The sequence below is a fragment of the Macaca mulatta genome, chromosome 5 (genome assembly GCF_049350105.2).
Source record: "Macaca mulatta isolate MMU2019108-1 chromosome 5, T2T-MMU8v2.0, whole genome shotgun sequence".
Taxonomy (NCBI): domain Eukaryota; kingdom Metazoa; phylum Chordata; class Mammalia; order Primates; family Cercopithecidae; genus Macaca; species Macaca mulatta.
The window spans coordinates 115,449,653-116,026,368 of record NC_133410.1 but is presented as its reverse complement, the minus strand read 5'-3'; the positions used below and the strand labels follow the sequence as shown (position 1 = coordinate 116,026,368).

General features: G+C 36.1%; 3 protein-coding genes and 1 long non-coding RNA gene across 16 annotated transcripts; 2 read left to right on the top strand and 2 right to left on the bottom strand.

Annotated features, from left to right (window-relative positions):
* Positions 1 to 203,042: 203,042 nt before the first annotated feature.
* On the bottom strand, positions 203,043 to 225,087 carry LOC144340819 (uncharacterized). Its single transcript, XR_013417262.1, has 4 exons — positions 224,959 to 225,087; positions 224,012 to 224,101; positions 208,472 to 208,546; positions 203,043 to 203,264 (listed from the first exon to the last, which is right to left on the bottom strand). It is a non-coding gene; the product is annotated as an uncharacterized LOC144340819 (long non-coding RNA).
* A 60,151-nt stretch (positions 225,088 to 285,238) lies between these two features.
* On the top strand, positions 285,239 to 300,033 carry GIMD1 (GIMAP family P-loop NTPase domain containing 1). Its single transcript, XM_015138912.3, has 3 exons — positions 285,239 to 285,365; positions 286,643 to 287,037; positions 295,568 to 300,033. Exons 1-3 carry the CDS (start codon positions 285,299 to 285,301, stop codon positions 295,826 to 295,828), a joined length of 723 nt encoding a protein of 240 aa, XP_014994398.3. The 5' UTR covers positions 285,239 to 285,298; the 3' UTR covers positions 295,829 to 300,033.
* Positions 300,034 to 306,549: 6,516 nt separating this feature from the next.
* AIMP1 (aminoacyl tRNA synthetase complex interacting multifunctional protein 1) lies at positions 306,550 to 336,142 on the bottom strand. Of its 2 annotated transcripts, none has more exons than XM_078002068.1 (7): positions 335,798 to 336,142; positions 328,696 to 328,829; positions 326,264 to 326,377; positions 325,580 to 325,747; positions 322,248 to 322,459; positions 317,161 to 317,329; positions 306,550 to 306,796 (listed from the first exon to the last, which is right to left on the bottom strand). In XM_078002068.1, the coding sequence occupies exons 2-7, from the start codon at positions 328,802 to 328,804 to the stop codon at positions 306,630 to 306,632; spliced, it is 939 nt and encodes a 312-aa protein (XP_077858194.1). In that variant the 5' UTR covers positions 328,805 to 328,829; positions 335,798 to 336,142; the 3' UTR covers positions 306,550 to 306,629. The 2 variants fall into 2 exon arrangements, with proteins under 2 accessions (XP_077858194.1, XP_014994404.1); XM_015138918.3 differs by lacking the exon at positions 335,798 to 336,142 and adding an exon at positions 335,551 to 335,604.
* TBCK (TBC1 domain containing kinase) lies at positions 335,940 to 571,938 on the top strand. Of its 12 annotated transcripts, none has more exons than XM_078002045.1 (27): positions 335,940 to 336,210; positions 343,408 to 343,629; positions 353,006 to 353,078; positions 358,038 to 358,175; positions 389,163 to 389,277; positions 390,840 to 390,913; positions 399,657 to 399,798; positions 401,180 to 401,240; positions 402,671 to 402,732; positions 403,348 to 403,409; positions 404,375 to 404,523; positions 407,252 to 407,390; positions 408,953 to 409,052; positions 414,732 to 414,781; positions 415,020 to 415,149; positions 419,433 to 419,531; positions 421,177 to 421,239; positions 421,756 to 421,882; positions 423,044 to 423,094; positions 424,371 to 424,454; positions 435,806 to 435,891; positions 452,699 to 452,735; positions 453,716 to 453,877; positions 465,383 to 465,558; positions 510,867 to 511,042; positions 531,774 to 531,933; positions 570,168 to 571,938. In XM_078002045.1, exons 2-27 carry the CDS (start codon positions 343,437 to 343,439, stop codon positions 570,276 to 570,278), a joined length of 2,820 nt encoding a protein of 939 aa, XP_077858171.1. In that variant the 5' UTR covers positions 335,940 to 336,210; positions 343,408 to 343,436; the 3' UTR covers positions 570,279 to 571,938. The 12 variants fall into 12 exon arrangements, with proteins under 12 accessions (XP_077858171.1, XP_077858172.1, XP_014994400.3 ...); XM_078002046.1 differs by having other exon boundaries at positions 335,940 to 336,214; XM_015138914.3 differs by lacking the exon at positions 358,038 to 358,175.
* Positions 571,939 to 576,716: the final 4,778 nt, after the last annotated feature.

Below are 576,716 nucleotides of genomic sequence, written 5' to 3'. Positions count from 1 at the left end.
TAAAGAACCTTAAATGTTGTCTAGGCAAGTATTGTTTAAGCTCCTGGCAGCAATAACTTTGTGGGTCATGAAATCAATCCACACAAGACCAGAATTTTAATGAAATAGAAAAGAAAATATCCAAGTGTATCATATATAGTAAGGGTAAGTATAGTTTAATAAAGCCATGTTTCAGTTGTATGTGTACGTGTATGTTCATGTACTCAGATGTAATGTAAAACATATTTCTCACCATATGTTAAATCAAAAACGGTAAAGATATCTCATCTGGCCCAATTTTTGATCGTATGCAATTATCCTTTCTACAGAAGTTTGACCTTTACATCAAAGGAGTAAAGATAGAAGATCCTAAGTTTAACAGTAGTAAATACATGATCTATAGAAGACCTAACTAACAGAATCAGGTATAGACTCATACCAAAATTATAAAGATATCAAATTTTGAAACTTAAGTATCAGCATTCTGCAGACACTATTGCTGACTAATCTGTAAGTATGTGACAAGTGTTCTGGAATTCTTTAAAGATGTGCAAAGGTAGGACATACGAATCCACTAGAAGTGATTTATTTAGATATTTAGATTTATATGAGGTTCTATCATAAATCTAGGTTATTATATTGCAGTTCCATAGGAATCTAAGAAACATAATAGAGTCTGAAAAGATACATATAACAGAGTTTGGAAAAGTCCACAGGGTTGAATTCAAACTAGTTAGAAATTGATAGAATTTAAAAAATATTTTCTAAAAATAATCAAGTATGTTAAGTGTAATCTTCATTTCCAGTACCACCAAGTATTAGTTACCTTGTAAGGGTGAGCCTTTCCACTGAAAGTCAACATTAGCTTACCCTCAAATTCCAAATGGTTTGTTATAGTCAACGGAGGACATCTCAGACAGCAATGAGGTCACTGTTCTTCAAGATTTACCTCTTTGTAGATAAGATATAGCAACACATATGGTCCTTCTTCCTGATCTTCTGAGACCCACCAGACTTAAAATGCATTCCTGGCAGAGAAACCAGGGACCTCAGTCTAAATCACTCATCAATGAGTGCCAGATGCTTTTGTGGAAGACAAAAGAAAAATGCAACATATTCTAAAACGACATATACCCTACCCACAGTGGGGTATCAGTAAGAACTTGCTGACAGTTCAAACTTAAAATTTCCTGCTTCCTGAATGCTGATAATAAAAATCCAAAACCATAGACACTTACGCAAAATTACTTCTCAAGTGTTGAAAATAGTTTCTAGGACAGCATTCATAAACATTTCAAAACATTTCTCAGACAGGAGGGCTTTACCATGGTTTAAGAAGCTTTGCAGTAAAGATGTTTAGACAAACTGTATTTGAAAGTAGCTGAGGAGTCACTACTTCCCTTGTTTACAGGAGAACTAGAGGGTAAGACGAGGTAAGGAAATAATATCCTTAGAGAGCTAAACTGATAACCTCTTTTCTCCAAAGTGACAAGACTGGCTACCTAAAGATGTAACCAAGATGACTGCGAATGAGTTACTGATGAATCTAGAATACTTAAAATTCCAATTCAAATGATATGGAGATGTAAAATTGGAATGTAATTGTAACTGAAAAAGGCAAAGTCTAAACTATTATTCCTATCTTAAAGAATAAGCCTATTGTATAACTTCCATTATGAAAAAAAATTATAATAGAAAGATAACCAGCATGGAGTCTATTTAAAAGAAAAAAACTACCAAAGATGTCAATTGTTTTTTCAGTAAAATATAATATGCAGGAAACGTGCATCTGTCAATCATGAATAAATAGGTGTCAGATTTATGCTCCAGCTGTAAACAAACCATAAAACTGGACAAAATACATGAAACAAAGTATTATCGGACAACAGAGAGTATGGCAAGACTAAGATTCCTAAGGGAAATAAACAAGATGATCCCAAAACCACCTCAACTTTTTATCTGGTAACACATCATATATCACAGTGCAAAAAATGGAAAATAAGGCAGACCACAGCAGATTCACTGAATTGATGAGTCAGAGATTGCACTTCAGAGAGGGAGGCAAAAGCAACTAAAATTTGAAGATGCAGCTAAAGCAGTGTTAAGAGGAAAATTTATGACACTAAATGCCTTCATTTAGAAGACAGAAACTCTGAAATTAACAATATAACTTTTCATCTAAAGGAACTAGAAAAAGAAAAGAAAAAAACAGCCCCAAAGCTAAGAAAATAAATAACTAAAATTAGAGAAGAACTTAATGACATTGAGACACAAAAATCCATATAAAAGATCAATAAAACCAAGGATTGGTTCTTCAAAAAAGTAAACAAGATTGATAGGCCACTAGCAAGATTAACAAAGAAAAAAGAGAAAATCCAAATAAGCATCAGCAGAAGAGACGAAGATGACACTACAATCGATCCCACAGAAAAACAAAAGATCCTCACAGAATGCTATGAATAACTCTATGTACACAAATTAGAAAATCTAAAGAAAATGAATGTATTCCCACAAACACAAAGCCTCCAGAATTGAATCGGGAAGACACTGAAACCCTGAATAGACAATATCAAGCTCTGAAATCGAGTCGGTAATTAAAAAAAAAAAAAAAAAAAAAAAAAGCCTACCAATTACAAAAAGCTCTGGACCACACGAATCCACAGCTGAATTCTACCAGATGTGAAAAGAAGAATCGATACCAACTCTATTGAAACTATTCCAAAATAATCAAGGAGGAGGGACTCCTTCCTGATTTCCACTATTTAACATTGTACCGGAAGTCTTAGCCAGAGCAATCAGCCAAGAGAAAGAAATGAAAGGCGTCCAAATAGGAAAAGAACAAGTCAAACTATCTCTCTTCACAGTTCAAAGGATTTGAAACAGAGGGACCTTTCAACCCAGCAATCCCATTACTAGGTATATACTCAAAGGAAAACAGATTATACTAAAATGACATATACAGTAAGATGGTGAATTTAAGTCCATCCATATCAATAAATACATTACATAAAAATGGTCTATATTCCAATTAATAGGAAAAAATTGTCAGACTGCATAAAAGAAGCAAGACTAAATTACATGCTATATAGAAGAAGCCCACTTGGAATATAAATATACAGATTAAAAGTAAGAGGATCAAATTGATATCATGCAAACACTATTCCTAACATTGCAGTGACTACACTTATAAAATATCAGATAAAATAGACCTTAATACAAGAAATATTGCCAAAGATAAAGAAGAAGGATATTTCATGATTAAAGAGTCAATATATCAAAAAGATACAAGAACTTGGAATATGTAGGCCCTTGATCAAAGAGCTTCAAAAGATAAGTAGCAAAAACTGGCAGAAATGAAAATAATATATATTCACAAATATAGTTGCAGATTATACAAATAGAAAAAAAATTATAAAGAACAGGAAAAACTTCAACAATGTTACCAATCAACTAGATAAGATATAGCAACACATATGGTCCTTCTTCCTGATCTTCTGAGACCCAGGAATCTAAGAAACATAATAGAGTCTGAAAAAGAGATATATAACAGAGTTTGGAAAAGTCCACAGGGTTGAATTCAAACTAATTAGAAATTGATACAATTGATACAATTTCTAATTGTATCATTTAGAGAACACTGACATTTATAGAACACTCTACCCAGCAACAACATAATATATATAATTGTCAAATGCACATGGAATGCTCCAAAATAAAGCGTATGGATTATAAGATAAGGATCAATACTTTTAAAAGTATTAAAATTATATAGAATATGTCTCTGATCACAAGAAAAAAATAGAAGTCAATAACATAAAAATATTTGGAAAACACTCAAATTCTTGGATGTTAAACAATAAACTTTTTAAAAAACCATGAATCCAAGAAGAAAGAAAATAGAAGATATTTTTAACTGAATGAAAATTAAAATACAACATAAAATTTGTGGGTTTTAGCAAAGGTGGTTCTTCGAAAGAAATTTGTGTTTTTAATGTTTATATTATTAACAATGAAGAAATAACTAAAACAAACAATCTAAGCTTCTACTTCAAGTAAAAGAAGAGCAAGTTAAAATATGCTGACAGAAAGAATGACAAGAGGAGAAATTGCTTTTAAATAACTGAGAAAACAAATAGAGAAAAATCAATAAAACCAGAAAGTATTTTTATTAATTTTTACAAATATTAGTAAAACTGGTAAACCTCTAGATAAGCTGAAAAAGCAAAAGAGCAATATAAATTACTAATATTAGAAATTAGCATGAATATCAATATATCCTACAGATATTAAAAGTACAATAGAGTATTAGTATGATGAGTTTTATGCCAATAAGTTCTATAATATTTAAGAAATGGACAAACTTCTCAAAAGATATAAATTACCAAAATTAACATAAGAAGATGTAGAAATTCTACATAGGCCTGGATTTACTAAAGAAATTGAATTTGAAATTGCAACTTTCCCCAGAAAGGAAATCCAAGACCATATACTCTCACTAGTGAATTCCATTAAATATGTAAGAACAACAAACCAACCACATTCAAATACTTTCAGAAATTATTGAAAGAGGCCATCAATAGTCTAAGACTAAAGTCAGGCAAAGATATGATAAGAAAACACCAGGCCAATATGTCTCATGAACACAGAAAAAAAAAATTAGAAGACATTGGCAAACAGAATCCAGTTTTATATTTAAAAGATCAAATATCATGACTGAGAGGAAATTATCATGGGATTTTGAGACTTGTTTAAAATTTTAAATGAATGTCATAATTTACTATAACAGAAAAAATATTAAAAATATATAGAATTATCTCCATAAATTGGGAAAAAATTTGATAAAATTTGACAGTCATTCACAATTTAAAACAAAACAAACTAAACTAAAATAAAACCTCCTAATAAACTAATAATAAAAGGGAACTTCCTAACTTTGAAAAAGGGAGCATTTAAGAAAAGCCTATCAATTACTAGCAAAATACTTAATGATAAAAGGCTGAATGCTTCTTTCTAAGATCAGAACCAGAGTGAATAAGAAAAGAAAAAGAAATCAAAGACATGAGAATTGGAAAGGATGAAACAAAGCCATCTTTATTCTCAGACAACGTGATTAAGTACATAGAAAATCCTAAGGAATCTACAAAACATTATTAGGACGAATAAGTGAGTTTAGAAAGGTTGCAATATGTAAAAATCATAGCTCACTGCAGCCTCAAACTCCGGGGCTCAAGAAAAACAAAAATAGTTAAATGAGACTTAATTAAACTGAAAAGCTCCTGCGCAGGAAAAGAGATACTAAAGAGAGTAAAGAGACAACCTACAGAATGGGAGAAAATATTTGCAAACAATGCATATCACAAAGAGCTAAGATCCAGAATCTAGAAGGAATGCAAACAACTCAAGAAAGAAAAAAAAACCATTAAAAAGTGGACAAATGAAATGAACAGACATTCTTTGAAAGAGGACATACAAGTGGACAACAAATGTATGAAAAAAATGCTCATCAACCCTCATCATCAGAGAAATACACATTAAATTCACAATGAGATACCATTTTACACCAATCAGTATGGCTTTTATTAAAAAGTCAAGAAACAACAGATGCTGGCAAGCCTGCCGAGAAATTGGAGCACTTATACGCTGTTAGTGGGAATGTAAATCAGTACCTCTATGGAAAATAGTATGGAGATTTCTCAAAGAACTAAAAGTAGAGTTACCCTTTGATCCAGCAATCCCATTACTGGGTATCTACCCAAGGAAAATAAGTCATTATATTACAAAGACATATGCACTCATGTTTTATCACAGCACTATTCACAATAGCAAAGTCATGGAAACCAACCTAATTGTCCACCAGTGCGTGATTGAATTAAAAATGTGATATATGTAAATCAAGGAATACTACTCATCCATAAAAAATGAATGAAATCATGTCTTCTACAGCAACATGGATGGAACTGAAAGTCATTATCCTACATTAAATGACTCAGAAACAAAAAGTAAAGAATACATGTTCTTACTTATACATGGGAGCTAAGCAGTGGGTGCACACAGACATACAAAATGGAATAATAGACATTGAAGACTCCAGATGGTAAGAGGGGGATAAGGGGTAAAATACCACTTGTTGGGTACAACATACATTATTTGGGTGTTGGGTACATTAAAAGCCCAGATTTCACCACTATATAGTATATCCATGTAACACAACTGCACTTGTACTCTAATTCCATTAAAATAAAAAATTTAATTTAAAAAATGAATATAAATATTTAATATGAAATAATTTTATATTGTATTTTAATTTCATAAAAAGGCTTTGTAAAGGTGTTTATACTAGCAAACAGCCATATCTTCAAAATATGTACTAAAATGCTGGAAAAATATCTATTGGCAACCTCTTAGTGCAAATCACTTCACCAATTAACTAAAAAAAGGTCAATTTTTGAATTTTATTATTCTGCACATATTATTTTCAATTCCCCCTTGCAACTGAATATCCCTTTTGATTCATTTAGTTGATGCCAGCATGTGAACATGTAATTAGATTACAGATACTTCAAGATTGAAAAACTAGGATTCTTCTGAAACAAAAAATATAAATCAATTGCAATTATGTTAATTATCAACAAACAGAAAATAAAAATGTCTAAATTTCATATTTCATAAAACAATTAAATATTTATGATAAATTTAAAAACGTGCATGACTTGTAAACTGAAAATGACATGGTATTGATGATAGAATTTAAAGATATCTAAAGACAGGTTTTCATGGATTAGAAGACTCAATATTGTTAAGATGGAAGTTCTTTGCTAACTGACCTATAGATTCAATGTACTCTTAATCAAAACCCTATCAGACCTGTTAGAGAAATCGATAAGCTGATTCTAAAATGTATAGGGAAAGCCAAATGATAATTCTGAAATTTCACAACTTTTACTAGATTTTAAGATTTGCTGTGAAATCACAGTAATGTGACAAGGAGGTATTGCTAGACATCAATGGAATAGAATGCAGTCCAGAAACGGACACTTCTTTACTAGGTCAACTAATTTTTTATAAATGTGGCAAGATGATCCAATGAGATAATGAACAGATTTTACAACAAATAGTCCTGGAACAACTGGACATCAATGTGTAAAAAATAAATTTCAGGTTTTGTCTCACATCACAGACCAAAAAGGAACTTGAAACGTATCATTGATTTAAGCATGAAATCTAAAAATACAAAGCTTTTAAAATAATATATAGAAGAAAATCTTCAGAAGAGACAAAATTTACATAAGTAGTGCAACATAAAGTATCAATAAAAAAATGAAAAATTATATATTGAAGTCTTCCAAAGAAACCATTAAGATCATGATAAGCCACAGAGTAAAAAAAAATATATTTTTGATGCCAGTATCTGACAAACAAGTTCGCACCAGAATATATAAAGAACTTGTAAAACTCGATAATAATAATTCAAGCAAAAATTTTTAAATGGGAAAGTGTTTGAACAGATAGCTCACAAAGGAAGATGCACAAATGACAAATGGCACATGAAAAGATGCCATCATCATTACTCATCAGGAAAATGACAAAAACACAATGAGACTAAAAGGAATGACAAAAGCAAGTATTGATGAAGATATGGAGCAATTGAAACTTTCTTAAATTGCTGATGGGATTGTAAAATGGCACAAATTATTTGGGAAATAGTTTTGTACTACTTTATAAAGTAAAGCATATACTTACCATACAGCCCAACAATTCCATTCTTAACTATTTACCTAAGAGATATGAGTAAACCACACAGAATCTTGTACATGAATATGTTCAGAGAAGCTTAGTTCATAATAGCCAAAACCTAGAAATAATACAGGTGTCCATCACCAGGTGAAATGATTCACAAAGTATGGTACAATTCACAATTGTGGTACAAGGAGTACCATTGAATGGAATATTACTCAGCAATAAGAACAATGTATTGATATGTACAACACATGGATTACTCTCAAAATCATTGTGCTAAGTAAAAGTAGTCAAATTCAAAAAAGTATATACTTTATCACTCCATTGATACAAAATTCTAGAACAGGCAGATCTAATCTATAATGATAGGAAGCAAGCATATAGTTTTGGTTGCACCAGGACTTGGCTGGGGCATTAAGTAGTTAGTGGCCCAATGGAACTTCTGAGAGTGATAGAAATTTTCTATATATTTATTGTGATGGTGGGTACATAAGTGTATGAATACAATGAAACTAATCAAACTGTATGTTTAAAATAGGTGCATTTCATTGTATGTAAATTATACCACAGTAAAATTGACTTAAAATACATTTTAAGGAACCATATGCATATACTGAATGAATGCTTAACTAAAACATATGAGGAATAGGACGTGGTTACGTGAAGTAACCAGGTGCTTCTAGCTATACCATCCTTATTCCTTTACATTCAATAAATTAAAATACAATACATTAAATTTTGCACTGTAGTTGTGCTAATTGAAAGTTTTCCAGTAATCCAAAAACTATTTTATAATATGGCCTTGTTTTGGAGCTACTTATATCACGAGGGTTTATAAATACTGTGTTACGGAAATGGAAGGCATAGATTATTGAGTTACACTCATTTGCAGTGTAAATGTAAACTGAAATAAAGCTATAGTGTAGCTATGTAATCAAATATACTTGTATAAGTACATATACTTAAATAGAATCTGTGTGTGTGTGCTCTCAAAGATCGTATTCCAAATAAATTGAAAATTACTGACCCTGCAATAAAAAAATGGCCAAATAATATTTCAAAAGATGAATTGTGAGTTGATATTATTTTAAATCACCCAGTTCTTACACCAAATACTATGCTATATTTGGCTGACATACCCAAGAATTTTTAAAGGAAGCAACTTACATCAATCTTACGTCTAAATAATGTAAAAAGCTCCAGCATTTCATCTACATAGAGCAAGTCTTATCTATGTAAATTTTACGTATCTCATTGGCTTTATCCTCTATCTTTTAATCTTTTGCTTAGTAAATACTTATGTTCGGTGTTTACTCTAGAAGAAAATGCAAAGAAACATCATAAAGAGATGGTTTTCCAACAGATGAATTAATTCCTTATCTTTAATCCAGATCTGTAAAGGCACAATTAGCCTTTGTGAAAGTGTGAAAGCTCAAAAAGAGACTTTTTTAGTACTTTTCTTCCAGATATATTCATATTCATTAATTCTTTTACTTTTCATTTACTGAGAGTATACAATATGGCAGGTACTGAGCATACGGTTTGTAATATAAAGATAAGGCAGGATTTTCTGTATCATGGAGCTCATAGGAGACAAATATTTAAAGAAAACAAATTCTGACTTTACTGTGGAATATCTCCAATTATTTTAATACTGATACAAAACTACTTGAAAAGTTTGCAGTAACTCATGTGTATACTCTTTCCTGGGTGATTTCATTCAAATTCAATAAACATTCACTCATTTGAAGAGGACGAAAATTATCCATGGAAATGTTATGAATTACGTCATCATAAATGAGAAGCAGAAAGATTTATTTCATTCTCAAATTATCTTCTGATGCAACTCATCCATGAATATGGAGACATTGTCTTATAGATTTGGTTCAACATGTAGTTTACAAGCCATTTCTTAGCGTGTTATATTATGTCCTTTTCTACCCACTATAACTAGGAATACATGACATGAATTAGATATCTGCTTTCTTATTTGCTCATTACTTCACAGTTTTGTCTTAACCACCTATAAGTAACCTATCTTTTAAACAAATAAAGTAACAATTTAATAAAACACAGCAGCAATAAGAAAGCAACAATCTACTTTAGCAGCCAAGGAAAACATCTGTACTGAAGACAGAAACATTAGTCTCTATTCATATGTAAAAATGGCTAAAATCAAACTCAGACATTAATAATTGATCCAGGATGTCTCAGAACTCCATGACCTATGGCTGTAAAAATTCACTGCTATAATAAAAAATAAAAATTGTGGTTGCATTGGTGGAGTGGGGGTGGGGGTGGGGATGCATTTCCAAGGCAATTTGGCAAATATAGGAAATGATTAAAAAGCTAAAACTGAAGACTTTGTATAAAAACTAAGCCAAACTATATCTTAATTTTTATATGCAATACAATTAAACAAATTGTTTTTTATCTAGAGTAGATTAAGAAACATTGATAGGCCGGGCACGGTGGCTCAAGCCTGTAATCCCAGCACTTTGGGAGGCCGAGACGGGCGGATCACGAGGTCAGGAGATCGAGACCATCCTGGCTAACATAGTGAAACCCCACCTCTACTAAAAAATACAAAAAACTAGCTGGGCGAGGTGGCGGGCGCCTGTAGTCCCAGCTACCGGGGAGGCTGAGGCAGGAGAATGGTGAAAACCCGGGAGGCGGAGCTTGCAGTGAGCTGAGATCCGGCCACTGCACTCCAGCCCAGGTGACAGAGCAACACTCCGTCTCAAAAAAAAAAAAAAAAAAGAAAAGAAAAAGAAACATTGATAATTGAAAGGAAATAAAATGCTTTTAGTACTTGGCTTGGAATTATGTCAAAAGAAGAAAATCTTCATTTTTAAAATAGACAGTGGTCATGAGGTACTTTGGGCAAGTTAGTTGGATTACGAGCAATGCTTTCTCCTTTTGCATGTCACATGACAGAACCATTCTTAGGCTCTTTACAGGATGAGGTTTTTGGACACACCTGAAGATATTTCAAAAGTGATCATTGTTACAGTTGTTTTACAAACAGGGAAGCTACCAAAGCAATTTATTCTACTTTTAAAACAATCTGATTACATAATAAAAACATATTCTGCACATTTAAAAATGCTAAATATTTGGTTTTGTTACCCCCTTGGGGGAGAAAAATTTCTGAAACTTTCTTTCCTGCTTACTTATCACCACCTTCTTTTTCCTTACCCCCAGCACACCATTCATTCTCTCACATGAAAGGGGATACCTTTGTCCAAATGCCTTAGTCCAAAATATAACAGGCATTTGGATCATAGCAGGTCAAAAGGAAAAGATAAAATCCCTTATTTTACAAATATTTTTTTCCAGAATCAATTTCCTACAAATTTAGAGGTTTGGGGGTTTTTTGTTTTTGTTTTGGTATGGGTAGCCTTACATTTTAATAGTTAACACTCACTGAAAGTTTGTATATATAATGCATTTAAAAAAATTTTAACTTATAATAATTGGGTTAAATTTTACCACTCTAGGGAGTAAGTAATATTATTTTCCCTTCTTACAAATGAGAAAATTGAGGCACAGAGAAACTGAGTTACTCAAGGTAAGTGCTTGAGTCAGAATTTAATCACTAATATTATAACTCCAGAGTCAGTATGCTTCGTCAATATGCTTTTAACAACAGGAATTCTAAGAAATACAAGTTACAGGAGAAATGGATTGTCTCATCTGTGTGGGGTCCTAAGCAAAGTATTTTCCATTTGTTTGTTTGTTTGCTTGTTTGGGCAAAAAACAGAAACCCACCCAAGCCATGTCATCTAAAAAGAATTATTCCAGGCTACCACAGGCTCTCTCAGAGGCATAAGAACACAAGTTTAGCCTGAACTGAAGTTGAAAAACTGTTAGAAACAAAAGCTCTTTTCTTTGATTTTCAGGAAACATGTAGTCGATCCATCCATGGCTCCTCATTACAGATAGAATTTATGTTCCCATGTTGCCCAGCCTGGTCTCTAACGCTCAGGCTAAAGCAATTCGCCCAAATCGGCCTTTCCAAAGTGCTGAGATTACAGGCTGAGTTATCCTGCCTGGCCACCATTCACTCCTTACCTAGTAAACTATATCTCACATCTATAACCACAAGGAGGTGATGATATTCCTATTTTACAGATGATGAAATTGAGGCTCAGAGAGATTAAACTATTTTCACAAAGCCACAAAGCCCTAAATAGTGGCTCCCAACATTTGAGAGTACCTCACCCTATTTAAAACACACATTGTTGGGCCCCATCCCCATAGTTTCTAATTCTGTAAGGCTTTGGTGGGGTCTGAGAATTTGAGTTTCTAGCTACTTCCCAGGTGAATTGCAAATGGTTTTAACAAAATGCTGAGGACCTGGAAGAGGAAGAATATCTTCCTTCAAAATTAGGAAAGGGAAAATACTCTTTACGGAAGAGATGATATTTGAGCTGGACCACTGAAAGATGATTAAACATTCACATGGCAGAAGAATGAGACAGGCCAATAGGAGTAGACGTGGAGGTACAACAACTCAACGTACATCATTTGGAAATTGACTAGAAAAAGACATAAAGGAACTTTATCTGATGATGGTATTAATCTATACATTTCTTTGTTTGAGATAGGAAGGCAGAAGAAAATGGTAGATAAAGATAAAAATAAAATGGGGGCCAAGGAGGGGGATGTTGAGTGAATTCATACCTGTTAAAATTCAAATTGCCATCTGAATGGCCAAGTTTACTTATAATAACAGTATCTTTCATTTCTGAGTTTCTCTAAACATTATTACCTGGTACTCACTACAATAAACTTCCATTTTTATATGTGTCTATATTGTCTTTATGAAATTTATTGAAATTTTCATACTTACTTCAGTACCCCTCTTTATACTCATTTAATCTTCACTTATTTTGTAGAATGAATCTCAGGAATACTCCTTACTTACTTGTTGTATTATATATACACTGATCTATAGTACATAAATTAATTTTCACATTTCTTTGATACTAGCACTTTAAAAAAAGTGAATCTGTATTGGTTGTTAAAAATTGATGATTATTAGTAGAGACAGAAAAATTTCAAGAGATGTCACAATCTAATATGTGGTCTTTGTCATTGTTTTAGTGCAGTATAAATATATTGCACAATACAAAACCCAGCTGCTTGTCTTTCCTGTGCAATGAAGTATAATTTGGGAAGGAAGCCGGATATCTGGTTATTAGTATATATCCATGCTCTGGTTCCACTCTCTCAAATAATGTATTTGTCTGACAGATGTTGCATAATCTTCTCCATACCATTACCACATCTAACACAAAAGAAGGTCATTGTCAGTATTTTAGTGGAGCCATTATGTTTGTCTTGAATATTCTCTTACATCATCATAGTCTTACTTGATATAAAAGTTGAGACATTTCTCAGTCTAGAAAAATGTTTCCAGGCTACAGTTTCTCTGATTGAAGGAGAAGAGAAACACTAGAGTTTCCAATAGTCATACCCACTGCTTACTGAGTAAATAAATATCAGTGTGACTTCAAGGAAGTCACTGACTCTCCATATACCTCAGTTTCTCTATAAGGGATAAGTATAGAAAGATGAGGATAGAAATAGTATCCATATTATTTAGTTATTATGACTATAAAATCAGTTCAGATATGTAAAACATAGACTAGTAACTGGCTCTCAGCCTAAGATCTTTTTTTCTTCACTTGTTAAAAAAACTATTGTCATAAAAAAGGTTTCAATAGATATATTTAGTGTATTGTTTTCTAAAATCAGAAAAAAAAAAAAAAGTTGCTAAGCACTGTAGTGCCCCAATCTGGGTGTGGTTTTACAAGGTTAAGAAGCAACTTGAACTTGTACAGAGTTAGTTTGTTTCCATTTTGGTTTACCTGCCTTCTGGGCATATAGGATTTAAGAGAGGTTTTTTAGAAAAAAGTCCCTGGAGTTTACAGTCTCCCAGGAGAAAATAAAGGAGTTTTACATGAAGAATTGGGAACACAGTTTTGGAAGTAAAATTATTTATCTTGTGAACTCAGACCAATAATGTTAAAGCAATTACACTCCGGATGTCTAGGAATTCTTTCTACTTGATGCTTTATTTTTTATCTTGTGATTTCTTCTCTCTTCCAGACTTATAGAACCTTAAATTAAGTACATAAAGATGGCCAGGGAATGATTTTCTTTGACCAAAAGCAAGATAATTTTATTAAAATGTGCTTATTGATGGTAGCAAAACTATTCTGTATGATACTATCACGGCGTATACACAACATTATGTAATTATCAAAACTAGCAGAATTTTATAGCACAAAAAGTGGATCTTAATGTATGCAAATAAAAAATTATTTAGGAAGTCATGAGATTCTAGGAAAATATTCCAACTGTAGGAAAAAAAAAAAACCCTCACTAGATTACAAATATATCGAAGAAAAAAATAACTCATTGAAAGGGATTGGGAAAAGGTACATACTTAGGTAATTTGAGGAATGTGTACAATCTGTGAAACTTAAGGCAAAACAAACTGAACATGAATGCTGTATTCTAGTTGTTAAGTTGTTTTCCATTTGGGTATGGGTTAATAATATTGAGACTACTATACGTGTGTCCTGGAAGTGAGCAATTAATAAATGGATGGCGAGTGGTGATGGCCAGTTTTCTCACTGTTGGAGTGGTGACTTATAGATAAGCAAGGGGAAGAGGCTTGAGTAATGTGGGTTAGAATTGCAGATGTCAATAAGAAGTTATGTTTATCATAATATAGATGATATAATTACACATAGAAATGTTTATTTGTATGTACATATATATAGACCAGTTAATGCACACATATTTTTTGCCCTTTCAGACCCTGCTTTCTAATACTATTTTCCAATAAAAAGAACCAGGAAATCTTTGGCTAAATGGTTGATTCTAGGAGTGGGGGAGGAAATGCATAAGATAAGCCTGAAACATCTTGTGGTGCCAGAAAGTAAGGAAGGACTTCATAAAATTAAAAAAAAAAAAAAAAAAACTTAAATTGATGGAGGCATAGGAGTTAAGTGAAAGATATTCCAATGGCCAAAACTGCAATAATTTGAGCAACATGAAGTAGTACTGTATTATTGCCCCAAATATGAAACAAATATTCATGACTCCATGTTTATATAAATAAGTGATTGAATAAATAAGTATATGAGAGATAATGGAAATTCACCCATGTAGAAAAGATACTCCACCCTTAAGGAGTGGCGAATATAACTCTCACTCCTTTAGTGTGGGCTGTGCATAGAGACTTCCTTCCAAAGAATACAGTATAAGAGGAAGAAAAAAAGAGTAACTTTATAGTGGAAGAGCTAGGCCTACACTACCTCAGCCAGGTGGTGAATGTTAAAAATAATGATAATAAGTCAAGTTGATAGCATATACTCTTATGTGTTGAGGGTAGCATTTTACTTCTATTGTATTTCTCCCCAAAACACATAGCCACTGTGTAATCATGGGAAAAAACATCAGACAAATTCCAATATGGGAACATTCTATGAAATACCTGACTAGAACTCCTCAAAACTGTCAAGATCATTCAAACCAAGGAAAGTCTGAGAAACTGTCGCAGCCAGGAAGAGTCTAAAGAGACAGGACAAAGGTAATGTGGTATCCTGGGTGGAATCCTGGAATACAAAAAGGACAGTATGCAAAAACTAAGCAAATTTGCATAAAGTATGGACTTTAGTGAATAATGTGTCAGTATTCCTTTAATAATTGTTACAAATGTACCATACTCATCTAAATAATACTAATAATAGGAAAAATTTTGTCTGGGGTATATGGTTATTCTCTATATTATCTTCTCAATATTTCTGCATATCAAAATCATTTTTAAAAGTCTACTTTAAAGAATATGGTCACTGGTATCAGCAAATATGAGAAGATACAGAGTTTTTTTATGTCTGGTTTTTTTTTTTTTTGAACTAATTTAGTGGCAGAATACATCCCAGAATAGTGAATTACAGCAGTTTGGCAGTGACTGATCCATTAACATGATTTCTAAAACATCTCAACCATTTTAGTTACTTTATGTCCTGCCTTTATGTGCTGCTCTCCGCAATGGTGTGATACATGTAGAGTACAGGAATAACAAGCAGCATTTATGATCAGTACTATGGTCTAGGAATTAAGAGCTAACATTTCTTGACTCAAAGGAGAATAAGTTCTTCTTTTATCAGTTTCCTGCTGGTTATTTTTAATTCTAGTTACTCATTTTAATTCTAGTTATCAACTAGAATCCCAAACTATTAACATCACTTAATGTTGTTTCAACTAAGCTGTCTTCATACCAGGTTGCCTCTGAGTCCAAGGGTAGTATTATTGAAATTAACACAAGAAATAGTCAAAATGAATAGTACTTTAATATATAACACTTAAATTCTAGCATCTACAGATTTACCATGAGGCTAACAAGCCTTAAATTATAGGACCTCTCACTAGCAATGACCCTATTCAAGTTTTTGTGCTTAATTTTATGTCTTTAATTTCATGCTTTTTTTTTTTTTTCTAAAAAAAGGCTTCTGAAATTCTATTAGCTCCAGGACATATGACGCCCTGCAACATACCTGCTAGTCATATAACTGAATTAAAGAATAAAATAGATATTTAAGACCCACAAATAAAGTCCTAGTTTAATCCAATAATTTTAACATGTACCATCAAAGTAATTCTACCCTTGTAGTAGAATTGAAACAATTAGCACAATTGAGTAATTTTTCCGTATTCTGTTTCCTCTATACATTCACCTAAGGAAGGAACAAAAGCACAGTAACATGATCAAATGTAAGGGAGCCATAAATAGGCTTTTATGAAGTCGATTATCAGCTACCATATATTTATAATTATATGTAATTAAACATAACACTTGAGTACTATTAAGTCATAATAATGTAAGAGAATTCTTTATCAACATTATTTCTTTTTTCTTTCCAAAGTTTCTTTTAGATTCAAAGGGCACATGTGCATATTTGTTACATGGGTATTTCATGTTATGGGGGCGCGGGGTATAGATTATTTCATCACTCAGGTAATAACTATAGTACCTAATACGTAGGTTTTTGATCCTCATCTTCTTCCCACCCTCTACTCTCAAGTAGGCCCTGGTGTTTGGAGTTTATTGTTTTTCTTTGTGTCCGTGTGTACCCAATGTTTAGCTCCCACTTATAAGTAAGAACATGTGGCATTTGGTTTTCTGTTCTTGCATTAATTCACTTAGGTTAATGGCCTCCAGCTCCATTCATGTTGCTGCAAAAACAACAACAATAACAACAACCAAAAACAAAAACAAAAACATGATTTCATGGGTTTTTTTGTTTTGTTTTGTTTTGTTTTTTTATGGCTGTGCAACCTAGATTATATTAGTTCCATTGAATCCTTTGGTGTTTAACACTGTTTTTAGAAAATGATTCCCTTACCTTATGGGAAAAATGAAAAAAAAAAAAAGTTTATCTTCGAATCCCTTCCAGGCATAATATTCTATCTTGTCATAAAATACAAAAAGGCAAAAGGCTGCTTTCATTAAAAATCCTTCCCATGTCTCAAGGTCTATTCCATTAATTGCTTATTCTGCATCATACACTGCACCAGATGCTATGGAAACAAAGATGACCAAAGCATCCCTGACCTAAAATGCATCTCAATCTGGTGGATGAAGCAGATGTGATAATCAACTATAAAACAATGTAGAAACAGTGGAAACACAGGATCCTCTCATGAAACAGGAGACCCATATGACTTAGTTGGTTTGTAGTAGCCACAGGAAGACTTACTGGGTTTGAGAACCACTAAGAAAAGCAGGGGAATTTTGAGCAAAATCATCCTATAACCAGTTTGGAGCTGCTGACCATAAATGTTCGTGTAGAGATTGTTGAGAGTTGGCCTGGAAAGTTAGACAAGAACAAGATTACAGAAAAACTTACATATACAGAATACCAAGGAGTGGGGTTCTATCCTATAGATTAGGAGATGATAGATATCAAGCAATTTAAAAAGGGGAATAACATGTCCACACCTGCATTATAACTAGATCAATCTCATGAGTGAATGTCACATGGATCAATGAGTCAAATATTAGATGCAAGAATGTCATTGAGGAGACTGTAATCTGACAAGGCACTGGTAATAAGGTTGATGGGAAGAGAAGGAAGTTAAGAAATATTGCAAAATAAATTAATTAGTTTAATGCAGGGGGCAAGAAGAAGGAAATCTTAAAGATAATTCCCAGACTTTAAGGTCATTTAACTAAGTCAATGATTATGCCACCAAAAATCACTGAGCAAGAAGCTAGTTGAAAGTGAGCAGTTCTGTTATGTGTTCAGCCTTGTTTTGTTGTTGCTTTCCATTTAAGTGGAATTGTTGTCAACAGTCAAACAGTCAGATGAGGCTGTTATCAGCAACCTGGTTATCATGTCTTCTCTGATTACCTTAATAAGATGAAAGTTCTGAGAGAGTACAGAGAGTCCCTCCACAACACTAATAAAAGATATATCTGTTGTAACACAAATCTAATTCTACCTTATAATTCAGTTCTTGCATGTGTTTTCTATACATGCTCTGTCAAAAACTCTCTCAATGGAGAAAATATGGCTCATATGGTACTCCTAAAAGAGCCTAGCATGTGTCCTATACATAAAAGATGTAAAAGTACCAGGCACATAATGGTTGCTTGAGTGAATAAGTGAAGAAAGTATTTACTGAGTTAATGTGAATTATAAATTTAAAATATTCGAGTTGAACAAGTATTGCTATTTGTATTTGTATTTGTATTTGAAAATAGATACCATTTTATATTACTATTTGACTTTTATTTTTTATTTCTTTATTTTTTTTATTTCCATAGGTTTTTGGGAAACAGGTGGTATTTGATTACATGAATAAGTTCCTTAGTGGTGATTTGTGAGCTTTTGGTGCACCCATCACATGAGCAGTATACACTGAACCCAATTTGTAGCCTTTTATCCCCCACCCCCTTCCCACCCTTTCCCCCCAAGTCCCCAAAGTCCATTGTATCATTCTTATGCCTTTGTGTCCTCATAGCTTAGCTCCCACTTATGAGTGAGAACATACGATGTTTGTTTTCCATTTCTGAGTTACTTCACTTAGAATGATAGTCTCCAGTTCCATCCAGGTTGCTGTGAATGCCATTAATTCATTCCTTTTTATGGCTCAGTGGTATTCCATTGTGTGTGTGTGTGTGTGTGTGTGTGTGTGTGTGTATCACAGTTTCTGTATCCACTCATTGATTGATGGGCATTTGGGCTGGTTCCATATTTTTCAATTGCAAATTGTGCTGCTATAACATGCGTGTGCAAGTATCTTTTTCGTATAATGACTTCTTTACCTCTGGGTAGATACCTAGCAGTGGGGTTGCTGGATCAAATGGTAGTTTTAAGAAATGAGACAGACAGCAACACAATAATAGTGGGGGACTTCAATAATTGACTGACAGCACTAGACAGGTCATCAAGACAGAAAGTCAACAAAGAAACAATGGATTTAAACCATACACTGGAACAAATGGACTTAACAGATATTTACAGAATATTCTACCCAACAAACACAGAACATACATTCTATTCATCAGTGCATGGAACTTTCTCCAAGATAGACTGTATGATAGGCCATAAAACAAGTCTCAATAATTTAGAAAATTGAAATTATATTAAGTACTCTCTCAGACCACAGTAGAATAAAATGGGAAATCAACTCCAAAAGGAAACTTCAAAGAGAAAAGTTCATAGCCTTAAATGCCTTCATCGAAAAGTCTCAAAGAGCACAAATACACAATCTAAGGTCACACATCAAGGAACTAGAGAAACAAGAACAAACCAAACCCAAACCCAGCAGAAGAAAGGAAATAATCAAGATTAGAGCAGAACTAAATGAAATTGAAACAACAACAAAAAAAATACAAAAGATAAATGAAACAAAAAGCCAGTTCTTTGAAAAGATAAATGAAATTGATAGACCATTAGCAAAATTAACCAAGAAAAGAAGAGAGAAGATCCAAATAAGCTCTGTAGAATGTATATGACAGCTATAAACATCATACTAATGAAACAGAAGGAATTACAATTGACTTTTTTAATGTGTAGTATAGCCTATCTATGTTAATAATAGCTGTTATTTTTCTTTTTTCCCTTAAGTTCATTTTAGCATAACTAAAAGGCTCACAAAATGAGAGAATACAGTTGGTATTTAATATTCATATCTTTAATACTGGTATAGAGTATTTACTTTTCCATTAGTTTTTACACCTCTATCTCTTGGCAATATTGCTGGCAATATTTTATTACTACCATCATTACCAAGCAGTCAATAAGCTCACCGTCCAATGTGCATAGAAGGGAATAACATAGCACCAGCCTTTGAGAAAAACAGGCTTTATTGTAAGTCAACTGGCAAGGAGATGGGAAGAAATGCTCAAATCTGTCTCCCTAAGCTGGGGTTTGGGTCAAGTTTTATAAACATAGGGTAATGAAGTGTGATCCGATTGGATTTTGCAATGAGGTGATGCTGAAAGGCATATTCTGACTGGGTCTTGCTATGGGGTGATGCCAGGGCTCAATCTGACTAAATCCTGAATCCTGCCACATGATATCTGCTTCTTAATTGAGCCCCAGCTCCTCAATCCAAGCACTTACATTCCACCTGTGGTTGCTCATTTGGTCTGGGCAGATTCAGGTTACGTGACCTTTAACTGGGAAATCCATGGCAACTGAAAAACAACTTACAACTTTGTTCATAAAACTTGAACCACCATCCTAGCCAACATGGTGAAACCCCGTCTCTACTAAAAATACAAAAATTAGCTGGGCATGGTGGCACATGCCTGTAATCCCGGCTACTTAAGGCAGGAGAATCGCTTGAACCCAGGAATCGGAGGTTGCAGTGAGTTGAGATCGTGCTACTGCACTCCAGCCTGGTGACAGTTAGACTATGTCTAAAACCAAAAAACAAAAACAAACAAACAAAAATAACTTGTACCAGATTGGTCTGGTGTGGTTACTCCATGATTATATCCCAGTAGTGTATTCTATGGGACCATTCTCTTGGAAAACTAAAATGGTAAGGTCCTGATATTAAAAGCCATATTTTAAAAGTTTGGGTCACTTTGTTCAAATATATGTTATCTCCTAGATGGCTGGAATCGAGTTTAAAGAATGCAAAAATAAGCACTTTTATGGGGATATTTTAATTATTATTATTATTAAATAATCTAACTTTGTTCTAATTTAAATGTTGTTGAAGTCTCTAGGAAAAATGTATGTCTATCTTGCAAGCTGGACTTTACAGACCACCCTTTAAAGAGAAATAAACAAACACTATTGGGATTTAATTTGGAGATGTAGCTTAATTGATCACACATGTAGGAAAACTACTAATTGGAGACATGAGTATGATGCCATTTTAATAACTTGCTAGTTCAGCTGGTGGTTGTCAGGCTATTACTAAGCCAATTGAGCTTTTTGGTTCGTTACTTAATACCAACTACTGAACCTGTGGTTTTAATAAAGTTCAATTTATTTTTAAAAGACAATCCAATCCATCTCCATGTGTGTTTCTCTTAAAGATTAATTTAGGTGACTCATAATACATTTTTTTGAAGATGAGAGGAATGAAAAAACAAGCTCCAACTGAATTTCTGTTTTGGAGCTGGGTGAAAATGGAGCAAATTGTGACTTACTTAACATTACTGCAGCTTTTTTTCTCCCATAATATTCCATCCAAAACATTGGTACAGGAAAAAACACATGTACAACAATTTTTCAAGAAATAAACTTACTCTGTGCTCCTCTGTAGAATGTGTATGCCAGCTATGAACATCATACTGATTCCACTATAAGTTCCAATGTAAGTCCAATGTAAGTGCCACTTCTTCTGCGACTCCTTCATAACTTCCAGATTCCTGCAGTCCACTTTGATTTCCCCTCATTATGTATATATCCCTTTAGCAAACCACTTATTATACATACATTTTCTGTCAGGTACTGTAATAGGCTCTGGATATACCAAAATTAAGGCCCAATTGCGAGCTCACTAAGATCAGAGAAGGACAGAGATAAGAAAATTGAGAAATAAATACACTGATGTTATTACTATTAAAAAAAGTTTGTTTGTTGTGTTTTTACGTGAGGGGTGTGTGTGGGTGAAGGTAAGAGGAGAATTACTTATAAAAGTTCTCTGAGACGTTACAAATTAGCTGAGGTAGGGGTTAAATACTTGCCTGGATAGATTATCACTACATTTTTTTAATAGTTTGCAACTGATTAAACAACAAAAATATATTACACATTTTGATAGTGATTATTAATTATAACAATATTTTGGTAGAAATAGATCTTTTAATGAGACTTTGTGTTCAATAAGTTCATGTATCTACACATAAATTTTTCTAGCATGAGACATTTGTCAGTATCAATTCTATTCCTATTTTTCATTTTTATACAAATCAGTCAACATGTGGTCATATAAATAAGTGGAAATGGAAAATTTTCTTAATAGTAATATTGCTCAAATCTTTGAACTCCTTCTGAGCTTCTGCATCATCTGCCAGAATTACCTACCAATCTATCTTACAAATAATTCGTAATGATCTATCAACTGTAACTCAATTATTCCCTGAAATTCTTTAAAAGCAAAGATCGGGGAACCGCCTAATTTAAAAAAGGCATTTAAAACAATTTACTTCCTGTCCCTAGAGTGTTAGGAAACAATGTTTCATGAATATTTTCATATTTCTGCACAGAAAGAGTTTTTTTAACAAAAACTACCACTATCAGCAACCTTGATAAAGAATGAATGACAAACATGCCTCGAGAGTTAAAGATACAGACCTCCAGAGATATTAGTAACATTTCCCTTGGAGACATCTGTTTACATACAAGGAATTGTAAACCTAGGGACTCTCAGCTCTTCTCCTTGGAGAGGATTTATCTTATAGAGCAAAGCTCTCTATCTCTATCTCTATCCCCATAGGAGAGGAGGATTAACTGTGCTTGCTGCTCTATATAAGTTTCTAGATGTATAATTTCAAGGTTTCCTTATATATTAGTCTTTTCTCACACTGCTAATAAAGATATACCTGAGACTGAGTAATTTATAAAGGAAAGAGGTTTAATTGACTCACAGTTCCAGATGGCTGGGGAGGCTTTAAAATCATGGTGGAAGATGAAGGGGAAGCAAGACATGTCTTACACGGTGGCAGGCAAGAAAGAATGTGTGCCCAGCAAAGGGAGAAATCCCTTACAAAAGCCATCAGAACTCATGACAACTAACACTACTGCAAGAATGGGATGGGAGAATCCACCTGCATGATTTAATTATCTTTACCTGGTCCCTCCCATAACACATGGGGTTTATGGGAACTACAATTCAAGATAAGATTTGGGTGGGGACACAGCCAAACCACATCATTCTGCCCCTGGCTCCCCCCAAATCTCTTGTTCTCACAGTTGAAAACACAATCATGCACTTTCAACAATCCCCCAAAATTTTAACTCATCCCAGTATTAATTAAAAGTCCAAGTCCAAAGTCTCATGTGAGATAAGGCAAGTCCCTTCCACCTATGAGCCTGTGAAATCAAAAGTAAGTCAGCTGCTTCCTAGATACAATGTGGGTACAGGCATTGAGTAAATACACCCATTCCAAATGGGAAAAATTGGCCAAAACAAAGGGGCTAGAGGTCTCATGCAAGCCCAAAATCCAACAGGGGAGTCACTGAACCTTAAAATTCCAAAATGATCTCCTTTGACTTCATGTCTCACATCCAGGTCATGCTGATGCAAGAGGTGGGCTCCCATGGTCTTGAGCTCTACTCCTGTGGCTTTGCAGGGTACAACTCCACTCCCAGCTATTTCACAAGCTAGTGTTGAATGTTTATAGCTTTTCCAGGTACACGGTGCAAGCTGTTGGTGGATTTACCATTCTGGAATCTGAAGGGCAATGGCCCTCTTCTCACAGCTCCACTAGGCAGTGCCCCAGTGGGGACTCTGTGTGGAAACTCCAACCCCACATTTCCCTTCTGCACTTTCCTAGCAGAGGTTCTCCATGAGGACTCTGCTCCTGCAGCAAACTTCTGCCTGGACATCCAGGCATTTCCATAAATCCTCTGAAATCCAGGCAGAGGTTCCCAAACGTCAATTCTTGACTTCTGTGCACTCACAGGCTCAACACCATGTGGAAGCTGCCAAGGCTTGAGGCTTGCATCCTCTGAAGCCTGAGATTTGGGTGGGAATACAGCCAAACCATATTACTCTCATATAGTACAAAGTCCACTATATGCTTGGGTAATATCTGCAGTCATCATGTCTCCCCAGGGGAAACTGAAGCAAGATATTTGGTAAGTAAGCAAAAGTCTGTCTCTAGTCCTGAGGTCTCACGATTAAGGGTGTTTGTGAGTGTGTGTGTGTGTGCGCACGTGTGTACATGCATGCACATGAATATAGAGTATATAAAACCATGCAAGGGGGAAACATCTCAGACACTTAACAGTTTCAGGTCAAACATAGATTAATTCACTTGCTCAAGTCTGATATTACTAACTGTCCCTGCTTTGAATCCCTGAAGGTTTTGACACTGCATAACATAGGAAGGACAGGAGTATCTCTCTTTTGTAAAGGAAAAAAAGACTATTGTAAAAGTAGAGGTGGGAAAGGAATACCTATAACTGTCTTATAGACAGATCAATCGTAACATGTGGTTTTGTATCCTTTGGAAGGTCTTTGCATATACCAACTGGCACATTATAGGACAAGTAAAATAGAGCTGGTGAAAAAAGCAAGTTGTAGAAATAATTGAGGATGAGTCTTTACATTGCAAAATTAAATATTACATTTTTATAGTTTCATGTATCTGTGGTTAATTGATTAAGAAAATTTAGGGAGTAATAAAGAAAAATACAAGGCAGTGAATTTTTTAGGGAAAATGGGGACACGGTTATGGAAAGCTAAATAGGAGGCTTCAAAGATACTGGTGGATGTTGTATTTTCTAATTGTTTATTTCAATATTTTCTGTAAACTATGCAGATGTTACTTTAAATTTTGTATATTAAGTGTTTCATAATTTTTGTCTCAATGTTTAAGGATAACCATCAATGTCACAGCTGAGTGACTGAGATGCACTCAGTAACACCATGAATGCCTATATTATATAAAGCATAGTAAATGAAAATTTTATATTCATTCATTCTTCAAGTATTTTCAGATCAGCTCTGTCATTGTTCTTGGTGCTTCTAAAATAGTTAATAAGACAGGATGGAATGAAGGAGTATAGTTTAAAGACTATTGTAATAATCCAAGTGAAAGATGATGGTGGCTTTGACAGGGTGGTAGCAGTGGTGATGATAAGTCATCAGGTACTAGCAATATTGTGAATGCAGAACCAACAGAATTTCTTGATAGTTTAGATATGAGGTGTAAAAAATATTTAGTATGAATCCAAGGGTTTGACCTAAGCAACTGGAAAAATTGAGTTTCCATACATTTGATAGGAATGAGAATGTGGATAAAACAGGTTTGACGGGGGAGAAAAGTTGATATCTGTATTAGATATAAAGTGGTACTGAATGTATAGGGCTGGAGTTCAAGAGAGAACTATTTAAACACCAGGTGCACTGCTTACCAATTCTGCCAATTAAAAGCATCTTATTCTAGCTTAAAATTTTCATTTGGGTTCTTTTGTTATCCAGACAACTCATTTTAACTATACCAAAAGTTGCATTTTGACTCAGAACTATATATTTTTTTAAAGTTTTTTTAAATGACAAGGTCTATGACTTCCTAAACATATAGCTTCAGTACAAATACATGTGTGTATGTGTGTGCAAGTGTGTCTATATGTGTGTGTATTTTTAATAAACTATAGTCCTAATATGATTTCGGCATTGATTTCCAACAGTCTTCACTGGGAAATGTTGAATCATTGGCTAGTAATAGCTAAGGAACATGCCTTTGTCACTTTCTAATGCTGTGTTGTCTTTCTACTGATCTCTGTTGTGAACTATAACATTTTGGTCTGAAATTGATATTTCCTTCACTCATGATTTTTAATACTAATTGCAAAGATGTTTTGGTCTCTGTGTGTAACCAGGGACTCAAGTGTCGGGCTTCAAACAGAGAACCAATTGTTTGTCTGGGTCTAGTAATCTCTATTCTTAACAACAGGTCCTTTTATTAGTATTCCGTTTCCTATGTAAACATTCTGTACAATAGCAGTTGCAACTCTCTCAGTTTTGAATACTCTCTCATATTCACCCCAGATCTCAGCCCTGTCTCTAAATAGTGCAACAACAATAGGAAACATATTACAGGTATTTTAGGGTTTTTAAAAAATAAAACATAGTAGATTCCACATAGCTAAAATACTAACTGGAAAAAGTCTCCCCTTTTGTGCAAAAGTTATGATTGCTATTTTACTTCATATATAACATTAGAAAATATGTTGTTGCCTATAGAACTCCAAATTTTACTAGTTGATTATATTATATCCTATTTTATAAATACTAAAACAATAATTTTGTGAAGTTAACTCAAGTCTAAGGTATACTTTTTAACTTTGCACATTTGGAAATTTGATTATCAGTTAACACAGATGTCAGATTTATATTATTGGGATAGGTAAACTTAGACCATCAACTTACTATTTTATATAAAAATATAAATTTTTAAATGATGAAACTATAACGTTCATTTGACTCTTTATACTCTTATCTGTAGAAAATTTATATAGAAAGACACATTTCTATCAAAATAGTTCTTAATGAGTAGGGTAATATTGTTTTGAGTGATTGGTTTTAATACCTACGGCTATCAAATTACATTTGAGAAATGAATTAGAATTAGGAAAACTTTGCCCTATATTATACCTAGCTCTTGAAAAAGTTTTAATCTTTGGCTCTTTTATCCAGTCCTAATACAGACCACCACTCATCTTAGTATATATCATTACATCAGATATGTAATAGCAGTATTTATTTATATCAATTATACTAATGTAATATATATTCATTATCACATTTCTTACTCTTTATTCTATATATTATACTGTATTAAGCATGAGAGATATGAATTGGAAAAGAAATTAGCCATGAGTGACATCAGCAAGAAGGTGGAATATCAAGTATCTTCTCCAACCACAATGGAATAAAACTAGAAATCAATAGCAATAGGAACTCAGAAAACTGCCCAAGTACTTGGAAATTAAATCACATGTTCCTGAATGTTCAACAGGTCAATGAAGAAAAGTTTAAAAAGTTTAAAATTTTTCTAAAACAAACAAAAAGGGAAATACAGCATACCAAAATCTATGGGATACAGAAAAAGCAGTACTAAGAGGGAATTTTATAGCAATAAACACCTACACCAAAAAAGTAGAAATATTTCAAATAAACAGCCTAACAATGCATCTCAAGAAGTTGGAAAAACAAGAAGCAACCAAATCCAAAATTAGCGGAAGGAAAAAATATATACATATCAGAGCAGAACTAAACAAAACAAAGGCCGAAAAATAAGGCAAAAGATCAGTGAAGCAAAAAAGTAATCTCTCTTGAAAAAGTAAACAAAATTAACAAACTGTTAGGTATTCTAAAAATAAAAGAGAGAAGAACCAAATAAAATCATAACAAAAAAACACATTATAACTGATATCACAGAAATATAAAGAACCACTAGAGACCATTTTAAACAACTATACACCAACAAATTAAAAAGTTTACAGGATATGAATAAATTCCTGGACGCACATAACCTACCAAGATTGAACCAGGAAGAAACAGAAAATCTGAACAGACCAATAATGAGTAAAACTATTGAATCTGTAAGAAAAAAATCTTCCAAGAAAGAAAAACCCAAGATTGAATGGTTTTACTGCTGAATTCTACCACACTTTTAAAAAATTAACACCAATTCTTCTCAAACTATTCTAAAATATAAGGAGGAAGAAGTTATTCTCAATTCATTCTATGAAGCAATCATTACCCTGATACCAAAACAAGACCGCAGCCAAAAAAGAAAACTACGGCCATTTTTCCTGATGAACATAGTTGCAAAATTTCTTAACAAAATAATAGAAAGTTAAATCTAACAACACATCCAAAAGATAATACACAATGATCATGTGGAAATTATCCCAGGATGCAAGAGTGATTCAACATACAGAAATAAATAAATGTGATACATCACATCAACAGAATGAAGAACAAAAGCCATATATATGATTATCTCAAAAGATGCCAAAAAGGCATTTGTTCAAAATCAAAATCCCTTCTCAACAAATTAGATATAGAGGGAACATCCCTCAATACAGGAAATGTTATATATGAGAAACCCACAGCTAACATCATACTGAATGAAGAAAAGCTGAAAGCCTTTTCTCTAAGAAATAAACAAGACAAGGATGTTCATTTTCACCTCTCTTATTCAGCATAGTACTAAAAGTCCTAACCAGAGCAACCAGGCAAGGAAAAGGAAGAAGGGATACGTTGGTTAATTGGTATAAAAATACAGTTATATAGAAGAAATAAGTTCAAGAATTCAATAGCAGATAAATTATAGTTGATTATTTTAAAAGAGAAAAGAATTGTAATGTTCTTAATACAAAGAAAAAAAATAAATGTTTGAGGTGATAGATATCCCAATTGCCCTGACTTTGTCATTATACGTTGTATACATGTATTAAAATATTACATGTACCCCCAAAATATGTACACTTATAATTAATAAATTACAAAAGACATGACAAACATATAAAGAGTGTCCAAATTGGAAAAAAAGAAAGAAAGTCAAATTGTTTCTTCGTAGATGGCATAATCTTATAAATAAAACATCCTCAAGACTCCACTAAAAAACTCTTAGAACTAATGAACAAATTCAGTAAATTTGCAGGGTACAAAATCAACTAACAAAAACCAGTAGCATTTCTATGCACAAATAACAAACTAGCTGGAAAAAAAATTCCCATTTATAATAACTACAAATAAAATAAAATAACCAGGAATAAAATAAACCAAGGAGGTGAAAAATCTTTAAAACAAAAATTACAAAACATTGATAAAAGAAATTAAAGAGGACATCAAAAAATGGAAAGACATTCTATGTTCATGGATTGGAAGAATTAATATTGTAACAATGGTAACAATTACCCTACTACCCAAAACAATCTACAGATTTAACACAATTCCTATCAAAATACTAAATAACATTTTTTACAGAAATAGAAAAAAATAATCCTAAAATTTGTGTGGAACCACCAAAGCTCAAACAGCAAAAGGAATCCTGAGCAAAAAGACCAAAGCTGGAGGCGTCACACAACCTGGCATTAAAAAAATACAACAAAGTTATAGTAACAAGAGCAATATGATATTGACATAAAAACGGACACATAGACCAATAGAACATAAAAGAGAACCCAGAAAGAAATTCAGGTATTTAAAACCAACTGATTTCTAACAAAGATAACAAGAACATACATTGGGGAATGGACACCGTCTTCAATAAATAGTGCTGAGCAAACTTGCTATTCATATGCAAAAGAAGAGAACTAGACCCATATCACATACAAACAACTCAAAATGAATAAAGGCTAAAACATAAGATCTGAAACTATAAAACAACTGAAATAAAACATAGGGACAACACTTCAGGACGTTGGTTTTGGCAAAGATTTTAGAGGTAATACTTCAAAAGCACAGGCAACAAAACAAAAATAGACGAATGGGACTATATCAAACCACAATGCTTCTGCACAGCATAGGAAACAGAGTGAAGAGACAATCTACAGAGAGAAAATATTTGCAAAGTATTCATCCAACAAAGGACTAGTATCTAGGATTTACAAGGAACTCAAACTACTCAACAACAAGAAAAAAAATCAATTAAAAATAGGCAAAGGATGTAATAGATAATTTGTTAAAAGAAGACATACAAATGACCAATGGGATTAATGCTCAACAATAATCATCAGGAAAATGCAAATCAAAGTTAAATAAGATAGCATCTTACCCTAGTTAGAATGGTTATAATCAAAAAGACAAAAAAAAAAAAAAAAAAAAAAGAAAGAAAGAAAAGAAAAAAAAAGAAATGCTGGTGAGGATGCAGAGAAAAGAAAAAAACTCTTATTTGCTGTTTATGGGAATATAAATCAGTATAGTTGTTATGGAAAACAGTATGGAGGTTTCTCAAAAAACTAAAAATTGAACTCACACATGATCTAGCAATCCATAGTGGGTATTTATCCAACAGAAAGGAAATCAGTACGTTGAAGAGAAACTTGCACCCCTATATTTATTGTAGCTCTATAACAGTAGTCAATATATGGAATCAATCTAAATGCCCATCAATGGATAAATGAATTTTTAAAAATGCTACATACACACACACACACACACACACACACACACACACACACAAAATGGAATGCTACTCAGCCATTAAAAAAAAAGAAAAAAAAATGAAATCCTGCCATTCACAGCAACATGGATGAGCCTGGAGGACATTATGTGAAGTGAAATAAACCAGTCACAGAAATATAAATACCACCTGTTCTTACTCATATAGAGGGGCTAAAATAATACTGAATTCACAGAAGTGGTTAGTAGATGCTGGGAAGAATGGGGAGAAAGTAGACATTGGTTAACAAATACAAACTTACAGCTAACCAAGAGGAATAACTTCTAGTGTTCTATAGCACTGTAGGGTTACAAATAATTTAGTGTATATTCTCAAAAAGCTAGAAGAGAGGATTTTCAATGTTCATAACACAAAGAAATAATAGATATTCAAGGTAATGGATATGCTAATTACTCTAATTTGATTATACATTGTAAATATGTATTGAAATATCACTCTATCTCCCATAAAATATATATAATTATTACATCAACTAAAAAAGAAATTAATAATAAAGGTATTTGAAATACTGATTTATATCCACCATCATTGGATATAAATCAGTATTTCAAATATATAATCTTGCCCTATATTTATTTTATATAAGAATATTAACTAAGAGCAGCAAAACATTTGAAAATATTTTTATTTCATTATTATCCTCTTGTTTTATTTGAAGGTATGTTCTATCTACTGATAGGATTGTGCAATGAGAAAAGCATGAAAAACACTGGCTTTGGGAAGCCATTGAAAGGCTTTCAACAGAACTATTGCATGGCCACACTTTCAGTTAGAAATCTGGGAATGGGATATGTGGAAGATAAAGAAAAATAAAGAATAAAATACAGGCAAAAAGTTGAGGTTAGAGGCTGTTGTAGGAGCTCAGCCAAGAGATGATTAGAACCTGTAGTATATAATTAGTCTTAAGAATGAAGGTAATTAGACTCTTTTGTGAAAAATTTGAGCCACAAAATTAATAAATTGGAAGACTGATGGGGCTTGAGGCTACTGCAGTGCTGAGACTAAGGTGAAATCAAGAAGGACTGCCAGTTCTCTGGATTTGGGGAGAGTGTGGTGTGCATCCCAATGAGCTTTATCAAGATGTGACCAACTCCTCAAACTCCCTCGAGAGTTCAGCAACACATTATGTACACTGCTAATCTTTTCTGTCTTACATAGAGTTTAATTATATTACTAATTATAAAGATATAATCTCTGACTTTCAATTCAATTGATATTAATATACAGTTATTGAATATCTGTTTATCAAGTCAGTATTGAAGCTTCAGAAACATATTCCATTTGTGGCTCCTTTTATTAAATGTTGTGATACGAATGCTGAGATGTTTATTATGCATATTTATATTATATATCCATTCATATTTTCACTCATCAATCATTCTTTTTTAGACCAACACATAATAAAGGACAAAATGGAAAATAAAAGACTGAAGTCATCAAAATTTCTACACAATACCTGCAGTGTTCTTGCATTTTGCAATGCTGCCATTTTTCTCTTGTGAGCTCTTTTCTCAGAGCTTCTCTCTGAAAATGGACAAAGCTACAATTGTTAATGAAACAATGATAAGTGAGTCCGAAAAGCAAAATGAACTCTAAGCCAAAACTAGTGAAAAATTACACCATTGCTGCCAGTGAAAATCAAAGCCTAAAAATATATGACTGCATGGCTGAATGAGAAAAACAGAGAGGAGGAACAGAATAAGAAGGGAAATACAGCAAAGGAAAAAAGAGAGGTGGCATATGCTACAAAGAATAAAGACATAGGTCCTCAGTCTTCCTGAACTCTGGCAGTGACCTTGGTAAAGCTATTCCAAATCTTGTCTGAAATTATATATTAGTCCGATATGTGGAAGTAAGCAATTATGCGTGCTCCATATTAATAAAAAAAAAAAAAAAAGACTTTAATCTTTCCTGAAGACTACCTGGAGCACACCCATTGAAAACTTGTGGATCATAGGCACCCAGTCTGAAAGTATTTAACAAAGAGAAGACCATTGGGAAAGTTTCTTTTTTTCTCTTTCCTTTTTGTTTCCTAATTGCTTTAAAATTCCTGACACAATTAATTAGGGAACAATAAAATGCAAAAGGAATTTCTACTGGCATTTGGCATTATAAATATTATATATACAGGAATGATAATTTTGTTGGCATTCTGCAATCCCCTGTTTTCAATTTCCTTCGTTAGTTTATACAATAAAGTTTTGGTTATGCCTCCAGATACAGAATTAACTGGGTGAAGTTTAAAGCTTTGTTGTCCCAATGAGTTTTCTTGTAAAATATTATCCAAAAGTCTTTTATTTAATGATGTCCCTATTGATGAGACATTAACTTTGTCGTTGTTTAATCTTTCATTCTCATATGTCTGAACTTCGTAGAGGTACACTCTATGTTGAATAACATATTAAAATCTTCGCATGGAAGTATTCTCATCCCCTACCATAGTCCCTGGCATTTATATTCCAGTTAAATAACATTTTAGATTTAGATTCTCTATTAGTTCATTCTCACACTGTTAATAAAGAACTACCTAAGACTGAGTAATTTATGAAGAAAAGAGGTTTTATTGACTCACAGTTCCACAGGCTATACAGGAAGGATGACTGGAGGCCTCAGAAAAATTACAATCATGGCGGAAGGTGAAGGGGAAGCAGGCACGTCTTTCTGTGGTGGAGCAGGAGCAAGAGAGCCAAGGGGAAGGTGCCACACACTTTCAAACAACCAGATCTCATGAAAACTCACTCCCTCTCACAAGAACAGCAAGGGGAAAATCTGCCCCCATGATCCAATCGCCTCCCACCAGGTCACTCCTCCAACACCGTGAATTATTAATGCAATTTGACATAAGAATTGGGTGCAAAGAGCCAAATATACCATTCCATCCCTGGCCCCTCCCAAATCTCATGTCCTTCTCACATTTCAAAACACAATCATACCTTCCCAACGATCCACCGAAGTCTTAATTTATTCCAGCATTAACTCAAAAGTCCTAGTCCAAAGCCTCATCTGAGACGAGGCAAATCCCTTCTTCCTATGAGCCTGTAAAATCAAAAACAAGTTGGTTATATCCAAGACACAATGAAGGTACAGGTATTGGGTAAATCTCAAAAATATAAATGTGAATTTTTATTTGGAAAAGCATAATTTTAAAGAAACTAGAAAGATATGTGGTAATCAGAGGACTTGCCTTGTTTTTTTGTTTTGTTTTGTTTTGTTTTGAGACGTAGTCTTGCTCTGTTGCCCCAGGCTGAGTGCAGTGACACGATCTCGGCTCACGCAACCTCCGCCTTCCGGATTCAAACGATTCCCCTGCCTTACAGCACCCGCCATCATGCCCGGCTAAATTTTTTATTTTTGTGGAGACGGGGTTTCACCATGTTGGCCAGGCTGGCCTTGAACTTCTGACCTCAGGTGATCTGCCTGCCTAGGCCTCCTAAAGTGCTGAGATTACAGGCGTGAGCCACTGCACTCGGCCTTGCCTTGGCATTATTAAAACTAGCTGAGGATTATTTTCCCAAGCAAAGTATTTCTTGCAAATTCAAAACTTACTTTAGAAAAAATAAAGAATTTGTATATCTTTTTTCTCTCCCCCAGTTCTCTACCCCCCAATCAGAGAGGATATTTCAAAACACTTTTCATCTTCCTAAATATAAAATAAAATGAGAGAATAATATTTTCCCTGGACCAATGAAGCCCAGATAAAACTAAAATCATTCTGTTAGAGAAGGAAATCCATAAATACTATTAATATATTTGAGTTACAAAGAAACTTGAGACTTCAAACCAAGACAATAAGAAAGTTTAATGTTTTAGCACATTATTTATTAAAGCTTCAATTCTTTACACACTTACCTTAAGTACAGTAAGCATGTGATTTGACTGAATTCCCTCAGTGCTATGAAATAGGTACTAATATTCCTATTTCACAAATGAAAGTTTTACAATTTAAAATGGTTAACTATTTCCCCAAGACTCCATGGCTTAGAAGAGCAAAAGCAAGGCTTAAACCAAGTCCATTTGGTTCTTAAGACCAATACCCTCAGAGCACACTGTTGTGGGCTTCCAAAGGCTCTACAATCCCTACGGTATTCTTTCTCAAAGCTTTCGGCCATGAGATCTTCACTACCACTGTTTTTTCATTTTTTTTTGTTTTTTTGTTTGTTTGTTTTTTGCTTGCTTTTATACCTTCTTTTGAAATAAAGAGATTAAAGAAAATAAAAGATGATAGCCAAAGATATTCCCTCACACCTTCCCTCACACCACCCAAAAGGAAAAAATGATCAGCTACAAAAACTTTTCTGGCAGTGCCTTGAGATGATCTAGGCCTATGGGACCATTTGTGACAGTCATTTCTGTTATTTTCCAACTCCCAGGAGCTCCAGCACATGTTCTACCCAAGATACACTGCGTTCCCTCATACATCATCAATCACTGACTACTGTGATGGTGCTCTTTTGCAATAGCTTCCTTCTTTGCGCCTCCAGAATTCAACTAGATAGATAAAACTTGATGTTAAGGCCAGTTTACTACTTAGGTACTTCAATTGTGTGAACAAATAGCACAGGCAGCAGTAACCCCTAAACATATAAGAATTTATGCCTGCAACTGTGTTAACCCTATTTGTAGTTTTTCACAATATGCATTAAGACAGTATGTTCATTTTTTCTCCCTGAACTCAAAAAGAACAATTTCTAGTTCTTCAGGAGAGTACTTTGGCTCTCTTATCTCATAAGCAATACCAGTAATATTGTGAAAAATCAGTGAGTAAAAAATAAAAATTATAAAAGACAAGTGAATAAAGAAGTAGAATGAGTGATGAATGCATAATAAACAAAAAAATCACCAATGAGATATGAAAGATTAATACTTTAAATGTTTCTTAACCACAGAAACCCTGTTTACAGTTGCTGTACATGTATTTCAAAAAAGTGAGAAAAACTAAAAATAATAGAGGCAAGAAATTGAAAAATATAACAGCCTGAAGTCATTAAATGTAAAACAACCTAAATCTCAAGATAATAATTGAGAATATTATGTCACATTATAGCATATTAATTAGTATTTCTAATGACAGTTCTGAGACAGTGCATGTTTTGTAAAGTTGAACATTTACAGAGAATGTTTAAGTGATACCAAATGCCCTTTCTTGCAAAACCAAGATAAATGTGTGAAACATTTTTTAAAGACTCCCATTAAAAAAATAAACTTTAGCACTTAACATAGATAAGCTTCAGCTGGAAAAATCACTTACATGGATCATTTCATTTCACACACACCTAAAATATTAGGTGTCTATTCCTACCATGTGGAACATTTTGTTTTTTAATGGATCACTTAGTCTTTCTCAGAGACTGTGGAAGATAATGACTCTTGGCTTCTAACATCTAAAGAAATCATCAGCTTTTCTCTTCTCTTTTGGAAATGCATGACTGGAATAAAGACATTCCTCGCTCTTTGCTTTTCACTCCAACCTTACCAACTAGTTCAATGCCCAGAGAGCCCATGCAAATTGTTTCCTACATATGCTTTTGGCAAACACCTCTAGCACTTTCTCTTCCATCAAATTTTCTCAGCCTCTGGCTGGGCGCAGTGGCTCATGCCTGTAATCCCAGCACTTTGGGAGGCCGAGGCAGATCACTTGAGGTCAGGAATTTGAGACCAGCCTGGCCAACATGGTGAAACCCCATTTCTACTAATAAGACAAAAATTAGCCTGGCATGGTGGCATATGCCTGTAATCTCAGCTACTGGGGAGGCTGAGGCAGGACAATCTGTTGAACCCAGAAGATGGAGGCTGCAGTGAGCCGAGATCTCGCCATTGCTGGGCAAAAAGCAAGACTCCATCTCAAAAGAAAAACAAATCTTCTCAGCCTCTAAAATATATCAAGAATAATTGAAACAAATATGATGAAGACATTCCAGGATAGAAATCACAAAATAAAATTCTTAACACTAAATTAAAGAGGTGGTCTGTTTATCAGTCGTCAATATTTGAAGGAGGCAAATAATTAACTATAGTAACCTGGTTTTGTTTGTTTGTTTGTTTTGTTTTGTTTTGTTTTGTTTTTGAGACAGAGTCTCACTCTGTCACCCAGGCTGGGGTGCAGTGGTACAATCATGGCTCACTGCAACCTCCGCCTCCTGGCTTCAAGAGATTCTCCTGCCTCAGCCTCCTGAGTAGCTGAGATTACAGGTGTGTGCCACCATGCCCAGCTAATTTTTGTATTTTTAGTAAAGACGTGGTTTCACCATGTTGGTCAGGCTGGTCTCGAACTCCTGACCTCATGATCTGCCCGCCTCGGCCTCCCAAAGTGCTGGGATTACGGGCATGAGCTACTGCACCCAGCCCCTTCTCTTTATCTCAATCAAAGTTTCACCTGACAGGCAGTGTGGGTCAGAAGTACAATTCTAATTATATAATTCAGACATAATATCATTATTAACATTAAAAAGAAACTACTCTTTTGAGATCATGTGAATCTAGTTGGGGACAGTTCTTACTACAGGTGATCTCTTTATTGTATCACTTTGATGTTCAGAGCCAAGTCAGTATAATACAGAAGCGAAGGAAAAAAAAAAATAAGACAGGGAAAGGAAGAATATCTTCAGTCACAGGCTTTGTGAGGGCAAGATCTCTATACCTTAAATCTTGTAATGTAAATTTAAAACACAGTAGCAATACATCAGTAACAAGGACTCAGAACAGCAAAAACTCTGACATCAAAACACAGCAACCTTAGTAGTCATCTTAGTAACAAGGTTTACTTTCTAGAAATTGTCCTATTGGCTACAGATGAAGCCACTATGCTGTACCTTCTTTACAAAAGAGTCCTGTTGAATTTCCTCCTGTTTGTTCGAGCGAGAGATGAGGAGTCTTTCTTGACTCTACTTCATTTGTACTCCTTTGTCCAAAAAATGACTTCATGCCTCCTAAATAACTCTTTGGTCATTGTCACATTCTTAGTTCAAGCCACCACATCTCTTGCTTGCATTTCTGCAGCAGCATCAGAACTTCCTGCACATAGTTCCATTGACCCCACCTCTAGCACATTAAAAATGCTCTTACTTCTATCCGTTCCCTTCTGTTGATAAGGTGGTTTTAAAAATGCAAATCAATCGTGTCACTCCTTTACTTAAAACTTTTCAATGTATTCCGATTGCCCCATAATGAAACCCAAATTCTTAATACATACTAATAAGACTCTCCTGAATCAAATCTCTCTATAACTTTTCAGTCCCATTTTGTACCAGGAAGGTTTATTAGGGATCTATACCTCTGGAAAAAGGGGAAAGAATTAAGGTTGGGCAGAGGGAGAAGCTGGACTGTGATGTATATCTAACAAAGCCTCAGCCAACCTGGAGGGGACATATGGAGGACATATTGCCCATTAAAGTCATCCATCACCAAGCTAAAATTAAAAAGCCTTTATGGACATGTCTGTCTGTAACTGGATGCAAGCTGCCCAAGGATGGAATGACCTAGAGTGAAACAGCTATATGCAGCTAAGGCAGACTCTGACGAGTTGGCAGCTGGAGGGTGCCTGCTAATCTTCCTCCCCACGTTTGGTCATGTAGATTTTTCTGGGAGAAGGAATTGGGTTATGCATGCTCTCATCTACCACAGCCCATTTCTTATACCACTCAGATATAATCTTCTAAATACATTCGGGGAGCAGCTTCTCCAGGATTTTGATGGGCCTGTCTTCCTGAGGGAACACTTAGAAGAGACAATTTAGTAGGACAAGCAATAGTCTTCACTTCTACAGCTGTCTCAGTCCACAGTTGATACTCACCATCTCTTTGCTTCACTGTCTACTCTAGATTTCCCTCATGCTTAGCTTCTACTTCTTCTGTCCTGGGTGATTTGGGTGCCATGACCCAAATCTTTATGCTCAAAGACTCCAGGTTCCCGGCACCATGCTGTAGTTTATGTATCTATATATTATCGTAATATTTGGGAAATTGAGTGCCAGGAGTTACCCAAGTGGGTTCACACATATTCCTTTCTGTTTTATTACTATGTAACAGCAGGTCCAACTCCTCCTGCTGATTAGTAAATTACCCCTGACAAGTCAGTTACCTCTGGCTCTTGCATGCTGGCCCTGGGATACAAGGATCCCAAAGTGTGTAGCTTAAAATTTAATGGTATCTTTGCTATGTCCCCTGCTTACAGTGTGCCCTTTTGGAAGCCTAGGACCTCTAACTCTTTAGATCCTAGTGTTGCAAGGATGTGAATCACCAAATTCCCCCAGCAGATTATTGGAATGGATGGTACAAAGAGCTACTCCTTTTTCTACCTCTTTGTTTCATTTCCCACTGGAAATACAATACCATATAAACTCTTTTGTTCAAGGCCTATATTGCATCCGAAATGATAACATGTCATATATACAGGCTACCACCTCCCAAGCTAGCACTTCAGCTGTGCCTTCCACAGGTCATTCAGTGACCTATCAGGCTGTCAGCTTGTGGGTATCGCAGAATGTGACACGAACAGTTAATCCCATGGTTATGTGTCCATATATCCCTTTTGATATAAAGTTTGCTGCCTGTTCTAATACAGCATTTTATGGGGTTTTACACCAGTGGATCAAACACTTAAATCTTAAGATAATGGTACTGGGTAAGGCCCTGTGGACTGAAAAAGAAAACCCATATGTGGAATATATGTATATATGTCTACTCTTCTGAGAATGAATCACTGCCCCTTCCAGGATGGAAATTCCCCAATAACATAATCAACTGGCCAAAAAGGGGTGAATTTATCTCCTTGGTGAATGATGCCATATTGGGAGCTCAGTAGTTACCTCTGTTGTCGGCATATCAGACATTCAGCAGTGGCAGCAGCTAGATCAGCCCTGGTAAGTGGGAGTTCGTGACATTAGGCCCATGTGTGACTTCCGTCTCCATTACTGGTACTGTGTGCCCATCCTGCCAGCACTGGGTAGACAACAACAGAGGCTGGCTGAGTTTAAGACAGGTTGGGTCATATTGTCCTCTTGGTTGCATGAACTACTACTAATATAAAAATCTTGATCTTTCCATGTGTACTCACTTTCATATATTTATCCAAATTTCTCTATCCCAGACCACACCAACTCCAGTCTTCCAAACTTTTCCTTTCAAGCTTAAAATCTTTCATGCTAGACCATTTGCCTCTGCCCATAATTCACACATAACAAAGTGCACTTCCCAAAGGTCTGCCTATTGGAAGAATTTTTAACCACCATTTTTTAAGCCAATCCCCTAGTAAGGCTGCTATGTGTTTTTGACCCACACTCACATTAAGTCATTCATTCAACTTTTATTGAACACTTAATCTGTGCCAATTACTTTTCCAGGGTTTGGGAATCAAAGAACAATCAGACAACATCTTTATTCACTGGTTCACAGGCTAGTGCCAGTCAGAAATAAATGAAACACAGTAAGCGATACTAACAGGATTAACAGCATGCTTCCAAATAAATGGTTATAAATTTTAGATATTTCAAAAATAAAAGTTACTCAATAGCAGAAAGATTGGCCTGCAAACTGAATAGGTATGGATTTATAAAATTACAGTTGCAAGTACAATTAGTTAAAATACAACCTGCAAATGTGATTATCTGCCATCAAGATGAAGCCTGTATATACTTTAGGGAAGCTGGCAAAATGACCCCTGGTTAATACCATAAATGCTGCACACCGAGCAAATTCTGAGCTCATATAATTCCTCTTTTTCCAACATGTGGTTCAGGGTGTTTCTCAGGGCCATTATTGCTTGCCAACACTGGAGTGGATTGCAGCTTTGGGAAGGTGATAAGAAATAGTGCCAAAGGAGGCAAAAAGAGAAAGGGGACAGAGTTGTGCAAAAAATAACGATGAACTACCATTGGAACAATGTGTTCCTAAATAATACACATGTGATTATTACTGTTCAGAGTCTATGTGGTTTCTGGCATAGCTCCTCAAAACAAATCAATTAGATATAGGCAAATGTTCTCAGCATTAAAGAGTGATTGGTCAAGAGTACAAAAAGGAAATCATATTCCAAATGATACTTGGAAATAAAAAATACCTCAAGTCACTTGAAGAAAGCTAACCATGTGCTCGAAAAAAGATGTTTCTTATCTAAAATTCTAAGCATCAATCTAGGTCTCTAGGCAGAAATTAAGAGAACCCAACCTAAGAAACTCTCCCTTATCCCAGGCAAAAACAGTCACAGTGTAAATCTAAACCTCAAATAGATATTACAGCTCCAACTCGGAGGAGTGTTTTCTCTCCTCTAAGTATACAAAGAGAAAAGGAAAAAGAAAAAAAAAATCAGCTAACCAAACACTGAAATTTTAACAGAACAAGCACTGGAACATTGGACAGCTATCCATGTCTTGTAAATGTCCAAACATTCTTAACTTAAAAAATCTGACTATGTTTATCATGGAAAATACAGAATTAAGGTATTTCCAAACCTTCCTGGATTTAATCATAAAGTACCCCAGACCTCCTGTATGACTCACCCATCCTAATGATGATGATGGAAATGAAAGCATGTTTCTTGGTGGATTAGCTAACAGTGTCCAAGTGAACAATAGACAAGTCCAGAATTATTATCAAGGCATCATGTTCATCCTTGGCATGACAAACATTCAACACTAAGAGTGAACGTCATTTTGTGAAAAAGAAAGTCTTGCCTAAAGAACAAGTGAGTTCTTCCCGATGAATGGAAAAGCATTTTTGTGGTTTATGCCAAGTAAACAATAATCTATTTTTTAAAAAGACATAGTGGGAATCATTTAAGCACTTAAAAGATCCAGTGCCACTTGCAGTAAGTGAGTGGCATAAAACATTCCATGCTTAAGGAATATGGCACTGGAATCCTCATAAGTAATATCACCACTTAATGGCTGCAGGCACTTCAGACGCGAACTCTTCTATAACAGGATTCATGGTGAATTTGTTATACTCATTTATTTAAACAATGATCCAATATATGTTAAATACTGTTAAAATTAATTTGAGAGTGTTGTTCCTGCATAATATAGTGTATCTGTAAAATTCTTTCTTATTGTAATTTTCTATTTGATCCACCTCTTTCCTCATAGCTAACTAATGTTAGACCTAAACTGGATTCTAAAACTTATTCATTTTAAAAGAGTTGTTAACTGATTGTATAAACAACAAAGAGCATGTCAAAATATCAAAATGTCTTTTTTTTTTTTTCCTTGCAAGTAAGAAGAGATTTATTAAAGTATTTGTTTTAGCTAAAGGCTTCAGGCTGGGCACTGTGGCTCATGCCTGTAATCCCAATACTTTGACAGGCGAAAGTGGGGCGATCACTTGAGGTCAGGAACTTGAGACCAGCCTGGCCAACATGGTGAAGCCCCGTCTTCACTAAAAATCCAAAAATTAGCTGGGCATGGTGGTGTGCACCTGTAATCCCAGCTACTCGGGAGGCTGAGGCAGGAGAGTCACTTGAACCTGGGAGGCAGAGGCTGCAGTGAGCCAAGATCGTACCATTGCACTCCAGTCTGGGTGACAGAGTGAGACTCTATCTCAAAACAGAAAAACAAACAAGCAAACAAAACAAAAAACAAAAAAAAAAAACCTTCGAATTAATTCTCCCATAGTCTTCACTAACCATATGTGTGTGTGTATGTGCGTGTGTGTATGTATGTATATGTAATTTAGAAGAAAAAAAACATACTAAAATCAGTGTCAAACTGAGTTTTTAATAATATTTTACCAAATAGAAAAATCTATCAGGTGAAATAATGGGTTTTTCTCATAAGAAACTAATTAAACATATTGTGCTTCCTGTCCTATCTGCCTTTCATCATAAACATTAACTTGTTACAGCAGCATAGCATACCCCTACTGCCTGGAGATACAATAATACCCCATAGAGCTTAATCCTAACAATTGTTTACCATGAATATTTCCTTTTCAAATTTGTATTTTAACTATTCAACCATAAAAAGGAATGAAATAATGGCATTCTCAGCAACCTGGATGGAATTGGAGACTACTAGTCTAAGTGAAGTGACTCAGGAATGGAAAACCAAACATTGTATGTTCTCTCTCATAATTGGGAGCTAAGCTATGAGGACACGTAGGCATAAGAATGATACAATGGACTTTGGGGACTTGTGGGAAAGTATGGGAGGTAGGTGAGGGATAAAAGATTACACATTGGGTATAATGTACACTGCTTGGGTGATGGGTGCACCAAAATTTCAGAAATCGCCACTAAAGAACTTATTCACGTAACCATACACCACCTGTTGCCTGAAAAACCTATTGAAATAAAAAAGAATTTTAAAAATGTATTTTAAAAACCAAATTTTTATTTCAGATTGTGAAATGCTGTGCTTTTACAACTTTTACTAGCAGGAGAATAGAAACAGAAGTATTACAATAAGCTTATGAAATATCAGGTTATGAGTCTAAACATTTGGCAGTTCTTTTGCCACAAGTAACAGAAATTCTAAGGAAACTTAAACATTAAGAAAATTTATTATTCCACATCATAGAAATGAAGAGAAAGTTCAGGTTTCAGGGTCGGTTACTTACACATTCCAACAGTCATCAAAGCCTCAGGTTCTTTCCTTCTCCCCTTTCTCCTTTCTTCCTGCTTTCCTTTGACCTCATCCACAGGCTGTTAGATAGACGGCTGCAAAAAAAAAAAAAAAAAAAAAAAAAAAAAAAAATATCTAATTCTTAACTCTGACCAAAAAATAAAAAAGGTCCAGACAAAAAAGATAGACTATCCTCTAATGTGGATAGCTCTTAGGATGGAGGAAAATTTTCCGGAAAATGTACCAGAAGATTGAAGTTTATAGTTTGTTGGTTAGGGTTGGGACATATTTCCATTCATAGACCAATCACTTGGAACGATAATCAGCCTGCCCTTAGAAAAAATGAGTTATGCCTCTGTAGCTGGGATGGGGTCATATCTTGGGGGCACATGACTGCATATGAGAATGCTGCATACCTGAATAAATCCAGATTTCATTTGGAAGAAGAGGAAAAATGAATGGTGAGTAGATAATCAAAAATGTCATCTTATAGTAACTGTAGCTGCATTATACATGTAAAGGCTAAAATTTAGGAGTGCAGGTAGGTAGAGTATTGTTAAGGAGGTAATGATCAGAGATTAGAATTTTAAATTAAGTTAAGCTAATGTGGGTTTTTAAAAATTTTTTAATAAAATGAGGATTATATTTAACTAAAAATAAATCCCCAATAAATAAAGATTGGATCAAAGGCAATGCATCTTTCTGGACTCAGTATCAGTCTTTCATGTATCAGTATTAAAAAATACAAAATTATGAAAATTTCAGTCCATTTGCTTCTGTTTACAAATAAGTCCAAATTATCTGAGATCACATAAGAATCAGTTACAGGCAGATATCCTTAAACTCACGGTATTTTTCCTGACCTAATATTATGTTACATTCTTTACTGAGTATCATGTCCAGTTATGAAGACACATCAGTTATGATTTTTTTAAAGCAAAAATTATCATTCCATAGGAGTGCAGGTACCTTTGTGATATAATGATTTATTTTATTTTGGGTAGATACTCAGTAGTGAGATTGCTGGATTGAATGGTAATTCTATTTTTAGTTATTTGAGAAATCTTCATATTGTTTTTCATAGAGGTTGCATTAATTAACATTCCTACAGGTGTGTAAGCATTCCCTTTTTGTGTCCATCAATGAATGATTGGATTTAAAATGTGGTATAAATATATTATGGAATATCACTCAGCCATATAAAAGATTGAAACCATGTCATTTGTAGCAACATGGATAGAACTAGAGACCATTATCCTACGTGAAATGACTCCAAAACAGGTCAGGCTCCATGTTCTCACTGATAAGTGGGAGCTAAACAATAGGTACACATGGACACACAGAGGGGAGTAATAGACGCTTGAGAGTCCAGAAAGTAGGAAGGTATAGGAGAAGTGAAGGATTAAATAATATCTATTACCTGTTGGGCACAATGTACACTATTCAGGTGATAGGTACGCTAACAGCCCAGACTTCACCACTACACAATATACCCATGTAACACAATGCACTTGTATGCCTACATCTACAAAAATAAAAAAGTAAAATCATTATTCCAAATTGTACTGTATGTTTTTATATCAGCATAATAAGAAATGAAGCACCTCTATTCTCTTTTAGCACTCTGTATTTTATTGAAAATTAAGTTACTATTATTAATATTGATGCCAACAATTGGCCATCTACTATGGGTCAAGTTTTGTGTCGGTTGCTTTGTAATCATTATTTCTAATTGTCCTAACAGCCCAAAAGGGAATTCTTAATAGATCCTTTTTGAAGATGGACTGAGGTTCATAGGCTTTAAGTTCTTTGCCCAGGAAAAGTTGATTATGGAGCAAAGATTTAAAGGTTTGTTTACAAATAAACTTTTTGTTTGTTTACAGAGCAATATTTTTCATAATCATAGATGCAAAAATTCCAAACAAAATTTCTGAAGATTAAATCTGATAATATATAAAAATGATACTATATCACAACCAAATTGAGATTATCCTAAGAATATAAGGTGGGCTTAATTCTTGAAAACCAGTAAGTGTACTTCATCATATTAGGGGATTTAAAAATTAAAAATACTTATTGTCTAAATAAGTGCAGGGAAAACATTTGACAAAATGCAAATTTACAAATAAACAAAACAAAAACTTTTCACCAAACCAGAAATAGGAAGGAACTTCCTTAAGCTGATAAAGGTAATCTATTCAGCTAACCTCACACTTACAGTGAAAGACTCATGTTTTCCTCCGAGGTGAAGAACTAAATAAAAATTTTAGCTCCGTCATTTCTGTTAATACTATACTGGAGAGTCTGCCTACTACCATAAAACCTGAGAAATAAACATAAAGCATCCTGATTGGAATGTAAAAGTATGACTGTCTTTATTCACAAAAGAAATAATTGTATATGTAGAAAATCTGATTAACTGTGTAAAATAACTTCTAGAACTAGTAAGATTAGCAAGGCTGCAGGTTTGAAACATCAATTGTATTTCTATCAGAAATTAATTTTATAACCATCTATAACATTATAAATATGAAATACATAAGGATAGATTTGAAAAGATGTGGCAACTACAAAACACTGCTAGGGAAAATTAAAATCTAAAAATATAGAGAAATATAGTGTGTCCGTGGGTTGTAAGACTCAGTAATATCAAGTGTCAGTTTTCCTTAAATTAATATGTAATTGCAATGCAATTGTAATCAAAATCCCAGCAAGCTTTTTGTGTAGGAGGTTTCAAGCAGAAAAGGAAATTCAAAGGACCTTGAAGAGTCAAAACAACTTTGAAAAAGAAGAGCAACATCAGAGAATTTACACTACCTGACTTCATCTTACAGTAAAGTGACAATAATTAAAGCAATACGGTATAAATGCAAATATAAACAAATAGATCAATGGTCTCACACACATATGGATGATTGGTATTTGTAAAGATTCACAGGTTAGTCAGAGGAGAAATGGTAGTTTTTTCTCCAAATTATATTTTCTTCAAATTATATTGAAACTATTGGACATGCAAACTATTTACATACAAGACAAAAAATTGCCATATACGAAAATTAACTCAAATGGAATTTAATATGAAAACAAACTATAAATCTAGAAGAAAATTTTTTTGATCTTGGATTAGATGAAGGTTTCCTAGTTACAACCCAAAAGGCATGATTTATAAGTGAACAAATTGAAAAATTTGACTTTTTCAAAATTAAAACTGTTCTTTTCAGAAGACATTGTTAAGAGAGTAAAAAGATAATCCACAGACATAGACAAAATATTTGTAAATCATATATTTGATAAAATGATTTGTACCCAAAATATATAAAGAATTTCAAAATTAAACAATAATAATGCATTCAAAAGTTGGCAAACATATGAACAGACACTTTTACCAAGAGAAATATACAGATGAAAAATAAACACATGAAAAGATGCTCAACCTCATTAGTTATTAGGGAAATACAAATTAAAATCACAGTTAATATGATTAGATACTTTTAGAAAGGCTATAATTTAAACAACTAACAATACCAAGTTTTGGCAAGGCCATAGAAGCACCAGAATTCTAATACAGTGCTGGTGAGAATCTTTAATGGTACAACCATGTTGGAAAACACTTTGACCATTTCTGAATCTGTTAATTGTACACCTACTTTGTGATCCAATATAGATCTATAATATATATAGAAATGAGAACCTATGTCTATAAAAAATTGTACACAATGTCTATAGATTTATTTTAATACCCAAAAACAAAACAACCCAGTCTATCAACAGGTGAATGAAAGCAAATGGTGGAACATCTAAATAATAGAATACTATTCAGCAATAAAAAGTAAACTATTAATACAACAAAATGGATAAATCTCAAAACAACTGTGCTAAATGAAAGCAGACAGACAAAAAGAGTTTTAGAAAGGCATGTGAGAAAATTTTTGCCAGTAATGGACATGCTCATTATTAATTCTGGTCATAATCTCTCAGATATATTTTTACATATTCATATATATATATAAATGTATCAAGTTGCATGGTTTAAATATATGCAGCTAATTATATGTCATTTATACCTCAATAAAGCTGTTGACAGCAACAAAGTCATCTTACTTATTTTGAAACTTCAGTCTTGAACTAAATCCAAAACTCATATCCCATCCTGCACGGACTAAACCAGAAGTCCTGGCTACATAAAGTAGATGGGGTTGGAGAGAAGGTTTTAGGTCCTCTGGTGTGGGGCAAGGATAAGGAAAAGAGAAGGCATTATCTTTTTACGTGACTTTCCTTTCGATGATGGTGGTGAGGTATTTCCACCCTCATTCTAGTCGTGTGGTTTCATCTGATGTTGAGAATTTTGCTAATATTAGGGGCTCCATGTGGGTGACGTGCATGCATTCCTCAGTGGGGTGTTTACTTTCACCTAAGTTTCCTCCATTGCTTAAGAGACCTCCTTAGAGGAGCAACTATGTCTGCCATTGGCTCCACCAGCAATAATATTTTATTTATATATATTATATATACACCTCCCAACAACTTCTCTGGGTTGGGCATTTTGTCACTTTTGTCAATGGCTACATAAGTTTCTATTCACTACCATCTAAGTGTGAAGGCACCTCTCAAAAGCCTTGCAGATTTGAGACTGGGAAAGAATAGCCCTAATTTGCTTGCTCAGATAAATTACTCTATGTCGTTAGTCGCTCAAATCATGCTATTCCAGGGAGCCTTCTGTCTTCAGAAAGCAGACGCCAGTCTCTGCTCACTACCGAGGCCATTAAACCTTATTCTTCTCAGAGTGGGAATGGAGGAATTTTATTACGACTACATGCTATTCTCTCGGGCTCCCTACAGTTCTTTTAAACACATTCTCACCGACTCTGCTCTGGAGAGTTCTGAAGCTCAAAAACCACCTATTAAGAGAAGAGATCTCAGATTCCCCCTGCTTAAGGAATGCTAAGCATGTTGGAGTTATTTATATCCTACTGCTCAAGGTCATCACCAAAGTCTGTTTGCAAAAAATTAAAAAACTGCAACCTCAGGCATAAACAGGTTGAAGATACAACCGGTCTTCATGAGTAATCTTGGGTTCCCCTTAACTTACTTCAGTAAAGGAGGGAGGGAAGACTGTTTGCTTACAGACACTTTACTCCACAGTGATACAGACAACTAGTTTAATAACAAATCTGGTTTCATTTTTTCTTGGGCACACAGCAAGTCTGTTCCCAGAATTGACAGCATTTACATGAGTTCTATACAATTTCTATACAATGAGCAAAAGTGAAGTATGACTACTACTTTTAGTCATAGTACATTACAATCTCTAAAATAATAATTTTGTATGTTTCTTCCCTAGTTTCAATTTGGATATAAATGCCCAGAAAGACCACAGAAGATAGCAGAGCCTCCAATAGCCTGGGTCCCTAAATAAACACATAAACCCAAGCCCCTGTGCCCCAGACTAAACCGATATTAATTCCTAAGTAAGCAGAAATAAATTACTACTCTTTTAAGGCTTCAAAGGGCTTATATTTGCCTGTTATAGTAGTTTATCATAGCAAAGACAAAAATTGATATTGAGAGTAGAGTATTGCCTTAAACAAAGACATTGTCTAATTAGGCAGCAAACGGTAAAATATATATATATATATATATATATATATATATATGAGCTAAACAGATGGAAATTCTTGTTACACAGTGGCAAAATATTTGGCAAAATCATCATCTGCTTGGAAGATAAGCCAACGGCACCTGAAACTGTAATTTGGGGGAAAGTGAGAGTAGGATTGAGAGTGAATGTCTTAGCTTTTATTTAATGCCTTTAATGAGGTATTACAAGAGAAAAAAATGAGATGAAATTGCGTAGTCTGAAACCATAAATGAAAGGGAATTAAAATTTTCAGAAATGTGAGCTCTAAATAATTTGGAAAAGCGAACTCTTTCTAGACACTAAAGAGTAAAAGATTGATAAGGCCTTTGAGTCATGTAAGCCCTGTAAGACTTTATTGAACAAAAATTCAGCACTGTCTTTGAGATTGAATGAAGGTTAGTGCATTTCCACCACAAATTATTGTTTCATATGGCCACAAGGTAGTTTTGCTTAAGGTGAGAGAGGCATGAAGAGCAGGCAGCAAAGAAATAAGCCAGATTTCAGAGCTGTATTTGGGAGAACATTTTAGGTGTGCATATGGAAATGTGAAATTGATTGAAAGCAAGATCAAAAATCTCCTAAGATGTTGAGGGGACTGCATTGTCAAAAAATATATATGCTGGTTACTTCTCAAGCCTTTAAACAATTTATGAGTGCTCAAACTTACCTGAGCAGTAAGTGAGCTACAAAATCTGAACAACTCAAAATGGGCATTGCCCCAAAGCTCACTTGAGATGTGCCCATGGAGAATAATAGATAAGAGGAAACCTACCAGAGTGCAGCCAGGGGCCTCACAGGACAGTGGTCAGGGAAAGTCCTCCTAGAATACAGAATAAGGGTCTAATTAAGAACTTTAAAAGCAAAGGACCCTTACAATGCCTGCCCTACAGGAGTTGATTATTGCTGTTTACCAGTCACTGCTATGTCTTTCACTCATTCCTCATTTGGACAGTTCATTGTTGTTATTCTATCCCTGCTTTACTCTTACATAGTAAGGGTAGAGGCAGTGAGTGAGCAGATAATTGTCTTTATAGTTTAGTAGTTACTGGACCATGAGAAGCAATCTCTGGACCTTGTAGAAAAGACTGCATATCATCTGGAGATCATAGACATTGAGTCTGTAGACAAGGTAAGTAAATTCCATGAATAAGGAGTATGAAATGAATATTTAGTGACCAGACTATGGAAGAGATGGTTTCCCAGTCAAACCAATGTCTTCTTTTTCTTCTTCTTGGGAAAGATAGCCGTATTTCCTAGCTCCCTTTGCATTTAGGTGTGACCACGAAACTGAGTTCCAGCCAAAGGGTCCATGGAGTGGAAGTGACACACACCATTTCAAGGCTTGCCCCATGTTATGGGCTGAATTATATCTCCTTAAATTCACATGTTGAAACTCTAACTCCCAGTAGCCCAGAATGTGACTGTATTTAGAAACAGGGCCTTTAAAAAGGTAATTAAGTTACAATGAGGCTGTTAGGCAGATCCTTATCTAAGCTGACTGATGTCCTTATAAGAAAAGGAAATTTGAACAAAGTGATACCAGGGAGGTACACGTAAGGGGAAAAATCATGTGTGGATCCAGTAAGAATGCAGCCATCTGTAAGCCAAAGAGAGAATCCTCAGAAGAAACCAACGCAGCCTATATCTTGATCTTGGACTTCTTTTCTGCAAAACTGTGAGAAAATGAATTTTTGTTGTTCAAACCACCCAGTCTGAGGTGCTTTGTTATGGCAGCCCTAGCAAACTGATGCAGCCCATAAAACCCTCCCTTGTGCAGTCCTCTATGCTCTTCCTCTCTGGCCGACTGGAATGGAGATGACCCCCAGCATAAGGCTAGATGCTCGTTGCCAAGAATGGCAAATTTACAAGCCAGAAAAAGTCTTCTCAAAGGAAAATCATTTAAGCCAGGAACACCCACATTGTGGAATTACATAAGTGAAAAATAAAATTTTATTATATGAATCCACATATATAGGGGGTTGTTAGTTACAACAGTTAGCATTACTCTTGACCAATACTTCCTAGAAGACTGATGATTCCCTTTTTCTTCCCAGTTCTCCTCTCAGTCACTGCTGGCAGGGGGTGGTATATACTTTTCACCTCTTAACAAGCCCTGTGGGAATATGGCTGGGTTCTGTTACATATTGGCTTTCAAAGTGGGATACTCAGCTCATCTTGTTCACAACTGAACTCCTTAACTACAACTCTGGGACACAGTAAATTTTTCACTCAATATCCTCTAACATGGTTTAAAAATAGATTGCTTAAGGTAAAATAAGTAGAAAATTCACAAATATATTAATTAAAAACTATATCCCAATTTTAATGCGTCAATCAAGGGTGATGTTTTCCATTATTTAGGAGGAAATGAGGAGGCCAGCTATTATTTTTAAAGCTACTTCTATCGTAAAGAAGCTCATGTAACTGTCCTATCTTTTAAGACTGGGATATAAAGATTACGGTCTAGCTATAGATATTAAGGACTTTGAGCCCAACAAATGAAATTATTTCCTCTCATCTTCTACTCATGCCTCTTAAGAATGAATAGGAAGGAGAATAGCATTTATAAATATATGAATTTAATATATGAATAAATGAATAGCATTCTTCACATGAATAATCCATGTATTAATATATTTATGTAATTAATACCATGCTTCTTGCCTTATCATTGACTCTGAAAAAAATGTCCTAAGTATTGTATCTTTGAACTAATATATCAGATATTTTGGAGAAATTACAATGAAATTTAGAGTAATTGTCTTAAATTGGAGCTAGAGATTAGGATATATCAAAGGTTTATTTTAATCAAAGATTCTGGAAGCACTAATGTGACATCAAAGGAAAACTACTTAGGTAGTGAAAGAAAGTAGTGAAAATGAAGTGACAGCTGAACATGTAAAGACCTACAGAAAAACAGAGACCCAGGAGTAATCAACAGACAATGATCTAACATCACCAACAAAAGCCGTCACTGCACTAACCTGGGATAGCCCTCTTTTGTCGGCTTGGAAACAGGCAGAAAGAAGTCTTAAAATCTAATAGTTCTCTATAGGCAGGATGACAATATGTCTTAATTTGCCCTAGATGGGCCCGAATTATTGCTGTAAAAACTGTACTACTGTAATATTTAGGTGATACATTTTATAATCCTGTTCACAAGATAGACTCAGTATATATTTTGCAAGAAGGGACAGAAGAAAAGGTTCCTTGAAAAACTTTAAGGACAGTTTAAACTGCAACTACATTTCTCACTCCAAGAAGAACCATATCTTGCCTTCTCTTTGGTTCTCTCTAAGGGCAGCTGTATTAGTCTGCTTAGGCTACCATAACAAAACACGATAGATTGAGTGGTCTAAACAACGGAAATGTACTCCTCACAGTTCAGCAGGCTACATGTCGCAGATCAAGGTCTGGAAGAGTCAGTTTCTCATGAGGCCCTTCTTCCTGGCTTGCAGACAGCCGCTTTCTTGCTGTGTCCTAACATAGCCTTTCCTCAGTACATGCATGTGGACAGAGAGATTTCTTTCTTCCTCTTCTTATATGACCACCAATCTTATTGGATTAGGACCCCACCCTTATAACTTTATTTAACTTTAATTACCTCCTAAAATCCCTATCGCCAAATGCAATCATATCAGGAGTTGGGACTTCAACATATGAATATGGGGATACACAATTCAGTTCATAGCAGTAGCTATAGTCTTTGAGGTACCCTTGTAGTTGCTTTCCTAGTAAATTACCACAACTTAAGAGTAAAAGTCAGAGTCATAGCTATATATATTTTTAAATTTTCTTCTCGGCAACTGCCATGAAATTTAGCCAGTCAGGATCAAAGAAAGCCAGGATTGTAAACACCAGCCTGTATATTTATGTTAGTAGTGTTTTGTCATAAGCCAGAGCCTGAACCCATAGCTAAGAGATAGCATACTTTGTTTTGTAGAGAGTGACTGGGTTAGTGAGATTCTTTGTTCAACCCAGTTACATCAGCAAAACAAGGATGGATTTATTGAGGTATGCATTAATTCATTTGGAGACAGTAACATGGCTGAAGAGACAGTGTGGCATAAGCTTACTTCTCACTTTAAGGGAAGGTCACAACTGGTATTTGGATAAGTCTGTATAGTTTAGAAAATAATTATTTACTTATATCAAACAACTATCTATAAACCGTGAGATGAGAGAACATATGCTGTCCTAAATGTTTTTCCTCTCTTCATAAAACTAATTCTTATCCCTATATACCTTGTTTCTGAGGTCACTTCTCAACTTTACCATAATTGCCTTAAGACAGTAACTGACTCCAATAAAGAAGTCTGATCATAGTGATCACATAAGCCAAAATTATGGCTTGAAGACCACTGAAGTGCTGAGTTTCAAAAGCAAACAGGGAAGAATGGAAATCCATCTCTTTTGCAAAATAAAAGGAAGCTCTTGTACAGATGGGATATATAATTTTAATTAAATCATTAAAAATATGGGGGTTCCCAATAGTAGCCAAATTCTGTACTTTGCATTTGTGAAATTAAACCTTAAGCTAATATTTTTTAAAGTGTTGGCTTTAAAAATGATAAGGCAGCAAACCACAGGATGTCATAAACTCTGGCAAGAACCAGGTTATCTTACAAGCCACTTTGTGTAATATTACAGACAAGTCTATGTAGATATATTGATATTGGGACAACAGGTAAAATAAGAAAGTGGTGTTGTCCAGACTGACAGCAGATCAAAGCCCTATAGGTGCAGCTATTTGTATGGGCAGACAATAGGGAATGACAACTCCAATAAAGGAAAGGATAGCAGCGTTTCATCTAAATAGCATGTTGTTGACATCTTAGATTCCCAGCAGAAGTTACAGGGGATATTGAATGCTCAGGGAGGTAAAGGATGGCAAGGATTTTAGAAAAAACAATTATAAATGGTCCCAGAGAGAAAGCAAAAGCCAGAAGTGTTTAAACATTATCTGGCAATAAAAGTTAGGGATGAATTTGTGAGTCACTGGATCACACCAAATTTCCCCCTTGCCAATTTCCCTTCTGCCCTTTCCTCACTACAGGAAACAAGATTTTTTAACTTGAGCCAGAAAGTAAGTGATAGCTGATGATTGCTGATGCAGATCACAAATGAAACAATAAAGTGTTGTGGAAGAAGCTGTTCTTGGGACATAATACTTTCAGTGACGCCTGTTGAAAGTGTCTTACTTTTTTTTGGAGGGGGGGAAATATTTTGTTGCTATTATTTGTTTGTATTAAACAGATTTACTGAAGTATAACTAATAATCCATATACTCCACATACTTAATGCATACAATTTGATGAGTTTGGACATCATTCATGTTCTTAAAACTTTCCAGTGGCTTCTGATTGCAATCGTAATGAAATCCAAGGCAACACTTACTGGCTTCCCTTAAATGTACTTTGCTCTTTCTCACCAGCTGTTCCCCCACAGGAAATGCTCTTCCATATCATATGTTTATAAATGTCTCTTTCTTCTCTTTCAGAGCTCAGACTACACACCATCTCTTTATAAATGCCTTCTATGGCCACCCAATAAAGAGTAGCCACTCAGACACTCTTATGTTCAAAGAATTTGCTGAGTCAGTATTACATTTATTGATAACCACCTCTTTTCTTCTGTTTGCAAAGCTCTGTTCTCTGTTCTACAGTGGCTTATTGTCTAAGGACTCGTAGCCCTTCATCCTGAAGTGTGAGCATGCACCAATTTCTTCTGGGATGTATTTCTGATTTGGGTTTATTTTCCAATCACCAAAATGCAATTAACTTTGATGATGACAGAAATGCTCTAATTCCTATTAATTTTATTTGCCCCATAAATGCTTGTTGACCTGTGTACAAAGCACAGCACTGGGTTCTCTACAGGGTATTGGGGAAAAAATCACCTTGTTATTTCCTCCATTGAGGGCTTACCATCTATCAGCCATGGTTTCTAGGACTCTTGGGTACTGAATTAATTGTAAAACTCTTGCTCTTATTAGGATTGTATCCTAGCAGAGGAAAATAGGTCATAATAAATAAGAAAGAATGAAAGGCAAGTGTGATAAATAGTGACTTCAACAAAACCTAATGTTCTGTTAATAGAAGTTTGAAAAAAATAAATAGAAATAAAAAGCAGGAAATCCAATGACCAACATCTCTTGTAGTGCCTGTCTCTGCAGATGTACTGCCTAAACATTCAGCTATAGAATTTCCCTCCTTTGGTTTTCTTCAGATTTACCCTGGGATATTTAAGTGATACATATGCCTTTTAGTAGGATGGCTTCTACTAATGGAGTTATCAAAAGTGAACATCACTAACAAATAAATTTCATGTCTATGTTTGTAACACATCCCACAGTATTTCCATAGACATTGATAATGTTCCTTCCAAATGTTCTTTTTCTTTAATTTTTAAAAAAACCGTTCCAGCTTATAAACTTTTGCCGCAAGTTTTCCTTTCACTGTATGCATAGATGAAACAGAGTAACAGCAACAACTGAAATGAATTTTCAGCTTGGAAAGAATGTGCAGAGTGATCTCTCGACCTCATTCAAGTTCAGGAAAAATTCAGGTCAGGTTACCTTTCATCATCTTTGGTGTTTATTCTATAAATTCCATCATCAAGAGTAGCCTAGGGCAGACTTAGCCACGTTGACACAGCAGAACTCAATTTTTTAAGGGAATAGGAAAATAAAACTTTAATGTGTTAAAATGGTTTCTGATTATTAGGTGAATATTTTTAGTTCTGAAAAGAAAAGCATCGAATGCAAGCTTTATTTACAGAAAATTTAGGGGCTTTTAAGTTGTATGAACGAAATATGATATTTCCTTTAATTATGTATTTTTAAACTCTATACCAGAAGCTTATGATCCTGAGGGAGGAGGAATTTCATAATCTGCCAGAAGCCAAACCATCATCTTTGGTGTGAAAGCATCTGCCCTCTTGAGTGCTTCAAGGTAATTACTTCCTTCATATCAGAATTAACAAAAATAAATCAGCTAATTAGAGTCCTATTTTAAGTATTATTGTATTTGTTTAAGTACCAACGAGCTAGGCATCATCTGACCTGTCCAAAGACCCTTTCTGTCTGTAATTACATGTGCCTTCAGTTACATCTACAACAAATGACCCCACCTTAGAGTTTTCCTACTGGGAGAGCCTGTCAGAAAGGTCACGTCCTTCTGTAAGTGAATTTGTGAAAATAGACCCAGTTGATATTTTTCATGTAGTTATAAATGGGTTTGTTTGCACTTCATAAACACATCTAATTCAATATTAATGACATTCCTTTTTATAGGCTTTTCTCCCAGTCTGTTTCTCATAAAGAAGATACAATATGACTTAGCTGCTGAAGAAACATTCTTTGCATTGCACTAACACTTTTTCCTTAATCAATTATAACGAGATCTCCAAGCCATGATAAGGAATCAGAAAAAGAGTATAGCATTTATAGGCTAGAGAAGATAGACATTGTTGTCATATTATCAATTCTGTGAACTTGGGCAAGATAATTAACTGCCACAATGTCCATATCTGGAAAATGAAGCTAATACAAAATAAAAACTCCTACATAATAAGCTTGCTATGAAGATTAAATAAGAAAATATTTGCAACATGCTTGCAATGGTGTCTGGTAGTCACCAGTGCTTAATGAATGTTAGTCAATATCATAACTGTGTTAGAAGCAGTGTATCAATAACAGTGTTGTAGTTGGTAGGAAAGGGAAGGAAGAGTTATTTGGAGTCAAAGATAGGTTTTGTTCATTATTGTTTCATTTTTAGCTGCATATTCACAGTTGTAAAATTATTATTAGAATTCCTGTTAAAAAAATAACATGTAATGGCAAGACTAAAGCTTTCAAGTTCGAACTCCCCATATTGCTTTGAAACAATTGTTTTATAATATAGTTTATGCTAACTCAAGGGATCTTAGGAATACAACTACCAGTTTATAGTTTAGTATTAAATACACAGTCTTACATCCAAGGAGCAGATTTTTTAAATTGAGAACAATAAAAGAGAATATTGAGATTGACTAAAGGTTTCAAAGAAAAACATTTTGTATTAGATGGAAACCTCAAAGCAGTCAATTTCCTCCACCAATGCTTTCAACACTCTTGAAAATTTCCCCCACAAAAGAATTGGTCCAAATGGCATGTATAGTACATGGACCAACAGACTAATTCTCAAAGTTTAAAACAACACAATATTGCCAGTCTAGTTAGAGTTCCTCTCATCAGGAAAGCAAATAGAAGCAGTTCAAAGGCAAATACTGTGAGTAAACCCAGCTGTAAATGTACTACAATCCACTTCGTAATAACAGTCTACTACATAAATAATGATACAGTGGCAAAAGTCACATGTTCAGTCCTACCACAGATACATCTTGTTTTATTGGCTTCACATTATTTGTTTCACAGATATTGCGTTTTTTACAAATTGAAGGAATGTGGCAATTCTATCAGCACCATTTTTACAACAGCATGTACTCACTTCATGTCTCTGTCACATTTTGCTATTCATGCTGTCTCATTCTTACTATATCTTTTATGGTGACATATAACCAGTGATCTTTGATGTTACTATTGTCCTTGTTTTGAGGCACCACAAACCATTCCCATATAAGATGGCAAATTTAATCAGTAAACATTGTGTGTGTTCTGTTTGACTGCTCCATCAACCAGCCATTCCCCTATCTCACTCTCTCTGCTTGGGCCTGCCTATTACCTGAGACACAATACTGAAATTAAGCCAATTAGTAACCAACCCTACAATGGCTTCTAAGTGTTCAAGTAAAAGGAAGAGTCCCACATCTTTTGCTTTCAATCAAGAGCTAAAAATGATTAAGCTTAGTGAATAAGACTTGTGGAAAGATGAGATAGGCCCCAAGGTAGGCTTCTTATATCAAACAGATAACCAAGTCATGAATGCAAGTAAAAAGTACTTGAAGGAAATTAAAAATGCTACCCCAGGAATCACACAAATGATAAGAGAGCAAGATAGCTTTATTGATGACATGGAGAAAGTTTGAGTGGTCTGGATAGAAGATCAAACCAGCCACAACATTCCCTTAAGCCAAAGCCTAATCCAGAGCAAGGCCCTAACTCTCTTCAATTTTATGAAGGCTGAGAGAGATGAGGAAGCCTCAGAGAGGTGAGGAAGCCTCAGAAGAAAAGGTGGAAGCTAGCAAAGGTTAGTTCATGAGATTTGAGGAAAGAAGCCATCTATATAGCCTAAAAGTGTAAAGTGAAGCAAGAAGTGCTGATGTAGAAGCTGCAAGCTAACCAGAAGATCTAAGATAATCGATAAAGGTAACTACACTAAGTAACATATTTTCAATGTAGCAGTAACAGCCTTATATCAGAAAAGGATACCATCTAGCACTTTCATAGCTAGAGAGAAGTCTAAGGCTGGCTTCAAAACTGCAAAGGAGAGGCCGACTCTTTTTAGCAGCTAATCCAGCTGGTGACTTTAAGTTGAAGCCAATGTCTATTCACCATGTCAAAATCCTAGGACCCTTATTAATTATGCTAAATCTACTCTGTGTGTACTTTGTAAATGGAACAACAAAACCTGGATGACATCACGTGTGTTTGCAGTATGGTTTGTTGAATATTTTAAGCCTACTGTTGAGACCAGCTGCTCAAAAAAATAGATTTCTTTCAAAATAGTACTGCTCATTGACAATGCCCTTGATAAACCAAGACCTCTGATGGAGATGTGCAAAAAGAATGTTGTTTTCATGACTGCTAATGTTACAGGATCTTTGGAGTGTCAATTTTCTGGCTGGAAACCTCTGTGGCCAGTGGTGCCTTTGCCCAAGTTCTTGTCCCACATCCAGAAAAAATGAGGTATGCAGACAAATGGAGGGTGAACAAGACGAAGAGGAGCTTTATTGAGTGTTAGAACAGCTTACATGAGACCCGCAGCAGGTAGCTCTACTCTGTAGACAGGTCCTCCTGTCAAAGGTTTAGCTCTCAGCAGAGAGGAGGCCCTGGAGAGGGTAGTTGCTCTCTGCTGCTGGTCATCCCAGTATCTGCTGCTCTCATCAGAGAGTAGGTCCTAGAGAGGGCTGCTAGTCTCTGCAGCTGTAGTCCTGACATCTCTTCAGGTCTCTGAAGCTCTCAGAAGAGAGGGTAGCTCCTCTCTGCAGCTGGTCATCCCATAGTCTCTCTGTCCTCTGCTCTGGCTGAGCCCCAGGCTTATTATGGACCTCAGAGGGGAGGAAGTGCATGCCAATCGGTCCCGGGTCAGCCACGGGCAGGCCTGGAAGAAGAACCACAAGTCCCCATTTAGGTCCTCAGGACCGGCAGCTCAGCCCCCAGCCTTCAGGGCCTAGCTGGCCTGAAGGTGGGTCCTTACCAGGGACCCGCCCTCTTCTGTTCAGGAATCTGTCTACCTTCCGCTGCCATTCATGGCCCACTGGCTCTGCCCCAACTTTGCTGGTGATTGGAGCAGGTGCCAACAGCAGGGAGAGGCCTGGCAGCAGGAACAGGCACTTCCAAGCCTCCGAGGGTAGGGGGACCTTCCCAGGCCCCCAAGAGTACAGGGATGCCTGTCTGCAGCCATGGTTTGGGCAGCTGCTGCTGCTGCACCTGGGCAGGCAGGGCTCTTGCCTGTTCTTAGCTCCCCACGATCCACAGTGTAGTTTGGGTAGCTGCAGCTCTGCCCACGAGTACAGCAGTACCCTGGTTTCAGTGGCGGCTTGGGCAGCTGCAGTTGCACCCACTTGTCCCCAGCCCCCACTGGCTCCAGGGAGCAGGGCATTGGGCTATGCCCCGTCACAGCCTGGAGTGGGGTCTTCAAGTCCTTGCTGGGCCTGGGCTAGCATCTGGGGCCGCGGCAATGTTGCTGTGAGCTCCTCCTATGGCCTCGACATCCAGGGGCGGCCCAGTGCTCCTTCTTGCCTGATGCACGACCAGCCCCTTAGGGCAGTGGGCTATGGTACTATCTGCCTCTTCGCTGTGCCCTCCCTGCAGTGGCCAACATAACAGCAGCTGCACCAGATGGCCCATGGCTACCGTCACTAACACAACATCCACTCTTCAGCTCACAAGTCAAGGAGTAATTTTGACTTTTGAGTTTTATTATTAAAAAATGTTTTAAGGCAATCGCTGTCATAGAGAGTGATTCTTCTGATGGATCTGGGGGAAAATATATTGAAAACCTTATGGAAAGGATTTATAATTCTAGATGCCATTAAGAACATTTGTAATTCATGGGAGGAGGTCAAAAGATCAATATTTGCAAAAAATTGATTTCAACCTTCATGGAGATCTTGACGGGTTCATGACTTCAATAGAGGAAGTAAATACAGATGTGGTGGAAATCACAAGTGAACTAGAACTAGAAGTGGAACCTGAAAATAGGGCTGAATTGCTGCAATCTCATCATAAAACTTTGAATGAATGAGGAGTAGTTTCTCATGAATGAGCAAAGAATGTGGCTTCCTGAGATGGAATCTACTCCTGCTGAAGATGCTGTGAACATTGTTGAAATGGTCAGAATGTACATAAAATTAGTTGATAAGGCAACAGCAGGATTTGAGAGGACTGACTCCAATTTTGAAGAAGTTCTGCTGTGGGTCAAATGCTATTAAATATCATCACATGCTATAGGAAATCTTTCATGGAAGAGTCAATTGACACAGCAAACTTTATATTCTTATCCTTAGAAATTGACACGGGCACCCCAAACTTTAACAATCACCACTCTAATCAGCCAGGAGCCATCAATATTGAGACAAGGTCCTCCACCAGGTAGGTTAAGTTAAATTATAGGACACTCAGTGTATGTCCACTTGAGAATTGTTTGGTTGGTGTGAGACCAAAAAATACAAATAAAAAACAAAAACAAAAAATCCACACATCTGGTGTCAGAAATGTTTAGTGACTGTGTAAGAAAGTAGAAAAACAAAACGAAACACTTTGGGGTTTTTTTTCCTATCGCTATAAATAGCACTTACCATTTTCATTATAAATGAAAATGTTATTTATTCATATATGTTTTTACTTACTTTCTACCACCCCAACTCATTGGGCACTGGTACCATATGTGTTTGGTTTACCTCCACACATCAGGTGTTAATATATAGTACAGTGCCTAGCACACAGCAAACCCTGAACCAGTTTCCATAGAGCAAATGAATAGGGATAAAAGTGCTGCAAGAGACACATCTAAAAAAATTTGCCAATATCAAAAGTTTTACAGACATCATATCTTATTTCAGACAAAGAATGTAGCATAAATTCATTAAGTATAAAAGAAAACAACTCACTCTGACAGTTAAATACAGTCGTTTGAGTTAATTTCATTCCTCTTATTTTGTATTCCACTGTTTTGTTTACATTTTTACTCATTTCTTTTACCTTATTTTGTTAATGCAGATTCAATAAATAACAACTGACACGTAGTGCTTCATGCAATAGTTTTTGTGTAACTTATTATTAAATGACTTCCAAAAAAGCACTTCCTCACTACCTATGGGTGGGGGAGAGTATCTAAACTCCTAATGAAATGATAAATTTTAGCCTTGCTCTTTCCTGTCCAGATAATGAAGAAGTTTTCCAGCAAATCAAGGTGCAGAGTTGAAATATTTGCTGCAACAAGCATTGATTTAATCTTAACCACAGCCAAATCTCTTTCATCAGAGTAAACTAGGACTTCACTTGAATCCACACTTCAAGTTAGAATAAATGTTTTTGCCTTTTAAATTTCTAGCACTATAAAAGGGTTCATGAACTTCATCAAAATAATTCCAGTTGCTGGTACCCAATTACTAAAATTGAACAAAAAAAAATATAATTTGTGCAGAAACAAAATGGGCAAATAACCACCCAGCCCTAAATCCAAAAAGCATGCCAAAACAATTTCTCAGTGGTTCACAAAACGTTACCAAAAGGCCTTGCTTGCACTCAGAGATCATAAAGCCATGGGGATAAGACAGGCCTTACATAGGTGTGTTATGAAGACTACTATTCTAGTACTATTTGAATTCGAATTGAGTTTTAAGAAATCATCTTAATCTCAATGAATTACTTCCTGAAAAACATCTTCCAAGCCATTCACCAATATATTTTGCAAAAATTTTGCAATTGCCATTGCTGAGTAAAATATGAGCAGTTAGAGCAGGTTGGATTTTTTCCAAAAATTGTATGTTCCTATGGATAAAGGTCCCTGAGGACATTTTTGATAGTGATCTTACAATGCAGTACTGTTTCAGAGTTGGGGAAATTGATGTTTGGTGAATTGGTGCTGTTACTTTTTCCTAATTCAATTTCCTCCAATACTCTAGGGAAATCATAGAATCTAGTATGTTATTTCCTTCATGGGTCAATATTTCTTGACATGTTAGCTGAGTAATGACATCTCATTTCTTTCGACCAATTTATTATACCAAGAAAGATTTTCTGCAACATAAATAAAATTGAAAATAGAATTTATTTTTGAAATAAAATCATACAGTTACTGACAGTATCAAGAGCTATGACTGATATTTAAGGAGATACTTCAGGCTCATGGGTCAATGAGACTCTATTCTCCTGTTTAATTGCCCTCATACCATTTTTCATTCTTTGAAATGACCTTGTTTAGTTCCTTCCTTGTTGTATCTCTTCCTCTCCCTCTCTCCCAGGATAGCTGCTGTATCCTGTACATGGTTGCAGTTTTCAGTCACTATTTCTTGAATTAATGAACAAACAGCCATTGATTAACAGCATGAAGAGCATATTGTGACAAATTATTTCATACAATAAAGCTATGGTAAGTTAAATAAAATAGAGTCCCCCAAAAAAGATACATCCAAGTCCTAATCTCTAATAGCCATGACTGTTGCCTTATTTGGAAATAAGTCTTACAAATATAACTACATTAGAGATCTCAAGATGAAATCATCCTGGGTTTAGAAAGGACCCTACATCCAATGACTGGTATTCTTATAAGTAAAGAACAGAGAGTTTTGAGACACAGAGTCATATGGGAGAAGGCCATATGAAAATGAGGGTAGAGATTGAAGTGAAGCATCTAATTTGTGATCCAAACCTCAAAGACACACAATTTATCCATGTAACAAACTTGCAGATGTGCCCCTGAACCTAAAATAAAAGTTAAATTTTTAAAAAATGTGATAATAAAAGGAGAAATGATAGGTAGTGGATATAATATTGTGATGTAGAAAGATCTATCCTAAGTCTTCATCCAAAAGACTGCTCTGTCTCTTCAGAGGAAGAGTAAACAGATTGCTCCCATTAGTCAGATTTCCCAAAACTGCAATAAATTCTTTGTACTCTTAAAAAGATGATTTCTCGCAGTCACTAGAAGCTAGGAGAGGGGCATAGAATGGATACTCTCTGAGAGCCTTCAGAAAGAACTAACTTTGGGCTGGGCGTGGTGCCTCACACCTGCAATCCCAGCATTTTGGGAGGCCAAGGCAGGCAGATCACGAGGTCAAGAGATAGAGACCATCCTGGCCAACGTGGTGAAATCCCATCTCTACTAAATATACAAAAATTAGCTAGGCATGGTGGTGCACACCTGTAGTCCCAACTACTCAGGAGGCTGAGGCAGGAGAATCACTTGAACCTGGGAGGCAGAGGTTGCAGTGAGCCAAGATCGCACCACTGCACTCTAGTCTGGCAACAGAGCGAGACTCCGTTTTATAAGAAAAAAAAAAAAAAAAGAACTAACTGCCAAGAACTTGATTTTGGAATTCTGACCTCCACAACAGGGTAAAAATAAATTTCTGTTTAAGCAACCCAATTTGTGGTAACTTGTTGCATCAACCCTAGGAAACTAATATGAGAGCAAACAATTAAAATCATCATTATTTAAATTTTCTTTCTTATTATGGCAGAAATGGAAAGAAAGACAAGATCTTAAGTGGACATTCATCAGTCTGTGATGGAAAGAGATGACATCTAGAATATTTCACTAGTAACATTTGCTAGTAAACAGTAATGAAAAATCATAAGACAATGGAAGTGCCAGTTTGGTTAGGTAATGGGTCAGTGAGGTAGTGTGAGCTAGTGGTGCCAGACATCTGCATTCAAATCCTAACTTTCTAGCTGTGTAACCTCAGACAAGTTATTAATATTTGACCTCTTGAACTCTCTGGAAAATAAGGATAATAATAATTTCTACCTCCTAAGGTTGTTGGGGGGATTCATGCAAGTAAAATATCTAAGTAGTCTCTGAAACAAGGTGCTGAGGAAGTGTTAAAGATTATTCATAGACTTCTTAATAACTTAAGAGAACACAAGTTATACAAATAGAGCATAGGATTAATACTGGTTGAAGATGGCATGAAGGGTACACAAAGAAATCTGTTCCTATTTTTAAAGCTTTCCAGAGGTTTTAAAAATCTTATGATTTAGGATCTCTTTCTCCTTTTTTCTTTCATTCTCTCTCTAGTACTTCCTTCTGTCTGAAAAGCAGCGTTTCTTCTACTGTTTTCATTCAAATCTCTCCTTCTGCACCCTAATGCTCTTGGGAAAAGGAAGGAATGAGAGCAAGAAAAGTGTAGAAATCTCAGTCCCCATCTGTCTTCCATTCTAACGGGAGATATTAGAAGCATGCAATTTTTGAGATTGAGGTCCCATTCAAAACCATCTAGTTCAATTCCCTTCTTTACAAATTTTCAGAGAATTTATGAACCTCATCCAAGATTACTAGGCTGTATAGGACAAAGAACTTGGGCATCTTATTCACTGCTATTTACTTATATGCTAGCATAGGTCTGGCATGGAACTGAAAAACAAACGAATGATTGACAAGCAGTTGATGGCATTGATTGTAGTGGTGGCCTATCTGGAGCAGCCATTGCCATCACCAGCTGCAGTGGGGGACACACAGCCAGGGCTGTACTTTCCATGAAGCCGGTGGGAGCCAGGAGCAGGCAGAAGTCCAGCCACCTTCCAAGTTGGAGAGGAGGGAACCCCACCCTCCCAAGCAAAATTGCAGCCACCTGGCTGCAGCTGCAGACCTGGGCATCTCTGCACTCTTGAGGGCCCAGGAAGTCCCCCTTCCCCTGCAGTCCCAGAAGTGCCTGCTCCCACTACCTGGCCTCTCCCCACTCCTGGCAGCCACTCCAGTTTTGGAGGAAAGTTGTGGCTGAGCCCAGGCACTGTCACAACACAGCCTGTGTGTGCACTTGGGGCAGCACTGACATGCCAGCCTCCTGCCACCCCAAACCCCTCCGGACTTTGAGTGCCAGCAAACATGGGAGGGTAACTGAGAGGGGGCTAAAAGTGACTCAGTGCAAGCCTGCAGGCACCTCTTGGCACAAACAGCCTGGGTGCCGTGGGCAATGTGGATGGCAGGTTAATGGTGGCAGGAGGTAGACAGACTCCTGGATGGTCAGGGGTGGGTCCCCAGTGAAGCACCACCTTCAAAACCCAGGAAGCCTGGGGGCTGGGCTGTCAGTTCCACAGACCAGAGTGAGAACTTATGGTGCTGGGTCCACCCATGACCATCCATAGACCAATCAGCATGTACTTCCCCCACTCTGAAGCCCATAAGAAACCCTGACATAGCCAGATCTGAGAAAATAACAGGATGCCCTGTCTATGGAGAGGAGCTACCCACTGTGGGTCTCCTCTCTGCTGAGAGCTAAACGTCTGGAGGACTCCCTGCCTGTGGAGAGGAGCGACCCACTGCAGGTCTCCTCTGCGTTGTTCCATTGCTCAATAAAGCCCCTCTTCTCTTTGCTCAGCCCTCTACTTGTCCACATACTTCATTCTTCCTGGACACAGGACAAGAACTTGGGACTAGCTGAATTGTGGGACTGAAACAGCCATAACACCAACAGGGCTGAAACACACTCCTTGCTCACCTCACATTGCAGGCAAAAAGAAGGAAAGAAGAGAGAAGGAGAGAAGAATTGTGGCCCTTTGGGGAGACCAGACCTAGGAGCTCCCTGAGCCAGGCTGTGACACCCTCTGTGGGGCTCTGCAGTTCCTGGTGTCTCTGCAGTTCCTGGTGTCCCTAAGCTTCTGGGTGCCACCATGTTCCCCAGTGCCAGGCGTGGAAGCTGCTTGCAGTACACCTGGTCCAGCCACAGCATCACAGGGAGCCAGCACTCATGCTGGCCCCTGGAGCTGCCCGCCCCACTGCAGCCAGCATGCTTGGCTGTGTGCAGTGTCCAAACCCCTTGCTCACTCCCTCACACATCCCTTGTCACCCTGCACCTGGCTTACCCTTGGCAGGCATGAGAACTGGGCTGGTAGCATGAGCCAAGTGCAGACTGGGCAGAATGAGTCCAGTGGGTCCAAGGAAAATGGGCAAAGGCGCCACTGGCCATAGAGGCTTCTGGCTGGAAAAGTGACAACCCAAGGATCCTGTGAAAGCATCATCCTGGTATTGTATTAGTTCCATACTTCATTATGTATGACCATATAGTAAAATCACATATATTGAGTTATGTCCACATGAAGCTAAAGTATGTAATTTTGATTATTTTGTGCTGGAAAAGATGAGCCTTGATTTTGTTGAAAATTAGTATCATCTCATCGGAATCTATGCAAATAGTAAAGATGATTTTATAAGCCTAGAGCAAGTTAGAGTAGAAAAGGTTTTCATAAGGTATGTACTTTATCTTTTTCTTGCTCTGTAAGATTTCTCTCACGGAGGTTTTTAGTGGAGTATCGGCTGTTTCTAGAAATGCCAGATCCCCTTTTTATTCCATCTGCAGGACACATGTAGCCATCTCTCCTTTCTTTCAGAGGGAATCAGTCTGTGTCCACATCCCAGAAAGTAAATTTGGGAGGTTGGAGGGAGTGGGAGGTGGTAGGAAAGTCAGCCAAAATGAGCAATTTCAACTTTTTTTTTTTTTTTTTTTTTCTGTATAAGTGCAGTGGCCAAGACTGCACAAACAGGCCTGACTCTCCCGCCAGCATGCAGCTTTGCTATCACTCCTATCTAGCTAGAACGTTGACCCGACAGTATCACTCACAGAGGTTTTCATCATCAGGTGTTATCCCTTGGAATTCTGATTCTAGGCCTTCCTAAATAATATTAAGGAAAACGAGTCAATTTGACCATATTTTAAGATGTACAGTTCTGCTCTTTGCCACTTTTTCTGAGATTTGTCTCACTATAGAATTAGTTTAGACACATCATCAGTGTATAATAGTATCCTATAAATGGAGTTCTTTTGCCCAGGGATTCAAGTTGGGTAGAGAGGAACAAGATTAGGTATCTATGTAAAAAAATGATTTTTACTTAAAATACATGAAAAGCAAAAAAAAATTTTTTTTAAAGTTTCTTAAGGTTTTATTTTTAATTTACTGCAAAGAGGAAAATATGACTCAATTTGAATGAATGGGAGTTCTGAATCCAGATGTAGAAATATCAGAAGGCCACTGATAGACGAGTCATGAAGAAGCATGAAGGTCCCACAGTAAATGACTTGTAGAATTAAGACTACTTTCATTGTATCAAAAGCCACTTCATGAACCACAATATTCACTCACACTGAAACAAAAGAAATTTATTTTGTTAAAATTCTGCCTTTATTCTATAATCTGAGACTTTTTCTTGAGGTAGGGGAGTAGGGTCTTGCTCTGTCACCCAGACTGGAATGCAGTGGTGCGATTGCAGCTCACTGCACCCTTGACCTCCGAGGCTCAAGTGACCCTTCCACCCCAGCTCCTGAGTAGCTGGGACTGCAGGCGCATGATACCATACCCAGCTAATTAATTATTATTATTATTAACTTTTTGAAGAGACCAAGTTTCCCTATGTTGCCCAGGTAGGTCTTGAACTCCTGGGCTCAAGCAATCCTCCTGCCTTAGCCTCCCAAAGTTCTGGGATTACAGGCATAAGCCACCTCACCTGGCCCTAATCTGACACATTTTATGGGTTTTCTTTTTGTTTTCTGGAGGGGTTTTAATTTAGGGGGGAAAGATACTTGGCTTCCAAATAGTGAGCAGGTCACCACCTTAGATATGTTTCCCAAAGAAGACTTTTACAAGTTTAAGCTTCTTTAGAACTTTGATATCAACCATCAGCTATGAGGCTTATCACAAAACCAGGAATTCTTATTGCCCCATTCTTTGTCCCCCATCCATCTCTTAGGCTTAGTTTTTCCTTCTTTTATGAGTAGAACTTTATAATCAGTAGAATGTGTGCTTTTAAAACTTTTTCTTTAGTGACAGGCTTCATGTTGTCATTAACATTCTCCTACTCAGTTCTCCTTTAATCCAAGGGTGAGTATTTGTGAGCTACTGGTGAGAACAGGTGTTCATTTTGTGGCCACTGGACAGAGTTTCTTCTTGGTAAAGTTCATTTATATCTTGATCTCTTTACTGTTACCTAAAGAAGAAACTAATAGAGAATAAATGTTCTTTTTAAAACAAAGGATAAGCCCTATGCCTAGAAAGAATAATAACATTTAAGTTTGTGCCTCTCTGCTCAAAGAAATGGTTTGAGGCATTTTACATTGCAGGTTAATTCATAATACACCTCTACTTCATACAACAGTGCAACCATGTTGTTAAATCTTACTCTTGAAAATTGTGAGCTTTGAAAGTGCTATGGTTCTAATTTCCCAAACTGTTTCTTCAGCTCAGGCTGACTTTAATAGAACACTTAAGTTGGTTATTATGGAACCAACTTAAGTATTCTATTAAGTTGGAACCAACTTAAGTGTTCTATTATGGAAAAAATGTATATAATACTAAATATTTTAATTAAAGTCCATTTAAAAGATTAATGATATTTCAAAATATCTGCTGAATAGAGGTAACACATGAGTAAGTCACTTAATTTATCAGACGCTCAGTTCTCTTACCTGTAAAATAAAGTGCTTGGAGTAGCTTACTTTTAAAGTCCCTTCCAACTTTAAAAGTCTATTTGATCAGAATGTTTCTTCCCTATGATTTCTGGTTCTAGAAAAGCATTCCAGCACAGGAGGTAACTGCTAAAATCCTAAACTAGATGTTTTTTAAGTTCCAACCCCAGTAAACATCCCCTGTTATCTAAGTCAGAATACATTCTTGGGCATATTTGCGATGTTAAGTCAACTTGAAATATAAGCCTCTGACTGTCACTAACGTAAGCATTCCGCATATACTTCCACTTGCCTTGCTTAACAGAGGCTTCTGAACTCTAAGAAAACACCACCACCAATCTGGAGTTAAAAGGAAAAAAGATATGTAAAAATCCTCAAGAATAGAAAAATACTTCAAAACCAGGCCAACTATGGGCCAAAACGTGTACTATTACAGAAAATAAAGCATAGAATGTAAAAGAAAAAAATTACCACGTAAGTAGTTCGCTTCCAAAAATTTTATCTATGAAATTAAATTAATTTGATCAATATTTTAGAGGTAGAAAAAAAAATCCTCCTCTGAAGTGAAAAAAACTTTTTTCCTTACTTCCAAAATTAAAATGGTAACAAAATAAAACTACATGAATGGAACACTTTGCCTGTATATCAGTACCTGTTTTTTTTTTTTTTAAATAATTTTTATTGCCAGTGACAAGAGAAACCTTAAAAGCATTCCTACGGGTTAATGAATACAATTTGAAGCAGAACTCTGCCTTTGGATCACAGTATTTGTTAAGATACTCACTGGTTCCTTGTCTTTGCTGTATGTTTTCCAGCAATATACTTAGCATGTCACCTTTATGTGGCTGCAGTTTCCTCAACCATTTTCATAGCTCATAAAATACTTAGGAAATGTTTATAGAAAATGCTCAAAGTAATTGAGCCACAAAGAACATGAGCTTCATGGATCTCAATGGTCCAGCTTTAATTTAGTTTACAAGAAAGGAATTTTTTTCATTGTAAATACATTGATAACATCTGTATTTTAGGTTCTCTTGGAAGGATAAATAAGCAGCAGTTCCACCCAATGTGTATTATTTGGCTGTCACTCTGAAATATGTGATGCTCCAATTATTCTTCTCATGAAATCATACACATAAAAGAATTCTCCCTCTTTCTCTAACATCACCCTCCTTTTGTTGGTCACTTTCAGTTATCTGACCATGCTGGAAAGACATTCTGTCAAAACCGCATAATAATATCTGCATACAAAAAATTAGCTGGGCATGGTGGTGGGCGCCTGTAGTCCCGGCTACTTGGGAGACTGAGGCAGGAGAATGGCATGAGCCCGGGAGGCGGAGCTTGCAGTGAGTCGAGATCACGCCACTGTACTCCAGCCTGGGCGACAGAGTGAGACTCCGTCTCAAAAAAGAAAAAAAAAAAAAGAATCCCTTTGGAATCTATTGCATGAAGTGTCCAAATCAAAGTATACTCTTGAATTTGAAGTCCACTACTTACAAGGGATGACCTTTAGCCCTATAATATTTGAATATTTTTTCCATATAGGTTGCTAGGGGATGCATGGCCAGAAAAGCATCCCAAATAAGATCTTAGTTTATAGTTGTCTGGAGAATCACTGAATGGAACAACAGCATGTTTTAAGTATCAGATTGCCTTTTCTATTTCATTTTGGTGTTTTACAGAATAAAGGGTGGTACTGGACTATTTGACTTTAATTGAATGTGCAATCAATTCTGAAATGCTGGTTTGGAACTCTACACTTGAGTCTTATGCTGAACTTTATGTAGTATAACTGTCAGTAGGGCAGCCTAATAAATACACCACATATTAGGTGTGTGCATGTGTGAGTCCATTATACAAACTCTGCAGAGGAAGCTAGCTGTCAGACCAACTCTAACAGATGTATCATCCTTGAATGCCATGCCCTGGAGAAAGGTTCCATAAGGAATTTATTATCCGGACTTCCCTTTTCAATAATTTATTTGATCAATCTACTTTAATGTATATTTTCTCTTAACCACTCTGGGTCAGTAATTTGTGAAGAGAACGAAAAGAAATCTAAAATCCAAAACAATTCTCATTATGCAGACTAATGCTACAATTTTTGCTTGACAATTCCAAAGTTGTATGTGGGCAACATGTATACTTTCATGAAAACTTATTTGTGATCCTCCTTTTTTATATATCTAACCCAGAGAGAGTGATAATGAAGATCGTTATCCCAGTTACTTTCCTTGAAAGACAAAACCTTGTCTATATGTAGGAGGCTGCTTCCTTTTAAACTGATGCACTTATAGAACTAAACAATTAGGGGAGGATGAGATACTGGAGCCAAAAGTCATAAGTTCCTACTGCATGCTGTCTATATGAGGTTAATTATAGACTGTGTTGTCTGTGTTCAGTCATGGCTCATTACCACATGTCTTTTGGAATTTGCCATATGGGAAAAAAAATTTCACAATCTTGTCAAGCACATGGTGAGTTTCCAGTCTCCTGAGGAAAGGTAAATCTCATCTGTCCCTCACTCCCAAGTCCTCAAAACCCTGACACTTGTAACACCATAAATTACCTTTAAAAACATGAGGGAAAAAAAAAAAAACCAGGTATTAGGCAAGAGGGGTTAGATGTGAAACGTGTAACCAAGGAAACCTATCCATAAAGCTTAAAAGAAAAAGGGAGAATAACTCAATCTGTGGTATGAAAAATATTAGTTGACTTACAGAATATGTTATTAATTGTCCTAGCACTGAGCTTTATCATAACCTACATAAGAGATTTTGTGTACCTCTTAAGAAATACACAAATAAAAATAGACCAAAAGTTGTCAAGCTTTTTCCAGCTCTTTCATTCTGAAATAAAAATGATTTGGAAAAACACAGTGCAAATCCAAATTCACTCTTTAAGGAGTTTTTCCCATTCTAGACTTGGTTATCACTGCCTAAATCAAGTAAGAGCAAATAAAGCCAACTCCATTCCCAGAAAGACCCATTAGCAGAGGTCACACTAAGATTATTGTCCTGATTGCTTCTTTGGCCTGCAGAATCAGGCGCAGCACAACTGACCAGGTGCTAAGATGGGACCTGCTAAAGATGTTCCACTTCTAAAGTCAGGAGATAATTTTACCAAATAGGAAGAAGGTGACTATTTCTCTTGCATTTCCAGAAAAGAAAAAGGCTCTGAGTTAACCTGTAATGACAGCATTAGCTTTCAAAGCATTCTAAGCCTTCACAACTGGTGTCAATGGGGATGAGAGAAATATTAGGTACAGGCCAGCTCATGAGGTTCCATGATGGTTTCAGGAAGAAGCAATAAGGCATGGGAACTCTCAAGGAGAAGTTCCCAACCAATCAGGGTAGGTTCTATCTTATTTTTTTTGTACTAAGGAACACCAACTGAACTAATAACAGCTCAAATGGTTCCTGGAATATTCTTGACTCTTTACTCACTAGAATAGCTTCATGACCCCAAAGACATTTAGAATCGTATTGCAGTGCCCTTGGCTGACCCAGCTTGCTCACCAAAACCATCTCTATAGCTGCTTTTTCTTTCTTCCCCTAGCACCAGGTTGATCTTCAATAGGATCTGTCCTTTCAAATAAGAGGAGGGTCACGAGGACAATGAAGAGTGAGAGAGTAATAAAAAGCAGGGATTAAGATCCAGGCTTAGGAAGGACACTGACAAAACACAGACTCTACTATTTTATTTGGGATTCAGGGCCAGGCATCAGTTTTACAGGGAAACATACAATAGGCAAGGTAACAAGGTAGACTACAGATAGAAAATCAAAACATAAGCCCATGCAGAAGTCCAATATATGAATGAGAAGGGAGGCTGGAAAGTGGAAACTACATTTTCTCACATATAAAATATGATGCAAATATGATTCACTTGATTTAAGACCTGTGATTCAAAGTTTTCTTCTTCTTTGAGGTTTATGATTATTGTTTTTCTCTTTGATGCTTTCTCTCCTTCAGAAACATCTCCCTCTCTGATGTCTGCCCTCCATTTCTATTGATTTTCCATCTCATTATTTTCATCTTCATTCCATAATTATTTCTTCATTCTATGAGACCTTGATTCCAGATAGTATTGTTTCTAATGCTAGAAATCCTAAAATTACCTAGCATTATATATTTCACATTTCCATCGCATTATTTTCAGTTACTGGAATAATGTCAAAAATAATAAGATGCAACATACATACAAGGTTTTTTCTTTCACAATACATTGTCATTTTTACCCTAAAGAAGTATAAAGCAATGTTGATATATGGATGCTAATAAGTTTAATATTTTACCTGATCAACATAATTTCCTATGCACCTTCTTTGGTTTCTGAGGAACACCTCTCATATTCCATGTCTTCCTAGAAGAGTTGTCAATCATGTGTTAATCACTCCCTTTGTCAAAGGGACATGTGATCAAGTTTGATCCAATCACAATACAACATCTCCCTCACAATGATAGGGTTATTATAGGCCTACGACCTAAGGTTGGCCAATTAGAATCCTCTCAGGGATTCTTTAGCTGCTTCTGCTGCAAGACTCTTTTATTTGGATTACAACTTCTAATGATCTAGCACTTTTTCCCTAAATAATGAGAGTCTATTCATGTAGAAGAAGCTAACACATATGTATAAGTGATGAGAAGCAGAACCAAGAGATACAGACAAAGCTCAAACCATGAAAATATCATTTGATCCCAGATTCCAGCCTTGACCTCCCAGTTACATCAGCCAATACATATTGTTCTTTGCTTAAACTAGTTTTAATTGTGCTCTAATCACTTACTACTGAAGGAGCCCTGGGATGTATAAATGTCAAGCACTATTAACAGGAACACAGGCGACACTAATAAAAAGCCTCCACAGCTTAATGATAAATGACTAATGTATGCTGCCCACATTTTCCAGGAATTCTTGATACCTCATGCCAGTAATGTTGTACATGCTCAGTCACGTTGGTGAACGTATCAATTACTGTGGTTTACAGACGAATTTCCAGGTCACTGATTTCTTTTTAACTTTTCTGCTGTTTTAAACAGGGTTGTGGATTATGGATTTTAGATTTAAGATGATGCATATCTTCTTGACTTCAAGAGGCTATACAGTATTGGACATGACATGGTTAAATAGTAAAAAACCATACTGTGCTGAAGTGAGGGGCAAAATTGTGTAGTCACACATAAAAAGTATCTCTGTATCTTCTGTTTGAATGAGAGAAGCCTCTTTGAGTTCATATTCAATCCTGAAGTTGTTCTCATCTCCAAAAATAAATACAGCAAATAGAAAACACTGCCCTATTTCCCCTGTATTTCCAATTTCAAGTGTATTCATCCATTGGGGAAAAAAAAGTCTTTACTGATGGCTTACTATGTACCACAAGGTAATGTATTATATGCAATGGATAGCAATTGAGAGGATAAAGTTTGGGCCTTGGTGATGAAACCAAGCAATAAACCTATACACAAATAATTAATTTTGGGTAGTAATAAATGTTATGAAGAAAAATAAGTCAGGTAAAGACATAGGGAGAAGAAACCTTCCCTGAGGAGGTAGCATTTTTGAAGGAGTCACATAAGGGAGGACAGGAAATGAAAAACTGTAGTTAAAAAGGAATAAGATCAGCAGATTCAAGGAATACAAAGTTTAGACCAGAAGAAGCAGAGTGAATAGGGCCTTGTAAACCTTGATTTTACTCCATACATTATGCCAAGTGATTGTAGGGTTTTGGGTAGAACAGTAGCATAATTTAGGTTTTCAGTAGGATGCTCTGGGGTAGGAGGAATCATAGAAGCAGGGAATTAATAGATGTCAATTAAGGAGTTAAGTCAGGTGAAACCACATGCTGGTCAGGTAAGACAAAATGCTGGCTTGGATAAAGATGATAGCAATGGAAGTGATGAGAAGAAGTAGGTTAGGGATACAATTTAGAGTTGAAAAGACTTTCTACCATATTGGATGGTGGCATAGGAGAAAAACAAGAATCAAGGATAAATCAAGTTTTTTTAAATCTCAGTAACTGTGTAAATCACGATGGCATTTACTGAGACAGAGAATGTCAAGAAGGAATTACGTTTCACAATGAAAATTCAGAGTGTATTTCTGCCTTCCATATATGAATGGCACTTGGGGAGGCAGTCAGATTTCCCATGCCCAGCATGACCGAGTGGAAGCATAGAAGTTGGTTTGCGTGGTCTGAGCAGAGAAGCCTAAGAGAGCACAGAGTTGCCCACACCCAAATGTGATGTTGGAGCAGTTAAATATTTCCCCCACATCCAAAGACAACAACACAGAAGACTGACACTCTCAAGCTTTTATAATGGCAATAAGAGAAAGCACATCAAATGTCTATAGAAAGACAGCTTAAGCCCCTTCCGAAAAGAAAATATCTCAGCAGAAGCCAGAACAAATGAATGACAATGACTCAGACAAGGCATGCCATCTACCTCACCCCATTTACTGCCTGATGCCTAGAAATGATGTAAGCCCTGGTTCCTCATTGGAGAAGCTAGACGTGATTCTGGAATAAATTAAATAGGTCCTAGTGAAAAATGATTTCGTTTTGCAGTTGAATAGAGGCTTGTTACAATTCAGTTATAGGAAAAATAAAGATAGCCACATTTCACCTCTAAGTCTGTAAGCTTGAATTTACATCTTCTACATAGAGTAGAGATTACCCCAGGGCTAATCAACACGGGTTTTGAAGAGCCAGAAACAAGAGGAGAAATTACTGAAGTACTTGAGAGTTGAGCAGAGACATATTTCTTTATTCAATATTTGACCAAGGCTTTCACTAATTTCTTTGGAAATTAAGTCATTGTCAATGTCTAGGATAAATGCATTTAAGTAATACCAAGAACACATAAAATCGCTGTAGGTAATTTTTAATATATTAATTCTAAAAGTGATCTGTGTAACAAATAAGATAACCATAAATCCTCAATATACATTTGATTATTTCCATTTATTCCATTTGTTTTATGAGATCACGAATTCTAGAATTCCTTCTGAAATTGTCATGTATGTGTAACAGGACAGGTGCTCCCCAAGTGACAATGGCTGCCACAATGCTGCTGCACAGAAAGGGTAGCTTAGGTAAATGGTACTACTTACTGAATATTATCTCAGCTAGCCTCACATTTGCCTGTGCTGACACATGGTATCAAAGCAAAGATTTATATCTAAATGTGTATAATTATAAGCTATATGTCACATTGTCCTCAAGTAAACCAATGTATCTCAGAGTATTTTCTGTTCGCTTGAGAACCATAAGTTGGCATCTACCTACTCAGTATGAGGAATACTGTCATTTTGGGTATTAAATACTATAGAAATATTGCCTCGTAGTTTTTTAACTTACAAATATGGTAGAATTAACTTGCATATAGAAATGCTCAACATTTTTTATTAAGAATTATACATTTTATAAATTATTTGAGAAATTGAACTAAAAGCATGGGGCAACAACATTAGAAAATATGGCTTCTCATTACTTTTTAATTTTTTTCTTGTATCAAATGATACAGGGCTTCCTGAGATTGTTTTGTGAGTTTATTATTGTGATCATGTTTTGTTAATTCTATTATCAATTTCCATATTATAAAATGTAGAATCAAATGTGGATTCTTAAAAAACAATGTCTCCAAGAGGAAATAAAAATTTTAGGGACAGAGGACATTCCAAACTGAAGGTGATTTACCAGGGAAAATATTTAAGGGACATATTATTATTTGGCCATCTACAGTAGTAACACTGACAATCATCTGTGGATAAACCTGAACAATGTCAAATTTTTCAAAGACCTTCTGTCATCAAGAAAAGTAAAGGTATTTCCTTACTTAGGAATATGAGTGCAACTCTAGTGCTCTTGTTCATAGTGCTTTTGTAGTCTAAACAAAATGTTTATTACATTAGACTATAGTATTGGGCCAATTATCATGAAACCTACAATGAATTAAAATACTTCATTGTTTATCTGTTTAAGCCATTTTAAATTTGTATTCCTTTAGAATATAAGATTTCAAGTAAAATTTGTACAATACCCAGATTCAGTTGGGGTGACAATAAATTTCCCAAGAAAATTCTCATTCTCTTAGAAAATAATTTTTAAAAATCTAGTGCCAACTGTAAAATTTGGGGAAGAAATATGACATGGTGACTTAAGTAACTTTGGTGCAAATTTCATAAGAAAACATTTTAAAAGTCATCCTTATTAATCACAGCAACTGTAACCAATATATTTTATTTTTGCCTGCCTAGGAAGCCTTTTATTTCTGGGTGAAATAGATGCCTAATTTGCCTTTTGGAAACTATCTTTCTCTCAATTAAAATAGTTTTAATAAAATGATAAATGATACCTCAACTACCTTTTCCTATTTCTGCCTCAACTGAGAGGCAGTTTTGTAAGCATCAGTTTTCTCATCTATGTGATATCAACCACAGAGTAAATGATGTATTCAAAATTTTTTGTACAATATAAAGTATTATAAAATGAGAGGCATTATTACTACAATGTCTATTGAGTGAACAAAATTGAATATTTATAATGACTTCAGAAAATGCTCTTGCAAGTAAGACTGTATCACCACATGCAAAAAAAAAATGAGACGAGTATTTTCTAACATAAAAGTTGTTTGTATTATGTAGGGAAAGCAGACACAGAAAATGTATGTTCCAGATGATCTATAGGTTGGTTTATATATTTCAACACCTTGCTCAGGCAGGTAATAGTCATTGAAACTCAGGAGTATTATTCCACTCAAATGTATAGGGACAACATAGCTCAGAATACTGTAGCATTTATAGCAATACTCTTAAACTGCCACGATGAAATCTAAGTTGATTTGGATTATTGTATATAATATCAGTTAGAGTTATTTGGCTAAGTTTAAAAAAGCAAAGGAGTTTATGGGAAGCATTTGAGGTTGTCCATGGAATCTAAGAAAGATTTGAACAACCAGCTCAAGATTTTGTGGGTTGGCACTTTGGGCTGGCTCACCTGATGGTTCCCTATGACTGGCCTCCGCTGAGCTGACCACTGCATTTGTGGACAACTGATAATATTCCTAAAGCTGGCTGTTTTTTTCTGGAAAGGGTAAGGTCACTGGGAAACATGTTTCTGATCATCCAGCAGGCTAGTTTAGCTTCTTCTCATGGTGGCAGCCAGAGGGTCTTTAAGAGCAGTGAGAGGCAAGCCCTAGTGTGCAAGACGTTTTCAGATCGCCACCTGTATCAGGTTTGCTCATGTCCAGTTGGGGAAAGCAAATGATAAGACTAGTCCAGAGGATGCAAGAGGCACTACCAACAGGAATGGATAAAAGGAAGATGATCATTAGTAGCCAATTCTGCAACAACAACTCATTTATTTGTTGATTGGTTAGTCGATTTTTTATAATAGGCCAGGTTAGCTATGTCTTGTGTGGCATATGGTGTAAGCATAATATAAGTTCCACTAAACTTGAAAATCAAAAGAATTAAACCAACTACTTTAAATTGTCATTTTAAATTCAAATTAAATTGAAAATTAAGAGATAATTATAAGGCTTTCAAAAGTCTCTAAATTTACTGAGACAATGATCATATCATTTTTTCCATAAAGTAAAATAATATATGCTCTATGGTTCATAATATAGACTAGGGTTACTGCCAAATTGAACATTCAATTTATTAATTTATCAAAAATTTCTATTTTCTAGTTAAAAGAAAAAAACACTTTTATAAACCTCATCCTTTTTCTTCTTATCCATCATGAGAACTAGTAATTGGCTTTCTTTTCAGAGCCATTGTTATACACACACACACACACACACACACACACACACACACACACCCCAAAACCTATGACAGTGTTCTCACTTCAGTTCACCTGGGTTATTTTATAGAGATTGAGTAGACAGTACATGTCATAACTCAATGGAGATATTAGGCTATCATCTCGGTGATTTATAGACAAATGTTTTCTTCCTACATGTTAAGCCTGTCTAAGCATGCAATTCAATGAATACCTCAGCAAAATCACTGATTTGCAACACATCATGAACTTTAAAGATCCTATACAAATCATTCACACCAAGAGTGTTAATCCATGACTACTAAGGTTATATACTATCTTATTCCTCATGGTAAAGAAAAAGAAATATTAGGGTACCTTTAAATACACAGGGGTGTGTGTGTGGGGGGTGTGTGTGTGTGTATGCTGGCTCAATTTTTAAGATAGAAAGTTGTATTATGTGCCACATAACTTGTTTTTAATAATGCCAATGTAATCCCAAACCCTTCAAAACTTTATATTGGGTTGGTACAAGAGTAATAGCAGTTTTCGCCATTAAAAGTCACGGCATGCTACCTGACTTCAAACTATACTACAAGGCTACAGTAACCAAAACAGCATGGTACTGGTACCAAAACAGAGATATAGACCAATGGAACAAAACCGAGTCCTCAGAAATAATACCACACATCTACAGCCATCTGATCTTTGACAAACCTGAGAGAAACAAGAAATGGGAAAGGATTCCCTATTTAATAAATGGTGCTGGGAAAATTGGCTAGCCATATGTAGAAAGCTGAAACTGGATCCTTTCCTTACTCCTTATACGAAAATTAATTCAAGATGGATTAGAGACTTAAATGTTAGACCTAATACCATAAAAACCCTAGAGGAAAACCTAGGTAGTACCATTCAGGACATAGGTATGGGCAAAGACTTCATGTCTAAAACACCAAAAGCAACGGCAGCAAAAGCCAAAATTGACAAATGGGATCTCATTAAACTAAAGAGCTTCTGCACAGCAAAAGAAACTACCATCAGAGTGAACAGGCAACCTACAGAATGGGAGAAAATTTTTGCAATCTACTCATCTGACAAAGGGCTAATATCCAAAACCTACAAAGAACTCAAACAAATTTACAAGAAAAAAACAAACAACCCCATCAAAAAGTGGGCAAAGGATATGAACAGACAGTTCTCAAAAGAAGACATTCATACAGCCAACAGACACATGAAAAAATGCTCATCATCACTGGCCATCAAAGAAATGCAAATCAAAACCACAATGAGATACCATCTCACACCAGTTAGAATGGCGATCATTAAAAAGTCAGGAAACAACAGGTGCTGGAGAGGATGTGGAGAAATAGGAACACTTTTACACTGTTGGTGGGATTGTAAACTAGTTCAACCATTATGGAAAACAGTATGGCGATTCCTCAAGGATCTAGAACTAGATGTACCATATGACCCAGCCATCCCATTACTGGGTATATACCCAAAGGATTATAAATCATGCTGCTATAAAGACACATGCACATGTATGTTTATTGTGGCACTATTCACAATAGCAAAGACTTGGAATCAACCCAAATGTCCATCAGTGACAGACTGGATTAAGAAAATGTGGCACATATACACCATGGAATACTATGCAGCCATAAAAAAGGATGAGTTTGTGTCCTTGGTAGGGACATGGATGCAGCTGGAAACCATCATTCTTAGCAAACTATCACAAGAACAGAAAACCAAACACCGCATGTTCTCACTCATAGGTGGGAACTGAACAATGAGATCACTTGGACTTGGGAAGGGGGACATCACACACCGGGGCCTATCATGGGGAGGGGGGAGGGGGGAGGGGGGAGGGATTACATTGGGAGTTATACCTGATGTAAATGACGAATTGATGGGTGCTGACGAGTTGATGGGTGCAGCACACCAACATGTATACATATGTAACAAACCTGCATGTTATGCACATGTACCCTAGAACTTAAAGTATAATAATAATAATAATAAATTAATAAATTAATTTTAAAAAAAAGTCATGGCAAAAAACCGCAATTACTTGTGCACCAACCTAATACTTATAAGGAATTTAGTTCTAAAAACTGTTATCAAGAAAATGCTCTGCCAGACTGCGTAAGTGTCTTTTCCATAATTCACAGCACTTACCAGTGGGGCAGGCTTATCTCTAATATATGCTTACATGTGGCATGTCATTCCAGGACCCAAGCTTCTTACAAGTATTTTGATAGCATCCTTTGATATTACCTTGGTAAACGCCTGTGACAACTCTATCTAACATTTAACTCCTCAGTTAAAAAATATTTAAGGGCTACTAAACTATTTATTCAACATAGGATGACATTTTTCTCTGCCACATTAATAAAAATTGCATCTTAACCACGAAACAAAAATGAGACAATGGTAGCTAAAGGGCAGCTGTGTTGGCCAGTCAAGGAGTCATAGGGAAAACCCCGGAAAAGTGTTTGGTCTCGGCTGGCTGTGCCCACCACGGTTAGCATGAGATGCTTCTTCCCTTACACAGAATGAAGATTCAGGAAACTTCTCCACACTGTTGGCAGGGTCAGACAAGTTGGAGGTTTGCTGGGAGATAAGAGCTGAGTGCATTGTACTTTGTTTTCCTGCCACACCATGCAATTGTCTGCTTTCCAACATCCTTCATGTACTGCACTATTCCCCAGCAAGTTTCTAGCACCCTGCAACAAGCCTCTTGAATTATGGTCACACATCTACACCCGGTTGTTCTATAAAGATAATAAAGAAACATGGTAACGTGCTACATTTGGACAGCCTTCTCAGTGAGGCAAAACAGATGTCAAGAGAGGAAGACTATCAATCTAAAGCTAAAGTGAGAGAAGAAAATTAAAATAAAAACTTCAAAATAAACCATTCACTAAGGAGAAGGTAGATGAAAGAGTATGACAAAGTGAGGTGGCAGCTCGAGGTAGGACACTCAAGACAGGCTCAAGATCCTGTTCAGAACCAGAGTGTATTCAAAGTGTCACAAGTGCCTCATTTTAAACAGAATCATCTGTGGATGCCAAAAAATTGCAAGAGGCAGAAATTCTTAGGAAATTGATCGTTGGTCTCTTTAGAAAGAAATGTCCAAAAGCGATTTATAAATCTATTCTATAATAAGCATAGATGTGTATGCATCAATCACAAGCTCCAGCCTTCCAACACCATCTTTGAACCCTCAAAGTATTTGGGCAATTGCATTGTAGTTCTCTCTTTCTTCTTCTTCTCTCTCTCTCTCTCCGCGCCCCCTCCCCAACCCCACCTCTGGCTTTTGTTCTTTCAATCCATCAATATATAAATGGATAAATAGATAAACAGACAGAAAAAGGATGGATGATAGCTCTCTCGCATTTTGGTTTGGGTTTGAGTTTAGGTTTTAAATCTCCAAGATTCTTTAAACTACAAGGTTCTGGAAAGCAGGAACCGTGTCTGTTCTTCAATATGTATACACAAATGCTTAGTTCATGTGACGGTTGTTGAGAAATGCTTTTGCACTGTCTGATTAAATGATTCAAGAGTTTAAAAATTCTTTTACAAAACATAATGGAAAATATGCATGTAACAGAATATATACAATGAGAACCAAGTGCTTTCAGAAGAAAAATGCCAAACCCTGCTTGGCAAAGACATGTGCCTTCATTTTATTTCAATGGCACTTCAACAGACACACCAGAAGCCAAAATTTAATATTTTTAAAATATAAAAAATACTCAGAATCAGCAGATTATTTCTGTTTTTGTAAGTTCTACATTTTGGTACGAGAGAAATTATATTTCTGGGGCAAGATGATCACCCTATTCTTGATGCTTTGGCATATAATTTGAAGATTTCATAGCACTGAATTATAGCAAGCATCTGATTCAGTTAAAGTTTGGAAAGCTCTGGTTAAGAAAAGAATTCATCTGACCTAAGTCAAACTAGTAGGAGCTTATCAGAGAATAAGATATAGAACAGCTATGTTGGGTTATAGGAGATTGCTCAGTTTTCAAAGGAAGTAAAATTTCAGGAGAAGCAGTAGTTAGTCTAATTTGAGTCTCATTTACAAAGCTTGTCCTTCAAGGTAAAGGACTAGCAAGAAACTAGATCAAAATACTGTTCCTTTAGTTTCATGTAAGATTGTACCTTAACTCTTAATTGGAGAATTCCTTCTCCTATCTTTCATCAATTCTGCAGCACTGCCATCAATATCACCCTCACTGTGTACCCAAATCAGCAACTTCATAAATTTCAAAATCCCTTGCTCTAGCATCTTACAGTACCTGTACTAAGAAGCTCTGACTATGTTTAAATTTAAGCTTATTCACTTTCTATTGTAAAACACAATGCATGCAGACACCTGCGAATCATCTGAATGTAACAATTGCATTTTAAGGAAAATCTAGAGGATGATCCCTATAATTAAGAATGATTCAATAAAAGAATAAGCAAATATCTCAAGTACATAGGTCAAAGGAACACGTTACATTTTCTCGTAGTTTTTGATAATATAGTAATTTACTTAGGTAGGCTTACTTTAGATGATACAATGACTTTCTGGGTACCTGTAGGGAATTTAAGTTTAATCAACTTCACAGAGGCAAAAGGCTGTTCATTTCCATACTCAAAATAATGGGAAACAGTTACTCTATCCCAAAGCCTGTTAAGAGGCCAGTAAAATCACTGCATTGTATTAACTTGCACTTCTGGTCCTCTAGATGGTGGTTGTAAAATTTTAAGTGTTTGGATGAACACTTCACAGGATTTGATGACGAGTGCTTTTCACAAAAGAGAGTGAGTCACACAGCTTTTACAAGGATATCTGCCTCATGAAGAAAGCCTGAAAAACTGGAATAAAACATTACCTCTGCCAGAAGAATGTCGGGAGGCAAACCAAAACACAACATGTGAAACTAAATAAGTTACACTGTGTAAATCAAAGTTCCATTTTCCTATTTAGAAAATGGTCTTTGGCAGCACATTCTTTATTGTTCCAAGCAACAATAGTAAGAACCAGAATGGTTGCTAGGAAGTTTATAAAGTTCTCATAACCCAATGTTCCTTGGCACTTTTCCCCCCTCTGGATATCATATTTTGCTTGATCATGGCTGAAAAGGATAGAAACATTTTCATCAAAATATTATTTAAATAGATATATTTAATTATACTTAAATATTATATGACCCTTTGCCCTGTTGAGTGGGAGAGACTTCAGTCCATGTAGAAGATGTAATGGCAGGGATGGGGGGCAAATATTTATCTGTACACCATGCATCACCCAGCAATTAAGCAGTTTTCTATTTTATATTCAATATGGATATGCTTCAATAAGTTATAAAATTGTGGTAATTTTGAATGACTGATAAAATAAATACAAAAGTCTTAGAAACAAAAATCTGTTTATTTCTAAAACTAAATTATTAATGTTTGGGGAGTAGACTCAAACAATGACACTTTTCGAAACTATTTTTAAAAAATCATTTTTAGTTATTTTTAGTTGCCGGATTTTCGGAATAAGCTTTCCTGAATAATATTTTTAACTTTATTATGAAATGTTGCCATCATAAACATTATGCTTTTACATCATCAAATTGGGACTTTAAAAACAGGCTAATGATAAATAAGTACTTTGACTGTCTTTTGCTTTAAGTTTTTGCATTTTACTTTAAATACAAATATTTTTCATTTGTTCAACTATTACATAACTTTCCAAAAAGAGGAAGTATATATAGATGTGGATCTCAAAGAATTGTTTTAAAAGGAAAGAGAATATTAACATTTTAAAGATAAGCATTTTGACAAAAATGTCTATTATACTTCTTTGGTTGAGGTTCCACATTACTCTAAATCTTTTTGCTTACTACCAACAAAACAACAAAAAAAGACAATGAAAATATAGAATAACATGGATATAAACTTTTTTTTTTTTTGAGATGGATCCTTGCTCTGTCACCCAGGCTGGAGTACAGTGGCACAATCTCAGCTCATTGCAACCTCCGCCTCCTAGGTTCAAGCGATTCTTCTGCCTCAGCCTCCTGAGTAGCTGGGACTACAGGCATGTGCCACCACGCCTGGCTAATTTTCATGCTTTTAGGAGAGACAGGGTTTCACCATATTGGCTAGGCTAGTCTCGAACTCCTGACCTCATGGTCTGCCCACTTTGGCCTCCCAAAGTGCTGGGCTTACTAACCACTGCGCCTGGCCTAAACATTTCTATTAAATAATGTAATTTAAAGGTAAATTGAGAAAACACATTAGCGTTACTCATTGAAAGTTCAACTCCATTTTTTGAGGTCACATTCCTGGACATCTAATACATATTTTACAACAGCATGCCCAGATCTGTTTTCTAAAATAACACATGATGGATAATGTTTACATAGTTACTTATTCACAGATTCCAATAAAAGTAGGAAAAAAAATACGTGAAGAGGTAAAGTAGATAATGCCATAACACAATTATCACTACTAAAGTTTATATACTAAGTTTTAACAATCAGATCAGTAATTGTCACTCACTTAAGAATGAAAAACGTTTGCATAACTATAAAAGATATACTAACTAGTATCTGAATTATGTGCTCTTTCCTCTGGGCCAAGTTTAATTTCATTGCTTTCTCATCCACTACGTGAATATTACACAATTCTAGTAGGTGAAATGACTATATTATACAGATAACCATCTGTCTGCTCTGAGATTTTTTATTAATTGCTTTAAAAAAATTGGTCTTATATTTTTGCAACACAACACTGGGAATACATTTTCCATCAGATGGTAACATATGTGGTTCTCGGGATACAATGGCTAAAAAGCAATACTTTCAAAAAAGTGTTTTAAAAATAAAATTCAATACTGATTTACTATCAACATATTTAAATGTAAAGTTATATCCCAAAAAGCAAAAGTAAACCAAAAATGTGTTCCAGAGACCACAGGAAAGCACACAGTTGCTTGCTAAACCGCATGTTGATGATGAAAAAATAATAATAAGATTAGTTTTCTAAATCATAAGAGTTTGTACTGAAGACGACTTTTCCCAGAGCACCAACCACTTCAGGACATTTAGCCTTACGTTTAACTGCAATTAAAATAAGTGGACATTCTGGTGTCTCTAAACAGATCCTAATGTCCCTAATACCTTACAAAGGAATAATTCAAATATTCTTATTCGCAATATTCACATGCAACATTTGAGAGTCAAATGCTGATAACCTCTGGCAAGCAAAAAGCAAATAATTAAAACATCTCTCCAGTGGCACTTAGGTGAGTGCCACCAAGAATTTTCTGTAAGTGTGTAAAATCATGTAATGCTGAGGAAACAATTCATGCAATTTCAAGTTTAAGGTTCATAAGGAGGATAACTTCTATGAAGAGAAGGGAAAGCTAGTATTTTCAATTTGGAATAAAAATATATTTTAACACTTTCCATTCATTTTAGCCTCAGAATCCTTGGAAAGAGTCAGGTCAGGATTGAGCCCTTTCTGGGCTGTGAATGTTGCCATTTTTAGTTTAAAGTCCTTAGTAAACATCTTTGTCTTTCTCAAGGGCTGTTTCCTGGAAAGACCTCCATTGAAGGTCCATGTACATAACATATACATTTGTCCCATTCAAAAGAATATTATGGCACCAGAATATCTTACTTCTAACTGCATCAACCCATTACATGCATCGAATGACTTGGTTTCCATCTGTGCCCGGATCTTGGTCTTAGAAGTCAGTACCTTACGGATATTTGAAAGGATAAATTTACCAAACAGATGGCAGAGTCTTCATGAACTTTTAGAAGGAAACCACAAAAGAACTAGTTTACGTAAATCTGAAGAGAAAATACTTGCCACAATTTGAAAGGATTACCATAAAAAATGCTGCCCCTCCCTCCAAAACTGCAAAAACTTACAGAGATAAAACATTGCCATCATTTTGGAGGGAAATAGAACACATGCAATATTTTGCATTGACCTCTCCAGCATCCATCCACCCCACCCCATTCACAAGACACTTTTCAACCTACTTTACTTTCCACCCTACCTGCCACCTGTGACACAGATTGGCTATATGCTCACACATTACTTTCCACTTTGTAGATGCAAAGCTGTACTACATTTCCTAGATTTCTGGTGTTTTTGTTTTGGTTTTTATTTCACTTTTGCATGGAGGTAGTTAAGACAAGTGTTTCTTCTTGAAGCTTTCTCTTTTAACTGCAAATTCATGAGATCAAGTCAACTTCTTGCCATATATGAGAGATGTAGAGCCACAGTAGGAAACAGCTTAGGTCCCCAAGTGACTGCATGGAGCAGTTTCTGTCCCCTTGACCCACCCTGAACTTCCATGAAAGCAAACAGTAGACTTTTATTGTGTTAAGTTTCTTGGATTTAGATGTTGTTTCTTACAGCATTCGACCTATTTTCATTAATGAGATTTAAAAACTATTTCTCCTCCCAATTTTCTCAGTTTTCTCTTCACCTCACAACACACAAAAATTGCAGTCAAAACCAAACTGAAGCACAGCTAGGAACTGAAACTAAGTAAAATGCTATGAAAATATTACCCATGAAATAAAAAAAAATCCTCAGTATTTTCATTTGTTATTTAAATACCTAAGGTATTTTCATAGTCAAGTAATAACTCTTGTCAAGTGATATCACAGACAAGTAATCTGTTACTCATTATATATTTTTTTTTTAATTTTTTTAATGTGGAAGGAGTCTACCATGGCCAGCCCAGTAGAAGTTTTACAAAGTACCTCTCAGCTGGAGTTACCCTTTGTATCTTCCTTACTCATGACTCATCCGATGAGCATTCTAAAACCATTTTCTTCTTTGCTACTACAATTCACTTAAAAGAATGGAGAAGTTCTTACAGTAGGATAGTGACCTTGGAGTTCCACAGAGAGGCTAGCAGTATGAAACGGAGATGAGATCACCCTATATGAACTTGCATAACTATAATTTCATAATCACAGATGTGTTAAATCATGTTAAGTCACTAACTTTGGTCTTTCTAGAAATTTTCATTGCTCTACAGGATAATAAACTATTCCATAAACCAGAGATATATGGGACAAAAAGGAAATTCAAGTAGCGAAATGGAATTAGCCTTATCTTGTAGATATTTCAGAGTTTCCTACATTTAACCTTCATGAGTAGTGTGCTACAATTCTTTGGGGATGAAAAACACAGGGAATATATTAGATAGTTAAACTTCACTGTTTGACCATGCTGGAATTCTTAACCATCGTTTTCAGCTGGAAAAATATAAAATAATAAACTTAGATGTTGTAAGTGTGACCTTTGGAACTTTCTTTGTTGATGCTATCATGAGCACACATATTAAAAGTGAAACGGAAGATGAAAAGTTTACCGGGTAAAGAAATATTTTCCATCTTCACCATCTATGGTTTCAGGGTTCCCCTAAGGCCTTAAAATGAAGTCTACTTGGTGGTCTCAACTCTAACCCCTGGAGAATGTATTCCTCATCTCCAACACAGAACACCTGATTCTGCAGAATTTGACACTTCTCTGCAGCCTCCACACAGAAGAAATGAAGGACTTGACATACATGGAAATTAAATTATGTTCCACCCCTAGAGATACGCTGTCCTCCCAGGTCAGGGTTACATGAAGGTCAAATGAAGGAGCTCACATTTCAACCAAGCCTGCCCTAGCTGTGAATCGACAGAAAACACATCCTTTTGAGTTCTTGACAGTACACTACATTTTATGTGATCAAAAGTAAGAATGGAATAAACACACAAAGTAAAAATCAACTTAAAGGAAAAACAGCTTTGCATTATCAAACTAGGGTGTTTACCTGAAAAGCTAGAAGTTGCCTCTAAAGTGTGAGCTTCCCATGAATTTGAAAATACATAAGTAAATTGTAAAACAGTCATAAAGATACAGCCTGTATCAGCAAAGACTGACCGTTATTGTTCCACATAACCTTCATGGACACTTAGGAGTCACATACTTGGTTTTGCTGATTAATAAGCCACATTTCCACATAATGACCAATGGCTTAGAGGCAGTAAAAACACAGAAAGAAACAGCATGAAGTCTTCATTGAAAATATAGAACCACTTCCAAAATAAGATAAAAATCCATTGAATCAGAAATAATCATTGGTATTCATAGATGCACATTCAATACATCATTACATTAGACTTACTTAAATGTTACATATTTTCAAAGAGGGCTCTCATCAATAAAAGTAAACTATTTTACATGTTCACTTCAGCTCAATTCCTTCTCAGCTGACATGTTCAGCCATCTATTGGCTGAAACATGATAAATCTTAGCCAAATTGGAAAGCTAAAAACGTATAAAATTCTTAGCACAATAGAATGTTATCAGTTCATTCAGGACACATTTCATTTCCCACTCTCAGTGAAAGTTTTCAGTATTTATTGAATTTATGTAATTATGCCAAAAAATAAGGCTGATTTGTTGCAAAGCTTTTGAAGACACCCACAACTTTTAATGCAGAAAATATGAAAGTCTTCTCGATCCAAGAGGTCATCTATTCTACTCTTTGATTCTTTGGGGTGCCTAATCTGGGTCATAGTTATTTGGTAAGAGAAATAAGCTTTCCATCCTCCCTTGCATTTACAGACTATTAATCCATGAACCCACAGCCTCCAGTGAAGACCCAAAAAAGATTTAAACAGTGCTATTTCATGGGTAGCAGCAACAAAGTAAGATTAGACCTGTGCTTCTTTAGAACTCAGGCTACCCTTTCAATAATGTGCATTGAAAGGTAGGTCAAAGTCATGTAATTATCAGCAAGTTCTTTTATCAACTGCACTCACATTTTAATCATCATCTGCTAAAACAGTCAAACACCTTGCCACAAAAATTTTATATCACAGGGCATCCCTAGTAAATATACATGGCTATGCAACTCTTCTCACTTGTACAATCTAACAGAAAAAAAAAAAAAAAAAAACCTCCTAAGTAAAAGGAATACAAAGAAATGAAAAGGTGTTTTCTAAATATACAATCATGTCATCTGCAAACAGGGACAATTTGACTTCCTCTTTTCCTAATTGAATACCATTTATTTCTTTCTCCTGCCTGATTACCCTAGCCAGAACTTCCAATACTATGTTGAATAGGAGTGGTGAGAGAGGGCATCCCTGTCTTGTGCCAATTTTCAAAGGGAATGCTTCCAGTTTTGGCCCATTCAGTATAATATTGGCTGTGGGTTTGTCATAAATAGCTCTTATTATTTTGAGATATGTCCCATCAATACCTAATTTATTGAGAGGTTTTAGCATGAAGGGCTGTTGAATTTTGTCAACAGGGCCTTTTCTGCATCTATTGAGATAATCATATGGTTTCTGTCTTTGGTTCTGTTTATATGATGGATTACATTTATTGATTTGAGTATGTTGAACCAGCCTTGCATCCCAGGGATGAAGTCCGTTTGATCGTGGTGGATAAGCTTTTTGATGTACTGATGGATTCAGTTTGCCAGTATTTTATTGAGGATTTTTGCATTGATGTTCATCAGGGACATTTGTCTAAAATTCTCTTTTTTTGTTGTGTCTCTGCCAGGCTTTGGTATCAAGATGATGCTGGCCTCATTAAACCCATTAAATAGAAAAAGGATTCCCTCTTTTTCTATTGATTGGAATAGTTTCAGAAGGAATGGTACCAGCTCTTCTTTGTACCTGTGGTAGAATTCGGCTGTGAATCCATCTAGTCCTGGACTTTTTTTAATTGGTAGGCTATTAATTATTGCCTCAATTTCAGAGCCTGTTATTGGTCTATTCAGGGATTCAAATTCTTCCTGGTTTAATCTTGGGAGGGTGTATGTGTCCAGGAATTTATTTATTTCTTCTAGATTTTCTAGTTTATTTATGTAGAGGTGTTTATAGTATTCTTTGATGGTAGTTTGTATTTCTGTGGGATTTGTGCTGATATTCCCTTTATCATTTTTTATTGTGTCTATTTGATTCTTCTCTCCTTTCTTCTTTATTAGTCTTGCTAGTGGTCTATCAATTTTGTTGATCTTTTCAAAAAACCAGCCCCTCAGTTCTGTGATTTTTTGAAGGGTTTTTTGTGTCTCTAACTCCTTCAGTTCTGCTCTAATCTTAGTTATTTCTTGCCTTCTGCTAGCTTTTGATCAAAGTCTCCTTAAGCTGATAAGCAGCTTCAGCAAAGTCTCAGAATACAAAATCAATGTGCAAAAATCACAAGCATTCTTATATACCAATAACAGACAAACAGAGAGCCAAATCATGAGTGAACTCCCATTCACAATTGCTTCAAAGAGAATAAAATACCTGGGAATCCAACTTACAAGGGATGTGAAGGACCTCTTCAAGGAGAACTACAAACCACTGCTCAGTGAAATAAAAGAGGACACAAACAAATGGAAGAACATTCCATGCTCATGGATAGGAAGAATCAATATCATGAAAATGGCCATACTGCCCAAGGTAATTTATAGATTCAGTGCCATCCCCATCAAGCTACCAATGACTTTCTTCACAGAATTGGAAAAAACTACCTTAAAGTTCATATGGAACCAAAAAAGAGCCTGCATCTCCAAGACAATCCGAAGCCAAAAGAACAAAGCTGGAAGCATCACACAACCTGACTTCAAACTATATTACAAGGCTACAGTAACCAAAACAGCATGGTATTGGTACCAAAACAGAGATACAGACGAATGGAACAGAACAGAGACCTCAGAAATAATACCACACATCTACAACCATCTGATCTTTGACAAACCTGACAAAAACAGAAATGGGGAAAGGATTCCCTATTTAATAAATAGTGCTGGGAAAACTGGCTAGCCATATGTAGAAAGCTGAAACTGGATCCCTTCCTTACACCTTATACAAAAATTAATTCAAGATGGATTAAAGACTTAAATGTTAGACCTAAAACCATAAAAACCATAGAAGAAAACCTATGCAATACCATTCAGGACATAGGCATGGGCAAGGACTTCATGTCTAAAACACCAAAAGCTATGGCAACAAAAGCCAAAATTGACAAATGAGATCTAATTAAACTAAAGAGCTTCTGCACAGCAAAAGAAACTACCATCAGAGTGAACAGGCAACCCACAGAATGGGAGAAAATTTTTGCAATCTACTCATCTGACAAAGGGCTAATATCCAGAATCTACAAAGAAACAAATTTACAAGAAAAAAGCAAACAACCCCATCAAAAATGGGCAAAGGATACGAACAGACACTTTTCAAAAGAACACATTTATGCAGCCAACAGACACATGAAAAAATGTTCATCATCACTGGCCACCAGAGAAATGCAAATCAAAACCACAGTGAGATACCATCTTAAACCAGTTAGAATGGTGATCATTAAAAAGTCAGGAAACAACAGGTGCTGGAGAGGATGTGGAGAAATAGGAACACTTTTACACTGTTGTTGGGACTGTAAACTAGTTCAACCATTGTGGAACGCAGTGTGGGAATTCCTCAGGGATCTAGGACTAGAAATACCATTTCACCCAGCCATCTCATTACTGGATATATACCCAGAGGATTATAAATCATGCTGCTATAAAGACATGTGCACACATATGTTTATTATGGCACTATTCACAATAGCAAAGACTTGGAATCAACCAAAATGTCCATCCATGATAGACTGGATTAAGAAAGTGGGGCACATATACACCATGGAATACTATGCAACTGTAAAAAAGGATGAGTTCATGTCCTTTGTAGGGACATGGATGAGTAAACTATTGCAAGGACAGAAAACCAAACACCACATGTTCTCTCTCATAGGTGGGAATTGAACAAGGAGAACACTTAGACACAGGATGGGGAACATAACACACCAGGGCCTGTCATGGGGTGGGTGGAGGGGGGAGGGATAGCATTAGGAGATATACCTAATGTAAATGACGAGTTAATGGGTACAGCACACCAACATGGCACATGTATACATATGTAACAAACCTGCACATTGTGCACATGTACCCTAGAACTTAAAGTATAGTAAAAAAAAAAAAAAAAAAAGAAAGAAATGAAAAGGTGTTCCACAAACAATTAACAAAGGCAATATAAAGACAATGTGTTTTTACACATTGTCTTTACACAATGGTCCAACTAATATATCACCCAAGACTGCTGAATTGTCATCCAATAATTTATGTTTTCATTTGACTAAAATGGAAAATGAATATTTTCAACCAATAGAAATATATGTTAATACAACATGCATATTATAATAAAATTTTTATATAATAAAATTTAAATCATCATATTACATAAAAGAATAAAACTTGGGTTTCCATACCTGTGGCCCATCAGCATTAGATCAAAGATCACTTTGCCCACCTTGCTCAAAAGAGGGTTTTCCTATGATTTTTTTTTTTTTTTTTTTTTTTTTTTTTTTTTTTGAGACAGAGTCTCACTGTGTCTCCCAGGCTGGAGTGCAGTGGCGTGATCTCGGCTCACTGCAAGCTCCGCCTCCCGGGTTCACGCCATTCTCCCGCCTCAGCCTCCCAAGTAGCTGAGACTACAGGCGCCCGCCACCACGCCCGGCTAGTTTTTTGTATTTTTAGTAGAGACGGGGTTTCACCATGTTAGCCAGGATAGTCTCGATCTCCTGACCTCGTGATCCACCCGCCTCGGCCTCCCAAAGTGCTGGGATTACAGGCTTGAGCCACCGCGCCCGGCCTCCTATGATTATTTTTGAGTAGAGCTTCTTGGCCTTAAGTAGCTCACTTTAGAGCCTGAAAATCATTACCCTTATAGCCTCTCAGACATTAGAACCCTGTTTGCCCAAATGTATACAAGCACAAAGAAAGGGTGGCCTTTCTGGTTCAAACTGCAAAATTCTCCTGCCAAGCAGCAAAAATGTCCCACCTAGACATAGCAGCCCTACTTAACAGTGAGTGCAGGAAACAGCCTTGCTAGAGACAGTATCTCCTGGACAGCTCTACTGGTTGGAGCACCAACTCCTGGACTCTTGTAGTATCATGTGAGGACAAAGTTAAGCTGACTTTCTGTTCTCCAACTGAGAGTAATCTGGTCAATCGCAAAATCACAGAAATTTCCTATTACCAAAAAACAAATATGTATTTTTCAACCACCAAATAGTACATATTATCTACTCATTTATTTTAATGCAAAACTATTAACAAGTAATATGTGTTGATTATAAAATCACATTATATATAGAAATAATCGCTTTCTCCCAATACCACCACCCTCACCAAAAGTAACCCTCCCAAAACTTTTTTGTGCATTTATAGATATAGATAATGTCTTAGTCCATTGAGCTGTTTCAACAAAATATCATAGACTGGGTATTTGAAAAACAAGAGAAATTTATTTCTAACAGTTCTGGAGGCTGGGAAGTCCAAGATCAAGATTCCAGCAGATTCACTGTCTAGTGAGGGTCCCCTTCCTGATTCATAGCTGATGTCTTCTTGCTGTGTCCTCATACGGTAAAAGGAAAAAGAAGCTCTCTGGGGCCTCTTTTATGAAAGGGCACTAATAAAAACGAAGTATTGATAAAAAGGACACTAATACAAAAGGGTACTATAATAAAGGACACTAATCCTATTTATTAGGGCTCCCCTTTATGATCAAATCACTTCCCAAAAGGCCCCACCTCCTAATACCATACATTGAGAGTTAGAATTTTAACCTATGAATGTTGGGAGGTCACATTCATATCATGGCCAATAATAAAAGCAATAGTCAAAATACATCTAGCACTTACTATGTGCCAGGATTCGTACCAAACACTTTTAGAAATTCTAAATCATTTAATTCTTATAATAATAAGAACTTGATTTCTATGAGACTTGCTATTTAACTTAACAATGTATCTTGGAAATTTTTCAAAGGGAATGGTAAGGGTGGAATAAATTTCAGTGCTTCTGTAAAATTATATTAAACTGTGACTTACATTTTCTATATTCCTAAATTTTCACAGTACATTGGAAGTGGAAGTACAGGATAGATTAATACAGGAAGATTTTATATTCTTCTCTTTCAAAATCCATAGCAAATGCTAAACAAGAGCATTGTGGACCACATAACTTTTTTCCAAAAAGATTACAAAGTATTAGGAAGAGATAACTGCTGTCAATTTACCCTCCTTCAACTTACTGAAAAGCAAAGGGAATCGTTCATGGCAATTGGTAGAGAGAGGTAGAAAAAGGAAAGAAATATTAAAAACACTTCAAACTAATTTGTGTATATTTTTTAAAACTACATAAATAAGTTTACTATACGAAGTAGAAATAAATGGAAGTATTTTGCAGGGTTTGCATTCTACCTAAAAGGCCAGGTCTGAAAAGAGTGAAAGAACAGCCAGAAGACAAAGGACTTGGAAAATTTTAGGAGACATTTTCATCTTCATAGCTTCTCAATGCCAAAAAATGAAGGAAAGCTTTAATAATATCTTCAGCACAGCAAAACCATGACCCTCAAATATCAGACTTAATATTCTCATTTGGTATTTCATAAACTTCTACAAGTTTCCCAAGGAGAGCAAGTACTTTTTTTCTCCAAATCCTTTTTATGGAAAGCTAGAATGCGTCCAGAGGAATCTACGAACCATATTCATTCACACATACAAAGAGAAAAAGCTAAAGTTGTTCACTAATGAGTTGATAAATTGCAACCCAGCCCAGAGTTGATTCTTATGGAATTGTTTTGCTATGTATTGAAATGACAGAAGTGTGATGTCTGTTGTTTCTGTATATGGATTACATCTAGCAAAATATAGGATAACGAAAAATCATAGGATCCTACTAAAAAAAAAAAATCTGTTACGTTTGTTTTATATATTCCATCAAACATGTTGGCTTAAATATGTATAATCTGATAAAGGACATATCACCTGGATGTTTCTTGAAGGGATGACAGAGGTTTAGGCTTGTGGGTCAAATGCAGGATGGTATTTTGGAAGTGCATGATAGGAAAGTGCAAGGATCTTTTTCCAAAACTCATTTTTTTAAAGAGGTACTTGAATGCCAAAGAGTCTGAGTGTTACATTGCCAAGGTGCACTCTAAAGGCAGGGATCAGGTAGTGTACATTCACAAAGATGACAGCAAGAGTGTAGCAGTCTCATAGAAGGGAGACCCTTACTAAGAGGGAATCTGTTTCTTTCACCCAAGATGTTGGTCCCCCATTCTATCTGCTTTCATGTCAAATTCAGTCCACCACACCACCTAAGAAAAAATCATCCAATTCATTTGCTTATAAAGTAAGGGGTTTACTTCTGCAATATAACACTCCACAAATACTACCAAGTGGTCTAGAGGTTACAAGGTCTTGCCCACACTTCAGAGCCCAAGAGAGAGCTACAGTTGTTGAATATTCATGTTACTGGGCCAGTCAGCTTCAGAGAACTCCAGCTTCCAGTCACTGAGTACAAGTATTCAGTAAAAGAGAGAGGCCAATGAATATCTTTCCAACTGACCCACTTCAACAACTCCAGCCGTAAAGGTCAGTATAGAAGGTGAGTTAAGGAACACAAGTTGAGAGTCTTTGCTACATTTTTTAAAATTTTCATAATTTTATCCCTACTTGTAAGAGGATGAGTGAGAGATTAGAATATCTGAGAGAAGAAGACAGCATTTTTAAATTTAGGCAGCAGATTCAATTTAAAAAACAGCTTAAGAATACCAACCTCAAAATTCAAGCAGAAAGTACATTACAATATATCAACTAAAAACAGTAGCTACTAAAGAAACCACATCTGTCTATTGCTTTAATTTTAATTGAGGTTATATTGTTTTGTTTGCCATTCATCTTACAAGACAAATGATATTTAGTATTTGCTTAGCACTTCATTTTGAACACTCAACACAATTAATCCTTACAATAACCTTATCAGGTAGGCAGCCATGTTCTTGCTTTATATGGCAATGTTCAGTCTCAAGAGAGGTTTAGAGACCTGTCCAAGAACAATCAGTTTTTAGGTGAGAGAACTCAAGTCTCCCATGTTTCAGTCCAATGACATTATGCCACAGCTATTTCCTAAGTCACTTAAGTCCCCAAATGAACATGTGGCAACAGTCACAGAGGGTTAATTAAGGAAAAGGAACTTGTGAGACTCTAATGACTTATAAAAGCAGTTATTAAAAATGGTTCTCTTGGACCCTGAAGCCACTAACGAATTGATTTATGAACACTGGACTCTCATTATCTTGCCTGAAATCCCCCAGGTTGAATCATGCAGAGTGCCTCAGATCCTGAAATAAGATATCTCTCAGTCAGTAGGAACCAGAATATGCAAAAGAGAAATGAGGCCTCGCCTGTTGTAGAGGCAAGACTTTCTCAAGACTTTCGTTAGTCCCTGAGATAATCTGCTTCCTGGCATTAAAATCATTCAATTAAAAAATAAAAATTAAAAAAAACTTTTTAAAAGAAAACAGTTTTATTTACATTTACATATTTATTCGGAATATTTAGACCAACAGTTTAAACTCCCGTTAATTAAATTCAACGGTAAGAATAATTACGCAAGGTCAGAAGAAAGTTAGATTGATATCAATAGCAAACAAACAAAACAAAACAAGGACACAAACAAAAAACGCCTCATGTTCACACTGAATGACATTTTGTAACTCTAATAATTATGTGTCCTTCATCAAAGAACTTCTGGCATTTTGTGCCTGAACTCCTAAGAATATTTTATGTAAGTATACCTAGGAGCTTAGGCACAAAATACCAAAAGTAAAATGCCAAAATACAAATGTGAAACTCTTGCTGATTTGGAACAGAATGTTGCAATTCTTTCAGATGATATTGGTCAAGTGGGTTAGGCCAGGATATTTATGCAATTCAGTAAGATAATTTATTTTCGTCTGGTAAGACTACAAAAATTTCTTTGCTATCACCATAGCTACTTCACAATTTAGTCGAATTTAATAAAATAAAATGTCATCTCAGCCTGTTAATGTCTCCTCTTAAAATTTATCTTGTATGATTAAAAAATACATTATTTATTAATATTGTCTATAGTCTTCCTATATAATGAATAGATATGAAGATGAAGTGTTCACAGGTTTTCTAAGAATGGGTCTTTGAAATGTTAAGTAGAATATGAGGGCAAAGCATTTTTTTCAAAATTTAAAATTAAATATGTTGATCCCAAGGCTATCATTAGAAGTTAGCTTTATAACTGAGATGACTCTATTTTCTTCTTTTTTCCAAAATTGTTCTGTCAATTATTTAATTCTGCTTTTAGTGGACTCAATAATATTGCTGTCTGGCTCTTTTCAGTGTTTAGCATAACATTACAATAGCTGAGAATCCACTATAAAAAACAAAACAGTATAATGAAGCTTCAAGACAAGCTCTGATAAAAGTTTGCCTTCTCCACAAGGTTCAACCATTGCCTCCACCACCACATGCCCTGAGTTTATTAGGTAAACATATTTAACTGCAATTTCTTACCTATCCTTGCAAATGTCTTCATTCAACTGAATTCAAATACCCTGAAAATTGAGTACTTCGATTATATTTATCCCAAAAAGTACCTAAAAGAAGTTTATATTCTGAAATGTCATTAAACAACTGTTTGTTGGATTTGGTGCATTCATTCTGATGTCTTATATTTGATTTCAATAAAATGAGATCTCAGCCTGAGGTGCAGGGCACCCAGCCATCTTCAGAGTCATTGGGTTATGGTAAGCATTACACATAATCCCAAATGGCAAAGTCCTTCTGACACTCCATTTTTGGCAATTTAGCCTTTTGGTGAGAGTAAATCTGCTTGATGGATGATCCTGAACAGAAGTTATGTGATCTCTGGACTTCATGTGATAGAAAACATTTTTTTTTTAGAAAAACAGTGTCTTGTATAATCCATCATGAAACAATCTTTCGATTTATCTGTTGTGACTCCAGTCTTCCGGCACCAATGTAAATGTGCTTCAGATCATGTTAGTCCCAGTTCAGATGAAATTCTGCATTTGACAATCCACACACCATTGCCAGCTGGAATGAGGCCTCCTTGAGTTAACACACACATTTAAGATCCAGGCCCAGATACAGAACGAGCTATTTGTTGAACATAGATCATGTATGAACCCAACAGATGTAGAAATGCAGCTATAGCCAGATCCACAGTGCAGGCAGGCAGGATTCGCTATGGCCCAACTATGCTGACACCCAGGGGCCATCTGGTCTTCTCCACACCACCAATTAGCACTAAAAATGTCATTTGTGATGTCAAAGTGGGAGGTGTTTTTTTTTTTATTTTTGCTGTTTTTTGTTTGTTTGTTTGTTTTTGTCTCAAGTAGCCACATCGCTCATCAAACAACCACCAAACATTTTTTCATGGTGTTTGCATAAGTGAGAACCAAGAAGAGAAAGATCTTGGCGCATTAGAAAATAGAAAACCACCTATTGCTGCTTGAAATGCTTTCCGGCATAGTGAAGGTTTCATTTCTACTTCGGCTGTGGTTTCACAACCTTAAAGAAGCCAAACTGTGGATGTGTAAGTTACTTGATTACTTAAAATTCAAATTCTTCAATCACTCACTGCCTCTCCATTTCAAATAGCATACAGTGAACAATCTGTTTGCAATAATAATAGGCATAACATTTTCCCACTTCCCCCTAGCTAAATGGATGCTGATACTAGAATTCTGTGTTTACTTTTGCACCTGAATTCCTCTGTGGTGAGTATTGGGGAGATTCATATTCCAAGAGAGATTCCAAATGGCATTCTAGCAGATGACAAAGAATACAAATGTAGTTCATTTTTATATTAATTTATAGGCAGCCTTATCCCAAGCCCCTTGGGCATCCTAGCAAAATTAGAAAAAAGAAAAATAACTACAAACATTTATCCAAGTGAAACATATCCAAAGAAAACCAAGATCAAGAGCTCAAAATAAATAGTGCTATAATGAATGTTGCAAGCTACAAAAAAAAAAAAAAAAAAAAAAAAAAGGTTTAAAGGTTTAAATTACTCAGAGCTCTTGAGTCCGAAGATGTGATCAACCAATTAAGAGTTGCAAAGCATTTTGGAGCTATAAAGCTTCCTATCAATGAAAGTGTTTATGAGTTTGGAACAAAGATTCACAAGAAGATGCCCTTCTCAGCCAACCCTATCCTGATTGCAGCCAGCAGAAATAATTCCAGGTTTGCAAGCCGCTCCTAGTGATCAGGGCAGGACCCAGAGCAGAAGTTTATTTGTTTTTATTTCATACATGTTTCAAAATAAATTGACATAAATCAATAGACCCCTTCTACAAAAGAAAGTGAATAATTTTATCCTTAATAGAAATAAATTACTGGCTTTGAATGGTGAAATTGAAAGAGTAGAAATCATGATAGTGAATGAAGAAATAAATTGTTTTAAATACCTATTAAGGTGTTAGTCAATTAACTACACTGTATTATCTATTTACCTTAGAGTAGGGGGCAGGGAAGGGCTTTTTCCTAGAAATAATGCAAGGATATAAATCATCTTAATGTCAGAATATGTTTACATGGAATCTTTGATTCAAACCCAATTCATGATGTTAATTGATGTCTGGATTTAAATATTTAGACCCTATTATGTGAAGTAGAAACAAACAAGTAAACTTTAATAAATGAATTAACTTAATATTTTTAATGTGTAGTTACATAATGAAAATAATTGACCTGGTCTTATGTTTTAGGGCTCTGGCACATAGAAACCAGTACTGAATTTAGTGTGGGTCCAAGAAGTTGGCACTGCCCTCTGAACCATATATAAGAGATGTTACTGAGTCAAATCGTAGAGCAATGCCAAGATCACATCTACAGTCAAGTTATTGAGATCTTAGTCCAGGCACAACTGTCAATGCACCACTACCATGTCGAAACCATATAGCAACAATTTTAACAAGCTTTGCTTTCTTTGAATGATTGAAATTTAAATGTGAAAGTGAGAGAGCAATAAAACTCAAAATATGGCATCAGCAAATGTGTTCAAGATTGTAACCCAATAGGATTTCTGCCAACACTAAAAAATATTTTCAGCTTTTTTTCATATTTAAATTCAATTCTAAATTGTATAAGTGTAAAGAAATTACATAGTACAATATACTCGTTCTCATACTTAAATTTCAGCAGAAGAGCCCTGGGCATATACATGGGTTTTTAATAAAATCTTTAACAAAATGTCAAAATTTTATTTTGTTTTATTTTGAGACGGAGTCTTGCTCTGTCGCCAAGGCTGGAATGCAGTGGCGCCATATTGGTTCATTGCAACCTCCGCATCCCGGGTTCAAGCAATTCTCCTACCGCAGCCTCCGGAGCTGCTGGGACTACAGGCGCGTGCCACGACGCCAGGCTAATTCCAAAACAGATAAAAATAGAGTTGTCCTATGGAAGCAAGACCAGGGGTCTTAGGCTTCTTGGTTTGGCCTTCTCTTACTCATATCATATCATAATTATTTGTTTACTTGTTGTATTCCTCCATACTATCATAAGCTCTTTAAAGACTATGATTGCCTTGTTTCTTTATATTCTATGGTACTATGCACACAGGCTGTGATACACAGCCTGACCATAGTTTTAATAATTTTGAAAAAAAAAAAAAAGGAGGAGGGAAGAAAGGAGAATGAGAAGGAAGGAGGGGAAATAAGCAGATGCTTGGAACTTAAAAGTGCCACTCACTACACGTGATAACTAGTATTCGTGTGTGGGTACTCTGGACAATGAGTGGTGAAAGTTGTTATCTCAGATGGGCTTTTAGAAGGCAAGCATGAAGATAGGTTCATAAAAGTGTTCCCATAGCACCTTGCACATTTCTCCATTATAACATTCAACATTTTTCACTTCAGTGTCTGTTAACATATGTCTGTGTTCCAACAAGACTGAATGTACTTAAAAGGTGATGACTATTTCTTATTCAAATTTGTGTCCTGGACAATTTACAGAATGCCTGGACATAGTAGGTGCCCAATAAATACTTGTTGAATGAATAATCTCTTTACAGGTTTTTCAAAATTTTGTGAGAAAAAGTAGTACTTAATTACAAAATTTTCATCTGAGATATTTCAGTGTATGTTTTAATTCTCATATATAGAAAAGCATGACTAGTTAATTTGTTATTAAGTAGGATGCATATATTTTTGTTTGGTATAATTTATTCATTGAAAACATTACCTCCTAGCTCTTTTAAAAATGCTTACTGTACGAATTTTGTTTTACAATTGTGGGAAAATTAATATCAGCCACGGGCCAAAAATTTAGATGATGATCAATTATGGACATGATTGTATGTCTACCTGATGAAAATACATATGTATTTGGAGTGATGATTTTGAAGGCCTATTTACAGATGTTTAAAATAGTATTATTTAGCACAAAGGACATACACTCTAATGTGTGGATAATACAATATTTCTATGAATTTGTTCATACAATAATTTTGTTGATGGTTGGCTTACGCACAGAATGAGAGCACTCTCTCCTTTCCAGTAGCATAAATTTACTTACAGATTAAGATGAATTACATTCTGACAATTTATAAACTCAATAACTCAAGGTATTTTAACTTATGACTTGTAAGAACATTCATTTTCTTCTTAGTAGAGATTAAATAACATCTGCTTTTCAGATAGTATAAAAGGAAAGGAAACTAATGCTTTTGAATACTCTAATGTGACAAGAATTTTATTTTGTTTTTATAGCATTTGATTATATCTGATTCCTTTTTCTGGTTGGTATGTGACAGGAGAACAATGAATAAAGCCACCTCTCCAAGGTGCCGCAGGAGAAAGAGGCATTGAGCCTCTCAAATCCTGCCCTAGTCACTGGCATATACACCCCACCTGTTTATTGCTGATTTAGAGTGGCTCAAAAATCATACTTACAACTTTGGAACTGAATTAACACACAAAAGTGAGAATGATGCCTCGCTCCTTTGAAGATAGAATTGAACCCAAAATGATCTTGAAAATTAATAGAAGTAACAACAAACACTTAACAGGAAGGCAATCAAGAAAGAAAAACAAATACCTGACATGAATTGAGGATGCAGAAAAGTGGGTTTGCCACAGAGGCTAGGAGGTGCCATTGTGAATTATGAACTGAAAATGAGTCAGCAGCACACTGCTATTATTTTTACAACAAGCAAGATAGAGGAATGCACTAACAAGAACATAATATGCAAGACCCGTGAAGCAATTGTCCCATTGGGCCTTGGTCAGGCACTTAGGAGAGTACTATATCCAGTTCAAGGTCCAGAAACTAAAGAAGGATAAGAAAACTTGGAGGGAGACAAAAGAAAAGCAACAAAAAAGATTAAAAGTTCGAATAAAAGGATCTATAAAGAATTGGAAATCATAGAGAAGAGCCTGCAAAATAGCAACTTTCTTCAATGTTCAGTTAGTTACATGTTTTTCCCATAAACTTTGCACTTAGGGAGGAGATTTTTCAATCCTCTCTTGGGCGCCTTGCGGTCTTTTAATGACAATGGATTAAAACACTCTTTAGGTTGGCAGTGATAGGAAGAGAAAGAAATATTAGATGCTAACTCTGTCTCAGTTTCTTAATTTAAATGAATTTTGTATAGTCTTGTGCAGAATATTTATTACTAGTACCTCAAACTTAAAATAAATTTCTTCTGTCAAAATCTATTTTTCATCTTTGATCCCCTTATCTATTTAGTGGCATCACTATGCCTCCAGTCACCCAAGACTGACAAGGATCCATCTTCAATCTCTCCTTCTCTCTTACCAGACACACTTAATTAATGATGAAGTTCCATTGATTCTACCCACTAAAAATTCTGACTCAACTCCTTCCTCTCCATTCTTCCTGTTCTTATCTTCATCTAGACCTTATCATCTCTTCCTTGGACTGTCTCCATGGATTCCTAACTGTGTATTCTAACATAAGTCTCTACTCAAGCTCATTCTCCACACATATTTGATTTAATCCCTCCTCTGCTGGAAGACTTCAGCTGGCCCTATGTATGCTTCTTAAGAGACTAAATCAAAGCTTTGTAGCATGACATGCAATGTCCACAAACTAGCTGCTGGCCCCAATCCCTTTACATCTCTTCCAAATATCCTATATTTCAGCCACAGTGAAATACCTTACCACTTTCTAACTATGATTCAATATCCGTTCATGTCTTCATGATTTTACAATAAGTTTCTTGCTCTGCCTGAAATGTTTCCATCACCTTTTCGATCTCCTGGACTCCTATGCTTTTGCATTTTTTGCGAAACTGTTATTAGAAATGACATTTCTCCCAAAATCCCCATAAACCCATGTCCAGAATCTAGGTTAGATTTCTTGCCTGTGTGCATCCTTTTGCTTATTTCCTTTATACACTTTTTGTACTCTATGTTAATATCTGTCAGGTCACCATCTCCCCATTCATTCTACAAACTCTTTGAAAATAGAAAATATACCATTTACTATTGTTATATCTCTTTCTTAGAGCTTGAAATATAATGGGCAATCAAAAAATGTCTTCCATCAAAAAAAATGTTTCCCCACTGGATTGCAGATGCCTTAAGTAAACACATCATCTTGTATTCATCTTTGTGTATTTATTGAATGAAACTTGAAAGAATAAATGATTTAGCATCATTTGTTACCAAACTCATAAGTTCTTTAGCTCTCTCATAAGTTCCATTCATAAGATGATTTAAAAGATTATTATTAACATGCAGGTTGGGTTCTTTTTTTTTTTTAATTTATTTATTATTATTATACTTTAAGTTGTAGGGTACATGTGCATAACGTGCAGGTTTGTTACATATGTATACTTGTGCCATGTTCGTGTGCTGCACCCATCAACTCATCATTTACATCAGGTATAACTCCCAATGCAATCCCTCCCCCCTCCCCCCTCCCTATGATAGGCCCCTGTGTGTGATGTTCCCCTTCCTGAGTCCAAGTGATCTTATTGTTCAGTTCCCACCTATGAGTGAGAACATGCGGTGTTTGGTTTTCTGTTCTTGTGATAGTTTGCTAAGAATGATGGTTTCCAGCTGCATCCATGTCCCTACAAAGGATGCAAACTCATCCTTTTTGATGGCTGCATAGTATTCCATGGTGTATATGTGCCACATTTTCTTAATCCAGTCTGTCACTGATGGACATTTGGGTTGATTCCAAGTCTTTGCTATTGTGAATAGTGCTGCAATAAACATACGTGTGCATGTGTCTTTATAGCAGCATAATTTATAATCCTTTGGGTATATACCTAGTAATGGGATGGCTGGGTCATATGGTACATCTAGTTCTAGGTCTTAGAAGAATCGCCATACTGTTTTCCATAATGGTTGAACTAGTTTACATCCCACCAACAGTGTAAAAGTGTTCCTATTTCTCCACATCCTCTCCAGCACCTGTTGTTTCCTGACTTTTTAATGATCGCCATTCTAACTGGTGTGAGATGGTATCTCATTGTGGTTTTGATTTGCATTTCTCTGATGGCCAGTGATGATGAGCATTTTTTCATGTGTCTGTTGGCTGTATGAATGTCTTCTTTTGAGAAATGTCTGTTCATATCCTTTGCCCACTTTTTGATGGGGTTGTTGGTTTTTTTCTTGTAAATTTGTTTGAGTTCTTTGTAGGTTCTGGATATTAGCCCTTTGTCAGATGAGTAGATTGCAAAACTTTTCTCCCATTCTGTAGGTTGCCTGTTCACTCTGATGGTAGTTTCTTTTGCTGTGCAGAAGCTCTTTAGTTTAATGAGATCCCATTTGTCAATTTTGGCTTTTGCTGCCGTTGCTTTTGGTGTTTTAGACATGAAGTCTTTGCCCATGCCTATGTCCTGAATGGTACTACCTAGGTTTTCCTCTAGGATTTTTATGGTATTAGGTCTAACATTTAAGTCTCTAATCCATCTTGAATTAATTTTCGTATAAGGAGTAAGGAAAGGATCCAGTTTCAGCTTTCTACTTATGGCTAGCCAATTTTCCCAGCACCATTTATTAAATAGGGAATCCTTTCCCCATTTCTTGTTTCTCTCAGGTTTGTCAAAGATCAGATGGCTGTAGATGTGTGGTATTATTTCTGAGGACTCTGTTCTGTTCCATTGGTCTATATCTCTGTTTTGGTACCAGTACCATGCTGTTTTGGTTACTGTAGCCTTGTAGTATAGTTTGAAGTCAGGTAGCGTGATGCCTCCAGCTTTGTTCTTTTGACTTAGGATTGTCTTGGAGATGCGGGCTCTTTTTTGGTTCCATATGAACTTTAAAGCAGTTTTTCCAATTCTGTGAAGAAACTCATTGGTAGCTTGATGGGGATGGCACTGAATCTATAAATTACCTTGGGCAGTATGGCCATTTTCACGATATTGATTCTTCCTAGCCATGAGCATGGTATGTTCTTCCATTTGTTTGTGTCCTCTTTGATTTCACTGAGCAGTGGTTTGTAGTTCTCCTTGAAGAGGTCCTTTACATCCCTTGTCAGTTGGATTCCTAGGTATTTTATTCTCTTTGAAGCAATTGTGAATGGAAGTTCATTCCTGATTTGGCTCTCTGTTTGTCTGTTACTGGTGTATAAGAATGCTTGTGATTTTTGCACATTAATTTTGTATCCTGAGACTTTGCTGAAGTTGCTTATCAGCTTAAGGAGATTTTGGGCTGAGACAATGGGGTTTTCTAAATATACAATCATGTCATCTGCAAACAGGGACAGTTTGACTTCTTCTTTTCCTAACTGAATACCCTTGATTTCTTTCTCTTGCCTAATTGCCCTAGCCAGAACTTCCAACACTATGTTGAATAGGAGTGGTGAGAGAGGGCATCCCTGTCTTGTGCCAGTTTTCAAAGGGAATTTTTCCAGTTTTTGCCCATTCAGTATGATATTGGCTGTGGGTTTGTCATAAATAGCTGTTATTATTTTGAGGTACGTTCCATCAGTACCGAATTTATTGAGCGTTTTTAGCATGAAGGGCTGTTGAATTTTGTCAAAAGCCTTTTCTGCATCTATTGAGATAATCATGTGGTTCTTGTCTTTGGTTCTGTTTATATGCTGGATTATGTTTATTGATTTGCGAATGTTGAACCAGCCTTGCATCCCAGGGATGAAGCCCACTTGATCATGGTGGATAAGCTTTTTGATGTGTTGCTGAATCCGGTTTGCCAGTATTTTATTGAGGATTTTTGCATCAATGTTCATCAGGGATATTGGTCTAAAATTCTCTTTTTTTGTTGTGTCTCTGCCAGGCTTTGGTATCAGGATGATGTTGGCCTCATAAAATGAGTTAGGGAGGATTCCCTCTTTTTCTATTGACTGGAATAGTTTCAGAAGGAATGGTACCAACTCCTCCTTGTACCTCTGGTAGAATTCAGCTGTGAATCCATCTGGTCCTGGAATTTTTTTGGTTGGTAGGCTATTAATTATTGCCTCAATTTCAGAGCCTGCTATTGGTCTATTCAGGGATTCAACTTCTTCCTGGTTTAGTCTTGGAAGAGTGTAAGTGTCCAGGAAATTATCCATTTCTTCTAGATTTTCCAGTTTATTTGCGTAGAGGTGTTTATAGTATTCTCTGATGGTAGTTTGTATTTCTGTGGGGTCGGTGGTGATATCCCTTTTATCATTTTTAATTGCGTCAATTTGATTCTTCTCTCTTTTCTTCTTTATTAGTCTTGCTAGTGGTCTGTCAATTTTGTTGATCTTTTCAAAAAACCAACTCCTGGATTCATTGATTTTTTGGAGAGTTTTTTGTGTCTCTATCTCCTTCAGTTCTGCTCTGATCTTAGTTATTTCTAGCCTTCTGCTAGCTTTCGAATGTGTTTGCTCTTGCTTCTCTAGTTCTTTTAATTGTGATGTTAGAGTGTCAATTTTAGATCTTACCTGCTTTCTCTTGTGGGCATTTAGTGCTATAAATTTCCCTCTACACACTGCTTTAAATGTGTCCCAGAGATTCTGGTATGTTGTATCTTTGTTCTCATTGGTTTCAAAGAACATCTTTATTTCTGCCTTCATTTCGTTATGTACCCAGTAGTCATTCAGGAGCAGGTTGTTCAGTTTCCATGTAGTTGAGCGGTTTGGATTGAGTTTCTTAGTCCTGAGTTCTAGTTTGATTGCACTGTGGTCTGAGAGACAGTTTGTTATAATTTCTGTTCTTGTACATTTGCTGAGGAGTGCTTTACTTCCAATTACGTGGTCGATTTTGGAGTAAGTACGATGTGGTGCTGAGAAGAATGTATATTCTGTTGATTTGGGGTGGAGAGTTCTATAGATGTCTATTAGGTCTGCTTGCTGCAGAGATGAGTTCAATTCCTGGATATCCTTGTTAACTTTCTGTCTCGTTGATCTGTCTAATGTTGACAGTGGAGTGTTGAAGTCTCCCATTATTATTGTATGGGAGTCTAAGTCTCTTTGTAAGTCTCTAAGGACTTGCTTTATGAATCTGGGTGCTGCTGTATTGGGTGCATATATATTTAGGATAGTTAGCTCTTCCTGTTGAATTGATCCCTTTACCATTATGTAATGGCCTTCTTTGTCTCTTTTGATCTTTGATGGTTTAAAGTCTGTTTTATCAGAGACTAGTATTGCAACCCCCGCGCTTTTTTGTTCTCCATTTGCTTGGCAAATCTTCCTCCATCCCTTTATTTTGAGCCTATGTATGTCTCTGCGTGTGAGATGGGTCTCCTGAATACAGCAGACTGATGGGTCTTGACTCTTTATCCAGTTTGCCAGTCTGTGTCTTTTAATTGGAGCATTTAGTCCATTTACATTTAAGGTTAAGATTGTTATGTGTGAACTTGATCCTGCCATTATGATATTAACTGGTTATTTTGCTCATTAGTTGATGCAGTTTCTTCCTAGCCTCGATGGTCTTTACATTTTGGCATGTTTTTGCAATGGCTGGTACTGGTTGTTCCTTTCCATGTTTAGTGCTTCCTTCAGGGTCTCTTGTAAGGCAGGCCTAGTGGTGACAAAATCTCTAAGCATTTGCTTATCTGTAAAGGATTTTATTTCTCCTTCACTTATGAAACTTAGTTTGGCTGGATATGAAATTCTGGGTTTAAAATTCTTTTCTTTAAGAATGTTGAATATTAGCCCCCACTCTCTTCTGGCTTGGAGAGTTTCTGCCGAGAGATCTGCTGTTAGTCTGATCGGCTTCCCTTTGTGGGTAACCCGACCTTTCTCTCTGGCTGCCCTTAAGATTTTTTCCTTCATTTCAACTTTGGTGAATCTGGCAATTATGTGTCTTGGAGTTGCTCTTCTCGAGGAGTATCTTTGTGGCGTTCTCTGTATTTCCTGGATTTGAATGTTGGCCTGCCCTACTAGGTTGGGGAAGTTCTCCTGGATGATATCCTGAAGAGTGTTTTCCAACTTGGTTCCATTTTCCCCCTCACTTTCAGGCACCCCAATCAGACGTAGATTTGGTCTTTTTACATAATCCCATACTTCTTGCAGGCTTTGTTCATTTCTTTTTCTTCTTTTTTCTTTTGGTTTCTCTTCTCGCTTCATTTCATTCATTTGATCCTCAATCGCAGATACTCTTTCTTCCAGTTGATCGAGTCGGTTACTGAAGCTTGTGCATTTGTCACGTATTTCTCGTGTCATGGTTTTCATCTCTTTCATTTCGTTTAGGACCTTCTCTGCATCAATTACTCTAGCCATCAACTCTTCCACTTTTTTTTCAAGATTTTTAGTTTCTTTGCACTGGGTACGTAATTCCTCCTTTAGCTCTGAGAAATTTGATGGACTGAAGCCTTCTTCTCTCATCTCGTCAAAGTCATTCTCCATCCAGCTTTGATCCGTTGCTGGCGATGAGCTGCACTCCTTTGCCGGGGGAGATGCGCTCTTATTTTTTGAATTTCCAGCTTTTCTGCCCTGCTTTTTCCCCATCTTTGTGGTTTTATCTGCCTCTGGTCTTTGATGATGGTGATGTACTGATGGGGTTTTGGTGTAGGTGTCCTTCCTGTTTGATAGTTTTCCTTCTAACAGTCAGGACCCTCAGCTGTAGGTCTGTTGGAGATGGCTTGAGGTCCACTCCAGACCCTGTTTGCCTGGGTATCAGCAGCAAAGGCTGCAGAAGATAGAATATTTCTGAACAGCGAGTGTACCTGTCTGATTCTTGCTTTGGACGCTTCCTCTCAGGGGTGTACTCCACCCTGTGAGGTGTGGGGTGTCAGACTGCCCCTAGTGGGGGATGTCTCCCAGTTAGGCTACTCAGGGGTCAGGGACCCACTTGAGCAGGGATTCTGTCCCTTCTCAGATCTCAACCTCCGTGTTGGGAGATCCACTGCTCTCTTCAAAGCTGTCAGACAGAGTCGTTTGCGTCTGCAGAGGTTTCGGCTGTGTTTGTTATTGCCCTGTCCCCAGAGGTGGAGTCTACAGAGACAGGCAGGTTTCCTTGAGCTGCTGTGAGCTCCACCCACTTCGAGCTTCCCAGCAGCTTTGTTTACCTACTTAAGCCTCAGCAATGGTGGGCGCCCCTCCCCCAGCCTCGCTGCTGCCTTGCCGGTAGATCACAGACTGCTGTGCTAGCAATGAGGGAGGCTCCGTGGGTGTGGGACCCTCCCGGCCAGGTGTGGGATATGATCTCCTGGTGTGCCTGTTTGCTTAAAGCGCAGTATTGGGGTGGGAGTTACCCGATTTTCCAGGTGTTGTGTGTCTCAGTTCCCCTGGCTAGGAAAAGGGATTCCCTTCCCCCTTGCGCTTCCCAGGTGAGGCAATGCCTCGCCCTGCTTCAGCTCTCGCTGGTCGGGCTGCAGCAGCTGACCAGCACCGATCGTCCGGCACTCCCCAGTGAGATGAACCCAGTACCTCAGTTGAAAATGCAGAAATCACCGGTCTTCTGTGTCGCTCGCGCTGGAAGTTGGAGACTGGAGCTGTTCCTATTCGGCCATCTTGCTCCGCCCCCGCAGGTTGGGTTCTAAACAAGCTGCAGCATACCTTAGAAATATGATCTTTCATTGGCTCTCACCTGCATTCCAGAAACTTAGCCAGGGAAAATTGTCATCAACTCAATCACATCTGTGGAGCTAGCAAAGTTATGCAAATAATAACTAGCCACATAAATGGATGTGGTGTTTTCCTTACAAGAAAAGAAAAGAAATTATTAGTTCTAGATAAACATTGGCAGCAGTTAGAGTTCTATCTGCCAGTTAACCCAAGGAAAGAATATCCTTTCAACCACTCCTCAACAGTCAATCCCAGGGGTGATCACTCTTCAGATTTCTATGATTTTAGTTTTTTGTTGTGCCTATTTTTGAGCTTCACATAAATATATGTGTACTCTTTTGTGCCTGAATTCCTTTAATTTAGCATATTTTTGAGATTTACATTGTCTATTCATTTTTGTTTGTTCATTGATTTGCTCTGTAGTATTCAATTTTACAAATGTGCTACTCTCCACTAATTTGTTTTCTACTGATAATTTTTTCAATGTTTCCATGTTTGGGATATTAGGATAAAGCTATCTTTTGTAGATAAATATTGTATTTCTCTTGGGTAAGAGTGGAGAGTGGATTCCTGAGAGAGAAACACCTGAGAGTGGAATTGCTGGATTATAGGAATTGCTGAATACATTTAAATTGTAAGCAAGTGTCAAAGTAGTTGTATCACTTTACAGTTTCATCAGCAATGTAGGAGAGTACCACTTGTTCTTGCTCTTTTCCTTGCCAAAATTTGGTGTGCATGATATATATTTTTAATTTTAGCATTCCATTGTTGTAAAGAGGTATCTCCTTATGGTTTTCATTTTTATTTCCCTAATGAATAATGAGATTGAGTATATTTTCATCATCCTTACTTCGTTATGTATATTTCCATCTGCCTGCTTTTTAATTGATTTGTCTTCATTATAAATAAGTGATATACATTTTTATACTGGTTACAAATCTTTTTCAGATATGTGTATTTTACATATTTTCTACTAGTCTGTAACTTGTAAATTCATTTTTGTAAGGGCAAGTTTTGGTGAGCAGAAGCATTAATATTAATGCAATTTAATCAATCATTTTCTTCACATTTTAAGAAATATTTTTCCCAAAATTACAAATATATTTTTCTGTTTTATACTAGAACCTTTATGCTTTTAGCTTTTATATATGGGTCTATGATTCATCACAAATATTTGTGTATGTTGTTAAATAATTGTCAATACTGATTTTTCTTCCTTAGATGAAGATCCAGGTGTTCCAGCAACAAAAGCACTGTCCTTTCCCAATTTAGTTGCTTTACTACCTTAAATAAAAAACAATCGTATGTTTGTGAGCTAGTCCTGAAATCTATTCTGTTCCATTACCCCCATTAACCTTTGCATTAATACCTTGACTAATGTAGCTTTAAGTCTTAAAATGAGCCAATGCCAGTCCTCCAATTTGGTTTTTTTCAAGATTGGTTTGGGCATCCAATGTTTGTTGCACTTACATATAAAGTTTAAAATCAGTTTATCTATTTTTATACAAAAATATCTAGTTTAGGTTTTTTTTATTATACTTAAATTCTAGGGTACATGTGCACAATGTGCAGGTTTGTTAGATTCTTTTATGATTAGAATAAATCTACAGATTTGGGTAAAATTAATATAACAACACATTAATGTGGTATATATTTCATTTATTTATATAATATTTCATTGCTCTCAACGTTTTAGAGTTTTAATTGTAGAAGTCTTCTGCATATTTTTTAAAAGTGTATTCCCATTGTATTTTTAAGATGCCTTTGCAAATAACATTTAAAAATTTAATTTTCTAGTTGTTCATTACTGATCTGCACAAATACAATTCATTCTCATGTATTGGCCTTATATCCCATTAGTTGCTAATTTCATTAATTAGCTTTTAGCCTGAAGTGCTGCAGTCAGGACCACACGAGGTAGCTAAAATTTGAGCAAAACCCAGAGTCTTATTTGCATGAAGAATCAGAAGACAGAACTCAGGAAATCAACGCAGTTAGAAAATGAGGAAGGTTAATCTAGAAAGGAGAGAGCAGAGTGTGAGCTTTAAATTCTGTATATCAATTTCTACTGCAGTTTCCTCCACAGACAGGCTTCAAACAGACCGACTTAAAAAGCATAGCGATTTCAGCAGCCGACCATTGCAGCGGAGCCTACATTTGGGGTTTGAGTCCAGCCATGCTAACTTTCTGCTAAACGAAATCAATACACTTTGAGGATCAAAGCAGCATCTTCAGTCTCCATAATGTATTATTTATAATATTGGGGATTCAGGTTGACTGCTGGTCATTGCAATGCTACATGGTGGTGAAACTGGATCATGATGTCTACCTCTAAAAAGTGTTCAGCTTTGTTCTGGCAGGCAGTTAACTATGGCTTACCATTATCTTAAGTGGATAATATAAAAACTTTATTGAAAATAATTTTTGACATATTTGTATGTAATAAAACATAATTTTGGTGTAACTATTTCTTAATAGGGAGCTGGCTAGGAGAGGGGAGTTTCCCTTGATTTTTGACACAAAGTACCCTAAACCTGGCAAGACATGGTTCTAGGCATTAAGGCAGTTCTAAAACATTCCTAGGTTTGGAGTTATTTATAATGTGTCACCTTTTGAGGACCTTAATTACATATTGCTTCTTGTGAGACAGTAAATCTGATTTACTTTACAGTATAATTTCAGAATCATAATTCCAAAATGTTTTTATAAAAAATATTTTAAGTGTATTAATCATAATGGAGATACCAGTTAGCTTCCATTTTGCATTTAAAGTAAAACCATACACATTACTTTTACTGGATTTCCTTGTCACCTGAAATGGATGTTTATAAAAATTTTGGAATCCAACAGACAAACCAAGTGCCAATATGTTATGCCCACTTTAAAATGCTGCTTATATAAATAATTCCTTTCTTTTATATCAACTCCAAAGATATGCCAAAGAAAAAACTCATCTCTCACTTCTTCAAATGAGAAAAATAGTTTTAATTTGTATCCATTATTCTCAAGTATTGAGTCTCAAAAGTCCTATCTCACAATTGATGGAAGAGTAATCAGGTCCAATTCACAGAGCTTAACAATAGACAAACCACCTGTTTTGGTTTGTTTTCTACCCCACCCAAGATAGGATGGTATTGAAAGAGGCCTCCAGTTATAGTAGAGTCTTTGAAATATTCAAGGAAGGAAGACACCCTCACCCGGAAAGGGTCAGAAAAATGGTGTGGATAATATACTATTGTTACTTAAAGTTATCTTAAGTGGATGAAAATTATTGAAATTCATTTCTGACATATTTGTCTCTAACAAAACATAATTTTATTGTAACTATTTCTAAATAGGGAGCTGGGTGGGAGGTGGGAGTTTCCTCTGATTTTTGTCACAAAGTACTTGTATTCATCCATTTTTTACACTGCTGATAAAGACATACCCAAGGCTGGGAAATTTACAAAAGAAAGAGGCTTATTGGGATTTACAGTTCCACATGGCTGAGGCAGCCTCACAATTATGGCAGAAGGCAAAGAGGAATAAGTCACATCTTACATGGATGGCAGCAGACAAAGAGAGAGAGCTTGTGCAGGGAATTCCACCTTATAAAGACGTATTCACTATCATGAAAACAGCATGGGAAAGATCTGCCCCCATGATTCAATTACGTCCCATGGGGGTCCCTCCCACAACAAGTGGGAATTCAAGATGAGATTTGGGTGAGGACACAGCCAAACCATATCAGTACCTTAAATCTCCTACACCTAGTGCATCAGTGAACGTTTCAAACACAAGTCTATGAGTAAATGCTTATTTCAGTCTTTTTTAAGAATACACAAGCTATGGATCCATAGGAACATTCCTCTTGCTAAATTCAGAGTATTTTCTGTATCATACTCCAAAATGAGCAAATAGGCATTCCATTTGATTAATAGTCAATTGCTTTTTATCTAATCCATGTATGTCTCCAGAGTAAATATGCTAAGTATATGAAACTGTTACTATTTTGCATGTGGCATTTTAAGATCGCAAGAGAACTAGGGGGAATGGAAGCAATAAGTAAAGAATATTTTTGTGGGAAAAAACACATTTTTACACTTGTTGTAAAAACCAGTTTTATTGTTGTGCTAATCAAATTACAGTATAATATTTGCAAGAGAGTGCCTTGGCTTAAGAGCAAGATCTGTGGCCTGGGTGCTTTGGGCAGAAGGAAATAAGCACTGCTTCTGTGCCAAGTATATTCAACTCTGCTGAAACCCATAAGGTTTTCAGTTTCACCTGGAAGAAGACAGAGAATCATTTTGAGGCAGGGACTCTAAAGGGGACAGGAAATGAGGACAATGGGAGGGAAGGTTGACTTTTATTACTACCCCCCACCCAGCCTGAGAGGCAGGTTTTTGAGCCTTTACAAGAGTGTCAAAACAAGAAGCTGAAGAAATTGTATAAATCAACGGTGAAACCCTGAGAGGATGCAATAGAGTCTGAGGGTCCAGTGAATATATGTAACATGTCACGTGCATCCATGTGAAGAGACCACCAAACAGGCTTTGTGTGAGCAACAAGGCTGTTTATTTCACCTGGGTGCAGGTGCATTGAGTGCAAAAAGGAGTCAGAGAAGGGAGATAGGGGTGGGACAGTTTTATAGGATTTGGGTGAGTAGTGGAAAATTACAGTCAAAGAGGGTTGTTATCTGGCGGGCAGGGGTCACAAGGTGCTCAGTGGGGGAGCTTCTGAGACTCATTGTTCAGGAGAAGGAATTTCACAAGGTAATATCATCAGTTAAGGCAGGAACCGGCCATTTTCACTTCTTTTGTGATTCTTCAGTTGCTTGAGTCCATCTGGATGTGTATGAGCAGGCTTGGGCTCAGAGGCCTGACATAATGAGTTAGGGAAAGGCCAGTGACCACCTCCCAGAGCCTTTAATACTATAGATGACCATGCTTGGGTGCCACCAACAGAGCCTGGCTATGGGGAAAGACTTCACAGGGAATAGGCAAATATAGCAGGGACAAGGATGACACTGAGTCTTAATGAGGACCCCCAAACTGGAAGAATCTCCCTTTATATCTAGGGGAGGTTTAGAAAGGGCCTACATTCCTGAAGGCACAAAGCTGGCATTAAAATAGAGGAAATGCATCCATTAAAACTAAAGTGGCCTCATTTATACTCAAAGGTGGGGCTTTCAAGTTATACTTCCAAGCAGCTCCAAACCTAGAAACTTGCATCCACGTATGCACAAGTGCTTAATTAACTATATCAGATACATACTACCTCTTTTCTTCGCAAAACACCTTCTCTGACTGTCACCAACTGTAGTTAAACATTAGCCAATCTGTGATATTGACCCTTAGGTCTCCCCTATTTTTCACAGCTCAGCAAATTCTTCCACAGACTGACCTTTTCTCAGGGGTACCCACACATCCATATAATTCCCTTTAGTCCTCTCCCCTTACATAATTTGGCCTAGTCACCCAAGAAAATGACATTTGCCCTTCCTCCTCTATTTTTTGTTTTACTTTGAAATGATAACCAAAAAAAAGTTATTGAAATAAATATTTATTGAGTGAATATGCAACATAATGCCTTACAGTTTATAAAATATAAATTATTCTCTGCCTGCAGGGAGATTAAAATCTCCTAAGGTAAATGGGATAGTATATAAGTTACCAGAAAACAAGACGGAATGTGATAATTTAAAGAGATATTTAGCATATGAGCATTCAGAAAGAGAAAATGAGTAAAAGAAAATGAGCATGTCCAGCATTTAAGAGACAATTAATAAATCAAATGCTATTCTCAGTGCTTTATGTTTGTTACCTCATTTAATCCTCACAATAACAGAGATAGTTACTATTACCTCTGTTTTTTTTAATATGAGCACACTAACGCACAGAGATTAAGCAACTTGTCTAAAGTCACACAGCTAAGAATTGGGAGAGCAGATCAGAACAGTACAAATTCACTACATCAAACAAAGAAAAACCCAAAAACATTGAAATCAAATTAGAAACAATAAAGGGTCACTTCACTTCCATTAACCTCTAAAAACATCATGCTGAGAATGTTTGTCTTCTTTGCTTTTCATTTTTTATAAATTAAACAAAATTTCTTAAGTACAACCACCTAAAATTAAATAGTTTCCTATTCAATTTTATTTTTCCAGGCTTTCATCATTATTTTGCAGTTGTATTGTTTTTACTTTCTTTGTAATCAGAGGTATTTCAGACAATGGGTAAAGCAGACTTTTACAGGCCAAAATGGAAATCTAATCATCAGATTTTTAAAAACCAATTTACAAATGAATCTCTGAAACACCACCTCCTCTTGCACTGAGAATATGAAACACCATCTCCCGTGACTGAGAACACCTATGGCAGGTATGAACATGAATTAAACAAAAATACTGCCTTCTAGGAGTTTTTAAGATCATTTTCAGTTAAGATTCTGCCCTCTAAGAATTTCTCATATATGAGAGGAAATAAGACAAGTAAATAATTATAATTAAAAACAAATAGATGACATGTTAATTAAAATAAATAGAAAAATTGCTATTGTCAATTTGGAGAAATTTTGTATTGAATGTCAGATACCCTTGAAGATCTTTAACAGCAAACTGACACACCTCTATGAAAATTGGTCAAATATCCTGTTACATAATTGACATTAATTGGATTTGAGCAACAAAAGAGAGTATTCTTCAAAAAAACAAAAACAAAATGAAACAAAACAAAAAAAGTAGCAGAAAAACTAGACCACACACACAGGCAGAATAAATTGCAGCACTAAGCTTCAGTTTGGTGAAGAGTTTTTCCAAATTGGAGAAAAGGCAGTTTTAAAATAAGGATCTACTTACTTCTTACCTCCAGTTTCCTCCTCTGTGTACATCTACCCATACATACACATACCGCAACACTTACATTACTATAGAAAGCACATTTACAGACTAGGCGCGGTGACTCATGCCTGTAATCCCAACACTGAGAGGAGTAGGCAGGAGGATCACTTGAGCCGAGAAGTTCAAGACCAGCCTAAGCAACATAGGGAGACCCTGTCTCTATGAAAAAATTTAAAACTTAGTTGGACATGGTGGTGCTTGTCTGTAGTCCCAGTTCCTCAGCAGGCTGAGAGGCTGAGGTGGGAGGATTGCTTGAGTCAGACAGGTCAAGACTGCAGTTAGCTGTGATCATGCCACTGCACTCCAGCCTTGGTGACAGAGCCAGAATGAAAGAGAGAAAGAGAGAAAAAGAGAAAGAAAGAGAAAGAGAAAAAGAGAGAGAGAGGGAGAGAAAGAAAGAAAGAAAGAAAGAAAGAGAAAGAAAGAAAGAAAGAAAGAAAGAAAGAAAGAAAGAAAGAAAGAAAGAAAGAAAAGAAAGAAAGAAAGAAAGAAAGAAAGAAAGAAAGAAAGAAAGAAAGAAAGAAAGAAAGAGAAAAAAAGAAAGAAAAAAAAGAAAAGAAAGAAAAAGAAAAGAAAGGAAGGAGAGAGAGAGGGAAGGAGAGAGGGAAGGAGAGAGGGAGGGTGAGGGGAGGGAGGGAAGAAAAAAGTCATTTACATGTTTACTGAGGAATAATTATCTTCCTTTATTTTTGGAAATCAAGAATGTACATATTAAAAGCACAGTTTCATATATCTTATTTCTAAAATTAGCAACCAAGATAAAATAATCAGACTATGACACCAGCATTTTGTTTTAATTAGTTTATTTATTTGAGGTTGAGGGTTCAGTATGTAGGTTTGTTAGATAGCTAGGTACATTTTATGTCATGGGGGTTTGGTGCACAGATTATCTCCTCACCCAGGCAATAAGCTTAATACCTGATAGGTAGTTTTTCAATCCTCTCCCCTCCTCCATCCTGAGGTAGCCATGGTGTCTGTTTTTCTCTTCTTTGTGTTCATGTGTAATCAATGGTTAGCTCCCACTTACAAGTGAGAATGTGTGATATTTGGTTTTCTGTTTCTGCATTAGTTCTCTTACAATAATGGCCTTTGGCTCCATCCATGTTGCTACAAAGAATATGATTTTATTCTTTTTTATGGCTGTATAGTGTTCCATGAACATCAGCATTTTAAATTATCACATTGTCAACATTCATATTCTATCACAGAGAGATTTCCATACAGTAATTATAGTATTTTGTTGTCAACTCCAGTGGTTTTTATAATTTCCACCAATTAACTAGCTTATCAGTGAGTTATGTCTGCCTGTTATTTACTACCCATAAAGGAAACACTGTATTAAGCTAAAGGATCATTTTCTGACTACTGCTTTCACTTATAATTTCATAGCTATATTTTTTCTTGATTACCAGATTAAACATCACTGAAAAAATGTGGCTTTGAAGCAATCCTTAGGAGATAACATAGAACACTTTTGATTTAGAAACTGAATGAATTTAATCAGGATCTTCTAAAGTAAGAACTAATAGACATTCCTCCACCAAAGCCAGCATATTTTAAGCTACTTCCTCAGGTATTATCATTACTGAAAATTGTGAGAACTCCAATAAGAAAGTGATTATTTACTTCTAAATTAAATGACTCAAATTAAATTTACTCTGATTACAATAGGTTGTAATTGTTATTTTGATGAAGAATAAAATTTGTGTCATTTGCTTCATAAAACTTCTAGCAGCATTTTTCCCCAATTTTGAGATCAATGAAAATTTTCCTTCTATTTTTTAAAGACTTATTTTCTTGGAGCAGATATAGATTTACAGGAAAACTGAGAGATGACTACAGAGATTTCCTTTATATTCTCTGGCCCCACACATGCACAGCCTCCCCCATTATCAACATCCCACACCAGAGTGGTACATATGTTACAACTGATGAACCTACATTGACACATCATTATCACCTACAGTCCATAATTTAGGGTTCATTGTTGATGTTGAACGTTCTATGGGTTTTGACAAATGTATAATGAGATGTATTCATGATTATAGTGAATACAGAGCATTTTCTTTCACTGCCCTAAAAATCCTCCATGCTGTGCCTCTTCATCTCACCCTCCCCACAACCTCTAGCAACCACTATTCTCTTCACTGTCTTCATAGCTTTGCCTTTTCCAGAATGTCATAGGATTGGAATCATACAGTATGCAACCTTTTCAGATTAGCTTCTTACTTTTCTATTTTAAGTCATTGTTTTTCAAAGGAAATTTGATTTTTAACATTTCTCTGGGTAAGTAGAAGCTTCTGTTAAACATCAAAAATTATTCTAATTTGGAAAATACAGTTCTTTTAAGGCATTTCACAGTTAGAACTCTGAGATGGCTATATAGAATGAGAAACCTGAAAGGTTTTTTGTTGTTAATTGGTAGTTCATAATTTTCTATTGGATTCTGACTTTAGGATTCTCTTTTTGTAATTTAAACTTAAGAAATCTTGGTAAATTCTTTCTGGGTAGAATTCCTTAACATTTAAAAATAATTACAATAATACTAATGATCCTTGACTACTGTTTTATACAAATTTATTCTTATAAAATATTTTAAGAAGGATTGAAAAAAATGAGCCTTTAATTATAATTCGGTTATACTAGTGGGACTTAAAAATAACCCAGGGTGAATCATTTTTCCCTTGGATATAAATATCTTGGGAAACCCATTAATTAGTGAAGACATCATATAGGAGTTATTGCTCCCCTTGAGACGTCTCTGACTTTCTCGAATATAGGATTTGATTTATTTTGCCACTATGAAACTAAAAGACTTATTTATGTTTAATGATTTACTAAATTATAAATCACTTTGATTCCTCTAAATTGTCTTTTCAGTAGCAAAAAACATAAAGTATACAAAAAGATCCTTCTCTGTAAGAACTAGATATGAAACATTTTTCCCATATCCTGCTTTAAAAATGTAAAATTTGTTTTCAAAATTACTTATTTGGCAAGTCTCAGAACTGTATTATCCAGGTTTTACTTTTTTGTTGAAACATAACATATACACTCTAAAGTGCACAAATCTTAAAACATACAGCTGAACAAATTTTTGCGAAGCAATCATGCCTCTGTAAACACACCCAGATCAAAATACAGTTGACCCTTGAACAACACAGGTTTAAACTGCATGGGTCCACTTATATGTAGATTTTCTTCGCTTCTGCCACTGCTGAGACAGCAAGACCAACCCCTTGTCTTCCTTCTCCCCCTCAACCTACTCAAAGTGATGACAATGAGGATGAAGATCTTTGTAATGATCCACTTCCACTTAATAATACATTCTCTCTTGCTTATGATATTCCCAACATTTTCTTTTCTCTAGCTTTATTGTAAGAATATAGTATATAATACACACAACATACAAAATATGTGTCAATCGGCTGTTTATGTTATGGATAAGCTTCTGGTTGACAGCAAGCTATTTGTAGGTAAGTTTGAGGGGAGTGAAGAGGTACACTCGGATTTTTGACTGTGCAGAGGTTGGCACACAATTCCCATGTTGTTCAAGGGTCAGCTGTAGATAACATTACCAGAACCTCATCCCCTCTCAGTCATTACCACTGCCTACAACTAAGATAAGAAATTTTGTCTGCATTTTATTGTCAGAAATTGTTGGTAATATTTATCTTTGTTGTTACATATCCAGAAATACATTATTCTTCAACATGATCTTGTATTCTATGTATGAATTAAACCATGTTTATCAATTTGAATTTTGGTGGACAGTTGAGTCATTTCTAGCATTGGGCCATTTTGAGTTATGCTGACATACATGTTCTTGAATGTTGGAGAAAATATGTATTCATTTCCACTGACATCTTTAGGGGTAAAATTGTCAGGTCATAAACTACATGTAAGTTTAGATTTAGCAGATGCTGCCAGAAATATCTTCACAAGTGCTTAAAGCCATCTATGAAATTTCTAAATACTACACATGATTGGTAATACTGAGAATATTTTTTCCCCCAGCATTCTGGTGGACTTAAACAGCATCTCCCAATGTTTTTGATTTGCATTTTCTTGGTGAATAATGATGCTCAGCACCTTTTGCATATATATTTTATATATGATTTTTGTGAGGTATCTATTCAGATTTTATGCCCATTTTAAAATTAATTTTTTTACTGATTTGTAAAATTTTTATACATAAGGGAAATAAGTTTTTGTCAGATACGTGCATATATCTTCTCAACTCCATAACTCATTTTTTATGCCCTTAGAAGTATCTTTTGATGAACAAAAGTTGATAATTTTGATGAAATCCAATGTATCACTTTTCTTCACTGTTTCTTTCACTGTTTTATATGTGATTTAGGAAGTCATTGCCTACCCACTAAAGTCATGATTTTTTTCTGTATTAGCTGTTGGCATCTCTATCGTTTTACCATTCATATATTAATGTATGTCGTGGGCCATGTGATCAGGTTCACATTGCTATAGCACTTTTGATGTAAGTCTAGTGGGTATGTGGGTCTGTTTCTATAATCTGGTTTATTGCTCTATATATTTATCATTGTTCCAATACCATATTATCTTAATTACCATAGCTTTAAAATAAATCTTAATATCTAATAATTCAAATTGTCAACTTTTGTTCATTTTCAAGATTGTTCTGGCTTGACAGACTTGATGATTCACATTTCCACAGAAGTTTTAGAATCACTTTATCAATTTCTCTGAAAATACCTTAATGGGATTTTACTGGGATTGTGTTAAATCTATAGATTATGAGAAAAATTTGTATCTATACTGCATTAGCTTTTCCAATCTTCTCTGGTTATATATTGCTGTATACAAACCATCCCCAAATGGTGGCTTTAACCAATAATAATCATCTCCTTTCCTGATGAATCTGGGAATTGTCCACGCTCATTTGGGCTGTGTTTCATGTAGTTGCAGTCAGATGGTGGCAGGGACAGTGTTCATCTCCTCAAAGGCTTCTTCACCCATTTGTCTGGTCCCTGGGTCTGGGAAGACACAAGCAGATGTGGTCACGAACTGTCTAATGACATAGAGCTCATACTATCTTGGTTCTCATGAATTTCTGACTTCATCCTTATTTTTCCCTCTATTCTCTTTGTCTATAATTTGCTTATCTTTTATTGAGATATAGGCTTACATAATTGATTTTCAGTGTTTTTCACTTCTAATATTTGCATTTAAATCTATAATTTTTTCAAAGTATTTCTCAATTTTTGATATACAAATTTTTTATATAATTGCTGTCAGGTCCCAAGTATTTTCTAATTTCTACCTTGATTTTTCTGCATTTCTTGCCTATTAAAATGAGTATTTATTCAAAAACATCCTAGATCTTTTAGGTAATCTTTTATTTCTTTTTTTAATTATTTTTGGGTAAGAGAAAATAGTTTTTAGAATGTCAATCCTTTGAAACTTATTAAGACTTCTTTTATGAAACAGTATATAGTTTATTTTGTTAAGTGTTTCATGTGTTCTTTGAAAGAATGCGTATTTTGCCAATGTTGTATGTGTGTCTTATATATGTCAATTAGGTCAAGTGTATTATTCAAATCTTCTGCATCTCTGCTATTTGTTTCCTTGTACTGTCAGTTACTGACAAGTTAAATATTTGTGTAAAACTGAGTTTGTCTTTTCCTTTCAGCTTTGTCACTCTTTTTGCTTTATATGTTTTGACACTACATTATTTAATGTATACACAGTAGAATCATTATACCCTCCTAGTTGAATAACTAGTGTATCTACTAAGTTTTTTGTATTAGTATAGTTATACATACCTTATTTTTCCATGTGGCATTCTTTTCAACTTTCCCATCTTTATATTTAAGACATTAAAGCATCTTACAGTTGGGTTTTATTATAAATCTTTCTATTGAAATATTAAATTTACCTATATTTAATATAATTACTATGATATTTGGGTTTAAATTGACTATTTTCCTATTTCTTTTCTGTTTGTCTCTATGTTTTTCTTTTCCTATAATCTATTTTAATGGAATCTTTTAGACTAACCAACTATTTTTATCATCTATTTGCCCCATTTTTTGTAGAAATACATTCTTTGTATTGTTTCCCCTAGTGATTTATATATTTCTTACTTTTTAACTTTTAACATTAGGGTTACAAGTGTAGGTATGTATCATTGGGTAAACTTGTATCACTGTGGTTCATTGTACAAATTATTTTATCACCTAGCTATTCACCCTAGCACCTATTAGTTTTATATATAGGAGGATCCCCTCCCTCCTACCACCCTTCACCCTCTGAAAGGCCCCAGTATGTATTGTTCCCCTCTATGTGTCCATGTGTTCTCATCATTTAGCTCCCAATTACAAGTGAGAACATGTGATATCTGATTTTCTGTTCCTGTGTTTGTTAAGGATAATGGCCTCCAGCTCCATCCATGTCCCTGCAAAAGATATGACCTCATTCTTTTTATGGCTGCTTAGTATTCCACAGGGTATAGGTACCACATTTTTTTAATCCATTCAATCATTCATGGGCATTTAGGTTGATTCCATGTCTTGCTATTATGAACAATGCTGCAATGAACATATGCATGCATGTATCTTTATAATAGACTGATTTATATCCCTTTGGATATATGCCCAGTAATGGGATTGCTGGGTGGAATGGTATTTCTGTCTTTAGGTCTTTGAGGAGTCGCCACACTGTCTTCTACATGCAGAATATTAAAACTGGACTTCTTCCTTTCACAATATTCAAAAATTAATTCAAGATGAATTAAAGACTTAAATGTAAAACGCAAAACTCTATAAACCCTAGAAGACAACCTAGGCCACTCAGGACATAGGCATGGGCAAAAATTTACACATTTCTTCCTACATTGTAATTTTATTTTTTTTTTTACCATTTTTCATATGGTTTGAGAATTGTTCACACTTTACCCTTCCCTCTATTCTTGACATGAATTTTAATTCTACATATGCTTTTGACATTCCTTTACACTACCACTTTTGCTTATGTTATTTATTTTTACCTACATATTTACCTTTTACCATGATCTTTCTCCTTAAATTTTTGTACTTCCATCTATTGCCCTTTTGTCTGGATAATTCTCTTTAGTAGTCCCTTTAATGAAAACTGCTGGTGATAAATTTGTTCATTTTTTTGTGTGAAATTTTTTTCACCTTCAATTTTGAATGGCATTTCTACCGTACATAGAAATGTAGATTGGCAATTGCTTTCTTACAGCTTAAAAAAAAATCTGTCTTATAGCTGTCATTCTGTTGAAAAGTATCCTTGTTCCTTCTTTGAAAGCATATGGTTTTCCCCAGCAGATTTTAAGATGTTCTTTTATAACATAGTTTTCAGCATTTTTACTATGATGTACCTAGGTATAGTTTACTTTGTATTTCGCACATTTGATGCACAGAGTGTCTAAAATTTATGCCAATATCTTTTACAAGTTTTCAAAAATTTATTGGCCTGTATCCCTTTGAATATTGCTTCTGCCCCATTTTTTTTCTTCTTCTTCCAGTAGTTCAATTACTTATATGCTAGACATCTTCATTTTGCCTAATATGTCTTTCTGTATTTTGTATCTTTTTTTTTTTCACTTCTTTTCCCTTCAATCTGGGTATGTTTTACTGCTTTTTCAATTCAGCAATCCTCTTTTCTGCTATAGCCAATATGCTATTAAATTTATCCATCAAATTCCTGAGTTTGGCATTATTCTTTTCAGTTCTAGGATTTCCTTTTCTTTCATTTTCATAAATTCCAGTTCTGTTGATTCTTTAGCATAAGTCATAGTTCTTTTAAGTCCATGTCTTATTTCAATTTTTGAATCATCTGCAATTCTACTTCTCACATTTGTTTTCTAAGTTTCCAATCATTTTGACCTATTTCCTAGCATATCTGATAAACTTTTGTGGAATACTTCACATGGCATATGAAATACTGTAGAAGCTCTGGATGATATTAATTCATCTCCTGAGATGAGCAGATAAAAAATCACCTTAATATAGTTGAGATGTACCTATTTTCATTTGGCCTTACTTTTAGGTTTAGTTATTTCAAGGGTATTAAGTGAAAGCTTGTGTTGTTTACCATAGTTTTTTTTTTTGGGGGGGGGGTTGGTTTTTTTTGCAAAAACTAAACTCCACTTTTTGTTTCTCAAAAGTCCATAAAATCATAATAAGTTCTGTTTAGTTTTTTTAAGCATATTAACAACTGCTTTCTTCATTTCCTTCTCTAAACTTGTACATTTCTAGAGCCAAAAAAAAATGCTTTAATAAAAAATTATATACAGAATATAGGGGTCACTATTCTGCTGTTCTTTTTTCTTTGCTATCTTGACCCATTTATTCTCTATTTTCTTGCTATCCCTAAACTCCAACTGATTTCTCTTCAGCCCAGCGAAAAAAACACAAAATCTATACCACATCTTTTTGGGGGGTTCCATGTCCTCGACTAATAGTTGACAAGTAGCCCAAGGGTAAAAGTGGTCACAAATCTAGAATTCACCTCAATGCTGTTCCTTCCTTTCTGATAGCTTCATAGTTCAACTCATTTGCCTTAATTGTGATCTAATATCTTTTAAACAACTGTTTGTTTTATTTATCCATATTCTATGTCTGCCCTCTGCTACAGGTTTAACTTGATCCAGTTATCCCATTATAACTGAAAAGCCTCTGGAGACTATCCCAATATATTTCATCCACTATAGTTGAAAGAAATGTCATGAAAGTTATTTAGCTTTAGAATCTACTTTAAAGAATAAAAACAGAAAAAAATATTGAACTCACTTGAATGTTACATTAAACATCTGACATGTATAATTTTATATTATTGTTATATTTTTATTTTAGAGTCTCACTCTGTCACCTAGGCTGGAGTGCAGTGGCACGATCTCGGCTCACTGCAACCTCCAATTCTAGGGTTCAAACCATTCTCGTGCCTCAGCCTATCAATTGGCTGGGATTACAGGAACGTACCACCACAGCTGGCTTTTTTTTTTTTTTTTTTTTTTTTTTGAGACGGAGTCTCGCTTTGTTGCCCAGGCTGGAGTGCAGTGGCCGGATCTCAGCTCACTGCAAGCTCCGCCTCCCGGGTTTACGCCATTCTCCTGCCTCAGCCTCCCGAGTAGCTGGGACTACAGGCGCCTGCCACCTCGCCCGGCTAGTTTTTTTGTATTTTTTAGTAAAGACGGGGTTTCGCCGTTAGCCAGGATGGTCTCGATCTCCTGACCTCGTGATCCGCCCGTCTCGGCCTTCCAAAGTGCTGGGATTACAGGCTTGAGCCACCGCACCTGGCCTGGCTAATTTGTTTTATATTTTTAGTAGAGAGACAGTTGTGCCATGTTGGCTAGGCTTATCTCAAACTCCTGGCCTCAAGTGATCCATTCACCTCAGCCTTCCAAAGTGCTGGGATTACGGGTGTGAGCCACCGTGCCTGGTCTTACATGTGTAATATTTTATGGAAGTGTGGCAGGCCAATTCTCCCTGACACACAGTTCTGTATGACAAAATCACACAGACAGGCCTGCATAACACTTCAGTTATACAAATTTCCACAGAGTTCCCTTAACATTGAGCAAATAGTTAAGCCTAGGGAAATCAGTGCCCAGATAGCTAAGCTAGAAATGAAACATATGGTCAGTTGGAACCTTGCATGGGCTTCTCCCTAACCTGGAGCAAACCAAAAATGGCACCAGTCTTTCATTCCTGGTGCCAGACCCATATCTGAGACAAGTCGAGGTAACAGAGGCAGTTGTTTGAATAGATTCATTGGAGAGTCTAAGGCAGCTCTCCAGATCAAGCTGTAAAAAAAGATGAGATAGAAATAATCACTCTGGTACCACAGTAGACAGGCCTTGAAGGTACTGGCGCCCTTTTAATTGGATGTAGCAAGCATTTTTGCCTCTGATCTTCTAGTTGAAACAAAATTAGTTACCAATAGACTTAGGCGAATGTTATACTGCATGTAGGCACATAACCCCATCCTATATAAGCACTAAGAAAATTGTAACACTTTGAGTTGGTCTGGTGGAATTATCTCAGGCCTTCTCCTTGTATCTGGTTATAGCAATAAATTCCCTTCTTCCCTAGTTTGTCTGCTTCCCGTTATTGGGCCTTGAGGAATCGCAGCCTGACCTGGGTTGATTCCGGAAACAGAAGTATTTTCTACTTTAATATTCACATATTCAGTTTTGCTTCATCCTTAATCTACTAACAATTGAATGTATATTTATTCTTTTTAACCTTACCTAAATATTTTATTTATGTTATTTGTAAGCTTTTTACCTAATTACTGTTTTAAGAGTTAGTTAAAATCTCCTTTACAACATATTATTTTCTTGTATTTTCTTTGTATTAAAATAACATTTGTCCTTTAAAATCAGCTCTGATTGGAGAGCTTCATTTTTATTTTCCACTTTTCAGAGGATTAGCAACAACATTCATGTGAAAACACTGACGCATAGAGAATAAGTTGCTTCAGGTTCTGTTTTGCAGACTTAAAAAGAGGGAAAAAACTATTTCATGCTTTACACATTTAATTTGTCTCATTATACTTTAAGTTTTATGTTATTTCACAGCTGGTAAAAAAACAAATCTTCACTGAGTTTCTATAATACAACTACCAAGAAAGGAGGAGCTTTTCCTGTTTGGCTCAATACTACATTCCTCAATGTTTAGAACAGTGCCTGGAAGATAGTAGTAACTAATAAGAGTTTGTGTTAAGAATAACATATTGTTCTTTCAATTACTGTTTTCACCTCTTGTCTAATTTCTACTACTTCTACCTAATATCTATTGAACACTTAGTATATGCCTGAAACTTTCACTTACTTTATTACATTTAATTATTACAATGAATTTTATAAGTGCATCACCCACATTTTAATAGCTAGAATGTTAGAAGATTTATTGAATTGCCTAAGAGCATACAGTTAATAAGAGAAATGAGAGTTCATCGAAACCCATTGGTGATCTCTGAAATTCAAATAAAATTGATTAAATCTCCCTCTAATAAGCAAGGATCTCTGCATCCCTCACAATCTGGAGACGTAAGTTAATGCAAACCGCACTACATGTTCTTTCTAATGATGCTTGATCCTGGTTTAGTTCTGGTGTCTACAGAAGGTGTTCCTGTTAGATACGTGTTTCACCATCTCATCTCAGAAAAGGAACACAGCCCCTTTGTTTTTTCTAAAATGTAATTGATACAAGGCATGTGTGCAGCAGAATTCAGTGAAAATTCAGGGTAAGGTAAAGAAGTCTATATTATAGCTCTTAACAGCAGAAAACATCATATGTATTAGACCACTGTACTTACAAAGCTCTGGAGATCTTTTCCCCAACTTGGGCTCCAGAATTCCACTATGTAATTCAACCTTCTCTTACTTTCTCTTTTCTCTCAATTCTGCTGTCCTCCCAGTTACCAAATTCCTGTTTGTTACGTGCTTGTTTGTTATTATATGAAGATGTAGTTACTCTTTGTGCCTACCAACCCATATTGTAAGGATCTTACTATCTACAGCCACTCAAGCTAAGACAGTGCTCTTCCTGAGAGGAATTCTAGAGTCAGCTATTATGATTTTGTTAGTGTGTGGTTTGCCTATGTATACTTTAATAGTTAAATAAGGTCACTGGGAACTCTAAATGCACTGTCCTTATAATCATAATGTATTTCTAATTTCTTGAATTGCTTTGCTTGTACCTGCTTCTTGAAGAAATGTTTTCTTTTGAAGGGTTAAGGATTATATTTTCTCAATTGTTGTATTATCTACTCGCCATTCACTTGCCTATTAGAGGGAATTCACGTATCATTCTACATACTAGTAAAAGGCAAAAGATTTATACCATCTGAAGAGAAACCAGAGTATCACTCTATATACTAGTTCAACTGAAATTTTTCTCTCTCAACTTTGGTAAACAAGTACAAGATTTAGAGGTACAATCATCACTACTCTTATGAATTCTTCCAAAGTGCAGTTCATTTTTTCAACTGTTACCTGCATCTCCTAATGTTTTCATGGTTTCAACATTTGGTCTACCAATTTCTTTTCAGGATAATCAATCAAAATACTTTCCTGTCTTAAACCACAGACCTATAAGTAGAAGCTTCCAATAATAAATCTAAGAAAAATTGCATACTGATCTATAAATCATCATGACAAACTGCTGTAATAAGCTCAAACAGCACAGATGTTTTTCCATTAGGTTGGTACAATGTTTATTTTGAAATGGTTTTGTAAATCTTGTTGCTTTTCTGTTGTGATTTCTGTAAGACAGATGTGATATTTTAGCAAAATGACTCTAACATGACTTCTTAAAGAAAATATATGCCTCCATGTGAGCTTTTAAACTCTACTTACAAATGCTTATTTCTAACCCTTTATAATAAACTTTTTCATTTAAATTATTTTTCAAGTTTTTGTTTTGAGGTTTTTTTGCTGATTAAGTTATATTTTACTTTACAAATACCTGTTTCCACTCATTCCCAATTGGGTTCCTTCTCAAAATACACGTTGCCATGTTGAAATCACCTCATTGGTAATAGATTTCAAAACAAAATTGGCAATCAGGTCTCAAGATGTTCAAACCTTGCCTGAAATGTTAATTTTCTCTCAAAATTCAATTTGGTCCTGTTCCCTCTTACTTCTCTAATTCTGCATTACTAGGCTTGCATCTAATCTGGGGATCTGAACCCCCGCCTTCAAATGCCTAGACTAGCAAAAAGGAAACTTAAAGTTACTTTAAAATATATTTTCATAGAAAGTTCATTAAAAAGTAACTTTAAAGTGATGTAGACTGAGGAAGAAAGAAGTGACTAAGTATGGTCTGTTTGCCTTCAGACTGATTAAGTAATTCAGGTTTCTTTCTGCCTCTTCCTTTGGTCATTTCTTGGTTCACTACTATAGTTTCATCCCCAAGTCTATTTCTCCCTCCAATGTGTGCTTTTGTGTTTTGCAACTTGGGTTCAAGCTAAGCAATTGGGTTAAGAGGGGCTTTTTTTGATTAAAAGAAAGAAAGGAAGACTACTCTTTTTGGCCAAACTGGAGACTGACTAGATTTATTCTACTTCCTGAAACAACTAAAAAATAGAAAAGCTATGAAACAGTCATCATTAACAATTTGAACAATAGTCAGGAAAGATAAGATGAGTAATCCCTGAGATGAGGAAAAAATTAGATGTGCCACACAATTATCCCAGTGTATTACCTGGAGAAAATGTCCAGACTGAAGTGCAGTGAGGAGGAACTGAGATGGAATCAGCAGTCTCTCTGGGTGAAGATGAAGCTAGAAGGCTCAAGGAAGCCAAGACAGCTGTGGTTGACAGGGCAGAGGAGCGGACAAAGACATTACAAGAAAACTACAGACCAATATGTCTCATGAACATTGATGCAAAAATCCTCAGCAAAATATTAGCAAGAATATAAAGAATTATAAAGAATGCCCAAGTGGGATTTATTCCAGATATGTAAGGTTGACTCAACATTTGAAAATGAAGTAATATAATCAATCATATGAACAGGATAAAGAAAAATATGATGCAATCATATCAATGGGTCCTGAGAAACCATTTTGCAAAATCGAAAACCATTTATGGCTTAAAAAAAAAAAAAAACTTTCAGCAAATTAAAAATAGAGAATTTCCTCAACTTGATTTTTTAAAAAACTACAAAAAAACTAAAACTAACTCTCTCTCTCTCTATATATATATATTTGTTATTATTATTATTATTTTTTTTTTTGCTATGGTGTCTCCCTGTGATGCCCAGGCTGGAGTTCAATGGCACAAGCTCAGCTCACTGCAACCTCTGCCTCCTGAGTTCAAGTAATTCTCCTGCCCCAGCCTCCCAAGTATCTGGGGCTACAGGCGCACACCATCACACCTGGCTAATTTTTGTATTTTTAGTAGTGATGTGGTTTCACCATATTGGCCAGGCTAGTCTCAAACTCCTGACCTCAAGTGATCTACCCGGCTTGGCCTCCCAAAGTGCTGGGATTACAGGAGTGAGCCACTGTGCCCTGCCACTTTATATTTAATAGTGAGAAACTTGAAGCTTTCTGCTAAGATCAGGAACATGACAAGAATATCCCCCATTACCACTCCTTTTCACATATTATACTGGAAGTCCTAGCTAATGCAAGAAGACAAGAAAAAATAAAAGGCATACAAATTGGAAATGAAGAGAAACTGTCTTTGTGCACAGATGACATAATTGTAGAGAAAATCTGAACAACAAAACTTCTGGGAACTAATAAGTGATTATATAGCAAAATTTCAGATATAAAGTTAACATGTAAAAGCCAATCACATTTTATATACCAGTAATGAAAAAGTGAAATTTGGGATTAAAAACTTATTACTATTTAAATTAGCACCCCCCCCAAAAAAAAAGAGCTCCTCAGATAAATCTACCAAAGTATGTGCAAGATCTGCAAAAGGAAAGCTACAAAACTCTGATGAAAGGAATCAAAAAGAAAAAGGAAATAAATTGAAAAATATTCCATGTTGAAGGATAAGAAGACTCAGTACGATCAAGATGTCAGTTTAATAGATTTAATACAATCCCAATCAAAATCCTAGCAACTTGTTTTATGGATATAAGTGAACTGATTTTAAAATCTTTAGGGACAGGCAAGAGATTCAACTCAATATTGAAGGAGAAGACGAAGTCCAAGGATTGACACTACCTGACTTCAAGACTTACAATATAGTGGCAGTAATTACCACAGTGTGATATTGATGAAAAAACATAGTTCAGTGGAACATAACAAAGAGTCCAGAAATAGACCCACATAAATAGAGTCAATTGATCTTTGACAAAGGAGCAAAGGTAATACAATGGAGAAGAGATAACCTTTTCAACAAATGGCAATGCAACAACTGGTTATCCACATGCAAAAAAATAAATCTAGACACAGATCTTACAACCTTCAGAAAAATGAACTCTAAATGGATCATAGACCTAAATGTGAAATGTGAAGCTTTAAACTTCTAGAAGATACTACAGAAGAAAACCTAGATGAACTTGGGCATGGTGATGGTTTTTTTATATACAACACCGAAGGTTCAATTTATGAAAGAAATTGATAAACAGGACTTCATTAATATTTTAAATTTTCTGCTCTGTAAAAGACAAGAGAATATGAAGCCAAGTCACAGACTATGAAAAAAGTATTTGCAAAACACATATCTGATAAAGGACTGTTACACAAAATATGCAAAGAACTTCTAAACTTCATCAATAAAAAAAATGAACAATCTGATTAAAGATTGGGCAAAAGTCCTAAACAGACACCCCACAAGAATTACATATGGCAAATAAGCATATAAAAGGATATTCAACATTATATGTCATCAGGGAAATGCAAATCAAAACAATGAGATCACTACATACTTATTATAATGCTCAAAATCTAAAACATTGACAACACGAAATGCTGACAAAGATGCGGAGGAACAGAAACCTCTTCACCACTTATGCTGGTGGGAATGCAAAAGAGTACAGCCAATCTGTTTAGAAGACAGTTTGGCAGTTTCTTACAAAATTAAACATACTTTTACCATATGATTCAGCATTCACACTCCTTGGTGTTTATTTATATAAACCAAAATCTGCACTTAAAAAAATCTACAGATGGATGTTTATAGCAGCTTTATTCATAATTGTCAAAACCTGGAAGCTACCAAGATGTTATTTTTTGAGCAAAGAGATAAACTGTGGTACATCCATCCAGACAGTGAAATATTATTCAGTACCATAAAAAGACATGAAGGAGAAACCCTAAATGCATATTACTAAGTGAAAGAAACCAATCTGAAAAGGCTAAGTACTTCATGACTCCAACTATATGACATTCAGGAAAAGGCAAAACTTTGTGCCATGGAGGCAGTAACAAGATCAGTGAGTGCCCAGGGTAAGAGGGAGGGAAAAATGAATAGGAAGAGCACAGAGGATTTTTCAGGTAGTATAACTGAACACCCACATGCCAAACATTTGATGAATCTATACACAGAACTCAAACCTTTCACAAAAATTATTTCCAAATAGATTATAGACTAAATGTAAAACACAAAACTTCATATTACACTATCATGGTAGATAAATGTCATTCTTTTGGACTTTCATCTAAACTCCTATAATGTACAATACCAAGGCTGAAACCTAATGTAAACTGTAAACTTCGGGTAATAATAATCTGCCAGTGTAAGTTCATCAATTTTACCAAATGTACCACTATCATGTGGGATCCAACACAATCTCAGTCAAAATTTCAGCATGTTTTTTTGGTAGAAATTGATATGCTGATTCAAAAATTCATTCTAAAATTCATATGGAATACAAACAAGAAGATTCAAAACAGCTTTCAAAAACAGCAGATCCAGAAGACTTATGGTACTTGACTTCAAAACTTATAAAACATGGCAAAAAAGACAGTGTGGTATTGGCATCAAGACAGACAAACAATTCTAGAACAGGACAGAGAATCTAAAAATAGACTACAGTTGTTTTCCTGCAATGACATAAAGTAAATTTAATAGTCTTTTCATCAATACTGAAATAATTACATATGCATGTTTTTCAAAAAAACTATTAATATATTGCATTACATACAAAAATGGACACAAATTATAGAAATAAGCATAAGAGATAAAAATATAAAATTTCTAGTGAAAGCATAGAAAAAAATGTTTGTAGCCTTGGTTAGGCAATATTTTTTTTTTTTTTTTTTTTTTTTTTGAGACAGAGTCTTACTCTGTCGCCCAGGCTGGAGTTCAATGGCACAACCTCCGCTCACTGCAAGCTCCACCACCTCCCAGGTTCAAGTGATTCTCCTGCCTCATCCTCCCGAGTAACTGGGACTACAGGCGTCTGCCACCACGCCTGGCTAATTTTTTTGTATTTTTAGTAGAGGCGGGGTTTCACTGTGTTAGCTAGGATGGTGTTGATCTCCTGACCTCATGACCCACCCTCCTCAGCCTCCCAAAGTGCTGGAATTACAGCCATGAGCCACCACGCATGGCCAGGAATAATTTTTTTTAACAGCTTTTTTTTTTTGAGACATAGTCTCACTCGGAGTACACAGGCTGGAGTACAGTGGTGTAATCTTGGCTCACTGCAACCTTTGCCTCCCAAGTTCAAGAGATTCTCCTGCCTCAGCCTCCCTAGTAGCTGGGATTACAGGCACCCACCACCACACCTAGCTAATTTTTTTATTTTTAGTAGAGACGGGATTTCACCATGTTTGCCATGCTGGTCTTGAACTCCTGACCTCAGGTGATCTGCCCACCCCGGCCTCCCAAAGTGCCGGGATTACAGGTGTGAGCCGCTACGCCCAGACAACAGCTTTATTAAGATATAATTTACATATACATTTGGGAAAGGACATGGTATTAGTCACTGTTCTCAAGAGGGATAGGACTAATAGGATAGATGTATTTATGAAAGAAAGTTTAATAAGCAGTATTGACTCACACTATCACAACATGAAGTCTCACAATAGGACATCTGCAAGCTGAGGAACAGCAAAGCCAGTCCTAGTCCCAAAACCTCAAAAGTAGGGAAGCCAATAGTGTAGCCTTCCATCTGTGGCTTAAGGTCCGAGAGACCCTGGCAAACCACTGGTGTAAGTCCAAGAGTCCAAAAGCTGAAGAATTTGGAGTCTGATATACAAGAAGCATCCAGCACAGGAGAAAGATGAAGGCCAGAAGACTCAGCAAGTCCGCTCCTTTTATCTTCTTCTGCCTGTTTTATTCTAGCTGTGCTGGCAGCTGATTAGATGGTATCCACGCAGATTGAGGGTGGGTCTGCCTCTCCCAGCCCACTGACTCAAATGTTAATCTCCTTTGACAACACCCTCACAGACACACCCAGAAACAATACTTTGCCTCCTTCAACCCAAGTTGACACTCAATACTAACCATCACAGACACAATTCAGCCCATAGCACCAAGTGTGTAGGCAAGGATGTGAAACAACTGGAACTCTCACAGCTGGTAAGAATATGAAATGGTATAATCACTCAGGGAAACAGTTTAGGAGTGTGTTTAAAAGTTAAGTAAGAGCCAGTCACAGTGATATGTGCCAGTGGTAGTCCCAGCTTCTAGAGAGGCTGAGGTAGGAGGACACCTTGAGCCCTGGAGTTGATGACCAGGCTGGGCAGCATCACAAGATTCCTCCATCTCTGAAAATAAATGAATTAATTAAAAGTTAAAACATATACCAGCTATGTGCAAGATCTATCACCTATGTGTAAGTATGCACCAGCCACTTGTAGATATTGCTCAAGAGAAATGAAAACATATGTCCATACAAAGACATGTACATAAGGTTTACTGTGCCCCAAATGTTAATTAAAAGATAAATGGATAAACACATTGTGGTATAGCCGCATGGTGAGTACCATCCACCAATGATCATTCACTGTTAGTATATATAAACACAATTGTTCTTTGCATGTTGATCTTGTATCCCTGAACCTTGCTAAACTCACTTATTAACAACTGAACAGTTGATGCATCCAGAACAGATGAATATGTGTACTGTTGTGCTGAGTGAGCAAATAAGACAAAGGAGAGTTGTATGTTCCATGATTCCACTCATATCAACTTAAAAAAAAAAAATGCAAACTGGGCTGGGCGCCGTGGCTCATGCCTATAATCCCAGCATTTTGGGAGACCAAGGCAGGTGGATCACCTGAGGTCAGGAGTTTGAGACCAGCCTGACCAATATGGAGAAATCCTGTCTCTATGAAATATACAAAATTAGCTGGGCATGGTGGCACATTCCTATAATCCCAGCTACTTGGGAGGCTGAGGCAGGAGAATTGCTTGAACCTGGGAGGCAGAGATTGCAGTGAGCCGAGATTGTGCCATTGCACTCCAGCCTGGGCAACAAGAGCGAAACTCTGTCTCCAAAAAAAAAAACAAACAAACAAACAAACAAAAAACCCAAAAACCAAATTGTTCTGTAGTGATGGACATCAGACAGCAATTGCCAGCAGATGGGGGTGTAGTGCGAAAGAACAGGAGGAAGAAAACACAAAAGCATATAGAAACTTTTGGAGGTGGTAGATACATTTGTTACTCTGATGCAGTGATGGTTTTATGGTATATAGTTGTCAAAATTTTTCATGTTGTATACTTTGAATACGTGCAATTTATTATATGTCTATTATGCCTCAATAACTATTTAGATTTTTAAAAACATATGTGTATACTTTAAAACATTTCTTCAGCTTTCCTCATTTTAATGGCCTTTCAAAAAAGAGCTAACCTGGGAAAAGAACCACTATATTTACAAAAAGCAAGAATAAATGAGAGTGTATGGTAAGCCAAAGTACAGGATCAATCTAAATCTAATGCTTCAGTGTTTTGAACTTCAATAAAATCTTACGTCTGGCACAGACATCATAAAAGCTTTAAAACTTCTGGTACATCAAATACTTCAAGAAGAAATATTTTGATAACTATATATTTAAAATAAAGAAAATACACGGGTTCTGTTTTTCTTAACATACACATGTGTTTTAAAAGGGGAGTATAAACTTGAATTTTTTATGGAACGTTTCCTGGATACACAACATTGTACAGCCCAAAATACCAAGTTATACCAAATGTAGTTATTTCATCCAATTCAGCAAATGTAACATGGAAATAAAATATTTCCACTTACCTTTTGAATAAAGAATATTGAAAAAGAAAGAGAAGACAAGATTTTCAATGTGGATTGAACAGATAATGATTAGATTAATTCAATCTTAAGTTATTCATTAGGCCTACATTAGTTTCATCTTCAAGTAAATAAATTCTTAGCTTTCAAAATTCTCTTTGGTCCAGGAAAAGATAAGGATCCATGAAAAGATAAGGATCCATATTCTTCCCCTCATAAGTCTTCTAATTTTTCATAGTATTTTATGTATCACCACACTAGCAGAAAATAAACATCCAGAGTAGTATATACCCCAATACTGACAGTGCCAACAGCCAGCAAGAACACTAGATAATCTTTCTTTCTGAAGTATTTATGTGAAATGTGTTGTAATTGAGGTCAATTTTGATATGCAATTGATCAAATTATCTATATACATTAGCTGGACAGCAAAAGTGATTAACAAGTTTTCCTTTAGCTCCCATTATATATAATCACATAGCAATTAAAGAAGCCAAAAGGTAGCAGGAAGAGATTTAATTTTTGACTCAAAGAATATGGATTTGCATTCTAGTCCTGCTGGTTTGTAATTTTGTGATCTTGAAAAAAATCAGATTTTGTAAATCTCTGTTTCTGACCTGAGAAATTAGAATGATTAACATCTATAACTTACTGTGCATATTTAATTTGGCAAAGTGTAGGTAATTTTTAAATGATGAAGCATCATGCATATACATACATAAGGTATTGTTATCTGACTAGTAAACAAAAGAGCATAGATTCCTCTTTTGGGTCTAACTTCTTTCAGTTAATAGATTCACGAATCATTGCTCGTTTTTATTGAAGATAACTCCTGTATTTCCCTTAAAAAGTAACTGGAGGGGGAGGCTGAGGTGGGCGAATCACGAGGTCAGGAGATTGAGACCATTCTGGCTAACACGGTAAAACCCCATCTCTACTAAAAATATAAAAAATAGCCGGGCGTGGTGGCACATGCCTGTAGTCCCAGCTACTCAGGAGGCTGAGGCAGGAGAATGGTGTGAACCCAGGAGGCGGGGCTTGCAGCCACCTGAGATCCTGCCACTGCACTCCAGCCTCCAGAGCGAGACTCCGTCTCCAAGAAAAAAAAAAGGGGGCTGGAGGGCCTTCTTAAGGTACTCTTTATCTGTATCAACTCAAGTTTGAAGGGAAAGTCACCCTTTCAAACCAACTAGAAAACTCAGTATGTACCATAAAATTAGACAGACTCCCTTTGTTACATTACTGCCAGGATGACTTTTGGAAATATGTCTCTATGTGTGTGTGTGTGTGTGTGTGTGTGTTCCTGTGGGAATCTTTTTTTTATTATTATTATACTTAAATTCTAGGGTACATGTGCACAACGTGCAGGTTTGTTACATATGTATACATGTGCCATGTTGGTGTGCTGCACCCATTAACTCGTCATTTACATTAGGTATATCTCCTAATGCTATCCCTCCCCTTACCCCCTCCCCACAATAGGACCTGGTGTGTGATGTTCCCCTTCCTGTGTACAAGTGATCTCATTGTTCAGTTCCCACCTATGAGTGAGAACATGCAGCATTTTGTTTTCTGTTCTTGCGATAGTTTGCTGAGAATGATGATTTCCAGCTGCATCCATGTCCCTACAAAGGACATGAACTCATCCTTTTTTATGGCTGCATAGTATTCCATGGTGTGTACGTGCCACATTTTCTTAATCCAGTCTGTCACTGATAGACATTTGGGTTGATTCCAAGTCTTTGTTGTTGTGAATAGTGCTGCAATAAACATGTGTGCATGTGTCTTTATAGCAGCATGACTTATAATCCTTTGGGTATATACCCAGTAATGGGATGGCTGGGTCAAATGGTATTTCTAGTTCTAGATCCTTGAGGAATCGCCACACTGTTTTCCACAATGGTTGAACTAGTTTACAGTCCCACCAACAGTGTAAAAGTGTTCATTTTTTTCCACTTATTTTGGTAAGTCATATAACTGATATGAATGATGTTATGTTGACATGACTCCACGAGAGACAGGGTAACAAGATTAAAGCTGCACAATCCAGTTACATTGGCATCAGTTACTCTATTGATGCATGAAATAAATCATTGAGGTTGTCATATAACTTTGATGTGAACCATTTTATATTCTGATGGGATTTTTTTCCCATTTGAAACTTAAAGAGCCATTTATTTTATTGTTTTAATTAGTCTCTTATAGATTTATTTCCCCAACAATTTTGTCATTAGGAGAGGGTTGGCTTTCACCTAGATGACAAGACTTGTTAGCACAAATATAAAGTTTTCTATAAGTAGCATCCAGTAGTTACTCCTATGCTGAATCCAAAACCTCTTATTTTGCATGTCTGAAATAGAGTGGAGATGGTTTGTTAACAACCATCTCCTAAGCTTACTGGCAAAGATTATGGAAAATTCAACGTAAAGACTGATGTAATGGATAATTTACTTACCATTCTTTCCTAGTCTTCAGTTGCACAGTGGAAAGGGAAAAGAGTGGAAGGGTAGAGGAAGAGGGAATGCTATTTTTATAAGGAACAATGAGCTGGGAAATAATGAGAAATGCAAAAACTATAAACAGTTTTGAGATTATTCACATTTTGAAACCATGTCATGCTTTTATGAGTTTGCATCCAGTTTTAAGTTTATAATATGCTTTACTTCAGGACATCAACTAGAAAGGAACTATGGAGACATTTCTGTTAACTACTTTTACATCAATATGCAAGGAAAAGTATTACTGGTGACAGACTTGGGGACACAATTTGGATATGGCAGTCTGGCTCCTATTCTGGCTTTCCATAATTATATTCTAAAATTAATCTGTCCATTGAACTCTTCAAGTTATGATGAATGAACCAGCTATGGTACATGCAGCCAATGTGAATGAATCATTATAGATTGGGCATGGGAGAGCCTTCTCTCTGCCTAACCCATATATAGTTCCACTTTTGAGTGGTATGAAGTTAATTATTTCTCCTTTAATGTTTAGTGTTCCATCCAATGGCATTAACTTCGTAGGACAATAAATAAATCTTTAATGCTATGACTTTACAGAAGTCAGAGAAATTGAGAATGTTGACATGTAAAGTTTAATACTTTTGGATCACTAAGCATAAAGGCAAAGGCAAACTAAGGATTCCATTTACTTCTTGTCAGTTCATTCAATTTTAGCATCTTCTAGCTGCTACCTAGTCTTAGCTAATAATTGCACTCAAAAAATTATATTACAAAACGTGTCTATGAATAATCCATAGAATTATGATGAAAAAAATTTAAAAAACAAATTTGTTTTTATCTGTTTTTATTTTAAACTTAAGTACAAGCACTAAAGATACAATTCCATTGTCAAATTTTCACATATATTGATAAAAATACTACCATTCAATGGACCAGCAAGTAAAAAAAAAAAAAAAAGAAGGATAATGAATAATTCTTTCAAATAATCAAAATGAGAAAAACTGGGATGCAGCAATGGACTAAGTCACTTATCCAAATATTGATCACCTCACTTTGTGCACCTTAGAATAGAACTATCATTTTTCCAAAAGAGGATGGATCCTGTCGCCACCACCCTATGAAGTGGTTGGCTGGCACCACCCATCAGAGTGTTGTGAATAGCAATCCAGTAGCACCTTGATCCCTCCACCACAGCAGGTTCCTAACCTCAAGGAGCCAGACAGCAAAGCCAGGGGCCAGTTCCAGTCCCCCAGAATTAGAGCTCACACTCCAGAAGTCCTGAGCTAAGCCTTTGTACCCCACTAAAATCTTCCAGAAATGAAGCCAGTTGACTGAACTTCCTTATACCATGATCAAATCCCAAAGGTCATCAAATAGGATACAGGAAAAAAAAAAATCAAACAGACAGCAACTTCAAAGATTGAAGGAACATCAACCCACAAAGATGAGAAAGAACCAGTGAAAGAACTCTGACAACTCAAAAAAGCCCGGTGCCTTATTTCCTCCAAATGATCACACTAGTTCTCCAACAAGAGTTCTTAACCAGACTCAGATGGCTGAAATGGCAGAAATAGAGTTCAGAATATGAATAAGAATGAATATCATCAATATTCAGGAGAGCATTGAAACCCAATCCAAGGAAGCTAAGAATTACAATAAAATAATTCAGGAGCTGACAGATAAAATAGCCAGTATAGAAAAGAATACAACCAACCTGATAGAGCCAAAATACACAAAATTTAATCATGTAAATGCAAGTATTAACAGCAGAACAAATGAAGCTGAGAAAATAACCACAGAGCTTGAAGACTGGCTTTCTGAAATAACATAGTCAGACAAAAATATAGAAAAAATAATGAAAAGGAACAAACAAAACCTCCAAGAAATATGTGATTATGTAAAGAGACCAAATCTATGACTTCTTGGTATCCCTGGAAGAGGTGAGAATGGAAGTGACTTTGAAAACATTTCAGGATATCACCTAGAAGAACTTCCCCAACCTAGAGAGTCCAACATTCAAATTCAGGAAATGCAGAGAACCCCCACAAGATATTTCACAAGAAGATATTGCCCAATAAAAATAATCAGATTTGCCAAGATCAAAGTGAAAGAAAAAATATTAAAGGCAGCTAGAGAGAAAGAACCACAGCAGACCTTTCAGCAGAAACCCTACCAGCCAGAAGAGACTGGGGCCTATAATTCAGCATTCTTAAGGAAAACAAATTTCAACCAAGAATTTCATATCCAGCCAAACTAAGCTTCATAAGTGAAGGAGAAATAAGATTCTTTTTAGACAAGCAAACACTGAGGGACTTTGTTACCACCAGACATGCCTTATAAGAGTTCCTGAGAGAAGCACTAAATATGGAAGATCATTACCAGCCAGCCACTACAAAAACACGCTTAAGTACACAGACCAGTGACACTCTAAAGCAATCACACAAACAAGCCAGCCTAATAACAAGGGAACAACATGACAACAGGATCAAATCCACACATACCAGTACTAATCTTGAATGTGAATGGTCTAAATGCACCATTTAAAAGAGAAAGACTGGCAAGCTGGATAAAAAAGCAAGACCCAATAGTATGCTATCTTCAAGAGAACTATTTCACATGCAATGACACCCATAGACTCAAAATAAAAGTATGGAGAAAAATCTACCAAGCAAATGGAAAACAGAACAAAGCAAGGGTTCCAACTAATTTCAGACAAAACTGACTTTAAACCAACAAATATCAAAAAAGACAAAGAAGGGCATTATATAATGGTAAAGGGTTCAATTCAACAAGAAGACATAACTATCCTAAAAATATTTGCAGACAACACAGGAGCTCTCAGATTCATAGGCAAGTTCTTAGAGACCTCCAAAGAGACTTAGACTACCACACAACAACAGTGGGAGACTTCAACACCCTGCTGACAGTGTTAGACAGATCACCAAGGCGGAAAATTAAAAAAGATATTCAGGATAAGAATTCAACACTGATAAAATGAACTTGATAGTTATCAGTCTATTCTCTGATATATATCAGTCCATTCTCTCCACTCATAAAGAGAATATACATTAACATTGCTACATGGCACATACTCTAAAATTGACCACATAATTGGACATAAAACAATCCTCAGCAAAGCACAAGAATAAAAATCACATGAAACACACTCTCAGACCACAGCACAATAAAAATGGAAGTCAACACAATGAAAATCACTCAAAACCATACAATTACATGGAAATTAAACAACCTGCTCCTGATTGACTTTGGGACAAATAATGGAATTAAGGCAGAAATCAGGAAGTTCTTTGAAACTAATGGAGCAAAGTTACAACATACCAGAATCCCTGGGACACAGCTAAGGCATGTTAAGAAAAATTGTAGCACTAAATGCCCACATCAAAAAGTTAGAAATATGTGAAATTAACAACCTAACATTACAACTAAAAGAACTAGAGAAGCAAGAGCAAACCAACTCCAAGGCTAGCAGAAGACAATAACCAAAATCAGAGCTGAACTGAAACATATTGAGACACACAAAAAAATTCAAAACAATACAGAAGCTAGTGTTTTGAAAAAATTAAACACATACACTGCTAGCTAGACTAATACAGAAGAAAAGGGAGAAGATTCACATAGACACAATTAGAAACAGGAAACAGGATGTTACTACTGACCCAACACAAGTACAAATAACCACCAGAGACTTCTATGAATACCTCTATGCACACAAACTAGAAAATCCAGAAAAAAATGAATTTCTGGAAACATATACCCATAGAAGACTGAACCAGGAAGAAATTGAATCCCTGAACAAACAAATAAGGACCTCTAAAATTGAATCAGTAATAAATAGCCTACCAACCAAAAAAAAAAAAGAAGAAAGAAAAAAAAAGAAAGCCCAGGACCAAATGGATTCACAGTTGAATTCTGCCAGATGTACAAAAAAGAGCTGGGACAAAGAAGAGTTTCCTACTGAAACTATTCCAAAATATTGAGGACAGTCTCCTCCTCAACTTATTCTATGAGGCTAGCATCATCCTCATACCATAACCTGACAGAGATACAACAAAAAAAGAAAAATTCAAGCCAATGTCCTTGATGAACATCAATGCAAAAAATCCTCAACAAAATAATTGCAAATGGAATCCAGCAGCACATCAAAAAACTAATCCACCACAATAAAGTAGGCTCTATCCCTGGGAGGCAAAGTTGGTTCAACATATGCAAATCAATAAATATGATTCATCACATAAAAAGAACTAAAGACAAAAACTACATAATTATCTCAACAGATGCAGAAAAGTTTGATAAAAATTAAACATATCTTCATGTTAAAAACTAAATAAACTAGAAATTGAAGGAACTTACCTCAAAATAATAAGAGCAATCTTTGCAAACCCACAGCCAACATCATCCTGAATGGGGAAAAGCTGGAAGTATTCCCCTTGAAAACTGACACAAGACAAGGATGCCCTCTTTCATCACTCATGTTCAACTCAGTATTGGAAGTCCTGGCCAGAGCAATTAGGCAAGAGAAAAAAGGAACATCTAAATAGGAAGACAGAAAGTCAAACTATCTGCAGATGATGTGATTCTATATCTAGAAAGCCCCATAGTTGCACCCAAAAAGCTCTGTAAGCTGATAAACAACTTCAGCAATGCTTCAGGATACAAAATCAGTAAACCAAAATTACTAGCATTCCTACACACCAACAACAGCCAAGCCAAGAGCCAAATCAAGAACACAATCCCATTCATAATTGCCAAAAAAAAAAAAAAAAAGAATAAAGTACCTAGGTATACAGCTAACCAGGGAGGTAAAAAATCTCCACAAGGAGAATTACAAAACACTGCTCAGGGCTGGGCATAGTGGCTCACACCTATAATACCAGCACTTAGGGAGGCTGAGGCAGGCAGATCACCTGAGGTCAACAGTTTGAGACCAGCCTGGCCAACATGGCAAAACCCTGTCTCTACTGAAAATATAAAAATTAGCTGGGTATAGTGGCATCCGCCTGTAATCCTCCCAGCTAGTCAGGAGGCTGAGGTAGGAGAATCACTTGAACCTGTGAAGCAGAGGTTGCAGTAAGCCAAGATCACACCACTGGATTCCAGCCTGGACAACAGAGTGTGACTCTGTCTCAAAAATAATAATAATAAAAAATTTTAAAAATACTGCTCGAAGAAATCAGAGATGACACAAACAAATGGAAAAACATGCCATAGTTATGGATGGAAATAATATTATTAAAATGGCCACAGTGCCCAAAGCAATTTACAGATTCAATGCTATTTCTGTCAAACTGCTAATGACATTATTCACAGAACTAGAAGAAAACTATTTTAAAATTCATATGGAACCAAACGAGAGCCTGAATATCCAAGGCAATACTAAGCAAAAAGAGCAAAGCTGGAGGCATCACGTTACCCAACTTCAAACTATACTACAGGGCTACAGTAACCAAAACATCATGGTACTGGGACAAAAATAGGTACACAGACCAAAGGAACAGAATAGAGATCCAGAAATCAGGCTGCACACCTACAACTGTCTGATCTTCAACAAAGCTGACGAAAACAAGCAATGGGCAAAGTTCTCTGTTCATTAAATGGTGCTGGAATAACTGACTAGCTATACACAGAAAACTGAAACTGAACCCCTTCCTTTATGTCGTATACAAAACTTAACTCAAAATGAATTAAAGACTTAAATGTAGAACCTAAAACTATAAAAGCCCTAGAAGACTACCTAGGCAATATCATTCTGGACATAGGAATGGGCAAAGGTTTTATTAAAAAGACAAAAGCAATTGCAACAAAATCAAAAATTGACAAATTAAACTAAAGAGCTTCTGCACAGCAAAAGAAACTATCGATATAGTAAACAGACAACCTACAGAATAGAAGAAAATTTTTGCAATCTATCCATCCGACAAAGGTCTAATATCCAGCATCTATAAGAACTTAAATTTACAATGAAAAAAAAAATGTTAAAAAGTGAGCAAAGGACATGAACAGACACTTCTCAAAACAAGACATACATGCAGCCAAAAAACATGTCAAAGAAAGCTCAGCATCACTGATCATTGAAGAAATCAAAACCATAGTGGCTACTATTAAAAAGACACAAAAAAATAATAACAACAGATGCTGGCGAGGTTGCAGAGAAAAGGTAATGCTTACAGAGTGCTGGTGGGAATGTAAATTAGTTCAACCATCGTGGAAAGCAGTGTGGCAATTCCTTACAGAGCTAAGAACAGAATTACCATTCAACCTAACAATTCCATTACTGGGTACGTACCCAAAGGAATATACATCATTCTATCATAAAGACACATGCCTTTCTATGTTCATTGCAGCCCTATTCACAATAGCAAAGACATGGAATCAATCTAAATTCCCATCAATGGTAGACTGGATAAAGAAAATGTGGTACATCTACCCCATGGAATACTATGCAGCCATAAGAGGGAACAAGATCATGTCCTTTGCAAGGACATGGATGGAGCTGGAGGCCATTATCCTTAGCAAACTAATGCAAACCAAAACCAAATATCACATGTTCTTACATTTAAGTGGGAGCTAAATGATGAGAATTCATGAACACATGGAAAGGAACAACACAGGGGCCTACCTGAGGATCAAGGGTGGGATGAAGGAGAAGACCAGAAAAAATAGCTATTGGGTACTAGGCTTAGTACCTGGGTGACAAAATAATCTGTACAACAAACCCCTGTGACAAGAGTTTACCTATATTACAAACCTGTACTTGTACTCCAGAACCTACAATAAATGTTAAAAAAAGATCTGCTTCATGTACATATGGACGATAGCCAATGATGAGCTGAAGCTGGTTGGTACCAACTTGTGAGAGACGATTTTTTGCATCTCTTTCCCACTTTCATGTGCAGTGATAGTAGCTTAAAATTAAATAGGTCAGTGGCTCTTTAATAACTGTGTCTGGGGACTCTTCAACCATCCAGCCACCCAGTTTTCCACCCATCTGCCCATCTGTCCTTCCATACATCTATCCATTCATGCATCTATTCACCCATCCATCATCCATCTATCTATCCATTCAACCGCCCATACTTAAATCTCTATCTATACATCTACTAACTACATAAGAAGTTGGCAGCTTAAAAATCACTCCATGCACATTGGCAAATGGTAAAATTATGAGCTTCTTTTCTGAAAAGTCATGTATTAAGCATTCACCAGCACAACATTGGCAATAATCTAGTAATTGCTCCCTTCCTCTGAACTGAGAGGTAGAATTTTGAGGGAGGATAAAGGGGAAAAAATGGATACAAGTTTTATCCATAAATCCTAGTGCAAAGTAAATAAACATTGTCATATAACTGAACTAAATTTTTTTTCTTTTCGGTCCCATTCTACCAAATTCTGGAGACCTAATCTCAATTTTCATCACCCTTCCCCTGGAGTTACAGCTAAATTTGACTTCATAATATCAGTGTGGAACAGAGAAGTCATACAGCTGATCGCTGGCGGTATCAAATATCCATATTGGCACCTCACCTGTTAAATAATACTTATGCCCATCTTTGATTCCATTACTGATTTAGTCAGGTCATTGTTGGCCACTTTTGCCATGTGGGAAATACTCTACTGCTCCTATCAGCTCTGGGCTTCAGTAAAACCTATGAGGCCAACTCAGAAACATCTGCCCACTCTCCACCAGACTCCTATTTCCCTAGGATTTACTTGGGAAATGTTGGTCACACAGGATTCCTGCTTGAGATTCCTGCTTCTCCGATTTGTCCAAGGACTTCTCCTCAAATAGCTTTCTCCATCTCTTGTAATATAGCAATATACTTTCCGTGGGATCCATCAGCATGAAATGATTTATTCTCTCTTATCCTATGAATGTTTTTCAGTTAGATTTTAAAAAAGAAGCTTTTCTTTTATAGCACCATGGATTTTAGATTTCCTGAGTTCTTTAGCACCTGAATTTTTACAATTCAAAACTAAAGATTGAGATATCTTAAAAGGACCTTTTGTTTTCTTTTTGTTTTTCTGCTTTGTGTTTCTTGCCTGCAGTGAACGCTTCTGACTGTATGGGTGAAATGTTAAGAGGTGAAAGTAAAAATAAGTACAGAGAACTGCAAGTGCATTTGATAAAACTTCAAATAATCATATCCTACACATTTGCTTTAACACATTCTCTTGTAAGACGAAGGCAGAAATCTCTTAAAATAATCACATGGTTTATATTTCATAGGTGGTAGTAAAGTCATGTGAGGGATTATGAACAGAATTTGGGCAGGAAGCAAGTGAACTGGTAAGAATTAGGTCCAGGAACATCTAACGTAAAATACGATCTGACACCTGTGTCACTGAGGGATAGTTAAGGAGACAAGAATAGCTGCATGCATTAGAAGGCAGAACAAACAAAACAACTCATTTTTGTTTTATATATTCCACATGTAATCTCCTTACCTTTTTCTCCCAGATCCTTGAAATGTAGAGTGAGAGAATAGGTCTCAGGATGCACATAAAAGTTAAGTCTTTTTTACCTTTCATTTTAAAAACTGGCATTGGAGGATTTTATTTATATACAATTAAAATTGTGAGACATCATAGAAGTTCATTAAATGGTGAAATTCAGTAATGTATTTAAGCGGTCAGAATATCTTAAATCAAATTTCTCCCCAATATCTCCCTTTTTTGAAAAATGTATTCACATTCTACTGACATCAGATTCACAACTTTTAGTGCCCTTTCCTAAACATTCTCAATAAATTCACAGATTATTCTAACTTCCATAACCTTACAAGATGATAATCATTGTAAATGTGAGCTTAATATGTTATTTCACTTCCGAAAGAAAATATCACATAGAACATTCTAAATGAAAGAACTGATCCTAATCCCATACTATTCCAAAAGGTGGATGCATTCAAATACATCTGTTAAACTTTCTCACAAAGACAAATTATGCAAGATTTGGCCAAGGAAGGACAAAAAATATAACACGGAAAATCCCCCATGATTACAGTGTTTCTCTAGAGCATGTTTATTTTTAATTTATGACTTTGCACCTTCCATAAAAACTATTGGGAAGAAGTTCTTGGAGGCACACCTACTCTTTTGAATGCAAATCTGTAAATAACAGAATACATTCCAGGAAAAATTATGGGACAATATGCCTTACTTCAATTAACTTCAAGACTTTCATTAACTCATGGTAGGAATGTAAATTAGTCCAAGCATTGTGGAAAACGACTAAAAATAGAACTACCATTCAACCCAGCAATCCGGTGATCAGGTATATACCCAAAGGAAAATAAATCATTCTACCAAGACAGCACCTACACTCATATGTCACAGCACTGTTCACAAAAGCAAAGTCATGCAATCAACATAGGTGCCAATCAATGGTGAAGTGGATAAAGAAAATGTGGTACATTTATGCCATGGAATATTATACAGTCATAAAAAAGAATAAAATCATGTCCTTTGCAGAAACATGGATGTAGCTGTGGGTCATTATCCTAAGAGAATTAATGCAGAAACAGAAAACCAAATATCGCATGTTCCCACCGATAAGTGGGAAACAAATATTGAGTACATGTGGACATAAAGATGGGAATGACGAACAGTGGCGACTCCAAAAGCAGGGAGTGAGAAAGGGAAGCAAGGGCTAAAATCTTTCTATTGGTACTATATTCACTATCTGGGCGATAGCATTAATAGAACCCCAAACCCCAGCATCACACAATATTCCCTTGTGACAAACCTGAGCATGTAAACCCTGAATTTAAAAATCTAAATTGAAAAAGTGACAGATAGGTTTATGGATACTGCTATTATCAAGTTTTCTTAGAAAAAATATCTCTACGTTGGATCTTAAATACACAGGTTTTGCACATCAGTTATAGAAACTGGAGGTTATATTACTCCAACCCTATAACTCTTGGCAAAGACTAACTCTTACATCTTAAAATGGCAGAGTAGCATTAACTTCAAGCTGAATAGCATTCAGAAGATAACCATGTTTGTCTTATAAATTCTGTGAGTCTTGTTAAATATTTACTTACTTATTATCAATACTTATAAAGCAATTAAAATTCTTTCTGGCACATAATATGTTATTACTGATTTAAACAAATTTACTGGTTAAGAAGAAAATGTGGTTTTGGAGACAAATCTGGCTATCAATCCCAACATGTTCACTTGATAGCTGTGTGAATTTAAACATATTACATGAAAATTTTTAGACATCAGTTTCATCTGTAAAACAGGTATAAATTCATATGGACTGTAAGATTATTGCAAGTGTATAAAATGTGTGTGTAAAAGAACAGGGTGGTCAACCCAGACTAAGTACTAGCTCAACACTAATTCTATCTTATCTTGTTTCCCTTCTGTTGTGGAACATAAAAGTCATGTTGAGAAAATGACAAAAACACAAATTTTATCCACCATTCAGCTCTAAAAATCTACTTTGAAGTACTTGTTTAGCCCACCTTTTCTAGACAATAGAGCATGAGGCAAAGCTTGAGTACTGATGCTTGACCAGGAAATGAAAGTAGCAAAAAGACACATGAGATAACAAAGAATGGGAAGTAAATACGTGATGCATTAATCAGTGTTCTTGCTTTATGGAAAGACGCAAGCCTTCTCTGTTACTTGCAAAATTAACAGGCCCCAGATTGACATCATGCCCCAGAATGAACATTAGAAAGAAAATGGAGAGGGACTTTACCTGTCTGCTTCTACCATCTTTCATTGGGCAATATTTGTGCACGGGGAGTTCCAGGTTTTATGTGACAGTTAAGACAATGGAACTTCCCAGATGGTCATGAGGAGTCGGTCTCCTCCAATAGCAGCTGAAGTTAATCAAAGGGCCAAGGTCTCTAGAGACAGGTTAACTTGCAAGAATTTGAAGCAACATGTAAGAGGTGTGAAATAATATATCTATGGTTACCACCATCTTGTCTTCAAATTCTGCTTGTCATATGACACCAAATTCCTTTTTCCAAATCCTCTTAACTCTTATTGTTTAAGACATGGATGAGAGAGGTCATCAAACATCAGAAATGTCTTTGCAGAGATGTCACAGCACAATCTGCGGCATAAAATGACAAATGACTTGGAGCATCAAAACTAGATATTAATCTTTCAGTCTCGTCCACCACAGATTCATAGGCCCTGGGTGATAGGTTACAGTGGTGCATACTTGGTAACACGTAATTGTATATTTATCCTAAACCTTCAAAAGAAGTTTATGGTGAGCAGAAATTGGAAAGTTTCGCCCTAGAGGCATACTTCAGACATTCTTGACTTCTGGAAAAATATGAAATGTCTCAACCTCATTTTATACCTAATCTCAAGATGCTATGTTTGAGTGATAAACTACTGGGGTGTCAGTAACCTTCTGGTATTCTTTAACCCAGCAAAACTATAAGAAAATGTACTTGATTGAACTCTGAAGTCAATTACTGCTTGATTTTCTGAAAATGTGTCATGAAGAACATCGTAATGCCTCAGCACATCTTTTGACCGCTAGGTGAAGAAGGCAGTTGGTAAGTTACATTTTGAGAAACAAAGGAAAAACATAATAGAATAACTTGTGAGAAATGCTATTTCATTTTTGGTCTAACTAACTCAGTATGTTTTAGGAACCTACTCTCCTTTGGTAAAGATAATATAAGCAGAGTTACAGTTACATAGAAGTTACACTGGAAATTCTAGGTCCATGTATTCAATACATTCAAGTGTTATAAGACTCTCATAAATCTTTACATAAATTCATCTATTCGTTTATATAGTGAAATTATTTATTTTTGGTAAAATATTATAAATACCCATTTAATAAGATATCTGATTATCTTGGTTCCACCACTAACTAGCTGAGGAATTCTCAGCAAATTATAATACCTTGCCACTCTGTTCCTTGGTTTCCTCATCTATAAGATGGAGATAATAACAGTTATTTTGATGATTGATAGAGTTAGTTGTGGGGTACTTAGACAAGTGCTGAGCATCTGTCAAGTGTTCAAGTTAGGTATTGTTTTTATTATTTAGCAGCAACAGCAGCAGTAGTATAAAGTCATATAGTGCAGAATAGTTCAAAGAACAAAGTCATAAATCACACTAAATTCACCATAATCATCATTAACGATATTTTAATATTATTTTGCATTTCTCTACACATGCACACAGATAAAATATATGTGCATAGAAAAGTACATAGAATTGAAATAGTCTCTCAAAATTAAAATAAAAATATTTGGTAGCTAATGAAACAAATGCTTTTGCTTTTTCAAAGGAAATTCTGGAGTGGCAGGTTTAGAGAATAACTTTTTTTCCAGAAATTAATTCAGTTTCTCTCAATACTTCTATTGTGCCCCTACTAGCTTTCTTCACTTATATCTGCTATAATATTTGTAATATTATATGTAATTAATCTTCATCCATAAATCATTATTTTGAAATCTTAGAGTTTCCCTTTTGCCTACGAGGAAACACAAGTGGATACATTGAATACGTTTTGTTTTATGATAATATTTTTTAATTTCTTAGTGTTAATTTTGAGCACAGTAAATCTCTTTGCATTCTTCAACAATTTCAATGGGATAAAAGGGTCCCCTAAGACAAAGAAGATTGAGAAATATTGATATAAACAACTTCTATGCTGAAACAGGCATCTTAGATGCCATAGATAGATCTTAGATAAACATACAATATAAAATAATACGGCTGGGTGCGGTGGCTCACGCCTGTAATCCCAGCACTTTGGGAGGCCAAGGTGGGTGGATCACAAGGTCAGGAGATCAAGACCATCCTGGCCAACACAGTGAAACTCCATCTCTACTAAAAAAAAAAAAAAAAAAAATACAAAAAATTAGCCGGGCATGGTGTCAGGTGCCTGTAGTCCCAGCTACTTGGGAGGCTGAGGCAGGAGAATGGCGTGAACCCAGGAGGCAGAGCTTGCAGTGAGCTGAGATCGTACCACTACACTCCAGCCTGGGTGACAGAGTGAGACACTGTCTCAAAAAAAAAAAAAATATATATATATATAAAAAGAGGGCCCACTATGATCAAAGATGAACTCAAAATGTTGTACAAAACTAGAGTTAATAAGAAATGCTAAAGGTAGTATCAAAAGTCTCTTGTAATCATTTCAAAAAAATAAAAATTATAAGCACTTTGCCTGGGGGAGATGGTCTAAAGGGAAATAGAGACAAAGAAAAATCATGTCAACATTTTGAAATTTACATTTACAATTTAACAAACTAACTCTTATGTTCATTGGGCCTATTCTGGACCAAGGGAAATACTGCCTATTTCCGTATCACAGAAAGGTGTTGTTATGGAATATTATGTCCTCTTAAGATGGTGGAGCAGAGAGAATCCTAAAAAAGGGGAAGCAGACACAAGTTATATATGCATAAATGTCTATCTTGTTTTTTGGTTCTAACACATGTAATCTTTTCGGTAGCTCAGAAAGCTGAAGAATATTAGAGTAGAACTGCTAAAAATCAATGTATCATGTTAAATACTTAGTAATCTATTAGAAAAAAATTTGTTTTTTTAAATTTGAGTGTAAAACACTTTTAATTTAAACATACCTTTATGACAAGGGTTCTTAACTTGGATCTTATGATTAAATTTCATATGGTCTATGAACACTTCAGTTACCTAAAACATGTTTGTGTAAGAATATGTGGGCACTTTATGGAAAGGCAGACCGTAACATTTATCAGATTCTCAAGGAAGTTTGAGACTCAGAAAACATTCTTAAAATACTGCTTATGGCTATTTAATTTCTAAAATAACACTCAAATGAAATGACAAAATATGTATAGTGCAGCATTTGTTTTAATTTTGTCTTTGGGGTAATTAAAATAAGATTCAAATTTAAGAAATGGTCTGCTATGGTTTGAATGTCCTTCCAAAAATCTTGTTGAAATTTGGTTGCATTGTGACTGCATTAAGAGGTGACACCTACAAGAGGTAATTAGGTCATGAGGGCTGCACCTTCATGAAGGGATCAGTGCTGTTATTGCAGTAATGGTAAATTATTGCTAAAGTGGGTTCCTGATAAAAGAATGAGTTCAGCCCAATTTCTCTTCTTCCTTCCTCCTCCTCCTCTTCTTCTTCTTTTGATATGGGGCCTCACTCTGTCACGCAGGCTGGAGTGCAGTGGCAGGATCTCGGCTCATTGCAACCTCCACCTTCTGGATTCAAGCAATTCTCTCTGCCTCAGCCTCCCAAGTAGCTGGGATCACAGGTATAGGCCACCACGCCCAGCTAGTTTTTGTATTTTTAGTAGAGATGGGGTTTCACCATGTTAGCCAGGCTGGTCTTGAACTCCTTACCCTAAGTGATCTGCCTACCTCGGCCTCCCAAAATGCTGGGATTACAGGCACATGAGCCACCGCGCCTGGCCCCTCCATTTTGTATGCTCAACTTGCCTTTTCTCCTCCTGCCATGGGATGATGCAGCATAAAGGCCCTTACCAAATGCCAGCACCATGCTCTTGGACTTTCCAGTCCAAGAGTCATGAGCCAAATACATTTCTGTTCATTATAAATTACCCAGTCTGTGGTATTGTTATAGCAGCAGAAAAAAAAATGGATTATGACATAGTCCTTGATGCTTATCTCTCATTTACACATGTATATCTGTATAAGGTTATGAAAATCTCATTATAAATGTCCTACATAATTCATTTTAGTGAATGTTTACATTTCAGAGTTGTCAGTTTTGAAAATAAGGTAAGGGAATAGTGCATATCATTTAATTGAAAATAATTCATATCTGTCTAATGTTTACAAGAAAATGTTTTAAGATAATGAAAAACAACTAATTAAGTGAATAGGACTTATGATAATGTGTCTTCTATTAAAGTCTAAGTATTTCTTTCTAAAACTTTGTATGTATTCTCTAAACCCAAAATGGGTGTCTCCTGTTTCAGCTTCAGACTACAGTCAAATGTTCCTCTTTTTACGCTAATGGGGAATTAAATTGGAAAGCACCAAATGGCATTTTTGAACACAGAAGAATCAGATATTACTAAGAAAAATGAACTTATTTTTATAACTATGTGAATATGTCATTTAAAACTTGGATAATAGTTATTATTCATGCTAAATTGGAAAACCAAATAGCATGTTTGATTTTGTCAATCTATGCTACAGAATATTATAATGAGGTAAGAAAAACCCTACAAAGTTTGGAGAACATATTTTTCAGTAATGGAGTCAACTATATAACAAAAAATTTCAAATAAACAGGGACTTTAATAAGAGGTTTATTTTCTCTCATGTAAATGAAACCCAGAGATACAGGCAATCGAAGACTAATTAGTTGACTACACAAAATAGTTCAGCAGTTCGGTTCCTTCCAGCTTTCCCATCTGCCACCTCTAGGGTGTGGCCCTTGCTTCATATTTCAAGGGTGGCTGCTTTAGTACTCTAGGCAGCCGAATGACGACCAAAAGAAAAAGGGTATCAGTCCTCTCCTTTAAGAGAACTTAGCACAAGTCTCACACATCTTCAGTTTTATATTCATTAGCCAGAACTCCATAATGACCAGTGGTGGTAAGTAATATGTTCACCCACAAATGTTCACCCCTAATCCCTGGAAAATTTGAACATATTAAGTTTCATGGCAAATAAAACTTTGCAGCTATAATTAAGGTCACAGACCTGAAAACAGAGAATCCTGGATTTTCCAAGTGAGCCCAATGTAATCATTTGAGTCCTTAAAGCAAAGAACTTTCTCCAGCTGAAGGTAAATGAGAACATTAGCATAAGGGGAAGTCAGAGAGATTCCAAGCATAATTCAACACCTGTACTTTTGTTGACCCTGAGATATCAGGACCTACATAGCAATGACCAGAGAGAAGCATCTAGGTGCCAATGGCAGCCCACAGCTAACAGCCAGCAAGCAAACAGAAGTCTCAGTCCTACCCCAACTCAAGAAACTCAACTTTGCCAAAACCTGAGTAGACTTCAAAGCAGGTTCTTTCCAGAGAGGCTTCTAATAAAAACCTAGTTGTTGGCACTTCGATTTTGGCCTTGTGAAACTCAGAATAGAGAAACCAGCCAAATGAAGTGGGGAAGGCCACAGAGCAAGGTGTAGGAAGAGGAAGAAATGTGTATGAAAATTAAATATGACTCTTGCTATTCCAAGAGAACTATTTTCCCTTTAAATTTAAATTAGTCTTTCAGAGTTTTGTCTATATGTGTACAGGGCTTTTTCTACATGCATACCATATGTTGACACCAATGTACACTATTATTTTTACATGTAACATTATATGGTAAACATTATTCTGTGTCTGTTAAATAGTTTTTACAATTACCACTTGGTGAATTCCTTTCCAAACTAGCATACGCTTCATGTTAGGAATGAATTCTCTGAGCTTCATGGTCTTATATGATAATCTTATATAACTGTCTTACAGCCTTCATTGTCTTATTATAAAGTGAAGGTCATTGATTGTTATATATGCATGTATTCATCTGTCCTCACACTGCTATAAAGAGCTGCCCGAGACTGGGTAATTTAGCAGGAAAGAGGTTTAATTGACTCACAGTTCCATATGGCTGGGGAAGCCTCAGGAAACTTATCATCATGGCAGAAGGCGACAGGGAAGCCAGGCACATTCCTCACAAGGCAGCAGGAGGGAGAAAGAATACAGGAGGAACTGCCAAACACTTATAACACCATAAGATCTCGCGAGAACTCACTCAATATGGCAAGAACAGCAAGGGGGAAACCACCCCCATGATTCAATTACTTCCACCTGGTCTCTCCGTTGACATGTGGGGATTATGGGGATTACAATTCAAAATGAAATTTTGGGTGGGTGTACAGCTAAACCATATTAACGGGCAATAAGTGTGTGGTAAGTGTTTCAGTCTCTTCTCACGCTGCTAATGAAGGCATACTGGATTCCCTTATAAAGGAAAGAAGTTTAATGGACTCACAGTTCCAGGTGGCTGGGGAGGCCTCACAATCATGGCAGAGGACAAAGGAAGAGCAAGGGATATCTTACAAGATGGCAGGCAAGAGAGTTTGTGCAGGGGAACTCCATTTATAAAACCATCAGATTTCATGAGACTTATTCAACCACCATGAGAACAGTTTGAGGGAAACCACCTCCATGATTCAATTATCTACACCTGACACTGCCCTTGACACATGGGGATTATTACAATTCAAGGTGAGATTTGAGTGGGGACACAGGTCAAATCATATCAGTAAGAGCTTGGGTTTTGGAATTAGACAAATTTGGCTTTGAGTCTAGGCTCTGCCATTCAGCAGCTATATGACTTTGGGCACTTTGTTTAACCTTTCTAATGTTGTTTCAACTGCAATTTAGGAGGAAAAACTGGTATTCAAGTCATAGAAAAATTGTAGGAATGGCGTAAATTCACGCATATAAAGCAATTGATCACAGTGTCTGTAGTATTTAATGAACAGCAGTCTAAGATAAGTAGTATCTATTCTACTTAAGAACTATGCACCCTCCAAATCCCATACTTAAAGCATTTCATAATTTAAAAAGTAAAAATTGAAGGGGGGGAAGACCAAATTAAATCCCACTCTCTTCATAAGCCATTCCTGGCCACATTAGGCCTGAGGTAACACACCTGCTTCCTGCCTTTCATTGGCCTAGCCTCTGCTATTTGGCATTATCATTCATCCTCATCTGAGTAGATCATACCTCTGCAGAAAAATGTCAGCTACCTAAGGCCAGAATACTATTTTGCCTCTTTGTGGCTCAATACAGGAAGATGTCATCACTGTTGGTCTGTCATATCTCAAAGCAATATCTTCTTTGTCTAGTGTTTCCATGCTGATCTGGCTGCTGGCATTGCTTCCAACTCGGCTCATCCTCCTTAGACTCTCTAACTGGGTTTTATAGATTGTCTCATCTTCCTTGGCCTGTACATCATCTTTACGCATCTTCTAAATTTAATGTTAAGAACATTTGGATTTAAAAAAGAAAGATTGTGGTGGAAGAAAATGTAACTTTGAGTGGAGGATACAGTATTTCAAACACTAAGTGGATAAATAAATTTAAAACCTTTGTTTAAATTTATTTTCCATTGTATTTATTTAGTTACAAATCCTTTGCCGAAGGAGTTTTAAACACAAACATATTTGAAACCAAGACTTTTTAAACATATGTGCAGGCATTATCCAAATCTATGCAATAAGCCTTAGCCCCAAAATCAGCCAATTTCTCTAGGTTTGGCAGCTTTCAAAACTGATTTTTTATGATAGGGCCCAATGGAATAACAAACTTCGTTGTGTTTGACAGGTTTACCACTCAAGTCCCACGCAAATCAACCTCCACTGACACAAAGATTGAAAGAAACCCATTTTGACGACCACGGGAAACTCAAATGAAATTCAGGCAGAACAGAACCTCTGTACATTACTATAGGCAACGTGAAAGTACCATTTTTCATATGTCAAGCTTCATGCTGGCAATGGTTTCAGTTAGCCATACTTTATTGTGCTGTTGCCAAATCAAAAGTTATTACTTTTTAACTTGCTGGGCTCTTAACACCCACAGCTCCTAATAGGGAAATATTCAGCTGACCACCATTTAGGGAATAGAGGCATAGAATATAAAATCATAAGTGTCGAACAGGGATAGTGTGAAATCTCAGCATCATTTTAAACCTAATTACACTTATGAGTTATAGATGGTTTCTAAACTGGTGAAAGCTTTATTTACGGTATTTAGAGCTTGCTTAGGAGAAAAATAATATCTGATTAAAATTGAATTTGTAAAGCTCAACCTCAAAAGCTTATGCTATGGTAAACCACAGACCAAGGAAATTCACTGAAATTAAGCCTCATCGTGTTTTTCAGGGCAGAGCATAAGAGATATCCTAGTGGGGTATTGAGGGAGGGACATGTCATGCTGGTTACCATACCCATAACTTCTATTGTTAGGGAGACCTTTCTTCTGATTAGGATGAGTAAAACATCTGATCAACGGATTAGCACAATTACAAACTTGGGAGAGTCTGATCATAAAAGAGAAGTATAAAAAATAGGTTAATTCTAAAAAGAATAGGAACTTTCTTTAGACCCTTAACAAACCAGCAGAATTAAGTTGTTTGGAGCAGTGCCTACTTCTCTCCCTGTTGAATCCTATCTTTGCTTCCAACACAAACCAGTGTTGCCTCTTTTGTATATCTTTTCCTGACAGTCCTCATGGCAGTGTATTCTACTATCTCTTGGCTCTCCCATTACAGCCAAACTTCCCATATTCTCCTGAGTGAGGTCTGTTTCCGCTGTTTAATTCCCAGCTTCCTAAGGGCAAAGAACGAGACCTGTTGTCTTTAAATGCCCCAACACCGTACCTAGAAAGTAGCAGCAAGATGCCGGAATCGAATTGACTTCTCCCCTTACGGGTCTCTCCTTCGAAGTCCACCAGATGGCAGCAGTGCCGCCTTCAACAGAAGTGGGTTTTATCGGTATCTTGGCCTCTGCTCATTAATAAAGGCACTGCTGCATCCCCTCTTCTTCCTTCCTCCACGCCTGAGCCATCAACTCCTGGACATTAATTCACAACGGTGTGTATGCCAACAATTTATGAGTCTTTCTGATTTGCAACTCTGTGTAATTTTCTGAAAAATGGAAGTGGAAATTTTGAAATATAATAATCCCCATGTCCCCCCTTCCCACTAATACACATTTTGAAACACATGGCATAATTGCTATTAACATAATAGATCACACACATGTGATGAGTAAATCATGTTCTTGGTTGGGGATAAATGTTCTCCATTCTTCCTGTTTCCATCTGGGAAGGCTTTGACTAGAAAGAAACTCTCAGCCGTCCTTTCTACCCCTACTTACCTCTCCCTGTGAGAGAAGAATCCATTGATTTGACTAGTGAATGTCACCGAGCAAGTTCACCTCAGCCTTTTCCTCTTTCTCTCTCTTTCTGGAGCCATCTAACCAAGGGGCCTTAGCCTTCAAGTCTGCCCCATGCCACTTGGTAAACATCCTGACCTGTAAGGGAGTCTGCAGTAATACAGTGGCTTACACCAAATGAGCACATGCATCTAACAGTGGTGAAATGTTAAGAAGCAATTGTAGATGCAAATCTAAGTTGCAAGCTTCATAGTAGATTTTGATTAGTTATAAAGCTGGCATTTTAATCTCCATCTAACTGATTCATTGTCTATCCTTATAAAGGAAAAGAAGGCATTTTATTTGGTGTCCCATAAAACCTCAAAAAATGGTACTTAAAACTGCCTTACATTTTAAATCTCAAGAAAAAGAAAAAAATTACTTGCCTTTTTTTTCAAGCCTAAGTGTTTTCTGTTGTTTGATGGCCAACATTTAAACTAATATGCTTTAAAATCTCTTACTTTCAATCATTAACTGCTTCATCAAATGCTGATCTTAAATAACATTAAACAATAAGTCCCCCAAATTATATTTTTTAATGCAAATAATTGGAATAAAAAATCAGTTGACATAAGTAGCTACAGCCTTCACAACAAAATAAATTTTTGTGAGCCTGATAACTCACTGATCCTCATGGATATTTTTATTCCTTCCAAAAGTGGTTTACCTTACTTTTTAATATTTGGTTAATGAATTGAAACAAAGCACACTAATTTACCTCACTTAATAAGATACACAAAAGCATTTCTCTTGCTTGACTAACCAACTCTGATAGCTTCATATATGCTGTATTTCTTAATGAGGACTTGAGCACCTCATTATTTCAAAGCCCTAGAGTAGTCCTAAATATTTTTTAAATATACCTTGACATTTTTAGTTGCTAATCAATACAGCTGATTGTTCAGAAGAGCTAATGGGATGGGGCAATGATGTATACATTTTATATTTTAAAGTCAAAAAATTTTCTTTTTGGCCAGGCGCAGTGGCTCATGCCTGTAATCCCAGCACTTTGGGAGGCTGAGGCGGGTGGATCAACTGAGGTCAGCTTGAGACCAGCCTGACCAACATAACGAAACCCCATCTCTACTAAAAATACAAAAATTAGCCTGGTGCAGTGGCGCATGCCTGTAGGTCCCAGCTACTTGGGAGGCTGAGGCAGGAGAATTGCTTGAACCCGGGAGGTGAAAGTTGCAGTGAGACAAGATTGTGCTACTGCATTCCAGCCTGGGTTGACAGAGCAAGACTCCATCTCAAATATATTTGCTCCATGATATGATTTAGGTTTTAAGAGGCTCACTATGGCTAATTTGTTGACAATAGACTCTAAAAGACAAGAATAGAATGAGACCTGATCAGGGATTCTAGTAAGTCAGCAGAGGAGGTAAGAAATGGGCAGATTCTGAATATATTTTAAAATTAGGGCTAACAGGATTTCCTGAGAGATTGGATGTGGGGTGTCAAAGAGCAAACGTCACTAAAGATGATTTTCAAGTTGTCATGAGCAACTATCATGATGGAGTTGCCTAAACTGAGATTAGTGAAGGTCTACAGAGAGGTGAGGAATATCAGGAGTTGAGTGTGAGGCATGTGGAGTCTAAAAGATATTGCTGGATACAGGAATATCAGGTCTGGACAACAGATGGTCCTACAGGTATGAATATGGATAATATTTAACACTGTGAATATAAAGAGGAAAATAGAAAGAACATAATATTTCAAAATTAAGAAGTCAAGAAGAGGATCCAGCCAAGAAGACTGAGAAGTAGCAACCAGGAAGATGGAAAGAAACAAAAAGAATATGATACCTTGGAAACCAAGTGAAGACAGTTTATTAAGAAAGAGGAAGTGATCAAATGTATCAAATGATGCTGACCGGCCAAGTAAAAGAAGGTTTGAGAACTAACTATCAGATCATGGAGGTTATTGGTAACCTTAAGAAGAGCATTTTTTTTTTTAACTCAACTGGGAGAAAAGCTTGATTGGATCAGATTAAGAGAAAGGGAGAAGAATTAGAGACAAAGAATACAGATAATTCCTTTGCTCCAAAGAGGAGCCAAGAAGTGGGGTGATAGGCGAAGTGAAAAACAGGTCAAGATAAATATTTTTAAGATAAAAGAAAAATTGCATATTTACATATCCATAAGAATAATTCAGTAGAGTGGGAAAATCTGGTGATAAAAGGAGAAGGGAATATTGCTAGAGATGGCCTTGACTACGCTATAGGGAATAGGATCTAAAGGGGGAAGAATATGAGGCTGTTAATTGATCTGAATTTTCATGAGGGCAATAGAGTGCAAGGGTTTCAGGAGTTGAGGAATCGGGGAGGGCAGCACACAGGGTAAAATGGAAATATACAGCGCCTGTGTGGCAGTTTCTGTCAATTTTTCAAGCTCTACTTATATAAGTATAAACATTCCACTCTACATTGAGTGTTTAGCAATTGATTACCCAAAGTCAAGATTATCCAAGATTTTCCATTCCACTGCTTACTCTGATCTCCCAGGAATTGCTAAGGAAAAGAATAAAATGAAAAGTCCCTATCAATTTGGACATTTTAAGCAGATCATCACACTAAAGTTGGATAATGATAAGATGCTATTTACAAAATACATTAGAGATTTTCTGAGGATTTTACTTCCCTCTGTTATTCACATTTTCCATTGCCATGACATTTTTAATTTTCATGTCTGTGTAGAGTTCTATGAATGTGCAACTCAAAATTATAGTTTCAAACAAGAGCAAAGTATGTAGAAATCTGAGATCTTTGGCAAAGCTAAAAGAGAAGCAAGTTCCAGTTATTAATTATAAAAAACAAATGTGTTCATAATGACTGACTTTATGACAATGAAGCACATTTCTTCTCATGAAAATAAGAGACTTGCTGATGCAATGGAATATTATGTGGCCTTAAAAGAAGGGTATCTGTGTATCTCCACCTGAAAACATTTCCAATATTTCCTTGGTGAAAAAGTTTGCTACAGTAACATGTAAAGTATTATATCAATATAAGATTAGAGAAAAAGTCAGATAACACTCCTAGAAGAATATTCAACAAAATATAAATGACCCCTCCTAGTGGTGGAAATTCTAGTGGTTGCCTTACTCCCCACACTTTTCCATACTGTTTAAATTATCTCCAATATTATCTTTATAATCAGGAAAAAATATCTAGTAGAGCCATTATTATTTTGAATAATAAAAGAGACAACAATCAAGAATATAACTAAGTTATCACATGGTTATGTATAGTTCCAGCTATTATCACAGAGCATAGACTTAAAATGCTAATGCTAACCTTAATTCTATTACTCTCTTGCTTGTGTGACTTCAAGCAAATAATAGTCATTTGACTATTTTCTCATCGCAGAAAAGATAACAGTGATTACACCCGGGTGTGGTGGACTTATTAATCAGTACTGAAAAGCAACTTTCAAAAAAAAAGATGTCAATAATTTTGAAGATTTTATTTACATTTTTAGATAAAAGTCTGTTTTTTTCCAAGAAAAAAATTCAGAACTTTAGAGATTTTCAACTCCAAAAGCCAAACTCTACCCTCAGTTATGTGTGTGCAATTAGTTGCATGTGCATAATTGAGGGCAGAATTTGGCCCATAAAATTTAAAATAATCTGGAAATTCTTAAAATCTGGAAAAAATTACAATCTGTTTGATAATATAAATTATGAAATGACCTAATTCAAATGGGCTTTGATGTTTAAAGAAATGGTGTTTTCACTTATGTGAGAAAGTTTACAAAAAAATCATTTAGCCCAATCTAGAACAGACAATTCTTAAAGATAAGAGGGAGGAAAATATTAGCACCAATCTTTCCTCAGAGTCACAAAGATCATGTCTATAGGTGAGTTTGTGTACTTTTGTCATTAATAAATGCCTCATGCAACAAAAGATAAAATGGAGAGGAGGGGAGAGAAACAGTCTGTGTGTGATAAACTCCCCAGAGATTTCATAACTGAGGGTTTTGCATGCATCTGGTGCACTTTTAGTATCTAAAAATCCCTCTGTCCTGCACTCACTCTTGGAGTGAGCCCTCTGCAAATGGATTCTTCCCTAAGTTATCTGTCAAGGGAAAACTCAGCCCAATCAAAGTAAACTTTCATTTCAGCTTTTGTTTCTACTTCAGTTTCCTTTTTACAAGTCATCTAAACAGGACCACCATAGTTTTGCTTCCAATAATTTCTAAACCCACTTTTAATTTTTCATTTTAAAAAGAAAATTGAACACAGTAAATTAAGCTCCATATACCTACATCTTTACCATATTCTGAATTTTTTCTTTCAATGCCACATTTTAAATTCTGACATATCCTTTTTATCCTTGCCACATCACTGAGCGAAAGGTTGTAACAGAGAAATAACAGAAACCACAACTCCTCTCCCTCATTTCTGCCTTCAAGAAAAAATAAATAAAAAATACGGTTAGCTGTGCAATGTGTGTAAGGTTCATTCTTCTGGCTGTGTGTGCTGAACTATTTATCAACCCACAAACTATGATCTGTTTCTCCTTTATGGTCCTTTCAACACACACAAAAAAATTGGCACAGTTTATTTCTGCCCCTCAAGAGGCTCATCTGGATTATAACCACACTACCCATGGGATTAAACCACTTGTAAAACAGTGAAGTCCTTTGCATTTGGATCTCAAAACTTTGAAAACAACCTTAAGCTATCCCCATAAAAACACTAAAAGGAGCATTTTTGTGTGCTTTTCAGGCATCTTTACAAGTTCTCGTGAAACACTAAAAGTAGCCAGTTTGCATTTCATATGTTCACTATTTCTGCATAGCCTTGCCTATCACTATAGATATGGTCATAAAATCAGAAGAGAATAGTCAAGGTCTTTCTAAATGTTCTTTATTTTGTGGGTCGCTGCACAAAGGCAAGGTGTTTCACAACTAAATATTAATAAAGTATCTTTCCTCTTTTTAAATAATCAAAGATAATGAAATTGGTAAGAGACCCTGGTGCCGCCCATCTGTCCCACCCAGTAAACCACAACGCCTGCACTTGAGCTTAAACTTTTCAAGAGGCTGGTCTATTTTGTCAAAATCTAGACAATATCTCTTTCACATTTCTCAATCTAGAAATCTCCCTAATCTCCCTCTACTCCCTTTGAAGGTAAATTTCTAGTTTCACAGTGTAATCATTTTCTAGGGTTGTCATAATAAAATATCACATACTGGATGGCTTAAACAACAGAAATTTATTTTCTCACAGTCCTAGAGGCAGGAAGTCCAACATTAAGGTGCCGACAAGATTGGTTTCGTTGAGGCCTCTCTCCTTGACTTGTAAATAGCTGCTCTTCTGCTGCCTCTTCACATGGTTTCCCTTCAGTGCACAGGACCCTGGTATGATAGTCCCTCCTTATCCTTATCTATAGGGGATATGGTCTAAGACCCCCAGTGGATGCCTGAAGCCATGAATGGTAGCAAATATATACATACTGTTTCTTTCTATGCATACATACCTATGATAAAATTTAATTTATAAATTAGGCACAGAACTCTTGGGCTTTGGGGACATTATTAAAATAAGAGTTATTTGAACACAAGCACTGCCACATTGAGACAGGTCATATTAGTCTGTTTTCACACTGCTGATAAAGACATACCAAAGACTGGGCAATTTACAAAAGAAAGAGGTTTAATGGACTTGCAGTTCCATGTTGCTGGGAAAACCTCAAAATCATAGCAGAAGGTGAGGAGGAGCAAGTCACGTTCTACATAGATGGCAGCAGGCAAAGAGAGAGCTTGTGCAGGGAACTTCCCACCCCTTATAAAACCATCAGATCTCATGAGACTTACTCACTATTATGAGAGCAGCATGGAAAAGGCCTGCCCCCATGATTCAATTACCTCCCCCTGGGTCCCTCTCAAAACATGTGGGAATTCAAGATGGGATTTGGGTGGGTACACAGCCAAACCATATCACAGCTGATGTGTTAACCATGACAGTCACTAGGTGACTAATGGGTGAGTACTGTCTATAGCATGGATACACTGAAGACAGGGATGATTTACATCCCCAGTAAGATGGGGCAGAACAGTGGAAGATTTCATCATGCTACTCAGACAGCAAGTAATTTGAAAGTTATGGAATGTTTATTTCTGGAAGTTTCCATTTAATATTTTCAGACTGCAGTTAACCATGGGTAACTGAAACCTCAGAAAGTGAAACCTCAGATAAGGTGGAACGACAGTAGTTCTCTCTCTTATACAGACACCAGTCTTATTGGATTAGGTCTCCATCCTAATGACCTCATTTTAATTTTATCAGCTGCTTAAAGACCTTATCTCCAAAGTTAATTACATACCAATTTACTGAGGGTTGAGACTTCGATATGTGAATCTGGGAGGGAACACACTTCAGTCCATAATATATAGTTTAACTTCTTTACATTTATATCACACATTCTCCTTCTTAGGAGTTGTGGCCAGGCAAACATCTGGTTAGGTATGTCTTGGGGAACTATACATTTTCAAAGTATGGGAGAGTTTGTATGTTGTTAATTAACAGTGCTTTTGAAATATTGCTTTTCATCAATATGTAGATTTCTTATCTTAAAGAATATGAAGTCAATAAATGCTTGACAAATTAAAGAATCATGAACTAATTAATGAAATAATAAATTGAGTAAATAAATTTGTCACTAGCATGGCAATTTTCAGTTGCAACATCCTATCATTCCAGTGGTTGTGATGTGATTTATAACAAAATGTGCTTTGTGTGGTTCTATAATTGTAAAGATTTATTTACTATAAGTACATCTAAATAATTTTTTAATCCCCAGTAAGTTTTGACTGGGATAAAAAAAAATTTAATCCTTTACAATATTGGTTATGATGGATTCAGTGATTCAATAATTCATGGATTAAATCACTAGCAGTTTTCCAAGGAATTCTGAGTGTTTCAGCTGGCCTTTACATGGAAGCATTCCCCAAAGTCCTGTTGTCAGCTTTCCTCTCAGTCACTTTTGCAGGCATTCTATTGATGACCTCGCCCATTCTCTCAGTTTAACTTTCACCTTTCTACAGATGACTTCCAAATCTGTATCTCTTCCTCAGTACTCAAGCCTACATTTCCAGTTGCCTGGTGGATTTCTCTGGAGTTCTGTCGGTACCTCACATGGAAACCATCTTCTCCTAAAAATCTGATTGTCATGTGAAGGAAAATAATATGATGTTCAGAATCAGACTGATATGGATTCCAACCCACAATAGCCCACATTTGCTAGTGGGTGACCTTGGACAAGTGAGTTCAGCTCTGGGAGCCTTCAGTTAATCAATCACTCAATTAATCAATCAATTCATTAAAATCTGCCTTTCTCATAGGATCAGTGTGCAGATTAAATGAGATAATATATTAAAAAGCATGCGCTCAATAGATTTGAATGATATAAAACTAAGAAAGGGGGAGTGGCCAAGATTGCCAACTAGAAGCAGCTTATGTGTGTGGCTCCATGGAGAGGAATGGAAGGGGTGAGTAAATACAGCACCTTCAGTTGAAACATCCAGGTACATGCACTGGGACTAATCAAGAAAAAACTTGAGCCACGAAGAATGGAGAAGAGTGAGGCAGAACATCAGCCCACCCAGGAGTGACACGGAGCCAGGGCAACCTCCCCTGCCCAGGGAAGTAGTGAGTGAATGTGTGAACCCGGGAAGGCAGGCTTCTCCCACAGATCTTTGCAACCCTTGGGTCAGGAGATCCCCTCGTGAACCCACTCCACCAGGGCGTTTAGTTTGATATACAGAGCTACATGGAGTCTCAGCAGAGCAGCCACTCAGGCACATGCAGAGACCCCAGGGTCCTTAGATGCCCAGGCTTTCCGAGCTTCCCAGCAAAAGTAGCTGCAACTCCAGCAAAGTGGAAGGTTACACCCCAGTACATACCATAGAAAAGCGACTGAATGCTGGGGGCTGCAGCAACAGTATGCAGTCCTCCAGGATATGATCCGCTGGCTTGGAATTTCAGCCAGCTACCAGTAGCAGCATTGTACCTCCCTGAGACAGAGCTCCCAGTGGAAGGGGTGGGCCACCATCTTTGCTGTTTGGGCAACTTAGCCACTCCAGCCTTCGGGCTTTTGTGGCCGACTGCCACAACTACTACTTGAGACCTTCACTCCGCAGTTATTACTGTTACTACTCGACACCGTCATTACTGCAGTTACTACTGTTACCATTTGAGACCCTCACTGCAACTGAACGAAGGGACAAACATAGAAATGAAAACCAAGGGAAAAAGAAACTATTTTAAAGGAAAGGTAACATGGGGAGAAGAGAGCTCCCTGCTTCTAGTGAGCAAAGGCAGTCCCTGGGCTTCTACAGCCCTTCATATTTATTGGGTAACAAGAGCAAGGAGGAAGAGGTGATGATTGGTTAGCTGTTTAATTGAACACAGGTTCATATTTTCACTGACAGGCTTCAATTATGCCTAATCATAATAAACATTTGTGTGGCCTCCAACAGGCTTTGGAGTATCTGAAGCAACAGAGGCCTGAAGCAGACTGCCAGCACAGCACAACTGCTCTATGAAAATGTGGCCAGACTGCTTTTTGAAGTGGGTGACCAATCTCTTTCCTCTTCATTGGGCAAGACCTCCCAATTAGGGTCTCAACTACCTCCTACAGGTGCATTCAGACCAGCAACAGGTCTGTGTCTCCCTAGGAAGGAGTTTCCAGAGAGAGGGGGGCAGGCCACTATCTTTTGTGTTTTTCAGCCTTCACTGCTGATACCTCCAGATACTGGAAAATGTGAGGTGACTAGGGACTGGAGTAGGCCCTCAGCATATTGCAGCAGCCCTATGGAAAGTGGCCAGACTGTTAGGTGGGTGCACTTTCCCATGTCTCCTCAGCAGGCAGTTTCTCCAGGACTGGACCTCCAGCCCAGCCCCCACCAACCCCCAGGAGGGCTATCAAGCCAGTAGAAGCTCTGCAAGTCCCTCCCTAGACAGAGCCCCCAAGGGGCAACTGAAAGCCTCTCTACCACTACCTCAGAAATTCCCTTGCTACCCTCAGACTAATGAAAGAGTAAAGACCCTAAGTGCCTTATCCATACCTCCAACAAGGTGCAGTCAACCTAAGGAGAGGAGGCTAGTCTGTCCCTCAGATCCCAGCCACCCTCCACTGCTTGTCACCAGACAGGGAACCCCCAGCTTGGCCCACAGCCCTGTTCTTCCATCCTGTGCTGACTGCACTGAGCAATTGCTGACCTGCATATCCCTGGGGTGGAGTACCCAGAAGACAAGCAAAAGACCCTTGGCCACAACCACTACTCAAGTTCCTTCTTCTGCTTTCTCCAAGTTGGGAGATTGCCCCAGAGCTGCAATGGGTAGCCCAGGATTGCCAAGCCCTGATGTATAGCCAGCACTCAAAAGGGAGAGGAATCCACACTCTCAGAGCATTTAGAGGGAACATAGCTGCAACTGTGAGGAAACACAGGGGAGCCACACAACCAAGCAAGAGTCTACCAACTGACCAATATGCCTAAGTGCCACCTACTAGATCACACCCCAAAGCTTCAACACCAAAAATACCTCACTAATATAATCCCCACTGAAACCAAAGACAAGAAGTCAGCTTCAAATAAAGACCCTGCACAAAGTCTTGGCCTGTGAAAAATCCAAAAAAGAAGTCTATTGACTATACTCAATCTACATTGCAATTAAAGGACCACCCAAACAGAGAGATGAAAAAGAAGTAACGCAAGACCTCCAGTAACTCGAGTGGCCAGAGTGTCATATGTCCTCTAAATGACTCTACCAGTTCTGCAACAAGAGTTCTTAACCAGACTGAGCTGGCTGGAATGACAGAAAGAGAATTCAGAATATGGATAGAAACGAAGATCATCAAGGTTCAGGAGATGATCTTCTGAAACAAAACCCAGTTGAAGGAAAATAAGAATTCAATAAAATGATACAGGAGCTGAAGGACAAAATAGTGGGTATAAAAAAGAACATAATGGGTCTGATAGAGCTGAAGGACACAATACAAGAATTTCACAATGCAATCACAAGTATTAACAGCAGAATAAACCAAGCTGAGGAAAGAATCTAAGAACTTAAAGACTGGCTCTCTGGAAAAAAAAAAAAAAAAGATAAAATAAAGAAAAAAGGGCCGGGCGCGGTGGCTCACGCCCGTAATCCCAGCACTTTGGGAGGCCAAGGCAGGTGGATCATGAGGTCAGGACATCGAGACCATCCTTGCTAACATGGTGAAACCCCATCTCTAGTAAAAATACAAAAAATTAGCCGGGCGTGGTGGTGGGTGCCTGTAGTCCCAGTAAAACCTCTGAGAAGTATGAAATTATGTAAAGAGGCCAAATCTATGAATCACTGGCATCCTTGATAGGGAGAGGGAAAAGCAAACAAATTGGGAAACAGAATTTTAGAATATCATCCATAAAAACTTCCACAACCTTGCCAGAGAGGCAAACAGTCAAATTCAGGAAATACAGAGAGCTTCTACAAGATTCTACAATTGAAGAGCATCCTCAAGATACACAATCATTGGATTTTCCAAGGTCAAAATGAATACTGGACATAAAACAATCCTCGACAAATGTATAAGAACCGAAGTAATTCCAAACACTCTCTCAGACCACGGTGCAATAACAATAGAAGTGAACACAATGAAAATCACTCAAATCCATCCCATTACATGGAAATTAAACAACATGCTCCTGAATGAATTTTGGGCAAATAATGAAATTAGGGCAGAAATCAGGAAGTTCTCTGAAACTAATTAAAACAAAGATACAACATACCAGAATTTCTGGGACATAGCTAAAGCGGTGTTAAGAGGGGAATTCACAGCACTAAACACTCACATCAGAAATTTAGAAAGATCTTGAATTAACAACTTAGCATCACAACTAAAAGAATTGGAGGAGCAAGAAAAATATAAATCCCAAAGCTAGCAGAAGACAAAATATAACCAAAATCAGAGCTGAACTGAAGGAAATTGAGACACAAAAAAATTCAAAAAATCAACAAATCCAGGAATTCGTTTTTTGAAAAAAATAAAATAAAATAAGATAGGCTGTTAGCTAGATTAATAAAGAAGAAAAGATAGAAAATCCAAATAAATACAATTAGAAATGATGAAGGGAATGTTACCATTGGCCCCACAGACATAAAAATAACCATCAGAAACTACTATGAACACAACTCTATACACAAAAACTAGAAAATATAGAAAAGATGAATAAATTGCTGGACACATACACCCTTTCGAGACTGAGCCAGGAAGAAATTGATTCCTACTGAAACTATTTTTAAAAATTGAACAGGAGGGATTCCTCTCCCAACCGTTCTGTGAGGTTAGCATCATCCTGACACCAAATCCTGATAGACACAACAACAATAACAAAAAACTTCCGGCCAATATCCCTGACAAACATCGATGCAGAAATCCACAACAAAATACTTGCAAACTGAATCCAGCAGCATATCGAAGCTAACCCAACACCATCAAGCAGGCTTCATCCCCAGGATGCAAGGTTGGTTCAACACACACAAATCAATAAATATGATTCATCACATAAACAGAACTAAAGACAAAAACCATATGATTACCTCAATAGATGCAGAAAAGGTTTGTGATAAAAATCAACACTGCTTCATGTTGAAAACTCTCAATAAACTAGGTATTGAAGGAACATACCTCAAAGTAATAACAGCCATATATGACAGACTCACAGCCAACATCATACTGTTGAAAGCATCCCCCTTGAAAACCAGCACAAGACAAGGATGCTGTCTTTCACCACTCCTATTCAACATATTAATAGAATTGGAAGTCCTGGCGAGTGCAATTAGGCAAAAGAAAGAAATAAAGGGCATCCAAATAGGAAGAGAGAAAGTCAAACTAGCCCTGTTTGCAGATTACATGATCCTATATCTAGAAAACCCTATAGTCTCAGCCCAAAGGTTCCTTAGGCTGATAAACAACTTCAGCAAAGTTTCAGGATACAACATTAATGTATAAAAATCACTAGCATTTTTATACACCAAGAACAGCCAACCTGAGAGCCAAATCAGGAATGAATTCCCATTCACAATTGCCACAAAAAGAATACAATACCTAGGAATACAGCTAACTAAGGAGGCAAAAGATATTTACAAGGAGAAGTACAAACCACTAGTCAAAGAAATCAGAGATGAAACAAACAAATGGAAAAACATGCCCTGCTCATGGATAGAAGGAATCAATATTATTAAAATGGCCATACTGCCTAAAGCAATTCACAGATTCAATGCTATTTCTATCAAACTACCAATAACATTCTTCACAAAACTAGAAAAATACTATTTAAAATTCATACGGAACCAAAAAAGAGCACAAATAGCCAAGGCAATCCTAAGCAAAAGGAACAAAGCTGAAAGCATCACACTACCTGACTTCAAACTATGCTACAGGGCTACAGTAATGAAAACAGCATGGTACTGGTACAAAAGCAGACACATAGACCAATGGAAGAGAATAGAGAGCCCAGAAATAAGGCCACACACCTAGAACCATCTGATCTTCAACAAAGCTGACAAAAACAAGCAATGGGGAAAAGACTCCCTATTCAATAAATGGTGCTGGGATAACTGGCTTGCCATATGCAGATCATTGCAGCTGGACCCCTTCCTTACACCATATACAAAAATCAACTCAAGATGGATTAAAGACTTAAACCTAAAACACAAAGCTATAAAAATTCTAGAAGACAACCCAGGAAATACCATCCTGGACAAAAGAGCAGGCAAAGATTTCATGATAAAGACACCAAAAGTAATTGCAACAAAAGCAAAAATTGACAAATGGGATCTAATTAAACTAAAAAGCTTCTGCACAGAAAAAGTAACTATCAACAGAGTAAACAGGCATCTCACAGAATGGGAGAAAAGTTTTGCAAACTATGCATCTAACAAAGGTCTAATATCCAATATCTATAAGGAACTTACATTCTCAAAAGAAATGCAAACAATCCTGTTAAAAAGTGAGCAGAAGACATGAACAGATACTTTTCAAAAGAAGACATACATGGCAGCCAACAAGCAAGTGAAAAAAAACCTCAATATCACTAATCATTAGATAATGCAAATCAAAACTACATTAAGATGCCATCTCACACCAGTCAGAATGGCTATTACTAAAAAGTCAAAAAACAGCAGATGCTGATGAAGTTGCAGAGAAAAGGGAATCCTTATACACTGCTGGTGGGAGTGTAAATTAGTTCAGTCATTGTGGAAAGCAGTGTGGCAAATCCTCAAAGAGATATTCGGTTGATGCAAAAGTAATTGCAGTTTTAAAAACTGCAATTTTAATAAAGCAGAACTACCATTCAGCCTAGCAATCCATTACTGGGCATATACCCGGAGGAATATAAAGCATTCTACCATAAAGACACGTGCATGCAAATGTTCATTCCAGCACTGTTCACAATAGCAAAGACATGAAATCAACCTAAATGCCCATCAGTGACAGATTGGATGAAGAAAATGTGGTATGTATACACCATGGAATACTATGCAGCCATAAAAAAGAATGAGATCATGTCTTTTGCAGAAACTTGGATGAAGCCGGAGGCTACTATTGTTAGCAAACTAACACAGGGACAGAAAACCAAATACCCTATGTTCTCACTTATAAGTGGGCACTAAATGATGAGAACTTATGAACACAAAGAAGGGAACAACAAATACTGGAGTCTGCTTGAGTGTGGAGGGTGGGACAAGGGAGAGAAGCAGAAAAGATAGCTATTGGTTACTGGGCTTAATAGTTGGGTGGTAACATAATCTATATAACTAAACCTGTGCGTTTACCTACGTAACAAATCTTCACATGTACCCCCTAAAATAAAAGTTTTTTTAAAACTAAGGGAAAAAAAAAAAGGAGAGAAGAAGGGGAGAAGGAGACAGAACTGAAGAGCCAAGAAAGGGAATGATAAAAAAGGAAAGAGGGAACATAAACAGATAGATATATTTTTTAATTTAATTCTGAAAAATCTTATTCTCTAAATTCCTATCATTTAAAAATCTAGCAAATTTGGCTTCTCTCTCTCCTTCACTTTTCACATTCAGTCAATAGCTAAACTTTGTTGATTCTACCCCTAAAATACACCCCGACCTGTCTCCTCCTCTGTGCTGTTTCAGTTCAGAAGCACACTGCTCTTCACCTGGCATTTTAGCTGCTCTAGTTTTTCCTCCTGTTTTTCTTCCCTTATTATTCGTAGCCATTCCCCAGGCTATTCTTCACAATTCTCCTATCATATTTTGTTTTTGATGTTTAATCATATCGACTAAAACTTTCTAATGGTTCTTTCTTGCATACAACATTAACAAACTAACATTTGGTACCAGACTACGTTATCAAATATGTTTTTCTTATTAAAGCTCCAAAAGGCATCCAAAGCTCCAGCCATGAAGAACTTATTATTCACAAACCCACGGTGCAGAAGTGGGCATCATATCTGCATCTGGAACACATCCTTCTGACATAAACAGTCATTCATCCCAACTTAGTGTTCTCTGTGTGCTGAATTGACTGAGAATAGACGCAGTGATCAGTCAGATACATGTTTAGTCAAACCATGTATCACTTAGACATTTTCAAAATATTGATTTTAATATTGGTCTGTAATATTGGATTGGAGAATGCAGCTTTACCTGGCCAGAATTAAGTGGCTTTTTAGTCTTTCCCTCTAAATCTGCAGATCAGAATTGATCCTCCAAAGGAGAGTTAGACACTTACCCGAATTCCTTCACACCCATCAGTCTCCTGGAGTTAAGATCCCAGACCTAGGCACCTTCAGATGTGGCTCAGAAGGGCAAATGCCAGGTCTCCAGCCCTGAACCAGGATCATATACCCTTTGGAGGAACCTAGAGAAAAATGCACACTTCCTCAAGGCAAGCAGATCTCAAAGAGGAGAGGGGAAGGTGCACTTAGGCCAAGCGAGTATAAAGACCCTCTTCTCAATTTCATCAATTAATTCAGTAAGTCCAATTGAGAGAGTGAACAGAGATAAAACATAGAAGAACAGGTGAAAGCTTCATTTTTCATCACTTATGGAAAGATGAAACTTTCTATTTCTTGAGTTCAGGCCAGAATACTGGAAGAGGGAAAGTACCTATGTACTGCCTTATGTTTAACTTTGAAACCTTGAAACAAAAATAAAGACAAATTGTTCTTTTTTAAAAAAAGCTCATTAAACAAAACAGAAACATTTATTTAAAAAATGAATACTGAAATGAAAGAGTTAGGTAATAGGAGGAAAAAATGGTTTTTAAGTTGCCTTCCCTGGCCAAGGTAGGAGTAGGAGAGAACAAAAATTAAAACTTTTAAATTATTTTTTAATTATTAAGGCTCATGTGGCAAAAAAAAAAACACTAAATATAACAATCTTATATGTTTAAATACATGTACATTCCTTTTACTCTGTGGTATGTAGCCTCATAAGGCAAATTTGTGTGTTATTTAGCTGCATTGTTTGAGTTTCCTAAAAAGAAAAGACTGCTTGACATAAAAAGATTTTGGTCTTTACCCAGCATACTATAAATGTGGGGCTACAAGATTTGGTTTGGTTTTATTACTGACAGTACTATAGTGTCATGCTATAATTGTGGTTAAGAAAGAATAAGTGTCTGAAAACACTTGTATAATACTTAACTACAATATTTAAGTTCTTCTCATAAGAGAAATATATATAATATATATAATATATGTATATGATATATAACGTATGTATAAAATATATATTATATATATAAACACACACAAACAGCTGTCCTTCAGAAGCCACAGGGGATTGGTTCCAGGACTCCTGCAAATACCAAAATTCAGGAATTCTCAAGTCACTTACAAAAAATTGCATAGATCCTGGAGAGTGGCATGAACTGTAGTCCCAGATATTTGGGAGGTCGAGACAGGAGCATAGCTTGAGCCTAGTAGTTTGAAACCAGCCTGGGCAACATAGTGAGACCTTATCTTGAAAATAAATAAATAAATAAGCAAAATAAAATGGCATAGTATTTGCATATAACCTCTGCACATCCTTCCCTATACTTTAAATCATCTCTAGATTATGTATAATACCCAATATAATGTAAATGCTACATAAATACTTGCTATTCTATATTTGTTTGTATTTATAATATTTTTATTGTTGCATTGTTATTTTTTATTGATTTTGTTTTTTCAAATCTTTTCAATGCACAGTTAGTTGAATCTACAAATGCAGAATCCACGGATTCAGAGAACTGCTGTACATCTTTAGAGGTGAAACTGCTCATGCTCATTTTTCAGTCTAAAGGTAAGTTTTTTTCCTAGAAAGTATGGAAAGATTCCACTCAATCATTTGTGATTTATCTAAATTTTTTTAAATCATGCTTTATACATTAAAAATATATTTGTGGGTTTTTTTTTGTTTTGTTTTTTGTATGTGAATGAATTCAAACTATGCTTTGGAAAGAGAACTTTGAATCTGACATTCATTGAAATCTCCCTTCATGAATTAAGGAAAAAAATACACCTGGAATTATAGATAGTTAAACTAAAAAGTTTCAAAGCTATATTTGGATTACATTAAATACTGAATTTTCCTCTAAAGCTATAGTAAAACTCAAGGAAAATGGAGTAGTCCAAATTCTGAAAGTTATGAACGTGCAAGAAACCTCACATTAAGTCACTAAGAGAAAATACCAATACATTGAGATTCATTTATTTATTACTCAAAAAGTATTTATTTGCTGTGTATCATGTGCCAAGCACAGTTTTAGGTGTTTTTCATAGTAATGAACAAAAAGGATTAAAATTCTAATTCTGATGGAGCTTGTATTTAGGAGGGGAAGACAGTGAAATATATGGTATATTACTGACATTCTAAGAATAAAATTAAAAGTAGAGGAGAGACTATAAAATATTTCAAAGTAAAGGGAGTTAACCATTATAATAAAATTGTTTATCAGTTTCAAAGATCACTCCAGCAGTTTCCTGGTTATAGTAGCCTTGGTCCCAGAATAACAAAGCCTTGGTCCCAGATTTTATAGGTGTATCTCAGGTTATGAGATTGTCTTGGTATGTTTTCTGTCGTGACAGAATACCACAGACTGGGTAATTTAGGAATTATATATATATATATTTCTTGCAGTTCTCAATTCTGAAGGCTTGGAAGTTCAAGGTCAAGTTCCACAAATGGTGAGGGCATTCCTACTCTGTCATCACATGATGGAGGGTATCACATGGCAAAATGCAAGAGCATGCCAGCTCAGGTCTCTCTTCCTCTTTTTATAAAGCCATCAGACCCACCATGGAGACTACCTTTCTGATCATTTCATCTAATCCTAATTATCTCCCATAGGCCCTACCTCCAAATACTATCAACATATAAATTTGAGGATTCGGTTTTCAACACATGGTATTTAGGGGATACATTCAAACCACAGCAGAGATGGTGAAAGGGAGCACTTGAAACTGACATTAGTTCATCTCTGTCAATACTCCTCCTTTAGAAGGTGTACTCATTGGACTTGCCATGAAAGAAGCAGGGCACTTCTAGGTAGCAGCGTCTGGGGAATCAGACTAGCTCTCCATTTTACAAGTGCCAAGCAGACCTCAAAGGGTTTAAAACAGATTTACCAAGTTTAGTTAGTGGTGGACTAAGTGCTATTCAAATTGTGGTTTTCTGACAGCCTCTGGTTTATAAACTTTCTTTTACCCATTCTCAACAAGAGAAGTATAGAACGTAAGAAAAGGCATTTAGAAACTTTAGTCATAATTTGACAGAGATGTTTTACTTCTTTCATCTAATACTTTAAAAATTGGAGCTCATATATTTTTGTTTTGTCTTTACAATTAATTTTTATTATTTTGCTTTATTGTATTTTATAAAAGAAAAAGACTGAGAAATATTAGAAAATCAGAAAAAAAACTGGACCTTTTCCATAGTTATTTTCAGAAGCATTGTGTTAAGATATGGATCCCTTAACTCAACACAACCACATATCATCTTCAGTACCCATTATGTGGCAGGTGCAGTGTTATGTGCTGTGTGTTACAAAATAGGCTATGTCCCCATCGGGCTTACGACAGAGTGAGACAATAAATGAGCAAACACTCTGGGCATGAAAGAGTTCAAGGTTTTCCATAAAAAACTCACTACTAGCCGGGTGGCTGTGGCTTACGCTTGTAATCCCTGCATTTTTGGAGGCTGAGACAGGTGGATCACGAAGTTAAGAGATCCAGACCATTCTGACCAGCACGGTGAAACCCTGTCTCTACTAAAATTACAAAAATTAGCTGGGTGTGGTGGCGCACCCTGTAGTCTCACTTACTCGGGAGGCTGAGGCAGGAGAATCGCTTGAATCCGGGAGGTAGAAGTTGCAGTGAGCCGAGATCAGGCCACTGCACTGCAGCCTGGAGACAGAGCGAGACTCCGTCACAAAAACAAAACAAAACAAAAAAAACACCTCGTTACCTCCCAGGTGTGGCCAGGTGTGGATACTAAAACAACATTTGAGATCTTGTGGACATGCACTCCTACCAGCAGAGACTCACTTGTGGAAAGAACAGCCGGAAACATGTTCCCCATGGTGACGATATTTCCTTTGAATAGCAACCTGAGTCTATCTATCTGTAGTAGCAAAAATCTTGAGGAATAAGATTAGGGCATTTTATTCTTATAAGGCACCCTCAAAACAATCTTGCTACAATAGTAGTCTCTCAATATTGCTACACTGAGAGGCATTTAATCTGCAGACTCCAAATTTTGATTCTTGAGACTGCCAAAAAAAATTTTATGAATTTTCATCAGCCTTATGACTTACTATAGTTTAAAACATGTTTTTAAAAATGTTGTCTCAATCTCGAAATTAGTATCCTTAGATGAAATTGTACTGTTGATAATTAGAATAAACAAATTTTTTAAAGAAGTATACTTTAGAAAAAAACAGTTTGGAAGTCTATAAGTATTTTAGTCTTAAATCTGCTTTAGATTTATGAAGAGGTTTAGCCTGGGAAGATGGTATTTTTTTCTATTTTTGTATTATTATTATTTTAATTGGTAGTCTATACACATGGAAATAATAAAAGGTTGAAATAAAAGAGATTGGGAAGAGACACATGAGACATTTTGAGAGATTTTGAAATGTCCATCCAGTGGTCTCTGTTTTGTAAAGGAGACTAAAGTCATCTAGCAGCAAAAATCAGTGCTAATTGGTACCATCTAGAAAAATAGCAGACCTGTTTAAAGAGGTATTTATGATGAAATTTGATAGGTAGGAGAAAAAGAAATACAACTATTAAATTGAATGGGTTGTGCAGCAGATAAAGAAGAATGACCCAATATTCCTCTGGGCAGAGTAGTAAGAAAGACAGTCAAGAATAATGCTTTTGGAATAAACTCAGCTGTTTATATCACTGTGAGTAAAGGATAAAGCAAATGGAGCTGACATGTTACTAAGCAGATCTCAAAGATGCTACTGAGAACCTCTAGTCATCTGAGGAATATTTTATCCCTTTAAAAGAAGAATATCTGATAGATTTGCAACTTGAATTGAAATCTTCATTTCTAGAATAGTTGATGAAGCAATAAGAACAAAATCCGACCCACAGGGCCCAGTTGTTTGTAAAGGAAAATCACAGCTATAAACATGTCACTTTCCAGCTCCAAAACCTTCAAAGACCAAAAGCTGCTGGCTGAATAGAGTATTAATAACAAGGATCCTGTGCAGTTTGGCTTGAGTTTCCTTTCCAGGCGTAGCTCCCACTGTTTACTTACAAAATATGTGAAGGGAAGGGTAAAGAAGTACATTATTCTGCAGCCATACTATAAGCCAAGCATTATATTATGTTATTACATTTTATTCTTAAAACCCTTACATCATAGAATGACTGTGAGGGTTGAATAAGATAGTAAATGTTGAGTGCTTTGCCCTGGTATTTAAAGTTACAGAATTAATGTGCTTAGAACTGTGCCTAACATATGTAAGTCCTTAATAAATGCAAGCAATTATAATTATTGGTTTAGGAGAACATAGGAAAAGAGAAAATCGACGTTTATCTTTTAGGATGAGGAAACTGATGATCATAAATACTAAGTTGTTTTCCCAAAGTGACAGCAATGTTAGGACTTTAGGTGATGCACAGTCCTTGTTCTTCCTACAATATCAACCTCTCTACTATGACACTACTCTTCAGCTAAATTGGATGCTTTACATCCAGTTTACATCATAAGCTTTCCAAACTTTTTACCTTTCTTCGTGCTTTTAACTTCTCCTATAATGTCCCTGCCTTTATTTCTATTTTCTGAATGTGGAGGATCAGCAAAATTAATTGTCCATTTTATGCTCTCTCAAACCAATGCATTTTCCAACTCCCTGCAGCTCTCCCTAGCACCAGCACAGAGTAAATGTGTTAACTAACATTATCATGACTTTTTTATTCTTTTCTTCATTATCACCTTTTATTTTTGCACTTCTAAGCGCAAAGGACAAACTCGTTTGTAAACTTATTTTAATATTTATTTCAACAAATATTTACTGAATCCTTACCATGTGCCAGACAAGGGATATATGACATGATATAACATGTACAGGGTGAAGAAAAGAGACACATGTTGGCAAGGACTTAATAGATATTAGATTACCAACTGTCCTATAAATACAGTGTTACAGAAGAGCAAGTTGCATCCCTAAAAATTCAGAGAACAAGCCTACTTAGATTTATACTACAGTAGCTCCACTGATAACTCAATAGTGCTTCTAACACAACCCCCGTACCTATTCTAATTTGGGACAGCAGTATCCCTTTATATTTTTTGATTCAACTTTTGTGTGTGATACTCAGGACTTATTTTTCATTATCCTTCCACACTCTTCTCCCATAGTGGTATTTCTTTAAGAGAAATACAAAGGTATCTCAATCTTGGAGCTTTGCAAAGCAATTTTTCTACATTTGATAAGCTGCTCATATATGACCTATGAAATGTGCCTTCAGAGTATCCCAGGTAGTATTGCTTCCTCGAGACCATAAGATTGAGTGGTCAACTCCTTTTGCTATTCTACTCTCATCGCACTGATCATCCTCCCACTTCCTCAAAGTCAAGTGTCATTTGATTCATTGGAAACTTACTTTGCTATTTTATTAATGTTCCCCCCTAGTTTTCATTACCTTGTGATTTATCGCAAGACCAAGCCTTTTTGAGTCAGATTAACTCGTAGTCTCTTCTCTATGACACTGTGCCAATTAGACTTGTCTCCGTCACCACATACTACCTACTTTGCAAAGCGAAGTGCATTTTGTTTTCTGTAAATCATTAACATGCTTCATTTTAAAAGGAAATAACTTGCCCATTTAATATAGTGTTGAATATCAATTGAGCTATTTGGCTCTATTTTGTGAGCTCTTTAAGCAGATTTATTAAAAACTAGACCTTTATGGGGGCCGGGCATGGTGGCTTATGCCTGTAATCCCAGCACTTTGGAAGGTCGAGGTGGGTGGATCACCTGAAGTCAGGAGTTCAAGACCAGCCTGGCCAATATGGTGAAACCCTGTCCTACTAAAAATACAAAAATTAGTTGGGTGTGGTGGTGGGCACTGATAATCCCAGCTACTCAGGAGGCTGAGGCAGAAGAATTGCTTGAACCCAGAGGTTGCAGCGAGCCAAAATGGGGCCACTGCACTCCAGCCTGGGCGACAGAGTGAGACTCTGTCTTAATTTAAAAAAAAAAAAAAATTAGACATTTATTTATAACACCGTCCAAATAACTAGCTGGAACTTTCCTTTAAAAGTATGATCCAGGGTGTTATAGTAACCCTTCCATAATTCGATGTTGTGATAACAGTTTCTCCCCACCAATGAGTAAACTTAGGGCCTGGGATAGGTTCCTGAAACCTATCTCCTCTGAGTCAAAGTGTGGAAATCTGCACATAGTATTAGGCTGAGATGAGAGGAAGCCTTCAATACTCTGCTTTGCAACACCTTAAAAATTATATTATGGAGTTATTCTACATTCCAACACTCCAAAGAATCCCTATTGCCATTAGAATGAAATATAATCTCCTTGCAATGCCTGAAGACTCTCTACTTTCTGGTTCCTCACAGTGTCTCCAAACCCACCTCCCCTGTTCCCACTTAACCCCAGAAATGTGGGGGCTTTTTTCTGTTTTTTGCTTCTGCCAAACTTACTCCCATATCAGTGTAACTGAGTTTGTACTCCATTGCCTTGGAATGTTCTTCCTCTAGATCTTCATGTGGCCGCCCTCTTCTTTTCTCTTCATTCCTGGTTCCAATGTGATGTTCTCGAGAAGCCCATTCTGTTGTTAAAGGCTTCCTGTTCCTGCTCCCCCCACACAAGCCTCTCTTGTCACTCTTCATCCAATCACCTCTATTTTATAGCACATATCCATATCTGAAATATTGTTTATTATTTATTTCTTTTGTTTTACTTTCTATCTCCTTCCTTCCACCAGAATGTAGGCTCCGCAAAACAAAGGCCTTTTCTCATCTGCAGCTGTATTCCTAGCACTCAGAGCGGTGCCTCCCAAAGATAGGTGCTAAAGAAATATACATGATGAGTCAATAAACATGTATTTATTTTCAAGGGAGACTGAGCACTGCTTGTGGTGAGATCAAAGAAAGAAGGCAATCGATGGTAGGTGCAGCCTCCACCCTGCTGTCCTAAGTAAGTAATATCCTACTCAGCAAACCTCAGCTCTCTGATTAACCTGCCCTCCCCACAAGCCCCTACACCTTGCAAGATGGTTTGGTGCTAAATAAGTAATGGAAGGTTTTCACCTCCCTTCACTACCTAAATGGCTTCTTAATTTTTTAAATTCCTAATCATTTATAGTACTATCCCTAAAAAAACTGATATGCACAATTCTTCACACTAATGTACTTCCATTGATGTTTTAGTAGCTCAGAGACTGTCCTGATGACTGAATTTCCCCCTGGCATAGAAGACCTTTAATATAGTACACAATGACTCAGTAACTCAATCCTCTACCTTTTTCCTTTTTTTTTTGAGATGGAGTCTTGCTCTGTCACCCAGGCTGGAGTGCAGTGGCACGATCTCCACTCACTGCAAGCTCTGCCTCCTGGGTTCATGCCATTCTCCTGCCTCAGCCTCCTGAGTAGCTGGGACTACAGGTGCCCACCACCACCGCCTGGTTAATTATTTTGTATTTTTAGTAGAGACAGGGTTTCACCATATTAGCCAGGATGGTCTCAATCTTCTAACTTGGTGATCTGCCCACCTCAGCATCCCAAAGTGCTGGGATTACAGGCATGAGCCACTATGCCCAGCCACTCAATCCTCTACTTATAGTTTGGAGGATGCTCATTCAATCATTCATTCATTCATCCATTCCATTTGTACTTATGGAGCAGAAGATATTATGCTTTAAACACCTTTCTAGATACTGGGGTAAGAGTCCAAAAATGTCTAAAGTGTTTTTAAAAAATTCTGCTCTCATGTAACTCCCATTCTAGTAGAAGTAATAGAAAAATAAGCAACATCATTTGTAGTGAATTACATAATATGCTCAATATAACAGATACTGAGAAAAATATAATAGGATACAGGAACTGGAAATGCATCTGGGGAAGGGGTTACAATTTTTTTTTTTTTTTTTTTTTGAAACGGAGTCTCGCTCTGTTGCCCAGGCTGGAGTGCAGTGGCTGGATCTCAGCTCACTGCTAGCTCCGCCTCCCAGGTTTTCGCCATTCTCCTGCCTCAGCCTCCCGAGTAGCTGGGACTACAGACGCCCACCACCTCGCCCAGCTAGTTTTTTTGTGTGTGTATTTTTTAATAGAGACGGGGTTTCACCATGTTAGCCAGGACGGTCTTGATCTCCTGACCTCGTGATCCACCCATCTCGGCCTCCCAAAGTGCTGGGATTACAGGCTTGAGCCACCGCACCCGGCCAGGGTTACAATTTTAACAGGATGATTACAGAAGCCCTCACTGACAAGGGGGAATTTAAGTAAATCCATAAAAGTGATGAGGGAGCAAGTCATGTTACTATCTGGAGGAAAACTTCTAGACAGAAGCAAAGATTAATGTAAAGAAATAGCTAAAAGGTCAACATGGTTGGAGTAAAGTGAGCAACAATACAGAGGGCAGAAAGGTGGAGATAGGAGAGGTTGTGAGAGAGATGAAAGGAGACCAGATCATAGGACTGTATGGACCATAGTTGTAAGAACCGTAGTTCTTATTCTGAGAGACTTTGGAAGCCTTTGGAAGGTTATAAGCAAAGGAAGGACTTGATTAACCTTGCATTTTAATGGGATCATATTGGATGCTGATTAATAATAGATTACAGGAAAGCAATAGCAGGAGGCAGACAAGCCCAGAGATTATTGCAGTAATGCAGGAAACAGTTGAGGGACTTTGGACAAGAATGGTAACATATGGTGGCAGGAAATGTTTGGATTCAGGATAATTAATGTTTTTTCACACACCACTCAATTCTAATTAAAAGGAGAAACAATATATTACAGTGCCTAAGAGCACCACCTCTAACATCAGATGGTTTGGGGGTACGAATTTTGACTTTGACACCTCCTTGATGCCTGAATTTATATTATTTATTGGTCTTCCCTCTATCTCAACATATGCTTCTGTTATAAAAGAGATAAAAAAGAAATTGTTTAGCTATCAGGTCCCACCCCCGATATTCAACATGGGTTCTTTTCTATTTCGCTAAGTGTTAGCTGGTCTGATAAATAAAGGGAAAGAGTACAAAAGAAAGAAATTTTAAAGATGGGTGTCCAGGGGAGACATCACATGTCGGCAGGTTCCGTGATGCTCCCTGAGCCGTAAAACTAGCAGGTTTTTATTAGTGATTTTCAAAAGCAGAGGGAGTGTACGAATAGGGTGTGGGCCACAGAGATCACATGCTTCACAAGGTAATAAAATATCACAAAGCAAATGGAGGCAGGCTGAGATCACAGGACCACAGAATGGGGCAAAATTAAAATTGCTAATGAAGTTTCGGGCATGCATTGTCATTGATAATATCTTATCAGGAGACAGAGTTTGAGAGCAGACAGGTCTGACCAAAATTTATTAGGCAGAAATTTCTTCATCCTAATAAGCCTGGGAGTGCTATGGGAGACTGGGGCTGATTTCATCCCTTTGTCTTTGACCATAAAAGACAGTCATCCCCAAAGCAGCCATTTTCGAGGCCTCCCCTCAGGGACTCATTCTCTTTCTCAGGGATGTTCCTTGCTGAGAAAAAGAATTCAGCAATATTTCTCCTATTTGCTTTTGAAAGATGAGAAATATGGCTCTGTTCCACCCGGCTCACTGGAAGTCAGAGTTTAAAGTTATCTCCCTTGTTCCCTGAACACTGCTGTTATCCTGTTCTGTTTTCAAGGTGCCCAGATTTCATATTGTTCAAACACACATGCTCTACAAACAATTTGTGCATTTAATGCAACCATCATAGGGTCCTGAGGTGACACATCCTCCTCAGCTTACGAAGATGACGGGATTAAGAGATTAAAGTAAAGACAGGTATAGGAAATCACAAGGGTATTGATTGGGGAAGTGGTAAGTGTTCATGAAATCTTCACAATTTATGTTCAGAGATTGCAGTAAAGACAGATGTAAGAAATTATAAAAGTATTAATTTGGGGAACTAATAAATGTCCATGAAATCTTCACAATTATGTTCTTCTGCCATGACTTCAGACGGTCCCTCCATTCAGGGTCCCTGACTTCCTGCAACATTTAGCAGAAGGATTGCTGGCAAGATGTCCAAATAGGAGCAGCTCTGGTCTGCAGCTCTCAGTGAGATCAACGCAGAAGGCAGGTGATTTCTGCATTTCCAACTGAGGTACCTGGTTCATCTCATTGGGACTGGTTGGACAGTGAGTGCGGCCCACAGAGGGCAAGCAGAAACAGGATGGGGCGTCGCCTCACCCGGGGCATTGGCTCACCCATGAAGTGCAAGGGGTCAGGGAATTTTCTCCCTCACCCAAAGGAAGCCGTGAGGGTCTGAGCCTGAGGAACTCTGGCACAGATATTGTGCTTGTCCCATGGTCTTTGCAACCTGCAAACCAGGAGATTCCCTCTGGTGCCAACCCCACCAGGGCCCTGGGTTTCAAGCACAAAACTGGGCAGTCATTTGGGCAGACACTGAACTAGCTGCAGGAGTTTTTTGTTTTGTTTTGTTTTGTTTTGTTTTGTTTTCCATACCCCAGTGGCACCTGGAATGCCAGCAAGACAGAACTGTTCACTCCCCTGGAAAGGGGTGCTGAAGCCAGAGAGCCAAGTGGTCTGGCTCAGTGGATCCCACCCCCACGGAGCCCAGCAAAATAAAAGATCCACTGACTTGAAATTCTTGCTGCCAGCACAGTAGCAGTCTGAGATCCACCCAAGATGTTCCAGCTTGGTGTGGGTAGAGGCATTCACTATTACTGAGGCTTGAGTAGGCAGTTTTACACTCACAGTGTAAACAAAGCCGCTGGGAAGTTCAAACTGGGCAGAGCCCACTGCAGCTCAGCAAGGCCACTGCAGCCAGACTGCCTCTCTGGATTCCTCCTCTCTTGGCAGGGCATCTCTGGAAAAAAAAGGCAGCAGCCCCAGTCAGGGACTTATAGATAAAACCCCCATCTCCCTGGGACAGAGCACTTGGGGGAAGGGGCAACTGTGGATGAAGTTTTAGCATACTGAAACATTCCTGCCTGACAGCTCTGAAGAGAGCAGCAGACCTCCCAGCACAGCGTTTGAACTCTGCTAAGGGTCAGACTGCCTCCTCAAGTGGGTCTCTGACCCCCGTGCATCCTGACTGGGAGACACCTCCCAGTAGGGGCTGACAGACATCTCATACAAGAGAGCTCTGGCTAGTATCTGGCCAATGCCCCTCTGGGATGAAGCTTCCAAAGGAAAGATCAAGCAACAATCTTTGCTGTTCTGCAGCCTCCACTGCTGATAACCAGGTGGACAGGGTTGGGAATGGAACTCCAGCAAACTCCAGCAGACTGGCAGCAGAGAGGCCTGACTGTCAGAAGGAAAACTAACAAACAGAAAGGAATAGCACATCCACTCAAAGACCCCATCTGAAGGTCACCAACATCAAAGACCAAAGGTAGATAAATCCACAAAGATGGGGAGAAACCAGCACAAAAAGGCTGAAAATTCCAAAACCCAGAATGCCTCTTCTCCTCCAAAAGATCACAACTCCTTGCCAGCAAGGGAACAAAACTGGATGGACAATGAGTTTGACAAATTGACAGGAGTAGGCTTCAGAAGATGGGTAATAACAAACTTCTCTGAGCTAAAGGAGCATGTTCTAACCCAATGCAAGGAAGCTAGGAACCTTGAAAACAGGTTATAGATGAATTGCTAACTAGAATACCCAGTGTAGAGAAGAACAAAAATGACCTGATAGAGCTGAAAAACACAGCATGAGAACTTCGTGAAGTATACACAAGTTTCAATAGCCAAATCAATCAAGCAGAAGAAAGGATATCAGTGATTGAAGATCAACTTAATGAAATAAAGAGAGAAGACAAGATTAGAGCAACAAGAATAAAAAGGAACGAACAAAGCCTCCCAGAAATATGGGACTATGTGTAAAGACCAAATCTGCATTTGATTGGTGTACCTGAAAGCGATGAGGAGAATGAAACCAATTTGGAAAATACTTTTCAGGATATTATTCAGAAGAACTTCCCAAGCCTAGTAAGACAGGCCAACATTCAAATTCAGGAAATACAGAGAATACCAAAAAGATACTCCTCGAGAAGGGCAACCCCAATACACATAACTGTCAGATTCACGAAGGTTGAAATGAAGGAAAAAATGTTAAGGGCAGCCAGAGAGAAAGGTCGGGTTACCCACAAAGGGAAGCCCATCAGACTAACTGCAGATCTCTCAGCAAAAACCCTACAAGCCAGAAGAGAGTGGGGGCCAGTATTCAACACTCTTAAAGGAAAGAATTTTCAACCCAGAATTTCATATCCAGCCACATTAAGCTTCATAAGTGAAGGAAAAATAAAATCCTTTACAGACAAGCAAATGCTGAGAGATTTTGTCACCACCAGGCCTGCCTTACAAGAGATCCTGAAGGAAGCACTAAACATGGATAGGAACAACCAGTGCCAGCCACTGCAAAAACATACCAAATTGTAAAGAATATCAACACTATGAAGAAACTGAATCAACTAATGAGCAAAACAACCAGCTAGCATCATAATGACTGAATCAAATCCACACATAACAATATTAACCTTAAATGTAAATGGGCTAAATGCCCCAATTGAAAGACACAGACTGGCAAATTGGATAGAGTTAAGACCCATCAGTGTGCTGTATTCAGGAGACCCATCTCACGTGGAAAGACACATATAGGCTCAAAATAAAGGGCTGGAGGAATATTTACCAAGCAAATGGAAAGAAAAAAAAAAAAAGCAGGAGCTGCAATCCTAATCTCTGATAAAACAGACTTTAAACCAACAAAGATTAAAAAAGACAAAGAAACGCATTGAATAATAGTAAAGGGATCAATTCAGCAAGAAGAGCTAACTATACCAAATACATATGCACCCAATACAGGAGCACGCAGATTCATAAAGCAAGTCCTTAGAGACTTACAAAGAGACTTAGATGCCCACACAATAATAGTGGCACCCCACTGTCAATACTAGACAGATTAACAAGACAGAAAATTAACAAAAATGTTCAGGACTTGAACTCAGTTCTGGACCAAGAGGACCTAATAGACATTTACAGAACTCTCCGCCCCAAATCAACATAATATACATTATTCTCAGCACCTCATCACACTTATTCTAAAATCGACCATATAAATTGGAAGTAAAACACTCCTCAGCAAATGCAAAAGAAGAAAAAAAAAAACAGAAATCATAACAGTCTCTCAGAGCACAGTGTAATCAAATTAGAACTCAGGATTAAGAAACTTACTCAATACCGCACAACTACATGGAAACTGAACAACCTACTCCTGAATGACTACTGGGTAAATAAGGAAATAAAGGCAGAAATAAAGATATTCTTTGAAACCAATGAGAATGAAGACACAACATGCAGAATCTCTGGGACACATTTAAAGCAGTGTGTAGAGGGAAATTTATAGCACTAAATGCCCACAAGAGAAAGCAGGAAAGATCTAAAACTGATGCCCTAATATTAAAATTATAAAAATAGAGACGCGACAGCAAACAAATTCATAATCTAGCAGAAGACAAGAAATAACTAAGATCAGAGTAGAACTGAAGGAGCTAGAGACACCAAAACCCTTCAAAAACCAACGAATCCAGGAGTTGGTTTTTTGAAAAGATCAACAAAATAGATAGACCACTAGACAGACTGATAAAGAAGAAAAGAGATAAGAATCAAATAGATGCAATAAAATTGATACTGGGGATATCACCACTGATCTCACAGAAATACAAACTACCATCAGAGAATACTATAAACACTTCTATGCAAATAAAGTAGAAAACCTAGATGAAATGGATAAATTCCTGGACACACAAACCCTCCCAATTCTAAACCAGGAAGAAGTCTAATCCCTGAATAAACCAATAACAATTTCTGATATTGAGGCAGTAATTAATAGCCTACCAACCAAAAAAAGTCCAGGACCAGATGGATTCACAGCCAAATCCCACCAGAGGTACAAAGAGGAGCTGGTATCATTCCTTCTGAAATTATTCCAAACAACAGAAAAAAAGGGAATACTCCTAATTCATTTTATGAGGCTAGCATCATCCTGATTCCATAACCGGGTAGAGACACAACAACAACAACAAAAAGAAAATTTCAGGCCAATATCCCTGATGAACATTGATGAGAATATCCTCATAAAATACTGACAAACCAAATCCAACAGCACATCAAAAAGCTTATCCACCACAATCAAGTCAGCTTCATTCCTGTGATAGAAGGTTGGTTCAACATACACAAATCAATAAATGTAATCCAGCACATAAACAGAACCAAAGATAAAAACCATACAACTATCTTAATAGATGCAGAAAAGACCTTCAACAAAATTCAACACCCATTCATATTAAAAATTCCCAATAAACTAGGTATCGATGGAACGTATCTCAACATAATAAGAGCTATTTATAACAAACCCACAGCCAATATCATACTGAATGAGCAAAAACTGGAAGCATTCCCTTTGAAAACTGGCACAAGACAGGGATGCCCTCTCTCACCACTCCTATTCAACATAGTATTGGAAGTTCTGGCCAGGGCAATCAGGCATGAGAAAGAAACAAAGGGTATTCAATTAGGAAAAGAGGAAGTCAAATTGTCCCTCTTTGCAGATGACATGATTGTATATTTAGAAAACCCCATCACCTCAGCCTAAAATCTCCTTAAGCTGATAAGCGACTTCAGCAAAGTCTCAGGATACAAAATCAACGTGCAAAAATCACAAGCATTCCTATACACCAATAAAGGACAGAGAGCCAAATCATGAGTGAATTCCCATTCAAAACTGCTAAGAGAATAAAATACCTAGGAATCCAACTTACAAGGGATATGAAGGACCTTTTCAAGGAGAACTACAAACCACTGCTCAAGGAAATAAGAGAGGACAAAACAAATGGAAAAACATTCCATGCTCATGGATAGGAAGAATCAACATCATGAAAATGACCATACTGTCCAAAGTAATTTATAGATTCAATGCTATCCCCATCAAGGTACTACTGACTTTCTTCACAGAATTGGAAAAAACTATTCAAATTTCATATGGAACCAAAAAAGAGCCCACATAGCCAAGACAATTTTGGGCAAGAAGAACAAAGATGGAGGCATCACACTACCAGACTTCAAACTATACTGCAAGGCTACAATAACCAAAACAGCATGGTGCTGGTACCAAAGCATGTATATAGACCCATGAAACAGAAAAGAGGCCTCAGAAATAACACCACACATCTACAACCATCTGATCTTTGACAAACCTGACACACACAAGCAATGGGGAAAAGATTCCCTATTTAATAAATGGTGTTGGGGTAACTGGCTAGCCATATGCAGAAAACTGAAACTGGACTCCTTCCTTACACCTTATACAAAAATCAACTCAAGAGGGATCAGAGACTTAAATGTAAGACCTAGGACCTTTAAAATCCTACAGGAAAACCTGGGCAATACCGTTCAGGACATAGGCATGGGCAGCAACTTCATGTCTAAAGCACCAAAAGCAATGGCAACAAAACCCAAAATTGACAAATGGGATCTAATTAAACTAAAGAGCTTCTGCACAGCAAGAGAAACCATCATCAGAGTGAACAGGCAACCTACGGAATGGGAGAAAATTTTTGCAATTTATCCATCTGACTAATGGGTTAATTAGTCCATTAAGGGCTAATATCCAGAATCTACAAAGAACTTAAACAAATTTACAAGAAAAAACCAACCCCATCAAAAAGTGGGCAAAGGATATCAACAGATATTTCTTAAAAGAAGATATTTATGCAGCTAACAGACATGTGTAGAAATGCTCATCATCACTGGCCATTAGAGAAATGCAAATCAAAACCACATCTCATGCTAGTTAGAATGGCGATCTTTAAAATGTCAGGAAACAACAGATGCTGGAGAGGATGTGGAGAAATAGTGACGCTTTTACAATGTTGGTGGGAGTGTAAATTAGTTCAACCATTGTGGAAGACAGTGTGACAATTCCTCAAGGATCTAGAACTAGAAATACTATTTGACCCCACAATCCCATTACTGGGTATATACCCAAAGGATTATAAATCATTATACTATAAAGACGCATGCACACATATGTTTATTGAGGCACTACTCACAATAGCAAAGACTTGGAACCAACCCAAATTCCCATTAATAATAGACTGGATAAAGTAAATGTGGCACATGTACACTATGGAATACTATGCAGCCATAAAAAAGGATGAGTTCATGTCCTTTGCAGGGACATGGATGAAGCTGGAAACCATTATTCTCAGCAAACTATCACAAGAACAGAAAACCAAACACTGGATGTTCTCACTCATAAGTGGGAGTTGATCAATGAGGACACATGGGCATAGGGAGGGGAACATCACACACTCGGGCCTGTCAGGTGGTGGGGGGCTAAGGAAGGAATAGCATTAGGAGAAATACCTAATATAGGTGACAGGTTGATGGGTGCAGCAAACCACCATGGCACACGTATACGTAAGTAACAAAACTGCAGGTTCTACACATGTACCCCAGAACTTAAAGTATAATAACAATGAATGTTTTCTTTTTAAAAAAAGGGAGATAAAGAATATGTTAGTTAAAATCATACTTCAAAATGACTCTAACATAGAGAAATTCATTTCTAATTCATGTGAAGTCTGTTGAGGGTATTTCTGATAACTGGGGCCTCTCCCATAAGAAGTGACCCAGAAATCCAAGTTCCTTCAACTTATGGCCCTGCCATTTTTTAACACTTAGTTCTGAGGTCTCCCTGGGCATGGATTTCCAACTTGCAGACTTGAACAATAAATAGGAGGCTCATGTGTGACAAACTTCTAATGGACTGTGCGTGGAAGCAGCACAATCATTTCTGACTCCATTTCTCTGACCATTGAACTCAGTACTCTGTCTCACAGCCACCCCAACTGCAAGAGACATTGGGACACTATGTCTCCCTCTGTGCCTGAGAAAAGAGGAAACGGGTTTGGTAAGCAGCTGATTAGTCTTTGCCACTATCAGTCTTCATCAGAGGACTATTGGATATATTCGCCAAGATACCATTTGTCAAGCATTTTACTGCAAGGCCTGCTGGAGCCAGGTGGTTGCTACTAATTTAGGAATGAACAAGGGAAAGGGAAACCACACCCACAATTCCTTTGTCTACTGTCCAATTCAGAGTGAATTCTGCCTTTTTGATTGGAAGAAAGTTAATCTTATACACCATAAAATTTATCCACTTTAAGTGTATAATTCAATTATTTTTAAATTTATAGAATTTTACAACCACCATCATATCCAATTTTAGAAGCTTTTCCACCAAAAATTTCCCTCATGCCCATTTGCACTCAATTTCTACCTCCCTACAATCAACCCTAGGCAAACTTTTTGCCTCCATAGATTTGCCTTTTTGAACTTTTTATGTTAATGTAATCATAAGATAAAATATGAGCCTTGTGACTGTCTTCTTTCACTCAGCATAATTTTTTAGAGTTTTTCCCATGTTGTTGTATTTATCAGTAGTCCCTTCCTTTTGGTTGTTGAATAGTATTCTATTATATGAAACTACCACTTTTTTTATTCATGTGTCCATTGATGAGCATTTGGACTGCTGCCAGTACTTTGCAAGTATGAATCATTTTTCGCAGGACTACTCATCTTTGCAATGGTAGTAAGATGCTATTCTTTAGAGAGCTTTGTCCATAAGTCCAAAGGTAGCAGTAGTATTTAGAGTAACAGCATAGTATAATGGAAGAATATTCCTATTTGACTCTCAAATGACTTAGACTTGTGCCTTACTTCTCTTTTCTGAGCTGCCTACCCTTAGAGAATAAGGTAGTAAGAGCCTAACATGGTATTTGACACAGTTGGTGCTCCACAAATGTGAGTTCCCACTACATTGCCCACACTCCATTGTCTCACATCCTTCTCTGTAATGAACTCGGAACCTCTTAGTACCCCACAAGACTAGCTAAAATTTCCCATATTCAGGTGGGTTCTTTTACCAACATTGTAAGTAAAATAAGGGTGTTTCAGTTTGTAGTTTGGGAGAAGCCACTTCCTCTCTGTATCTTTTCCCACTGGTCTGTAAAATAGAGCTTCTGCTCTCTCAGAAGTGTTGGTTAAAAGCACCTATGTTACCTTTAAAATCTCATTTGTTCCTCTCCACAGGAAGAGCAATGATTTGTCTGTTTGACATGCCGAAGAGTCTGATATTCATTGATCCATATTTCTCCAGTGGTCAGGGTTACCACAGTGAGTCACTGCACACAGGTGGCCTCTTCCCTTATGTACCTTTAATTTTGGGTTTTCAGTTTTGACATGGTGAGACATTTCTGGTTGATAAGGGACTGCTTTGGAGGCCTTGCTTCTCAAGTGAATCCAGATGTAACTGTAGAAAAAAAAAAAATTAGGAAGTCCAAAGAGACCACATTCAAGCTACATTTTTCAAGTTAGGTTTCCTTTCAATAAAGTTGACATTTCAACTTTCTGACTCCTGTGCCTAGTTCTCAATCAGCTTCCATTCTGAGGAGCAGAGGATGGGATTAATTTCCTCAAGTCCAACACATGGAGGCTACTTGTCTCTTTTAGAAAGACAGAGCTGGCAACATATTTAGGCAGACCAACTTTTGGAGCCTATTTTTCCTTTCACATGTAGAAGACTGTCTTTAGGACTAACCATCCAGTAATATAATGTTATTGTCCTATCACTTAACACAAGTTTATCCAATCCCTCTTGGGTTTCCCAAAAGAATTTGTTAGCTTTCTTTCTCTGAAGTAACAAATTACAGTTTGTGCCTGCCTCATATACCACATCAATCACTTGTTCAGTCCCTGGGATTGCTAAATGGTTGATCCAATTGGGCAGTTTTAGCTGTTCAGTCATTTTTTGTGGGGTGTTAAAACAACTGAAGTGGTCTGACTACTTAGACTTAAAATGCCTGACTTAAACCATAATGAAGATGAAAACATCCAATTTAACTGAAAAACAAAGTTATGGAATCTTTTAGATGTGTCCACATGTGTGATCAAACACAAACTGTCTTTCAGGTTCTCATTTTCTCTTCTCCTCTCTGTCATCTCTCTTTCTCTCTGACTTCCCTCATCTGTCTCTTCTCTCTCTCACTCCTGCTCCTCTGCTTCTTCTCTCCCTCTCCCTCTCCCATTCACTTTCTCCTCCATCTTTCTCTACCTCACTCTTGTTTTTTCTTTGCATATTTACCTCCCTCCTTGTTTCTGACTCCCTCTTAGAGTTATCAAATATTCATTGTAGTGAGGTATAAATTTTTACTAGCCATGCTTCTTTCACATTTCACCCAAGATCATAATCTAAGACAGACTAAAATGAAATGGTTATACTTGTTTCCTTGAGGGTTTAGATGAGTCAGTGAATGAGTTCCTATTGCATAAGAAGAAAGAATTTGATCTTGGCTGAAGGAGTTGAGATGAAAGAAACATCTCAGAGAATACAGCAGGTCCCATTATATTACTAACACAGGACAGGCCTCCATGTGGCCCTTAACAGCATCTAAATCTTTAGAATAACAACTTGGAGGTTGCCCTGTTTATTTACAACCCAACGTTATTCTCCTGGCAGCCATCCTTATCCTTCACCGCTCTTGACCTCTGAGTGCTTTTGGCGTGGAGTTTGGACTGAGAACCTCAGAGACTAGTAAATCACTAACTCCATGAAAATCCGAGCCCCAAGAATGATCACTGAAATAAGATAAAAGCTGAACAATTAGGAAGTAGCAGGAGGCACATTCAACTTTTAACAGAGGAAGGTCATCACCTTCTGGGCTATAAGTTAGCCTCTGATATCATGAGGTTGTCCTTTAAGGCTGGAAAATTAAAGGTGCAAGTGCCCTTCTATCACCCCCTAAATTTGCTCATATAAAATGTCACATCAGCACAGAAGACACCCCTGGGCTGTCCTAAAAGGGGTTGATGCCTTGTTAATGACACAGCAACAGTGTTAGGTAAATCTCATGAGCAGCTCTTGAAAGTTGAGATTGTTGGCCATCGTTCAAGTAGACAAAATCTTCATTATGAAGACAATTCTGAAGAACTCCACTTTTGAGATTTACGCTCATCAAAGCATGTTACTCTTAGTTCTGCTGAAAATAACCATATTCAAGACATAACAGAGCCCCATTCAAAAGAGAATGAGGGTACATAAATTTCCTTTTAATGTACTTAAAGGAAAAGACACAAAAAGTCTCAATTAAAACACCGTGATATTTGGGAAACACTTTCTATTACATAACGGATTGCCCAGTATATCAAATGTTTTTTGTGAAACATGGAACAATTTAATCATGAGACCATTAATGCATTGCAAATTGATTTTGTTTCGGTTCCTTTTGATTTCTGTTAAAATAAACCATTGTCCCACTGTCACGACTCAACGTAAGACACCATGTGGTTTGAATATTTTATTCTGGATTTTACTTCGACCTGAAAAACTAAATAGAGCATGAAAGATGGAAAATTCTGTAGTAATTTATTAGATTTGGACATTTCATTTTAATGCTTATTGATATCAACCTATTAAGTTTAGAAATCTATGTATAATATTGAGAGAATATCATAGCATAAAAAATTGAACATCTTAAATTATACTGTAAGTGCTCAAGAATAATACTTGATCCCAAAATTTATTCACAATCTGCAAGGATTTGCTGTCTATGAATATTAAAGTAATTTTGGTCCACATTTTCATTCTTTATAGCTTTATTAGAAAACAGTTTTACTTATTATAATGAGGTCATATAATTATCATCACAGTTTAACCCTGACACAAAATGGTCTTTTTGTTTAACACTTAAATGTGAAAAATTATATGGTGATGATATGCTAAGTAAAGAACTACCCTGGGACCAGCACTTCGCATTCTTTGTGTTGGACTGGCCACTTTATGTAATTTTCTTCTTTAGAGGTATATCAGGGGAGGAAGACACATTGGCTGCCTAGAATATAGTGCATAAAATTGTGCTTATAGTTGGCAGGCCTATCTAGTAGAGCACTCACTCTATAGTTCATTCACTTACAGATATAGGCTGACTGCTTGTTCTACATACATATACCTTCACTGGTGGTTTTGAATATGGAAAATTACAGAGAATAACATAATAAACACCCTTATACCCAACATATACAATTAACAAATATTAACAGCTAAATATGTTTACTTCAGCTCTTTTGATGTAGGTCTTTTTGTTTATTCTTTGTTTCTTATTGGAAAATAATAGATTAGTAATAAAGTTTAAGAGTTTGGTTCAATTTACTCTTTCTGTCAAAGCTGGCTTTGTCTTTCCACCCTTTCACCATGGGATGACCCTCACCAGATGCTGGTACTATGCTCTTGGACATCCCAGCCCCCAGAACCATAAGCCAAATAGACCTCTTTTCTTTATAAATTACCCAGTCTGTGGTATTCTGTTATAGCAGCAGAAATGGATTAAGATAGTATCCTTACTTTGTCACATTTCACTACTTTCATATCCACAAAAAATCTGTCTTATTTTTGGTGTAAATCTTTCCTATACATATTTGTACTCCTTCTCTCCATAGAGATAGAGATAAGCAGTCCAATGCATAGGGCTATTTCATCATAGTGTATAGGTGCTTCTTACTTTTTACTCATTAGACTTTTTATCTATCAATGTCAATATATATAGCTATAACTCCTTTATTTTAATTATAATCATCTATTTCATTGTAAAATATGCCATAATTTATTTGGCCATTCTTCTATTGATATCTATTTAGATTATTTCCAGTCTTCACTGTTAAAATCAATGTTCCTTAAAATGTTCCCTGTGTACATGTGCCAACAGTTTCTCTGGAATATATATCAAGAAAAGTAATTGTTAAATTATCAGATGAGTGCATTTTTAATAACATTGTTGTCAAATTGCTTTCCAAAATTTATACTCATCTCAGCATTGGATGAGAGTTCCTGTATTTTGAAGTATTCACTTTATAATGTTTGATTTTAAACATTTAAAATTTTCAGATTTTAAAATTGTTGCTACTCATTGGTATAAAATTATATTTCATTATTATTTTGACATGCATTTTATTCATTACTAAACTTTCCAAATTGACTAGCTATTTGACTTCCCTTTTTTCTGAACTGCATCTTTATATATTTTGGCAACTGTTATGAGGCCAAGAAGTTTTTATGTGACAAACAGGCTGCGACTATAAACCAAAATGGCAGCAATAAATTGCTATAATTTAAATATGCTTAGATGTTTCTGTTAAATTTGAATATGCATACTCTTAAGCTGAATGTAATCAAATGCCTCTTGTAACTCTGTTTATTGTTTGTTTGTATTACCTGTGCTTAACACTCCCAGAGGGGATATAAAGATTATTGTTCTGTCCACAAAAATGGCACTCCAATTCTCATCTGTCCTTCAAGGTCAACAGTTGACTTTTCTGACTCTTCTAGAAAAAAACATTTGTGAGCTCCTGAGTCGGGGTTGAAAAAAAGGCTACATGAGGTATGTATTGTCTTTACCTTTTTTTTTTTTTTTTTTTTTTTAGATGGAGTTTCACTTTTGTTGCCCAGGCTGGAGGGCAGTGGCATGATCTCAGCTCACTGCAACCTCTGCCTCTCGGGTTCAAGGGATTCTCCTGCCTAAGCCTCTTGAGTAGCTGGGATTACAGGCACCTGCCACCATGCTTGGCTAATTTTTTGTTTTTTTTTTTTTTTAGTAGAGATGGGGTTTCATCATGTTGGTCAGGCTGGTCTCGAACTCCCAAACCTCAGGTGATCCACCCGCCTCTGCCTCCCAAAGTGCTGGGATTACAGGCGTGAGCCACCACACCAGGCCTGTCTTTTTCATAATGATAATTTCTGTACCCATATTCTTAAAGCAAGAAGAACCACTTGTTTAGTGTAACATGTGAGCTTGAGCATTTACATTTAATCCAACAAAGTAAGCAAGTACCCATCCACAATAACCATTTTTAATTACATTGTCTTTTCTTTATTGACATGTAGGATTTCTATATAGATATTCTAGACATTAATCCATTGTTCTCTATGTGATAAACATCATTTGTCATTCTTGTTTATCGTATCTTTTGTTGTATATATATTACTTACAGCTGTGAATCAATTTACTTTATGTTACATTCTGCTTTTATGTTACTTGTGTAAGATATCATTTCTATTCCAATGTAATGAAGATATTCTTTATATTCTTCAAAAAGTCATAAGGTCTTTAATCAAATAGAACTAGATGTGTGTATCTATTATTTTCACATTTGGATCAGCAGTTGTTTCAACACAGTTTATTATTCTTCAGCATATTATAATGACACTTCTCTCATAAACTGAAATCCCATATAGTTAAAGTCTGTGTGTTTTCTGGTTTTTGGTTTTGAGGTTTTGCTTGTTTGTTACTTTTTGCTTTCTCATTCATCCTTCTGATGTACTTGACCTTTCCTGAGCTAATACCACAGTAGTTTACATTGTATAAGTATATTAATAAGACTTAGTAACTAGTATGGCAGGTGTGCCTTCTTCCTCCTTCTTCTTCCTCTTCAAAATTAACCCAGATCTTTTTGGACTTAAATTCTCCTAATTTCTAAGTCATTTTCTCAAATTCCATGAAAAACATGACATTTTTATTGGAATCACATTAAATTTATAAAAACATTTGGGTGAGTTGAAATCCTCATGATGTTGAATTGTCCCACCTCTGACCTAGCACACATCTCCATTTAATCAAGTCTCCTTTCATATGCTTCAAAACTATCTTATACATTTACCCATGTAGAACTTGAATATCTGTTTTCAATGTATTCCTAGGTGTCTTATATGTTTTGTTATATTGCAAATGCTTTTTTCAAAACTTCTATAACATTTTTCAAGTATTTATTACTTTCACATAGAAATATTATGGAGTTTATATATAAATTTTATCTTGACTAAACCACTAGACTTTCTTATTATTTTGAATAATTTGTCTAAAGATTCTTTTGTATATTTTTCATGGAAATCATATCACTTGAAAATTACAGTTTTGTCTTTTTCTGTTTAATCTATACATCTCTTATGTCCTTTCTTTCTCTTATTATAATTATTAAAACCACCAACACAACATAAAGTAAATTGATTCACAGCTGTATCAGTGATGACACTGATTTTGAGGAAGACAGATCATATTTCTTTTCATTCCTAGTTCACTAATAGTTTGTTAATCACTTTTATTATAAAAGGACAGTGAATGTCATTGCATTAATCAAGATGATTTTTTCTTGCAATAATAGAGATGATTATTTTTATCATCATTTGTCTATTAATGTGATTAATGTCTCTATTGTGGGACAATTGATCTATACAAAAGTAAACACCATTTGGTAATGTTGCTGCTGAATTTAATTTGCCTAAAATTCTCTAAGAAGACTGACCCAGAGAAAGAGATTTGAGTATTTTAATTTTGCATCTACATTTATAAATGAAATTAGCCTTTGTTTTCTTATTATGCTCTCCTTATAAGTTTGGATATCAAGGTTATAAATTATACTACCTTCAAAAAATGGATTAAGTAGCTTTACTTCTTTTATCATCTGGGCTCATAGCATGAAGTCAGAACTATCTGTGAGTTAAAGAGGCTTGCAAAACTTCCTGGTAGAACTCTTTGGGTTTGGAGCATTTGTAGAGAGAAGGTAAGTGAGTGTGAATTGTAATTACCAATTAAATGTTCTAATAGTTATTAACCTATTCGGATTCACTATTTTTTTTCTTACATCAATTTTGGTAAATTTTATTTTAAATAATCCAGTATGTTTAAACACAGTCATAAAATTGATCACAATGTTCTCTTTGGACTTGGAGGGTAAAAGAGATGATATCTATCATTTGACCCCATGTTCCTCATAATATTTTGTTTTAAGTTCTTTGTCTTTCACTTGATCAGTTTTCCAAATGTTTGTCTAATTTATTAGTGCTTTCTTTTCTTTGAACTAGTTGTTAGTCTTGTTAATCATCATAACTGCTTCCTATTTCTTTAATTTCTTCTCTTATCTTTTATTATTTCCTCCTTCTGCTTTTGTCAGATTCACTGTGTTTTTCTTTATTTGGTTCTGAAGAAAAACTTTGGCTTATTACTTTCAAGCCTCTCATTTTATTTTATTTTATATACATAAATTCACTTGAGTACCGCTAAACTATACTGCTGTATGAACTTCCCTAAGAAATGCTTCAAGTACTCTATAAATTTCAATTTGTCGTACATTTTTTGTGATCTCTTGAGTTCTTCTGTAATCAATTATTTAGAAGTTTCTTTTTACATTCTAAACTTATTAGAGTTTTAACTATTGTTTTCTTGTTAGTTTCAATTTTACTACATTATGTAAGCAATTGAAAATTTTATTTTATTAATTATTTGGGATTCATCTAGAATTTCTTTTAGCCTACTATAAGACTAATTGTTATTGTGTTGTTTTTTGTTTTTGTTTGTTTTTGTTTTTAGATGGTCTCGCTTTGTTGCCCAGGCTGCAGTGCAGTGGCACGATCTAGGCTCACTGCAGACTCAATCTCCCAGGCTCAAGCGATCCTCTCACCCCAGCCTCCCAGGTAGCTGAGACTACAAATGCAAGCCACCACATCTGGCTAATTGTGTGTTTTTTGTAAAGACAAGGTCTCATCAGGTGGGTCTCGAATCCTGGACTCAAACAATCTTCCCACTTCAGACTTCAAAAATGCTGGGACCACAAGGTGAGCCACTGCATCCAGCCAACATTAACTTTTATAGATGTGACATGTGTGCTTGAAGAGAGTGAATTTACTATTTGTTATCTGATTATGTGTGTGTGTATAGTCCATGTGTGTGTGTGTGTGTGTGTGTGTGTATGTATAAGTGTGTGTATATATATGTATATATATTCTTGAGAATATATAAATATATACATATGTCATGTGTATGTATTATCAAGCTTATTATTTGGGCTGTTACATAATATTTAAAACTATTCCGTTTTATGAAACACTATTTTAAAAATGAATTGTTATAACTTAAAACTGATTAAATACCAAAATTGTTTACTTGCAAAAAAAATATATTGAACCAATGTTTTATAAAAGCACGTTATTAAGTATTAGAGGTAACACAGGAAATATCACAAAAGTCCCTGCCATCATCAAGCTTATAATATAGTTGTCTCCTCAGTTAGAAGTCCATAATAGCCTCAAGAAAACTAATGTAATAATAATGATAATTAAATTTCATTGAGCTATTATATGCCAAATTTTGTTCTTAGAACTTTACTGTTTTAACTCATTTTACCCTCATAAAACTCACGATGTAAATACTATTTTATAGGGGAGAAAACTGAACTGAAGAAATTGTTTGCTCAAGTACCCTGCTGAAAAGTGGCAGCTCTTTAAACTCAAAATGTGGAATATGAGTTTTTGATCTCAATGACAGAATCTTAACCAAAATTATGAGACAATGGGACATCTTACTGTCCCATAACACCACCCTAGTACAGAATTTTAATTTATAATGATCTTATCATACAGTGGTTCTCCCTGTAAGTCATTACAACTAAAGAAAGACTTTCCTTTTCACTAAATTTGCACCATCTCCATATACTTTTCATATACATTAAAAACAGTCACAATTTGATTCACTTTTGAGACTTTAAAAAGTTTGATACACTAGTTGATTCAAATTCATTTTAAATAATCCCTTTATTTAAAAAAGCACAAGAAGCCATACCTTTAGATAAAGAGTATGTATGATCTTCTGTGATTATATTTAGAAAGCCCATGTCCTAGGAGGCTGTGAAAGTCTCAGAGTTCAAAGTCATATGGAGAGTCAGAGGTGGAGTTTCCAGATAATCTCTTTGTTGCAGTTAATCTCTTAATCTCCACAGGCTTTCCAGTTAATCTCTTTGTTTGATCTTCCATAAAAGGCAGATGGAGATCTGACACCTCAGCAATATTGAAGATTAGCTTAAATAATGTTTATTAAGTAATATAGGAGTATTATTTCTTCAAAAAGAGGTTAATATAATGAGGATTTTTTTTCCATGGACATTATTGGATTCCATCTTTAGGAACACAGAGCTTCCATCTGGGAATATGTACAAATCCAACAAAATAGAGTCCTAAATAAAGTCATTTAAAATTCGATCTTAAATGTTATAGTCTTCTTAATTCAAATTTGGTTTCTGTTTTCACACATTTTCTTGGGTTTGGCTTTTAGAACAGTGGCTTTCAGAGCATAGTATGGGGAGCCCTAGACATGTAATGTGGGTACCCTTGGGGCTACCTAAGTACACAGGTCAATAGACAACCCAGCTGCTGCAATCCCAGGCCTCTACCTCTTTCTCTCTTCATCCAGAGCAGCTCTGCTTTCATCTGTGATAGACACTGGGCTAAGGAGGAATTGCATGGTAGGAATGGTTCTAAATCCACTGTTTTAGACCATCTAATCAGCTAAAATGTCTGCTTATCTAAGTGTACACCTTTTATCATAAGCCTAAATTGAACAGCTCAGTTGTAAAGCAATAAACTACAATATAGTGTCAAATGTAAAAGGCTTGCTTCTCTGAAAGAAGACCATTTCTTAGGCAATACAGAATAAATGTTATACAGTGCTACATTTATTTATTTATTTGATGACTTACCTAGAGTTTATTGCTTTGAGAGCTGGATTGGAAACATCCTTGATAAATACCCAAGAGTGCCCTAAAGAAATGGTGTAATTCATCCCGAGCTTTTGGTTATTTCTACATCTTCAATTTACTTGGCTTTGGTCCTGATACTTAATACTTCATTCTATTTTTGGCTGACACAAATAATATATAAATACTCATAAACACACACAAGTTATTTTAAATCCACGTTAGACCTGTGAATCTATTCAACAAAAGCAGGATTTTGTGGCATCCTGCCTTTAAATGCTTTTGTTGTGCCATGTGTTAAATCAATAAGCATTTAACATTCCTCTAAGATACGTGTTCAGAATCAAATCTCTTTCTGGTAATTGGTGCCAAGGTCAGTTTTGAACAAGAGTTATGGACACCAGCACTGTGGGTTGAACTTTGGCTCCTTCACTTACTAGCTGTTAAGACTCAGGGAAATTCACTTCAGTGTACCTCGGAGACAATGTTACCTACTTCATAGGGCTGTTGTGTGAGTAAAAAACAAAAATACCTATAACACATGTGGAAAATTATATGCCATATCCTCTGCATGTAGTAATGACTCAATCAACATCATGTTGTGGCACATGATTAGTGTTCTGAATGGTGTTGTATGAGACTACTAATTTCTGTAGATTTTCTTTGCTAAGAATAGGGTCATGATTTGACCTGGAGTAGAACTGAATTTGTGCCACAACAAATTGTGATTTATAGATACAAATGCATTTGATTATCCAATAACATCAAAATTTTTAACTTAAGAAATGTTAATAAGTGAGCATTAACATTTTGAGTTTTTTCAATTAATTTTTTTGTTAATGTTTGGTTTTGAAATCTCAAAAAGCTATTTTTTTCTCTACTGTTTTCTGGGCCTCAAACTCCCCATTTGGCAATTACTCATCTTCAAACATTAGCAAAACTCAAACTCTTCCTTTGTCATCAGTTTTGTTTTGTCTCCTTCTGTATATCATCTCTTGTATTCAAAAAAAAAATTTTTAAATAAGAAAACATAGAAGATGTTGTTAGTTCTGCTCAACCAGACTTTATTTAGCAGAGCGTGGACACATTTTGATTAGGCATCTTTGATACATTTGTCAACTCTTCCTTCAGTTCTGGAACTGTTGATCCCTGCCTGTGTATTACCATCCATCATCCCTGTTCCTCAAAATGAACACATTTTGAAGAATTATGCCACCTAAGAAAAGTTACTCTGCCTCTTCTGTCAAGGGCCAAGAAAAGATCTGCAAGCCAGAAAAGAGAAATAGAGAGGAAGAAGAGAAAAATATTTGCTGTCACTGTTGAATGATAATCAGAACAAAGTACACATAAATGACATCTGAGGTTGAACTACTCTGGAAGGAAAAATATTGACCAAGTGACAAGTGAGATCACTTAGTTATCATATACGTCTTGATAGTTTTAAAATAGTTTTAGAGAAACCGTTACCAAAAGGCAGCAAGGCAAGAATGCTTGGCAAATTGTTGGAAGTGCTTTATGATTGCTTTGCTGTCATTAGTGCCTTTAATAACTGACTGGTCCATAATGAATCTAACTTCACCTTCAAATAAGGTTTTCTGCCTCCACCACCTCTGCACTTTGAACGAATGTAAAAAGTTACTCTTGTCCTCAATAAGTATTCCCTCCCCAATCTCAAAGATTGATAGCTCACTGTGCATTTTCTCCTGAGACCCAACTGAATTCATCTTTCCCAAGTCCTATAACATAGGGGTACATTCATTTTTTTTCTCCTGTATTCTGTATTTTTATTAGCAGGAAAGTTTATATTAAAGAGTTTTCCATTTGTAGAGAATGTTGCTACTTAAAAATAAGTTTTCTTTCAAGTAAAATTTAAAAATAATAATGCTGAGTACTTACCATTATACTTCTTCTGATATAATTATTAATAATGCTCCTTTTTATCCTCAAATGCCTCCCAGGCTGGGTGATCAATTAGGTGGTCACCATATTTATATAGCACCTACTAAGTGTTCTATGCAATTTACATAAGTTAACTCATTTAATCTTCACAATATCTCAATAAGATAGGTAGTGGCCAGGCATGGTGGACCATGCTTGTAATCCCATCACATTGGGAGGCCAAGATGGTAGGATCACTTGAGGCCATTAGTCTAGACCAGTCTTGTCAACATAGTGAGACCCCATCTATAAAAAAATGTTTAAAAAGTAGCCAGGCATGGTAGCAAATGCTTGTAGTCTTAGCTACTTGGAAGACTGAGGTGGGAGGATCACTTGAACCCTGATGATCAAGGCTGCAGTGAACTATGATTGTGTCATTGACTCCATCCAGCCTGGGTGACAGAGTGAGACATTGTCTCTATTTTAAAAAGGGGGGCACGGTATTAATAGGTGCTGTTGCTATTGTACTTGATAGGTGAGTAAATCAAGGCACAGGGTGGTTAAGTAAATTGCCTAAGATGAAACAGAAATAAGCAGAGAAGATAGAATTCAAACTCAAGCAATCTGGTTCCATATATCTGCAGTCTTATTCCTTGTGCTACTTTGTACTCCATAAAGTTTGATACTTGTTCTTTTTTCTCCTTTGATACATTTTTTTTAAAGTCACTGTGGTCATAAAGGCAACCTTTGGGTATCCCCTAGAAACAATTTGTACTCATATTTAGGCCCCCAAAAGCTCTGATGCCTGGGGAGGTTTTGGTCCAAACCTTCGAAATTGGTCATCTGAGCAAGAACCTTAGTAAATGGAAAAAGAAAGGTATGAAAGAAAGAATGGGATGGGAGAGGGAAGAAGAAAGGCACAAGTACCTTCATCAAACGTCATTGTAGGAAACCAAGGATATATCTTCCCTGGGGCCATGTTGTAAACACTGGGTGGTGGAAATCAGAGAAGAGGGTGAGTGAGTTGACATTTGGAATTTGGATATGACTGAACTGCACAGCAAAGAGAAAGATTCTCATGTTTAGGTAAAGATTATTATGTTTGAGCCAGGAGAGCATTCACTACAACAAGACACTTTATAAATTGACTTTTAAAATAAAAGGAGAGAGCTCTGCTCTCACTCCCACCACTGGAAGCCAAGGCCATATTTCTCAGTCTCTGTCAAGAAACACCCAGATATGTCACCTCCGAGGTCTTGAGTCTCTTAAACCTGTTGTGGAAAGACAGTTTCATATCCAGAGACTTGTGTAAAGACAACTTTGCAGTTTCTTTAAACTTGATCCAAGGAAGGATGACTGCTATTCTGTTTCACTGAAATTCTTATATCAGCCACTCGAGCTCACATTTCCAGACTGCTTTGGAAGTGTTTCTGTAGATATTTAAAAGTCCAAGAAGGGCATGATGTCCTCTGTTTTTCTCTAAGTCATATCTTTCCAAATCCTAACATAGTGTTAAGATTCATTGTCCCCAGTTAATGTAAATAAAATAACACCACAGTTATGTCTTAAAATGTTAGATATAATTTATTCAGGTATTATTTATTTATATTTATACTATAAATATTTGTTATTATATTTATTCAGATATGTAATTTTTCAGTTTTATTTTAAGCAATCTTATTTTGTGTATTTTGAATATTTTGTCTGATTTTTCTTCCTTGCCAGATTCAGTACAAAAATTAATAATGATTGACAAGTGTATGGCACTGTGTTTGGAATTCAAACTTATTCTTAAACTTTAGACTTCATATTACCCTTTCAACATAATTATGAGGTGTGCTGAGGGTCAAGACCACCCCTGGGACTGGTGATTTGCTAGAAAGACTCATGGAATTCAGTATATAGTCATATTCATGGCTATGATTTATTACAACAAAAGATACACTGAAAAATCAGCAAAGAGAAAAGGCACATGGGGTGAAGTCTGGGGGAAACCAGGAGTGAGATTCTAGAATCCTCTCCCAGTGGAACCACACAGGACATGCTTAAGTCCCCCATAATAAGTTGTGACAAGTGTGAAACATCTACCAGGGAAGCTTGTTAGAGACTCAGCACCAAGGTTTTGGTTTGGGGCTAGTCATGTAAGCACCCTCTGCCTGGCACAGACACAAATTCCAGCCTCCCAGTAGGGAAGGGGGAGTTCAGCACAAACCATCTTGTTTATACAAGCATTTTTGGCACAGTGAGACACTCTCATGAGGAAATGGTAGGAATTCTTTTGAAATCCAAGTTTTCAGATGCCAGGCAAGGGCCAATTTTGTAAGTACCCTTTCTTTTTTTTTTTTTTTCTTATTTATTTATTTATTTATTATTATTGTTATACTTTAAGTTCTAGGGTACATGTGCATAATGTGCAGGTTTGTTACATATGTATACTTGTGCCATGTTGGCGTGCTACACCCATCAACTCGTCAGCACCCATCAACTCGTCATTTACATCAGGTATAACTTCCAATGCAATCCCTCCCCCATCCCCCTCCCCCCTCCCCATGATAGGCCCCAGTGTGTGATGTTCCCCTTCCCAAGTCCAAGTGATCTCATTGTTCAGTTCCCACCTATGAATGAGAACATGTGGTGTTTGGTTTTCTGTTCTTGTGATAGTTTGCTAAGAATGATGATTTCCAGCTGCATCCATGTCCCTAACAAGGACACAAACTCATCCTTTTTTATGGCTGCATAGTAGTCCATGGTGTATATGTGCCACATTTTCTTAATCCAGTCTGTCACTGATGGACATTTGGGTTGATTCCAAGTCTTTGCTATTGTGAATAGTGCCGCAATAAACATACATGTGCATGTGTCTTTATAGCAGCATGATTTATAATCCTTTGGGTATATACCCAGTAATGAGATGGCTGGGTCAAATGGTATTTCTAGTTCTAGATCCTTGAGGAATCGCCATACTGTTTTCCATAATGGTTGAACTAGTTTACAATCCCACCAACAGTGTAAAAGTGTTCCTATTTCTCCACATCCTCTCCAGCACCTGTTGTTTCCTGACTTTTTAATGAATGCCATTCTAACTGGTGTGAGATGATATCTCATTGTAGTTTTGATTTGCATTTCTCTGATGACCAGTGATGATGAGCATTTTTTCATGTGTCTGTTGGCTGTATGAATGTCTTCTTTTGAGAACTGTCTGTTCATATCCTTTGCCCACTTTTTGATGGGGTTGTTTGTTTTTTTCTTGTAAATTTGCTTGAGTTCTTTGTAGGTTCTGGATATTAGCCCTTTGTCAGATGAGTAGATTGCAAAAATTTTCTCCCATTCTGTAGGTTGCCTGTTCACTCTGATGGTACCCTTTCTAAGGATAGTAGTCAGGCTTGCTATGTCAGCTCTTTTCTGCACATGTCTCATAGTTTGGCTTTCCACAGGTACAAGTAGCTTAAATAAGTCAAATTATTTTCTCATAAACACGAGTTTATGGTTGAAACAAACTCCACTTATCCGATCTCCCAGTTCAATATTTTTTCCAGTGGGTTATACAACTGTTCATTAAAGTATCTCATATCTGAGTAATTAAGACTGTTCCAAATAAATTGAAGTGACTGATAATCAAGAGTACAGTTCTAGCTTTTTGTCCTTTATATATGAACTGGAAATAATAATGTCCTCTAAATTAGCCCTTTTCATCATAACTTTCAACAATGATGGAAATATCTGACAATCTGTACTTTTCAACACAGTAGCCACTGGTAATATGTGACTATTGAGCACTTGAAATGTGTCTACTGTGAATGAGGAACTACTTAATTTTGTTTATTTTTAATTAATTTTAATTTTAATAGCCACCTGTGGCTAGTAGCTACATAATGAAAGCACAGCCTCAGATAACTTACTTCATTAAAGCTAAGTGCACTAAGATCCTTTGGTTGAATAGTTCCTGGAACACCAGAGTTACCTTCTGATTTCTTGAGGGTCAAACCAATACCACAATATGGTCACACAAATGTTTCGATATCTTGTGGTCTTAATCCAAGCTTACAAAGTTTACCCAGAATAAAGAATATTCCATCACCCCCAACTAGATTGTTTTTTATTAAGCATTATTTTTAAAATAACCTAGTGTATGGAGGTTGGCAATGGTTCATCTGCACAAATGATACTGATTGACATCCCTCAGGAGAAGATGCCTGACATTTTGTAAATATCAACTCACATATCTTTACAGTTACTGGTAGTTATGCCAGAAAAGAGGGAAGGGAGAAAAGGCAAGAGCAATAAAAGTATTTAATGAAACAGATAATAAATTTATCTTACTCCAAATATTGTATTTGGCAAATATACTTTTACAATATTATATCACAAAACTACAGTAGAAAATAATTTTGTTTATATGCAAAGCATAATAAAAGATGATAGCATATCAAGTAAGCAGGATCATTTTTTAAATATAAGTCAAAGCTTTATTTTTATTTTCTATGCCAATGTAAAAATCACAAATTTTTCTTCAAGTTAGAAACCAAAAACAAAGGAATGACATCCTGTGGCATATATAGTACTCCTGCATGGTATTATAAATCACACTCGCCTTCCAATAAAAGACTTCCTTGGCTGTACTAGAAATGCTTCTGACATCAACCTCAAGTTCTCTCATATTTTATCTCTGGTTCAGGTTCAAAATGCAGAAGAGAAAAATAAAAACAAAATGGAGAAACTGAAGGTAAAAGAAAGGGCCTAAGATTATTCTCCTGAGATTATTCTTCCTCACCAGCGTGAGGAAATGTTTCTATGAAAAAATACAGCAATGTTGGTAGTAGAAAAAAGGACATCCAAAACTTGTGAAGTGAATGTGATAGCCTAAGGAGAAAATAAAATAAAGTTTACATAATGCAAAATATTTTTACGGGAGAAGAAGGAAAAGCTATACAAATTAATGTTCACCCTATTGGTGCTAAGTTTGCTAATAACTGCGGTAGGGAATAAGAATAAAAAGAGAAAACATGACTAAATGTGTTTTATTCTATGTATTCTTAAAGTCCTACAAAACAATATTACTCATATGAAAAATACTTTCTTACTAATTTTTTAGTTTAGCAAGTGGCATTCAAAACTGGGAAGTTCAATTGTAATGACAGTCAAGTGGAATTTCATTTCTCACAGATGTAACACAATAACATGTGGTATTAAAACCCAGAAATCTATAACAAGTGTTAGAAAAACTGAGGTTAAAACCAAAATTCTTTATGGCAGAATTATTTAGAATCTTTAATATGTTCCCATGTATTGTAAACACTCAAGAGAGATATTTGAGTATCATTCGTTTGTAAACTTTTATGAGTAAATAACTATATTTTTTCCTTTGGAGTATATTCAAGGACTAGTGTTCTACAAGAAACATTTTGGAAAACATTGCTCATATTTAATAGTTCCAAAACATTTTCATTGAAAAAGACTTTCAGCATCCTTTCTTACTTGCTGTATCTGGGTATATTATCACAGAAGAAAAGTAAACATACAGCTAAGAAAGCTGTTGCATGTGTCCCTGAATGAAAACTTGCCCTATTAATTATGAGTTGGAAATCATTTAATGTTTTCAGCATGGCCAATGACTTAAAAAAAAAACAACTTTTGTTTGTAACAGTAGAAATATAGTCTGATCCATAACCTTTAGGAGTGTGATATGGTTTGTCTCTGTGTCTCCACCCAAATCTCACCTTGAATTATAATCCCCTTAATCTCCATAATCCCCATGTGTCAAGGTAGATACCAGGTGGAAGTAATTGGATCCTGGGCGGGGGGGGTTCCCCCATGCTGTTCTCATAATAGTGAGTGAGTTCTCACAAGATCTGATGATTTTATAAGTGTCTAATATTACCCCTGCTTGTACTCCTTCTCTCTCCTGCCACCCTGTGAAGAGGTGCCTTCCACGATAATTTTTAGATCCCTGAGGTTTCCCCAGCCATGTGGAAATGTGAGTCAATTAAACCTCTTTTCTTTACAAATTACTCAGTCTCAGGTGTTTCTTTGTTGCAGCATGAGAATGAACTAATACAGTAAATAGTACCACAGAGAGTGGGGTGCTGCTATAAAGATACCCAAAAATGTGGAAGTGACTTTGGAACTGGGTACCAGGCAGAGGTTAGAAAAGTTTGGAGGGCTTAGAAGAAGATACGAAGTTGTGGGAAAGTTTAGAACTTCCTAGAAGCTTGCTGAATGCCCGTGAACAAAATGCTGATAGTAACATGGACAATGAAGTTCAGGCTTAGGTGGTCTCAGATGGAGATGAGTAACTTCTTGGGAACTGGAGTAAAGGTGACTTTTGCTATGCTTTAACAAAGAGACTGGCAGCATTGTGCAACTGCCCTGCAGATTTGTGGAACATTGAACTTGAGAGAGATGATTTAGGGTGTCTGGCAGAATAAATTTATAAGTAACAAAGTGTTCAAGAGGAAACAGAGCATAAAAGTTTGGAAAACTTGCAGGTTGACAATGTTATAGAAAAGAAAACACATTTTCTGTGGAGAAATTCAAGCTAGTTACAGAAACTTGCATAAATAATAAGGAGCTGAATGTTAATCTTCAAGACAGTGGGTAAAACGTCTCCAAGGCATGTCAGAGACCTTCACAGCAGCCCCTCCCACCACAGGCCTAGAGGCCTAGTAGGGAAAAATGGTTTCCTGGGGTGGGCCCATGGTACCCCTGCTCTGTGCAGCCTTGGGTCATGGTTATCTCCGTCCCAGCTGCTTCAGCTCCAGCCCTGGCTAAAAGGAGTTAAGGTGCAGCTCTGGCCATTGTTTCAAAAGGTGCAAGCCCCAAGCCTTGGCAGCTTCCATGTGGTATTCAACCTGCAGGTGCACAGAAGTAAAGAACTGATGTTTGGGAACCTCCACCTAGATTTCAGTGGATGTGTGGAAATGCCTGGATGTCCAGGCAGAAGTTTGTAGCAGGAGTGGAGCCCTCATGGAGAACATCTGCTAGGATGGGGCAGAAGGGAAATGTAGGGTCAGAGCCTCCACACAGAGTTTCCATTGGTGCACTGCCTAGTGGAGATGTGAGAAGAGGGCCACCATCCTCCAGACCCCAGAATGGCACATCCACTGACAGCTGGCATGGTGCACCTGGAAAAGCCACAAGCACTCATGCCAGCCTGTGAAAGCAACTGAGGGACGAGGGCTGTACCCTGCACAGTGGAGCTGCCCAAGGCCTTGGGAGCCCACCACTTTCATCAGTGTAATATGGATGTGAGACATGAAGTCAAAAGTGATCATTTTGGAACTTTAAGCCTTAATGACTGCCCTATTAGATCTCAGGGTTGCATGGGGCCTGCAGCCCCTTTGTTTTGACCAATTTCTCCCATTTTGAACAGATGTATTTACCCAGTGCCTGTACCTCCATTGTATCTAGGAAGTAACTAACTTGCTTTTGATTTTATAGGCTCCTAGGTGAAAGTGACTTGCCTGGTCTCAGATGAGACTTTGAATTTGGACTTTTGGGTTAATATTGAAATGATTTAAGACTTTGGGGGACTGTTGAAAGGGCATAATTGTGTCTTGGAATGTAAAGACAGGAGGTTTGGGAGGGGCTAGGGATGGAATGATATGATTTGGCTCTGTGCCCCCACCCTAATCTCACTTTGAATTGTAATAATCCTGACATATCAAGGGCAGGACCAGGTGGAGGTAATTGGATCACGGGGCCATTTCCCCAATGCTGTTCTCATGAGTGAGTTCTCACAAGATCTGATGGTTTTATGAGCATCTGGCATTTCCCCTGCTGTCACCCATTCTCTATCCTCTGAAGAGTTGCCGTCCACCATGATTTTCAGTTTCCTGAGACCTCCCCAGCCATGCGAAATTGTGAGTCAATTAAACCTCTTTTCTATAAATTACCCAGTCTCAGGTATTTCTTCATAGCAGCAGGAGAATGAACTAATACAGAGTCTGACAACATTTTCCACCCAATCTACAAAATCAAAAAATATGGCAACAATTGCTTATAAATGACTGTGACATATGTAAATTATGTAAAGAAGTCCTGATAGATACATCATGTGTGGCAGAGACTGAATAACTGTTTACTAAATCATTTCCCCTTTTGCATATTTAGAAAGCTAGGATACATTTTCCAGTTCCTTTGCATTTGTGTATCATCTGACTAATTTGTAATCAACTAAATGTGGATAAAATAATGTATATAATTTATAGGGTTGGCCAAATGATCACACACTCTCTTTTCCTTAATTTACCAATAGGAGATGACACCCAGAAAGGCCTTGGAAAACATGAGTTAAATAAGTCTCCCTCAGCCTGGGTCCCTGAATGTTTGCGCCCTCTAATTTTGTGTGGAGCAGAATCCACCCTCTATGACCACCATGTCTTACTGACCTTTATATGAAAAAGAGAGAAATAATTATTGTATTAAGTCACTGAGATCTCAGGGTTATTCTGTTTATAGTATCTAGCACTACTTTAATGACAAAGAAGGATATGGGGTTGTTTGGACAACACAGTAGCCTTGCTAAATTTAATTAAATTTCTTTTAAATTTTACCACATATTTTAATTTTTTAATCTTGCTTCATATCTCTGTTTACTTATTTTTCATATATTTGGACAGGGAATGAGAAAAAAGCAATGCATGTAGAGTAAGAAAGCCTGCCTTTTGATCTGAACTACTTACTAGCTGTGATTTTGAGTATGTGACTTTCACTTAACTGTCTGTCCCTGAATCATCTTTGACAGCTTGATTCCCTTTTCTAAAACACCCTAACCTCCCCACCCCCCACCACCTTCACACATGCACCTCACCCACATACACATCCCTAATGCATCCATTATACTCTTTTGGACCTTTGACTCAGATCACATCTCCTGGGTCATAAAACAAACCATGACAAATTCAAAAGAATGTAAGTAATATGGAATGTGACCTTTGACCATAATGGAGTCAAACAAAAGATGAAAAAATGAAGGTCAACAGGAAAATCTCCAAACATGCAGAAATTAAACAACATACATCTAAATGATTAATCAGCCAAAGAGAAATTGTCAAAGGACATTTTTAATACATAGCATTGAATAAAAATGAAAATACACCATATCAAAGTATGTGAGATGCAGCTAAGCCAGTACTGAGGGAGCTATTTATAGCACTAAATACATACATTAAAAACAAATAAAGGTCACAGTTTAATAATCTAAGTTTTATTTCAAAAAGTAGAAAAGAAAGAGCAATGTAAAGCTGAAACGAGCAGTGGAAAAGAAATTTTATAAATAAGAGCAGAAATAAATATAATTGAAAATGGGTAAAACTAGAGGTAATCAATAAAACTAAGAGCTGGTTCTTTAAAAAGGATCAAAAAATTGATAAACCTGTAGCAAGACTGACAAAATAAAAAAAGAGAAGATTCAAATTACCAATATTAAAAATGAAATGAGTGATTTCACTACAAATCTTGCAGCTATTAAATGAATAATATGGCAATACCATGAATGACACTATGCTCATAAATTTGGCTACTTAGAAGAAATGAACTAATTTGTTGAAAACCACAAATTACTAAAACTCAACCAACATGAAATACATAATCTGACAAGTTTTATAAACATTAGATAATAAATTGAATTTGTAATTAAAAACCTCTCAAGAAAGTAACTTTCATTCCAGATGATTTCACTAGAGATTCTATCAAACATATAGAGAAAAATTAACACCAATTTTACACAATCTCTTCCAGAAGATAGAAGAGAGAACACTTCCCAACTCATTTTACAAGAGTAGTATTACTATATACAAAAAGCGGACCAAAAAAGGTAAAAAAAAAAAAAAAAAAAAAAAAAAAAAAAAAGTTATTGATCAATATCTCTTCTGAACTTACACATTAAAACAAATTATCAGAAAACTAAATCTGAAAATGTATAGGAAGAATTGGGTTGGTTGTGATGGCTCACACCTATAATCCCAGCACTTTGGGAGACTGGGGCAGGTGGAGCGCTTGAGCCCGGGAGTTCAAGACCAGCCTGCACAATATGGTGAAACCCTGTCTCTACAAAAAAATAAAAATAAAAAATAAGCTGGGCATGGTGGTGCACGCCTGTGGTTCCAGCTAAGAAGGCAGCTGAGGTGAGAGCATGGCTTGAGCCCAGGAAGTAAAGGCTACGATGAGCCATGATCACACCACTGCACTCCAGTCTGGGTGACAGAGCTAGTCCCAAGAGAAAAATAAGAAAAATAAAAGAAAAGAAAGAAAAGGAAAGGAAAGAAAATGAAAAGAAAAGAAAAGAAAAGAAAAGAAAGGGAGGGAGAGAGGGAGGGAGGGAGGAAAGGAGTGAAGGAAGGAAAGAAGGAAGGAAGGAAGGAAGGAAGGAAGGAAGGAAGGAAGGAAGGAAGGAAGAAAGGAAGGAAGGAAGGAGAGAGAAAGAAAGAAAGAAAAAGAAGGAAAGAAAGAAAAAGAAAGAAAGAAGGAAAGAAAGAAGGAAGGAAGGAAAGAAAGAAAGAAAGAAAGAAAGAAAGAAAGAAAGAAAGAAAGAAAGAAAGAAAAAGAAAGAAAGAAAGAAAGAAAGAAAGAAAGAAAGAAAGAAAGAAAGAAAGAAAGAAAGAAAGAAAGAAAGAAAGAAAGAAAGAAAGGAAGGAAGGAAGGAAGGAAGGAAGGAAAAAGAAAAGAAAAGAAAGAAAGAAAGAGAAAGAAAGAAAGGAAGGAAGGAAGGAAGGAAGGAAGGAAGGAAGGAAGGAAGGAAAGAAAGAAGGGAGGGAAGGAGGGAGGGAAGAGCGAGGGAGGACGGGAGAGAGAAGGAAGGAAAGAAGGAGGGATTATACACCATCACCAAATGGGATTTATTCAGGGTATGCAAGGCTGGTTCAACATTCAAAAATTAATCACTGTATTACAACAGTTACCTTGTTTTAATCTGGTTACCACAAGGTAAATTCAAAAGATCATATAATTATACAACTTTATTATATGCAGAAAAGGCATTTGATATAATCCAACACTCATTAATCATAAAAACTGCCAGCCAAGTCAAGAATAAAGGGATTTTCCCTCAACTTGATAAAGAGAATCTAAAAAAATGCTAGGTCATACTTAATGGTGAAAGATGAAATGTTTTTCCCCTAAGATCAGGTACAAAGGAAGGATCTTTGTTTCACCACTCTTATTCAACATAATACTGCAAATTCTAGACACCACAGTAATGCAAGATAATGAATAAAAGATATGTATATTAAAAAGAAAAAGATAAAACTGTCCCAATTTGCACATGACTTAACTGTTTACATAGAAAATCTCAAGAACTCTACTAAAAATGCTCATATAGACCTATGGCTATCATCTAAAACTATCTTCTAGATACAGAGATACTAGCAAATAGCCCTTCCCTTTACCCTTCCTCTTCTCCCTCTTCCACCATCCCAGTGACTAAGTATAGGATTATGTCTAGCTCCGAAATGTGGATTAACAAAGGTCACTCCCAGAAGACAGTTATCATTAAAAACTAACAAAACAACATTCTTAAAGGGATTGTTTTACTACTCTACTTTTAACATACTTTGAGCATTAGTACTTGTTTATCCTTTAATACCCAACAATATTCATAAAAATCCACATATAGAACAATGATTAGACCATCTGAACTAGCATAACTCACGGGCATAGAACCCTTCTCCCTGCATACTTCCTAGAAATACTAGATGTTTCAAATAGGACGTAAGTTTTCCACTCTACACACAGTTGCATTGAATAAATGATGCATATATATATAACACAGGTTATAATTTGAAAGTGTTTCCTAAAAAAATAAGCATTATGGCCTAAAACTCTTCCCCTGTCTACTTAATCAACCCAGTGGACAGGTATAAGCATCTGTAATACTTAGAGGGGATTTTAACAATTACAGTTCTGTGTTTTTAATAACAGTCTTCCCTATGAATTTTAACACAAAGTATACTCCCATGTATTACTTTACTGACTCTACTTTTGTCACACACTGACAACCTCTCTAACGTCTAGAAAGACTAGATGTTGTAAATTAGGACTTGTTTGTTTGCTTATATACACTATATACACAGCACTGTAAAAGAAAATGCAGACATAAGGGCCAAGGGTCACTTCTGCTTCACCATAAACACACTGGTATAAAACTCTTTGCATTTTCTACTCCTCCTTCCACCTTGAACCAGCACAAATACGTGTACTGATCAGAGATGTGGTTCGATTAATTTTTAAAAAACAGAATTTCATGTGAATCAAAAGGATATCTGCAAAGTGTGTTATTCACTACCTCTACTTTTTTTTTTTATACTTTAAGTTCTAGGGTGCATGTGCACAACGTGCATGTTTGTTACATATGTATACTTGTGTCATGTTGGTGTGCTCCACACATCAACTCGTCAGCACCCATCAATTTGTCATTTACATCAGGTATAACTCCCAATGCCATCCCTCCCCCATCCCCCCTCCCCATAATAGGCCCCGGTGTGTGATGTTCCCCTTCCGGAGTCCAAGTGATGTCATTGATCAATTCCCACCTATGAGTGAGAACATGCGGTGTTTGGTTTTCTGTTCTTGCGATAGTTTGCTGAGAATGATGATTTCCAGCTGCATCCATGTCCCTACAAAGGACACGAACTCATCCTTCTTTATGGCTACATAGTATTCCATGGTGTATATGTGCCATATTTTCTTAATCCAGTCTGTCACTGATGGACGTTTGGGTTGATTCCAAGTCTTTGCTATTGTGAATAGTGCCGCAATAAACATACGTGTGCATGTGTCTTTATAGCAGCATGATTTATAATCCTTTGGGTATATACCCAGTAATGAGATGGTTGGGTCATATGGTACGTCTAGTTCTAGATCCTTGAGGAATCGCAATACTGTTTTCCACAATGGTTGAACCAGTTTACTATCCCACCAACAGTGTGAAAGTGTTCCTATTTCTTCACCTCCTTTCCAGCACCTATTGTTTCCTGACTTTTTAATGATTGCCATTCTAACTGGTGTGAGATGGTATCTTATTGTGGTTTTGATTTGCATTTCTCTGATGGCCAGTGATGACGAGCATTTATTCATGTGTCTGCTGGCTGTATGCGTGTCTTCTTTTGAGAAATGTCTGTTCATATCCTTTGCCCACTTTTTGGTGGGGTTGTTGTTTTTTTCTTGTAAATTTGTTGGAGTTCTTTGTAGGTTCTGGATATTAGCCCTTTGTCAGATGAGTAGATTGCAAAATTTTTCTCCCATTCTGTAGGTTGCCTGTTCACTCTGATGGTAGTTTCTTTTGCTGTGCAGAAGCTCTTTAGTTTAATTAGATCCCATTTGTCAATTTTGGCTTTTGCTGCCGTTGCTTTTGGTGTTTTAGACATGAAGTCCTTGCCCATGCCTATGTCCTGAATGGTATTACCTAGGTTTTCTTCCAGGGTTTTTATGGTTTTGGTCTAACATTTAAGTCTCTAATCCATCTTGAATTAATTTTTGTATAAGGTGTACGGAAATGATCCAGTTTCAGCTTTCTACTTATGGCTAGCCAATTTTCCCAGCAACATTTATGAAATAGGGAATCCTTTCCCCATTTCTTGTTTTTGTCAGGTTTGTCAAAGATCAGATGGCTGTAGATGTGTGGTATTATTTCTGAGGGCTCTGTTCTGTTCCATTGGTCTACATCTCTGTTTTGGTACTAGTACCATGCTGTTTTGGTTACTGTAGCTAGTGGTCTATCAGTTTTGTTGATCTTTTCAAAAAACCAGCTCCTGGATTCCTTGATTTTTTGGAGGGTTTTTTGTGTCTCTATCTCCTTCAGTTCTGCTCTGATCTTAGTTATTTCTTGCCTTCTGCTAGCTTTTGAATGTGTTTGCTCTTGCTTCTCTAGTTCTTTTAATTGTGGTGTGAGAGTGTCAATTTTAGATTTTTCCAGCTTTCTCTTATGGACATTGAGTGCTATAAATTTCGCTCTACATACTGCTTTAAATGTGTCCCAGAGATTCTGGTATGTTGTATCTTTGTTCTCATTGGTTTCAAAGAACATCTTTATTTCTGCCTTCATTTTGTTATGTACCTAGTAGTCATTCAGGAGCAGGTTGTTCAGTTTCCATGTAGTTGAGCGGTTATGATTGAGTTTCTTAGTCCTGAGTTCTAGTTTGATTGCACTGTGATCTGAGAGACAGTTTGTTATGATTTCTGTTCTTTTACATTTGCTGAGGAGTGCTTTACTTCCAACTGTGTGGTCAATTTTGGAATAAGTGTGATGTGGTGCTGAGAAGAATGTGTATTCTGTTGATTTGGGGTGGAGAGTTCTGTAGATGCCTATTAGGTCTGCTTGCTGCAGAGCTGAGTTCAATTCCTGGATATCCTTGTTACCTTTTGTTTCATTGATCTGTGTGATGTTGACAGTATGGTGTTAAAGTCTCCCATTATTATTGTATGGGAGTCTAAGTCTCTTTGTAAGTCTCTAAGGACTTTCTTTATGAATCTGGGTGCTGCTGTATTGGATGCATATATATTTAGAATAGTTAGCTCTTCCTGTTGAATTGATCCCTTTACCATTATGTAATGGCCTTCTTTGTCTCTTTTGATCTTTGATGGTTTAAAGTCTGTTTTATCAGAGACTAGGATTGCAACCTCTCCTTTTTTGTTGTTTTCCATTTGCTTGGTAGATCTTCCTCCATCCCTTTATTTTGAGCCTATGTATGTCTCTGCATGTGAGATGGGTCTCCTGAATACAGCAAATTGATGGGTCTTGACTCTATCCAATTTGCCAGTCTGTGTCTTTTAATTGGACCATTTAGTTCATTTACATTTAAGGTTAATATTGTTATGTGTGAACTTGATCCTGTCATTGTGATATTAGCTGGTTATTTTGCTCGTTAGTTGATGCAGTTTCTTCCTAGCATCGATGGTCTTTACACTTTGGCATGTTTTTGTAATGGCTGGTACTGGTTGTTCCTTTCCATGTTTAGTGCTTCCTTCAGGATCTCTTGTAGGGCAGGCCTGGTGGTGACAAAATCTCTAAGCATTTGCTTTTCTGTAAAGGATTTTATTTCTCCTTCACTTATGAAACTTAGTTTGGCTGGATATGAAATTCTGGGTTGAAAATTCTTTTCTTTAAGAATGTTGAATATTGGCCCCCACTCTCTTCTGGCTTGGAGAGTTTCTGCCGAGAGATCTGCTGTTTGTCTGAGGGGCTTCCCTTTGTATGTAACTCGAGCTTTCTCTCTGGCTGCCCTTAACATTTTTTCCTTCATTTCAGCTTCGGTGAATCTGACAATTATGTGTCTTGGAGTTGCTCTTCTCAAGGAGTATCTTTGTGGCATTCTCTGTATTTCCTGAATTTGGATGTTGGACTGCCATACCAGGTTGGGGAAATTCTCCTGAATGATATCCTGCAGAGTGTTTTCTAACTTGGTTCCATTTTCCCCCTCACTTTCAGGCACCCCAATCAGATGTAGATTTGGTCTTTTCACATAATCCCATACTTCTTGGAGGCTTTGTTCATTTCTTTTTACTCTTTGTTCTCCGGACTTCTCTTTTCGCTTCGTTTCATTCATGTGATCTTCAATCGCTGATACTCTTTCTTCCAGTTGATTGAGTCAGTTACTGAAGCTTGTGCATTTGTCACGTATTTCTCATGTTATGGTTTTCATGTCTATCAGTTCTTTTAAGGTCTTCTCTGCATTGATTATTCTAGTTATCCATTCATCCATTCTTTGTTCAAGGTTTTTAGTTTCTTTGTGCTGGGTACGTAGTTCCTCCTTTAGCTCTGAGAAGTTTGATCCACTGAAGGCTTCTTCTCTCAACTCGTCAAAGTCATTCTCCGTCCAACTTTGTTCCATTGCTAGTGATGAGCTGCATTCCTTTGGAGGGGGAGATGCGCTCTGATTTTTTGAATTTCCAGCTTTTCTGCACTGCTTTTTCCCCATCTTTGTGGTTTTATCTGCCTTTGGTCTTTGATGATGGTGACGTACTGATGGGGCTTTGGTGTGGGTGTCCTTTCTGTTTGTTAGTTTTCCTTCCAACAGTCAGGACCCTCAGCTGTAGGTCTGTTGGAGTTTGCTTGAGGTCCACTCCAGACCCTGTTTGCCTGGGTATCAGCAGCAGAGGCTGCAGAAGATAGAATATTGCTGAACAGCGAGTGTTGCTGTCTGATTCTTGCTCTGGAAGCTTCATCTCAGGGGTGTACCCCGCTGTGTGCGGTGTGAGGTGTCGGTCTGCACCTAGTGGGGGATGTCTCCCAGTTAGGCTACTCAGAGGTCAGGGACCCACTTGAGCAGGCAATCTGTCCGTTCTCAGATCTCAACCTCCATGCTGGAAGATCCACTGCTGTCTTCAAAGCTGTCAGACAGGGGCATTTTCCTCTGACGAGGTTTCTGCTGCTTTTTGTTTAGCTATGCCCTGTCCCCAGAGAAGGAGTCTCCAGAGCCAGGCCAGCCTCCTTGAGCTGTGGCGGGCTCCACCCAATTCGAGCTTCCAGGTGGCTTTGTTTACCGACTTAAGCCTCAGCAATGGCAGGCGCCCCTCCCCCAGCCTCGCTGCTGCCTTGCTGTTAGATCTCAGACTGCCGTACTAGCAATGAGGTAGGCTCCGTGGGCGTGAGACCCTCTGGGCCAGGTGTGGGATATAATCTCCTGGTGTGCCGTTTGCTAAGACCCTTGGTAAAGCGTAGTATTAGGGTAGGAGTTACTCAAATTTCCAGGTGTTTTGTGTCTCAATTTCCTCTGGCTAGGAAAAGGAATTCCCTTCCCCCTTGTGCTTCCCAGGTGAGGCGATGCCTTGCCCTGCTTCAGCTCTCGCTGGTCGGGCTGCACCTGTGGACCAGCGCCAACTGTCCGACATGCCCCAGTGAGATGAACCCGGTACCTCAGTTGAAAATGCAGAAATCACCCATCTTCTGTATTGCTCACGCTGGGAGCTGGAGGCTGGAGCTGTTCCTATTCGGCCATCTTCCAATCTACAAATTTCTTAATCAAAATTTCAATTCATAAAATACACTATCTTGCTACTAATAGTCACTGTTTCTCTACCACCAGATCAGCAGCACCTAGACTGACCAACCACCACAGTTTGGCTAAGACTAAGGTATTTCCTGGGGTGCAGCACTTTCTGTTTTAAGACAGGGATAGTCCCCACATAAAAAACCCTAAATATTCCATGCACAAAATACAAATAAATAATGATAGCAATAATGATCAAATTCAACAAAGCAGCAGGATACAAAATCAACATGAAAAAATCAGTTGTTTGTCCATGCACTAGCAATGAACAATCTAAAAATGAAATTAAGAAAACAATTCCCTATTCAATAGCTTTAAAAAGAATAAAATACTGGTCAGGCACGGTGGCTCACACCTGTAATCCCAGTACTTTGGGAAGCCAAGGTGGGTGGGTCACCAGAGGTCAGGATTTCGAGACCAGCCTGGCCAATGTGGTGAAACCTGTCTGTACTAAAAATACAAAAAAAATTAGCCAGGTGTGGTGGCACATGTCTGTAATTCCAGCCACTTGGAAGACTGAGGCAGGAGAATTGCTTGAACCTGGGAGGCTGAGGTTGCAGTGAGCCGAGATCATGCCACTGCACTCCAGCCTGGGGGACAGAGTAAGACCCTGTCTCAGTAATAATAATAATAAAATACGTAGGAATAAATTTAACCAAGAAGGTGAAAGATATACACTGAAAACTAGAAAACCTTGCTTAAGTAAATTAAAGAAGACAAATAAATGGAATATATCTGATACTGATAGATTGAAAGAACTGATACTGTTAAAATGGTCTTACTACCCAAAGCAATGTACAAATTGAATGTAATTCTTATCAAATCCCAAAGGCATTATTTTTTGCAGAAATAAAAAAAAAAAATCCATTCTAAAATTCACATAGAATCTCAAGGAATACTAGATAGCCAAGATAATTTTAGACAAGAACAAAGTTGGAATATTCACACTTCTGATTTCAAAGCACATTGCAAAGCTACAGTAATCAAAACAGCATAGTGTTGGCATAAGACAGATACACAAACCAATATAACAAAATAGAGAGCCTAGAAATAAGTCTTTTATTGTGTATGGTCAAATGATTTTAAACAAGGGTGCCAAGACTACTCAATTGGGAAAGGACAGTCTCTTTGACAAATAGTGTTAGGAACACTGGATATCCACATGCAAAAGAGTGAGGTTGGACCCTTATCCAGCACCATATACAAAAAAACTCTTTGCAACCTTCCCTTGCCTCCACCTTTCTCCAGAAAGAGTTAGGTGGACAATCGTTCCTCTTTAGTCTCTGAACTTATGGAGATGGTAGCTTTGTTTTTCAATAAAAATACAGACAGACAGAGACTGATAGATAAATAGATAAATAATCTCCCACTGGACTGTGAACTCTTACAGGGAGAAGAGTCTTTATTGCTCATGTTTGTATTACCATTTCACAAAATGATTGTTGAATGAATGAGTAATGAATTGAGGAGAATTAGAACCAAAATATAAAATATGAGTAGAATTTCCTTCATAAAGGATTTTCCACATCTACCTCTAGACATAACAACTGCTCTTACATACTCTATCTTCTATGACAAATAAGATAAGTTTCAGAGGATCTCAAGGCTAATTTTCTGAGATACAATTTAATAGAACAAATATATGGCTGGACACAGCTGGATGAACAAACTGGACTCTTCTCACCCTTTCCTGCCCCATCCTGTGACAAAAACTGTAATGTTGTACCTTCTCCTTTGCCTATATTTTCCTTCCACATTCTGTAAAGTGATTAGACCATATTATAAATTAATCACTTTCCAAATTTCCTGTTCTTAAAAAATTTAAAAGTGTGGCTTCAGTTAGAAAAATCAAGAGAAAAAAATTGTCTCATTTTTTACAAACATTGAATATAAATTTAAAATTTCTTATGATCAAATTCTATAAACAGAAAAGTTATTCCTTCAGGGCTCAGGTCTTATGTTATGTACCCTCTGAATCAGGTTAGAATTAATGGCTAGTGCTTTTTCTTAACCCTACAGAATCATTTCTTTAAATGACATGCTATTACACTCTTACCAGACAGATCCTAGGTGAGGATTTTTAAAATTTCACAATCTGATAATGAAATGGAATTATAAAAAAAGATTCAATTTGGAGTTTTTTATTTAACTCCATATTAAAATGTGTAAAAATACTGTTTTCCTGTGTTAAACTTTAGAAAAGGTACCAGAATTTTTGCTTGATATGTAACATAGTAAATGTATCAAGGTCAATGGTATCAGAGAAATATGATTATAAACCTAAAACCTATCCCAAATCTCAAATCTATAAATTGCAAATCTACCACTAATTAGCTGTTGACCCCAGGGGAATTTATTCACCTTATTTGGGCCTCTATTTCTTCATCAATAAAATGTATTTGATAATATCAATAATATTATTATGAAAAGTAAGTGCTATAGTACACATAAAGCATATAGCACAGTGCTTAGCACAATAGATGAATATTACATTTTACTAAATTTTACTAAAACTCATGTACTGGGAACTAAATTTCCTAATAAGAAAATGACTAACAGAAATAAACTGTCAACAGCTGAAACAGGGATGAATATGTTATGTGCCATTTTTGTCTTATCTTGACATAAGTTAGCTGAAATAGTGCCATACAGTCAATATTAATTTTTTTATTACCACTCTTTTAAAAATAACTGACCGAATATTTTAGTTTACATGTCAAGAGGAAAAACCAACTGGCTATTCAAAGTGACTGTCATGTTTCCAAACTGTATTTTAAAAGTCTATCCAATTTGAATTTCCATTTTATTCATTTTGTTTTAGAGCACAAAAGTAAAAGCTTTAATATAATCAGTAACAACTCTTTCGAGCCCAAAATTACTGTCCTTTGCCTTCTTGTATTACAGCAAAAGTTTATTAACTTTTCAGGCCCTTGAGTGTACTGGATGTATTGCCAATACTGGCCTCAAAAACAGTCTGCTTCAGTTTGTACCTTAATATTAACAAATGATGATGATAAACCTGGGGAGTAAGGGGATAGAAAGAGAGAGAGAGAAACAGCCCTAGAGAAATTTGGTATATTTCTTGACCTTACTTTGGCAACTTGAAAAGAAAACTTTGGGGATTTGAAGTTTTGTTCCAGGGAACTTACATGTGCTGAAGCTGATACTTGGGATTCTGAGCCATTCCCTCCAGCAGTTAAATATGTTCAAAGAATCTTGGCTCTCTCATGACACGACAGCTTTAAAAAATAAAGAGAAACAGGATTTTAACTAAATTAAGAAAATATTTACTACTCATTTTTAAGAAAAGGAAGTGTTTTGAAATAATCTTGAAAAACAACTGTACATCAAATTATCTATTTTTTACAAAGAATTCTACACTATTATTCTGTCAGAGAAGTGAGAGTTCTCTTTAACATAAGTAGAAGCATAGCTACTTAGTGTCAAATATCTACAAATACGCTTCTAAAAATCAGACTGTCAGAACTCATTAGTTAGGGTCCTACTTCTCCAACATGAAGTTCTATATTTGTTTTCTACCAGTAATACTTTCCTTCCATGCTTCTGTAGCTACGGAAAGAATAAAACATGTACAAGACTAGGACTCTGTCATTAACTTCTAATACATCCTAAAAACACATTAGAAATATCTGTCTTTTATTTTGCATGTGCGTAGCAGATCTGAATCCCAAGAGAGTAGAAGGCACATAACAGGGAACACACATGCACAAATCCTCTAAAATATGTTTACAACCACACTATCATTCTACCTTCCTTACTACAACTCTCTTGTAACACCTTCAGTCCAAACCCTGGTGTAGTCATAGACGTAATTCCATGTTAAACTTTGTTCCGAAAGCAGATATGGCCACGTTGGCTCCTAACTAGTTGTTCTAGTTACGTATACTCCCATGAAATGCTGGTATTGTACCAGCTAAGTGGATCCAAATGCTTCAGAAAGTACTGAATTTTTTTTCAGGTCACAGGCATAGGGGGAGAATTGCTAACAAATAGAACTTTCTCTGTGTTTCACTTTCCTCAGCTGTTTTTTCATATACCTTTGGAACTTAATATTTATCTACTGTGATATTCTCACCATGTTGATCCTTTTAGCAGTTTCTGGAATGGAGCTACATTTTCTTTCATACTTCATCTTTGCACACACTATTCCCTTTGCCTAAAATGTTCTATTCTCCTTTCTTATTTTCCCACCCTCTCTTGTTCTAGCAAAATCCTTCCCATTCTTGAAGTGACAGAATAGATGGTGTTTTACCCCAGCCTCCTTTCTTGACCAGACCCTTCATCACCACAAATATGGTCCAGTTATCTATCTCAGATGTTCATTGGACCAGATGTACCTGTGTATTTCAGCATGATTCTTCTGTAATGTCACTACCTGCTTGCTACGGTTTTCAATAGGTGGCAAGCTCCAAGGTGTTACTGAGGAGTGGTGTCCTCAAGAGCTACTTATATAATACAGTCACTCAGTCACGTGATACAGTGGTCTTTTAAGAGATGTTTTTTGGACTGGGTGTGTTGGTTCATGCCTGTAATCCCAGCACTTTGGGATGCCAAGGCGGGTGGATAATGAAGTCAGGAGTTCAAGACCAGCCTGACCAACACGGTGAAACTCTGTCTCTACTAAAAATAAAAAAACTAGTCGGGCATGGTGGGACATGCCTGTAATCCCAGCTACTCAGGAAGCTGAGGCAGGAGAATTTCTTGAACCCGGGAGGTGGAGGTTACTGGGAGCCAAGATCGTACCACTGCACTCCAGCCTGGACGACAGAGCTAGATGCCGCCTAAAAAAAAAAAAAAAAAAAAAAAAAAAAAAAAAAAAAAAAAGATGTTTGCTGAATGACATGAATGAGCACTAAGAGATGACAAAACAACTGAAGAAACTGCAGTTGAATCTTTTTTGAAAAAGTTGGAAAGAATTCATCATTCAACAGCTTTTCCTCCATAGATGCCTTTGATCATGATCTTTATATTGCATACAAATTCTATTATTCTTCTTCTCCTGAGAAAATTGCTCTAAATTTAATTTAAAACACAATTGCCTGGGATTCAACCACAAGAAGAAGTTTTGGAAAACACTAGCCCTGTTCATTTTTTTTTTTTTTTTGTCTCCACTATCAACTCTGTCCTGGGCATGCTTCTATCTGACTCTAGCTGCTTTCATAAGCTTCAAATATATAAAAATCAGCAGAAAATATGAGATACTTTTAACTACAGAACTCTGACGTTCTTATAAGTAGCCTTATTCTTATTTTTAGCCTCAACTGCAAACTCTTTAGAAAGAACAAGCTACACAGGGTGAAACTAAGAACTGGAGTCATACCAGATCATCGTCACAGTTGTGGATCATGCCATCTTCACTTCTCTATTCCTCCAAGGAAGAAATTTCAAATCACTCTTTACATATTGAGGACCCAAGTGGCAATATATTTTAAATCAAGGTATCAGTGTGTGTTACTGTTGTTTGTTCCATTAGGGAAGAAACTATTTAAAGTTTAAATTTTCTTTGTAAACCTGGAGAATTCTCCTTAAACATTTGGAAAGGGGCTTTTATTAAAGTGCCCCTTTTGCTGACATTAATAATAGCTACCAATATCACTCATTTTACACATGTGAGAACTCTGACCTGGGACCAAGATGACTATTAAAATGCTTGAGAAGGTTTAGGAACATATTTCAGGAATGAGAATGAGACTGTTGGTCGTAGTGCTGGTAATGGTGTCAGTGGTGGTGATGAAAATGGTGATTGAGGTTACAGTAGTGACAATGATGTTGGTTAGTAGTGGCGGCAGTGTTAGTGGTTGTTGCTGGCTGTAATGGCAATGTGGTAGTACTAATGACTGTGGTGATGGTGGTGGTAGTGGCAATAGTAAGGGAGGTGATGTAAAAATGATGGTAGTGGTGGACTGATGACAGTGGCGGTAACGGTGGCAACATATTAGTGGTTGTTTGGGGCGATGATAATGGCAATAGTGGTGGTGATTATGGTAACATTGTTGGTAGTGGTGGTGATGGTGGTTATTGTGGCAATTATGATAGTGGCAGGGTGGCAGTAGTGGTAATAGCAAAGGCAGTTATGGCATTTGTGGTTGCTTTTTGTGGTGGTGGAACTGGTAGTGATGTTCTTTTGTGTACTATTTTAGAGACTTGACATAAGACTAAGGAGGGTGGCTTCTGAGCAAGACTTTGACAACTCTCCATGGATATCCAAGAGAAATTTAAAAATCAATGAATCATAACAAAATTCTTCCATTTATAACTTATATAATATGGTGCTTCAGGTCCTTGAGAAACATTTCTCCCTGAATACCATGTGGCATCTGTCCCTCTCCCCTAAGCTTCCGATCACACATATCACACTTTCATTCACAATATTTGTATATAAATAAAACAAACCAATTACCATTTCATCTTAGAAACCTCCCTGATACCACTCTCACATGGTTCACCAAGCATTTAGCACAGTTGTAAACTATTTATTCATCTATCTCTCCAATAAATACAAAAGATTCTTGATGTCTGGTAAAAACTCTTTTCATTTGTACTCCCAACATCTACCATAGTATGTAAATAAATGTTTTTTGAATACCTGCATGAAAGAAAGCATCTCCATATAAGATGATGGGCTTAAGAGAAAAAGGCATATATTTTTTATCATTGTAGTTTTCTCTGTTTATCTCCCAGTGCTTCCTACATAGTGGGTATGTAGTAATAGTCAAGGTCAAATAAATACAAAAATAGTTTTAATATTCATTTGATTCCCAAAATACTGCCAAAATAGGTAGAGATATTAATACCCCAAGGTCCCTTCCATGCCTGAAATTCAATGGCAATATGATGCTGATAAGAGATAATTTATATGGGAGAAGGAATACGGCATTGAAGAATGTGTTTCTTCAGTCACACGTTATTTCAGGAGCAAAGCCCAGACTGAGTCCAGGCCTTGTTACTCCCTTTCTAGTGCTTCCTTCACAAAAGCATATTACCTTATATCTCACTTCTTTCTCTTCTTATGGGTCTTTTTTATGCAGTATTAAGTACTTAAATAAAACAATTCTCCTATAGTAAAATAAAAATTTAATAGTCGTTAAACTATTTCTGTTTTTAGAACCCAGCTCCTCTCTAATTAAAGTAGAAGCAGTCACCTTGAAAAATAACACCTGCAAAGATATAGAAAGAAATGATTTGGTCCAGATGGTAACATTTGGCAGTTGCCAACACATTCACATGGCCAAAGCTTTACACCAAATCAGTTCCATCACACCTTTGCTTGGAGATAGGCTGAAAACAAAAGTATGGTCAATTCCCAGAGTCATTCTAGTTTCTTTGATGTAGATTCTCACCCATTAGGGATATAGTAATGGGACCAGAGATCAAAACAACTGGTCTTTATTATCCTTTGATTGTTCCCTCTAACAGTGCTTGCTGAAAGAAAAGGAGGTGAATGATTTTCAACTTGGGCTCAGTTCTCCTGAGAAGCTTGTGGTTTCATGAGTTTGAAAACAGTGCAATCATCCCCAAGACTACTTTGTCCAACAGTGTTCTTAGGATCCCTTGGTCCCAAAGCAACTCTCTAAAAGCCATTCCTTCCAGGAGAGCTAGTTCAACCAGCAGCCAAGAGTCAACCTTGATAAATACAATTTTAATATGTGCAAGAAAATGAGGAAATTGCAGGCTCTTGGTTTTTGTGATTTTTGTCATACCGAGTTCCCCACAGAGAACTTAAGAAGAGCCAATAATGTATTGTCCTTTCCATCAGAGTCCTGCAGAAAGTGCATGTTGAAGACACATTTTCCTGTCAGGTACTACTGTAGATCAAATGTATCCACCAGTTGGAGAAAAAAGTGAAATTTATTTGAAAACAAAGAGAAGAGTCTGTAGCAACACTGGCAGAGGACAAGGTTTATAAACTGGCCCAAGGTACTCCAAATCTATCATGAGGGAAACATCTGACAGAGAAAAATGTGTGCTGGCAATTTGTTTGATTGTAATTTCGATGAAAAATTGAAAGCATACTTCCATGGGATTAGGCTTCCCTCATTCACCAGAAGGAGGTTTCTGTTAACAAATATGGACCATGTTAGCATCCCCCACACTTCTACTTTCAGGCTGCTTGCCCATAAGTATACATGGTGAGTTTTAGATGCCTTGAGATGATAGAAACCTCCTCAATGTAGCCAGAGGTGCTAGAGTTGTTTTCAATATGTTAAGGACTGATGTGTTTGCAATGGTGGCAAAATGTAGACATATGTCTTGCAGATGCAATATTAATTAGAGGAATAACTAAATCCAAAGGGTTTTCCTTCCTGAGAGATAATAAGTCTCTCTTGATGGTATAAAAAAGAGGCCCATATCTTGCCTATTATAGAATGCTGAATGGAGGGAAGATACTTCAATTTATTTTCCCCAAGAAGTATGTATCTTTATTTTTGTCATACACAAGAGAATAATATAAGGGAAATGGTCATGTTCATGTTTTTCAAAAGAATAAATTCTTTGGTAAGGAAAGGCAATGCACTTGACCCCAAGGGGTACTTCACAGTGTGGATTTGCAAAGAATACCAGAACTGTTTACAGTGTGTAAATATCCCAAGAAGTCAGTCAAAGCAGTGGTAATTAATGTGTTTGAAGATTAATGAGCTAAAGACTAGTATATGGAGAATACAGCTGACGATTTAGCAAATGTAAAAGCTGGAAAAGGAATTGTTTTGTGTGTGCTTTTATTTATTCATTTTTATCAAGACTACTGCCTGTCCTGCATTACAGTCCCTATTTGCCTCTTTCACAGGGCTCTGACCATCCACAAAAAAGCACAGATATGAACCTCTCGTGACTAGGTGTTTCATAGAAAAATCCATCCTTGGGACAGAGAAATGATTCTGTACTGCAATGAAGTTATTTTACTGTATAAAGAATTGAATTATTTGGGAGTATTTGCAAGAAGAAACACACAGCTGGCGGGGGAACGAGAATTCATCTGAAGGTTAATCCCTTATGAAAGGGCCTCAGCCAACAAACCTTCTGTAGAGTGTGATGAAATACACTTTCCCTAGGTAGCTCCAATTATGTAGGAAAATATCTAATGTCACCCTTCCATGTCTACATTTTATGTAAGTTCCCAGAGAGCAGGAGTCACATGTCCTTTAATCATTGACTTTATTATCTGGCATACAATTGATGCTCAGTTAATAGAATCAAATAAAATACCCTTTATATAAACTCTGCTTTGTACAATTAAAAGAAACCATGTAAATTCAGAATCCTAGAGTCTTTTTAATACAAAAATCAATGGCTTGCTACAATCAAAGAAAACATAGGTAAGTTTTTAGATATTACATTAAGACAAACTCCAGCTCCACCAATGCCAGTCCAAGCCTGATTTGCCTTTTAGTATTGCTTCAATGGGTAGCTAACGGCTTGAAATTATCACTTTATTTTCAAAGAGGCTAAATTATTATAAGTGTGGACAAGAAGATTCACTTCAATGATTCCAACAGCTGTCTGTCTGTATAACATCTTGTCAGGTCATAGATGAAACAAGAAGTAATTCTTCACAAATCTCTGAATGTATTGAGGTAAAAGTCATGCAGGGTACAAAAATCCCACGTATTACTGGCTATCTCATTTTATTTTGTTTAGAAACTATTCCTTAAATAATAATAAGCTGTTCATCCATGTCTTTCTTGGTCTCCAAAGGCAGGGCACAAGCCTTAGGAGGAGGAATGATATTATAGTTTATATTATAAATGACCTATGGGAGAATTTTATTCCTCTGTGAATAACAACTACAATTCTACTAGGTCATGATCTTGCCTATAGGCAAACATCAAATGATTGAAAACCTAATTACCTTGGACAGTGGAAACTGAGAGAAAAGGATTGTTATACAAAATTTCCGTCTTTTCAATGTATGAGGCAAACTGAAGAACTGGAAATAACCAGAATCACGGAGAATAGGTGGTCTCAAAGGGTAAGCACTGGACCTGCAGCATAAACATCACCACTACCATCATCAGGAAACTGACTCAAAATGCAAATTCTTGGGGCTTCTCCAGATCTATTGAATGAGAAACTCCAGAGATGGAGCCAAGCAACCTATATTTTATAAAGGCCCCCAGGTGATTCTGAAACTTGCTATAAAATTTGAGAACCACTGCTGTACACCAAGGACAATTCAGAGAACAAGGAACTGGGAAAGAAAGATGCTTGCCAGATGGAGAAGATTTGAGAAAATGGCAATAGCAAAAAGATGGAACAGTATAGTTGTAAACAGTGGATTGACTAATATAATCATTATAAATTGTGATTTTTAAACATGTACCCAACCTTATCTGTCAAACAATGCTTTTATTACATTCAGTACTTTTGGAACTACTTTAATATTGAGTAAGGTCTAAAGTTTTAGAATTATATGAAAACATGATATTTTACTTCTTTGGGAATCATATTTAATTAAATTTCAACTGTTAGAAACAAGTTAAAGATCAAGAACCTAAAGAACAGATTTAGGGATACTTAACAAAAATATTTTAATAAATTCTAGAGCTTAGTAATCAAAATCTCTCTCCACAAGTGAATTGTTCTAAATTACAACAAAGAGTTTAAGTTAGTTAAATAGAATTATTGGGCAATAAGATGGTTGACACAAATAAGATGTACCATCTTTTCAATTACTATCATTTGGGTGCTTTAAAAGCAATCTGATTAAATGGCAAAGATACATTACTTTCAAGTTTATATTTTGATCTCAGGCTACAAGTTTATAAATACAATTTTTATAGAAACATGTATTTCCAGGCCTATAAAATTTGATAAATAGGTCTTTTCCTTCTAAAGTGAACCCAAAAAAGCTCAAGAATGTTGCTTAGAGATTAACCACGTAAGAGACAATATGCTAAAGTGTATTTTAAAATGATTTCGATGTCTTAAACGCTTGAATTAAATATAAGTCCAAGCCTGTTCCTTCCTAGCTGTGTGTCTTGAGATCAGTCTCTTAATCTTTCTGAGACACATTTCTTACTTTTAATCTGCATGTAATCATAACCTTTCTCAAAAGGTTATGTGTATATCTTTCTCAAAAGGTTATGTGTATATTTTGTGTACTAGATGAACAAAAGGTACGGCTTTAAAAATCTAGAACATTAATATGCTTTAAGACATGTTCTTTTAGGATCATTTAATATAAGAACTACATAGTACCAAAATATTACAACATTTCCTGAAGAATCTTTAATTTTTTATCAGTAAATTAAAATTGTCATGCTCTGTTTAATACAGTGGCTAACTTAGTTTCTTCTGAACTACCTTAATAAATATTTTTTACATAGTAAAAAGTTTAATGGGATGGAATTTTCATTCATAAAGAGTAATCAAAAATGACCCTGGTAAGCATTATTTTGGCTTGTGCTAATACAGTGAGCAATTGTAAAGGGAAATCCTTGGCCTTCTAAGTTCACTTAGGAATTTATAACCCAAAATAGAGATACTCAAAGAACTGTTTTGCAAAGTCTCTGTCCTTCCAATACATCAAAGGGCTAGGGTGATGTAGCCTCTGGGAAAAGGAGACATTTGGGAAGCTGTAAACAGAACAGCAGCCTAAATGTTGAGGTGACCTGGAACCATAGATATATCATTTCACACAGATTTGCCAAACAAGAACAAAGGTCTTAAGACACAAACACAGCTGAGAAATGAGTTGATCTGATGAACTTTTGCATGAGATTTCTGGTCAGAATAAAATGAGACCTGAGAGATTCATTGAGAATCCTATTAAATCTTTACCACTCTTTAGTCTCCAGAGAATCTATTTATCTGAAAAATGTGACATATAATCTGGTTCATTCAACCTTTCCATGCTAATTCAACTTCCAGGAGGAACACTGCCCCCTGCTTCATTTTACTGGTGACAATATTTGATGAAATGTCCTATTTAAAGGTAATGTGTTGGGGGCAGGTAATTCTCCTGAAATAACCTAATATTTCTATGAAATCCTGGCTTTGTATTCTAGGGCATGGAATTTTACAATGAAGAGTGATTTTTACTTTGGAAGAAAATCCAAAATAAAGACACTTGGAAAATAGGACTTGCTTTACTCTGCAGGACAAGAGAAGAGCTTCACATTTGCTGAGAGTGTACTTTCTTAAGTAGTGACACATGGTTTGCATCTATTAATCTCTTGAGCACCCTGTATCTTTAGCATTTCATTGTTCAGTGAATTTTTCATTAGTTTGAATTATAAAAGAAAAGCATTCTTCCAAAATGGCACCTTATAAGTTGTGAGTCCTGCATCCTTCACTAAGGTAAGTCATTTTGTGGTTATTTATAACAGGAACCTCCTAAAAAGAATGAGAATGATTTCACACCATTCATTTCATTGAACAAGTATTTATTGTGCATATATTAGGCTAGATGCTGGATAATTTTTAGTTCTTCTAATTCTTACTGCTTATTAAATATTCCCTTTATGTATTGACATTCTTTTGACAACTCATTGGAAATGTTCAAAAACAATCTATTTCTATTTAAAATATGATTGTATATTTATGAGCCCTAAGTGGAAATAGCACAGGGTGAAAAATAGAACATCTGGGTTCTAGTCACAGTTCTGCCACCAAGTTGCTGGTAATTATCTTACACAAGTCCCTTAACCTGTATAGTCCTTGGTGTCCTCCTGAGTGTAGTAAGCAGTTAGACTAGAAAACCATGAAGGTCCTCTTGGTTCTGTGGGCTCCTCATAGAACAGGTCATGATGTATCCTGAAATCTCTTTCTCCAAGGGCAATTATGCTTCTGACAATTCCAAGCAGTATTTTCATTTCAGCACTTGCTAACTGAGAGGAGGCATGGATCACTTGGGATGGACTACATAGCCATAGACTCAGAAATTATTTTCATCATAAACTGTGACAACTACTTCCTATGTGTTCAGTGTCAACTCCATTTCTCACCTGAAGGGTGACTATTCCGTGGTCTGTCAGCTGCATACAGTCTGGTTGAACCTCTGATGGCTAGACCCAGCTGTCGACCATGAAGCCAGTTAGAAAATACTTGGATCCTGGACATTGACTTTGGGGCTTTCTGATCCAGAGGGAGGCATCAAATGTTATGTGGATCCAGCACTAAAGCCCTTCCCAGCATAGTCAGGTTCCCACTGTAATTGTGATGCTATAAACTGAATAGTAGCTGTCTTGGTGCTGTGTATCTCAATGTAAAAGTTTAGATTAGTCAGAATAATCCAGGGGGAGCAAACTTTTGAGGCCCTCCCAAATGTAGAGCTCACAGCTGCCCCCATCCCCACCCCCACCCAGGTTGCACACAGCTGCTAGCAGCCTGCCTAACCTGCTCTGAACCACCCTGATATATACTTGAGTCAGCTGCTTTTGGATTTGTGGGGCCAGAGGGAAATGGAGAAGGTGACAGAAGAGGGAAATGGGGATTTTCATGTCTTGTGTCCTTAAGGGGTTATCATATGGATAAGTTTGAGGGTTCTTTCAGTGCATTGTACAGACTCACTGTGTTTTTCAGGATGAGAGAAATGATACTCAGTATGTTTAACAATAATGCCTCCAACATTACTGAAATAAGGTCTATTACTTGGTTAGATCCCTGGATAGTTGAGTCAACCAGTCAGTCCCCTCCTCACCTTTCACAATTCCCTCCTAAGCCCTACATCCTGGGTCCCCACTTGCCAGGCCTACATCCCTCAGCCTCTCCCTCCCCAAACCCCTGATCTCTCATCTCCCTTCTGACTCACAGTGCCTCTGTCTCTCCCCGGGTCTGTATATACTTCTGTTTGTGCCTCTATCTATGGCTCCGTGTGTGTCTAAGTATCTTTCTATCTGCCTTTCTCTGTCTGTCTCTTTCTGACTTTCAATTTCTCTTGTTCTGAAACTGTGTGTTTCCCTTTCTGTGACTCTATTTCTCCCTCCTTGCCTCTTCCCCAACCCACACCTGATCAAGTGAAAAAAAAAAACAAATGTAATATTTCTTTTTCTTTTTTCGAGACAGGGTCTTGCTCTGTTGCCCAGACTGGAGTGCAGTGGCATGATCATGGCTCACTGCATCCTCAACCTCTTGGGCTCAAGCTACCCTGCCACCTCAGCCTCCTGAGGCTGAAGCACGCACCACCATGCAGTTAATTTTTTTTTAATTTTACTGTTTGTAGAGATGGGATATCACTATGTTGTCCAGGCTAACCTTGAACTCATGGCCTCAAGCAATCCTCTCACCTCAGCAAAACACATAGACTGTTGATACTATTAATATCAGCAATTCTGCTCTCAAAAGTTACAATGTCAACACAAACATATACTGAAAAAGAAAAAAGAATAAGATAGAATCACTTTCTCCTAGGTGTGATCCCAAATTAGGCCACAGTCCCTGGGAACCCCCGAGACAACACTCGGCCTCGTGAATGTTGGTAGTAGGAATACCTGCAGTCCACTCACCTCCCAGGGCCCTCACTATCCAGGGGCCGGGGCTCACCTCTGCTCTGGAACCCTTCCAGTGAGTATTTTCACTAAGATAAAAAATATTTTCATGGAAATGGCACAAAGTTTGAAATCAAAAGACCTACATTCGTAATCCTTGCTCTGCCTCTGACTATGAGGCATTGAGGTGGTCACGTAATTTTTCTACTTCTCTTTATGTATGAAATAACGACAACATTCACCTGCTTTATGAGATTTTTGAGGTCTTTGGGACAGTGAAATGAGGTAATATGTAACATAAGGATTTCTGCTCCTTGTTTGTGTTTGCTTTGGTTTAGCTTTTTTTGTTTATTAATTCTGAGGTGCAGTGGTTTTCAACTGGGACAATTTTATGTCCCAAGGGATGTTTGGTAATGTCTGGAGACAATTTTGGTGGTTACAACTGAAGGGGTGTTACTGGAATCCACTGGGTAGAATCCAGGGATGCTGCTAAACATCCCAAAATGCACAGGACAGTCCCACAACAGAGAATTATTTGTTCCAAAATAACGTCAGTGGTGCAGAGGTTGAGAAACCCTGGCTTAGAATGAAGTACTTTAAAAAATAATCTTGTTTATCTTAATATTGTGTCATCATTTAATACTCATTATTTTATTTTTTAACTTGTCTCTTTCTATAAATATATTTTCATACTTTGTTTTCTTGGCATGTCTAGGAGAACACTTGATGGCCTATTCAAGGGAAGTTGGCCACATTTTACCCTTTGGTCATCCAGCCCCTCTCAGTCATTCCTTTGATAAACTCTTAGACAATAAAGGTAACATACTATACTAAGTTACACAAAGATTCACAAACCCAAATTCTTCTTCATGATACAGCAATTACAGAACCAGTAGCAATATGACTAAATGTATCCATTTGAACATTTGAAAAATGATTATCTAATATGAACAAGGCACTTGCTGTGCTAAGCTCTAAGGAGACAGATTTAAAATAAATTCAGATACGATCTCTGCCACCAAGAATGTACAGTCAAATAAAGGAGAGAGAAAGCAAACAAAAAAACACACAAATAAATATGTAATTGCAAACTGTAAGTATAATAAATGAAGAAAATAGATTTTAAGACTGAAAATAACTAAAAGAAGCCCATTTAAAAAGGTGAAAAAGGAGTGAGAGATGTCACAGAAGCCTTCTGTGCTTGACAGCTGAGCTATAACCTGCGAAAGGTATAGAAGTTAGCCAAAATGGAACCTTTCCAGAAGACAAAATAGCATGTGGCAGAGTACTAAGGTTGGAACAGGCTTGAACCATTTAAATAGTTGAGATTTTTTAATATCTTTGCTTCCTTGTCTTGAATCATCCGAATTATTTGTGAAAACTGTTTGCTAACTGCATATGGCTACATTTCTCATTCTTCAGACAGTCTCACAAATTGATATGGTTTTGTTCATTGTTTTTCTTTTTTGGAAAAATATGTAATCAAAACAAGCACACTAATGAATGTGATACAACTATGAGTTTAAAAAAGAAACAAAATAAGAGGAGTTAGAGATTTTAAAATTGTCTGCCTAGAAGAGATGTCCAAGTTCCATATTTTACAGTTAAAAAAAAAAAGGGACTTGCATGAACATCACTTTGTAGATGTAATCAAGTTAAGATTAGATCACGTTCAATTAGAGTGGACCCTAATCCCTTATGATTGGTGTCCTCATAAGAACAGGAGAAGAGACTGTGAGACAAGGAAAACATCACATGATGATGGAGGCAGAGAATGGAGTTATGCATCTACAAGCCAAAGAATGCCAAGGATTGCTGGCAACACCAGAAGCTGAAAGAATGGCATGGAAATAATTTTCTCTGAAGGCTTATGAAGTCTTTAGTCTCCACAGAGAGCTTGCTCTGTGGATACCTTAATTTTGTACTTCTGGCCTACAGAACTGTGAAAGAATGAATTTCTTTTGTTTAAAACCATCTAAAAATACACACACAAAAAAAAAATTAGCCAGGCATGGTGGCACGCGCCTGTAATCCCAGCTACTCTGGAGGCTGAGGCAGAGAATTGCTTGAACCTGGGAGGCAGAGGTTGCAGTGAGCTGAGATCGCGCCACTGCACTCCAGCCTGGGCGACAGCGTGAGACCCCGTCTCAAAAATAAAAAAAGAAGCAAGCAAACAAAGAGCAACAACAATAGAAATGTATTATCTACAGTCCTGTAGACCAGATGTCCAAAATGAGTCTGACAGGGTTAAGACCAAGGTGTTGGCAGGGCCAAATACCCTCTGGAGGCTGTAGGATATAATTCCATTCCTTGTCTTTTCTTGTCTAGAACTGCACTCCTTGCATTTCTTGGCTCATAGTTCCTTACTCCATCTTCAAAGACAGTAGCACAGCGTATTCTCTCTCTGGTTCTGCCCGTCTCAGTTTCTTTCATATACCCTTCTTCTCTTCTGTACCAAATTTCTCTTTGGTTGCCTCAGATAAAAATCATTGTATTGCATTTACATAATCTAGAATAATCTCATCTTGTAATTCTTAATCACATCTGCAAAGTCTTTATTTTATTTTATTATTATTATTTGCATTATAAGGTAGCATTCAGAATTTCCAGAGATTAGAACTTGGGTATTTGTAGGAACCATTATGCAGCCTAGCTCACTCCCCTGTTTCTCATGTAGCCAATTGAAGGAATAATGATCTTTGTTTTGTGTTGTTTTATACATCATTCTGTTTCTACCTTTGTAAGAGAGTGTTTTTTTACTTATCTTTCTGGAACAGCCATGTTAAGCTGCCTAGAATTATACCCTGGGCCTTGAGACTTGGCTTTGTTAGTGCACAAATGTGTACAAGGGAGCATGACAGGTAGAGGCAAAAGTTTTGTCTGTTGACCAAGACTACCCAGTGTCCAGCTGCCCTAGAAGAAAAAAGCCACTAGCACAGATATTCCATAATCTACTCCTATTTTTCCACATACTTACCTTTTACTCTTAGGAATGATTTATTCATAATGTTGTAAATTTGTTCTTTAATCAGTATAATCTTCTTTAAGAGAAGACCTTCTAACTTGGTTGAATTAAAATTCTATTCAGACTCAGGTTTGTGTACCCCAATTTTTGTGTTCAAAATTAGAGGGTTTACGTTGCTAGGGCACTGCAACTCTAAGCCTTATGATAAAAGGTTATGAAATATGGAGCTTGTAGTACAATTTTAAATATAATTTAAAGAAATAAGAATGTAAGAGTAACTGCAAATCTCACCTCAATCACACGAGAAAAGAAATTGATCTATGTTTCCTTTTACATGCAATAGAGTTTGTACTATATATCAGTTTAAAAATAATTAAAATGAAATATCTTGTAAACCAAACTAAAAGATAGAATAGGAAATATCTGCACTAAAGTATTGAAAAATAGAAAGATGAAAAATACAGAAGAGAACACAAAGAGATATACAGACATTTTTAAAAGAGTAATATATATTTAACAGGCGATCCAAGAAGAGAGAATGGGACAGAATTAATTATTTGAAAGATAGTTGTTACAAGTTATCCAAAACCAATAAATGAATTTTAAAATAGCTATGATACACAAACACAACTGTCTCTTTGAGCTTCTGTAACAACAACAACAACAAAATGACATAGACTGAGTGGCTTATACATTTGTTTCTCATAGTTCTAGAGGCTGGGTCCAAGATCCAAGCTCAAGCAGATCTTGTGTCTGTTGAGGGCCTGCTTCCTAGTTCTTAGATAGCTGTCTGTTGCCTGTGCCCTCATGGTGGAAGGTGCAAAGTAGCTCTCTAAGGCCCCTTCTTATAAGGGCACTAATCCCATTCATGGTCCTCCACCCTCATAACCTAATCAGTTTTCAAAGTCCCACCTCTAAATACCATCACACTGGGGATTAGGTTTTAATATATAAATTTATTTCTTTATTGCGATAGAGTCTGGCTTTGTCACCCAGGCTAGAGTGTAGTGGCTCAGTCTCAGTTCACTGTAGGCTCTGCCTCTTGGGTTCAAGGGATTCTCCTGCCTCAGCCTCCCAAGTAGCTGGGATAACAGGTATGCACCACCACGCAAAGCTAATTTTTGTGTTTTTAGTAGACATGGGGTTTCGCCATGTTGGCCAGGCTGGCCTCAAACTCCTTGCCTCATGTGATCCACCACCTCAGCCTCCCAAAGTGCTAGAATTACAGGCATAAGGCACAGTAATAATATATGCATTTAAAGGAGTGTAAACAGTCTATAGCAAGAATAAGCATACACATATAAAACCACATCTAGGTTCATTTTGGAAAAAAATCTAAAAACCAAGGACAAATAAAAATCTTCAAAGTAGACAGAAAAAAAAATGCATATCAACTTACATCTCCTTTCAGTCCCCAGGTACCAGTGTCAACCTGCACCCATGCCAACAGCCCTTCCCACAGTAAAATGACGATATGTCCTTTTGGGGATCAACTTAGGAAATGACTACCATATACACTTGTCTTGATGTATAGGATTCTTCCTACTGGAGATGAGACCTCTCTCTTTAGTCCAAATATTCAGGTATGAAAACTGACTGAGGTAGGAAAAAAAAAAGTAAGGGATTGTGATTTTTTATTCTACCTATTCTATTAACTTACTCTACTAACTATCTTCATAGTATTCTGTGGATCAAGTCCCCTGGCTGTTATCCTGATCTGGCCACTTTTTATAGTTGCTGTCTACACATTGCTTCTGGCAGTTAAAAGCTGCCACATGGCTTCTCTAATTTCAGCACTCAGATATCATTCCACTGGTATCTGAGAGCCCAGTCCTACAACAGCATCTCCTGCCATCAGCCTTGACTGACAGAGGACAGTCATCACCTCACTAGCACAATCCTTACCACTTTGGCATATGAGTGTCCTCTATGCTCTCTCACAGAATTAGAGAGGCTGATGGGTTTTGTAGCCTTAGGTAGTATATCCACTCCAAAATGTTCGTTCTCCTGAGTCCTCTGATCTTTTCTTCCATCTACCATGGAACTCTGGCATTTCTGTTTCACTCAGTGTGGGCAATCATTTTTATCCAAGCTTCCAAGTCCTATTCTGGTTGTTAGCACCATCTCCTGGAATCCTTGCCAGGGTGATAACTATTTCATTATGTGACAGTGTTCCATATCAAACTCTTCCTTTCTGGACCTTAGATATCATACCCTTTGATCCAACACCATCAGAAGCTAGTACCGTATACCTAATATATGTGATATGTTTAGTATATCTATTATCGTGTATCTAGTACCACTCTTCCTTGCTCTGCCAGTACATATTGGCTGGTTCTGCAGCTCCTTCAGTGTGTAATCTTTTTCTTTATTCATTAGGCCCAGCACAACCTTATCAACCCCAGCATATCAGTTGTGACTTAATCCTGGTTAAATCTAGGAGGTAAAGTGAAGTTAAATCCTATAGGAGTCTGATCATTACTTTAACAATCAGAGTCATTACCCCTACCAAGACAGTGACTCCCCTTTTTGCCTGCTAATACAGGGCTCTTTTATCCTGGATACAAGGAATCTGAAGTACTCTAGTGGCACTCATGACTTAGAATTCAATGAGATTTGTTCTGTGTCCTGTGATAAGGGTACAAATCTTTTAAGAACTAGAGCCACCAACCCAGAGTTGCAGGAATAGAAAGCATAAAGTACCCCAGTGGCCATTGGAAGTGATGGCTGGAAGGACCACCCCTGCTTTCATTGCTTTGGCTCCTAGATTTATTTATTCTTTTGGGGAAAAGAGCCATATAAATGTCTCTAATTTTATGCATATGCTGAGGAACCTCAATGCGGACACTTCAACTGTACCTTTGGTAAGCCATTTCACTGCTCTATGAGGCTTGCTGTTTCCACAATCTGTAGATTATGAAATGACCATAATCGATTGTCATGGACCCATTTCTGTGCCCCCTGTAACATGAAATGAGTCTTCTGGTCTGTTGTGATGTTGCATCGGATTCCTGTGACCAGGAAATCTGGCTGATGTCAGGAAACAGCAAGGGGTGTTGCCTTATTAATTAGGCATTCCACAGGGCCTTGGATAGTGGTGCTGGGTAAGGCTCTGCAAGCAGAAAAGGGAAACCATATCCAGAATAGATACCTATCTCAGTGAAGATTAACCACTAACTCTTCCTAGACAGAGATGACCCAATGTATTTGACTTGCTAAAAAGTGGCTTTTTGGTCTTCTCTAGGAACAGAGCTACACTGGACACTCCCTTTTAGATTCTGTTGCTGGTAGGTTATATACTCAGAGGCAGGAATAACCCGCTCAGACTTTACTGGGTGTCACATTTGGATCCATATACCGCTTCCATCTCTGCCACTATGGCAACTCGGTATCCTTCATGCAAGTTCCTGGGTGACTGGTGATAAAGACTGACTAATATCAACAGGCTGTTATTTTGTCTATTGGTTGTGTAATGTTTCTTTGGGGCAAATGGTCTCTGGTGGGCAATAACTTGTGATAGAAAAATCTTCACACTTCCTGTCCATACTCATAGATATACCTGCATGTCTCTCCAAAACTCCAATATTTCAATATTGGAAACTCAAATATTTCCAATATTTCAATCACTTTCCTTCTAGGTCCTTGGCCTGCTGGCCAGGTCATTAGCCGAGGCCCTCAGAACACTTCTCCTTGCACACAAAGTGAATGACCCAGTGAACCACTCACAGTCCCACACATCAGGAAGACTTTCTTCCTCCACTATCTTTCAAGACATCCCAGTGAATGTGGCTATAATTCAGCCACCATTCACCGTCACCTGGCACCATATATTCAGCTGACTTGCCCACTAACCAAGCTCAGACTTTTTCCTTTTTCTTCAGTTAGTCATTGAGAATCTTCTAAATGATCATGGATATGATCTGGGGCAGGGTGCTGGAGCAACTATAATGTTATCACTGGGGACCAGACTACCTGCTCATGCAGCTTGTTTGTGACCTCTGATCCTACTTGCAGTTGATCTCACATGTACCATTTTCATCTTGCAACAGACTGCTGCTAGACCCACCCAACTCACTTTAGAGATCTGACATCACTCAGCTCATAATAGATAGTTTTGGACACAAGGTCATTTGGCACCTCATGGTCAAGCATTCAAACTCTACCAGAGCCATGTAGCATGCAAAGAGCTGTTTCTCAAAAGGCTTGTAATTTTCTTTTGTAGATGGCATGGTTTTGCTCTAAAATCCAAGCTACCCGCACTGTGATTCTCCAAATGAGGCTTGTCATAAATTCCACACTGTCACTTTTCCCAACATTACACTTCCAACATTAGAGAGGCCAGGAGATCAAATGGCTTAGGCAACAGGACTGCCTGGATCATATCCTTAACTGCTGCAGATTTCTATACTTCCCCAGGTAGCCTTCTATGTCACCTCATGTGTGTCCCAAACAACATTTCTCTGTGTGAAATGTACTGCTTCCAGAAAGCAAAGAGATCCACCAAACACTTTATGCTCTTCTTGTGGCGGTAGATGGAAGATGCAACAATTTGTCTTTTACTTTGAAGAGGATACTGTTATACTCCTGACAATTGGACACCTAAAATATTCACTGAAGTGTCAGGTTCCTATAATTTAAACTTACCGTTTGAAAGACATGTCTCTTTCCAACACTTCTAATATACTAACCACCTCTTGCCTGTCCTCTCAAATTAGCATAATATCATCAGCGTAATAAATCATTGTGATATTATGTGAGATATCAGGGTGACTCAACCTCTTTGGCATATTTCATGACAGTTTTTTAAGGAAAAATGGTAAATAATTGGTCAATTTAACATAAATGCAAACTCTTCTTATCCTCTTTTCCAACTGAAATGGAAAAGAATGCATGTGCCAAATCAATTGCCATATACCATGTACTCGAAGGCTTACTAGTCATCTCTAGTAACATATGCCACATCAGGCAAAGCAGGTGCAGTCTGGGCTACTACTAGGATGAGTTTGCAAAATCTACAGGGAGAAATGGAAAAGATCTTAGTGTTTTTATATGCTTGTGGAAAAGTGAGAAATTAAAGATACAGAATGGAGAGGGTCAAGAGGCTGAAATGTATTCATTCATCCAGTACATGGTGGTCATTGCTGTGGAGAAAAATAAAGGAGGTAAGTGTAATAGTGACTGCCAAGGAAGAAGACTACTATTTGACATAATGTTATCAATAAGGAAACTCACAAATAAAAGAACATTTGAGCAGAAATGTGAAGGGAATGGAAAAATAAACCTATGGATATCTGTAGAAAAAGCATAGCTGATACTGCAATTGGTTTAGTGTGCTTGAGGAAAGAGGCCAATGTGATTAGAGCAGAAAAAGTGAGGAATAGAATGGGAGGAGATGAGGTAAAGATGGAGAACACGGGGGACAGAAGGAAGGGAAATAAGCGCAGGGATTTGAAAATAACTGTAAGGTCTATGGATATTTTTCTTGGTAAGGTAAAAGACATTTGAAGATTTTGATCAGAGGAATGTTGTGATCTAATTTACATTTTACCAGAATCTCTGCTATGTTAAAAATATACCACAGGAGAGCAAGAGTGAAAGCAGGGAAACCTGCAGAGGAAGCTGTAGCAAAAATACAAATTTGATACTTAATAAAATTGTTCATCAATATACCTATTAGTTCACTTATACATTTAATCAGTAACCAACTATTTCATGGCTAAACACTGGGCCACAAGAATAGTCCCAGTCTTGAAGATCTGAACCAAAGCAATTGTGAAAAAAAAAAGTTTTGTTTTGTGGAAGATAGATGTACTCTAGAAGAGTTATTTCTTTAATTATTAAAACTCTGTCACCAATAAATATTAAATGTCAAATTAAAATTTGGGAAGAACTCTATGAATTATTTTGACACAGAATGGTTAAGCTAATATCAATCAACACATAATTTTTGGAGTCAAAATTATTCTTTCTCAGAGATGACTAATTGATGATTTGTGCTTTTTTTAAATAGATGAATTGTGAATTGGATTTTCTTTTGAATCATATTTATCTGGTGGAAATCACTAATGTAGGCATTCTCAAATTGTACTAAATCAGTGTTTTAATAGAAAAAATTATACTTTGTAGCAAACTTACCTAGATAAAAATCATCTTGCATGCATACTCTAACCAATTATATCATGAAACTAAACTGTAATGAGAGTTGGAGTATTTGAAGTGCTCTCACTCTTACCACATACCTTCAGTTTAGCTAATTTAGGAACTTTAATGGTAACCCATAAACAGTCTTTTTATCTACAATATGGTAAAATAATCAGTGTTGTACCAGTAAGTCTGACAATTCAACCAAACATAATTAGATCAAGAAAGAGCATAAACAGAGTCATGTTCATTTTAAGACGTTTCAAAACTCTGGAAATTATTGTGGAAAGTCCAGCTCTTGGAATTTAAAAGGCCAAATGATACCAGGAAGCTAGTCACTAAATGAGCACGATAACTTTGAGGTTTCAAATATTACCAGACAGTGATTACCCGGAGGATGGGGAAATAAGGGGAAAAGTTCCACATTTGGTAACTTGGTAACTCTAGCAAAATCTTAATGGGATACAAAATTAAATCTGTTGGATGTCACCAATGAAAATATCTAATTATCTATATATCTTAGAGTTGTTTCTCCCGTATTTGGGAATGCGTAAGTAATTACCATACTTATTTTCAACTCTACAGACAGAAATTTGAGACTATATAAAGAACACTCATAAAATCTTAATTTTTGGTAATACAGAAATGCTACCAGAAAATAAAAAATTTGGCTTGTTAAAAACATTTTAGAATTATTAGGTTATTTGTATGTTTTTCCATTATACTTTACTATAGAATTATTTTCTTGGTTTTTCATTGACCAGTTTTTAAATTGTTTCTATTACTCCTCAACCTCTATATGTTTTTACAGACTAAAATAAAAAGATGTTTCTTAATTTTTTCCTTTTGGCATATTTTTTCTAATTAGATTCAAGTGAGGATAAAATATCTAAGGAAAAAAATCGGTGGAAAATACATTTTTTAACAAATATTTATTGAGCTAAGTACCATTCTACTAATAAGACATTGGAATACAGTAGTAAAAATGTTCTGTTGAAACTGTTTTTCTCAATTTCATCAATGACTTCTCTGATGGTTAATTTTATGTGTTAACTTGGCTAGGATTGGTACCCAGTTGTTTGATAAACATCAGTTACTATGAAGGTATTTTCCATGAAGGTATTTTCTGTAAAGGTATTTTTCAGATGTGATTTACATTTAAATCAGTAGATTTTGAGTAAAGAAATTACTCTTTATCATATGTGCAGAACTCATTAAGTCAGTTGAAAGTTGTAAGAAAAAAGACTGAGATCCTCCAAGAAAAATGGAATTCTGCCTCCAAACTGCTTTTGGACTCAAGACTGCAGCATCAGCTCTGCTGGGTCTTCAGCCTGTCAGCCTGCCCTGCAGATTTCAGACTTGCCAGCCTCCACAATTGTGCCACATTTCTTAAAAGAAATCTCTTTTTTTTTCTTTCTCTCAGGGGTGTGTGTGTGTTTGTGTGTGCGCGCGCGCATGTATGTGCACATGCATTCTCTCTCTGTATAATATATATATTATATACACACATTCTATTAGTTCTGTTTCTCTACAGAATCTAGAGTATTACATCAATGTGTGTATTATATAACACATATTCTATTAGTTCTGTTTCTCTACAGAATCTAGAGTATTACATCAATGTGTGTATTATATAACACATATTCTATTAGTTCTGTTTCTCTACAGAATCTAGAGTATTACATCAATGTGTGTATTATATAACACATATTCTATTAGTTCTGTTTCTCTACAGAATCTAGAGTATTACATCAATGTGTGTATTATATAACACATATTCTATTAGTTCTGTTTCTCTACAGAATCTAGAGTATTACATCAATGTGTGTATTATATAACACATATTCTATTAGTTCTGTTTCTCTACAGAATCTAGAGTATTACATCAATGTGTGTATTATATAACACATATTCTATTAGTTCTGTTTCTCTACAGAATCTAGACTAACACAACCTCCATGATAACAAGTGCAATGGTCAGCTCTCCTCCTCCTCTTTCTCAGCCTTTAAGCAGCATTGAGCAAATTGATTATCCCTCCACTTTGATATACTTTTCTTACTGCAATTCCCAAGTGTTACTCTCTTGGTTTTCCTCCTACACCACTCACCTCTTCTATTCAAACTTCTTTGTTGATTGTTCTTTTCTAATTTCTTAATGTGTCTTTGGACTATTCCTCGATTCCCTTCTCTTTATCTACATCAGTCATTTGGTGATCTGATCCAGTTTCATAACTATTAGATTGATGCAAAAGCATTGAGGTTTTTGCCATTACTTTCAACGGCAAAAACTGCAATTACCTTTTCACCAACCTAATATAAAGGCCATCTATACGCCAATGACTCCCAAATATGACTTTCTAATCCAAACTGGAACTCTAGACTAATACATACAACCCAGGACTTGAAATTTAGCTCTCCAAAAGATATTCTCAGAATTAACAGGTGCATTATTAAACTCCAGTTTTTCCCCCACCAACCCACTCCAGCCCCAGCCTTTACCCATTTTACTCCCAACAATCAATCACTCAGAAATTCCTGTTGTTTTTGTCTTCAATATATGTTAAGAACCTGACTGGGCACAGTGGCTCACGCCTATAATCCCAACACTTTGAGAGTCCAAGGCAGGCGGATCACTGAAGGCCAGGAGTTTGAGAACAGCCTGGCGACATGGTGAAACCCCATTGCTACTAAAAATACAAAAATTAGTTGGATATGGTAGCACATACCTGTAATCTCAGCCACTCGGGAGGCTGAAGCAGGAGAATCACTGGAACCTGCGAGGCAGAGTTTGCAGTGAGCAGAGATCGTGCCACTGCACTCCAGCCTTGGCAACAGAAAAAAAAGAAAAAAATATATATATATGTGTGTATATATATACACACACACACATATATACACATATATATATTTACATATATATTTGTATCTGACCATTTCTTACATTTCTTATCACTCTACTGCTATAACCCTGTTCTGAGTCACCATCACTATCTTCTACATTCATTGATAATATTCAAATAATTTTCATTTCTACATTTGCCTCTGCCACATCTTTTCTAAACACATTTCAAATGTAAGTCAGATTTTGTCACTTCTTTGCTCAGAATTGTTCAATTATTCCTCATTTCACTAAGCTGTGAAAACCAATATCCTTTACAGTGGCCTAGATAAAACATAGGCCATTTTATTCTATATGAATGAGGTGATGCAGCAGTCCTAAAGACACTACATCATTTAGCCCTGTTTCTCTATTAGCTCCCTGGCCTTTCATCTCTCTACTCTCCCCCTCTTATTCTACTGGCCTCGTTGCTATTTCTCCAACACTGTAAGCAAGTTGTAAGTGAGGCTCTTCTTGCTTTGGTTGATGTCTCTGCCTGGAAAGCAGTTTCTATTGATAATCACATGAATCACATTCTTTAAGTCTTTGCTCAAATGTCAACTACTCAATGAGTCTCACTGTAATCACCCTGTTTACAATTGCAACCTGCCAGCACCACCTGCACTATTGATGACCTTTAAAATTATCCTTTTTACATATTTCCATATAATGTACCTTATTCATTGACCTAAACTCCAGACTCCTTTATCCCCCACTAGTACACAAGCTTCACTAGGGTAGAAATTTGTGACAGTTTTGTTCATTGTTAAACTCTGAAGTACTCAGAACAATGCGTGACATATAATAAGTAAATACTATATTTTTATATTTTAATAATTAAAAATAAGATATTTGAAAATGCATTTTTGTCAAGTTATAAAATTTAAGTTACCAGCATATTTCAGAAAGTCAACCCAAACTCTCTTTTAGTCCAAACTCCTCTCAAATAAGATTAACTCTATATTCAATGTCTCCATTTGATGACTTTTTTAAGAGAAGGGTTTACTACAGCTATAAAAACTAAAAGATTACACAACACGTACTGATCACAAGTCCACAAAGCAATGGAGAGCAGTGAATAGTGACCTTTCTCCCAAGATCAGAAAGCAATGAGAGAGGAGAGACTGTACCTACTATTGCTCTCCTGACTATACCCCAGCTTGTCACCATAGGAATGTGGGTGTCATTAAAAAGAAAATGGTATAAGATCATGGAAACTAACTTATTTACCTGTAGCTTTAAAAATTGCATACGGCAATCCACCTGGCTTTTTTAGAACATTGCTTGAGTAAACCTATCTGTCCATATGCCTTGATTTTACTCAAGACACAACAATTTACATAATCATTGCAATATAGTCTAACTCATTGTCTTTGAGGTTTACTTCTAAACTGGAACACATTGTCATCTTAGACACATTTACACAATCTAAGCAAGTCAGTAATCATCTTACAAGTTGGATTATACTTTTACATGGAACATGTTAAATACAATGATATGAGTTCCATTCTCCATTTATTATTGGTTCATTCATTTACCTGAGTGCTCACAATCTTCTAAATGCTATCCTATAAGGCAATCAGTTATTAATATGAGTTAAGTATGCAATCAATAATAATGCAAACTATAATGTACATATGCAAAATATAATAATGGTGTTGTGAGTTACACCACTACCCAAATCCCAGAAAACATTGTTCAAAACATTAAAATCAATAACATGTATATAGCTAGTTCTATCCTTGGATCCCTCCCAAAATAGTTAAATAATTCACACAAAAAACTCAAAACATTTTAAAAATAGATTTTCTATATCTATATTGCAGTTATATTAATGTTTATTTCTTTTATTATTTTTCCAGTAATAAAAGAAATACATATTTATTATGGAAAAACTAAAAAATGTTTGAGATAAGTATCTAGATTTTATATAGTACACCAGAATCACACATCAGCAGTACTTAGAGAAATTTTTAAAGAAAAAGAAGGAAGGGAAAAGAGAAGGACCTGAGACAGATCTTAGCTTGAAAACAAGAAAATGCCAGTACCAATCTAGGGTCTGGATCTCAGGATCTGGTCAATGAGTTGCTTAAATAAAGTACCACCAACCCATACCATTTATTGTACTTATAATTGAGATCAGAATTGCATGTAGTGAGAGAGTGTGTGCTTTAGTTTGTCAAAGTAATATTGAAGTCTTAAGGTTTGAAATATAATTGTCAGTATTTAATTATTGTTGTCATCTACTGTGAAAGAAAAAATAATTTCATCATAACCTACCATGAAATAATAAGAAATATACATATTGGCTTCTGGACCCAGGCCCTGGCACAGAGTTCCTAAAACCCTTGTAATTTCCTGAGTGATAGGGCTGCTAGGAGATCTTTTGTTCTAATGTTTGGTCTCTGCCCCAGTTTCTAAGACAGAGCTTCTAATACCCTTGTAGATAAGGGTGCTAGGAGAATCTTTTATTCTGTTGTTTTGTCTTTGATCTCAGTTCTGGACACAAAGCTCCTAGATCCCTGGGAACTTCCTCGGTGATAGGAGGATTTTTTTTTTTAATGATGTGATCCTTGGTCACCAGAAAAACCATGCTAGGATTACAAACTTGGAGCTTTCAGCCCCACTCCTCCTTCTCCAGAGAGGGGAGAGGGACTATAAATGGAATTAATAATCAATCATATCTACGTGATGAAGCCTCCATAAAGATCTCCAAACTGTTACTCCAATCTCGGAGCTTCTAGGTTGGTGAACACATCTGTGTGCCAGGAGGGTGGCATACCCCAACTCCACAAAGGCAGAAGCTCCTGTGTTATGGACCCTTCCAGATCTCACCCTATGTATCTTCATCTGACTTTTCTTCTGTATCATTTATTACATGATGCATTAATAAACCAGGAAACATGAGTCAAGTATTTTCCTGGGTTCTGAGAGTTCTAGCAAATTAATCAAACCAAAGGAGAGGGAAGTGAGAGCCCCAGTTCATAGCTAGTTGGTCTCTAGCTAGGTCATATGTGGTTGCAACTGGCATCTGAGGTGGGGAGCAGTCTTGTGGGACTGAGCCCTCAAGATGCAGGATCTGATGCTATCTCCAGGTATATAGTGTTAGAATTGAATTGAATTAGAGGATACCCCACTGTCATCCACTGGAGAATCTACCAGAGAATTGCTTGATGTGTGGGTAACCATTACACACACCCTCAGCCGCATTCGGTGTCAGAAGTGTTGCATGACTGTGTGAGTATAGAAAGTAGAAAAAAAAAAAACAGTTTGGTTTTTCCTATATCCTTATATCCCTATTACAGAAAGAAAAATCTGTGTTCTTTTTGTAAAACAGGGAGAAAAGACCACAATCAGTTTTTTGATTTTATGCACTGTCTATTTTAGTCTGGTTACAGAACACTTGCAAAACTAGGTTTTATTTTATTTCTTTAATAAATTCTGTCTCTCAAAACACACGATTAAAATTAATAAGAAAAATACAATATAACCTTAAATGGGAGCTTATATACTGCATTCTTTACAACAGCTGCTTCTATTTCATTTTAAATTAGCCAAGTTTTATGTAGAGTCTTTCATTTTAAATTAGCCAAGTTTAATGTAGAGTCTGACCTTACAGAACTGCAATATGATTAGCCTCAAAGCACATGTTTCTGATTTTGCGTATCTGAAATAACATTTTTTAGAGTATTCAGAAAATGAGACGGCATTGGTCCTGAGAGGAAAAAATCTATGTATCACTTAAAATATCATTGAAAAAAAGTACGAATGTTATCCATTAAGGGAGGACACAAAGAACTTTATCTCACACTTACTTAATCCACCATTTCCGCTTATCTCTTCTTAATTTCCACTCCAGGGAAATTTTGTGTTTATGTGTAAAATCTTTCTTCTAGGGAGCTTAAAAAACTTATGGACACTAATTGGTGAATCCTTTCAACATTCTTAAGGAATAGGCAGAAAATTTCTGTCAGTCAAGACACAAATAAGAATAAAGTCACACTCCATTATCTAGCACAGAAAAGAAAATCTAATGAATTGTTGCACACACACACAAAAAAAAGTTAATTAGCTATTCTTGTTTGTCGAGAGCCAAACAAGAGGAAATTGGTTTCCAATGTTATTAAATTACGATAGTAAGACTATAAGATAGCAATATGAAAGAACTTTCAAATGACAAGTGTAAAAATGAAGCTGAATTAGGTAGTTTAGCCTACACCATGCCTGGTAAGAATAGAACGTAAGATAACTGGCAAGGTTTTGGGTCATGAAGGGACACAAAACACCCTCTAACCTTCTCCTACATCACCTCTTCCCACCTCAACACATTCAGACACAACACATTCAGACAAAAATCATTCGAATTATTTTCTCAGCATAGTATCAAATCTCAGAGCCACATTTTTCCTGCTAAATGAGTTTATCCTGGGTAGGCACCAGAGATCCATGAGATGACAGCATCTTGAGATGAGTCATCATTTCTCATATGGAAGAGGGTAAATAAAGATAAATTTCAGATGTCATTTTGTAACGCCTAAGGTTCTTGCCTAGCCACGCCAAAGAATTGGTGTGGTGGCTGACTATGGTAAATGATTGAGACAGGGACTGATAGAAAGAAAAAGCTGTAGGCTTTATTGAGCAGAGTAAAAGTACAAAGCTTCCACAGCATGGAAGGGGTCCCTAACGGGTAGCCAGAGTTAGATTATGTGATTGCCTTTTAAACTCTTTAGGCAGGAAATACGTGAGGCAGGAAGGTGGTACCAGAGCGAGAAACAAAGACAATTAACCATATGTGACATGTCTTAGATCTTGAGGAAAACCGGAATTGCAACTTAGGTTTTATTTATTTTATGACCTTGTAGTGGCATGGCAAAGGCGACAGGATCTCACAGGACTTTACAAAGTATGTTTACAAGGAATTGGAATTGGGAGTATAGATAAGGTCTGCTAGTCACACAAAAATAGGCAGTTGACAATCCTTTTACTTTAGTTTGGGGGGGGAAGGAAGAGAGGGAGAGAGGACATAGGGAAACTTACAGCAAAATTTTCACTGTTTATAGCTTTCTTGGGGAAGAAAATACATGCACAAATCATGGTGTTAGGAATATTTTGAGCATATATCTTCAATATTATTCATCCAGGACTGAAATAAGTCCTGATGCAGGAAATGAGTGAGTTTCACAGCTTTCTGAACCCCTACTTGACCCAGAAAGCCCAGTTGGCCCCTCCTCTCAGTCCCCCCTCTAAACAGGACACCCCAACTGCTACTGGGAATGGGGCAGAGGTCATTCTGGCTACTTACCGCTGGTTAGGGGTGAAGAAGGGGCCCTGCATTTGTGGCATCCTCCAGAGGGGAACTTTTTAGGCCAGTCGAGGGACCAGTGGGTCCATCCAGGGGTCCTCAGTAGAAGCCATGAGTTGAGCTCATTTCAGGTTCCATTTGTAAGACCATTTGTAGTTTGATGGCCTCGATCCTGGAGGAAACAAATTTGACAAGGAGGTTAAAAATGCAAGGCCCAAAGGCGAGTAATAGTAGGATGGCTGTCACAGGTCCTAGAAAGGGGAGGAGCCAAGATATCCATTGGTTAAACATATTTCAGGGTCCTGAGTTTTTAAGCCCCTTTTTCCTCTTTTAAATGTTTAACAATATTTTGTAATTCTTTGTGAGCTTCAGGCCTTAAGGGATATTGCCTTTGATAAGGAAAAGTGGTGGGGTCTTTTAGCCTGATTTGAAGGGCATTCTTTATCTTTCCGGATTATCCTTCTACACCCCAAACTTCAGAGTTGATTCCTTCTGTAAGTAGGGGACAACAAATGGCTAATTTGTTCCTTATATTCATGGAGATAATAGCCCTAGCTTTGGCTAATATGTCTCTTTTTAATAAGGGTGTGGGACTTTTGGGTATAACAAGAAAGGCATGTGGAAAGAGCACAAAGTCTCCTAATTCCAGCTGAGGAGGTGAGAGAAATACTTGGTTACAGGCTGTCTTGAGATTTTCGGATAGTAACAAACTTTGAGGACAGTCGTCTGGGGCAGGAGATTAAAACTGAGAAAGCCGCCCCAGTGTTCAGGAGGAAGTCCGGTTCCTGGCTCTCAATGGTCAAACTTACCCAGGGCTCTGTGAGGGTGATGGCATGAGCTGGCGGTTGCCCCGGGCACCTTCAGTCCTGTTGCTGAATCATCTGGTTGGGTGCTTCTAGTCCAAAGGGCCTTCCTCCTCTAGGACCGTGAGCCTTCCAGTGATTGCCTTGGCATATTGGACACGGGCAAGGGGGCAGTTTGTTTCTTGTTGGACAATCTTTCTTAAAGTGTCCTTGCAAACCACACTGATAATAAGACCTACTAGGCAATTGGCCTGCTCCTCTTTTGGCTCCCTCTGAGCCACCAAGGTCTGCCTATCTGAGGGCCATGACTAAGGCTGCAACTTTCCTCTTATCTCGCTTTTCCTTTACAGCCTGTTCCTCTTGGTCCTTTTTATAGAACCCTGAGGTTGCCAGGTTTAACAATGCCTTCAAATTTTATTCTGGGCCTAAGCCAGATTTTTGGAATTTTCTCCTAATGTCAGCTGTTGATTGGTTGATAAATTTATCTTTTAAAATAGGTTGGCCTTCTACAGAATTTGGAGTTAGGAAGGTGTGCTTTTTTAGGGCCTTCCTTAGCCTTTCTAGAAAAGCAGAGGCATTTTCCTCTTTTTTCTGCGTAATTGTGGATAGCATTGAGTAGTTCATAGGCTTTGTCCTAGTCTTCCTCAACCCTTTTAAAATGCAAGTTAGCAAATGCCTGTGGCTCTAATTTCCATGATCTGAGTCAGTATTCTAATGAGGGTCTACAGTGGGGACACCCTTTTGTCCTGTGCGGAATTTTTCCTTTTCCTCCAGGGTCATTTGATGGTTTACATGGCTAAGGTACTACAGATTCCTAAATTGCCAGGCTGCTGCTACAGCTGCTTCCTTTTCAGTAGGACTTAAGGTCTGATCAAGAAGTAACATGATATCTCTCCGTATTAGATCAAAGGACGGCCCTAATCCTTGCAGGACATCTATATAGTGATCAGGATCATCTGAGAATTTCCCTAAATCTGCCTTTATTTGTTTTTAATCTGAGAGTGAGAAGGGGGCATGCACGTGAATGGGCCCAAATTCTCCTCCTACTGCTTGTAAGGGACACAGTTTGGGTGCCTGGCTCGCAGAGTTTATGTTCTCTTTCCAGGGTGCCTTTAACACTTCACTGGGGCTAGGTGGAGGAGAGTCAGTGGGGGAACAAAAAAATTTCAACATATTTATTTCTCTCCTGCCCATTGGACAGCCATAGTGAGCAACTTTGGCTCTGAATCTCAGAGAAACGGCCCATCTTTTTTATTATTATTATTAATCTCTCTATGGTTTCCCAAAATATACTATAATTACATAAATGGTCTAGAGTACTATGCATTAGTATTCCCTCCATCAAAGCATGACTTCATTGATTTAATACAGCCTAGTTATGTAGTTTCTCACAGTTGATAAATTTTTTTCTTTATTTTAGAGGTATTGGTCAAATAGACTCAGAGCCCAGGAGAAAAAGTGTTGATCTAATACCAATGTGCCTCTCAACATGTCAAAGTATCAAAACAGCAAAGTGTGAATATTTTCAAAGTTTTGGGTTTCAATTTTAATAATCCCACATTTTGTGGGGAGATGTGTGTCTGTGTGTGTGTGTGTGTACACATATACTTATCACAGATATCTAAATGGCAGGAATTATCAACTTGATTACATTTATTGACTTAATCCAATGAAGTATGTTTTCTTTAGAAGTTCATGCATTCTTCTCAAAATTACAACTCCATATCCAAATTTTAATTAGCAATTCTTCCAGACATAAGCCTTGCTTCATTTTCTACCTGTTAAAGTTTGTGCTTATTGAAATTTTTTAAGATAATATTTGTAATGTACACTGAATTTTCACTCATCTATTCAGTTCATTGATTTATTTGTTTCTGTAAAAATTCAGAGATTTATACCTCTTATTTGCAAAATTATTCTACACATATTCCATTACAATAGAAGATCCAAAACAACATAAACATCGTTTGATGTCTCACTTATTGCTGAGATGAACTAATTTAATCATTCCAAATTACTTGATGACTCTTAAGTATTTCTATTAGTTCAGAACCTTCTGACAAACCATGCCCAAAAGTAAAGCCACTCATTAATGTTTTTAAGACAAAATGAAGGTTTTTTTTAAAAAACAAAACCAAAAACAGTTTACACTCACTTCAGATAATTTTTGTTTTAACATAAAAAAAGTTTTTAGTAAAAGAAATTTTCTAATTTTGTTAACAAATTTAGAGTACTTATTCATACTTTGTTTACAAAAGTTGACTTTTTCTGTAGTTTGTTCTTTTAAAAAATACACTATGTCATCTCTGAAAATAGTTGATTAAAAACTTAAGATTATATTTCATTGTAATGAAAATTCCAAATCAATCAATCCCTCATTAGTTTAAGTGCATGCTGCATATAGTTTGATGTGTAATTTATACATAACTCAGGATATTTTCTCCTAGACCAAAAATCCCACACATTTCTTTTACATGGCAAAAAACACCCTACAATTTATGGAGAAAGAGATTTTAATGTTGAATGCAGAGAATACTGTCTTTATTTAACTATATTCAATCTCATTTAATTTATCATTTTTCCCAAGACCTGTTTTCTGAAAAGGAATACCATAAGATAATATGCAAAAGTAAAAATACACAGAACCAGAAATGAGATCAACATGTTGGCGTTTATATATTTTTAAATATTTTTGATCAAAGCTGGTGTCATGTGATTCAATAACCTCTTTGGAATAATAACACAGAATCACGCCATCTCTTATTTTGCTCTGGTTATTTTTCCAGGACCAAAATATCCAAGTTTAATTTCCAAATAATTTCCAATGTTCAAGACAAAGCCTTTCAAAGGTTTTGTAGGTGTTAAAAAAGACAAAGCCAAACTTCTTGCCATGGTCTGTAAGACACACCATGTCCTGGCTCCAACTTACCACCCAGATTTATACCTTCCACTGCTTCCATCCTCCTCTGTCAAACGCAAACTGAGTTTCTGTTTCCCACTCGTTCCTTAATCCTATTTTTCTCCTTCATGCCTGTGTCCTTAATCAAGTTTTGCCTCATCCTAGAAAATTCTCCCAATTTCCTCCTCACCACTGAATTCTTCATTCTAAAACTGTCTCCTCCACTCTGAAGCTTCCTCTCACACCATCCTTCTTCTTCATAGGCAGAATTAGTTACTCCCTCTTCTGTGATTCCCATAGCACATTATTAATATGTCTATCATGAATTTTTTTTTTTTTCTTTTGACACGGAGTCTCGCTCTATCACCCAGGCTGGAGTACAATGGTGCAATCTCGGCTCACTGCAACCTCCACCTCCCAGGTTCAAGCGATTCTCCTGCCTCAGCCTCCCTAGCAGCTGGGACTGCAGGCGCCTGCCACAACGCCAGGCTAATTTTTGTATTTTTAGTAGAGAAGGGGTTTCACCATATTGGCCAAGCTGGTCTCAAACTCCTGACCTTGTGATCCACCCGCCTTGGCCTCCCAAAGTGCTGGTATTACAGGTGTGAGCCACCGTGCCTGGCCCATGAACTTTTAAATGATATATCATTATATCATGTATCTTTTTTTCTCTATGCTTATCAGGCCCCTAAGGAAACATACGTAGCTATTTATTTTTTTATTTCCCACAGATTCACTATTTATGATTCCTTTTCTATAAGTAAATAGAATTTTCTAATGTTCTAACTAACTTCTTTCAATATTTTCTTTATTAATGCCTGGCAAAATCCCTAACACTGAGAGTGTTCAGTAAATGCTTGCTGACTAAATTTTTAAAATTTCCAACTTATAGCTAAGCCACTGCAAATAATGATGCTGAAAATGTTCCCTTTTCATGTTCTATGATTTGCATAAAGTGAGTTTTGGTGACATATAAAACTTCAGTGGATAGCTGAGTTAAGGTTTAAAAAAAAAGCACAGAATGCATCTATAATGTAGAAATTGGTCTATGTATTATTTTTCTCTATATAGGGAAGACTAGTCAACCCATTATTAGCGTGGAGCATAAGGAAACATTGGAGGTTTACTTGGATTTAGGTTAGTTCCAAGTGAGAATTATTGAAGCATTAAAATATTTACTTACAACTGCAAAATATCAATTTTATTGTTATTGCTGTTTGTGAGAAATATATATATATATATGTATTTTGAAATGTATCAAATATGCAAACATTACTGCTTTGGCTTGAATATGTCCTCCAAAAAGCATGTGTGGGAAATGTAATGCTCAATACAACAGCGTTGAGAGATGGAACCTGTATTAATCTGTTTTCATGCTGCTGATAAAGACATAACTGAGACTGGGCAATTTACAGAAGAAAGAGGTTTAATGGACTCACAGTTCCACAAGGTTGAGGAGCCCTCACAATCATGTTGGAAGGTGAAAGGCACGTCTCACATGGCAGCAGGCAAGAGAGAGAATGAGAGCCAAGCGAAAGAGATTTCCCCTTATAAAACCATCAGATCTCATGAGACTTATTCACCACCACGAGAACTGTATGGGGAAACCACCCCCATGCTTCAATTATCTCCCACTGGGTCCCTCCTACAACACATGGGAATTATGGGAGTACAATTCAAGATGAGATTTGGGTAGGGGCACAGACTCAAACCATATCAGCACCTTCAAGAGGTGATTAGGCCATAATGGCTCTGCCTTTATAAATGAATTAATGCTGTTTTGGGGGGAGTAGGCTCCTTATAAAAGGACAAGTTTGGCCTCCTCTTCCATTCTCTCAATCTCTCCCTCTCTCCATCTCTCTCTCTTTCTCTTTCTCTCTCTCTCTATCTGTGTCTCCCTCTTGCCTTCCATCATGGGATGATGCAGCAAAAAGACCCTTGCCAGATATCAACCCCTAAGCTTTGAACTTTCCAGCCTCCAGAACTGTAAAAAGTAAATTTCTGTTCATTATGAATTACTCAGTCTATAGTATTCTGTTATAGGAGCACAAAAGAGACTAAGACAGTTACAAATACAAGAATATTTTTCTTAATTGTTACATCCCAAGCTGATGTTTTTAAAATACTGCATTGATTTCCTTTTTCAAAACTGTAAGGCATTCAAAAAATAATAAGGTCATGTCAAAATATATAAGAGCTCCTACTGGCCAAAGTTGGAGTAATTTGAACAACAAAGTAGTATTAATAGTGCCAGATTATAACCCATACTGATATAAATAAAAAATTGAATAGTTAATTTAAAAGTGCAAAAGGAATAGCTATTCTTTAGAACAAATTACATTAAGCATACACCACATTTATAATTGTTGCAGGCAATATCATAAATGAATACCAAAATCAGTGAACAATGTGTGATAAGAAATAGGGTATTTGCAATGTCAAAGTATCTTTCCATTAGAATGTACTTTTGAAGGAAAAAAATAGAAACTTCACATTGGGGAAAACTACCAAACATTACCTTTAACAAGTGACCAAGATTAACATTCATCAGTAAAAAGATATACAGACATCAGATACCTACTGATATGATGCACTGAGAAGGACACAACATCACTTCTGTGGTATTCTTGCCCAAAATGTATAATCTCAATATACTCTTGAGAAAACACCAGACAAACCTATACTGAGAAAATCAAAAGTACCGAAAATAACTGTCCTAAGTTACTCTTACCAGGTTCCTGTCCACAGTGGACACAAAAAGAATTAGGAACTGTCATAGTTTGGAGGAGACTAAGAAAGCATAATAATTAAATGCAATGTGAGAGCCTGAATTGGATTACAGACCAGAAAAAGGACATTATTGTGATAATTCACAAATTAAAAATAGCCTCTTTTATAAACACATCTATATCAACAATAGTTAACAGTATTGTACCAACGTCAATTTCCTGGTCGAATAGCTGTGCTAAAATAACATAAAATATTAATATTAGGGAAGACTAAGAGAATTCTCTGCACTATTTTTGCAACTTTTCTGTAAGTCTAAAATTATTTCAAAATAAAAAAATTAAGTAAAATTTAGATAAATAGTAAAATAAGTGATATTTTTCTTCAGTTTCTTGTTTAGGGTCAACCTATTTCATAAAGTTCTCTCTACTTATTCTAGCAACAGTTAATTATAACAAGTCTAAAGCCAGACTACTTGAGTTCAAATCCCAATCCCACAAAATCCTAGCTATATATCCCCGAACATGTTGCCTTATCTCTCTGTGCTTCCATTTTCTCATATGTAAAATGGAAGTAATAGTAATATCTACCTCATAAGATTGTTTTAAGGATTAAATGGTTTAACATGGGCAAGTGCCTAGAAGAGTGCCTGCAACATAGTATGCAATACATAAATGTTACTCACTATTATTATTACTATTCAACCTACATGAACCTCTTCACATTTGTATGCATTGTGATTTTCAGAATATATATCCAGTCTTGTGGATGGATTATGATAAAAAGACTAGAGTTGCAGGACTCTGTTTTCCAAGCAGTCCTCTACTTTTATACATAATTTATATCAAAATGTTGTAAGTTAAAAATGAGAGTGTTGAACACTATTTACATGTAGTGGAATTAGTTTACCACTTGATAAATCCAAATTCAAATTCATTTTAGAATAGTGTTTTTGGAATGTTCAAGAATAATGTAGGAAAGTTTGGGTTACTCAAAAGTTAAATATAAGAAAGAAATGCTCAACTATATGCAATTTTATCCCGCATCCCACCCCATATAATATGCCTTGCACAATGTTTCTCAGATAAGCATGAAAAACACTTTGTTAAATACAAAGACAAATGAACTAATTGGTATTAACATGATCTTTTCATTAATAAATTTGTGTACAGCCATGATTTGATGACTCTGCTTGAAATGTTACTAGGCTAGAGCTAAAATTATTATTGCATGTTTATTTAGAAATGCTCTATGTTTTATTTAATTTTGTTATATCATGAGCAACAAGTTGTGTTTTATTTTGAAAGGAAAATTAAAGTTTATGATTCTAGTTTGTGTGGGAGAGGGTAAACAAAGTTTTATACATAAACAACAATTACATATTAAATTCTATGAAACAAAGTATGTTCCAAAACTAAAAAGGTGCCTGATCTAGCAATAGGACCACACTTGTTACTGTGTTTTATTTAACCATTTAGATGATTTGAAGGCACAGGGTTCTCTTCATAATCTCCCCTCTTTACATCACACACATATTCACGAGTTCACAGTATACACATTCACATTTCTTTTCAATTTCACTTTTGGTTTTCAGTTAACAAAATCTCAATGATAAGTTTTTTGAACAGTTTTTATTTCGTCATCATATTCAGGAGAAATGACTTTCAAAGTTATGTCCCTAAAAATATTTTGAAATAAATCGTTCTGTGTGTACAAATTGTGAAAAGAAACTGTCATTTGAATATATTAAAATTTATGAGACATATGACTTGAGCCAATTAGCTAACAATATATTATATGCATTTCTTAATTTAAAAGACTCTTCTAAGAGAATTCTACAAAGGTGGTGCAGTAGGAAACATCAGGAATCAACCTACCCACATAGACAACAATTGCACTGACAGCATCTGTCTAACATAACTATTTCTTAACTCTGTAGTCTACTAAAGGCTTGTAACTTCCAGGGGAAGGTTGGACAGTAAATTGTCAGCTCTTAGCTCAGCAATGAATACCAATCCCCAACCCTAGCCTGTGGCAGGCATCTATTCATTATTTCTGGAACAGCTTGCACATGGCCTGTGGGAGCCAGGGAGACCAAAATAAGACCTTGTTGTCCAGTTATTAGAATCTGTATTCCGATTGCTGCTTTTGATCATTGAGGTGCAAACCAAGAGGCAGGCAGCCATTATAGCCTAGCCCCTACTCCCCACCACCATTTGTTGCAAGGCTGTCTTTCTTAATCTGAAGTGACTTTCATGGTATTTAAAGGGCTAGAACCCTTCCCTCTTTAATTTTTCTTTTTCCTCTTCTGAGTCTCCTGCAGTGCATATGTTGGTCCACTTGATGGTGTTCCACAGGTTCTTCAGACTCTGTTCATTTTTATTGAGTCTTTTTTTCTTTCAATTCCAAAGACTTGATCAGTTAAATTGTTACACTGTCATGTTTGCTGATTATTTCTTCCACTCCTCAAATCTGTTCTTGAATCTCTCTAGTGAATTTTTCATGTCAGTTATTGTATTTTTAAGCTCTAGATTTTTTGTTTCTTTTTAGGTTTTATATATTTTTATTTCTATAGACCTTAAATACTAGGTCATTCGAAAACAACTGTATATATTAAGAAAATTAGAAAGTAACTTCTACTCATGCCATGGAAAGGTGCAGGCTTAGAAAAGACTAAAGATGACCTTAGGTTTACGCCTCCCACCCAGGCTAATCCTTGGTATAGAGACAGTCTACAACAATCAAAACCAAAACAAAACAAAAATAGAAAAAAGCAAACCCTAAAGAAGGGGGAGAATCTTATCTTCCGAGTTACCACATTATTAGATTCATATGTCCAGTTTTCAACAAAAAAAATTCCGAAGCATACAAAGAAACAGGAAATCTTGGCTCAAAGGAAAAAAATAAAAATAAATCAACATAAACTAACCCTGAGAAACACCAGATTGCAGATCTACTAGACAAACACTTCAAGACAACTGTTTTAAAGATGCTCAAAGAACTAAAAGGAAGACATGAAGAAAAAATAATTTAGGAACAAAATAAAAATATCAATTAAAAATAAAAATCTAAAAAGAAACAAAAAAAAAACTAGAGCTGTAAAGCACACTAATCGAAATAAAATATTCACTGGCAGGATTCAATAACAGATTTGAGCAGGCGGTAGAAAGAATTACCAAACTTGACATTGGGAGAATTTAAATAATCAAGTCTGAGAAATTTAAAAAAAGACTGCAGAAAAGTGAACATAGACTTAAAGACCTATGGGATACCATCAAGTGGACCAACATATGTATTGTAGGAGACCCAGAGAAAGAGAGCAAGAATGGGGAAGAGAGATTATTTGAAGAAATACTGACCCTAAACTTCTCAAATTTGATGAAAGACATGAATATAGACATCCAAGAAGCTCAATAAATTCCAAGTTGAATGAACTCAAAGAGACTTGCACCAGGACACATTGCAATAGAACTATAAAAACACAAAGAGATAAGGGCCAGATGCAGTTGCTTATGCCTGTAATCCCAGCACTTTGAGAGGCCAACACAGTGGATCACTTGAGGCCAGGAGTTTGAGACCAGCCTGGCCAACATTGTGAAACCCCATCTCTACTAAAACTACAAAAATTATCCAGGTGTGGTGGTGTATGTCTGTAGTCTCAGCTACTCTGGAGGCTGAGGCATGAGAATCACTTGAACCTGGGAAGCAGAGGTTGCAGTTAGCCAAGATTATACCACTGCACTCCAGCCTGGGCAACAGAGCAAGACTCTGTCTCAAAAATATAAATAAATAAATAAATAAATAAATAAATAAATAAATTCTTGAAAGTAGCAAGAGAGAAGTGACTCATCACATACAAGTGTTAACCAACAAGACTATCAGAAGATTTCTCATCAGAAACTTTGGAGTCCAGAAGGCATTGGACTAATATACTCAAAGTACTAACACAAAACAAAAACAAAAACTGTTTACCAGAAAATCTGTGTCTAGCAAAACTATCCTTCAAAAGTGGGATCAAAATTAAGAAATTTCCAGATAAACAAAAGGTGAGCAAGTTCATTAGCACTAGAGCTGCCCTGCAAGAAATTCTAAAAAGAGTCCTACAAGTTTAAGTAAAAGGACGCTAGATGGTAACTAGAATCAGTATGATGAAAAGAAGATCTCAATAAAGGTAAATAGATGGGAAATTATTTAAAAACTAGTATTATGTAACAACAGAGTGTAACTGCACTTGTTAAAGTTTAAGATACTAATACACTAAAAAAGATTAGTCTAAATGCTAGTATTATTGTAGCTTTGGTTTGTAACTCCACATTTTGTTTTCTACATAATGTAAGAAATTAATACATCTTAAAACTAGTTTATTTTTGGACACAAATATACTAAGATGTAATTTTGTGACAACACTAACTGAAAGGGATAGGGATAGATGTGTAAATGGGCAGTGTTTTTTTTTTTGTTTTTTTTGTTTTTTTTGTTTTTTTTTTGAGACGGAGTCTCGCTCTGTCGCCCAGGCTGGAGTGCAGTGGCCGGATCTCAGCTCACTGCAAGCTCTGCCTCCCAGGTTCGGGCCATTCTCCTGTCTCAGCCTCCTGAGTAGCTGGGACTACAGGCGCCCGCCACCTCGCCCGGCTAGTTTTTTGTATTTTTTAGTAGAGATGGGGTTTCACCGTGTTAGCCAGGATGGTCTCGATCTCCTGACCTCGTGATCCGCCCGTCTCGGCCTCCCAAAGTGCTGGGATTACAGGCTTGAGCCACCGCGCCCGGCCTGGGCAGTGTTTTTATATGTTGTTAAAGTTAATCTGGTATAAATTCCAATTAGAGTATAATAACTTTAGGATGTTAAATGTAATCCCCATGGTTACCACAAAGAAAATAGTTATAGAATGTTGTATACACAAAAAGAAATGAGAAGGAATTGAAACATTTCACTACAAAAGATAACTAAATACAAAAGCAACAATAAAGTGGTGTCTCAAAGAAATATTTATACACTCATATTTATGGCAGCATTATTCACAATAGTTAAAACATGGAAGAACCCAAGTGTCCATCAACTGATGAACAGATAAGCAAAATATGGGTGTGTGTGTGTGTGTATATATATATATATAAATATAAATAAAAAATAGTATTTAGCTTTAACATAGAAGGAAACTATGACATGTGCTACAACATGGATGATTTTTAAGGACATTATGCTAAGTTAAATAAGCCAATCACAAAAAAACAAATACTGCATAATTCTACTTATATAAAACACTTAAAAAGTCATAAAAATCACAGAGATAGAAAATAGAATGTTGGTGGCCAGAACCTAAGGGGAGGGAGAATGGGGAGTTATTGTTTAACGGGTATAGAGTTTCAGTTTTGCAAGATGAAAAAGGTCCTGAAGATGGATGGTTGCACAACAATGTGAACATACTTAATAACATTGAACTGTGCACTTAAAAAATTCTTGAGATGGTAAATGTTGTGTGTGTTTTACCACAATACAAAAAATTGAGGAAAAAAAACTTTCCCTCAAGGATTTCGAACATCAACAATTCTTCTAAGAGGCTTTCTATGATTAATTAGCCTTTGAATTTAAGCAGAAATAAAACTCAAACCACAATAAAGCATGTATTATATTAGTTTTTATATAAGGATATGATAAAAGGTAATCTAAAGATTTAAATAAAATAAATAAATCTAAAGATTTAAAGTAACTTCACATTATATTACATTTGAGACTAAAAGTCATATTTTATAGTATGCAAAATATAAATTAGCAATCTCATTATTTTTATTCCCTGTAGACAAAACATAAAGAAAAAGTAAAAATGCAAGCACATGTAAGTGATTGTTTTATGTCTGTTGTTCAGAAAAGTACAGTTTGCTTCAAATCTGAGCCCAATCAAGAAACATGAAATAAAATAAGAACACACTATGAACCATAGCAAAGACTCAAACCTTATATTTTTAATTTTTTTCTCTCAAATTTTGCAACTGGTTTTATATGTCCACTTTACAAAAGAGAGAAACTACAAGTGAGAACACATACAGAAAAGTGTTTTTATATTTCTTCAGCATATGTTTTGTCATTAAATATTTACTTCATTAAGCTACATATCATAGACTCAAAGTAAGATCATTTGTAAAGCAAAACTTACGTGGGAACAGTGATTAAAACATAGAAAGAAACGAGTGCTTCTCTTGTTTCCTTTGCTTTTCTTATGTGTATTTTTCATTTCATTTCAATGCAAGTGATTTTACAGAAAATAATCACCACTCAAAGCAAACTATTTTCTTCAGAGTGGGAAAATTAATGAGTAAACAGAAATCTATATTCTCTCTGAGAAATGTTATCCCTGTGGGTTATTAAATACTTGATTTGGGCTTCTTGAATTTCTAACTAGGATTTTGTTCCTGTAAACTGTGTAAGTTTATCAAACAGCATAAAGTTACTTATTGCATGCTCTCTAGAGAAAAGAAGGAATGACCTTTCCCAATGAAGACAAGAGTGATAATGAAAATCAAATGTGAAATAATCAAACCCATGGCAATGCATTTGCTAGGGAAATATTTTGTTAAAACGTTATCTAATGAACTGTCAGGGCCATAATTTAGCACGTCACATAATTTAGTCCTGGAAATACTTTGGGTAATAAAATATTTGAGCTTTGCACTGTGTTCCACATCTTAATGTACACCTAATTGTTCTTTTCATTCATTCAAAGCCCATTTATTGAGTGCCTACTATATTGCCAGGTGTTATACTTCTGCCTTTGAGGAGTTGAGGATTGAGCGAGAGCGTTACAGGAAAACCACAGCTGAAGCACAAATTAAAGTAGTTTGAGAGGTCTGTGCCCTGAGGAGTATGTAGGAGGCACACTTCACCTGGCTTGGAGTAAGGATGAAAAGGTGCCACAAAACTATTCCCAGCCAAGTTTACTTGAAGCATAGGTGAGTTTTAACAGTCGGAAAAGAATGTTTTCAGCTGCAAGAAGCATGGACAGATTTGAGAGCTGTTAAAGGTAAAGTAGCACTTGCAAATCAGATGCGGGGGATAAGAGAGTAGAAGACTAGATAAAGAGAAACAAATCAATCTCATTTTCCACAGATATGTTATTTATTAGCACTTAGTGTCTAAATATTAGGTAGGCCCTAAGTAGAAATATTAGGCTATTATGAGGTAGGCCCTAAGCAGAAAATCATATGAAAAACATGGTCACTGTCCTTAAAACACTTTTAGAGTGCAGGGCAGGAATGGCAAGGGAGGGCAGGAAGACTTTCTAAAAGCAAGTGTAATTAAAAGCGGCATGGCATAATTCCTACAGTAAACAGTTGTAATACATGAGAAGACAGGACCAGTTCTATCTGGGTATGAAATAAGGACTAATGAGGTTGTTGGCTCCAGGTGCCATCCTCCCCTTCCCACAGCTTATAAAGATCGCAGCATTCTCTCCTCCCTGCTAAGTAAGCCCAGACTCACTTTTCAAATAATATTTCAGGCACACACAGCCAGAGTTGGTACGTACCTACATAAGATTTGTCTTATGTAGACAAATCTCGTGTACTCACCAGCTTGAAAAGCTTAGTTTTTGAAGAGAAAGGAAGAGAAAGTGATGTGGAGTTAAAGGTCAGAAAACAAATGAGGAGAATCCCCGAGACTGGCTGAAATTGGTTCTCTCTCTCCTCACTGGAGGGAAGAGTAGAGGGCTAGGAAGATCTTCAAATGGAAGGGCTGACAATCTTGACCCATGCCAGTTGCCTGTACAATCTGTCCTCTAGAAGAGAATTGGTGAGGGCACCATGGCAATGCACACCCTCGATCCTACAGCAAAGACCAGAAAGAAATGAGAGAGAGAGTCTGATAACCAGAGAAAGAGGCCACAGCAAAGTTCCTAAGTAGGGATAAAGGAGAAAGTAAATTATAATTCTAGTTATGAATGGCAGAAGGGGCCAGTAGGACGTTATGGGGAAGGAAGCCAGCCTTCCTTGTTCCTCAATATAAAACAATCTCAGTATTGCACTGGAAAGCAAATGGAATGCTCATCAATTATATTAAAAGTAGATTGACTTATTAAAAATGCAGCAATGTTTGCCAAAAGCAGATGGAAAACAGAAATTCAAAACAAGGTGAGGTCATTTGCAAAACCCCAGCCCTACCACTAACTCCCAGCAGCTGACAGTTCTCCTACATCAATATGGTGCTGATGGGAGGTGGGTGGTTGGGAGGCCAAATGGAGGAGGGGAGAGAAAAACACAAGAAATGGTTTATAAGTTCTTTTCCTTCCGTCATTTTCCAATATGGATAAAGACATTGCTCTTTACCCTTCTATCTGATAGGCATTGGGATCAACTGCCTATTTAGAGTCTGTGAATTACTAGTTACATTACTGGTTACATCCTTATGGGAATCAGGATTTCATTAATATACTACTCTATGTAGATGTTCATTAATCTTAGACACTGCAATGTATTACAGCTAAAACCAAGCAAACTCTGGTAATTTCTGACCTGAACTTGGATGGTCACTTTTTCCATAATGCTGGAATTTTAATTCTAAAGCTTGAAATAACCTTAGAAATATCTAGTCTATTGCTCTCAATCTCCCTACTGGGGAAAGTCAAATCTGGAAAAATCAGGTTTTTTATCTTAGTTTACAGAATAATTTTGGTAGTTAGAATTCAGGACTTCTGGCATCTATTACAGTATAAAATTGAAGAACATGAATACTTTGGATTTGAATAATTAATTCAAGAACAAGGCTTAGAATACTAGCTAATGGGTGTTCTAATAATACTTAGTTATAACATTGTTTTAGTAAGATCTATTAAGTGGTGATGTAACTAAAATAGCAAGAATGATAAGCATATCCAAACATTAATTAGGATTCATGATTTTACAAAGCTTTAAAAAAAAACCCTTAGAACTATTGCCACAATGAAAACTTACTGTACTTAAAACGGTGGAGGCAGGAGATCAAAAGCTTTCCCACCTATTTCTAGCAAAATCAGAAAAAGCTAGTCTGATTGGTAAAACATGTAAAGCAGAGATTAAATTAAAAGAAAATCAGCCCTTGTTACTTTAATCATCGATATGATGGAAATTTTTTTGACAATCACTGTCAATTTGCACATTAAGTCACTATTCAATTACCCAAATTTGAAACAGAAAGTACTGTTTTCATCTACAGAGGGATTAAAAATTAAGACATTACAAATTATGGGAATGTTGACTGTAATCAGTTATTCTCATAGCTTCTTTTTTCTTTTCTTTTTAATGAGTTCTTCAAATTAGTGCCTATAAAATATAGTTTCGAGAAAGACAGATGTGGGTGGGTCTAGAAGCAGATAGAATGATGCTTTTTCTCAAGAGAAAGAAATGCTGTACTTTTGGGAATTAGAGAAAATAGTTAAATGATTTTATATGCTAGATTCTAGAATACTCACTGGTTTTAGGAAAAAAAGTGAGCTTATGCAAATATATAAAATTGATGGGTGTATGTAGAATTCCTAGAGGCAATGGATTAGGAATGTCACATGGGGGTTCTAGGTAACCAAGCATTAGACATTTTAAAAGAAGTTTAGTGTTTTTAGTGGCACTGTGACTTCTGTTCTGCATTGCCAGTCTTAGCATTACTCCATATCTCAGCTTCTTTTGTTTGAAAATGGAAACTTCCAAGGCACCTCTCAGACTTTTTGGAAAGTAAATGAACAGTTTTATTTTCTCAATTTCTGTGAAAATTTTTGAGATACTTCACTTTACTTTCTAACTCCAAGTTTCCATAGTTTTAAGTGTCTTGAGGTCAGGGTACTCTAAGTGAGCAGTCTAGCTGATGGAGCAGGATAAAGTAGACAGAAATATTGAGCTTGTATGGAATATAACACAGTCCTCAGACCTCTACTTTTTTGTTTTTCCACTCATGCTGACAGAACTCATCTCTTCGGAATAACAACATAACACTGGCCGGGCGCGGTGGCTCACGCCTGTAATCCCAGCACTTTGGGAGGCCGAGGCGGGCGGATCACGAGGTCAGGAAATCGAGATCATCCTGGCTAACACAGTGAAACCCCGTCTCTACTAAAAATACAAAAAATTAGCCAGGCGCGGTGGCGGGCGCCTGTAGTCCCAGCTACTCGGAGGCTGAGGCAGGAGAATGGCGTGAACCCAGGAGGTGGAGCTTGCAGTGAGCCGAGATGGCGCCACCGCACTCCAGCCTGGGCAACAAAGCGAGACTCCGTCTCAAAAAAAATAAAAATAAAAACAAATAACACTGTGGTTCAGAATGTAGCCTTTTGCATCAGGCAGTATAGGATGGAAACCCTAGCTCTTACTTTCATTTACCACTCATGTGACAGTGGATACATTGCTTTACATCTCCTGAGCTTCAGTTTAATTTATGAAACATGTGACCGAATGTTGAGTAGAATTTTTTTCTGTTATCTTTGTGTTGCTGAGGCCCAAGACTGATAAAAAAAAAATACTATTGCCCCGCTTTTAAAAGAGAATACTAATATGCCACCAGCTATTGAGATCAGAGACTTTCCCAAAGGGCCTTCAAAGTTAGATGAGAGAACGGGCCAAACTACCACAATTACTACACCAACTTTACCAACAGAAAGATATGGAACCTGCCTGATATGGTTTGACTCTGTGGCCCCACGCAAATCTCATGTCGAATTGTAATTCCCAATGTTGGAGGAGGGGTCTGGTGGGAGGTGATTGAATCCCGTGGGTGGACTTCAACACTTCCTGTTCTCATGGTAGAGTTCTCACGAGATCTGGTTGTTCAAAAGCGTGTAGTGCCTGCTCCTTTCTCTCTCTGTCTCTTTCTCTCTCTGTCTCTCTCTCTCTCCTGCCAGCCATGTGAAGATGTGCTTGCTTCTGCTTCAACTTCTGCTATAATTGTTTCCTAAGGCCTTCCCTGAAGCAAAAGATGGTATAGCCCACTGAACTGTGAGGTGATTAAAACTTTATTTTTAATAGATTACCCAGTCTCAGGTAGTTCTTTATAGCAGTGCGAGAATGAATTAATACACTGCCCAATCATCATTGGTGAACACAATGGTTAGAAATACAATATTCAGTATCACACAGTTAAGAACATCAGATCTCTCAAAACTCTGATTATGTATAGATAATAATACCTACCTAACATAATCCTCACATGTAAGTCATACATTGCATCTTGTTACCCTCCTGCTTAAAACCATAAAGTGGGGCTTTATATTTGACTTAGAATCTAAATCTGGACTTCCTCCAACAGTCTATGACATGCTCACTGCCTCTTCCTCCAACCTCATTCTGTTCTATGTACTTCCTAACAAAGTATGCTCCAAACACCATGGCTTTTATGGTTCTTTCAAACACCCTCAGGTTATCTATTTTCTGGGGCCTTTGTACATTCTGGTTCTATTGCATGGGGTGTCTTTCTCTATTGCAAGATAAACTCCCTTCTTCGTTCAGGATTTCTCAGATTAAATGTTACCACTTTGAGAAGGCCTTCTCTGACCATCAAACGTTGAACATGTCTTGACCCCTCCATTTATTCTTTAACTCAGCCATTTATTCATTTCTTCTATAATTACCTGAATTTGTTGTTATATTATTTATTTTTGCTTTTAACTTTTTTCTGTCTTTCCATGAGAGAAGAAACTATGTCTGTGTTGTTTAATATTATGTTCCAAGTGTCTGTATTGTGCCAGACATAGAATATGTGCTCAATAAATGTCATAATTATTTTCTTGGCTTCACTTTTATGAATATAACTGCTAACCCATAGCTCTAAATCTTCTTTTCTCTAAGGTACACTAGAGCTCTATGTCTCTAACCACTTCCTGAATATTCATACCTGGATATCCCATATTCAATTTAAAATAATATGAAACAAAACTACACTGATGTCCAGTCTCACACCACTTACAGACTATAAGCACTTTCAGAGGTGCTATTGTAATAAAGCTTTTATTTCCTGTATGTTAAATGTTGCTCTGTGTACAGAAGAGGTGTATTAGTTATCTATTGCCACAATGATGCTGTATAACAAAACCCACAAAACCACAGTGGCATGCAATATTAAACATTTATTGCTCATGCACCTATGGTGGTCAGCTAAGAAGCTCTGATGCTCTTGAGCAGGTTTGCTTATGCATCTGCAGATTGTCTGGCTGTCAGCTGAGCCAGGCTATCCTAGCTTGAGGCAACGAAGAGACTACACTTCATCACGATCTTCTCATGGCAATGACGGAAGCATGAGAGAGTAGCCTATCTTCTCTCTGTGGATTTGCTTATCCTGGAAATTTCATATGAATGGAATCCTACAATATGTGGCCCTTTGTGACTAGCTTATTTCACTTAGCATAATGTTTTCAAGGTTTATCCATGTTGTAGCATGTATCAATATTTCATGAGCTTTTATTGCTAAATAGTATTCCATTGTATAAATACACCACATTTTATTATTAATCCATTAATTAGTTGATGGGCATTTGGAATCCTTCTACTCTTTGGCTACCATATATAATGTTTCCATAAGCATTAATGTATAAGTTTTTGTGTAGACATATTTTTTTTCTCTTGAATATACATTTAGGAGTGGGATTTCTAAATCATATGGTAACCCTAAGTTTATTTGACACTTTAAATTTATTTGTATGGATACATAATAGTTGTATCCATAAGATATTTATGGATACATGTGATATTATGATACAGGCATGTGCTATGTAATGATCAAATCAGAGTAATTGGGATATCCATCACCTCAAGCATTTATTGTTTCTTTGTGTTAAGAACCATTCCAATTCCACACTTTTAGTTATTTTAAAATATACAGTATATTATTGTTAACTGTAGTCACCCCGTGTGTTACCAAACATTAGATCTTATTCTTTCTATCTAACTGTATTTTTGTACTTGTTAACCAACCCCTTTGTATCCCTACTCTCCCATACCTTTCCAAGCCTCTGGTAACCATCATTCTACTCTGTATTTCTATAAGTTCATTTTTTTTTTAGCTCCCACATATGAGTGAGAACATGCAATATTTATTTTTCTATGCCTGGCTTATTTTATTTAACATAATGTCCTCCAGTTCCATCCATGTTGTTATAAATGACAGGATTTCATTCTTTTTATGGATGAATAATATTCCATTATTTATATTACCATATTTTAAAAATCATTTATCCATTGATGGACACTTAGTTTGATTCCATATCTCAGCTATTGTGAATAGTGCTGCAATAAACATGGGAATGCAGATGTCTCCTTGGTATACTTATTTTCTTTCTTTAAGATATATTTACAGCACTAGGATTGCTGGATCATATGGTAGTTCTAGTTTTAGTGTTTTGAGGAACCTTTTCAAAAAACTAAAAGTACAGCCACTGTGGTTGTACTAATTTATATTACCATTAATAGTATATGAGGGTTCCCCTTTCTCCACATTATTTTTTTTTTATTCTTTAAGTTCTAGGGTACATGTGCACAATGTGCAGTTTTGTTACATATGTATACATGTGCCATGTTGGTGTGCTGCACCCGTTAACTCGTCATTTACATTAGGTATATCTCCTAATACTATCCCTCCTCCCTCCCCCCACCCCACAACAGGCCCCAGTGTGTGTTGTTCCCCTTCCTGTGTCCAAGTGTTCTCATTGTTCATTTCCCACCTATAAGTGAGAACATGCAGTGTTTGGTTTTCTGTTCTTGCGATAGTTTGCTGAGAATGATGGTTTCCAGCTGCATCCATGTCCCTACAAAGGACACAAACTCATCCTTTTTTATGGCTGTGTAGTATTCCATAGTGTATATGTGCCACATTTTCTTAATCCAGTCTATCATTGATGAACATTGGGTTGGTTCCAAGTCTTTGCTATTGTGAATAGTGCCGCAATAAACATACGTGTGCATGTGTCTTTATAGCAGCACAACTTATAATCCTTTGGGTATATACCCAGCAATGGAATGGCTGGGTCAAATGGTATTTCTAGTTCTAGATCCTTGAGGAATTGCCACACTGTCTTCCACAATGGCTGAACTAATTTACAGTCCCACCAACAGTAAAAGTGTTCCTATTTCTCCACATCCTCTCCAGCACCTGTTGTTTCCTGACTTTTTAATGATTGCCATTCTAACTGGTATGAGATGGTATCTCATTGTGGTTTTGATTTGCATTTCTCTGATGGTCAGTGATGACGAGCATTTTTTCATGTGTCTGTTGGCTGTATGAATGTCTTCTTTTGAGAAATGTCTGTTCATATCCTTTGCCCACCTTTTGATGGGGTTGTTTTGTTCTTGTAAATTTGAGTTCTTTGTAGGTTCTGGATATTAGCCCTTTGTCAGATGAGTAGATTGCAAAAATTTTCTCCCATTATGTAGGTTGCTGTTCACTCTGATGGTAGTTTCTTTTGCTGTGCAGAAGCTCTTTAGTTTAATTAGATCCCATTTGTCAATTTTGACTTTCGTTGACATTGCTTTTGGTGTTTTAGACATGAAGTCCTTACCCATGCCTATGTCCTAAATGTTATTACCTAGGTTTTCTTCTAGGGTTTTTATGGTTTTAGGTCTAACATTTAAGTCTCTAATCCATCTTGAATTAATTTTTGTATAAGGTGTAACGAAGGGATCCAGTTTCAGCTTTCTACATATGGCTAGCCAGTTTTCCCAGCGCCATTTATTAAATAGGGAATCTTTTCCCCATTTCTTGTTTTTGTCAGGTTTGTCCAAGATCAGACGGTTGTAGATGTGTGTGGTATTATTTCTGAGGGCTTCTATTCTGTTCCATTGGTCTATATCTCTGTTTTGGTACCAGTACCATGCTGTTTTGGTTACTGTAAACTTGTGGTATAGTTTGAAGTCAGGTTGTGTGATGCCTCCAGCTTTGTTCTTTTGGCTTAGGATTGTCTTGGCAATGCAGGCTCTTTTTTGGTTCCAAATGAACTTTAAAGTAGTTTTTTCCAATTCTGTGAAGAAAGTCATTGGTAGCTTGATAGGGATGGCATTGAATCTATAAATTACCTTGGGCAGTATGGCCATTTTCACGATATTGATTCCTCCTATCCATGAGCATGGTATGTTCTTCCATTTGTTTGTGTCCTCTTTTATTTTGTTGAGCAGTGGTTTGTAGTTCTCCTTGAAGAAGTCCTTCACATCCCATGTAAGTTGGATTCCTAGGTATTTTATTCTCTTTGAAGCAACTGTGAATGGGAGTTCACTCATAATTTGGCTTTCTGTTTGTCTGTTATTGGTGTATAGGAATGCTCGTGATTTTTGCACATTGATTTTGTATCCTGAGACTTTGCTGAAGTTGCTTATCAGCTTAAGGAGATTTGGGCTGAGACAATGGGGTTTTCTAAATATACACTCATGTCATACGCAAACAGGGACAATTTGACTTCCTCTTTTCCTAACTGAATACCCTTTATTTCTTTCTCCTGCCCGATTGCCCTGGCCAGAACTTCCAACACTATGTTGAATAGGAGTGGTGAGAGAGGGCATCCCTGTCTTGTGCCAGTTTTCAAAGGGAATGCTTCCAGTTTTTGCCCATTCAATATGATATTGGCTGTGGGTTTGTCATAAATAGCTCTTATTATTTTGAGGTACATTCCATCAATACCGAATTTATTGAGAATTTTTAGCATGAAGGGCTGTTGAATTTTGTCAAGGTCTTTTCTGCATGTATTGACATAATCATGTGTTTTTTGTCTTTTGTTCTGTTTATATGCCGGATTACATTTTTTGATTTGCATATGTTGAAACAGCCTTGCATCCCAGGGATGAAGCCCACTTGATCATGGTGGATAAGCTTTTTGATGGGTTGCTGCACTCAATTTTCCAGTATTTTCTTGAGGATTTTTGCATTGTTGTTCATCTGGGATATTGGTCTAAAATTCTCTTTTTTGTTGTTGTTGTGTCTCTGCCAGGCTTTGGTATCAGGATGATGTTGGCCTCTTAAAATGAGTTAGGGAAGATTTCACATTTTGCCAACATTCACTCTACTCCTGATATAAGCCAGGGACTAGTGGAGGGTTTAATCACTACTGCAGCCTGACTCTCTACCATGTCTGACAGCTGACCTTTCAGACACAATGTATCTTCATTTTCAACATGCAATATCTAGTTGTCCCAATACCATTTGTTGAAAAGACTATTCTTTCCCTTGTCTTATTGTCTTGGCATCCTGTAGAAAATCATTTTTACCTAAATATAAGAATTTATTTCTAGACTCTCAGTTCTATCACATATTTTTATATGACTAATGTTATGCCATAAATATTTTTTGAGTCTTAAAAGACAAATGGATATTTGCCAGGCAGAAAAGGGTTCAGGTAAGGTGTGAGTGGGAGACAGAGGGCATTCTAGATGGAGACAGTGGTATGAGTGAAGAGATGTGAAGGGGGACGTGATGACCACGTTGGAGAAGAACAGGAATTGGGGTTTAGCTAGAGCATTGACAGCTATGACACACACAGTAGGTGGTGGAGAGAGAGGGCAAAGTCTACAACTAAGGAGTTTGACTATTACTGTACAGAAACATGAGCTTGTGAAGACTTTTACACATGATTATATTTGACTCTGGAAAAGTCTCTCTAGCAGCAGTGTGAAGAATGAATTGGAGGACCATAAGGAAGGCAGAAAGGCCATTTCAGAAATTAACTCCTCATGTTCAAGCAAACAATCGAAAGAACATAAAGTAAGGCAGTAGCAATGGGGCCAGAGAAGAGGGATAGATGCATGTGACAGATGTTTACAAGGGAAAATCAGTAACGATTTCTTCACCAGTTGGATGAATTTTGTCTAGGGAAAGGGAATAATTATTCATGATTTCTACTGAAGAGGGTTACTCACCAAGCTAGAGAAAACAGGAGAAAGAATAGGTTTGAGCAAACACAATAATTTCAATTTGGGATACCTTGGATATTCCCAAGTACTTTCTGTGTGTCAAGCACTACAGAAAACTGTTTTATATATAGTATTTTATTTAATTTATATGCATTATGCCACTAGTCCTGCAAGGTTTCACTGAATCTCTTTTACAGAAGAGGAAACTAAGTCTGAGGAAAGATACAAAATTTAACCATTCCATATTGGTAGTTTGCAGTAGTTTTAAAATATCTCTATATATTTAAAGTAACTGTCATGATTGTATCTCATTACAGAAGGTTATTATAGGAGAAATACACTATGTGTAAACTCAAAACAGAAAAACTAACCCATTCTTTGTATTCCTGTCAGTTGGAGTTACTTTAATTTGTATCACTGTCAGTAAATACACACACAAATAAATAGATTGGAATGCGATACAGATTGAAAATCTGTCTTATTGAAAAGATGAATTTAAATCCAACTGATGTATATTAAACATCTGCTACAGTGAGACACTTTATAGAACATACTTGTATAAATTACTTGTCTTAGCCCTTAAAACAACTGTCTAAAGTATGTCATTTCTTGTTTCGTAAAGAAGTAACCTACACTAGGATAACTTCTTGATTTTTAACCCAGTTCTTTCTACTTATTTTTTTTCTAAATATTATACCTTTGCATAGAGGTACACATTCAATAATCACTTGTTTGAGTGAGTATGACTTTTCTTATAGGTGATAATAAATAAAAGAAACAGCAGTTGGGTCTTTTCATTTTATAACAATGATCTTGAACCATGATGTATCCAAATTCTGACATTTTGGGTAATTCCTGCATTATAAAACACACGTGAGATTTAAAGAAATACACCAATAAATCCTGAACATTTTTGATTGCATTATAATTATTGTATCAAACCTTCGAATTCTGAAAAGCAAGTAATGTACCCAACACGCAGTAGTCATTTAATAACGTTTTAAATTTACTAATTAATTGTCTTTAGGCCTGACTTAAATAAGCTATAGATCTTCTTTAATATCTACAGAGCTGGCATAAATTTTAATAAATACATTTTTATAATGTTTTACTTTTGTAAATCAAGTTGTTTTAAAAAACAGTTTGCTTGCTTGCTTGTTTTGAGACGGAGTCTCGCCCTGTTGCCTAGGTAGGAGTGCAATAGTGCCATCTTGGCTCACTGCAACCCCCGCCACCCAGGTTCAAACGATCCTCCTGCCTCAGCTTCCTGAGTAGCGGAGATTACAGGCCCCTGCCACCACGCCCAGCTAATTTTTGTATTTTTAGGAGAGACAGTGTTTCACCATGTTGGCCAGGCTTGTCTCAAACTCCTGACCTTGTGATCCGCCCGCCTCGGCCTCCCAAAGTGCTGATTACAGGTGCCCGCCTTGGCCTCCCAAAGTGCTGATTACAGGTGTGAGCTACTGCACCCCGCCACAAAATAACCTTTATCTTAAATAATAGTGACATTTATTTCATTTATCTTTAATACGCATAAGGAACAAGCAAAGGAGAAAATGCATACTTTTATGTATACTTTTATACTATGTTGTAAATATATATTATGTAAAGATATCTCTTATTGTCACATGAGGTTGTGATGTCATCTGTGTATTTATTTAGCATGACATCTCTAAATGTTATTCTTTATCCTATTGTTATATTGTAAATTTGTGCATACCACAGAATTTAGAAATTGATAGCTGGCTTAGCCCTTAAAATATTGGCCAAGTGTGGTGGCTCACGCCTGTAATCCCAGCACTTTGGGAAGCTGAGGTGGGTGGATTGCCTGAGGTCAGGAGTTCAACATCAGTCTGGCCAACATAGTGAAATTCCATCTCTACTAAAAATACAAAATAAATTAGCCTGGCATGGTGGCATTTGCCTGTAATCCCAGCTACTGGGGAGGCTGAGGCAGGGAAATTGCTTGAATCAGGGAGGTGAAGGTTGCAGTGGGCCGAGATCATGCCACTGCACTCCAGCCTGGACAACAAAGCGAGACTCCATCTCAAAATATATATATATATATCTCCCAAGACTGAAAATAAAATTAATATCATACAAAGGACCAACTTGGGCCATAAAGCTATTTTGCCACTTATGAATGCAATTGATTTCTTGCATTTCCTTTGCCAAGTTAAACTTACTATTGGGCTAAGCACAAATGATTTTTATTCCATTTTGTAGTATCCTATATACCTTCCCAAACTGGCCAGAAGACCAAATTCAACTGTTCTACCACATCTGAGCTTATAACAATATGTTTCAGATGATTGTCTCCAAATACTGTGGGGCCTCCAGTTTGTTTTTTAGCCCAGCAATTTTATAGCAATATTGTAAAGCAATGACTTCAATTTTATATAATCATGCTTGGCACAGATAGTGGCTCTTATCCAGACCTCTTTTAGGAATTATGTAAATATCATATGTCTCTTTTTCAAAATTTACCACTACAGTGTTAGATTACTGACCTCATCCTTAATAGACCACACAACGTACGGACCTTAGCATTTGTCTTTCTTGTGCTTAGCTCATGTGATGAACACCTGACAACCATCCTTAAAACTTACCACCCACTCTCTCCTGCTCTGCCTCTGCCTTTTAAATCATGCTTGTTAATTTCTTTGGAGACTTGGCTGAGAAGCAGGATGTGGTGTACTATGTGGAACCATCATCACAGAGGTACAATACCAGGTCAGTGTAGGATTTTAATGATGTAGTTATTCCTAATAGTTTGGAGGTATGACCAGAATTAAGTAGAACATAAGCAAAAGACTTTTGGAATGCAAATAACATTTTGTCCTTCCATGTATCTCTATTTTATAGTATAATGAATAAGCATATGGTATCCAGATTGAAGTGGATCTGGGTTAGAATCCTATTCTAACCCAGAGCTGTGAGCTGTGTGACTTGGGGAGGATCTTTATCCTGAGCCTCAGTTTCCTCATCTGGAAAATGATTATAATTGTGTCTACAACACAAACTCGTTATAAGGATTACATCAAAAAAATTACATAAAGCACTTAGCATACGCCTGCCTCAAAAGGCAATCAGCCGGGTGCAGTGGCTCATGCCTGTAATCTAGCACTTTGGGAGGCTGAGGTGGGAGGATCACCTGAGGTCAGGAGTTCGAGATCAGCCTGGCCAACGTAGCAAAATCCTGTCTCTACTAAAAATACAAAAACTAGCCGTACATGGTGCCCCATGCCTGTAATCCCAGCTGCTTGGGAGGCTGAGGCAAGAAAATCACTTGAACCCAGAAGGCGAAGGTTGCAGTAAGTGGAGATCATGCCACTGAACTCCAGGCTGGGCAACAGAGTGAGACTCCATCTCAGAAAAAGAATAAGTAATTGCTCCCTGAAGTATAGTTGTTATTATTATTAATACTATTATTGCTATTATTGTCTGTCTTTTTTTTTTTTTGAAGTCTATATGATGAATATAGCCAAATCAATAAAATTGGGCACAAAACAAAAGCAAAGTATGTTACTGCTAAACCTTAACTTTGGGCAACTTTAGCTTTTCTTTTAGAAAATCCATCGTTTCTTGATTTTGTGTTTTAGATGTTTGCCCAAAACATTTTGGAGAAAAGAGGCATAAAAATGAAGTACTCATTTACATACATAGTCCTGATAAATCGTACCTTCCATGTCTCCTTTTCTTTTTCCGGTGTGACTTCTCCCCCTCTCTACGCCCTGGAATGTAACTCTGCTGTACTGGCCAAGTGCTACAGCTGAAACAGAACAGTATCTGGCTAAGCAGATGTGTGTCAACAACTAAACTCTGGAAAAAAAGATGTAACTCCAGCTCTGCCACTTAGCAACTGCAAGATCAACCACTCTATGCCTCAGTGTCCTTTAAAATCGAGTTAATAACACTACTCAATTCAGAGAGCTGTGTGAGATGGTATATTAAAGAGTCCATAAGAGTGCAAGGCACATGGTCATGCAACATAAATCTTAGTTTTCTATTACAGTATTTATGGCATGTACTATTCATACACAGCATTGCATTCACACATACATACAAACGTAAAACTGGCATTTTCTTTTCTGTATCATGGTAACTACGTTATTTTCCTATGGTGTGTCCTTAGGTAATCTGCATTGCATAGAAATTTACAAAATGTAACACCTATTTGATTCTTCTTTTCTCAGTATCTTAGTCACTCCCACTATACATTGTTACGAATTTGGAAACCTTGAGTTCATGTTTTAGGTCACAAAAATACACTTAAGGCTCTGCTGTTGTTGTTTTACTGTTTCAGGCTAACTAAAGACTGCTAAATTGTAAAGCCTTGCTTTATCCCTAGGAAACAGTCAAGATCTGAATTTTATACTAGTATCTATATCAATTGTGAACTGATCCTCTTTGATAGGAGTCTGATAAAATTGTCATGTTGTCCTAATTGATGTATTTTCCGTATCTTCATTTATGGTTACAGTTCATCACTATGTGAGCAACACACACACACACAACTTCTCTCTCTAACCTAAATATGGGATGGGAAGATAGCAAGGAAGTTAGAGGATTTTCGGACCTTTCTACAGTGAATTGACAGTTTCTTTCTTTGGGTCCAATGTTTCTGACATTTTGGTATCAGCAATTCCAGTGATAGTATCTAGGAAGTTAGCTCCATACCACAGATTTTGCTAGGAAAATAAAAAGGTTATTTTTCCTTGGAAAGTAAAAACTACATATCCTAAGAAGTTTACAGTTCTTTTAGTGTAGGACCTATTTTCCTTGACTTGAGATTGTCAATTCCTTTGCAAAAAAAAAAGAAAAAAGAAAAAAAAGAAAAAAGTATTTACCATAAAAGGAGATCTTTGTGGCATGAAGTTGAAAGAAATAGGGTGTGACGTCTGATATTCATGACCATTATTTCTAAATACCATGTGTATGGCATTTATGATACTTTGTATTGTGATAAGGAAAGTATCTATTGCTTCCTGGATATTACTAGAATTTATAACACTTAAGTGTTTGTAATTGAATCATGTGCATAAGATAAGTAAGTCTCTAAGAAGTTAAAGCCAGTCTATTGTCTGGGCCCAGAGACTGAGGAGTTAATAGCTTTATTAAAGATTATGAGACCCTCTGCCTCTGTGCATTTGGCTAAAAATATATATTTATACATATGGGTTGAATATATGTTATTTCTTAGGTAAGAAAAATAAAACATAAAATCTTTGACATATGAAATTAATTTATATGAACATATTTTTATGATATTCTATATTATACTATGTCATCTTATTTCTCTCGAGTGAGTAAAAATGGTCTTTTATAAAAAAGAATCTAAACCAGGGTAATGGAATTTAGCAAAAGTGTTTCAAGAATAAGGTTTGGGAGATTTGAGATATTTTGACAAATTTTTTGGGAATCTGAATTAAGCACACTTGTTGTGTTGAAATTTTTTCTTCAACATGTTATTTTCCTTTAGTAAGTATAGTATTAGAAATATATTAATTGAGGTTTTAGTCATTTCTTCAATAATCACATATATTTGCATGATTAATCACTAATTACAATAGTAAATGATAATGCGGGTATACGTATGATTCTCAGTTTTCAACTTAATTGCTTCAGAGTTGGTGAACAAAAGTTTGGTTATTATAAATCACATTCTTATATCTTCAAGACACCAAATTATACATCTAGCTTATGCTCATGGATATTGTTTTCAAACTATAAAAGTGCAAAATTGAATTGTGACACACACACACACACACAGAGAAAAAAATATTTATTAGGTATAGAAAGCCAAACCTAATATATTAGCCACCTAAGAACAAGAAAGGAAATCTAATACCAGAAATGAAGATGATTACACATTTTTTAAATCATAAATATGAGCAAGGCAGATATGTGTTTATTATAGTATAAATCATCAAAATCGGCACGAAAAATGTCAAATTACTGTGGCAGAAATTGTTCAAGTTGTTTGAGGATCAATTCCAGAAAGTTGTTCAGCTTAAGCTGTCTTCATGGAAGATTTTTCAAACCTTCCAGGGGTTTATAATTGCCAAAGGATCTAAATTATTGCAGAGCACCACAAAGGAAGAAACTTTTTCTAATTCATTTTAAAAGGTTGACATATTTCTGATCTGAAAATCTGACACATAGGATAAAAAGAAAAAGCTGTCAATCCATCTCACTATTAGTAGCATTGCTAAAATTATAAATAGGTCTTAGAAAATTAAATACAGTACTCTCTCAAAAGAATATTATATCCTGATTAAGTAACTGCCAACAATTGCTTTTGCCTCCACACAGTTCACAAGCTAAACATACTCCCATTATTAATGCCTCTCATCAAAATTGTGTGATTCCTCTCAGCAGTGATTGTTAAAGAAGAGGAGTAAATAGGGGAGTATATGGGTAGATTGCAAAAAGAAATGTACCTGTTGTGTCAATCCCCCAAGAGAGACACTGTCTCATGGTCCCCAGGAAATTAAGATTTAAAAGTGGTTCTATTTTCTTCTATGTTCTTTCTGTATTTTTTAATGCTTTTTAAAATGTATATATTTATAATCTGAAAAATTATATGCCGGAATACTCAGAAGAAAAACAAACAATCAAGCAAACAAGAACAACAAACCCAAACAAAAACATCATAAACATTCCAGCATGGGGATGAGACTGGTAGTCTCACTAAAGACCAGCCAACCAAGCTTAGACTGAATATTTATATTCTCATAAATATTTCTGTCCAGACATGGCCATTCTTCATTGGTTCAAGAACCTTCAAGCTGCATTCAAATTAAGACCATCTGTCAACCAAATTTAAACTGCTGACCAGTGTCCTAAAACATCCAACAGTAAGATTTGATGCCTTACTCTAAAACTAGCTCAGACTGAGTTAATCAAGTCAGCACCAACCACAACCAGCTTACCAGTGTTCCTCTCAACTTGGTGCAGTGTTATCCAAGGTTAAAGGTTAAAGCCATTTGATCATCCTAAACACAAAATCTGTGTGGTCAATACTCTTAAAGTCTTCTTTATTAAGAAAAGAAATATCATCAGAGCCAACGATTAACCATTCAAGCCAATGAAAATGGGAACTTGTCTAAAACTGTGAAAGTACATTTGAATCAAATTGCTATATGAAGAGTTACTTGCAATAAAACTCATTTGAGTAGAGACACAATTTTCCTGAGTATAAAGACATGTAAATTATAAATTATATATACACTTGTATATACTAAACATGAATAAATGAATATATACATGTGAATATATATGTATGCCCATATGTTTGTATGTATGTGTGTGTACATATATAAAATTTGAAATACAATAGTTGCTTGTCAGCTAGAGTCACCCTTACCCCAAAATATCTCATTTCATTGATTGTGGAAAGTCTAAATATCCTCCTAATGATTTCTGCAAGTTCTTTATTAAGAAAAGAAATATCATCAGAGCAAAGGATTAAGCAGTCCTTCTAGCTTTAACTTTCTGCCGCTTCTAAATTACTTTAATTCAGATGTCATCCCACAATCTCCAATTTTTGTGGTGCCTGTCCTGCACTAACACAGAAGTATAACTTAGACTTTTCCATTAATTTTCATCAAAATAAAATAGAAAGCAAAACCAAAAACAAAACAAAAATAAAAAGCCACCTTCATGTAAGAAAACTGTAAATGTGCCTGACTCTAAAATAGTTCCTTAGCCCTTTACATTTACAAAACTGAGAGATCTAACTTTCTATCCTACTATAATGTCATAGTTCTTTTTTCTGTCCTTCCCCGTTCCCTTCTTCCCTCCCTGCATCTCTCTCTCACTTCCTCATTTTATGTCTCTCACTCCTTCTCTCCTTTTATACCTTGATCTTCTCTACTCTTTTCTTGACTTTTCCCCTTCACCAGCAGATTGGCTATTACAGTAATTTCTGCGAGTTTAGTTCATGTTCTCAGGATCCTGTTTTCTACCTCAAGTAGCTAAATTAAACAATTTTCTCAGACAGTATCCTTCCTAAGAGAAATTCGGCAGTCAGCTGTTAAAAGATAATACATTTTTTTTAATCCCTACTACATTATATTTAGCCAAGTCTCTGCAAATGTAATTTTTCAAATTGTTCTTTCACCTTGATTAAAAAATCAAGCTTTCAACATCATGTAATAATAAATTATTCTGCATAAGACCTCTAAATTGACTCAAATCTAAAACCTGCTTTAGACTTATGAAAAATTATCAAAAAAATTATCAGTCTTATTGGAACTTATAATCATGCTCATGAATTCTGAACTTTATTTTTTAAACAGTTAGCTGTTGCATTCAGCAAATCATTTAAACTGTAACTTTGAAGACGTGGCGGGGGGTTGTTGAAAAACTAAGAGCTCATGCTTGCTGTGTTCTATAAAGAATAAAGCAAAGAAAATTTGGCTTTGTTCTTCTTCAAAAAATCCCCCACACAATTAATATGTGTTTGTGTAGATGGTTGAAGAATGTCCATTTACAGTTTAAGGGAGAAAATTAAAATAATTCTGGCTCAAAATCACTTCTTAGGAAACAGGCTGCTACTGCCACCTGGGGGAGATTCTTTCCGCTTCATTCAAGAAACCCAATGTGCTTATCAGATGAAGGAAGCCAGTTCATGCCTTCCTTGTCATAGCCACACAGAAAGAAGACTTTTTAACTCTCTGCCCATGAAGTCATAAGACATTCCAGATGTCTCCAAGTTTCTTTCACCCAGAAATACGTATTTCATCGACTTTTTGAGAAATAAAAGAGAAGACGAATCATACTATAGCCATACTACTTAAAGCACCAAGAAAATATTTTGAATTAGTATGGGTAATATACTAAGAAGTAGAAAAAATAAAATTTGAGTTTTCAATAAGAAAATAAAACCCAAGTTGTTAAGAAAAAAATGTATTTGACTTCAAGTTATAGTTAATTGTACTCCTTTCCTTAAATATACTCTCATTAATTGATATGAAAGCTGCATGTGCCAATATAATCATCCCAGTGGTTTCATAAATTAGGATAAAATAATACATTTTATTATATGAATATAGCAAAAAGAATTATCTTAAAAAATTTGAACAGTATTATGAACTAAATACTGATGTGAAGTCATGATCTAGTTGTAGATCATGAAAAAATTGTAATCATTGCTATAGAATGTCTAATTTCTGTTTAATACCCATCTTGCATTTCTTTATGCTATAAATAAGTTGTTACCTATAAGAAATGCACTAAATAAAAAAATACTAAAAATAGAATGTTTCAGTATCTGTTAAAATTACAAGTCTGTCAGGTGTCATAAAATAGTGCTGATTAGGGGAAGACAACTAATCATTTATTAAGAGGCTATCTGGTAATAGATTAACTAAATAAAATACACACGGCGTCAGTCCCAGAGTGGTACAATAACGCTATCAGAAGGTGAAAGTTCATATGAAAGAACAGCTGTGCCAGGGCGAGAGACGTCTTTGTGGAGAAAGCATTTTCAAGACTGGAAAAGGTAAGTGAAATATAGCAAATGGATTGGGATTGCATAATTAATTTTCTAAAAACATTACACCGCTGATTTAGGAGTAAAAAGAAATTGACTGCATCTCACTGCAGTTGACACCACTGAATGAGCTGGGAGAGCTAGTGTGAACTGGGGGAACCTACAAAATGAGTGTCTTTTTATGGAGGTATGAAGCTCCTTCAAGGTGTTCATATTAGGGTGTGGGTATAATGGAGTGAGGGGCATTAAAGGACAAGAAGGACCTGCAGTACTTAAAACTGTGTAGTAAAGTTACAAGATATAAGCAAAAATAATAAATGTGCAATATTAAAATGTCTTTATTTCTGAATCAGCAGCGTGGTCAGTTTTAGCAATTGGCAAGTAACTCTGCTTATAAATCTAGTGAAAATGATCAATAATCTTAAAATGCTATAGGGGGCTTATGCTGTGTACAAAGGATCGGCCACTGTACAGGTATTATACACGGAATAGAGTCTCCCAAGATTCTCCTTCCTTCTAACTGAGCTGCCCAATGTGTTAGGCTTGACTTTCTTCATTAAAGAGCCAACACTAACACTAATGAACCATAGAGATGATTTATTAATTATTTTATAACAGAATTACAAGGAGTTTTTATTTTCACCAATGTTCCCTGGTTGTAAAAAAAAATTTGGTAAACAGAAGTCGTCTTTAACACTATTTATATTTCATAGGAAAGAAGCATTCAGGAAATCGGGAAGGATGATTTTTTGCAGATACCACTTGTGTATTCAGGCAGTAGGTCGGGAAGTGGGAAGATGGGGGATGTTAAAAATGCAAGAAGGGTTGTTTCTTCCACTGTTCTATTCTTACTTTTCCAATAGTGAATAACCTTTAAATACTACTGCTAGCTTTGCCTCTGAGCTCAGGAACTTCAACACCTTTTCCTAAACCAACTCACCTATCACATTGATAGTTAACATATTTCTCCTAAACATGGTTTATATGATCTTCATGCAATTTGGGATTTTTTTCCCTCATTTTCTGCAATTACTGTTTCCTAAATCCTTCCTTATCTGTATATGACTTCTCTCCCTTCTCATTGTAAACTACTGATATTATTTCCACATTCCCTTCTGTCACTGGGGCATCTCCGCTTTAGTGGAGCAGTCCTCCTCCATGCTTTAGTCACTACAAATGAAGGGAAAACAAATCCTACTTGGAGTGCAACCAGGCCAGGTAAGAAACCTTACAATGGGGGAATGTAGAAGCCTCATTATGCATGCTATGCCTTTGTTTTCCAACAGCCATGACAGACCCCAACAAGGTAATCATCAACGTGGCCCTCTTTGGCATGACTCAGAGTGGGAAAAGTTCTGCTGGAAACATTCTGCTGGGAAGCACAGACTTTCATAGCAGCTTTGCTCCCTGTTCTGTAACCACACGCTGTAGCCTGGGCCGCAGTTGTCACCTCCATAGCTTCATGCGTCGAGGGGGTCGAGAGGTAACCCTGCAAGTCCAGGTGTTGGACACTCCAGGTTATCCACACAGCAGGCTGAGCAAGAAGCATGTGAAACAGGAAGTCAAAGAGGCTCTGGCACAGCACTTCGGACAAGAGGGTCTCCACCTTGCACTCCTGGTTCAGAGAGCAGATGTACCTTTCTGTGGGCAGGAAGTAACTGACCCAGTCCAGATGATCCAGGTAATACTAAGATGCAATTGCACTAATGCCATTATTACCTCTTGGAGGGCATTATCCTAATAGTAAAGAACCATGAACTGGTAAAAATAGTAATTTAAACAACTAAGTGTTGGTCACCCAGGAATAGTAAAAATTATTTGATTTTCCCAAGTCATTTTTATGACTTCCTTCAGAGGAACCCAATCAGTCATTTTACAACTGGTTCGTAGAAAAAAAAAAATGAGATATTAAATTTCAGAGGTTAACCAAGCCTCAAACCCCTGGAACAAAAAACCCAAATAAGTTTGCAAAATGTTGTCCCTGGACTGTCTGCATCAGAATCAACTGGGCTGTTTGTTAAAGAAGGTTGATCCAAAATATGCTGAAACAGACTCCCAGGAGTGGAGCCTGCATATCTGCATTTTCATAACTTTCCATGTATTTCTCAAAAACAGTCAGGTCTTAGAACCACTGAACTTAAACGCTGACTTGCATCCATTCAGCATCAAAGGGACAATCTCTTATAGTTGACCAAGAAATGGGTGCTCATTCACTGACTTGGTCATTGAACACTCTACTGAGCATCTGAACAGTGCTTAATGACCGGTAAATGAGACACGAGCCCTTCCTTCAGAAAGTTTACAGTCTAGAAGAGGAAAATTAGATAAACAAATCAGAAAAAGATAACGCATTAAGTGCCAAAGCAGTATAGTGAATGAGAGGGGGCTTCATAAGACTTAAGTCATAGTGAGCATTCAAGGGAGAGTTATGCATTCTTTACAGGAAAACAATTTGGAACTTCAGATTCTTTGCTTGCCTTATCAGCTGTAGCATAAGTGACTGCTCCATTCTAGCCATAAGAAGACCACAGGGACCTCAGGTTGAGCATAAATAACACATGCCACCTTTCCCTGGTGGTCTATTCCTGTTTGTTTGTTTGTTCATTCGTTATAGGTCACTAAGTTGGAGACTTATTCAGCCAGTCTCCAGGAGAGGAGCTGGATAAGAGGCCTGTGCATGACCACAGCTAGGAGATGGAGGGAGTTGGGAGTTTGTGTGTGTATGTGTGTGTATACGTGTGTATGTGTGTATGATGTGTGGACTGTTACTAACAATAGTCCACACAGTCCAGTGTAGACTATTACTAACAATTCCTGGAAACTGTTCATTGAGCTGCTCTATTCAATCTGTGGATTTCTTCATCTCAGTCAATCTAAATATAGCTGCTGGACTTCACTAGTATTACTCAGGAACCTCAATGAGTCACTGAGCTCAGAGACGCCAGGTCTACTAGAAGCTCCACAGTTAAACTTTATACAGAATGGCCAACAGATCTTTCCTGTTCAAGTAGAACTTGTAAAAATGCTACTCTTCTTTTGGTTCAGTCTCAGCTTATACTGACGTAGTCGCTGTTACAGCCCAGAAGGATAGTTACTTTGTTTTAATGAAGATTTTTTTCCCTTCGACTAGAAAAGATACTTCTACATGACAGATAAACCCATTGTTTTTTTGGTAACTGTGTATGTTTCTAAAAATGAAAAAAAAAATGCCATAGGTACAATCACAAGAAACTAGTGGAAAAATCAGGGTGACAAGAGCATTAAAAAAAAGTCCTCATCATGCAACTCCTGAAAAACCAGGGACCTGCTATACAAATGTAAAGAAGAATAGAAGATGATTGCAATTAAGAAACAATATGGGATCTAAGAAAGCCCAAAACCTCCTCCAAATTGTGAAAGCCTGTATTTCAAACAATGTTTCTGGTAGAAATCAAGTGGTGGGAAGCCTGCATCCATGACATCAGTATAATCTTTAGACAGTTCTTAAAAATTCATTGAAACCTATTATTAAGTAAACATTTAGCTGAGGCTGTAAATGGATATAATTCAGTAAATTCAGTAAACACATAAACAACTCTTTCTCAAAAGCTACCCTGACTCTCTCCATATGTCTCAATATTTTTCCCTACCATGAACCTATGCTGAGCCCAAAAGGTTCTTTTAAATGATATAAATTTTGAAAATAGGTTTTACTAGTTTTAGGATATAGGACAACAATGTCATCTGTGAGGCTTTTTAATACATGTGAACTCAATTCCTACATGTCTTTGGTTTTTTAAAACAATGTTTGGCATATAGTCTTCTCTTACAGCTGTCTTCCAAATCAGTGTGCAATTCAGGAATTGAAGGCAGCGAGGAGATGAGCTACGGCAAAGCTCAGATCCCAAATATTTCTTTCTGGAATAAATAACTTGTCTCTCAAGAAAATCAGCAGCCAAGGTTTAATAATCTTGAGTGGCCTATGATCCCTGGGAGCACTGCAGACCTATTCCTGGGTTCTGCTACAGTCTTTAATTGATGGTCACTTAAGCACAGGCTGGCTGTTTATGATCTTCCTGAAGGTGCCTCAGATGCTGGTGGCAGCCATCTGTATGTGCTCACAGATTGGAAGCAGTTGCAGAATGTCTGAATATTCAACAGGACCAGCAGCTGTTAGGAAGGAGCAAGAAGCTGTTAGGTCCTCAGGTTTCAGGCACACTATGGATTTCTTTTTCTTCCTGGCTGATGCAAAATGGAGAATGGAGTGCCTGCTTTCTTTCTTTTACCCCTTTGCAGGGGCACTGACTAGTTCTGTGGAAAGAGTCTACCAAGCCAGAGTCAGAGAAGTAGCTTCTTCTTTCCCATGCCTCCCTGCTGTCTCTTTAAATATCTTCCCCAATTTTTACTTTAATATTTTGCAGAGGAGTTATATGCTGCCGGCTGTGACAATGGTAACATTTTCCCCAAATGATCCCTTTTTCTTTATTTTTGTTAGGCCTGTATTAATTTACAGTAAAATGATGGAGATATCAGTGAGTCATAGCCCCAAAATCGAGAAATAGAAGGAAGAATTTATTCGAATGTTATCTGGAATCTCATTTAAATGTTTACAAACCCACAAATAATGAATCAGAGAAGATATAATATAGTCACCTCAAGGAAAGAACTAGCATACAGCCAAGCTGCACTAGGAATGGAGCCTAGCCATTGCCTATGGTCCATTTTCCCCCCAGTATTATGGTATTATGTATTATTACTGTGTACAAGCAAGTTTCAAGCATGTACTTTTATTTCATAATCAACAACTGAACTGTTGATGTTGCAGACGAATGTGTTTACAAAAAGCTCAGAAAAGCCAATTCAGAGCCTGAAAATACTAAATTAAGATTATGGGTTTAGTTGTTAGAATTTAGTTTTAAAACAGGCCTAATTACTTTATAGCTGTATGACTATAAATGTTACTAAAACTTTCTTGGTTTCAGTTCCTTACTTGTAATATGGAGATAATTTTATGTATGTTAAAGAGTTCTGAGCATTATATTTAATAAATACATCATGCTCAGCATTGCACCTGCTTACAGAAGGTCACAGAAAATGGTAAAGTATTACTAGTATTGTTATTGTTATGACCACTACCGAGATTGTGAATCAGCACTCATTCAAATGAACTACTATATACGGGCAAGATAGCATAGAGATTAAGAGATGGGTTCTAAAGTATTCAAGTCTTAGCTACTTATTTGCTTTGTGATCTTGGGCAAGTAACTTCTCTAAACTTCATTGGTAAGCTGAGAAAGACAGTAGTGTGTACTTCATTGGGTTACTTGTGGGATTAATACCCTATTAACAGTAAATGATATAGCTTAGGCACAGACACGTGGCAAGTGCACAGCAAATAGCTCTGGTCATTATTATTTTATTGTTAGTATTTGTCTTATCCTAAAATTAGGAAATGGTGTTTTTTAGGTTTATCCTGGTAGACTTCAGAAGAAAATAGAGTAAAATCAAGTTTACATGGTCCTGATTTATAACCATAAGAAGTAACTTTTTTATTAATTTAGAAAAAAATCTGGAAAAATCCTCACTGGCTTAGTATGGTTAAACTGAAAAGCCCCAATTTAGTGGGAAAGACAGGGGACCTTGGTTCCAGGTCCAAACTTGCCAGTCATCAGTCCTATGACTTTGGCCAAGTCATTTGACACCACAAGTCCTCAATACCCTCATCTGTAAAAAGAGGCAGTTTATACAGATGATCTCTGAGGTTGAATATTCTCTGGATCTGACCTAATGAGAAATTATCATTCAGCTTTGGCTCTCTGAAAAGGAACATGTAATGTTTTAAGTGGGGTGAGAGTAAGGGAATAGCATAAAGTATTAAAAAAAGTGGTCCTCATTGTCCTCCTGTTCCATGATGATTTTTTTCTCAGTTGATGTCATAGTTGGCTTTTCTTTTTTTTTTTTTTTAGTTTCCCCCTAAAAAGTCCAGATGCTATGATTTCATCAACCACAAACAAATGGGGCAGGGCTGGTGAGGTCCTGGGAAAATGAACATAGTTCCTGGATAACAAAGTTTATATCCTAACCAGTTGTCCCAAAAGGACTAAATGGACTCATACCCATTAGCGCTCAGAAAGCAAACAATTCATGATTGATTGTAAAATTTTCATCTAGCTTAGTACTATATTTAAATTATTAACACCAGATAACTTACATTAACTTATCTTCCGTTTGGATTTTTACGTGAGGTATCAATCAACTGTAATTATTCTTTCTCTGGGTCCATAGAGAACATGTTTGGCCACTAACATGAAGACTATTCAGCAAGCAACACTACTTTCAAATACTCAACTATTTTCTGGACAAAATTGACTTAAAGATTTTAAGCTAAATCAACCCCTCTCTTCTGTTTTTGGCAGTAATTCAAAAGTGTAATTTCTCTCACAGTTTAAGATATGAGCATCCTTTTGTAAATAATTATAAATATGTAAAAACTTCCCAGTGGCTGAACACATGGACTTTAAAGTGGCATGGAGCTTACAAATCTATTTTCCTTAGGTGCTTTTACTCATTTTCTCTGAATAAGAGTGTGGTTTAAATTATGGGAAATGTCTGGTGGAGACCAAAAGGGAACATGTTAATGTTACAATACAGAAAAACAGGAACAAAAGAAATACTATGAAAATTAAACCATTTACTTCATTAAGTACTAACCTAGAAAGAAAATAATTCTGTGTTGTGATATATAACTCAAGAAAGGACTGTTTATGCAAAATAGTTTATTTAATATGCGCTTTTATTGTAGCAATACTATATTTCAAAAATATTTAAGGAGGCAAATACCTTATCCATTAAGTCACTGGGGCTCAAAAATATTTAATAACAAGTCCACACATCAGCCAATATATATCTAAGGGTAAGTTTAGGATGGCTCTCAAGTAGTTAAGAGCAGTAGCTATTTAATAATTTGCATGAAAACATTTTGATATTTGACAATCAGTGTGACCATATTTATAATGTACTTGGTGAATATCAGGTCTGGCTCTAAATTTGATAAACTTTCAGAGATAAGAGTGATTGAAAATCAATAGCTGTACTTGTTTAGAAATAAAATCTTAATGCTGTACAATCTCAATCATGCTTGATTACATTAATTACTTTGTTAATTCCTATGTATTTTTTAAGAATCTGGTCACTGCATCATCACATGCAAGGCACTTTGTCTGATCTTTCCTTTTTACTCCTACTTCCCACCTCCACCCCAAAATGGGCAAAATGCTCACCTCTATAGTACTAACATAATTTCTATCAGATTTGCAATTGAAACAAATTCAAAGTATTTCTTTCCTGTCTGTCTCCCTTTCTAAGTTAATTCAGCACACAAAAATCTCCACTAAATATAAACAGAATATGTCTGTCTTGTTCCACACCCGTCCCTACCACGTAGAACATGCCTACAACAAAGTAGACCCTCAATAAATATTTGCAAAAGGAATAAATCATCTAAAGTGCTTTATAAAATTCAAATTCCAGGATCTAGCCCTAATGGTTCTAATGCATTTTTAGAAAGCCTCACAGGTGATTCTGATGCAAATGATTCAGGGATCACTGTATTCCCAGAGCCCAGATCTAATATACTTAGTACTGTATTAATTTTTTTAGTCACTTGCATTAGTTTGCTAGGGCTGCTGTAACAAAGTACCACAATATCGGTATTTACTGTCTTTCAGTTCTGGAGGCTAGAAGGCTGAAATCAAGGTGTTGTCAGGGTTGGCTCCTTCTAAGGGCTGTGAGAGATCTGTTCCAGGCTTCTTTCTTTGGCTTGTAGATGGCTATCTTCATGTACGAATGGCACTCTCCTGGGACTTGCGTCTTTGCCCAAGTTTCCCTTTTTTATAAGGACACCAATCATACTAGACAGGGACTCGCCCTAATGACCTTAGCTTAATAAATTATGTTTGCAATGACCCTATTTCCAAATAAGATCACATTCGGAAGAACTAGGGATCAGAATTTCAACACATGAGTTTGGGGGAGGATGCAATTCAACCCATAACATCACTGTTCATTTACTTTGCAACTCTGTGACTCCTCTTCCGGCAGAGATCTGTTACAGTATACTGAATATACAACAAACTCTAAAGAAGTCTGCTAATTTTGCTATGTTACCATTAGGCAAAATGGGATGTTGACATTATATGAATGCTAATTTTTAAACAATTATTTTTTAATGTTTAGAATCTTGCTATTACAATAATTATTCCCTAACATACTGATCGTGAAACTTTAAGCAGGGTATTTTTAGGAGGAATAGAAATATGCAGTTATTCTATGGTGGGTATACGTAGACAAATTTTGAACAGATATGATGAAAAATTTTGTGCCTATTCCTTGAAAGAGTCCCTCTGAAGAGAAAATAGAAAGTCTAGACTACAGGCAAATTCGTGGTGATAAACTGCAAAAGAAAAAAAAAAAAAAAAAGAAGAAGAAGAAGTTTTACAAAGATTAATTATACTTCAAAACCAAACCCTGAAAAGAAATAAATAGAACCCTAAGCCTTCTATTTGAGATGATAATGAGGGTCTAAATTCCAAATTAATTTAACAGATGTTTACTGAGAATTTACAATGTGCTGAAAGCTTTGATTGATATGGAAAGACATGAATCTTGCCTTCAAAGAGTTCACTATGAAGTTGTAAAAACTGATGTATAAATAAATGACTCTGATAAAAGCCAGACTGTATCAGTTGTAATTGGTAACCATGATTGTGATGTTTCTAATTTTAAATGTTTTGTCCCGTAGTTCTCATGAGTATTTTCATGTTAGATTTACATATCCAGATTCCTTCCTTCCTTACTCCCTATTGCCTGCCTTCTTGCCTTCCTTCCTTCCTTTCTCCTTTCTTCCTTTTCTGTTTTCTTACTTATTTCATTCTTTTTGTCTTTCTTTTCAATTTTTCAATATTATAAATTCTAATCCTGTATTTTTTATGTACATTGAAAATGATTTCCCAGACTGTCTTTCAATATTTTCAATAATTTTTGAAAACCAGGGTTCATGTTAATACATATAACTCAAAGTCTGTAAGTCAGTTTGCCAACATCATAATGGAGGTAATAATAGTATCTCCCACAAAGAATTGCATTAAGCTTCAAATGAGGTAAAGCATGTAAAGTGCTTAGCATAATATCTGGCACTAAATGTTAGTTTTTCTCCCTTCTTTCTTTCTTCTGATTATTAGAAGTCTTGGTGTTTCTTATTATGTTTATTCCTAGGCATTTTGTATTTTTCTTGCTATAAACTGGTAGTAGTTTTGGAAATATTTTGGTAATAGTATGATTCGGAATGGAGGGAATGCTATTTTGTTGTCACGTTGTGATTTCATATAACTTTGGAAATATCCAAAAAAGTTCAAGGGTTATTTCTAGATGCCTTTCATATTACATGAACAATTTGCCACATGCTGTTACTTCTGCTTTATATCAGCTTATATTCACTAATCAAACAAGAATTTATTACATAACCAGCTTCTACATATTACTAAAACAAAGGAACGCCACTCTTCAGTGTTTTTCAACCACGTTAGAGGAAGTCATCAGATAAATTGTGTTCCATTTTAAGCATGTGAATTCAGGAAGATGAGAATCATAGTAATAATATTTTGTGGTTCTTCCAAATCACCAAATGTATTTTTATCTTAGCTTTTCCATTACATGTCACCTGATTAATCAATAGATTCTTAACAGATTATGTAATTTCATATCTTTAGTAGATGCTTGTAATGATAATGATAACATATTTCTACAAAAAGTAAAAGATAAAACAATTCCCTTGACCAAGGTCCTCTGACTTAAATTCAGTGGCTTTAATGGAGTCAGGTAGTCAGACAAGTGTAAGTGGAGCCAGATAGTCAGACAAGTATAAATGATTACTGAATGTTGAAAAATCTATGCAGCAATGCAGTTTTGAGGTTGTGTATATATCAATTATCATAGCAAAATAACAGAGAGAATTTAATTATCTGTTTAATCCTGCCTTTTTCAGAAAGTCAAGCCCTTTCCCTCCATTTGCTTACAATACTTGACCCTGTCTTCATTTCCTACTTCGTATATCAGCTTTCAGAAACATAATAATATGGATCTGCTGGCTATCTATATTGGACCATAATAAATCCTTTGCTCATGTTTGAGGAATATAGTTCAAGTTCAATAGCTATTTAACTTCTCTCTTTCAGGAACTTCTTGGGCATGCTTGGATGAATTACACAGCCATTCTTTTTACCCATGCAGAAAAAATAGAAGAGGCTGGGTTTACTGAAGATAAATATGTACATGAGGCCTCTGATACCCTGATAACACTGCTAAATTCTATTCAGCACAAATATATTTTCCAGTATAAAAAAGGAAAATCACTCAATGAACAACGAATGAAAATCTTAGAAAGAATCATGGAATTTATAAAAAAGAATTGTTACCAAGTTCTTACCTTTAAATGAAATTTAGGTGAAAGGAACGGAGCATTGGGTATCGGAGTCAGAAGCCTAGCTACAAAGAATGCCTTTATTGACATGAATGTGAACCATAAGTATTCTGATATGCTGCTGGTGAGAGTGTACATTGGTATAACCACTTGGAAAACTGGAAGCTAAAAAAAACATCAATGATTCAAGATTTCTAATGCAAATCCCATGACATAGCAATTACACTCCTGAGTATATATCCAACATAAATGTGTATATTTGTGTACTAGAAGACACGTATGTACAATAATGTTCATGGAACTACTATTCAAAAGCTAAACATACAGAGTATTCAAATGTCTATTAATAGTAGAATGGTTAAGTAAATTGTGGTACATTCCCACAGTGGGATATTAGAATAAGCAAGCTCAACTCTATGTAACAATACCAGTGAATTGCTCAAACACAATGTTGAAAAATAAGCCAGACATAAAAGAGTACATACTCCATGATTCCGTGTACAGAAAGTTCAAAAACAGTAAAACAATTGTAATCTAAACTACTCTGATGGTAGAAGTGCTGGAAATCGGGAGAGTGGTTAACCCTAGGGAGGGGATTGTGAGTGAAAGGTTACACTTGGTGTGGCTTCTGAGATTCTGGTCATGTTCTTTTGTTCTCTTGATTTGGAGCCTGGTTTCACAGGATTTGTTCACTTTGTGAAAATGCAACAACAAACACTTGTGATTTATAAACTACTTGTGTATGGTATATTTAAATAAAAGTTAAAAATAATTAGTTATTATCCATTAAAAAGGAACTAGCTTGACTGCTTACTTACTGCCAGAAAAAAAAAATTGTTTAAACTTGTCAGAGTCTGTTTCCTTCTTTGGAATACCTACTCATAGTTATTGTAATGATTAAACACCCTGGCACATGGTAGTTGCTTAAAATATGTTAATTTTCTTTTCCACTTCCTTGTAACCTGTGGTTTCTATTTCAGTTTGGAAACATTTGGTAAAAACTCAGAGCAAGCCCTTTTGCAAAAATGAGTATAATGATTGTGATAATTGACTATGAATAAAGCCTTGACTAAAGACCTTCTACCTTTGAAGGTTGGCCACTATGGTTTAGTGGAGAGCTTTAGGATGGTCCCAATGGTAGCAGTGAAAATTGAAGGAAAATAATTCTAATCAGTCATATGAGTGAAGTCCACCAGCAAGTCAAAATCAGATCACTTTCATAAATATTTGTATACAAACTTCATAATTTATAAAATTCTTTCACAAAGATAGTTCCCAATTTACAAACAGTTTGTTTTTATAATCTAATTTATAAGGGGTTTTTTTGTTTGGTTTTTTGGTGTACAATATACTGGATTTGGATTTTCCATTAGAAACAGGATTACAGCTGGTGGTTATTCTCCCAGAATAGTCTTCAAAAGCCTACTTCAATGCACAACATTACGTGAACTCCAGTACATGTTTGAATTTGTGCTAGATTTATACAGTGTTTCTATAGGAAAGCATAATACAGATTCCAACTTAAAACAGTATCTCACTTATTTCTTTGCATGACCTCTTTCTCTTATGCTGTGGGCCCTGGACTGAGAAGTAGGAGACTCAACAATGGTGCAGAGTTTGGAAGTGCAGTGAGAACTGACACTGCCCCACGGGTTGGGGGGGCTTGGGACAGAGAAAGAGACTTGATGCTAAGAAGTTGAAACCATGGTGACTGCTGGAGAAAAGGAGGATGGAAAAGAATTCAGGTGTTAAGTTCTTCATATGCTTCATTTATGTGTTGTCAGTTAACTTTTCTAGAACACAAATACTAGTTCATTTCAGGAAATATATATGGTGCAGAACATTAAGGATTTAAGCTCTGTGAGGCTGGCCTGATATTGATGATTAATAGAGAGGAGCTTTTAGTCACAGAAATGTGATGTTCTTCCCTGAATTATTTATTTTTATATTTGCATATACAGTATCACCCCTTATCTGTGATTTCACTTTCTGTAGTTTCAGTTACCTGTGGTCAATTGCAATCTGAAAATATTACATACAATAAGGCATCTTAAGAGAGAGACCACATTCACATAACTTTTATTACAGTATATTGTTATAATTATTCTAGTTTATTATTAGTTATGTTGCCAATCTCCTACTGTGTCTAATTTACAAACTAAACTTTATAACAGGAATGTACATATAGGAAAACATAGTATGTTTAGGGCTCAGTACTCTCCTTGGCTTCAGGCATCCATTAGGGCCTTGGAATATATTCCCTCTGGATAAGGTATTCCTACTGTGTATGCGTGTGTGTATATACACACACATCCATTTTCACATCAGTGCTTAAATGTGGTAATATTACATACTTTATTTTCTTTTAGCAGTCTTATGTGGCTTTTTTTGCTTTGCCTTTACCTCTCTCCTCTTCTCCATGCAAATCTGCCCGTTACAGATAACCGATGCCAACCAAAAGCCTGGTGTCCATTGTTTCTATTTTTCTTCATGTCCGGATAATCACCCCCACACAGCACATATAAACACATAAAAATATATAGGACTTTTCTACTTAAAAACAAGTTTTCATATTATACTCTTCATAATATATTTTTGTTTCGGTTTAACACTGTTGTAGGACTTTCTTCTCATTTCAGCTAAAAACTGGGTTATTGTCACACGACCAAGAGAGATTAGGCTCATGGACACATAGGAGGGTGAGAAAAACGGAATTTATTGGGTGAAAAATGAAAAAAAAAACTCAGCAAAGTGAGAGGGGTTCCTGTTAATGGGCCCCCATCTCACCAATTGAATCCCAGGTTACCAGCCAGTAACAGGAGAGGCCAGGCTCCTCCTCTCTGCAAACAACAAAAACTTCCCATGGCTCCACCTTGTCCCCTCTATGTGCAGGCCAGTTGGAGATTCTCTGGGAGCCCTTTTTACTTGGCTATCTCAACACCACCTCATTTAAATTTTTCCAAACCTAAAATATAGCCCAAATTCATTCTTTTTAAAGTCTGCAAAAACATTTCACAGTGTTTATGTAAAAATTTATGCAACTGCTCCTCTATTGATGAGCTTTCCAGTTTTCTGTCACCCAAAGCAATGCTCAAGCAACTATTCTTGTACATATATTTTTAGTTAATACTATTTTTCTGTAAGTTATATTCCCAAGAGTGAGATTTCTGGGTCAAAGTATATATACATTTAATGTATCTTAACAGATTCTTTGCAAAAATATTGTGATAAACTTGATTTCCAACAACATGAGTTGTTTTCTCCCCATCAATAGGTGTTATCATCTTGAACACCTATTGCTAACACCAGTTGAATAAGTGTAAAACCACAGCCCACTGTTACTTTATTTGCATTTCCCAACTGGAAAGATTTTATGTGTTTGGAACATTTTTATGTAAGCATTTTGGTAATTTAGACTTAGTCTTTTATGAATTGGATCTTCATATCCTTTGTCCTTTTGTCGTTTTTTTTTTCTATTGGATTACTTTTTGCTTGGCAAATTGGAAGAGCTCTATGTATGTTATAGATATTAACCCTCTGTCTGTCCTCTGAGTAACAATTGTTTTTTCAAATCTATTATTTGTCCTTTAACTTTGTATGGTAAGTTTTGCCAAACTGCATTTGTGAAATTTTTTATAGTCATATATTTCTGTGTACATGATATAGCTGGGGTTTTCGTTTTACTTCCTTTCAGATGAGTAACCAGTTTTATTTGTTCTATTTATTAATTCATCCTTTTACTACTTAAATGGTAGGTAGGTAGCTAGAGATAGAGATTGAAATGTATATCCTGGATCTATTTCTGGATCTATCCTGGATTCTTAATCCTATTCTATTTATATTGTTCTCAATACCAGAGTGATTTAATTATAATAATTTTATATCATTCTTTGATATCTAGGAGGTCAAATTTTTTTCCTTTTTTCAAAATATTTTCTGGTTATACTCAGGTGTTCATTCATGTATGTTCTTAGATTGTTTTTCCTAACTTAAAAAAACATTATTTTGGTGTGTGTGTGTGTGTATGGTAAATGACACCCCACGTTATTAAATCTTCCTTTAATATTTCTCATTATGTTTATTATATTAGTGTATTTATTGTATTTTTTCTTTTCCTTAGTTTTGCAACCTTGATAACATTGGTATTAATTCAGTATTTCCCCTTGATAATTTGGAAGTTCTACTCTAATTCACCTTCATTAAAGATTATTTTCTTGCCCCTGAATTCACATATTTCTCTACTATTGCCTGATGACACAGTACGAACTATTCCCCTTACCAATAATTTCCCACTATTAAAATAAGACTCTTATAATACTTTCATTTCCTCCTTAGTTCTCTTTCTCCTATCCTCCATAGAGAAGTGGACTTTGGAATGCTTTTTCTTTCCCCATATTACTAGATTGTGCTCAGATAGTTAATTATTTAATTCAAGCCTCCCCCTTGCAGGTTGCCCCTTTTGTTTCAAGAGTCCTTTCTTATAATTTACATTGCATATCCCCTGGTAGTTTATCATTAGCTCTTTTAATTCAATATACAAATAGTAGAAGGTCCGTATCTTACCACTGTTTTCCTTCCTCTTCATCTTTTCCCATCTTTCTGGTTAGTGTGTTTGCCCAATATACTCTGAATTCTAGCATAATATCCATGAGGCATTAAATTCTAGACATACTCTTCTGTGTACCATTATGCAATAGCAATCCCAGCTTTTCATAGGAGTCAGCATAGTGGGTGTAGAGAAATATTTTGTTAGTTGGTCCTGGGGATGTTGAATCATGAATGTTAAGGCACTTAAGTGAACGTCTTGCTGCTGTTCTCCATTTGAGGCTGGTTTGTTCAGCTTTTTCTGGATGACAGTGCATGCATATTCATTGAATAAACTCATGTGTTCTGGAGATAATTACAACTTGCAACTGTTGGGGGCTCAAAAGACCATATTCCAAATATGACACGTTGGCATGCTGAGGACTTTGAACTGAAGGAGATTGGAGGAGCTTCCGAAGCAAGGTCTTTCTGCCCTCCTGCCCTCCTATGTTCCACCTCTTTTTCCACTTGAAGAAAGTCACAGAAACCAGAATTCCTCATCCTGAAAGCAAGCCATAAAACTTAGGTCACTCTCTCCCTTCTCCCTTGATGACCCTCATTCCAGAAAGGTCCTGCCCCATACCCGGGGGAGGGCATGCTACAGAGGCCAAGAAGAATCTGGATGGCCTTGCTGGGTTTTCCTGCCCAGTCTATCACAGTTTAGCACTTTCTCTTTTATCCAATTACATTGCTATATGGCTGTCCATTCTTTACCAATCCTAGGCATAAAATAGACAGTTATCTCTGAGTCTTTTGGTCTTCATTTCTGAGGGCTCGTGTATCATGTAAAACTTTGATTAAATGTTCTCGTTATGTTTTTCTCTTGTCTTTTGTTACAGGAATGTCAGCTTTGACTCTTAAGATGGTTAAGGAAAGGTATCACATCTTTCTGCCCCTGCACATCTAAAGAACCATGAGACTAGGATTACTTTAAGTAAAATAAACGATGTCCAGCAAGTTCATCTGATACCCTACCACCTTTCCCATGAGTCTATTATTTGCAATAGTTTCTCATGTCCCTCCAGATGCCTAATCTGTATGCTGTTCTCATCCAGACACCAAAAATCTCTACTAAAGTTTAATTTGAAAGTGCTTTGAATATTTTAGAGGATTGGAAGATAGTGCATCTGATGTTTTTGTGCAGCTAGTGTTAAAGTCTCATTAGTGCATACAATCTGGGGTCATTAGTGATTACCCCTGTAACCTATCAGCTCTGACTCTTGCCAGGCTTTTTCCTCTAGATATATCATCTCAATTAGCATTTTCAAAGACTTCCTTTTTTAAAGCTATGTTTATCTATACTTTTTTAATTAAATTTTTTCTTAGATTTTCTATTCTACTGATTTTCAGATATACTGTACTTCTTTTACATAAAGCTAATGTTTTTACGTGGCATTGCTATTTCCCAGATTCTCACTCAAACTTTGTTTTCAAAACAAATCTCTTTACAAGTATCTGAAAAGTTCTCTTTTTGTTTTCAATGTATGTGCTGTTTTAAGACAAAAATGTTATCCTTTTATAGGAAAACTGAAAGTTTTAGAAAAAAGTTATTTCTACTGAAATCATTCCCTTTTGCTAAACTTATTGAAAGTGACTTTTAGTTTGCATTTTTCATTAATCTTTTTCAAAGAGAAATACAGTTGTGGTGTTGATTTTGGATGACTCTTGCACTGTTCTTTCCAAATTCCCCAGGTGTGAAAATTTGAGGGGTTTTAAGTGAACCAGTATCAGCCAAATATGCAATCTGATAACCAAAGTGCACGTATATATTGAGTGCGTTTCTCTGCTGGGATGCATGATATTCTAATGAGGCAATTTACGAAAACAAATGTAAAACTTTGTCAGAGCAGCCTTAATACGAAGGTTCATCACATGAATGCCATTGAGGAAATAGGACATTAACAATGGCTGTTTGAACGATTCTGTAGGCATTATGTAGTAATGGGAAGGACAAGAGTAGCTAACGCTTCATTAAAAAGGATTTTTCTTTCTTGCAATTATTGGGTCTCAGGCTTGTTTCTGCTCCTGTTGCTAAGGCCAACAGCCTGCCAGATAGGAAATGATGTTGATGAAGACATAAAATCACACTTACACACATTTTTGTACTTAAACATCTAGAGAATTGGGAATAGTGTGTGTTAGGATAGGTGGAAGTTAGAAAGGAAGGAAAAAAAAAAACCCGAATACATAAGGGTGAAAAAATACAATATACAATAATTAGTTCACACTCTGAAATTCCAGATGGCTCACTTTCACACCAACAATTATTTCATTGTTCTGGGTCCTTCCTCCAAATATTTTTATGGAGTTATACTCCTATGAGTTATCTCTGCCAAGATTTATTCAAAGGAAAAACCATAGCTATACAAAGTGCAATGCATAAGAATGTGTAAGTGACTCTTTCTCATTCCAAGTTGGTACCTGAAGATGATTCAGTTTTGTACAGAGGCATATTAGCCATCAGCAACTATCGTTTTCATCATTATTGCAAATTTTGGGGTTATAAGTAGTACCAAAATGGAGTACACCTATGTTCCTGTTTTAAATTATCTGTGTATATGGAACTTAGTGACATCTATATGTTGGCTTTTGGGATGGACTGTCATTACACATTCAGTGCCGTCAATAACAGCACACTATTCAAAGAATCATGGTGTATGGCTCTTTAAAAAGGCAACTGCTACCAGCAGCAGCAGCAGCTTGGTTTTGCCAAGTGAATTCTCCCTATAAATTTGCATAGTAAAAAGAAAAAAAATTGATAAATTCTCTTCGTAACCACTCCAAAGAGTGTTTAATAATCTCATCTCTCCCTTTAGAATCTCTGAAGTATTCCACTAAAAGAGCGAATCATAAACTACTCAAATTTAGGTATTTTTATGTCACTATTTTTATCTAGCATAAGCTAAACTTTTCATTCAAATAAAAGAAACCACATGACCATTTAACTAACATGTTAAGAAAGCATGATGTAATGTAGAACACAGGATCAGTAAGAATTGAAAACAATTAAACCAGGTTTCAACTTTGTATGGGCAATTATTTAACTTTTCTGCTGATTCTTTGGGGTAAAATGACTGATCTACCTCATAAGGAGTTAAGAGGTGGATAAAACGTATGAAAAGACTAGTTAGAAGGCAATAACAATCTTAATAGTAATTCTGTAATAAAATCCATGACACTAGACATGCATTATTAATATATCCCCCTTACATTTGTTAGAGAAGGCATGATTGTTCCTTAACTAAAATTTTGGAGGGTAGAGCTTTCTCCACAGGACAGCAAATTTGCAACATTATTGCCTGTTGAGCACACTAATTTGCCCTTCCTCGTTCCTTTTATTTGGCATCTTCGTGATAAAGTTGTAATTTTCATACTGTTGGAAAGCACCTAGAATCGGGACTTGTGTCACTATTTATGTAGCTGAAATACATGGCTAATGTTGTATACTTCTGATACTTTTATATTTTAAAAGGACATATCATTTCTCTGAAAAGTTGAGGAGGTATACTCAGGCCATTTTAGTGCCCAGTTACAAGAAACAGTGAGGTATTCCCCAACTAAGAATTTTTTTTTTTTTTTTTAGACAGGGTCTCAACTCTGTAGCCTAGTTTGGAGTGCAGTGGTGCAATCACAGCACACTGCAGCCTCGCTCTCCTGGGCTCAAAGTGATCCTCCCACCAAACACTACCTCCTACTGCTGAAATCCTTAAAAATCAGAATACATCAGATGCTGAAGTGTTATGTCCAGTTTGCCAACAATGACATATTTCTTTGTAGATTCTGCAAGAGCTCTCCCATCCCAGCAATACAAATAAAACAGAATTAAGTTTTCTGTGAAAACAAGTACTGAATAGGGCTGAATGGATAACTTGGTCAATGCTTTCATACAACTTGAAAAATCACTAAGTCTCCACTTCTTTCTCTCTTTAGCATGGATTTCTACATGGTAAAGACCTGGGGGAATTATGGAGGGAAGCATGGACATTTGGTATAATTTGGCAAGGCATAATACAGTACTTGAGAAAGAGAAATGTGACATTTTTGCAATGTACTCTTTTGTAGTAAGTCATCATAAATTTCAGCACAAATGAACTACTGATGATGCTACATCATGTGCTTTAACAAAAGACCAGGCTGGGCGCGGTGGCTCACACCTGTAATCCCAGCACTTTGGAAGGCTGAGACAGGTGGATCACGAGGTCAGGAGATCAAGACCATCCTGGCTAACACGGTGAAACCTCGTCTCTACTAAAAATACAAACAAACAAAAAAAATTAGCCGGGCGTGGTGGCAGACGCCTGTAGTCCCAGCTGCTTGGGAGGCTGAGGCAGGAGAATGATGGGAACCTGGGAAGCAGAGCTTGCAGTGAGCCTAGATCACGCCACTGCACTCCAGCCTGGGCGACAGAGCGAGACTGTCTCAAAAAAAAAAAACAAAAAAAAAAACAAAAAAAAAAAACACAAAAAACAAAAGACCAATCGCTTTTATTCTCTCTAGGCTTGATGTATGATTCAATCACCAATTTAGGTTTCACTAACAAATCATTATATAATCTGATCTGGGGTACAGTATTTTCAACATTTTGTTGGGAAAATTTCAACTGCCTAGGTAGTTGAAATATTATTTAAATTATATTAAAGAAATTTAACATAATTGAGAAAAATTCAGAGCAAAAAACTCACACAAGACTCCATCACCAAAAGTATTTATTCCCAAAAGAATGACATATCTTGAGAACAAAGTAACTTTTGCAATTCATTTTGTGCTTAGGTACCAAAAAATGTTAATGATGCTCCGTTCATATTTTTAGAATATCACATTGATAATGGTACTATAATATATCCTGGCCTACTAGAGTTCCATGGATTTAAATAAATAAAATTTAATTCTGCCTTCTATAACGTGCAGCGTTGTTTTATGGTTGTTGAGTTTTGTGTGAGTGTGTGTATGTATTTGTGTGTGCCTCTCCTTCTTATTGAAGGATTCAGACAGCTATAAAGATAAAATGTTTTGTGTGTGTCTGTGCATGTGTGTATTTTTAAAACAATGTCTATACTTCTGTCTCCATTGGTGCCAATCTTTTGTTGAACCTGTAAAGGTAAGGCGCAGATTCTGAAACCCAGTTAAAATCACTAATATTCCTCTGTGAGGCCCCTTCTTAGCTACCAGCTCTCCCCTATCCACACCCTCTATCTTGCTGACATGTGTGTGTAAGCCCAAATCATCAGTAATCACCTGAAGGCTGATGACCTGTAGGCTCATAAGTCCTCAATTAATTTTTATTGCTCTTACAATATTTGTAAGATGAGTAAGAATAACTATTTGACACCTTAATATTAAGTATGGTATATGTTAAGTTTTAGGCTATAATTTCTTTTAATATACTGACAATATGATGATACATGAAAAAGCAAAATATCAGTCTGTAATAAGATATAAATTATCCTTTATTAGGTACCCAAATAATCTTTATAAAGAAGCTAGAATTAAAAAAAAGAAGGATTGCTGCTTTTATGGTCAATTTATTAGAAACTACTGTGGCAACTGTTTACAATGTGTTCATTCTTTAGAGCTAGTTGAAACTTATTACTATTATTCTGCTAAATAGAAAAACTTCAAGCCAGTAGGAAATCTCAGTTTTTTTTTTTTTTAAATCGCTATTATTGTATTATTAGTCAGGGTTACTCTGGCAGCAAAGCAAAAATGTTCAGATGCCACATCTCCTAGCTTTTATGTTTGGCTTTCAGAATGAGCAGTTGGTCATTATCAATATTATTATAATGTGACCAGTTAATAAGTCTGACAAACATTTTCCAACTTGTCATTTTTGAAAAGGAGAGGATATTTTTGATACAGACACACAATATACAAGAAACCCCAGAGCCTGAAATTTCATGCATCCTGTGCCTACAAATAAGAAACTAAATATTAATCTAGTTAGTTTTCTATGGGTATAAAGAAAAAAAACCTGCTAATCAATATTCCTGCTGAAAAATAAATTATTAGAAAATATAGGCAACTTCCGCTCTCCATTATAAATGATCAAAAACCTAGGTAAAAATCTAGTGTTTCCCCAATCAGTGAAAACAATATATACCAGGTAAATGACTAGTCAAGTCTAGAAGAGAATAACACAAAAATGAGCCACTCATATTTTAGGTACAAGTGACAAATGTATTTCTCTTTATTATTTTTAAGGTTTTTTTTAAATGTCTTTTGGTAGTGGAAGCATTTTATTTGATTCCACTGTTGCTCATGGTTTGAGCCCTACATAATCCCTTCCCTTTCACCTCAAAGGGAACTCCTTTGTATGTAGCCACACACTCATCATTAGTGTGAAGATCCGGCTGGATCTGCTCCCAAATCTTCTTCTTAGGATTCAGCTCCTTGTCGGGCTCTCCTGTGTAGGAAAGAAAAAGCACAAGAAAATTATACAGCTAAAATACAAAAATATTAAAGAGACTGTTCACAGACATTTCCAGTGAATTGTTTTGGCAGCATTTTCTGATTTTTGGACCTAATCAAACTTTTAACATTTACTTTATTTTTATTATGTCAGCAGTTTATATTCTTGATTGGTAAAATAAAATAGTTATTGTTGTTTAAGTAAAAGATATTATATTTTACTCATAAATATTTTTATAAGTAATAAAGCTTAATGAATTGTATCCAAATTATCAAAATAATAAAATGGAAGATACTCACTGATATGGTTTGAGTCCGTATCCCCACCCAAATATTATGTTCAATTATAATCACCAATGTCGGAGGTGGAGCCTGGTGGAGGTGAATGGATTACAGGGGCAGATTTCCTCCTTGGTGCTAGTTTCATGATAGTCAGTTATCCTGAGATCTGGTTGTTTAAAAGTGTGTGGCACTTCCCTGCTCTCTCTCGGTCCTGCTCCTGCCATGTAAGATGCTCGCTCTTGCTCTGACTTGATTTGACTGCCATGAGTAAAATTTCTGAGGCCTCCCCAGAAGCAGATGCTGCCATACTTCCCGTACAGCCTGCTGAACCCTGAGTCAATTAAACCTCTTTTCCTTACAAATTACCTAGCCTCAGATATTTCTTTACAGCAGTACATGAATGGATTAACATACTCATTTTATCATTAAATATAAAGAAAAACTGTGAAGAAAAAAAAGTCTTTTGATATGTTATATTTTTACAACTGGTAGAAGCAGCTTATGCTTTACTATGTTTCAAAATACAAAATGAGCAGCTAGATCACTGCTCTAGTGCTTAAAGATTTCTTATCAATACTGGAGATTGGCTTAAATTTTGGGTTTCTCTAGCTAATGATGATAACTACTTTGGATTTCATTTGCTACCCATTCTGTTCGGTGAGATGTAAAGAAACAGAAAGGAGTAGTGAGGAGACAGGGACTAGTATTTTCTAAGCACTAGGAATATATGTTGTTGCCTAAAATTCACATAACTCTGACTAATTTTAAGTAAAAAGAAACTGAGGCTCAGAAAACACAAGTTGCTCAATGTCACATAATCAACAAAGCCCATGTTCTGCTAGTACAGCATTCTGCCCACTGACAAACCATACTTTAGAAAGTAAACAACCCTCTTACATGTGGTTAATACCCACAACCCCTCTATTTATAGTAACTCACAGTATAAATTTTATAATAAAAGAAAAATTAGTAGTAGAGCACATCTGGTTTAGGCTTAAAGACAAGTAATATACCAAACAACTCCTCTACTTAATGATAGAAAATTAGAGAGTAAAGTTTAATGTAAGTTCAAAGCTGAGAATGCTCAATATTTAGAACGAAGAATCAGTCAGTTCAAGAAACAATGAAGAAAAGTAACATATCTCTTAAGCTGCAGAATTTATATTAGGAATATAAAATATATTCATATCTTATATTAGGAATATAAAATATACTCACATTTTATATTTATATTTTATATTCTGATGACATCTTATTATATAAAATAGTATTTATTTTCCAGTCATATATATATAAGAATAACAAAACTGTGTAAATTAGTTGGTCATTGTAGTTTTGTTGTTTATTAGCTCTTCAGAAACTATGAAACTGGCAAGAACATAAAACACTGCCTTCTAACATGCAGGCTTTCGGAGATAACATAGTAGTTAATTGAATGATACACCTACAGTAGAACATGTAATGAAACTAAGACTGAAAGTGACTGGTATAAAAAAATAAGGATTTCTCTTACTCCTTTAAGGACATTTGATTCGACAATAGAGAAACTAGTAAGTAGAATGGAAAAAAAAACCAATAAATAAAATTCAATTATATTGCTCCTTAGATCCATAAGATTTTTATTTTTTGTTTGTAAATCATTCCTTAATCTATAATCATAATCTTGTACATATATTGTGTCGCAAAGTGGGCACTCCAGGATTCTAGAAGGCTAGAGAGGCAGAGATACTGTTCAGGGAGGTCTGAGCACTGACTCAGATTTGCAACCTTTGCAACCTTGGCCCAAAAGGACGTTGCCAAACTGATAATGAGTTAGTTAAGAAGCAGACTGACATACATGCTTCTTATAAATACAGATTGTGTGGGTAAATTCTTGCTGCAAGCAACATAAGCCCTAAGTATAAAAAGCTGTGATGTAGCACAAAATTAACCTTCTCAGATCTAGAAAGACAGTGCCATGTAAATTAGATAATATCCATAATAATATACAACATGTATATAGTGCTTACTAAGTGCTGGTCACTGTACTGAGTGCTGTACGTATATTAACTTGTTTAATCCTCTCAGTACATATGTAAGAAGTAATATTCATTACTCTCATCTTACAGATGAGGGTATTGAGAAAAGTTACGGCAAAGAATTTAAAATACCAGGCAGTTGGCTAAGTGTTTTAAAAGTCAAAGCTTATAAACCCAGTTAAGACAAATACCAATTAAAATCCCCTTCTTATAGATGAAAAAGCTGAGGTTCGGAAAGATTTGAAGAGGATGAGTAAGCAAGCCATGCAGCTACCTTGGGAAAGAGCTGGTGGCTCAAGTGGGGTGAGCAAGGAAAAGTTGGAGTTCGTGAGATTAACAAAATAATGGGAAATCACTGTAAGAACTTGGGCTTGTACTCTAGGTGAGATGAAAAGCTTCTGAATAGTTTCGAGCAGAGTAATATAATCTGTTAGATCACTCTGGCTGCTCTAATTGAACATAAATGGAAGAACAGAGAGGGCAAAAGCAGGATGATCAGTTAGAAGACTTATGTAAATATGTAGATAAGAGATGTTGGCTTTGGGACTAGGGTGCTAGTGGTGGAGTTAATAATAATTCTAGGTATGTTCAGAAGGTAGAGCCACTAGGATTTTCTGAGCAGAAGATATAGGGTATAAGAAAAGCAGTTAAGCAACTAGGAGGATGGAAATGCTATCAAATAAGATGAAAAATACCATGGACAAATGGAATTCTAGGGGAAAGAGTAGGATTATGTGTCCTTCCCCCTTGGAGCATGTACATCAAAGAGTTCATCTGGCAGCTATCTAGCTTATCTAAATGACTGGGTAAAATTGCCCAAGGAATAAGCATGGAAAAAAAAGAGGTCCAAAACCAAAGTCTGAGGTCCTATAACAGTAAGAATCCAGGGAGGTAAGGAAGAATCAGCAATGGAAATGATAGCGGCAGCCAGTGAAGCAGGAGGACCACCAGAAGAGTATGGTGCCAGAAGCCAAGTTAATTAATAACAAGACTGAGAACTAGACATATAGCTACAGGGAGTGATTGGTGATTTTACCCAGAGCAGTTCTGGTGAAACAGTGGGGAAAGAAACCTGATTAAAATGGGTTTTCAAGAGGAGGAATCAAGCATAGACAATTTGGATTTTTAACAAATGGACTTAAAATTTAAACCTATACTTCCTAATTAGCTATTAATTTCTACTATTAATAAGACTCGATATCAATAGAAATAAGCATGATCTTAGAAGTTAAAAGTCTGACTGTAAATTCCTATTTATTATTTGATCATAAATAGTGCATTCTCACAAAGACCTGTCATTGTCTTTGTCTCCCAGCTGTAATACTGTTTTCAAGTTAGTTTTGCTTGGTGGGAGTAGAGTGGTGAGCATATGCTCCATGAATTTAAAGCCATTAGGCATCTCTGAGAAATCATGGAGACTGAGATTTTCCCAAAATGTAATTTCCAAAAAAATGTTATTAGAGCATAGACCACTATGATTCCTCATCTACCAAGGTTCAAGATATACAGATTCATTCAAAGTCAGGGGTACTTGTAAAATAAATAAATAAATAAATAATTTCCCTGTGTGTGTGTTTTTTTAAGACTAGTCTACTTCTGATTAGGAGGGTGGAAATGAGTTCCAAACAAATTAATCCATGCTTTCATCCATATTTTCTGTGTTACTATTCCATGTTAAAACTCTTCATGTTGTAGTATTTCATTAAACACAGTTAATGGAGAATTTTAAAACATGCCTATATAATCACATCAGCCTTGTTATTCAATAAAACTCAGCTATTCGCAATCAGAAATGACAAAGGTGACATTAAAACCAATCCCACAGAAATACAAAAGAACCTCAGAGACTATTACAAACATCTCTTTGCACACAAATTAGAAAATTGATAAATTCTTAGAAGCACACAACCTCCCAAGATTGTACTAGGAAGATAGTAAAAACCTGAACAGACCAATAACGAGTTCTCAAACTGAATCAGTAATAAAAATCTACCAATTAAAAAAAGCCCTGGTGTGGTGGCATAGTCCCAGCTACTTGGGAGGCTGAGGTGGGAGGTTCGCTTGAGCCTAAAAGGCAGAGATCGCAGTGGGCCAAGATAACGCCACTGCACTCCAACCTGGGTTACAGAGCCAGACCCCGTCTCAAAAAAAAAAAAAAAAGGCCCTGGATCAGATGGATTCGCAGCTGAATTTTACCAGATGTACAAAAAACTGGTACCAATCCTACTGAGACTATTCCAAAAAACTGAGAAAGAGAAGCTCCTCCCTTATGTATCCTGTGAAGCCAACATCAGCCTGACACCAAAAACTGTCAGAGACCATAAGGAAAAAAGAAAACTTTAGGCCAGTATCTCTGATGAACACAAACACAAAAGTCCTCAACAAAACACTGGCAAATAAAATACAGCAGCACATCAAAAAGCAATATACCACAATCAAGTAGGCTTTATTTCTGGGATGAAAGGCTGGTTCGACATATGCAAATCAATAAATGTGATTCACCACGTAAATAGAAGACCAAAAATTATATAATCATCTCAACAAATACAGAAAAAGCTTTAAGTAAATCTGCATCCCTTCATGATAAAACCCTCAATAGACTAGGCATCAAAGTAACATACCTCAAAATAATAAGAGCTATCTATGGCAAACCCACAGCCAACATAATACCTAATAGGCAAAAGCTGGAACCATTTCCCTTGAAAACTGGAACAAAACAGGGATGCCCACTTTCATCACTCCTCCTCAACATAGGACTGGAAGTCCTAGATAGAGCAACCAGGCAAGAGAAAGAAAAGGCATCCAAATAGGAAAAGAATAAGTCAAATTATCTCTCTTCAATAAGTTATGATTCTGTACCTAAAAAACACTAAAGACTCAACAAAAGGCTCCCAGAGCTGATAAACGACTTTAGTATAAAGTTTCTGGATACAAAATCAATGCACAAAAATCAGTAGCATTTTTATACACCAAAGTTCAAGCTGAGGGTCAAATCAAGAACACAATCCCAATTACAATAGGCACACAAAAAATGAAATATCTAGGAATGCACCGAACGAAAGAGGTGAAAGATCTCTATAAGGAGAACTATAAAATACTGCTGAAATAAATCACAGATGATACAAACACAAGGAAAAACATCATACACTCATGGATTGGAAAAATCAATATTGTTAAAATTGCCTTATTGCCCAAACTAATCTACAGAGTTAATACTATTACTATCAAACGACATACAACGTCACTTATAACAGAATTAGAAAAAAATTTTCTAAAATTTGCATGGAATGAGAAAAGAGTCCAAATAGACAAAATAATTCTAAGCAAAAAGAACATAACTGGAGGTATCACATTACCCAAGTTCAAACTATACTACAAGGCTACAGCGACCAAAACAGAAGTGTACTGGTACAAAAATAGACACATAGACAAATGGAACAAGATAGAGGACCCAGAAATAAAGCTGCACACCTACAACCATTTGATTTTCAACAAGTCAACAATAACAAGCAATGGGAAAAAAACTCTCTATTCAATAAATGGTGCTGGAATAACTGGCTAGTCATATGCAGAAGAATGAAATAGGACCCTTATATTTCACCATGTACAAAAGATAACTCAAGATGGATTTAAGAATTATATATAAGACCTAAAACTGTAAAAATCCTAGAAGAAAATCTAGGAAATACCCTTCTCAATATCACCCTTGGCAAAAATTCTAGGAAATACCCTTCTCAATAAAGAATTTATGACCAAGTCTCCAAAAGCAGTTGCAACAAAAACAAAAGTTGACAAGTGGGAGCTGATTAAACTAAAGAGCTTCTGCACGGCAAAATAAACTATCAGCAGAGTAAACAGACAGCCTGAGGAATGCGAAAAAATATTCACAAATTATGCATCCAACAAAACTCTAATATCTAGAATCTATAAGGAACTTAATTCAACAAGCAAAAACCAAATAACTCTGTTAAAACGTGGACAAAGAACATGAACAGACACTTCTCAACAGAAGACATATATGTCACAAACAAGTATCAAAATGCTCAACATCACAGAAGTGCAAATCAAAACCACAATGAGATACCATCTCATACCAGTCACAATGGCTATTACTAAGAAGACAAAAAACAAAAAACGAAAACAAAAAAAACACACAGATGTTGGCGAGGTGGTAGAGAAAAGGGAATGAAAATTAGTTCAGCCACTGTGAAAAGCAGTTTGCAGTTTCTCAGAGAACTTAAAACAGAACTACCATTTGACCTAGCAATCCCATTACTGGGTATATACTCAAAGAAAAATAGATTATTCTACCAAAAAGACAAATACACTTGTATGTTCACTGCAGCACTCTTCACAATAGCAAAGACATGGCATCAACTGAGGTGTCCATCAACAGTGGATTGGATTAAAAAACAATGTGGTACGCATATACTATGGAATACCATGCAGCCTTAAAAAAAGAAAATTATATCCTTTGCAGCAACATGGATGCAGCTGGAAGCCACTATCCTAAGTAACTCAACACAGGAACAGGAAATCAAATACAATGTCTTCACTTACAAGTGAGAGCTAAACCTAAACATTGAGTATACACAGACATGAAGATGGAAACAAAACGCACTGAGTACTACTAGGAGGGAGGTCAGGAGTGGGGTGAGGGTTGAAAAACCACCTATTAGGTACTATGCTCACTACCTGGGTGATGGGATCACTCCTACACTAAACCTAAAGGACATACAATTTGCCAATATAAGAAATCTGTATCCCTTGAGCCTAAAATACAAGTTGAAAAAAAAAAACCCCAAAAACCTTAGTTTAATTTTATTGCACCATTAACAAATAATTCGCTCACAGACATACACACAAATCCTGAGTCATTTCTACAAATATGTCTCCAAATTGTTCTTACTTTTGAACCTAATTCTATTTATCTTCATTTATATCTGCCTTTCCCAATTATTCTAGTCAAATAAATATCCTTTAAATGCAGTCTTTTAATTTCTAACTGCTTTTCTTTTATCAGGTCCTTCCTCTTATATGAGATAAATACTTATTCTATATCTGCCAAGAATCCTTTCTCTTCTGCTTCAAAGACCTATTTTAAGAAACTTTCTCACACATTATGAAGCTTCATCTGTCTCAAGAGTATTTTTCTGTCTCAGGAGTATTTTTATTAGAGAAAACAGGCAATACAAAATGAAACTTCCTTTTAGATTATTAAAATCATTACATTTTAACTTAGATATTTTCTCTATATCCTGAAGTTGAGTAAAAACACGTGCAAGTATATTATTAGATGGAATTTATAATTATAAATCTAAACTTTTCATCTCTGTCTTTCTGTGTTGCAGCATGAGACAATCTACAGCGTAAGTGATTTTGCAGCACATTAATCTGTTCTCTCTCCATGTCATACTTTTCTGCTATGTTGGTGTTAATATTATTGCTTTAGTTAGGATAAAATCTCTCTGCGGTGTTGTGTTAGTCTGTTCTCACACTGCTAATAAAGATATACCTGAGGTTGGGTAATTTCTAAAGGAAAGAGGTTTAATTGACTCACAGTTCCACATGGCTATGGAGGTCTCACCATCATGGCAGAAGGTTAAAGAGGAGCATGTGTTACATGGCAGCAGGCAAGAGCGTGTTGTGTATGGGAACTGCCCTTTTATAAAACCATCAGCTCTCATAAGACTTATTCACTATCATGAGAACAGCACAGGAAAAACCCTCCCCCAGTATTCAATTACCTCCTACCAGGTCCCTCCCACGACAGGTGAAAATTGTGGGAGCTATAATTCAAGATGAGATTTGGGTGGGGACACAGCCAAACCATATCATTCCACCCCGGCCCCTCCCAAATCTCATGTCCTCACATTTCAAAACCAATCATGCCTTCCCAATAGTCCCCCAAAGTCTTAACTCATTTCAGTATTAATTCAAAAGTCCACAGTCCAACATATCATCTGAGACAAGGCAAGTCCCTTCTGCCTATGAGCCATAAAATCAAAAGCAAGTTAGTTATTTCCCAGATACATTGGGGGTACAGGCATTGGGTAAATACACCATTCCAAATGGGAGAAATTGACCAAAACAAAGGGCCTACAGGCCCCATCCAAGTCCAAAATCCAATGGGGTGGTCATTAAACCTCAAAGTTCCAAAATAATCTCCTTTGACTCCATGTCTCACATGCAGGTCATGCTGATGAAAGAGGTGGGCTGCCACGGCCTTGGGCAGCTCTACCCGTGGCTTTGTAGGGCACAGCCACCATCCCAGCTGCTTTCACAGGCTGGAGTTGAGTGTCTATAGCTTTTCCAGGCACACTGTGGAAGCTGTGGGTGGATCTACGATTCTAGGGTCTGGAGGACAGTGGCCCTCTTCTCACAGCTCCACTAGGCAGTGCCCCAGTGGGGATTCTGTGTGTGTGGGGTCCCATCCCACAGTTCCTTTCTGCACTGTCCTAGTAGATGTTCACGACAGCCCTGCTCCTGCAGCAAATTGCTGCCAGGACATACAGGGGTTTCCATACATCTTCTGAAATCTAGGCGGAGGTTCCCAAACCTCAATTCTTGATTTCTGTGCCTCCACAGGCTCAACACCATGTGGAAGCTGCCAAGGCTTAGGACTTGCACTCTCTAAAGCAAGGGCCTGAGCTGTACCTTGGCCCTTTTTAGCCATGGCTGGAGCAGCTGGGAAGCAGGGCACCAAGTCCCTAAGCTGCACACAGCATGGGGGCCCTGGGCCCAGCCCAGGAAACCATTTTTTCTTCCTTAGGTCCTGTGATGGGAGGGGCTGCTGTGAAGGTCTTTGAAATGCCCTGTAGATGTTTTCCCCATTGTCTTGGCAATTAACATTTGGTTTCTCATTGCTTATGCAAATTTCTGCAGCTGGCAGAAACGGGTTTTTCTTTTCTACTGCATCGATAGTCTGAACATTTTTCAGACTTTTATGCTCTGCTTCCCTTTTAAACATGTTCCAATTCCAAACCATGTATTTGTGAATGAATAAAACTGAATGCTTAAGAGCACCCAAGTCATCTCCTAAATGCTCTGCTGCTTAGAAATTTCTTCTGCCAGATACCCCAAATCATCTGTCTCAAGTTCAAAGTTCCACAGATCTCTGGGGAAAGGGCAAAATGCCACCAGTCTCTTTGCTAAAGCTTAGCAAAAGTCACTTTTGCTTCAGTTCCCAACAAGTTCCTCATCTCTATCTGAGACCACCTCAGCTTTGACTTTATTGTCCATATCACTATCAGCATTTTGGTCAAAGCCATTCAACAAGTCTCTAGAAAGTTTCAAACTTTCCCACATTTTCCTATTTCCTGAGCCCTGCAAGTATCCAGGAAGTCTTTCCTATCTTTTTCTGAACCCTCCAAACTGTTCCAACCTCTGCCTGTTACAGAGCTCCAAAGTCGCTTCTACACTTTCAGGTATCTTTACAGTAGCGCTCCACTACCCAGTATCAATTTACTATATTAGTCTATCCTCACACTGCTAATAAAGATACACCCAAGGCTGGGTAATATATAAAAGAAAGAGGTTTAATTGACCCACAGTTCCACATGGCTGCAGAGGCCTCACAATCATGGCACAAGACAAAGGAGGAGCAAAGGCATGTCTTATATAGTAGCAAGCAAGACAGCATGTGTGGGGGAACTGCCCTTTTATAAAACCATGAGATCTCATGAGACTTATTTACCACCATGAGAACAGCACAGGCAAAACCTGCCCCCAGGATTCAGTTACCTCCCATAGGGTCCCTCCCATGACATGTGGGGATTATGGGAGTTACAATTTAAGATGAGATTTTGGTAGGGACATAGTCAAACCATATCAGGTGTTTTATACAACATGTACATTCATGGGGGGGGGAGAATGGTTACAAGGTTTACTCAATGTGTCATCTTGAGGCAAATTTGAAAAACTCAATAATAGTTAATAATGGTCATTTAATTTAAGCCTTATGATTCTTACACAGGACTGATTTTAACCTTTAAACATTACAAACATCACTTTGATAACTGATTCCAAAACTATTAAGTAATTACTAGTAAATACCTACCTGGGAAAGCATCAAAAGTAATTCTGTCTCCAGGAACAGACCCATTTGGAGGAGCCAAGATTTCAACCTTCTCTGGTGAACTAGCACACATGAGCATTGCTTGAGATAATACTCCCCTCATCTTTGCAGGTTTCAGGTTACAAAGTAAAATCACCATCCGATTTTGCATCTGTGTGAAATATAAACTGGTAAGTAAACATGTACACAGATTAAGCCTAATCATATCCAGACTACATTAAGCTACACCTAATATGCTAAGTATCAAATGTTCTACTTTTGTGGATGTACCTTTGTCTTTGTGTGCCCAAAGTCTCTTATTGTTGTTATAAAGCTTTGCATAAACATGAAAAAAAAAATTCCTCCAAATTGATAACACATTATGGTTGAAAGAGCAGAGGAATTTCAGTTAAAAATTTACTGAATGAATAAATAAATGAGTGAAATAGATTTGGTTGTGAATTTCAGCTGCCATTTACTAGCAATGAGAATGCATAAAGTTGACATTCCTGTTTCCTCAAAAATGAGAGAAATAATATTGAAGAGTTGTCATAAGGATTAAATCATAATATGCATATAAAGCATTTAGCCTAGCAATAGAATTAAAATGGACACATTTACACATGTGCATTTTCTTCCCTATACATTTGATCATTTCCAGAGCTATGCTACATTTATTTTTTAATTAAAAAAAAAATTGGTTGGGCATGGTGGCTCACGCCTATAATCCCAGCTTCTTGGGAAACTGAGGCAGGCAGATTGCTCGAGCCCAGGGTTTTTTTTCAAGACCAGCCTGGGCAAAATGGCAAAACCTAGTCTCTACAGAAAATAAAAAATTTCCCTGGGCATGGTGGCATGCGGCTATAGTCCCAGCTACTTGGGAGGCTGAGGTGGAAGGATTGCTTGAGTCTGGAGGCTGCAATAAGCCTTGATTATGCCACTGAATTCTAGCTTGGGCAAGAGTGAGACCCTATCTCAGAAAAAAAAAAAAAAAAAAAGATCACTTAACAATTCCAGCATCATGCAACATGCAACTAACATGCAGGGCTATTTCTACAATTTTTTAATGGAAGCAAATAGAAATTTCTTTAATCTTCAAATTTGAAGTGTCTTAATTTTTTTCTCCAACTAGCAAAAGTAAGAAAAATAGTTATTTAAATTCTTCCAACATGTTTAAAATGAATCATACAAGAGGATTATTGCTTGAAGGAGAAAAAAAGATGTATTCTAGATAAAAGATGGTTTTATAAATAAATGTTATATGCGAATTTACTCTGAAATACTATGATTTTAAAAAATGAGCCTAAGAGTCAAATTCGAAATGAATTAGGGGGTCTTCATAAACAATATTTCTCTTCAAATGCTTCAAATAACTTGACAATGTCACATATATGAGAACTTAAAAGTTACAGCAAAAATGTTTAAGAGTAGCAAAAGGATTAGTTAGAAGCAATCCTTTAAGGATCTGATGATAGCTATGAACCTTTTCCCTAGAAAAAAGTACAACCTACAAAATAGAGTATGTAATTTTGAGTACTAAGTGTCCCTGCTTTATAGAATGTCTACTAGTACTATCTTCTTTTTTTTAAACTTTTATTTTAGGTTGTATCTTGATGGGTTAGATACAGATGTTTATAAAAATAGCTTTGCTTATGGTTGTGAATGATGGCTGCTGGAAGAGAAAAAATAGTCCACAACTTATAAGAACAGAAAAGATGAAGCCCAAATGAGGAGTTTTTCCAATTTAAGCTGGCTCAAGATCAGTTGGTTCTTTTCTCCAGGGCTCCTAACTTCATAAGGAGTTATGAATCAGTCCTGGTCCTATGTAACATAAATATTAAAAAGTAAAAAAAGCACATGCATATGCCAAGTCTATTTCTTTTTTCCTAGATAAGAGAAACTTCACTGATCTCCTTAATTCCATCTTCCTCCCATCAACAGAGCAGCCAGAATGATCCTATTAAAATGTCAGGCTGACCAATGTTATTCTTTGCTCTAAAATCCTACAATGGCTTTCATCTTACTCAGAAAGAATGCCAAACTCTTTACAATGATCTATAAGACATTTGGCACCCTTATCTCTGATTTCGTCTCCCATAACTTTCTCAGTTATTAACCCTGCTCTATTTATATCGGCCTCCTGTTCCTTGAACATCCCAGGCATCCATCTCTCCCAGGGCTGCCTGAAATGCTCTTCAGCCAGATAAACACATGACTTGCTTTCATTTTCTTAGACTTTTTCTCAAAAGTCACTTTCTTTATGAGGTCTTCCCTGGGTACTTTATATAAAATATCAGTATCATCCTGGCTTCGATACTTATTAGATTCTTTCCCTATTTGATTTTTCTCTTGGCACTTATCACTATTTAACATACTAAATATTTACTTATGCCTCGGTAATATTTCTGACTCCCTTATATGAATGTGAGCTTCATAAAGGCAGGGCTATTTTTAAAAATATGTTTGTTGCTTGGGTGTGGTGGCTCACACCTGTAATCCCAGCATTTTGGGAGGCCAAGGCAGGCGGATCATCTGAGGTCAGGAGTTCGAGACCAGGCTGGTCAACACAGTGGAATCCTGTCTCCAATAAAAATACAAAAAATTAGCCGGGCATGGTGGGCTACTTGGCAGGTTAAGGCAGGAGAATTGCTTGAATCCAGGAGGCAGGCAGTGGTTGTAGTGAGCTGAGATTGCCCCACTGCATTCCAGCCTAGCTGACAGAGTGAGACTCCGTCTCAGAAAAAAAAAAAAAAAAGTTTATATATCTCTGTATTTTCATTTGTTTCTGTATCCTTTATTTAGGTGCTTAATAAATACTTGCAGCTATAAATATAATTGAATGAACACAGCGATTTGTTCAAGTTCACAAAACCAAGAAGCAGCAGAGTAGCAATAAACAAAGGCAGAACTATCCTAATGTTGAAACCTATATTCTTTGCAATATCTCCGAAGCACCATGGGACAGAGGAAATAAGTAGATGATTCAAATCACTATAGAAGACATCTAGAAAGAGGACATTTAAAACTATTATTGTCTTTGATTCTTTCCACTGTTATTAGATTTTTTAAAAACCACTTATTTCTTCAAGAAAGTAAATATGGTATTCAAAAGTAAAGAAAAAGGAAGAAAGTAAACTTTTGTTGAGGAGGTTTGAAAGCTTATAAGAAAAAAAGAGCAACAGTTAGAAAACACTGCTCTGAAGGGTATCATCATGGAGTATCAATTTGCTTTTAAAATGGTTATCATGCAAGGTTATCCTTCATAAAATATACCATCAATACTTTTCACATATTCCAAATACTCAGCTCTAATTTCACTATATAAAGAATTAAATTTTAAATAGGGAATAATATTATATAAACTGTCATGGTTTGTTTTCTGAAGTTACACAAAAGCACAGTTCCCGGTGCTAAACTCACCAGAAGAAAGGAAAAGTGGAGATACTCTAACTTCCTAACAATTTCTTTTATGAAACACTTAAAACCCAAACTTCACTGGCTCAGATAATTAATCATTGGAGACCTAAAAGAAATGAGCTTGTTAAGTAGGAAGCAGAAGAAATCACTTCCTTGTACTCTTGATGATAGGTCAATATTGATCCATTACCCATACTGTGTTCCAGCAATGGTGAAATTAGAGAGCCAAAACAAAAGCCCAGGCCAGAGATCAAAACTACAATTTTGATGCAATTCTGATACAACTGTCTACCAAATAAGTAAAGGAAATGAGTAAGGAACCCTAGACAGAAAAAACAAGTAACACTCTTGCTTTTTTGAGACATGGTAAAAAAAGATACCTGAGTCTCTCCTTAACCTTCCATAAGTATAACACTAGCAGAAAAGTAAAGATAAATACCAAATAATCACAACTGACCTTGCACCTCAACTATGGAATGGTTGAAACTGTGTTAAAGAGTCTAACTTCCACCTAAAGGTGCTATCCATTACTAAGTGTTAACCAATTTCTGCCTTAAGAAAACAGCAGGGGGATGGGAAGGGTGGGGGTTGGGCTTAGTTCTGATTTAAGAAACAAGACATCAGGATTTTCATGTAAAATTCCATGTGTAAGTATTTTATGAAATACTATGAAAGATAAACTGAAACTTTTTGGGATTGCATTCTTTCCTTGGCCCAGCAGTTTGTAATTTATGACCTTGGTTATATGTATGGCTCTAAAAACTACACAGTACCTGTAGTTAGAAGCTTCATGACTAACTCCACCTTGAATGGTAAACAGTAAAGCTGAACAGTATAGGGATTAAAGATAATCGGCCTTAGAGTGAGATGAATAAGAGTGTGTGTGTGTGTGTGTGTGTGTGTATATAAAATGAATATGTGTATATATATAATGAGTGTATATACATATAACGACTGTGTATATATATATCTACAGATAGAGATATATAAGTTGATTCACTTTTCTAAACGTCATCTGTAAATGGGGATGATACTATTGAGAGTTGTATACAGTAAGAAATAAAATAGCATGTGAAAAAAATTTATCTATTAAGTACTTCTAACATAACAGTTATCATAATTATTTTTATCACTGTTTCATCATGGAATTTTATCATTCCTTGCTTTTTAAAATCATGTACTATAAACCCAGAAAGCACCAATCTAAAAGTATGAGAACAAGTTTTATTTCTCTAAAACCCAAAAAATACTTTCATACTTGAGGAAAAATGAGGAGAGGGGATCATGGAGATTGAACTTGTAATTTTTAATAGTATTCTTCTATTTGTTAAAAATGGGATGTTTTGTATTTTGTTGTTAGATTTTACATATATAATATATATATAACTATAGTTTTTTTATGCAAAATACAAAAGTAAAAATATTTTAAAAACAGAAAATAATACATATTTTCTTCTTCCTATCCTTATGCATTATATCTTAATTTACAGATGTTTTACAGGTTTTTGGTGGTTTTATGTTTTTGTGGAATTAACCACATTCAAACTAATTGACTGAACTAATTAACACTGGCACATGTTGTATGGTACACAAAATTATAATAGAAAGATATCAAGAAATAGAGAATGAAAATGTTGAATGTACACAACAGGAATTTCAGTTGTACAGATTACCTGTTCAAGAGGAACATGATTCACCAAGCCACTGACAACTGTCCTTGGGGCTATTTCTCCAACATCTACTTCTTCTACATACAAAGAATCTGCATCAGGGTGTTTTCTGGCAGTTATGATGCAACCAATTCGAAGATCCAGACGGGAAACATCTATTGGCTTAGAGTCGGCACTTCCAGCTACTGATTGCTGTTTTTTCTCCTTCTTCTCTCCTAAAAAGTATTTACGAATGGATAAACATCAGAAATAAAACCAAACAAAAAAACACTATGAAAACTCCATGGTATCAATATTGAAGAGCTTAAAAGGAAAAAACAAAAGAACGTTTATCTCCTACCTTCACTTAAATAATAACAAAGAAAAAAATTATCCAAGTCATAAAATCTTGAATCCTATTTTATCTATTTCTCTGTTGTATTTCTACGTGAAGACATGGTGTGAGGTTGGCAAACTATGGCTCATGGGACAAATCCAGCCTGTTGCCTGTTTTCAAAAATAGAGTTTTACTGGAAGACAACCATATTCATTCATTTACATATCATATATGGGTACTTTTGCAACGGGGCAAAGTTGAGTAGTTGTGACAAAGGCTTTAGGCAGAAAAAGTTTGCCTTTCCCTGAAACAGGACAACAGAGAAACCTCTAAAAACTTTTACTACGACTCTTTGGAAGGTGATAAATACTTTACTTAGAAAGAACACCACAACCAGTACCCAAATGACAGAATGAACTAGAGTGGAATACAATTTCACTGATAAAATATTTTTCTCCTCACTTATATAAACTTGTAAGTATATAATTAATTTCTCCATTTCTTAGATTTCCCTGAAGATGTATTAGGATTTCAGGGTTATCCACAGTCACTATTTAAGCAGATAAGAATATTTTATTCTGATTATGTTTTCATAATTACATTTTTATTTATTTGCTGATAATGTATCTCTTACTAACACATGATTATTTTAGCTACTGAGTTAATTGTAACCTGCAAAGAGGACTCATATTCTGTAGGTTTACAATTAGCTTTTCTGGCCCCCAAAAAGTAAAACCAAAATAAAACCTTATTTACCTTTGAATCGAAAGTATAAAGATGAGCTGTTGTAGCTCGGAAGCATTCTTTCTCAAGTATAGATTTATTTAATCTTTCAACATATATTTACTGAGTGCTATGACACCGGAAATAGTAAGATGGGCAGTCCATATTGTCAAGGCACTCAGAATCTCTTTTAAAGAAGACAGACATGTATACGTATAATGAATATGTGATAAACATTACCTACACAAAGAAATATAAAAACTCAGTGAAGAATAATTATGCATGAAGCAGGAAAGGAGGATTCTGTGTAAAGGTACTCATAATTCATACAACAATAAGTTTACCAAAGAGAGGATGGAACTAACTTAAAATACTGGCCAATTTTTAATCTCATTAGCAAGTTTTAAAAAAATTCCATTTTCCATAAAGAAATTAGCAAAAGTTTTTTAAATGGTAAAAATCCAAATTATACAGAAAAATATGTACAATAAAATTACCAGAATATACCAAAAATCTTAATTTTTGTGTGATAAAGTATATGCATTTACTTAAAAAATACTGTACTATAACAATATATCTATATTTGTATGTATTTTAAAACTCGAATCTACTTCCTAGGCATTTGAAATACTTTTATCAGGAATTCCCATTCTAGAAATGATTGCAAATATTAAAATCTATACCAAGATATTTGTTAATTATCATAGGGAATTTCGGAAATATTTCACTGACAAATGGGTGATGCTCAATTAAGATATGTGGCAGTCTGGCTGGGCATGGTGGCTCACGCCTATAATCCCAGCACTTTGGGAGGCTGAGGCAGGTGGATCAACCGAGATCAGGGGTTCGAGACCAGCCTGACCAATATGGTGAACCCCTGTCTCTATTAAAAATACAAAAATTAGCCAGGTGTGGTGGCATGCACCTGTAGTCCCAGCTACTCGAGAGGCTAAGAGAGAATTGCTTGAACCCGGGAGGTGAAGGTTGAAGTGAGCTGAGATTATGCCACTGTACTCCAGCCTGGGTGACAGAGCAAGAGTCCGTCTCAAAAAAAAAAAAAAAAGAAAAGAAAAAAGATATGTAGCAGTCTGGAAAGATTATATGGGCACCACAGCCCTTGCATGAGCAGAATCTGGCAGTCTTAACTAGCAGCTAAACACGGATGGAACAGCCCTCTATAACCAGCATCGTCTAATATGGTAGCTGCCAGCCACATAGGTTATTTCAATTTCAATTTAAAATTACTTTAATTAGAAATTCAGTTTAGCCATATTACCCACATTTCAAATCTTTAATGACCACATGTGGTCATTGGTTACCGTGTTGGATAATGCAGATATAGAGTATTTCCATTATCACAGGAAGTTGCATTGGACAGAACTGTTCTAATCCTATAACTCTATTTGTTCGTGTGGTCCTGTGTGCTCCCTCTTCCATCAAAGGAGAGCCTTGTTGCCTTCTCTAACTAGAAGACTGATTAATCCTGAATCAGAACAGTGCACCCTCCTTAGAGAACAGAATATGGATTCCACTAAGTTTGCAAGAACAGGTTATATAGTTGTTTTGTGTCTACTTCTTAACATATTTTATAAACTAGAAGAATTAGTCCGACTCGCTTTCATTATAATCATACCACCTAGTGGTGAAGTTGTATAGCAGAGGCTGTACAGCCCCTACCTACTTCTAACTAAGAGGTTACTGATGTTTGCCAAAGGAACTGGCAAGTGATTTAGAGGCTAAACTGGCTTGGGTTAGTTCATAAATCCCTCTGTCATGTTATATTTTCCAAAAAAAAAAAAAAGTAAGTTTAAGTATAATGAGAGATATTCATAATTATTTATAAAGGCATCTTTTTAGACATATCTGGGGAAAGGAAGTCAGAAATCTTAGTTCAGACAGTCTGCTTTGACTGGTGGAATGTTCTTTTCCTATCTTCACAACTGGTCCTAAGCCAGTTTCCTATCTCTGACTTCTCTCAAACCATGCCACAAATAGATACCAAAATTCAGCCACACCAAACTACATATGGGTTTCTATACTTAATGTTTACTGTCTTATGTTTTAACTTACGCCAGTCCCTCTGCCTAAAATGCCACGTTTACCCCGTTAATCTGGTCAATATTCACACACCACTTAGGACCCAGCTTGTATGTTCCAATACCATATTGTTCCTAATTTTATCCTAGCTCATGAAAGTTGAACTTTATTTTTGATACTATTATTATTATCATTATCAAAATTTGACATTTTCTGATAATCCAGTCAAGAGCTAAATATGCTTAAAGGTCGAAAATACCTTTTTTTTCAATTTTCTCTTTTGCTTTCTTTTCGTCTCCTGTTCCTCCTTTTATCTGTTCTTTGGTACCAGAAGATACAGCTGTTACTGGTGTAGACTGTACCGCATTTTCAGAAACCATAGAATTAGCTTGCAGTAGAGTACCAGATGGAAATGGTATTTGCTTCACTGAGACAGAAAATGAAATAATGTCATTCATATTAAACCAATAAATATGATAAAAAATATGAAATTGTGAACCATAAATAGAAACTCTTTTTAAATGAAAAATTCACTGTATATGGCTATCAAATATCCACTGTCTGAGACTATAAAATGGCTGCCAAAAAATTAAGCATATTTTAGCCATTATTGAGGTATCAAAGAATAAAGGCATGATTGCCATTTAATTAATAACTACTAAACTAAGAAACCTGCAGATAAGAACAACAGCTAACATGTATTATGAACTTACTAGGTCCCAAACACTTTTCAAAATGCTTTATACGAATTAACTCATGTAATTCTCATACTCTTAAGAAGTAGGTTCTATTCATGCCCCCATTTTATTGATAAATCTGAGTCATTCCGAAGTTATGAAGTTGTCCAAGTTGCCTGGATATAGATTCTTACTTCTTTCCTCACTGTTAGTGTGACTGGCCAACTTCTTAACTTCTGGATTACTCACTTTCTATATTTAATTACCTCCATTTTGAATTTCTGCCTGAATTAGCTCTTGTTTCAGTTCTTCAATTTCTTTCTTCAGTTTAGCATTTTCAACTCGAAGTTTCTTCTCTTCCCTCAAAGTTGCTTGCAAAACTAGGATCAAGAACATCTAGTTAAAATATATTTTTTAAAAAAGGTTTTGTATGAATACTATTTGAAAAGAAGACAGCCAGTATAACTAGAGCTAGGATAATACTAGCTCTAGTGTAACCAAATGTTTGGCCAGTGCCTTTATGCCAGTTTAGTATTTATTAAAACAACATGATATTTAAGAGAGTGAGAAAGGGAGAGAAAATATATGAAATAAGAGTAAAACAGAAAGACTTTGTTTATGAATAATTTTCCTAACTCCTATTAAGATGCTAGCTAAGATCAAATTAACACCTTTTCAGCACTGCAGCTATAATAAAGGGCAATGATAAATAACTTAAGAAGCTGGCACAAAAGTGCCTATGTGGCCAGGCGCAGTGGCTTATGCCTGTAATCCCATAATCCCAGCACTTTCAGAGGCGAGAGGATCACTTGAGCCCAGTAGTTTGAGACCAGCCTGGGCAACATGGCAAAACCCCATCTCTACAACAAATACAAAAAGTAGCTGGGGGTTGTGGTACATTCCTGTGGTTCCAGCTACTCAGGAGGCTGAGGTGGGAGGATGGATTGAGCCTTGGAGGTTGAGGCTGCAGTGTGAGCTGAGATAGTGCCACTGTACTCCATCCTGGGTAATAGAGCAAGACCCTGTCTCAAAAATATTTAAAATAATAAAAAATAAAATGTCAATAACAGATACTGAAAAAAAGAGAAGCATTATATTAAATTATACATATATTTTTTTATAAAGTCTGAGATGTTACCACACAACAAAAACTATTCTCATGTCTTTCTTTTTAGTCATTACCTTTTAAAAGAAGCTGAATATTGCTAAAGTCTGAATTAAGCTAATCAAACATTCAATGAGTGAAATAACTCAAGGATTTGCTCAAAATATAATGTATGTGTTAAAAGTGTGCAATGGGGCAACAAAAATATGAGAGAAAAATAATGGTTCTCAGTGGGGTTGGTACTGCTTTGTAGGTAGGATTTTGAAAATCTATAGGATTATTTTTGATTGTTAGTACTGGCATTTATTGGGCAGAGGCCAAGAATGCCAGATGTCCTGCAGTATGCTGGATACTCCTACAAAATGAAGAACTGTTTCACATTCTGCAGAACTTTCTAGTGGCCTATTATAAATTTGCATAGGTAAAAATCCTATTAACAATTATTTGAGCCTAGATTTTAACTATTCTTTATGTATAAACACAAAGTACTTTTAAGCATGTTTATTATACCCTAAATTTTCTATGAATCAAGTACCACATAAATCAAGAGTAGACTGTACCTCGTTTTATTCAAAGTATTATCTAATCAATCACTCATCATTTTGAATAAATCATCTACATCACTATCTGCTTCTGGTATCTGAGATACCCACACAAAGGCAGTCTGACTATACACCTATACTAGTTGGCATTGTACCTATTGCATTCTTGATGATTCCTTGTATGTGAATCATGTGGCATGTGACCCTGTTACACTGCCTTTAGTGGTATAATCCTGCTGAAGCATTACTTACTGAAATACATATTATTGTTACTACTACTTATACCTTTCTTTTTATTTCTCTTCTCTATTATATATAGGATTAAGATATGTTTTAAAATTATATATAGGTAGGTTATTTTTCTAGGAAATGTTTTCCTTACAGGATATTAACAGAGATTTTATAAAGCATTTATTCTAAATTGGGAGCAATTTGACCAAAAACTACCAGCATAGGCTACCAAAGAATAATATAAAGGTGAAGAATAAGTAGAAAGATTTTCGAACTGGCAAAACTAAAATGCTTGTCAAGATGCTACGAAATGGCCACCTATAGAAGACAAAATTCGATTTATAACATATATTATATTCTACAAGCAATGACCATGTCCAATCTCTTCATCTTATTAATAAAAAGAGAGTAAGAATTTTAAGAAAAATAATTTTAAAATCTCGAGAAACATTATTAAAAAAGAAACAAATAAAGTGGTATGGTAAAATTAGAAAAAAAAATTGACAACGTTTCTGGAGAGTAAATACAGGTTTTTGTAAGCCATTAGCTTATAAAATGTAGGAAAGTATTTCTACTAGTGACAGCAAAAGATTTTGAAATTTCTATTCTGACATTGACTATTGAGAATAAAATACATTTAAACAAACAAAACCAAAGCCAACTGAAGTCCTGAAGGTAGAGGTTCAGGTCTGATATTTTTCCACATATAACAGAAACTTCTAAGTAAAACTTAAATAACTTATATGGTAAACATTATTATTTCTCCGTCAATGTATGAATTCATTTTAAGTATCTCCTTAAAAATTTAAAATTTTCTTACTTGCTTTCTCCTTAAGTAGAGAAATTTGCTGCTTAAGATATTCAATGATTTGATCTGCCTCTGCACCCTTCTGCTCCAGTCTCTTCAGAACAGCATCATTATTTGCCATTTTTGCCAAGAGACGGCAGAAAATCCTAGATGAAAAAATAAAAGTCATAAATTACACTGTGAAAAGAATAAATTTATACTATAGGACATTATGAAAAAGCAGTCTGAAAGGAAAAACATTTTCTACTGTAATAGATAAATATGTTAGAAAAATATATTTCCTATGGAGAGCAACAAGCCAAACAAATAGCAGAAATGCTAAGTAGAATAATTCCTGAATCTATTTAGAAGAGGAAATATAGTTTGTTGCTAAATGCAGAAAACAGGTTATTTAGCCACATTTAAGGTTGAAAGGTTTTAAAGAAAGCTTCAGGTACACTAAGAGATAAGAATACCAATAATCCTAACTATGCTAATGAGAATTACACCTTTGTTCCAAAGTTAAGAGTTGCTGATTTCATTCCTTTTATATTTCTATATACTGGATCTTTCTACTGTGTATTCACGTAGGTACAATTTTCAAGAAAAAAAACGTCAATTAGGAAAGACAAATATTAAAAGAAAAAATCAACAATTAAGAAAATATTAATCATATGCTTGTTCAGATATAATGTCAACATATACCATTGTCTTTATTTTAAAAATTAGAATTTTATTTTTATAATAAACTCAGAGAAATTAAAAAAATACTATCAAGGTACAGAAAAATGTATTCAATAAACATTCTGAGATTAATTCACCATGTTAAAGTTTAAACTGCCACATACTAAAAAAAATAATACACTGACAATGGAGAGAGTTAATCGTTAGTAATACTATGAACTGTTCTTTTCTACCTGATTTAACAAGAATTTATAATTCAAGGTATAACAATGATATAAGCATTGCTGAAATAATTTTCACTTTAAATAAATGAAGCAGCACTCAATATTAATGGTGAAATTTTGAATAAAAACTAGATAAGACACATAATAACAGATTGTTTGAACATTTCAAATTATTATATAATATCAATCTTATATAAAAAATATTCTGAAAAGCCACAATAAACTGCCTGGTATTTATTTTTGAGGTGACTGTCTAGACCTGTTGGCTCATTTTTGAGCATTAGTCTATACTTAAATATCAGTTAAGATACTAGTTTTCTAGTTTTTTTCTTAATTTTGAAATTTGAACAAGATGATTTGAGCTATATCTTTTCAAAATGTATTTTTCTAAAATGTACCACTAATTCACATTCATTTCAGTATTATTCATCAAAGATGTCTTGACTAGAGATGTAAAAGTTGCCAATTCTGCCTAATCAGATACTATAATGTTTGTGACAGCTATATTTCACCTATTGAGTATATTTCATCATTACTTACGTTAGACTAAAGTAGAAAGACATTAAAATAAAGAAATGCTGTAACTAAGGATACCAACATTCAGAAGAGCACAGTTTTGTTTTTTTTTTTACTTTAACTTTCTTCATATATCCATTTCTATTAAGATATTTTCTCTACAATTCTGGCTTTGCAAACGTTTAAGTAACAATATGGTATTCTGTGTTCATTTTGGTAAAAATGGCAGAGTTTAAAAGGTGGCATCTTCATTAGAATTTTTGTGCTTTTTTGGTCGGTATTTTTCTAAACTGTTAAAATAATAGTCCGTATAGAATAATGCTCATAAATAAGCCAACAGTTCTAGACAGTCACTTCAAAAGTAAATACCCACCAAGTTGCTGAAACTCATGTTCTGACTCATACAAAAACATTTAAAAAATCTGCTAGGACTAACAGTAATTTGGAAAATAGAGATAATAAATCCAGCCTAAGAGAAAAAAATACAATTTTACTGAGTGGATAAATTTGTTAACTACTTACAAAATATAATTGGAATAATGAGTTACACAAAATATGACCTTACAATACATATTGAAGAACAAGCATAAGTTTAGGAAAGAGAATATCATGTTTCAAAATACAGATATACAAATGAACTAAACACTAAACACACATATACAACTACTAAGAGGAAACAATGTGAGAAAAAGAAGTGATAAAACTTTTTTTTTTGAGACAGAGTCTTGTTTCTCACCCAGGCTGGAGTACAGTGCCATGATCTTGGCTCGCTGCAACCTCCGCCTCCTGGGTTCAAGTTATTCTCCTGCCTTAGCCTCCCAAATAGCCGGGATTACAGATACCTGCCACCTGGCTAATTTTTGAATTTTTAGTAGAGATGGGGTTTCATCACGTGGCCAGGCTAGTCTCAAAATCCTGACCTCCCTCAACTGATCTGCCCGCCTCGACTTCCCAAGGTGCTGGGATTACAGGTGTGAGCCACTGCGCTGGTGCCCAGCCTCTAATTCTCCAGTCCTACATAACTGGTTATCTGGAAATATTATTCATGATGCCAACATTAAAAATGTCTCATCTCGTGAAATCTAAAAATATTTCACTTCTAGTTATGTCTGTGTCTTAACAGAACTTTTCTCAAATGCTAAAAGCCATTTGTTGTCTTTAGAACAGAAGCTCTGGAAACAGGTTTTCTAATACTTGTTGATTAATTATCACTTAAATTTTTAAAAAATATAAGTTGGGTGCATACGTTTATGTTTAATGTTTTCTAGTAACATGCAAATAATGATCACTAGCACTGGCAAAGGAACATAGGTTTTTTTCAGAGTGTTTATAAATAAGCTTTGGGTCAATCATATACTTAGGCTGTGGGACCTTGGTAAAATTATCTAAATTTTCTATACTTCATTTTCTTAATTTATAAAATTACTTGTACCTGATTTCACCTCCTACTTCCTTGTCACCTCCTTTCAGGGCTCCTTTTTCTTTATCTGTCCCATTAAAGATGATGTTCTTCAGGGTTTGGTCTTAACCGCTAATCTTTTCTAGGGATCACAAACTAGCCTGACAAAGTTCAGGGATATCTTTCTTTTCCAGGGCTAACAGTGTTGGAAATAACTGATGTGAATGTCTTTAAGTAAGACAGACAGACACTTTACTACTCCCTGTTGTCTGCTATTTATATTACCTGCCAGGTTCCTAAAATAAGTTCATGACCCGAACTTTATACTCGCTGATTTTGTGTCATGTGCTGGGTTTATAGTAGAGAATAAAAATAAATATGTTCTTTGAACTAACTAAGCTTTCAGACAAATGGGGGAAACACAGTTGAAGACATGTTTTAAAAAATGTTATGCTTAGGGCACAGCGATAGTTTAACAACAATACTGCTTAGAGCTCAAACAAATCTTTTACCATTCAACCCAGTACTCATTTCATTAAACTCTATGCCAATTACTCCCCTGTGATTTTTCAATTTTACACTGAATATAAGTTAACCTTCAAAATTTTAAATCCTCAGAGTTTCTAATATGCTAATATGTATAAGGTTTCTCACAGATGATAATAACAACTACATATATTTGTAGAACATGTACTATGGCTGGCTAAATGCTTTACACAAGTCAATTTCAAATATTGTAATAATCTCCATTATACAGAGAAGAAAACTTGAATTAAAATTAATTTGCCTCACATAATACTTAGTAAATGAGGACTGAAACTCAGGTCTGTCTGATGCTGCAGTTAGCTCTTTTAATGCTCTAGCTATAATTTCTCTAAAGGATATAATTACAAAGCATTTTCCAGTATATTTCATGACAGAATCCTAACCCAGGAATACCTATTAACATTCGTTTGAACTAGTATTCTCTAAAACATTTTGGGAAATGCTGGTTTAAGTCTCTGGACTAAAATTAAAAAAAAATCAAGACTGTGAGATTAAAATAGATATAACAATTACATGCACAGTAATTGAAAATATAAAACATTTATGAAGAGAAAAGCACAGAAAACAGTAGACCAAGTATGTTAATTGTGTTTGATTGGTGAGAATCAAGACTTTTTCTTTTTCCTGTACTAAATTAAAATGGTAACAATGCATTTTTTATACCAAAAGCTTTTGAAACATATTATCTAAATCATTCTGCCCCTTCACATTAATTTTGTCCGTCTCAATGTTAATTATCATATTTCATCAATGCTAAAAAGCCATTCATCGTATGATACCTCTAATGCAGAATCTCAAATACTGTACATGAATTTATAGTACACATTAATCATTAAAATATACACACAAAAGATGATTTTTGAGATTCTGAGATCTTCATGATCATTTTTGTTCACTCAGCAATTTCCTCAGGAGTCCTCCCCACCCCACCTACATTGCCTGCGATCTCTTTTCAAAAGCCAAATCTCTGTCCTACGATGACAACATTGGGAATCAAACATAAGTCAGTTACTACTTTGAAATCAAAGTTTTACAAGCAGATTTTTAATTTTAGAATTCCTATGCTATATAGGAACTCTACACAAATTTGAAAGTGTCTCTACTCAAAACCTCTAATTACACTCTTTCGAAATTACAGTAGGTAAAAATTTACATTTTTGTTGGAAGCTTTAAATACTATATTTCAAGAAATCTAAAATGCCATCAATTGTAAAATGGTTTCAATCCCAAGAAGCTCTATTATTTTATGTACCAGTATGAAAAAAAAAACACTATTGAATCAACTGACCCAATGCTTTCTTATCACTTAGACATATCTACATTATTTATTAAAAGACTTCTTTTACATTTAACCCTGGATTTTTATCTTGTATCACCCTTTTGTTTTCCCTCATACACAGTAACTTTTCATTCTAATGCTGATCATAATCTTCTAAATGATCTTTAAAAGGGAAATTAAACTCAACAACTATATGCCAACACTGCACATATAACTCAACTGAAATAATGAGAAGATTAAGTTATGACTAAGTGTGTGTAAGTGTGGGCAATGACAAATATCTCACAACTGCCAATTCATCTACAGTGATTTAAAGATGTCAACAATTTAAAAATCATCCCTATTTCAGAGATGTATATATGAGAAAAATGTGTATATCAGAATTGATAGACTATAGTAATTTTAATCATTTTTTTCCTTTCTTCTCCTTCCTTCATTCCTCTTCTTGCCTTCCAACTTCTTTCCCTGATTTGCTACACAATCTAGTTACTGGATATCTAAGAATGTTACAGTATACATAAAATACCCCACACTGAAAGAACGTCCCTATTATAGTGTTAAGCAATGTGGTACCTTTTAGAACTAGGTGAAAATTCCTGCTAGGATTTAAATCATATGTGTCAAAAGTCAGAATTTAAAGAAGAAAATTAAATACACTGAGAACAATGCATCTCAAGACACTCAAAATATGTAAGTGCAGCAACCAGCAGTAATTCCATAGGCCTTTTATCAACCTTTGCCAAAACCTATAAAAAGAATATCTAAAATTGCTTTTTTATGAAAGTTCCTATTTATTCTTGTTTCCCTTACCAGAGAGCCTGCTTTCCCCTTACTGATGAGAACACAGGGGGTCCTGGGTAAAGAGTCCATAAAATTTAAAAAGGAGTATGCCTTGGCCTCCCATGACCCTCTTACCTCACAATAAGGCCATCTTTTACCTGGTTCAGATTTGCAGACTAGGTCCATTAGATACCTTGTCATTAAATACCTATAATATACCCTAATCTTTGTGATCTTGACAGGTATTATTTCCATTTTATAGACAGATCCAGGAAAATTACATGACTTATCGGAATCCCTTCAAGTATCACAGAGCAAAGCCATGATTTTAACTTGCGTTTGCCACTCTGAAACTCACACTGGAATTCCTTTTTAAAGTGTCCTTCAAAGTCTAATTAAATAAAATTAACCCTGTCATCTATAATACTCTTACATATCCAAATTAAGTACATCAAGAATATCACTGGCCATTTTTTACCACCCATAGTCAAACCACCATTATGCTTCCTCTGGATTATTGCAACACTCTCTCCTTATTGGTCTCTTTTCTCCTACCACCCCCTCCTCTTGTGTATTTTCCTTTATGAGTGACCCTCTTAAAAGGAAGTCAGATTCCATCACTCTACTGCTCAAAACCCTCCAAAGTCCTATTTCATTTAGAATAAAAGTTAGATGTCCTCAAGATCTTCATGACTTGCTCGCCTTGATTTAATCTCCAGTGAAGGACTAAACCCTTTACTCAACTCTGACCTACAGGCTTCCTTGCTATTCTAGCAGGTTTCTGCTTCATGACCTTTGCAATGGCTGGTCCCTCTGTCTGACTGCACTTCCCCAAGATATTCGCATGGTTACATCTCCCACTTCTGTCAGCCCTTTACTTCAAAGTTATCTTTTCAGCAAGACCTTCCTGTGTCACTCTATAACCTTCTTCCCTGCTTTGTATTTCTCTTCAGGACTATCACGACCTAAAATACAGCATGTTTCTAATTACTTTGCTTAGTATGTGCCTTCCTCACTAAAATGTGAGCTACAAGTAGACAAAGATTTCTGTCTGTCTTGTTCACTGCTCTTCACCTAATGCCGAGAACGGTGCCTGGAATAGAGTGGGCGCTTAATAACTATTCGCTGAATGAATAAATTCCCGTCTTCACCCTTCTCTCCCCCAAAGCACCCAAGTCCTTTGACACACACATTCACATAACAGTAAATACGCTTAGGGATCGATATTTTTCGATAGCATTCTTAACTTAGCCCTGCATCCCATTTCTCAAACGTGGCTCCTTTAGAAGGTCTCAAGCTCTTTCCTGTTTCCTCAGGCCAGGGCTGGTCCTGGTGCGAACGGACTACCCGTTAGCAACCGCAGGCCAGGTCCTCTCTCCTGGAGGCAAGTTACAGAAGGAAGACCCCTACGATCGCAATCCGCGATCCCCGAGTGAGTGACCCTCCACGACGTCACTCACATGAAGCGGTGGCCAGGGGTTCCGAGAAAGCCACAGCAGGAAGCATGTAGGAACAACCACCCGAGCACTCTAGCAGTGAGAAAGGACCCAATGAGGTGTCCTTGCTGAACGCCTGAGTCTTCTACAGATTCAATCGTCAATTCTTTTTTCCTCTTCCTGTGCTCAGTCCCATTAACCTTCCACACCACGCTCCTCGTCTTCCATTCCCTCACCCAGGATTTCCAATCGCCCCCTCGTCCCCCGGCACCTCTTTGTCTGTCGCTATATTTCATTTCGAGTCCAGTTTGGGCAAGGGGCAGGACGCCACAAGTCGGGGTCTTTCCTCAGTATTGGGTCGCGGTGGCTGTGAGGGCAGAAGAAAAGGCCAGGCTGAGGGGAGGGTGGAGGGTAAATAGCTGGGATCTGTGATTGGGCAAGGCCAGGCTCGCGGTCCTTGCCGGGTTCCGCGAAGGGAACCTGAGCTGACTCGGCTCGCGGGCGAAGGGCAGCCTCTGAGCTCCCGGCGTTCCGGGAGCGGTCTCTTTTGTAGGAGCACCTGAAATGCAGCGTCTAGTGCACTAAGTCGTAGCGGCAGCACCAGGCACAGCGACTGCGCTGTGGCCCTGTGTAGAAGCTCCGTCCCCCTTGTCTTTGTGTTTGCCTGCGTCCCCAGACTCAGAGGCAGGTATTTGCGTAATCTAGTTTTCCGTGTCGTAGTGGGTGGGGTCTGTGGGAGGTAGAGGACTATCAGGAGCAGTGAGTGGCCCCGCATGTCTTCAGAAGGGATAAGAGAACCGAGCTGTGGAGCTGCTTGCTCATGGGTACTGTCTCCATCCCTAGCTACAGCCCGCCTTTCCTGTGAATCAGGTTCACCTGAGTCCTTTGGGAACCGTAGGCTCAGCAGTCGCTCTGTCACTGCCTCAAAGGAAGGCTAAAGGAGGAGGTTAGAGAATCTAGAATCTGCCCCTCCATTTCTCACCATAGAGGCAGAATTTTGCTTTGATTTGTTTCTGGCGCTCGAGGTTTAGTCAATTGTCGAAGTGTAACACCCTCTTGAGCAGTAGGAGAACGTGAAGCAGTGAAAGGAAATTACTTGAGGATTGTCAGTGGCTGCTTTTCAAGGTCCCCTGTCCTGGTTTCTATCTATTTGGGACAAAAATAACCTCTTGAGAGAATGTATATATAAAATAAATGAATTAGTATCATTTTCCTGTAGAAGAAATGTGAAACTTTTGTTCATGATAAAATCAACATCTTTTGCCCTGTTTTTTACTTTCTCTCCCCATTCGAGTCATTTAACTATAAGTTCTTTGAGGGCAGAGATTCTGACTTGTTCATTATCCTTTGCCCACCGGCTGGAAAAACAACCGACTTAAAATAGGGGCTTCAAAATATTTGTTGAATGAATTAATTTTCAAGCCCAACTGCTTGCACTGTTGTTTGCCTCATCTAATCTCTCACTTCTGCGTTTTGTTTGTTCTTTTCCCCCAGTAGTTTTCTTCCACTCACCAGGTGTAAGCAAATGTCTGTGTGTGCATTTTTGTGTGTGAGCCTTTTTATGTACAACCATCTAAGAGGTAGTGAAAAAAGAACACTGATGAAATATTTTATGTTAATTAGTGTTTTATCTTTTCGATCATTGTGTTTTATTTGGTTATTTTATTTTCAGCTAAGTGATAAAGCTATCTGATTGAAAATCAAATAGTTGGCCAGGCGCGGTGACTCACGTCTGTAATCCCAGCACTTTGGGAGGTCGAGGCGGGTGGATCACCTGAGGTCAGGAGTTCAAGACAGCCTGGCCAAGATGGTGAAACACCATCTCTACTAAAAATTAGCTGGGCGTGGTGGTGGGCGCCTGTAATCCCAGCTCCTCGGGAGGCTGAGGCAGAGAATCGCTTGAACCCGGGAGGTGGAAGGCTGCAGTGGGCCGAGATCATGCCACTGCACTCCAGCCTGGATGACAGACTGAGACTCCGTCTCAAAAAAAAAAAAAAAAGTATGGCATAGTAGGATTGAATAATAAGGTACAACTGTGTCACCTGTCCTATTCTCAGTACTATTCTTCAAAGATAACCACTTTTAACCTTTTTTAGGTCTGTAGGTTAAATAATAAGTTAAACCTAGTTAATTCTTTTTGTTGACTTCTTGAGATAGCCCTAAGTTAAACTAATTCTTTTTCTGTTGACTTCTTGAAATAGCCCACACCATTCACAATCTCTCTTCTCAGAATTTGGGAATACTCATAATCATAATTTTTGGCTTTTGTATTGGTTACTTTATAATTCAAAATAATATACGTAAATTTTTCACGTCAACTTTTGAAACTATATTTGACTCCTTGTTTGGTAAAACGAGAAAAGTAGTGATTCTACCTTTTTCTTTATCACCTTAGAAACTACATTTATGCCCACTTTCTCTTAGCTGGACATTTACTTTTACATTGTCAAAGTTGATAATATATTTCTTAACTATAATATTTGCACTTTGTTCGCGTGCCAAAAACCAATAAAAAAAATAAAATGTTTACAGTATTATGGCTTTATAGTTGTTATTTAGTGCAAGTCCAAGCTGTATGCTTCGATATGTTTTTTCCCAGAGTTTTAACTTCATGACCCCTGTGCCATAGTAAGAAGATTATTTATGATATCAAGGTCAAATGGGTTTTTCTTTCTTTCCTGCCAAGGGCAAAATATTATGCTGTAATTGAGCATGCTTTATATTTTGGACTATGTAATTACATAGTTTTTAACTATCCCTACTTTCTTAATTGCCTTTCTGCTTTCTCCTGAGGAATAGGTAGGTGAATGTGCTTTCTTCACTGACTCTTTTCATTCTTTGTATGATGGACATAGAAGCTTCCATTCTTCTGTTTGAAGTTTTTCCCCTTGAAGCCCAATGGCTTTCTGTTTAATTTGAACAGATTGCATTCTAGTCCTTTTGAATTGCTCCTATCCTGGGTTTATATTCATTCTTGGGTAAATAACATTGTTTCTTAGCCCCTCACCTTCTGTTATTGGACTTCCCACTATTTCCCTGTAATATATCCTAAGGAAGCTTGCTCACAAAAGGCATGTGAAAGGTAATTTTATTTTTTAATGTTTGTATGGCTATAAATTATAATTTGCTCTTATGACTGATAATTTGGCTGTATATAGAATCAGAAGTATTTTCCTTCAACTCTCAATCCTTCCATGTCTTCTAACTTTTTTTTCCTTTTTTTTGAGCTGGAGTCTCGCTGTGTTGCTCAGTCTGGTCTGGAACTCCTGACCTCACATGATCCTCCCACCTCAGCCTCCCAAGTATCTGGGATCACAGGCACACGCCACAACACCAGGCTCTTTTCAAACTTTCATTATTGCTGATGAGAATGACAGTTTCACTTTAATTTGTTGATAGCGGAATCATTTTTTTCTCTCTGAAATGTTTAAAATTTTCTAGTTACGTTTGATGCTTTGAAAATGTATGGCAATGTTTATCTTCTCATAGGCTCTTATTTTTTATGAGATAAAATTGACACATATTAAAACACACTGATTTTAAGTGGTCAGTTTAATGAGTTTTGATGCATGTATTCATCCATAGAACCACTACCAGCACAATCAAGATAGAAAATATTTCTACCACTACAGAAAGTTCCTCTGTTTCTGTTTATTCAAGCCCCCTTCCCCATCTGCAGTACTATCTTCTGATTTTTATTAATACTGTAATTTAGAACTATAGTTCTGGAATTACATTTAAATGGAGTCATACAGTTTGCACTCTTTTGTATCTGCTTCTTTCATAAACTTAATATTTTTGAGGTATATCCATGTTTTGGCCTGTGTGTTCCATTTTTCTTGTTAAATAGAATTTCATGGTACAAGTATGTTAACTGATTCACTTGTGAAACATTCGCATTGCTTCTGGTTTTTAGCTATTAAGAGTACAGTTCCTGTGAACATACTCATACCAGCATTTTTATGGAGAAATATTTTCATTTTCTTGGTTAAACACCTAGTAGGAGTGGAATTTCTGAGTCACAAGTTAGGGATATTTTTCACTTTAGAAGAGTTTTCCAAATATTTTCCAAAATTCTTTTGCCGTTTTACACTCACACTAGCAATATATCAAAGCTCCACTTCCACATTCTCCTCAACACTTGTTATTGCCAGTCATTTTAATTTTAGCCATTGTAGAAGTTAAAGGGATTCTCATTTGCATTTCTCCCAATTAATGATATTAAGCATTTTTTTCATGTGCTTATTGACTTTTCGTGCCTTGTGTGAAAATGTATTTGTGACTTTTACCTATTTATGTATTGGCTTGTTTTATTATTGAATTGTGGTATTTATAGACTCCGAATACAGGTCAATTATATATAGACACACATATATTTGATTTTAAAAGGTCCTATGTATACATAATGTCATATGTATATATAGACAGATATAAATAATATTTCCCTTTAACTCGAAGTTTTATTTTCTCAGGTGCCTTTTGATATGCAGATGTTTTTAATTGGTGAAGTCTACTTTGTCAAAATTGTCTTTTGCGACTAGTGCTTTGTTATATCATGTCTAAGAAATCTTTTCCTAGCCTAAGGTTGTAAAGATACTCTCTTATGTTTTCAATGAGAAGACTTAACAGTTTTACCTTTACATTGAAACCTATGATCCATTTTAGACTTTTATGGATGTATCAGTAGAAGTTAAGGTTATTATTTTTTATATGAATATCTTTTTCCAGCACCATTTGTAAAAAAGACTTTCCTTGAACTCTTTTGAGTTCTGTTGAAAATCTATTTTATTTAAAAAATGTTAAATTATGAAATATGTGGTATTAACACACACGTAGATAAATATAGAGCATGGAAATTACCAAGCATAATGATAACATGAACACCCATTAATTCACCAGCTAAAAACTAGGCTATTATTCAAGATTTTTGAAGCTTCTTGTGGATTTTTCCCTAACCTTACCCCTGCTTTAATTTGGTAGTAACCATATTCTGAGTTTTTTTTTTTTTTTAAATTCCCTTACTTATTGAACATATTCTTACAATAGATGTAAGTATTCCAGAATTATGTTTTTGTTTTGTTTTTGAGTTTTATAAAAATTGGCATATTTTATGTTACTTTTTTCACTCAATATTCATCTGTGCTATTAAACATTGCTATAGTTTGCTTATTTTTCATTATGTATGCAGGTGAATATGCCACAATTTATTTAACCATTTACCTACCATTGGACATTTAAATTGTCTCCAGTTTGGGGATATTAGGAGCAATACTGCCCTGATCTTTCTTGCACAGGTCCACTCTGTGTGTGTGTGTGTGTGTGTGTGTGTGTGTGTGTGTGTAGGAGTTTCTGTAGGAATGTAATAGCGAGATAGTGTAAAACATTTCTGGTGATTTTACTAATTTACTCCCACTTACAGCAAATTAGAGATCCTATTTTTCCGCATCCTTCTAACATTATGTGTTATCAGATTTCTTAATTTTTAACTGTCTGGTAGATAAAAATTTTTGGTGGTTTTAATGTGCAACTCCTTGATTATTCATGAGGTTGTTTATCTTCCCATATATCTATTGGCCATTTCTCTTTATTCTTTTGTATAATTTGCTTTTCTGTAACTTGTTTTATGTAATGGATGCAATATCTTCTCAAATCTCTCTATATTTATTAGAGTTAGTTTTTGTGTTTTTTCATAAATTATTTCAGTTGCTTCCAAAGCCAGATTTTTGGAGGTTTATTTTATTGTTTGCGCTTGATACTGTAGTCTTTCCTCAACTATCTGATGATTCTCAGACAACTCATTATTTAAGAGCTAAGGCTGCCTGGGAGCTTTGCGTATATGGACAGGCTTATTGACTGATCACCTTTTGGTTTAGGATGGCTGGGTGCACAGCCAAATCTTAGCTGGGGTCCTACAAATTACAGAATCGTGAGGAATTTGCTCTTCTTGCCAGTGTCCATAGCAACTACTGTAGTTCTCAGTTTGTTCAGATTCTTTAGGAAAGAACCTTTTATTTTCAGAGTGTAAATAACTGCCTATGTTGTGGGACTGGTGGCAGAATTGATACTTCTAATTATTCAACACTTCACCCTTCTGATTTCAAACCCTCTTTGACTGCTGTTTACCATTGTTCCCGCCTTCTCTAAGTCTGAAGCCTCTGAATCTGAAAGGGCCAAACAAACCTCTTGACTAATAGGCCGGGCGCGGTGGCTCACGCCTGTAATCCCAGCACTTTGGGAGGACGAGGCAGGCGGATCACAAGGTCAGGAGATTGAGATCACCCTGGCTAACACGGTGAAACCCCGTCTCCGCTAAAAATACAAAAAAATTAGCCGGGCGTGGTGGCGGCACATTCCCAGCTACTCGGGAGGCTGAGGCAGGAGAATGGCCTGAACCCGGGATGCGGAGCTTGCAGTGAGCCGAGATCGCGCCACTGCACTCCAGCCTGGGCGACAGAGCGAGACTCCATCTCAATAAAAAAAAAAAAAACCCAAAAAACAAAAAAAAACCCCCAAACCTCTTGACTATTATAGGTTGTAGCTTATTTCTTTCTGCTTCTTGTGACAATACTCTTCCATATATATTTTGTTTTGTACAAGTTTCTAGAAATCTTTCATCACCTCATGGCCTGTGTCCCTTCCTTGTTAAGGGTTTATACTTTTTAAAATATTTTTAATGATTTCAGTAAGGTTTCTGGTCAGACAAAAGTGGTTTTATTGAATTGGAATTCCAGCATATTTATCAAAAAGCTGAGAAGGGAAAAATGCAGGGCTTTACCAGTAGAATGTCTTTTTAGTGAGGTCCATGGGTAAAATATTTTTTACCCATGTCAGAAGACCTTTTTTGTTTTCCTTTGTTTTGTTTTGTGTTGTTATGGTTGCCTTAATGTGATTCAGATTGATATGGAGCAAGTTTCCTAATCTCCAGGCTACTACCTTACACAACTTTGGGGGCACCGTTTATTTTGGAGTAAGTGCAAATAGGATGTCTCATGCTATACACGTGGAACAACTATCTCTAAACTTGAGCCAGTAGCTCTATCAGGATTATTAATAGATTAAATCAGATCATACATTATGTAAAACTTCGAGCATATAAATGAAAATTGCTTATTTAATATTATAGAGCCTTCTTTTAATCTAGTTTAAGCTTTACTACTATTAATAAGGTCCCTGATTAATTACCAGTTGGTATCTATATTCCCTCTTTCCTGACTTACCTCACTGTATGAGAAGGAAGGTTCTTGATGGTATGTGAGTTATTCAATCTTTAGGTAAAGAGAGGAGCCTTATTGGCTGGGTGTGGTGCCTCACGCCTGTAATCCCAGCACTTTGGGAGACTGAGGTGGGCGGATCAGGAGGTCAGGAGTTCAAGTCCAACCTGGCCAACATAGTGAAACCCCATCTCTACTGAAAATACAAATAGTTAATTGGGCTTGGTCGTGGGTGCCTCTACTCGGGAGGCTGAGGCAGAATTACTTGAACCCGGGAGGCGAAGGTTGCAGTGAGCGGAGATGGTGCCACTGCACTCCAGCCTGGGTGACAGTGCGAGACTCTGTCTAAAAAAAAAGAGAAGAGCCTTATTAATAATATGAAGATGCAGTAACAGACTTCCTCTACTCTTTAAACTGCAAGATGTCATTGAGGATGGAATCATCTTTCCTTTTTTATGCCATTGAAAATCTTTGAGTTTGATTCAGAGCTGCAATATAAATGTATGCTGAGGCGTTTTGTCCTCTGATATTTTAGAATTTTCTTACTGTGATATTTTTACTGTGAAGTGTTCAGATTGGCATTTTCCTCCAAGTTGTATGTTAATTGTGTTTAAGGTTTGGTCTGTCTGGCTTCATATTTGGTGTGTCCTAAAATTCTCTCCTTTTCCAGATTATCTTAGAAGACCTAGGATTCCAAAAATGTTTCCCCTGGAGGACGCTGAAATGGGAGCCTTTACCTTCTTTGCCTCGGCTCTGCCACATGATGTTTGTGGAAGCAATGGGCTTCCTCTTACACCAAATTCCATCAAAATTTTAGGGCGCTTTCAAATCCTTAAAACCATCACCCATCCCAGACTGTGCCAGTATGTGGATATTTCTAGGGGAAAGCATGGTAAGTTATTTTCTTTTTTTTCCTATTTATGTTTTCTACTTTGTTACCCAAAGTTATAAATACTGTATCCACTAAATATATAAAGCTATCATCAGTTCCTGTGCACACATGTCCTTCTTTCTCTCCTCGTTTTCCCCCACCCTGCCTCACTCTCATACACTTGCCCATTTATTTGCAAATCTACTAGGTAAAATTCAAACTCTTTATTAGGCTATTGCATGCAAAAATCCTTCATCTAGTCCTTGATCCAGTCTGTGCTGTCCTCTTTCGATGTATTGCTTGTTGTTTCCATTAATTTAACCATTCATTCCAGCCAAGCTGAGTTGCTTTGAGGTTTTTTGATTCACACATCCTTGATTTTGTTCTTTGCAATTTTCTCTCATGGATTATGCTATGAGGGAGGGGCAAAGGTAACAGAAATTTATACTGAGCAGAGTGGCCAAATATACCTATCAGTAAGCTATGGGAGGAGTCATGAATATTTATGAAAGGAGAACCATGTGTATGTGCATTTAAACTTCATTCCCCTTCAAGCCGCTTCATGGGTCCCACATATAAAAATTGGCAATGTTGGCATGATCTGATGGTCATGATCCGAGGGTGGAGTTTTTCACCCTCTGACGTCAAAGGTGGAGCAAAGGACACGAAAACCCTTACTGCTCATTCTTGGTAGACTGGCCAGAACCACTCCATGGTTGGTTATCAGGCAAATGGTTGCTTATCAGGCAAAAAAGAAGGGGTAGTGTCAGACAGTTGGTTGATATCAGTTGTGAAATCTTTTGAAAGGGCTGGTTTTCGCTAAGTCCCTAGGGAAGAAAGCCTAATCATGGTTAAGAGGGTGGTATAATGAGGTAGTCTGACCCTAAGTGCTATCATGGCTGAGAACTCAGTTTTCAAGGTTATTCTGGGGTCCCCTTGGCCAAGAGATGGTCCCTTTCGTCAGTTGAAGGGCTTTGAAGATTACTTTTAATTTACAGTAAACATCTAAGGAAATGAAATTTTAAGTTTAAAACTGTAGCTTCAGTAGGCTTTAGGAAGTCTGTGAACCCCTCAAATTACTATAAAATTGTATATGTGTGTATACATATGTACACATGTGTTTGCTGAATAATGAAAATTCATAGTTTTTCACAGATTTTCGAAAAGGATTCCTAATGTAAAAAAAAAGGAGGAGAGAGGGGGCTTAAAAGCACTGGTGTAGAGTATCAAGGGGTATGGAGAGATCATCTTCTTTGGAGAGATCATCTTCTTAAGGCTAACTTGAGAAGTTCTAATATCAGGTCCTAGTCTTTTCAAAATTGATTTGACCTGCACCTAGTGTTGCACCATGTCATATATTTACCAATCAGGAGACCCACAGTCAGGGCCACTGTATGGGGTTTTGCCACACTGCATAAAAGCTTCTGGATAATGGAGTAAGTGGGAGCTGAAATCTGATTCTCTAATTTATTCTAGGGGGAGGGGTACTTTTTCTAATTTGGTTAAAGAGAACTGTGAAAACTAGTGGTAACTATATAGTAGACTATAGATAGCTCCAGCCATTTGCTGAAAGCCCAGAAAATAACTTTTGGTGAGTTAATTTTTGTTCAAAAAATAATTTTTTGCCAAAGATTTTTATTTGTTACCTGGCTTCAATGACATTAAGTAGATGTTGAAAAATTACGGGGATCATTTGGGGCTTTTTACGTCACCAAGCAATATAATAGATATTTTCAAAACCTGTATACTTCAATACCCCATTACCCTTAACTCAGCTATAGATTCTAAAAAATTGCCAGTTGTAGAGTTGGCCTATTTCCAAAACCATTCTTTGGTTGTCAGTACAGTAGTATTAACCATGGGTGGTGAACATCTGTAAAGTTGGCAGAGGCCTGTCTTTCCAAACTCTTGCCACCAAGAGCCCTTTGTTTATTCCCACTGTATCTGGAAGCCCCTTTGGAGCTTCACTTTATGTATTTGGGGTTTTTCCTCTGACCAATTTTTCCTAGGCCTTTTCTCAATTGACAAAATAGTCCTAAAGCTCCTTCTTTTTCTTCCTCTACCTAACTTGGCCTCTATAAACACTGAATTAGGAACTGTGTTATAGCATGATTCTCTTTGGGGAGCATTCTTGCTAATTTTGCCTATGAACCTTCTTTTTGATTATCAAAATCAGGTGGGAACTGATCCCCTTAGAAACTGTAATTGTTCTACTGATTGTTGTTCTCTGAGGCCAGTTCAACGGTATGGTTAGTCCCCTTAGCCCTGTCCACCATATTGCTGTTTACTCTGCTTCCCTGACTTGCCTTGCTCCTCATGTTATCTCAGCAGCCCTCTCTGCTAGGGTAACATAGGTCATGAATATATGTAAAGTTTATATATTTTAAGTCTAGTTGTCTGAAATGAAAATATCAATTGTCATTAGGCTAGGGAATTTGATTATTTTGTTTTTATTGGCAATGTTTAACATTCTGAAAAGTTGTGTGTATGAGTAATAATTTACTGTTAGAGTAACTGCTTATGCAAAAGTCTGTTTGTTCCAAAACATTGTAGTCAGTTCAGTTGCATCTACTTTGAAAAATTTGAAAAGTTGCTGCTGAACAATCTCCTTAGTGAAAGTATTTCTCAGTGTGAACACCTATTTTTCAGTGGTGTAATACCATATAACTTTGATTTGTGTCTTCTCAAAGAATTTTGATTTTGATTCTACTTTTCCTCTTTTTTTCTGTTCTTGCTATGCAGATATCTTACTATTGTTAGTCATGCCCCTTCCCACCCTGCATGTTACTGTTAAGTCAATAACAATTAACTTCTTACTGGGAGTCACATACTCCTCTTACATGTGGTCTGTTTTAGTAACAATATGTTTTCACATATGTTAGCTCAGAAGTAAAGGCACTGTTTTCTATAGATCATTCAAAACTAATCAAAGATGATAATATTTTCTTGCTAACTCAGCAGGATGAAGGTTTTAATCTCAGGAATGGTAGACACTTTATTAGAATTTCAGAACTTTTTTTCTAGTAGAAGAAAATATCTTTAGGAGAAAAGAAGCCAGTAAACGCTGAAAATACTGTGTTAACAAATTTTATCTTTTCTTTTGAGCTTGAAATCTCAGCTGTGTTTAGAAGCAGAGTGAAGATTATAAATGGTAGTACATCCTTTTTAATTTGGTATTGATTATCCAGAAATCTTTCAATGATTGCTGGTGAAATCAAGAATAAAAATTATTTTATTTGAAATTAAAGTAGAGAATAATACAATTATATGGAATGTAAGATTAATTTATTCTGTATCTCTAGCATATAAATTTTAATCTGTGTTTATATTACTTTCATAAGAGAAACAACAAATTATATAATTATATAAATTATATATGTAGTATACATTATATAAGTATATTAAAAATATTGCTGAGAATTTGTGTGCATGATTGTGGGGGCTGCTAGGCAAGTTTGAAATTCATGAGGAAGGTCATCAAGAAGGACAAGCTGAACTCTTGGGCAGAAGCTGAAGCTGTCATCCACAGGTGGAATTTATTCTTCTTCAGGGAAGCTTCAGTTCTGCTCATAGTTATTTATTTTTTATTTATTTATTTTTCAGAGACAGGAGTCTCACTATATTGCCCAAGCTGGTCTTGAACTCCTGGTTTGAAGTGATACTCCTGTCTCAGCCTCTCCTGTAGCTGGGATTATAGGTGTGAGCCAGTGTACCTGGCTTTCAGTTCTGCTCTTAAAGGCTATTAAACTGATTGAATCAGCATTATTCAGATTATCTAGGATAATTTCCCTTCAAGTAAACTGATTGTAGACTTTATTCATTTGCAAAATAATTTCACAGCAACATCTAGATTAGTATTTGATTGAATGACTGGATCCTATAGTCTCGTCAAGTTGACTCATAAAACTGACCATTGCAGTGTTCTGGTACCGATACTATTCTTTAAGCATAGTATTTTTCTTTGTTGGTTTTGAACTGTATAAGCACTTATTGAGATAATCATATTTTAAAGGTGATGAGCTAGTCTCGATTTTTACTGTGAATAACAAAAGTGATGCAGTAAATGTATTCTGACAACGTTTATATTATTTTAAGGGATTCATGATTCACCTCTTTCTCTAAATTTAAAAAAAAAACGCTACTTTTAAAAACTTTATTTTACTTTCCCTGCCCCTTATTCAGCTCCTTTATTCTTGCTTAAATGTGTGTTCTCTTCAGTTTCTTAGTGTTAACTTTGTATTAGCCTGTTTTCACGCTGCTGATAAAGACATACCCGAGACTGGGCAATTTATACAGGAAAAACCTTTAATGGATTTACAGTTCCATGCGGCTGGTGAGGCCTCACAGTCATGGTGGAAGGCAAGAAGGAGCAATTCATGTCTTACATGGATAGCAGCAGGCCAAAAAAAGAGAGCTTGTGCAAGGAAACTCCCTCTTATATAACCATCAGAGCTCATGAGACTTATTAATTATCACAAGAACAGGGAAAGACCTGGCCCTGTGATTCAATTACCTCCCACTGAGTCCCTCCCACAACACATGAGAATTCAAGATGAGATTTGGGTGGGAACACAGCCAAACCCTATCAAACTTAAAACACACAGTTTGGGCTGGAGACACTACATCATACTTGGGGTTCCTCAAATCTTTGTTAGAAGGAAGACTATTTCGCAATTATTGTATATTCTACTCTTTAAAGTTCATCTCAGCATCACTTTTTTTTTTTTTTATAAATAATACTACTACATTGATGATTTATATTTGGCACATTATGTTTCCCAAATGCTTTATTCTGTGAAATTCTATTGTTTTTATAACATGTTATTTTTAAACAGTGGTCCAGAGATTTTAGAATGAAGACTCTCTAAAGATTTCTTTAAAAAACATAGTTCATAGTAGAAATATTGTTTTGGTATACACTACATTATCTCTGGGAGAAACTTTGATGTTCTGCCGAGGATTATGGCTCTGCAGCATTAAAACTATGCTTAATAGTTCCATAGAATCTTGAAGCTTTGACAAACACTTGTTTATGATATTTTGAAGGGGTTTCCAAAAGCCTGAAAAATTTTAGTTGTGCCAGATACTTTGGAAATCTCTTATAGATATGGAGAATTATGAATATCCAATTTAAAATGATTAATGGAATATGCACATTTTAATAAATTATTTTGTTTTTGTTTTACGTGAAAGTCAGTGCTACTGAGTTATACTGAGTTTATAATATGGGCATGTAATTTTCTACACAGGACAGAGCTCTGTTTAGTGACTGTGGTCGTATGAGATTCTTCATTTCTAATGGCCGCATCATGCCTTTGCTAAAGCTAATTCATTTAACAGTTATCTTTATATTACATGCCTATATGTTGTAAGTGACATTCTACACACATGTGATGCAGTACACCTGTGTGCACTAGGCACCTGTGATGTACTACTGTGATGCACCTGTGTGCAACTACTGATGCACTGCTAGGCACCTGTGATGAGACGCACCTCATTCCTGCCATCACAAAATATATTATCTGATAGGAAAAAAGATACTACAGTAGTCCCCCCTTTTCCTCAGGGGATGTGTTCCAAGAAGTCTCCTGCCACTCCCATTGGATGTCTGAAACTGAGGATTGTACAGAATCTGATTCTCATGAGTCATAATATGTTTCTATGTATGTCTTCTACTCACAAATTTAATGCCTTTTCCATCTTAGCTAGGCACTTGTCTTGCACTGTGGTCATAATTTTGTAGTTTGAGGCATGACAACAAAACTAGCATGATTTTCTTTTTTCTTAAATTTCACAAATAGAAAATTTCTTACCATACATCTTAACAACTGATTTTTTTTTCTTTCCTTATCAAGTTGAGAACTTTCACCTTTTCACTTGAAGGAAACACTTTACATCTTCTTTTTGTTGTTGTTGTTTTTAAGACGGAGTCTCACTGTGTTGCCCAGGCTGGAGTGCAGTGGCGTGATCTTGGCTCACTGCAAGCTCCGCCTCCCAGGTTCACGCCATTCTCCTGCCTCAGCCTGTAGCTGGGACTACAGGTGCCTGCCACCACGCCTGGCTAATTTATTTTTATTTTTTTTGTATTTTTAGTAGAGATGAGATTTCACCATGTTAGCCAGGGTGGTTTCCTGACCTCATGATCCGCCCACTTCGGCCTCCCAAAGTGCTGGGATTACAAGCGTGAGCCACCACACCTGGCCACGTCTTCTTTTTGGCATATATTAATTGCTGGTGAGAGATTTCATTATGCTACTCAGAATGGCATGCAATTTAAAACTTATAAATGGTTTATTTCTAGAATATTCCATTTAAAATTTTTGGAAACTGCAGAAAGTAAAACCATGAATAAGTTGGAGTTATTGATGATGCTGGCTGGACCAAAATAAAAATGCATACAAATTATTAGAGTTGAAACAAGTGCTACGAAAGAAAATTAAAATGTGGAATAGAGTATGTTGTAGGAGAGCAAATCGATGTCGGGAGGTCCAGAAAAGTGTCCCTTGAGGAAGTCACATTTAACTGAGCCCTGAATAATGAATAATAATAAAAGCTAACAATTAGCTAGTGCTTGTTATGTGCCAGACACTATTCTAGGCTTTTATTATATATTAACTCTTTTCAACCTCACAACAACCCTGTGAGGTAGGTGGCTATTCTTCTCTTCATCTTACAGAAAAAAAACTGTCATAGAGAAGTTAGAAAATTTCCCTGAGGTCACATAGTTAATTAGTAGTAAAACTGGGATTTGATCCCAGACGAAATAGTCTATACTCTTTACCACTATGTGGGAAAGATCATTTGAGGCAGTAAGAACCCATGTGTAAGTGCCCTAGGGCAGGAAGCCAGAAGGAAGATCAGTGTGATGGAAGTTGGTAAACTAAGATAAAATAACATAGATGAAGCTAGAGAGGGAGTTCCATATTCAGACTTCTTATGATTTTATCACTTGGGCTTTAGTGTGAAGATATGTTGGAAAGAAATAAGAATTAATGTGAGAAGATCAGTTAAAAGATTGTTGTAGTTCTCTAATGAGATGATGCTGGCTGGGCCCAGATTGTGGCAGATGGAGCAAACTATATAGATTCTAGAAATATTTGAGAGATAAAAATAGCAGCCCTCTGTTTATTTGGATTTGAGAAGGGGAGATTACTGTTTAGTTTGTAGCTAGAGCAGTTGACTGGATAGTGATATCATTGACTGAAATAGTATTAAAGGGGACAGACTTTAACAGTAAATTATAAGTTGAGTTTTGGTTCTCTTGAGTTTCACGTGACTTTTATATTAAAATCCTGTAATATGGGCTATAAAAGCCTGCAGTTCAGAAGAGAGTGTTGGGCTTGCAATAAAATCTCAGAGTTTTTCAGCCTTGGGAATAGATGAGAAAACAGGAAAAAGACCCTGAATCAAAGGTGGAGAAACTGGTAGCATTTCAATTTGGGTAGAAGAGGTAAAGATTTACAGAGGATACTGAGGGGAGGGAGCCAGATAAATGTAAGGAAAATGGACAAAACGTGGTAAGATGAAAAGCAAAGGAATGCAGCTTCTTGTTTTGGTTTTCTGATAAGGTTGACAGCTTTTTTCTTCTGGAATTTTACCATTGTACTAAATTGCTTGGAGCTTACCTTTGCATACTCTTTTCTTTATTAAGTAAATAACTTGACCTTTTATTTCATGGTTTCCTTTCCTTTTTCTTTTTCTTTTTTTCTCGTTAAATATTCTTTTAAATTTAATTTTCTTTAAATTCCTGTTAAATATTCCTGTTCACCTCCCTCTCTAGTTTCATCATTTGCTATTTCATTTTATTCCTATTCCTCTACGATTGGAATCTTTTATCCGAAAATGATAATATTCATATATAGCATTTTTAATTTTTGTGTTTCAGATCATTCTGTATAATCCCATTTTGCTAGACAGAGTAAACTTAGATATGATCCAAGATAATACTTTGCTCCGACACTTGACATGTCTGCCTGAACACAATTGTCCATCTCTCCTTCCCCTATTCAAGACCATACCTTAATCCAGTCATTACTGAACTATTTTATATACTAGATTTCTTACTCTGAACTCCCTCTTTCCCATCTTCTTCTGTCTCTTTTTTCTACCTTGGCTACTTTTTCACTTTCACCAAATTTTCATTTTACAGTTTTCATTATTCCTAGTTTCTTTGCACCTTTACTTTATCTAGTCTCAGTCTGTCATTGTGTTTTGTGTTAAACTTCTTCCTTATTTTACTTAGAATCCATTTTGCATAGATACTGACAACACTCCAACTTCTTTTGAACCAAACTCCTCAAATAACCTTGTCAAATCCCCAAAAGCTTGGAAACCCAGTTGTACTTTTCTTTTATTCCTCTTAGATTCATTGTCAAACATCATGTTACTGACTTGGGATAATGAATGAGGCAAAAAAAGTATGGATTAGCCCTTAGAACTGTGCCATCTTGATCAGTTGATCTGTGGGAAAATAAAAATGACATCATAATGTTGATCATGTCTACCACTGTTTTGTATTATTTAATCTCAGCAGACCCTATGATGTTACAAACTACAGTTGACCCTTGAACAACATGGGTTTGGATGCACACATCCACTTAAATATGCAGATTTTTTTTCCAGTGAATTTATATTGGAAAATTCTTTGGACATTTTTGACAATTTGAAAAAACTCATTGATGAACCATGTAGCCTAGAAATATAGAAAAAACATAAAAAGGTGTGTCATTAATACATAAAATAAATGTAGATACTATTCTATTTATGTGTTGTCAATAAGGCTTCCAGTCAAGAGTAGGCAATTAGTAGTTAAATTTTGGGAGAGTCAAAAGTTATAGGTGATTTTTGACTGTGTAGGGGGTTGGCACCTTTAAGAAACCCCTGCGTTGTTCAAGGGTTAACAATAATTCTAGGTTGATTTTCTTTCTCTGTAGTTATGATTTGGATCATTTCTACTTTTTTCCAAGTTTCTGAATGCAATTTCAAAGATGTGTGTTTAAAACCAGAGTGTCAGGCAATCTGTACCTAACTCCTTACTTTCCCCTTCTTTCAAAATTCTTTATATATTAATCCAATCTTTTACTTCTTTCTTCCAATCTGTGTCAGAAGAAGGGTGAGTTATTTTTTCCCCAAGGACAGTCTTTCCGCCTGTTTTTCCTGATGGACATAAGAAAAACTCTAGCGGAAGAAAAATACAAGATAAAAAAAAAGTTATTGTTTTATTAGATGTTTATTATCCTATATACTTGGTAATAATGTAGTTAATATAGAGTTTGAAAAGCTCTTTAAAAATATTGTTATGGGTGTTATATGTTAATGTCATCAGTGTAGAATATTATTTTGTTTTTAACATGTCATATTGATAAAATATAACATGGGTTTGCTTTGTTTTACTCAGAACGACTAGTGGTCGTGGCTGAACATTGTGAACGTAGTCTGGAAGACTTACTTCGAGAAAGGAAACCTGTGAGGTACTGTAGAGTATCAGAACAATTAAATGAAAAGCAGAACTTGGCCAACAAAAATGCATTTTGTTTAAACTGCAGGGTTTTGGTTTCTTTTGTTACTTAATGATAAATGTAGGTGCAAATTTTCATTTGAGAAAATTTAATTTACAGATTACATAGGAATTCAATGTTAACATAGTCCAGTATTCATCTTTTGTGCGGTAGGCATTCTCTGAAATATTTCAAAAAAATACTTCAAAAGGGGATATATGAACATTTGAAACTTCTTAGTACTAAGCATTTCAGTAGCTGGGATTAAGATTATTTTCCTGTATTTTTAGTAGAGAGGAGCTTCACTCTTTTGGCCAGGCTGGTCTCAAACCCTTGACCTTGTGATCCACCCACTTCAGCCTCCCAAAGTGCTGGGATTCCAGGCATGAGCCACCGCACTGGGCATGGTGGTGCATGCCTGTAGTCCCAGCTACCTGGGATGCTGAGGCAGGAGAATTGCTTGAACCAGGGGAGCGGAGGTTGTGGTGAGCCGAGATGCACCACTGCACTCCAGCCTGGGCAACAGAGTGAGACTCCATCTCAAAAAAAAAAAAAAAAAAGGATTATTTTCCTGAAAGGAACACCTGGTAACTTCAAATAGGATACTTGTATTCCTAGGCACACAGTGAACTGTGTTAAATAAAGTTCACATTGAAGAGTAGGGAGAAATACTAATCATAGCTTAGATATAATTTAATGATACAGTTTAAATGCAATTGTTGCAAAGACTCAATAAATTTACTCTCTTGGCAAGGAAAGTATGTGGTCTAAACTTTTATTACAAATATACTATTAAATTAACTTCTTCACAGATTTTCTGAAGTGACCTTAAAATTATCAAAAATCTTTTTTAATGTATAAATCACATTGTATTAAACCAATAAAATATCTTGCCATGAGTGTTTATAGAATTATAATTATCCATCCTAGTTTTGAAAAATATTGTTACTCTGATTAGTTAATAGTTTTCCATTACCACAATATTCTAGATGAAAAATCTTTTTCAAGGAAAGAAAAACATTTATCTTAATAATTGGTAGTAATTTGATAGAAGCAAGACAAATAAATTGAATAAAAGTGCTATTATTGCTCTTTTAAATGATTTGGTTTTTGGTGGCCTCTGGAATGAAAAATGCAGATACCATGTATATACCAGCAGTCCCCAACCTTTTTGGCACCAGGGACCGGTTTTGTGAAAGACAGGTTTTCCATGGATGGAGGGTGGAGGGATGATTTCAGGATGATTCAAGTGCATTACGTTTATCGTCTACTTTATTACTATTTTTATTATATTGTAATATATAATGAAGTAATTATACAACTCACCATAATGTAGACTCAGTGGGAGCCCTGAGCTTGCTTTCCTGCAACTAGAAGGTTCTATCTGGGGGTAATGGGAGACAGTGACACCCAAAGTCTGTTGCTTATGTTCAGTCTTCTCTGTAATCTCGTTTTGGTTTGGTTTGCTGTCACTGCAGAAAACCCTGCTTCACAAAGATAGGATGTTGGAAATGGAAGCAGGCTTTTCAGTGCTTTTGTGCCAGTCTCGGGATATTCTGTCTTGATTTTAATCTAGAATGTATGGAGATTTGATATTGTCGAGTTGATCCTCTTCTAGCACAGATGAAGTCAATTCACCTGGCTTATTCACAAATGGCTTGCGGATCTATTCCTTCCCAGTTCAAGGGTCCTTTGTGGTTGGGAAGTAATGTTTAAACTCTTTTGAAAGCTGAGATAAGTGATCCTGCACCAGTTGGGAGAAAGAAGGCCGTGGCTCAACCTCTTTCAAAATCTCTGCTAATGTTTGAAACATGTCAGAAATCCCAGTGTTCACTCACCACCCCCATAATTCCAGTTTAGCTTTAAATGCGGCCACTTTATCTGTGGACTTGAACACAGTTGTTCTCTCCTGAAGTGACAGATTGAGTTTGTTGAGCAGGTTGAATATATCACACAAGGAGGCAAGCTTTTTGACCCATTCTTTGTCACTGAAATGTGCTGCCAGTGGTGACTATTTTTCTAAAAGAAATATCTGGAGCAGCTCTCATAACTCAAAACTCTGGCCAGCGATTCACCTTTAGAAAGCCATCAACTTCTGTGTTTAAGAGAAGACGTGTGTACTCTGTGTCCATCTCCTTACAGAGCTGCGTGAACAGATGTGAGTTCAGGGCATGCACTTTTTTTTTTTTTTTTTTGAGACTGAGTCTTGCTCTGTCGCCCGAGTAGCTGGGACTACAGGCACCCACCACCACGCCTGGCTAATTTTTTTGTATTTTTAGTAGAGACAGGGTTTCACCGTGTTCGCCAGGATGGTCTCGATCTCCTGACCTCGTGATCCACCCGCCTCGGCCTCCCAAAATGTTGGGATTACAGGCATGAGCCACCGCACCCGGCCGGAATAATATATTCTTTTAAATAAAAATCAAAGATTGGTGACATTATAAAAATTATAACTATAAAAACACATTTATTAAATAAGGTTAAACTATTTCTAAATACATATAAAAGTTATTCTTACCTATAGTCATATTAGACTTTTCTAAAGAAGGATGTAAGGCTATAGTGTACATCAGGGGTTCTCAAACCCCAGACCACAGACTAGTCCTAGGCCCTGTACCTAGGACTACACAGCAAGAGGTGAGCAGCAGGCAAGCCAGCAAAGCTCCATCTGGGTTTACAGTTGCTCCCCATCGCTGCATTACCACCTGAGCTCTCTGCCTCCTGTCAGCTGAGCAGCAGCACTGATATTCATAGGAGCACGAACCCTACTGTGAACCATGCATGTGAATGATCAGGGTTGTGGGCTCCTTATGAGAATCTAATGCCTGATCATCTAAGGTGGAGCAGAGGCAGTGAAGCTAGTGCTGGGGAGTGGCTGCAAATACAGATTAACATTAATACAGAGGTTTGATTGCACAGAGACCATAATAAATCAATTACTTGCGGACTAATCAAAACCCTGTCAGTGAGAAGCAAGTGACAGTTAAGCTGTATCTGGTGGCAGGCTTTAGAGTGGCAAGTGAGTTGATGTACTTCAGTTGTACAGCTGCATCTGGTGGTAGGCTTTAAGTCAAAATGCAACATTTATTTCAGTCTGCACATGGCCTGCCCATTATTTTATTTATCACTTCTATCTGCACCTCCTTCCTGCACGGCACACTTGTCTCAGTCACAGTTTTGATAAGCCTACAAGCTAACCCCAGTCACAATGAGTAAAAACTAAACATCACTGGAGACCTTCTTTAAAAAGGGGGAAAGACTCAATGATGAAACAGCAGAAGACTCTAAGACTGCCAACAAAAAGAAGCTTCATTTAAAAGAAAATACCAACAGTCCTACTTAAATTATAGGTTCATTGCAACAGGTGATTCACATTCTCCAAGTCTGCTTTGTATATGTGGCGACCAGCTATCCAATGAAGCCATAAAACCTTCAAAACTGCTTTGCCACATGAAGACGAAGCAGCCTGTATTAAAAGACAAGTCTTTGGAGTTTTTCAAAAGAAAAAAACATGAACATAAAGAATAGAAGTAACTATTGAAAGCCACTACTTCATCAAATGTGTTGACACTAAGAGCATCATTCTTAGCGACTAACCACATAGCTAAGAAGCCCTTTACTATCGGTGAAGATTTGATACTGCCTGCTGCTAAGGACATCTGTCATGACCTTTTAGGAGAGGATGCCGTTCAAAAGGTAGCACGTGTTCCTCTTTCAGCTAGCACCATAACTAGACAAACTGATGAAATAACAGAGAATACTGAGGCACAATTGCTAGAATTAATGAGTCACCATGGTACACAATCCAGGTTGATGAGTTGACCGATGTTGACAACAATGCAACAATGCTTGCTTTTGTGCAATATATTTTTCAGGAGGATATGCATGAGGATATGTTATGTGCACTTTTGTTGTCAACAAACACCACAGCTACAGAACTATTCAAGTCTTTGAATGATTAAATATCAGAAAAACTGAATTGGTCACTTTACGTCAGTATATGCACAGATATAGTGGCTGCCATGACTGGACGGCTTTCTAGTTTCACTTCACAGGTCAAAAAGGTTGCTTCTAAATGTGAGTCTATGCACTGTGTCATCCATAGAGAAATGCCGGCTAGCTGAAAAATGTCACCTGAACTTAATAATGTTTTGCAGGATATGATTAAAATTATCACCCTCATTAAAGTACATGCCCTTGGCCAAGTGCGGTGGCTCACACCTGTGATCCCAGCACTTTGGGAGGCCAGGCTAGTGGATCATGAGGTCAGGAGATCGAGACCATCCTGATTAACACGGTGAAACCTTGTCTCTACTAAAAATACAAAAAATTAACCAGGTGTGGTGGCTGGCACCTGTAGTCCCAGCTACTCAGGAGGCTGAGGCAGGAGAATTACGTGAACCCGGGAGGCGGAGCTTGCAGTGAGCCAAGATCGCACCACTGCATTCCAGCCTGGGCAACAGAATGAAACTCCATCTCTAAATAAATAAATAAATATATTATTCATTGCTCACTAGTTCAAATTTACACTTTAACTTCAGGCCCCTGCTGCTAAAAAGCAATTTTCTTTAAAGGTAGTTGATGTTAAAATTGAAAACCAATTATGCCCACAACTGTAGGTAAGAAAAAATATTTTAGTTGAGGCTGGGTTAAATTTGTGTAAAGATTTACAATGCAACATGTAAGATGAAAATATGCATTTACAATGCAATGTGTATGATGCAATATGCCCTTACTAGTTAGTCAACCTTGGACAAGTCTCTTAGTCATTTTCCTTATCTGTAGAATAAGGAGTTTTACTGATCAAGAGATCATTGTGAAACAAGTTATTCTCAACTTAATGTTTTATTTAGTATGCATCATATCTGATAATACATTGATCAATTGTCTTTTTTTTTTCTTTCTTTTTTTTTTTTTTTTTTTTTGAGACAGAGTCTTGCTCTGTCACCCAGGCTGGTGTGCAGTGGCACAATCTCAGCTCACTGCAACCTCCGCCTCCCGGGTTCAAGTGATTCTTCTGCCTCAGCCTCCCGAGCAGCTAGGACTACCGGCATGCCCCATCATACCCGGGTAATTTTTGCATTTTTAGTAGAGACGGGGTTTCACCATATTGGCCAGGCTGGTCTCAAACTCCTGACTTCATGATCTGCCCGCCTCAGCCTCCCAAAGTGCAGGTATTACAGGCGTGAGCCACCATGCCTGGCTGATCAATTGTCTTTATAAATGTAATTTGTTATATTTTAGTAGACTAATATCTTAGCCTACTATTGCTCTTTATTTAAATGGTAGATTTCTTGACAGAAGAACCTATGGCAAGTCTACATTTAAAACTTCAGTGCTATAAAAAAGGTTAAATTATTATAGAAACATCTATTTTATGATCCAGCAATTCCAGTCCTAGGCATAAGGCCTCCTTAAGTTTTGTACTATAGTACTTTATTTACCTCACTCTAGTCCCAGCTCTGTCTAGGTGTTTATCCAAGAGAACAGAAAAATACATGTCCACCTATGCAAAAAGATTTGCATAAGAATGTTCCCAGAAACATTCTTCATTATAGCTCTAAATTGGGTAGAACTCAAATGTCCATCGACAAGAGAATGCATAAACATGGTACAGGTTGAGAATTCTTTATCCATAATATCCGGGACCAGAGGTGTTTCGGATTTGGGATTTGTTTTCCCCAGATTTTGGAGTATTTGCATTTACATAGTGAGCTGTGTTGTAGATGGGACTGAAGTGTAAACACGAACTTCATTTATGTTTAAATGATAGCTTATACACATAGCTTGAGTGTAATTTTAGGTATTATTTTAAATAATTTTGTGCATGAAGCAAAGTTTGCACTGAATACTTATGTGTGGAATTTTCCACTTGTGGTGTCACATTGTTACTCAAAAAGTGTTGGATTTTGGAACATTTTGGATTGCAGATTTTCAGATTAGGGATGCTCAACCTGTATGTTAATCAACAATGAAAAAGAAAGAGCTACTGGTACATACAATATGTGGATTAACCTTATAAATATTATGCTGAGCTAAAGAAGCCAGACATAGAAGATTATCAGTATTTATCTACAGCGATAGAAAAACAGTGCTTTATTCTGTTAGAGAGTAAGGGGTAATTCAAGAACTGGTTCAAAATGGCCTTGAGGGAACTTTTTAAGGGGATGAAAATTTTTATATCTTGATCAGATGTTACTTATATGGTGTATGTGTGTCATAACTAAATGAAATATGTACTGAAAATGTATGCATTTTACCTATGTAAATTATATGTTAATTTAATTTAATTTTTTTTTTTTGAGACAGAGTCTTGCGTTGCTGCCCTGGCTGGAGTGCGGTGGTGCGATCTCAGCTCACTGCAAGCCCTGCCTCCCAGGTTCAAGCGATTCTCCTGCCTCAGCGTACTGTGTAGCTGGGACTACAGACATACACCACCACACCCAGCTGATTTTTTGTATTTTAGTACAGACAGGGTTTCACTGTGTTGCCCAGGCTGGTCGCGAACTCCTGAGCTCAGGCAGTCCTCCCACCTTGGCCTCCCAAAGTTCTGGGATTACAGACCTTAATTTTTTTTTTTTTTAAAGGTTGTTGAGTTATTCACTTGGCTTGAGTTCTCAATCCCTCATAGAAAAACAGTATTGTATTGTTAATGAAGATGTTTGAGCCACTGACTTTTTTGTATTTTTTGGTTTTTAGAAGAAATAGTATGAATTAGTTATTGCTTAACAAGTTACCTCAACACTTTGTGGCTTAAAACAACAGTAAAAATTTATTATCTCATATAATTTTTTTGGGTCAGGACGTAGGAATAACATAACTAGATGGTTCTAACTCAAGGTCTCACAAGGTTTCAGTCAAGATAACAGCTGGACCTACAGTCGTTTGTTATAAAAGCTTTACTGGAGTTGAGTGATCTGTTTCTAAGATGGTTTACTTATAAAGAAGGTGCTAGTTGTTGACAAGAGGCTTAATTCTTTTCTACATTGAAGGCCTTTCCACAGGCCTCTTGAAATGCTCCAAGCATGGTAGTTGACTTCTCTCAGAAGTGAACAATCTCAGAGTGAACAATCTAAGGAAAGAAAACAAGGTGGAAGCTACAGTTCCTTTGGTGACCTAGTGTTAACAAACACACACTGTTATTCCTGCAATGCAATATCCTATTAGCTTACACAGGTCAGCCATTAACTGTTTTCTGTGTTGGAGAGGATTACTCAAGAATGCACATGTGAATTTCATGAGTCATGGCTCATTGGGGGCCATCATGGAGCCTGGCTACCACAAATGTCTTAGAAACCATACAAGTACTTTTGAGAAAACACTCCTACAAAACAGGAGTGACATGCTAAATCAATATTAATGCTAACTGAAAAATAGCTAGAGTTCTTAAAATTGTTCATATTTGTTTAAAGTATTTGGGGTAGAAAAAAGGAAGGAGTATACACTAAGAATAGGGGGTAGAGTATTAAGGGAATATCCAGAAGTCCCACAGGTCAAATAGGGTCTTTATGGACATGGCTATCATCAGAATTGCTGTACATCCTGAAAATTGATGTTATCCATGGTCTTGTGCTCCTAAAAGTTCTGGAACACACCGAAGTTCCAGAGGACCCCATAAACCACAATGAGAGCAGTCCTCTGGTCATTAGGATGGTAGTCTCTTATCTCCACATTTCTCCCTTTGCCTGTATATGGTCCTTCTTTTACTTGGTAAAGGAACTGAGGCGAAAGAAGTTGGTGATTCAAAAGATAAATTTCCATTTTCATTGTTTTACCTCAACTCCATTCCACCCCACTGCCCCACCTTTTTTTTTTTGAGACAGGTTCTCGCTCTGTCACCCAGGCTGCTGGAGTGCAGTAGTGCGATGACTGCTTACTGCAGCCTTGACCTCCTGGACTCAAGTGATCCTTCCACCTCAACCACCCTAGTAGCTAGGATCACAGGTGTGCATCACCATACCTGGCTGTTTTTTTATTTTTTGTATAGACAGGGGTTTCATTATGTTGCCTAGGCTGGTCTTGAACCCAAGTAATCCTCTTGCCTTAGCCTCCCAGATGTTGGGATTACAGGCACAGGCATGAGCCACCACCCCCCAGCCTTTTTAAAAATGTTGTTGAACTCTGAATTGTATTATATAAGGATACAATCAATATTGCTTTGCCAGTGTGATTAAATCATTAGCTCATGAAAAGTTCTGCATTTCTGTGCTTACCATTTTTTATCTTTCTTTGAAAGATGGCAAATCTTGTAGCAATGAACATCAGTAGTTTCTTCAGTGCTTTTGCATTTGTCTTCATGAGGATAAAATACTATAGATGGAAGCACATTCTTTGAGGATGTATGTGAACACAAGTAGGATTAAATGTAAAATTTATATGATCTTTTATGCCATTTACATTTTCTATATTTATTTTAAATAGAACATATAGTAGCCTTAATAGGTCTTTCCATTTTTTCCAGTGAGATGTATTTAAGCATTTGTGTAAATAAAGTACTATTTTTAAATTATTCTGGTAATAGACTAAAAGTCAGTATTTTCTTTGTACATTTTGGAATATAACGTTCAATACTTACTGCCTTTTAGTAGGAATGATTCTTTTAGGTTCAGTTCCAAGTTGTTATCTGGTCCATCCATCTAAATTAGTTTTGCTGAGAACTATTTGACTTTTGCACATATTTGGATTACATTAGTCTCCAATAACAGTGCAGGAATATGTGTAGAGTTGCTGTGCTGCAATTTTAATTAATTCTGTGACCTGTTTATGAAAGTGAGAAGATGTTCTTAAGGTTTATAAATTAGTTCTTTCCTTTACTTCCAAAAGTAAGCACCTGCACCTGCAAGAAGGGCTGATGTAAACAGGAAACCTATTTAGATGGGTTTGCAATTTGACATTTGTGATTTTTACTTATTCCTCTGTCTATAACTGTTGCAAAACCATAAGCTGCCAGTTGTTTGGTCATAATTTGCAGTTGATTTTCTAAACGTAAGCATCATTCAAGGCATATATCTTACTTGATATATATTTTGAAGAACATTTTAAATATTTGATAAAAATTTTAAATCTTTGGTGGGACAGGGATTAGGGGAATGAAAACTAGGAACTTAGAGAAGAGTCTGTGTCAATTTGCTGACTTTTTTTCATGACTGATTTAATATTGAGCTAAACAATATTATACTAAAATGTCATAGTAGTAATTTGCTACTACAACTTAAGCCTGTCTTGAAGCTGCAGATCTCACTAGAAAATCAAGCATTCTTTCTTAGTATTAATGGCCGTAAAACCCTTTTGAGAATTTATATTATAAAAGCAGAACGTAAGTTTGTGTTATGAGGTGTTACCAGGTTAGTATTTTATAGAGTAATGTTTTTTGTGTGGCTAGTTGGCTAACCTTAAAGGAGAAAAATATTCAACATTTTCTTTAGAATCCATTCAGGCTTTAATATAAGGAATTAATTTTGAGACAGCTGCTGTCTTTCCAGTGGCTTTTATGTTATCTGTGCCAGAGTTCATTCTTGCCAACATTTCTCTTCAGTTCATGTTAAATGATCACAATTATTTTTTGAAAACATAGAATTATAAAATTAAACTTCTGTAGTGATTAGGTTTCAAGAAAAAAGTATAGCATTTAGATTTGTTTGAAGTCATCTCACATTTAGTGCCTGTTTATCTACCTAATGCTACCCTAAAGCCAGATTCAAGAGACTTAAGAAGTGGAGAAATTTAGATCTCAACTCCTCTTTGAAATGCTTTCCAGAGAATATTTAAAAAACAAATATACTTTTATCACTGCTATCAAAGCAGGCATGAGGAAATTGTTTTTCTTTTAAGTCTAGGTGCTGTGTGGAAAGTATTTCTCTTTTGCGTTAGAATTATTCAGAGCGTGTACTTTTGCTTAACCTATAAAAGTATCAGCAAATGTAGCTCATGGACAGATATTCAGCAGAGTTTTGGTACTTGTAGTAGTTTCCACATTGTGTTAAATTTACAAGTGAATGCAGGGTGGGCAGTAGAGCCATATTCCTTTAACAAAATGTAGTTTGTCACATTTTTAGGGTTATGGTTTTGAAAATTTACCAGAATACCATTAGTATTGCAGAGGTTATACATGAAGATTTTGATGGGAAGCAGACTATGTCTGCAGCTGTTTACTAGCCTGATGGAAAACATGATCTGACTTACTCAAATTAGTAAGTTTTATTTTCCCCTAGTAAAACATTGCCTACTCACTGAATGAGATACTCAAAAGAATTTGGACACATTCTGGAATGTGGTCCAGAGTTGAATAATGAGCTACAGGTTGTAGTAATCAGAAATAGATATTAGATATTCTTATTTTATAATATAAACTGATGATGGATGTTGAGGCTTTCATATCTTTTTACTTTTAAGGACCCTAGTTTCAAAATGCATTTGAAATTATGGTAGTGAAGTCCTGTGAATTAGAGATTTATATAACTGATCTATATTTCTCTTCTTGTTTTACATGTTTTGTTCGAAGAAGGAAAATAATACCGAAAGATGCTCTATATTTAGGCTTGTTATCTTGCAACAGACTTTTGCTTTCTGCCTCTCTTGTACCTTTTATCTTACTAATTGCCAAGTGTTGTTAATACAGTCTTGGCAATAGTTCTCACATATCCCGGTCCTATACATTCTTTAGTTTAAATCTTCACTAACAGCTTGACTATTGCATTGTGATGTTCTAATTGGTCTTCTTGGCTTTAGCCATACTTCAGTCCCCCCACTTTTTCTGCTATATTAATATTTTTGAAGATCAGTCCATTCTGTGTTCAAAAACACTTGGAGGTTCTCCATTTCCTTTCCCCTCCCCGCCGAGGAAAAGGCATCTTATTAGCATAGGATCTGACTTCAGTCTAACTCTCTAATTAAATAACTCTAATTACTACTACTGCTTCTCTAAATATTACTCTCTAACTTTCTTATTATTTCCAGTGTGCCTAAATTGTGCAATTACTTTTCATTATTCCTAATATACACTGAGTTGAGGAGAGCGAATGCCAACATTTTGAAATATACCATAAAAACTGAACTGTCTTTTTGCCCAACGCTGTTATCTCCAATCTTTAGCACAATGTACAACACTTCTTCTTCAAGTAATACATCTTACAGTTTCCCTTCATACTCTTCTTCTCAACCAAAGCAAAAATTATATTTTCCTCCTCCAAATGCCTGTCTTACATTGTAACCCTCTAGTAGTAAGACATCTTTCCCCCTTTCAGGCTTGTAATTGTTTGCCCACAATTACAGAATTAAGGAAGGAATTGTTTATCTTCTCTAATTAACGTTTTTGACATACATATTGTGTGTCTCCTAAAATTGTAAGTATAAAAATTTCCATTTAGTAAATGTGTGTCAAATGGACTATTGAATGAATTAATTATATTTTTAGGTTAGTCATGCAGTTTGAGTGTTTCCCTATTATCGTTCTTTTAATCATGCGCTACAATTTTATTTCTCAAACAAATGAATTTTGGTGAAAGTGTGATACAAATATGAATTTCTTTATGATATTCCTAGAAATGTTTTTTGAAAATAAATTATACTCGTCATTTACATCAGGTATAACTCCCAATGCAATCCCTCCCCCCTCCCCCCTCCCCATAATAGGCCCTGGTGTGTGATGTTCCCCTTCCCGAGTCCAAGTGATCTCATTGTTCATTTTCCACCTATGAGTGAGAACATGTGGTGTTTGGTTTTCTGTTCTTGCGATAGTTTGCTGAGAATGATGGTTTCCAGCTGCATCCATGTCCCTACAAAGGACACAAACTCATCCTTTTTTATGGCTGCATAGTATTCCATGGTGTACATGTGCCACATTTTCTTAATCCAGTCTGTCACTGATGGACATCTGGGTTGATTCCAAGTCTTTGCTATTGTAAATAGTGCCTCAATGAACATACGTGTGCGTGTGTCTTTATAGCAGCATGATTTATAAAACCTTTGGGTATACACCCAGTAATGGGATGGCTGGGTCATATGGTACTTCTAGTTCTAGATCCTTGAGAAATCGCCATACTGTTTTCCACAATGGTTGAACTAGTTTACAATCCCACCAACAGTGTAAAAGTGTTCCTATTTCTCCACATCCTCTCCAGCACCTGTTGTTTCCTGACTTTTTAATGATTGCCATTCTAACTAGTGTGAGATGGTATCTCATTGTGGTTTTGATTTGCATTTCTTTGATGGCCAGTGATGATGAGCATTTTTTCATGTGTCTGTTGGGTGATGGGTGCTGACGAGTTGATGGGTGCAGCACACCAACATGGCACAGGTATACATATGTAACAAACCTGCATGTTGTGCACATGTACCCTAAAATTTAAAGTATAATAAATAAATAAATAAATAAATAAATAAATATTTAAAAAAGAAAATAAAATTATATGGTTAAAGGGAATGAACTCTCAATTTCTTTTCTTGTGGCTCTGGGAAAGAATTCTTTCCTAAGCTGATTCAGGTTGTTGGCAGAATTTAGCTCCTCACAATTAATTTTAGGACTGAGAGATCTATTTTCTTGATTACTGTGACTGAGAGATGCTGTCAGCTCCTAGAGGCCATCTATGTTTCTTGTCATGTGTTTCTCTCTGTTTTCAAAGCGTTCTCTCTGCTACTGCCCTGTGAAGAGGTTCCCTCTGCCATGATTGTATGTTTCCTGAGGCCTTTCCAGCCATGCAGAATTGTGAATCAATCTAACTTCTTTTCTTTATAAATTACCCAGTCTTGGTATTTGTAGCAATGTGAGAACAGACTAATCCAGGGGGTCAATAAGGAAATGAAGAAGGAAACTGAAAAATTTCTTGAAACAATAATGGAATGGATAATGGAAACACAGTATACCAAAACCTGTAGAATATAGCCAAAGCAGTATTAAAAGGGAAGTTTACAGCCATAATCATCTACATCAAAAAAGTTAAAAAAATCAAAGAATATGATGATGCTTATTCAAAAACTAGAAAAGCAAGAGCAAACCAATCCCAAAGTTAGTAGAAGAAAAAAATAATAAAGATCAGAGTAAAAATAAATGAAATAGAAACAAATGAAATAATACAAAAGAAAAGTGAAATGAAAAGTTTGTTTTTTTAAAAAAAGATAAAATTTAAAAACCTTTAGCTAGAGTAAGACAAAAAAGAGAAGATCTAAATAATAAAATCCGAAATGAGAAAGGACACATCACAACTGAAACCACAGAAATTCAAAAGATCATTAGAGGCTTCTATGAACAACTCTATGCCAATAAATTGGAAAATCTAGGAGAAACTGATAAATTGCTAGACACATGCAACCTACCAAGATTGAACCATGAAAAAATCCAAAACCTGAACAGACCTATAACAAGTAATGAGATGGAAGCTGTAATAAAAAGTCTCCCAGCAAAGAAATGCCCAGGGCCGGAAGAAATGCCCGGGGCCAGAGGACTTTACTGCTGAATTCCACCAAACTTTTCAAGAAAAATTAGTGCCAATTGTACTCAAACTGTTCTGAAAAATAGAGGAGGAAAGAATACTTCCAAGCTCAGTCTGTGAGTCCAGTATTACCCTGATACCCAAACCAGAAAAAGACAAATCAAAGAAAGAAAACTACAGGCCAATATCCCTGATAATCATTGATGCAAAACTCCCACACAGAATACTAGCAAGCAATACATTAGAAAGATCATTCATGATGATCAAGTGGGATTTATCCCAGGGATGCAAGGATGGTTCAACATATGCAAATCAATTAACATGATGCATAGTATCAACAGAATGAAGGACAAAAACCATATGATCATTTCAGTTCATGCTGAAAAAGTCTTTGATAAAATTCTATATCCCTTCATTGTAAAAAACCCTTAACAAACTAGAGATAGAAGCAACATAATAATAGCCATATATGACAGACCCACAGCTATTAATAGCTTATACTGAATGGGGAAAAACTGAAAGCCTTTTTGCTAAGATCTGGAACATGGCAAGGATACCCACTTTCACAACTGTTATTCAACATAGTACTAGAAGTCCTAGGTAGAACTATTAGATAAGAGAAAGAAATCAAGGGCGTGCGAACTGGAAAGGAAGAAGTTGAATTATCCTTATTGACAGGTAATATGATCTTATATTTGGAGAAAACTAAAGACTACACCAAAAAAAAAAAAAAAAAAAAAAAAAAGATTAGAACTGATAAATGAATTCAGTGAAGTTACATGATACAAAATCAAAAGATAAAAATCAGTTACATTTCTATATGCCAACAGCAAACAAGCTGAAGAAGAAATCAAGAAAATAATTCCATTTACAATAGCTACAAGTAAATACTTAGGAATTATCTTAATCATGAGGTGAAAGATCACTACAATGAAAACTATAAAACACTGATGAAATAAAGAGGATACAAAAATGGAAATATATTTCATGTTTATGGATTGGAATAATCAGTACTGTTAAAATGTTCATACTATCCAAAGCAATCTACAAATTAATGCATTCTCTATCAAAATACCAGTTGCATTCTTTACAGAAATAGAAAAAACAATCCTAAAACTTATATGGAACCAAAAAGATCCAGAATAACAACAGCTATCATGAGCAAAAAGAATAAAACTGGAGGATTCAAATTTCCTGACTTCAAATTATGCTACAGAGCAACGAAAACAGCATGGTATTTGCATAAAAACAGACACATATACTGATGGAACACAATATAGAAACCAGAAACACACCCTTACATTTACAATGAATTCATTTTTGCCAAAGGCATCAAGAACGTAAATTGAGGACAGGGAAGTCTTTTCAGTAAATGGTGCTGTGAGAACTGGATTTCTATATGCAGAAGAATGAAACTAGACCTCTCTCTCAACATAAACAAAAATTCAAATCAAAGTGGATTAAAGGCTTAAATCTGACTTCAAGCTATGAAACTACTGCAAGAAGACACTGGTGAAAACTCTCTACCAGGACATTGGTCTGGGCAAAGATTTCTTGTGTAATACCCCACAAGCATAGACAATCAAAACAGAAGTGAACAAATGGCATCACATCAAGTTAAAAAGCTTCTGCATAGCAAAGGAAACAATAAAAAAAGGGAAGAGACACTCACAAATTGGGAATAAATATTTGTAAACTGTCTGACAAGGGGCTAATAACTACATTATATGAGAAGCTCAAATAACTTTATAGGAAAAAATTCTAATAATTCCAATAAAAATGGGCAAAAGATTTGAGTAGACATTTCTCACAAGAAGACATACACATGGCACACAGGCTTATGAAAAGGGGCTGAACATCATTTATCATCAGAGAAATGCAAATCAAAACTGCATTGAGATATCATTTCACTCCAGTTAAAATGGCTTTAATCCAAAAGAGAGACAAGAATAAATGTTGGCAAGGGTGTGGGGAAAAGGAAACCTTTTACACTATTGGTGGAATGTAAATTTGTATAACTATGGAGAGCAGTTTAGAAGTTCTTCAACAAAACTAAAAATAAGGCTACCTTATGATCCAACAGCCCAACTGCTGGGTATATACCCAAAAGAAAGGAAATCAGTATATCAAAAAGATATCTTCACTGTCATATTTGTTGCAGCACTGTTCACAATAGCCAAGATTTGGAAGCAACCTAACTGTCCATTAACAGATGAATGGGTAAAGAAAATATGGTACATATACACAATGGAGTACTGTTCAGTTGTAAGAAAGAATTAGATATTGTCATTTGCAGCCACATAGAATGAACTGAAGGTCATTTTGTTAAATGATATATGCCAGGGACGGAAAGACAAACTTCACATGTTCTCACCTATTTATTGGAACTCATGGAGATAGAGAGGATGGTTACCAGAGGCTGGAAAGGGTAGTGGGGCTATGGAGATGAAATAGGGATGGTCAGTCAGTACAAAAACATAATTAGAATGAATAAGATCTGGTATTTAATAGCACAGCATTGTGACTATGGTCAACAATAATTTATTGTACACCTTAAAATTACTGATATAGTATAATTGGATTGTTTCTAATACAAATAAAGGATAAATGCTTGAGGTGATGGATACCTCATTTATCCTGATATGATTATTACACATTGTATGCCTTTATCAAAATATATACCCCATAAATATTTATATCTACTGTATATGCACAAAAATTAAAATTAAAAACATTTTTAAAAATCATCTGTGTATAACCTCAGTGATGAATTGTTACAGGGTTCGTTTACTCACTATATTTTCTGTATTCAATCAATTCCTTCAGCTAGTGAGGAAACTTCAGTAAACTGACTCAGGTAGGAGATTAGTAATTAGGAGTTGCCCTGACTTCAAAGGAACATTTTGAATTTTATTTTTTGGTATTGTCTATATCCATAAAAGGTACAGAAAAGGTCTATATCCATTAAATTAACTAGTCTAATTTCCTATTGGGAATTCTCTGAAGAGCAGAAACTACTGAGTTAATAAATAATAAAGTGTGAGGGTAGAAGGATTACAACTAAATAAGCGTTTGGGGTTAGGCTACAAGAGACTCGGAGGTTTTTTTTGTTGTTTCATTTTATTTTGTCTTTTATCTTCTTTGCTTCTTAGCTGTATTTTGTGTTTTGGATCATTGCAATAGAGTTTACATTATGCATCCTTAAAATTTATCATAGTGTTTTATGAGTTAATTATACCCATTCACATATAAAATAGGAATCTTATAATGACATACTTCTGTTTACTCCTCTCATCTTTTGGATAGTTTTGTTATACATTTTATATTTACTTTTGCATATATTATAAATTTCACCATATATCTGTACTATTTTTGGCATTAAAGTTTCTTTGAAGACCTTGAGAAATGAAGAAAAAATTCTTTTGCATTTAATTATGTATTGTTTACCATTTCGTTTAATGAACTTTTTTTTTTTTTGGAGACAGAGTCTCACTGTTGCCCAGGATGGAGTGCAGTGGCACGATCTCAGCTCACTGCAACCTCTGCCTCCTGGGTTCAAGCAATCCTGCCTCACCCTCCCAAGTAGCTGGCACTACAGGCACATACCACCACACCCACCTCCTTTAAAACTTTTTGATAGAGATGAGCTCTTGCTATGTTGCCCAGGCTTGTTTTGAATTCCTGGGCTCAAGTGATCCTCTCACCTTGACCTGCCAAAGCACTGAGATTACAGGCCTGTGCTACCATGCTCAGCTGATTTTGAATTCTTAAAATTGAGATGTAATTCACCTGTTAAAAATTCATGGTTATGAAATGGAAAATTCAGTGGCTCTTAAAGAGACACTTCACAAGATTGTACAGCCGTCACCATTATCTAATTCCAGAACATTTTCATCACTCCAAAAGAGAATGAGCCGTCCCTCCCATTCTCTCTTCCCACCCCTGGAAACCACTAATCCACTTTCTGCCTCTATGAATTTACCTACCCTGACCTTTTCATATAAATGGGATTATACAATATGTGATTTTTTGTGCTCAGCTTCTTTCACTTAGCATAAAGTTTTTAAGTTCATCCGTTATAGCATGTATTAATATTTCATTTGTTTTTATTACTAATTTTCTACTGCATGTCTGTACCATAGTTTGTTTATTCATTTATGGGTTGATGGACATTTGGATTGTTTCTACCTTTTGGCTGTTATGACTAATTTTGCCATGAACATTCATATGTATTTGATTGAATACCTGTTTTTAGTTCATATATATATATGAATGGAATTTCTAGGTCAAATGGTAATTCTATGTTTACCTTTTTGACAAACTGTTTCCAAAAATAGCCCTCCCACTTTTTATATCACCAGCAATGCACAAAGATTCCATTTACCTGACATCCTTGCCAACATTAGTTATTTTTCATCTTTTGATTATAGACATCCTAGTGGGTATGAAGTAGTATCTCACTGTAGTTTTTGTTTGCGTTTCCCTAATATAATACAATCAAGAATGTATTGTTCTTTGCCCCAAGTTCCTGGCCCAGAGCTTCAAAAACCCTTGGAATTTCCTGAGTAATAGGATTGTCTTGTTATTCATGATGGCTCCTTTAAGCCATAACTGAGTATTCTGATGAGGTGACACTTGAAAGCCTCTAGCTTCAGGATGGGGGCTATTTCGAAAGACCAAACATGTGATAGAAAGTTGGAACATTTTATTAGTTTTCTGTGGCTACTGCAACAAATTAGATAGCTTAAAATAACAGAAGCTTATTCTCTCTCAGCTCTGGAGGCCAGAATTCAGAAAACTTACTGTGTTTGCAGGGCCACACCCTCGTTGGAGGCTTTCAGTAAAAATTCTTCTTTTCCTTTTCCAGTTTCTGGTGCCTGTTGGCATTCCTTGGCTTCTTTGGCTTGTGGCCACATCACTTCAATCTTTGCCCCTGTCTTCACATCATCTTCTCCTCTGTGTGTCTTCTCATCTCTGTGTCTCCCTTTTATAAGAACACTCAACATTGGATTTTGAGCCTACCTGGATAATCCAGGATGATTTTCTCAAATGAAAACACCCTTTTTCCAAGTAACGTAACATTCAGAGTGCCAGGGGTTAGGATGTGCACAAATCTTTTTGGGGGCCTCCTTTCAGACAAGCTAACCAGCAAATAAACAAAAGACACATACTCTAAAAATATTATTTCAAATGCAGAAAAGATTTTCTATTAGATTTCAATTCTACTTGCTGCCCCTAAAACAAAGTTCATTTTCTTTAGAAAAGAGGTCAGGAAAAAAAGTTTTATTTTGCTGTTTCAAAGTCATTGCTGTGAGGCATATACCTCATATGATTTATATAAAAATTTATTATGTCTAAGATTTAGATACCCCAGTTAATATCAGATCTTTTCAAGAGGAACTTCATCTTAAGTTGTATTCCTTTTACATTTTGTTGTTACAATTGTAAAGCCAAGGGTTGAATTTTCATCCATTTATCCAGATGTAGTCTTTAATTTAGTCACAAAGTTTGTGACTTAAAAATCTGTGTATTACAAAAGGTTGATAGACCTATTAAAGGGCTATACTTAAAGTAGTAGTTGTGATATGGTTATCTTTATCATTGCTGTTATTTTAACTGTTACTGTAGGCAGGTAGAAATACCAGGTCATTCAATGGGACCTACTAGACTATTCAGTGAAGTGAATCCATAATTGGGATTTAAATTTTAAACTATTACCCTGTACTTATTCACGCGATTGGTTTGCTTTGCTTATATTCCATTACATCTTTGCTATATGCAATATACTTTTAACTGTAGTTAAAAGTTAAATAGGCTGGGCGAGGTTGCTCACGCCTGTAATCCCAGCACTGTGGGAGGCTGAGGCGGGCGAATCATGAGGTCAGGAGATCGAGACCATCCTGGCTAACACAGTAAAGCCCCATATCTACTAAAAATACCAAAAAAAAAAAAAAAAATTAGCCGATTATGGTGGCACACGCATGTAGTCCCAGCTGCTCAAGAGGCCAAGGCAGGAGAATGGCATGAACCCAGGAGGCAGAGCTTGCAGTAAGCCGGGATCACGCCACTGCACTCCAGCCTGGGCAACAGAGCAAGACTCTGTCTCCAAAAATAATAATAATAATAATTAAATAAACAATGACTTTGGAAGTGAGTAAGCCTAGATATTTTCTTAGTTGAAAAAAAAAAATTGTCATCAGCATCAAGAGAAGTTAAGTTGATGACTTCTTTCTATGAACTTATTATTGGAAGAGAAAGGATGATGGGGGCTATACACGTATTAAGAAATGTATGTAGCGAGGGGCGGAGCAAGATGGCCGAATAGGAACAGCTCCAGTCTCCAGCTCCCAGCACGAGCGACACAGAAGACAGGTGATTTCTGCATTATCAACTGAGGTACTGGGTTCATCTCACTGGGGAGTGCCGGACAATCAGTGCTGGTCAGCTGTTGCAGACTGACCAGCCAGAGCTGAAGCAGGGCGAGGCATCGCCTCGCCTGGGAAGCACAAGGGGGAAGGGAATCCCTTTTCCTAGCCAGGGGAACTGAGACACACAACACCTGAAAATCGGGTAACTCCCACCCCAATACTGCGCTTTAAGCAAACGGGCACACCAGGAGATTATATCCCACACCTGACTGGGAGGGTCCCACGCCCACAGAGCCTTCCTCATTGCTAGCACAGCAGTCTGCGATCTAACCTCAAGGCAGCAACGAGGCTGGGGGAGGGGAGCCCGCCATTGCTGAGGCTTAAGTAGGTAAACAAAGCCCTGGGAAGATCGAACTGGGTGGAGCTCACAGCAGCTCAGAGGCCTGCCAGTCTCTGTAGACTCCACCTCTGGGGACAGGGCACAGCTAAACAACAACAACAACAACAACAAAAAACCCAGAAACCTCTGCAGACGCAAGCGACTCTGTCTGACAGCTTTGAAGAGAGTGGTAGATCTCCCAACACGGAGGTTGAGATCTGAGAACGGACAGACTGCCTGCTCAAGGGGGTCCCTGACCCCTGAGTAGCCTAACTGGGAGACATCCTCCACTAGGGGCGAACCAACACCCCACACCTCACACGGTGGAGTACACCCCTGAGAGGAAGCTTCCAAAGCAAGAATCAGACAGGTACACTCGCTGTTCAGAAATATTCTATCTTCTGCAGCCTCTGCTGCTGACACCCAGGCAGACAGGGTCTGGAGTGGACCTCAAGCAATCTCCAACAGACTTACAGCTGAGGGTCCTGACTGTTAGAAGGAAAACTAACAAACAGAAAGGACACCCACACCAAAACCGCATCAGTACGTCACCATCATCAAAGACCAGAGGCAGATAAAACCACAAAGATGGGGAAAAAGCAGGGCAGAAAAGCTGGAAATTCAAAAAGTCAGAGCGCATCTCCCCCTCCAAAGGAACGCAGCTCATCGCCAGCAACGGATCAAAGCTGGACGGAGAATGACTTTGACGAGATGAGAGAAGGCGGCTTCAGTCCATCAAACTTCTCAGAGCTAAAGGAGGAATTACGTACCCAGCGCAAAGAAACTAAAAATCTTGAAAAAAGAGTGGAAGAATTGATATCCAGAATAATTAATGCAGAGAAGGCCATAAACAAACAGACAGAGATGAAAACCATGACACGAGAAATAAGTGACAAATGCACAAGCTTCAGTAACCGACTCGATCAACTGGAAGAAAGAGTATCTGCGATTGAGGATCAAATGAATGAAATGAAGCGAGAAGAGAAATCTAAAGAAAAAAGAAGAAAAAGAAATGAACAAAGCCTGCAAGAAGTATGGGATTATGTAAAAAGACCAAATCTACGTCTGATTGGGGTGCCTGAAAGTGAGGGGGAAAACGGAACCAAGTTAGAAAACACTCTTCAGGATATCATCCAGGAGAAACTTCCCCAACCTAGTAGGGCAGGCCAACATTCAAATTCAGGAAATACAGAGAACGCCACAAAGATGCTCCTCGAGAAGAGCAACTCCAAGACACATAATTGCCAGATTCACCAAAGTTGAAATGAAGGAAAAAATCTTAAGGGCAGCCAGAGAGAAAGGTCGGGTTACCCACAAAGGGAAGCCCATCAGACTAACAGCAGATCTCTCGGCAGAAACTCTCCAAGCCAGAAGAGAGTGGGGGCCAATATTCAACATTCTTAAAGAAAAGAATTTTCAACCCAGAATTTCATATCCAGCCAAACTAAGTTTCATAAGTGAAGGAGAAATAAAATCCTTTACAGATAAGCAAATGCTTAGAGATTTTGTCACCCACCAGGCCTGCCTTACAAGAGACCCTGAAGGAAGCACTAAACATGGAAAGGAACAATTGGCACCAGCCATTGCAAAAACATGCCAAAATGTAAAGACCATCGAGGCTAGGAAGAAACTGCATCAACTAACGAGCAAAATAACCAGTTAATATCATAATGGCAGGATCAAGTTCACATGTAACAATATTAACCTTAAATGTAAATGGACTAAATGCTCCAATTAAAAGACACAGACTGGCAAACTGGATAAAGAGTCAAGACCCATCAGTCTGCTGTATTTAGGAGACCCATCTCACATGCAGAGACATACATAGGCTCAAAATAAAGGGATGGAGGAAGATCTACCAAGCAAATGGAGAACAAAAAAAAGGAGGGGTTGCAATCCTAGTCTCTGATAAAACAGACTTTAAACCATCAAAGATCAAAAGAGACAAAGAAGGCCATTACATAATGGTAAAGGGATCAATTCAACAGGAAGAGCTAACTATCCTAAATATATATGCACCCAATACAGGAGCACCCAGATTCATAAAGCAAGTCCTTAGAGACTTACAAAGAGACTTAGACTCCCATACAATAATAATGGGAGACTTCAACACCCCACTCTCAACATTAGACAGATCAACGAGACAGAAAGTTAACAAGGATATCCAGGAATTGAACTCATCTCTGCAGCAAGCAGACCTAATAGACATCTACAGAACTCTCCACCCCAAATCAACAGAATATACATTCTTCTCAGCACCACATCACACTTATTCCAAAATTGACCACACAGTTGGAAGTAAAGCACTCCTCAGCAAATGTACAAGAACAGAAATTATAACAAACTGTCTCTCAGACCACAGTGCAATCAAACTAGAACTCAGAACTAAGAAACTCAATCAAAACCGCTCAACTACATGGAAACTGAATAACCTGCTCCTGAATGACTACTGGGTACACAACGAAATGAAGGCAGAAATAAAGATGTTCTTTGAAAATAATGAGAACAAAGATACAACATACCAGAATCTCTGGGACACATTTAAAGCAGTGTGTAGAGGGAAATTTATAGCACTAAATGCCCACAAGAGAAAGCAGGAAAAATCTAAAATTGACACTCTAACATCACAATTGAAAGAACTAGAGAAGCAAGAGCAAACACATTCAAAAGCTAGCAGAAGACAAGAAATAACTAAGATCAGAGCAGAACTGAAAGAGATAGAGACACAAAAAACCCTCCAAAAAATCAATGAATCCAGGAGTTGGTTTTTTGAAAAGATCAACAAAATTGACAGACCACTAGCAAGACTAATAAAGAAGAAAAGAGAGAAGAATCAAACAGACAAAATAAAGAATGATAAAGGGGATATCACCACTGACCCCACAGAAATACAAACTACCATCAGAGAATACTATAAACACCTCTATGCAAATAAACTAGAAAATCTAGAAGAAATGGATAATTTCCTGGACACTTACACTCTTCCAAGACTAAACCAGGAAGAAGCTGAATCCCTGAATAGACCAGTAGCAGGCTCTGAAATTGAGGCAATAATTAATAGCCTACCAACCAAAAAAAGTCCAGGACCAGATGGATTCACAGCTGAATTCTACCAGAGGTACAAGGAGTAGTTGGTACCATTCCTTCTGAAACTATTCCAATCAATAGAAAAAGAGGGAATCCTCCCTAACTTATTTTATGAGGCCAACATCATCCTGATATCAAAGCCTGGCAGAGACACAACAAAAAAAGAGAATTTTAGACCAATATCCCTGATGAACATTGATGCAAAAATCCTCAATAAAATACGGGCAAACCGGATCCAGTAGCACATCAAAAAGCTTATCCACCATGATCAAGTGGGCTTCATCCCTGGGATGCAAGGCTGGTTCAACATACGCAAATCAATAAACGTAATCCAGCATATAAACAGAACCAAAGACAAAAACCACATAATTATCTCAATAGATGCAGAAAAGGCCTTTGACAAAAGTCAACAGCCCTTCATGCTAAAAACGCTCAATAAATTTGGTATTGATGGAATGTATCTCAAAATCATAAGAGCTATTTATGACAAACCCACAGCCAATATCATATTGAATGGGCAAAAACTGGAAAAATTCCCTTTGAAAACTGGCACAAGACAGGGATGCCCTCTCTCACCACTCCTATTCAACATAGTGTTGGAAGTGCTGGCTAGGGCAATCAGGCAAGAGAAAGAAATAAAGGGTATTCAGTTAGGAAAAGAAGAAGTCAAATTGTCCCTCTTTGCAGATGACATGATTGTATATTAGAAAACCCCATTGTCTCAGCCCAAAATCTCCTTAAGCAGATAAGCAACTTCAGCAAAGTCTCAGGATACAAAATTAATGTGCAAAAATCACAAGCATTCTTATACACCAGTAACAGACAAACAGAGAGCCAAATTATGAATGAACTTCCATTCACAATTGCTTCAAAGAGAATCAAATACCTAGGAATCCAACTTACAAGGGATGTAAAGGACCTCTTCAAGGAGAACTACAAACCGCTGCTCAGTGAGATAAAAGAGGACATAAACAAATGGAAGAACATACCATGTTTATGGCTAGGAAGAATCAATATCGTGAAAATGGCCATACTGCCCAAGGTAATTTATAGATTGAATGCCATCCCCATCAAGCTACCAATGAGTTTTTTCACAGAATTGGAAAAACCTGCTTTAAAGTTCATATGGAACCAAAAAAGAGCCCGCATCTCCAAGACTATCCTAAGTCAAAAGAACAAAGCTGGAGGTCTCACGCTACCTGACTTCAAACTATACTACAAGGCTACAGTAACCAAAACAGCATGGTACTGGTACCAAAACAGAGATATAGACCAATGGAACAGAACAGAGTCCTCAGAAATAATACCACACATCTACAGTCATCTGATCTTTGATAAACCTGAGAAAAACAAGAAATGGGGAAAGGATTCCCTATTTAATAAATGGTGCTGGGAAAATTGGCTAGCCATAAGTAGAAAGCTAAAACTGGATCCTTTCCTTACTCCTTATACAAAAATTAATTCAAGATGGATTAGAGACTTAAATGTTAGACCTAATACCATAAAACCCTAGAAGAAAACCTAGGTAATACCATTCAGGACATAGGCATGGGCAAGGACTTCATGTCTAAAACACCAAAAGCAACGGCAACAAAAGCCATAATTGACAAATGGGATCTAATTAAACTAAAGAGTTTCTGCACAGCAAAAGAAACTACCATCAGAGTGAACAGGCAACCCACAGAATGGGAGAAAATTTTTGCAGTCTACTCATCAAAGGGCTAATATCCAGAACCTACAAAGAACTCAAACAAATTTACAAGAAAAAAACAAACAACGCCATCAAAAAGTGGGCAAAGGATATGAACAGACATTTCTCAAAAGAGGACATTCATACAGCCAACAGATACATGAAAAAATACTCATCATCACTGGCCATCAAAGAAATGCAAATCAAAACCACAATGAGATACCATCTCACACTAGTTAGAATGGCAATCATTAAAAAGTCAGGAAACAACAGGTGCTGGAGAGGATGTGGAGAAATAGGAACACTTTTACACTGTTAGTGGGATTGTAAACTAGTTCAACCATTGTGGAAAACAGTATGGCGATTCCTCAAGGATCTAGAACTAGAAGTACCATATGACCCAGCCATCCCATTACTGGGTGTATACCCAAAGGATTATAAATCATGCTGCTATAAAGACACACGCACACGTATGTTCATTGCGGCACTATTCACAATAGCAAAGACTTGGAATCAACCCAGATGTCCATCAGTGACAGACTGGATTAAGAAAATGTGGCACATGTACACCATGGAATACTATGCAGCCATAAAAAAGGATGAGTTTGTGTCCTTTGTAGGGACATGGATGCAGCTGGAAACCATCATTCTCAGCAAACTATCGCAAGAACAGAAAACCAAACACTACATGTTCTCACTCATAGGTGGGAACTGAACAATGAGATCACTTGGACTCGGAAGGGGAACATCACACACCGGGGCCTAGGGGCCTATCACGGGGAGGGGGGAGGGGTGAGGGATTGCATTGGGAGTTATACCTGATGTAAATGACGAGTTGATGGGTGCTGACGAGTTGATGGGTGCAGCACACCAACATGGCACAAGTATACATATGTAACAAACCTGCACGTTATGCACATGCACCCTAGAACTTAAAGTATAATAAAAAAATAAAAAATTAAAAAAAATTAAAAATAAATAAATTAATTAATTAAAAAAAAAAGAAATGTATGTAGCACAGAAAGAAACCAATATTTGAGTACCTACTTTATGCCAGGCTCTTTAAGCATGTTATATTTAAACTTTACCACATAGTTGTAATAGTGGTTATTATTACCTCATTTTAAAGATTAAGAAAGGTACTTAGGAGTTAGATAACAATTAGAAAAAGCCCAGGGCTTTAAACTTTGTTCTATTTAAATCTGAAATCTATTATCTTTGTTCTATACTATACCTTCCTGTATATCTGAAAGTGAAACAGGTTCATTTATATTCACCTTCTAGGACAGTGGTTCTCAAAGTGTGGTTCATCATCATTATCACCTGGGAACTTATTAGAAATATAAATTTGTGGGACTCATCTTAGATGCTATATCAGAATTGCAGGGAGTAGAACCCAGCAATATCTATATTAACGAGTCCTTAAGGTGATTCTTTACCATTCCTTTTGGTGAAAGGTTCTTAAAATTCTTCCAGTGGTGGGAGACCTAGAAATCAATATGCTCTTTGTAGAATATGAGATACTGACTTATACAACTTAAGAACAGGTTTTTTTTTTTGTTTTTTTTTTTAGACAAAGTCTTGCTCTGTCGCCCAGATTGGAGTGCAGTGGGGCGATATCAGCTCACTGCAACCTCTGCCTCCTGGGTTCAAGGAATTCTCCTGCCTCAGCCTCCCAAGTAGCTCGGATTACAGATGCCCACCACCATACATGGTTAATTTTTGTATTTTTAGTAGAGATGGGCTTTGCCATGTTGGTCAATCAGGTCTGGAACTCTTGACCTCAGGTGATCCGTCCGCCTTGGCCTCCCAAAGTGCTGGGATTACTGGTGTGAACCACCATTCTTAAGAAGTTTTAAAGTATTTGAGCTAAATTAGCTACCATCTTATAAATTCTGGTTGAAATAAGTGATTGCGGATATTGCACAAGAAAACAACACACATAGGAGAACCTAAAATTAAGAATCCGTATTTATTAATATTATATTTTTTGTGAATTGGTAAAAGATAACTGTTCTTCAATTTTTACACAGTATTCTTGGGTCATTATGGGATTATATGGATAAGAGCTTTTTCTTACTCTCTTTTGTGAAGCTTGCTATAATTGGTATGATCTTCCTTATATCATAGTATTGAGAACTGAAATTCTAGTTCAAGGTTAGGTGAAATAGACAGAACTAATTAATTCAAGATGATCTGGTTTAGGAAAATGTATTTATTTCTATAGGTAAGCAGAACTCAGAGTTCTACATTAAAATTTGGAGACAAAGCTTTGGCTATTAAAGTATTATTTTGCTTTGTCTGCCTTCCTATTTATGAATCATGGGAAGCTTACGGAGTCTAGAAGAAGTAGTTAAGAATAAAATTTCGCTATTTTTGGATTCTCTGATCTAAATATAATCACTGTGTCACCCCAACTGCTGACAAATACAAGGGACATGGTAAATAGGGTTTTTTCAGCAATCATACTGGTCTTAAGTTACTTAAGAGAGACCAATACTTATTTAACTGAACATTTCAATTTGCTGAAACTTTTGTTTACAATATGCTGTCTTGCAGACACTGTAATAAGCAATCCATATTATTCAGGCCCTCTCCCATTCATTATTTGAGATGTGTAGGGTGATAAATTAGTCATCTAAAATATTGGCCCACTTAAAAATGTGAATTGGTCTCAAATCAAAATTCTGAACAGTAATAGAAATTTGCCTCTCCTTTTTTCACATGGCAATATATACATTAATTTTAATTTTAAAAACAACTTTGTAATGATACAGGGTACAGATTTGACCCATTATATGCCATGATAAGTTCTGTCTTAGAGAAAAGTTGCAGTCTTCCAACATCCCCAATGCTACCAGGGTATGGGGAGTTGGATGTATTACCTAGTGTGTTTGCACAGCCAGAATTAGTGACTATGATGACAAAAGAGGTTTTGAAGTTTCTGTGCAAGGATAGGAAAAAAATGCTTGGGAGAAGAAAACATTAATGGGGCAGAAATACGCAGCCAACCTTGAGATCCTCCAGACCTGTATATCAAATGGTGATTTTATTCTCACAGAGCAGTTAGAAAAATGTTCTTCTGATTCAGTTATGTCAGGAGAATAGTTGGAGAGCTCAATTTGCAATTTTTGTTAATTTATAGGATATATATATATGGTGTAACAAAATATATTGTATAGTTTTAGAAAAACCCTGGGATTTTTGAGGAAGACTTGGACTTTTTGTTTATTTTGTTGTGCTTTTAAGATGATGAAGATTCTGTGCAGGGCCGATAGCTCATTGATCTCCATTTAGCTTCTGTTTGGTGTTACATTTTTTACTTTATAAATTTGCAGATGGAAGCAGGGTGAAGTTGGAACACTGTCTAAGCATAACAAATCAGTGACAGAGCCTCCTGGCTTTATGTCTGAACCTCAAACCGCTAGACTATGTTTTCCGTATGTATTTGATCTTACCAAGTTAATTTTCTGCTGAGAAAAAAAGTTATCTAGTATTCAAGTTGGAAAGTTAATATCCCAATTTATTGTATCCTATTGAGAATTAGATACATTCCAGACTTACAGCATTCTATTTTGATTATTTTGGAGTTAAAACTAAATTGTAAAATATGGCTAGTCTCACAACTGAAAGTCAGATGGACTGATTACTTTTTTTAGACTTACTAATCTTTAGGTAGCAGTTTATCAATGCAATTTCCATTTCAAAACATCTGAATCTGAGGCAAATACATTCTTAAATTTAGCATGGATAGGTGTCCTTTCAGGCTAAAACATGGATGCCCAGTACTGAAATGTGTTATTTCCTTTTTTCAATTCCAGAAACTTGTATTTTTCATCCTTTTTGCTCTGTTAAATATTGTGGTATTTTTTATAAAACATCAAAATTTAGTAAGTGATAAGTGTCAAAAGCCTCAAAGACACCAGCTCATCATTGGAAACACCCTCCCCAAATTCTGGAATTATAAACTAGTGAGTCTTTAAAAGTTATATACTAGTTGAGCTCTTTTGTCAAGTTATAAAGAAAAGTTTCTTTGAAGATAACACAGAATTATACACTTGTAATATTATCTGAGCATTAATCATTAGTAAGCATTTTATTTTTCTTCTCCATTTCTTAAATTACACAGTAGCTAACCATTAATATATTTCATCTGTATTTCCTCTCTCTTAACATTTTTACCTCAGGCTGATACCAAGTAAGGAATGTTTTAGACCAAAAGGAAAATTTCTGTGGGAATGATCAGGTTTTATAAGGTGAAAGAACATCTTGAACTCATAGAATGCAGAAATGTGTTTCCTCTCTTGGTTAGCTGACAGTATGGGTGTTTTGGCTTGTGGAGTGGCCCTTAGAAATATCATGGATCATGGATCTGAGGAAATAGCATGTGTGGTTTTAGTTATCACTTATACATGAATGACTTCCAAATCTATCTCAGCAACCTTGACCTCTCATTCTCTTTCCTGGTCTCTATTTCTTGCAGTTCAAGTAACCTCTCTTCTTGGAAATGTTGCAGATACCTAAACGAGCTGATGGATTGAGGCCAGTAGTAATCTCTCTCAACAATTTAGTCTAATTTACAGTTTTAGACAGATATTAACAAGATTATCCTGTTACCCAGTATATCCTAATTTATTCCTGTTTCTTTCAGTAAATAAAAGACTAGGAGAGTTGTATTTTCAGCAAATGAATATTTTTTTGTGGATAGCCATTGGGTGAACTTGAGCAATTTGTGTTTTCTTGACTGACTAAAAGATTTTACATTCTCTCAGGAGATGTGATTCTATTAGTGGTAGAGAATTTAATTATGTTTCCCTGTTGTACCATTGTGTGATATTATTTTATACATGTATTTTAACACCTTTTTTAAATACATACTTATTGAACATGCACATTACAGGCACTGATAGATAGAGGGAATCATAGTTGAATAAGCTAATACATACTCAAGATACAGTGGGAAAGACGAGCCTATATAGAAATAATTACCATAAAATCAAGAAACCCTCCAGCTGTGTACTGTCAGAAATCAAGAAAGGGAGTTCATTTCTACCACAAGGGAGAGCCATTGAATGAGAAGCCATTAAGGATCTTTGCAAAAAATTATTGAAATGACAAACCATATCTGTCTGAATAAAGAAGGATGTCAAAAAGGGGCTGATTGGCTGGGGTAATAGATGAGCCTTAGAAAACAGGGACCCCAAGGTCTTGATGAGCTTAAAGAATGGGTCCTCAGGAATGAGGAACAGAGAAGTATAGGAGATAGTAGTTAAAAATTTGGCTGTTTTAAGTAAATATAGGTTAAGCAGTGTCTCATTGTGACAGACTATCTGTATTTGGGAGTATTGGCTGGGGTTAGATGAAAGCCTGTGGCTGTGAACATATGAAGTCTTCCATTCTGCATAAGAATTAAATCCATGATCTTGGCCTCAGTATGTTTTAACCAACAGCTACAGATTATTTATGGATGATTTAATCATAAACAGTAAATTGCCTTTGAAAGATATCTGGAAAGGGATAAAAAATATACCTGGGATTATACCAACTGATAGATCTGAAGATTTATTAAGCCCTGTTGAAAATCCAAATACAACCAAGTTGACTCAAACCTAGAAACTGTCAGCATCTTTTTTGTTGATGGTGGTGGTGGTGGTGATGATAGTGTTTTTCTCTTCTAGATTTTAAGCTTACTTTCCCAAGATTTATGACTTTTGTAGGTCTCTTTTGGTCTCACCAATGTTGTAAATAAATTTTTATGTTGTGTTTTTCTTTGAAGACAAAGGAAAGAATGAATAATTCTTATCTACTTAGTTAATTGCTTATAATTATCAGTTTGTAAATCTGTCCTTCTAAGTATACTGTAGGCTTGTTGATAGTGCAGATCAGTTCTTCTTGGTAATTGTGGGCCCAGAAATTCAGTAACAAACAAATAGCCAGTCATTGTTATGTTTGAATATAAATGCAAATGTCATCAAATGTCATCTTGCTTTATTGGGAGTTATCAATTATATTATTTTGAAAGCTACCTTTGGTCTTATCTGTATTTATAATCACTAGGGATTCTTAATGTCCAGTTGTTCAGGACAATGATGAGAAAGTAAACGCTAGCCACCCAGGCCCTGAAGTAACAGTAGTTACTGAAAAATGTCAAAAGGAGTAGAATATTTTTTGATTTGAAGTATAATTTTACATTTTCTTGGTTACTGATGGGTTTGTGTATTAAACAAGATTCTCCCTTGGGAATTGTGTAGGATAAAGTCCTGTTGTCCCCTGTCAGTATCTTGTTTATTTAACTGTGTGAATCCAATTCTCTTAATCCTAAATCTTCTTTTAGTGTCCATGTTCAATTAAACTGTAACATGTTAACTACTACTAGACATATGATAGTTTCACTTTGCTGTTGCATTAGCTACTTAAAAAATTTCATGACCCAAGTTATTGGTAGTATTAAAGAATATAACTTAAAAAGCTAGTAAGTACACAAAATTCTGCAAATACTGATTTATTCTTCTCATGATATAAAATAACATTTTTTGTTCTTTATACCTTACATTTTAGAACAAATTAAAAAATTGAATTCTGAGAGTATAAAAGGGCAGAGAAGCAAATCAGATTGTAATTGACATGTACTCTCAAGTAATAGCTACGAAAGGGTATGTCATTTATATGTTTGAATTTTAAAAAATTATTTTGGTATGCATGTTCAGCTCATTTTTAACATGAATGTGCTTTTCGACATGTAAATCTAACGTCTAATATCTCACAATTAACAAAAGCACAGTATAGAGAGTAGAAAATGCAGTCTATGTGTTCAGTAGTTTTAGAACTTGTTCAGTGGGAAAATCACTTTAAAGGTTTGGCTTTAATTTCATGAGAAAGGCATCTATATTGAAGTAGTATGCAGCTGAGGTCCTCTAGTGTCACAGCTGCATATGGCACCAGTTTTTTGTGAATTGTGTGAGAAACAGACAAGAACAAGAGAAGCTACTCTAAAATTGACTTGTAGAGCCAAATGAGTTCATAAAACTAGGTTTACATTTTGCTAATCTCAGGGAATGTTTCTCTGTTTTTAAGGGGGAAGATTTTGTTTTCTTTCATATGCACATATTTATCAATGTAATTGTGCTTTTACAGAAAATCCTTGCCTCTATAACTCTTGATAAGTTACAAATAATTTTTTTTAAGTTTGGGATATTGCCATTTATACAGTTGATTTCTTGAAGATGTTTATGAAAACTCTGTTTATCCTGAATTATGCTTGTTTCACACATTCCCTATTTGTTTAAGACTCAGTGATATGGCACTTTAATATGGGATAAATTATTTGATAAAAAGGAATAGTTTACAGTCAATTTAAATAGCATTCTTTATAAATAGTAACCCAATAACCCTCATTGCTTCTTTTTTACACACATTATGGGTAATATCAGGTTACTCCTTTACTTCAAAATATGACTGACAACCAGGGACTGGATTACCAGGTGTTTGAGGCAAAAAAAAAAAAAAAAAAAAAAAGTTCAAGAAAAACAGAGCCTGGAGATGGAGTGGAGAGGGGGTACTCACCACAGAGGAAATGAAGATAATACTCTTTTTTCCAGAATTAAAAGAGGTCTAATTCTTCTCAGAGAGACTCAAAGGAATGATATATCCATAACCAAAGAACAGTATCTATCGACAAGGAGCAGCTAGGGGACATAATAGAAATCCTGGAAATTAATGGTTTAGATTTCTCTCTCTCTCTCTCTCTGTCTCTCTCTCTCTCTTTGGATCTCTCTCTACTGGAATTAAGTTATATAATAGATAGGACTAAGACTATGCTCTTAAAACAGAAAGTTAATACAACAGGATGACTGTAGTCAATAATAATTGTACATCTTAAAATAACTGAAAGTACAATTGAATTTTTTATAACCCAAAGGATAAATACTTGAGGGGAGGGACACCCCATTTTACATGCTGTGATTATTACTCATTTCATGCCTGTATCCAAACTCATGTACCTCATAAATATACATACTTACTATGTACTCAAAAAATTAAATTAAAAAAAAATAGTTCCAGTTATCATCTGCCTACTAAGAGTTCCAACTTAGAGAAAAAAAAAGTAAATAGTGAAAGATGTAACAAATCGAATTTTCCTTGTTAATGTTTCTGTGTTAATGGAACATGTGAGTCTGTAAATTAAAAGGGCATGCTTAATGCTGACTGGCACAAACATACCCACATTAGACATATTGGGCTGAAATTTTATAACTCTAGGGATAAAGTAAAAATAATCCTCAATACTTCCCAGGAAAGAGTAACAGGATGTCTACAACAAAGTTGGAATCAGACTGATAGTAGCCTTCTCGCCATTAATAAAGAATGCTGTAAGACAATGGAGTAATTCTTTCCAAGTTTAAAGGCAAGAATAAGATATTTTCAGATGCGCTGTGCATGAAAATATCCTACTCATGCTCCCTGTATGAAACAATTTCTCAAGATGTCTTGTAGCTAAACAAAAAAGAAATTTAAAAATAGTATGATATATAAAAATTATACTAGCTGATGATAATGTTCATAAATAGAGTTATAAAATTATGGTATCTATTAAATCTTGATGACTGAGACATTTTCTCTTGACAGCTAGGGTTTAAGTGGCCTAGGTTTGTATTTCCTTCTGTGCTTAGTTCTACAGTAAATATTTATTAATCATTATTATCATGTGGCAATGTGCCAGTCACTTCCCATGTTTCTCAGAGTAAAAGCCCAAAGGTCTTACAGTGGCCTAAAGGGCCTTTCGTCATCTGAGTCATCTGACTCGTAGCTACCTCTCTGAGCTTATCTCCTGTCACTTTATTCTTTGCTCATTCTACTGCATGCACTGAATACACTTTTGTGAGCTGCTGACTTTATACCAGTTCAGGAGTTGCTTGCTGTGACCTCTGCCTGAATCATACATTTTCTAGAGACCTACCTGCCTTTTTCACTTCTTTTAGATTTCTATGTAAGTGTCACCTTCTCAGTGAGGCCTTCCCTGAACACATTATCTGTCTTCCCTACTTTATTTTTTTCTTCATTTAATCACTACACATCACGTTATCTATTTACTTATTTGTTTCACCTTCCAGCAAGGAGTGTAGGTTTCCTTTATCCCACTTATAATTTGATAGTCTAAAAACAATATAACGAATGCAGATAAGGAATTGGGGAAGAAAAATGGAGAAGTTGTGAAATATGTCAACTGTATCCTCTTGCAGAGTGAAGAGTTACTTATATTAAGTAAAAGTCTTACCACCAGAAAAATCGAAAACTAACTGCTGATGATTATTTGATAATGTAAAATAAAATTTGATAATGTAAAACAATGTAACTAATAAAAAGGAGTTGAGGAAGAAAATAGAAAAGTTGTGAAAATACGTCAACTATATCCTCTTGCATAGTGAAGAGTTAGTAAGTAAGTAAAAATCTAATCACCTGAAGGATTGAAAACAAAAACTGCTGATTCCCTCTGGAAAGTCAAACTAGGATCATAGAGGCAAATTTTAGCTTTGGTCTCTGGTTATTTCTTTTGGTTTTAATTTAGGAAAGAGAATCAGGTTGCAACAATTATTTTTGTAAAAATTTTATTAATTTAGTATTTTTTAAAGTCAGGTTTATTAAGGTATAATACCTTAATGTTTACCCTGTTTAGTGTAAACTTTAATGAGTTTGATAAACAAAGTTATGTAACCGTCATCAAAATCAAGGATAGAACAGTTCCCTCATGCCACAAAATTTTCTCATACTCTTTTGTAGTCCACCTGCCCCCCACCCAAGCCCATGGCAATCTGTTAGTCCATTTTTTAACTTTTAACCTATGTCTTTTATTTAGTGTAGGTTTCTCATAGACTGAGTATAGCTGAGTTTAAATTCTTATCAAATCTGACAATCCTTATGACTTAATTGGTGAGTTGAGACCATTTGTACTTAATATAACTATTGCTATATCTGGATTAAAATCTGTTAGTCATTTTCTATTTGTTCTGTTCTTTTTTCCTTTTATTCTGCCTGTTTGTGGATTGAATATTTTTTATGATTCCATTTTAGCTCTACTATTGGTTTTAAAAATTATGTTTAGTGGCTATCTGCAAACACGAATTTAATTTTAGAAAAATTTAAAAAATGGATAGAATGGAAAATCTATACCAAAATGTTAATATTGTAGGTATGAGGAAATTTTCCATATGAACAATTTTTGATTAAAACATTAGAGGATAATTAATAAAGCTAGGTTAATTTCTATGTGAGTATTACATTTGTCATACTCTTCTGAGATTTGAACTTTTCAAAAAGAAAAGAAATGTTGACAGGAAAAAGTTTTAATGCAGACACCAATGTCCGCAAATGAACAATCCATACTTTATAAAGATGTAATGATAAAAATTAAAACGTGTTCCAAATACAACTGCCAAGTAGCAGTATTTAACCAAATACAGTGCCTGTTTCCTGGTAATTTACATGAATAGACTTGCAAATTGGAAAAAACATTAGGGAGATGGATGGTGAGAGAGAGGAGGGAAAAACTGGAGGATGTATGTGTGAAGGATGATCTGTACATAATAGGATAAGAATTAAAGAGAAATGTTTGCTAAATCATAAATGACCAGAGATTGCTTTATAGGTTGAATATGGAGAATAAGCTAGTGTTGTATACCATAAAATATATTGTTACTACTTTTTTTCAGGGGCTTAGGTATTTTGTATTGAGCAAAATAGTTGTTAGTGACTTAGTTCTGCCATATACCTGAAACTTAACCTGGTAATTTGGCAAAGCCAACCTGCTATAGGTTAGTTGCACTCGCCATCAAAATTAAAGCCTTTTCCTGGAAGGACCAAATACTGCTATTACAGTAGCCTTTAGGAAACTGTAGGATCTTTGTCAGATCAATTCTGTTATAATCAGAAAATCTAAAATATGTAGAAGTAGATATTTTAGAAAATATATAGGTTCTATTTTCTCAGAATAAAAGAGGAGCAATAAAAAATAAAACTTTTTGAATATTTTCAGTAGGTCACATTTCACTTGTTAAAACAAGTTATTTATTTGCTTTGTAATTGAACTTTGACTTTTTGTTTTCTTTGTAGCTCTTCAACGGTTTTGTGCATAGCATTTGAGGTTCTTCAGGGCTTGCAGTATATGAACAAACATGATATAGTACACAGGGCATTGTCTCCTCATAATATCCTGTTGGACCGAAAGGTAATTGTTAAATCATGTAATAAATATTTGTATATCGTTTGAAATTGGAAGCAACTGGGATCAGGGCTACTCAATCAGAAGAACAATAGAATCAGAATATGTTTTAAGAATATTCATAATGAAAAGACTATATGAAAGTGATTGTGGTTTTTGAAAAAAGAATCCTTAAATTATTTAATCTGTATATCTTTCACATGGATTATTTTCCCCACAAGACTCATTTTCTAACTTTATGGTTTTTTCATTTTACTCTTATTTCTAAAGCCTTGTGGCTTCCCAGTATACTCCTCCTCTTAATTTATTTTCGTTTTTAAGAAAATGGCTCTTTTTGCTAGAATGTTATTCGTATAAACCAGCTGCACTGTGTTTTCTCTGTTTTTCTTCTGCCTTCTTTCCTCTTCTATTTATCTCCTTATTTACCAGCTGTTCATACCTACCTCCTTTTACTATTGAAGTGCTGTTTCTCTACTGGAAATCTTATGGGGCATTAAGAAGAAGCTTGTAAACTCTTCAGAGAGAATTATGGTATCAAGGTTGTATATTTTCAGGAATAATTGTAATTTTATTCCTTTTCATAAAATATATAAAAACATATTGGAGGAAATTTTTTCATGGACATCATTTACTGTATTAGTAGGATTATCCTTGTTCTCTGGTTCTTTTCCCAAATCAATACTTGGGAGGCTGAGATGAGAACATTGCTTGAGCCCAGGAGTTTGAGGCTGCAGTGAGCTATGATCACACCACTGCACTCCAGCCTGGGTGATAGAGTGAGACCCTGTCTCTAAAAAACAAACACACAAACACAAACACAGAAAAGTGTACTCATTAATTTTAGATTTATGGCAGTAAAGAATCATTGCCATATCAATCTAAGCTGTTTTTAAATATAAATATTTTATAATGCTTGGAAATAATGTTCGTGAGAAGACAAACCAATTTTAAGATCAACTTAATATTTTAAAGCCTTATAGATTAAAAGGGAAAAAAACTTAAAAGATATGAAATTATATTTATCATTTATTAAGAGCCTTATACTTATGATAGTTATTTTTGTTCTCAAACAATATAAAAAATCATTGGAAATCTAGCAGATTCACCAAAATCTTGATGAGTTTTGAACTGATATTTTCAAGTTAAGTTTTCCTATTTCACAGTTAAATTATAAATATAAATGGACTTGCAACTCCATGAAGAAAAATTCGCTCTGTGAAACTTACCATAAACCATTCTAACCAAAGTTTCAAGACAGATGAGAACATTTTTGCCTCTTTGTTTTGCGAAATAACTAGACAATGTAACAGCAAAAATATTAAAGAAACATGTCATTTGTCATTTTGAGATATATATGTGTACATATGCATATATACATATTTAATGAGTCTAAAGCAGACTATTGGCAGATAGTTTTTTATAAAATTGTGTTTTTTTTAAATCTTCTATAGTGGTATTTTGATAAAATATTGTTATATAATGGTTTCTTTAGGTATAAAATGTATAATAATTTTCCTTGCCCATTATAATAAAATATTTGATAGTGTTTTTTCTCTTTACTATTGTAGGGACATATTAAATTGGCTAAATTTGGACTTTATCACATGACAGCTCATGGTGATGATGTTGATTTCCCAATAGGGTAAGGATATGTTTTCCTCTATTTTGAGTTTCTTTTTAAATTTTGTAATCTTTGGTAACTTGTATATTTTGTTAATTATATTTGATATTCCTTTTTGACATGAAAACAGCTTTTTAAAAATTAATGCATCTCAATTTTCCATATACTTTTAAAATGAGTAGACAATGAGTTTTTCCCAGCATCCTATAGATCCTTGATGTTGATCATTCATTGAATTGACAGAGAGGCTAGCAGTATTGACATCCTTTACATTATGATATTTCCTAATTATCTGTATGTCATTCAGAATCAAATCAATTCAAGGCAAGAAGGATGACTAGATTCTCAATTAATGATAATGTGTGTGCATCAAGAGACTGAAAAACATCACTCACATTATTTTCAATTTAATGTTTTATGTTTAATTCCCTTTTCTCTAAGATATAATTATATATTAAGACTCAAGTTGAGTCATTGTGGATATTAGAGGTAGAGATAAATTCCATACCTGAAAGTCTATGTTTAAGTTCAGAAAGGTTTATTTAATCACTTCTGTTATGGAATTGCAGATGTATGTTGCCCTCCACAAAAGAAATGGAAGGTCGTTTCGTGCATATTCAAGTAGATGTTTTTTTTTTTTTCTTTTTGAGACGGAGTCTCACTCTGTCGCCCAGGCCGGAGTGCAGTGGCCAGATCTCAGCTCGCTGCAAGCTCCACCTCCCAGGTTTACGCCATTCTCTTGCCTCAGCCTCCCGAGTAGCTGGGACTACAGGCGCCCGCCACTTCGCCTGGCTAGTTTTTTTGTATTTTTTTAGTAGAGATGGGGTTTCACCGTGTTAGCCAGGATGGTCTCAATCTCCTGACCTGGTGATCTGCCCGTCTCGGCCTCCCAAAGTGCTGGGATTACAGGCTGGAGCCACTGCGCCTGGCCTCAAGTAGATGTTTTTGATACAGATTTTTGTGTTATATTTGTGTGGCTGCTTTTAGACATTTTCAGAATTATTTTCTTTTTTGAAGATTAAGTTGAGATTGTTTTAGATAAAATAGTTACAAAAATAGTATAAAGAATTCCTCTATACGTATCTTCATCAGTTTCTCCAAATGTTAACATTTCAGTACATTTGCTTTTTCTCTGTTTTCTAAGCATATATGTGTGTATGTGTATAATGATTGTTTTTTATAATCACTTAAAAGTAATTAATGTTATGTAATAACACTTTACCTCTAAGTACTTCCATTTGTATTTTCTAAAAGAAGGACTTTGTTTTTCTACATGACCTCAGAACAGTTGTCAAAACAAGGAAACTAAACTTGATGCAGTATTATTATCTAACCTAGAGACCTTAATCATATTTTTTCAATTGTAGTGTGGCTGTTTTTGATAGTATCCATTTGTGTTTTCCTCTTTGGGCTTCCTAAAATAAGTTTTATCACACCGTTACTGAGAATTGTGATATGAAGTCATAGAGTGTGTTTTTCAAACAGAATGTTACTTAAATACTTAATATAATTTTTTTAAAAGCCAGCCTCATATATAACTTGCCCTTTTTTCTTTATAACTCAAATTATAGGTTTCTTAACTAAACTTTTCGTTAAGTTTATGGCTATGTCTTATTATTAAGACATAGATAATAAACTTAAACTTTATTCAGTGAGGAAACATTTATTGAGCAATTTCTCTTCTGCCTGTTTGTTTTACAAAAATAAATAAGATAGTCTTCTCTCCTCAAGAAGCTCATTGTTTAGTGAGAGAATTTTCTGTTCTGATGGGCTACTTATTAAGGTACATAAATTCATAGTCTTACAGTTTTGTGTGTTGAAAACTTATAGGCAAAAACCAATTCTTGTTTCATAAGCATGAAAATGGTATTTTGCAGAGACAGTCTACAATTCCTTATTTGTTCAAAAAAGCCCTTTCGAATATGAAAGGGGTTTTTTTATTCAACTTATATTTGAATGTAAGTTTTTAGTGAGGCTCTAGCTCCTTTGTCATGTATGATAAATGCCTTTCAAGGTGACTTTTAAGTAGCTGTAGTACAAATGATTGCTGCTACTGCTTTTGTCTAAATCAATTTGTGTAAGAAAGAAATCCAAAAACTTAAAAATTACTTTTAAGTTTTTTATTTTTATTTAAAGGTACTTTAGGTTTCAGTGATGAATCGAAGAAAGGAGGTGATTTTTCTTAAAGCATATCAAGTAAGAGCTACACTTGAATTTAAAATGCTTGGATAGAATTGGTCTTGTGTTACCATTTGGTCTGGCTTGCTTTGAAGTCTTAGACCCAAAGAGTCTTACCAGAAAATATCAAAGAGCAAAATGTGAAACATTAGCCAGGAAAAATAAAGTGATCAAACAGCTAAGGCATGAAAGAAAATATTTACACCAGAAGAAGCTTGCAGTTGATTCAAAAGACAAATATTAAGGAACAACAAAGTAAAATGTTACCATCTGTTTCAAAATACTGTAAAGAGTTGGAAATCAGGCATTCATTTCAGTTGGCCAGTAGCTTAATACCTTGTTAAAACATCAAACAGATGATGAAAGCCACTTTATTTACCTCATCAGTCTTACTCACAGCAAAGTTCTGGTAATTGTCTTTGAGTGTTAAAATGCTATGATACGGAAGAGAAGGTTGTTGAAAAAAGATGACCTACATTAAATAATTCTAGGGCTTATTATTTTTTAATAGTTTTCCTATGATTAAAAGGGAAACTAAAATATTTGAAACAAAGTTTATCTCTGTCCTGTCAGAAGTTTTTGATATAACAGTGTACCTATAGTTTTGCTTGATTTTTCATTATTATCATTTTTCAGTTAGATGTGCTGGAAATCAGGAATAAAGATGAACACTGACTTCTGGATATATTGTGGTGATGATAAAAGTACACCATTGCATTTGTATTAAATTTTTCATTCTTATTAAATGTCTTTATAGATTCACTAACATTTATTACAGCTTTATGAGGTAGGCAGTAATATTCCAGTTTTACAGATGAAGAAACCTAAATCACATATAGAATATGTGGTAGAACTGAAATTAGAACACAGGTATTATAACATCTAGTATAGTGCTGCTTCCACTAGACTTCAGCTGTTTCTAGAGGTATCACACATTCATTTAGAAGAGCAATATCATCATCTTAGGGTAAAATAACACAATACGAATTTGTGTATGACAGAAATACACAAGCAAATCATAAGAAGATACTGGTATCACATCATCATTCTATTAAAAAGAAAAAGGAGTTAAAAACCAAATTTACCCATTTGAATTTAAGTCATAATCCCTGACTTAATTGACTTGTATTTTGAAAGTAAATAAGTACTAGCATTGATAGTTTGAGGAGGTTGTAGAAAAGATAGGAAGAAAAACAGAAATAATATTTGAATGTCTACTTAATATACATTACATAGATGAAACATATATTTAAATATATTTTGATTATAATCATCATTGTAAGAGGACATAATTTAATCTAACTGGTTTTAAAATCTAGATTGTGGGTGCTCATGAGTAAATCTGACAATAAATGAAGAAGGGGCATGCACATATGTAATAAGTATGGCAAAATTTCACTCCATCTCTCGTCTAAAACTGTTCTTATTCCTTTTATTTCTAGGAACTGGGATTCAAATTTAGCAATTGCTCCTATGTGTAATTCTTATTTACTACCTGCTTTTTAAATTGTCATTTGTAAGGCCATCCTAGTGGGCATTTTTGATAGGAATTTTTTTTTTTTTAAGCAAAACTATACTGAGTATATCCTCTATTTAAGTCTCATTGGTAGTTGTAGAGGATTTATAAAAAGATACGCAAGTGCCCTCAGGTATATGGTTCTTTGTTTTCTAATTGAGATGGGAGGTTAAATTTTTGTACATGAAATATATAGTGTATAAAACAAACATGTATAGCATCATACCATGTATAGCTTTTATAAGATATAGAACAGGCAAAATGAGTACTTTATAGAATCAAATCAGGTATTGATGGCAGTGGCGGCCTGTGTGGAATGGGCACTACCACGATGCCGGCTGCAGTGGGGGAGGTGTTGCTGGGGCTGTCACTTCACAGAGCCTATAGGGGCCAGGAGCAGACAGGAGCCCCACCTTCCCGGGCACAGCTGCAGCTGCCCAAGTTGGTGCTGCAGACCTGGGCTTCCCAGTGCTCTTGGGGGCTGGAAGCAGACAAGAGCCCTGCTCTCCCAGGTGCAGCTGCAGGCTCAGAAATGTCTATTCCCACTGCCTGACCCCTCCCTCCTCCCTGTACCCACTCTGATCTTGGAGGGAGGTCGGGGCCAAGCCCAGGTGCTGTTGGACCCCGGCTGGGTGTGTGCACACTTGAGGCAGCACTGACACTCCAGCCCCCTGCTGCCTTGACCCCCTGTGGACTTTGGACACCAACAGGCGAGGGAGAGAGTCTGAAGGGGGGCTGAGGGCAGCTCAGCGCTGGCCTGCAGGCGCTTCTTGGCACAAATAGCCTGGGTACCATGAAGAGCGACAGGAGTCAGACAGGTTCCTGGGCAGAAGGGGGCAGGTCCCTGGTGAAGCCCTGCCTTCAAGCCGTTGAGGGACTGAAGCCTGGGAGACGGGCTGCCAGTCCCGTGGACCTGAGTGGGAACTTGTGGTGCTTTTTCTGGGCCCACCCATGGCCGCCCATGGACCAATGGATGTGCACTTCTTCCCTCTGAGGACCATAACAACCCTGGACTCAGCCAGACTTGAGCAGATGATGGATGGCCAGCTGCAGAGAGCAACTACCCACCCCAGGGTCTTCTCTCTGCTGAGGGCTGAACACTCATAGGGACACCCCACCTGAGGGGAGAAGCTATCCACCCTAGGGTCTCCTCTCAGCTGAGTGCTGAACACTCATCGGGACACCCTGCCTGTGGAGAGGAAGTACCCACTGTGGGTCTCCTTAGGTGTTCTATAGCTGGATAAATCTCTTCAGCTTGCTCACCCTCCACTTGTCCGTGTACCTTATTTCTGGATGCAGGACAAGAATTTGGGACCTGCCAAATGGCAGAGCTAAAACAGCTATAACAAACAGGGCTGAAACAACCCCTTGCCTGCCACAATGCGGGTGGCAAGGAAAGAAGACAGAAGGAGAGAGGAGCTGCAGCCCTTTGGGGATCCCAGACCTAGGAACTTTCTGAGCCAGGGCTGTAACACTCTCTTTGGGGCTCTGCAGTTCCTGACATCTCCAAGTTTCCGTGCACAACCATGTTCCCTGGTGCCAGCCATGGAAGCTGCTTGCAACACACGTGGTCCAACCACAGCCTTGCAGGGAGCCAGCGCCGTGTGAGCACCTGGACCTGCCTGCTGTGCCACAGCCAGTATGCCTGGCTGTGCATGGTGACCAGACCCCACACTCACTCATAACCCCTTGCCACTCCATGCCTGGCTCTCCCTTGGCCAGCATGGCATCCAGGCCAGTAGCACAAGCTGAGCACAGCCTGCCAGTCCAAGTGGATGGAACGAGCCCAGTGGGTCCAAGCAAAACTCAGGCAAAGGCACCACTGGCCACAGAAGTTTCCACCTGACAAAGTGACACCACAAAATCCCGTGATAGTATATGTTCCTTTATGGAAAAAATATAAATCTTTTTGAGAGACATTAAAGAAGACATAAATAAATATGGAGATACCATGTTTATAGATTGTTAGGGTCAGTATTGTTAAGATGTTAGTTCTCTACAACCTGTCTTTATATCTTATCTATTTTCAATAAAAATTCAACTGTATGTGAAAGAGAAAATACTTGGCAAGATAGTTTTAAAATGTATATAGAGAAGAACAAACACCCACAAAGAGCCCACATTTTCCCAAAGAGAAGCTAAAAGGTACGTATGTTTTGAGAGGTCTTAACAATTATCAGTAATTGTTTAATAAAATACATTTTATATGAAAATATTTTATTTAAAATAGTGTAATAGTATACTCTTAGGCAAATTGACCAAATGAACAGATGAAGGAGCCAAGAAACAAATCTCTGTACGTGTGGAGATTTGATTTAGTATACAGCTGGCACTGCAGACTAGTTGGGGAGAAAGAGGTTTCAATAAAGGGAACAGGGCTCAATTGCTTATTTATGTAGGAAAATAAGTTGTACTTTGTCTGACATCATATGAAAAATGAATTCTAGATGGATCAAGAAACTTAAATATAAAAGGCTAAACTGAAACTTTGAGAAAATTAACAGATTATTTTGACAAAATCATTAAGTATAAGGAAAAAAGTTTAATTCACCTGAAAGATAAGAACTTCTTATTCATAAACAGATACCATAAAGAGAAAGAAAAGACAAAACCACAAAGTGGTAGAAAATATTTCGAGTCGTAATTACTGAAGAAGACATTAGTGTCTGGAATTAAAGAAAAAATGTGCAGTAAAAGATTATCATAGAAAGCCTAAGACTGCTATCCTTAGAAACTAAGTCCTGCTAGCAATGTTTGCCCTTGGCTGTTGCCTTGAAACTTGGATTGCAGAAATGTTCCCATGGATCCCTAACTGCTGAGGCTAGTTTACTGTGCTTGTAAACAACCGAAGTGGTTTATGCTGAACACTTGCTTTCCTTCTTGAGTTCTTGAATTTTTGTACATGCCAGGCAGAGAGTGCCTGTGTGACAAGTCCCAAATAAAATCCTTGGATTTTCAATGGGCTTCTCTGGCCAGAAACATCACATAACATTTGTTCTTCAAGATTGGAAAGAAGTTCAAAAAAAAAAAAAAGAAAGAAAAGAAAACTAAAGATACATCACATACATGGTGCTACATTTTTGTTGCTGGAAGAAGAATGTATTCTGTGTGATCCCTGATAGGAGGGAGAGAGCGTAAGGAAGCCTCTATATAGGTTCCTTGAGACTCCCTCTCTGTCTTTGTCCCTTGTGATTCAGCTATGCCCTTACTGTGTCACTGTAATAAATCTTACAAGACTTACTTGCTAAGTCTTGTAAGTCTTTCTAGTGAATTTTTAAACATGAGAGTGGTCTTGGGGACCCCAAAATAACTAGAGAAATAAGCAAAAGACTTGAATGGGCATATCACACAATAATAAACCCAAATGACTAATAAACATGTGAACATTTGCCTCAATGTCATTAATTTTCAAGGAAATGCAAAGTAAAACCACAATAGATTTTTATACCAGATTGTTAAACATTAAAAAGTCTGTCAAATATCAAGTGTTGGTGAAGAAGTAAAACAATAGGAATAGTCATTCACTGCTGGCAAGTGTATAGATTGGTATAACTCCTTTTGAAAAACATTTGGCATTGTTTAATGAAGTAGAAAGTGCACATATCCTATGGCTTAGAAGTTTGGTTCTAGGTTGTTAACATTGGGAACCTTTTGCAGATGTATACCATACATGGCATTCTGTGCAATGTTGTTCATAATATTAATAATAAAAAGCAGGAAACAGCTTAAATGCCATTGCTATTTGAATGTATAAATTATGATATATTCGTATAATAGAAAAAAGAATTTAATGGATACAGCTTCATGCAACAATATAGATAATCTTGATTGAAAAAGCAAAAGAATACAGTCATCTTAATTCCAGTGTTATAAAGTTCAGAGATATGCTTGACTAAACAGTACATTTTTTAGGGATACAAACATGGTAAAACCATCAGGAAATGGAAGAGAATGACAAACACAAAAATTCCAGGTATCTTCTCCTCTGGAGGAACAGGAATGGAGATACAATCAGGGAGAAGCACAAAGGGACTTTCAGTGATAATTTTATGTTCTTCACTTAAACTGCTTCTTGGTACATGGGTGTTCATTGAAGCTTTCTTCTTTATATCTTATCCATATTTAAGAGGCAGTGTTTTGCATTTATTCAATATTTGCTAAACCAGTTTTCAAAAGCCTTTTATGTCAGTGAAGTTGTGAGGAAATAGGCACTGTCATGTATTACTTATGACAATATAAATCAATATAACCTCTCCAAAGGGCAACTTGGTGTGATAAGTCAAAATTTAAAATGCACATACCATATGATCTTGGAGTGCCACTTCTAAGAATATATCTGTCATTCATATGCATATACTTGTGGGATATGTAATAGTCATAATATATTCATCTCATTATTGGTAATAGCAAAATAATGGAAGTTCCAAAATGTTTTTGTTTTGTCAAATTAAGAGCATCAATGAAATTATTGGCAGTTTTCAAAAAGAATGAGAAAACTCTATACTTGTGTTTTTAAAGAACAATCTCTAAAATATACGTTAAGTGGAAAAAGGGTACATAGCAATATGTATAGTGTTTTACCATGTGGGGCAGAGGTGATGAGTGGACAAAGTTATATATACATAAATATGTCAGGGTGACAGGGGTATAGAGATAGGAGTTTTACTTTTCAATTTATGTCTTTTTATAGCATTAACATTCTTACTACTAAAAATAATAAATACTTTTTTAAGAGATAAAATGAGCTTTAAATAGTAATTCAGTATTAAGGGAAGATAGGCAATAAGAGGGAAGGAAAACCACTTGGAAACCAGAGAGAAGAAAATAAAGGAGTTAATGCTGGAGGGAAACATGAGGGTTTTAAAACTGTTTGAGACTTGTGTATATTTACTCTTGATTCCTTGACATTGAAGGTCTGTATTATAATGGTTAGTTTAGAAGACTTTCTAGCAACAGTTGTTAATTTAATTGCATGGGACTTTTACATAGATCTTACCACACTGATTGTAAAAATGTACTATTGCTTCTTTCCGTGTTGTAATTATTCATTATTTTAATGTGTCATTACAGGTATCCCTCATACTTGGCCCCTGAGGTAATTGCACAGGGAATTTTCAAAACCACTGATCACATGCCAAGTAAAAAACCATTGCCTTCTGGCCCCAAATCAGATGTATGGTCTCTTGGAATCATTTTATTTGAGCTTTGTGTGGTATGTATAAAGAAATATTAATATAATAAAAAGAAATTGTGCATTTATTGGAATAATCTTTTGGAGAGGAAAGTTAATAATAATATGTTTTTGCTGTACAAATTGATTACATATGAGGAGAAAAGGCTTAATTTGGCTTAATCATGTTTGATAATTAATTTCATATATTTTTTGGCATCTCTAGAAACATACTTTTACTAAGTGTGAATGTAAATGTTACCAGATGTGTATTATTTTGGAATCTCTGTAATGTGTATATTTTTACGAAGTTAAGATGTTTATATTAAGTTATATAAGATATATGGAGTACCATTAAAAGTTTAACAAGATATTGAAGTCAAAACCATGTTTTTGGAAGATTGATATGACAATAATGTAAGATTGAGAAGAATAGCAGTTTTTTTCAATGATCTCTACCTGTAGTTCTGATTTGATAAATGTTTAAGAACATTTTTTCTTCTCTATTAAAAAAAATCAAAGCATCTCTCTTTTTTCTATAAACACCAGATAATCTTAAGCCTTTTCCTTCTAAGTTTATTTAAATGATCATATAAGCTTAATTTGTTTATGATAAGAGGAATATAATTATAGCCAACATTAATGAAGCATTCTGCGTTATGTAACCCTCACCATAACCTGTGGTATATATACAGTTAATATTTTAATTTTACAGATGAGAAAAGTGAGACTTCAGATGGTTAAGTAGTTTGCCCAATTTATGTAACTATTTGGTGGTGGGAGAGTCCAATTTGGCACACATTCACTGCTCAACTCATAAATGCTGAAGGCATAAGTGTTTAACTCCAGACCTTATATCAAGGAGCCTCCTGAGGCAGACTAATAAGGAAATAATTAAAATATAATGTGTGCATCTTAAAATATACCAGGTGCTGTAGGAGCATGAAAGATGGCTGTGTGAAGTTATTGTGGTAAGAGAGTGTTACGAAATTTTTTAATGGAGAAACAGGCTACCTGGATCATAATATTTAAGTAAGAATTAGCCTGGTAGATGAAAGGGTATAATCAGTCTTACCCAGGGGACATCTTGCTCTCAATAAAGTAAGACTCCACGTGGCCTGGAATACCTCTAGATATCCAGGTATGTGTTGATCTCAAAAGTGAACAATGCTTACATCAAACTAGAATATAATGACCCTTAGATGTATGAAATGTTTAAATGATACATATTATGCAACACTTTCTAAAATGTTATTTCACCTGTAATTTTTCTTTAGTGGAGCTGACTTTAAAAATCCAATAAAACTTTTGGAGATAAATGGAGATGCCTGATAAAATCAGTTTCAGCTATAAGGGGAGAAAAATACCTTCCTAGAAGAAACGTGTAAATATTAACACAAATTTCTTTTCTCATTTTATTTAGGGAAGAAAATTATTTCAGAGCTTGGATATTTCTGAAAGACTAAAATTTTTGCTTACTTTGGGTAAGTGTCATATAATTGCTTATCTTTCAGATATAAATATAACTTAGTAACTGTTAGTAATCATGCACATTGAGGATATGTTCTTTTGAAATAGTGAGGACACTGAAATATACCCCTTTTACTCAAGTTGCTAATGATCAGTGGTAATGATCAGCAGAAGAGCATATGAGGTCCCTTCTAAAACATTACAGCAGAAATGTCTTTATTCTATGAGGAATTTTAACCTAGATGGAAATAATCTTAGCTTTATGATCTAGCCAAGTAAATTAACTTGTGAAATCAAAATATGAGAATATAAAATTGTATTTCTGTAGCAGTTTACCTTCAGACAATGTATCTTTTGGGCTATCTTTCTATTTGATGAATCATGCACAAATAACAACTCAAGAAGAATATTGATTTTTTCCATATAAAAGGCTCATACAAATTTTCATGTGTGTGGATCCAAACATGTATAATTCAAATTAATAAAAATTTATGTAATCTACTTTAGAGTGGAATTAATTAAGCACATTTGGTAATTAAGGAGAGAAAAACAGTGATAGAACACTTTATGCAAAAGAGTGACAGATTAGTATCCAAGTTAAAAAGATTTACAAATAAGAATATGTACAGAAAAGTATTAGCGAACATTAAATAATAATGAGTTATAAATAAATTTGCAAAAGTTTTACCAGATTTACCACATTTAATTACAAAGATTGATACTACAGCTATTAAGAAGCCTTGGAGATTCTTAAATATGGTCTGTAATCTAAACTTATACTTTAAATTCCCAAATCAATGTAAGTACATTTTCCAAATTATGTATAATAAAAATAAATTAGTCTTGTAATCATAAAAACAAATCTACAAAGCCTTCTTAAAAAGCGCTGTTTATGTACAGTCATTTCTTGAAGAGGATTGGTTCTAGCACCCCCACATGTACCAAAATCCATGTGTACTGAAGTTCCGCAGTCGGCCCCACAGAACCCATGTGTATGAAAAGTCGGTCCTCCATACATGCAGATTTCGCATCCACAAATACTGTATTTTCAACCCATGTTTGGTTGGAAACAATCCACAGATAAGTGGCCCTACGCAGTCTAAACCCATGTTGTTCAAGGGTCAACTATGTGTGTCCGCATGTATATATTTAGAGAGAGACAGAGAGAGCTAGAGTATCTTTACCTTCCTTGTAAAGGAATTGCTCCTTTATCAAACTGTTTTAAGCTGATATCTTTCAGTGTCAGTTATTCAATTAGTATTTGTCTGAAGCTTTTCATTTTTATCAAAACTTGTAAAGAAATTTAACAAAATGATAAAGTTTTCAGTATTTTAAGTTCCAAAACTGCACTACTGCATTAAAACATTTTTGATCAGTTTATTTTCTGATTTGTTGGATAGATTAGAAAAGTAGCATTTATTCATATAGTTTTTCTGTTTTATAGACTGTGTAGATGACACTTTAATAGTTCTGGCTGAAGAGCATGGTTGTTTGGACATTATAAAGGTTTGTCATTAATCTGGGTCTTAGTCCATTTTTGCTGCTATAAAAAAATACCTGATATTGGGTAACTTATAAAGACAAAAATTTATTTTTCCACAGTTATTGAAATTAGGAAGTCCAAGTTCAAGGCATCAGTATGTTTGGTTTTCTGGTGAGGACTGCAGTCTTCTGAGAGAGAAACACTGTCCTCACAAGGTGGAAGGGCAAGCTAGGCAATTGCTATGTGAAGTCTCACCTTTATAAGCCTCTTAATGCCATTCACCAGGGGAAGAGCCCTTGTGACCTAATCACTTCTTAAAGGCCTCACCTCTTAATATCATCACATTGGCCATTAAGTTTCAAAGTTCATTAAGCCTGAACTTTGGAGGGGACACATTCAAATCATAGCAATCTGTTCATGAAAATTTATTTTACGCACTTGGGATCCACTTGGAAGCTATTTTAAAGCAATGCTTATTTCTCTTTAAGTATTTGCTTTTTCACAGTGACAAAATTTGTATAAAGTACAAATAAAAAACTTTTAACATATCAAATCCTTCTAGCTTAGCAAACGTTTGAATAAAGTATATTTCTAAAATTGATCATTTTAATTAATTATTTTCTCTCTTTATTTACCAGGAGCTTCCTGAAACTGTGATAGATCTTTTAAAGAAGTGCCTCACCTTCCATCCTTCTAAGAGGTTGATATTATTTAGAGATTGGGATTACATTGAGATCCTTTACACATAAGCAATTGATTTTTTTCATATTCATTTTAATATAATGGATTAAATAAAGATAATGTACATATGTAGTAGTATATAATTGACATCAGTATCATAACCATGAATGATGTAAGCTTTCGTTTTTTGTGAATAAATGAAAAAGTAATTAAAGTTAAACTATGGTCAGAAAACTGACATATACTAAAGAAGTTACTAGTTCATTTCCAAGCTTTTAAGTAGAATATCAACTAAGACTGTGGAATGTAGGTATTCCTAGACCCAATAATAACATCAGTGAAATGAGAATAAAAGTTTGTTATCAATATGTGTTATAGCAGTGAACTTGGATAGGTGGTGTGATAAACTAACAACTGTTGATAATAAAAAAGGATTTCTTAGAAGTTTCATTAATTGACTTTGACTTGATGATGTCACTACTAGTCATACAGCTATCCCTAAACTCCTTTAGTATATAATGTTTGAAAATAGTGTATACAAATTTGTCTTTAGAAAAACAACTTTATCAAGACATGTTAGAGAGAAATAGTAGTTTTGTGTGGATGTACCACATTAAGGGACAGGAAGAAAAGCCAAAAGGTATTATTATAATAGCTTGCATATTTATTATTTAATTAAGATATTCAGTAAAGCAGGTGAATGCTAGTCAGGCTAAAAGTAAACAATGCAAAAGCTTTTATGGAATGATATTTTTGATACATCATGAGGTAAAGTACAACATAAGTAAAAAAAAATCAGTATTTACTCACAGTTATTTGATTGTAATATAAAAGTATGCATCTAGACTCTGCAAAGGAAAGCTGTATTATTTTCTGTGCTAATGAGGTGTTTAAGACTTTCAACCAGTCTCTTGAATGTATGCCATTATTTTAGGAAATTTTTTATGACTTTCGTTCATGCTCTGTATTTTAAATGTTCTCAAGGCCAACCCCAAGTGAATTAATGAAGGACAAAGTGTTCAGTGAGGTGTCACCTTTATATACCCCATTTACGAAACCTGCCAGTCTGTTTTCATCTTCTCTGAGATGTGCTGATTTAACTCTGCCTGAGGATATCAGTCAGTTGTGTAAAGGTAATGATAAATTAAAGCATAGAAAATGAGCCTTGTTTTTAAAGGAAGTTTCCTTATCCTAATTTCAGTTTTGAATTTATCAACAATATATATTAGTGGAATCATGGGAATTAAGAGACAATTCTGGAAGTGATTAAAATATAACTGACTGACTGGGTGTGGTGGCTTATGCTTGTAATCCCAGCACTTTGGGAGGTCAAAGAGGGAGGATTGCTTGAGGCCAGGTGTTTGAGACCAGCCTGGTCAATGTAGAGATATCCTGTCTCTACAAAAAAAAAAAAAAAAAAAAAAAAAAAAGACAACAAAACAACAACAACAAAAAACAAAGTATACACACACACACACACACACACAAATATATATGTATATAGTTAGTCAGAGCCTAACTTGCTTGGATAATATCAGAGCCTAACTTGCTTGGATAATTATCAGAGGCTAACTGAACTGGTGAGGGGAAATAGCAAATTGCAGCTAGCTCTAGCCTTCTGTGTGGTGTTTAAGGTTAACAGAAGCATTCTATAGTCAATCCTGTGATTAGTTCTGAATCTTTAAGTGAGCCTGTGCCTCTAGCCTTTAGACAAGTGCTTCCTTGCCCTTAAGGAGTGGCTAGAATACACATAAACACACATACATTTGAGCTAACAGTTTATCCTTTATATTTAAGTTACTGATATTCTATATAATTTATTTATAACTGATCTCTAAAAATAATATTATTGATAAGAATTACATACCATTATGTTCTGCATGTTGAAGAGAATATCAGCTTTTAGACTTTCATTTCTTGTGTGAAGATTACAGCTCTTGGAACGTAAGATTTAGTGACACGAGTAAGTTACCTTTATTCTGAAAAGTTTTTATGACTTAAGTCATGGCAGAAAATGGTTACTAAACATTCATTCAATTAAACATTTATTGAGTTCCTTTATGTGTCACATACTGTATCTTTTTTGTTTGTTTGTTTGTTTGTTTTGAGACTGAGTCTGGCTCTGTCGCCCAGGCTGGAGTGCAGTGGCCGGATCTCAGCTGACTGCAAGTGCCACCTCCCGGGTTTACGCCATTCTCCTGCCTCAGCCTCCCGAGTAGCTGGGACTACAGGCGCCCGCCACCTCGCCTGGCTAGGTTTTTTTTGTATTTTTAAGTAGAGACGGGCTTTCACCATGTTAGCCAGGATGGTCTCGATCTCCTGACCTCGTGATCCGCCCGTCTCGGCCTCCCAAAGTGCTGGGATTACAGTCTTGAACCATCGCGCCCGGCCCACATACTGTATCTTTAAGTAACATTCATGCAAAAGGGGAAGGCAGACAGACATTTAGTTATACAATCACTATTATAAATGAAGGTCAATATGAATATAGCACAATGGCAGCATAGCAGGAGCACCTAATTGTGTATTTCTGTCTGGGACATCAAGGAAGACTTCAGAAAAGGCAGCCAGCCATTGCCTTGAGATAGGAGGGAAGGAACAATTTGTGTTGGTTGCCTCCCCATGTGCTATTTTCTACCCTTATTCCTTTTCCAATATAGAGTGTAAAATTTCCAATACTATGTATTCATTATAAAGAGTGAAAATTCCAGGTTTTTTTTCTATGGGCAGTAAGTTTGTGAACTAGAGTTGGCTAATTGGATCTAAATGAAAGTACTAGGCATAAGGGCTACTTGTAGGGAAAAAACAAATTTTCTTGTCAAGAAAGTACTGCAGCATAAGTTCACCACTTTCTTCTCTTCTTAATGCAGGAAATGGTCTAGAATTTTGATAAGCATAGGCCCCTCCTATACCTATGATTTTATTAGGAGAGATGAATAAATGTCTTTATTATATAAGCCACTTTTAGTAGTATATTATTTTCAGCTAGAAGCATTCAAATTATTACAAAAATTAAATCAGAATCTGCCAGTCATGGCATACCTCCAGGTAGGAGAAGGGAAACACCAAGCTCCAGCTCATTCTAGCCACTCCTTAAGGGCAAGGAAACACTTTGTCTAGAGTCACTGGCTCACTTAAAGATTGAGACCTAATCATAGGACTTACTACAGAATGCTTCTGTTCCCCACACCTTAACCACCACATAGAAAGCTAGAGCTGGCTGCACTTTGGTATTTCCCCTCTCCAGGTCAGTTAGGCTCTGACTAACCGGTTTATCCTGAAGGCTGACCTTGTTAAGAACAGTGCTCATCGTATTTCAGAATGGTTCCATTTCCTCTGCCACTACTGGAAACATAAGGGCATTTTCCTCCAATATTTACTGTGAGAACCGTGTCAATCTCCAGACTCACAAAAGTGTGCGGGTATCCCTTATGACTGGCTCCCCCTGGAGTTTTTGACTCTCAGAGTTGTCCACACTGAGCTCCAGTAATTTGTCAATTACAGTTTAGGTTTTCCAAACTTGGCATTGGTTCCTGAGGCACTACTCATGAATGTCTGTTCCAGAATGCTGTAACTCCCTGTATTCTGCTGTCTGTCTCCAGTCCTGAGGACAGAAGTTTGCCCTATGTCCTCACCTCTCTTACAGATCAAAGAATGGTTGATTTTTCAGTCTGTTCAGCTTTTTATTTGTTGTTAGGATGGAGTAGCAAATTTCAGCCTCCTTACTACTAACTGGAAACTGGAAGTCTGTTCTTCAGTGTTTATTTTTTTTTTTTTTAGAATGGCAGCTATTACTGCCTGTTGACTTTTAATAAAGGTAGAAAATGTAATACAGTGATTCCTTAAATTTGCTTTTAATAGATATAAATAATGATTACCTGTCAGAAAGATCTATTGAAGAAGTTTATTACCTTTGGTGTTTGGCTGGAGGTGACTTGGAGAAAGAGCTTGTCAACAAGGAGATCATTCGATCCAAACCACCTATCTGCACACTCCCCAAGTAAGGAAAGAAACTTCTCTTGTAAATTTAAATAAATAAACGATAATAATTATACTTATATGGTAATAAAAAAAAGAAAATTGGTTGTTTTTAACATTTTTTTTGGTAGACATCCCAACTAAGTGATTATTGGAAGCAATTGAAATCAACACCTTGTTTGACTGGCCAGAGTTTCTAATTGCAGTTCCCATCACTTGTCTTTGATCTGTGATTTGCTTTGTGACCTATTTGAAGTGAAGTTAATACTATGGAATATCTTGCAATAATTGATGTTAATGAAAAATACACAAGTCACAATAGAATATTTAAGAGAGTTAACTAAAAACTAGTTAGTTTGCCTACTAAAAACAACTATGTTCTTTTTGCAAATATACTTGTAAATGTAAATGAACTGTGTGGTCTCACTGCATGTCCTAGAGATCATTACTGTGCTAGTGTGTTGCAAAAACATCTGCAAAACTGTATAAGAAGGTATCATGCTATAAGTTAGACTCCAAGTTAAATACCTCTACAACCTTGGGGCTAAGATTGTCATTAACATTGCTATTCATGTTTGTTCATAAAAATATGAACCTAAATTTCTTGAGCTTCTACTAATACTTTAAATTTTTAATTTTAGGCTTTGAGAGGCAAGGCAGGTGGATTGAGTGAGCCTAGGAGTTTGAGATCAGCCTGGGCAACATGGCAAAACCCTGCCTCTACAAAGAAAAAAATTAGCTGGACATGGTGTTGTGTGCCTGTAGTCCGAGCTACTCAGGCAGCTGCGGGTGGGAGAATCACCTGAGCCCAGAGAAGTTGAGGCTGCAGTGAGCCGAGATCATGCTACTGCACTTTAGCCTGAGCAAATGAGAGACCCTGTCTCAAAATAAAATAAAATAAAATTTTAATTTTTAGATTTCCAGACTTAGATTTGATCATTATAGGCAACTGTAGAAGTAATCTGCTCATCATTTTTTTCTTTTCAGACTTCTGTATTGTTTGGATTGACTAGTTTATTTTTTTTTTCTCTTTTAATCTGATTTTTAAATGTTAACTTTGAGTATACCACTTATACATTGAATTAAGTAGAAAGTAAGAAGTAAGATTACAGAAATTGTAAGAAGAAATAGTTTAAAGGGCATATAGATTCTTAAAAGTAATTTATTGAAATTGTAAACAAATTTTACTCATTTATTATTTAATATCCTTTCTTCTATGAGGTTACTATCCAATATGCTTTTTTCTTTCTTCTTCCCTTTGTCTTTTTCCACTCGTATAAAGTTTCTCGGGAAAACATTGGGCTAATGTCAGGAGAGTACTGTTAGCATTGAAACTGCATGAACAAAGGGTTGTAAATGACACTTTTGTTTTTCTGAAATTTTCTTATATTCATACCAACTTAAGAGTTATTTAAAAACGAGACTTGTTTGAAGAAATCTCAATACATTGTTTTATTAAACATCCAGTCGAAAGTTTAGTTCTTTTTTAATGAAGGGATTGATGACTTAGAATAAACTTTGCTTTCTAGAAGAAACAATAAACTGGATTTTGTGTGCATATTATTTTTAAAAATTTCTTTTCAGTTTTCTCTTTGAGGATGGCGAAAGCTTTGGACAAGATCGAGATAGAAGCTCACTTTTAGATGATACCACTGTGACATTATCATTATGCCAGCTAAGAAATGTAAGAATGATATTTTGACAGTTCTGCTTTAGTTTTTTTTTTTCTTTAATTAAAACCTTACAGATACACAAGATATTGTGTATGCCTCCTTGATTTCACAAAATATGGGAGAGCTTCTGTAAAATGTGTGCCCCAGAGTAAATTGCATCTGTACAACTTCAGCTTTATTACCTGAGTGTTCACAAAAATGATTTTATCAGTTTATCTTTTCGCCATCATTGGGTAACTGTTCTCATTTCTTTATTTACCTGGTAATGCTTTCTTTTATCAAATTTTAAAAAGTTGTTAATCTAATGATATGGAAAAGTATTTTGCTATAACACTAATTTTTAATTTCGTGATTATAGTGCAGTTGTAAGTCTTTTCATATATTTTATCACTTCGCCTACCTCTTTATGCATTACTAGTTCATATCTCTTGTCAGTTTTTCTTTTGAGTGATTTCTTATTGATTTGAGGAGTTTTAGAACTATATCCCTGATATCGTATCTTTGTGAGCTGTATGTCATGGAAATATATTCTCATCTGTAGCTCTTCCTTCAACTTTTGATTGTTTTATTGAATGGAATTCTAAATTTTTATCAGTATTTTCTTTTATAGTCAAATGTATTTTGATATATTTTTTCTTGTAACTTATTTAAAGTAAAAGCAAGGTTATAAGTATATTTTATAATGTTTTTATATATTTCCTTTTAAAAATTTTAAATAATTGTTTCCCATTTAGTTCTTTAATCCACCTAGAATTTATTTTAGATTAAGTTGTAAGGAAGGTATCCAATATTGTATTTCATTGATTAAAAAAATACCCCTTATGTCAGTACCATATAATTGAATAGTTTTCTCTTCACTTTTTTGATGTGCAATACCAACTTTTTCTATGTGCATGGATATGTCTCTGGGCCTTGGTATTCTAATTTGTTGGCCTGTGTTTCTAATTTTAGCAAATACCACATTGCCTTAATCTATAGTTTTATGTGAACTGTTGATATCTAGCAAAGGAAGACTTTCAGTTTTTTTGTCCTCAAAATGGAGTAGGAGCTCTTTAACATCTTCCTCTACTAGCTGATTTTTATTATCATCTTAAAGACCTTCATAAAAAATTACAGGGTTTTGATTGACATTGCATTGAATTTATAGGTTAATTTGTAGAGAATTGATGTATTTAAAATGTAGGGTTTTATTTCTTGAACATGCCTAAATAAATATGTCATTTATTTGTCATATTTTATATAACAATTTTCTTTTTAATGTCTGTATATCAGTTATCAGATTTATTCCTAAGGTAATTTATTGTTGCTCTTGTAAATAGAATATATATATATGTGTGTGTGTGTGTATATATATATATGTGTGTGTGTGTATATATGTATGAGTATGATTTTTTCCAACATTTTGTTATAAAAATTTGTAAACAGAAAAGTTGGGAAGCATTTACAGTGAACAAGTTACCGCCTAGATCAACCATTTGATATGGTCTATTAGCAAAATCAAGTTACACCTATTCATTGACCTATTATGTATAGCTGTTTTGTTCTACAGTGGCAAAATTGAGTAGTTGCAATAGAGACCACATGGCCCACAAAGCTAAAAATATTTGTTTTATGTTCCTGCATAGAAACAGTTTGCTAATCTGTGACCTAGATTCTATAATTAACATTTTACATGCTTTACCACATGTCTGTCTATCTTTCTAGTCATACATCAATCCATCATATTTTTCGTTCTTGTGTTTCAAAGTAAAATGAAGACATTACTACAATTCAGCTTACACATTAGAGTTTGAGATTTGTTTATGGTTCTTTTCTAGGCAAAATTTTCATGTAGTAAAATGTACAAATCTTAGTAGATGAGTTTAAAATATACATCAATAATATTTTTTCATGTAGTAAAATGTACCAAATCTTAAGTATACCAGTAGATTATTTTAAAAAATACATCAGTAATATTTTTTTAAATACCATGTCAACTACTATTTTGTGCATGATTAGTAACACAAATGATTTTTTTATATGGATTTTGTGTCAGGCAATGTTGCTGAACTTATTCTTTTTTAAATAAGAATAGGACTCTACAGAGTCTCTGTGGTTTTCTTGGAAATGAAGGGAAAAACACTACCTTAATTCACTTCACTCACTTCATCTTTTGTAATTATTTTTGCTGAGCCTCTATAACACTATTGAATAGAAACAAATAGTGGACATTCTTGTCTCATTTCTGGTTTTAAAAGGTTGCTTTTTATATTTCATAATTAAGTATGATATTTGTTGCATTGAGCTGTAGACATCTATTCTAAGTTATACGTTTTGTTATGAATGGGTGTTGAATTTCACTGAGTGTTTTTACTGTATCTATTGGGATGGTCATATGGTTTTTTATGTATTATGTTAATGGATTTAATTATATTGATGGGGTTTTTCAATGTTGAGCCATGTTTATATTTCTGGAATAAACCCAATCAGATCATGATTTCATTTTTCCTTTTTTATACATTTGTGTTTTGATTTTTCTAATATTTTGTTTAGAATGTTTGCATTTCTGTGTCTATTTGAGATGGGCCTGTGAGTTTCTTTTGTTTTACTGCAACATGCTAGTTTGGTATCAGGGGTGTACTAGTCTCATAAGATAAATAGGAGAGTGTTGCCTTTTTTTTTTTTATTCTCTGAAAGACTTTATATGATTGCATATATCTATTTCTTGAATGTTTCATGGGAGTTAGCTTTAAAACCATATTGTAATGGCTCCTTATCCCTATCTGGGTGTAATCATTACTTCAGTCTGCTTAATGGTTATAAGTTTACTCAGGCTGTTTATTTTGTTTTTAAATCATTTTCTAAAGTTATATGTTTCAAGGCCTTTAAGCTTGCTCTTCCCAGTGCCTCTAACACTCTTCCGCCGCTTTTATTTCCTTTCTTTCCATTCTCTGCTGAACCGTTACCTATTGGTGGGCTTTTGTTGGCCATCCTTTATCAAATAGCAACGCCACACCTATCCCTTGTATTCTTTATCCTGTTTTTTTTTTTCCTCTATTGTACTTCTCTTCATTTGATATATGTTTTCTTCCTATATGATAACTGAATGAAGGAATGAATCCTCTTATTATATAAAAGCCCTATTAATATTGTAGTAAAGTACAGGGGAGAAGTATTTTATAATCTTATGATTAAGTCCCAGATTTTAGTGAGCCTGTATTCCTGGGCTGTGACCTTCACAAGGTTTCTCAGCTTCTCCCACTCCTCTGCCCCAAGCTGAGACAGGAAAGCTGGAGGGACCAGAGTCGGGTATTTCTTTTCCCCTACATCAAAGACTGGAGTGGACTGGAGTTGAATATTTCCTTCCCAAGTTGGCTAGATTTCTGCAAAACCCAAGTTAGTTAGAACCTGGCAGAAGAGTTTCCCTTTAAGGCAGACCTCTCTTAAGGAAAACAGAGTACCCTGGCTATATTTCAGGTTGGTTATTTTCCACCTCCCCCTGCAGGAAGTCAAGGGTATTTTTCTCAGATCTTCACCCTGAGAACCTGGTGGGACCTGTGGAGGTTAATCTCATGGAAGCAAGGAAGGCCTCCCTAAGGCTCGGCCTCTAGAAGTTTTTCTCTCTCATATTAGTCTGTGCTCAGCCTGCAAGTATAAATAAATACCTTTTAATTAATCTTAACAGGCTCCAGCAGTGGCTGTGTTCCTGGTGAGCTGTGAGTCCCTGTATTCGAGGGTCCTTCCAGTTTTTAGGACATCACAGTGCTCTGATTCTGATAGATGTGAGACGAGTTCTTGATTTTCAGTTTGTTCAGCATTTTTCTTGTTGGAGGAAGAATGATGCCTTCTAAGCTGTTTATATTTTGTATAAGAAAGTGGAAGTCCCAGCCTTTTTAATTTTAACTATTCATAGCCAAAGCTAAAATAGGTACCTATCCTTGTTTTCTGTCTAAGCTAGCAATTCCCCTAGTTTTTATTTACGTGGCTTTAGAAGGGTCTTCTCCATTCTGAAGGTCTGTTATGCAGGTTCCCAAACCTTTATCCCATTATGGTCTAAATCTCTAGACCGCAGTTATTAACTCCTTTCTTCTAGGCCTGGTTTTATATCTGTTATCACAGCATTTTCCTTATGTTTTAAAGCTTAGCTAACCATTTAATATTTTACATGTTATGTAGTAGGACAGTATTAGAATCCATTGTCTACCATAATGCCATCAACAGAAAATTAAAATATATAATTATTACTACTCAATACTCTGAATTTATAATCTCTTTGAAAGAAAGAATGTGGAAAGTAACAAAATAATTAACAATACCATGCAGCAAACAATAAATTACATCCAAAATATCTGATTTCAGCTGATTTTGTTTTGCTCTTAATTTGTTTCTTCAATTTAAATATAATCCAAGTTAAATGAATGTAGGCTTCAAGTCTAAATGTCTCAATGCCTTTACAGTTCTGCTTGCGAAATTTAAAATACTTTTCTTCTGTAGTTATTAAGAAATATTAATTTGCTGATTCTTAAAATGATATGGAAACCAAATAATTTTTAGTGTTTTCGTTCACCTTTTAAAATTCCTAATGTGCAAAATTTTTTTTAGAAAAGACAGACAAGATACTTATAGATAAAATCAATGACATTCAGGATACTGAAAACTAATCTTTAATAACAAGATATGTGTATTAATAATGCAGTAACACTTGGGAAAATTTAATTTCTTTATTTGAAATTTTAATATATGAAAGATATACCTAAAGGTTTACTGAAATAGGATAAGCGTATGGCACATTAATTTTTAGAGGAGAACCAGGCGTAAATTCAGTGTTTGCTGAATTCTTAGTGTTGAGTAAAAGATTTTTCTTCAGCTTTAACAATTCTGGGAATAACTCACATGGGTGCACAATGACTGATCAACAGAAGATCAGTGCTTGCTGCACACACAGCTTGAACTTCTATGTCAATCCCCATAGGAGCAAACATTCTGCCTTCAAGATGGAAGTTGAACAGCAGAGCAGTGGGCAAGATGGCATTAACTTTAATCACCTTGCTTAGAATGTGATTAACATTTTACTTTACTACTGCCTTCCTGCTTCTGATTTTGAAGAATACCTGTAATCCTCAGGGTTGTTATTTGGAACAACTATTAAAATAACTTTGTAAAAAAAATCATTAAGTAAACTCTGTCCATTGATTTATTAGCTATTTGAGTCATACATGTTCAAAGTATGATGTGAGAAATGTTTTGGAATCCTTTTTCTAGTACCTTTCTTTTTGACTTAGCTTGTATTATACCAAAGCAAAAATAAATCTAAGTTGTTCTTTCAATATGTACATGGCTATATAGTACCTCTTTTTAATCATCTTTCTTCACATAACTTAAAATTTTTTTCCCATTCATTAAGTTTTATACTAGTGCTAGTAATTCTGAGTTGTGTTTGGAAAATATATCATGATAGGTGTCTAACATTTATGAGTGATACCTATAGATAAGAAAAAAAAAAAAAAGAAAAGTTGTTTTTCACAGGCAAACCTTAATCAGTAGAGGCATTGTATGCTTGCATGTTTATAAGAACTGATTTTTAGATTCTATTTTATACTTTTCTAGGTCACTTTATAAATTCATAGTTGTTGTATTACTTGTCTTTTTAAACACAGATCAAAGTTTCTGCCCAATATCTTTATACATAAATATTGTCTTTAAATACACAGAGATTGAAAGATGTTGGTGGAGAAGCATTTTACCCATTACTTGAAGATGAGTGAGTATATATAGTCTCATTTTACATTTATTTTTCTTTCTATTTATATTAGATTTATAAGAATTTTATACATTTTCTTTGAAATGTGTTTCCTAAATAGAAAATAATAACCTGATATTTTGGTTTATTAAAATTTTGTGCTTTTTCTGAAATCACTGTCGGTAGAGTTAGGAAGAAAAAAGAAAATGTACCTTTTGTCCTTTTTTTTTTTTTTTATTGCTTTTGTTCTCTTTTACAGCCAGTCTAATTTACCTCATTCAAACAGCAATAATGAGTTGTCTGCAGCTGCCACTCTCCCTTTAATCATCAGAGAGAAGGACACAGAGTACCAACTAAATAGAATTATTCTCTTTGACAGGCTGCTAAAGGTATGTATTCTAAAGTATAAAGTGTTAACAATAGCCCATATGGAATTCTTTTTTTTAATTTTTTCGATAATTCTTAGGGAATCTTGAATAATAAGAAGGTTAATTTTTATGACCTATCTTGTCCTGTTAGCTTTCTTTGATTTTAAAAATGATACATGTTCTTAGTAAGTAAAATTAGAAAGTAAAAACAAAGTGTGGTAATATATGCAAAATCATGTTAGACAAAGGATTAATGTCCTTATTTTTTATTTTATTTTTTTTATTATTATTATACTTTAAGTTCTAGGGTACATGTGCATAACATGCAGGTTTGTTACATATGTATACTTGTGCCATGTTGGCATGCTACACCCATCACCTCGTCAGCACCCATCAACTCGTCCTTTACATCCGGTATAACTCCCGGTGCAATCCCTCCCCCCTCCCCCCTCCCCATAATAGGCCCCGGTGTGTGATGTTCCCCTTCCCGAGTCCAAGTGATCTCATTGTTCAATTCCCACCTATGAGTGAGAACACGCGGCATATGGTTTTCTGTCCTTGTGGTAGTTTGCTGAGAATGATGGTTTCCAGCTGCATCCATGTCCCTACAAAGGACACAAACTCGTCCTTTTTTATGGCTGCATAGTATTCCATGGTGTATATGTGCCACATTTTCTTAATCCAGTCTGTCACTGATGGACATTTGGGTTGATTCCAAGTCTTTGCTATTGTAAATAGTGCCACAATGAACATACGTGTGCATGTGTCTTTATAGCAGCATGATTTATAATCCTTTGGGTATATACCCAGTAATGGGATGGCTGGGTCATATGGTACTTCTGGTTCTAGATCCTTGAGGAATCGCCGTACTGTTTTCCACAATGGTTGAACCAGTTTACTATCCCACCAACAGTGTAAAAGTGTTCCTATTTCTCCACATCCTCTCTAGCACCTGTTGTTTCCTGACTTTTTAATGATTGCCATTCTAACTAGTGTGAGATGGTATCTCATTGTGGTTTTGATTTGCATTTCTCTGATGGCCAGTGATGATGAGCATTTTTTCATGTGTCTGTTGCCTGTATGCATGTCTTCTTTTGAGAAATATAAGTTCATATCCCTTGCCCACTTTTTGATGGGGTTGTTTGTTTTTTTCTTGTAAATTTGTTTGAGTTCTTTGTAGGTTTTGGGTATTAGCCCTTTGTCAGATGAGTAGATTGCAAAAATTTTCTCCCATTCTGTAGGTTGCCTGTTCACTCTGATGGTAGTTTCTTTTGCTGTGCAGAAGCTCTTTAGTTTAATGAGATCCCATTTGTCAATTTTGGCTTTTGTTGCCGTTGCTTTTGGTGTTTTAGACATGAAGTCCTTGCCCATGCCTATGTCCTGAATGGTATTACCTAGGTTTTCTTCTAGGGTTTTTATGGTTTTAGGTCTAACATTTAAGTCTAATCCATCTTGAATTAATTTTCGTGTAAGGAGTAAGGAAAGGATCCAGTTTCAGCTTTCTACTTATGGCTAGCCAATTTTCCCAGCACCGTTTATTAAATAGGGAATTCTTTCCCCATTTCTTGTTTTTCTCAGGTTTGTCAAAGATCAGATGGCTGTAGATGTGTGGTATTATTTCTGAGGACTCTGTTCTATTCCATTGGTCTATATCTCTGTTTTTGTACCAGTACCATGCTGTTTTGGTTACTGTAGCCTTGTAGTATAGTTTGAAGTCAGGTAGTGTGATGCCTCCAGCTTTGTTCTTTTGACTTAGGATTGTCTTGGAGATGTGGGCTCTTTTTTGGTTCCATATGAACTTTAAAGCAGTTTTTTCCAATTCTGTGAAGAAACTCATTGGTAGTTTGATGGGGATGGCATTGAATCTGTTGAATCTATAAATTACCTTGGGCAGTATGGCCATTTTCACGATATTGATTCTTCCTATCCATGAACATGGAATATTCTTCCATTTGTTTGTGTCCTCTTTTATTTCACTGAGCAGTGGTTTGTAGTTCTCCTTGAAGAGGTCCTTTACATCCTTGTAAGTTGGATTCCTAGGTATTTGATTCTCTTTGAAGCAATTGTGAATGGAAGTTCATTCATGATTTGACTCTCTGTTTGTCTGTTACTGGTGTATAAGAATGCTTGTGATTTTTGCACATTAATTTTGTATCCTGAGACTTTGCTGAAGTTTCTTATCAGCTTAAGGAGATTGTGGGCTGAGATGATGGGGTTTTCTAAATATACAGTCATGTCATCTGCAAAGAGGGACAATTGGACTTCTTCTTTTCCTAACTGAATACCCTTTATTTCTTTCTCTTGACTGATTGCCCTAGGAAGAACTTCCAACACTATGTTGAATAGGAGTGGTGAGAAAGGGCATCCCTGTCTTGTGCCAGTTTTCAAAGGGAATGCTTCCAGTTTTTGCCCATTCAATATGATATTGGCTGTGGGTTTGTCATAAATAGCTCTTATTATTTTGAGATATGTTCCATCAATATCGAATTTATTGAGAGTTTTTAGCATGAAGGGCTGTTGAATTTTGTCAAAGACCTTTTCTGCATCTATTGAGATAATTATGTGGTTTTTGTCTTTGGTTCTGTTTATATACTGGATTACATTTATTGATTTGCATATGTTGGACCAGCCTTGCATCCCAGGGATGAAGCCCACTTGATCATGGTGGATAAGCTTTGTGATGTGCTGCTGGATTTGGTTTGCCAGTATTTTATTGAGGATTTTTGCATCGATGTTCATCAGGGATATTGGTCTAAAATTCTCTTTTTTTTTGTTGTGTCTCTGCCAGGCTTTGGTATCAGGATGATGTTGGCCTCATAAAATGAGTTAGGGAGGATTCCCTCTTTTTCTATTGACTGGAATAGTTTCAGAAGGAATGGTACCAGCTCCTCCTTGTACCTCTGGGAGAATTCGGCTGTGAATCCATCTGGTCCTGGACTTTTTTTGGTTGGTAGGCTATTAATTATTGCCTCAATTTCAGAGCCTGCTATTGGTCTATTCAGGAATTCTGCTTCTTCCTGGTTTAGTCTTGGAAGAGTGTAAGTGTCCAGGAAATTATCCATTTCTTCTAGATTTTCTAGTTTATTTGCATAGAGGTGTTTATAGTATTCTCTGATGGTAGTTTGTGTTTCTGTGGGGTCGGTGGTGATATCCCCTTTATCGTTTTTTATTGCGTCTATTTGATTCTTCTCTCTTTTCTTCTCTATTATTCTTGCTAGCGGTCTATCAATTTTGTTGATTTTTTCAAAAAACCAACTCCTGGAATCATTGATTTTTTGGAGGGTTTTTTGTGTCTCTATCTCTTTCAGTTCTGCTCTGATCTTAGTTATTTCTTGCCTTCTGCTAGCTTTTGAATGTGTTTGCTCTTGCTTCTCTAGTTCTTTCAATTGTGATGTTAGAGTGTCAATTTTAGATCTTTCCAGCTTTCTCTTGTGGGCATTTAGTGCTATAAATTTCCCTCTACACACTGCTTTAAATGTGTCCCAGAGATTCTGGTATGTTATGTCTTTAATGTCCTTATTTTTTAAAAGAAGACTTAAAAGTCAACAGGAAAAACATTAATATTGAAACAGAGAAATGGATAGAGTACATAATATAAATACAACTAGTAAATCTTTTCAAATTGTTCATCTTCACTAGGAATTAAAAAATATATATAAATTAAAATCGGATTGATTTTCCATACCACATTCACAAAGTGAGCACAGTTGCAATGATATTGGAACTCTCATTCTGTTGTAATAAATGTGAATGTACTGAAACATTTCGTAAAACAATTTGAATGCATATATCATGAACCTTAACAACATCTGTGTCCTTTGTCCTATTAATACTCTTCTAGAAATTTCTCCTAAGACACAAATTTATAAAAGTACAAATTTATATGCAAAATGCAGAAGTACCCATAATAGTAGCTTATAGTGATTGAACACTTCTCTGTCACCACGTTTTTAACAGAGTGCTTTACCTGCATTGTCTTATTTAACCCGTATGAGGCTGGTACTATTATCCTTCATTTAAAATGACTCATTTTAAATCCCCCCAGAGCATCAAATAGAGAGGAAGGATTTAAAAATAGATAGAATCAGCTCCTCTTCTTAATTATATAATATAAATTTTGCAAGGTGTTAGGGATTCATTCTACTGCTTATTTATATGTATTAATAACACCAGACACAATAATTGCACGTACTTTGAAATTTATTGCAAGTCACTTAAGTTTTATCATGGGTATATTCAGAACTGTCTAGACTGAAAGATGGCACTAGGTAATTTGAGGCGTTTTCATTTCTTTTTTGATATAGGCTTATCCATATAAAAAAAATCAAATATGGAAAGAAGCAAGAATTGACATTCCTCCTCTTTTGAGAGGTTTAACCTGGGCTGCTCTTCTGGGAGTTGAGGTAAGGAAAAAAGAAAAGGTTAGAAGCTGATTAATTATGCTAAGAAAGGATGAAGAAGGAGAGTGCTTTCCAAATATGTATTTTTCCAGTTACTAGAAAATTATATAGTAAAATATAAGCATTAGAATATTTGGCAATTTTAAGTGGAAGGAACATAGGAAAACAATAGAAAAGAAAAATATAATTGAGGGTTTATTAGATTGTGCTATTTAATATTTCATTTAATGGTGGTCACAGAAAATGTTTTGATTATTACCAAGGAATATTTTAAGAATATATGTCAGTTACAAGTGGGTAGTCCTGCTTATGAAGTATGCTTATTATAGAATATGATTATCTGTTTATAAATGGTTCTAAATTTGGAGAAATCTTTCAATCTAATCTGACATGTCAAAATCACTAACATAATTTAGTGGCTTTTGGCACGCCTGTTCCACCTGGAATGTGCTACCAAGAGAAATAGCTCCCATGTCTTCTATAACACTTTCTCTGTGGTTGTGAGGAAGGGAGAGGTGTCACAAATTGTGGTGGTCTGCAATACTAACAGAGAACTCCGATGACATCAATCATGACAACGGGCCAACTTCTAGCCAGATTTTTTTCATTTCTTGTCAATTTCTTTGTCATCTTGTCGTCTTATATTCTCTTATAGATAATTATCCTTGCTTTTTAAAGAATTCCAGTCAGGAATGGTGGCACATGCCTGTGGTCCCAGCTTCTTGGAAAGCTGAGGCAGGAGGGTTACTTGAGCCCAGGAGTTCGAGGCTTCAGTGACCCTTGATTATGCCACTGCACTCTACCCTGGATGATAGAACTAAACCCTGTCTCTAAAAAAAATATTTTAAAAAAATCCTCAACTATTTTTAATCCTTTTCAATTCTCTGTTTGAAGAATTTCCTTTCTTCATTCCTGATTCCCTTGATAAGAGTCTGCAAATACCTTTGAGTTTGGTTGGTTACTTTACAAGAATGCCAGTGGTTCAATATCATACAGTAATCATTAGACTTGTAGAACAATATAATGCTAAAGTCCAAGAGGACTTCAGGTATCAGGTTTTCCAACTCTCATTAAATGAATGTCTCAAAGAAGTTGATATAGCAGATATTGGAGTTTGAACCCTACTTCCTGGCTCTTTCTCTACCATGATAATAAGCCAGAATAATATTATTTTTTTCATGCTTGGTCCTATAGATCATGACCAAAATTTGTAGTCATTTATTCAGTTATTTTTAATTTTTAACAGTGTGTAACTGAAAATTGTAAATGACCTCTTTAGGCCCTAATGATTCTATCATGTAATTATAGACATAACATAACAAGGTTGTGTTATGTTGTAGGGGCTGGGAGGTCAGCCAAACATACTTACTAGCTAAGTAATTAATCCACAACATTCATGTTGTGGTGTTTATAATTCAAGAGTTTGCCTCAGCATAATGGCAAATTGTGACTTATCAGAGACTTTCATCATAGATTGTCAAAGACACAGAAAATTTCTCTTAAGATGAGTTCTACACTGGGTTTGAATGTGCTTATCTGTAGTTGGGTAGGTTTCCAAAGATAGATATTTGTAAAAAATAGATTTTTCTATATTACTAGTTGTATTAAGGATATGATAAACTAATGTATCTTCTTTTATTTTTTGCAGGGAGCTATTCATGCCAAGTACGATGCAATTGATAAAGACACTCCAATTCCTACAGATAGACAAGTATGATTTAGATTTTCTTAAGCAACCTAAGATAATTCTGTCAAATATTTAAATTTTAGGAAGGAGCCTGAAGAAAGCCTCTTTCTCTCATGAATACAGACACACTGCTGCATACATACATTGTTAGAGAAACCATAACTCTTATGCTTATAACTTAGAACAATACCTTATAGGACTTTAAGGTCAAGTTACCTTTTTAAAAATACTATAGTTCTTCATCTGAAAAATTTGCCCTTCATTTGGACCAGACTATAAAGAAAAATATTTTTTAAAAGTATATTAACACATACCTTTCAAAAGAAATGGTCTGATTCTCCTGTTTAAGTATACATACAACATCTTTAGTGTTTCCATAAGATCAATTAAAAAATTCAAAAAATTAGGCACTTAAGAAGTTGGTCTGTTTTGAAATTTGTATTATGGCTTCTCCTTTTCCTTTTTTAATGAATAAAGATTAAGGGTTTATTGCTGATTACACAATTACTGTTTCACCTTATTATTTTGCTATTTTAACAGATTGAAGTGGATATTCCTCGCTGTCATCAGTATGATGAACTGTTATCATCACCAGAAGGTCATGCAAAATTTAGGCGTGTATTAAAAGCCTGGGTAGTGTCTCATCCTGATCTTGTGTATTGGCAAGGTAACTTTTATAGTCATTAAAACTCCTCTGGAGTATTAGGAGATTGTTGCATAACTGACATTTTAAAAAAATTAAAATATCTAAACATCCTTGTCTTCGGAAAAAGTCAATATTGAAGCTCTGATTCATTTTTTGAGAGGTTTACATCCAAGCATTTTTTTAAATCTTTGTCTAAATCCTAGTAGATATCATTTAAAAACATAATATTTAATATGCAAGTTGATTAGCAAAGCAGAAAGGTATTTGGAGCTGTTATCATCTTTGTGGATACATTTTTTAAACGCCTATGCACACTGTTAAATCAGTTGGGGCTAGTTGAGATTCTTATAGTTAATGATTTCTAATTTATACTTACCATGGCTATTAGGACTTAAAAATAGGCTCTCATCCTAAAGTCCTCGTTTTATTTGTCTTTTTTCCCCTTGTATCTTTAATGGTTCATATCTTTTATTTTTAGCTTTGCCATTATTATTTTTGTGTTTGATAAAGAATGAGAAACCCATTCCAACCCTATTTTTGAATGTGTTGTTATAAGCGGCTATTTTTATATTTCAGTTCTCTATTTCTTACTGGCCATAGTTTAAATAAAGGTATTATTTTTCTTAGCTCTGTGTATTTCAGAGCTATTCTATATCCTCCTAACAGTTGTAGGTAGATTTATGTACATTCTTTCAACATGACAATACATGCACATCATTATTATCAATAAAAGAAATGTCATATATTTGGAATTCACTTCACAATTTTTAAAGAATTTTTTTCATAATCCCAAAGAAAAAGAACATAGGTGAAACTCCATTTCCTAGACGAGAAAGTATGTCAGAAGATATTAAGTAATTGCCAGAATTGTACACTTAGGGTCAGAGATGGGACAATATCCAAAGAATTGTAACTTTCTTCCATTTTTCTATTATTGTATTTCTCTTTTCGACTCATAATAATCTGGATAATAATAATAGCTGATTCATATTGGACACATACTGTGTGCTACACTATCACTTAATCCCCACAGTAAATCGTGAGGTGACATATTTCTGGATGGATAATACTTCTAATGTTTAATCTACTTGGAGGTAATGCAAAGAACTGAATAAGGTATATATCTTCAATTCTACTAGATTATATTTATTTGATTTCTTTCTCCCAACCCCTCTGCATTAGGTCTTGACTCACTCTGTGCTCCATTCCTGTATCTAAACTTCAATAATGAAGGTAAGCCTCTTTATCATTTAAATAATCATTGCACATAATATTCTAAAATATGTAATTCAGACATGAAAGGTTTTTGTTTTTGTTTTAAGGTTCTTTTTCTCTCCCTGGTAGATTTCTGTGAAATAATCTATTATAGACTCATTTTAGAGATGTGAAGGATTAATTTATTACTGGAGAGTTTCATTTATGCTAAAGATATTACTAGAAATTTAGTGGAATTTGATTATTCTAAATTCCTTAGAGATTAATTTTTGTCTAAGTATACTTTCTAAAGAATTTTTAAAGAAATCAATTATGGCGGCACTTTTCCATAATCTTGTATCTCCAAAGCCTATAATCATTTTGGATACCTCTTCCTTAATGAAGACTTTTCTTATTCTCCTTCTTGAGCCCGTAAAGCACTTTGTATTTATAAAAATTTATCTTGTGTCTGTCTTGTATTCTAATACTTATATACTAATGTAATATTTTTTGACAGCCCTTTTTCAATGGCAGGTTTTTTTTTCCCTGCCTTTCTGCAATAACTTTATTATTGTAGGCTTTTCAATAAATACTAAATTCGAATAACTCCAATCCCTGAAATCACATGTAGAGTGTGTTACTATATATAGCTTGAATGTCTAGATGCCTTATCTGACCATCTCCCTATTTTCAGAGTCTATCTATTTCATGACCAAATTTGCATCAATTTATGGAATTAAGTAGAAATAGCATAATCCCAGAGAAATGAAATTTTACTCTTTGGATTATTTTTAAAATACTCTGTTCTCTGATATTCTCACTCATTAATCTAAACTAGAGTTTTTTACTATGTTTAGTTAGGCATAGCCAATTATCACTCATACTGACCCAAGCGTAGTCAGGGGTCTGTGTTTGAAAATGTGAATTATAACACTATTCCTAAATCCAAAGTTCGTAGATTCTTGTTTGCATCAGCAGCAATTAAGGATCGTGAGGTCTGTATAACTTACTAGTAATGATCATGCTTAGAAATTTTAAGAAACAACGTTTAGGTAATAAAAGTTTTGATTATTGTGTGATAATGATTGCCACAGTAGTTTAAAATTTAAGTTATAGAATTATTTTCTGTTGTCTAAAATGTTTTCTATTTTAAAGCATAGAGACTTTTATCTCTCAATTTTGTTTTTCTAGCACTTGCTATCATAACTGTTATTTAATAGTAGATTCAAGGAATATGTGCTAAGCGAATGCATTACAGCTGGTCATCTACCCTGTTAACTAATTTTTTACATGCCTTTGCCTTATTCTCTTTTAGCCTTGGCTTATGCATGTATGTCTGCTTTTATTCCCAAATATCTGTATAACTTCTTCTTAAAAGACAACTCACATGTAATACAAGGTAAGCAAATGTCTTTCCGTGACTTTCTGCAGGGAAACTGCTGATGTACTGGTGTGTTGATGTAATATTTGATTAAATTTAAGATTTTGACCCTCAAAATATGATGGTCCATCCAATAAAATCCATAAAGAGAAATTAGAAAGTTTGGTCTTTCCTCCAAATCCACAAAGAATTATGGTATTTTTCTAATGGATATTTGATATCTGATTTCATTTCAGTTCAAATGCAGGCATGCTAGTTTGAGAAAATAAGAGACTGCCATTTATATCTCTCACAATCAAAATTGCTCACAAAAAGCTTCACCATGGAGCAAGTCCACTGTAAATTAGTAAAAAGTTTAAATGTTTAATTGTGTAATCGGAGTATTAAAAATACTTTTCATTTATCTCATTTCCATGCATGCATACCCAAAATATATTCCCTCTTTCTTCAACTTACCTAAAATATACCTCCTCCTTAAGAGTTCACGTCATAGTGTAACCTATTTGTGAATTCATTCAGGACAACTTTAGCCACATTCAAACTTCTATTATAATTTCCTGAACTCTTTTTTGGAAGTAATATCATAGAAGTTAAAAATACCCACATTTAGATAGAAAAAATAATCCTAAAATTTATGTGGACCCACAAAAGATCTAGAATAGCCAAAGCTGTCCTGAGCTAAAAGAACAAAACTGGAGGAATCACATTATCTGACTTCAAATTATACTACAGAGCTATAGTAACTGAAACAAAATGGTACTGGCATAAAAGCAGACACATAGACCAATAGAACAGAATAGAAAACGCAGAAGCAAATCTGTACACTTACAGTGAACACATTTTCGACAAAGGTGTCAATAACATTCACTGTTCTTGAAGTTTCTTCAACAAATCCTTTTGAAGAAATTAGATCTTCATATGCAGAAGAATGAAACTAGACCTTTATCTGTCTAGTTACATAAAAATCTGTCTAGTTACATAAAAATCAAATCAAAATGGATTAAAGTCTCAAATCTAAAACCTCAAATTATGGTACTATAAGAAAACATTGGGGAAACTCTCCAGGACATTAGTCCAGGCAAAGATATCTTGAGTAATATCCCATAAACAGAGGCAAACAAAGCAAAAATGGACAAATGAGATCACATCAAGTTAAAAACTTTCTGAACAGCAAAGGAGACAATCAACAAAGTTAGGAGACAACTCACAGAATGGGAGAAAATATTTGAAAACTACCCACCTGATAAGGGATTAATGGCCAGAATATATAAGAAGCTCAAATAACTCTGTAGAAAAAAATCTAATAATCTGATTTTAAAAAGGGCAACAGATTTCATTACACATTTCTCAAAAGAAGACATATACATGGCAAACAGGATTCTGAAGAGGTGTTCAATATCATTGATGATCAGCGAAATTCAAGTCAAAACTACATGAGATATCATGTCACTCTAGTTAAAATGGCTTTTATCCACAAGATAGGCAATAACACGCTGGTGAGGATGTGGAGAAAAAGGAACCCTCATATGCCATTGGTGGTAATGTATGTTAGTATAACCACTATGGAGAACAGTTTAGAGGTTCTTCAATAAACTGAAAGTAAACCTATCATATGATCCAGCAATCCTACTGCTAGGTATATACCCAAAAGAAAGGAAATCAGTATCAAAGAGATATCTGCACTCCCATGTTTACTGCAGCACCATTCATGATAGCCAAGATTCTGAAGCAACCTAAGTGTTCATCAACAGACAAGTGGATAAAGAAAATGTGGCACTTAATACACAATGGAGTACTATTCAGCCATAAGAAAAAATGAGATCCTGTCATTTTCAACAACATGGATGGAACTAGAGGTCATTATGTTAAATGATATAAGCCAGGCACAAAAAGACAGGCTTCATATGTTCTCACTTATTTGTAGGATCTGAAAATCAAAACATTTGAACTCATGCAGATGGAGAGTAGAATGACGGTTACCACAAGCTGGGAAGGGTAGTGGAGGGTAGAAGTTGGAGGATACACATTGTGAATGAGTAAAAAAAATAACCGAAAGAATAAATAAGACCTAGTATTTGCTAGCACAACAGGGTGACTGTAGTTAATAATAATTTAATTGTACATTTTAAAATAACTAAGAGTATATAATTGGATTTTTTTAACGCAAAAGAAAAATACTTGAGGTGATGGATACTTCATTTTCCCTGAATGGGTTTATTATGCATTGCATGTCAGTATCAATGTATCTCATTTACCCCATAAATATATGCACGTACTATGTACCCACAAAAATTGAAAACAAAATAAAACAAGAAAACCCACACTTTTAAAACAGGTGTTTCAAATTTAAGTTTCACTACTTATTGGATAATCTTGGACAAATAATTTAACTTCTATAGGTAACATTTTTCTCATGTCTAGAATAAAAATATTGTAGAGGTTAAACATAATATGTAAATTCCTGGTACATACATATTCAATAAGTGCTATTATTTATTTCTTTATATTACTGTTACTATGAGTACTAGTTTTTGCTAGTGTTATCATTATGGCATTATGTACTGTTTTATATCTTTTCAACAAGATTCTGTATATTTTAAGGCCAGGGGATTTTCTTATAGTTTTTCTGTTCTTTTAGAGCAGACTACAAAGCTGCTCACTCTCCCATTTACTGTTTTTATGATGCTTATCAGATATCCCTTTGATCTTGTTTTTAACTATATATAATTCTTCCTGCTTTATTTTAAACAACTTGAAACTGATTCTGTGTTATATATATCATTATGGTTTTATGTAATTCACCCAGTTTTCATAAATGAAGTAGGAGTACTGGATGTTGTATCTGATTTATCAAAAATTCTGAGTAAGTGGGATCTCAATTAGTAATAATTTTACTTGGTTAGAAATGAATATAAAATTAGAGTATCAGAGGTTGATATAATGGGAGAATAATTAGAAAGGAAGCAGAAAGGAAAATGTAAACTCAAAAAAGTAAAGCTAAAAGTAGAAGGAACAGAATATGGATAAATAGCTTCGCACATAAAAACATTTGTTCTTTCAGCATCATGTACCTTGATGTTTAAAGAAAAAGAATTAAAACTTTTTGAAAATTTTGTGTTTACAAGCAAATTGAATCATGTGTTCATTCCTGTATATCTGTGTCTACAGTGTAGATAGGTGTTAGAAATGGAAATAATGATCCATTGTCTCTATGTTAATTTTGAAATGCAAACTCCATTGGCTTTTGTATTTTGAAATGGTGTGGTTTGACATAGATGTGCCCAATTCTGCACATTTTCTACAGTGTGGACTTGTATGAAGTTGAGATTAATTTGAGAACGATTTTTAGAAGGTACAGCTTTTTGCTTTGACTTTTTCTAATTAAGGAGGAGTGCATTTTGTAGTGGAAGTTGTTTTTTGCTTATAGATTACCTTAATAAGGCCATTGACTGCAAGGACCCTGTTATACCTTCTTCATAGTTTATGAAGTAATGTTCCATAAGGTTGTGTCCTGTACCTTATTAAGAAGGATGTGCCTCATTCTTAATAATAGCTTCCTTCTTACCCTTATTAGTGATGTTTATTATAGAATTAATAGTGTACTCTCTCAGATTTCAGTTAATAGAAAAATGAGTGGATTTAATAAAACCTTGGGTAATATCACAAGATTTTAGAAGCTATGCAATATAAATAATCCGTCAAATAGTGACCAAAGACAAACTGAGAAGATTAAAAGTAAAAAATAATCAGGTTAGTATTTGTGCTGTATAAAAAGAAATTTAATAATCATCAGCTAAATATATCAGCAATATAAGGCTGTTAGTTTCAAAGCTAACATGAAATTGTAATGTTTACTAAACTTTCCAAATATAAAAGCTCAATTAATATACAATGTTGGGCTAAATTTCTCTATAAAGATGAAAAATTGGGGAATGCTCAAATAAGCAATAAAAACAGGTCTTATAACATGAACTGATTAGACTGTTTCTTAGATGGTTGGCTGATACCTGGCTAGATGGCCAGCTCTTAAGACCATATGAGACATCTTATTTTATTTTTCCACTGTTTCATATCTCAGATACATACATTGTATATTAATAATGAATTTCCAATACGAAAAAGACAAATTTCCACACTTCCTAATTACAGACTTTTTTAACATACTTTTTTGATACAAGGTCTGGCTCTATCACCTGGGTTAGAGTGCTGTGGCACAATCTCAGCTCACTGCAACCTCCACCTCCTGTGCTCAAGCCACCTTTCCACCTCAGCCTCCTGAGTAGCTGAGACTGCAGGCATGCACCACCATATCTGGCTAATTTTTGTATTTTTTTGTAGAGACAGTTTGACCATGTTGCCAAGGCTGATCTCAAACTCATGAGCTCAAGCCATTCGCTCACCTCTGCCTCCCAAAGTGCTGGAATTACAGTCGTGAGCCACTGCGCCCAGCCTTAACATGCTTTTAAAAGGCATACTATACAGATATGCAAGACAATCTCTTGTTTAATTTATTAAATTAGAGACTATAGTGTATACAACATGAATTTGGAGAGACTTATAAGAAAGGCCAAAACACCTGGGTGCGGTGGCTCACGCCTGTAATCCCAGCACTTTGGGAGGCCGAGGTGGGCAGATTGCGAGGTCAGGAGTTCAAGACTAGCCTGGTCAACACAGTGAAACCCTGTCTCTACTAAAAATACAAAAATTAGCCAGGCATGGTGGCAGGCGCCTGTAATCCCAGCTATTTGGGAGGCTGAGGCAGGAGAATTGCTTGAACCTGGGAGATGGAGGTTGCAGTGAGCTGAGATTGTGCCACTGCACTCCAGCCTAGGCGGCAGAGTGAGACTCCATCTCAAAAAAAAAAAAAAAAAAGACGAAAAAGACTGTTCTTTAGTTTGATCAATTTATCAGTAATACATTTTAACATCCAACATTATAATTAAAAGACCTCTCAACAATTATTGATTGCTTGTTTCTCTAATTATTAATAATTTCCTCAGTTATGATTTCTATAAAATTAAATTTGAAATCTTGAATTAGTATTTAATTTTGAACTTCTTTAAAGCCACCATAAATGTTCTTTAATATTATGCTGAAAAAAGAATCAATAGACAAAGTGTTTTAAATCATTTGTCCAAATTTAATCTTTCAGTATATAACTGTGCTGACACTGGCCATGCCAAGTACTGCTTACAGAACTGAGATTCTTTCAATAAATAACATTTATTCCTTTCCCAAAGGACTTCATAGTATGATACGGTAAATAAATGTGAAAATGACTACTTATAAGTCTAGGAGACAGGTATACATACTATTATGTTAGCACCGAGCAAGAAGTTTAGGGGGTTTCAATTTTCTTGTGTGTGGTAGCAAAAAGAAGAGAGCATTCTGGAAAGGTTTCATAAAAGGAGATACTTGATGAATTTGAAGTTTGCATAGGAATTTCATTGGTGAGAAGAGGTAAAGACATTCTTATGACAGGGAACAACGAAGAGGACTGAAGTAAAAGAGTGCAAAATGGGATGATAAAATATCCACTAATCAAATCTGATCTGTGGGATAGGAAAGAGAGATGGAAAGCTAAAGAAGGAGCTGAAACAGTACACTGTGTATTGGTTACTGAAGTTTGATAGAACAGTGGTTTATTTTTCTTCAAAGTGTTTATTTTAGGCTTAGCATTAGAAATATTCACCTCTCATTTTATTGGTGTACTTCTTTGTTACTGTGTTTCTGTTTATTTTGTAGAGTTTTAAGCTTTACACTTCAAAGTAGTCATTGATTTTTGGTTGACATAAATATCACATGTACACTTTCTTCTCCACAAATTTTGGGAAAATTCCTAAGTCATAAGAAACTAATTCATTTAAAAGCTAATTGTAGAAATGCATATTTACTGAATCTTTGAATTGCCTTTCCAGAAGTTAAAAGTTTCTATGTTCAATAGCAACTTGAATCATTCTTTGAAAAAAAAAAAGAAGTTATTACTATATACTAATAGAACTTAAAATATTTTCTATTTTAAAGTTTTTTCTAAAATATTATATGTACACTCATGAGACTCTAAAATGCTTCACCTCTTATAGATCAGTAGAAAAATGATCAATTTAATCAAGATACCCTGTTTTTTTTTAACTTAGTTCTATTGACTTGTTACCTGCAGATATTTTTAAGATATAATAAATTTAATTACTTTCTGACTTAATGAATATTTGTTATTATCGTTGGTACTATCAAATTATCACCAGAAACATTGTTATTGAGTTGACAAACTACCAATACATGGGAACATTTAAAAATAACATACTGATTATACAACTCAGGTTTGGCTATTGAGATTATCTAAGATTACTAAAATTATTCTAAGGTTCAGAATCTTAGAGTATTTAGTGTATGGAAAAAGATGGAGAAATTAGAAAGAAATCTATTGATTAGCGTTTCAACTGTGTTGGAAAACAAGTTTATAACTTGCAGGACAGGTATATCTTAGGCTATTGAGGAGAAAGGCAGCTTCAGACCAGTGAGGAACAAGGTAGACTACATTTGGCCAGTAAAACTTTGGCACATTAAACATATTCTTGTAGGGTTTTATAAAACCAAGGCATATTCACACTTGGAAGATGTGGTTGCTACAAGTCAGAAAGGTAAAGCTAAGAGGAGATACCATATAAATCTGCAAAATTAAGAGAAAGTTTCCCCAATTTTCTGTTTACCTGTATGTCTTTCTAAATCCTTTGAAGGAAAGAATCGTATCTTCTTCACTGTGATGTCCCCAACATTTAATATAGTACCACATATAACTAGATTGACTGTATAACTAAATCAGGATGTTTCTGGGAGTTAAAAGGGGCACTGTACCAGATGCTGGGTCTGCAGGTGCCAACTGGGACTCTCACGGGCAAACTAGGAGATAAGTTCATACTACAGTATATATTCAGTAACTCTTGGGGGGAGAAAGAGGAAGACAGACATACCAAGTCTAAAGTCCAGTTGTCAAAGGTGGGGTATAAAACTCTTCTTTCCCTCCAAACAATAACAATGAGAGTGAAATAATATGTATTTTCACTCCAAAAGTTATGTATTTAGAAAGGTAGTGCATTGTATTAGGTTGGTGCAAAAGCAGTTATGTTTTTTTCCATTACTTTTAATATATGTGCAGCTTAGTGCACATCTTTGCATAATGACTTTAATTTGATAAGATATTTGGAGATTGTAGTATACAGTCTTGTGATTTTCAAGAATATCTTGTATCATGTGACCAAGGAGATTTTTCCTGAAACAGTAAACATCCTACCTACCTTTACTAGAAATATTATTATGATAACTATTAAGTGAGCTCGTTTGTAGATTCTAGAGCAAGGTATGTCAGAAGGAAAGAAAGTGGTTTATTAATGTAGCCCTAAAGATTACTTTTCTCTTTCCTTTCTCTTATTTTGAACCCCTTCGTCCCACTTAGTTATAGAAGTTGATGCTTGTTTTTGTGCTTTTACTAGATAGGCCAAATTTTACAGCAGAAAACTTTGTAATGGGAAATAATTCAGGTTCATTTGCATTAAAATCATATTTCTTTCTAGTGCAGTGAGTCAACATTATCACCAAATGGTTCGGTTTGGTCACATTCTTAGTTGACAATAGATATGTAACTTGCAACCTATCTATATTTATCATCTTCAGGATAGGCTAGTAGTCTGATGGAAAACAACAAATAGTTACAGAATTGAGAATACCATTTCTGATATGTGAGCTGAGGAAAACATTTGCTTTAAATCCCACCCATCATCTTTCATCTTATCATAGCTAAAAGAGTGAAAGCTGAAAAACTTTTCAGAAGGGAAAAAATAAGGATATCTATATGTAGGACTTTCTGAAATTTTGTCTCTGCTTATATTTTTTGGAAAACGGCTTATTTATAAACAGTTGCACAAAAATATGATAGTGTCATATAAAATTCTTATGATAAATTTATTGGGGATTGTCAAGGAGAGGAACAAAAATTTTTAATACAGAGCAATTAGAAGGGAAGACGACAATTTATTTTCATTTTATATTTCATTGCAAAAATTAAAAAGTATAAGGTTTTACAAATATAAAATACAGAAAATTTATATTAGATAGATTTTGTACTGTAATATAATAAACTTCACTTGAAGCTTAAATGGGAAATTTAATAAGAAACTTAATTTATGTTTTTAAAAAATACCATTTACCTCTATATTGGTCTTGTGTAGGTTAGAAAACACTGTTTTTCAAGTTAAGACTCTAGATTCATATCCTCATTATATAGTATAAATCACAATTATAGGTTTTTTTAACTTTTAGATTCAGGGTACATGTACAGATTTGTTATATATGTAAATTACATGTCATGGGAGTTTGGTGTACAGATTATTTCATCACCCAGGTAATCAGCAGAGTACCAGACAGGTAGGTTTTCAATCGTCTCTCTCCTCTCATCTTCCTCCCTCAAGTGGTCCCGGACTCTGTTATTTCCTTCTTTGTGTACATGTCAATTACAGAGCTTTAACAACATTTTAATGTTTCCTTAAAAAGAGTAAAGATTCTATGATTCCATGGAATCCTTTGTTTTATTCTGTTTTTTTTTTTTTTTGTAACTACTCATAAATTCTTTCATTTTGATTTACAAATCAAAAGGCATATATTTATTTTGATATTTTTAAAATTTATACCAAGGGACTTGTAAATGTTTTTTTGAAATAATTTGTAATATTACATAGTGCAGATTTCATCAGTTGTCACATGTGCTCTCTTTAGAGACAGAACTTTCTAAATATAACAGGCCATATTGTTATCTCATTTGAAAGCCTATCCTGAGCAACCAAAACTTATGCTAGTTTTACAAATTATGTTTGCATATATGAAGTAATATATAACATATAACTTTTAATAATACATAAATTTATATATTTTATGTCTGTGTGTGTGTGTATATATATATATGTGTGTATATGCAGTTATAACATATAAATCCAATCATTAGTGTTGGCCGGGCACAGTTGCTCACACCTGCAATCCCAGCACTTTGGGAGGCCAAGCCGGGTGGATCACCTGAGGTCAGGAGTTCAAGACCAACCTGGCCAACAGGGTGAAACCCCGTCTCTACTAAAAATACAAAATTAGCCAGGTGTGGTGGTAAGACAGTGTTTTAATGGTGGATTCGATTTCTTCAGTAGCTCCTTAATTAGACATGTAATTTTACATAGTAATTCTTTTTATCAGGCTCAAATAAGAATGATATTTAATAAAATGGAGCATAGCTGTGGAAAATTGCCTGAGGTGTGAATTTCTGGTTTAAAATGAAGCATGCTTTTTAGAAGTTAATAACTATATGCTTTCACTGGTATACAGTTGAACGCTTATGATTGTTGATGTCACATATCTCTGGCTTCTGAGTAAACTGGAACTATAAACACACCACTAATTGGAAGGAGAAATTAAAAAGTTAAAGAAAAGTTAAACCCAGAAGTTCCCTGGGCCCTTCAGATATATTTTGGGTCTTCACTTTGATCTATAACTCTTGAAACTGATGTAAATTGTACCTTTTTTGTGCAGAGAGGAAAAAGTGAGACAATGGACAGATAGAATGCATTCTGTTGCAGTAGAATTAACATCAAGTCAAGAAAAAGTATTACTTGAGTATCTTTTTTTTTTTAAATCCAGCATGGGTAAAAGTTCACATTAAATGAGGAATTCAGCTTTGTCATGGAATACAGCACCTCATTTTTTTTTTTTTTTTTTTTTGCCCTGAAGCTCTTCTGTGTAGGATATATGACATGTAAGATGTTTGCTTATAGGGAAATATCTATTGTATTTATCCATTTTCACGCTGCTGATAAAGACATACCCGATACTGGAAAAAAAAAAAAAAGAGAGAGGCTTAATTGGACTTACATTTCCACATGGATAGGGAAGCCCCAGAATTATGTCAGGAGGCGAAAGGCACTTCTTACATGGCAGTGACAGTAGAAAATGAGGAAGAAGCAAAAACAGAAACCCCTGAAGAACCCATCAGATCTCGTGAGACTTACTCACTATTATGAGAATAGCATGGGCAAGACCAGCCCCCATGATTCAATGACCACCCGCCGGGTCCCTCCTACAACATGTGGGAATTGTGGGAGATACAATTCAAGTTGAGATTTGGGTGGGGACACAGCCAAACGATATTATCCATAAAATTCATGTGATCGTTAGAAGCGAAGTATTATTTGAGAAAAACAAGGGAAGACTACTTGTACTGATGGACTATCAATAATTTAGTACTATTTCTTGAAATATTAAAAGGTAAAAACTTTAAGAACTTAAAAAAAGGAAGGCAGACATTATTTTTTGAAGATTATTTTCACCAAATAATTGGTTTTAAAAATAGATGTTACTTTACTGTAGGATAAAGTTGTGATTATTAAGAGAAAAGTTTTATGATGTTATTGTCATTTCAATTTCAAAAAAAATGAGGTTGTCACCTGTAATCTCAGTGCTTTGGTTGGCCAATACAGGAGGATTGCTTGAGCCCAGGAGTTTGAGACCGGCCAAGACAACATAGCGAAACCCAGTCTATATTTAAAAAAAAAAAAAGTTGAGCTCATTGAAATATGTATTAATCTTGGTTTTTTCATTAGTAAAAATATAATAGTTACTTGCCCTTGAGTATATTGTTAGCACTATCTTGTTTAGATTAGTGCATAGTGAGTAAACTGGCACGAATAGTAACTTTGGAAAAATGAAAAAAAAGCGTATTCCTCATATTTCAACTGAACTCTATGAATTCTAATAGAATTAGAATCAACAAAAGATATTTTTAATTGCCTACTGGATCCCTACTTTCTGATTAAACATGGTATTCTTATTTCTAAATATGCCAAATTGCTAAGTCTTAAATGGAAATAAATTAGAACTGGAACAGATGCCTGTATAGAGGCATATATTTTATCTGTATCTATAAACAAATTTGAGCATAATTATTCCATTTGTGACTGCTTATAAGTGTTCTCCTTCATTTAAGGATCTGCTACACTTTCTGAACATTCAACAAATACAAAGCAGATTTGATATTACCAGAGAAAATGTACTTGTAGAGTTTAGTAGGAAAACATTATTTATCATGTATACAATTTGTGACTCGGGAAATGAACTGGTAACTCTGAAGGCAGAAAATAGGTTATGACAGTTTGTTGGTGTGCTTGTTTAATAATTAGCAGTAAGTAATTAAAGTAGTAGCAAAACAAAATTGTCACCTAAAGTATTCTCATGAAGAAATTAAATCTCATTCAATGTATAAATAAAACTATATTTGAATATAATGTTCTTGGATTACTGTGTAAAAATGATGATTGTCTCAAACTTTGTTGTTTCAGAGTATCTGACTGTCTTCTCTCAGATGATTGCATTTCATGATCCAGAGCTGAGTAATCATCTCAATGAGATTGGCTTCATTCCAGATGTAAGTACTTGGTGCATTAATAGAACATGTTGTAAAAAAAAAAAAAAAAACAGAAATTATCATCACAAAAGAGTGTATTTTTTAAATTTTCGTTGTCGTAGAAGTGCGTATCTGAATAAGTTACTGCTAGTAATTATAGCCTTATGTTAGAAAGTCTGTGGCTACTTTCCATACTCCCACCTTAAGTAATGAAAATGAGTCATTTTTCTTACCATAGTTGATAGTATCAAATTGTTTTGAGAAACTCGTTAGTGATAGTGTTGTATTAAACTGTGCTGTGAAGGCTTTTCACTTGGATTTTTTATATTCAGGCCTGATTTTGAGGATATAGGAAGTGTATGCTTGAGTGAAAGTAACTTCTTCTGTGTTTTACTTGATACTACTTTGGGAGCTTAGATAGATTTTGGTTTTTCTTTTCTCAGTAGTCCACATCAAGCTAAAAGTCAGAGTTGAAAATCAAAGTTTAGCTGTAGCATGACTTAGCCTGTTTTTTATTTGTTGTTTGTCACATAGAATGAAGCCCTTTTTAAAGACTGTTGAATAAACATATATCAAAACATCACATTGTATCCAATAAATGAATACAATTATCTGTCAATTAAAAATAATAAATGACGGTGGAGAGGAAACTAAATTAATAACAAAAGTTAGCTGCTTGGTGATGGAGTTGCAGTTAAGTAGCATGAGTGCAAAAGAAATTGTTTACTTGTTACATTTGACATTAAAAAAATTTTTAACACTATGAATGTATTACTTATTGAAAAGTTAAATTGAAGGCACCTGCCCTCAAGCAATTATAATTTTTTAGGAAGATGCTTTATTAAAAATTATTGATAAAAAAACAAAATGTTCACATTACGTATTGTTAAAAGTAGGAAATGCAATTTATAAAATAACATGGTATTATCTCATTTTCATAAAGTATAATTTAGTGTATGTGTGTATATACATAGGAGAAGTTGAAAGGCTATACTCTAGAATATTAATTATGATTATATCAGGTTGCAGGAGTTAGAGGTACCGAGGGGGCTTAAGTGCAATTTTTAATTGTTTTCTTTTAAGGTATTATTTTTGTAATGTGAAAAACTTTCTAAAACTATATTATGTGATCGTGTTTAATAGACTACTGTAAAGCAGTTTCTTAAAAACTGTTTATTTTCACAATGCATGGGAAGAAATACATTTTATATTTAGACCCGGGGCACACAAAATTTGAGTGGTGATGTGTATGTGTGTATACAACTAAAATAAGTTTTACAAAACAATGTTTTATGCTTCCTACATGTGATGCATTGTGTTATCTTTGAAAAGTGTACATTTAATAAGTTGATTTTATAAACCTAAATTTGAAAAATACTTATATAAGGGATTTTAAAAATCAATAAAAACTGATTTTTAAAATTAAAGAATAAAAATAAAGGGCGATTGGAGTATAATATCATTGTAAATGTGAGGTATAATACAATACTAGATCCAATCTTACGGCTAGAGTTGAAGAAGCTGTCAAGGAGCTGACTGCCAAGATGGTAATGGTGTTAGATTTTTGAGTAAAAAAGAATATTAAGTATTTAAAATATAGACTAAAAAAAGATAATTATTTTCTAAAAATTTTTGTGAAGTCACCAAATTAAATTGTACTCAGCACTGAACAGAAACAGAAAACAGTTATGTAGATAAGTATGTGTGGAAATCAAGTGTGGTGGCTTGTGCTTGAAAGGCTGAGGCAGGAGGATCACTTGAGGCTATGAGTTTGAGACCAAAACAACATAGCAACACTTCATCTCTTTAAAATATAAAGTGTAGAATTATAAAAACAATCCGATACAAATCCTTAGACATATTCATGAACAGATATAATATTAAGAAAGGAAACACAAAAGAATAAATAACTTTAATCAGAAAATTGAGTTCCAAATGAGTATAATGTAAGAAACAGTGTTGAGCTAAAAATATTGTTAAAACATAATTAATGTGAATACATATTAAATGTTTACTGTGTACCAAACACTGTTCCACCCTCTTTAAATATTATCAGTCATCAAATACTACAAGTTTATAAATCGTATAAAAAGTGACCTAAATATGTATAAATCCACTTTAGGAAGGGCTAATAGTAAGGTGAAAATAAAATTCTAAATAATAACATGAAAGGTAAAAGTAGGTGGGAATCAGTTAAAATATGTTCTAATGTTTTAGCATTATTTAGAGGGAATGCTCATTTTATTTAGGCATTAAGTCAGGGAACCTTTCAAATCTGAGATTTGATTGTACCCTCCTTGAAAACTTATAAGTTAGCCTGTTACTGTTTTCTGGATACTGGTAGAAAATGCCAGATTCCTGGGCCAGAGACCAAGGACTTTATCACTAACAGTACAGCAAGCAGCATGAACATTAGCATATTTGTGTTGGTTTCTCTTGCTCCCAAATCCTTTGGAGACAACATCAAGGACCCAGATGATACCTGCATATATAGTGGATTACATTACAAGAGAGAAACCATGAGCCCAATGAATGGAGGTGTATGGTGCCCAGAGGTCCCTTCTCCCATTGCTCGGCAAGCAGGAGGGTAGTGCTACAGGGTTATAGCTTTGTTTGCACTCGCTGTTTGGCAGATCCTGAGTTCTTTTCCCATGTCCAAGAATAAGGGTGAGTGACAGCCAGCAGGTGAGTGAGGCAAAGAGTTTTACTGAGTGACAAAACAGCTCTCAGCAAAGAAGGAAGCCTGAGTTGGACAGCCCCCTTACCTGAAGTTGGGTAGTCTTCCCACCACCTAAAAGTGGGTAGCCCAGAGTGTGGCTGAGCCTGGGGCTTTTATGTGCTCAGAATGGGAGTGATATGCTAATTGGTTTGTGAGTATGCAAAAAAAACTAACAACAACAACAAAAAAGGCACCGCTCAAAGATGGCCACAACAGTTTAAAAAACTAATTACGGAAGGGGAGGTGTATGTAAAATAGGTGAATGGTAGGGATCAATCAGAGGAAAGTGTGCCAAACAGAAGGAGAGGTTCTCAATCCACGCTGTAGATTTATATGAGATCTGTATCTTGGTTTTCATACGTTAAACTGTCTTTGGTTTAAATTAGATTACACTGGGGACTTGCCCTATCTGCCTAGGGATTTTTCTTTTTTTTTTTTTTTTTTTTTTTTTTTTTGAGACTGAGTCTCGCTCTGTCGCCCAGGCTGGAGTGCTGTGGCCGGATCTCAGCTCACTGCAAGCTCCGCCTCCCGGGTTCACGCCATTCTCCTGCCTCAGCCTCCCGAGTAGCTGGGACCACAGGCGCCCGCCACCTCGCCCGGCTAGTTTTTTTTGTATTTTTTTTTTTAGTAGAGACGGGGTTTCACCGTGTTAGCCAGGATGGTCTCGATCTCCTGACCTTGTGATCCGCCCGTCTGGGCCTCCCAAAGTGCTGGGATTACAGGCTTGAGCCACCGCGCCCGGCCCTGCCTAGGGATTTTTCTGCCCCCGCTACTATCAATAGTAGTGTGATTAGTCTTCAGAGACAATTGTAAGTCATATGGGGTGAGAAGTAATTCTTTGTGGGATAGGAATATCCAGCACATGGCAAATGCTGAGCATCCCTGACTCCCAACCACTCATTGCCAGTAGCAGTCCTCTCATCATCATTACAAAAAAATGCCTCTACACTCATTTCTGAGTAATTAATTCACATTATTTCTGAATGTCCTCTAGCAAATGATTCTGTCACTTGTTAGGAATTTTAGAGTAAACAGAAAGAAATGAGGGGAAACAATATATCTTAACCTGAAGAAGATTCCCATCTACAACTCTTTTCTTGTCACAGAGAGTGGGCAAAGTTTTTTCACAAAGAAAGCTAAAATGTTAATAGGAAGACTGTTTTTTCAAATCTTTTTCTTTGTGTGTATTTTTTAATTGAGCTGTTTTTCAAGTCTGTGGATAATATAAAAATGATGAGGCCTTTTTTAAATTCAATTTTGTGAACAGATTTAATGTTTTAATGTAGACATTATTGACAGTGAGTACTTGTGGGAGGGGCATGATGAAATGGAGGACTTTTTAAAACATTTTTCTAACTCTATTAATAACATTTTAGTTCTATTTTATTAGTTGTGTATATAGCATTTTTTAAAAATTCTGAATGATTGTCTTTAATGTTCTACCTTTAAAGTAATTATTGAGGCAACTTTCTATGCCTCTAACAACAGTACAGGCTAGATTTGTCAAGGAGAAGAGTGGGTGCTTTGATAATCATTTACCAAACCACGTTTGCTACTCAAGAACTAAACCTATCAAAGTAAGCCCTCATTAATCTTTCATCGGCTTCCATTGCAGTAGAGATTGTGATTTCTGGCTTTTTTCCTTTTGCTCTGGGTCACGGAACTCTGAATACTGAGCACTGCTAAAGCCTGAGTAGTTAGAAATATTGTACACTGATGTGATGCTTAGATTATACATTTCATGATAGTTATGTGATTTTCATATAAATAGAGTGAATAATGTGTATTTTATAAAATTGGGGACGGGCTGATATTTATCATTTTTGTCTTGATATGTGTTTCTGCTTTTAAAAGTATAGTAGGCCTCGTTTAAAATGAGAACAGGAAAGTATGATTCATTCTTAAGGGAACCGTTTTCCTGAAATTCTGTGAATAGTATTCAGCTTGCAAATTATGAAGAGTTGTCAGGTAACCATTAAAAGAAATGATAAGGAGTCTATCAGTACTATATGTGCCTTTTCAACCTACTGTCACAGCTAAAGATAAAGCTAACAAATTCCATGATATGCTCCTAAAGCCATTGTCATTTAACTGCAATCTGAAAGGATGCTTATACTACTTAAAAGCTTATCACAATCTTTTCAAAATTTATATTCAGCAGAGTTTAAACCGCTCAGAAACAATTATGTATTTGTTCCTTCATTTGTTCCTTACCTTCATTATGTTGTTACATAAATAAATTTTAGATTTTAGTCTAAAGAGAATACTAACAATGAGCTTTTCAGATTTTATAAAGATGTAATTACAGGAAAAACCAGGAATATCCACCTTATTTAGAATATCTTATAATAAGAGTCCTACTAACCTGTTGTAGTCTCTCTGAAGAGTCCTGTGATGTGTCCTCTTGTCTGATAGCTGCTATGGTTTCCCCAGCATTAGTACAAACTCCATTCTACTGGCATTGGATCCATTAAGGCCTTTGAATACAAACGGCTTATTAAAGTCTCTTTCTCGTAGTGAAGCTTGATTACCTTTCAGAAAGTGCCCAGATCTTAGAAATCAAAGTGGCTATTAATAGTATCAGGGATGATAAAATGACATTTTGGTACTTTCTAGCCAAAAAACTATATACACAAGTTAAATATCTAGCAAGTTTTCCAATTCAGTAAATCTTCATTTCCATTACCCCCCACATCTGTTTCTAATCTAATGATTCCTTATGCTACCAGAAACAGGTGAAAGGAAGTATGGCAAAATGCAGCAGTTCTAAAACATTTTGCTCTCAGAACCCCTTTATATTCTGAAAAATTACTGAGGACCTCAAAGAGTTTTTGTTTATATGGGTTATAGCTATCTATATTTGTAGAGATTTAAAATATATTTATGTATTAACTCATTTAAAAAGAACAGTAACAAACTCATTGCATGTTAACCAAAATAACGTATTTTTCTTAGAAATAGTTACATTTTTCCCCAAAAATGCAATAGTGGTATTGTTTTACCTTTTTATAATCTTTTACATTTTTATAATCTTTTTACTTGTTTAAGTATATGAAGAAAATGTGACCTCACACAGACATGTAAATAGTTTCTCAGATAGTGGTAGTTTCTTAAATGTCTCAGAGCAATGGTGTCCTTTTTTTTTTTTTTTTTAAATATAGTTTAAGTTCTAGGGTACATATACACAACGTGCAGGTTTGTTACATAAGTATACGTGTTCCATGTTGGTGTGCTGTACCCATTAACTCATCATTTATATTAGGTATATCTCCTAACACTATCCCTCCCCCTCCCCCTACCCCACAACAGGCCCCGGTGTGTGTTGTTCCCCTTCCTGTGTCCAAGTGTCCTCATTGTTCAATTCCCACCTACGAGTGAGAACATGTGGTGTTTGGTTTTCTGTTCTTGCAATAGTTTGCAGAGAATGATGGTTTCCAGCTGCATCCATGTCCCTACAAAGGACATGAAGTCTCACTCCATCACCCAGGCTGGAAGTGCATTGATCTCGGCTCACTGCAACCTCTGCCTCCTGGGTTCAAGTGATTCTCCTGCCTCAGCCTCCCAAGTAACTGGGATTATGGGTGGTTGCCACCATGCCTGGCTAATTTTTTTTTTTTTTTGTATTTTTAGTAGAGATAGGGTTTCACCATGTTGGCCAGGCTGGTCTTGAACTCCTGACCTCAAGTGATCCACCTGCTTGGTCTCCCAAAGTGCTGGGATTACAAGCATGAACCACCGCTCCTGACCTCATTGTTTCTTAAAGCTAGTTACTATGTACATTCTAAAGCCATGTCGATGAACTCCTCATACTGTGTTATACTAAAATTCATCACTCTATCTTGCAATTTAAATGGCTCTTTTACTCATACATAATTTTGTAGTGTCATGAATTGGTAATTTGAAAAATATTGATTCACTGAGTTACACAGATCTTCCAACTATGAAGCATTTCATTATATAATATTTTTTAAATCACAGTTATTAATATCACAATAGATCTCTTCCAAAAAGTGATTAAGTATTGGGAACCTACCGATTTCACAGTGGCAGATAATATATTTCCAAAATTTTAATCTTTGCCTAAAAGCTCTTATTTTTTCTTAAAGTAACTGTTTCACTTTGTACATTTAAAAAAATCATTGTCATTCTTTCAAATAAACATAGTATTTCTCGCAAAAACCATCAATGTTAGCTCACAGATGATTACCCAAGTGCTTTACCTCTTTGTACTTCACTAGATAGAACAAGTACTTTACACTTACTTCCATTTCATTTCACAAATTTTAAAAGAGATGTTTAATAAATTTAATAATTTTTACTCCTTCACATGACCATTATTGTACTTTGGTGTCTGTGCCTTAAATTGTGGTAAGATACCAGCAGTTTTATCTACCAGTGGCTTTGCACCACTAGCACAAATATCAATCCAGTAAAAAGAGCAAATCATCTTACTATTATTATGAAAATAGCTTTGAATTGGTGGACCCCTGAAAGGTCTCAAGGACCGCCAGAGGCCTATGACCAAGATTTAAGAAGGCTGGTATAGAGGTTAAGTACTCAGACACTTGTGCCAAATGCCCAGGGTTCTAAATTCTTGCTATTCCATATGCAAATCACATAATCTTTTTTTAGTTTTAGTTTTGGTTTTTTACCTACAATCCTCTTACCATTGATGTACACTATAATAAATTCTACCTCATAATGGTGATTAAATTAGAGAATGCATATAAACTGTTCAACACAGTTCCAGGCACACTATAACTGTTAAGGGGTATTGTTCTTTAATTAATATTATTATAATTTGATCATGTTGCATTATTTATTTGATTATATTAATATGATTCATATTTAAAAGAACATTATATTACAAGCTATAATGGATATATTATTTTGCTACATCAGTTAATGAATAATCTGTCTGAGGAGGTATGGTACTAATAACAATAAAGACTTGCATAGTTGTCTGAATTGATGAAGATTTTCTGCCACTTTGAATTTTAATCTTTTTAATTGCTTGATTTTTAAGGTACTTCTCTATCTCCCACAAAGTGCTACATAACATGTTTTATAGTTTTTCTTTTACTTAAAGTAAATTAGAATGAATTGTTTGAAATTTTTGAAAAGTTTTTTGTGGTAATCAATGAAATAATTGAAATGTATTCTGGAATTATAGCTAATCTTTCCCAAAAATGATAATGTAGATCTCAGAACCATTAAATTATCCAACTAATTTTCTTGTAAGTTTTCGGTGTGTAGTTCTTTAGTTCAATATTGTAAGCCAACTAAGAATAAATAATAAAAGGTATGTTTATACAGTTAGTTATTTTTTATTTGTTTCTTTTTTTATTTAGGGAACTCATGACCTATAAAAGATGTAACTAATATAATTTTTGGTATATAGGGGAAAAAAATTAACCATTTACTTTTTGAGTCCAAGGGATCTTTCACATTATTGTTCCATATTTAAGTCATTTTGTGAATAATTTGCAGAAGTGGAATAAAGCATAGTAAAAAAACTGTATTAAAATATTTAGTAAGAATTTAAATGCAACAAACCCAAAATTTTATGTCATATATTCCTTATTTTGAAAGTATATATGTATATATGTGAAAATATATATGTGTATGTGTCCTTTGAATTTACTGTTCAGCTGTCATACATGAGCCTGAAGGATATCCATCATGTAAATACTGATTCCAGATTTCAAATATGTCTGTCTCTCATAGGTTCTAGCTGATTTCTGGTTCTTCTTGCACTTGCATGGTTAAAACACAATCATCAAAATGAAACATTGACAGAGCTCATAACTTTGTTGAAGAACAGCTGTCTTTTATTCCATAATTTGAAAACATTTTCATTTTTAGATTTATGAACACAAATTAGAATAAATTTAATTTTTATTTCTATATCATTTATTTCTTTATAATTACATTGCAAACACATACACCTATAGCATTTATTTGCTTAAACTGTATCAAAAAAATTTTGGTGCACAAATATCATCAAAAAATCAAATATTACTTTCATATATCCTTTTAGCAAAGTAAAATGGCCCAGGTTTCTTGTTGCACAATATCATGTGGTGAGGCCCTTAACTTTGAATGACTGACTGAATGAGAATTCTAGACTTATTTATTGTTTACTCTGATAGCTATGTTTGAGGAAATTCACCTAAGAGATTGTCATCTGAGCACTCACAATTTGCGGTATTACTTACATAACTAATTTTACCATTCGACTTGAGTTAAACTGTTGCTATCTTTTTGTATTCATCTTCTGATGAGTCCAGTAATTGTAAAACATTGTCCTCTGTTAAGAAACATTTTCCTCTTTTCTTCTTAATAACAAAGGTGGAAAATGAAAAATTCTCAATCTTTAGCTGTGTTCAATGAAAACGTAAAAAAACAACAAAAAATCTATTATGATGGTGTCTCTGTACATCTTTCATATATTCTTGAAAGATGGTGCAATACTACGGCTAGCACAAAAAGAAAAATGAAGAATGGCATAATAATGATTATTTAATACTGTACTATCCTTGTAGATGATTCCATCATTCTTCTGTTTTCTTATTAGTGTTTTTAAGCATAGTTGAGAATAATTGATTGATAATGATGAAATAATTCTTACTGATAAGTAAAATATTTTATACAGTGCCTAGGAGTCTATTCTTTTTACCTTCTGGTCATACCTTTCCTAGTTAAAAAAAAAAAAAAAATGTGTGTCTTTTGTTATGTGACTTAATGAGGTTACCTCAGAACTTTGGCTTGTTAAAATACTTTTCCATTACTGAAGATTCTGGGTGATCATTGTAACTCCTATATTTAAGTCTACTAAATGCCTATGCCAGGTGTTCTAGATCCATTAACTAGTCTTCACAATCATCCTAAAGGTTCAAGGAGATAACTTTATCAGGTCACAAAGTGCAGATATTTACACATTCTTTTCTGGAATGTCTATATGTATGTTTCCCTAATGTACATATAGAGAATCATTGCAAAAGCATTAAATTCATGGTCAATATGTATTACAGTGAAGGCGTATAATAATTTAAATATGAAAATACTTCTGACTTAAGATAGACAATATAGCATGCTTATAAAGGATGTGGATTAAGAAAATCAATAGAAAGGGACTCCCCTTTGTAGTAGTAAAATGTAATTTTCTGCTTTTCAAAATCAAGAAAATTATCCCCCTGCCTTTGTTTTTCCTGTTGATGGTTCTAAATTTGACATTACCAGACCACATGGAAGGATCTCATGAAATGCTAAATATCACTACTCTTGCTTGATATTGCTAGGTGGCAGTATTTAGCTGACTGTGTAGAATAGCACTACACCAAATGAATTGTACGTAATTTCATGATCTGGAGAAAATACTTACAGTATGTTTGATTTCTTTTCATTAGATTTTACTTTCTATTAAATTAGGAAATAGCTAATAATATCTCTAATATTAAATTGCTTTTCTTTTTAATTAAAACCTGCCTGGTATTCAAAATTATTGTATCTTGATGTCTTTTTTGTATCAGGCTATATTATGAAGCTGTGCCAATATCCTGATCAATTAAGATGAAAATATCAAGATTTTAAAAGGGAGAAATATAGAAAGAAAAAATAATAGGCATTGCCATCTCACAGAGTACATTACTTATTTATTAATCTTAATTATCCTTAATTGGTAAGAGATAACTGGTTCTGGTAAGCACCTAGGAGCTGTTACATGTTATATTAAAGATATTTATTCAACTTGAACTAATTATTACTTTTCAAATATCATTAGAATAAGCTTTGTTTTGCTTATTTTAAATAATTTTTTATAATTATTGTCAAAGTGTAGGTATATAACAAAATCTCAATTTTAATTTTTTAAATATATCCTGCTATTTAATATGAAGGATTTTTCCCCAATATTAAGCAAGGAAGGACTAACTCATTTTCTCATTATTTCATATTTGTTGAAAAACTTCTTAAGAACGTATATAATCTCATGACTATTTGGATCCTTAATCACTTTCATTTATCTTCATTGTGTTTTTCATTCATTCTTTCAACAAATATTTGAATGATCCTTTCAACAAATATTTGTGTGCCTATTATGTGCCAGACATTTTTCTATGCCATGGATAATATGTCAGCAATAAAATAAGAGATAGACAAAAATCTCTGCCCTCATATTCTAGAGTAGATAGACAATAATGAAGATAAATATACTATATTGGTAGGTAGTGGTAAGTTCTAATTAAAATAAAAAAGCTAAAGCAGAGGTATGGATGTTATGTGCTCAGGTAAAGGAGAGATTGAGTTTTCGTTATTTATTTATTTCTGAGACAAGGTCTTGCTCTGTCACCCATGCTGGAGTGCGGTGGTATGGTTATGGCTCATTGCAGTCTCAACCTCCTGGGCTCAAGTAATCCTCCTCAGCCTCCCAAGTAGCTGGGACCATAGGCATGTGCCACCATACCCATCTACTTTTTAAATTTTTTGTAGATATGAGGTCTCCCTATGTTACCCAAGCTGGTCTTGAATTCTTGGGTCAAGCAGTCCTCCCGCTTTGACCTTCCAAAGTGCTGGGATTGTAGGAGTGAGCCACCTCGCGTGACCATGAATTTTGAAATAAGGTAGCCAAGAAAACCTCACAGAAAAGCTGACTTATGAATAAATGCTTTAAGAAAGTAAGGGAAAGAGCAATCCAAGCAGAAGCAGCAGCAGTTGCTACAGCCCTGATGTGGAAGCGTACCAGAGACGTGAAGGAGCAGCCAGCAGACTATTGTGACTAGAGCACAATGAACAAGAAGATAAGGCCAAATAGGTAATAGAGGGCCATATTACATAGTTTTATTGATCATCGTTAGGACTTCGGCTTTTATTGTTAGAGGTGGAAAGCCACTGATGCTTTTGAGCAGAGGAGTGATGTCTCATGTAAACATTTTAACAAGGTCATTCTGGCTGCTATGCTGAGAGAAATCCAAGGATGGACAAGAATGGAATCTACGAAACTAGTCATGGACTATTCCAGTAATCTAGGCAAGAGATAGTGTTGACTTGAATCAAGATATTAGCAGTGGAAGTAGTGGGAAGTTTTCATATGCTGCATGTATTTTGAAGGTAGAGCCAGAAGGACTACTGGTGACAAATACACAGTGTGTGAGGAAGAGAGGAGTCACGTACCTGAGCAATTGAAAGGGTAGAGTTGCTTCTAACTGAGATTTGGAATACTATACTTGGAGGTATAGATTTTGAAGGAAGTCTCAGGAGCTAATTTTAGGATATGTGTATCTGTTAGACATGCAAGTGGAGGTAACAGGCATTTGGATACACAGTTTCAGAATTTGTAGGAGATGTTTAGGGATGGAGCTGTAAATATGAGGGCCCTCAAACTATACAGTTATTATTTGGACAAAAATAGAAAAGATATCTAAGAACTGAACCTGGGAGACTCCAGGTAGAGAGTCAGAGAGAGGAAGAGGAACTAACAAAGGAGATGGACAAGGAGCAGTCAGAAAGATAAGAACAAAACTAGGTGAGTATGGTGTTTTGGAAGCCAAGTGGAGGGAATAAAGTGTTCTGAATAAGTGAGAATAGTCAACTATGTCAAATCCTGCTGATTGGTAAAGAAAGATTGCAATTGAGAATTGGCCATTAGATTTAATGACATAGAAATTATTGATGACCAAGGTAAGAACAGTTTCAGTGGTGAGTTGGAGGCAAGAACTTGATTGGAGTGGGTTGAGAGAATATTTAATGAATATCTACTGCTCTTATTGTAAGCTCCCTACAGCCTGGAACTATGCTTTGTTCACTGCTATATTCTATCACCTAACACAGATCTGGCATGTATTCGGCACTTAGAAAATATTGAATTAATGAATAAATGAGTAAAATAACATTTACTCACAAGAATCCTATCATTCTCCTGCAGAGAATATGATAGGAAAGGCCATAAGCTACTGTAACTTTGCTGCCATTACCTTATACCAGAATTTGTATTGTTACTCTTAATAGTAAAGCATTTTAGGTATCTGTTCATATGTCTGACTCTTCTGCCGGAGTGGGGCACATGGCATATAACCCAAAGCATTTCATATTGAATAAATGAACAAAAGCAAGCATGAATGAATGAAAGAGTGAATTAATATACCCAGAATTAAGTATAGTATAGTATGTTGTGATAAGTAATTATAATATAAAAATGATTACTATAATTATATATAATACAACTATATTATATATGTTACAAACCATAGTGGGATAGGTATCATAAAAAATATACAAAAAGTTTTCACAGAACAAATGGCATTTGAGGCAGTCTTGGAAAAATCTTGTAGAGCTTTGATTGATGGAAATGATCAAGAAAGAGCATTCAAAGAAGAAAATGCAAAATGCATCGTTAGGAAAGTAGTGTGTTCAGATCATAGTAAATCTGCCTTTGAGGGAAGTAGAACATGTGTAGGCAAGTGGGAAGGTGCAAAGCAATTTAGTCTGATGCCATTTCTTATTCTGATATTAATGATAATACTACTTTAAATTTGCAGGTTGTTACTGTTTCCAAAGCATTTTCACATATATTATTTCTAACATCACACCATCTCTATGACATAGTTAAGACAGACACTAGTTTTCCTGTTTCAAAAAATGAAGATCTGGGATTCACAGAGGTTAACTGACTTGACCAAGGCATGGTATCCAGTAATCGTCAGAGTCAAAACTCAGATGTATGTTTTCTGACTCCAAGTCCTTGGCTTTTTCACTAATTCACAGGGGCCTTAAATGCAGGAGTACAAAATTGTACTTAATTTGGTATGAAGTGGAAATGTATTGATGTGGGAGAGCAGGAGAATGATGTCATCACAATTGTGTATTTAGAAAAATCAATTTGGCTAAAGGAAATATTGGACCAGGTAGAAACTGAACAATTATGAAACATTTGCAGTAGTCCATGAAAGAAAGAATGAGAACCAAAACAAGATTAGTTCAGTATGAATGGACAGAAGCAGAAGATTGAAGAGACCTTGTAAAAATACTATCTATCAAACTTACTTTTATGCCTAAGATTTTTCTACCTAAGTGACTATAATAATGGTGTTGGTAGAAAAAAGAGGCAGTTTGGGGGTGACCATGAGTGTGGTTGGGTGCAGTTAAGTTACACTGAAACAATTTGATCCTTCCAAGGCTTGCTTTTAAGGTTGATTAAATGGGGCCAGAGAAGGTTGGTTTTGGAGCATAATTTTGCTCCATTACTAAAGCAGTACTCTTCTGACTACTCTCCCTAATGCCTTGTTTGTAACAGTTGTGGGTGTTTTTTGTTTTTTTGTTTGTTTGTTTTTGTTTTTTTTTTCATTCTGGTTAGTGAGAAAATGAACTATTCTTGGCATTTTATGAGCTTGGCATTTTTTCCCTCTGATCATTTGAAGTGGTTTCTGCCCCACTTTGTTATATATATGTACACACTCAGATACTCAGATATATGTTTTCTGTGTGTACACACACACACACACACACACACACACACACACACTCTCCAGTAATTAGCAAAGATTTGAGGGGAACCTTCAGCAGACTTCTGGAGCTTTTTCTATGCAACTGTCTCTCTGGCAGCATCTTCCAGGACACTTTCCTGAAGATTATATCCACCTTGGTCTCTCCAGATTTCCTACTCTGCATATTCAGCTCAGGACAACCACCAAGCTCTTTCTGGTTCTTCCTCCCTGTCAGTGGCCTGGAACTTTGCATGCAGTAAATTGGACAATTTTAGGGTTCATTTCATTTGTTTCTCCTCTCTCAGGTACCACTCTCTCTGCCTGATATGTAAGATGTACAAATTGTTGTTTTATATATTTGGTCTGACTTTTAGGTGTTTCAGTTCAGGAGGTAAATCTGGTTCCTGTTATGCCACCTTGGTCAGAAGCAAAATTCTTCCATAGATCTTAATGAAGCTAATTACAAAGACTAGTATGAGAGAAAGGCACTGTTAGCTAGTTGCTGAAATAATTTGAAGAAGATTTTTAATGACAATTAGCTTTCATCAAGAGGGGAGAAGGTAATGTTGATGTGTCTTTAAAAGAGATGTTGAATAATAGCAATGAAACTAATTTTGCTGACTTTATTTTTTAATTTAAATTTAAATGATCAATTTATATTTTATTGTTTTCTACAACCCTTACTCATTACAGTGAAGTCATATACCTTTGTACTTTTTCCTTTTCCCATTTATGTTGTCCCTAGAAAAATGTATCTAAATGTCAACCTATAAAAAAATGGTGATATGGTGGAGATGAGTGGGTTTTATTTCACATGTAGTACTTAGATTTTAATAAACCATATACTTATAAAGTTCTTGACTGGCATCTTGATAGTATAAATAATTGAGTAAAATGCACAGACAATATATATCTTTACTCATAAATTCATAATTGCTAGATGCTGAAATAATATTTATTTAAACTAACCCTGTAGGTAGTAAAGAAGTCTTTAATAGCAGCCTGTATTAACTCACAAAGTGAAATAAAATTAGTGCTTTTTCAGGTTTTTTTTGTAAATTATTGTTGGTTTTTGATACTTGCTATTGACAAAGGAGATTTTTACTCTACTTTTATAAATTAAGGAAGATTTGTCACTTCCAAAACCTTCTAAAATTTGAAAATGTGTATGTCTATATATATTTATATAGAACCATTTATACTATATATATAGCTATATATGTGTGTGTGTATGTATATATTTCTAGGTAGTAAACTTAGGAAAATAAATTTGTCAAACTATTATTAATAATGGTAATATTAGCTCTTATTACTTTTAGTCTGTTATGAAGCATCCTGTTAATTGAGAAAGTGGTAACAAAAAGCACATGCTTCTTAACACCTTTTATTGAGACATTGTGAACATTAAAAAATAAATACAGTTAAGAGTACCTCTATACTTAACGAGGACTGTATTAGAGTTCTCTAGAGAAACAGAACCAATAGGAGATATATAAGTATAGATAAAGGAGATTTATTATGAGTAATTGGCTCACACATTTATGGAGGCTGAGATATCTCACAATATACTGTTTGCAAGCTGGACACCCAGGAAAGCCAGTGGTATAATTCAAAGTCCAGAGGCCTTTGTAATTCTGATTCCAAAGGCCTGAGAACCAGGAGGCTGGTGATACAAATCCTAGTCTAAAGGCAAGAGAAGATTAGATGAAATGTTCCGGTTCAAGCAGTGAGGTAGAAAAGAAGAGGCACAGTCCTCCTTCCTCTACCTTTGTTTTGTTCAGTCTCTCAGTTGATTAGATGATACCTGCTCACACTGGGGAGGACAGTTTACTGAGTCCACTGATTCAAATGCTGATCTCATCTGGAAACACCATCTCTCACACACACACACAAATAACATTTAACCAGATACCTAGGTATCCCCTGATCCAGTCAATTAACTAACACAAGGATCTTTAAAATCTCAGAAATATTCTGTACAAACCTGAAAAGTAAAATATACCCTTGAAATTAGTATCCCAGTATTGCGTTTGGATTAGCCACAGTCTTGAGTTTATCCTTTGGTGAAATGAAGACATTCTGTGAATAATCTTTGGCAAAAGAGTCATCTACATTTGTAATGTGGATAGTATCATTATATAATAGAGTATTTGTAATAACTGTAATTACCTATGTTAAAAGAAAAACCTTTGACAAATTGAATTTAACAGAGTTTAATTAAGGAAAGACCAATTCATAAATTGGCAGCCCCCAAGCCAGAAGAGGTTCAGACACTCCAGCATAGCCACATGGTGGAAGATTTATGGACAGAAAAAGAAAAGTGACCTACAGAAACAAAAGTGAGGTACAGAAACAGCCAGATTGGTGACAGCTCAGCATTTGCTACAGTCTTGTTTACACATCCAGTTAGATTACCGTTCACTTTGTATGGAGAAACCTTTAGGCCGAACTTAAAACATTTAAGGAGGCAGCTTTAGGATAAACTTAACACTACATTCTCTTTTTTTTAACCAATAAAAGTAGACCGAAACATAGAACTTACATTACCATTTAGTTTATTGGTAATCATTCTAATTACCTCTTTTATTTCCTCTTTATCCATTCCCTGTACCCCTTTTTCCACTCATAGCTCTATGCCATCCCTTGGTTTCTCACCATGTTTACTCGTAAGTATCACTTCCCCTGGTTTTTTTGATATTGTATTAGCACAAGGACAGGCCAATGCCTCCCCATATTTTATATTTGCAATAACATTGTGCAGATGTAGTAAGTCTTTTTATGTATTTCTAACATAATAGAGTTGGGTAGAAAAGAATTTCAATCGTTCTGATCCCTGAATATCAAAGTGAGAATTCTATAAAATAAAAACCTATTGTACATTTCATGATATTTGTACAAACTCTGTCCCCCTTTGGAAAAGAAATTATCAACTGTAGTATTTACATAAAGCTTATAAGGGCAACTATTACAACCAAATCAGGCTTAATTTTCAGATATTCTTCAATAACTTTTATTTTTTAAACTAGGATTCCTCTAGAAATTAAGCAGATTATGTGAATGTGTAATATTTTAATTTACTATTAAATATTAATATAAATATTAATAAAGTGTACATCCTTACAAATAAAATATGCTTTACATGGTAACTGTAATAATATTTGAAGTAGATCTTTATGCACTGGCCTGGAAGATATACATAGTATCGTTAATAAGAAAAAGGCAGTTGCAAAAAATAGAAAGCTGCTCATAGGATTTTTGGTGGGAATTTATTAAAACAGTTGTTTAGATAATATAATAGATATGTCATTTTACTGTACCTAAAACAACACGAAAGTTCATCTAGATGAATAAATCTGTGAGAATAATATAACTGGAAAGTTCTGGGAAGACATATTATGAATGGTTAATAGGGTTAAAAATATTTTCTGTTAGGCCAGTCTGATTATCAATTTTTTAAGATGCCTTAGGAGGCTATAAATTTTCAAAGCCAAATAAACATTTCATTAAAAGAATTTGGTAGTATTAGCTCTTCAATAATAGTTTTGACCATAAGGTAATAATTATAGAACTAGTAAAGTAGGTTGTTATTGTTTTAATTGTTATTATTTTGGTTTTTTAATTTATTTATATTTTTATCATTTTACAGATGTGTTTCCACTACACAAAATTTTCCACCTCTGGGATACCTTACTACTTGGGAATTCCTCTTTTCCATTCTGTATTGGAGTAGCAATTCTTCAGCAGTTGCGGGACCGGCTTTTGGCTAATGGCTTTAATGAGTGCATTCTTCTCTTCTCCGATTTACCAGGTATAGATCTCAATAAATGGAACCATTAAATGAAATTTGACTATGAAATAATGACACATTCTTAAGCCATTCACAAAAATAACCATCCAGGCCTTCAGCACCTCTTCTGTTTGGGCCTCATCATCCTCTCTGGATTCTCTCTCTCATATACTGCCTCTTCTGCTGACCCAGCATTGTAAATACAAATCTGGGTCATACCAGCTCACTGTGATTTACATCCATCTTGGTAATGCTACTAAATGGGTAAACGGCCAGGAAGTGGGGGCAATATCATATTTGCTCTTTTGCTTAGGACAGGGGCTGTTTATCTTCAGTGATGGAGAGTATAGAAAGGCCACTTGGGAAGGTGTTTAAGAATCTATGTTTATACAAAGATACAATTCACATGAAACTTTGTTCCCTCCTAGTGCTGCTTGCTAACAATTTGACAGTGTGACAAAAGGAAATACCGCCCTCTTAGGAGGACAAATCAAACTCCAGGGAAATTCTATGCCATGCAATGCAGGAGAGTATGTTAAGCTATATAGAGTATTCACAAGTAAGGAACTTGTAAACCTAGGAGTTGAATGTTTAAATGTAGAAATAATGGATAACTATAAGCTTTGATGCTATGGTTAAAAAGATGAAATTAATGTCGTCACCTAGGATGTAACTAAATCTATATTTTTGCGGAAACTTCAATTTTTTAGGTGAAAAAATTCACATACTTTATTGACTGCATCTCTTCTGCTGTTCTCCATATTTTCAGGCAGGCCCAAGTTACTGCTGGTAATAAACTCACTTAAAATTATCCCAGAATCAAATTTACCTGAAAACTAAGTAAAAAACAAAAGGAAGGTCCCTTAAGATTATATCTTTATTAATTACTCTGAAGAAAAATAAGAAACCTACTGCCGAACCTCATTTTTATGTTTAATGGTTGATCTGTACTTGGTACTTTACTTTCAAAAAAAAAAAAATTTTTTTTTTAAATTTTTTATTATTTGTGGGAAAATAATAAGAAAAATGCTTTGGATTTATTTAAAACTTTTTCTTCCCCCTTCCCTCAAAATTGAAGCTATTATTATCAGCTTTCTGACTTATCAAATTTTAATTAAAGTGAGTTATTTCTTATATGAATAAATAGTTTAGGTCATATTTTTTCTGGGAGATTCTTTATGAAAATCAAGTTATCCATTTTTTTTTGTTTTGAACAGTAATAAATAAGCTAGTTTCGCAAACTAGGAATACTGTTTATTTTTTGCAGATGATTTCTTGTCATTTCCAGCTTGCCAAAGTAAACATAGGATGATTGATTAGGATTAAAATACATTTTCTGGCCAGTTCTAAATATAGATATAGATATAGATATAGATATATTCTAAATATATATATACATACATATATATATATATGGAATGCTGATTGTACATTTTCAAATTAAGCAAATTTATTGCCTTTCTAATTTGATGCATAAATGCTCTGTTAACCATTGGTGAAGCATCTGTTTTCATACTTTATAGGGAGATTAGTGGCAACTCTGCTTGTCTATTAAAAAAACACATGCAACTGTGTATTTTACAGTCAACTGACATATTTCTATCTTAATTCCATAGGAAAAATTATGTCTGTATATCTTTAAAATTGCCTGCTTTGGGTTTACTTTACAGATGGTACAAGATTAGAATAAAGTTTCTCTATTAATTCAAAACTGAAAGGATTTACACAATATTCTTACTAATGATCATTCAAGAGATGTTACCTTGCTTGTTTTAGGCCTTAGAAAATGAAATTCTGGTAATTTTATCCTTTCTATTCACTATATCATAACATCTGTCAAACCTTATTAAGCACTCATTTTGTTCAGAGCATGCTATTCAAATAGGAATAAAATCTATTTAGTTGATGTAGTGTCAGCTGGTACAATTGGGTTTCTTTGCTTAATTTCTCTTACTGAAAATTCATCTTTCCATGAAATAATTAATTTGTTTTGTTTATAAATAGGTTATCCTACATGCAAAGACCCAAGATATTTCATCTTCTATTATTAAGTCTTCAATTCAGTCCCATCATCCCTGCTCCTAATATCTCAATGCGTTAATGATAGGTCCTATTAAAGCACTTAACTGGATGAACAGGAATGACATTTTCCACATATTTTCAAAGCTGCCTAGCTTATCTATGTCTTCTTCCTTCCCATTTACATTGCCACCTAATTCCTGAACAAAATATTATTTATTAGTAATAGTATAAACTTCAAATAAATAAGTTCAAATGTTCACAGTAGGCACAAATTTGATATTTTTAACTGATGAGCATTCTATCTGTTAAAAGTATATATGAATAATTCTATTTTCATTTTATAGCAAGATACATAGTGAAATACAAGTTCAGTCATCCCCCAGTATCAATGGGGGATTGGTTTCAAGACCCCCCACAGATACTGTAATCCACAAATGCTGTAGTCCCTTTGCATGTAACCTGTGCACATCCACATTTATACTTCAGATAATCTCATGATAACTTTTAATGCCTAATACAATAGAAATGCTATATAAATAGTTGTTATACTATATTGTTTAGGGAATAATGACAAGAAAAAAAGTCATGCTCAGTACAGACACAGACATTCATTTTTATTCCCCAAATATATTCAATGTGCAATTGGTTAAATCCATGGATGCAGAACCCACAGATATAGAGAGCGGACTATATAAGAAAATTTTTTATGTACTTAAAAGTTCTTCATATGTTTAGATTGAATGTGTTCTGAGTGTATTTGGGGAAGTAGGACAAGAATCTGGTGACCTCTGAATTTATTTTCACACATATTTTATGTAGCATAGAATTTGAGAGGATTTATTTGGTCTCTTAAAACAATAAGGCTTTGAGTTTACTTGAAGTAAAACTTATTTTAGTCAGAGGTATAGTATAATTGTGAAGTTTTAGCTAAAAAACAAATGTTCATATTAATCTAAGCAGCAGATATATTTTCATGAAATGCTTAACCAAAGCAAAGAAAGCAGATATCAGTGTTGTGGTTCGATACCACCATCAGATGAGTGGACAGTTGACTGCTATAACTTTTCCATTATTCAGTACTTATCTTAATAAAGCAAAAGTGTTGCCAAGTAAATTTTGTTACACTACATTTATATCCAAAGTTTTTAAAGTATTTTAGAGATTTTTAAGTATATAAATGAGAAGCAATCTGAGTTTTCAGTCAATAGTTTTTTACTCTCATCTAGGGATAAATATAAATTAAATAGGGTTACTGTAATATTTATGTGTAATCTTTCCATTATAAACAGTGGCTTAGATTTTTTAAACTATAAGACTTAATCAAATATAAGCTTATTATAGCCAGTAGGCTGCTAATTTGTGACTCCTTTTTTAAATAGTTATCATGGTGATGAACACTGCAGAAAACAATAGGAGTTTAAAACAGGGAGTTAGGGAGTTTTTCTTAAGTAAATGATACTTAAGATAATATCTGAAATTATTTAAGTGATATTGAGGAGTGGGGAGTGGAAAGAGGAAAATCTTGTAGACAGAGGGAATAAAATGCTCAAAGGCCTCAGACAACTGAAGGACATTAGAGCACACAGGAAAGTGGAGAGGAGTGGCTAGAAAAGTGAATGGAGAGATAGACAAAGAAGGATCATGCAAGATCTTGTAGGCCACATTAAAGATTTTTTAAAATAATATTTGTTGAGATATTTTTTCAGTATTTTTGAAGTAATGAAAAAAGTACTTAAAATAACATCAGGTACCAAAATATGAACACTATAATTGATATTAATGCAGAGCTTTCTGATCTCTCTACATCAGGGTGATCTATCACGAGTGAAGCAAAGGATTCTTAACATACGTGCTCCTAATAGTTATCCATCATTTTTCCCCCTGTCTTATAGCCAGATATGGGATGGAGAAATGATTTGTGAAACAGTAGAGCAACAGTAGTACACAGTTGTTCAGTGAAAGTTTTGTACTGTCAAGCCTGTAATATTGATGCCACTTGACCTGAAACTGAGAATCAATTATTCCCATCTTCTGCTTGTAGCTACATGATCTTCATGCATGTCTTTTTTTTTTTTTTTTTTTTTTTTTTTTGAGATGGAGTCTCACTCTGTTGCCCAGGCATGATTTCGGCTCACTGCGTGTCTATTTCTAAGTATACCTTGGAATTGCAAAAGAACAATCAAAATGAAAATTAAATTTGGAGATTTTAGCAGTAGTCCTTCTCTCCCCCATCTATCCATAAAAATTACATATAAACATTAAAATCTAGATGCCATATTAAAGTCTTGTGTGTTTAAAATTAGTTAAGGATAAGTAAGAAAGTGTTAATTTGTTTATATTGGTATGGTGTATAGTCACTGAAATAAAGCTTTATGAAAAATTATTTTTAAAACCTCCAGTTATGTCAGTCTTGTTTCTGGTGGAAATACTGCATTATTTTATGGAAAAGAGGAAAATTTAAAAACAGATATTACAGTTTATCACCTCCAAGCTAATAAATGGTCATGAAAACAGCAGCCAGTAGCATGGCTGATGAAGACTCTGAAATTATAACGTGATTCTAGGAAGCTAGAAGAATTCATATAACATTGACCTAATTGTTGCTCTTGAAGCATACAACTAATTTTGCAACATGTAAATACTTTATAAAGTTTAAAAGAAATGTTTCGTACATATTGAGAACTGTAATGAAAAATAATGTCAGAGGTGATCAGAATTTCTACTTATCTTGAAAATTTAGAGTAGATCTGAGTACTTATACATCTTAAACCTGGTCCCAAATTGTCAAGAATCTGATAGGAAGGCCTTTCTTTATAGCAGAGCTTCTTGTTTTATGGTTGATAAGGGTTTCTGTTTTGTGAAAGGGTTCTCGCTTTCTGAATTTTTGAGCAGTCCAAAAGTTATCTTATAGTTTAGATCAGTGTTATTAAGAGTATTTTGTTTCAGGATACCAATGATGGCATTAAGTTTGTATTTGTTTTACCATTGAATGTTTATATGCGCCTTAGGTTTGCAAAACAAAATATATAGAGCATTTTTCACTTTTGAAGTAGATTAAAAGTAATTAACCACAAAAACCTTTAAAAGTCAGAAACTGTTTAAAATATCCCTACATATACTACTGATAGATATTGCAATAAGAATGTAAGTACCAAAATGTATTAAATTTAAGAAAGATATTTAAGGCATCAAAAGAATATACCTTGAAATAGTTAAGAACCATCTGTGAGAAACCAACAGCCAGAATGAGGCTGAATGGGCAATAACTGAATGCATATTCCCCTTGAGAATTGAAACAAGACAAGTATGGCCACTCTCACCACTCCTATTCCACATAGTACTGGAAGTCTTAGCTACAACAATCAGGCAAGATAAAGAAATTAAAGGGATCTGAATAGGAAGAAGAGGAATCAAACTGTCTCTTTTCACAAATGATATAGTTTTGTGCCTGGAAATCCCCATAGCCTCTGCTCAAGAGCTCCTAGATTTGATGAAAACTTTAGCCAAGTTTTAGGATTAAAAAATCAATATATAAAAATCAGTAGCACTTCTGTACACTGTGTCCAAGGTGAGAACCCAATCAAGAACGCAATCTCACTTACAATAGCCAATAAAAAAAGTTCATTACCTAAGAGTACATCTGCCCAAAGGAGGTGAAAGATCTCTACAATGACAACTACAAAACACTGCTTAAAGAAATCATAGATGGCCAGGCACAGTGGCTCACGCCTGTAATACCAGCACTTTGGGAGGCTGAGGTGGGCAGATCACAAGGTCAGGAGTTCGAGACCAGCCTGATCAATATGGTGAAACCCCATCTCTACTAAAAATACAAAATTAGCTAGGTGTGGTGGCGTGCGCCTGTAATCCCAGCTACTCAGGAGGCTGAGGCAAGAGAATAGCTTGAACCTGGGAGGCGGAGGTTTCAGTGAGCCAAGATCGCGCCACTGCACTCCACCCTGGGCGACAGAGTGAGACTCCATCTCAGAAAAGAAAAAAAAAAAAAAAAGAAATCGTAGATGATGCAAACAAATGGAAAAATATTCCATACTCATGGATCAGAAGAACCAATGTTGTTAAAATGGACATATTGCCCAAAGCAATTTATAGATTCAGTGCTATTCCTATCAAACTACCAACAACATTTATCACAGAATTAGAAAAAAATATTCTAAAATGCATATGGTACCAAAAAAGACCCCGAATCACTAAAGCAATCCTAAGCAAAAAGGACAAAGCTAGAGACATCACACTACCCAATTTCAAACTGTACTACAAGGATACGGTAAAGAGAACAGCATGATACTGGTACAAAAACAGACACATAGATCAATGGAATGGGTTAGAGAGTCCAGAATTAAGGCCACACACCTACAGCTATCTAATCTTCAACAAAGTTGACAAAAATAAGCAATGAGGAGGGGATTCCCTATTCAGTAAATGGCACTGGGATAGCTAGCAAGCCGTATGCAGAAGATTGAAACTGAAGCCCTTCCTTTCATCATATATGAAGATTAACTCGAGAGGGCATAAACATTTAAATATAAGACCACAATAAGAATCCTAGAAGAAAACTGAGGAAACACCATTCTGGACCTGGGCCTTGGGAAAGTATTTATGACTAAGTCCTCAAGAGCAATTGCAACAAAAACAAAAATTGACAAATGGGACCTAATTAAGTTCTTTAAGCTTCTGCACAGCAAAAGAAACTGTCAACAGAGTAAACAGACAACCTACAGAATGGGAGAAAATATTTGCAAACTGTTTATTTGACAAAGGTCTACTATCCAGAGTCTAAAAACAACTTAAACCAACAAGGAAAAAACAAATGACCCCTTTAAAAATGTAAATAATACATGAACAGACACTTCTCAAAAGAAGACATCTGTGTAGCCAACAAGCATATGAAAAAATTGTTCAACATCACTAATCATTAGAGAAATGCAAATCGAAACCACAATGAGATACTATCTCATACCAGTCAGAATGGCTGTGATTGAAAAACCAACAAATAGCAGATGCTGGTGATGTTGCAAAGAAAAGGGAACCCTTATACACTGCCTACAGGAATGTAAACTAGTTCAGCCACTGTCAAAAGCAGTCTGAAGATTTCTCAAAGAACTTAAAACAGAGCTTCTATTCAACCCAGCAATCCCATTACTAGGCATATACCCAAAGGATTATAAATCATTCTGCCATAAGGACACATGCATGTGTATGTTCATCACAACACTGTTCAAAAATAGCAAAGACACAGAATCAACCTAAATGCCCATCAATGGTGGACTGCATAAAGAAAATGTGATACATATACACCATGGAATACTACACAGTCATAGTTAATCCACCAGTCACCAAGCCCTGCCCACATAAAACAAACAAACAAACAAAAAAAAAAAACTTCCAATCTGATTTTTGGTGCTGTTCTTGTAAATATATAGAATCAAAGATCACAAAATCTCTGAGGAAAGCTTCCAATTAAGATTCAAAACAGTACAAACTGAAAAAATAATATATTCAGAAAGATAACTATGAGAAAATTACTATGAAAAAGCAGAACTTTTAAATATAACAATGAAAAATATTTTGCATTGAATATCTGGAAATTGATTTTTTTTTTTGAGAGAGAGAGTCTTGCTCTGTAGCCAGGCTGGAGTACAGTGACGTGATCATGGCTTACTGCAGTCTTCGCCTCTCAGGTTCAAGCAATTCTCGTGCCTCAGCCTCCTGAGTAGCTGGGATTACAGGTGAACTCCACAACATTTGGCTAATTTTTGTATTTTTGTTTAGTAGAGACAGGGTTTCACCATGTTGGCCAGACTGCCGTCAAACTCCTGGCCTCAAGTGATCCTCCTGCCTTGGCCTCCCAAAGTGCTAAGATTACAGGCATGAGCCACTGTGCCTGGCCTGGAAATTGAAATTGATATAGAAATGCAATGACGTTTGTGATGAAAATGTGAAATGATAAACTTTAGGAAATCTCACAGAGTATGGAACAAAAATACACATGGAAAGTAAGAATAAAAAGACAAAATTGTTAGAAATTAAATTCAGGAAGTTCAAGATTCTTCATTATAGAATAGAAGATTTAAAAAGAAACAAATTATCACAAACATCAAAAACATACTTTTTCTGTAACTCAGGGATCCACCAAATGCCCAGCACAATGAAGTATATGCTTAAGTATATCACCATGAAATTTCATAATACATGGATCCTGAAAGTTAACAGAGATACAGAAAATCATGTACAAATAATCTTAAATCAGAATTTTATCACACTTCTCAGCAGAAGACATTGGAGCTCTACCTTTAATAACCCTGAAGGAAAAAATTCAACCCTAGAATGCTCTACTTGGTCAAACTATCAGTCAAGGGCAGATTAATTATATTCTTTGAAGGTTTTTAAGTAGCTTACCTCCTGTGTACTCTTTCTTTGTAACTGCTGGATAATGTGTTTCATCAAAATGAGAAGTAAATATGAAAGAGTGGTAAATAATGTCTTACCCAAAAAGTTAGGAATCAAATATAGGGGAAAGCCTAAGAGAATTGGATAATGATAAAGAGAAGTTCCAGGACAATAGCTATTCAGTAAATTTCAGAAGCAATTCATAGCCATTAAAGTGAGAGAAGAGTAGGCTCAGGAAAGCTGTCTTTTCCATCTATCCTTGCCCAAATGGTTGTGTTTTATCATATTGAAAATAGTTCAGTATTTCTGAAAGATCTGATACTAATGGGTGCCAATGAAGCAATTAATAGGTTTAGAGAAGTTATTTTACCCAGAATTGCAAAATATCTCATGGAACTGTAATTCAAACCTGGGAAACCATAATCCATGTTTTATTCACAATGCACTGTCTCAATAATTATAATGCAAGGTTAAAAAACAGTAGTGCCATGTAATGAGAGATTACTTTGTAGGAGTAATTGTGCATTTTAATGTACAGTTCACAAAGTACTTTTGCATTATATTTTGATTATGATAATGTGCTTTGGAAGGATTTTAAGATGAGAGGTGACATGAGTCAAGTGAATGGAAAATGAGATATCTGTCAGAACTAACAATCAGGGTAGAATCAGGATGGATGCCAGTACATCATCAAGATTCATTGTAAACCTTCTATGGTGTTGATGGGATGTCTTGGAAGCAGATACAAATGACTTTTCCAATGCCAGTGATTTAAGGACTGCACTACCCCCTTTGCTCTAGATCACTGACTCAACTTCAAACTTTTACTGGTGACAGATGTGTCAAATTGATTTGAGCCCTGCAAATACAAAATCTATGGACTGAAACCCTTTCCTTTGGAAATTAACCTGTGTTAAGTAGACAGACTTCAGATGGTTGAGTGTTTTCCCTCATTGGCTGCCAAACTTTTATCTTAACTACTTGAATGGAAAGTTTTGTAAAATAAATTGCTCAATCTCTTTCTTCTTAAGCAGGCTAGAGGAACCTGTCTTAAACTGATTTTTCTTCTAGTTTGTGTTTGTATTTTCTTTGTGAAATAACAAGTTGCTATTGTTATAGAGCTTCACTATATTATCCATTGCCCAAATAAACAGGCCCATGTCTCAAAGCTTGTTTCACCCTGTTTTATGGTTTTTATATTAGGAATAACATGTGAGGTGATGAAATCTGACCTCTTTTTGTAGCCATGGAAGTAATGAGCTGTGAAGTTGGCAAACATCACTAAGGAATGCCTAATTGAGTAACTGGTCTTATCAGACTCTCTGATCATATTCCAAATTTAAGTTAGTTAGGAAGTAACAAAAGATGCCTTATAACCTAATAGTACCTTCAGACTTCTACCCTTAGTAACATGCTTAACAAATCACTTAACTTCCTTTTGTCTTAGTTTCTTTATCTTTAGCAGAAATAGAGGATGGGAAGAATAATAACAATACCTGTCTTTAATAATCATTGTAAGAATTAAATGGATTAAGTGAAAGTGTACAATACCTGTCACATAATAGATGATCAGTGTTATCTTCTTTTCCCCTCTTCCAGATTTCTCCACCTTACCACAGCAGATAACTCTAAATGATTACTCATGCACTATCCACAGAATTTAGTTAATGCCTATTTCCTTTTCCCCTTGTAAGCCCTTCATTTCAAAAAGAGGGGAGAAAAAAAGAACTTACCACTTTGTGACATGTGATATATTTTTCTCCACTGCCTGCCTGAGCTGACACTTGGACTTTTACAGAGGAAATGACGATATATGCCATTTGCTACTTTTAGAAATATGGAAAGATAAAAACTCGGCAATGCTAAATTCCTTTATCACAGTCAACTTCTTGAATTTCTCCTGCCTTTCTGTGATCTCTCCACTTTCACCATAGAGGACTGGCTAACTTCTCATCAGGACTGTTGGCCTCCTAAGGAGATACAGTCTCATCAAAAACCAAATGACACAGAGTTGTAGTAACCTTTCTATGTATATTACCTCTGCATTAAAGATGCTTAAATTTCAAACATGAGAAACAAAAGGAAATCTAATATGAAAGTGTTTCTATTTTATCTTTTAATCAAGTGCATTTAAACCTTACTTGATGAAACTTTAAAACCTTTCTTCATTTAACTCAAGAAATTATTAAAGAATGGAGAAATGCTGGTTGGGCACAGTGGATGATGCCTGTAATCCTAAAACTTTGGGAGGCAAAGGCAGGTGAATTGCCTGAGGTCAGGAATTCAAGAACAGCCTGGGCAACATGGCGAAACCCCATGTCTACTAAAAATACAAAAAAATTAGCCAAGCGTTGCGGCACAGGCCTGTAATTCCAGCTCCTAGGGAGGCTGAGGCACGAGAATTTCTTGAACCTGGGAGGCCAAGGTTGCAGTGAGCCATGATTGCACCACTGCACTCCAGCCTGGGAGACAGAACAAGACTATGTCAAAAACAGGGAAAAAAAAAAAAAAAGAGAAATGCTGAATTGAGATTCTGAAAATTTTTTTCTAATTATTTTACATCTTATTTAATGGCAGTAAAACTGTCAGTTCACTTTACTAGAATGCATTCTGAATCACTAATCAACATCTTCTATATCTTTTGTCTACCTGTTCCCAAATTGTACTCTCCCCCCACAACTTTCATTTTACATTGGAAAAGTGGAAACATTAATTCAAAATAAATTTGGCAGATTTTTAAATAAGGAGATATGTTATATTCTGTGGCATTTAAATGATACTCTGAAATATACAAACATATATATGTATGTATATGTAGATAATTCCAAGTAAAAGACACACATGAAAACATAAGTAGATACATTTACAAATATATGTAAGCAAATTATACCATCATTTCCATCAATCCAATATTTCCATCAATCCAGTCATAAATATGCTGATTAATATCTACATTGTTTCTTTACTGATATTTTTTCTAATAACTTATCATCGTAGCCATATTTAGATATATTCACTTAGGAGAGATGCTGTGTGTTACTTTAAAAGAGCAATCTAAATTCTATACATGTGCTTTTTTAAAACATTTCTATCTAGAAATTGACATTGAACGCTGTGTGAGAGAATCTATCAACCTGTTTTGTTGGACTCCTAAAAGTGCTACTTACAGACAGCATGCTCAACCTCCAAAGCCAACTTCTGACAGCAGTGGAGTCAGAAGTTCGGCACCTTATTTCTCTGCTGAGTGTCCAGATCCTCCAAAGACAGATCTGGTATGTATTTGCGGATTTAGTTTGCAAAGTCTAAAAGGAGATGGATGTTAAAATTAATATACCCTAGTAGCATTATTGCTCTTAATGGTATCATTTATGTACTTTTAATGTAGCTATTTTCTAACATGTGATTAGATTCATAGAAATATTCCAGAAAACCATTATATCTGTTTGGTTATAGAGTTAAGAAGATTGTTTTGATGTATTCCTCCAGGTAGCAAGTTTTGCTTTTTTTGTATGCATTTGTCATATCTGTTTATATATCAGTTGGTTATATAGTGAGAGATTACAGAAGCAAAGAAAGAATTAAAAAAATAGAAAAAGAGTTGTTAATAGAGCAGGAACTTATTCTTAGTTGACAGAAGAAACAGCATTTTTAAAACTATGCCCATGTAGGTGTTTCAACATTATCATTATTATTAAACACAGTTTATAAATATGGTCAACAAAGCTTTCAGTTATAATAATTCATACATTTCAAATATTCTGATATTATCATAGTATCATAATTATTTCCATGAAATTGAATTTCAGTCAGTATGTATGTATTGCTTTTCAGATATGGCACTTTCTATGATTTTATTTATGTCCCCAAATATATGAGTGCATTCATTTGCACGTATTTCCATCACAATCAAATTATATTAAGGTCACTTATAAACATGACCCTGCTTATGATTCAGTACAGAGCAATTTCAATAATTATAATCTCTGCCTCTAGATATATAGATGATAGAGAGGGAAACAGCTAAATGATTATACGTATGAAAGATTATAAGACATTTCTAAAATATCCTGAGAGAGAAAAGAATAAGAACCCACACTTATGAATAAATATTTGCATTATAGTTTTCTAAAAGTAGTAGTTTTCTTCTGCCTGCCCGGAAGAAAGTAAGTTCTCAAATACTGGAAATATTCAGCTGAAGATATTACCATGTAATAAATTTTAGTGGGAGAACTCATTTGTCAGTAAATGATAAATGTTGTTCTAGATCAGGGATACCCAACCCCCAGGCCACAGACTGGTACCGGTCACAGGAACCAGGCCACACAGCAGGAGATGAGTGGCAGGCAAGCCAGCAAAGGTTTATCTGTATTTACGGCCACTCTCCATTACTCGCATTACCTCCTGAGTGCCGCTTCCTGTCAGATTAGCAGCAGCATTACAGTCTCATAGGAGCAGAAATCCTCTTGTGAACTGCACGTGCGAGGGATCTAGGTTGCACGTTCCTTATGAGAATATAATGCCTGATGATCTGTCACTGTCTCCCATCACCCCCAGATGTGACCATCAAGTAGCAGAGAAACAAGCTCAGGGCTCCCACTGATTCTATATTATGAAGAGTCATGTAATTATTTCAGTATATATTACAATGTAATAATAATAGAAATAAGGTGCACAATAAATGTAATATGCCTGAATCATCCCAAAACCGTGTGCCACACCCTGGGTCCATGGAAAAATTGTCTTCCATGAAAACAGTCCCTGGTGCCAAAACAGTTGGGGACCACTGTTCTAGATGACCTGTAAGATAGCTTGAAACTCTGAAATTCAGCAATTCTGAATACAAACTTATTTAATAGTTTCTTTGTTTCAAATTTTGAATTGTATCCTCTTTGTAACAGAAAAACATTTGTTAAGAAGACTGACTTCTCCATTTTATTGCCTTTGTTCCTTTCACATATGAGTTGCTTTTATTTATGTGGGTTGATTTCTGAGCTCTCTATTCTTTTTCATTGATCTATTTGTCTGTTCTTTTGCCAGTACTACGCTGTTTTGATTTATAATTTGTCTTGAAGCTCAGAAGTGTCAGTCCTCCAACTCTTGTTCCTTTTTAATACTGTGTTGGTTATTCTGAGTCTTTGTTTCCAAATAAACTTTAAAATTAGTTTGTTGATACCTACAAAATAACTTGCTGCTATTTTGATTGGGATTACATTGAATCTATGTATCAGTTTGGGAAGAACTCTTGACAATACAGGTTGATTATCTCTTTTCAAAGATGCTTGGGACCAAAAGCGCTTTTGGTCCCATTTTATTTGTTTTGATTTTGGAATATTTGCATTATACTTACTGATTGAGCATTCCTAATCCAAAAATACAAAATCCATAATGTTCCAATGAGCATTTCCTTTGACTGTCATCTTGGTATTCAGAATGTTTCTGATTTTGGAACATTTTGGATTATGGATTTTGAGACTAGAGATATTCAACGTTTATTGAGTCTTCCTATCCAGGAAATGGAATATTTTTTCATTTATCTAGTTGTTGGATTTCTTTCATCAGATTTTTATAGTTTTTCTCATTTAGATTTTATATATATTTTGTTAGACTTATATCTAAGTATTTGATTTTGAGGAATGCTGTTGTAAATGCTATTTTTTATTTCAAATTCCGTTTGTACATTGCAGGTATACAGGAAAGCGTTTGACCTTTTTGTATTAACTTCGCGTCCTGCTACCTTGCTGTAGTTACTTATATTAGCTCCAGTTTTTTGCTCAGTTCCTTCAGATTTTCTACATATATGATCACATTATTTGAAAAATGGATAGTTTAATTTCTTCCTTGTCAATTAGTACACCTCTTATTTTCTTTGCTTGTGTTATTGCGTTAGATATGACATCTAATATAATGTTAAAAATAAATGGTGAGAGGACATCCTTGCCTTGTACCTGGTCGTAGCAGGAAATCTTCTAAGGTCTCACCAGAAATTATTGTGTGAGCTGTAGGTTTTTGTAGATGTTTTTTACAAGTTGAGTAAGTTCTCTTTTATTCCCAATTTGCTGAGAGATTTTTATCATGAATGCATGTTGGATTTTGTAGAATGCGTTTCCTGTATCTATTTATATGATCATGTGAATTTTCTTCTTCAGCTTGTTGGTGCAATGAATTACATTAATTAATTTTCATATGTTAAAACAGCCTTGCATGCCTGGGATAAATTCCACTTGTTCATGGTATATAATTTATTTTATACATCGTTGGATTTGACTTTGATAATATTTTGTTGAGGATTTTGGTATCTATGTTCATGAGAGATATTGTTTTCTTGTAATGTCTTTGTGTAGTTTTAGTATTTAGGGTAATACTGGCCTCATAGAATGAGTTAGGACATACTCATTTTGCTTCTGTCTTCTCAAAGAAATTGTAGATAGTTGGCATAATTTCTTCCTTCAGTCTTTAGTAGAATTCACCAGTGAATCCATCTGGATCTGATACTTTCTGTTTGGAAATGTTCTTGATTATTGATTGAATTTCTTTAATAGATGCAGGCCTATTCAGATTATCTAATTCTTCTCATGTAAATTTTGTCATATTGTGTCTTTCAAGCCATTTTATCAAGGCTATCAAATTTATGGGCATAGAGTGGTTCATAGTATTCCTTTGTTATCATTTTATTGTGTATGGAATCTGTACTGAGATCTCCTCTTTCATTTCTGCTATTTGTAATTTGAATAATCTCTCTTTTTTTCTTAGCTGGTTAAAGGCTTATTGATTTTATTCATCTTTGCAAGGAGCCAGCTTTTGGTGTCATTGATCTCTTTGATTTACTGTTTTCAGTTTCATTGATTTCTGCTCTGATTTTTATTTTTCTTTTTAATTTGCTGTTCTTTTTCTAGTTTCCTAAGGTGGAAGCTTAGATGATTTTAGAACTTCCCTTATTTCTAATATATACATTCAAAGCTATACATTTTCCTCTGAGCATTGTTTTTGCTGCATTCCAAAAATTTTGATGTTGTGTTTTCATTTCCATTTAGTTAATATTTTGACCTATTTATTAATTAAAGGTGTTTTGTTTAGTCTCTAAGTATATTGGTATTTATTCTCTAAGTCTAATAGTTTGTAGCTAATCCAATCAACTGTATATATATACACATACACATATACATACAGTTCTATATATATAGTTTTATATATATATATACAGTGTGTATATAATATATACACACATACACCCTATATATGAGAATAAATTTATCTCTTTCTTTCCAGTTATTATGTTTCCAATTGTTTATTGTCTATTGCTTTGGACAGAACTTCTAGTTTAAGAGTAGGTAGACTTACTTGTTCCTGAATTTAATGAAAATGCTTCTAATTTAATCATTAAGTTTGATGTTTTTTATACTCTTTATTGAGACAATTATTGTCCCATCTTTTTTGTATTTCTGAGTGTTTATCATGAATGTTAAATTTTATCAAATACTTATTTTGTATTAATTTGGGATTATTTCATCTTTTATTGTGATAATGTCTTACATTATTACAATTTCTTATATTTAATGGTCATTACATTTCTGAGATAAAGTCTACTTGGTCACTACCAAAAAGACATACTGGCTATATTTGATTTGCTAGTTTTTTAAAAAAATTTATGCACCTATGTTTATAGATTAGAAAGGTCTATAATTTTCTTTTCCTTTTTGTCCTTGTCAGGCTTTGGTCTTAAGATCATATTACCTATTGGGTACTGTGCTCACTACCTGGCTGACAGGAGTCACCCTAAACCTCAGCATCACACAATATACACTTGTGACAAACCTGCACATGTACCCCGAATCTAAAATAAAAGTTGAAATTATTTTTTTAATTTTATTTATTTCTCCTTTTGTCTGCTATTTAATCATTTTCTATAAAAGGAATTATCTCTTTTATATAAATTGAGGAAACTTGTCTGAAAAAGCTCTTCTATAAGTTCATGTTGTTTGAAAAGTATTTCTATTTACTTAACATGTTTATTTTCTCAAAATTTTTTCTAAAAATACCTATTTTAATTTTTTATGTTTGTAGAATTCTATACATAAAATACTTTTAATTTGTGTTCTCTTTTATCTGAAATGTTGTCTATATTTTCCATCCTAGTATTGTTTACTTGAAAGTTAAAATGTGTTAGTATAATAGAAAACAGGTACAAAAATAATGTATGCATACTGTAAAAAGAACATTTATTAAAATTAGGATCATCAGAATTCAGGTTCATATTATATATTCTTATGTCTGAGCCAAAAACAAATTTTAAAAGTGGCTTTTATAAATTGAAATAAATTGTACTCTGTTACTAGTAGAATGGAAGTTTAAAAGTGGATATCAGAAGAAAAATCAATTATACTTTTATTTCTGCGTGCATCTATTGTATTTATTCCCTGAATCAGAGTTTTATAATAGAGAAAGCATGAGCTTTGCTGTTAGATGGACTTGGTTTCTAATTTCAACCCTGTTCCTTTTTCATTGTATAATCTTGAATAATTCGCGTAACCTCTCTACTTCCCTATTTGTAATTGTGAACATACTTAAAATAATACCACCCTGGCAGGGTTATTTTAAGAATGATCTACATAAAGCTCCTAATTCAGTGTCTAGTGCATAATAAGCACTCCAAAAGAGTAAAAAACCATTATTACATGTTTAGTAATTAACAGTTAATTTTTTTTACTTTGCAGTCTGCCCAAGAACTTTGTAACAGTCTTCTATATTTAAATGATCTGTACAAAGGACCTGATGTTCTAGTATTCTGTTTTTCCTCAGCTATGTTACCTCATTACTATCACTTTACATTTAGAAACCACTATAAAAACAGTGCGGAGAGTAAGGATTAGGGAGGCTGGGTTTTCAAAGAAGGAATCTTTCTGGCAGTTTTACCTCAGTAAATTCAGTTTAAAATTTCACTTTGACCTTTACTTCTTAGTCTTAATACTATTTTCATCCCTAAACTAAAGAATTGCCAAAAGAATTATTTCATCTAGTGCCAAAGTCTTTCCCATCAGTTTTCTCTTAAGTAGCTAAAACTGCTTGAGAATTCTGACCGAAGTTTATTAATTGAAGGAAATAATAAGTAAAGATATGTAATCTTGGTTAATAGAATGAATGTTTTTGAACGGAGTGTATTTTGGAAAAAACTCTAGTTAATCTTTGATTTTTTTTAATGTATTTCTTTTTTAAATTTTAATCACATATTTACAACTGGTATAACTTACATGCAATATGTAAATAAGCAATAATTATTAAGTTCTTTTTAATACTTCATTATGAATACATATACTAACCCAAGATTTTATTAAATAAATTTTTTTTATTCACATGATGCTAACTGCTTGTATATACTATTCCCATAAAAATGATAGCATTTATTGTATTACCTTCAGTTTATAAGGTATGCTTTCAGTGTAGATTAAACATGAGTTTACTGTAGATAAAATCTTATTTAAAGCACATTTTTATACTTTTGGTTCAAATAGTTTCCAAAATTCAAATATAAATGTCAGTCTACAAAGTTTAATCTCAATAATAACAACACTACTTTTTAGATTTTGAACAGTTTAAAAATAACACCACAGTGCTTTATGATTTTCAGGTACCCAGGTACGTTATTTTATCTGCCCCTAAACAAATCTCTGAGATGTTTTATCCCTATTTTAGATGTAAAGAGATTCAGAAACCTTACTTAATACAAGTTAACTTATAAATTGCCATTATATCAGTACTGTAAATATGTTTTTCACTCTTATTTATTGAAATGTATATATTAATATATATCATATCCTACTGTACACTTGGCTTTTCAAGCATTTTTAAATTTTTCTCTATTTCTCTAGAAAATATATTAATATATACTCATGCAATCATCTATATACCTACTCTTAAATAAGAAGAAATATTTTTACAGTAAGGACAAGGAAGAGTACAATTATGTATCCTTTTTTTGCTAACATATTGAGAGTAAAATGTTAACCTAAAGGAGAACTAAACACTGCTGAAATTATTTAGAGCAATAGATGCATTGAAAACAAAAAGATTAGCTTTGCATCCATTCTTTTTACTGGTTCCATTCTTCTGCCATTATCTAATGTTCTATAAGCAATTTTGGAGCCATTATGATAGGCACAATTTCAGTGAAAGATTAAGACTACAAACCCTGGCAACTACATATAAGGGTAAAGTGTATCAGTCCTCTGGAAGTTAAGTAGAAGACATTTTATAGAAAATAATATCTTTTGAAATTTGTTTTTCCGTAGTAATGTATAATCTTATTCTACCATTGGCCCAAAAAATAAGCAAATAATAATAATAATAATAATCCAACATAAGAAAATAAGGGATAGTTAGATTTGGGGATAGGATATCGAAAGACCTTGATTTACTGGATTAAAATATGATTTTTTTCTTTCTATATTCCAAGTGTAAAGAAGGAGAAAGCAAACAAATTCCTAGACAGAAATTGATATGGTTTGACTGTGTTCCCATCCAAAGTCTGATTTTGAATTGTAGTAATTCCCATGTGTCAAGGGCAGGACCAGGTAGAGTAATTGAATAATAGAGGCAGTTTCCCCCATACTGTTTTCGTAATAGTGAATGAGTTCTCATAAGAGCTGATGGTTTTCTGATGGACTTCCCCCTTTGCTTGGCTCTCATTCTCTTTCTTGCCACCATGTAAAGAAGGACATGTTTGCTTTCCATTCTACCATGATTGTAAGTTTCCTGAAACCTGCCAAGCCATGCTGAACTGTGAAACGTCTTTCCTTTATAAATTACCCAGTTTGGGGTATGTCTTTATTACAGTATGAGAACAAACTAATATATTAAATTGGTACTGGTAGAGTTAGTTGGGTGCTGCTGTAAGGATACCGAAAATGTGGAAGTGATTTTGGAGCTGGGTAACAGGCAGAGGTTGGAACAGTTTCAAGGGCTCAGAATAAACATGAAAATGTGGGAAAATGTGGAGCTTCCTAGAGACTTGGAATCCTCAGAAGACAGGCAGATGTGGGAAAGCTTGGAACTCCCTAGAGACTTGTTGAATGGCTTTGACCAAAATGCTGATAGTGATATGGACAATGAAGTCCAGGCTGAGATGGTCTCAGATGGAGATGAGGAACTTTTTGGGAACTGGAGTAAAGGTCACGCTTGCTATGCTTTAGCAAAGAGACTGGCAGCATTTTGCCCCTGCCCTAGAAATATGTGAAACTTTGAACTTGAGAGAGATGATTTATGGTATCTGGCAGAACAAATTTCCAAGTGGCAAAGTGTCCAAGAGGAAGCAGACCATAAAAGTTTGGAAAATTTGCAACCTGATGATGTGAAGAAAAGAAAAACCCATTTCCTGAGGAGAAATTCAAGCCAACTGCAGACATTTGCATAAGTAATGAGGAGCCAAATGGTAATCACCAAAACAATGGGGAAAATGTTTCCAGGGCATGTCAGAGACCTTCACAGCAGGTCTCCCATCATAGGCCTGGAGGCGTAGGACAGAAAAAATGGTTTCCTAGGCTGCTGCTACTCTGTGCAGTGTCAGAACATGGTCCCCTGTATCCCAGTGACTTCAGCTTTGGCTGTGGCTAAAAGGGGCCAAGGCACAGCTCAGACCCTTGCTTCAAAGGGTGCAAACCCTAAGTCTTGCAGTGTCCCATATGGTGTTTGGCCTGTTGCATAGAAGTCAAGAATTGAGGTTTGAGAACCTCCACCTACATTTCAGAGGATGTATGGAAATGCCTGGATATCCAGGCAGAAGTTTGCTGGAGGGGTAGAGCCCTAATGGAGAACCTCTGATAGGCCAGTGCAGAAGGGAAATGTTGGGTCAGAACTCCCACACAGAGTCCCTGGTGCACTGCCTAGTGGAGCAGTGAGAAGAGGGCCACTGTCCTCCAGACCTCAGAATGGTAGATCCACCAACAGCTTGCACTATGCATCTGGAAAAGCTGCAGACAGTCAACACCATCCTATGAAAGCAATGGAAAGTGGGGCTGTATCTTGCAAAACCACAGGGGTAGAGCTGCCCAAGGCTGTGGGTGCCCACCTCTTGCATCATCATGACCTGGATGTGTGACATGAAGTCAAGAGAGATCACTTTGGAGCTTTAAGATTTGGCTACCCCACTGAATTTCAGACTTGTATGAGGCCTGTAGCCTGTTTGTTTGGGCTAATTTCTCCCATTTGAAATGTGTATATTTTTCTATTGCCTATACCCCCATTGTGTCTAGGAGGTAACTAACTTGCTTTTGACTTTACAGTCTCATAGGTAGAAGGGACTTGCCTTGTCTTGGATGAGACTTTGGACTGTGGACTTTTGAGTTAATCCTGAAATAAGGCTTTGGGGGACTGTAGAAAAGTGTGACTGTGGTTTGAAATGTGAGGACATGAGATTTGGGAGTGGCTGGGATGGAAACATGTAATCTAACTTTTAAATAAATGGAATCATAGCATTTGTATTGTTTCATGCTTCATATTTGCATCTTACAGTTACCATGTCTTACAGTTTTTAGCTCCAGCCTAAACTTCTCTTCTCTTCTCTCTTTTTTTGCTTAGCAATGTCTTGAAGGTCTTATGCACACACACACAGACACACACACACACACACACACACACACACACACACAAACACCTAATTCTGGTTAACAAGCTGCAAACCATTCCTTGGTACAGAAATGTTATTGTGGTACTAATACTATTATTTGTATACCTCAAATGCAAATAGCTAAGTTAATAATGTCTCCTCAGTTTACAACACATTACAATTATTGGACTGGGTCAGACACTTTCTCCTATTTCCTTTTACTTCTTTCTTTCTGCCCTGACCCTCACTCCTTGGTCTGTCCGCAAAATCATTTATAAAACAGTGGTTTGCGAATGTTGCTGTATATTAGCCTCTCCAGGAAAGCTAAGAAAAAATGAGGCCACTCTTTGTTTAAAGGATAGACCCTGAGCCTTTGTGTTTTTAGCTTGTTCTCCATGAATTCTAATACTGATTGCTCTAGTATAGTTTATATAGATTTCTGAATATGTGCAAACCCTTTTAAGTTAAATATATATGCATTTATGTGTGTTTGTAGGGATCTTGCCTAATTTTTTATTGTGATAAAAATGCACATAACATAAAATTTACCACCTTAACCATTTTAAGTGTACAGTTCATTGATATTAAATACATTCGTAATGTGCAACCATCACCACCATCTATCTGCATAACTCTTTTCATCTTGTAAAACTGCACCTCTCAACCCATCCCATAGTAATTTCTTATTCTCCCCTCCTCTCCACAACCACAATTCTACTTCTATCTCTATGGTTTTGACTACTCTAAGTACCTCACAGAGTTGGAATCATATAGTTTTGGTCAGAATTTTTTTTTCTTCTTAAGGCTAAGTAATATCCATTGTGTATGTATACCATATTTTGTTTATCCATTCATTCATCAGTGGACACTTGAGTTGCTCCCACATTTTAGCAATTGTAAACAATGCTGCTATGAACATGGGTGTATAAATATCTCTTCAAGATTCTGGTTTCAGTTCTTTTTGGCATATATCCAAAAGTGGAATTTCAGGATCTTTAGTGTTTTGAGGAACTGCCATACTGTTTTCTACAGCAGCTATATCAGTTTACATTTTTACCGACAGTGTGCAAGGGTTGGTTTCAGTTTCTTCTGAAACTTGCCAGCACTTTTCTGTTTTGATTTTTTTTTCTTTCTTCTTTTTTTTTTAAATAATAAATGTTAAGTGGAATCTCATTGTAGTTTTGATTTATATTTCCCTAATGATTAGTGATAGTGAGCATCTTTTCATGTACTTCTTAGCCATTTGTATATCTTCTCTGGAGAAATGCCCTTGAGTTGTTTCTTTTTTTGTTGAGTTTTAGGAGTTCTCTATATAGTCTCGATATTATTCTCATATTAAATATATGATTTGCAAATATTTTGTTTCATTCTGTGGGTTGCCACTTTACTCTGTTCAGTGTCTTTTGATGCACAAAATATTTTATTTCACAAAGTTCAATTTGACTATTTTTTTCTGTGTTACCTAGGGCTTTGGTGTCATCTCCTAGAAATCAAGTGCCAACTCCAGTATCATGAAGCTTTTGCCCTATGTTTTCTTCTAAGAGTCTTACAGTTTTTGGCCATACATTTAAGTATTATTGATTTTGATTTAATTTTTGTACATGTTATTAGGTGAGGATTCAGCTTCATTCTTTTGCATGGGGATATACAGTTTTTCCAGAAACATCTGCTAACAAGTCTGTCCTTTACCCCGCTGAATGGTCTTAGCCACCCTTCTCAGAACTTATTTGACCATTTATAAGAGGGTTTATTTTTGGCTCTAGTCTATTGGTCTATATGTCTGTCTGCCTTTATGCCAGTATCATCCTGTTTTCATTACAGTAGTTTTGAAATAAGCTTTGAAATCAGGAAGTCTGAGTCTTCTGGCTTTGTTGTTTTTTTTTTTTTTTTTTTTTTTTTCAAGATTGTTTTGTCTATTTTGAGTCTCTTGAGATTCCATATGAATTTTGGAATAGATTTTTCTATTTCTACTAAAAACATCATTAGTGTTTTGATAAGGATGTATTGAATCTGTAGGTGGCTTTGAGTAGTATTGATATCTTAACAGTATTACATCTTTCAATCCATGAACGTGGCTTGTGTTTTCATTTATTCATGTCTTTCTAAATTTCTTGCAGCATTCTTTTGTTGTTTTCGTTGCACAAGTCTTTCACTTCCCTGGTTAATTCCTAAGTATTTTATTCTTTTTGATGCTACTATAAATCAAATTGTCTTCATTAATTCCTTTTCTGATTGTTCATTGTTAGTATATAGAATACAAATGATTTTTTATGTTTTTTTCTCTATCCTGCTACTTTGTTGAACTCCATTATTAGTTCTAACAGTGTTAGAACTAATCTTTAAGGTATTTTTTATATATAAGATCATATCATCTGCAAACAGATCATTTACTTCTTACTTTTCAATGGATGGCTTTTCTTTTTCTTGCCTAATTTCTCCAGCTACGACTTCCAGTACTATGTTGAAAATACATCCCAAAAGCAGACATCCTTGTTTATTCATTATGTCAGAGGAAAAGCTCTCAGCCTTTCACCATTGAGCATGTTTGCTGTGGGTTTTTCATATATGATTTTTATTGTGTTGAGGAACTTTCCTTCTATTCCTAGTTATTAAGTGTTTTTATCACAAAAGGGTGTTTGATTTTGTCTTTTTTTGGCATCAGTCTAGATGATAATGTGTGTGTGTTTTTTTTCTCTCTCTCTCCATTCTGTTAATGTAATGTATCATATGGATTGATTTTCCTGTGATTAAACATCCTTGCATTCTAGGAATGAATCCCAATTGATCATGCTATATAATTTTAATATGCTTTTGAATTTGGTTTGCTACTATTTTGTTGAAGATTGTTGTTTCCATATTCATAAGGGACATTTGTCTTTAGTATTCCCTTTCTGTAGTGTCTTTGTATGGCTTTGGAATCAGGGTAATGCTGGCCTTATACAATCAGTTAGGAAGTATTCTATCCTCTTCAGCTTTTTAGAAAAGTTTGAGAAGGATTTGTGTTCTTTAGATGTTTGGTAGAATTTACCAATTAAGCCATTAGGTCCAGGACTTTTCTTTCTTAGGAGATTTTTTATTACTGATTCAATTTCCCTGTTAGTACTAGATCTAGTTAGATTTTCTATCTCTATGATTTTAGTCTTGGTAAGCTTTGTGTTTCTAGGAACTTATCTACTTCTTCTAGGTTAGTGGCTTCATTTTTGACTCCTGCCTTATCTTCCAAATTTAATCAATCAAAAACTTTTGTTTATTAATCTGTATACTTCTCTCCAATTCTGCTGACAATATTTTACTCATGTTCACCATGATTACAGGCATGTGCTACCATACCTGACTAATTTTAAATTTTTAGTAGAAGCGGGTTTCACAATGTTGGCCAGGCTGGTCTCGAACTCCTGACCTCAGGTGATCCACCCACCTCAGCCTCCCAAAGTGCTGGGATTACAGGCATAAGCCACCACGCCCGGCCTGTTCTACAATTTTCTGACTGGTCTCTCTGCATCCATTCTTATTTATATTTAATCCATTTTTTAGACTTCAGCTACCATAATCTTTTTTAATCAAAATGTTTACCAAGACTCTTATGATTATCCTGACAATAAAATTCAAACTTCTAACATGGTCTAAAAGTCCCAATATAATATTTCCCTTGACAACCTTACCACGATTTTCTGTCAGTATTGTTCCCTCTAATTTTTCTGTGCTGTAGCACAGAAATTAGATTTCACTCAGTTTTAGAAATGCCCTATACATACTTCTGCTGTAAGGCCTCTATGTCTGCCTTCATTTTCCTTTTTAACATAAATTCCTAAAGATCAAGAACTGTATCATAGATTCTTAAATAAAATGATAGGGAGGGGGCAAAGTAAGATGGCCAAATTGAAGCCTTCACCAAGCATGCCTTCTGCACAGAAAGCACCTTCATAAGAACCAAAAACTAGATGAGCACCCACAGTACCTGGTTTTAACTTCATGTCACTGAAAAAGGCACTGAGGAGGGTAGAAATAGTCTTGAATCACCAATGCCACCCCTCGCCCACTCCCCAGCAGGAATTGTGACATTGCATTGAACTCAGTGGTACCCTGTTACCGCAGAATGCAAAACCAGGCTGCACTTAGCTAATGCCCACCCATAGAGGAGATATTTAAACCAACTCTAGTCAGAGGGGAATTGCCCATCCCAGTGGTCCAAACTTCAGTTCTGGCAAGCCTTATCACCCTGGGCTAAAGTGCTCTGGGGCTCTAAATAAACTTCAAAGGCAGTCTAGGCCACAGGGACTGCAACTCCTAGGGGAGTCCTAGTGCTTACTGAGATTAAGGTGAGTGGACTAAGGAGGCACATAATCTGTTGAGACACAGCCAGAGTGGCTAAGAGAGTGCTTGCACCACCCCTACTCCAAACCCAGGCTGCACAGCACATGGGGCTCCAAAATAGACACCTTCCTTCCACTTAAGGAGAGGAGGGAGAATAAAGAGGTCTCTGCCTTACATCTTGGAAACCAGTTCATCCACATAAGGATAGAATACCAGTCAGAGTTATGAAGCCCCCTTTCCAGGACCTAGCTCCTACACATTTCTAGACACAGCCTGGGCCAGAAGGGAACCTGCTGCCTTGAAGGGAAAGACTCAGTTCTAGCAGGACCCATCAACTACTGAATAAAGTGCCCTTGGGCTCTGAATAATCAGTAGCAATATCCAGCTAATATGCCACTCTGAGACTTGCTGGCTTCAGGTGAAACTCAGCACCTTACTAGCTATGGTGGCTATGGGGAGAGATTCCTTATGATTGAGAAAATCAGAGGGAAAAGTAAGGGGAGCTTTGTCTTATACCTTAAGTACCAACTCAGCCACAGGGCAGTAGAGCACCAAGCAGGTTCTTGTGGCCCCCAGTTCCAGGACTTGGCTCTTGGACAGCATTTCTGGACCTGCCATGGGCCAAAAGGAAACTACACTGAAGAGTGAGTCCCAGGCCAGGCAGCATTCACCACAAGCTCAATGAAGAGCTCTTGAGCCTTAAGAGGACATCAGCAGTAGCCCAGCAGTACTCTCCACGGGTTTGTGGTGGTGGTCATGGGGTGAGGCCCCTCTGCCTATGGAAAGGGGAGGGAAGAGTGGGAAATACTGTGTCTCATGATTTGAGTGCCAGGTTAGCCACAGTACAGTAGAACACTAGGCACACTTCTAAGGTTTTTGACTCAAGTCCCTGGCTCGCAGATGGCACCTCTGGACCTGCCTGGAGGAACTTGTGCCCTGAAGGGAAGGAAAAATCCTGGCTGACTTTACCACCTAATGATTGTACAGTCCCAGGACCTTGAGTGAACACAGGCAGTAGCCAGATAGTAGTTAGACAGCAGGCCTTGGGTGAAACCCAGTGCTATGCTGGCTTTCAGTCTGATTCAATGCAGTACCAGTGGTGGTGGCCACAAAGGTGCTTGTGTCACCCCATCCCAAGCTCCAGGTGGCTCAGAATAGAGAGAAAGAGGCTCTATTTTTTTTAGGAGAAAGTAAGGGAAAAGAACAACACTCTCTGCAGAGAATTCTGGATCTTATCCAAGACCATCAATGCAGTACCTCTACAAGTCTGCAAGAACAATAGTGTTACTGGATTTGGGGTATCCACTAATACAGATATAGCTTAGATCACAACACTCAAGTCTTCTGAGTACCTGAAAAGCCTTCCAGGAAATACAGAATCAAATTAGCCCAGACTGTGAAGACTATAAATACCTAACTCTTCAATATCCAGACACAGATGAACATCCACACATATTACGACCATCCAGGAAAGCATGACCTCACTTAATGAACTAAATAAGCCACCTGGGACTAATCCTGGAGAAACGGAGATATGTGACCTTTCAGACTTGAAATTCAAACTAGCTGTTTTAGGAAACTCAAAGAAATTCAAGATGATGCAGAGAAGGAATTCAGAATTCTACCAGATAAATTTCATAAAGAGATTGAAATAATTAAAGAGAAACAAGCAGAAATTCTATACTTGAAAAAGTACAATTGGCATACTGAAGAATGCATCACAGTCCTTTAATAGAATGGATCAAGCAGAAGGAGTTAGTGAGCTTGAAGACAGGCTATTTGAAAATATACAGTCAGAGGAGACAAAGGAAAAAAGAATAAAAAACAATGAGGCATAGCTATAGGATCTAGGAAATAGCTTCGAAAGGTCAAATCTAAGAGTTATTGGACTTAAAGAGGAGAAGGAAACACAGATAGGGATAGAAAGTTATTATCCCTTTGAATAAAATGGATATTAATGAGTGATAATTATTACAGAGAACTTCCCAAACCTGGAGAAAGATATCAGTATTCAAGTACAAGAAGGTTATAGAACATCTAGCACATTTAATCGAAAGAAGACTACCTCAAGGCATTTAATAAACTCTGAAAGGTCAAAGATAAAGCAAGGATCCTAAAAGCAGGATAAAACAAACAAATAATATACAATGGAACTCTTATGTGTCTGGCAGCAGACTTTTCAGTGGAAACCTTACAGATCATGAGAAAGTGACATGACATATTTAAAGTGTTGAAGGGAAAAAAAAAAATTTTACCCTAGAGAGTGTATCCTCCAAAAATGTCATTAAAACATGAATGAGAAATAAAAGTTCCCAAACAAAAAGAGGTTTTTCATCAATATCAGACCTGTCCTACAAGTGCTAAAGGCAGTACTTCAAAAAGAAAGAAAAGATTTTTAATGAGTAATAGAAGATTATCTGTTTTTTGGTTAAAAAAACAAACTCACTGGTAATAGTACGCAGAAAAACACAGAATATTATCACACTGTGACTCTGATGTGTAAACTACTCTTATACTAACTAGAAAGACAAAATGATGACCCAATCACAAATAATATATTTGCCCATTCTCAAACTGCTATAACTATAACAAAATACCTGAGACTGGGTAATTTATAAAGCAAAGAAATTTAATTGACTCACAGTTCCACTGTACAGGAAGCAAGGCAGCGTCTGCCTGCCTTTGGGGAGGCCTCAGGGAAATTTTTCTCATGGCAGAAGGCAAAGTGGTAGCAGGCATCTTACATGGCAGGAGCAGGAATGAGAGAGAGAGGGGAGATGCTACACACTTTACACAAGAACTCACTGTTGCAATGATAACACCAAGGAGGGTGATGTTAAGCCATGAGAAACCTCTCCCATGATCCAATTACCTACCATCAGGCCCCACCTCCAATATTGAGAATTACAATTTGACATGAGATTTGGGTGGAGACACATCCAAATCATGTCAGATAATAACTACAACATTTCAAGACATTGACAGTACTTTAAGATATAAACAGGAAAAACAAAAATCTAAAAAGTAGGGGAACTAAGTGTAGAGTTTTAATTTTCTTTTTGCTTGTTCATTTGTTTTATGCAAATAGTGTTAATATTATCAGCTTAAAATAATGGATTATAAGATATTATTTGAAAGCCTCATGGTAACCTCAAATCAAAAAACACACGACAGATCCATAAAAAAATAAAAAGCAAGAAATTAAATTATATCACCATAGAAAATCACCTTCACTAAAAGGAAGACAGGAAGGAAGGAAAGAAGGAAGAGAATATCTCAAAACAACCAAAAATCAAATAACAAAATGGCAGGGGTAAGTTATTATCCATAATATTGAAAGTAAATGGAATAAACTCCTTAATGAAAAGATATTAGAATGGCTGAATGGGTTAAAAAAGCAAGACCTAATGATCTGTTTGTTACCTACAAGAAACACACTTCACCTATAAAGACATATGTTGACTAAGAATAAGGGGATGGAAAAAGGTATTGCATGCCAATGGAAACCAAAAAAGAGCTGGAGTAGCTATATTTACATCAGACAAAATAGAATTTAAAAAAAAAACTCTAAGAAAAGACAAAGAAGGTCATTATATGATGGTAAATGGGTCAGTTCAGCAAGGGGGATATATAAGCACTGTAAACATATATGCACTCGGTACTGGAGTACCCAAGTTATTAGCGCTAGAGAGATGGAACCCATACAATAAAACCTGGAGACTTCAACAGTCTTGTTTCAGCACTGGATACATCTTCCAGACAGAAAATCATCAAAGAAACACTGAACTTAACCTGCATTATAGACAAAATTGACCAAATTTACAGATCATTTCATTCAACAGCCACAGAATACATATTAATTTCCTCATCACATGAATTATTCTGAGGGAGACCATATGTTATCTATCCAGAGATAGACTATATCTTTAAGACAAAACAAGTCTTAAAACATTCAGAAAATTGAAATAATATCAAGCATCTTCTCTCACCACATGGAGTAAAACTACAAATCAATTTATGCAAACACATGGAAACTAAACATCATGCTCCTCAATGACCAGTAGGTCAATGAAGAAATCAAGAAGGAAATTGAAAATTATTTGGAAATGAATTATAATGATGACACAACATAAAACCTATGAAGTACAGCAAAAACAGTACTGAGGGAACATAATAGCTATAAGTGCCTACATCAAAAAAGAAGAAAAACATCAAATAACCTAATGATGCATCTTAAAGAATTAGTAAAATGACGAGTTGATGGGTGCAGCACACCAACATGGCACAAGTATACATATGTAACAGACCTGCACGTTATGCACATGTACCCTAGAACTTAAAGTATAATAATAATAATAAAATAAGTATGTGAAAAAAAAAAGAAATACAAAAGCTGAGAAAGTAAAATATATTCAAAGATACAATTCTATTGTAAAATGATCAGCACAAGTTAGATTAAATGCAAACCTTAGTGCTTCACTAGGATTTCCCGTCTCAATAATTTGTCTTTAAGTGAAGAGGTTTGCTATGTTTTCAGTATTGGCCATTCATGTCATGTTTTAAAACATTCTTAAAGGCCGGATGCGGAGGCTCCTACCTGTAATCCTGGCACTTTGGGTGGCCGAGGCAGGTGGATCACCTGAGGTCAGGAGTTTAAGACCAGCTTGGGCAACATGGTGATACCCCATCTGTACTTAAGAAAATACATATATATACAAAAATTAGCTGGGCATGGCGGCGAGCACCTGTGATCCCAGCTACTCGGGAGGCTGAGGCACAAGAATCGCTTGAACCCTAGTGGCGGAGGTTCCAGTGAGCCGAAATCGCGCCACTGCACTCAGGCCTGGGCGACAGAGCGAGATTCCGTCTGAAAAAAAAAAAAATGAAATAAAATAAAACATTCTTATCACTGATTATACAGAGAATTGTGTTTTAAAATTATTAGTAGCAAGAAATTAATGCCCATATTAATTTCCTTTCTACTAAACAACTGTGCTTTCCCCAAGGTCTCTAAAGTGGAAAAAAAAAAAAAAAAAAGTAAAATGAGCAAACCAAACCCAAAATTACTAGAAGAAAAGAATAAGGAGCAGAGCAAAAATAAATTAATTTGAAATGAAGAAAACGATACAGAAGATTAATGAAACAAAGAGTTGGTTTTTTGAAAAGTTAAACAAAATTAACAAACATTTAGCCAGACTAACCAAAAAACGAGAAGATACAAATAGAGATTACAAAGGAGACATTACTACTGATACTGCAGAAATTCAGAGGATTAGCAGCTGCTGCGAGCAACTATATGCCAATAAATTGGAAAATCTAGAAGAGGTGAACAAATGCCTAGATACATACAATCTACCAAGATTGAACCATGATGAAGTCCAAAATCTGAATAGATCAAGAACAAGTAATGAGAGTGAAGCTATGATAAAAATTCTACCTGCAAAGAATGACAGGACCCAATGGCCTCACATCTTAATTCTATCAAACATTTAAAGAGAATGTGTACCAATTCTTTTCAGACTATTCTGAAAAATAGAGGAGGAAATATTTCCAAACTTATTCTTCAGGGCCAATATTACCCTGATACCAAAACCAGATAAAGACAAATCAAAAAAATAATAATAATAAATTGAAATCCCCTGGAAAGGATACACCATTCTAAATGCCTTTCAGAACATTTGTGATTCATGGAAGATCACAACATCAGTATGCAAAAGAGTTTGTAAGAAGTTGATTCGAACCCTCATTGATAACTTTAAGGAGTTCAAGACTTCACTGAGGTAGTAATTGCAGATGTGGTAGAAATAGAGAACTAGAATTAGAAGTGGAATGTGAGATGTGACTGAGTAGCTGTAATCTCATGGTAAAACTTGAACGGATGAGGAGTTGCTTCTTATGAATAAGCAAAACAAGCTTCTACTCCTGGTGAAGATGCTGTGAGCATTGTTGGAATGATAACAGTGCATTTAGAATATTATGTAAACTTATTTGATAAAGCAACAGCAAGGTTTGAGAGGAGTGCATATGGAGAGAAGTTCTGTTGTGGATGAAATGCTATCAAATGGCATTGCATGCTACAGAAAAATCTTTTGTGAAAGGAAGAGTCCATTGATGCAGCAAATTTCATTGTTGTCTTATTTTAAGAAGCTGCCATAGCCACAGCCACCTCAGCCTTCAGCAGCTGTTACTTTGATTGGTTAAAAGTCATCAACATTGAGGCAAGACTCTCCACCAGCAAAAAGATTATGAGTTGCTGGGAGCTTAGATGACTGTCAGCATATTTTAGCAATAAAATATTTTTTAACTGTTATTTTAGGTTCGGGGATACATGTGAAGATTTGTTACACGTGTCATGGGAGTTTATACATATTATTACATCACCCAGGTATTAAGCTCAGTACCCAATAGTTATCTTTTTTATTCTTCTCTCTCTTCCCACCCTCCCCCATCAAGTAGACCCCAGTGTCTGTTTCCCTCTTTGTGTTCATATGTTCTTATCATTTAGCTCCCACTTATAAGAGAACATGCAGTATTTGGTTTTCTGTTTCTGCATTAGTTTGCTGAGGATAATAGCCTTCATCTCCATCCATGCTCCCATAAAAGACATGATCACATTCTTTTTTGTGCCTGTGTAGTATTCCATGTGTATTTATATGTATTCCATGTATATATACTACATTTTCTTTATCCAGTCTGTCATTGATGGGCACTTAGGCTGATTCCAGGTCTTTGCTATTATGAACAGTGCTGCAGTGAACATTTGCATGCATGTGTCTTTATGGTAGAATGATTTATATTCCTCTGGGTGTATATTCAGTAATGGGATAGCTGGGTTGAATGGGAGTTCTGCTGTTAGCTCTTTGAGGAATCACCATATTGCTTTCCACAATGGTTGGACTCATTTATATCCCCACAAACAGTATGTAAGTGTTCCCTTTTCTCTGCAGCCTTGGCAGCATTTGTTTTTTTGACTTTTTAGTAATCGCCATTCTGACTGGTGTGAGATGGTATCTCATTGTGGTTTTGATTTGCATTTCTCTAATGATCAGTGATATTAAGATTTTCTTCATATGCTTGTTGGCTACATATATGTCTTGTTTTGAAAAATATCTGTTCATGTCTATAAGGAACTTAAACAAATTTACAAGAGAAAAACAACCCCATTAAAAAGTGGGCAAAGGACATGAGCAGACACTTCTCAAGAGAAGATGCACATTATTTTCTTCTAGATGATGTTTTTGCACACTTAATAGATTATAGTGTAAACTTTTATATGCTATATGCACTGGGAAATCAAAAAAATTAAGTCACTCATTTTATTGCAATATTCACTTTTTTGTCGTGGTCTAGAACTGAACCCTCCATATCTCCGAGGTATGCTTGTTGTAATTACATGCTGTTAATACGTGAATATGTGTGATCATGAACATGAGTATAAACACAGTTGTTATACAACATGGAAAGCACCACAAATTGAAATGTTCTTTCTCCTGAAAACTTAAAAATATGAACAAGTTTTTTGTTTTGTTCTGTTTTGGGTTTTTGTTGTTGTTGTTTTTGAGATGGAGTCTTGCTCTCTCACCAGGCTGGAGTGCAGTGGCACGATCTTGGCTCACGGGAACCTCCGCCTCCCAGGTTCAAGAGATTCTCCTGCCTCAGCCTCATGAGTACCTGGGACTACAGGCTCACGCCACCACTCCCAGCTAATGTTTGTCTTTTTAGTAGAGACGAGGTTTCACCATGTTAGCCAGGATGGTCTCGATCTCTTGACTTCCTGATCTGCCCCCCTCAGACTCCCAAAGTGCTGGAATTACAGGTGTAAGCCACTGCGCCCGGCCTTTATTTATTTATTTATTTATTTTTTATTTTTTTGACACGGAGTTTCACTCTTGTTGCCCAGGCTAGAGTGCAATAGCGATCTCAGCTCACTGCAACCTCCACCTCCCAGTTCAAGTGATTCTCCTGCCTCAGCCACCTGAGTAGCTGTGATTACAGGCATATGCCACCATGCCTGGTTAATTTTGTATTTTTAGTAGAGGCAGGGTTTCTCTGTGATGGTCAGGCTGGTCTCGAACACCCGACCTCTGGTGATCTGCCCGCCTCTGCCTCCCAAAGTGCTGCCATTACAGGCGTGAGCCACCACACTCGGCCCAAAAAATATGAACAAGTTTACTTCAAGAGGAGAAATGTAAAAAAGCAAGAGAAAATATTGCTTGAGATTAAGAAAAAGTCAAAAGAAAGATAATCATTTTTTTAAAAAAGAACAGACTTCTTTAACTTTTACTTTTGTCCTTCTCATCATTTTAAAAGAATTTTGACTTAAGTTTTATTCATTCAGCATTTATTGTACAACTACCATGTGCCAGACACTGTTCAACACTTTCAACACTTCAGCTTTTGAAGGGCTTTACAATTAGAGAGAGGTCTTCAGAGACCCCCATTTCATACTAGTGTGGACTGCATCTTTTCCCATTACCTTGGTAATTGAGGGTACATGAGGAGAGGTGACTGGGAACATATCCTTAATTCAGACAAAGGAGAATAAGTTGAACAATGCCCCTGCCATGCCCCCATTACAACTGGACTGTTTATTTTCCAGACTCAACTTTTATTCGAAACAGAGCTCTTCAATGTACAGTTAGCAAGGTTTTTATCATTTTATATAAATTTCCTTTCCCACAGTATATCAGTTCCAAATTTGGGGCATACTTTAATTCAAACACCAGAAAACTATTTTGGCAGATGGCAATAATGTATCATGACAGGATTTAAAAAAATGTATTTGATTGTTTGGAAGGGTATACTAAATCAATAGTTGTCTCAAATCCTTTATGGAAAAAGGCGGAGATAAATAAATAAGTGTAACACAGTAACTACGGATAAGTCTCTATTTCCTGGTCCAGAAACTGTTAATTAGCAATGCATGGTTACCATTCCTTATACTCAGTGATTCTTCATATATTAGGTTGGTGCAAGAGTAATTGCGGGTTTTGCCTTTACTTTTTCTTTTTTTTTTTTTTTTTTTAAGACGGAGTTTCACTCTTGTTGCCCAGGATGAAGTGCAATGGCGTAGTCTCGGCTCACTGCAACCTCTGCCTCCTGGATTCAAGTGATTCTCCTGCCTCAGCCTCCCGAATAGCTGAGATTGTAGGAGTGCATCACCATGCCTGGCTAATTTTGTATTTTTAGTAGAGACGGGCTTTCACCACGTTGGTCAAGCTGGTCACGAACTCCTGACCTCAGGTGGTCTGCCTGCCTTGGCCTCCCAAACTGCTGAGATTACAGGCATGAGCCACCGCACCCAGCCTGCCTTTACTTTTAATGGCAAAGATCGCAGTCACTCTTGTACCAACCTAAATATTTCTGATTTTAAAAATAGAATTTTTTTTTCACTGCAGCAGTCTGAAGCTTAGAAAATTTACATAGTAATTTGCCGCTATATTTAAAGACATTTACTATTTTCCTTTTTTGTGACATTATCTTCGGGAAATCATAATTTGTAGTTGTATAGTAAAAATGTTTTCTTCCTCTAAGTTGTAGAAATCTCTGGGTTTTCTCATCCTAAATCATCAAATGAGTAAATGCCACTTTTCTCAATGTAGAAATTGAAGTATGCACAAGTGTCTTCTGAATTGAGCAGTGCCCTGTAAGCACAGCAAGTGAAAAAGGGGGCAGGAAGAACACCCAGAGCCAGATAAGAGTTGCACTAGAATATTTCTAGAATATGTTGTATTGAGGAAGATTTGGGTTTTTTTGGTGGGAGGTGGGGAAGAAAAGAAAGAGATATTTAGAAATTCGTGGTAGAATAATGTTGGGATGGATTTCTTGATGAGAAACACAAAATAAGAAAATGAATATGTATTATTGTTGTTGGTGGTGAAAATAACATTGTCATGATGTGTGATATAGTATTTCAGTTCGGATTGGCCCAAGTTAGCAGCTGAACTGATCTGAAACAAAGGGAAGCCCTACAGACATCAGGGCTATACTTTGACACAGTATTAACATATTCACATTGCAGTTGCTAGGAAGGTTATGCTGGTGACCGTTTTTATTTCTTTGCAGCCTGATATAACTCAGTATTGATTTGAGACAGCTCCTGTAGTGATGTTTTTCCACCAGAAAATCCATAGAATATATTTTCTTCATGAAGAGTGATGGGCACAGATAGGGTAATTCTAACTTGCTAATGAAGATCTGGGGTCTTGCACTTAGATCTTCCTTATGCAGCCTCAAAGTTCAAGGATGTCATTTCAGGTATCTCTGACATTCCTTGGCATTTAAAGAGAAATGGATTTTGGCACAATTCTACAGAAAGGCTAGCAACAACAGACACAGTTATTATATAAAGGATTCAGTGAGTCTCCTGATATAAAAATCCTAGTGTATAAATGCCCTGTTTATTCCAGCCCTTCTCTCAGGATTTCCTATAAAATGTTCAGAATAAATAAGTAGGCCATGTTATATGAGATTCAAAAATTACATATGAACTTACTGCTAAAAATTCAATTTGTCAACCTGATTTGTACAGGTGCTAACACAGAATTTAACAAAGCAAGGTACATAATGAAAAAGGAAAAAGAAGCTTTTATCTGCAGCATTGTCACATCTGCTAGATGAAGTACTAGAGAATTACTGCTACATGTTGTTTCATCCTTTGTTCTCCAAACCAAAAATGAGCAACTTAAAAACCTTGCTAATCTGAAGTTTTTCCAAAATACATCTATCCGAATTATAGATTATTGTTCAGATATCCTGCAGAAATTAATTAGAACATTTAGCAAAGTGAAGCTAAATAGAGTCCTGACAGATTTGACTTAATTAACAAATTTTAAACTCTTATATTTATCAGATGAATATTTGAATTAGTTAATAAAAATAATGTTTATTTTCTTGGATAAATAACGCATTGATTCTAAAGATGGTTTTATGATAGATTCCTGCATGTATTTTGCTATTTCCCTGTCGTTTTTTCAGTTACCAATGATATCTTAGTTTATTTCTTTTCTAGTACCAAGAGTTAAGATTATAATTATACCATATGCTTGGCACTGTGTTTCTACATAAATTGTAGAATTAGCTTTCTTTTTTCTTTATCCCTTGGGAAAAATTATTTTAGTATTGTGATTGAATTAAACTTATAGATAAATGAAGAAAATTAACCTATGGCATGATTACTTTTTCCAAAAACAGGGTATGTCTTTCCATTTATGGTCTTCCTTTTTAGGATCCTCTGTGGAATTCTAAGGTTTTCTAGATAATTCTTTTCAGGGTTATTACTAGATATTTTAGCCTTTTGTTATCATTATTGGGATATCTTATTTCATTACATTTTTTATTTGATTTTTTGATGGTTGATTTCACCAACAGTTTGATACAGTGATTAAGGACATAGACTCTTAAACTTTTGAATTGCAGCGCTGCCATACCAGCTGTGTAACCTTGAACAAGTCACTTGACTTTTCTATGCCTGTTTCCTTGTTCATAAAATGGTGATAATAATATTATATACTTCAGAGAATTATTGGGAGGATTTAGTTAATGTATGTAGAACACTGCTGGTATATATAAATACTCTGCAAGTTTTCACCATTGTCATTATTATTTTTTGTCAGCCCTATTACTGTTTTCTCATTGTTTGTAATTATTTTTCAGTTAATTCAAATTTTCTAGTTATTTATCATCTACAAATTATAATTTTACCTTTTTCAATTTTATAGATCTTATTTGTTTCTATTATTTAATTGCTTCACCTTTTTCTCTAGAACAATATTAAATAACAGTGGTAATGGTGGACATCTTTATCTTACACTTATATTAAATGGCAGTATTTCTATTGTTTTGCTGTCTTTTTGCTTGAGAGATAAATTTTATTATGTCATAAAAGTATCATACATTCTGATTTCTTAAGAGTCTTATATATCTTATCAACACACTGTCTAGTATTCAATAGGAACTAAAGATAAGCCATGACTATGGATTACTGAGCTTTGCCGTTTTGGACTGTTTCTACTTTTAGAGCCAGCTTTAAATCTAGGCTCTGTCCTAATTTCTATTTATGTCAAGGGTCTTGATCCTATGAGAAACTACCAAACTTTAGGTTTAAGCCAAGGGTATATTTAAAGTCTCCGATCACCACTGGGTGGAGATACTACAGAAATTCATAGAATGAGCAATCCTGTGATTTGAGAGGGAGTTAGGAAAAAAAAAAATTAACTAGACTTGAAGAACAATGAAACTTTACTAAAAACTTTTCAGCCAAAGTTAAAGAATAAATTTCAGTTAAATTTAAACCTAAGACATTATTTGTACCTGGATTGTTTGAAAGGCTGATTATTGTTTCTAGTGATACACAATAATAAGTACTCTTAAATTTTCTTTCTTGAGAGGCTAGTGCCAACTTGTGGCTTTATATTCCCATTTGTCATTTGTTGGTTAATTCTGGATTATATGTAGTTTTTTTTTTATTTGTAGCATTATTACCATTTCAATTAAAGTAGACTCATGTGTTTTTAACAATACATTTAGCATCTGATTTTGCAATAGAATAGCTATTTTATTTTATTTATATGAAAAATGCCTATAAACACATTCAAATATCTCTGGCAGTGTGGCCAGAAATGCAAAAGAACTTAAACATTTTTTTAAACAAGATATATGTGTTGAAATGTATCTGTACATTTTATAGACACTATAATATTTCAAAGATTTACTTGACCACAATAAATATTGCCCATAACTCCATTTATCAAATGTTTTTTCTTGTCTTAGATTACCTTTTATTGCATATTAAAGTAAACCAAAAGGAAGATATGAAGACTTTTTAATTTAACAACTTTAAAATTGAATATATCTACAATAAATATTATTGTAATTCATCTATTGTATTATAGCTGATAATTTTAATTCATTATAACTGCTATTATATTTAACAGGCTCTTTGTACATAAAATAATTTGTTAGATTTTCTTGTAGAAATCCTGTATTTGTTCATGCCCAATTTGTGTTTCAGAATGTAGAACTTTATTCAGAGCTTAAATGAATTATTAATTTATCCCTGAGATGCTTTTATTTTCAATAAGAAAATATGAAAAAAAATGTGTACCAACCAATTTAATGTTATAGAAAGGAACCATTCAGATTTATGAGTTCATATTCCATAATATATATCATAGTATTACAAACTCAAAGTACAGCTCGATGATCTCTGGCTTTAAGGTTGGCTGTGGCATGTACATAGCCTTTCTGATCTCATTAAAACCAGTTTTCTTCTATTTAAAAGAAGTTTGCAGTATTCACAGCTAAACACATTATAGACATTGATGCTTCTGTAGCTATATTCTTGTAAGAATCATCTGGGATGATTTGTGGTGTGTTAAAATAAATGATTAAAGATTAGAGACAGCTGAATACTCTTCCTTCTCATTTAAAATGTTAAACAGTCTTCTGTGTTTACTGCTGAAACTTTTGAATTTTCCTATATTTGGGACATCTTAATTGCATTCAAATGTAAACGGTTGGCTGATGCATGATATTAGATGAATATTTCACCAGAAATCAATCATGGTAATAACAGTTAATACCACAAGCACTTTAGAGACCTTATTTACCTTGTATTTGGCACAGCAGTGAGAGTGAAGGAGGCAGATCTCCAGACTTTCTTCCTCAGGGAATAAGTGTCTGGCCAGAGAGTATTTTGATCACTTAGTTGACATCCTTTGGTTATCTAGTGAGGACAGTGATGTGCGGGCAAGGAGAATATTCCAAGTGACCAGGAGGAGCAGAGCAAAAATGGTAGCACTAATCACTTTGGTATACAAGGAAGAGGAAAAGGGTGACAGTGAAGGGTATTATAGTCAGCAGCTCAATTCAAGTAAAGATTCTACCTTGGAAAATTAGAGTTTGAGATGAAAATATCAGTTCTACTAACTATATTACTGTGACCTCTTGTCACCAGCTGACTCTACTCACTGAAACTCCAGATCAGTATTGCCATTGAAACTTGACCATAATGGTGCTGTGTGAACAGCATCTCTATCACATTTCAGAAGGAAGGTATCAAAAGTTCTACCTTTAGAAGTTATCCAACTAAGTAGGGCTACTCTCATTAACTTTTTCATATTGTTCACCTCAGTGTAGGAAACTCACCAGGTTCTGGTTTTATTTTAAATAATTATTTCTAGATGTTAATAGAAACGTATATCCAAGTAACAAAGCAGCACCAACACCACCACCACCCTACATTGCCACTTTGACCCTGTTTTTGCCTCGTAAGTCAGTGACACTAGAGTTCTTTACTTACTGTAACCTCTTCCATCCTCACTTAGACCAATTTAAATTGTATGAAATATTTCCCAATTACTTGTCTTTTCAAATACACAAATTCTTACTGATCTAAGATTATATAAGCATGCCATGTTCATGAACAACACTTAACTGAGTCTCATAATTAGAACCACTCCTGAATCTCCTTAAGTAGAAACTCCAGTGGAGTCATTAAGTATTATGTATTGGTTTTTAACTTTTGTCTCAGAAAACAAGCAAGAGTTTGGGGACCTTTTGCCAGTTGAATATAAATTTAAAAAATAAGGTGATACAATTATATACGTAATAGAAAATACACTCTATTTTCTATAACGACATTTCAGTCAACAATGGATTACATACATGACCGTGGTCCCATGAGATTATGATAGAGCATATGCAGAAACCTGATATATAGCACTTGATATTGGCACTGCACGTCAACTAGAGGAAATAATTACTATTCAGTAATGGTTCTGTGACATTTGGTTTTCCGTATTAAAAAATACATGTAAATAAATAAATATGCCATCTTTGTGTAAATACACCCTATGATGTTTGCACAACAAACTTGCCTAATGACATGTTTCTTAGAACATATTCCCTTCATTAAGCAACACATGACTGTACAAATACTGTCTATTCCTGCCCATCATTTGAGAAAATGGTCTGAGCCCCAGAGAGATAAAATGTCTCCAGAATGATACTATAAAGCAAAGGAAAAATTACTGTCTTTACAGAAGCTTAGCTTGTACACAATTTTTCCAGAGTACATCTGTGAACATTTTAGCATAGTCTCTAATCACTGAAAACAAAAATCTGTCTCTACTTTTCTTTGTATTTCATATTGATGTACATTGTCTCTCTTCTGCTTGAGGGGAAGAGATTCTCTCTAGTGTTAGAGCTATACAATGCAGCTTTCAGAGTATGACAGTTATTTCAAACTCCACATCAGATGCTGTATTTCTAAATTTTATGAATAGAAACCTCTTCCTGTTTAAAACTAAGAGGGAGAAGTGAAAACTTGAAAATGTCACTGAGACAATTTATTGTTTTAGTATATGGATAAAAATGATATTTGTAGATTGATAGATTTTGAAGGTAACTTTTCTTTGTTAAAATTCCTTTGAGAGTGATAGTCTGTGCCATTTACAAAGCCTGTACTCCCTCTTGCAGGAGCTTGAAATAGCACTAAGAAAGCAGAGTCTGTTTATTGTAAACATTTGGAAAAATGAGAATTGATTAATATTACCCTAAAAATCTCAACTTTTATGTTTTTATAAGCCTTATTAATATTACACAGTTTAAGATTTTTCTCAGCATTATATAGATTGCCTGCCAAAATTGGGATATTTGCCAATTTTTTTTCTTTAAATTGTTTACCCTTTCTCATAACCTAAACTGCAATTTCTATGCTGATCATTCCAAGAATATGATATTCTAACCATGACTTCTTCCAAATGCCACTTTTTATCTCTAACTGCATCTTTGACAGTGACAAGTGAACTTGAGACCCTGTACCATCTCAGTTTCACATACCTAGATTTAAACATACCTTCCTTTTATCTGTCATCTGTCACTGTTAATATCTTTTTTCCTAATCAACCATGTTCAAAACTTAAGAGCCATTATTTACTCATCCTTGACCTTTAACTCCTGTATATTTTCTCCTTCTATATTTTCCTATACAGCCTCTCATATATCTATCTTTCTTTATCGTTTCATTAATCCAACCAATTTTACTGAATAACTACTGAGTTCCAGGCTCTCTGCTGGGCAATGGAGGTATGAAACAAGTCTAAGCCTCTGTTTTCAAGGAGCTCATGGTATATTGAAAGAGACCAGGGGCAGTGATTTATAGAGTAGGGGCTATAAACCTGAGAAACTTTGATTGGCTATTTGTGAACTAAACTTCACAAAATTAAATTAGAATTCAAATTAAAATAGGATGCTGACTGAAATTTCTACATCATTCATACCAGGTTAAGTTGGTGGGGGAGGAGGGGAATGAAAAGACTTTAAATGAGAGGATTTCTTTAGCTACCTCCTAAAGGTAGAACCAGTGCCTTAGAAATAGAATCGAAGTACCTTCCCAATTTCACACAGAATACTATACTTGAAAACCCCCAGTTATTTATATAGTAAACTGCTATTCATCCTTTTAATCTCCACTGAAATATTACCTTTTCAAAGAAACGTTCCCCAATTTTCCACTTTTTTTCTGGCCAAATGAACTACTCCTGTATCATGACAGAAACCAAGTTGCAGTGAGTTCAGGAGACAATGTGAAGGAGAAAATAGAGAAGAAAAGGAGGTAGAGAGGTAGTAGCTTGGGAGTGATTCACTCCTTGAAGAGTAGTTTTATTATTTATTGTTTTAATTTACCTTCTGTTTACTGTAGATAGGATAGAATTGCATGTATTTGGCCAGGCGCAGTGGCTCACGCCTGTAATCCCAGCACTTTAGGAGGCGGAGGCAGGCGGATCATGAGGTCAGGAGATCAAGACCATCCTGGCTAACATGGTGAAACCCCGTCTCTACTAAAAATACAAAACAAAATCAGCCGGGCGAGCTGGCGGGCGCCTATAGTCCCAGCTACTCAGGAGGCTGAGGCAGGAGAATGGCATGAACCCGGGAGGCAGAGCTTGCAGTGAGCCCGGATTGCGCCACTGCACTCTAGCCTGGGCGACAGAGCAAGACTCTGTCTCAAAAAACAAAAAAACAAAAAAAAAGAAATGCATGTATTTATAGACCAAGGAAAAAAGAAAAGGAAAAACTGAAAGAAAAAAAAAGGAGATAGAGCAAAGCTCTCAATTACCAGTGCTATCACTTAATCTAGATATTAATAAAATTCACTTTCTACCAAGTCTTTCTCCCTTTAATTTTTCCCATTTCTATTTCATTCTTGGAAAAACAGCCAAATTAATATTCCTAAGATACTGTTATTAGTATGTGACACATTCCTCAAAAAATCCTACGTACATATCTGTAAGTCTGATTTATATCCTCAGACTTCTCTGTCTTTCAGAGATCTCATAATCTGGCTCCTGTCTACCTATGCAATACTATTTTTCTCTGATTCTCAGGATGGATGGTCAACTCAGTGAGACTAGTCTCTCCATTGTCATTTTTACACCCATTGACTTTAAGTTTTATAAGAACAAGTATCTTTGTTTTGTTAATTGAAATATCCCAAGCACCATGCATGGTACCTAATAGGTATTCAGTAACTATTTATCAAATTTTTCTATGCTCCTCCACATCTTTTATAGTAACCCACTTCTACAACAGTCTTCCTTCTCTCTTTTCTTCTTTTCCAAACCCTACTTGGTTTTCCTTACTCAAGTGCCACTTACTCCACCAATATATTACTAACTACTTCTGCCCATATTGTGTTTCATTCTTTCCCTGAGTTCTCAAGGTATGTACCTTTGGTTCCATACATGGAATCTTACAAGAGACGCAGGGTAATGATGTGGTTAAGTGCTCATTCTCCAGAGCCAGACTGACCAAATTTGAATCGTGATTCTGTTACTGTTATATTGCCTTTGACAGGTCCTCTCTGCACCTGAATTTCCTTATCTATAATATGAGTAAAATAATAGAACCTCCCTCAGGATTATTGTAAGACTGAAATGAGTAAGTAAATTTATACAAGTATACATTTATTGTATACAAAATATTTATATATTTTCTATTATTATTGTATACTTTTATTACTAATTCATTCCTGTTAATCTTGCCTTCTCAACTGGATTATGGAGTCTTTGAGGTAGAAATGATATTTCATCTTTCTCAAAATGGCCAGCACAGGCTAGTTCACCAAATATTTGTCAATTAATGATTTACTCAAAATTTAGATGATATTAAGATAATTTTACCGGGAAATTAAAGCTGCTTCATTTGGGATCTAATTTTTGATAACTTATTTTATGTAAAGATCTACAGTCTACTAAGCACTTTAGATTGATTGTACTGTTTGATTCTCACGGTATTTTTGTGAGGTAAATAGGGGAGCAGCATCATTCTCATTTTACAGCTTAGGAAAGAAAAGTCAAGAAGATAGGTGCCTACCCCCCCACTCTCTCAGTACTACCATCTCTCTCCCTATTCTCACCTGCTCAGAGAGGTACAAGGTAAATCAATGTCTTCTGCTGAAGTAGACATTCCACTGCAGTGTAGAATGTCACCCACCCCTTATTTTAGGTATGCCCAAATCTCTACAATGATTGTCCTGGGAACTACTCCACATTTGCCTTGCAAGGGGAGAATTCGAGTGGCTAAAAATACCTGCTCCTCTAACCTGTAGGTTGGGAATGGAGATACATCGTATCTTGAATACTGTGTTTTCCACAAAGTCAATTCCCCACTTCCCCTAACCTATCTCCTTGTATACGCTAGGAGGAGAAGGGATGCTGGGGTGATAGTCAGGAGCAATAGAGTCACTCTGTCCCTTCTCAGTTAGTCCTTGGACAGCTTTTGTTGGTAGCTTCACTTATAGCAGGCTAGCATATTAGAGCCTTTTAGGGACAACATCACTCAGTATCCTTTGTTTTTTTTGTTTTTGTTTTTGTTTTTTTGACAAAGTCTCGCTCTGTCACCCAGGCTGGAGTGCAGTGGCGCAGTCTCAGCTCACTGCAAGCTCTGCCTCCTGGGTTCATGCCATTCTCCTACTTTAGCCTCCTGAGTAGCTGGGACTACAGACACCTACCATCACGCCCAGCGAATTCTTTGTATTTTTAGTAGAGGTGGGGTTTCACCATGTTAGCCAGGATGGTCTCGATCTCCTGACCTCGTAATCTGCCTGCCTCGGCCTCCCAAAGTGCTGGGATTACAGGCATGAGCCACTGCACCCGGTCACTCAGCATCCTTTTATACTTACATTCGTTTATCAAACCTTTTAGCACCTTCTCTGGGCAGGATGCTATTATAATTACCATGGAGTATGCAAATGAAATATAAGGAATTTAAGCTTTTGGTGTACCTGGCTCTGTGGTCATTAGCATGTTTCTGTTAATCCAGTTTCCCTCCTAGAAACATTATATGTCACTTTAAAAAAACTGTTTTATACGTTGTCCTCAAAACAAAAAGTGTACTGTCATGCTGAAACAAACTATTTAGTTCCTAGTCAGCTTTTTGTTTTGTTTTTGAGATGGAGTCTCGTTCTTGTCACCCAGGCTGGAGTGCAGTGGCATGATCTGCATTTACTGCAACCTCCACCTCCTGGGTTCAAGCAATTCTTCTGCCTCAGCCTCCTGAGTAGCTGGGATTACAGGCGCCCACCACCATGCCCGGCTAATTTTTGTAGTTTTGGTGGTGAAAGGGTTTCACCATATTGGCCAGGCTGGTCTCGAACTCCGGACTTCAAGTGACCAAGGCCCGCCTTGGCCTCCCAAAGTGCTGAGATTGCAGGCGTGAGCCACCGCGCCCAGCCTAAATATTCTTATATGTAGCCAATGGGCCCTTTTCTCTAAATTCTAAATATGTTTTGTGAAAATGTAGATAAGCATCAGTTTATTTAAAAATTTCTTCATGCAAATGGTAGAGTAGGCCTTACCAATGAAACATTTCAGTGAACCTAAAACATTTTTTATTGACTTGTGTATGTTATCTTTTGTGTGTTTTCCAGCCTTGAATGCATGAAAGCCTGTCCTATTTAATGATCTCTTTTTATCATTTTTAGACTTTATCTGTGTTGGTCTGTTCTCAATCTGCTAATAAAGATATACCCAAGACTGAGTAATTTATAAAGGAAAGAGATTTAATTGACTCACAGTTCCATTTGCTGGGAAGGCCTCACAGTCATGGTGGAAAGTGAATGAGGAGCAAAGTCACATCTTACATATCAGCAGGCAAGACCTTGTGCAGGGGAACTCTTACTTATAAAACCATTAGATCTCATAAGACTTATTCACTACCATGAGAACAGTACGGGGGAAAGGACCCCCATGATTCAACTATTTCCACCTGACCCCATCCCCTTCACACTTGGGGATTATTACAGTTCAAGGTGAGATTTGGGTGGGGACACAGCCAAACCATATCTTTCTGTCCCTGGCCCCTCCCAAATCTCATGTCCTCACATTTCAAAACCAATCATGCCTTCCCAACAGTCCTCCAAAGTCTTAACTCATTTCAGCATTAACTCAGAAGTACACAGTCCAAAGTCTCATCTGAGACAAGGCAAGTCCCTTCTGCTTATGAGCCTGTAAAATCAAAAGCATTTCTCAGATACAGTAGGGTACAGGCATTGGGTAAATATACCCATTCCAAAGGGGAGAAATTGGCCAAAACAAAAGGGCCACAGGTGCCATGCAAGTTAAAGCTCCAGTAAGGCAGTCATTAAACTTTAAGTTCCATAACGATCTCCTTTGACTCCATGTCTTACATCCAGGTCACATGATGCAAGAGGTGTGCTCCCACAGCCTTGGGCAGCTCTGCCCCTCTGGCATTGTAGGGTACAGCCCCACTCCCAGCTGCTTTCATGAGCTAGCATTGAGTGTCTGTGGTTTTTCCAGGCTCACAGTGCAAGCTGTCAGTGGATCTACCATTCTCGGGTTTGGAGGACTATTGCCCTCTTCTCACAGCTCCATTAGGCAGTGCTGTATAGCTGTTCTCCATGAGAGAGCTCTGCCCCAGCAGCAAACTTTTGCCTGGACATCCAGGTGTCTCAAACATCCCCTGAAATCTAGGCAGATATTTCTAAACCTCAATTCTTGACTTCAGTGCACTTCTGTGCACCACAGGCCCAACACTACATGTAAGCCACCAAGGTTTGGGGCTTGCACCCCCTGAAACAAAGGCTTGAGCTGTACGTTGGCCCCCTTTAGCCAGGGCTGGAGCTGAAGCAGCTGTGATGCAGGGCACCATATCATGAGGCTTCGTAGAGCAGTGGGGCCCTGGGCCCCACCCACAAAACCATTTTTTGCTCCTAGGCCTCCAGGCCTGTGATAGGATGGGCTGCTGTGAAGGTCTCCTGCGTGCCCTGGAGACATTTTCCCCATTGTCTTGATGATCAACATTTGGTCCCTCATTACTTACGCAAATTTCTGCAGCTGGCTTGAATTTCTCCCAAGAAAATTGGTTTTTCTTTTATCACATTGTCATCCTTCAGATTTTTCAAACTTTTGTGCTCTGCTTCCTCTGGAATGCTTTACAACTTGGAAATTTCTTCCACCAGATACCCTAAATCATCTCTATCATATTCACAGTTCCACAGATCTCTAGTGCAGGAGCAAATGCTGCCAGTCACTTTTCATAGCAAGAGTGATCTTTACTCCAGTTCCCAACAGGGTCCTTATCAACATCTGAAACCACCTCAACCTGGACCTTATTTTTCATATGACTGTCAGCATTTTGATCAAAGCCATTCAACAAGTCTCTAGGAAGTTCTAAACTTTCCCACCTTTTTCTGTCTTCTTCTGAGCCCTCCAAACTGTTCCAACTTCTGCGTGTTACCCAGTTCCAAACTTGCTTCCACATTTTTGGGCATCTTTACAGCAGCACCATACTCTACTGGTATCAGTTTGTATATTTTTGTTCATTTATTTATTTTTTGAGATAGAGTTTTGCTCTTGTTGCCCAGGCTGAAGTGCAGTGATGCGATCCTGGCTCACTGCAACCTCCGTCTCCTGGGTTCAAGCAATTCTCCTACCTCAGCCTCCCAAGTAGCTGGGATTACAAGCATGAGCCACCACACCCAGCTAATTTTTGTATTTGTAGTAGAGATGGGTTTTCTCACTCTTGGTCAGGCTGGTCTCAAACTCCCAACCTCAGGTGATCTGCCTGCCTCGGCCTGCCAAAGTGCTGAGATTACAGGCATAAGCCACTGCACCTGGGCTACTGTATTAATCTCTTTTCATGCTGCTAATAATGACATACCCCAAACTGGGTAATTTATAAAGGAAACATGTTTAATTGACTCACAGTTCCACATGGCTCCGGAGGCCTGTCATGGTGGAAGGCAAATGAAGAGCAAAGTCATATCTTACATGGCAGCAGGCAAGAGCTTGTGCAGGGGACCTCCTATTTACAAAACCATCCGATCTCATGAGACTTATTCACTACCATGAGAACAGTATGGGGGGAACCACCCCCATGATTCAATTACCTCCACCTGGCCCTATCTTTGACATGTGGGGATTATTATAATTCAACGTGAGATTTGGGTGGGGACACAGCTAGTCCATATCAATCTGAATTTAAAAATAATATATTTTTTTTAACATCTCTGCATGTTTTTCAGTGCCAGATCTGATTACCTGTTATAAGTATAGTCATGGCTTCTCATTTGGAAAGTCTTTTTACATTGCTGTAAACATTTCATCGGAATTACCTTAAAACAATTAGATTCATAGTTATGAAGTATGAAAGAGTAATAATGCTGATTGAAAACAAATTGCATATTTTTATGTGTTTAGTTCAAAAATAGCTCATTAATGAATAAAATTTAAACACAGAAAATGAGGAAGAACAGAAGTAAAATTAATTCCACTACTCAGAAATAACCACTTTTGCAGTTTCTGTGGGGGGTGTGTGTGTATTTAGCACCAAAGTGGTCCATAATTAACTTACAGTATTGCGGCGTCTTTTTTCTCTTGATAATATATAATATCCCCTTAATAATATATCCTGAACATTTTCTTCATTAGGAAATATTTTTTCTAAACATAGTTTTAATTGGTGAATGGGATTTCTTTACATGGGTTCAGTGCTATTTATTTGTTCTGTCCTCTTTTATTATGTATTAACATTTTTGTTTTTCACAATTTAAGAAAAACAGTGTGTTTGATAAATGTTTTTTCTGTGCAACTTTGTATAATCTGTAACTGTCCATAGAACAAATTTCTAAGAAATTTCTAGATTAAAAGATGTGCATATTTTAATACATATTATAAATTTTTCTCTAGAAAGTTTATGTTGATTTATACATTCACTAGGTATCTCTTTCCATCATCAAAAATTAGTACCCTCAAATTAAGATACTTAAAATGAATTTATTGAGAGATTGTAATTACAAGATGGTGCCTTTGAGGGGAAATGAAAGAGATAATGGAATAAATTATGGGTATTAGTTACAGACCTATTACCACCCCTAGTTAAGGGAATAAGTGGTTACCAGGAGATGGATAAGAGAGGCAAGTAGAGAGCACTATCTTGAGAAGCACAGTGACCTTTGATCAAGGGACACAACCAAGCCAATATACTAGGGGAATGAATACTGTGACCTCACTCTCCCCATTGTCTGTACCCATTTTAAAGCCAGAAGATTGAAAGTCCCTCTTGACACAGTCTAAACAGGTTGCCACCTAGGACAGAAAGCAAGGTGGAGACCAGTGGAGAGTGAGTCTGGAAGGGCAAACAGAAGATAACCAGAATACTTACCTACTTTTTGTATTTCTATGACTGTAAATACTTCTTTGTATTTCTGTGATTATTAATGAGGTAAAACATTTTTATTACCTATTTATGTTTCTTCTTTTGTCAAGTATATGTTTTTATCGCCCCTTCTTTTTTTTAAGCAGGATTTTATTTGTTACAAGAACTCTGTTTATATTAAGGACATCTTAAATTTGTTTTATTCACATACTACTCTTCTTTAAGAATTCATCTTTGCTATACACATAAATGTTTCAAGTCATCAATACTTTTTCTTGTTCTTTTGTGATTTCATTTCTTTGTACTTAAGAAGTGCTTTATCTAGCTGTAAGCCATTATCCTCAGCAAACTAACGCAGGAACAGAAAACCAAACACCGCATGTTCACTTGTAAGTGGGAACTAAACAATGAAAACACATGGGCACAGGGAGAGGAACAACACACACTGGGGCCTGCCCAGGGTATGGAGAGAGGGAGAGCATCAGCATAAAGAGCTAATGCATGCAGGGATTAATACCTAGGCGATGGATCAATAGGTGCAGCAAACCACCATGGCACATGTTTCCTATGTAACAAACCTGCATGTCCTGCACATGTATCCCAGAAATTGAAATAAAATAAGTGCTTAGTCTATATAAATCATTTTTCTGTCTTATGTAAGATAGAAACACAGTTTTGCTTTCTTCTAGTTAACAAGTTATCCCACTACTATATTCTAAATAATAAAGAATAAAAGAATAGAATGATGCCATTTCCAATCACCCAGTGATTTGACATGACATCCTTTTCTTTTCCAAATATTTATGTGTATTTGAGTCTGCTTCTGTGCATTCCATTATATCCAATTAATCTTTTAGTCTTTCCTGATGCAATATCATACAGTATTAACTTTGTACGGTTTTAATATATGACATTGTGTTTTATTTTCTAATATTTTCTTGGCATTTTTGTCTATTTAGTTTGTCAAATAAACTTCAAATTTTAAGTTTCAAAATAAAAAAAGATTCATTTTAGGATTTTGATTGCACTTATAATATATATATATATATATATTACCCTAAGGAAAAACAAAGTTCTTATAATATTGATGCTAGAAATTAGATGCTAGAAAGCATCTAATATCCCCCTCCTCATTTTTTCAAATGTCTTGCATGAAACTATTTCATTTTCTTTAAATATAAGCTTAATTCTAGGTAGTTTATTTTGGATGAATATTTTGATATAATGAATGTAAGCTTTTGCCTATTATATGTTCTGACTACTGCTGCTATATAGAAAAGCTAATCATTTTGTTATGTGTATGTTGTAACTAAACCCTAATGAAATTCTTGCAGTTTTACTGGATTTTCCTTGGATTATTCTGGGTTTTCTAAGACTATATACATCGTGATTTCATTAACTCTGCTTCTAGTGATTCATTGATAAGTAGAATGTCAAATATTTAAGATAAAGAATAGCTGTCTCAAAAAACGTTTCATTATTCTAATTAAGTTTTCTTCTGATATGCGTCTACAATGGGGTTTTCTTTTTCTAAAATTGGGAGTCGATGTGAATTTGTATCACATCTGACCTTATGTAACTTATAGTGGTGATTACATATTGGTATCCTTTGACCAATTAAGTTGATGAACTATATTTAAAATTTTCCTAATATTGAATCATCTTTCATTCCTGAAATATATCCTAAGTCATTTTTATGGAAGTATTAAAAACCACATTGCATTTAGCCTTTACAGTTTTTAGAGCCTTAAAATCTGTTTTTCTAAGGAATATTGGGGAGGTGTGCATGTACGTGTGTGTGTATAGTGCTATCCTTGTCAGATTTAAATATTAGCTTAAGGCAGCTTCATAAATAAAATGGCCTGGGGCACTTTTCAATATTTTTTTGCCTTTGAGCAGTTATTATATCATTGAGAATTCCCTATACTTTGAAAAGGAGATAGAATTGTTTGGAAGAAAATTGTGCTTGTCACCTTTCTTCAACGTAATCATTTGAAAACTTTAAAATTTTAGCTATATTTAAAAAGGCCTATTAAGGTTTTCTATGAGTTTTGAACACATACACACACACACACACACAAACGTGAACACACACATGCACACACCTCAGTTTATTCAGGTGTACTTAGGCGTATGAACATATAGATTTTCTGAGGGTTTCTACTCTTTGGGGAATATTTGGATCAATATTTTTTAATGTATTACTATAGAATTGTACAGAGTATTGTAATATTTTTTAAATATTTCTGTATGCTTATATATGTTCTCATAATATGACTGAAAATGAGAAAGGAAAAGAATATAAAAACACAGTTTTTCTGATTTGTAATTTCTCTCCCTCTCACACACACACGCATGCTCACAGTCCATTTACAGATTTTTGAACTTTGTTTTTTGTTTTCCCCAAAATGTCAACTCTAATATTTGTCTGTTTTTCCCTTCATTGATATATTTATTATCATTAAATTATGTTGCCTATTTTCCTAAAGATAGTTTGGGATATTTTGTTTATTTTTGGCCTTCTTTATATTCACATAACTTCTTTTTTTTTTTTTTTTTTTTTTTTTGAGACGGAGTCTTGCTCTGTCACCAGGCTGGAGGGCAGTAGCACAATCTCAGCTCACTGCAATATCTGCCTCCTGGGTTCCAGCAATTCTCCTGCCTTAGTCTCCCGAGTAGCTGGGATTATAGGCACGTGTCACCACACCCAGCTAATTTTTGTATTTTTAGTAGAGATGAGGTTCACCATGTTGACCAGTGTGGTCTCGATCTCCTGACCTTGTGATCTGTCCACCTTGGCCTCCCAAAGTGCTGGGAATACAGGCATGAGCCACCATGCCCATCCAACTTCTTTCACTTAGAGCACAGTTTTGAAAGCTTTATATGGTAGCAACTGTCATCTCTAATTTTTCAGTTGAGGAAACAAAAGATGACTTTGTTGACAAATTACTGAGGCAGATGTACATTTTAGTGTTCTTTATTAACCATCATGGTGCTCAGATGCCAGAGAGCGTGTGATGACTTGGCATCCCTGAAGAGTTTGTCTGATAATCCAGACATAAGAATTGATTCTGCTCTGCAGAATCATTTAATCATATGTTTTATTCACTCATTCATTCATTTTTCAAATATCCATTGAGTTTTTTTGTGCCAGACCTTGTGCTAACTTTTGGAGATACAAATATGAAAACACATGGAACCTCCATTCAAGGAGACTTATTGTAAGTCAAGTGGAGAAATAGATAATATCTCACAAACAGTAATTACTGTAATAGAGGTATGTCCACACTGTTTTGGTAACATACACATACCTCATAGCACTAAGTTACTCATGAAAAGTAGATGATTTGGAAATACTATTTTATTCCGATATAATCAGTATACATAGCTTAATACTTTCTGTGTGTCAGATAATACACTGTGTCCTGAGGAAAACAAGGTATAAAAATAATTTTTCTCATGCGTGAGAAGCCTTTAGTCTAGTGGGAAATGACCCATCTCATTATAATAAAGATGTATACCAGATACCTGTGAGACATAGAAGAGAAACTTAGGAGTTAAAAAGAAAGGCTTTCTTCACAGAGAAAGTAGTGTTTGAACTGAGATTTGAAAGGCAAGCAGGGATTTATTAGATGGACAGGTTGTGGCTTTCTAAGCAGAAGGAACAACATGTGCAAAGGCACAGTGGCATGAAAAGGCAAATACTGTGCTAATGCTAAAGCATAAGGGGCAAGATGGTGAGGGGTGAGAAAAGAGGTAAAAGATAAAAATTTATAGAGCACATATCTTATCAGACACCATTCTAAATACTTTATATAGATTTACTCCATAAGTCTTTATCATTGCTTTGTGTTGGAAATATTTCAAATCTAGTTCTTTTGAAATACACTATAAATTATTGTTAACTATAGTCACTCTACTGTGCTATTGAATACTAGAACTTATTCCTTCTAACTGTATTTCCATATTCATTAACCAGTCTCTCTTCATCCCCATCTCCCACACCACCACCACCTCCACCCCACCACTCTCCCACTATGTCCCGAACCCACCTTGTCCACCTTTCCCAGCAACTACTGTTCTGCTCTCTACTTCCATCAGATCAACTTACTTAGTTTCCATGTACGATTGAGAACATGGAATATTTGCCTTTCTGTGCCTGGCTTATTTCACTTAACATGATGACCTCCAATGCCATCCATTTTGCTGCAAATGATAGGATTTCATTCTTTTATTTTTTTTAATTTTATTTTTTTGAGATGGAGTTTCGATCTGTCACCCAGGCTAGAGTGCAGTGGCACAATAAAATAATGGGATTACAGGCATGAACCACTGCACCCGGCCGGATTTCATTCTTTTTTAATGGCTGAATAGTAATTCATTGTGTATATTAATAAATATACATTTTCTTTATTCATCCATTGATAGACATTTAGGTTCTGTATCTTGGCTATTGTGAATAGTGCTGTAATGAACATGGGAGTGCATATTTCTTTGATATCCTCATTTCCTTTCTTTTGGGTATATGCCTAGCAGTGGGATTGCTGGCTGGATCATATAGTGCAACTGTTTTTAGTTTTTTGAGGAATCTCCATACTGTTTTCCAAAGTGGCTATACTAATTTACATTCCCACCAACATAGTACCAGCATTCTCCTTTCTCCACATCCTTGCTAACATCCATGTTTTTTGTCTTTTTGATAACAGCAATTTTAACCCAGGAGAGATGATACCACATTGTGGTTTTGATTTACATTTCTCTGTTGATTAGTGGTGTTGACCTTTTTTTTTTCCATGTACCTTTTGGCCATTTGCATATTTTTTCTTGAGAAATGTTTATTCAGATCATTTGCCCATTTGTAAATCAGATTATTTTATTATTGCTATTGAGTTCCTTATATATTCTGGTTATTAATCCCTTGTCTGGTGGAGAGTTTGCACATATTTTCTCCCATTCTGTAAGTTGTCTCTTTACTGAGATGTTTTCTTTGCTGTGAAGAAGCTTTTTAGAATGATGTAATTCTATGTCTAGTTATGCTTCTGTTGCCTGTGCTTTTGAGGTCTTATCCAAACAATCATTTCCCAGACCAATGTCCTGAAGCATTTCCACAATGTTTTCTTCTAGTAGCTTTATAGTTTCAGGTCTTATATTTAAGTCTTTAATTCATCTTTATCTGATTTTTGCATGTAGTAAGAGGGGTCTAGTTTCATTTTTCAGTATATAGATATTCAGTCTTTCTAGTACCATTTATTGAAAAGACTGTCCCTTCCCCTACTGAAAGTTCTTGGCAGCTTTGTCAAGAATCAGTTGGCTGTAAATACATGGATTTATTTCTGGGTGGACATCTAAGCTTAACATGCAGTGTATCTAAAGGCTTTTGGGCAGAAATGATAAATTGATGGACATTTCCAGTGTTGGTTTATAATTATCCTAAATCTTGTCCATTACCCATAAACAAAGTCTCATGAATTTGAAACCCCCATTCACACAAGGAAAATGTGATATAGACACACAATATCTATAATACTAAATAAGACAAAAGTTGTGCAGTTTTACTTTTATGCCTCTAAGTGGAAATTTTAAATGAATAGTAAATTTGCTTATAAAACTATGAAAAACTAAATTCTGTATTTTTCATATTGTAATTATTTTCTTCATAAAGCAAAGTAGTATAATTTGTTCTAAATTTAATTTACTAATCTCCTAAAATTAATTTGCAGAAGAACTTGTATACATTAAAGTTCTTTACACATACACATTCATGGAAGTTTAGAACATTTAAATTTGTCAGCAGTTCCTCTCTTTCTCTTCATATAGCAATACTCTTTCCTTTGAAAAACTCCTCCCATATGATGCATTTGATTGGAACCAATGCCGAGGTCAAATCTTTATTTAAATCAGTCAGTTCTTCATAGAAAATACTTTGGACAAATCCTCTTCTTCATTAGTCAGGGCACTCTTTTCACTCAGATGAAACTTCAGTTTGAAATGCCACATTCATCACAAAATGACTAAAAGTGGAACTAGATTAATCAAAAAGTTCTTTATTTTATCTTCATAAATGTATGACTTCATGTGAAGACTGGAAAAAATACCTGTAGAGATTGCAATCTAATGAAAAAGGAGATGGAAGCATTGATTGTATGGCTTGCTGATTTCAAGACTCTTTAATCTTTCTGAAGCACTTTTAATTTCAGGATGTTTAAGTAGCTTTAATTCTTATTATTAAAAAATTAAGATGCTTAATGCCTATTTTTTATTGAAAGCCATAACCCCATAAAGCTTAGCAATTTCCATTTCTATTTGAAAGTTAATGAAATGAGAGAACAAGCACTTTACCACTGAATAATTCAGAGTACAACTGAGGAGACCCACGGGGTGAGAGCTGACATCAAACTCCAATTGAAAACCATTTTTTAAAAATAAATCTGTCTGGTAAATGATTTGTATGGTTTATTTTTTCTTACCTAGAAATTCTAAAATGGACATTCTAAGTGTAGAATTCCACAATGCAACTGAGAAAATGAGTAAATGAGATAATTATTAGACTATTTTGATAACTTATGAAACATATAAATGAAAACTTTTTTGACTCCTTATATTTTAAACACTTGAATTTTTTAAGTGTTTAAATTCTCAAGTCATGTCATGTAAGATTTCAAGAGATCACTAGTGCTCAATAAATTTGTGTTGAATTTAGTTGTGTTGTATTGCATTGCCTATTATGGGGGAAGGCTCATCCTTCTTTCTGCTAAGAAACAGAGAATAATTGTAAACAGCCCTTAGTCTGAATCATCTTTATGCCATGTCATAGACACAAACCAGTGGATGGGTTTGATAGCCTGGAGTCTTGAGTTTACCTCCTTCACAGTTGAGACACATTGTTAGTTTGGTTTACTATTTAAGAAATCATTAGGATGCTCTTTATTCATCTCTGAGAATCAAGTTTCCACTCAACCATTTATATATAACATAAATTATATTATAAAAGTCCAATACATGTATTAGAACCAGTTTCTTTAATTACTATATATGCCAATTACAGTACAATTTCTCATATTACCTGAGTTAAAATTAATGCATTTCAAAACAACAGTAATTTATATTTAAAGAAAAGTGAAATGTACTTAAAAGAGCTGTTTTTTCTAAAGACACAGCACTCTCATAAAGAAAACTTTGCCTCATCTCTTTCTACATGTTTGAGTCAGTCAAAACATGTAGTCAAAACATGAGCAGTCAGTCAAAACAATAATGCTTTCCTATAGGTGTAAATAATAAAGAAGTAAACCTCAATAGTAAAGAATCAGTTACGCTAGCGGTCCCCAGCCATTTTGGCACCAGGGACTGTTTTCCTGGAAGACAGTGTTTCCATGGACTGGGTTTGGGGTTGGGGGGATGGTTTCAGGATGAATCAAGCACATTACATTTATCATGCACTTTATTTATATTATTATTACATTGTAATATAAAATGAAATAATTATACAACTTACCATAAGGTAGAATCAATGGGAGCCCTGAGCTTGTTTTACTGCAACTAGATGGTCCTATCTGGAGGTGATGGGAGACAGTGACAGATCATCAAGCATTAGACTCTCATAAAGAGCATGCAACCTAGACCCCTCACATATGCAGTTCACAACAGCGTTTGTACTCCTATGAAAATCTAATTCCACCACTGATCTGACAGGATGCAGAGCTCAGACGGTAATGGAGCAATGGGGAGCAACTGTAAATACAGATGCAACTTTGCTGACTCGCTTGCCGCTCACTTCCTGCTGTGTAGCCCAGTCTCTAACAGGCCATGGACCAGTACCAGTCCATGGCCTGGGGGCTGGAGACCACTGAATTACACAATAGACTGAAAATTAGATAGTTTCCTCTTCTCTTATATGCTGTATTCTTTGGTATCAAGATATTCTATTACTGGGGATAATCTGTTTTTCTATGATATTCTCAATATTTTTTTGTTTGTACATTTTTTTTTCAGTCAAGAGAATCCATCCCATTAAATGACCTAAAGTCAGAAGTATCACCACGGATTTCAGCAGAGGACCTGATTGACTTGTGTGAGCTGACAATGACAGGCCACTTCAAAACACCCACCAAGAAAACAAAGTCCAGTAAACCAAAGCTCCTGGTGGTTGACATCCGGAACAGTGAAGAGTATCCTTTGCATATGCTGTTTTAAAGGGTGGTACTGCTTATTTATATTGCATCCTTTCATTTAAATGGTGCGTGGTTAAAAAAAAAAATTCTGGGATTCTTCTGAATTCAAGTAGTTAAATTACTCTCAAACTGGATGTCAGAATGGTCTTACATAAGGTTTTATAAGATAACATTACATGCCAGAGACCTTATGATATTTTCCAAACACCACTAGAATATTAGAATATTTTCTTGCTTATTGTGTTTCTCTCGTGTATATTGCTATTCTTGAAGGCATTTGAATCCTTCATACTATAGATAGGAATTGTGGCAAAGATGAAGAGTAAGTATACACCTGTTCTACCTCATAGCCTAGAGAAAAAGTTTGCTACATCTCAACATTGACCTTGTGTTCATTATAATTTTCAAAACACTGGCTTATATAGAACATGTATTTTTACTAACTGCAAAGTGTTATTTGCAAAGATTTTCCTATTGAACATACTGTAACATCCAGTGGGTTTCATTGGCATTGGAGTATGAACAGTTACAAAAAGTAACAGCTCAGTCTCCTCTTCTTTTATTTTCATTCTCTTCAGATTATTTGATTGTGTATTTTCTAGAATCTAGATAAATGATTTTCACTTTGTTTAAAAACAGAGCAAGTCTTAAAATCTTTCTTAGAAACTCAATATATAAAATATAAATGAATTTTATTATAACTAATTTGCTTCATAAGTTCAAATTTATAGCATTTACTAACTATAAATGCTATAAAGGAGGGTTAGCAGGTTAATGGTTTCTTATATGCTAAAATTGGCATATACAGGGTATCCTGTGTCCAAAATGTTTGTGACAGTATTTCAGGTTTCATATTTTTTAGGATTTTGGAATATTTCCATTATATATATACTTACCAGTTCAGAATATCTAATCCAAAAGCCTCTAATGAGCATTTCCTTTGAGCCTGATGTTGTTACTCAAAAAGTTTGATTTTGGAGCATTTCAGATTTTATAGTTTTGGATTAAGGCTACTCAATCAGCAATAAGTTTTCATGTTCATATTTTCAATTCCAATTTTTGAAATGAGATTCGAATTATAATTTACAGACTTTATTAAGTAATTCATAAAATCTTTGGTTTCTGAAAGTACAATTTGAGAGCCCACAATTTCAAAGATATATTCTCATCATTTTGTGAAAAGTTGCTACTTTCTATTTTTCTGAGTTTGGAGATAGTGTAAATGTTGATCTCCCTGGTTGTTAGGGTTTCAGCAATACTGGAAATTCTTTGCAGAGTGGATGAGTGGACTCCCAAAAGAGGCATTAAATTCTATTTAACTGATCAAGAACCCATAGTCTAGAAGTTCTTCTGACTTTATACTTCAAGAGTTTAGAATCTGTTTAATGTTTTTAACTTTTTAATTTGTATTTCTTTTGTTTGAGTCTTTATTCATAGCCATTCTCCCATAAAACCATACGAAATAGCATTATAATATCCTATTTTAATCTTAAAGATAATTCTCCCATTCTGTAGGTTGTCTGTTGCCAGGTCTGACCTGCAGACCCTGGCCAAATGACTGATGTAAGAATGCACTCAGACATGGGTGTCCAGTGAAAAAGAGGGCTAGGGGACCTGGCCACTTACAGACCCCGAGGAGGGTGCTATAAAGAGTCAGCAGCTGTGGCCCTGACAAGTTGGTGCTGTAGGCATTTATTTAGTACAGATTTAATAACAAAGGCTTTGAGTCAACACACTTTTGCATAATTAACATGGTTACTCTGCCCAGAGATAGCAGTCATGTGTGTGGATGATTAAAGGCCAGGTTCCGAGGCCTAAGTAAACTAACTTATCTAGATTAATTCATTTATATCTCTTTGTTATCTAACCTTTGCTCTCAGGCTCTGGATAAGAGGGTTTGGCTACCTTCAGCCGAATCCATTTCCGAAACTTTTGTAAAAGCTCCCTGCCTTCCGAGAAGGTTTGCATCTTTCTACAATTTTTCCCACCACCCTATCTCCTACATCTCCCCCTTTTCTGTTTTTAGCATCAGGTTTTGTTGATTGAAGAGTACAGATGTGTGTAGCAACAACTTTGTCAGGCATGGCGGGCACTGCTCGCATTCCAACTTTGCATCCTAGAATTAGTAAATAATAGAAGGCAAATATGAGCATAATTAGCAACATTCTTTTCCAATTAAGGAGTGACATGTAGTATTACTTGGCACCTTAGTCCAATGTGTGCTGTTATTGAGGAACCCCATTTGGGACATGTCAATCTCTCTTAGCTAAGCAGTTGTGTTGTTAGAAGCTGAGAAGGGGGTGTTTGTTTAAGTAATAGGGCTGAAGAAAGGTGTATCTAAGAGATGAGCCCAATAGAGAGTAGCAGGTGGGGGTTGCAGGTAAAGTGAAAGAGTTAAAAAAGTTAATAAAGCATAGGAAGGAACAAATTATCTGGAGTGAATGGTGTCTGTGTCCAGAGCAGATTTGCTCAGTCTTTTAATTTCTCTTCTTAAGAGTCCTGTCCAGGGCCTGTGTTGTCCCAGGAAGCCACATTGTCTGGGGCTGTAGGTCCTGTAGGGTCATTTTCTTTATTTCTGGTACTGGGTTGTGTCCTAGCCATGCTATGGTAAGGTTTCATATGTCGTGCTGGAATCCAAAGAGGACCTGAGGGGGTGTGAACACAAACATATCCTCTCCCCCATGTTAACAATTCATTTGGACCACACCATACATTACTGTTTACATCTTTCCATAAAACTGCAGATTTTATGTCTTGAGAGGTTTTTGCAAAGTGCTTTTCTACAGCTGATTGAAATTTATCATCTAAATTTTTAAAATTAAGGGTAAATAGGCTTGTGCTAATAGTGTTGCAGGGTCCTTACTCATATTCCCCCTTTTTTGTTTTCTGAGCATATTTTTAAGGGCAGAGGGGGTACGTTCTACTATGGCCTCTTCTTGAAGGTTATATGGGATGCCTGTGGAATATTGGATAGTCCACTGTGACAAAATTGTTGAAATTGTGAGCTGGCATAAGCCAGACCATTATCAGTTTTAATTTTTGTAGGCTGCCCCATAAATGCAAAAGTTAAAAGAAGATGTTTAATGACATATCGGGTGGACTCTCCAGGAAAGGCATGAGCACTAATTGAGAATAGTTTTTAATGGATACATGTACCTATCTTAGTTTTTCAAATTCAGGCACATGTGTAACACATCTGTTTGCCATAACTGATGAGGTTCTAGTCCTCTAGGGTTAACACCTGTAGAAGGAGGGACATACCTGTGAGCCGGCAATCTGGGCATTGCTGGGTAATTTGTTTAGCTAGTCTCTGGGTAAGTTGAAATTGCTTCAATAAGTTTCTCCAGTTTGGGTGAAAAAATTGATGCAATTGGGTGGCGTGGTCAAGCAGTGATGTTCTAACTTGTAGATCTGCTTAATCATTGCCATAAGCCAGTGGGCCAGGCAGCGAGCTGTGGGCTCAAATTTGTGTGATAAAAATAGGATGTGTATATTGATCTAGCAAATGCTGAAGTCGGAGAAAAAGTGCATACAGGCTGGGCTCCAAGGTGGACTTAATGAGGGCTGTCTCAAGTTTCTGCAATAAACAGAGTAAGCAGACTCACTAACAATATTGATGAGCTGAACGGAAAAAGTTTCCAAGGCCAATAGTAAGGCTCCAACTTCAGCTCTCTGAGTGCTAGTAAATCCAGAACAAGTGAGGGAATTATGTGGTCTCCACCAGACAGCCTCTTTTCCATGTTTACCAGAGCCATCAGTAAACAGTGTTAAAGCATTAGGTATGGAGGATTGAACTATTTTAGTAGGCAAAACCACAGAAGTACAAGATAAGAACTAAAGCAGTTTGTCAGCAGGAAGGGCATGCTCTATATGGCCTTTGTAATCAGAGAGTGCTATTTGCAGGTCCACAGATAAGGCAATACTGCCTTGAATTGCTTTTTACTTAAAGGAATCCTGATGATATCAGGGTCATAACATAGCAACTGATTGCATCGTCTGCAGCCTGAATAGATGACTTCACTGAATAACTGGATATAGGGAGAGAGTGTTTTAGTCCTGGTATGTGAACAAAAAACCCCTTCTAGGAAGCATAGCGCTGGGGTCATCTGTAGGGGAGTATTTAGTGGGAAAAACAAATAATTGAACTGAATACCATGGATCAATGCAATCTAGTTGTCTCTGAGAAATAGCTTGCTCTATCTCTTCAATTTCCCTTTCTGCTGCAGGAGTTAAATACCTGGGAGAGTATAGGGCAGCATTGCCTTTTAAGATAGAAAACAGATTCTGTAACTTATCAGTAGTTATGCCCAAGGTGGGGCAAAGACAGTTAATATTGCCTAGTAATTTCTGATAATCATTTAAGGTATGTAAGTTGCTAGTATTTAATTTAACCTTTTGAGGTCTTACTGACTGGGAAGTTAGAATGTACCCAAGATATTTCGATATTTCCAAGGAGAAGACATTTGTACTTTTTCAGGTTCTATGATTAAACCTCTTAACTTTGTATTCTTTATGACAGAGGCATGTAACTTTAAAAATACTGGCTCTGTTGGGGCTGCTAGTAAAATATCATCCATAAAATGAATAATCCTGCAATTAGGAAATTATTTTCTACTGGGGAACAAAGCTTGATTTACATGATATTGACACATGATAGGACTGTTAAACATTCCCTGAGGAAGCACTTTCCAATGAAATCAGTGAGCTGGCCTTTCACTATTAAGAGCTGTTATTGTAAATGCAAATTTTTATCCGTCCTGTTCTGCAAGGGGAATAGTATAAGAGCAGTCTTTTAAGTCAATAATGATTGTAGGCCATTCTCAAGGAATTGCCACGTGTGGGGGCAGTGGGGGCCTGCTGAAGGGGCCCCATAGGTTGCAACTTAACATTAATAGCACATAAGTCATGCGAAAGTCTCCATTTACCAGACTTTTGGGGAATGATGAAAATGGGCAAATTCCAAAGACTGTTTGATGGTTCTGTATGGCTTTTAATTGTTCCTCAGCTAATTCATGGGCTCTTTGTAATTTCTCTCCCTTTAAAGGCAACTGTTCTACCCAAATAGGATTTTGAGAGAGCCACGTTAGGGGTAAGGGAGAAATAACAGTGGCCATTATTTGAAAGAGGTCTGCAGAGTGACCTCAGTTAACCCTCTTGTAAATGGGCTACTGGCTCCGTTTTCTTTAAAGATTTTTCTTAGCTCTTTATAAGCATTAAAAGAAATGGGTTTATGTACCTGATTGCCTTGTCAATCTTGCATTACCAGCCAGGATAAGAGCTCCCCATCTAATGCTTCTTGCCTAAGACAAGGTCCCATAGCTATAGCATATCCCTTGTCTTTTTTCCAATTTATTGGAGGAGGGGGCTCAGGCAAAACCTCCGTTTCCTCTTTGTTATTTTTTCCCAGAAACAGCGGGGCTGAGGGAGATGGAGGCAGTAAGGTAGATGACAGTTCCTCCTCTCTTCCCTTTTTAGGCTCTTCTGTGTAGAGCAGGACCAGAGCCACCGTAACCAAAGCCCATAACATTAAAGATGTTATTGAGACCCATTGCTTTTGTGCATCATGTTGTTTAAGATTTCTATCCACTTGTTCCCAGAGCTCTACGTCTAGAGTACCTTCTTTCAGGAACCATGGGTTATGGGAAACAATAGTGTACACTAGGTCTCCTAACTGAGCCTGCAAAACCGAGGCTCTGCTAGCTTTAAGCAGCTGTTTCAATACTTTTATATACTGTTGGTGTTGAACTGATAACTGTTGTCTTATGATGAAACCCTAGCCTGAATGGTTCCCTCAAACTTGGAAATCCCAAGTGGGCACCAATGACTTACTGACTGTGCAGTCTTTTCACCTTCATTTTTGAGGGTTCTGTCACGATCCGTTGCAGCATTCCTCATGTGGAGCACCACCTGCCAGGTCTGACCTGCAGACCCTGGCATAATGACAGATTAAAGAATGCACTCAGACACAGGTATCCAGTGAAAGAGTGGGCTAGAGGACCAGACCACTGACAGAAAGAGTTGTAGCAGCCGCGGCCCTGACAAGCTGGTGCTGCAGGCATTTATTTAGTATAGATTTAATGACAAAGGCTTTGAGTCAACACACTTATGGGTAATTAATATGGTCGCCATCCCCTGCGAGAGCAGTCGTGCACACGGATGATTAAAGACCAGGTTCCAAGGCCTAAGTAAACTAACTTATCTAGATCAATTCCTTTATATCCACTTGTTATCTAACCTTCGCTCTCAGGCTCCGGATAAGAGGGTTTGGCTGCCTTCAGCCAAATGCTTTTCTGAAGCTTTTGTAAAACCTGGCCTTCCAAGAAGGTTTGTATCTTTCTACAATTTTTCCCATGACCCTGACTGATCTCCTACAGTCTGTTTACTCTGTTGATAGTTTCTTTTGCTCTGCAGAAGCTCTTAAGTTTAATTAGGTCCCATTTGTCAATTTTTGCTTTTGTTGTGATTGCTTTTGGTTTCTTTGTCCTGAAATCTAAGCCCATTCCTAGGTTTAGGATGGTATTGCCTAGGTTGTCTTCCAGAGTTTTTATAGTTTGGGGTTTTACATTAAAGTCTTTTAACCCACCTTGAGTAGATTTTTGTATATGGTATAAGGAAGAGTTCCATCTTCTGCATACGGCTAGTCAGTTATCCCAGCACTATTTATTTAATAGGGAGTCTTTTTCCCATTTCTTGTTTTTTGTCAGCTTTGTCAAAGATCAGATGGTCTTAGATGTGTGGCCTTATTTCTAGGCTCTCTAGTCTGTTCCATTAGTCTATGTGCCTGTTTCTTTACCAGTGCCATGCTGTTTTGGTTACTGTAGCCTTGCAGTATAGTTTGAAGTTGGGTAGCATGATGTCTCCAGCTTTGTTCTTTTTGCTTAGCATTGTCTTGGATATTCAGGCCCTTTTTTGGTTCCATATGAATTTTAAAATAGTTTTTTCTTGTTCTGTGAATATTGTCCTTGGTAGTTTGATAGGAATAGCATTGAAACTGTATATTGCTTTGGGCAGTACAGCCATTTTCATGATATTGATCCTTCCTATCCATAAGCATGGGATGTCTTTCCATTTGTTTGTGTCTTCTCTGATTTCTTTGAGTAGTGTTTTGTAATTCTCGTTTTAGAGGTCCTTCACTTCCCTGGTGTGCTGTACTCCTAGGGAGTGTGTGTTTTGGGGGGGGCAATTGTGAATGGGATTGCCTTTCTGATTTTGCTTTCAGGTTGGTTGTCATTGGTGTATAGGTGATTTTTGTACATTGATTTTGTATCCTGCAACCTCACTGAAGTTGTTTATCAGCTGAAGGAGCTTTTGGGTCAAGACTGCATGTTTTTCTAGATATAGAATCATGTCATCTACAGAGATAGTTTGACTTCTTCTCTTCCTATTTGAATGCACTTTATTTCTTTCTCTTGCCTCATTGTTCTGACTCGGTCTTTCAATAATGTTTTGCATAGAAGTGGTGAGAGAGGGCATTCTTGTCTTGTGCCAGTTTTCAAGGGGAATGCTTCCAGCTTGTGCCCATTCAGTATAATGTTGGCTGTGGTTTTGTCATAGATAGCTCTTATTATTTTGAAGTATATTCCTTCAATAGCTAGTTTATTGAGAGTTGTTAACGTGAATGGATGTTTAATTTTATCAAGTCTTTTCTGCATCTGTTGAGTTAATTATATGGTTTCTGTCTTTAGTTCTGCTTATGTAATGAATCACGTTTATTGATTGTTTGCATGTCGAGCCAATCTTGCATCCCAGGGATGAAGCCTACTCGATCATGGTGAAGTAGCTTTTTGATGTGCTGCTGGATTAGGTTTACAAATATTTCATTCAGGATTTTTGCATCGATGTTCATCAAGGATGTTGGCCTGAAGTTTTATTTTTTTTATTGTGTCTCTGCCAGGCTTTGGTATGAAGTTGATGCTGGCCTCATAGAATGAGTTAGGTAGAAGTCCCTTCTTCTAAATTTTTTTGGAATAGTTTCAGTAGGAATGGTACCAGCTCTTCCTTGTACATTTGGTAGAATTTGGTTTTGAATCCATCAGGTCCTGGGCTTTTTTTGGTTGGTAGGCTATTTATTACTGATTGAATTTCAAAGATCATTATTGGTCTGTTCAGGGAATCAGTTTCTTTCTGGCTCAGTCTTGGGAGGGTGTATATGTCCAGGAATTTATCCATCTCTTCTAGGTTTTCTAGTTTGCGTACATAGAGCATATGGTTATTTTTATTTCTGTGGGGTCAGTGGTTATATTTCATTAGTCATTTCTAATTGTGTTATTTGGATCTTCTTTCTTCTTAGTCTAACTAGTGGCCTATCTTATCAATTTTTTTCAAAAAACCAACTCCTGAATTTATTGCTCTTTTGAATGGTTTTTCATTTTTTGATTTCCTTCACTTCACCCCTGATTTTTTTTAATTATTTCTCACATTTTATTAGCTTTGAGGTTGTTTTAGTCTCATTTTTCTAATTATTTCAGTTGTGAAGTTAGGTTGTTAATTTAACAGCTTTCTAACTTTTTGATGTGGATATTTGGTGGTATGTATTTCCCTCTTAACATTGCCTTAACTGTGTCCCAGAGATTCTGGTATGTTGTATCTTTGTTCTCTTTATTTTAAAAGATCTTCTTGATTTCTGCCTTTTATTTTTTACCCAAAAGTCAATCAGGAGCATGTTGTTTAATTTCTATGTAATTGTATGGTTTTGAGTGATTTTTATTGTGTTGACTTCTATTTTCATTGTGCTGTGGTCTGAGAGAATGTTTGGAATGACTTCAGTTCTTATACATTTATTGAGGATTGTTTTATGTCTAGTTATGTGGTCGATTTTAGAGTATGTGCCATGTGGTGATGAGAAGAATGTATATTCTTTTGGTTTTGGGTGAAGACGTCTGTAAAGTTATATCAGATTCATTTGGTCTAATGCTGAGTTTGGGTCCTGAATATCTTGTTAATTTTCTGCTTCAGTGATCTGTATAATACTGTCACTGTAGTGTTGAAGTCTTCCATTATGATTTTGTGGGAGTCGATGTCTCTTTGTAGGTCTCTAAGAACTTGCTTTATGAATCTGGGTGCTCCTGTATTGGGTTCATATGTATTTAGAATAGTTAGGTCTTGTTAAATTGAACCCTTTACCATTATATAATGCCCTTGTCTCTTTTTTTTTGATCACTGTTGGTTTGAAATCTGTTTTATCTGAAATTAGGATTGCAACCCCTGCTTTTTTCTGTGTTTTATTTTCTTGGTAGATTTTTCTCCATCCCTTTATTTTGAGCTTATGAGTGTCATTATGTGTGAGATACGTCTCTTGAAGACAGCATATTATTGGGTCTTACTTTTTTATCCTGCTTGCCACTCTGTTCCTTTTAAGTGGGGTATTTGGACCATTTACATTCAAGATTCGTATTGATATGTGTGGATTGGTTTTTGTCATTGTGCTGTTAGCTGGTGGTTATGTTGGCCTGTTTGTGTGGTTGCTTTACAGTGACATTGGTCTGTGTTTAAGTGTGTTTTTGTATTCGCTGATAGTGATCTTTCTATATTTAGTGCTCCTTTCAAGATCTCTTTCTTATAAGGCAGGTCTGGTAGTAATGAAGTCCTTTAATATTTGCTTATCTGAAAAGGATCTTATTTCTTCTTCACTTAGAGAGTTTAGTTTAGCTAGATATGAAATTCTTGGTTGAAGACTTTTTTCTTTCAGAATATTCAATATAGTCCCCTAATCTCTTCTGGCTTGTAGGGTTTCAGCCGAGAGGTTTGCTGTTAGCCTGATGGGAATCCCTTTGCAGGTGACCTGCCCTTTCTCGCTAGATGCCTTTAACATTCTTTCTCTCATTTCAACCTTGGAAAATTTGACAGTTATGTGTCTTGGGTATGATCTTGTGTAGAATCTTGCAGGAGGTCTCTGTATTTCCTGAATTTGACTCTTGGCCTCTCTACAAGGTTAGGGAAGTTTTCATGGAAGAATCCTGAAATGCATTTTCCAAGTTGTTTGCTCTCTCCCCCTCTCTTTCAGGGATGCCAATGATTTATATATTCAGTTTCTTTACATAATTTCATACATTTTGGAGGCTTTGTTCATTACTTTTTATTCTTTTTATTATTATTATTTTAGTCTGACGTCTTATTTCAAAGAACCAGCTTTCAAATTGTGAGATTCTTTCATCAGCTTGGTTTATTCTGCTGTTAATACTGGTGATTGCATTGTAAAATTCTTGTGTTTTTCATCTCTGTCCAATTTGTTAAGTTCTTTTTTATACCAGCTATTTCATCCTTCAGCTACTGTATCACTTTATTGTGATTCTTAATTTTCTTGGATTGGGTTTTGCCATCCTCCTGAATTTCGATTATCTTTGTTCCTGTCCATATTCTGAATTCTATTTCTGTCATTCCAGCCAGTTCAGCATGATTAAGAATTCTTGTTGGAGAACTGGTGCAGCCATTTGGAAGACATATGACACCCTGGCCACTTTAGTTACTGGAGTTCTTGCATTGGTTCTTTCTCACCTCTGCATGTGGGTGTTCCTTTAACTGTGGTATAGATTAAGTACAGTCAATAGACTTCTTTTCTGGATATTTTCACTGGGATGAGTATTTGTATAGCGTCTTTATTGGAAGCTGACTTCCTGTCTTTGGTTTTAGAGTGGGGTATGTTAGTGAGGTATTTTTTGTGTTGAAGCTTTGGGGTTTATCCAGCAGCTGACACTTAGGCTTATTGGTCAGTTGGTAGACTTTTGTTCAGTAGTTTGGCTCCCTTGTGTTTCCTCAGAGTTGCAGCCATGTTCCCTCTCAGTGCTCTGAAAGTATGGGCTCCTCTCCCCCTTGAGTGCCCGCTATAGTTCATGACTTGGCACTCTGGACTGCCCACTGCAGCTCTGGGATAATCTCGGAGTTTATATTCCTTCCACAGCTTAGAGGCAGTAGAGGAAGAGATCTTAGTAGTGGTTGTGGCCAAGGGTCATTTTCTTGACTCCTGGGGGCTCCTCCCCAGAGAGATACAGGTCAGCAATCACTCAGCGAAGTCAGCCCAAAATGGAAGTTTGTTCTGTGGGCCCAAGCCAGGAGTTTCCTGACTGGTGATGAGCTTTGGGGAGTGTGTGGGACCTGTGGGAGATGGACTGGCCTCCTCTCCTTGGTTCAACTGCAGTTTGTTGGAGGTATGGATAAGGCACTTAAGGTCTTTGCTTCTTCATTAGTTCAAGGGTGGCAAGGGCAGTTCCACTGCAGAGACAATGGCAGAGAGGCTTTTATTTGCCCCTGGAGGCTCTGTACAGGGAGTTGCTGAGTTTGTACTGGCCCAATAGTTCTGGTGGGGGGTGGCTGGAACCTCAGGCCTGGAGGATCTGCCCAGTAAGGAGATATGAGAACAGGAACCCATGTAATAGTCTGGCCACTTTTCTGTAGGGCTGCTGCAGTATGCTTGGGGCCCACTCTAGGCCCTAATCATCTCAGATTTTCCAGAACCTGGAGGTGTCACCAGTGAAGGCTGTGAAACAGCAAAGATGGCAGCCTGTTCCTCGCTCTGGGAGCTTTGTCCCAGGGAGGTGTGGACCTATTGCTGGTTTAAGGGCACCTGTACAAAGTGGCTGGAGACCCTGGTTGAGAGGTCCTGCCCAGTGAGGAGGAACAGGATCAGAACCTGCTTAAAAAAGCAGTCTGCAGTCTGGCCACATTTTGGTAGAGCATCTATGCTGTGCTGTGGGATTCCTTCTGCCCTGAGTCAGCTCAGACTCTCCAAAGCCTGAAGGCTGGAATGGCTAAGGTGTCTGGACAGCAAAGATAGCAACCCACCCCTCTCCCTGGGAACTCCTTCTTAGGGAGGTACAGTGCCACTGCTGGTAGCTGGCTGGATCCCAAGCCAATAGGTCTTATCTTGTGAGATGCCGTGGAAGTGGGGCCTGCAGGTTGTTACTACTCAGCCTTCTGGATTCGGCCTCTTTCCTACGGGTATGTACAGGAGTCTAACCTTCTACTTTGCCGAAGCTGCAGCTACTTTTGCCAGAAAACCCAGTAATAATCTAAGGCTTGAGGGTCTCCACCCATGCCTGAGCAGTTGCTCTGCCAAGACTTCATGTAGATCTGTCCGTCAGACTGAAGACTGAAGGCCCTGGTGGAGTGGGTTCACAAGGAGATCTCCTGACCTGAGGGTTGCAAAGACCTGTGAGAGAAGTGTGTTTTCCTGTGGCCGCTCATTCACTCACCACTTCCCTTGGGTGGGGGAGTATCCCCTGGTTCCATGTTGTTCCCAGGTGGGTCATTGTCCTTACTTTTCTTCATTCTCTGTGGGTCAAGTTGTTTCCTTGACTAGTCCCACTGCAAATACCTGGATGCTTCAGCTGAAGGTGTGGTATTTACTTGCCCCCTTCTGATTTTCTCCATGAGAACCATGCACACTAGCTGCTTCTGGCCACGCACACTAGCTGCTTCTTGAATGGACTGAAGTAAATTGACTTCTAATAATAGCAGTCTTTAAGTTCTTACACTGTGCCAAGCTTGGTGCTGGTCTTATGATGTAGATACTGTTGTTATCTCTGTTTTACTGATAAACTGAAGCTTAAAGACGTTAAGCAACTTTCCCAAGGCCATATAACTAGTACTTGGCAGAGACAGTCTTGTGCTTCTGAATTTTACACTATTTGGCAGGTGCCTATCTGGTCTCTGTGTAGGACAGTAGAGCATAAACAAGATTGAAATTAATAGAAATTAATGAGTCAGCGAGACATGCATTGATGCCTCTAAACGATATATATTCATTCAGATGCTATACACATTTCTTCAAATCTTATACACAAAATAAGCTATTACCTTCAGTACCTGTGTGTATAAGAGGCCTAATCCCAGATCCCAACTGAACAAATCTACCTGTGGTTATCTTTATACAGATGTAGCCACAGAATCAAGGAAAATTGAAGTATTTCAAATTTTAGAAAGCAATATTGCAACACTTTGAGGGAGGAAACATGATAGAAAGATCCTTTCCTACTATATTGACATAATTTATAATATTTAATTCATTCAAAACCGTTTTAATAAAAATTTCCCTAAAACTACTAATATGCTGATGTTTTTTAAAGCCTATTGAAATTTTAATTATATTTTAAAAATAATTATCTTTGTACAGTAACTCTTAATTCTTACCAAGGTAAATCTTCACAATTAAAGTCTAGGATTTATGTGACTTTAACAATCTGTTTAAAAAGTAATTACATATTTAATACTAGGATATTTTTGAAATAATTTTATTTCTCCCTTGCCACAAAATGTAACCCTGCACAATATGGAAAAAAAAGAAACTTTCTGTAATACCTTTTCCTTCCCCAGAGGAAGTAAATTATTTTTGAAATGATGTTCACATTACTTATAATGTCCCTGTATCATGTTTATCTTCTGTTTTGCTTTTATACATCATTTAAATGTATACACAGTTCTTACCTCTTTATATAGGTGAAATTTTTTTTTCCTAAATTGTGCTTCCGGGAGATTTAATGTCTAAGAATATATTTCATCTCATCCTTTTTTTAACCTATGTAAAATGATTTAAGTGATAGCTTATGAAAGGTAGGGAGGCAATCTTATCCACAGGCAAAATAAGCTGTCTACCAGTAAATTTAAGGGACGGCCTCACCACTACCACCACGCCCCCTTCAGAACCGTCACTTGATGCCTGAAACGCTACTGTAAGGCTTCAGTCATTTAGCTTGTGTTATGAATAGTCTCCGTTAAAATACAGAAAGCCTGCGGGTGACAAAATTTTAACCTATGTTCAGTTTTTGTGATTGTAGGAGAGAAGCAGCACATTAAGGTGCCAACAATCTTAGGGAACTACCTAAACCCCAATGTGGGCCAAGGGAATGGAGGATACAGAAAAAGAAAGCTGAAGGACATGAAGACAGACTTTACCCACCTAACAATAAAAACATAATCCCAAAACTTCAGTATAAGAAAAAACCCTAATGTGGTCTAAACTCTTTAATACTAAATTCAAAGGCTCAGAGAGGCAAAACAGCAGTTTTTGTTGAAATCACATTTTTTTGTTTGCTTTTAGAAGATAGAAACATGAAATGTTAATCTAGTTAAAAATCAAGCCAGATATATTTGTTCTTCAATGTATTTTGAGAATTTCAAAGCAAACAAAAATTGCATTTTATAAGGAGGCAATAGAAAATGTTTCTCATGTAGTGACGTGAATTTCAGATGTTAATAGTTTCCATGGTCATACACAAGCAATCTCTTGTTTTCTTTAATAGTTATAAATATTTAGGGTTTCAGTTTTCTTGGAGTTCATATTAAGAGAGGTCTTAGTCATGTAATTGTGGATCCAACTTATGTTATCTGTAAACAGCAATACTTTAAAGGAATGTTACTCATTTGCTTGAAATCAAGGCTGAGTTTTTGCTCAAGGCTGAGCTTTACTTGTAAAACTCTTACCTTTTGATTTTTTTGAAAAATGTTAGCATCTAAAACTATACCAAAGACAACCTCAGGCTTAAATTTGTGTTTTGAAAAACAGATGAACTTAATTGTATTCATTATTTCATTATGGCACATCCATCCTTAGTGAACACTAGTATTACTCTTGTCTCTTTGTCCTTAAGAATTAATTTATAAAAACTTCTTCAAAGCAATTTAAAGATACTCATGATCAGAGCAGGCTAGATACTGATGAGAAGGTTTAGTAAGATTTTTTTCATCTCATTTGGACTTAGGTTCAATCTATCTAAATTAAAATTTCCATCCAATTGTATTCCCATATTTTAATGGGCTTTGTATAACGTGGGAGTATATGATAGCAACTGCTGAGGAATGTCGTCATGTCTGGATTGTTAGTTATGAAAGGTATATTAGCTGTTAAAGAGTTTCTATTTGCTGTGTGAACCAGCCATGACCCCAGTTCCTAGAGTGCCATACAGTCTCATTCAATTAGCCAGCCAGTCCTGTTTAAGGACCTGCTTTGCCAGTCAATGGGAAAATAGAGTTTAATTACAGCACCCCTGCCCACCAGAAGCTCACAGTCTTATAACTAAAATAGATATGTGAAATAGATAATTGCAGTAGAATATGAAATGGTCTATGTCTGAAGCATACCCAAATTCCTGGAAATATAGGATGGGCACCTAAACCAAGTAATGTCTGACATGAGTCTTAAAAAACAAGTAGAAGTTAGTAACCCAGCAAAGAAGAGAAAGAAGGCATTGAAAAACTACATTGTTTGAGGCCCAGAGAAGGTGAGAAGGACACTTTTAGGAAGTTACAAGAACTGTGGATGAATATGTCTGGAATATATGAGGATTAGTAATGAGACTAGAGTAGGTAAAAGTAGCTTCATTGAAAATGTCTCATAACATGCTAAGAAATTTGGGTTTCATTCCAAAGGCAGTGAGAAACTTAAAAAATTCTAAACCAGATATATTTGGTTTATGCCATGCTCAGATTTTTATTTCAGAAAAATTACTTTAATGCATTGTAAAGGATGGATGAGGGTAGAGATAATCTTGCACGCAAAATTAGGATTGAATTATCCAGAAATTTGATGTGTATAATCATTCTTTCGTATCCTGTCATAAAGAGTGAGGTCCCTAGCTTTTCCCTAAATAGACCAGTTTTAGTGGGCCTATGCTGAAGAAAATCCAGAGAAATTACTTTTGTTGCTGTTTCTTTCCCTTTTCTCAAAGTGTGTGCTGACAAAGGGAAATTCTATATCGTTGACACTTGGAAGCATTGTTAGATACTGGTGCCACTGGTTAGGGTGCCACAGAAGGCACCTTAGCATATTTGCTGCTGATACTAGTTACTCCAGGTTTGGCAAAATTCTGAAATTCATTTACTCACCAAATATGTAAGTGATGTTCCAAGCATTCTATTAATCATTGCAAGAGATTCAAAGATGAGCCCGGCGCGGTGGCTCACGCCTGTAATCTCAGCACTTTGGGAGGCCGAGGCAGGCGGATCACGAGGTCAGGAGATCGAGACAATCCTGACTAACATGGTGAAACCTCGTCTCTACTAAAAATACAAAACATTAGCCAGGCATCGTGGCGGGCGCCTGTAGTCCCAGCTACTCAGGAGCCTGAGGCAGGATAATGGTGTGAACCCAGGAGGCCGAGCTTACAGTGAGCTGAGATCGTGCCACTACACTCTGACCTGAGTGACAGAATGAGACACTGTCTCAGGAAAAAAAAAAAAAAAGATTCAAAGATGAAATAAATATAATACTCATCGTTTCTATCAGTTGTTTAGATAGAAGTCATTTTCATTAGAATATTTTATATAAAATCAAATTGCTGTTATGAGAGATGTACAGATACTGTGGGAAGGGAAAATTTCATGGATGAAACATTTGAAGAATGGATGTTTGTGCAAAAATAAGGAGAAAAAGGTATTTAGAAAGAGAAAACTACAGGAGATAGAAAACATATTGGTAACATGCATGATTTAGTTTGGTTAGAATTAAAGTAGTTAGGTTCTGTTCATGAGGACTGAACTGAGGAATACGGGCTTTGTCCTATAGGCTGTCATGGAAAGTTTCTCAGAAAGGATATGATAATCAGAACGCTTTGCTTTTAAATTTTTTCTCTGTCAATATTGTAAATCAAGTGTATTTCCAAGAGAAAAGACAAAAGTTGGAGAAAACAGTTACTACAGTAGTTTAAGCTCAAGACAAATCAATATCTGAAATAGGCAAGGGGTAATGGGAATAAAAATGTGAGTACAGGATTTATAAGAGCAGCAGCATATTGGATGTTGCTATTAATAAGATGTTGGAAATGAGATTTTTGACTGTTTGATTTGGGGGAAGGTGATGCCATTCAAAGTATCAATAGATTTAGCAAAGAAAATAATAATATCTAAACATCATTTTTGTATCAGTTAATGCTATTTAGTTATGTTATCTATGAGAGAACTATGGGTTTAATTTCATATTTCTTTTTGGCTGTTGATATACTAAAGGTAAAACCTTCAGTTTGGGCTGAAAAGTCTATAACACTAATTATAATTAGTTAACCCAGCAGACAAACAGCCAAAAAGAAAAGGTAGGTAGATGTTCTTGAGTGGTTTGGTGAAATACTGGTGTGGGTTGTCTTTAGAGATATGACATCACTAAGTGTGGCATCCAACAAAAATGCTGTGCTCTTTTAGGATTTAAAAAAACATGAGCTGGTTTCTGTGTTGAATTTTAAGCAATATTTTAAAGGAATTTTCAAATCTTTTTGTAAATTAAAGAGTCTTTTTGAATATTCTTGGTTAAATACCATGTAATTTACTTATACACTGTACCTATATACTTAGACCTGATTTTTTTCTGTTTGATTGAAGTACAGCATATCTACTTACAGCATTGTTTTGTAGACTGAATTATGAATACAGGAAAGTTTTCGTATCTTAGAAACCTAGAAGATAATATACATCATCCCTACCTGTTAATGATATTCTGATAATCCAAGTTATTTATCAGAAGCTTACAGTAATTTTTTTAATCTGTCTGTGCTTTGGGCTATCAAATTCTGTTTAATGCAAAATTTTGATTTTGTTCTAAGTATACATTCAAATGCTTTTGGTAATATCTGCCAAATGGAATGTTGATCTGAATGGTTTATTTGCAGGGAGGGGTACAATTTATTCCAAGACGGGGTAAGATATATAATGTAAGGTCACCATATGCCAAAGAAAATTCATATGTTTACTGGAATGTATCCTGTAGTGCATTCATAGTAGTAAACAACCATATTCAAACATGTGGTGAAGTGACTGCTACAATAACTGGATGCTTTTATGCTTTCATAACTATTATTATTCCAGTCTAGAGATTTCATTGTAATTACTGCTGACTTTTGTAATGATGTTTTTTATCTTTTAACTCTTTCAAGTATGTCATCAAAAATTCTCATTTCCTATGAACCCTGAAAGTTAAAAATTAGTATTTATGGATACTATTGCCACTTTTGCCAAAACCTAACCAAAAATTGTAATGTCATTGTTGGGATTACAATATCATGATATATATGTGATTGGGGCTAATTGCCCCATAAATACTTTGGGTACTATTTCCTTAATAGTAGTATTTCCTCTGAACTGGGTTCTTTGAATCTGTAGCTTTTTAAATTCTTCGTTTATAAAATAGCATAGTGTCTGACTATTGAATATTATACTCATTATAGAACCTCTTTAAGTGTGGTTATTTTTTACCCCATATCTGTGTTTATATAATGAGAAATGCCTTTTTAAAATGTAAAACATTAGTGTAGAGGGTTAAGATTTTTATCTATATTAGACAGAAAGCAATAAAGTGACAGTCATACTTCTAAAATATGTAGTGTTGCATGTTCATCTCTAACCCTACCTTTGTGTGAAGGTCCTGTGTATACTTGTTTTCCACTGTAATATAGTGAAATAAAACCAAAGTTCTTAGAGCCTGGAAAAATGTGCTTATCTCAACATATTCTCCATCATTTCTCTTTACTTGCCAGATTTTACTCATGACTGATGACAGTCAACTATGGTTATTCAGTCACCGTATGTCAAAAATTTTCTTCTATTTCCCTCTTTATTTATTCTTCCTAATACAAAATATACAGAAATCTGTTCCTGGCTCAGTTTCCAAATACCTCATATTTTATTCTGATTATGAAGGACTCAACAAGTGAAAAAAGTATCCATCTGCCTAGATTTACAATATAATCTGACCACCTCTCAAATGTCTAGAAGTTGCCTAAAGCAGTTCTATTTCATCTAATGCTGTATGTGTCACATGAGAAATTGTATTGTAGGCAATGTAGGTAATTTCCAAGGAAAAAAGAAAAGATTTCTAAATGACCAAAGTTGTCTTCATTGTCTGACTTATTTAAACAACAGGCTATTCATTGTAAATACACTTATTTATAACTAGGCCAATCTCATTCTCCTCTGTTGTTTGCCAATAATGCATTCACCTCTGCTGTTTGACAGTAATGATAGAAAATTTAGAGGTTTAACCACCATGTCTAAAGACATTCATGCTTACCCAGTCATTTTTGTGCTAGAAGTTTCATGATAAGAGTGTTCTTGGATGAGTGTTCTTAGATATTATCCAAGACTTTTTGGTTGAAGTAGATTAAGAATAAGGAAAGCGTGGTTTAAAACTCTGTTTCTTTTATGCCTTATTTTCCAAACTGTAGCCTAAAAAAGGTTTGGAATCATTTTGTATTTTGAAAAACTTTCTCTTTCAAAAAAGACTCTGTTGCCGTCATATTTTGTGAAGCATTTTAATATTTAATCTAGATTTTAACAAATCACAAGGATAATATGATAATAACTTTATGACATACTTCTAGTAACTGAAAGGAGTTTAGATTAAAATCTTTAAAGGCACATAATAAATAGGTGATATTGAACCTACAAAATCACCTTAATACTTATCTATGATTATAGATATAGTTACTAGATATGGTTATTTAGATATAGATAGGTACTTTTTTAACCAAATACAGTAGTCACTAAATTTATCTATTAAACAGTTCTTCTTTTAGAGTCAGAGTCTTCTAATTTTCTAATAAGTGGCTGAACAAATTTTATGGAAGAGGCCCTTAAAGGTGACTTTGCATGTAACGCTTAACACAGTCTGAGCATTATCTTTTATGTCTTTTATTTCCGATTTTCAAAGGAGAGAATCTCATTGGCTCGGCCTGCATCATATATCCATCATCACCCTCCCCTCCACCATCCGGTCAGTCGTGGTTATAGGGATCATCTGATACCAATATGACAGCCTAGACTCACCCTTTCCTCAGGGTCAATGGCTGGTGCTCTTCCAAACAAGAAAACAGCAGGTGGGCAGGCAACCCAAACATGTCTGCTACAGCATTTGACCAGGATAGATTTGTATTGCTTTTGCTACTTTAAACACACTAAAAAAGAGAAGATGTTCATGGTTGGTAAAGGTTGTTTGATAAATATGGAAACACTCTCTGGCAACTGATTCAGGCCTGGACAGATGTGGATATAGGTGCTGAGAATACATGAGTTGTTAGGTTCTTAGTTTGTGTTATAAAAAATTTTCATTTTAAAAAGTAGATCTTTACTGAAAATAAAGTACTTTCAGTTTTTTTTTAAAAAAAGTACCATCAGAGTAATTATATTCTGAGAGAAAAGTCATGACTCTTCAGGAAAACTACAGTTGGGAATATTGAATAATTAGAAATGTTTGAAAAACTAATGCTGATGAATTTCAAAGGTAATCTATGCATGATCATAAATTCTCTTCCCATTCTAGAAAATGTCAACTAAACAATGTCCACTGGAATGTTAATGTTGATTCTCTCTCCTTTCATTTTTCAGAACTTATTTATGGTTCTTTCTCTCACTATTAATGTCATATTCTTTTCTTTAAAAGAAATGATGAAGCAGCAGCTGACTAGAAAATTTAAATTGTAAGATATGTAGTCCATCTCCACTATCTCCACTCATTATAGAACCTCTTTAAATATGGTTATTGTTTACCCCATATCTGTGTTTATGTAATGAGAAATGCTTTTGATGTAAAATCCTTTTACATCTTTGGCTAGTCATCTTCCTTTCTCTCTTCTACTTCATTTTCAAATTTAATTTTTTTTTTCTCTTGGAGGTGCCTTACTTCATTTAGATAAATACACATATGAGCTGGAAGATGTTTAGTACTCTCTTCTGGGAGTCACCTAGCTCTGTGAGTTTCCCTCAGACACTCATGATTGCACACAAATAAATGTTTTCCTTAAACTTTCCTTCTCAGCTTTATTCGTGGTCACATTTCAGGAAGCATCAACATTCCATTCAGTGCTGCCTTCACTGCAGAAGGGGAGCTTACCCAGGGCCTTTACACTGCTATGCTCCAGAACTTCAAAGGGAAGGTCATTGTCATCGTGGGGCATGTGGCAAAGCACACAGCTGAGGTAATTATATTCAGAAATGTCATATGTACATATGATGAGTGATTTACCTGCCTTCGATGTGAAGGTTATCTAAAAGTATATTTCTTCAGGAGTTGGTCACAAATAATATGAGTTTTGAAGATTTGTCTGTGTTATTATGGAAGAGTTTGTCTGTAATTGAAGCATTTTTCCCTCAGTGTTCAGCATCAGGATCAACAGTAACCTTAAAAAATCAAAATGATAACCTAAGGCTGTTTTTTTCTGACTGCTTTCTGAAATTGCAAAGTAGCTTGAATTCCATCCATTGGAGAAAAACAGTAGTGTTCAAGTGTAGGCTCTGAGAGCTGGTCATGATGAGATTCGTTAGATTTAGAAATTGTGTTTACTATAGAGTCAAAGCTTCTTGATGATAGAGAATTCAGGAAGAATGTCAACTGTCAGACATGAGAAATATATGAAACAATAAAATGGCTTCCTTCTTCCATGACTATGTTCTAAGCAAATTGAAAAATAAAACAAAGAGTAGCATATGAAGGCCAAAAATATATTTATTTTTTAATAAAAGACAAATTGAAGACTGTAGCTTAGTATGAGAGCCAAATGGGCTTACTTAAAAACAAGCAGGCAGAGAAGGTATCTAAATATAGGCAGTGTTGAACAAGTACAGGATCTTTCTCTAAAGGGGAAGAATCTGCTCCTAGAAAAATAGAGGTAACTTGCTCCCTGCAGACAGCTTTTTTCTAAAAGGAAGATAAATAGGACTGAACCTTCCTAAATTTACCAGTCAAATAAATCCTTCAACCTCCTAGGGCAGAGAGAATAGAGGGACAAAAAGAAAGGCCAGGAATATGCTTAGGAAAATTCTGTCATCAGGGAAATCAGGAGTGGAGACAAAATATTTGCCTTGATTGTACATATTCCTATGAACACTACTGAAATGTGGTCACTGAAAATTTCAGATTAGAACTTTAAAACTTTATTTTTTTTTTAACTCTTAGAAATCAGAGAAATAACCTAAAATCTCTTTTATTATAAAAACTAATAACCACACTTTGTTGAACACTTGGAAAATATAGAGACCAAAAAAGGAAATAAAAAGTATGCATGATTTTACCACCTGGGAGGCAAAAAACACTTCTTGAATTTTTTTTACTGGAAAATTATAATTCCTCCATTCAACTCAATTCTAAAATTAGCTAAAGATAACCCTCCTATCCCCACCTGCACACACCCAGTACTGATACAAACTCAGAAAAAAAGGAAACATGAAAATACTTTGCTCTTTTATTCCTAGAGCAAGTGTGTATGAAGTCCATGAAAACGACATATAAAGGTTACATTTAGAGAACTATGCCATATGATTTCATAGTAAGGAACTAGGTTATTGATTTTTCCAAATTTAATGCCTTCACTATAATTTTTAAGTCCTTTAAGTTTTTGCTTTTCATAGAGCAAAATCGAGAGGAATAGAAATTTCCCATATACCCACTACCCCACACATGCACAACCTTTCCCGTTATCAACCTCCCCCATCAGAGTGGTACATTTGTTACAATTGATGAACCTTCATTGACACATCATTGTCATCCAAAGTCCACAGTTTACATCAGGTCTCACTCTTGTTATTGTATATTATTTTTAATTCGTAATAAATTTTTATTAACTTTTATTTTAGGTTCAGGGGTACATGTGCAGGTATGTTATATAGGTAAACTCATGTCACAGGTGTTTGTTGTACAGCTTATTTTATCACCAACGTACTAAGCCTAGTACCCAATAGTTATTTTTTCTGCTTCTCTTCCTCCTCCCACCCTCCACTCTCAAATAGGGCCCAGTGTCTGTTTTACCATCTTTGTTAGAAATTTAAAACTTTAAAAGTCAGATTAGAACTTTAAGACTTCTTATCATAAACCATTTTAAGCATCCAACAATCCATGTCTCAGAAGTACAGGACTGATGGCAGCATTAACTTTTTTTTTTTTTTTTCTTTTCTGAGATGGAGTCTCACCCTGTCACCCAGGCTGGAGTGCAGTGACACAATCTCAGCTCACTGCAAGCTCTGCCTCCTGGGTTCATGCCATTCTCCTGCCTCAGCCTCCTGAGTAGCTGGGACTAGAGGTGCCCGCCACCACACCTGGCTAATTTTTTGTATTAGTAGAGACGAGATTTCACCGTGTTAGCCAGGATGGTCTCAATCTCCTGACCTCATGATCTGCCCGCCTCGGCCTCCCGAAGTGCTGGGATTATAGGCGTGAGCCTCCACACCCGGCCAGCATTAACTTTTAACACTAAATGTTCACTAAATGAAAGTCATTCTTAATGATGAAACTTAACTAACCATACTAAAGTTAGTTCATACTAAAGAAGTATGCAAGTGGATATTACTTCTAAGTTATAAATAACTCACCTATCTTTTATATAGATTATATATAAAAGTTATATATAATAGTTATATATAACTATTTCTACCATCCAACAACAGAGAACAATCCAAATACACCTATTTCAGAGAAAGTCAGACTAGTAACTCATATGATTTGGCTATTTGTCCCCTCCAAATCTCATGTTGAAATATTATCTCCAATGTTGGAGGCTGGCCTGGTGGGAGGTGTTTGGATCATGGGGGCAGATCCCTCATGAATGGCTTGATGTCCTCTCCATGGTAAGTTGAGTTCTCACTGTGTTAGTTCACATGAGAGCTGGTTGTTTAAAAGGCTGGCTCTTCCTCCTTTCTCTTGTTCCTGCTCATGCCATGTGACATGCTGACTCCCTGTTACCTTCCACCATGATTATAAGGTTTGTGAGACTTCATCAGAGATAGATGTCAGCACCATGCTTTCTGTAAAACCTGTAAAACTGAGAGCCAATTAACCATCTTTTTTTAATATATTATCCAGTCTCAGGTATTTCTCTATAGCAACACAAGAATAAACTAACACAGATAATTGGTACCAGGAATGGGGTGTTGCTATTAAATACCTGAAAATGTGGCAACAGCTTTGGAACCGGGTAATGAGCAGAGGTTGAAAGAGTTTGGAAGGCTCAGAAGAAGACAGGAAAATGAGAAAAAGTTTGAAACTTCTTAGAGACTGATTAAATGGTTATATCCAAAATGCTCATAGAGATATGGACAATGAAGTCCAGGCTGATTAAGTCTTAGGTGGAAATCAGGGAGTTATCGGGAACTGGAGTAAAGATTACCCATGTTAAACCCTGGCAAAGAACTTGACAGCAGTGTGTTTATGTCATAGGGATCTGAGAAGTTTGAACTTAATTATGGTGACAAGATACCTGGCAGGAAAAAAAAAAAAGTCTAAGCAGCAAAGCATTCAAGAAATGGTATGGCTGCCTCTAACACCCTAAATTATATATGGAAGCAAATAAAAGACTTAAAGTTATATTTAAAAGGACAGCAGAGCATAAAAATTTAGAAAACTTGTAGCCCAGCCCTATGGTAGAAAAAATCCAAGCAGGCTACTGAGCAATCATTTGCTAGAGAGATTAGCATGACTAAAAAGGAGCCAAGACAATGGGTAAAAGGCCTTGAAGGCATTTCAGAGTTCTTGGGGACAGCCCTTCTCATCACAGGCCCAGAGGCCTAGGGAAGAAGAATGGTTTCGGGGGTCAGGCCCAGGACCTCACTTCCCTGCACAGCCTCAGGACAGTGCTCCCTGCATCCGACCACTCAGGCTCCAGCCACAGCTCAACTGGGCCAAGGTAAAGCTCAGGCTGCCACCCTGGAGGGAGCAAGCCATAATCCTTGGCAGCTTTCATGTGATGTTCAGCCTGCAGATGCACAGAATGCAAATGTGAAGGAAGCTTGGCAACTCCCAACTGGATTCCAGAGCATATATGGGGAAGTCTGGATACCCAGGAAGAAGCCTACTACAGGAGCAGAGCCCCCACAGAGAAACTATACTAGGGCAGTGCCAATGGGAAATGTAGAGTGGGAGCCCCTGCAGAGTCCCCACCAGGGAACCGTCTAGGGGAGCTTCGGGAAGTGGGATGCCACCCTCCAGACCTGAGACTGGTAGAGCCATTGGCAGCTTGCAGCCACAGTGTGAAAAAGCCATAGGTACTCAACTCCAACCTGTGAGAGCAGCCACAGGGGTTGCATCTTGGAAAGCCACAGGGACAAACCTGTCCAAGGCCTTCATAGCCTACATCTCACACCATTGTGCCCAGGATGTAGGACATGATATCAAAGGAGATTGTTTTGGAGCTTTAAGATTTAATGACTGTCCTGCTGAGTTTCAGACTTGTATGGGCATATTGCCTCTCTTTTGGCCAATTTCTCCCTTTTCAAGTGATAATGTATACCCAATATCTGTAGCACCATTGTATATTGGGAGTAAATAACTTGTTTTTGATCTCACAGGCTCATAGGATCAATGGATTCATCTCCAGATGATGCTTGAGACTTGACAATTGGGACTTGAGACTTGAGTTAATGCTGAAGCAAGTTAAGACTTTGGTTGACTATTGCAAAGACATGGTTGTATTCTGATGTGTGAGGAGGACATGAATTTAGGGGGATCAGAGGCAGAATGATGTGGTTTGGATGTTTGTCCCCTCCAAATCTCATTTCAAATGTAATCCCTAATGTTCAATGTGGGGCCTGGTAGGAGGTGTTTGGATCATGGGGGAAGATCCCTCATGAATGGTTTGGTGCCCTCCCAATGGTAATAAGTGAGTTCTTGCTCTGCTAATTCATATGAGAGTTGTTATGAGAGTTGATGGTTTAAAGGAGCCTGACTCCTCCTCTCTCTCTTGTTCCCACTCTTGCCATGTGACATGTTAGCTCCCTATTGCCTTCTGTAAGGACTGTAAGCTTCCTGAGGCCTCACCAGAAGACGTTGGCACCACACTTCCTGTAAAGCCTACAGAATCATGAGCCAATTAAACCTCTTTTTCAGAACATGCAGGTTTCTTACATAGGTATATGTGTGCCATGGTGGTTTACTGGACCTACTGACCTGTCCTCTAAGATCCCTTCCCTTACCCACCACCACCCAACAGGCCATGGGGTATGTTGTTCCCCTCTCAGTGTCTATGTGTTCTCAATGTTCGACTCGCATTTGTGAGTGAGAACATGCAGTGTTTGGTTTTCTGCTCTTCTGTTAGTCTGCTGAGGATGATGGCTTCCAGCTTCATCCATGTCCCTGCAAAGGACATGATGTCATTCTTTTTTATGGCTTCATAGTATTCCATGTTTTTCTTTATCCAGTTTTATTCCAGATTTTCTTTATCCAGTCTATCATTGATGGGCATTTGGGTTGGTTCCATGTCTTTGCTAGTGTAAATAGTACTGCAATAAGTATACATGAGTATGTGTCTTTATAATAGAATGATTTATATTCCTTGGGTATACACCCAGTAGTGGGATTGCTGGATCCAAATGGTTTTTCTGGTTCTAGATCCTTGAGGAATCACCATAATGTCTTCTATAATGGTTGAACTAATTTACATTCCCACCAACAGTGTGAAAGTATTCCTGTTTCTCCACACCTTCACCAGCATCTATAGTTTCCTGACTTTTTAATAGTCACCATTTTGACTGGCATGAAATTGTATCTCATTGTGGTTTTGATTTGCATTTCTCTGATGATCAGTGATGTTGAGCTTTTTTTCATGTTTGTTGGCTGTGTAAATGTCTTCTTTTGAGGAGGATCTGTTCATATCCTTTGCCTATTTTTTGATGGGATTGTTTGTTTTTTTTCTTGTAAATATGTTCCTTGTAAATTCTGGATATTAGACCTTTGTCAGATGGGTAGATTGCAAGAATTTTCTCCCATTCTATAGTTGCCTGTTCACTCTGATGATAGTTTATTTTGCTGTGCAGGAGCTCTTCAGTTTAATTAGATCCCATTTCTCAATTTTAGCTTTTGTTACAATTGCTTTTGGAATTTTTGTCATGAAGTCTTTGCCCATGCCTATGTGTGAATGGTATTGCCTAGGTTTTCTTCTAGGGTTTTTATGGTTTGGGGTTTTACCTTTAACTCTTTAATCCATCTTGAGTTAATTTTTGTATAAGATGTAAAGTAGGGCTCCAGTCCAGTTCCAGTTTTCTGCATATGGCTAGCCAGTTTTCCCAGCACCATTTACTGAATAGGAGATCCTTTCCCCACTGCTCATTTTTGTCAGGTTTCTTGAAGATCAGATGGTTGTAGACATGTGGTGTTATTTCTGAAATCTCTGTTCTGTTCCATTGGTCTATATGTTGGTCCTGCTCTGTTGGTCTATATGTACAAGTACCATGCTGTTTTGTTCACTGTAGCCATGTAGTATAGTTTGAAGTCATGTAGCATGATGCCTCCAACTTTGTTCTTGTTTGCTAGGATTCTCTTGTCTATATGGGATCTTCTTTGATTTCACTTGAAATTTAAAATAGTTTATTCTAATTCTGTGAGGAATGTCACTGGTAGTTTGATGGAAATGCATTGAATCTATAACTTACTTTGGGCAGTATGGCCATTTTCATGATATTGATTCTTCCTATCCATGAGGATGGAATGTTTTTTCATTTGTTTGTATCCCCTCTTATTTCCTTAAGCAGTGGTTTGTAGTTCTCCTTAAAGAGGTCTTCACATCCCTTGTTAGCTGTATTCCTAGGTATTTTATTCTCTTTGTAGTGATTTTCAATGAGAGTTCATTCATGATTTAGCTTTCTGCCTGCGCATTGTTGGTGTAAAGGAATGCTTGTGATTTTTGCACATTGATTTCGTATCCTGAGACTTTCCTGAAGTTGCTTATCAGTTCAAGAAGTTTTGGGGCTGAGATGATGTGCTTTTATAAATATATAAATCATGTTGTCTGCAAAGAGAGACAACTTGACTTCCTCTCCTTCTATTTGAATACCTTTTATTTCTTTCTCTTTCCTGATTGCCCTGGCCGGAATTTCCAATACTGTGTTGAATAGGAGTGGTGAGAGAGGGCATCTTTGTCTTGTACCAGTTTTCAAAGGGAATGCTTCCAGCTTTTGCCCATTCAATATGAAATTGGCTGTGGGTTTGTCATAAATAGCTCTTATTATTTTGAGATATGTTCCATCAATACCGAGTTTTTTGAGAGTTTTTAACATGAATGGATGTTGAATTTTATCAAAGGTCTTTTCTGCATCTATCGATACAATCATGTGATTTTTGTCTTGGGTTCTGTTTATGTGATGGATTACATTTACTGATTTGCATTTGTTGAACCAGCCTTGCATCCCAGGGATGAAGCTGACTTGATCATGGTGAATAAGTTTTTTGATGTGCCGCTGGATTCAGTTTGCCAGTGTTTTACTTAGGATTTTCTCATCGATGTTCATCAGGGATATTGACATGACATTTTCTTTGTTTGTTATGTCTCTTCCTGGTTTTGGTATCAGGATGATGCTGGCTTCATAAAATGAGTTAGGGAGGAGTCCTTCCTTTTCAATTGTCTGGAATAGTTTCAGAGGGAATGGTACCAGCTCCTCTTTGTATTTCTGGTAGAATTCAGCTGTGAATCTGTCTGGTCCTGGGCTTTTTTTGGTTGGTAGGCTAGTACTGCCTTCATTTCAGAGCTTGTGATTGGTATATTCAGGGATTCAGCTTTTTCCTGGTTTAGTCTTGGTAGGGTGTATGCATCCCAGAATTTATCCATTTCTTGTAGATTTTCTAGTTTATTTGCATAGAGATGTTTATAGTATTCTCTGATGGTAGTTTGTATTTCCATGGCATCAGTGGTTATATCCTCTTTAACATTTTTATTATGTCTATTTGATTCTTGTCTTTCTTCATTAGTCTAGTTAGCAGTCTATTTTGTTAATTTTTTCAAAAAAAAAAAACTCCTGGATTGATTTTTTTTTTTTTTTTGGAGGGTTTTTCATGTCTCTATCTCCTTCAATTCTTCTTTTAGTTATTTCTTGTCTTCTGTTAGCTTTTGGATAAGTTTGCTCTTTTTCTTCTTTTGCTCTTTTAATTGTGATGTTAGAGTGTCAATTTTTTTTTGTTTTGTTTTGTTTTGTTTTTTGTTTTCTTTTTTGTTTGTTTTTTGAGACGGAGTCTCGCTCTGTCGCCCAGGCTGGAGTGCAGTGGCGCGATCTCGGCTCACTGCAAGCTCCGCCTCCTGGGTTTACGCCATTCTCCTGCCTCAGCCTCCTGAGTAGCTGGGACTACAGGCGCCCACCACCGCGCCCGGCTAATTTTTTGTATTTTTAGTAGAGACGGGGTTTCACCGTGGTCTCGATCTCCTGACCTTGTGATCCGCCCGCCTCGGCCTCCCAAAGTGCTGGGATTACAGGCGTGAGCCCGTCAATTTGAGATCTTTTTAGATTTCTGATGTGGACATTTAGGGCTATAAACTTCCCTTTTAACAGTTCTTTAGCTGTGTCTCAGAGATTCTGGTGCATTGTCTCTTTGTTCTCATTAGTTTCAAAGAACTTGATTTCTGCCTTAATTTTGTTATTTATCCAGGAGTCATTAAGAAGCAGGTTGTTCAATTTCCATGAAGCTATATGGTTTTGAGTGAGTTTCTTAATCCTGAGTTCTAATTTGATCGAACTGTGTTGTGAGAAACTGTTACAATTTCAGTTCTCTTGCATTTGCTGAGGAGTGTTTTACTTCCAATTATGTGGTCGAATTTTAGAATAAGTGCCGTGTGGCACTGAGAAGAATATATTCTGTTGGAGTAGAGAGTTCTGTAGATGTTTACTAGGTTTACTTGATCCAGAGCTGAGTTCCAAGTCCTGAATATCCTTAATTTTATGTCTCGTTGATCTAATACTGACAGTGGGGTGTTGAAGTCTCCCACTATTACTGTGTGGGAGTCTTAAGTCTCTTCGTAGGTCTCTAAGAACTTATTTTATGAATCTGGGTGCTCCTATATTAGGTGAATACATATTCAGAATATAGCTGTTTTTGCTGAATTGTTCCCTTTACCATTGTGTCATGCCCTTCTTTGCCTTTATGATCTTTGTTGGTTTAAAGTCTGTTTTGTCAACAACTAAGATTGCAACCCCTGTTTTTTTTTTTTCCTTTCCATTTGCTTGGTAAATTTTCTTCCATCCCTTTATTTTGAGCCTGTGTGTGTCTTTGCACGTAAGATGAGTCTTCTGAATACAGCACACCAATGGGTCTTGACTCCTTATCCAATTTGTCAGTCTGTGTCTTTTAATTGGGGCATTTAGCCCATTAACATTTAAGGGTAATATTGTTATGTGTGAATTTGATCCTGTCATCATGATGCTATTTGGTTATTTTGCACACTAGTTGATGCAGTTTCTTCATAATGTCATTGGTCTTTATTTTTTGGTGTGTTTTTGCAGTGGCTGGCACTGGTTTTGTTTTGTTTTGTTTTGATTTTTCCATTTTTAGTGCTTCTTTCAGGAGCTCTTGCAGGACTGGCCTGGTGGTAACGAAATCCCTCAACATTTGCTTGTCTGTAAAGGATTTTATTTCTCCTTCGCTTATGAAGCTTACTTTGGCTGGATATGAGATTCTGGGTTGAAAATTCATTACTATAAGAATGTTGAATATTAGCCCCCAGTCTCTTTTGGCTTGTAGAGTTTCTCCTGAGAAGTCTGCTGTTAGTATGATGGGCTTCCCTTTGTAAGTTACCTGGCCTTTTTCCCTGCCTGCTCTTAACAGTTTTTCCTTCGTTTCAGCCTTGGAGAATCTAGTGATTATGTGTCTTGGGGTTGATCTTCTCATGAAGTATCTTAACGGTGTTCTCTGTGTTTCCTGATTCGCATATTGGTCTGTATTGCTAGGTTGGGGAATTTCTCCTGGATAATATCCTGAAGTGTGTTTTCCAGCTTGTTTCCATTTTCCCTGTCTCCTTCTGGTACTCCAATCGATCATAAGTTCGGTCTTTTTATTAAGTCCCATATTTCTTGGAGGTTTTGTTCATTCCTTTTCGTTCTTTTTTCTCTATACTTGTCTGCATGTCTTATTTCAGTAAGGTGGTCTTCAAACTGATATCCTTTCTTCCATGTGGCCGATTTGGCTGTTGATACTTGTGTATTCTTCATGAAGTTCTCATGCTGTGTTTTCCAGCTGCTTCAGGTCATTTATGTTCCTCTCTAAACTGGTTATTCTAGTTAGCAGTTCCTCTAACCTTTATTCAAGATTCTTAGCTTCTTTGCATTGGGTTAGAACATGTTCCTTTACCTCATCGTAGTTTTTTGTTACCCATCTTCTGGAGCCTTCTTCTGTCAATTTGTACGTTTGATCCTCTGTCCATTTCTGCACCTTGGAGAGACATTGAGATCATTTGGAGGAGAAGAGGCACTCTGGCTTTGGGGTTTTCAGCATTTTTTCATTGATTCTTTCCCATCTTCATGAATTTCTCTAGTTTTGGTCTTTGAGGCTGCTGACCCTTGCATGGGGTTTTCATGGGGGCCTTTTTGTTGTTTTTGGTGCTGTTGTTGTGACTTTCTACTTGTTTTTCTTTCAATAGTCAGGTCCCTCTTCTGTAGGGCTGCTGCAGTTTCCTGTGGGTTCACTTCAGGCCCTATTCACCTTATTTGCTCCTGTGCCTGGAGATGTCACTCAAGGAGGCTGGAGACCAGCAAAGATGGGTTCCTGCTCCATCTTCTGGGACCTCTGACCTTGAGGGGCACCAACCTGATGCCAGTAAGATCACTCCTGTATAAGGTGTCTGACAACCCCTGTTGGATCGTCTCACCAGTTGGATGGCACAGGAAGCAGGCCCTGTTTAATGAAATACTTTATCCCTTGTTCTAGAGGGTGTGTTTCACTGGGGGTAAACCCACTCGTCTGAGCTACCTGGATTCCTCAGAACTACCAGGAAGAGAGGCTAAGTCAGCTGGTCTGTAGAGACTGAGGCCACCGCCCCCCACCCCCAGGGCCTCTGGCCCAGGGAGATCTGAATTCTGTCACTGAGCCTCTGGCTGGAGTTATTGGAGATTGTTCGGGAAGCCCCTCCCACTGAGGAAGGATGGGTCAGGGTTAGACCTGAAAAGGCACTTTGGCTGCAGACTGCCACAGCCAGTGTGTTGGGCTGTGGGGACAAGTCTTGGGACCAAGCGGTCCAACCTCCCTGGCTCCAGCAGGGAAAAAGCCCAGCCTGGAGCTATAGAAATGGATGCCACACTTCCCCCGCCTAGGGAGCTTAGGGTGTTAGGCAGTTGCGAGTCCCAGGAGCTCAAATGACTTAGACAGCAGGCAGCCACAGCCGGTGCTGGTCGCCCCTTCCCACAAGAGTTCGGTAGGCTTTAGCAGATTCCAGCAGAGAGGCTGTTAAGAATCTGCACGTTCTGGGGTTGGGACGCTAGGCCCTGGTGGAATGGGTTCGCGAGTGTATCTTCCCGATCCATGCGTTGCACAGTTCAGAGGGAAAAGCACCGTTTCCCCTGGCTGGGTAGTGTGTTCACTCACTGCTTCCCTTGGCTGGGGGAAGTTCGCCTTCCCTGTGTGGATCACAGGTGGACCACCACACCACACTTCTCTTCCTTCTCTCAGTGGGTCATGCCAGTCTTCTAGTCAATTTTGATGAGAGAACCTGGATACCTTGGTTGCTAGTGAAGGATTCACAGGCTTATTATGGTTTTTTTTCTATGCGAGCCTCAGAATGCCTGGAAGCAAGACGGCTGACTGAAATGCATAGGAAATCCAGCTAGTCTTGTCTCTCACCACCAGTCTATCATTGATGAGCATTAAGGTTGATTCCATGTCTTTGCTATTGTGAATAGTGCTGCAGTGAATATATGTGCACATGTATCTTTATAATAGAATGATTTATATTCCTTTGGGCATATATCCAGTAATAGGATTGCGGGGTCAAATGGTATTTCTGCTTCTAGATCTTTGAGGAATCGCCATACTGTCTTCCACAATGGTTCAACTAATTTACACTAACACCAACAGTGTAAAAGTGTTCCTTTTTCTCTGCAACCTCGCCAACATGTTTGACTTTTTAATAATCTCCATTCCAACTGGCATGAGATGGTATCTCATTGTGGTTTTAATTTGCATTTCTCTAATGATCAGTGATGTTGAGCTTTTTTCCTTATGTTTGTTGGCTATGTGAATTTCTTCTTTTGAGAAGTATCTGTTCATGCTTTTGGTTCACTTTCTAATGGTTTTTTTTTTTTTTAATTGTAAATTTGTTTAAGTTCCTTATAGGCTCTGGATATTATACCTTTATCAGACAGATAGAGTGCAGAAATTTTCTTCCATTCTGTAGATTGTCTGTTCACTCTGATGCTATTTATTTGGTTGTGCAGAAGCTCTTCAGTTTAATTAGGTCCCATTTGTCAATGTTTGCTTTTGTTGCAATTACTTTTGAGGAGTTAGTCATAAATTCTTTCCTGGCCACTGCCCAGAATGTTATTGCCTAGGTTTTCTTCTAGGGTTTTTATTGCTTTAGGCCTTACATTTAAATCTTTAATCCATCTGGAGTCAGTTTTTGTATATGGTAAAAGGAAGGGATCCAGTTTCAATCTTCTGCATTTGGCTAGAATATCCCAGCACTGTTTATTGAATATGGAGTCCTTTCCCCATTGTGTATTATAGTTGACTTTGTCAAAGATCAGCTGGTTGTCAGTGTCTGGCTTTATTTCTGGTTTCTCTCTCCTTTTCCATGTGTCTGTATCTGTTTTTGTACCAGTATCATGCTGTTTGGGTTACTATAGCCTTGTAGTATACTTTGAAGTGAGGAAATGTGATGGCTCTGGCTTTGTTTGGCTTAGGATTGCTTTGATGATTTGGGCTTTTTTTTTTTGGTTCATATCAATTTTAGAATAGCTTTTTCTAATTCTGTGATAAATGACTTTGGTAGTTTTGTAGGAATAATGTTGAATCTATAGATTGCTTTGGGCAGTATGGCCATTTTAACAATCTTAACTCTTCCCAATATGGTTTGAATTTGTGTTCCTGGCCAAATCTCATGTCGAATTGTTGGAATAGGGGCCTGGTGGGAGGTGACTTGATCATGGAGGTGGATTTTCCCCCTTGTTGTTCTTGTGATAGTGAGTTCTTAGAAGATCTGGTTGTTTAAAAGTGTGTAGCACCTCGCCCTTTGCTGTCTTCCTCCTGCTGCAGCCATGTAGGATGTGCCTGCATCCCCTTCACCTTCCATCATGATTATACATTTCCTGAAGCTTCCTCAGCCATGCTTCCTATATAGGCTGCAGAACTGTGAGCCAGTGAAACCTTTTTTCTTTATAAATACCCAGTCTCTGGCAATTATTTATAACAACGCAAGAACAGACTAATACACTTCCTTTCCATGAGCATGGAACGTTTTTCCATTTGTTTATATTGTCTATAATTTCTTTCACCTGTGTCTCATAACTCTCCTAGTAGAGATCTTTCACCTTCTTGGTTAGGTATATTCCTAGATATTTTTGTTTGTGGCTATTGTAAATGGATTTGTGTTCTTGATTTGCCTCTCAGCTTGAATGCTATTGATATATAGAAATGCTACTTATTTTTGTACATTTATTTTGTGTCCTGAAACATTACTGAAATTGCTTATTGGTTCTAAAAGCCTATTGGCAGCATCTCTAGGGTTTTCTACGTGTACAGTCATATCATCTGTAAAGAAAGATAGTTTGACTTCCTCTTTTCCTATTCGAATCCCTTTTTCTCTCTCTTGCCTGATTGCCCTGGCCAGGACTTCCACTACTATGTTGAATACCAAAGTTGAGAACAGACATCCTTGTCTTGTTCCAGTTTTCAAGGAGAATGTCTCCAGCTTTTGCCTGTTTATTATGATATTGACTGTGGGTTTGTCCTAAATGTCCTCATGGATCTCTAATATCTCTAATGCCTCTTTTTATTTTGAGGTAGTTTTTTGATGCCTAATTTGTTGAGGATGTTTAACATGAAGGGATGTTGAATTTTATTGAAGACCTTTTCTACATTTATTGAGACTTTCACATATATTAAAGACCTTTTCTGCATATATTGAGATGATCATAGTTTTTGTTTTTAATTTCATTTATGTAGTGAATCATACTTATTTAGTTGCATATGTTAAGCCAAACTTGCATCCCAGGAATACAGCCTATTTAATTTTAGTGCATTAGCTTTTTGATACACTCCTGGATTTGGTTTGCCTGTATTTTTTTGAGGATTTTTGCGTTTTCATCAGGGATATTGGCCTGAAGTTTCCTTTTTTTCACTGTATCTCTGCCAGATTTTGGTATAAGGATGATGCTGGCTTCATAGAATGAGCTGCAGAGGAATCTCCCCTCCTTTTTTTTTTTTTTTTTTTTTTTGCGTGTAGTTAGGACTGACATCAGCTCTTCTTTTTATGTTGGGGAGAATTTGGCTGTGAATCAAGCTGGTTCTGGGCTTTTTTTGGTTGGTAGGCTTTTTATCACTGATTCAATATCAGAACTTGTTATAGGTCTGTTCCAAATTTTAATTTCTTCCTGGTTCAATCTTAGGAGGCTATGTGTTACCAGGAATTTATCAATGTCTTGTAGATTTCCTAATTGTGTGCATAGAGGTGTTCATAGTATTCTCTGCTGAACTTTTGTATTTTTGTAGGGTTGGCTGAAATGTCACGTTTGTCACTTCAGATTGAGTTTATTTGGATCTTCTTTTTTCTTTATTAATCTAATTAGCAGTTTCAATCTTGTTTCATCTGTTGAAAAACCAACTTTTGGGGTTATTGATCCTTTGTCTGGATTTTCACATCTCAGTTTTATTCAGTTCAGCTCTATTTTGGTTATTTCTTTTCTTCTGCTAGCTTTGGGGTTGGTTTGTTCCTGATTTTATAGTTCCTCTAGGTATAATGCTAGATTGTTAATTTGACAGCTTTCTGACTTCTTCATGCAGGAGTTTAGTGCTATGAACTTTCCTCTTAATGCAACTGTAACTGTGTCCCAAACTGGTATGTTGTGTCTGTTTTTATTTGTTTCAAATAATGTTTCGATTTCTGCCTTAATTTTGTTCTTTACCCAAAAGTCATTCAGGAGTAGGTTAACATGTAATTGTATGGTTTTAATAGATCTTAGTACTGATTACTGTTTTTACTATGCTGTGGTCTGAGAATGTGATTGGTATGATTTCAATTTTTTTAATTTGTTGAAACTTTCTTTATGGTTTAGCATGTCATTGATCCTAAAGTATGTGCCATGTGCAAATGAGAAGAATATGTATTATGTTGTTGGATGGAGTGTTCTGTAGGTGTCTATTAGGTCTAGTTGGTCAAGTATTGAGTTTAAGTCCAGAAAATATGTGTTAGTTTTCTGCCTTGATGATCTAACACTGTCAAAGTGGTGTTGAAGTCTCCCAATGTTATCATGTGTTTGTATTTCCTCATGGATTTCTAAGAACCTTTTTTATGAATCTGGGCACTCTAATTTTGGGTGTGTATATATTTAGAATAGTTAAGTCTTCTTGATGGATTGAGCCCCTTATTATTATGTAATATTTTTCTTTGTTCGATTGTTGTTGCTTTAATGTTTGTCTGGCATAAGAATAGCAACCCCTGCTGTTTGTTTTCTATTGACCTGATCAATCTTTCACCATTCCTTTACTTTGAGCCTATTTCTGTTACTTCTGAGATGGATCTCTTGAAGACAGCAAACATTTGGGTCTTGCTTCTTTATCCAACTTGACACTCTATACCATTTAATTGAGGCATTTAGCCTGTTTACATTCCTGGTCAATATTGCTATGTGAGAATTTGGTCTTATCATCATGCTTTTAGCTGGCTGTTATGTAGACTTAATTGTATAGTTGTTTTATAGTGTCAATGGGGTATGTTGTTAAGTGTGTTTTTATAGTGACAAATATTGCTCTTTCATTTCCATGTTTAGCACTTCCTTTAGGAGCTCTTGTAAGATAGGTCTACTGCTGTCAAATTCCCTTTGCTTTTTTGTTTTTTTAAGGTAGGCTCTTGCTTTGTCTCCCCAGCTGGAGTACAGTGGTGCAATCTCAGCTCACTGCAACCTCTGCATCCTGGGCTCAGATGATCCCACCTCAGTCTCTTAAGGAGCTGGGACTACAGGTGCATGTCACCACACCTGGATAATTTTCTATTATTTTGTAGAGACAGGGTCTCTCTCTGTTTCCCAGGCTTGTTTCAAACTCCTAGGGCTCAAGCAGTCTGCCCACTTCGGCCTCCCAAAAGGCTAGGATTATAGGCATGAGCCACTGTAGTCAGCCTCCCTTAGCTTTTACTTGTCTGGACAGGATTTCAGTTCTCTTTTGCTTATGAAGCTTAGTTGGTGGGATATAAAATTATTGGTTGGGATTTCTTTTATTTAAGGTTATTGAAAATAGGCTCCCAATCTCTTATGGCTTGTAAGGTTTCTGCAAAAAGGTCTACTGAGCCTGACGGGGTTCCCTTTGTAAGTGACTGGCACCTTCTCTCTAGTTACCTTTAAGATGTTTTTTTCACATCTGCCTTGGAGAATCTGATGACTGTGTGTCTTGGGGATGGTTGTCTTACATAGTATCTCACAAGGGTTCTCTGCATTTCTTGAATTTACATGACAACTTCTCACTAAAGCCATAGTGTCTATATTATTTTGATGTAAGTTGTTAAATTATTTTTTACTACTACCACAATACTGCTGCTGTTGCTGCTGCTACATTAATTTGTGTTGCTATGTCATTCCAATGAAAAATCTCAACTTTGAATTATAGTGCAGATATACTATATAAAATCACATGTTCCAAGTAATATATGGCCTTAAGAAGAAATCCCAACAATGGTAATAATCCCAGTCATAGATGCCATATGCTTCTAACCTGCAGCATCCCCTCTCAAGAACTGCCTGCCTATGGTGCCTCCCAGTGGAGCACTTCCTACCCACAGCACCTGAGCTGCCACTGCCAGGGCACCTACACCCGTGGCCCCCTGCCAGATCTATTGTATTATACATCTTACACATTAGAAAACTTAGACTCAAAGTTAATCTCATTTGCCTGTGTCAGAGCCAGGACTGAAACACCAGTATGTATGACTCTATAAATCATAACCTTAACTCAGTGAGCTCCGAAGGCTTTTGAGTGTGAATGCTGCCATGTATCCTGTTTTCTAAAACAGGCTTATTCTGACTTTCACAGATAACAGTGGTTCTCCCAGTGTGTGAAAGCAAGACCTGAAATAAACTTTTATGCTGTATGTGCTAACAAGCTTAGGGCTCTATTTTCATAAAACATTAACAATTCTAAAGATGATATCTAATAAATAGACCTTGTATAATTATCTTTTTAAGATTGACAAATGTTTTCTAACATCTTACTTATTGTATTAAACTATAGGTTTCTGTTCATTTTAATTTTACCATAAAGCTAAAAACATATATATGTCAATAGGTAACTCATTTCTTTCATTAAATAATCAATTAAATACATCATCTATAATGTACAAGGCATTGTATAGAACACTATATTGCCAATCAAAGTGCTAGTAAAAATAAAAGTTTAAAATATGAAGGAAATCTGGAAGCAAGACTATTCAGGTGAATAAAAATGTATGATACTAATAGCAATAAATAAAGAGCCATCACATTCTAAATAAGTCAGTCAATATCATACTTATCAGAAACCAGATGCTATTATAAATAATTCTTTCTTCTTCATGTCCTCCATACTCAGGCATACTTACAAACAATTACTAAACAAATTATATGCTCAGTTATTATGCTTCAATCCAACATTAGGAAATCATTTTATATCTTCTGTTTAAAACAGAAGAACTGTTTTAAACATTTGTATAGCAATGTATCTTTAATACTTAGCATAAGGCAAAAGAGAACTTTACATATTTATTTGCTTGTACTTTACATATTTTTTCTGCTGTACAGATCTGTAGGCCTATTTTTTTTCCCTCCCACTAATTTGGAAGTGTCTCAGTTTAAAGCATATTTGTTGGAATTCTATTATGTATCCATGGTTCTCCTGGATACCTTTTCTTTGCCCCATCTCCCCTCATAGATCTATTCTCCATCCTTTTTTCCTTATTCACCCAGGAAGCTGACTTCCATGTCTTCTGGCTTCCAGTTGTTAACCAGTCAGGAGCTCTGGCAAGTTATAGGACAGAATGGGGTCAGAATATTTCTCCTGCTGGGTCCTTGCCTCTAGAATTATCTCAGGTTGGCTTGTCCCTCTGTTGAAGGGTAACACTTCTCTCCAGGAAGCCTTGTCTCCACAACATTTTTACCAACCACTGGTCCCTCTGGCTGTAGGGAGGCAACAGCTCTGCTTTTGCTAGCCCCAGGTAACTGCACTATCTCTTATGATTCTCTTACATAGCACCTGTACCTTCATAATTAATGTCTTTATAAGTAAGCCTGCCTCAATTTATTCCTAAGGCTAATTTGTACCCTGACTGTTATTTGGATAAGGGTAGTATCTAAAAACACAAATCTTTTAGTCAGCATACATTGGTTGCTGTGTTGTTTCTTACCAGCTGTGTTAATTTGCACAAATTATTTATTCTAAGTCATAAAAGGGGCTAAAAATACCTATTTCATAGAATTCTTGTGAAGATTTTAGATTAGACATATATGGTTCATTGCAGAGCCTGATACTAGTGAGCACTCAATTAACATCAACTCTGAAATGTGTGGTACTGTTCATAGGGTAGACCCGTTTTTGTGCTGATCCTTGTTGCTGTATGGCTGAGTTTAATTTGACAAGCCAAACAAATGTAGACTGCATCTATTGGTAGAGTTAAGAAGAGTAGGAAGACCTTTGTATCAAAATAAGCATAAAGTCAATTCAAGCCTTTATTGTGTCACATTTAAAATGAAAAACACGGCAAGGTCTCACTCTTGTGCTGTTGCAAAAATAATCGTTTTTAAAAAAACTCGTGAGATATTGCATCTTTGGCTACTAAACTGTAATTAGATTCTCTGGGCTTACAAACAAAACATGCCAACAGGATATATACAGAAAGCCCCAGAAAGATACCTCTTACAAAACTGAAGCATGCTGAATTAATCTCAGAGAACAAGTATATAAATCTGGGAATTAAAGCAGTAACTATTCAGATCAATAGGGAGAGCTAGTCTACCATATCATGTGTTAAGTAAACAAGGATATAAAAAGGTACATTTTTATATCCTTGAGCAGAGTGTTCAAATATAAAGGAGAATTTTTATTTTGACATTAATCCAATGTTACCTAGTGGAAAATGTATAATTTGTTTTGATACCCATGGCAACTATTACCTACATTACCCTACTTCTAACACAAGGTCAAAGTTTCAGCTTGTAAAAACTCCATAGCGAATCCATCTCTTTCCTGGAAGTGAACTGTGATGTTTAGTAAGAATGATGACTTAGTACAATAGCATGCTTAAAGTGTTGTTGTGTTGTTTTCCTCCCTATGGGAAAGTAGGTAATGGGGATGCAACTCTAGAGACAGTGATGGGTCTCAGAATGGAAAACTGTCCAACAACATAGACTAGAAGAAAGTGAAAGCTCCAGTTAGTGTTTTTATAACTTCAGTTTGAAGAAAAAGTGTAAATATTTTATTGGTATGTTAGTCTCTGAAACTCATAAGACTAAAGTTAGTTATTAACTATATCTAGATCATATTTTGTGGTTATGAAACCACTAAGATTTCATCCCCAACAGTGTATCATATTCAAAAGGTTATCTACAAAAGAAATTGGAGGAATCTTTGCCTCTCACTTTGTCTTATCTTTTCAGAAAATATTAGTGACAGTTCATCTTACCCTTAAATTGTTATATTCTTGGCACAAAGTTAATACTTTTATTTTGTTATCAAAAGAAATATTCATCCAAACATGTCTAGTTGCAGTCAGATGGGCAATTATTCTTTAAAGCAAAACAAAAAATAGAAAAGAGCAATGTATATCTGAATAATATTTTATTCTTGTCTAGAAACCTAGACAAGAGACAGTTTTTGTGGCTATTCTATCACTAAACAGTGTAACTGACACTTTCTATACGTGGCATGTAACAATTAAATTTAAAATGTGATTTCTGTTGGTTTTAAATAAAAATGATCAGATTCGTAACAAGCAAGACATGCCATTGCATCTAGTTTTTAAAATAAGGTAATAACCCTGTTGTGTTAATTTACACTCCCCTGTAGACCTACTATATTTGATCTGTAGATGATAGGTTGGAAGTTAATTTGTGCTGTGGTAATATGAGGCTTTTCCCTCCTCTCCCGCTTCCCATTACTTCCTGGATTCCTTAACCAAGCTAAATCAAGTTTTAAGATATTGTGGTGATCATTGGTAGCCTTTACCTTTTGCTAGTCTCTTTGTTCATTCAGGCTATGAGAACAAAATACCAAAGACTGGGTGCCTTAACAATGGAAACTTATTTCTCACAGTTCTGGAGACTAAGTCCAAGATAAAGGCTCTGGTAAGAGCCCACTTCATAGTTCATAGATGGCCATCTTTATGCTATGCCCTCATGTGGAAGAAGGGGCAAGGAAGCTCTCTCAGGTCCATTTTATAAGGTACTAATTCTATTCATGACGAGTCTCCCCTCATGACCTCATCACCCCCAAAGGCCCTCCCTCCTAATATCATTACCTTGGGGTTAAGATTTTAACATATGAATTTGGGGAAGACACAAATATTCAGACCGTGGCAACCTTCTCTCTTTAGCCCTGTCTCCTTCCCTGCTTTGCTCAAGTTCTTCCTATAGCCTTTGTTCTCAGGCACCTGAGATTATCCTTCTACAAATATGTGTTCAAAAGAGTCAAAATAACTTCATAAGACACTGTAAACCAATTCAGCATATGTGTTGTCCTGTATTAAACTTCTCTAGCTCTAGATAGTATCTATCTAGTTCTTCAGATTAATATGATACTTTTAGAACTTCTAAACCTGTCATAGGTCTTTTTACCTGTTGTAAAATTTATTAGACCTCTTTAGACCTTAAGCATTTAGATAAAGAATGAGAAGTGAATATCCTTTATCAGCTTCAAGTATGCAAGGAATTCTTTCTTGATCTTGTTATACCTATAAGCACTGGATATGGTTAAACTTGGCTTTCTTCCTGACATTTTTCTTGCCTTGCTTGTCAGCAAATGTTTTAGTCTGTAGGTTTATATCAGATTATAAGGAAATAGTTTATATATTAATGCAACTTGAACATGCTGGACATCATATAAAAGTTGGGAGTAACAGTGGAAAGTCTTCTACATAACTCTGATTTGTTAAGCGATAAAAGATTACTTCAAAAGACTCATGAACTAAAAACTCCTGTTGAGTCCTTATTCTCATAGTTTTTCATAAGTTTTGTGCAGTAAAAAACAAAGTAGGAGTTGTAGTGAAGAGGGCCTTAATACACCTAATCCAGACATTGGTTTTCTTGGTTTTTTTAACATGTTTACTGGAAATATTATGTGGTAAAATATAAGCAGTTTTTAAAAAAGAGAGAGGGAGCTTATTTCCAATTTCCAGGAAAAACTGCAGAGTCATCATCTGTATCTTGTGATCTCTGGCACTCACATTTGTGACCTGACACAGGATGAAAGTTATCTTGTCTCAGTATGTGTTATTCTACATACCCACCCTGTACTCCACAGCCCACCATTTAATTACTCCTTACCACAGGAATGTCTGTGGCTGAATAAGAAACTAACTATAGTTGCCCTCCCATTTGACCCACAGAGGTTGGAACTTGACTGTGATCCATCACAGTCCTAACTGTGTTTTGAATCTCAGTTTTTATTGTATACATTCTTTTCAGAGTATAGTGTGCTTTGTGTAATATGACCAGTGGCTTGGACACAGTGTGGGTTTACTGGTCTCAGTTGTCTAGTGTAAACAGAAGCCGATAAATGATTGTTGCAGAAATTCAGTTCCCGAACGTTACAGATCAAAAGAAAATGTACCACAAGACTTATTAGGGCTCCTGATACAAAATACATATTAGATGACAGAATTTTATCAGAAGAGCCTTGTCCTCTCACATGAGCCAGTGTATGTTTTTAAGAATAAGGATTGTTTTCAAGCAAACTTTTCTATCATAGTTCGCTTTTCAAAAAAATTTTCACATAGCCATTTCTGGAATAACTTGTTTAAAAGTAGAAACTATTGGCCAGGTGTGGTAGCTCATGCCTGTAATCCCAGCACTTTGGGAGGCCAAGGCGGGCAGATCACCTGAGGTCAGTAGTTCGAGACCAGCCTGGCCAACATGGTGAAACCCTGTCTCTACTAAAAATACAAAAATTAGCCAGGCATGGTGGCACACACCTGTAATCCCAGCTACTGGGGAGGCTGAGGCAGGAGAATTGCTTGAGCCCAGGAGGCAGAGGTTGCAGTGAGCCGAGGTCATTGCCAGTGCACTCTAGCTTGGCTGACAAAGCGAGACTTTGTCTAAAAAAAAAAAATAAAAGTGGAAACTATTATTAAACACTAATCTATAAATCTATAGGAAGATCCTAATCGCCATATTCACAAACACTAAGTCACTAACATAATTTTAAAAACTTAAAACATAATATAAAAGAAAACTTTTTAACCTGGAGTTCATCATGAATTTCAGGAGGTTTTTGAACTAATTGAAATTATATGTGAAGTGTTCCACATAAATGCCATTTTTGAGACATAATATTCATACTCTTTATCTGATTGCCAAATGGTTTGTGGCCCAGTAAACATTAAGAGTCACTGGTAAAAAACCACTGCTCCATCATAAAGAATTCACCATGAACACCATAAAGCCCTATCTTAAATTCCATTTGGGGACAAGTTTGCATTTTACATTTGAATCTATGCATTTGCAAAGTGTTGTAAATTTCTCTCCTGTAAAAGGAGTAATTAAGGAAAGGGTAATGGAAGAAAAGAGGAAAGAAGGAAACCATCTTGTACTAGGGATCTACCTATGAATCAGGTATACACACACACACACACACACACTCACAGAAGCACAGGCATACCTCAAAGATACTGCAAATTCAGTTCCAGACCAACCCAATGAGGCGAATATGGCAATAAAATGCATCACACAATTTTTTTTTACTCCCAGTGCATATAAAAGTTATGTTTACACTATCCTGTAGTCTAGTAAGTATGCAATAGCATTATATCTAAATTAAGTACATACCTTAATCAAAAAATGCTTTATTGCTTAAAAAAAGAAATGCTAACAACCATCCGAGCCCTCTGTAAATCATAATCTTTTCCCTGGTGCAAGGTCTTGCCTCTACGTTGATAGCTACTGACTGATGGTTGCTGAAGGTTGCTAAAGGGCAATGGTGGCTAAAGATTGAGGTGGCTGTGGCAATTTCTTAAAATAAAACAACAATGAAATTTGCCATATCAATTGACTCTTCATGAAAGATTTCTCTGTAGCATACAGTGCTATTTAACAGCATTTTACTCACAGTAGAACTTCTTCCCAAATCAAATCAATACTCTTCAATCCTGCAGTTGCTTTATCAAATAAATTTATGTAATAAATGCTTTGTTGTCAAAAATGATACAGCATCTTCACCAGGAGTAGATTCTATCTCAAGAACACAGTTTTTTTGTGCATTCATAAGCAGCAACCCCTCATCCATCCAAGTTTTATCATGAGATTGCAGCAATTCAGCCACATCTGAGGCTCTGCTTCTAATTCTAGTTCTTTTACTATTTCCACCACATCTGCAATTTCTACCTCCACTGAAGTCTTGAACTCCTCAAAGTCATCCATGAGGGTTGGAATCAACTTCTTCCAAACTCCATTTCATGTTGATATTGTGACCTCCCATGAGTTACAAATGTTTTGAAAGACATCTAGAATGGTGGATTATTTCCAGAGGATTTCCATTTATTTTGCCCAGATCCATCAGAGGAATCACTATCTATAGCACCTACAGCCTTACAAAATGTATTTCTTAAAGAATAAGACCTGAAAGGTGAAATGACTCCTTCATCCATGGATTGCAAAATGTGTTAGAATGCATGAAGACAACATTCATCTCCATGTATGTTCTCCATCAGAGCTCTTGGGTGACCAGGTGCGTTGTCAGTGAGCAATAATATTTTGAAAGGAATCTTTTTTTCTGAGCAGTAGGTCACAACAAAGAACTTAAAATATTCAGTAACCATGCTGCAAACAGGTGTGCTGTCATCTGGACTTTGTTGTTCCATTTATAGAACACAGGCAGAGTAGATTTAGCATAATTCTTAAGTGCCCTAGGATTTTGGAATGGTCAGTGAGTATTAGCTTCAATTGAAAGTCACCATCTACATTAGCCCCTAAAAGGAGAGTCAGCCTATCTTTTGAAGCTTTGAAACCAGGCATTGATCTCTTATCTGTAGTTATGGAAGCCCTAGATGGCATCTTCTTCCAATCAAAGGCTGCTTCATTTGCACTGAAAATCTGTTTAGTGTCATCAGCAATCTTAGCTAGATCTTCTGGATAACTACAGTTTATCCATTAGTACCTATTGCTTCACCTTACACTTTTAGTTATGGAGACAGCTTCTTTTCTTAAACCTCATGAACCAACGTCTGCTAGCTTACAACTTTTCTTCTGCAGCTTCCTCATCTCTCACAGCCTTCACAGAATTGGAGAGCTAAGGCCTGGCTCTGCAGATGGTGATTAAGAGAATGGTGTGACTGGGTTGATCTCCTATCCAGACCACAAAAACTTTCCCTGTATCAGTAAGAAGGCATTTTGCTTTCTTATCGTTTGGTGTTCACTGGAGTAGCACCTTTAATTTCATTTAAGAATGTTTCCTTTGCGTTCACAACTTGGCTGTTTGGCACAAGATGCCCAGCTTTTGGGCTGTCTTGGCTATCAACATGCCTTCCTCACTAATCTTAATCATTTCTAGATTTTTTTATTTAAAGTGAAAGTTATGTGACTCTTCCTTTCATTTGAACACCAAAGGCCATTGTGAGGTTATTAATTGGCCTAATTTTAATATTTTTAATATTTTTGTGTCTCAGGGAATAGGGAGGCTTAAGGAGAAGGAGAGAAACAGAGGAATGGCTATTCAGTGGAGTAGTCAAAACACATACAACATTTATTCACTAAGTTTGCCATCTTATATAGGTATGGCTCGTGTCGCCCAAAATAATTACAGTAGCAGCGTCTGAGATCACTTATCACAGATCATAACAGATATCATAATGAAAAAGTTTCAAATATTCCATTGATTACTAAAATGGAACTTAGAGGTACAAAGTGAGCACATTGCTATTGTAAAAATGGTACCAATAGACTTGCTTGACACAGGATTGCCACAACCCTTCAGTTGGTTAAAAATGCAATAATTGTGACATGCACTATAGCAAAGCACAATAAAATGAGGTGTTCCTATATATATAATTTTTCCAACCACCCTTTAAGTATACTGTTTAACTGAATTATTATTACACATTTAGCAGGTAACAAAACTAAGGCCAAAAAGGCTAAGAAACTTGGCCAGGAGCCCACAGCTAACAAATAGCAGAGTAGTGATTCAGACCCAGGGCTGTCTACAGAGTTCCTATACTTTCCTCCAAACCACCCAGCCTGTTTATTTGAAGTAGTATTTTCTCCTTCTTGACTAATGGCAAGATATTAGATGAAAAATTATTATTTGGCTTATTATTCCGTTAACTAGGTCTAAGATTATCTCCATCTTTACTACACAACTGTTTTCACTCAGGTCGCTGATATCTTGTGCCTGACTTATTGAAAGACTTACTGCGGCTCCCCACTGTTCCTGCCTGCAGCTTCCCATCCCTCTGTTCCGCCCTACACTAGACTGAGCTTTTTGAGATGTTAATGTGATAGTTGCCAAAATACCTATGACTAGTTGCTAAAGTATCTATGACTTTACATTGCCTTCAAAATGAAGTTCGAATCCTAAGCATGTTTTATAAGGCTCTCTTCTGGTCTGTGTTCCAAGGTCCTTCCTTGCCGCTGCTCCCTCACCCTCTTAGGTTTCAGCCATAATTACCTACTTGTAGTTCCTTATATTCTTTTGTTTTTCTCCTCATTTGGAGCATTCTTCCCACTTCTGTTCACCTAGCTAACTCCCATTTGTTTTGAAATGCTGTTTACGGCCGGGCGCGGTGGCTCAAGCCTGTAATCCCAGCACTTTGGGAGGCCGAGACGGGCGGATCACGAGGTCAGGAGATCGAGACCATCCTGGCTGACACGGTGAAACCCCGTCTCTACTAAAAAATACAAAAAACTAGCCGGGCGAGGTGGCGGGCGCCTGTAGTCCCAGCTACTCGGGAGGCTGAGGCAGGAGAATGGCATGAACCCGGGAGGCGGAGCTTGCAGTGAGCTGAGATCCGGCCACTGCACTCCAGCCTGGGCGGCAGAAGGAGACTCCGTCTCAAAAAAAAAAAAAAGAAATGCTGTTTACATAGCATTTCTTCATGGAAGTTTTCCTTAACAATTCAAGTCTGGAACTAAGTACCACTCTTAAATCCTCATAGAAAATCTTTTACTTAGTTTACATATAGAGAGCAACTTTACGTATGCATTAGATAAATCTCATGCTTCCTTCAGAGAAATACAGCACCCTGTGAGGGCACAAAGCTTAGAAAGGAAAGGATGGGCAACTTTTCGGGCTCCACTTACCCCCTTTTTCAGGCTTTCTCATGCAAGACACAATTTGAACAACCATAAATGATGACTCTAGGTAGCATTTATTAAATGGTATTGTAATCACTTGTTTACTTATTCATATCCCCATCTAGCTCATTGAGGAGAGAGACTATATTGCATTCCTTGTTATATCCCCAGCCCCTAACATGGTGCCTTTCGAATAGAAAGCACTCAATAAATATTTGATAGCCAAATTGATTAAGTTAATGAACAAACACATGAAAATAATAGTTTGCAGTAGACTACACTTTTGCACAAGTTTCTCTAAAGAGGACGGCAAAAGAAAAAATACTAGCATCAAGTACTAGTTTAATTCAAGACAATAAACATTAAATGCCTACAAATGGAAACTGTTGTGAGGAAAGAGAAATGAAAAAGATGCAGTCCCTTGCTCTCATAAAATTTTCAGTCTTGTTAGGAAGATTAAACATGTATACAAATGATTAAAATTGAAGGCAGAATGCAACATTGTGACATGTGCTATATTAGGTTTATAATTAAAGTTCTGGAATTTACTGAGAAGGAAGAAATTTCATCTAAGTAAGTGAGGAATTCTGAAAGCTTTATGGAGAGGGTGATAATAGACCTAGACCTTCAACTATGGGTAGGATTTCAGTAATACCAAGTGTTGGGAAGGGCCACAGTCAGGAGGGAATATTTCAGGCAAAGGAAACAGCACAGTAGCATTGGAAAGCACAGGGCTTCTTTGAAGAGCAGTTTGGCTGCAGATAAAGCTGGAAAGATATGGAGAATCTGAGTATAATAGAGGACCTTGAGTACTATGTTAAAGAGTTTTCATTTTAGCAGTCGGGAGCTATTAAAGGTTTTTAGAAAAGGAAAGTAACACACTATCAGCTGTATTTTGGAAAGTCATTTGGAAAATAACTTTTTTATTTGTATTAAGTTTTGCCAAAATTTAAGCGTCTTCCCTTTCTTTTGCCCTTGATCCCAATTAAACAAATTTTAAAACACCAAGGAACAGAGATTATCCCTAATATTCCCAGTCTATCTCAATGCTAGATTCTTACCTTTACGTTGACCCTCTCTCTCAAGCTTTCAGTCTGTCACCATCTAAATAGTTGGTAGTCCTCAGAGTGAACAAAGCTCACAAGACTGAGGAAGAGACAACAGAAGGGTTTGCCTAAGACTCATAGCCAAAGCTCTGTGACTTTCAAAATAAGACTGGGGAAATAATCCACTGCTGTTACTATGTGTTTCAAGACACCTGGTCACTTTCTTTCCTTACTTTCTTTGTAACACTAAAGAACAATCTTCTCTTCTTGTTAACCTTTCATGTAAATATAAGTTAATGTATATATTTGTGTTAGGAGTAAGCAAGTATGTGTGTAATGAATTTGTCTTTCTTGAAATGCAAAGGGATGTTAGACTTAACTATTATCAAAATGAAACTTCCAAAAAGAAATTTTAAATAGTACACATTGTCTTTACTAACTATGGTAAGCAAACTATTTCTTGGAAGGGATCCATGGATCTTGACTTACTTTGCTTAAGGACAATAACTGTAGTAAGGAAGAAATCTCTATGTGAATCTGACTGAAGTCTCAGGATTTTCTGAGAACCTTCCATAATGTTACCACCAGTCAGCAGAAAACGGGGTGAGGAAAACCTAGAAGCATTAGGACCACTTAGGAACTAATCCAACAATAATTGGGCTCTAAAATGAAGTAGAAGAAGAATGAAAAAAAAAAAAAAAAAGAAAGGAATGGATGCAACACAAGTCCTAAATTGACACAGCTTTGTACCTAATTAAATGTGGAGACAAAGGAGTTTTAAAATATGTGTGTATCTATCTATATCTATCTATATTTAATATAAAGAGAGAGAGACAGATATAAGACCTAGGCTGGGAGTGGTGGCTTACACCTGTAATCCTAGCACTACGGGAGGCTAAGGAGGAAGGATCACTCCAAGAGTTTGATACCAGCCTGGGCAACAAAGCGAGACCTTGTTTCTACAAAAATAAAAAGTAATTTAAAAAGACCTTAAAGTCTCCAAGTTGGGTGTTTGGGGAGGTTGCTGAGACTGTTACCAGAGATAGAGAAGAGAAGAATAACGTAGGTTTGGAAAGAATGTGATTAATTTTGGACATACTGAAATTGAAGTGCTAATGGTGCATCACTGGAAAAATTATCAGCTGAGCATTTGGAGATTCAGACTAGAATTCTAAGAAGACTTATACTAGATGTGTATTGAATCCTCCCACTTACGTAATAAACAGTATTCTACAGAACATGAAAAAAAGGTGTAGAGTTTCATTTTCCATAATTACCATAATTATGGTATAATTTTCCATACTTTCCATAATTACCTTTAAAAGCTTATAAATGAATTATTCTAGAAAGAAAGACAAATTCCAGGTGATAACCTCAATAAGAGATTGTTAAAAAGGCCCTTAAAAGATATATTAATAACTTGTATTTGTTTCAAGAAACCATAAAAGTTCACTGTCTCCATTATAAATTAGCTTATAAATAAGAAAAAAATAAATGCAAGTGATTGGTAGAAGAAATTAAAGAAAATGAGATCAAAGTGAAGTAGAAGAGAAAGGAAAGGAAAATACCATTTTGACATGTGAGAAGAAAAAATCATATATATGTGCGTGTATATATATATAACTGGACTTTCAACAAACCAAACTATGGAGTATAAGTTGCATTGACTTATACTCATGCTAAGATGTTATGCACCGTAGGAAAAATATTTATTTGTCTTGACATTTCTATTTAAAACCTACACTTTAAAATTTTTAAATTATCTTTCTTACCTTTAATCCTTATGAGATTTTGTTAGAATTACATATGAAAGTAAAATAGGAGAGGAAAAGAAGGAAAATTTATAATTGTTCATGAAGATATCCATTTATCCTTTTTTTTTCCACCCACGCTTCTATTGAGTGATCCATTAAAAATTGCCAAACTCATTGAGAAAAAAGGAACTAAGAAAGCACGAGGCTTCTTTGAACAGAGCAATTTTAGCTGCAGACAAAGGTGGGAACATATGGAGAGTCTGATTATGATAGCACAGAGCCTAAGAGTAGAAAGTAAAACTTTTACTGCATCCTCTTTAAACTCTTCTATCTACTTCTCTTCCTTAACTGTGGAAATGAAGTGAGGATATTGTCTATCATGTGTGGATATAGATGATATGTTACATATAGTAACATATGTCACAAGCATTTATTTCTATATTTTAAAACATCACAATTTTTGTATATGTTTTTGTGTAGATGTCTTTTAAAAGATACCATTTTAAAAAATTATCTTGCCTGTTCAACTCATACAAGAGTTGGGTGAAGACCCTATTAGTAAAAGATAAAAGCAACTAGCATTTGACCCTTACCAGAACCAGTCAGATTCCTTAATAATTTGCTCTAAAATCCTTTCCGTCTCCTCCACTGGAAGTAAAACAGCTTAACCAGTCCCTAGCATAGTGCCTGACACACAGTAGATGCTCAGAAAGTATTCGTTGAATGAATGAATCAGTTATTCAACATATATTAGAGCAAATACTATGTACTAGTAGTCACTGTTCTAGGCATTGGAGAAACAGGAACAAGTAAAATTAAGTTCCTACTCTCATGGAACTTACAATATTTGGGAGAGACCATCAATAAACATACATACATATATATAGTTTTGAGATAGATAGATAGATTATATATATATATATATATATAGTGTTTATAAATGCTCAAGGTTAACATGAGGGAGAAGAGTGTTGATGGCTTCTTTTCTTTATAGAGTGATTAGTGGAGCTCTTATTCTGAGATGGAAAGCCACTAGAAGATGTGGAACAAAGGGTGTTATATCATCCAATTCATATTTTAAGAGAATCATTCTTTTGATGATTGTCATGTAGAGAAAGATTATACTGGGCAAGGATAGAAGTAGTCAAGAAGTTCTTGCAGTAATCTAAGTAAGAGATGATGGTGGTTTGGACTAGGAGATGAGATTAGAGAGGTTGATGATGGGGAGTTGGGGAATGGTTTGCAGATTTGCAGATCATGTAGGACCTCATGGACTATGGAAAAGACTGGAATCTATTCTGAATAAAACTACAGGCCATTAAAATGCTTTGTGACAGGTTATGCGAAATGTCTGACTTATATTTTAAAAGAATCTCTCACATTGTGTGAGCATTAGACCATAGGGGAAAGAGTGGAAGCAGGGGAGACCAGTTGATAGGTTGTTACGATAATCTAGGTAAGAAATAACCATCACTTGAGCTATTACAATATTAGTACAGGCAGTGAGAAGTGATCAGATTCTGAATATGTTTCGAAAGTTACAGGATACATTGGTAAAGAAAAAAAGAAACACATCCAGGTTTATTAGTTAAATAACTAGAAGACTGAAATTGCCATTTCCTGAGATAAGGAATACTTCAGGAGAGGATTGGGTAGAGGAGGGTAGGAATCAAGTGTTCCCCTTTGAAAATGTTAAGCTTGTGAAGCCTACTAGATATCAAAGTGTCTAATAGATGTTGAGGAAGCAGATTCATGAGTTTAAATTCCAGGGAAGATAGTAAAGACAAATTTGCAATCATCAGTGTATAGATGGGACTTAAATCTGTGGGACTAAATGAAATCATTTAGGGGAGGAATGTAGATAGAGAAGAGGTCAGAGGACTAAGCAATGGGGCACAAAGTCAAAAAGATAAGAAAAATCCACCAAGGGAGATGAGAAGGCACAGCTAGTGAAGTAGTAGAACCAGGAGGGATTGGTGTACTGAAAGGTAATGGAAGAAAGTTTTGAAGAAAGGAGGGCATGATCAAATGTGTCATATGATGCTGATAGGCCAAGTCAGATTCAGAATGAGTTTTAAAAGTTGGATTTGACAATGTGGAGATTGCTGCCAGTCTTAATAAGAGTATTTTGGGGGAGTGGTAGAGACAAAAGTTTGGGGAGAATTTGAGAGAGAATAGGCTTCTTGCAAAGAAATGAAAAGAGATAGCACAACCATTAGATTAAAAGAGTCTTAAAAGATGTCCGTCAGTCACAATGCATGGCCCTTGTGTAGATCCTGACTCAACTAAACAAATTTAATTATGGATGAACAGATGGACAGACAAAGAGAGGGAGGGGAAGAGAGAGAGAGGACGTTTATGAGTTATGAGCTAATTCGAAATTTGAACACTTACTGAATATTTGATTATATTGTACAAGAAGAGTATTATTGGGGCTTTTTTCTAGGTGTGATAGTACTGTGGGTATATATTTTTTAAATCCTGTTATTTCAATGATACATGTTTATGTATGAAATGATAAAATATCTGGGTTTGCATCGAAACGGTACAAAGGTGGGAAGAGGGGAGGGCATGGAAGGAATAAATGATACAATTTGGCTACAAGTTACAATTGTTGAAGCTGCTCATTATACCTTTCTTGTCTATATTTATATATTTTTTTACTTTTTTTAAATTAAAAAGGTACAGAGAAAGAATGGGAAGACATGAAATAGAGATAGCAACTTTGGGTAACAGGAAATTAAAACATGAAATACATTGAGTTAGCACACTCTAGATATTTATATATCTCCTTATGTAACACAAACTATAAAAATATTTTTTAAGATAAAAATCCTTACACTATCAAATTTCCTAACCTCAAATATTGCTTCCAAGAAAAATAGAAACAACTTGGTTAAAAGTTTATTAGAACACTTTTTGTGAACAATACTAAAGAATACTAAGAATACTATCAGTATGGGTTGAAAATAACCCAGATACCATTGTAAAATAAACATGGATGAGAAAGCTGGACCATGTAATGGCTATTCTTCTAGACTCTCCCACTTTTAAAAAATGCATAATTAGCATTTTCTCATATATAACACACTAATATGCTGGAATTACCTGTTCTTCTCCTTCCTTGTCACAAGTACCTATGGTAGGGTATAAAATGATTACTGACCTGTGCATTCTCCTTCTTGGCTTTGCTCTGCTGCTGGTTTTATTTCTGTGAGTGAAATTACAAAATACAGCAACCACTGCCTAATTGTTATTAGATACTATTACTATAAAAACCAGTTTTATACCTTATATAATACTATTAAGAAAATAAACTTCAATGAATTAAAATGATCTGAATATGGAAGACTAGCAGGACACAAAATATTTATCTCAGTATGGGGGACCACAATAAGGACTGAAACAAAAAGTGACATTCAAAATTATATTTGGTTATATAATCAAGGGAAGAAATCAGTGGAGTGTTGAGAGATCATTCCCACCTCTTTCCTACTAATCCCTGCCATAGTTCTTATGTTTCTCATTGAGATCACTAAGATGGACAGTTCTACTGATTAAGAACTGTATTAATGAGTTCAGAAATTTCTTAATTGGAACACTTATATTTATTCCAAGTCCACACTGTACTGTAGATTGAGAAATCACCCCATATTCTGTTTTTCATCTCAAATATGCTTATCTATCTTGTCTAGCCAAGCTCTTAGAAATATGCACCTAATTTGTGTGAAGCGTCAGCCTAGCCATGGTCACACAGTGCCAGCAATATTGAATATGTGCCATATTCTCAGCATTCCAGAGGGTCAAAAGGAGGCATAAGACTAATAGCATCTGCCTCACATCCATAAGATAAAGAAAAGCAAATTACTTCGGCTGCTTATTATAGGATAATTGCCAGTTTTTTTATTCAGTACCATGCTCAACCGAAAGTAAAATTTTCATACCCCAAATGTAGGATTATTTGGAGGGAAAGGAATGGGCAGATAAAATGGGAGAGAGAAAAGACTTCTCTGGTTGAGCTTTGTCAGGGTCTTAGTTAGTCCATGCCAATTGTCCAGTCTCCAGTATCAACTTCAGACTCATATCAGGTAACCTAATTGTCCTGCCATGTGTTCCTCCCTAAATCTTCCAGAACCCCAAAGCTTTCTTAGTTTCCTACTGCTACCATGAGTTCTTCCCAAACCTGTGTCCTAGAAAGCCCAATGAGAGACATGATTCTGATCCACATACCTCATGAATCTTACCTATCATCAGCTTTTAATTTTTTGGCCTTAGTTCGCCCACACTACTCTGTGGCTGCTTAACAATCCCTTTTCTTCACTTATTCTGCTGCTAGCACAACTTAACTTTCTCCAGGCAAACATGCCGGTCTCTTAATCCAAGTTCAGATGCAAGATAAAAAGAGAAAACAAGATAGAGTGGCACCCACAAGAGCCTTCCACATTCAGATACTGCTGTATTAAGGTGTGCCTAACCACACCCTAGAAATGAATTCCAGCACCAGATCCTAAAAACCAGAGGAATGGTGAAAATACAAAAGCTTTGGACCCTCTCCACTTGGAGTGCTGTCCACAAAAATGAGGTCTGGAAGTCCCCAGATCCTGTGCCAGCAGATAGTATATCTGGCCCCCTCACGTGGAATGTTGCTATATAGATCTCAGCTAGTTGTGCAGTTTGAAGAACTCCATTCTCTCTACATGGGATGTGGCCCTATAGTGGACCTTAGTGGCGACCCACGAGTTTTTATGTTATTTTCATTATTAATCAGTTGAAGATATTTTCTAATTTTCATTGTGAATTCTTTGACCTGTAACATTTAGAGGCATATTGCTTAATTTAGAAAGAGTTAGAGATTTTTCTAGTCACCTTTTTGTTACTGATTTCCAGCATAATTTTTACTGTCATCAAAGAACATAATCTGAATAATTTTAATCCTTTAAAAATCTGAGAGTTGCTTTTTTGAATTGGTCAATTTTGGAAATGTTTCATGTGTACTTAACAAGAATTCTATTCTGAAGGTATTGGGCATTAGTGTTCTGTATTTGTTCCTTATGTAGATTTGTTAATTGCATTGTTCAAATATTGCATCTTACTGGTTGTTTTCTGGTTATTTCACCTAACATCATGGTAGATTTGTCTGTTTTGCCATTCAGTGCTATCACACTTTTATATTCTGAGTCTTTGTTATTGAATGCTTGCAAATTTAGAATTGTCATATCTTTTCAGCAAATTGAATTTTTTATCACTATGAAATCTCCCTTTTTGTCTGTAATAATCTGTTTCACATTAAATTCTACTATGTCTGATAAAGTTTGGCCCTCACAAATTTCAGCCCTACAAACACAGCAGCCTTTTCTAGTGCAAAGTGACTTGCTCTCCACATATACCTATAGGAATTGCAGTTTGAGGTCCCAGACAAACCTGACCTGCAAATGAATCCCATTATCTAATTAAATGACTCTCAATGCTAGTTACACATTAGAATCACCTGGGAAAGGGGGACCCTTTTAAAAACAACTGATGTCAGAGCCCTGCCCCAAGAAACTCTTATTTATTACTAGTCTGGAACAAACCTGGGTATTGCTGTTTAGTAAAAGCACCCAGATGATTTTGCTGACTTTATAACCACTGGTTCAGTATGATATCCTGCCACCTCCACCAAGGATGTTGCTCAGTAAGTCTAGATTTGTAATTTCTGGGTGGAGTCTGCACTCTGTGGAGTATGCAGTCAAAAGCCCTGCCAGATGAAAAATGAAAGGTGGAAGAAACCCTATACCCTAGATGCCTGATTCTCCCCTGCCCCACTGTGTATCTCCTCCACGTATGATGTGACTTTTTTCACACTGTGGAAATCTACCCCAGCACATCCACAGCCTTTTCTTTCCTCCCTAACCTATCAAGCTACAGCCACAAAGAATACTGTCTGATAAGTATTGCAATTGTGGCCATCACATCTGGATTCTCATTCCCTTTAAGTCAATAATGAAAGAGAAATAGAAGGAAAGACGAAAGAAACCAGCTCCCCAGCCCCTGTTAAATTCAGAAACTCTCCTTATTACTCTGGACTGCTAAGATCCCTAAACCTCTGCTTTTTTTTTTTTTTGGAGACAGCCTCTCGCTCTGTGGCCCAGGCTAGAGTGCAGTGGCGCGATCTCGGCTCACTGCAAGCTCCGCCTCCCGGGTTCACGCCATTCTCCTGCCTCAGCCTCCCAAGTAGCTGGGACTACAGGCACCTGCCACCTCACCCGGCTAGTTTTTTTGTATTTTTTGGTAGAGACGGGGTTTCACCGTGTTAGCCAGGATCGTCTCAATCTCCTGACCTCGTGATCCGCCCGTCTCGGCCTCCCAAAGTGCCGGGATTACAGGCTTGAGCCACCGCTCTCGGCCAACTTCTGCTTTTATGCTACCTATACTACTTCGTATTGTCTATTACTATCTCCCCCACTGAACTCTAAGCACTCCAAAAACTGGAACAGTGCCTAGTACCTACTTAGTAGGTGCTCAGTGAAATGCTTGATAAATGAATGACCAAGTAACTGAACAAAGAAATGTTTCCATAGCAGTAGAAAAGATGCAGTCATGGTTTCACTGCCAGGGGCCAGTATTTAACATGGATAATTGAAAACAGCAGAGGATCAGAGGAGCAGAACTCATAATCTTATGTGAAAACTCAACAGTTGCTCTTTTTCTTAAACACAGCCTGCTTCTTTTCAAGGCATCTAAACATTTGCTATCTCCTTGCACTCCATTTCTACTCTTCTTAGACCTCCAACACAGCAGCAACCTGATTGTTGCAAAGTGCTCTGTTCTGCCTGCTTTGTCTTTACCATTTTCCAGCTCAGTAGCAGCCTAGTTGTTAGGGACTTCGTTACAATAACAGAACTCTTTCTAGCTCTACAGCATAGTTTAAGGGAAATTAGTTGAATGTACAGTCCTTTCTTACTCATTTTCTGATTTCCACAGAGTTTTGAAAGAACTGAAAGTTAAGACTGCTTATCCACAAGGCTTTTTCAGTAATGTTATGTTTATCTTAGAATTCTGGCCTAAATGGTAATTGAATTGTGCATGTAGGAGAATGCAGCCAAGATGTTTCGGTAATCATATGGTACCAGGGACTGTTCTGCCTGCACATGACTCGGGCAGATGAATCAGCTGCTTGCTTTCTTAAGGACTGGGGTTCAAAGAGAAGAACAGGATGAAGACCAGCTCACACTGGCTCACTTGACACCTTTTGAAATACAGGAGCACTGTTTCTCTTCAACATTAGTTGCTATCAAAGATTCCCATCTGGTAGCTCTAAGAGAGGATAGGATGTGAAATATAAACAGCTGTTTGAATCTCTGTGGAGCCACTGCAGAGAATCACAGAGAAGATAAGTAGGGTCAGCAGTACTAAGACCCATTTATGTGAGTTGTTTTGGAGATTGTGAAGATCCCAGTCCAGCGTTATTTATCCCACCTACTGACCGAGAACTTTATCCTTTTGGCTTAAGGCAGTATTATTCAAAAAATTGTTCATGGGCCACCTGCTTTAGAATCATCTACGGGTGCTTATTTAAAACTATCTATCCCTGAACCCCAGATCAATAGAGCAGAATCTCTGGGAGTGAGGCCTTGAACTTGTCCTGGCCAAACCACTCAGCCCATTCTTTTGAACCCTAAAGTTTAGATTGCTGCCTTGAGACCTTACTAAGTATTAAGCTTCAAATAGCGCCAAGAAGCAACAGCACTGTAAGCAGCTTAGTCGTTTTTGTTGAAAGATCTAAGATCAGGTTTTAGTAGAGAGAGTAATTGAAGAGAACTTGAGGACACAAATACTCAATGAGGAGGAACAGGACACTACCAAAGAGAAGGAACAGAGATAAAATAGCCAAAGAGCCAAAGAAAAACTTCTTTACTTCATGATTTTGCCCTGGGTTTTATGATCATTTGGCATAGTTTACTTCAATCCAGCAAACATATATTGAGCCCCTACCATGTGCCAGGTACCAGGAAGAAAACAAAATAGAAGGAAGCTCTTAAGTGGATAATTTAAATAAATGAGGTAAGGCCAAAGATTGAGATTCATACAAGAAACTTCAGGAGCTGAGAAGCAGGGACCCTAATGGCAACTTAGCTCCTAGAGAAGGAAGTGCCTGAGCAGGAAAATGAATAGAAGTCAGGCAGGTTTGAGGTTATGTGTGGGGGTTACTATTGAGGAGGAGCTAAAGAGGGGACAGGAATTGATGGGAAATGGAGCAAGTGCCCAACATTGGACAATCTGCCCAGGAAAAGGTCTGAACATAAAGCAGTATGCTATATTGGGATTGACACGCAGTTCAGGGCTGCTTTATCATGAAGTGCAAAGAATGAGAAAACGCAATCGATGATCCTGAACAGGTAGATTTGAGCTAAGTCAGATATGTATATGTCTTGATAACTTTTACAAAGTCCTCTTGTGCTAGAATCTAGAAGGCTTCCTGGATCTGTCCTTCAAATTCATTCCAGGTTTGGGAACTCAAAATGTTAGTTGTGATTGCTCCAAAAACATGTTACAACTGGTTTATGGGCCCTCTATGGGACATTGAAGTGGACTATAATATCAAAATTTTTTCAATGTAAATTTGAGCTTGTTTTGACTATTACTGGAAGAATACCTAAAAATAATAACATTAATGACCTCTGGAGAGGGAGGACTGGGAACAGAAGTGGAACGAGTTTACTTCTCATTGTATACCCTTTTCTACTGAATTTGAATTGTTTACCATGTATATTTATCACATATTCAAAAAAAAATCATAAAAGAGAACAAAAGAGACATTTATTCCATAAGATAAAGATATTGTTAGCATATAAAAGAGTAATTTAATTTATAATAACCAAGTTGACAACTTATTATACAGTGGTGACAGCAATCATAACATTAAAATAATTTTGTCTTTCAAATTCTGAGAAAAACATGAGGTTGGAGATATCTTCTGTATATCCTCTAAACATTTTGCCTCTTTTTTTTTTTTTCCAGTTTGCAGCTCACCTTGTGAAGATGAAATATCCAAGAATCTGTATTCTAGATGGTGGCATTAATAAAATCAAGCCAACAGGCCTCCTCACTGTCCCATCTCCTCAAATATGAAGAACCAAGAGTGTGACTGCCAAAAGTCAGCGTGGCATCAGCACCAACAGCACAGTTCTTCGTATCCATGCCACTCTCAGACAAAACTAGATGTCTAGATTGTTGCATTTCCATAAAGTTTGTCATGAGACATTTTTAAAAATCTCATAACCCACATGTTCAGGTATCTACACAAGAAACTTGACTGTACATGTATTGCTGAAAGAATTTTTCTTAACAGTGAAATCTGATCATATATTTTTACTACACTGCCACATAAAGCCCAAGAAATTCAGCTGATGAGACAGATTTAGCATTATCAAGAAATCCCAGTTGCCCTGAAAAAGCTGTCCTCCATTGTACTGAACAGACAGTCCTGTTGATTGTATTATTTAGAAACATACACTGAATGTGGGCTAAAATCATCATCTTTCCCTGATAATGAAAATTGAGAAACTATTCACAATGCATTCCTTATAAATAAATGCTACATTTAGTAACTCATTTCACCCAAACAAGGGTGTGTGTGTGTAGGGGAAGTGAAGTTTATCCCATTGCAGAAAGTGGTAATATTTACTCCCAGAAAAATGACATTTAGAAACCATTCATATTTGATAGAATATTTGGTCAGTTCCTGTAGCAAAGAAGAATGGCTTCAACAAATTTTCTAGTTTCTTTATCACATGAAATTCTGTACAGTCAGTCTAGGGCTAGTATACTGGTTTCCTGATCATTAAGAACTCATTATCTTCTCTCATTGCTTTACCAACCTCAATACGTGTCATCATCTCATGGATGAAAATAGCTCCTCAGCTTCTATCATCACATCTGTTATCTAGAAGGAAGAGAATGAGGGAAGGAGGGAGGGGATGAAGAGAAAAAAAGGAATGAAAGAAGGAGGGAGGAAAGACAGAAAGAAAGGAAAAGAAGCAAAGCATGCTCCTTCCCATTAAGGTCATAAACCAGAAGTTGCACACACTACCTCTGCTTACATATCATTGGCCAGAACTTAGGTACATGGCCACACCTAGCTTAAAGGAAAACTGGAAGTATAGTCTTTGGGTAGTTGATCATTTCCCCAGCTAAAAAAATTCTTATTACTGTGTGGGAAGAGTACATATTGAGGTACAGCTAGCAACCTCTGCCTCTGCCACATTGTTTTTAAAATGAGTATTATATTTCATTAAATCTAAGACATCTCACAATTTTAGGTACCACAAAGAAAAAAATGAAGCCAAATGAATTGTGACACATTGTCAATTAAAAGACACATTCCCTGGGAGGCCGAGGTCAGTAGTTTGGCCAACATGGGGAAACTCTGTCTCTACTAAAAATATAAAAATCAGCCGGGCATAGTGGCATGTGTCTGTGATCCCAGCTACTCAGGAGAGGCAGGAGAATCACTTGAACCCGAGAGGTGGAGATTGCAGTGAGCCGAGATAGGGCCACTGTACTCCAACCTGGGCAACAGGGTGAGGCTCCATCTCAAAAAAAAAAAAAAGATACGTTCCCCTTTCAGAAACCTGAAAAAATATGCATCTTATAATTATTGAAATATAGCATATCCTTTAACTATCTTCAATTTTGTTTTAACTAAAAAGTGTTCATTCATCTATAACAATATTCCACTCCAATGTTAAGACTGCCTAGGCAGAACATTTCAATAAAAGCCTCAATTCAGCTTTCTGGGCCATGGTTTTGTTGTTGCTGCTATTGTTTATTTTAGTTTTTCTTCTTTGCATCTACTTTTTAAATTGAGATATACTTTACTTACCATAAAATTCATCCTTTTAAAATGTACAATTCAGTAGTTTTTAGTGTATTCACAAAGTTGTGCAATCACTATTATCCAGAATACTTTCATTGTATGCAATTGTCTACCTGATCAGGCATTCCACATTAACCCCTCCCAAGGTCTTTAATAAATGTTTGTATATGGAGTGAGGGGTCCAGGTTCATTCTTGCATATAAGTATCCTGTTGTCCCAGGACCCATGCTGTTTTGTTTGTTTTATTCAATTTATTTGGTCATTCACCAAATATGTTTTGAATACCTACTAGGTCTAAGACACTAATCCATAGTTATATCATTTGTGATCCTTACCTAGTTTACAAAGAAAAAAATAGGACAAATAATGAGAACAAATATTTACCAAGATTTCCCTAACATTGTTTTTGGGCCATCATCTGTCCTCTTCAGAGAAATATTAAATCCTCCTGTCCTGGCAATTACTATTCTTTTCCTTCAATCTTTAATGACTTATCTGAGTTCATAATCAGAATGCAGCATTGATGATCATTCTGACTCTTAACATTGCCTTACTGAGAAAGCAGAGAAGAGAGGGATGGAAGGGCAGTGATTTGAGTTGAATAAGGTGGTAGGTAGTAGGAGAGGATGAAGACCTTTTGAGGAGAGCTATGTAAAAAGATAATAGTAGCAACCGTCTGTCATGATTTTGCATTTGATCTTTCTTAAAACTTGACACATTTAGGCTTATTCCAAGAAATCGAAGTTTTTTAAACATGAAAATTATAATATTTAATATTCTCAACAGGAAAGTAAGAAAGAGCACACTATCACTGCCATGTTTATACACAAGGCATGTTATTTCATGGTGGATGATACCAACAAAGTTGACCTCAACAACTATTTGTTAGATTAAATATATATAACCCAGGATTTATTTGAGCTCCCTTTTAATAAATTATTGATTTCTACACGATTAGTATCAGCACTGTTTCTGGGACTACCTGGAATGCCATAACTACAACCACCAGCCCACCCAGATACACATACACACACACACACACACACACACAAACTCACATACACAAGCACACATTAACGCTTGATAATCCATCAACAACAATGTACCTCCTCCAGTCTTCTGTGGCTTCCCCATGCTGTATTAAGAGTCTCGAATCTACCAAAGCATTCCATTCATACTTCTAATAATAGATTTATTACATCGTTTTGCAATTGTTTATATTTAGGCCTCTATTAAAATATGAGCTCCTTAAGATCAGGAGCTATAATTTATACCTCTTACTACCTTCAGCAACCCACCACATTGGATATGCTCAATTAATATAAAATTGAATCTCTATCAATTTTAGAATCTATTTGAAGGGAGAAAAGTAAAAATAACCTGTGGTAGTTTTTTTCAACTGCCAAACTTACCTGGTACCTGATAGTATAGAAATAAATTGAAATCTCAATTCATGGAGTGAAAAAAGGATCTCTAAGGTCCCATCCAGCTCTAAAATCTGATAATTCTAGAAGTTGGAGCAGATAACTTCAAAATAGTTGCATCCTCTTCAAAATACAGAAATGTTAGATTCAAAAAGCATATTAAAAATAACTAATGCTTAACCAAGTTTGAGAGAAAGAAATTTCTTGATGTCAGAAATGAAAAGGACCTAAAAGGCACAGCTTTTAGGCCCGTGGGATATCTAGTATCAATATAAGCCCTAGGAACTCGGGTTTTGGAATGCATATAGGAATAGAAGACATAGCTTTGGACCTTCTGGGTGGGAGTTCTAAGTAAGACCTCTTTATGAAGTGACAGTCTCAAGGAACTCTGCTCCATGAAATGATGAGACATAACTTCCCGCCAAATCAGGGAAGCTACAGAGAAGATTGTCATTGGGCTGGTTATTCTCGATGAAGAAAGAAAAATCTATTATAGACAGATGGAGTTGTTCAGTGGAAAGTCTGCGGTAAGTTCCTGATTTAGAACAGGCTTTAGTGCACTTTAAAAGGAAAACAATGAACTATATAAAACTTTTAGAGGACACAGTGGTGCCGGATATTTGTTCGATTCCTGTGCTGTCCTCCTCCAAATAGTTACCAAAAGATACTCCTTTGGGAATTAGTATCGAAAGGATTGCATAGCATCTCAAAAGAATCTTACTCACTTTGGGAGGCCAAGGTGGGCAGATCATGAGGTCAGGAAATCGAGACCATCCTGGCTAACACTGTGAAACCCCATCTCTACTAAAAATACAAAAAATTAGCCAGGCGTCGTGGTGGGCGCCTGTAGTCCCAGCTACTCGGGAGGCTGAGGCATGAACCCGGGAGGCGGAGCTTGCAGTGAGCCGAGATCGCGCCACTGCACTCCAGCCTGGGTGACAGAGCGAGACTCCGTCTCAAAAAAAAAAAAAAGTCTTACTCAGTAGTCTCATTTAATAAAATCCACTACAAGGAGAGAAGACTGCTGACTTGACTAGACAGACAGGATTAGCAGATATTCCATTCTATCAGTTGTAACCAGTAATCCCATTGTTATACATGCTGGCCCTAAATATAGCTATTATTAACCAAATAATGCATTTTTCTTGATAAATGTTGATTAAATCAGAGTAGAAGCAAAATGTAATATTTATGATCGATTTTAGTTTGGATGTTCAATGTCAAGACCAAATACTCTTCACAGCTACCAACTTCAATTTTATGTGGAAAACTAATGGTGAAGAGTTTCAAACTTAAACCGACACTTGACATTTAACAGGATATGTAATTGCTCACACACAACCTTTAGGTTTTGTAATCCAGTTTTATCTCATACAATATTAGAAACAGTACACATTGTAAATAGCTATTTTAAAAGTTAGCCATATTTTATAAAGTCACGTGTATTTATATCTTTTCTGAGTAATTTTCTTGTTAATGCCTTATGATAGGTGCTTGTAACATGAAAACTAAACTTGGATCTTGGCATATTCAGTGTTCTATAGATAGACTGTGATATGCATAGCTTCTACTGTGACTTTCAGGCCTAATGTCTCCTCTTAGGTTGTTATTCTTTAATATCCTTTCTCATTCCTTTCAGAGGGCATTCCTTTTAGTTTGCATTGTCTACAGCATTTCAATAATACTGTTCTATTCTAATAATACTGATCTGTTCTAATAAACAGTTCTAAATACTGTTCTGTTCTAATTGGTACCAAAGTACTGTCTTGCCAACATTTCTAGATACTAATCCCTTGGGTGGTGGGGGTTAAAACATTGTTCTATCTTGGCCTACAACTAATCTTGGAGCTATAAAAAATACATTTAAAGCATTAGATCAGATTCTAAATATTGCTTCCTGCCATGCTAAAAGATTCAACTTTTACTCTCATTATATATGGATGTGACTTAAGAAACAGTACATGGCCTACCATTTTTTAACTAATGTGATCACTAGCATTAAAACCTAAGATAATCCTTGCAAAAGAGACTTAATTTTCTCATTAACCTGGAAACCTATTCTTATTCTGTTATTAATTTTTTCTCAATTAGATTAGCATATTTTCAGTCCTATAGAGTAGAATGATTTAGTATTCTCAGTCCTGCATTGCTCTGGAACTGGCTCCAGTAGCTTGAAAGAGCTGAATGTTCTCATCTCTTCTCAACTCCGTGGTCAGTGATCTCAGATTAGTAGCTTATATCAACCACGTAAAGGGTATTTACACCATAGAAATAGGCAAATATTCCAAATCAGGCTCCTTTTTAAAAATTTTATTTATTTTTGAGAGCCAGTCAATAACATTTACTAGTGCATCATTGATTTAATCATCCTAGGGTCATTATATTTTCTGTAGATTATAAATTATGAAAGTAAAGGGAATGTTAAAGATTATTCAATCCAAATGTCATTGTTCAAAACAATAAGAAAAGTGAAAAGATTTTGCAAAGATCACATAGCTAGTAAAAGGCAGATTCAAAATTGCAATTCTGCTTTTCTGATTCCTTGCCTATTTTTCTGCTCATCATATACAGATAGAGAAAGTAAAGGACAACAATTTCAGTTCATTACGTATTTATTGCAGACCAACTTTGGGTCAGTCACTGTATTATATGATATGTGGGGTACAAAAATGAACCACTGAAAATGTCAATTAAACTGACTACTGATACTTACTTGGAAACTCCACTTAATATCAGCCCTTAGAGGATGGCACTCTCACCTCCTCACCCTGTTTACACTTTCAAAAAAATAATGCATTTGAGCATTCTGCTCTGAGGGGAGAATCACTATTTTCAGGAACTCTTACTATGTGTTACCTTTCACCTTCAAGACAACCTTCCTCAGAAACACATCCCTGGTAGAGAAACACATTGTCTCTGTCTACAGTACAGTCCTTGATATACAGGATCAAAGATGGCTTTTAACGTTTGTTTTCTATGTCTTAGCCAGGGACCAGGCTTGAAGAATAAGAAAGGTCCTCTTATCAGTTTCCTAGTCATGTGTGGAAAGTCAAGGTGGGGGAGTAGGGGATAGCTAGTTTCTGGATCCATTAATCACAAAAGAGAAGAAATAGAGGTCATTTAAGTCATTTGCTAACTTTAAAATATAGTTTTATGCTCTGAGGTAAACTATCCTGATAATTTATTATTTGCCAGATAGCATATATTTTCTAAAATTATCTTTAAGACCATTAATAATTCCATATACCATGCATTCATAGCCACAGA

Bases quoted from the DNA above. Each gene is read 5' to 3' on its own strand.
- GIMD1 (XM_015138912.3), top strand. From the start codon at position 285,299: ATGAAAGAACAGCTGTGCCAGGGCGAGAGACGTCTTTGTGGAGAAAGC. The intron at 285,366-286,642 runs GTAAGTGAAATA...GTTTTCCAACAG, and splicing joins CATTTTCAAGACTGGAAAAG to CCATGACAGACCCCAACAAG. The intron at 287,038-295,567 runs GTAATACTAAGA...TCTCTCTTTCAG, and splicing joins ACCCAGTCCAGATGATCCAG to GAACTTCTTGGGCATGCTTG.
- AIMP1 (XM_015138918.3), bottom strand. The intron at 322,460-325,579 runs GTATTTTCGACC...AATACTTTTTAG, and splicing joins AGAGAAAATTGAAAAAAAAG to GAGAGAAGAAGGAGAAAAAA. The intron at 306,797-317,160 runs GTAGGTATTTAC...TTTCCTACACAG, and splicing joins TACTTTTGATGCTTTCCCAG to GAGAGCCCGACAAGGAGCTG.
- TBCK (XM_078002045.1), top strand. From the start codon at position 343,437: ATGTTTCCCCTGGAGGACGCTGAAATGGGAGCCTTTACCTTCTTTGCC. The intron at 435,892-452,698 runs GTAAGTACTTGG...TTCCACTCATAG, and splicing joins AGATTGGCTTCATTCCAGAT to CTCTATGCCATCCCTTGGTT. The intron at 465,559-510,866 runs GTATGTATTTGC...TTTTTTTTTCAG, and splicing joins ATCCTCCAAAGACAGATCTG to TCAAGAGAATCCATCCCATT.